At 44.1% G+C, this 576,716-nt stretch overlaps 1 protein-coding gene and 1 long non-coding RNA gene across 7 annotated transcripts; both read left to right on the top strand.

Annotated features, from left to right (window-relative positions):
• The first annotated feature begins 28,838 nt into the window (after positions 1-28,838).
• Positions 28,839-400,884, top strand: Ntrk3 (neurotrophic receptor tyrosine kinase 3). 6 transcript variants are annotated; one of them, XM_028879200.2, is made up of 19 exons: positions 28,839-29,717; positions 88,510-88,584; positions 89,221-89,292; positions 125,697-125,765; positions 142,248-142,405; positions 143,464-143,606; positions 144,042-144,183; positions 144,670-144,966; positions 149,680-149,703; positions 151,118-151,182; positions 152,092-152,194; positions 242,337-242,525; positions 328,904-329,034; positions 338,171-338,343; positions 341,767-342,010; positions 360,828-360,902; positions 381,963-382,004; positions 386,861-387,019; positions 392,530-400,884. In XM_028879200.2, the coding sequence occupies exons 1-19, from the start codon at positions 29,470-29,472 to the stop codon at positions 392,713-392,715; spliced, it is 2,595 nt and encodes an 864-aa protein (XP_028735033.1). In that variant the 5' UTR covers positions 28,839-29,469; the 3' UTR covers positions 392,716-400,884. The 6 variants fall into 6 exon arrangements, with proteins under 6 accessions (XP_028735033.1, XP_028735034.1, XP_028735035.1 ...); XM_028879201.2 differs by lacking the exon at positions 381,963-382,004; XM_028879202.2 differs by lacking the exon at positions 360,828-360,902 and having other exon boundaries at positions 28,840-29,717.
• Positions 307,442-310,557, top strand: LOC114699870. Its single transcript, XR_003735602.2, has 2 exons — positions 307,442-307,974; positions 308,010-310,557. It is a non-coding gene; the product is annotated as an uncharacterized LOC114699870 (long non-coding RNA).
• Positions 400,885-576,716: the final 175,832 nt, after the last annotated feature.

Genomic DNA, 576,716 nt, shown 5'->3' on the forward strand with positions numbered 1-576,716 from the left:
GTCCTTTGAAGATAGAGTTCAAGACAGCCTGGCTAGGGTCTGGCCAAGTCTTATGTGTAGCATCATAGACAAAGGCTTCTTGAGGTGACTATGAGCCCAGTTCTCAGGGTCCAAAAGTTTTGCTGGGATTTCTGATTCTACAATATCTAGCTGGTGGTTCTGGGAAAAATACACAAGCATCTGTACTTTAGTTTCCTCATCTGTGAAATGGGAATAAGACTAGTTCTTACATGATTGATGTAATAGTGAAATAAGATAGCATATAATACACGAACAACATAATGTCTGTATCTGCCATTCACTTCGTGTCTTCCTTCTTCTTCTTCTTGCTCTCATTAGCATCTTGGTCATCCATGGTCATGTTCATCATCTCATCCCCTTCTTATATAGAGGACCTATGCCTGCATGCAGAATAGCAGAATTTAGGGGCATGTGAAGGAGCACTTAGCTCTATCCCCACAATGCAGACAAGGGTTAGAAGATAAAATGACTCCCCAAGACATTTCAGGTGAGAAGTGAGGCTCTTATGTCTTGAGGGCCCATATGTCCCTATCTATGGTTCTATCCCTCCTGTCCTGAGAGTCTTTGTTGTAGTGCTCTGCCTGGGAACTACTTCTCCCCAGGGGGAGTGTTTATTCTGGAGCCAAAGACCCTGATGGAACCCTTTGGGGCCTCTATGGAAGTGCTAGGTGAGGTCTTAGCTTGTTTATTTCTAGATCATGCTGTCAGCCTTGCAAGCTATCAGCACTCAGTTGCTCATTATTCCTGAATTGAATGAGGTAGCAAAGTCTACAGGACACTGGTGATCTATTGAGTCTACCACAGTCACGAATGCCTGATCTATAGAACGATGTCAATAGCTTGACTTGAGAACTGAAGTCCTGGGCACAATTCTTGATTCCATTGTGGAAGTGGTTCAGCAAGTGTTTGCTTCCTTTGCTGTTTTGAGAGGCAGGGCCTTGGAGTCAGGGGTGGTAGGCCAAGGACAGTCTCATCTTTTATTGAGGGGACAACAAACAAACAAACAACAACATCAACAACAACAAAACAAGTGCTGAGGGCTGATCACAAAGAGGAAAGACAGTGACTAGGTGGGTTCTGGAAAGGCCAGCAGCTCAGAACACTGCCCAGAGCTGTATCCAGAGTGCCACTGCCAGTTCCTGGGTGCTATTGCTGCTGGAGACAGTGTACCTGAATAACCAGGCTGAGGACTGGAGGTGGTGTTAGTCTGTTGGAATCAGCAATGCGAGGCTCATGTCCTTGTGCTGTGCAGAGCTGGGCAAGGAGATGTTCTTAAATTAGATTCGGAATGCAAAGCTGGGGCCACACCTCTGAGGATGGAGTCAAGCAAAGGAGTCCCTTCAGCTGGCATGCGGGGTGGCTCTCAGGGTTGCCAGGGAGCTGCCAACTCTGCCTCCATTTACAGAAAGCAGACAGGAGACCTGTGACCTGGAAGGGACCCTTGATTCAGCCAGGGACCTCACGCCCCTGGGGCTCTGGGGCTTGGAGCAAAGGCCCGTTTATCTTCTTGGGGAGGGGCAGGGTGAACGAATGAGTCTGGGGAGGGGACGACCAGGCTGGGCACAGGCAATTAAAGTCTCCTGAACTGCCAGGCTCACTGATGCGCATCCTGTCCTCGCTGCATCCTGTCCCTTCTTTCATTTGCTGCTGAGTTATAGCAATTCCAGTACCTTCAAGTGGCCTGGAGAAGTGGAATGCACAGGCAGCTTCAGGTAGCATGGGAGCAGCTTAATAATACACGTGGAGGAGAGCCGTGTCTGCTCCCACTCACGGCCATTTCAGACAGCCAGGACTCCTCCAGGGCCTTCTCCTGAGCATACTGTCTTAGCCTAGGGCTTTTCTCACCTGCCAAAGATGTTCCTTTATGCATCCGTATGACCAGAGCGTGACAACCTGAGGGGGGGGCTTGACACGGGCAGTTTTAATTCAATTGCTGAAAGTGTCTGATTGGTGGGGCCCGTTTGAGAGCATGAAGATAATTTTGACTTACGGCTTCCAGTCTTGAAGGTGATCTCGGTCCGTTTCTCTTGCAGCCATGCGCATGCTATTTTGTAGGTAATTGAATTCAAACAACAGAGGCCCCTGGTTGGTGCACTGATGCTGTGGAAGGCTGGACCATGGGAGGCAGGCAAAACACAGAGTTCTTGCGACCCCATTGCTGATCACAGGAACTGTTGTTGACTCTTTGTGCGAGGCATTGGTCACTTGAAGGGGATAAAACACAACTTGCCATAATCCTGCAGAGTATGGCCAGATCCGAGATGGTTGGTCTGATATATGGGGACACTATGGCTGCAGGCTAAACCTGCAACCGAGGAGAGGCCTGGGAACCCTCCATGTGGACAGATCCCAAAGATGGACACTCGACCTCTCAGCTGTTAAAAGAAGGGTGTGAGAGGCTGAGCCGCTGGACCCCTCATTGGAGGTAGCTGTCTATCCACCTAAGGGTCCCCACTCTCTGGGCTGTGTTGACACACACAGAACTGGGCCTTGGGGGGCTCGGCTTGAGCTGTAGAGACTCCCAGAGTTGGCAGAGAGTTTAGAGATGGCTGGCTTTCCCCCTCTAGCCTCTAAGTGAGGAACATGGATGCCTAGTGTGGAAACACAGGACAACGACGAGCCAGCCAAACTGAATGCAGGCATCTTATCTTGAATATGAGGCTTTAAAGGGTTCTTGGAAGCCATGAAAACAGCATGTGGATTTTCTTGGGAAAGGGCGTTGTGACTGTGTACACACCAGTGAGGCGCTAGTTGGAGGGATTCATCTCACAATGGCACACAGGTCTGAGGTCCAGCTATCCCCAGCATGAGGGTGGTGAGATGAGTTCAGGATCACCATCTGCCAGAGTGGGAAAGGAAGCCCCGCAGCTGATGTGAGCCCCATCTATACAGCTCTCCAACCTCTGCCCCCCCCCACCCCCGCCTTGAAGACATACAAGGCCCCAGATGAGGAGATATGTTTGTGGGTAGACCAGAGCTCTTTTGTTAAGCAAACACAGTAGCCCTCCATTTAGCAGAAATAGCTCTGGAGCGAAGAGACATAGGGAGTGTGTCCACAAAGCCATTTGCTGTTTAGGTGTCAGAAATAAATTTTACCACTGGAGTCTGCAGCATCTGATTAGTGAATTATTCAGTTGGGATATTGCGTTCCCTCTGACCTCATTAGTAACCCTGAGGTGAGAGGGGTGCATTAGAGTAACCACCAGGCTGTCACGGAGGAGCAGAGTAGAGGCATTAAAGTGGATTAAAGTGCTTTACCAAGAACTACGGCACAACTCATAAAAACAGTGCATTGTTAAACCAGGGCTCAGCAAATAAACAGGCAGACGCCACCACTGTGGGGGAGGGGAGGACATCAGGATGGTGGGGAGGGGAGCCAGCAAGGCGAGGCTCTGTAGCAAGGTGGGCAGTTCTTCCTGCCAGGCTCACGGCATCCTGAGGGTACCTGGAGAGTAGGCAGAGGTATCTTTTGTCTCCCTTCTGTTACCCGATTCCCTGTCCCCTTTGTCCTCTTGGACTGGAGAGTTGGCACATCCAGAGTCAAAGTCTTGATGAACATCTACTGTGTTTTAGCTTCCAACTAAAAAATTCTTAATGAGACTGCTTGCCTCTCCAGATGAGAAATAGACACAGCTAAAGGAATGAGAGGGATTGATTCCTGGTACCCACAAAGCTGCAGCTTTCCTATCTACCTTCCAAACTGAGTGACTCTCCCACCCAACTGTAGCCCCTGCATCTGGAAGATGAGCCAGAAGTGTCGAGTGGACCATGGCTTAAAGCAGGCATGGAGTGATAGGTGGTTGTAATGTCCAGTTGTTGTTCCTGTTCCTTCCAATGAGTTGACATCTCTTTCCATGACATGGGATGTTGCCCGTTCCAGTTGCTGTTCTCAGACCAAAACGAGGCTAACTAAGCTACCTCTGGGTATGGTACCCTAGTGAGTGAGTGAGTGAAAGAGAGAGAGAGAGAGAGAGAGAGAGAGAGAGAGAGAGACAGAGAGAGAGACAGAGAGAGAGAGACAGAGAGAGACAGAGAGACAGAGAGACAGAGACAGAGAGAGAGAGAGAGAGAGAGAGAGAGAGAGAGAGAGAGAGAGAGAGAATACTAGGGAAAGGATGGTTCTACTCCTGCCTCTGTAAGTGTAGGTCTCTCTAAGCAGCCTGTCCTTTGCTGTCCCCTGCTTTAGGGGAGAGAACCTGGTGCAGAGGAACCCTGTCTTCCCTCAACAAGAACGGTTGGGCTTGATAATCAGGGCATAATGCTGCAAGCTGCTATCTAAGCAATTGTTATCAAGACAGGAGAGCCCAGAAACTCATGTCCACTCATCACAGAGCCGCCCTGGCTGGACCACGGCTCACTGAGCTAAAGATGTTGGGGTCTGCTCCTTGCTGACACAAACGGAGAAAGCCAGGGGGGATGGAGAGCTGCCATGTTCCAGGTCTGGAACGAGCTGCAGAGATCAAGGTGGGGCTGAGGGCACCTCATCTTTCCTTTGTTTGGGGATGGGGCTCCTGGCTGGAGTTCAAGGCTGTCCCCGGAGACACAAGCCCCCAGTTAGTGGCTGGTGGGTTTGTTTGCTCAGCATCCATTGCAAATGGATGCTAAAAGGCTTTGTGGTTCACTGATGGTCATGCTCCTTTCCAGACCATCCTTCATCCACTTCTTAGTCCAGCCACAAACTCTGCTGGCAGCTCCCACTGCTGCCCTCACTGGATGCTGGGTCCTAAACCCTATCTGCTCACAGCTCTCCAATCCTGTGATGTTGAGAATTAGAGCCCTTGCCCTAGACACTGTTTTGGAGATCCTCTTCAAGGTAGGGTGCTTCCTGGCCTTCCCTCTGTCTGAGTTCATGGTAACTGGATAGAACACATCCATGTGGGAGTTTGTAGGGTTCAAAGGAAAAGTGTATCACACACACACACACACACACACACACACACACACACACACACACACGAGGTTAATCGCAGAGGAAAAGCAGACACACACCCAAACACGGGGAGGGTGCCATTGGGACATTGGGAGAACCATTGTCATTTAACTTTGGATTTGTGACTGACATGTGGTGTCTGGTGTCTGTTCTCACTGCAAACAAAGGTCAAACATGGAATGACTATGTCCTTTTACAAACAAAGAGTGTACTTTCTGCAGTTTGAAATAAAGGTGGAGGAAGCCGAAAGGATTTCTTAGCTTAAGATACTCATCTGCATATCTGACACAGCATGGATAAATGTCACGGATGGTCACTTTTGTTATCGCTGTGACAAGGTACCTGATAGAGGCAACATCAGGAAAGGAGGTCTGATTTGGGGGTTTGAGAGCACAGTCCACGGTGGGGATGGCATCACAGCAAGAGCCAGTCTATCTGTGGCTGGCGGCGAGAGTGTGAGTCAGCTGATCACAGTGTCACATCAGCAAGCAGAGAGAGAGGCATGCTGATGCTCAGCTGTCTTCCTCTTTTTTCATATCTGGTCCAGGCCCCCAGTGTATAGATGATGTTACCTTCATTCAGGGTAGGTCTTCCCTTTCTCAGTTAGAACCTCACTGGAAACACCCTCACAGGCATACCCAGAGGTGTGTCTCCTAGGTGATTTCAAAGCCAGCCAAGTTGACAATGGAGATTAATCATCACAAGGAACCTTGGGTATTTTGTTCAGTGAAAACCCTGTCACAAAGGACCATGTGTTACACAATTCCATCTGTATGAAATATCCAGATGACACAGATTCAGAGACAGATGTGGCTGTCAGACAGCAGGGAGGGGACTTGGGGATGTTCTCAAAGGTGATGACTAAGGAATGCAAAGTTTCTTTTTGAGTGATGAACATGTTCTAAATTGACCACCGATGGTTGCCCATCTCTGTGATTAGACTAAAAGTCACCGAATTGTACACTTTAGATCGCTGCCTTGCGTGGTGTGTAAATTATATCTCGATAAAGCTGTCAAAAATCATCTACACATTTTTGTCCCCTGCCAACTGGTATTTTTTCTTTTTACCCTCTCCCACTGAAATGGGTACCTCTTCAATGACTCCTGGTGCTCCCCCTGTATGGGAAAAGCCCATACAATACATTCACTTTTGTGCTTCAAATGCCCACAAACCACCAGGCAAGTTATGGAAGAAATGAAAGAAAAGAGGAAGGAAAAGATGCCTGGGTACAAACCCAGTGCCACAGAAAGGTTAGAATTTGAAAGTCAGGCTCTTCACGTAGTACCGAAAAGTGACGCCTGGGCAGGAAGAGAGGAGAGATGCATGCAGGTTCTTGATCAGTGTGGACTCATACCTGGGTCTCTTCTCTAGAGACCTCTTGCAGGAGTGTCTGAAAGTCAGGCATATGGGCAGACAGGAATTCCACCTGCCATTGATGCATCACAGCTCACTCCAAGTATAGAACAGTAATTTTACTGTGCTCATGGACCTGGAGGGTTAGGAATGAGGAAAGAGCATCTTAGGGCTGCTTCATGTCTACCCGACAACATCTGAGAGCAGACAGAGGCTGAGGGTGAGGAGCTGACCAGTGACAGACTGAGATTACCCCAAAGCTTGTTGTTTCCATGCTCCATCTACTCAGATCTCAGCTGGGACACCTGTATGTGCCCTCCTGTGTCATTTATTGGTCTTCCTTATAGAGTATGGGACTTAGGATCAGGGAACAAGCATACCAAGACACGAGCTGGTCTCTATGTCATTTTAGAGCCACACGGTGTCACTTCTGCTGTAGGCACAAGATTTCATCTTTGAAAGGGAGGCGTTTCAAAGGCTTATTATGAAGGGTAAGTGGGGTAAAAGATATTGCTGTGGCCCTCTTTGGAAACTACAGGATACTATTGGGGTGATAGGTAGCTTTGTCTTAAGCACTGTGCAGAAGTAGTAAGCCATCAGACCTAAACGGTCCAGACAGAGTAACACTGAATGCTTTGGTAGCAATCCAAATGGACAGATGGCTGACAGCATCCCACACTGTCTGTCCCTGCGTCATGTCTTGACTTAACTTAAGGCCCAGGATCTTATGGAGAATGGTGGTCAGGAAAGGCCCCAGAAGGACTAAGGTTATATTTCTGCCAACTAGGCAGAAGGGAACTCAGGACTGGAAATGATAGGGAGCTTTATGTTTGCAAGTGTCTTGCACTCTTGGACTCCGGGGCCTCTGTGCTCATTCTGCATTCACTCATCTCTACAGAGAAGGAGCTGAGAGATGAATACCTAAATGTGGGGGTAGGATGAAGGGCAGTCAGGTTCCTCCTCTGGCATGGTAACATGACTGCACGGGGGTGCACACTGTGGCTCTGTGCCTGGAAAATGCTGAAGCCCAATGCACACAAGTTGTCATTCTTATTCTTGAGGCCAAGTGACAAAATCCTGGGTCCGGAGCTGGAAAATGGCCCAGTCAAATCCAAGAGAGTGGTCCTCCAGGCCCAAAGCTTTCCAAGGTTGTCTGGAGTTGCCAATCTGTTCCTCGGTGCATAAAGACAATCTGTGTTCACTTCAGTGTTCTCAATGAAGTGTCATTTGGAAGAGACATTTGGCCGAATCTGGTGACATTTTTCATGGTCACTTCAGGTGGAGGAGGAGCTACTAACATGTAGAAGGTAAGGTCCGTGGATGTTGTTAAAGTTGTCCTGTGATGGGCAGGGCAGCTGACCACAGAGATTCATCCTGCTCCAAATGTCAATAGTGCCAGGGTTGCCATGCCCCAGGCTAGATGTTCCTAACAAAAACAGACATACAAAGGTAATTTTGGAAACAAGTGTCCACTTCTACTTTCTCTGTCAGAATGGTATCTCTGCCCTCACATTGGGGCAGTGACAGTTTTTTTGCTGTCTTCTGGAGGGAAGTCTGGCCAGACAAAGGAGTAAGTGGGTGACAGTTTTTGCTTTTTGCAATCCTGTGATGTGTGTGTGTGTGTGTGTGTGTATCACCATAAAATCTGTGATTTATAGACTAAAAAAACCCAGTATAAAAGTGAGCTTCATGTACTGGAAAGATATGATTTCTTGACAGGCGAAAGGATGGTGGGACTCATATCCAGGTTACTCACCTTGGAGCCGTGATAATGCCTTTGGAGAACCTGAAAAAAGAAAGTTCTAGAATGAGCCATTGATGTTGACTCAGAATGGAGTTTCAAAAGAGATCAAAGACAAAGAGTGGGCAGAAGCTGCAGGCAAGGAAACAAGACAGCAGTGTGTGTTGGGCGTGGGGTGGGGGGTGGGCAGCCAGGGCTGTTCTATGCCCAAAATGGGAGACTGGTCCCCATTGCAGATGGGAGCCAGGAGGTGAGAGGTGAATGATGGGTAGCTTTGTGGAGTTCAGCTTAGACCTACAAGTTGGGAATAGACTTGGTTTTCCTGGGACCTATGAAGAAAGACAAAGAAGCCTGGGGAAGGATGTGAGGGGAGAGGGAGAAACAAGGCAGATAAGAGAGAGAGCCACTGCAGACGGACAGGAGGAAGAAGGGGTGACTGATGGCTTAGCAGAACTTGCTTGCACAGAAGATTCTGTTTTGTTTTGTTACAGTCCTCTGCACATACCCAGTCAAGTAGCTTTGTACCCTAGACTGGCTGGCATAGGCAGGTTGGCGTGCCTGTTGGGTCCCCTTCAAGACAGGACATGGGAGGAAGTACAGGGTAAAGCAAAGTCATGAGGAAAAGACCTGGCAGAGTGCATGGAGCAGGGCTCCCAGCCCCCAGCAACCCGTCCATCAGGCAGACTGCAGGAGCACCCCACCAGATAACCCTTCTGAGTTCAAGGTTATTGCTGTTTCCCTGTGTGGCTGACACACACGTCCGAGGCACACACACCACCCTGACCTCCCTAGGAAAGAGGCTGCAGACACCCCTGTTGGTCCCCTGTCAGGACTGGGAGCCTGTGCATGGGTCGGGAGGGGGCTGGGGAGAAGGGGATGGCGGCTCTTGTGCCTGCATGGCACTTGCTATTTCGGACCTACTAAAAGTCTGTTCCTCATGGATCTCCGCTCTGATGAGAGTGACAAGACTTCTCACAGCGAGCTCTTTACTTAACCCCTTTTGCTGGGCCATCTGTTCAGTACTCTGAGGAATGCTTCTCCTCGGAGGAGCCATCAAATTATTCAGGCTCCTTCCCTGGCGCAGACACGGCTCTCCTCCCAGCTGCCCCTACCCCCCACAACCAAACCAAACCACTTGCCCACATCCTGAGTGACACGGATACTTGTGTGTGTGTGTGTGTGTGTGTGTGTGTGTGTGTGTGTGTGGTTGTCCGTGGGCGAGCAGATCATGGTTGAGCAAAAAACTCGGGAGGTTCGGTTTGGTGCTCCTCCTCACTGTAGATTCCAGCTTATGCTTCAACTCCAACGCCTCCTCTAAGACTGGCTTTCAAAAAAATACCCTCTTCTGAGAGCCATGGTGCCTCCTGCTCTCTCTCGTTATCAGCGAGGACCTGCGACAAACACTTGCTACCTCATAGTACACCCTGGGCCTTCTGGAGCTTGGTGTGGAGTGTGGTGGTACAGAAGACTTTCTCCTCATACGTTGTCAAGTTCTTATAATTTTTAAAGCTTCCTGAAGCTTTAGCTTCCCCCACCCTTCCCTGTCCTCCCTGTCCCCTCACCACGGCCATGTTGCTCTCGATATGGCTAGCGCTCCGAGCAGACCTAGAGCAGCGCAGCAGATGAAGAAGGCACTTCCATCTGCATCGTCCAACGTGATGGTCACCAGCCGCCATGCCTACTGAGTTCTCCAGACCTGGTTTGTGCTAGAGGGCTTGTATTTTCAATTTAAGTTGAACTCAGTTGCAGGAGACTTAAACTTAGCCTCCGAGCAGCGGCCGCTGCTGCTGCTGCTGCTGCTGAGACACCTAGGAACAAGCTAGAGGGGTAAGGTCTGAGGATCCACACCAGAATGAACCCTTGGGTGGTTTCGAGGCAGAACAATAGGTGATAAGTAATGATCCCGAGCCAGGTCTTGGGAAAGCCCCAGCCCCTCTTTAGACACCTGGCCATCTCTATCACCTGGACTTAGAACCAGAGTTCTTCATGGCCCAACCTTCCCTTCAGGTCTGGGCCCGGACTTGCATCTCAGGCAGGGAACCTGCTTGGTGCTTGACTGGAGCGTCCCACACCCTCCAGTGCAGGCATCAGGCTGTGGGAAGTTTTGAATAATGAATGCAGCCAAGAGGGGGTGCTGGCTTTTTCCATTCACTCACTGAGCGCCTTCCCCAGTGGGTGAGGCACACAGTCATCACCCACTCCAAGAGCAATCTTCCCTGGGTGAGAACAGGCCCCCTGCCCCCGCCTTTCTTCCCTCGCCTACAGGAGGCTGAGAACTGGCTGGGGGAGGGCAGCTGAGCCATGCCTTGGAATCCCAAGCAAGGAGCCACAGGGACAGCGGCTAAGGTCTTTCTCTTCTTGTTTTCTAGCCAATATTTATTGAACTCATCTTCCAGGTGCTGTGCTAAGGGGCATATGTGCTTATTTTCCATTGGTCCTAGGAGGTGATAGCAGCCCCGGGTTTTAGAGGAGAAGTCCAAGGCTCAGAAAAGCCATGTGACTTGTTCCAGGCCGGCAGCCCATCTGTTTGATCTCAAAGCCCGGACTTTTACCAGAAGTACTGTCCTCTCCTGGGTTCGCAGAAGGGATGGGTGCCTTTGGGATGCTTTTGGAGGAAGTTAAGAGGAGTAGGGGCCAGGAGGCTGTTGGCTTCTGCTAGTGCTCAGGAAGCTGTCATTGAGTAGACATTCGTGAGCCAATGACTCAAAACCGAAGGATGCTTAATCAAAGTTTAGTCTGACATATGCGGAACTCGGGGGAGACTCATTTAATATCACCTCATGCTGAAGCCCTCACCCCCGTTCCTTCCCTCTTGGTCTCTTTCCAATCTGCCTTCACCGCCATCTTCAACCAGGAGGAGCCAGAAGCAAGCTAAGCACCAAGAAAGGCATTTATTTCCTTATTCCAGCTGTGATCGCTGAGCCAACACAGGCTCCCTGAGACCAGAGGAATGCCAGCCACTGCCCAGAAGCACCTGGGTGCAGAGTTGGGACCTGGTCTAGAATGAAGGTGGTCTCAGCCCTTGCCCTGCATGTGACTGCTTCCTGGGACCTTGAATAAGTCTCTAGTAAGGCTCAATGCAAGCCTCCAGCACACACCCTCCTATGCCACTGTGAGTGGTTGTGACCCTCATTCGCTGGCCTGTGCTTCTTGTCTGCTCCCTCCCTCTCCTCTGCTCTCTCGCTGTTTCCTGCACACAGGTTCCGGCCTGGATCTTACTGTTCTCGTTAGTTCTATGTTTGTTTTTTGTTCCTGCTGGGGCATTCTTGTCACCTTTGGAGTTGTCCTTCTGTCTTTAGGTGGAGAAATGAAGGTCCTGTAGCCGAGGAGTACGCAAACAGCCAGGCAGGCCTGACAAAGGGCCCTAAGGAGTCCTAGGGAAAAGGTGGCCGCTTGGCCTCTGCTCTTCTTTTTGTGGCCAGTAGGTGGTGCTAGATGCTAGCCCAGGCCCAGCTGGGGCCTTGGAGGAGCTAACTGCTATTCTGGCTTACAGGAAGACGACTTCTGCCAGACTTGAAGAAGCTCTAACTGTATGGACTCAGGAGCTGATTCAGGACACTGGAGATGCTACCAGTACACAGTTATTTCTTGTCACCAAGCCTGGCTGCCCCTAGCAGTTGGTCTCACTTTAGGAGCTGGAAAGCAGGAGGAGGGTGGAACTGGGTTATAGACTTTTGCGTTTATCCTTGCTAAAACATGACTGCTTCCAAGGAGGAATAAAGATCCCTTCCCTCGGGAGCTTGGGACAGGCTTTATTCAACCCATTTGAGCAGTTAGGAAGGATAGAGAGACAAACAAACAGTTGTTCCCGGGGCTGCCCTTATCAACACGGTGAGTGGGTTCTTACAGGTCATTCTACAGTCTGCTCCTGAATCCTGCACGCCTACTGGAGGTCTGGCACACAGTGTGTGCTCACTAAATGAATGAATGATGGAGTAAATGAGTCCGTGGGTGGATGAATTCAGATTTTCCTCCTGGATTTATTCTCTCCATAGTTAGAAATGCAACCAGTCCCTCTGCCTAGGGATTTTAGGAGTGGCCTGACGGGAACGATCAACCTCGGAGGCCACACGTAGCTGTAGCTCTGACCTTCACAGCTCTCTGTGGAAGGTACCTCTTTCTATTCACTTCCCGAACATCTATTGAATGCGCACCATGTACTCGGTACATCTTTCTAAAACCCCAAATCTCCTGTCTACAAATATGCCTCCTCAGGCCACAAAAAAAACGAGGCGTGGTATCTGGCTGTGGAGTTCTGGGATGTTGGCTTAGCATGCAGAGCTTGGGAAAAATGGGTGGACTTTTGGGCTTGGCCAGTGAGAAAATGGAAAGACAGCTCTGTCTGGCAGGCCCTGGCCTGGTGGGTCTCAGTGCACATAGCCAGTGTAGACAGAAGGGAATATTATCTCAGCAGGCACACGAACAAGCATTGAAATGGCTTTGCTGGCATTTTTTCCTTGGGCCAAGACTCAAACTCTGCGGAGTGCGTGGTTTTACTGAGGGCTTGAAGGAGGCAAGGGAGTCAGCACTGTGGCTGACGGAAGTGGGAACGGGCCAGGTAATCTGTGTGGTCCTTAAACACCTGGAGGCCGGTAGACTGAAGAGATGAACCAGTGAAGCGTGGCGTAGCTGGGATAAAAGCAAAGTTCTGTCAAAAAGCCAACGGTGGGAGGGAGGTGAGGCTTCCCAGCTGCCCATGCGAGGACCCCAGAGAGAACCAAGCTTCGACCGTGAGAACCGAGCACCACAGATATAAATGAGCGATGGGGAAGCTCAGAGAAGAGCTGTGCTCCGGGCTACTCTGGTCACCCACTCTTGAAATGTTCTAGAGAACTTCCTCCTCGGGATTTATTTAGTAACAGCTCATCCTGAAACCTTCACCTTGTCCCTTCTCCCTCTGTTTATTTCCAATCTTTATGGCTATCCCCCAGCTTCAGAGCTGTCTTTTAAATGGCACGGTGTGCTGAGATGAACGCCGCCGAGGGGAGCAAACAGGACAAGGAGAGTCACAACCAGCTCACGGGAGAAGCCACCCGAGAGCCCAAGCTCATTATTCCAGAGAAAACAAGACCTGGAGCAATTCTGCTCATGTCGAGATGAGCACTGAGCAGATGCCATGTGGTTGGAGAGGGTGAGGTTCCCCAGAGATCTGCAAGTTCAGGATGGGGGTAGGGGATGGATTTGAAGTTCCCACATTTCCTTCCCAGCCTCACAGACCCAGAGCAAGGGCCTCTCTATCTTCTGTAGGCTGGAGCTTCCTCAGGGCCACTTAGCTGTAAATTCAAACAGCTGTAAGGGTCAGTGGCCTTATAGCCCCGCCTCTCCCGCTGGCCCTGTGGGGCTGTACCTACGCTCTTCACTGAGCTCCGATGGCTCATTAAGCTGGATTCCCTTAGGCCTCTGAATAAGAGCAAGGCCAGCAGCAGAGTACTCTTGGCCCACAGAAGGCTGTAGCTATGTTTCCCTCCTAATCCCTTCCCAAGAAGAAGGCAGGCATCCTGGGTGAGCTGTGTTACCTTGAGTGAGTTAGCCAGCTTCTCCAAGACTCAGCGTAGATCCCTGCAAATGAGTGACAGGTCACTTCCTATGCCATCGGTGGGAATCATCCTCTCCTATTGAAGTATGAGGCTCCGACAACCAGAGGGTACAGAGGCTTAACCCACCATGGGCCTATAACCTTCCTCTCGGCAGAGAAGGTCCCTGCATGTGGGACCTTCAATACTGGAATATAGAAAGTAATGGGCAAACCAGGACAAGCTGGTTACTTTAGCTAGGGTCCCATCTTTCTCCCGCCTTGTCTCCTGGCCAGGCTCACAGTTGACCTTAAGCTAAAGACATCTGAAGACAGATGTTGAGGACGGATGCTCTGCGCCTTACCTCTGCACCGGGTGCAATCTTACCCTCTCAGAGCCCAACACTAAGGGGCTTCTTTATCTCACTGGGATGAGTTTGCTGATCCCTTTCTCATCTAGCAAACTGTTCATCTCCTCTGGAATTTTTTTTCTTTTTTCTTTTTTTGGTTTTTCGAGACGGGGTTTCTCTGTGTAGCCTTGTGCTTTTCCTGGAACTTGCTTTGTAGACCAGGCTGGCCTCGAACTCACAGAGATCCGCCTGCCTCTGCCTCCCGAGTGCTGGGATTAAAGGCGTGCACCACCACCGCCCGGCTCTCCTCTGGAATTTCTTATCAGTCTTTAAATTAACCTGGCATTTCCTATCTGTTTATACTACAGTGGAATCCAGAACCCTGGGCTGTGCACTGCAGGGCCGAGGAGGAGGAGGAGGAGGAGGAGGAGGAGGAGGAGGAGGAGGAGGAGAAGCTGCTATATGCCCAGGCTGAGCCTGCAGTCCCTGTAAATTCTCATGCACCTGTGGTCTCTAGGTACCTAGGTCATGTTCTCACAAACACCCTTTCCACTAGGATAAAGCTGGCGTTGAGCTTAGTACATTCCCATTGACAATGTCAGATGGCATCCGGAGACAAGGACCATTCTGCCACACAGGCCTTCACTTGAAGACTGGATCCAAAGCTCATCCTGCTTGTTTTGCAACGTCTACCTCTGAGACCCAATGAAAAACTTATCTGGGAAGGAAGTGGGGGTTGGGAAGGGAAAGAATAGGAAACAGTCTTTTCTGGTTTAATTTTTTGGGTTTTATGCAATGTCTGTGAGATAGACACACCCAGGGAACAGTGCTGGTTTCTGAGCTCTGTGGAAATGCAGCTCCAAGAAACTAACATTTTTTTGAAGGGTGAGAAGCAAAAATACACACTATTATCTTCTGAGCCCAGGGAGGTCTAAACTCTAGAAGGCAGCGAGGTGGGCAGGAGAATCCGGGATGAGGGAGTGCTTGCCCAGGAGATGAGATAGCCTGGGCTCTTTTAGAGGTGGGATTCTGAGAGGTGGTGACTGTGGGGCCCAAGTGCAATGATGTGTAAAGGTGAGGACAGAGGGGACATGAGCGGCTAGGTCCCAAGTGTTTTGCACAAGGGTGAGTCTGTTGGCAGAGAAGGCTGTTCAAGGGAGTGAATCTGAGTCCTGGAAAGTGCTGGCATTGGTACTGGGGCTCAGGATGGAAGTCTTAGTGGTTTTGAAGCAGGAAAGGCTCAAGGATTCCAGGCATGTTTTGACAAAATGTCAGTCCCCAGACTTCTACCTCTTGCTGTCATTCCATTTTCCTTCTTTCACAAGGAGCTGGACCAATCTTCCCCCATCAGAACAGCCTTGTCCTTTCCACACCTGGAGGAGGAAGTCCTGGCTTGGCCCACGGGAGGCTCTAGCCATTGGCTCCCCTCCACTCCCAGGCTGGGAGCAGCTGAGCCCCAGGCCAGGGCCAAGACTAGAGTTGGCTGTTCTGTTCTCTGTTTGGGAAAGAGTCTGCTTGTCCATAGCCCTAGAGCAGAAAGCTCATCCTGGTATCTTGGTCCAGGAGCATCACTTCCCATGTCCTCCTGCATCTTCCTCCCCCTTGATGGTGCCTGTCTTCCTTTGTGCTCTTCCCTGCCTGTCTCTGCTCTCTCCTTGGCATCACCCATCATCCTTCCTGTTTCTCCCCACTCGTGTGTGTGTGTGTGTGTGTGTGTGTGTGTGTGTGTGTGTGTGTGTATGTATGCATCTGTGTAAGTATACATTTGTGTGCACATGTATACAGATGCCAGAGGTCAACTTTGAGTGTTGTTTCTCAGGAGCCATTCACTTTTTTTTTTTTTAAGCCAGAATTGTCCATTAGCCTAGAGCTAGGTTGGCTGCCTGGACAATGAGCCCGGGGATCTATTGTCCCTGCCTCCCCATAACTGAGATTACAAGCATGCATCACCATGTCTAGCCTTTTGCATGGGTTCTGGGGATCAAACTTAGGGCCCCATATCACATGGCAAATGCTCTGCCCTCTGGACCATCTCTCCATCCCCCAACTTGCTTTTTAAACCTGATAGCAGAGGTCCTTCTCTCCCCACCCTGCCTCTGCTGGGTCTCACTGCTCCTGGGCCATCGGAGAGGTGAGACTTTGAGTTCCAACAGACCCTTCTCACTGTGTAACCTCAGGCAAGCAGCTAATCCTCTCCAGGGATCTTGTTCTTCACCTAGGAAAGAAGGGTGACAATAGGGACCTCACCACACAGGAAATGGAGTCTCTTAGTACTGTGTCCCCATCAGCATATAGGACTGAGCTGTCCTTGTTCTGGGCTTTCCTTTCCTTTTCCCCCCTCTCAGTTGTGGGTGAGAGGAGGGTCTCTGGGACTTTTGAGGAGGCCAAGAGCTTCGGCTAGGAAGTGAGGGGTGGCTTAGTGGTGTGATGCTCCTTGCTGGGCCTCCTTAGATGCTGCTAGGTTTTCACATTGCTTCTGTGTCTCCCTTCCAGAACAACAAGGCATAAATCAGTAACTGTCAGGCCTCATTTTCACCTTTAGGTGGATAGCTGTCCGGCAGACAGGCTCCGTAAAGCCAGGGTGGGTGATGGACTGGGACTGATGGGAACTAGAGCGCTGTGTGAGAAAGGGCCAGCATTTGCTATGGAGCCTATGTGTGGCCATCTGTGTCCCCCCCCACCTGGTCATGGGTTTGAAACTAGACACTGGCAGGCAGGTGGGTCCCAGGGTTTTCTTCCTATGATGCAGGCTTCCAGGGAGAGACTACACACAGTGGGGGCTGTCCCTTGTCCTCTTCTTTCTGTGGACTTGCAGGAAACAAAGCTAGCGGTAATAGAGTCGGGCAAGAAACCAAGTGGTGTCACGGGACGCAGGCGAGGTAGTCCTCCATTGCAGCCATTGCCTGGCGAACTCGGGTGTCTCAGAAGGGAGGAACCTTCAGAATGACCCAGCTTAATCCCAGCTGTTTAATTAATTACAGAAAGGTTCTCACACTTCAGCTTAGGCCAGCCTGGAACTCACTATGTAGCCCAGGCTAACCTCAGCTTCCCTAGTGCTCCAGATGGTTTACTGGAATGAGCTAACACTTCCAGCTAAAGCCGATTATGGTATAGTTAAGAAAAATGCCACCCATATGAGAGCAGACTTAGCCACCAGGGTCTTAACCCAAGGTGGCTGGCACAGGATAAGGAGCCTAGCAGATGAAGGAATTAATGAAAGAAATGAATGAATGAACGAAGAAGGTTGCAACCCTCTTGGCTGTTCCCAGTGACAACAGGTCTCTCCATATCAGAGGTGATGACCTTCTGGTCTCCTATGCCGAGTCAGTAGAACCCACTTCATTTTTGAGACAGGGTCTCATGTTGGCCTGGAACTCACTATGTGGTTGAGGATGACCTTGAGGTTTGATCCTCTGTCGACCAAGGGCAGGGATGACAGTGAAGTACTCACCACACCTGATTTGTACAGTGCAGGTTGGAACCCAGGGTCTCAAGCATGCCAGGCAAGCACCGTACCGACTGAGCCACACTCCTAGCACCCCAGTCTGAGTTCTGCCTGGCCTTTGTAGTTGCCTGGGCTGTTACACATTCCCTTCTGGTCCTCACTGGGTCCATCTGAGAGGAGAGTTGCTGAAACTGAAAGGATATTCCAGTCCTGCCTCAGTTCAGCTCCAGAGTCAGCTGCAGGGAAATGGGAAACGGGAAGCTTTTCTGCCCATTGGTCCTCAGCACGCAGTCAGCAAATTGGCCATCCTTAGGAAAGGTCAGCTGAATCAGCCCTCCCCCCCCAACCCGCCCCCACCAAGAAACGTGCTTGGTATTTTTAGAAGCCTTTCAAGCTCCTGAGCTCAGCAGGACACACTTCCAACCTTTGCCCATCCAACCCCAGCTCCCGCTCAACCCCACAGCAGCCTGGCCCAGGCCAGGCTAGCCCCTGCCCAGTTCAGCCCAGACATACTTTCTCACAGTTCAGGCAAGTTAGCAGAGCCAGCTGTGTGAGAGGAGAATCTCAATCTGGAGAGGCCAGGTGGGCAAAACCTGGTATCCTTTAGACAGTACGATATGACCTGAGATCCCATCTACTTCAGTTTTATCTCAGTTTGTCACCTGGTCCCGAGAAAGGCCTGTCCCCCCATATTATTCCCAGCTGTGCCGTGGATAAGTCATACCTGCAGAGCCATTTAGAAGAGAATCAGGATAAAGAGAAATTCAACCAACAGTCAAAAGTGCTGTACTCTGCTGAATTCTGGGGAAATTCTTGTAAGGCCTGGGCGAGGTTGTGTTAGAGAATTTTGTGTTCCCTTGAAAAGAGATACTTAGAGGGATGAAGTCATAAAAACCTGTCGTGTAATAAGGCTGTTTTTAAAAGAGGTGGCTTTCCATTTGAGGAGGGAGGTGTGTGATCTAGGAGGAGCTGGGAGGGCTTGGGACATGAGGTTCTGAAAACTCTAGCCAGACTCTGTTACTTCTCTTTTTTAATAGGTGGGAGGGATACTGGAATAGAAAGAAGTTTTTTTGGCTCTGGTCCTCCCTAGCTGGCCTTCAGGACATCACTTAGTCATCTTGGGCCTAATTGTTTACCTATAAAATGGCAGGGATGGAGGAGAAGTTTGAACTAAACATACTCAGAAATTGGTCAGTTTCCACGGAGGAATGTGTGGCAGTTTCCCAGAGTTCTTCAAAGGCACTGGGATCCTAAACATGGCTTACAGCTTTCAGAGGATCCTGTTTTGTCCCATGAAGAGGTTTCAAAACATTAAGTTAGGTCAAAACAAAATGATCTTATTTTACAATGGAAGGAAACACTTTTATACATCTAAAAAAGAAAATATGAAGCTTTAGAGACGTTTAATGGCCGCTGCAGTCCCTCCCTAACCTCTATGTCCTTTTCGACCATTGGAGGCTTCTGGTTGGAAGAGTCGGAGAACCATAGGGTTTGATTAATCTCTAAGGCCTTTGAAATGTTACTGTTGTATACTTATGAGATATGTAGTATTATTATTCCTGTTATTTTTGATATGTGTGTGGGCAGGCAGGGCTTGTAATAAACTGACCTCTTAGAAAGGTTTAATACTTTCTTGGCTCTTCTTGGCATCTTGGGCCTGGGAACCGCCAGTCCTTAGAAACTGAAAAGGAAGTGGAGGGTGGGGATGGGAATGAGAAAAGTGGGTGTCAAGGAAGTGGGGTTGGTGTTTAAGTGTTCTGTTCTGTAATCCTTGTATCAGTTAATGGGTTAAAAATCATAGCTTCTAATTCAGTCTGGCGCAGGGAAATGAATATTCCCTGACCCTGACAGCCTTTCCTAAGCGTTTCTCTTGCCCCCTGTGCTGGTTAATTTTCTTTCTACGGTCATAACATGCTTGACAAAAGCAACTTGGGATGTAACTAATGCTTTATTTTTATTTTGGTTCGTGGATGGAGACAGTACTGTCCACAATGGCGGGGAAGACACGGCAGTGGGCACGTGAGGTGGCTGGTCACATTGTGTCCACAGCCCAGAAGTGGAATATGAAGAATGCTGGTTTCTGCTGACTTCCTCCTGTTTTCATTCATATTAATTCTGGGCTGCCAGCCCATGGGATGGTGCTGCCCAAATTCAGGGTGCGTCTTTCCCTCTCTCTATCTCTTTAGCAAAGCTTCTGCAGATGCCCAGAGGCCTGTCATCTAGAAGATTCCGAATCCAAACAAGTTGCCCATGAAGACTATCACACCTCCAGTGGTCATTGTCTTGACCCTGCACACCTCTTGTACACCTCTTGGCCTGCGTCTTCCTCCCTGACCTGCACCTCCAAATGTGCACCCAGCCCCCTGTGGGTGCCCCTGCCCTTGTATACAGCCTCCTCCATACCTGCTCTCTCCTGCTCACCTGCCCTGCCCCACACTTGCGGAGTGTCCTAAGGCCGGAGGCTCCCAACACTCTCAGTGCATGGCCCAATGGGCCACAGGTGTTGAATTCGCTCCCTCCCACCCCCATATTCACCATCTCCCTGTCACTGCCCAGAGCCTCCCCCGGGCTTCAAGCACACACTTGTTCACCTCGAGTAAGAGCAAAAATAAGCTCTCTCTGGAACCTGTTCAAAGGCTAATGCGCCTCCTCTCTTCATTATTGATTTGTTTATTACAGAGGCTTGGGTAGGATATTTGATGTGGCTGCTGTGCCAGGGCTACTTCAACAACCCTTGTCCTTTGCTGAGAGCAAACTGGACCGCTGGGATCTTGGGAAGGAGTTGCTGGGGCGCTAGGGAAGACCCACCCATGGAAAAATCTAGCTTGTATTCCTGGCTTAAGCCTACACTAGCCCTGGTTCCATCTGGAGATCACAGCCAGTCTCCCCATCTTCCCGCCTGCCTTTTCTTCCCTCTACCAAAATACTTGCCGTGGGGATACAAAGAGACAGTGCCCCTGAAAATCAAGCCAGTGCCCTTTTTCCTTCCTACCTCACTAGGGGGCAGTTTAATATAGGAAGTGATTCTACTGTCTACAAAGACCTAGGCTACAGACTCCTCTGATAGCACATCAGCTGTGTGACTCTGGACAAGTGACCAAGCCTCTCTGAATTCACTTCATTACCCATAAAGCAAAGCATCTACGTGGATTCAGTGACACCGTGCACATAAGGAGTGCACATATAGGAAATGTTGCACACAGAAGTCTGTCACTGCTTTGTGGTTACCATTGTCACCATATTCAGTGTCACCCATCATCCTGCCCATCTCCATTTCTGAGGCCTCAGGATCATAGGGATGACTTGCTAGACCTATGGCCTAGGTCACCTCTGGATGACCCCACTAAATAAAACACAGCAGAGCAGTGAACCCCAGGGGAACTATGAACTCTGAATGCAAATCACTAGCTGTGAGTAGCTGGTAGAGCTGTTTGGACATGGGCCTCCCTGTTCCTCCAGCAAGGGCTGGACAGGGGAAAGGTAGCTTGTGTCAAGGGCAACAGAGAAAGTGTCTGTCAGAGGGCACCGGGACAGCGGGGGAAATCACTCCTGGACTGTCTTTCTTGAGTCCTGAGACTGATTTTTGTTTTTCAAACCTGGAAGAGGGTATCCAAGAGGAACATGCAGCGTCATCAGCTCTGAACTGTCACCTGGCTCAGGCTTGTTGGACGAACCCATGGTGCCTGCAGCGTATGTTTCCAGGCTGGGTATCTGTGACCTCCTTCTCAAACTACACATCTACCAACAACCCTGGGAACTGACCAGGCTTCTGCCAGAGCTCAGCAGGGCGGGTTCACACCTTCTCCAACTGACACCTTCTCTCCCTTCCCCACCCCCATCCCAGAACTCCCTGGGCTGGGCTTTTTGTTCCCTGGTTCTCAGGCTGTGCAGCTGGTGCTGTAGGCTGGGGAGGGGGTGGAGGACGCAGCAGAAAGTCTGTGGGAGGGAGCTGTCTCTTAGTTCCAAAGGCAAGCATGGCTGTAGCTGCCCCCTCCTCCCAATATGATGCTTCCCCTAATTCCCACACTGGTGTCTCAGCAAATAAGGTTAATTCCTCCCCCTGACTTGCTCATGATAGCTACTTAAATGTGTGTACGCTGCTCCTAGTAATTGTCAGAGCTGAAAGAAAATTAGAGCAGATTTGGTGTGTTCATATTTTTGAGTCCCCGATCTGTTGGCAAATATCTGGTCTCTGTTTCTCTGAGCCTGAAGACCTTGGGCGTCATCTCTTCAGTCCTCAGAGAGCTTGGATTCCTTTTCTGCTTGTAGAAGCAGAAGCCAGGATGGTTCACAGGGAGGAGGAAGGGTGGTTTGGGAATACCCTGGTATGGGGGCCACAGAAAAATAGTAGAAAGAAGGGAAGAGAGGGCTTTGATGTGTGGGATTCTGAGTCGGGCTGATTATGCATCCTTTGCTATGCAGCTTCTAAACTACATTGCAAGGAAGTATCTGTGAATGATAGCTGTGGGCATGCTCATCAGGTGGGAAAAGGTCCAGGTCATCAGCTAGCAGGCTCAAGAGCTGCAGTTTGGACTGGATTCGCCTCGGGCTGCACACACTGGAGCTCTTCTCAGAGGGAAGAGGGGTGAAGCCTGGTGTGAATGGAAGCCTTTTCTTTGGCTGTCCCTGCCTGAGCAATCATCGGGTACATGAAGAGGTGGGAAGTGAGTGGTTAAGGAGCAACAGGCTAACGGAATGTGTGGAGGTCTTAGTGTCCATGGCCTGTAAGCTGGGATCCGCAGCTGCCACGTGGCTAGGGCTTATTTTCATGTGTTAACATATTGATCCTTGCCGTCACTGGTCCCCCTATGTTACAGAGAGAAGGAAGTGTCAGATCAGAGAAACAAAGTTGCATGCTCAAGGTGACAAGACCCAATATGTTTGTGCTCAGGGCTAGGTGAGTGGATTAGTGTAGAGCTGGGCCTGAAAGCCAGTGTTCTATAGCCTGAGCCAAAGGCTCAGGGCCAGGTCAGGGGGAAGGTGTGATACAGACTTCTCAGTGGGGAGCAGGTGCAGAGAAGGTCAGTTGTGGGAGGTAGTGATGGCAGAGCAGGAGCCTGCGAGCTAGGCAGGGGTGGGTAGGGTTGGCAGAGGAGCACAGCAGGGTGCCGTGAGGACCCCAGGAGTCAGTCGGGGAGGGCTGAACTGGAATGCATGGTTCAGAGGAAAGCTTGGGCTGCGGGGTGAGGCGACTGCGGTAAGGATGCAGCACCTGGGCTGTGACTCAGGATCAGCCAGGAAGTGACCAAGGGTACTGTTCTGGAAGCTGCTCTCTCCAGCCTTCTCCTGGCTCTGAGAACAGAGCCCCTGAGCTTTCTGATTTCAGAAGCCCCTTCACCTCTTCATGGTGAAGTCTGTCATTCTAGGGTGAGGGAAGGGATGGGTTCAAGGCATTCTACACTTTTCAGCTCCTAATTGCTCATGTAGACCTACACGAGGTTTCAGGCAATTAAAGCTTCCATCCCATCAATGTCCATTCCCTTCCCAAATGTCCATTCTGGGGATAACAACAAGGTAGGTCCTGAGAAGACACAGGAAGCCATGGGTCCTGTCCCTCCTGATACTTAATGTCCAGAAGTTACAGAACCCTCTTCACAGGTGTGTGGAGAGATGGAGACGTGCAGGGGTGCAGAGCAATTGTCCACTTATCTATGCCTGCAGACTCCCCTAGCCTGTCCTGTCCTCAGCACTGCTTTGAGGGGCTTGGCCAGTCAGTGCAGAGACTTTGGCAAGATTGTGAACCCCAGGAAACTTACATGTCCAAGTCTGGAGTAGAAGGCATATTCCTTCGGGGACCAGGAGGGCACCCAGACTTCTATTTTTCTCTTGGTTTCCTCCTCTGAAGAGTAAAGACTTTATACCCCTGGATGCCCTTGAATCGAATCAACGAAGAGGTAAACTGCTGGATGCTCCTAGGCAAGCAGCATGTCTATAACAGAGAGTGGGTGTGAGGGCTCCCCGGAGGCTGGGTGTAGTCCCCTAAACCTCTTTATTCCCACCTGTCCCTATCAGTGAGTTGCAATAGCCTGCTCTGGGAGGCCCGCTCCTTCGGCTTTTGATCTTACTTCTGGAGAAAGAGAACACTGAGTGGAAGTGGTTTCCTTCCTGTCCCGCACAGCAGCATCGTCCACCTGTTGCTGTCTACATAGGCATTTCTTTATCTGCTAGGGCAGGACCTAGTTCTACCACGACATACTGGCTGGTGACAGCTATCTTCATGTGTAGCCCCTCATCGCTCCGCTGCGTTGAATTCTCTGTCTTACTGAACTGTCCACAGCTTACAGTGACTCAGCAAGGGATATCTTCTGCAACAGAGACCAATGCCACCTCCTTCACTCAGAGCAACAAACAGGTGAAAACTGGCGTGGGGCAGGATGAAGGAGCAATCTGTTCCGGAGAGAGGTGACCCTGTGTACTGTGCCTATGTCCCTAGGGATCCAGGACTTGTCAGATGTCCTCTGGTGGCATACAACTCTGAGGTGTAGGAGTCGAGTTGCAGGCCCTCAGGGGTGTCGCCAGCATCCCACAGCACTGGCAGTGAGGTTCACGGGCTTGCCAGGAACTTCTGGGCCGCTGTCAGTGAGATGAGCTTTGGAGAGGCAATGGGTTCCATCATCAATGGGTAATAGTTACTGAAGCTTCCGGACTGGAGTAGTAAAGCCCTTAGGAGCCCTCAAAAAGGGCATGCAAAAGCCTGCACAGTGTGTAGGGCAGGCATTGTTCAAAGCACCTTACTGCATTATCGCATGACCACCTCGTGAGTTAAAGATGATTACAGAAGTGGAAACTGAGGCATAGAGCCTATGCTCCAGACACTTATGGGAGGTAAGTTCAACTCTCATGCAGTGACATGATGCTATATTTAGTCTCTTTATAGATTTCGCCTAATTGGGTCCCCAGAGTCAGATCACTTGAACTAAGCCTGTGGGACTTAAAGCCACTGAAGAACTTGAATGCATTGCCACATCCAGAGTGGGGAAGATCTCGAAAGCTGTGATTTTGAAGGAGAGGGAAGTAACTGAGGTACTCTGCTCAGACAAGAGGCAGGCAGGAGGCAGTCAGCCCTGTGTCTTGTAGAAAAGATGGTGGGTTCAGCATCAGTACCAGAGTGGAGGCTTGAGAGAGGTTGGCTTTATCATTTCAAAATGAAGGCCATCCAAGGAATATGGCTGATTGAAACCAAGTGGGAGGTGAGAGTTTGGGTAATACTGAACTTCCTGTCCTTGTGGATGTTCAAAGCCAAGCAGGGGTGGTCTGGGAATGGGAGTATGCTGCTGGGGAAATTCTTGTACCAAGTGGGGTGGCTCAGGGTGATGTGGAGGTCAGTAACCAAGATAGGCTGTTGGTCTGACCTTCAGGGTAGGCAGACCAGTGGTACAGGCTCACCCCAGACTTTATAGCTGAAGCTCTCTCCTTGACCTCTGACCTTATGGATAGCATTGCATGTTCTCAGGCTCCTGCCACTGGCATCTTGGCCCCCGTCTTCTGGCACAAGATGAGTTCAGTTACTTCCACACAGCTCTCGGGAATAGCAAGTTCTTCAGAGCTCAGTCTCCCACTGTCTTCTCAGATGCTCCTCACTGAAGCATCTCTAGCCAGCTCTCACGGTTGCCACTCAGGACCACAGTTCCTTTCCCAGCTCCCACTTAGAAACTGGGTCCTAAATCTGCTCAAGCTAGAAAATTATGCAGCACAGCTCCTCGATTCAGACGATATCGTGGGAGTAAGACATAGTGGGTGGATCCGCGGTACTTAGGGTCTGGCCTGCATCCCAGAAATATGGCCACTGACCCAGAAGCGTGGGTCCCTTGGAAAAAAGGATGCGGCAAGGTGAAAAAGGTGACCAGTAGGCCACAGGTGTCTGCAGTGAGTGGAAGTCCTGGAAAGCAGCAGTTGGTGGGGCCAGCGTGCCATGTCCTTTGCTTCCTGGATTTCTGCTCCCTTCCTAGGTGCAGGGGCTTTGAGATCCTGTGAATCCCTCCTTGACAGTCAAGCAGAAGTTTCAGGCGTTCACACATCTGGAGCAGGTTCCTTTAAGAAAGAGCCATACTCTTGATTTCTGTAGGTTTATGGAAAGTAGAACTGCTGTGCCCTGTTAGGCAGTCCTGCCTGGCCTATGTGTTTGAAGACTTCCTTGGAGCCTTTGGAAGCCCTTGGGATCTCCTTTAGGCCCTTGCATCTGCCTAGATGTAAAAGCTTTCCAGAGCTTTATATTTTGTACAGGGCAACAAACAAGCAAACTTTGTTCTTGTCTCTTCTTGGTCAGCGGGGGGGGGGGTGCACTGGTGAGCTTCCTCATTTAGGAAACTCCATCTGGCAGCAGAGAAGATGGGGACAGATTAGCCTGATTGTCTGGATGCTGAGATGAGTCATATTTCCAAGACACAGAGGCCACACACTGGGAATTCAGGATGATATGACAAGTCATCCTTCGTTGTCAACCAGGACATTCTTAGCAAGATGATGAGATACTCCAAATGCTCTGGGTACCTGTTGACTGAGAGTCGGGCATCTTTGCCAGAGACCTTGTCCTAGTCCCTTGCCCGACTCTGGCTTTCTTGGGCTGGTTTTCTGTGGGCTAGAGGGGCTGCACGGGCAGTGAAAGTGCAAAGGTCTCTGTGTGTGTACACGTTTATGTGTGTGCACAGAGTGTGGGTGCATGTGGAGTCCAGAAGTTGACGTCTCATGTTTTCCTTGATTGCTCTCTACCTTAGTTTTGAGACAGGGTCTCTCATTGAATCTCTCTGGCCAGCATTCATCAGAGATCCTCTTGACCCTTACATATTGCTAAATCCATTTTTTTTTTAAAATATGGGTGCTGAGCCTTCATCCATGTGTGGTCAGCCCTTTATGGATGACAGCCATCTTGCCAGCCCCAAAGTTCTGTTTCTGCGAGCACCCCAGATACTCAGCTCATTTTATTCTAATTGGATGCTACTGTGAAGCCACATGGAATCCCTCTTCCTTTCCAATGTCCCTTCACCCAAGGCTCATGTAGAACCAGAGATGACTCCAGCTGATGGGGCTCTGAAGCCCCTCCCCTCATGCTGTCCATCACCTGGGGAACTTCTTAAAATGTTTCCTTCACAAAGTCTCTGGTGGGGCAGTATTATCTCAGTTTTTCAGGGACTGTGGATGCACCAGTTAGAGGAGAGCAACGATCTGGTTCAATGTGGTCATTTCATGGATGTGACAGCTGAGGCTCAGAGTGTAAGTCCATTTGTCCAGGGTCATAAGTAGAACCCCACTTGAAGTACATCTACATTTTTTTTTTAAAAAGAGTCTTTTTTTATTTTATGCGTTACTTCCGGAGCAGGTTCAAAGCTCCTGCGAGACCCTAGCACCCTACCTTAATCTCACCCACTGTCAAGAAGGAAAGACCTCTTGTCCAGTCAGGGTCCCTTACTTCACAGCCTGAATTTTCCCCCTCTGAAGAGGTTTCTAAAGTTTTGTTTTTAATCCTGACTTATGGACATCTACCCTTCTTTGAAAGAAGTGTTAAAAGCTATCTCTGTCTAAAAAAAAAAAAAAAAAATGGATAGGGCACTCTTTATAATACAACCATGTTTTGCTCCAAGCTGGAACTCGGTTAGAGCCCCATGGGGAGTCGCTTCTCTGTCTTGCCTGCCTGGGGTGTTCTGTAAATGCTCCCTGGTCCTCCTCTGCTATGTCCCCATAGAGGTCAAGCTCCAGTGTGTTGGCTACCCCTTAGTCTCTCTGCTTCCCAGAGAATCCCAAAGTCACCCAGGATGGCACTTGGAGTGTCAGGGAGATTCCCTGTGGACAAGGACACCAGGGACTGGCTTGGGGCCAGTAGGAACTGGTTTGAGAGTCTAAGGCTGTCTCCACTCTGTCCCCTCCTGCTGGCGGGAGGGCAAAATGCCATTCTGGGGACAAGGCCATCATGGCGACAGGGTGTAAAAGTCTCTTTGAGGCCAAAGGAAGGCAGAATGTAACGGGAAGTCGGGGAAACTGCCTTTTATAGGCATGTTCTTTTCGTTCCCCCCTTTTCATCCAAGTTTACTCCCTGCAAAGAGTGCCAAGCAAGACATCGGGTCCTTCGGTCGGTGGCACCAGGGGCAGGCTGGTGGCACCGCAATACCCCTTCCCCCATCTTGCCTGCAAGTTGCATGACCTGCATCGGAATCCACAGGGGGGCGGGGGAGAATCCTTTCAGATCCTGGATGCAGTTGAATTCAATGTATTTTGCTTCCTCGCCTGCCCTCACCCAAGCTTGGGGAGGAGAGCGCCGCTTTCTTCTGCGTGTGAATGCTGTAGTGTGTCTGCCTGCTCGGACTCCCCTAACCCTTTCTTCTCCTTCCCCACAGCAAAAATCTCAGGCTTTCTCAGGAAATAGCTCCCATTTGGCATATTTACGTTTTATTTTTATTAAAAAAAATCCTATAAGGCTAAAAGCAGGGAATATACTTCTCTCCCGACCGGGTCTAAACTTGCCTCGAAGGCTGCACCTGTTTTGCGCCCCTACCAGGAAGGGGTGTTTGTGGGGAGGGAAAGAGGGAGGTTCTGCGCCCCCAAATCCGGAGAAAGCAGCCCGTCCGCCCCCTCACCCGGCTGCCAGCTCAGCGCACCCGAGGGCTGAGCCCAAGAAGCCGGCCTCTGACGGTGCTGGCGCGGCGCTTGCCAAAAAATGCCCTTTGCATCTCAATTTCCCGGCCGTTTCTTTGGCTTGTACCGCTCGCCCAGGGCCACCTCGGTTCTCCAGCGCAGTCCTGCAGGCACTCCTTCCCCCCTTCCCTCCTTCTCCGCTCCCTGCTTGCCCAAGGCGGAACCCAAAATGCACCGCCAAGAAGGAGCAGTGGGCACGGGGGGCACTCAGCGTGCCATGTCCTGCAGTCCCCTCCCAAGCCGAGCCCAGCTCCCGGGACTCTCGATTACCCAAATGAGTGTCATTCAGATCTAGGCACGTCTGTGGCCGGCGTCCCTGGCTGCCTCCCTCGGGTTCCTGTGCGCTCCTGTCCCCCGTCACTGTTCGCAAGCCTGCGCCCCTCACCCAAGCTGGGGAGCACCCAGGGTCACCTCGGCCGCGCTCATTTCGCTTCCTCCCGCGGAGGAGATTGCAGCAAAACCGGGCAGCACGAGGGCCAAAAAGTGGAAGGGAGAACGCCTTTCGTGTCGCGCATCCAGCTTGCCAACTCTCCCTCCCCAGCGCCGACCCTCGGAATCCCAACTGCAACTTTTTCCCTTCCGTCTTGGTTTCCCCTCGGCTGCGGCGAGCGGTCGCGGGGCCGCTAGGCGTGGAGCGGGCGGGCAGCGGCGCGGCTGCGGGTGGCGGTACCGGCGAGAGCCGAAAGCCGGCGAGTGGGTGGGTGGGTGGGGAAGCAGGAGGGAGAGGACGGGCGGGGAGAGAGAGGGGTGTGGGGAGGGGAGGGAGGGGGAGATTCCGCTCTCCTGCCTCTCCCAGCCCGGGCGGGGGGCGGGGGAGGAGGCCGCGAGGAGGGAGGGGAGGAGGGAGGGGAAGAGGGAGGGAGGGAGCCGAGGAAGACGCTCCGATAACCCGTGCGTTTCGTAAGGCTCGGAGCACTTGTACATTTCTGCAGGCGCGTAGCGAGCCATTCGCGGCGGCTGCTGCAGCTCTGACTGCATCTTCCTCCTTCTCCCTCCCTCCAGCTCCGCGCGTGTGTATGTGAGTGTGTGCGAGTGTGTTTTGCAGGTGTGTCCGTTTTAATTCTGCCCAGGAGGTGGGACTTGGTGACTTTAGCACCATTTTTTTTCCCTTTTTATTATTATTATTTTTGCCTTCCCACCGTCCGTTGTTGCAACCCTGCAAAGTCTCGGAGTCGGAGAGCGCGCCTCATTTCCAGAGCTCCTGGACCCCGCAAGACGGCGAGCGCCGAGCCGGCCACCATGCCCGGCAGACCGCGCCACTAGGCGCTCCCCGCGGCTCCCACCCGGCGGCGGCGGCGGCGGCCGCGATGGTTTCCGACGCTGAAGGATTTTGCATCTGATCGCTCGGCGTTTCAAAGGCAGAGGCCCCCCTCCCCCTTCCCCCCTCCCTCGTCGTCTTTGTTTCCTTCCCCCCCTGCTCTCCCCACTCCCCCCACCCCACCCCCCTCTCCTCTCCTCCTCCTCCTCTTTTTTAGAAGCAGCGATCGGAGATGGATGTCTCTCTTTGCCCAGCCAAGTGTAGTTTCTGGCGGATTTTCTTGCTGGGAAGCGTCTGGCTGGACTATGTGGGCTCGGTGCTGGCTTGCCCTGCAAATTGTGTCTGCAGCAAGACTGAGATCAATTGCCGGCGGCCCGACGATGGGAACCTCTTCCCCCTCCTGGAAGGGCAGGATTCAGGGAACAGCAATGGGAACGCCAGCATCAACATCACGGACATCTCAAGGAATATCACTTCCATGTAAGTCAGGCGGCCGCTGCCCAGCCCGCCCCCCCCCTCCACTCCACGCCCCAGCTCCGCGTCTCCCTCTTGCCCGCCCGCGGCCGGGGAACCGGCCCCGCGCTCCCCAGCTCGCCTCTGCTCGCAGCCTGCCGGGCGCGCGTCAGGCTCGCCCTGGCTCGGGAGATGCTGTAGGGCTGCGTGTTCCAGGTGACTCCTGCCCTAGCCAGGCGTGATCGGATGATGCTGGTGGGTACCTCTCCCTGGAGAGGACCCTTCCGGGCGGAGGGCACCCAGGGCCCAGCTCCTGTCCCCGCCTCCACCCTCTTGCCAGCTCGGCTCGTTGTTTTGAGGGTGCGAATTGGGTTCTTTGCCCCCCACTAAATAGCAACAGTTTGGCCACGCTCAAGTGGAATAAAGTAGAGGCGGCTCGGTTTCCTGACAGGCGGTGGCAGATAGCGGCGGCAGAGGCAATGCTTAGCTGAGGAGAGGTGACAGATAGGGACTGCTTGAGAACCAGTCGAGAATTTTTTTTAACTCTTTCTTTTTGGAGACAGCAAAACATGCCAATAAGTAAACAAGTTGGGAGCTGGCTGCTCCCTAGGAGACTTCGGACGTGTTCAGGCCGTCATGGACGTCTACCTCTTTGCTTTTCCTTTCCCCCGCCGCCCTCTCCAACCCCATTTTGGGCATTTCCGAGACATCCCCCCCTTTCCCACCCTCATCTGCATCTGGGCGCCTACAGACCCTTTCCTGGCTTGGGCTTCCGTAACTGCCCAGGATAATTCTGAGACAAGCTGCTGGAAGGAGAAGAGAGGAGGACCCGTGTTTTGGGAAGGGGATTTCTTCCACAATTCTGCGGTTCTGTTTGTTTCAAAAATTGAACTCTGCCTGGTGTTTGTCTGGTTTGCCCCGTGTGAGTGGGACCTGCGGTGGCGGTGGCGGCCTGCTCTTTTCTTGTTGTGTTTCTTTGGTAGGGATAGGGGCCAGAGGCCTGGGAGGGAGAGAACGGAAGAGCTCAGGAAGAGCTCAGGCACCAGGAGCCTACACAGCCTTTCTTGCATCCCTCAGCCAGGTGACCACAACCCCTCCTACCCTGCTGCCCTCACTCCCACCCCCCTCCCCCAAGGGTGTGGATGGTCCTGGGATGTTCAGAGGACACCTCATTGCTTTTTGTCCCAGGGCTCCTAAAGGATGGGTAGGATGGTGGCCAGGCTCTGAGGGAGGCATTTAGGGTAGCTCTTTGCCTTGGGGACAGATGAGAGTGAGAAGGGACTCAGTGTGCTATGGACACTGCCCTCTCAGTGTCCACCTTCTCTTTGCTCCAGCCATTGCCTCAGCGCTACAAGCCTGAAGGATTTGCAGTCTTGCTCCCTCCAGAGCCCAGCAGCCTTCCTGGTTTAAGGGAGAGAGCTTGGGTTCTTCCAGCTTACACTTTGAGGGAGATGAACAGCCCCAGGAGATGTCCCTGACTCCCGGTCCAGGAGACGAGCCTGACCCATATCTTAGCTCTGCTTTTCACTCCTTACCACCTCCAGCCTGGCCAAGGATGACCAGATAGACAAGCAAGGGGCAAGGGGAAGGGAGAGGAGGACCAGGGACTTCCAACATCTCAGAGGATGCCTTGGGCAAGGTCTGGAGGGGGATTGTCAGGGAAGCTGGGACCTGGAAGTGCACCCTCTGGGGGCCCCTGGGTGGAGGGAGTTCAGTGGCTTGTGCTCAGAAGCTGGGCATCCGGATTTTAAGGTAATTGGATGTGCCAAGGGTTGGAGAGTTTGGGAGCCGGTGAGCTGTGTCTGGTTTGTTCTCTGCTCCAAGGATGTGTATATCTCTGGGAACCCTCAGGGAGGCAGGGTTGATCACAATCACATAGGCTCTTTATGGTCACACAGAGGTGTCACATCTCTAAAAAATGAGGCTTGGGGAAGCAGTTCCTTAGGGAAGGGTGGGATTGGATTTTCCTGGAGACACTGGTGGCCCCTTGCTCCCTTCCGGCATTAGAGGATCCCAGGAAAGTGTCTGTGGCAACAGGCGCAGGGAGTGGATCAGGAGCCTCTCTGTGTGTGTTGGACTCTAGCAGGCCATCAGGACTCTCCTAAATCCACCTGACACCACAGAGTGAGTGGTAAGGGAGGTCAGAGGTCAGGGGTTGGATGACCCCTTCTCACCCCATCTTTCCCCTAGTGTCCTGTTATGTGTGTGTCTGGTATTGACTAAACTCAAGGACCTAGACTCCCAGTCCAGAGGCAGAGAGCCTCGAGGTGGGAGAGGAGTCAATGCTCATCCAGGAACAGACATGCCCTTGTTCCCATCTTACCCCTTAAGAAATGGAAGAATAAGGGAAAAGGCAGCCTTTCCCAGGCCTATGATCTGACTCTGGCACTGAATACCGGTATGCCCAACATATATCCCAGGCCCCCAATCCGAGGCCTACTGGAGGGGGGGGGGTGCTTGAAGACAGGAGCACAGGGCAGGGGAGGACCCAACCTTAGTGTGGCCTGGGAAGGTGTCCTTCAGATATGTGTTTCTAGAGATACAGGGTCAGGAAGGGCACCGCCTGTTAGCCTGGAGCTCTGGGTGATGGCATGAAGCTGGACAGATTCTGAGCCTGGACAGACAACGTCTCCGGCTGTTCTAAGGTATCCTTCCTCAGATAGTGAACTCTTTGTGTTGAGTTTTTAGACAAACAGGGTTTGTTTCCTAGCAGTCCTAATTCTCCTGTGGTGCCCATTGGAGTGGTGGCTGTACCCATCCAGAGCTTTGGGTAGAAGAGACCCTACCCCCTTGACCATCCTGTTCATACGGGGAGGAAACCAGCTGCAAGGCGTCTGGGAAGAAGTGTGGCTCTTGCCTCCATCCGGTCATAGTCCAGCTGCTCCAAAGAACGCCCCCCCCCCCCCAGACCCCCTTTCTCCCTTCGGTTCCCTTGCTGTTCAGAAGGGCAATCTCTTTGCTGCTGTAGCTCTTAATACACCATAGACACATCCAGAAGGGGCCATGGGCGGCCACACCCAATCAGGCTCTGACAACACAAAGGTGGGAGGCGGGGTGGTGGCCAAGATGATGGGTTGCTGAGGCTGCCTCCTTAGGCCAGGCCTACAAGATTGCCTTGATTTGGGCTAGCACAGCCTTTGGATGGTGGAAAGAAGATGGAGGTAGAGAGAGTGGTATTGTTGGGTCAGATGTTCTTGGGATTGGATGCCTGGGCTTGCAAAGACCATGGACTCTTAGCTGGGGCACTGAGCCGCCATTTGTATGTCCGCCTCAACTGCCACACGGTTCCAGGTGTTTGGAAGGTTTTTAGGTCCTGTATTTCCCTTTCTCTTGGAGACTCTCTGCTGACCGAAGGGTCATCTGGGGGCTCTTCTCTTTAAGCTCCTTGGTCTTAAGGACTGAGGTTGGTGACCCAGCCTTGGCAAAGGCCAGTGAGAACTGGAATCCTAGCTGAAGTATGAACCAGGCCCTAAAGGCTCCAAGGCCCCAGTAGTTGGGCAAAATGTTCAGAGCCCAAGGACTGAGGTTAAGCCTGAGAGAGATTAGGCCGAGTTCAAGCAGGCCTTGGAGGTGCGATTTGCAAGGGAAGAGTTATAGAGTGATTTCCGGGGCGGAAGCTGGAGCCTGGGCTTTGTTGGTGGTAGGATTTCATACTGAGGTCAGGCTGTTGGTGGGTGTCCGCATTTCCCATGACCTAGAATCCTCGACTCCAGTATGGCCAGCAGGCTAAGCTTTCATAGTACACTCTGGGGCCAAGGACATCAGTTCTGAGGCTACCTGGAAGCTGAGGACGTGGTAGTTTGGACAAATCCAGTGGAACCTTGGCTGTGGCTTTAAGAGTGCTTGTGTGGTGGTCCCAGGAGGGCTGAGCTGGAGTCTTGGAGACTCCTTAGGGTCCTGCAGCTGCTTTCTTTGTCTTGAAACCCTGATCCTGGCCCTGCCAGACTCTGCCAGCTGATCCTTCATGTCTGGAAAGGATGATGGTCCCACTCCAGATGAGTCTTGGGTATGTGGTATGTGAGTATCTATGACCCTTACCATTAGGGTCATGCCATTTCCACTGTGACCTGGGGTTCCCATCTCAGCCATCCATCAAGTGGCTCTTGCAGGAATCGTGTGCCTTTGGGGAACAGTGACAGGCTAGGAGTAAGAAAAGAGCAGGATGCAGTGAGTTATAACCTGACTTTTCCCCATCTGCCTTGAGATGTCCTGGAGGGCTGCAACCACTCAGAGCCTGTAAATCTAACCATGAATCCAGGCCATGGGTCAGAGTGTCCCTTCCAACTTGGACATCTGCCATCTCAGCGCCAGGAAACATCCCCCAGGAGGCTTAACCAGGCCTCTTTTAAGGATCCCTCGTGTGGGACTGTAGTGACTCTGTGATACCACCAAGAGGAGGGCATAGGCCAGTTCACACTGGCTGTGAGCCACTGTTATTTCCCCACCTTCCTTTCCCACTTCTAGAAAAGTCAGGTTACCCAGAATGTGCCAGAATTTGTGACACAGGACGCACTTGGTCATCAGGTCCCTAGTCCAAATGCCACACTTCAGACTGTTTTAGGGTCCCTGGCCTTTCCTCAGAGGTTGGACAACTGACCCTATGATTCCCATTCCCACCCCTGGGCTCAGGCCTAGGGGAGACGTCCTTGCAAAGATATCATCCTTTCATTGGAGAGAGGCCACCACTGTGTGTGGGAAAATATTAGAACGTCTATCTCAAATTATTCTTGCCTACAACAGGAGATATTTAATATTTAATGCATGGATTGGAGATATCTAAGCATATAATAATTTAATAAATGTGTGTGTTTGGGGGTTGCAAGATAAATTTTTTATCACTAAATCATGCATAATCAGAACAACATGGCGCCCTGGTTGTGAGTGGAGGACTCAGAACTGGAGAGGGGCTTGGACAGGAGAGGTGATTTGGCTCTTCCACTCAGTGCTTTGATGAAGGGGTTTGTTAACTGGTATGGATAGATGGGATGTGAGATAGGACCCGGCTCAGTGTGCACAGGGCTCCTCTGCTCCCTATCTCCATTTCCAATGCTGCCAACACCCTTCCCGTCACTCAAGGGATGCCCTATGCAGTGGCCTCCGCTCCATGAAGAGTCCCACTAGCCATTTTTATCAGAAGCCCCAGTTTGCTGTTGTCGGCTTGTTTGGCCAGAGCCATTTGAGTTATATAAGCAGAGCTGATTATTCCCATTTTACAGATCCATCCAACAAAAACAAGGACAGAACCAGAGTCTTGGGCGATTGAGTTACCATGGAGTTTCCAATGGAAAGAATCAGAGGCGTTGGAAGACCCCACAGCTGTTGCTCAGTGTACCTCCACTGCCGCTCTGGTTCCCGTGGCTCCATTGCCCTTGGGCTGAACCTTTAGCTGGCTATCCTATGCCCATTTCTCTAAAGGGAAATGCGGAGGGTTTCCCTCCAGAAAGCTCTTTTGACCAAAGAGCAGCATTACAGAACCACTCTGCCCTGAGGGACTTGAAGAGGGTAGCTGAGTGGCATGCATCTGCCTGATGGAGATTATGTCACCCAAATCTGTTGGTGATCGGCTAGGATGGCTCAGCCAGAGTCCATGGTCATTCTCTGAGCCATACTCTGGTCTCTGCTTTGGAGAATATAAACACTTTCTGGTGGCTGGGCATGGGACAGGCTTTTTACTGATGGTTGTCAAGAGGGAGAATTCAACCCTCCAGCGAGAGTTCCCAGGAGTCCTCCCTAGGGGAGCCTCAGAGTTTCTGCTCCTCTTGAGTGTGAGGTAAGAGGCTCTGTAGAACTCTGAGCTGAGGGGCCTAGAAGGCTGTAAGCAGGCCTTCCTCGTGTTCTCAGGGGTTCATGGGCTTGAGAACCAGGGACTCAGCTGAGTTTCCCAGAATGTGGGGGACACTTTTTTTTTCCCAGTGATGCTCCCAAGTGCTGGTATGGCCTCCTGTACTACCTTGCCTCTTGTTTGGGGGACTTTGTCAAAGCCAGACCCTCCTCCATGCCTGTGTCTCCCTCTGGGGCAGTGTTTCCAAATTCAGGGTCCCCAGAGACAGCAACTATGTGAAGCTGGCAGCCCTAGGGCTCCTTGCTGCCTGCAGCCCATGCCAATTAGAAATAAACCCAAGGAGGGCTCCGCTGAGCTATCCATGTAATAGCTGGGGTACAGGGCTCTCAGCAGGTTTGGGGGTCTCTTTCCCTGGCCTTGACTCCTGTCTCTGGTGCCTTTGCCTGGCTAGTTCCACCACAAAGGTCCTGGTTTAGGGTGGTTGAAGATTCAGGATTCTAACTCCACGCAGGCATCATCAGACATGGAGGTCTGGGCAACTTCTCTTTCCCACTGCTCTTCCCAGCCTGGCTTCTCTCTAGCCCTGGACAAGTCCCTTTGCTCCCCTGGACCTCAATTTCCTTATCTCCAAGATAGAGATAATAAAAATTAACCTAGGATAGCACTGTTAAAACTCGGGGTCCTGTGTCACAGCCTGATGACGAGAAAGCTGTCAATGCACTATCACTAACAAGAGCCAGCTCTTACTGAGTGTTCAGTAACTGACCACAGCGTTAAGTACTTGTTAACTGATTATAGTTACCATTTATTCAACGCTTACTCGCTGTTCCAACCCTGTGAATTAAATATACATCAGTCCTGTTTACAGATGGGAAAACCGAGTCTAAAGAAGGACCTCGGTTTCACACAGCCAGTACATGTTTAAGCAGCCTGCCATTTAAATATTAACTTTATTGTCTATATTCTTCTGTATGCTACGTGTACATGCATGTATGTGATTACATCATAGATATACAAATACCCATATGTGCATATATTACTATTGTGAGAAACTAATAATAAAATAAGAGGATTGACATGGGGGTCAAGGAGATCTTCAAGGCATTATTTCATATCCTTCTAGTTACCTGGGTGGGAACTGTCCTGGCTGGTATTGCAGGGAAGACCAGTGGAATATGATGAGGATAATATTTCAACAACAAAGCCAGACAGAACTCTAATAATGGAAATGGAGGCTTTGGTTTCTCCTGGTCTGTTCCCAAAGTACTGCCCTCTCTGGAGGTTGTGTCCTGACCTACCCTTCTTCCAGGCATCCTTGGCTTCCCCACATTGTCCTGGCCTCTGAGATCTACCAAATGCCACAGTAGCCCAGGTGCAAACTGAGGCTGGCAGGGATTCAGGAAGCTGCTTGCTGGACAGTAACCATCCCTCTCTGAGTTGAAGCCTGTCATCAAGACAATATTCAAGATGCTCATGGACAGAGAGCCTGGCTAGGGGGAGAGAGGGCTAGGTAACTTCTCCTAGCCCGAGCTTTGGGGTATCAGAGCTGTCTTTGGAGGCAAGCAGAAGGTGCTTGGTGGGGAATCTGAAGGACTGGTCAGCTGGTGTTGGAAAGCTGATGTTGGGAGTGTCATTCCTGAAGGGGGGATTCTGGGTGTTCCTGGGCCTTCATCTTGCTGCCCCCATGAGTCTTCACTCCCTTCAGCCCCTTCCTCTTGCTGGACTCTCCACTGTTCTTGTTCATAGATGTGGCGTCTGTCCCCGCTAGGGATAAGCCATGACTGTGAGAGATGACTACCACTGTCCCCATGGAGACAAGCTGGAGGGTCCTGCCAACGCATTGCTGGGCAAACCCTTGCTGCTGCCTCTTGCTTGCATGGATTTGCCATGTCATAGAACATCTGTAGCCTCAGTTTCTACCCTTGCTGTGGGGTCATCTAACTCTCTCTTTCCCATAAGGTCACCGGGCATCATTAAATGGGTAGTATGACTGACCTCCTTTACAGGCTCTATGATCAGACTAGTGCCCTGCTGGTTGTTTCTATTTCTAGATGACTGGGGGGGATTTGAATTAGGGAGAAGATCAAGACTTTGAACCATAAATCAGGGAAAAGGAGGTGGGGAATAATTTGGGCTAAATCCAATTTTTCAGGGGAAGAACTTGGCAGACAGATGAATTGATATGTTGCAGCCCAGTGATCTAGGAGCACAAAGCAAACAGGGATGCCGGGCCTTGCTGCCCGTTGGTCTCCTCCCCTTGCCGCCTGATGTCTCTGCACCAGAGGCTCAGGGATTGCAGAGGCAGGAAAGATCCTGAGTTTCCCTGGAGCAGGAGAAAGGCAGGGAGCAGTTTTAGACTCGAAGTCCTAACGGCGGCTGCGTGTAGCAGTACATTGTGCTGTGCGTGCGTATCTGGGGGCGTCTTTGTACACGCACAAGTGCCTCTTCTGAGAGCTCCCTGCACATCACGTCTGAGGTTTCTGTAAACAAACGTTAAAGCCGCCCTCTTCCTGCTTTGCCGAGATTGTCTGTGTGTGTAGACTCCTGATGGCCACCAGAGGGCAGCATGATGCACGTGTCGATCCTTGGCTGGTGGTTTCACTGGGAGAGAGCCGGAGCTGGGATGGTGGTGGCCAGTGGATTGCCAGCCTGGGCTTTTGGAACCTGCCAGGAGTCAGGGGTGAGCTTCTGGCTGGGAGGGCTTCTCTGTATAGCCCGCCCTATTCTCGCTCTATCTGTGTGGTCCAAAGATGTGAGGCTCCCAATCTGGGTATTTTGGCTCAGGAGTCACAAGTTCCCTGGGAGGAGGCTGTAGGGAGCCTAGGCTAGAAGGAACAGCCTCTTCCCACCTTATCCAGTGTCAGAAGCAGCAGCAGCAGGGAGCATAGTTTTTGTTTGGGTGATGGAAATGAACTAAAGGGACATATGTTCCTGCCCAGGAAAATCCCGGGCTTGATGGGGACACAGAAAGTTGGCAGAGACACAGGAGTCAGTGTCTTGGAAGAAATAAGCTTTACACACCCCTTCCCTCAGGCTGCTTGATCTGCTGGCCTGAGTGTGAGCATAGTTTTCACCCTTCCCTGCCCTCCAGCTTGAATTTGGCAATTACTGAATGCCAAGTTGGTGCTCAGTAAACATGACACTCTCTCTGGTATTTCCCAGAGATGGGAGCTTGGAGTTGTTTGTGAACCCCTCTGGACCTTGGGTGTGCTTTTCCTGGATACAGGAGTGGGTGTGAAAACATCCCTCTGTTAGTGTTTGCCTGCTGTGAGTGAGACCCACTGGTCCTTCTCCGTTCCAGGCAGTCCTGTATTTGAGCAGGAAGCTTGGTTTCCTGTGCTCACAAGTCTGCCAGTGGACCTTGTCCCCGGCTCTAGAAGCTCTAGATTGTCTGCTCTGTGCTGAACTTGCGGGCCCAGGGCCTGTCTGTGTCCCAAAGGCCAGCCCATAGCTGCCTGACTCAGGGATACAGATGAGGTCCTCTTTCTTGTGACCCATCTTTGCCCAGCAACTTCTTTTTTGACTGTTTTTTTTTTTGTTGTTTTTTGTTTTTTGTTTTTTTTTGTTTTTTTAAAGGCAGAGCCACTGAAAAGCAGGAAAGGGGTGAACATTTATAACATGCTAACCTAGCTCGAGTCCTTTACGCGAACAGCCGTGCATGGATGGCAGTTACAAAATGAAGCTCCTGATTGTGACCTTGCCACTTATCAGTGGTGACCTGGACTGGCTATTTACATTTTTTTTTTTGACCCTCGGTTTCCTCATATGAAAGTGGTGCTAATCAGAAGAGCCCAGAGTGGCTGTAAGATTGCCGTGAGCACGTGGATGGGGCGGGTAAGGCTCCGAATGCGCTTTCTTCGCTCCCATTTTCTCCCTCTTCCAGCATAGCATTTCCAGAGCAGCATCTTCACAAGCAAGGATATTTTCATGCCCTTCATCTGTTCTTCCTACTTCTGGTATTTCCCACATCCTGTTCATTTTACATTCCCGAACAGATTCATCTTCTCTTCGGGGTTCAGTTAGAAGGGTTCCCGTGCCCCCAGCTTTTCAGCTGTTCTTTTTCCCCTGAGAGGCAGCTCAGGGCAGCTAATCCAGGAGATTAGGGGCTTCGCTCAGTGGTCTTTCCCCCTTGTGTTGCCTTTGGACCCAGGCAAGTCACTCAGGTGTTGTGAGACGGTGTCCTTAGCTAAAAGTTGGGCCAGGTGGGTGGTGGGGTGCCGCTGACTGGCACGTGGAACGGGTGGGAGGAGCTCGCAGGAGGTGGGGAGCAGTGACATTTGGGGGGCTCTGGGAAACATGGGTTAAAGGATGTTGAGGGCAGCCGGTGAGTGTAAATGGCTGCACGAGGCAGTAGGAGAGCCACCATGGCGTACATTTTAGGAAGGGGACAAAGTAGCTGAAGCTTGTGTCTGTCACCAGGACAAGGAGAATATGGTTCCTACTGATACGACACCTCTCTGACCTATCGAGTGTCAGAGTGTGCCAGGCAGAGCCTCCCCCCCCCCCCGCCTACCTTCTCCATCTTTAACCCCAGGAGTTTGGATGATAGAAATGGTCGGCCAGATTAAGTTAGGAGTCCCTAGCCTCTGGCAGATATCGCCCCACACGGCTTCGTTGCTGTTCTTGCCCTATATATCATTTGGCATTCACTTATGGATTCCCTTTTGATTACTGTAATGAAATCAGCTTGCCAGCCACGGAGGGGCTCCAGGACTTGCTCTGGTAGGAAGAGTTTAGGTATTCACTGTGGTAGGAGTAACCCTAAATCCCAACCATATCTGTCAAGTATATTCGCTCCAGTTCCATGTTGAGCCACAAGAGGGCACTAGACCACGATTTCTGCTGTGTAGGTGCTATGTAGTCTATTGTGATTGCTCCTTTGAGAAAAGTCTGCACTGCACCTGGTCTCTTCCCAGATGCCAGCAGCTCTGAGGTCATGACCAATCAGCTCGATTTAACCACAGGTCACTGCACTGACAGAGGTCTCAAGGGAGGTCTATTTGTGCAGTGCAAAAAGGTCACTAAATTTGGTGTCGAACTAAAGGTTCCAATTTGTGCTCTCTTTGCTTGTTTAAATGATGAGTAAAGTTAGTTAGTTTTTTTGTGTACCATTTTTTTTCCCACGTGAAAGGTAAGGTGTTACCGGGAGGTGTGCTTGGGAGCAGCTGCCGCAGGAATTAAATTGCACGATGTGTGGAAAGTCTGGAACACGGTGAATTCTCAGTGACTGGCCTGTCTTTTTCTGGAAGAAGGATGAAGTTAGGTCATAACCCAGAAATCCTGTGGGCCTGATGGGGTCATTTTACCCCCTCTTTCACAAATATTCTGTGGTTCTAATTCGCTGGGGGGAAGCAGCGCTACCCAGTGGCTGGAATGGAGAACAGCAAGTATTGGGTAGGTGTTGGGTTTTGTGGTGATATAGGATCCAGAGGATCCATCATTGGGATTTGTATTGCTTTAATTACTGGGTTCTGTGGGTGATATGCTGAGGATGTTAGTAGCATGTCAACAGCTGTTAGTGGTGTTTCTTGCCTGGACATGTAGGAGGAAGTCACAACTGGACTAATTTTATTGTCACCAATCAATCCTGGTACTAATGTTCAGACCTTCCTTGGTATTTCCTAGGCTCGCTCTCTCTCTCTCTCTCTCTCTCTCTCTCTCTCTCTCTCTCTCTCTCTCTCTCTTTCTCTCTCTCTCTCCCTCCCTCCCTCCCTCCCTCCCTCTCCCTGACCCCTCGATAGTGGTGTTCATATTTTTGAGGCGTTTTAATATGTCTGGTTGGCCTTGGCTAAGAGATTGGAGGTCCTGTGGTCAGTGAATCTATCTGGAAAATGGGGGCTGGTCTGGTCGGCTAGAAGGTGCTTCCAGGCTGTCTGTATGTCCTTTGCTGGGTGTGTGTATGGGGTGAGATGGGGTCAAGTAAAAACTGTGTATTGATCACAGCTAAATCTCAGGTTCTGCAGGTGATGCATACAGCCTGGAGAAGGCAGGGCCTTCTCTTAGTAAAGGAATGGCCCCAAGGCTGGAACTGGGGTGTCTCTGGATTCTTACCCCTCTTCACCTCTTTATGTATGCACCTGAGACCCAGGAGGGAACGTTGGCAGGCAGGCAGGCGCAGGAAGTTATTTAATATCAGCTTTGCTCCAGATTGTGTTTCTGACTCCCTGCCACCTCTTAAGTGGCAGTCATTTTAACAAATGTGGCGAGAAGACACTGAGTGGGAAATAACATGAGGGGAGGGGGGAGGGGCAAGGCTACGGGGGAGAAGGAGTCATATTCCCTTGGCAGACACGTTGTCTCAAATGCACTCCGGAGAGAGTAGCATGGTCGAGGAGTGAGGGCCCCTCATAGCCCCTAGGAGTAAAAGGAGGACTATCCGGAAGTGTCTGGGTTTTAGGATCAAGGGTCCCGGGCTGTAGCTCTCCCTTTTTCACGGAAGGTCTCTGTGCGCTATGGAGGCTTCTGGCTTTTGTCCTTGGGGTAGATGTTGACAGACAGAGATCATTTTCCCAAGGATAGTTTTCAAAGTACATGGCAGACGCAGCTGATGGCGCCCGATGTTGACACTTGGGCCCACTGTGTGGACACTGAGCTGGGGCTGGGCACGGACTGGGTGGTACCCAGGTGCCTGGCACTGACCTTGTTGTCCTAGCAACTGGGCTATGGAGGAAGAGTGGACAGATGTGCCAATAGAGTGTGCTCTGCTCTTCCAGTGGCAGGAAACAGAAAGGAGGGAGACCACCATTTGTCACCCCAGCCGCTGGCACCCGTCACAGGCCTGACAGGACGCAAAGCCCTGGGGTGCAGCTCTGAGGAAATAAGTATTATTTTTCCCTCTTGGATCTTAAAATTAGATAGATGATCTGTGGCTCTTCAGGAGGATCACATCTAATGAAAAGTTCAAAGGAAAGTGTGTGTGTGTGTGTGTGAATATGCATTCCCTGAGGTAGAGAGGGCATAATGTTCCTAAATGGAGATTTAGACATTCTCCACTTACTTGCCGCTGGTCCTTTGAGTGTTGGTTATCAGTGTTGTGAGATACCAGGTTGGGACCCCTTGGCTGTTAAGTTGGTCCATGGCCCTGCTGTTACCCACAGAAGCCCCATGGCATTTTAGGAGGACAAGGAAGGTGGGTTACGTTTCTACTGTGTCACTCTGTATATGTGAAACAAAGGTCTAGAGACAAGAGGTTTGCTTAGAAGGCAAACCCCAGGAACCTAGAAGGAGAGAGGGGACATGACGCCAAAGACCTGTGTGCTCTCCGGTGCACGGACGTCCCTGGTGCCTGTTTATTCACTTGTCTGTCTGGGTATTTACTCATCAGGGGCTATTTGAGGGCCCGTGAGGGGCCAGCTGTTTCTGTGGAAGCCACGAGGAAGCAATGCAAGGGATGAGCAGACACAGTCTGAACTGTCCCCATCATTTTAGGATGTGCAGGATTGAGCATCAACTCTCTAGGTCCCGTGCCTTTAGCCCCTCGACCCTGCCACTCCGGATCTACCTTAGAGGATAGGAGATGGCCAGAGGTGGCACAGCACATCCTCTCTGACCCCCAGGGCCAGGTTCCTGAAGGAAATTCCATCAGAGGGTGTGTGGAGTCGGAAAACCAGATGGGTGGAGGTGAGCCTGGGTGGGAGGGAGTAAGAGATGGGTCTCGTGTGCTCTTGAAGAATAGGACTCCAGCTTCCTCTTCTAGCACCCAGGTACACTCTGTAGCCTGAATGAACCTGACCAGTCCCCACTGTCCTCCGAATCTTAGTCCCAGGGGAACGGGTCTCCCGACCTCTATCTAAGATTATCTGTGGACTTATTTCCCATCCTCGTGGACATAACTGTCTAGTCTTTCCTGATCCCAGAGCCCCATGCCAGGGCCGTGACTGCCGGCCCACCAGTCCAACTCCTGTCCTTGGTACAGGCTAGGCTACTGTGTCAGGCTCCACTCCAACACCCTCTGTTGCACATCCTTGTCTACCCAGGGGGATCATGGGACAGTTGATGTTGACATGGCTCCTTCTGCCCTGTCCCTGAGGAGTAAAGACCTAGAGACTAGAGCTGGCTCATTGCATGTCTCCAAGCTCTGCACAAGACTTCTCAGGTTGGTGATAGCTCATGGGCCTGACCCTGGATGTTGGGCGTACCATCTTCATTGCTTTCCATACTTCCGTGGGTCTTCAGTTCTATTCTCCACTTACTGGAAACATCTTCTACAGAAACTTGAATTTGTGCATAGTGGGAGTGACCGTGTTCCATGAGCAGTTCTAAAGCTAAGGGTCCTCTTAGTTCAAGCCCTTTTCATGACCATGAGAGCCCCCTGAGACAGGTGTTACTACAGCTGTGCACCCCTCCTCTGAATAGCTTGGGATCGCAAGTGCTTTGGATCTCAGGCTGCTTTCAGATTTTGGAATATTTGCATTTCTATAACGAGATATCCTGGGGCTGAGACTCAAGTCTGAACATGAAATACATTTATGTTTCATATATGCCTACTACACATAGCCTGAGGGTTATTTATACTACATTTTTAATAATTTTGTTCACGGCCCAGAGTTTCATCTTGCAGAATTTTCCACAGCTGGTGTCAGGTTAGTGCTCAAAAAGTTTAAGACTTTGGAGCATTTTATACTTTACATTTTTAGATGAGAGAGAGAGAGAGAGAGAGAGAGAGAGAGAGAGAGAGAGAGAGAGAGAGAGAGAGAACACTTGCACATCCTTGTACATAGGCATGCAGGCTTTCTGATTCCGAACATTAGCTGCTGGCCTTTGCATTGTGGGGGAGCACAGGCTGCTGGGCCATGGCCCCACTTGGACTGTGACTGTTCACTCACATGGCTCTCAAGCTGTACATTCCAGAGTGGCTCAATGGTGGGTTTACATTTTACCTAAGACTTTCGTGAATAGTTTCTCAAACTGTTAGAAGTCTTAATGCCTCCCTCTTCAAAGAACATCAGCCTACTTCCCAACACATCCTGACATGACTTGACATGATGCCAGGTTCCTTCTACTTCTTTTTCTTTCTCTTGCACCCTGAACATTTGTACCTGGCTCCATCTTGACCTCGGCCCACATTCACTCAACTTTTCCCACAGGACGACACTTGACCTGAACTCCCTTAGACCTATGTGGTCCGATGTGTGTAGCTGAGGGATAAAAGAATCACTGCATTTTACAGAATGCCCCTCCTCATTTGAGAAGCAGGGTAAGTCACCGTGTAACTGCAGTTCAAGAGGCTTTGTTGACTCCAAATTGTCCCCAAGATAAAGACTGGAGTTCTGCCTGCATTTGGAGCCTTTTGGGCTTGAGCACATCTCTCCAGTGTTTGCCTCCCATGATCCTCTCACAGGAATCCTTGGAGCGCTTGACCAACCTGACCATTCCTTCTCTATTCCCAAACATTTTCTACCCAAAGTCTTTGGGTCTGGATGCTTCTCTTGACTAATTGGTTCTCTGGCCTTCCTTCTGCTCTCTGGGCTCTTCCCATCAGTCTGGTCTCACCTTCAAGAATCTCTTTGTTCTCCAGACCCTGTTTGTGGGTTAGTTTTTCCCTCTGGTCCCCGGAGCACAGAGTAAGAACAGCTGCTGTTTGTTGACCGCTTTCTGTGCACCTGGCACGGTTCATGTAGTAGCTCACTTAATCAACGTCGTAACCACACGTGTGAGAATTGTTCTCATGTTACAGATGAGGAAGCAGGGACCAAGAGAGACCCCCATTGCTGGAAGGCTACAGGTGTGGGTGGCTGTGGAGGTTCCGAGCCAGGCTTGTTGTAGAACCTGGGCTCCCACATTTATTGTAGCAGCAGCAAATGTGAAAGCAAAGTGGTGGGAAATAAGCTGAGACATCACCAGGTGACATTTGAATCCAGACGTGAGGCATGTCACAGTGAAATGATGGACTTCCGTAGTAAAGAGAAAACTTCTTTGTCCATAGAGTAACACAGCAGTCTTTCACAAACAATGCTGATTAAAAACCACTACCTACTGTATATGTGTGCTGGCTACTTTTATGCCAACTTGACACAAACTAGAGTCATTGGAAAGGAGAGGACCTTAATTGAGGAAATGCCTCCATAAGATCAGGCTGTAGATAAGCCTGTAGGGCATTTTCTTAATTAGTGTAGTAATTAATGGGGGAGGGTCCAGCCCATTGTGGGTGGAGCCACCCCTGTGCAAGTGGTCCTGGATTCTATAAAAAAAAAAAAAAAAAAAAAAAGCAGGCTGAGCAAGCCATGGGAAACAAATCAATAAGCAGCTCCTCTCCATGCCCCTGCATCAGCTCCTGCCTCCAGGATCCTGCCCTGTTTGAATTCCTGTCCTGACTTTCTCTAGTGATGAGCAGTGATGTGGAAGTGTAAGCCAAAGAAACACCTTTCTCCTCGATTTGCTTTTGGTCGTGGTGTTTCATCACAGCAATAGTAGCCCTAACTAAGACAATATATAAAAGGTGATGACTGACAGCTACAATGTGCTACTGCTTGTGACCACAGTTACATGGTAAAAGGATACACTCACTAACTCAGGAGAAAACAGTTTCACAGCTGCCTTGGTCTCCAGGCAATGAGAGGAAAGCAGGCTATACTCAGGGTCTGAAAGTTATTTTGCCATGTTTTCTTTTAATTTTGTGGTGCTGGGAACAGAACCTAGGGTTTTGAGCATGCTAGGCAAGCATGCTACCATGGTAGCTCTATCCTCAAGCCCACTTTTCATTTTTTATTTTGGAACCAGGTCTTACTCAGTTGTCCAGGCTGGCCTGAAATTCACACTGTAAGGCTGGCCTTGAACCTGGAATCTTCTTTCTTAGCCTCTTGAGTAACTGAGATTACTTTTATGCTGAAAAGCCTGGCTTTTCATTATGCATATTTTATCTTACTTTTTCCTAGCACCCAACAAATGGCAATGTTCTAGGTGATAAGTAGGTAATGCTTTTAATTTATAATCTTTCCTTTTGCATATCTATTAAAATAAAACCATAGAACCTCTAAGCAATAAAAATATTACACCCATTGCATTTGAAATTTAAAACAAAAGTAATATTGAAATCAGTTATTGCTGACAGCACAAAATTCTACTGCCTAAGTAAGTTAAACGACAGAAATGTGTTTTCCCATGGTTCTGGAGGCCAGACGTCCAAGATCAAGGTGTTAACAGTGCCATTTCTTTCCCAGTTCTCTGTCCTTGACTTGTACACAGTCACCTTAATATTGTCTTCTCTCTCTCTCTCTCTCTCTCTCTCTCTCTCTCTCTCTCTCTCTCTCTCTCTCGTTTGTTGTTTTTTTTTCCAGGCAGGGTTTCTTTGTGTAGCTCTGGCCGTCCTGGAACTTGCTCTAGATGAGGCTGGCCTCGAACTCATAGATCCTTCTGCCTCTGCTGGGATTAAAGGCGCGCACCACCTTGCCTGCCCAGTGCATGATCTCCTCTTGTGTGTCTGTGGCCCAAGAAGGAGGGAACAGGCATATCGGCATATCGCGTAAAGCCCAATGAACTTGGACTTCTCCTAGAGTTGATGATATGAGTGTCAGCTCCGGCAGGACATACCTCTAATCCTCTAATACCTCTAAGCAGGGTGCTCAGGTGTTCAAGGCTAGCTTTGGCTACATAAGGAATTTAAGGATGGCCTAAACTATATGATAGAGTTTTGTTTTGTATCCCAGTAATCATCTTGCCTCAGCCTCCCATATCTGTCTTTATTCTACTTCCCTGATGTATTTCAGAGAAATGGTAGATGTCAGTGAATGCTGCCTAAAATTTGAGCATGTATATGTCATTCAACTAGAGCCCAATAGTGTTGGTGGGACCCACATCCTTCCAGACCAAGGACATTGCTAAACCCCCAGAAAGTTCCTTCATGTCCCTCCCAAGTCTGTCTCTGCCACTAGCTTCTCAGAGGTGACCACTATTTTGAGCTTGTCGGCAATAGATTACTTATGTCTGACCCACAGCTTCATACAGGTAGAATCACATACTTCACATTTAGCAAGAATGTGGTGTTGAGATTCACCCACGTGCTGTAGATAACAGTATTGGATTGCTTTTTATGGCTTCATAGTATTATATACTGTGTGACCAACCTGAGTTTATCTGTTCTGTTTTTGGAACCCGTGGGCTGCTTCTAGTTTTGGACTCGTGGCTAGATCCACTGTGAATATTCTTTCGTGAGCCTTTTGGTGAACATATGTTTTTTGTTTCTCCCAGGTCATTTCCCAGGCATGGGAATCTCCAGGATGTATGATGAATGTGTTTCACTTTCTAAGACACATTTCTAAGGCCTGGCTTGGCCTCTTTCCACAGGAGTCCTCCCAGTTGATATACAGGACAGCTTGTGGCTGAACTGGGTTAGGAGAGGCTCCTTCATGCGACTCCCAGTGACTCTCTCTGACTTGCAGATAAGCGGAGGAAGGCAACTCTGCTCAAATTCACCCATCTGTAAGGTGGCCGAGCTGGGATCCATTCTGATAAAATTCTGAAAGTATTGGGAGCACCTGTCAGACTCCCAGCCCAAGATACACTGGTGTTCTTGGAGCCCATTGGTACGCTCTGACGCTGGGAAGCCAGGGCCAGGCTGGCAGTGGGCACTCCTTGAGGGCTGTTCCCATGGGGAGGAGTGTTCTAGCCTGGAAGTGCACATCTCCACTTGGAGACCAAAGCTGGATCCCTTATGCATCCCAGAGGGAAGTCAGACGGCTCCCCTGGGCTAGTGTCTCCTTCTTCAGTAATTTAGTTGGGAGTCCTGTGGGAAGGGCTGGGAAGCCTCAAAGGGCTTTTCCTGTTAAACAGGAGGTGGTTTCCTTTTTATCCTAGGAGATGGGTATCACACACAGGCTGAGGAGAGAAGGGCAAGGTGGGAGGGATTCCTTATGACAGTCCTCGTCCTGGGGTAGGGTCCATGGAAAATGTTTCTGGATGAAGAGACAGCTAAGCCGAGACCTGGAAAATGAGCAGATGTTAGCCACACAGAGAAGTCAGGTGAGATGGGTGTTATTTTAGGTAGAAGGACCAAGAGGAATAAAGAGAACCCTGAGGAGCTGAAGGCAGTCCATCCTGGATGGAGAAGAAGGGAGCAGGCAGATCATGCAAAGCCTGCTGAATATGGGCTTCTCATAGAGATGGCGGGAATGCCAGGTTTGGTGGCACTTGCTGTAACCCAACAGTTGGAAAGTAGGGGGAGAATGATCAGGAGTTTAAGGCTAGCCTCAGCTACATAAAGGGTCAGGCACCAGTCTGAGCTTCATGAAATTTCTAAACAAAAAGCAAGAGAAATGATTGTGAGACATTTGGTGAGTGGGGTGGGCTCTTGTTCTCTGTCTCTAGCCCTCTAGCACTTAGATGGACCTGGTTAAGGAAGTGAGAGGATAAACCATGACTGACCAGAGCACCTGCTGGGCATAGGAGGCTGGGGGGCCTTTGGAAGGTCAGGGAGGCTGAGGGACATCCTGGAGTCCCTAGAGGTGATGTGTTAAGGGGTGATGCCTATTTTCTCTTGGCTGGAAGACCAGGCCATGTGGGATAGTCAGCGGTCCCTACCTGGTCTGTCAACACATGGACGTAGTTTAGAAAGACTTAGCTCCATCTGAAAGGTACCTAGGGGCATGGTGACAGAATTCCAGCTCAGGAACACTACTTGCTAAAATATATTTGTTTATTCAGAGATTTAATTAACATGTTTAAATATTAAAGAGTAAACACCGTGTGTCTAGTGGGACTCAACATTTACCAACAGGAGTTCTTGGCTTATTTAATTATTTGTGTTTTCCCTGCCCTAAGACTCAGGTTTCTGGCTTTGTTCTTCTAGGGAGGCAGTGGCCAGTGCAGGTCTCTCCCAGTGAGCCCAGGGAGTGGGAGACTGTCAGGGGTTTGGGGAGGGAGAGGAGGAGGGAAAGCAAGAGATGTTCTCAAGAAGTGGAGATGTCCAGACAAAGAAACCAACATCCTGTATTAACTGTATAACAAAGAGAGAACACGCTTTGAGGTCTCCAGAGCAGGTCCAAGGTGCAAATTCTAGAGAGCTGGAGACAGCTGGGCATCCTCTGTTGGGGGCAAATCTCTACAGCAGGGGAATTGGAAGGTCTTGAGATAGTCTGATGAGATGCCAAGTTGAGTTTGTGTGGATTTTGTGGAGGCGTCTTCTCCCCGTGATCCCTAAGGAACCTGCAGGCTGGACAGTGGCAGGCTGGACAGTGGCTGGCTGGACAGTGGCAGGCTGGATGTGGCTGGCTGGACAGTGGCTGGCTGGACAGTGGCTGGCTGGACCATGGCAGGCTGGACAGTGGGCTGGCTGGACAGTGGCTGGCTGGACCATGGCAGGCTGGACAGTGGGCTGGCTGGACCATGGCAGGCTGGACAGTGGGCTGGCTGGACAGTGGGCTGGCTGGACAGTGGCAGGCTGGACAGTGGGCTGGCTGGACGGTGGGCTGGCTGGACAGTGGGCTGGCTGGACAGTGGGCTGGCTGGACAGTGGCAGGCTGGACAGTGGGCTGGCTGGACAGTGGGCTGGCTGGACAGTGGCAGGCTGGACAGTGGGCAGGCTGGACAGTGGGCTGGCTGGACAGTGGGCAGGCTGGACAGTGCGCTGGCTGGACAGTGGGCTGGCTGGACAGTGGCAGGCTGGACAGTGGGCAGGCTGGACAGTGGGCTGGCTGGACAGTGGCAGGATGGACAGTGGCTGCCTGGCTGGTGCCTGGAGAGTAAATAGCATTGCATCATCCCTTGCAGACACAGGGAGGGAAGGACCCCAGCCAGAACTGCAGGTAGAACTCTGAACTGGAGGTGCTTTGCGACGGATCTGCATTATAATATCACCGCGGATGAGGTCCTAGCGGCGGAGAGATTACACCCGGGGTTATTTATTGGCAATGTGCTCTATGGTTTTAATTTTTTCTTTTTGCTTATTCAGGCTTTAGCTCCAGAGGAAAATAGCCCGGGGTGGCTCCGAAATAGATTCTCTCTGCCCCATTAACTTATTCAGTGAGTTTAATGGCCCTTTTTCCCCTCAGCCTTGAAGCCATCATTAAGAGGCAGAGATTTATAAAGCAAAGACTGAGCTTTAGTCAAACTTTGATTCTGGGCCGGGGGAGGGCAAGGGGTTCAGGCAGCCCGGCACCCTCTGCCCTGATGCTGTGGGAGGACCGTGACTTTGGGCTTAGTAAGGGTTAATGGCCTTAACTTTCCTGAACTCCCAAAGGGCAGGGTTGCCATGGGTTACTCTGAAATGGCTCCACAGGGCTTGGAGTTGAGTGTCTTCTGGTCCTTATCAGGATTCTGGTCCATTTCTTGGGATGTTCCGTAACTCGTCTCAAAGCTTTGGGTCACCATCTGCCAAGGGTCAGTGTAGAGAAAATCGACTCCTCGGAAGTTACTCATGGAGGGACTTGGCTTGTTAGCAGATAGTTCCTTTCAAATGAAGTGACTGAAGACCAGATTCCTACCTTACCACTGAGAAAATGGCCAGCTAGTCAACCTATTAACCAACCAACCAACCAGCAAAAAACAAGCAAAAACACAATAGACTAAAACCCTGAGTACTGCAAGGTTTGCCAAATTTCTCCAAACTTTGGTTCAAGGCATATAATTATTGAATGAAGGTCAAGTCAAATTAGCCCAACTCGCAGATGGTCAATCCAGTTCAGTCCAGTTCACTGCACTTAACTTCCTCCATATTTGTGCATCTGTAGGGTGCAAAGCACCCTGCTGAGGACACAGCACAGGGGTGGGGTGGGGTGGTCCAGGCTGATGAGACAGGTGCACCTGCAAGGGAAGAGATTGCCATAGAGCAATACACAGTAAGGTGAGGTGGCAGCTTGGGAAACTGAGGAAAGAGGCGATGTAGCTGTGAACCTCGGTGGGTAGGTGGGATCTGGGTAGGGAGGGAGGTGAAGGAAGGCTGTTTTAGGGGTAGGCTGGGTGGGATTGAGGAGATGCAAGGTCCCTGTTTACCTGAGAGTAGGGAACCCGGAGGAACTAAGAGAGCTGACAATAAGCCCCAAGATTCACTTGAGGATGGGCCGAGAACACCAGGCTTAGCCTCTGTACCTTGCTGGATTAATGACAGGAGTCATCAGAGAGTTGGCAGATAAATCTTAACATTCAAGCAGTTTTGTTTTGATAGTTTGTGAATGAAAACAAACAACAAACAAACCCAGTGGTGAAAAGTAGAAAATAGGAAATCACTCATATGTTCAGAAACACACACACACACACACACACACACACACACACACACACACACAGAGAGAGAGAGAGAGCTTTGTGTACTCATTCTAGAATCAACTTTACTATGAAATTTAATGGAAATCTATTAGTTTGTGTGTGTGTGTGTGTGTGTGTGTTTACATGCATCCAAGCAGATATTTTTAGTTTGTATTCTAAGGATAATCTGTAGCACACCGTGGACTGAGGAGGGGGGATGTAGATACAAGTGGAAGAAAGCTGGAGGCCATTGCAAACCCCACTGCTGGGTGATGTGGGTGGGGGCAAGGTGAACAGAGCAATCAATCAATCAATTCAAACAATGCTGATTGTATGTTGATGTAACAAAAAGCAGCATCATGGAGGGCTATAATGAAAGAAAAGAGGAGCCATCAAGCCTAGAGCATATGGAGAGAACTGTGCCTTCTGTTTTTGCGACCCTGAGTTGCTGGTATTTGGAGGAGAGGATTAGCATGAAGCCTAGGCATGGCTTGAGCAAGGTGTATTGTTTCTGATTGGAGACCTTCTTAGTGAAGTGAAGGGTCACCACAAGGAATCACCAGGGTCAGCTTGTTTGAGAAGAGGCGAAAGACTTGGCCTTGTTCTGGGAGCTCCTGGCAGCCTTTTTCACGGCTGTCCAGTCAGCTAGTCTTTCCGAGGCCACGGGCTTCTCTTGTGGGAGCTGCATTAACATCAGCTACAAACACTTCTCACCTTCATCTGTATTTGTAAGTCCCTTCTGCTTCTGTGTCCACTCTCCTCTGGCCCGTCCTACAGGCAATTCCTGCCTCTCTTGCTGCAGGCTGATCTCAGTACAATTGCATTGTCAGGTAGTATGAAGAACCACGGTGCCAGTGCTGAGGAGAGCGGAAAGAAGACTGGGTGATACATCTCACCCATAACTCCAGCTCCAGGGGATCTGATGCCCTCCTCTGGACTTTGAAAACATCTGCACTCTTGTGTAGTGTACATACCCCCACACAGACATACACACACATCCATAATTAAAAATAACAAAAAACCTTGATCTTTAACAAAGAAGACTAGGTGTTACCTAGTTACTGATAATGCCCAGGAAAATTAAAAGGATAGTTATTTACCTATAGTCACATGATTTTTGAGGTAGCTGTTTACCACCTTAGGAGGAAGGCTGGCAAAACTGGATTGGTTCATGGTATGAAGAAGGTAATATCTGCCTGCCTATTAGTGGGTTAACAGGGTTATTTCCATATTAGTCAATCTTCCATGGTCACGTTCTCTGAATCCAAAATGACACATATTTTGGAGAGGTGATATACTTTGGAAGGATCAGGGTTCCATCAATAGTCTTTGAGTTATCTTGGAAAATAGAGCATCATCTATGGGGATCCTCCTCATGAAGAATGACTTACAGTGTGGGGATGACTATGACACTGGAAGGGACGATGTAACTAACAGCAGCATCACTTTACACCGGGTGCTATGTACCTAGAGCTATGCTGGGCATTTGCCATTCTGTGGCTTCACGAATTTAATGAAATCATAACCGATTTCCCATTTTATAGTCTTGCATGCCCAAAGCCACCCAGCCAACATCGATAGGAGAAAGGGAGCTTAGGCAGTCTGTATCCAAAATCTGTGATTCCGCCCGCACACTGCCAGTCCGGGCTCTCTCTGTCCTCCTCATCCCGTGTACTCTTGGAAGTGGAGGAGCCAGTGCATGCTACCCAATTCTGCACCCCAGCTGCGTTATAATGTGGTTAGATTTTCTAAGCTGGAACAAATGTTCCCGATGTCGGTTCAATGAGAAATTCTGCTCCATGCTCCCTGGGCTACATTGATTTATTCACCTCGAATAGAATAACCATGTGGTGAACTAGATAAAATATTTGTACCATTGATTGCTTGATTTCGTGCAGATGGGAGGTGGGAGTGAATAAGTGCCCTAGGCAGGTGTGTAGAGACCAGCTAGGGCAGGAATGCAGGGCTGCCAGTTCCACCAGGGTATTGTCTGTTATTTGCAGGTCTGACCCTGACTAGCCACTGGCTGACCCCCTGGGGTTCCTTTTGACAGTTCTGGTTACAGTTTGTGTTAGCCATGAACCAGGGTGTTCTCTTTTGGCTGGAGAGTGCCCAGGATGTCTCAGTGGAGAAGGATATAGCCCTTCCAAACATTGCTGCAAGGTCACATGGAAAATGTTACAATAAAATGAGTGGATGGCACATGCCTTTAGTCCCAGCACTTGGGAGGCAGAGGCAGGTGGATCTCTGTGAGTTCGAGGCCAGCCTGGTCTTCAGAGTCAGTTCCAGGAAAGGCTCCAAAGCTACACAGAGAAAACCTGTCAAAAAAAAAAAAATGGGTGACTTTCTGATTACCAAACCACTCGATAACATCATAATAAAATATAGGGAAACATAAGGAGGGGAGACCAGCTTAAGATCAGGCAGATTCTGGCGTGTGTGTGTGTGTGTGTGTGTGTGTGTGTGTGTGTGTGTGTTTGTGTGTGTTTACATGTATCCAATCAGATATTTTTTTCCCATTGATAGACTCTGAGAAGTTGGGTAAGCCTATAATCTCACTAAATGTTAGTTTCTCATCTGAAAAGTTAGAGGTGAATATGACATGGAGTGTACAGACAGGCTTGCTTTTCCACTGCAGGTAACTGAAAACTGACTCTGATGGTTGAAATGTGTAAGGGCTTATTATTGCTTTTTTGTGATGAAAATTGGGCAATGTGGGTTTGCTGATGCTGGTCCAGCAGCTCAACCATGTCATGAGCAGTGTCAGTGATTTTCTTGGTTTTTCTCCCATCGTTGCCAAGTGACTGCACCTAGTAACAGCAGGCAAGAAGCAGGAGAAGTAACAAGCAGGCAAGAAGGGGGAGAGGTAAGAAGTGAGTCCCCTCCGAAGGTAAGAAGCTCCTGGAGGTGACCCAAGAGCATCATCCCCCCGATGTCTGCACACGAGCCTCGTGGTCCACGCTTGGTTACCTCTATCTGCCTGAAGGGCTGAGTAGATGGCCACGTTGCTTCTAATGTCAGTAGTGAGGCAGGGGGATGCGAAGTGAGAGAAGGGAAGGGGGAGGGGTCTGTGCAGGTGCCGCCCCATGGGATGGAGGGCCTATTGGCTGGTGTGCAGGCTCTCCTTTTGATGATTTCGTGGAAGTCACGCAGAGTAAAGGTCCATTCTAATGACTTCATTTTAGTTAATGACCACTGCCCATTCCCAAAGTTACATGCTGAGCTTCTGGGGCTTGGAGTTCCACACGAGAAGGTCAGCGAGAGGTTGATAGGGAAGCAGTGTGTTTTGTTGTTTGTTTGTTTTTTGTTTTGGTTGTTGAGACAGGGTCTCACTCGGTAGTCCAGCCTGGCCTCAATCTTTCAACCTTCCTGCTTCTGCTTCTTAGGTGAGTGTCGCCATACCATTTGGAAATGAAGTGTTTTTTTTTTTTTTTTTTTTTAAGTATGCTGGAGACATAGATGTGTTTGTGATTGAGGGAAGAAGGCATGTTAGGAGAGGGCTAGAAGGAACAGAGTCAACTGGATGAGGGGGGCAACATGTTATAAAGGAGCTGGAAGAGAGGGTGAGGGCCACACACTGAAGCTGGTATTTCCTGGAAGGCCAGGACAGGCTGCACAGCTGTGAGGCTAATGGTAGGTTTTGAATGAATGAAAGGGGCAGCTATTGTCTCTGTAGAAGGGAGGAAAGTGGGAAAGGTACGTGTTTGTACTTTAGACAGAAGAGGAATCTCATGCTCCGTGTCCCAGGTCTTTTCAGTGACCTGGATGGGAGATCTCCCCAGGTGAGGCAAGATAATAGTGGAACAGAAAAGATGGCCATCTGCTCACATGAGTATGGGCCAAGGCAGGCATGGGATTCAGTGGAGGTTTCCATCAGCTGCAGGTGCAGCACAGCCCAGGGTCGGCTCAGTGCCCCAGAGTGTGTCGGTCAGGATAAGGTAGGCAGACAACAGAGGAGGGACTTCTGAAGATGGATATAGCCCTTGGCCCTAGACCAGTCTGTGCCCTAAACCATGAGACTCAGATGGCTTTCTGAGAAGTGGAGGTTGTGAGTGAGGGTCAGCCCAACTTGTGGGCTGTTCTACTGCATCTCCATCCAGCCCCCATTGCTGAGCATCAGAGCCTGCTCGTGGCCTGCTCTTTTTTTTTTTTTTTGTAAAGCCACACTATCTAGTAGGCACCTCTGAGGTCCTACCTTGGTGGTACTCCCTTGGTTGTGGCCCCTGTGCCTGAGCCCAGAGTTTACTAGTGGCTGTATGTGTGCATATGGTGTCTAGAGGTCTATGTATGTCTTCCCGGACTGCTCTTCATTTTCCTGTTTGAGACAGGTTCGTCTCCTGAACCAGGAGCTTACCATTATGGCTTCCTAGCAAGCCCCAGGGATCTAGCTGTCTCCAATTCCCCACTGCTGGGATTACAGACACTCCCTTTGCTTTTAATTTTGGCACTAGAGGATCAAACTCGGCTTTTCATGCTGGTGAGGAGAGCACTTTACCAAAGGAGCCATCTCCCCAGCCAAGGTTTTGTTTTTGTTTGTGTGGTTTTTTTTGGTGTGTATACAAAGATGGTGTCTCTCAGGCAAAATCCTGACTCATATTGAAAGGCACGGCAGTGGGCTCAGAGATAGAGATCTAGTAGGGTGTCTTGATGGAGCCCCTTCAGTTTATCATGAGTCATTTCTCTTGGTCCCTGCTGGCATTGCCCCCTGCCCCAAGGGCATGGTCAGCTGACCACTGCCTTGTGCCAAATACTATCTTCCTCGTATCTTTTTGCATTTAAATGAAAAGAATCCCCTAACTACCAAGGAGGAATAAAATGGAGATAATTATGGGAAAATGAATAAGCAAACATGATCAAAATTGTCAGCTTTTCAGAGCCCCTGTGCTGGTGACGCCCTGTTCCCCAGAGGGTCGGTTTAATTCTCCACCTCACCCCACAGAGCCCCATTCCCTCTTTGCTCCCGAGACAGGGCTGTGCACACCTTTGCTGCCCTGACTGCCTCCGTGGTGCTGGGATAATTTATGTAGCGGCCTCTTTAAAGAGACTGGGGCACCTCAAGGTCAGCGCCAAGTTGAGCTTATCAGACTCACCGTTTCAGCTCCGAGTCGCGAGTCGCTTCTGGTGGGCACCTGTGCTGTGTGTTCCTGAGCCTCAGGGTAGATAGCAGGCTGGAAGTCATGGTGACATTTGTGGTGGTTGCTGATTATTGGAGTCTTAGTATGCTCCAGGCCATGCTGGGCATTGTATGGAGAGGATCCTCAGGAATAATTACACATGTCAGAATTTAACCTCACTATTAACTCCAGTGGGCTGATAAGGAAATTGAGGCTCAGAGGTTTGTTAGTCCTTTAGCTGGGTGGTAATAGAGTATTTGGACCCAGCTTGTTCTGGCCCCAAAGAATGGGCTATAGTGGGCTTGTCTATGTGCACTGGTGTGTTATCTTGTGCTGGGAAGCAGAACCTTTAAGATTCCTCACCATTTGGAATCCAGCTGCAGAGTCTGCTGGCCAGCTTCCCTTCTGGCCTCCACTTGCCCTCTAGGTTAAGGTCTGGGCTCTGGGATTGCAGGGATCATCCTCACTTTGCAGTGAGAACCACACTCTGCATCTGGGTTCTTATCCTCAGACCCAGTGCTCATATGGGGCCCTTCCCACCCTGTCCCACTTGAGGCTGAGAATCCAAGACTATGCCTTACAGTTCCGACCACCAACTCTGCAGGAGCATCTTCGATCACCCCAGGTCAGACCACAGCAATCTCCAGCTTCAAGGTGCCCTGTGAGCCTCCTGGCTCGTGTGAGCATGGCCTGGTGGCCAGCTTTGTGTCCTATTGAACTTGCATCTCCAAGGAGTAAGGGGATGAGTGCCACCTGGTTGTGTCTACCTGGTCTGCAGTTTCACCCCGTGACGCCTTGCCTGGCTCCCTTGGTGTTCTTTCTGTCTTTGCAGGTGCTGCTTTTGTCTCTGGTCCCCACTCTACTGAGTCTTAACGCCTGCTTTGCTAATGCCAGTGCCATTTTCAATAGCCCATCTAATTCTTCTATTCTTCCTATCCTACGATCCAACAAAGTTGTACTATCGACTTTTCCTGTCCCTGTGACCAGATTCCTAACCAGAAGCATCTTAAGGGAGGAAGGGCTGATTTTAGCTCACAGTCTGAAGAGAGGCAGTCCGTCACGGCCAAGAAGGTGCAGCCGCAGAGCGCTCCATGGCAGCGGAAGCGTGTAGCTGGGATTCCTTACACCTTCTCACCTTGGAGGACCAGGAGCAGAGATGGGACAGGCAGCCAGACTAGACTATAAAACACATCTGTCCCTTTCCCTCCAGCAGCCCACTTCCTTTGGCTAGAGTCCGTTTCCCAAAAACCACACGTTCATACACGTGAGCCTGCTGGGGAGATGGGCTCCCCTGTCCGAGACCATGGCTATAAGGTGGTGGTGCTGCCCTCGTCCTAGGTGCCCTGACGCAAGTCGGCCTCAGTCCTGCTTCAAGGCACCAGGGTGTACCCAGGTCCTGCTTTGGGAAACACGTTGTGCATCTGCCTTCATTTCCATGGCTTTTTACCGTCCCGTCCCTGATGCAGTCTTTTGCCTGCCAGCTGCTCCTTCAACCTCATGTCACGTGGGTAGAGATGAGCTTCGGGGAAGAAGGGAGCGATGAGGCAGCAGGGAGCACAGCTGTGGCCAGCACTCATGCTTGGCCATTCAGGCCCCTGAGCCCTCCCTGGTGGCTTTGATAGGACACTTTGCCCTGACAAGCTGGTCAAGGACATTCTACTGGGTTGAACATGGGGAAGGTCACTGTGGGCCCCTGGGTCCATGTGCTGGGGGTGTTCTGGGAGCTGCTAACATCTGCTTTGTGCTGAGCCCCAACCGCTCCCCACCTGCAGCTCTGGCCTGGCGTGCGCGCGGGGGGGGGGGGTATTAAGGGAGGCAAGTGATTTCTCTCTGCAGCTGCCTGCCCTCCTGCCAGCCTCCATCTCCTCTCCCCCTGTTCTTCCCACTTCCTCTTCCTGTTGGTGTCACAAACTGAATGTGAGCTCAGCAGACGCTGCTTGGTGAGGTATCCCGGCATCCTCAAAGGATCCCGGGCGTCTCACTGCAGCCCGTTAGTCTCACTCAGCCGCTACCTGATGGTGGGATGTCTGCTGAGCCGTGAAGCCTCTCTCGTCTGTCCTCAATATGATCATCGGTTATTGCTGAGGCTTGAATGTGAACCCCAGAGTTCATGGGTTGCAAAGTTAATGCCATATGCAGCAGTGTTAGAGGTGGGACCTTTAAGAAGTGATAATGTCATGAAGGATCTGCTCTCATGAATGGATTAATACTGTTATCAAGGGAGTGAGTTAGTTATCTTTGGAGTGGGTTCCTTATAACAGGATGGATTTGGCCCTTTTTGCCCCCCCCAATCATTGTCTCTTTTTGTCCTTCTGCCTTCTGGGATGACCCTATCAAGTGACACTTCCCAGATGCTGCTGGTACCTTGATATTGGACTTTCCAGATTCCAGAGTAATGAGACATCAATGCTTTCCTAAATTACCCAATTGTGGTCTTGAGTCACAACAATGCCGAGTGATGAAGACAGCTGTCAATAACGGCAGTTAGCTCACAGGGCAGTTGTGCACAGCATCTGGCACTCCATCCCTAGGATGGGGGAGCTCTGGTTACTGCTTAGAATTACTCTTTCCAGGAGCTGTAAACTATGCCCAAGAGCCCATATGCAGCTACCTTTGGCTAGCGGTAATGGCAGCCTTACACAGTTAAGCCTGACAGCTGTTCATCTTAAACAACCTAAGCATCTCAGGCAAGTCTTTGAGCTCTATGTGTATTGGTTTTCTTACCTATCTGAAGCATAGTTCACAGAATGGCTACCTGGAGCCTATACCAAACAGGACAAGAATATGCATTGTAGATGAAAGTGATAGGTAAAAATGGGGGTACTGTTTAAAGAAGCCTCATAATTGTACTGTTGAAAATTGGTTTCAGGTTTGTATGCACAGCTTGTAGAATTCGCTTTAGTTTGATTTCTCTGGCTGTGGCTTTCTGGTGGCAGCTTTCTGCTGCTGTTTCCTGATCTGTAACATGAGGACAGTCATGGTGCCTATCTTGAAGGCTTCCTGTGAGGCCTGAGGATGAGTTTCATGGCAGGCAGGCCCAGAAGGAACATGAAATGTAGTCGCATGTCAGAGTTGGGAGGCAGGGTCTCTACTGCCTCCTGGATTACAGTCTCTAGAGTCCAGCTCTGTGTTCCAGTTGGTTAAGTCAGCCCTGGCAGCTCCCCACCCTCCATGGGGTGAAAAGTTGACTTTCTGGGACTCCTAGAGAGAAGAGATTCAGATATAAATAAGGTGTGCAAGAAACCCTCCTTCACCGAGGGACCTTATCTCTCTAGTACCACATAAGCCATATTGATAAATTAATCTCATAGTGTTGGGACCAAACAGCCCTGCAATTTTTCTATTGTTCAGCTTAATTGGTCTCTACAGCTGTGCCATTAGCTTGAGTTTGCTGTAATCTAGCCAGAGCCTGGGGAGCCGTCGGATAAGATGCTCCCTGACTTCTCCATCCCCCATCCCTGGGTTGAGACTCGGTGATCCCCATCTTACCCCTCCTCCCTGTTAAGACTGTGAGCGCTAGTGTGCTAGTGTGGTGAGCTCCTCATTGAAAAAGCGAGCACCACACCTGGGTCAGGCCTTGGGCGTTCATTCTTACTTTTGGCCTTTCTGACATGTGTTCAATCTCTTACGTTTTCTTTTTCTTTTTTTTAATTTGTTTAAAAAAAATAAAATTCTAGTGACATCGGAAGATATTTAAGATAAAATAATAAGTGAAGACAAGCTAGCTTCCAGGTGTCCACCCACCCACATCTTATCCAGCAGGAATGAAGATGAAGATAGGCATATATATATATATATATATATATATATATATATATATATATATATATATCCCCAGTGCCTATCCTCAGGGTGGTTAACTTGGGGAAAGACGATTGCTAGTGACTTGAACTTTTTTAATATATATTTTCATTTCCGTAAACTTCCTATGAGTCTGTCTGATTTTAAAGCTAGGAAAGGTGTAATTGAAATCAACCACCTGGAGTCTGCCAACTATCCCTGATAGTTTCTTTATTTGTAAAAAGAAATGGCCGGACTAACTTTTGACCTCCGTTTTGGTATCTAGAGGAGAACTGATTAAAAACACCCTAGCCCAGGGGTAGGATGACATTCTTGGTCTAGACTGGGGTCCAGGGGCTGCCCAATGTCCCACAGGTAAGTGTCAGAGCCTGGATTCCACTCCTCTTCCATGTGCACACCATGGTATTTCCTTGCCAGGTTGGTGGCCTTTGAAGTCCCTGGTGCCCTACTGGATAGAAGGAGCCAGATCTCCCTTGCTCCTTCTACCAAGGAGTCATTCCTCCTTGTCTCCAGCAGGAACCCTGACACAGGGTTCTCCTGAGATGCCCACCCAAACACTGTCCCTTTCCTGGAGTAGCTCCTGTAGCCCCGCATGTGGCCTGGAGTCACGGCCCTTCCTGCCACCGTGGCAATCACTCTGTGTCTTCTTTTCCTTTCATTCCTTTTATCTTATTGCATTTTGGTCTTCTGATTATATCTTCCTTTAAAGCGAAGCAGATTTAACTGTGGTCTGACTTACTCAGGGATCTCTGCAGGCATTTGAAGCGCTCTCCTCTGGATAGTAAATATCTTTTCAACCTGGCTGGTGGGAGCAAGGCACGGGTAGAGGAAGGTCCTCCAGGCTTGGCATGCAGGTTTGCTAGCCGGAGCTGCATGACCTTGGGTTTGGCTTCATTGTAGCACAGGTATAGAGACTATGTCCCAGACTGATGCGATTGATATACCTGCTGCCTGGCTGGGTCTCAGATGGCCTCAGAGTGTGTTATATACCACCCGTTCTTATTCCTTCCTTTCCAGTGCTGGTTATGAAACCCAGTGTCTTTTGCATGTCAGCAAGTGCCACAGTCCAGTTTGGTTCTGCTCTAGTCCCCTCAACTTGCCCGGAAGCCTGGGGAAGTCACAAGAGTGCCAGTCTCCCCCTGGCACACACTGCTTTGTAAATGCCCTCCAGAGTTGGGCTGATATGGTCTGGGTTTGGTCAGTTTTGTTTAGGAAGAATGTCAGCATCCAGAGTCTGGCACAGTGGGAGGGAAGCAGGCGGTCCTGTGTTCTAGACTTATGGCTGGCTCCATTGCTGATGACCAGGGAAGCCAGGAGGCCGGGGGATCCCACCATGAGTGACAGCATTCTAGCTGCTGCCTGAAGTTTCTCTGCCTGGCCTCTGTCTCTGGGTGTTAGGGGCTGTCAGTTACCGAGCATCAGCACATGGGTGGCTGCCACACAGCTGGCTGGAGAAGAAATAGCTTAATTGGCTGTAGGTCAGAGGGATTTCAGGCCTCTCCTGTCTCCTTCCACTGGCTGTTTATCTGTGATGTGCAAGGTCCAGCTGAGTTAGTGTGCCTGAGCAGGTGCCGTCTCACATAGGTGAGTGTACCCAGACCCTCTACAGCCCTTCTCCCATTCAGGGCTGTCTGTTGTTTACAAATCTCCCACCAGTCTGTGGTAAAGAGGTTGTCTGCTGTTGTTGCTAGGGCTGTTGCTATGGCATCTGTCACGCAGGCTGCAATATGAGAGAGACCAGGTGGGTGATCTCATGTCCTTTTTGGTACAGATGGTCTTCCCCACTGGGAAGGGGAAGGCCTCACTGGGCGTATAGGCTGGGCTACAAATAGGTGGGTTTAGGTGAAAATGAAGAATTAGCAGGCTAGGGAGGCCTGGCATTCGAGAGCACACAAGAGCTAGTGTGGGGGGAAGATATTTTAGGGGGGCAGCAGATGCAGATTCTGGGGCTGGTGGTAATGTCATTGAGCTTTTGGACTCTTTGGGAGACGGCCTGTGAGGTACAGTCAGCGTGGTCACCTACCTTTACCTGGGGATAGTGTCTCTTAGGGGACCCTGGGCCCTGCTCCAGACTGTGATCCTGGGTCAGAGGCATGGGTTCCTCCTGACACGTGGTGGTTAAAACTCAGAAGCCTCCTCCTCTCTCCTGCCCCACTTACTGAGCCCCTACTCTGGCCTGGTCCTGAGCAAGTGCTCTCGGAGTCTTGGAACAACCCCTGTAAGACAGAGGAGGAACTCTAGAGTAGAAAGACCCAGTAAGTGGTGCCAGCTCCCCAAGCTAGTATGTAGCAGATATGGTTGAAGTCCAGGTCTGTCTGGCTCCACAGCTTCCATCTTCCTCATGGGACCATTGCTGGGTATTTTATCTCTTGGGAGGTTTCTAGGGAAACCATGTAGTTGGTTTCTCCATAAGAGACCTCACTGTGGTACTGTCCTTTAAGCTGAAGCCCGGTGGTTCCCTGCGCTTACAGGCCATCAGAGTTATATTTTGAACACACACCGACTTCAAACTCTAAGCGGCTGAGGTTGTCTCATTCTCCTGAGTCTTTGGAGCCCTCCCCAGATCCGTAGTTCTTATAGAACATGATTTGTAGACGATGACAGATGGGCACGAGCGGTTGGCGGTGGGGGCAGAGCATCAGCGCTAGCGTAGTATGGGAGTGAATGTGTATCGTCTGTACTTAGCGGGTGACTGAATCGGGAACAGGGGATGCAGAAAGAGAACAGGTTGCCGGGGCTCTGCTTGCGCTGGGGCAGGACATCTCGCTTTGGTTCATCCCTGGTGCCAGCTGCTCTCTTTTCTCAACACCCAAGGGTGATACTCTGTTTGAATTTGGATTTGTCAGGGAAGCTGTGAACAAATTGGGATGTTTTCCCTCTGATGAGCTTCCATTGCCAAATTTCAGAATGACTTCTCGAGCTGTGATGCCAGACAGCAAACACTGCTTCTTGGGTGTCAGGCACAGGGGACAGAAGGAGAGGTAACCCAGATACCTTGACAGAGTGACAGTTTCCTCTGCCCAAGAAGAGCTCTAGACTAATCTTGCTGTGGGTCTGTGAGTGGTGTTCTCACTCCTCAGGTGTGGAGAAGCCAGACACAGGAGTCAGCGGAGTAGGGAATCCTTCTAAATGCTACCTTTGTCCCGCCCTGTTGTTGAGTGCCTCTCTGTTATTACTGTGTTCGTTTGGCACTGGGCATGGGTGCCACCCTTCAGGTGCTGACTTGCCAGTGGAAGGCAGACCTGCACCCCACTGCTCATGATGTCAGGGTGGCAGACCCACATTCTTCCTCCTAAGAGCTGGCATAGTGGGGGAGTGACTCTCACCTGGGAAAGAGAGAAAGTGCCCACTGTGGGCACGGTTTTTCTCCTGCATTTCTCTAACTTGGCTGGATCCTCTATCTTTTCCTGGACCACAGAGTTCCTCACGGTAGCCATGTCCCCTGAAAGGCAGCATGGCCCAGTGACTGCATGGTCAAGGAGTGTCCTCCCACAGTTCATATTCGTGTGGATTCCCTTGCTAATAGTGTCTTTGCAGCTGTCGGTAGTTGCGATGAGGTTGTACAGTCCTGGGACAAGTCCCAACCCTGTGACCCAAGTCCCCATAAGGCCATTAAAGACTCAGACATGTGCATAGGCGTCTCAGACAGAGAGTGGAGGGAAGCAGCTACAAGTGTACAGGAAGGATGGACAGAAGCCACGAGGAGATGGGAGGAGCAAGGGATACGGCTCTGGAACTCTGTGAGGGAGCAAAGACCCTGCTCACACTCCAATCCAGACTTCTTCAGAACTGTGAGATCCATTCTGGTGACCAACGTGTGACACATCACCGGGCACTCCAGGAGCCCACGTGGGGTGCTAGGGGCACGGATGCCCGGCCACATAGCCTGCCTTCAATCCCCATGGAGCTGAGTGACCTTAGAGGATGCACATTGACTCCTCCAAGACTTTTTTACGTCTGTCAGTCAGAGACGTTAGATGGTTGAAGTCACTCAGTGAACATATAGAATTTATAGTGCCTGGCACACAGGAGGCGCTTTGCATTTGGAATTATTATTGCACGTCTATTTACACACCTGCTTCTGAACCCAGAGCTCTCCTCACACCAAGTGATGCTAAGTTGCCAAGTTTTGTATCTGGGCTTTGCAGTCTACTGTCCCTAGAGAAGGCAATGGACTGTTGGGTGTGTAGGCTACTGCTCCTCATATTCTTGCATCTGTCCTTGTATCGCCTTTCATTTAATTCAGATTCCAAGGATAAGAGGTGAGGGAAGTTGGATATATTTAAAAAGCTGGCCTGCTTTCTCTTTTTCTCTCCTCTCTCAACATAGCCCAGGCTGCCCTCAAGACTTTGAATCTCTTGGCCCCTGCCTTCGCCCCCTGAGTGCTGGTATTACAGTGTAAGCTGCTTGCTACCTCTGGTTTACCATCATTCTGGGTCTCAAACCCAGGATTTCATGCATGTTAGGCAAGCACTCTCCCCAACTAAGTGACACCTCTAGCTGGCGCAGTTTTCTTCTGGCCAGGAAAGAACCGTAGGGCTTTGAGCGACTCAGACCTGAGGGGGTCCCACCCAGGTTCCTCACCTGTAACATAGGAATGATGATGCCAATATCAGAGGCCTGTGTGAACATGCTGTGAAGGACAATGAGGCCCAGGTAACTGGGAGTAAATGTCTCCTGGTTCTTTACCATGTCCTGGGAATGGCAAGGGTCCAGATTGGAAAGACAGCTGTGTGGATCTGTGTTGGAAATAGAAATATTTTTACTATGACCCAAACTTAGACAGAGACAAGTAGCACTGTTGTGACATCAGGTGCCCTGGGTAGGGTCTACCATTGCCCTACCTTGCTTTCTCATGGGTGCTTGTGTTGTGATGGGATGTCTAAGGTGTCTCTGATTTAGCCTGGGGTGAGGTTGGGGGTCACATCTCACCCCATGCAGGGCATTGGCTTTTTCTATCAGATTGGCTTGCAACAGAAGCCTCTGGAGGTGTGTTGGTGTCGTCCTGCTCAGCTCAAGACAGCTGTGGGGGTGGGGCACAGTGTAGGGCAGGCAGCCAGGGTCTGGTGCAGCAACCGAAATAACTTCGATGAAGGTAGCACCAGAAGGGGAGGTGGGAAATGCCGAGAGAAGGCAGGTTGGGGGGCAGCCGGGCATAGGTTCCAGTGTGAGAGCACAGGTGGTCATGAGGGTAATCAATAGAGAGGTGGCTGTACACCACCCCCCACAATGACAAGAGGGTGACCTTTACCTGTCTCTTGTCTATAGTAAAGGCTCTCAATCAGGTGTTTGCACCTGTCAAAGGGGCAGGGGCCCGAGCCTTAGGGGACCCGGGAAGATAGGAGCTGGGCGGGACCTTTAGTGGGTACTCCATGGCTGTTTCTTTGGATTCTTCACCTTTGATTCACGTGTTATTTTGGATATTTAGAAAGCAATGCATCCGGGCTGCATTTCCTTAGCTTTATTCTACAAAATTGACTTTATTGAATTACAGTTTAAGTGTGTTCAGGATCCATATAGAGTTGATTAAGAAAAAAAAGATCCAAACCATTCATTTGGAGCACATTTCTTTCTCTCACAGGAATATAAAAAAAATACATTTTCCACAGTGTCACACACAATCTTCACACGAGGATCCATGTTATTTAGATGCCCTTCTGGATTTAAGGACAGAAAAATGTTTATTTCTACTGATGACTTCGTGTGACTCCATTTGTTCCTCTTTTCACTTTAGCTGCCAGGAAACCTGCGGGTGTCAGTGTATTCTCGAGTGTGAGTGTGTTCTCGGTGCTTTATGATAGGGACGAGTTTATTACGTACTGTGGTGGACACGCACTCTTGTTCCATTTTAACTGGTCTGCTTTGCTTCCAACCCCCCTCCACTTTTGCTGTTTTATGTATATGTTACATGTTCTCTCAAGTCCTCTAAGCATAAGCAGAACTCCTAGGTATGGACACCAAATAATTAAAAATATATATTCAAACCACAGCTCAAACGGAATGTTTATAACAACATACTTTTAAATAATAATCAAAAGGTGGGAAAACCCAAATGCTCGTTATCAAATGAGTGGGTAAATACAGTACTTTTTTTTTTTATATAATGGAATATAATCCAGCTGTGAAAGGGAATAACATTCTGATTCATGCTGCAAGGTGGATGAATCACAGAAGTATCCTATTCGGTGACATGTACCAGATACACAGATTCCACTCATGCAAAATACCCAGGACAGGTAATCTTATTGTTTCTAGGGTAGAGGAGAGGGGAGACTGAACACTTAGTGGATATGGGCTTAAGACTGATTTGAAACTAAAGAGAACTATTGGAATGACATTGTAACTGTATTTAAATGCTACTAAATCTTAAACACCATAAAGACTAATTTCCCATTGCATGAATGTTGCTGCAATAAAAAAGGAAACTGTGCCAAAATATTTAAAAAAAAAAACCACAAAAAAAACAAGATTGGGGCTGGAGATGGGACATGGCTCATTGGGTATGAGCACTGACTGCTCATCTAGAGGACCCATGTTCGATTTCCAGCGTCCTCACGGCAATTCACAACTGGCTGTGACTCCAGTTCCAGGCACTCCAACACCCTCTTCTGGCCTTAGCAGGCACCAGGTATGCTCAGGCATTGGACATGCGTGTGGGGCACAGACATGCATGCAGGCAAAAATGCTCACACATGTAAAATATTTTTTTAATTATAAAAATACTTTTTTTAAATAATTGAGTGTAATATAAAAAACTAGAACAACAATAATAAAACTCTCAAAATCTGTGTTGGGGCCCCTGCTAGCTTGGGCAGAAGGGGCAGCCCCCTTCCCTCATTGCTACGTGTCTGTCTCAAAGCTGCCCTCCCTTGAAGATGGCCACAGCTCTAGTGTCATCAAAGGCCACAGGTGTGGTAGAGGCTGTCTTGGGCTGGTCTCTCAGGTCCTCCTGTCATGAGCCTTGTATAAATGGGTGTTAGAGGAGCTTAGTGATACCGGCTGGCTGTGTGAGAACAAGCTTCCGATTTGCCTGTGGCTTCCACACAAGCGAACTTCGAAGAATTTGTAAGTGACTTAGTTTCCTCCAGGAGGAGCTGGCAGGGGGTCTCCAGTGGCACTGCCCAGATGAACTCTCCCTGGCTAGTCTGGTCAATTCCTAGTCACACAGTGAAAATCAAGAGAGGACTGTAGGAACTGCTTGAGATCAGAGCACACAGTGGCAGCCCTTTCATGGTTTTTTTTTCTTTCTCGAAACTTGAGGCTGGCATGGTTTGTAGTTTCATTTTATCCCAGTTTCTCGCATCCTCAGGGTGCTGCTTTGGAATCACCTTCATCTGTGACTCTCTTCCCTCTGGGAGCTCCTAGGCAGCTGGTGCAGTTAGGTGGTCTGCTTTACCCTGGGCTTTTCTGGGCCAGGTGGAGCCTCTACCTCACCATGGGATCCCTCCAATTCTCCCCCTTTTTTCCTTGAAGTAATGTACCCTGAATATTGGAACCTCACTGCACGCAGGGCCACCACAGGAAGGATGGAAGGCTGTCGGCAGGCAGAAGCACCTGTTTGGAAGCCTTCTCAGGTTCTGAGTGGATAGCGTCTGAAGCGGCGAGCTTTGCTCTGGGCCAAGACAGTTTTAGACAGAGGGAAAGAGATGAAAGACGTGCCCAGCAGCTTCTGCCAGAAGCCCCCAGTGAAGCTGTCATTTGTCTGTGAGCACTCAGATTCAGTACTGCTACTCAAAGTCTGACCCCGAGAAACTACGTCTCCCAGGCTCCTTTGCCAATGGGAGGGTCTGTCCAGTGGAAAGCGCTGATGGAATTATGGGAAGGAGGAAGGGAGAAGCCCAGTAGCCTCACTCTGGGTGTCATCTGGTATCTGAGTAATTCCTGTTGGTCTTAGTTGCAGCCTGTTTTGGGCAGCCCCAGTTGATTCTGGTTCCCAGCAGGTGGCCTTCCTTTTGTTGCTTTAGCAGATGGGCTCCTTGGAGCTGCTGTCTCTGGGCTGGGCTGTGGTTTATACCTGGCTTTTCAGCAACTCTAGCACGCCACTCATTTACCATCAGATTGTCTCCAGGTATCACGGTTTCCATTTCCCTGAGAGGACTCTGATAAGGCTCATGGTTTTGCTGTGATATCTGTCAGTAGCAGAAAATGTCAACTGGGGTCTGAGCAGATGGCTTAGTAGGTAAAGTGCTTGCCTCCCAAGCATGAGGGCCCAAGTCCAATCCCCCTAACCCATGTTAAAAAAAAGTGTAGTAGCATGCACTTGTAATCCCAGTGCTAGACAGGAGGAGACAGGGGGATCTCTATAGTGCGCTGGCCAGTTAGCTCTGCTAAATTGGAGTGTTCTGGATAAGCACGAGAGCTCCTACCTCAACAAACAAGATGGAGCATGATTGAGGGAACCAACTAAGGCTGACCTCTGGCCGTACACATGGAATACACATTCACATGCACGCGCATTCATCCAGTACCCTCCGAAACACGTATCAGAGTCACCAATTCTTTGCATGTCCACCTTCCCTCTTAAGCACCGGGAGTGCCAGGCAGCTTCTTAGAATTCAGAATTGATAGCTCAGCATCATGTCACTGTGACCAGTTAGGGAGTCTCTGCTTGTCCAGAAGATTTAATCTGTGACCTATCTAGAATCATAGACAGTACCAAATCCTCCAGATACTCTGTTTTTTTTTTCCTAGTCATACACACTCATGAAAGTTCTATTTATGAAGGTGATATGATGAGAGATTAGCAATAACTCATAATAAACTAGAACAATTGTAACCATATACTGTACTATATTTACCTCTCTTGAATTGACAAGGGATAATACAGTCCCTGGGTGATGAGATGCAGTGAGATGGATGACTTAGGCATGGTTGTGGTGTTAGGTCAGCACAGAAGCATTGAGCATGAGCATTATGATGTGCTACTGTGACAGCCAATCCCATAACCTAGATGGTTATGAAAGAACTATCAACTGTATAGGACATCAGAGAGCCTTGCCGGGCTTGTGCCTGGTCTGCTGAATGTGCTGAAGCCCTGACAGTGTACCCAGCAGGAAGCGACACTGCTGCTTCTTCCCCAGCAGCTCTGACAATGTAGCATGAGGACATGTGTGTGCTCAGGTTTCTGTCTTCACACCTGGGTAGAACTGACGTTCTGCAGGAACTTTTAGCACCTTCTTGAGGTGTTCATGGAGTGCAAAGAAAAGGGTATTTCTTGGAGAAGAGATGAAAACTTCCGACACCAGTGAAAAATCTGGTAAAGTGTGAAAGAGAAGCTCTATGAAGGATCACCAAGAACCAGGCCAGCCGGAGATGACTTGGTGGAATGCATAGCATCAGAAACAAGCTGATCCCAGGACAAGTAGAAATGATCAAACTGGACTTTCCTGCATTCCCACAATGTGTTACAGTTTATTGTGATTTTTTTCTTAGGGGCTTGTTTGACCATCTAAAGAACTCTATAAGACAGTGCTTCTCAACACTAGCTTTAAAATATTTACATTTTATCCCCCACCTCTCTCTCTCTGCATGCGTGTGTGGTTTGTGTGACTGTGAACATGCATATGTGCCATAGCATGCATGCAGAGTGGACAGATGACAACTTCTGGGAGTGGATTTGCTTCTTCTACCATGTGGGTCCTGGTCATCAGTTTTGGTGGCAAGCACTTTTATTTATATAATGGGGTGGAGGAGCTTACCGGAGGGAGAGGAAGCGCAAAGGAAAGGTGAGAAACCTGGAAGGCCAGGTTGTTGACAGCGGCAAAGGGTTGGGATCCAGAGTGACCACAGGCTTACCCACAGGCCAATCTGATGGAGGACCTTTTCTCAGTTGAGGTTTCATTTGTCCCGAATGATTCTAGCTTGTGTAAAGTTGACTTAAAACCAGGCGGCACAGATAGGAAGTCATAGGGGTGTGTACTACAATGGCAGCTATGGTGAACAACCAGATAGGATTTATCCAGGAAGAAGCTCTGTGGAGAGATGAGCAACCAGGACTTCAGGAGTGTCCCATCAAATGGAACTATGGGGAGGGGTCTGGGATGTTTGTCCTGTGATCTCCCATAGGGGCCCTTCGGGTCATGAGATGCAGATCTTGGATACTGTAGGTCACCTAGCATCATAAAATAGGAGGCCCGAGGGTCAGCAGTGAGGTCCACATAGTGTCTATGCTAGGAAGTTCTCATGGTATTAATGGTGAAGAATTCCTAGGGAGCAACAAGCCTCACTGTTGTGTTTGCTCAATTGTTCTATTACCAATAAAAACTTGAGAATCAAATATTGGGGTGAAAACCTTATAAATCAAAGAAGCAGAGGAGGAGCAACCAGCTGACCTTCCCCTTCTTACCAGAGACCTAGCCAGTACCTTTTCTCTCCAAATGTCCCAGATGGAAGACAGCATGTGAATTCCAAGTCCCTCCCTTCTCCTTCCTGTCTGTCTTCTATCTGTATTACTGGCTTCTCTATGGCTGATTCTGGTCAGCTAGTTGCTGGCTCTGACCCCTGATTCAATGTTAACTTTATTAACACAGTCTAGGAGTGGCACAGTGTGATTAAATATCCCACAACACCTCAATGGTTGAACTCTGAAGATGAACAGGAATGCCTCGTCACTCCCATAAACAACTGTCCAGAGGGGATGGCTGAGCACAGGTTGGGTATGAGGAAATACTGACTCACTCTTTGGGTCCTTTGAGGATCCCTCTTTAGATAACAGGGCACTCTGTCTATGCTGCCAACTATGATTTCAGACTCTTCAAGTCCCCAGGCTGGGACAGGAGCCATTTCTCCCAAAGCTGGAGCGAAATGGCTGCAGGGAAAGGCAGAGAGGCTCAATGACGAGAGATGTCAACGGTGGGTGAGGTTGGGAGACACCGAGCAGGGCTTCCCAGTTCTAGACTGGTAGGGAAGAAACTCTGTCCTACCTCCTTGTTGGGGTGGCAGTCACTGTAGAGCACCTGGGTGGCAAGAACCAGAGGCCAGGAGGAAGGTACTAGCTGCTTGGGGGAGGCTGGGGAAAACCATTAAGGGATGCCTGGAAATGTGATCTGTGAAATCCTGACTCTTTCCCCCACATAAATGCAAGCATGGCTTTGCACACTTTAGGAATCCTCATGGAAGTGTGCTACCTTTTTTAAAGGAAGGGGGTGGGGTAGTGATTTAATGCAATATTCCCATTTGTTCCAGGAAGCTGCTTTTAAGAGCTTTGTATGCTGTATGCCAGTGTTTATTCCAGGAGCTTAAAAATCAAATCCTCTGGGGACAAAAGGTAAAATTTGACATGGTGGTGATTCTGGCCTGGTGCCTTTAAGTGTTGGGACCTCTAAAATATCCCTAGTGGTCATGGCTAATCTCTCACAAGTTCAAGGCCAGTGACGATCAGATCCAACATTTTATGTGCTGAGCAGGAAGGTGAAAGCCACCCTTGAGTCTGCATGGGATGAATGAGGACTGTGCTCTTTAGGTCCATTATTTACTGTCATGGCATCTAAAGGTACCTAAGAGCCAACAGGTTGCTGCCACAGTCTCCACAAGGGGGAAGGTTATTATTTACTGTGTTTTGCTATTTTTCATCTTCAGGGAATCCAACAAGTTCTGTGCTAGTATGGACTTCTGAATATTGAGTTGCATATAGTAGGGTGACTTACTCAGCCCCAGTGTGCTCTCACATACCTCATAGCCCAGAAACCGGGCACTGGAGAATCATGGAAGGCAGGTGTCTCCAAAGCTACAAGTATAGATACCGGGTGTTTTGCATCCCCAGGACCTGCTGATAAGGATGAGGAGAGAGATAGGCACAGCTGGCCACAGCTGTTGGACACATCCTTAGGGTAGCCGCATTCGCATGCCAACGTGATATACCACAGCCAGTCAGGATGTCAAGGTGTGGGTCTGATCAGAGCTGGTCTGGCTGACTATAGGAGCCAGCATACGGTGAATCCAGGCTCTGATGCTGTGAAGCCCAAATTAATAATGTGTGATTCCAGCAGCAGGCCCGTTAGCCATTAGCAAGCTGGTGGTGAGGACATATATACCAGACTTACATCCATTTAATCGGAAAAGGATACTATGTGCTAACTGGGCTGTGAAGGCCCCGGCTGAGAAGTTAGGATTTGTGCTAGAGATCTTAGCCTCTCACAGCAGTGGCAGTTAGGCACCCCTCCATACCAGTGAGGTGTTAAAAGTGAGCATCCAAGGACTGATCCGGCTTGTGGGTAAAGTAAGAGAAATCCCTCCGGGGGTACCAAACAGACACCAGGATGAAACAGCTGACATACAGTTGTGCTTCCAAACGAACAAATGAAGTACCGTTGACAGACAGTTGAGGCTTGCTAAGGGATGAGCAGAGTTCTCCTGCTGAAGCCAGCCTGGTTCCACCAGCCCTTCCCAGGCTTTGGAGGTGAAACCACAGAGTAAAGACGCCCGAAGATGCTAGATGGGTCAGGCAGGAGGAAACTGAGAGAAGGAATCCGGCCCGCCCGGGAAGAACTTCATGGCCCGAGCAGCTGGCTGTGAGTAGGCGCAGAGGCTCATGGGAAATGCTTCCACTCCTTCTTAGTCAGGCATCTTTTGTGCTGCTTCCTTTGGACACGTTGTAGGGCAGGAGAGTGGTTTGCGGTGAGACCTGAGCTTGCTAGGGATAGTCTGGTCTGAACCACTCCCCCCCATTATAGGTTTTCCTTTTCATGTACTCATAGGGGGATGTCGCCCATTCTGAGGGCACTGAACTTCCCTTTAGAAGGCGTGTCTTCTCTGCCCCTTCCCTAGACTCCTTGAGTGAACCTCACTGTGGCGGGTCTCAAGGTGAGGAGCACCTTCAAGGGCAGAGGCCAAGGCTGAGTTTCCCCAGTTTCCCAGATGTCGGAGTTACAGGAAGTGGCACCACCTTGACCGCGAAGTCTCTGTTCTGTAGAAGCAGAGGGCCAGCTCAGCCTCCGGGCCTTGGGAGGCTCCAGCAAGCTCCTGATGACAGCCGTACATCATCCTCACTGCCTTCGCTTTTCCGGTCCCACTGTGGATTCCCAAGGAGTGCCTCCACCCCCACCCCTCCTTTGCCAGTTTGAACGATTCCTCTAAGGATCCCAGGGTGAAGCCGGCAGCTCAGGGAAGGAGAGACAGGGCAGCATTCATGCTGCATTTAGCAAGGACGTTGAGTCAGGAGCCCTGCTTGACGTCGGAAATACTGAGATAGAAGACAGAGCTCCTGCCCGGAGGCTCTGAAGCTGTACAGGAAAGATGGGCCTGCTAACAAGTTCAGGAGGACATCTGAGTGTGCCGTGAGACACTTGGCGATCTGTGTGGGCATGGCATTGCTGGCTCACCAGTCAAGGCTGTGATGTTGTTTAAGCAGCCAGCTACCTTCATAGCTCAGGCGGCGGGTAAAGCCCTGCCGCTGATTGTACTCCCGACTTCAATCATCGGCTCCTCCTTGCTGCCTCCTCACTCCACCCTCGCTCTGTCCCTTGATTTAGGAACAAAGCTTAGGAGGAAACCCTGGGGACTCTGATCCAATACGTTGAGCAGTCTGTTTTACTCTGTGTTGGTGCTCTACCAGAGATCAACTATTTCTTGAAGCGAGTGTGTGTGTGTGTGTGTGTGTATGTGTGTGTCTGTCTGTCTGTCTGTCTGTCTATGCATGTGTATCTGTGTGTCTGCCTGTCTGTCCGTGTCTTTGTGTGTGTTATATGTGCTCATGTTGGAGGTATCTATGTGTGTATGTGGGTGTGTTTACATGTGTGTGCATGAATATATGGAGGCTGGAGATCAACCTTGAGAGTTGTCTTTAGCGTGCTCCATCTCATTCTTTGAAGCAAAATCTCTTATTGAACTCAGATCTCATCAATTTATCTAGACCAGTTGGCCAACGAGCTCCATGAATGAGCCTGTCTCTGCCCAACCCCTTCCTGAAGTACTGGGGTTATGTTTTTTGATGTGGTTTTGATGTGGGTTCTGTGATCTGAACTCATGTTCTCGTGCTTGTGTGGCAAATATTTCATAAACAGAGCCAAATCTCCAGCTCCTAAAATAACCTTTAAGCATCTATCTATCTATCTATCTATCTATCTATCTATCTATCTATCGTGTGTGCCCATTTATGTACACATGTGTGGAAGTCAGAGGACAACTTGCACGAGTCTGTTTTTTCCTTCTGTCTCGTGGGTTCTGAGACTTGAACTCAGGTCATCAGAATTGGAAGGCAAGAGCCTTTACCTGCTGAGCCATCTTGACAGTCCTAAAATAGTTTTTTTTTACATTCTTTTAAAGTGGCATATATACAAAGTAATAGGTTCCATTGTTATTTTTATACCCATGTGTCATTATACTTTGCATCTGTCTCCACTACTGCCTTCCCCAGATAATGCCTATCTTAAATATCAGCACTGTCTTCTATGACAGAGGATTTTGTGACCTGGAAAGGGGGTCCCAAGAAAAACTATAAGGTAGGAACATCTGGAATGAATTTTGAAGGACAAGGACCCAAGGAGTGTGTATGTCAATGAGCATGTTTTTCTCTGTTTTCTATTTTTCTGTCCCTTCACGTTGAACTTCAGCCCACTCCCAGACCTTGGACAGCTCTCCTCTGCATCAGGATAGAGCTCACTTCCTCCGGATCCCGGCTGGGACTCCCTGTGTGGTCTGAACACTTGCTGAGCCGAGCTGAGTACAGAAGTGCCAGAGACAAGAGGGCAAACAAAATAAATAGAATGCATCCGTCTTTGTTGTCAGGGAATTTTTGCTCTCACAAGGGAAGCCAGGCAAATAATGCAGAGACTCACAGGTGACAGGATCACATTGGTACATCAGCAGCCACACAGAAATAATTCCCCAGTAATTGGAGGGTGAGGCTGGGATCACTGAGTGACTATATCTGGGTGGTGATGGGTGGCTTGATAAAAGCTTAGCGGAGAGGGGAAGATGCGCGTGATCAGAAGCCCAGAAGATGTTCGGCTATGCAGAGATTCCCTGAAAACCTAAGGGCTGGCAGGATCAGGAGCATAGCCTGGAGGGACCATCCACAAACCAAGTCTGAGCAGCAGGTGCTTGTTTGGCTAACACGTAAAGTGGAAGCTGGGCTATAATCGGGGAGGAGTGAAGGTTGGTGGAAGTGGACAAGGAGGTGCCATTGCATTCACATCACAGCCTCTGCAGTTACTCAAGAGTCACCATAATGGTTGATCTTTACTGTCAACTTAAATGAATTTAGGATCACCTAGGAGACTGGCACAAGCTACCGTGGCAGTGATGTTTCACTGAAGTGCACAGGCCCAAACTCAATGGACTGAACCCCCTGAAACTGAGTTCCATGAGAAGCCCTTTCCCTTTTCAGTTGCTTCTGTTGGTGTTGGTGCAGTGACCACAAATAACAAGCACAGCCATTCTCCCTTGCCATGGTGGCCCCGGGCCCTGACTTCGATTCTTGTGCAACCCATGGACCACTTTTCTTTTGGGAAGAGACAACGAACGTTCTTTGAGCTCTAGCATATTTAAGGTGACACGCCGAGACCAGGACCATTTAAATCTGGCTTTATAATGCCCGCAGGAGTCTTCACCACTGTTCCTATTGCACAGAAGGGAAAACTGAGGCCACAGGAGATAACCTGGCCAATCAGTGGCAAGCGGGGGAGTCAGGTCTACTGCTGGCGCCAAAGCCCATCAAATTTTTCACCACACCAAACTTCTTCAAAAAATCCGTGGAGGAATAGGCTTTGGGCAGGCTGATGTCTCCATGGACATAGGCACACCTCCCCTAGTGGCTTGATTTTTATGTGGTGGAAGGTGTAGGAAGGAGCAGAATAAGAGTCACGAAAGCCATCACACAGACCCCATTAGTCCCACCCCCCACTTCTCTCAGCTGCACTCTGGATCTGCACTTCAAGAATCTCTTCAGTAGTGGGAGGGAGGGTACATAGGGAACTGGAAAAGTTGTCACTACCCTCCAAGGGCCTACAGCTCTTTATCTCCTTCCTCCTCCTCCATTACAGATTTTCCCAACATGTTTAAAGCTTCTCAGTAGAAATTCTGGTTTAGTGCGAGTTATTTGTTTGCCATCAGGGAGGTCTTAAGCCTGCCAGGAACATGTTTGATGCCATTTTGAGAAAGAGGAGCCTAGAACAGATTAGAACATGAAGACAGGAAACTGAAGGGCCTGCTAAAATATCACTCTCTGCTTTTGAGCAGAAGAGTCTCTTAGACACAAAGACAAAATAAGTCACGTGCACAAGGAAGGAGATCCTGACAGCACTTGAATCTGAGAGAAAAGATGTCAGAGAGCCCCTTGAATGGAGGTGATTCATAGATGGTACTCTCCTTGTCTCTCCACATATTGTGACCATGACAGACATCACTAACTGATCATCACATATTCTACCATAGATTTGTAGATTCCTGAACACAGCAGTCTTGCTAACTCACTGGTATCGTACAGATGTTAAGTCTACTTCCTGCTATACTGTGTAAGTCAGAGGACTCAGTACAAGGATTTGGGAGAATCCTTTTGGATTCAGAAGGTTAAAAACAAACTGTTTTGTTCATATTTGCTTTTTGGAGTTGAAGAGAGTACATACCATGGTAGCAAAAACTACAGGACAGAGAGCAGGCAGGTTAGGCACGAAGAGCGTCAATTCAGAAGTGGAATTAATCTCTAATCAGGTAGTAACTGAAGTCATGTGAATAAGAGTCCATTTCCAAAAGAGTGAACGTATGGGGGAAAGAGCAGATGGCTTATTGCTGGGGGAGAGGAAAATGGTTATGATGCTGGAGCTGTGGAGGACAAAGGTCAAAGAGCATCTCCTTCATTGGTGAGGCACGGAGTCCATCTTACCAGCTCCCTACATGGAGCCCTTTGGAACCTCCAGAAGTTCCAGACCTTCTTCTCTGATAGACTACAGAAGCTAATGCTACTTTCTTCCCTTTAGATTCTGGATGAAAGTTAGTGTCTCTTAAAGGAGGTGGCTTCTGGGACCACCTTCCTCTTGCAGGCCTTGTGTGTCGCTCTTCTAACCGAGTCGATCCTACTTGTTCTGCCTTATAACTTTTCTCTTTGGCCTGCTCACATCCCAGCCTCATGTGCGCAGAGCAGAGAGCCAAGAACCGTGAATGGCATCGTGTCTTTCTGATGGTTACCTTGACTAATCACTCTGACACTTTCAGGTTCTGGGATAATTATTCTTGCAAAGTCAAGGTCCCCCCTTCCTCTCAGTGACCTGGAATTACCCTCTAACAATGAAAATGCCCTGAGCTCTAGAGAAACTTCTCCACATTAACTCCGAGACACAGTTGCAGTGAGAAAATCTACCCTTTTAATGGGGGGAAATATTGCCCTCGTAAGTCTTTATGCAATGCACTTGAGCTTAATGCTCACTTACCAATTTGCCTTTATAACTTCCATATTGAGTGAATTAAGTCCTCCATGCGGGTAGTTATTAAAGAAGTGATAAGTGCTTTATAATTCAGTAAAGGGTGGTCTGGCCATTTCATATTTTTCTAAGGAAACTGACTACCTGAAAGCCAGTGCTCTCAACCCCCGAGGCCACCTGATCTTAGACTCAGAGCTCATATTGTCTCATTTCTTCCCAGCCAGCTGCTTGGACCAGAATGAGACTCCTTCTTGTTCAGGCATTCTTTTTCAGGACCCACTGAAGAAGAAGAAGGGTCAAAGTCAATGTCTGTGCCCTGCCACAGGCTCTTTTCTGTCCTGATTCAAAGCTAAGATGTTTATCAGGGTCTGGAGTTTAATGACATGGTTGACTTCCATCTGCATGCCAGGGTCAGTTTCTCAGTTTCACATGAATTCCAGGCTCTGATCCCAATGCATAGGCATGGTTTTCTCTATGTCTTAGTCTCTTCAGGTAGCTGGAAAAGATGCTGGTCCCCATGAAGACCTTGGTAGCCATAGCCTTTTCATGATTTGATGCAAGTCATGTTCTGAGGAGTAGCAATCATTTATTACTTTATATTGTCTGATACATGCCAGGACCTGGGCTGCTGTGGGTTTGATAAGGAACAAGACTAACAATTTGTCTGCTCTCCTGGAGCTCACCCTCCACCACAAGAAATCACATAAGTGAGGGATTATGACTACTGGGACAAAGGAAATACCTAGAGCAATATTGTTCAACCTTGGTGCTATTGACATTTGGGGTTGGAAAACTCCTTGCTGTGGGGGTCTGTCCTGTGCATTGTAGGTAACTACCCACTAGATTCTAGTGCCACCTCCCAAGTAAATGCAAAATTATCACTAGGCATTGCCATATGTCCTTAGGGAGACACAGCCACCCTGGCTTAATGGTTATTCATCCAGTAGAAGGTTATAGAAAGTGATTATATTGAGACCATGACTAGAAAAAGTACAGAGACTAGCCAAACTAGTGGAAATGCATGAACTGTGGACCAATAGCTGTGGAGCCCCCATGGTACTGCACTAGGCCCTCTGGATAAGCGAGACAGTTGTTTAGCTTGAACTGTATAGGGAGTCCCCCAGGCAGTGGGATTGGGACCCATCCCTGGTGCATGAGCTGGCTTTTTGGAGCCTGGTGCCTATGGTGAGACACTCTGTACAGCCTTGGTGCAGGAAGGAGGGGCTTGGACCTGCCTCAACTGAACATACCAGGCTCTGCTGACTCCCCAGGGGAGACCTTGCCTTGGAAGAGGTGGGAATGGGGGTTGGGGTGGGGAGAAAACTGGGGGGTGGGAGGAGGGAGGACAGGGGAATCTGTAGTTGGTATGTAAAATGAATAGAAAATCTCTTAATTAAAAAAAAAGTTATTACGGCTAGGTTGGTTAGGAAAGGCCACAGTGGCACTGACATTTTAGAAGACTCTTCAGTGGCAGGTTGGCTAAAGGAACTAGCAAATACAAAGGCCCCACTTGAGGGAAGGAGCTTGGGGCCCTGGAAAGAAAGGCAGACATCACTGAGGAAAAAGGCAAGTGAACTAAGAGGGATCTGTTCGAGCTGGGGAGGAAGGGGTATGAGTCACACCACCTAGCACATTGTTGGCCTTCGTGAGGTCTGAATTTTATCACAACTGCCAAGTGCAGAAAATAAAACCACTGGAGGTTTGTGTACTCCTTTGCTTATGTCCAAATTTATCACGAGTTTCAAAGTACTCATGCAGGCTTCTGTGCAGAAGACAGATTTGCTCAGGCTGAGTGGAAGCGGTGGCCACGTTTTAGAGGGAATGGTCTTTGTGAGAGACAATGGTGTATGCTCTCGAGGTGGACTTCCTGGTGGCTTCGATACTGAGAGGGGAGGGGTGGTGGAGTTCTGTTTGTACAACTGAGTGGTGCTGATGCAACTTACTGGGATAGAGAAAGTCCCGGAGTGGAAAGTAAGGCCTGCCATTGGATAGGATAAGTTATAACATGCAACCTGAAGTAGGAAAGAAGTGTGGCTAGAGGCTGCCATGGAGGTGGCATCATCTAGAGGGGGCTTACAGCCAACCACCCGGCTGAGATCATCTTGGTCATGAAGGGAACAGGTGAAAATGAGAAACTCAGGGTTAGACCCAGCAGACACTAACACTTAGGGATCAACAAAGGAGGCTAAGAAGAAATGTCCAAGACTAGATAATAACCCAGGGGATTGTACAGCAAAGGACACCAGAAACAATTTGTTTTAAGGTAAAGATAGTAGTCGTGCAATGCTATGAAGAGACTAGGTAGCCAGACAATGGTGAAGAGTCTGTTGGATCATCAACATGGGAAATAGTGACAGCCTTTTCAGTGTGGTTCAGACAGCTTCACGGCTGTCTTCTGGCTTCTAGTTCCATATTGGCTATGTGTATGCCTGCCATATCTAAGACACTCAGCCTATGCTCTCAGCCACATCCATCTTGGGGATTGTCAGGGTACTGTGGGGTCAGACCTGAGCTCTGGACTATTCAAGGGGTCAGGCATTAGGGCCATTCAGGTAGCCAGTATGGAGGCCGTCTTGTACGGAGGTAGGGTGCCCTCCTGGAGGCTGCCCAGGTATGTACTTACCCTGAGGCAGCTGCCCTTGTTTGAGATCCTGGAAGTAAGTGGTAAACAAGACAGATCCAATTGCTGTTCCCATGCATTATGGTCCACTGTAGATGCCTTTATGACAAAAATGTAATAAAATAATCAAATAAGACTGTTTCACGGGGCTATTAAGGCCACAAAGGACACAAACAGAGCTTGTGCCAGAAGACTGGAGGAGAGACAGGGGTTGCGAGCACAGAGACATAGAGGGCTGGCCTCTCTGAGCATGGGAGACTTCAGCGGAGACCTGGAGGGGTAAAGGAGGCAGGGATGTGTTCCCTGTAGAAGTTCCAGTTGGGAATACTCTTGGTTCAGAGAAGGGATGGAAGCCAGGCCAGTGTGGCTGGAGCCAACCTAACAAGGGGAGTGTGTCCAGAGGAAGGGCCCTGCTGGTGTGCCCATGCAAGGCCTTGCGTGCCATGACAGGATGCCTGGGATTGTTGCAATTGTAGGAGGAAGCCATGGAGGCTTTGATCCCTCTGGCATATAGACCGATGAAAGAAAAGAATGAAAACAGGAAGAGACTGGAGGAGATGGTGGTTATTTGGCATGCTGATAATGGGCGAGCTGGGTTCAATATCCTATAACAGCCCGAAAGACAGCAGTGGGAACAGAGGTAGATAGGCTGGGGCAGGGAGGGCAGACTGGTCAGGGGTTAGGACGGAAAAGTCTGCACTCCAAAGGGAACAGGTTGACTTGCAGGTAACATCTCACTCTGTGGAGTTAGATCTTTCTTAGTGGGTGGGGTGGCAGGGAGGTTGTGCCCTTGATCGTTTCTTGTTAGGACACAGCGTCTCAGCACCTGAAGAGCACAGGTGTGCACACATACATTCCTTATTCCTGGCACGAGCTTTGGAGTGGATCAGGAAGCTTGCACAGATGCTGTGTCTCCCATCTGTTCTCCTAAGGAGCTGAATGCTCTTTTCTGTATCTGAAGGCGGGTCCCAGATGTGGGGCTGGCTTGCCATGGAGCCTGGCACACATATGCTTGTAGGCTGGTATCCTAATGTCTTGGCATGCTGGAGTTACCATCTCAAACTACTACCCCACCCCACCTGACCCCCCATGCCCCTGGCTCTCAGGCCTGGTTCTCCAGGCATCTAATTCCCCAATAGCAGCTGTTAAGGGAAGGGAAGCTGGTGACTCCACTAGTATGATCCCAGGCAGCTCCTCCCCAGCCCCCCTTGGGGCCTGAACTCCATGGAGCTGTTGTTCTGGAAGATTTGTTTATAATACTAAACATATCAGATAATTGAAAGCTAAGGCTGCTGTCTGGATCACTACACATAATATGCTTAGGTAACAAATCAATTTCCTCATTGCCCCGTAAGTTTCTGAAGTCAAATAAATGCATGACAAATTGTGTATGTGTAGAATCTCTCTCTCTCTCTCTCTCTCTCTCTCTCTCTCTCTCTCTCTCTCTCTCTCTCTCTCACACACACACACACACACACACACACACACACACACACACACAGATGCATGTTGGTTCTAATGCTGACTCATTAGGAAGTGGACTTCCAGGCTCATTTCCCCAGCAGCCAACTTACATTTCAGGTCAGGCAGGTCTTCCTCTTAGAACCAGACTCAGGCAAGTTGATGAGAGCCCCAAGATTATCTGGGGACACACTAGAGAGTAGAGATACCTGTATATATAAAACCTTTGTTTTTGAAGTTATTTAGTTCTGTGTTAGAGGAGTGGGGGTACACACACACACACACACACACACACACACACACACACACCACCTTCTTTACACCTTCTACACCTTCTGCTTTCCTTATACCTTCTGTGTTAGAGGAGTGGGATATACATACATATATATACATATTATTTATATATATAATGTCACAGAGAAACAATGATTTCAACTACCTTTTGCCAAGAGGCCAAGCCAAGAGTAGATACAATAAACACAATAATGGTGAGCACTTAGGTGTTACCAGGTAAACATGGATTATGACTTCACTTGGAAAACACCATTTATGAGGTAACTTCAACCATCTAGAAAGAGTAATGAAGCAAAGAATAAGTATCTACCGTGTGTGTGTGTGTGTGTGTGTGTGTGTGTGTGTGTGTGTGAATTTTTAAAATTTTTTTGAGATCCTTTCCAGATCTTATTTATTCCAGATCTTACTGAGCATGCACTTCCACCATAAGTAACTGGACTACTTGATCATGCCCTAGCAGTGTGCATTTACTCTTGAAGACAAACACACTGCCCCTCTGACCCTCATACTATCAACTTTCCATAAGGACTGTAGAGGCTTGAGTGTCTGACCTGAGGGCATCCAGCTCCCAGCTCTACAGTTGTTGCCCATCTAGGCTGGACTCCCTCCATCCATCAGCCCTAAGCTACCATGCTCCAAGAGGCTGCAGAGGAGACTGGCCACAGGACATTGGAAGGAAAGAGGCTGCTCCACCTCTTTCTCACCTCCACTGACTCCCATCATGCTAGCAAAGAAAGAACCAGAAAAGTATTAAAATGGATGTGCCCTTCAAATCAGAAATCACATGGGGGAAGGGCTGTCTGAGGCAGGGGAATGAGTTCTGTCCACCCAGAGAAGACTCTGAAGGTATCAGGGTGTCAGAGTCCAGCAGACATTGTCACTGTGCTGTGGGGTTATCAAGAAAGTGTGACTTGTGCTCTGTGTGCTGGGTTTGAGATGTCTGGGCAATATGGACTGCCTTTTCAGGAGAGGAAAAAAGATGTAGCAAGGAACTTGACAATGCAAAGGTTTTATTTTAAATTTAGTTGTCTGGAAAATTTGGTAATGAAGAACAGCTCATTAATAGCTGTGTGAAGTCACACCAAAAAGAACAGCAAAGTGACAGGAAGGGAGGGGAGGGAAAAGGTTGGAAGAGGGGCAGAGCTGGTCCTATTGCGTCTGTAGGAAGTGTGATACCAGGCCCCACCCACCAACTTCCTGCCTTGCCAAGTATCCAAGTGACTAGGAAATTTTGGCTGGGGGAGGGTACCCTGACCCTCTTGTGGGATTCCTTACATCTTAGTTTTCTCTCATTATATGGCAGCGATTATCCCCATGTTCTAGAATTTTCTGGATAGAGAGATACAAACATTAAATACTGGGATTATAAATGACGCATGACATGTTTTTAATTAAAATATGGACCACACAGTCTGTACCAACTGATTTTCAGATTCTCGGATGTTGCCAGGTCATTTCCACATTGGTTCAAGTGACACAGACAGAGGAAGAGAAAGCTATGGGACAAAGTATCATCTGATTTATTCTAGCACAAAAGGGCTTTGTATCCTCAATTAATACTTAGTTTGTGCTTTGTCATATTCCAAAAATGGAGTCTGAATCAGGAACCCTGGACTCAGGAGTCTCCAGGATTTAGAAATGCTACTGTGCATTTTGGAGAGGGGCTATGTTTCTCATGCTATGTGGGAGACTGTATAGTCACTCCTTGACTACAGTCTTCTAAGCCCTGTTCCATGAGATCCATCTTGACTCCATTGGAATTTTCCAGCTGCACGTATAAGCCTGGTCTGGCTCTGGAAGTCTATGTTGTCATGGATCATCCCATTTTTGTCACACTCTCTGGGAAAGGGATGTGTACAAGGTCCTGGCAGAGTGGTGGTTCACAGTTTCATGAAGAGGCAATGTGAAAGTTCGGGGGCAGGACATTGAGATGAATGTGGGAAAAGGCTCTTGGCAGGTGGATATCACCTATAACTCATTCACACCCCTGACTTGAGAGGGTCCTGAGAGCCATGGCTTTTCAATGTCTCTTCTAAACTCTTTGGTGCAGGAACAGGCTTTTTGTTTGGGGCCACAGACTCCTAGTGTTTGATGCAAAGCAGTCATTTTCAAAACTGATGTTTTAAACCATGGGACTCCAACTTCAATGACAACTTTGGCAGGTGCTTTATATGATAAGGCAAAGGTCTTCCTCTTAGAGCTGGGGACCTCTGGGGCAGACATTTTGCTACTGTCTCTCCTGTGTGTCTCTGTTCCCTACCCACCAGGTGTTAGTGTTATTCTTTCCCCAGTTGTGACAATCAAAACTGTCTGCAGATAGGGACAACTGTCCCTTGGGAGACAAAGTTACCTCCTCTTGAGGCTTTTGCTGTTAACATCCTAATGTGGAGGCAATTAACATAAGGTAAGGGAGAAAACCCAAGTACAGCATTTTGGTATCTCTCTACCCTCTCCTCCTTGTCCTTGATTGGAACAGGTGACACCGGGGGACTGAAGGGCTGTGGGTCCCCTACTTGTCATGCATGCTACCACCTTCCCAACACCACTCTGAGAGCCCTCTTCCCTCCCAACCCCACAGCAGGCTTTGTGAGACATCTGTGGGTAGAACCAGTCTAGCTCCTATCACGAATCCCCCACAGGCTTTATTGAGGCCCCGACCTTCCTTTAAAAATGCATACTTATTGAACTGGAGTACCCAGAAAAAGCGCCAGACATGAAGAACCCTATGTACCGACACTAGGTTCTGCCCTCCCCACTTGGCATTAACGAACCCATGCCAATTGTACTCTTACCTCATCTCCTTCACTTATTATACTTTGTAGATCCAGCCTTTTCTGCTGAAACTTGTGGCCTTCTAATAGCAGCCAGCAGTTACCATAAGTGACCTCCCTTGTTTGGTACCAAGCTGTGAGTCATGGAAGACTTGGCAGGCTCTGGCCAATGTCATTTGCAAATGTCAAGGCTGCACCTTCTCTGGCATGCTTCTCCTCTGTCCTGCTATCACCCACCATGGGTGTTTTCTTTCTTTAAAAATCTGCTTATTTAAATATACATATACATTTATTTTTGCAACAGCTGCTGCTGTTGTTGGTAGTTGTGTGTGTGTGTGTGTGTGTGTGTGTGTGTGTGTGTGTGTGTGCCTGTGAAGACAACATATTTATCAGAGTTAGTTCCCCCTTTTCAGCTTGTGTATTTCTAAAGACTAAATTCAGGTTGTCAGACCCAGTGGCAAATGTCCTTTATTTGGTGACTCACCAGTTGTTTTCCTAGAAGTCATAAATGATAGGTTTCCTGTCCTTCTGCCTTTCTGCCATAATGGGTCATTAAAATCAATGATGACCCTACTCTTCTGCTTTTTTTTTTTAAAAAAATTAATTATGGCCAAGAAATGACAACTTCTAGCAGAAGCATGATTCCATCTGTACTCGAAAACCAAGGAGAGACTTCTCACATAATTCCCATGGTTTGTGTCTTCCAAGGACTGCTATGTATCCAGTCCTACCAGGGCTCTTGTTTGTTGTTTATTTTTAGTATTTTGCGGTACTGAGATTGAAGTTAGGGTCTCAGATAATATTGATGAGTAGTGGAGCTGTACCCCTAGTCCCAGGAACACTCCACCAAAGACACTCCTTCAATTTTCATGTCATTGTTACGAGGCAGACATTTTCTTACCCCTATTTGACAGCTGAGAAAAGAGAGGCATGGACAGGTGAGGTGGCGTGGACAGGGTGTCATTGGTGGGTGTTCCTGGGGCTAGGATTAGCATTCTGGCAGCCTTGCTCCAGGCAGGGGTTTGCAACCCTTTTTTTCTATAAAGGGCCAGAGAGTCAATCCAGTCCTTGCAGGCCATACGGTCTCTACAGTGATGGTTCAACTTTATAACTTGAAAGTAGTTATAGATGACAGTGAACAGATATGAGCACAGATATGTACATTTCATCTAATACTTAGCGGTCACAAAGTATGTTTTTCCTTTGATTTTTTTTTTAAAAGCGAAATCTGAAAATGAACCTCAGTTTTGAAGCTATACATACAAACTGTGGGCTGAATTTGGCCCCAGCCCGTAGTTTGCTAATGACTGTTACAGAGCCCTGGCCCCTCACCACTTTGCGATGTGGCTGCAGTACTGCTGTTCCCTGACTGACGAGCCCTCAGAGGCAAAAGGGGACGCTGGAGGATGTTATTTAATTTATAGGGTGGGGGGGACGCCACACGGATCCTTCACACACTTGCCGCTTCTCAGTGTGGGGCAAGCCCAGGAAGGGTCCGTTTGGAAGCATAAGTCACGAAGGCTGAAATGAATGAAGTTTCAGGACACAATGACTGGCATCTCTACAATCATCAAAACACATTTATGGAATGCTAACGGGGCCAAGAAAGCGATTTCATTTATTTAAACAATTTGATTGATAGCTCCTTGTTGAAAACAGAACCGTGCAGGAAGGTGGGCTCCCATGAACGAAGAACATGCTGTATAAACACTGAGATCTTCTTGGTATTTGACATGGCCCGTGGCCCAGGAATATCTACTGGAGAGGCTCAGTGGCACAGGTGGTCCTATTCCTCTTGGCTTTCCTTTGCAGCTGAAATGTTGTCAGCGTTCCTACCTTGGTGAGACCAGGGCATGAAAACTGCCTTGAAACCATGAGGCTTCCAGAGAGAAGGCATCAGAATTAGAGGCCAATGCCAACCTGGCCACCTGGTCAATGTCCCCAACAAATGCCAGTGTCTCTGGCTGCTCCACAGGGTCTCTGGGAGAATGTGTTTCCAAATGGGCTCTTGGCATACCTTGCCACTGTGCGGCTCTGAAATGCTGCCAGAAGTCCTGGCAACCGCAGGCCCCTTGCCTTCTTGGCTCCAGCTGGACTGGGTGGCAGATGGCGGAACCACTGGTGTGGTCGGACTAGGGAGGAGCTGTCTGGGGAAAAGTCGATTTTCTGGCTAGAGTGTGCCTTAGGTAACTGCATTCTTTACCGAAATGGTACTGAGACCTTTTGTATATTGCAGCCTCTGGATACTAAGGAGAGGGAGACAGGTTCCAGGAGTGCTGGGGCGGATCATTTCCTAGGATCTTCTGGTACCCCATGGAAAGTCATCTTTCTTGCAATATTAGAGTAACAAAAAGGTCTTGGTAATGAACAGTGCAGTGGTTTTCGACTTGGGCACTCCGAAATCAGCAGTGAGGAAATGCTGGTGCCTTGTCAAGGAATTAACAAAAATTGGACCCATACTCATGACAAGCCTTCTCATCATAGCAATAGTCTTGAGTTTCTTTGTTTTGAGCTGGAGTTTAAGCATTGGACCCGTTAAAACTGGTTTGTGTCTATTGATAAAGAACTTCAATTAACAGTGATTTTTGTCTCTGATTAATCTTAGAATATGAATTAATTATTACTTAATAAGTGTTATCTTGCTGGACACAGCCCTCTTTAAAATCGAGATCTCTTGAGGGAAAGCTCTAGATCTCCATGATGGAAGCAGGAGGAACTGCTGTGGTATGGTACCTCTCCTACAAAGAAACAAGAGACAGAAATTGGTTAAAGTGCTTGCTTAATGTGCACTCAAGTCTCAGCGATTCGACTGAGCTTGCTTCCCAGAGTTTCCATGTTATACCCTTCCTACTACTCCATGGGTCCCCTGAGTCCTTAGGGGGCCCCACCTCTGGAGTGACTTTTCTGCCCAGTCCAGTCTGTTGATTTTCTTGAGCTCCAGATGGAATGGACTGTGGTCATGCAGATGGAGTGGTCTTCTGTGCCCTGGTGGGTCCATGTGCCATGTGTATGTCTTTCTCCTCATGTTGTCTGCCCAGGAGTCATGCTCTCAGACAAGCCACACCTCCCTTCTCACAAGAACATGTCATTTATGTTGTATTGCTGTGCAGGCATTAAGAAAATAAAAAGCAGAGTCTAAAAAGAGCCTGACCCTAGAAAATCCTAAATAGGAACAAGAAGGAAGTAAATTGAATAAAAGATTTGGGGAATGGGTTTGAAGTGTTCTGGAGCGAGAGATGGCTGCTGAGCAACCATCCTCAGGCTACGCACTTAGAAACTGTGAATCCTTCATTTCCGTCCATCCAGAGGGAGAAACTGAACTCAGAGTTAATTGGTGATTTGTCAGAAGTCACAGCTCCTGCTCCAGGCTTCAAGCTCATGTCTGACCGTAATGCTGGCACCCCGCCCCTGGATGCAGTGCCCTGACCTTTCCTCTCTTCCTGCAGACACATAGAGAACTGGCGAGGCCTGCACACACTCAATGCCGTGGACATGGAGCTCTACACGGGACTCCAGAAGCTGTGAGTACACTGGGGTGCCTTGTCAAAGAATAACTGGGAGGCTGCCTGTCATCTTTGGTGGTGAAGTAGCAGTAATCGGAAGTCTTCTGTCTCGATGTTTTCCTCAGGAATCTTCTTTGGGGATGGTTGGCATCACCCATCTGGGGATCGTCAGGGGCCACCTTAGTCGGTACAGGCCTGGGGGTTCCCTGAGGTTAGGGTTTCAAGGCAGCCTTGCCTCCGTGCCTGCTGGGATTGTGTTCTTTCTTCAGTCCCGTGCTTGGCACAATCCTACACCCCATCCCCAGGGTTTGATTCTCACTCACTGCTGGGGTCAACTTCAGTGCTTTAGACATGGGGGAGTGGGTGCGAGGAGGAAGAGACACAGGAGACTGCAATCTCCTTGTCTCTGGAGTACCAGGAGCCCTGATCCACGACTGCTGGTCAGAATGGGGAGTGACTAGCTGCCATCAACAATTGCTCATATTCCAGTCTTCACCTAGTTCACCAAAGGAACTGGGCTCATGCCTCTCATTGAACCTCAGTTGGCCATCTAGGGTGACTAGTGATGAGGAGAGATACATCCCGCTCACAGGGCTTGTCTTCCTTTGGCTGTAACCCCTGGGATTTTGCTGAGCTTCTTTTCTCTCTGTGTAGGACCATCAAGAACTCTGGACTCCGGAACATTCAGCCCAGGGCCTTCGCCAAGAACCCCCACTTGCGTTACATGTGAGTAGAACTGGATTTTGGGAGAAGGTGGGGGTGCATGCATGGAGATAGTCTTGGACAATGAAGCTGGCTTTGATATTTGTTGTCCTTGGCCAAATCCTCTTACTTTCTTAGGCCTCCAGTATTTACCTCCTTAGCATGGGCATTGGGGATTTGGTCATCTCAAAGGTTTTCAGTAGAAGGAATCCAGGGCTGAGTGGGAGAATTTCCAGGCTTGCAAGTTTGTACCTTTTTTATAATGAAATTTTCAATTTTATGGGAATGTAAATGACAGGGACTTACTGTGGACACGACTCTTCTGGGAGTATGTGTAGGATTGCTGGTGTGTGTATGTGTCAATGTTGGGGATCACTGAAAAAAGGAAAGCAAGACCAAACCAAGTATAAGAAGAGTCTAGATTCAATACAGAAGGACTTTGAGGACTGGAAACATTTGCACGGGTCTTGATGTGGGATGAAACAGTGGACATGTGGTCATGGGCATATGCCTCCCTCGCTCTATGTCTCCTTCTTGCCATGGAATGGATCCTTTAGGCAGTGGCTCTGGACAGACCTTGCAGGAGTGGAATCATCCACGTGGATGCTTCTTCTCCAGGTCTAGATCTGGGTAGGTAGACTATGAGATTTGGAGGGAGGACAGTTGGTTCTTGTGAAGCAAGGGAGCATGAAAGAAATCCTATAGTAAGTGAACAAGGACAAGACATTTGACAGCTCTGCAGGGGTAGACTTGTCTGGGCCGGCTCTTTCCCAAGAACAGCCTTGTGGATCTTCAGTGGGTATACCCCAAAGAGCAGAGGGTATGCACGGACTGGATGGCGTGGGTTCTGATGCAAGTGGGATGGAAACAGAGGTGGACTAGTCTTTCTTTGGGCCGCTGTAGTTGGCACTTGATAATAGAAGGCAACTTGCTGAGTAGAGATCTCTTATAAAGAAGAAGAGATGGTAAGGGATGCTATGAAGAAGCGGCACACGGGGATGCAGGGGTCAGAAGAGATCCTGACCAATTGTGGCTGGGGAGTGGCTCCTTTTTGAGGAGGTCTCGGCTGTGCTCTCAGGTCTGTGCATTTTGCCAAGTACGAGGTGAATGGTTATTTATCTCTTTCAGCGGCTGCTTTGTGTTGAACTTTCTTTCTTCCCTCTGGAAATAGCAAGTTCCCTGGCCACTGCCTGGGGCCCTGTATACTAACCATGGGGGACTGAGACCTCCCTTTCAACAGCCTGGCTCAGCTCTCGCTCCCTTGCCCTGGTTTATGCCCTGTGGCACGATTCTCCCGATGTGTGGCACGATTCTCCCGATGTGTGGCACGATTCTCCCGATGTGTGGCACGATTCTCCCCATGTGTGTGTTCTTCGCGGCCGTCGGCCTAGCTGCAACCAGAGAAGGGCCTTGGACCAGATGTTCCAGGTGTTTATTTTATTGGGGATTTGAGTTTCATTGTAAAACGTCCCAAGGGGAAGAGCCTTTGACCTCTGAAAGGTCTCCTTTTTCACAACATCCAGAGTGCATGAAACCACATGTCCATGGCAGATCAGGTGGGGACAGTGGGGGCTGTGAAACCACGCGACAGTTCCAGCTGACTACTGTTGTGCAAGGTGTAGCCGCTGTCACCCGACTTCCTGTTTATTCAAGATGAACTGAAACATCAGCACCCACTCAAAGGGCTCTGCTAAACACAGCAGGGACCCCCGAGGAGCTTGAAGGTTACAGGCAGCAGAGACCACAGGGTAAGGTACACAGTCCGGCTCATCCAGGGGTTTTATGAGTGAACTTTGGCCATTTATGAAGCCACACCCCAAATCCCCACTGAGTGAATTTCCCGGCAGCTTTGGGACATTTTCTCCTGGCAAACGGTCCAGGTTTCGCTGCTCTCTCACAACATCTTCTATTTCTGTCTTCTAAATGCATTTACAAGTCTTCAGGCCCCAGCTGAGCAATCACAAGGCGATCACTTACTCCAACACTAATTGCCAAGCCCTGGCTTGGCGGCTATTTCTTACTTTCTCCCTCCTCCCCCTTTTTAAAGGGGAAATGGCTGAGAAGATGTTTCTTCTCCCCTCTGTCCAGAATAAGAAGCAGGAAGTGATATTCTTACCCACGTCACCTCAGTCATCTGATGGGGGCAACACAACTGTCCCTCATCTCTGAAGCTGTCCCCATCACCACATCAGAAAATGAGCCGAGGATGTCAAGGTCAAATTTTGGCAGCAAGCATGATGGGACATCAGCACCCTAGGGCTTCCTAAAGTCTATGAGTGACTGCATCCTATTGACTGCTTCAGTTTTCTCCTCTCTTTTGCTGGGTATGAACAAATGAGATATTGGTGAATGCACATTCAGAAAGACCGTTCTGAAGGGCTCGATTTTATTTTTAACCTTCTTGCTTAGATCAAGGAGCCTCAAGGGTAAGGACTTTTCAGCTTGGTAATGGGAACATCGGCTTGCTGAGCGGTAAACTGAGCATAAGGGCAGGGTCTGTTTTAGGCACAGACTACATGACTGATGTCCTGTACGGCTTTTAGTCCAGCAAGTAGAGTTCAGAAATGATGCTTACTGATGATAATGTGTTCTGCTGTTGCTGATCACAGGACCCAAAGGGAGGGACAAGATGGTCTCAGTGACTTCCCTGACCTGTCTTTATCTTGGCATAACTGGATTTCTGTTCTACGCCTTCCATCTCCCCTATGCCTGCAATACACCTGTTTTCAATATCTGCCGTCTGCTTTCCTTGAATATGGATGAGTCAACCTGGATACATTTCTTTCTTCTCTCTCCTTAGTCCCTTCTGCTCTCAACTCTATGTAGACCACTCTAAGTGATGCTCATCCCGGGTAAGACCTCAGCGATGGATGAGTCCAAAACTTTCTTAGTTCTAAACGTTTAGAGGACACGTCTATGAACATTGAATGAGGATGATCCCCCAGTCTTCTGAGACCCGCTTGTGGAGCTGGTCCTTTTTTTTTTTTTTTTTCCCCTTTAAGAAAGTTGTTTTCTGTAGCATAGCTCACACACAAGCTGGATCTCTGAGGGGGTGGCCCTCCTTAGCAGAGTAATGTGGATGCCGTCTATGAACTGTTCTCCAGTGATGGCGTTTCCTTTCATCTTAGAGCGATTCCTGGTTCCCAGGGAACCTTCATGTACTTCGTCTCCCCAAGTTCTCATCGTCCTCCTGGTGGCTGGTGTGGTAGGAAGCTTTATTTCATAGGTGCAGGGAGAAGAGCAGAAATAGAGGCTTGCCTGCGTTCTTAGGTTCTCTTCCCGGGAATCTTTCTAGATACCTACGGCTAAGAGGGCCAACAGCAACAACACGCCGATCAACCAAACCAGCCCTGCCCCCTCCCCGCAAAAACCTGAGATGCTTAGCAAATGACCAGTCTCGAGGGGAGAGGTTGCTTAGCTGGTAAAGAGCTTGCTGCATTTGATCTTCAGAACCCATCTGAAAAAGCAGGTTTTGTAATCCTGGCACCGGGGAGGCAGAGACAGGCTTGTGTTTCCTGGCCAGCCAGTCCAGCGGGATCAGCCACCCCAAGCCGGTGAGAGAGCCCGTCTCACGAAAACCATAGCAGTGGCTCCTGAGGAAAGACATCTGGAGTTGGTCTCTGGCCTTCACACGCACACAGGTGTATGTACACACAAACACACGCTCATGCACATACATGAGTGCACATGCATACTGGCACACATCTCAACAAAACAAGAGGGAAAGGCTAATTAACACATTAAGAATTTACTATGAGCCAAGGAATGGACCTAGAGCTTCTGCAGAGTTGGGCTCACTTTACTCTCCCTAGTGTCTACCTGAGAGCTCCTTTTTCCCCATTCCGTAGATGAGCACACTGAGTCCCACAAGACACTGTTGATTTCTCCTAAGGTCCTACCGTAAGCTAGTGGAGCAGTCAGGCTGAGGATGCCAATCCCTCTGACTCTGAAGTCTGTGTACTTTCTCACATCCCCCAGTGTTTCTCCCCTCTGTTTTTTTAGCAAGTACTTCTGATAGGAGGGATGCGGGGTCTTTAAAGTTTTATTAGAGAGCCGCAATTTCTCCCTGGAGATTTAGCACCATCCAGCCTCAAAGAGCTTGCTTGAGAAAGCTGTTTAGTTTCCTTCCCTATTCAGGTCGGATCCTGTACCAATGGTTGCATTACTAACTGAATATCTTTATTGTGAAAGGTTTCTTAGCATCAGCCTATGGCCTACTTATTTCTAAGAATATTTAATGTAAGATTCCAGCAAGCCAAAAGAATTTCTTTATTCCCTCAGAATTGGTTGTGGTGGGATCTCTCATGTTTAGTTGCTGTAAGCAGAAATTCGCTGGATCTGTTCAGCTGGGAATCCTGGCTCCCTCCCAGCTGCCAGATATTAGGGCAGGATAAGGCGCGAATGCCTGGATTTGGACATGACTGTGGCAACGATGTTAGGTTTCCAAGGAGAAAAGGTCAGCGGTGCTTAGGTGGATAGGGATAAAGGACATGGCTGGAGGCCCCACCCTCCTGGGCACTGGCTGGACCGCGTGCAATTCATTTCTCCTCAGGGAGCAGGGATGAAAACATGGAGAGGCTGATTTATTATGTATTACAAATCACTAGAGGTTGAAATAGCCCGATTTTGGACTCCAGGCTGATAGGCTGATATTTTAATAATAAACGTTTACCTCCCTGCCTGCCCCTTACCTCTGCACTGAGACTTTTTTTTTTTTCTGAGTCTCAGTGGGGTTGGCGACTGGCACACTTGTCCCCTTACTGCCTCCATGCAAGTGACCTTCCTTCTCTGTTCTGTGTGGAGGACGCAGCCATTGAATACTCTGTATTACTGATCATAGTGGACCAAGGGCTTTGGAGAGGCAAACCTGAGACTTTTACTCACTGATGCTTGGAAGGAAGTATAAGATCCTCTCCTGCTTACATGACCGTTCTGAACCTTCCGTAAGACAAAGCACACAAAGAGTTGAACTCAGCACATTTTGAAAGGCTCAGTGCCCCCTCCCCCTTTGTGGGCTGGTTTCCAGTTTCAGAGATTACAGATAGTTAACCTGGAAGAGCTGCTAGAACTAATTCTCCAATTCAGATTCTTATCCCTGCTCCCACCCTCGCCTCTTGGCTCTCTGTTCCGTAACCCCATGTGGGTGGCTAAATCATATATCAAGCTTAGCTCAGCCAAAGTAGGACTCTTTGTTTGGTTTGGTTTTGAGACAGGATCTCGCTGTACTGCTCAGGCTGGTCTCAAACTCAAAGTGCTCCAGCCTCAGCTTTCTACAAGTTGGAAGAACAAGCCGATCACAAACAGCCTGGTTCTACTTCTCACAGCAACATTTCTCTCTTAGTAAAGTTGTAAGGCTGATTTCTTCCCTTGTTTATTTATATTTTGAGACAAGGTATCTTGTAGCCCAACATGGCCTTGCACTCACCCTGTAGCTGAGGCTGGTTTTAACTCCTGATCCTTCTAACTCCCAAGAGTAGGACTGTGAGTGTGTGCCCTCGTGCCTGGCTCCGAGTGATATTTTAAGCACACAGATTCAACAGTGCCACTCCTCTGCCTAAAACCCTCCAGTTACTTCCCGTGTTATTTACAGTAAAAGCCGAAGCCCTCACTATGGCCTCAGGGTTCAAGTCATGGCTCCTGCTTCTGTCTATTTCCCTTGTGTTTCCTCCCTGCCTTCTCGGACGTAGCCTTGAGCCTTCTCTCCCTTCCTGGACATGCCAGGCTCATCCCCCACCCTGTGAGTTTTTATATCTGATGATCCATCTGACCCAGAGACATTCCCAGCCTTGATCTCCATGTCTAACCCTGCTCACCATCATTTTCTCTAATATCACTTGCCTTTTCAAGCTTTCTCTGACCACTCAAACTTAGTGACCATTCTTCTCTTTACAAACCTATCACTTTTTATTGTATCATGTGGCTCGATTGTTTCCTTGGACTTTTTTTTTTCTTTTAACTACTGGCTGTTTGAAAAATAACCACTCAGTCATTTGTGTGACAGTTTATATTAGATGTCCTCTACCAGAATGTAAACTTCTGTGGGATGGAGACTTGGTATTATTTGCTGCTCTGTACCTGGTACCTAGGACAAGGTGAGCGGCTCTCCTCTGCCTTGACCACTCTGTGGGTAAGAAAATGTCTTGACTGATGAGTCTCGCCAAGATCTCCATGTGTAAGAGCAGGTCCAAGGCCAAGACCATGCTAGGTGTGGCCTTCTTTCCTGCACATCACCCTACCGACTTGGATCCTGTCTTGCCATCGTCCCTCAGACTTCTGTGTGTGGCAGAAACCATTGCAGTCCAATTTAAAAATAAGGATATATGTGAATTACTGACGTTCTAAGAATGTGGGGGAGTAATTTAACAGCAGAGAATTGCTTAAAGTGTATGAAGCCTTGGGTTTGATGCCCAGCGTTACAAATGCAACACAGCATACTCACCAAACCAACAAGAACCAACATGAGCAAAAACTAACACTACAGAGTCATAGCCAACAGCAAACCCCTGCAATGCTGTGCACAAATGCAACAGTGCAGTGCATCTCTGAGCATCCTTATCTCGGCCTGCTCAGTACTTCCACCAAATCTCCTGCATGAATTATTGCCTCTCACTAAATGTCATCACTAAGGAGATAGCGTTGATGAGCAGGTGAGAGTATGTGTTTTTGAGATGGACTGATTGAGTTTGGATTCTGGTTCTGTCCTATGTATATATCTGAGTGCCCTGGGAAAGTGACCTTACCATTCTGCTTATCTGTGCCTCATTTTCTCATTTGGAAAATCGGGAGAATATGTTTATTAGCAAGATGAAACATGTTAAGCCTTATCAAGTATTAAGGAGAATGTCTGGCCCATAATGAGAATCAGTATAAATTGAAAAAAATTGTTAGTTTTTGATTGACAGCGTGGTGGTCAGTCTCTTGTTATGTGACTTATAAATATGTAGTGAAGCATGATTTAAGAGGTCTCCATGTCCCCTCAAAGTGCTGCACGCTGCAGACAATTAATCAACAAACAAGGTGTGCTTCCTGTCCTTAAGATTTACCAATGTCAAAACAGTGGCACCTATTTTTATTTTAACCTTTGGAGAGAGTGGTTAAAGCAATAGATTTTACCCCAACATAGGGGGATGAAGACATAACTTAGTGACTGTTTTCCTAGTTTGTAAATGACCCAGTGTTCAATCCCTTTCATCGGCAAAAATAATATAAATATTTATCCTCGGAGAAACCATTTTCCCACACGTAGACATAAAGTTTTTCTGCAAATTTCAGAGTTGTTCAGACTTCCTTTACATATGAGCTAAGAGCTCCTTTGGAGGGTGTCCCCGAGGGGGGCACAGCTGAGCCATTTAAAGAATAGTCTTCCTGTCAGATGTGGTGGCACGCCTCTGCAATCTCAGTACTTGGGAAGTGGAGGCAGGAGGATCAAGAAAGAAAGCACTTGTCAGGCAAGAGGAGTAGAGTTCAGATCTTCAGAATCCACGTGGATGCCCGGTGGGCACAGCGGCTAGCCGGTAACTCCAGCATCAGAAGGGGAAAACCCAGAGCAAGTGTGGGAGACTTGGATTTTGGTGAGCTCTGGGTAGGACTGAGAGATCCTGTCTCAAAGAATAAGGTGGAAGAGTGATTGAGGAATACTCTCCAACATCCATCCCAGGCCTCTGCATGTATGCACTCACATATACACGTATACTGGCATACACACGTATGCCTACACACATATGAACTCACACACACACACACACACACACACACACACACACATATTTGAAAAGAAGAAAAATGCAAAATAAGGGATGTGGAGTTACAATGGGCAATACCTTAAGCTCCAGCCCAGCCAGGGAAAGACTGTCTTAAAGATCCAATCAACCAAACAGAAACAAGAAAAAGAAATACACCAAACTCAAAACTATTCCAGACTTAGAAATTGACATTTTATAATGCAACATAAAAATGTTTCTTTATTTACCATTTCCACCATCGTCAGATAAGTTAGGGATATACTAGGTATGGTGGCTTTCTTGGCAATAATGAAATTTCTCTAAAATTGATCACAGTAATGGATTACATAGCTATGTGAATATACTAAAATCCTTTGATCTGTATACTGTGTATATCTGTATGTGTGCATGTACATGCATGCATATACACACACACACAGACACACACACAGACACACACACAGACACACACACAGACACACACACACACACACCTTGTGCTTTTTCTTGGCAGAAGCTTCAAGCATTTTCGTGAGGGCCACTGTATCTCTTTTCACTCTGCTATGGGGCAGAATACAGTGATGCTCCAAATGGAGGCTGCTCCATTAGCCAGAATCTTGTGGGGAAGGTGATGGGATCACACCACAGCTGACCTTCCCTGGTCATGTAGTGTGAGAGAGAAATAAACTTTGATTGTGGTCACTAGAAGATGAAAAAGAAGATCCATACGTGACAGTGTCTCTACTCTGTACCCGAAGTAGATGGGCCACCAGGAACCTACCACACACTTAGTGCCTTGATGGTTACTACATGCCTACCTCCACTATGCAGGGAAGAAGACCAGAGAGGTGGGGCCCTCTTCCAGGGCCAGCTTTGCGCCTTCTCTCAGTTAAATATACAAACTAGCAGATAATGAGCAGGCTACAGCTCTGCAATGTTTGACATGCTGCCCAGACAGCTGCCATCCTCTGTGTCTTCCCACAGAAGGTGCTGGAGGACCCTGGAAACCTCAGGGGTTTTGGTCAGAGATGGTCAGAAGTGGAGGAGGTGATGTGGAGTCAGGCCTTGGAAGGGGTCTGGGTCTGGGTTAGTGAGAAGCCTGCTCAGGGCACAGTTGCTGCTGCCATGGCTATGGATAACCATATCCACTTGGACTTCCTCCTAGAGCTGTTTAGACATGTGTTTCTGCTTCTAGGCTGTTGTGTCTGGCCATCAGGTAAACAGAAAGAACTGCCAATGGAATAGGACTTGAAAATGGAGCCATTTGCCCATGGGATAGGATTTCCACAGATTCCCTGAATTGGGAAGATTGAGCCAGGACCATATGCAGTGCTGTATCTGAGTGGTGGCCTGGAGAGGAGCCAAGTGTGGGAAGGGGGCTCCTGGGGATGGCTGTCAGTGTGTGAGAGGTACTGTTGAAATGTAGTGGTTCTGGGCAACTCTGCCTCACATTCCCTTGCTTCTCTCCACTGTGCTGTGATCTTGGATAAGCTGCTTAACCTATTAAGCCTGTTTCCACACCTCTAAAATGAGGCACTATTTAGATGACCCAGTCTTGACCTTACAGCATTTCGGGGAAATTCTTTCTGGAAGAAAGGTCTGAGCTGGGACACAGCTGGAGCCACAGGGGGCCAAGGCCAGAGGAAAGCTCTTGTCAGTTTGTTTTGGCCCTTACTGGCTGCCTTCTACCCACCTATCTTGTCTCTCCGGAGGGGTCAAGCATTCCAATCCAATGACTTCCAAGGGTGTGGCTTCTGGGAACCCCTGCTGTGTGCTGAGCTTTTGCTGATGCACTTATATGCCATCCTATGCTCATAATTGTAAGTACATGCAAATCACCCTCCCCATTTTACTCATGGCTCTCTGAAGCAGAGAGAGGTTTAGGCAACTTGCCGAATTCCACCGCTACCAAATGGCAAAGCCAGAAGTCAACCACAGGTAACCAGCTTCTGGGACTCTAGGGTCCGTTCTCATGATAGCCCCGTTCCATCCTCTGTTCAGCCCTGGCGTCAGTTCTCAGGACTCGGCTGGAGAGAAGGAAGGTGATATACCGCCTACTCTAGAACGGGCTCTGAGGAGGGAAGGTCCACGGGAGACCACCAAAGGAGCACCTGTGGTCAATTCCTGCTTCCTACCTGGCCACGGACAGGGTGTCTGTAAGTGGGCAGTGCCTCTTAGCTTCCTAGCTGGCATTTTGGGGTCTGTTAGCAGTTATTTACACTGGGTGAATGCTCTGCAAAGAAAAAGATGCTCAATGATCAATGCGGGGCTGTTCTGTGCCATATGGTTGCAGGAGCCCCGGACTTTCTGCCACTCATTTCCAGGGCTGATTTCTCTCCCTCCTTCTTCCTTGGACCCTGCCCCAGGCAGGCCCATGTCTGTACATGCTCACCCTACTATAACATCTGTGATGGGAGATGGGAAAAAGGAGTGCTATGGCCCCGTTCCAGTGTCCTGTGACTTCAGACCTATGTGTGCATCTTGGGCAGCTGACTCTTCCCAGTGCAGTGAAGCTGTGTGACCCCTGGAGATGGGTGGGGGTCCCTTCGTTCCTCCCACAGTTCAGCTCCTGTGACACTTGATGACACGGAGCACATCTTTCCTCGTTCCTCTTACACAGATCATCTTACAGAATCCCAGATCAGTTTGTGCTGCAGAACTCACCCAACTCAGATTCCTAACTTGACTTTCTCAGCGGCTACACATTTATCTGCTGCCTGCAAAGACCGTCAGTTCCCAGTCCACTGACACCATTAGTCGACTGGGCAATTGCCTCTCCTGGGGCCTTGGGTAGAAATCATTCCTTGTTCCCCAGCGAGGCAGGTGGCAAGCTTCTTCAATTGATTTTCTCTCTTCGCGTCCATTTGTGTCTCTCCTGCAGTCTCCTGTGGTCCTGGAGACTCATGTCCTCCCTGGTAATTTCTCTGTTTACTGTTTGCATGGTCAGCATTCTGATCCACTCAGGGCAGGACCATGGTGACCCAGATAATGGGACCATGGACTGCTCTCGCTGGCCCACTGCATGCTTACCATATCTTTTCACACAGTCTTCTTAGCAGAAAAGCCCTAAAGTCACCTTAGAAGCTGCCCTTCCCGATTTCAGGCATCTCTGGGCTCAGGATCCCCTGAACCAAACCATTAAGGCTTTTCTTATAACCTTTTAATGTTGAAATATTCAGTCCGCTGCTGAGTAAACACTCCGGCCTCTGGCCTGCATGGTTCCAAGCCTTGGGGGTTATACAGTGTGTTCATATTTTCTAGTCTTGATTATTCTCAATAGATTTTCCTTTCTTTTTTCCCCTCCCCTAAGGCTTCATTACTTCCCATTTGTCCACATCTCTTTTGTCCATTTCTCTTGTTAAGGACAGATTTAGAAAATGAGTTTAGTCCCTTGGCTGTTTTGGAGTCATCATTAATTTCAGTTCCACTTCATCCTTTAGCAAGCTGGCGTCTCACGTCTCCTCCCTCGTTTCTTTCTGATGAATTTGCAGAAGCCTCCTCTCCCCCCTGGTTAATCCCTCTGTCTCCGAGGGACTGCCTCGGTTCTGCAGAGCTCCTGCCTTTCCTGGGTGGTCTCTTAGGTAATCCAGCTGCTGATACTGCCCTGAGCTTGAAGGGCCCTAAGTCTCTCAGAGGCGTTAGCCATGCACTAGCCCCGACTGACTTCATCTCTGGATGCAGATGCTGTCTCCCCCAATGCACTCTGACACCAACATGAGAAGCCCAGCCCAGACCCCAAAGCACACCTGCAGAAAGGCCTGTCTCTGCAGCGATGACAAGCATCCCCAGTGATAAAGACTGGGTCTCCTTCAATCATGCTTCCTCAACTTTAAGAGAGTATCTGAAAAGTAAACAAGAGGGACTTGGGGATGTGAAAATGAATGAGGTTGTGAGCCTTGGCTTAGTCATGTCTCACCCCTGTCCTCTTATCATCTTGGCTAAAGAACCCTGTCCTAGGATTTTCCTTGAAACACTAGGGATTAATACTAGTCACAGGACACCCTCTCCTGTGGCTGCACAGCGTAGGAGCTTATTCAGTGGTATTGCCTCTATCCAAAGCTGTTTCAGAAGTTCAGTCCTTGTTAACCTCTACAAGGGCTTTGAGTCTCCTCTGGGATTCTGACCATGTAGTGTGTGTGTGTGTGTGTGTGTGTGTGTGTGTGTGTGTGCAGTTAGTGGGTGAGGGAAGTAGACAGTTATGGTAGGGATTTTCTGGAGCCAGGTGGGTGCTGCTCACGTCTTCTGGAATATTTTCTAACACATGCATCCTTGACAGGTGTTAAGAGGTGTTGGTGCAGTTATTGTCATGGAGAGAATTGCACCAGTGTGCTATTGTCATCCTAAAGGAGGGACTTGAGACAGAAGAGTGGGAGGTAGGGACACAGAGCTGGATGTAGGATGTAGAATGTATGGTTGGTAGTTGTTGAGCATCCATGCCTGCCTGCTTTAGTTCCCTTTTCTCATACAGATGTTTCTCCTCAGTCTGGTCATCACGCCACCTCCAAGTTTACAACCCCATTTCTTTTGTGTGGCCTTTCCTGTGATTTCTTTCTCTTCCTAGGATAACACTCATCAGATTTGCCAGCCTATGCAGGCTGAGAAGGCTGAATTCTTCAGGGGACCATTTAAGGTCACCTACCTTTCTCTGTGTGTTGGTAGAGGGCATCTGCCTTGCTTGGGCTGGGGACTTTACTGAGAGTTGAGGTTAGTTGGAGGAGTCACTTACGTGTCAAGAATTCCAGAGTGACAGGGGCCCAGGAATCCTTGGGAATTTTACAGTGGACCTTTTGGGAGCTGGAATCTTGAATCTACATGCTGAAGTGTGGACGTTGGTCCTTCTGATACCTCTCATGCCCTGGTTGATGGTTGACATGTTGTCATGGGGAATGAAGGAGTATAGACCTACTCTGTCAAGAGTGAACAAGTGGCTCCTACTCTTCATACTTATCTATAAAATGGGTCTAATCTTATAGCTGTCACTCTCCACACACCCCAGGATCACTGTGACGATGGAGTGAACAGTGACAGAAAGGGACTTTGTCAAGCACCCCAGAGGATATCTTGGGGCATGCTGTAGCCTATGTTCACCTTGGGGGAATAGGCATGTTGAGCCAGGGAGTTGCCCTTCTTCCTGGACCTTCCCATCTTCCTGTGAGCTCAGTGATCAAATGTAGAGATTATTGCTGCATGTGATGTCCCTTCCTTATCACAGCACATAACTCTAGGGAAACTTGACTAAAACACTTTGTCCTCTTATACTTGGCTAAAAATGTTGATGAGTGTGTGTTACTGTCTCGGTTTGAAGATAAAGTTTTACAGAGTTTGAAAAGAATATTGCTGATGAAAATGACATCAACCTCATTCCTGGGGACAAGCTTCTCCCTTCCCTAGAACCTGACATTTAGAAGTTGGTGCCTTTGTGCTTTAGAGTACTACAAAGGCTACTCACAATAGTCCTTGGAGTCATGGGGTACTTTTTTGAAATATGAATGCATTAATCCCCTCCAAGGACATCTATTGATGTTCTACTCTGCTTAGACAAAGATGCCAGGATGTTTAGGTCATAGATTTCATGGAGAGAGTTTGGAGTGGGAGGGGACAGTGTAGAGACAGTTAAGGTACAATGAGATGAGGACTGAGATCTCCCATATCATTTAGCAAAGGCAGATGATATATATTTTGGGAAGAGGAGGGTTATAGCAGCGATCACCTCCTGGAGTGATGACAGATATCCTTAAACCCATCAATGTCTGGGACTTGGCATCTGCAAAAGAGTTGATGCAGGGAATGAGGAGACTAGCTCTAGGTAGAGGACACTGGATGCTGTATGTTCAGAGACACAATGCATTTGTAGGACCACATGCCTATAGCACGACTCACCATCATTCTGCAATGTGGCCCTGTCTTAGTCAGTGTTCCACTGCCATGAAGAGATACCATAAGCCGGGCGGTGGTGGTGCATGCCTTTAATCCCAGCACTCGGGAGGCAGAGGCAGGCAGATCTCTGTGAGTTCGAGGCCAGCCTGGGCTACCAAGTGAGTTCCAGGAGAGGCGCAAAGCTACACAGAGAAACCCTGTCTCAAAAAAAAAAAAAAAAAAAAAAAGAGAGAGAGAGAGAGAGATACCATGACTATGACATCTCTTACAAAGGAAAATATTTAATTGGGGCTGGCTTATAGTTTCAGAGGTTTAGTCCATGGTCATCACGGCAGGAAGCATGGAGGTATGCAGGTAGATGTGGTGCTGGAGAAGTAGCTAAGAGCTCAACATCTGAATCCTTAGGCAACAAGAAGAGAGCAGAGACTCTGGGCTTGGAATGGGTTTTTTGAAACCTCAAAGCCTACCCCCATTGACACACTTGCTCCAACAGGGCCGCACCCACTGATCCTTTCAAATAGTGCCCCTCTCTGGTGACCAAGTATTCAAATCTATGAGCCTATGGGGGCATTCTCATTCAAACCAGCACAGGCCCCAAGGACAATTTTGCCAGAGTTAGAATCTTTGGGAACCAGTTACTTTTCTCATTAATTTGATAAAATACCTGAAAGCAGTAACTTAATGCAGGGATATTTATACTGGCTCATGGTTGAGGGGCTGCAGTCTGTCAGCTATCATGAGGATAAAAATGCAGCAGGAAGTAGCTTCAGCTATAATGTTAGGAGCCTGTGGCTTGACTTCTTCCATCTGGAGATACCGGGAAGCCCAGAGAGAGAGAGAGAGAGAGAGAGAGAGAGAGAGAGAGAGAGAGAGAGAGAGAGAAAGCTAGTGTCAGCTAAAACCTCAAGGCCCATCCCACAGTCCCAACGACTCACTTCCTTAAGCTAGGCCTTGTCTCTCCAAGGTTCTATAGTCTCCCAGAATAGTACCCTGAGCTGGGGACCAAGAAATCAAACACAGGGGCCTATAGGGGACATTTCATAGTCAAACCATAACGCTTTGCTTCTAAGGACGCCATACTCAGGTAGACCCTGTGATCTGATACCTGCTTACTGAAGCAGGCAAACTCTTCACTTTTGAGCACAAAGAGGACTTAGTGCTGCAGAAGAACAGAGCCTCCTCTGTTACGGCCACATCTGGTGCCAGTCATATGCATGTAGCATCTCTGTCCCTCCTTCCGCAAGGACATCTTGGTGCTTCCTCACCAGGGATCCAGCCTGTCTCACATTCAGTTGCTTTAAGTGTCACGGCATCCTAAAGGCTGTCCCTAGAGTTGTCTCTCTCTGCCTTAGCCTGCGTAGCCTAAACATTTTAATACCATCCTCCTAAACGTGACTCGGATGTTCTTAAGATATGATCCAAACCCTCTGACTCAGTCTACAAGGTGATTGCCTGGTCCGTTCAGAGACCTGGGTGGGACAGCACCTTAGAAGTGCAAGAGAGTCTTGAGACCACCCTGACATTTGCCCCTGCTTTTTCTGGTGCTCTCTGGGCTGGCTACCCCGGGGCTTTCCAGGTTCCTCAATGTACTTATTCTGCTTCTTTCTCAAGGAATAGCCTTTACCTGGGTTCTGCTTCCACTTTGGGATTTTTCAGTCAGCCCCAGCTTGCCTCAGGTAGTACCCACATCTTCAGGTTTCATCTCCAGGCAATTGAGTAGGTCCAGAAGGCAAAGGATCTGAGCAAAGCTCCAGGGCAACAGAAAGTAAATTGTTCAGTGTATCCTGAGCCCACTGAACTGGACCTGACTGAAGATGGTGTTGGTTCCTCTCAGAGCAGGTCGCCAGAAGTGCCCATTCCACAGGGGAGTTAAAATGACCTCGGTGTCCCCACTCACACCAATATCTTCCCAGAGTGAAGGGACACCTAGAGTTTTTTTTTTTTTTTTTTGTTGTTGTTGTTTGTTTGTTTCATCTGTCCAGTCTCTGGTGAGTCTGTTTGTACTCAGAGTAGGCAGCTCACATCTCTGGGTGGTAGTGGGACTGTCCCTGCACCTCTCATCCCAGGTGCCAAACATTCCCCCACAGCTCAGAAACTCCTCCTGATGCCAGGAAGAGTGGTGTTTGCTAAGAGCAACTGTGTACTCCTTATTTATTGTGCAGAAAAGAAAACAAATTAAGCCCTTGTAATTATACAGTCAGGCGTGTTCTTAAATAAAGCTTAAGCAGTCAGAACTCCATTTAGGATACTAATAACTGCGTGCCTGTGCCCTGAGCCCCCAGTCTCTCTCTCTCTCTCTCTCTCTCTCTCTCTCTCTCTCTCTCTCTCTCTCTCTCTCCTTTTCCTGGCTCATCCCAGCCATGTCTGTTCCTTCTCTCCATTGTCTTCCTCTTTGGTGAAGACCTTTTCATGACCCCCAGCCAGCTGCAGAAAGCTGGGTTAGCTGATCCAGCCGCATGCAATGCCCACTCTGGACCTTGCAAAGATTATGGATGGTGCATCTGAAGAATTTCATGGGTGGGGGGCTGTGCTAGAATTGTCTTGTCCTGCTACCGCCTCTCTCCTTTTGGTTCGATGACCTGAATATTGGAACAGAGCAGAGCTGGGTTCTGTTTCCAGCTGACTGCCGACCAGCTGGGAGACCTTGGTCAACTCATCTAATCTCTTTAGGTTCCTGCTAGCATTGTGTCCCTCCTAGGCTTTTGTAGGGTCCTGGGGAGGAGAGGGAATACATTTGGATTCCTGGTATATAGTGCATTTGTTTCTTTTCCATACCTCTGGGTGAAGCCCTATACCAGAATTCTAGGGAAGTGTCTTATTCCCTTTGCTCAGGATTCACACTTTTCACTAATGGACCTCACCTATCCCAGACCCCTCTTAGATATGGTGAAGAAACTTTGAAGAATAGGTACATCTTTTGGGGGGGCCTCAAAAGGGCACAGAGCAAGCATCATCAGTGATACTGTGTGGTTCTATTCTATGTGCTGTTCTGAGGGTCTCCTTGGCATGCTTCCTTTAGTGTCCAACGGTTAATTACTTGAGTAACACACTGCCTTAATCAACAGGCTGCAGTGCTTTATAAACACATGTCCCAAGGACCATCTCATTATATATGCAGTACTAAGATGAAGTAGCAATTACTACCATCCCTGTTTCATCAGGGAGGAATCTGAGTGAGTGAATGGCTGAATGCCACATAGCTAGAATTAGTGCAGTGTGTATAGGGACCTGGGCTTCTGACTCTGAGTCTTGTGTCTTTTCTGATGCACTGGGCAGTTTCTTCGGCTACCACCAACACCTAGGAGGATGGTCACCTGCTTTCTAGACTTGAGCATCTTGGTGTTGATTCAAGACTTGCCATGGGGTGGTTGCCACCTTGCTCTTTCTTTCTGTTGCTATTCCATGACACAGAAAACACATAACAGTTTTCAATGGTGATATTATGACAGTTGAGCAATTGCTGCAAAGTAGTTTGAAAACACTGAAGGCCAATTCAAAGTTTCCATCAGGCAGTTATATGAATAGCACAGCAATGACAGCCATGAAAGGCAGGTGACAGGTGCTTAGGAAAGGACTCCCTGGGGTAGCTCCTTGGGGCGGGGGAGAGAACTGAGGACACTGAGGTAAGATCTGGCCCAGGCGGAGTTGGGGTGTTCAATGTAGTTGGGAAGATAAAATTAGCTTTCTTAAGCTAGTGACGTAAACATATTACCATCTGTTGGATGGTGCTGACCGTTGCAGGCAGAGAGATTCTTGTACTCTGGAGATTCTGGGAAAGAATTCAGGAAGGGCTAGGCTTGTTCATAGAATAACATTTGTAGTAATGTATAGCAAGAAGGAGAGAATGAATGGAGAGTGTGTGTGCACATATCCACAAGCAACCATGGTGGGAAGCCAAGGGGTTGGGGAAGAGACTGTCAACTTCCTGAAAGTGTCTTCCAGGCTAGACACTTTCCCAACAATAACTGCAAACTGGCACTACCCCTGTTCTACAAAGGAGTACCTGGTGTGTGTGTGTGGACTTTGGATATCAGAAAGGTTAATTTGCCCATGGTCATACAGCTAGGAAAGATGGTTTTTTATCTGTTAAGGTCTGCTCCAGATCTCATATTCTTTCTGTTGTATCTGATGAAGAGATCAGTTGACCTCCCTAAGCAGGACCAGGAATCCAGCATCTTCGAGCACAGGAGTGTTATGATATTTTTTCCTTTTGGCAAAATCACTATTCTTGTGCCCACCCCCACAGATTCAGCACCATGGCCAGGGCTCAAGCCCAACCCCTCCTTTACCTCCAAGGTCTCAGTGCACACCTTCAGGACACAGGCTCCCAGGCTCCAGCCTGGTCTTTGTTGCCCCTTTGGCATCATCACAGCTGCTGGTGGCTGGCTTGAGTCCTTAAGTAAATATTCCCACTGTGTATGTTCAAGAGCCGTTCACATATAGTAGACAGGAGCATTGGTCTCTGTTTGCCAGCCTCTCGGGTGGGATGCAGACCTACAGGAAGCAGGGGACAGCCCAGAGTGGGTCAAGGTTGTGATGTGGGATCCAGATGGACTTGCACTGAGGAACGGAGTAGGGCTATTGGATTCTGAAAGGTTGTGGGTCCACCATGATCTTCCTTTCAGGGCCAGTTCTCAGGGTGAGCCTTCTGTGTTCCTCCTGTTAAGTGGGGCCTGGAGCAAGTGACCTTGGCATAGATTCTCCCCCAGGCATGGGCAGAGGAGGCCAAACTATGGGAGGGGCTCAGCAGAACTGGCTGAGTTACATTGTCCATAGTGATAAACTTTCTTCCTTCTTGGAAGGCTTTCATCTACATGCTACAAAACAGAGTCCCAGTCTGGAGATTTAGACATCTCCCAACATGTGGACATATGCATGTACACACACACACACACACACACACACACACACACACACACACACACACGCAAGCACACCCACCCAGTACATTTGCATGTGCATGGTGTGTGGATTTTGGAATTAAACACAGTGGACTCAGGCCCTATTTTAACATTACCAGCTTTGTGACCTTGAACTAGCTACCTCACCTTTAAGCTGTGGATTCTTTATCTGTCAGATGACAACTAATCATTATAATAACACGGACCATAAAGTGTTGTCAGGAAGAGTCAATGAAGAAATATCTTTAAAGCACACAGTAGTTAGTGCCTAACAAGCACTCAATAAACGTTGCTCGTTATTTCGATTTCCCTGAAAATGATTTCTGTATCCCAATTTTCTTTAGTTTGCTCTCATGATTATTGTTACTAAGTATGGGAAAGTCCCCATAGCAGGGAAATGATTAGCAAGTTAATTAATTGTTTTCACTTTGGTACAAAGTTCAAGGTTTTAAATGAAGTTGAGATCAGCCATAGTAGAGCAGGAAGAAGAATTATCCCAATTTGCTATCTTGGTCAGTGAAGATCTGACCATGCCTGAGTACATACTTTCTTTCAGCAGCAATTGTGACCAGCATACAGACGTCCCTCTCCTCTGTGCCAGGAACTTTATGTCAGAACTGTAGTTCATATAAATCTCGATGTTTATGGTCACACCGTGATGGCCAGCCCATGAAATCCTGTGTTCTGTTCTCTGTCCTTCCTCATTTCTTTAAGTTCAATTCAAAGTGCCTTATGTCCAGAGCTGAGTGTGGTGTCACAGATCTCTAGTCCCAGGATTTAAGGCAGAGGCAGGAGAACTACAAGTTCAAGATCAGACTAGAGATCCCTTCTGGAGACTCTCATAACAATAACAATGAAACAACAACAACAAAACCTCCCAGTGCCGAACCCAAACCAAACAACCAAAAAGCAGGGTGGAGCTGGGGATGCCAGCTCAGTCGACACAGTGCTTGCTTAGGCTTGGGTTCAATTCCCAGCACCATAGAAGGCTGGCATGGTGGTGCATGGCTGTATCTCAGCACTCCAGAGGTGGGGGTAGGAGGACCGGAAGTACCATTGTGTTGGTGATGTAGTAAGTTTAAAGCCGGTCTGGGATACTGTGAGACCCTGTCTAAAAGACAAAAAAACCAAACCAAACCAAACCAAACAAGAAACCAACAAAAACAAAAAAAGTCCTCCCAAATTCAGTTGCTGTTCATTTCTCAGCCTGAAGTGAAGAAACAGCTCTTTGGTAATGTAACCAATCGAGGTAGGGGTGGATCCTATGTTCCAAATATTCAACAGGAGATGAAAGCGTTATCTTGTTTCTCCCTTGCAAGTCGCCCTGGAGCCGCCATGGAGGAAAAAAAAAATGGACATTGCTTTTCCCAAACATTTTTGCAGAATTGGGCAACAGAGGCCAAAAGCCTGTGCTTGGTATAAATTACAGAAAACAGTGGTGTAATGACATTGTTTGGTGAATAAATTAAAGCCCTGAGTCATGAGGCCACTCACAGAGAGAGCAGAGAAGTATAATTAAAGGAGAAAAAGAGGCTATCAGCTGACACGGGGAGCCAGGCAGGGGTGAGGCGGGGCTGGTGGGGAGGGCAGCTCCAGCTTAGGTGACAGGTCATGGCTGCTTCTTACAGTCAGGGAGGCTGAAGAAGGAGGCCAGCCCTTCCCACACGCAGGAGACAGTGAAGTGAAGGAGAACGCTGGTGGCCATTAAACCCTGTGGGCTTTAGAAGGAAGGACCACTATCAGGTCTCATACTCTGTAGTAGCTGGGAATTAGCTTGGCTAAGAGAGCTCCAGTGAAGATAGATGGGACTCCGGGGTGTGGGGATGAGGTCAGGGGTGGAGCTGGGATTTTTATGGAGTTACCGAATTCAGGGAATAGTTTTCCGGGGGTGGGGGGGTGGGGGTGGGGGACGGGACGTTTCTTGTATTTGCTGTGGGCCCTTCTTGAGAATGCTCTGTGACTTTCCTGTTCTAATGATTCAAATACAAGCATTCCAGGGCAAAGATACCTGTGTGTCGGGGTGCTGCAGCCAGATTGTCACACTATAGGACCAACAAGGAGTGGAGACCACAGAGAGAGTGTAAATTCTTGTCTGTTTTGGACAAGACCTCTTCTGTGAGTTGTTCTAGAAACACAGTGAATGACTAGATGCTGCAGAGAACCATGGCTCATTCACCCTGTACACCCTGTGACTAGCATTTCCTAGCCTGGAACAGCTACCAAATGAGAATGTGTTGAATTGTGGAGTAAGGAGAGAAAGCCTTTGTGTACAGAGAAAGCAGGATGACACTAAAGCTCACTGTTCTAGAGAGTTCACTTTCCTCCCTTGTTCACAGAGATGAGCCAGCACTTAAAAGAGCGTGTGGCACAGAGTAGGCACTCAATGAATGGAGTCATCTTACAGCATGAAGTCCATGTAGGACATGGGTAGTGAAAAGGAAGCTAAGACAATGGGATTCCAGGACAACAGATGTGAGCTGGACTGTTTGGGCAAATCAGGATATGTGGTCTTCTGTCATTGGTACTTAACTGGATGCATTACTCTTGTGTCCTTGGGGCTAGGTAGAGAACATTCAATGCCTTAATCTCTCTTTAATTTTCTGTTTTGAGCCTGAGTTTTACAGTGTAGTTCAGGCTAGTCTGGAACTTATTGTGTAGCCCAAACTGACCTGGAGTTTATGAATACCCTGCCTCCAGCTCCTGAGCACAGGGCTTACAGGCATGGATTACTGTGCTTGGAGTTATCTCTGTTACATTTTTTATTTTATGTCACTTTCATGCATGCCTGAGTGAACTCAACAGACATTTACTGAAGACCTTCTGTGTTCCAGATGTATTGATAGGCATTAGGGATCCATGTACACAGAGAGAAGACCTGGATTTAGACTTTCAAGGTCCCTTTTCTCTAATGGAAGCTAGATACTTTCTTGACATGCCTAACTTACAGGGATGGATAAAGTGCTGTGGGAGCTGTTGGTGGGGAAATCTTAGAGGTGGTGGCCAGGAAAGGCTTCCCAGAGGAAGGATGCATCCAGGAGTCACAGAAGAGGATCGAGAACTTGGCAGGCATTCTGGGAGGAGCTAGAGTGTCGAGCCTTGATTCCCTCAACACTACATTTCCAAAATACAAAGGCTAGGATGGTGATCAAGATGGATGCATGCTTGACCCCCGGACCACAGGGACTGATTGTTATCAGATGTAATACCATAGTATCCACCAGAGCTGTTATTATGGAAGATGACAGTGTGAGGTCAGAGTCTGGAGTGGGAGGCCCTGCTGCAAGCATAGGGTTTTGCATTTTAAGTGTCAGTCCTGGCAGAGGCACTAGAGGAGAAAGAAAAGTTTCCAGACACCAAGAACCAAGAAGAAGTTGGCTGTGATGCTTTCGGTATTCCTTACACCATTCAGTGATGCGGTGCCTAGCATCCCTGGACAACTTTTCTGCCTAGGCTAACAGAAGGGCCACTGAGCTGGTCAAGGCAGCAAGAGCCATGTGCCATGGTCGCAAGGACACAGGTCTCCAGAGTCTTCCTGGAAGTGAGAGATGGGTGATGAGAGAAAGGAGACAGGAAGCCCTAGGAGGAAGTTGGGTTTTGCTTAGATAAAGCCCATATGCCTCACTATCCAGGGCTTTCCAATGCAATATGAAAATGTTCCTCATTATTTTCCTTGGATGGGTTTGCTATCCTGATGATATTAATTATTCTTAAAGGTCAACAGCGCTCTTTCGAATCCCCTTCTGTTCTATCATGTAATCAGTTAATTAATTGGAAACCATTTAGCCGCGTCTGCTGAGTGAGCTTGTGTAGCGCAAGTCTTCTTGTTTGGTTGCGCCTGTGACGATGGCTCCCTCCTTGTGCCTGTTTCTCCCAAGGATTTGGAAACTAGAGCGTGGGTCCTCCCTTCTCCCCACCCTCTCTGCTGGTTGATTTCCATTCATTCACAGTTGTCTTTTGAGGTGTTATCAATCAGATTTTCCTTTTGTGCATCCCTTACTGGTAATAGTCCCTTACCCCTGAGTGCCTGTCAGACGACAAGGACTACATGGGGTGCCCATACGTACTGCTTTATTTTGTGCTCACTCCCTAATGTGATAAAGATACCCCATCCAGTTCAGAAGAGAGGGCTAAGACTTAGCATGGCCAATGGAGCTGTCCAAGTATCATAGATCTATAAGTAGGGATGGAGTCGGCTGAGAGCCTTATATCCATGTGTGCTACAATGCTGGTGTTTCCTCCTGGACACCAGGGGAGGAGACTTGGAAAGATCTCACTTACAATTCCATCCCTGGGCTCTGCATTTGACAAGACATAGCAGCCCAGGTTTTCTTTATGGGGCTTTCTTTTTTTCTTTTCTGCTGTCTCCAAAACCTAATGTGTGTCCCAGAGCTGAAGCAGATATCCGTGCTTGTGGATAGGAACAGTGTGATCCTATCCTGGAGGTGGTAACAGCTGAGGGTCATGTGAAGACCAGAAACAAGAAGTCCAGCAGCACAGTGCCGCCTCCTCCTGTTGCTCCCAGGAAGCAAGACCCCCAACTCTGGAGCCAGACAGCTGGGGTGTTGTGCCCCTTTGCAGTTGCTTACCTGGGATCAGTTATGTGCATCCTTCCTTTCCTCCTTTATACCCTCCCTGATGTCTGTCCTAGGGCATCCTGTACCTTCCTGGTGGCCTCTCTCGTGCTTTCTAGTGTATAACCCCTACTTTTATCTTCTAGGTCCCCAATGCATGCAGCTCACAAAGGTGCCTTTCCTGGCGGAGTCCCCTCAGGCTTTCAAAAAGGTCTCCAGATTCTGGAAAACTCAGGGGCTGAATTTGGAAAAACAAACAAACAAACAAACAAACAACAAACAAAAAAGAAACCCCCACCGTGTGTGTGTGTGTGTGTGTGTGTGTGTGTGTGTGTGTGTGTGTATGTGTGTGTGTGTGTGTGTGTGTGTGTGTGTCTGTCTGTCTGTCTGTTTGCACTTGTGTACTTGTAAGGAGGGAGCAGGCAGATCCTGTCTGCAGATCCTCTGGATGGCGAGGCCTGAACTTGCTCATTTTGTTAGCTTTCAGTGCAATGACAGCCCTTTCTCCGACTGCCTAGTGGCACCATCCAATTGGGCATCCTCCTCCAACTTTCAGATGGGGTACGGCAAATCCCCTTTCCAGGTATTAATGATGGCATTTGCTCCTAGGAGCCTGTGCAGGTAGTCTTTGGCTCCCAACAGGGATCTCTTTATATCTGGATACATGTCCCAGGAGGTGTATCCAGCAGCCCAGTGTATGATCTCTCATCTTTTGAGGGTGTGGACTTGATTGGAGTTCCAGTCAACTCTGGGGGTGGGGGTGGGGGTGGGGACCACCAGATCAGTGATTCTCTAAGTGTGGTTCTAAAACAGGGATATGAACAACATCCCAGGAATCTCTTAGAAATGCAAATTTCCTCCCAATCCTACCTATTCAGAGACTCCCTGAGGGTATGCGTTCTTACTAGCCTCTGGGTGCTTCTGTTAGCCTCTGTGAGAAACCTTCTAGGGCCTTCTCTAACCCCACCCCCACCCCCACCCTGTGTTCTCTCCAGATTCTCATCTTGAAGGAGAACTTACATGCAATGCTGGAGAATCAGATCCCAAGACTGAAGCCCCAAGCAGCTTTGCGCTCACAATTTTAACGTTTGTAACACAGTCGTAGATTTTCCTTTAAACTCAGAGGTGGACGCGAGAAAGAGGGCAGGTGGTTGCCCCTGCTAAAAGGAACCGCGTCTCCACCTGAAGTGCTGTGTGCTCCTGCCAGGTCGTCCCGCACAGTTCTCAGGGCTCAGGTTTCCAAGGGCAACAGTTTCCTCTCCCACAGCTCCTCCCCAGCCTGGGGCGTGGCCCGCAGGACCTTGGCTCCCCTCCTCCCTCCAGAGAGAGAGAGAGAGAGTTCCCTCCTTTGGCTGTGTAGGATTTCTTGATCTTTCCTTCAGAGGCACTGCTGACCATATCTTTATTTTGTTCTGGTCACGACAGCTTTTGAATTAAAAAAAAAAAAAAATGAACGCACGTCATGGATCATGCGGAGCTCCTTTAGGGCTAGGGCCTTGAATGCCCAGCATGTGCACGACGTGGGCGGCCCTGGCTGAGAGCCTGAGTCTAGTGCTTGCCCCGCAGCGCAGCGCGCCTCTCTGGGGTTCCAGAGAGCCCACGTGCTTCGCGTCAATTAGCTTTTGGTTAATTTGAAAAGAAACTCGGAAGGAGCAGAATCCCCGAGAATAGCTCCAGGAACACTCTGGTCTGGTATGAGGTAGACAGTGTGAGGAGACAAAGCTGTATGGAATGCCCTTTCTCTGCTTTGCACAGGGCAGGGATGTAGGCTAGGGGTATCCGGGCTCCACCCACAGGTTCAGGGGGCTATAGTATTGAAATGCTGCCAGGCACCTCTTGGAGAAGCAGGCAAGCTAACTGCTGCCTCATTAAAGCGCTTTTCATATTATTTTATGAACTTATGTGTTTTTACTACATTAGATGATGTGTGTGTATGTGACAGGTCATGGCCTGGGCCGCGCGCACAGTATTTGTTTATTGGGCTTGGGCCTGATCACTAGAGATGGAACTCTTTCAACTGCCTTGATGTGGGTATCAGGAGGTGGGGCACTTCCTGACCCCCACTTTAGTTCCCCTTTGCTGGATTATCTTGGGACATTTTCCTAACCACTAGGGTCTTCATTTTCCTCTCTTGTGTCCGGGCTCCAACACCAGTGTGTCCAGTCATAGGGAAAAGAGGTCTGCACAGGCTGGGTCTTGGCCTTCTGAGTGTACTCTTCTACTCTCCCATTGTGTCAACACAGAAAAGCATTCTTACCCCAAGGGAACACCCTGGCCAGTGGGCTCAGCCGTGGTCCTGCTGGGCTGTCCCCTCGATATTCTGGCCAGGCTGAAGTCATATAGGCAACTTGGAACGGAAAGGCTGAGAGGTGTGGATTGCCAGCCAGGTCAAGGTTGTCCTTGAGTCCCCGGTCAGAAAAAAAGACCCTCTTGTGGATGCCAGAGGCAGGGAAGGGTAAAGAGGAAGTGCTCCTTCATCCTTCTCAGAAGAGTGATTCATCTATTTTTGGTGGGGCCAGACTGAGAGTGAGTGAGGGTGAGTGTTCACATCCATGCAACTGCAAACCTGCTTGTGAATGTAGGTTTGTTTGTGTTTGTGGTGTGTGGTACATGCATGTGGTATTTGAATGTGTGCAGTGTGTTTATGTGTTGTACTTGTGTGTGTGTGTGTGTGTGTGTGTGTGTGTGTATCAAAGGGAGGGGAAGGGCACTTCCTCACCCCCCCCCCCCAGAGTCTGAGCTTCAGTAAGAATTCCCAGCAGTGGAGATTGAGGTTGAGGTCTCAGGACCAGTAGGTAGGTGAGAGAGGGAATTGGGGAGACGCAGAAGCCACATGTGCTGCAACTGGGATTGTCTTTGTTCCTTGGTCCTCTCCAGTGCCCTCAGAAATTCATCTCTTCACATGAAGATGGAGAGACTTCTATTGAGCACTCACTGGGCTCTGGTAACTAGAAAGGGGGTAAGATGCAGAGAAAATGGTTCTTGGCTTCCGATGAAAACAGTGTGCTGGGGGTGGCAGTGTACACACAGCTGATATCCAAAGCTGACAGTCTGAGATGTGGGCAGTGGACAGGGCCTGTTCAAAATTCAGGGGAAAGAGGAGGCAGAGAGGATGTCAGACTGGCAAACACATGCTGTCTTGGGGGAAGACCACAGACTGTAGGATGAGGAACAAAGGTGTGAAGGGGGCCAGGAAGTATGAGGTGCAGTGGTGTGCTGGAGGAGGGGCAGGGTGCTGTCAGGAACAGATAGCATGGGGTACCAGTCTGTTCATCGTTAGTTTTCAGGGCTAGGGATGGGTGGAGACAAAGGATGGAGAAAGCTGGGCCATGAGAAGGAACAAGAGGTTGAAGTTTTCTCATAGACATATATGAATGGAATATAAGGTAAATTTCACACTAAACCAAGTGGGCTAGGCCTTCTGGAAGAGTCCAGCTCTCGGTTCCTGGGTATGCAGCCAGGGTCCTACCCCACATTACTCAGCATGTGCAAGTCCTGGTCCTACGCTTCCTGCCTTGAGCTTCTCTAGCCTGTGGGGATGGTAGAAACCACTCAGTGAGGTGGCGCTGGGCAACAGGACCACTTTCCTCTATAAAACAAACTTTGTGACAGCTGGGTTTGGGGACAGTGTTGTCCCGGCTTGACTTTGTGAGCTTGTGATTACACTTTTCCAGCTGTTGACGGCGTCTCTCTACCGAGGACTTCAGTCAGCAACTGAGCTTCACAGATGGTGTAGAATTCTGCCTTGGACATCTGTGACTGCTGAGCACTTAAAGGGTGGCCAGTCCAAATTGAGATGCTCTTTGAATGTCAAATGCACATGGATTTCCAAGACTCACTACAAAAACATAATAATATAAGAATGAAAAAATATCTTAATGGTGGTTTTTGATACTGATCATTGGTTAAATTGATGATGTTTTCAATATATTAACAGTTCTTTCCACCATTTAAAATCACATTAATATGAAATTTCAAATGGCATATGGATCTTGTGTTTATCTTCTGTTGAAAAGTGCCAGTCTAGACTAATGTGGCAGTGCTTGGGAGCCTAAGTCAACCTGGTATATGTAGTGAGACACTTGTCTCCAAACCCACCCACCCACTGACCAACCAACCAACCAACCAAGTAACCAAGAGCTGGAAATATAGCTCAGTTGGTAAAGTACCTTCCTTGTAGGTACAAGGACCTGATTTCAACTCCAAGAACCCCAGAACCAGACAGATAATTCATGGTTGTAATCCCAGTGCTGGGGAGGTCAAGGCAGGAGGATCTCTGGGAATTTCTGGACAGGCAGCCTACCCTACTTGTCCAGTTCCAGGCCAGAGAGACCGTGTCTCAAATGGATGATAAACAATACATGGTGAGAAACACTTGAGGTTATCTCCACAAGCATGGACACACATGTACAAGCACACTTACACACACACACACACACACACACACACACACACACACACACACAAAGCAAGCAGAAAGGGAATGAAAGAAAAAGATAAAAAAAAGGAGAAAATTCCAGCCCAGGATAGAAGTTGTTATGCTAGAATTTTGTACTTATGGGCTTTTGTTGTATCTGTTTGAATCCTCTGTGCTAATGTGGATGTAACCTGTATCAGTTATCTGTTGCTGCTATAACAAATTAAAACAGTTGGTGATGTAAGGCAATATAAATATAGTATCTTACACTTCTGTGATTTAGAAGTCTGCAGTGGGTCTCCATAGTCTAGAATTAATGTGTTAGTAGGTCCATGCTCCTCCCTGGACACCCTTGGGAGAATCTGTTTCTTGATGTTTGCAGTTTCTAATGGCCATACACATTGCTTGACTCACAGCTCATCCTTCACCTTCAAAGTCACCATCTTATCCCCCTGTGCCTTGCTTCCTTGGCTAATTTCTCTCTGCTTTCTGCTTCCACTTAAAATGCATATTTTATTAATCCTTTGAGAGCTTCATACATTTTGATCACATTCACCACCTCTCCAAATTCTTCCCAGATACAACCCTCATTCCATACCCACCCAACTTTGTACTCTCCTTTTCTTTTAAAAACCCATCCAGTCCAGTAGTGCTGGCTATCTATTCTTAGGTGTGTGTCCATCCACTGAAGTGTGTTCCACCCTTAAACAAAACTAATGATCCTCTCCTAGCAGCTACCATTTACCAATAGTCCCCTGGGGCTGGCTGGGACTCAGTGACTATTTCCCATGCTCTTCTGGAATTTTGTGTGGTTTGAGCTTGCACAGGTCTTGTGTATGCTTTTAAGATCTATTGTGGTTACATTTGGACAACAAAGTAACTTAGGGTAACTTCCCAGTGTTCCCTTCACCACCTCCACAAAGTCCCCTTTGTTTGGAAGTGAACAGCGTGTATCACAGATTCTGGATGTGGGTATCTTTGGAAGGCTATTATCCTGCTTAGAATATGGCCATAGGCAACACAAAGACAAGCAGGAATGGCTGCTTTCCAATAAAACTGCAAAAATAGACTGCCAGCCTCCTGGCTGGGGCTTGCTGAGTCTCTGTCTGGGACTGCCTTCTCTAAGTATATAAAAAGGGTGTTGCTTTTTGATGGGTGCGCTAAAGAGAAGGGTCTGTGGTCCAATAAGTTTGAGAGACCCAGTAAGCCAGATACTTCTGGTTAAGAGCCTGAGAAATTCTGTAGTAAATAAGCCTTTTTGATTTTGTAAAATAATATGATCCCACTCTCCCATAACACTGGTGAATATACAATACTACACACTTAAGTTCTCAGGAACCCACCCTTGGAAACCCTGACCTAGCCCGGCAGAGGGCAATTTTGAGAAAGCTGCCTCCAGTCTCCTGATGTAAGGTCAAGACTCCAGGCACTTCACTTGAGATTTGATTAGAGAAAGCATTTTGGCTTCATTAAAGTTCATTAAATGAGCCATCCAGTGTAATTTAGCTGAATAAAAATGGCTCAGATGACTTTAACCCCCACCCCTTTTTACAACAATTTAATTGAGGGAAAAGCAAATACATCAGCGATGTAGGAAAATATTTCTTGGCCTTCAAGAGGAAGCTTGGGCACCAGCCCCTATTTTCTTGTCATGGGCTCTGGATTTTGAGGGGATGGAATGTGGGGTTCCCTCAGTGCTGCCGTTAGGTCCTGGTGATGAGGCACCCCTCCCCCCTCAGCATATCGAAGTCACAGAGTCAAGACCACACAGGGTGTGAACTCCTGGTTCTTGAGCAAGTGGTCAGTGGAATGTCAGCCCCATCTTTCTCCCATGATTTTTCTTCTTCCTCTCAGGAAACCCTATGTATGGTTGGCGCTACAGTAGGGGATCCTCCTTGTTTGACATTTCCTCCTGTGCCCTCAGTCATTTTAAAGGAATTCCAGTGTGGTGTGTCACGGGAGGTGGATGCTGTGGTCTGAATGTTGGTGGTCCACAGATTTGTTTGTTGAGCTCCTCATCTCTGGCGGCATGGTATGAAGAGGGACACCTTCGGGAATGGGATGAATGCCCTAATAAAGGGATCCCGAGTGAGACTTTTCATCCTTTCTGGCATGGGAGCTTAGGAGAGCCTATGACGAAGCAGCTGCCACAAGCTGCCACTCATCTGCTTGCCCTTGGACCCTTGATCTCCCAAGAATGCACAGAACTATGACAAACAGATTTCTCTGGTTGGTAAGCTCCCTAGTCTATGGTTTGTATGTGGGTATTTGCATACTTGTGTATGCATGGTTTGTGTGTGTATGTATGTATGTGTATGCATACATGTATGTAGAGGCTAGAGGGCAGTCTCAGGAGCTTTGTTTATTTTTTGAGCCAGGATTTTACATTGGCCTTGCTGGCCAGTGAGCTCCAGGGATCCACTCGTGTCTTCTCCCCCAGTGCTGGTATTACACGTGTGTCTTACGAGGCCCAGCTTTTTTTTACATGATTCTGGGGATCGAACTCGGCTCCTTGCGCTTACACAGCAAGCGCTTTATTGACAGAACTGTCCCTCTGGCCCCTAGCCTGTGATGTTTTAGTATAGCAGCTCACATGGATTAAGCCCAAGACCAATTAGCTCTCTTTCATGTGGTGGGAAAAAGATACTGAGATGAAGAGGGCAGACAGATGGTAGGGAAGGTGTTAGAGCTTAAGGAAGGGAGAGATGCACCCTTCAAAAACTGCCTCTGTGCAAGAAGTGACTAAGGTTTGCCTTGTGATGTCTCCGACTGGCAAGCTGCAGCCTAGGAGCCGTGGGATTGGGAGGGGGGGTTTCTGGGTAGCAGTGCTGAGTGCGCAGAAAACGGGTGATGCATGGAGGAAATGCCCTTCAGTAGCTGCGGAATGAATCCTCCAGGAAAATCCAGCAACAGCAGAATCTGTCTTTGGGATGCGAGCTGAACATCTTTCTGCTTCTCTGTTTTTCTGTCTCACTAATCTTTGGCAGGGGGAGGCCGGGCTATACCTAGGGGGTTAACAAATGGACCAATAGAAGATTGGATATCAGCAGCTGGAACTTGTCTGGGAGACTGGTTCCTCAGTGTGATCCTGCACATGGAAGGCGAGGGATGACAGAAAACCGTGGCTTGGAGTCCTTCCCAGACTGTAGTGGGGCATTCAAACTGGTTGTCAGGGCCTTGGGTCAAATGAAAGGGCTGAGGACAGGTGTATTCATGTTCTAGGCCTACCATGACACGACGCTATAGTTCAAGTGGCTTCACCAATAGACATTTATTTCTTCACAGTTCTGGAGGCGCAGGGCCCAAGATTGAGGGTCTTGCCAGGTTTGATTTCTTTTGAGGCCTCTCTTTTTAGTTTGTTGGTGGCTATGTTCTCCCTGTATCTCTCCATGGTCTTGCCTCCGAGTGTGTTTATATACACTTAACCTTTTTTGTAGAAAGACATCAGTCAAGTTGGATGATGACCAACCCCAATGACCTCCTGTAACCTTAATCACCTCTTTACAGGTTCCAATCTACAGGTCTCTAAGAGCATTCACTGCCTTCGGATTGCAACATGGACATTTATGGGGAAGGCAGCGTTTCAGGCCATGACCATAGAAGTCCAAACCTGAGCTAGAGGGGCTGAGATGATGCAGAGGTGGGGCGGCCATCTAGGAGTTGGAACGGGAGCCAGCTGACAGACAGAGGGGTCTGTGATGTTGACCTGAGTGTGGAAGGCGGTGAGTGGTTGGCTGGGTGAGTGGTGCATGGGTGGAGCAGACTGGTTTAACAGCATAAGGAAGTCAGGTGGGTTCCTCAGCTACCCCTGACGCGATGGAACAGGAAGACATACTGCCCACGGAGTCCGCTTCTGTCAGTCGGAGTGCTGCTCCTAAAAGTTAGTCCTGCTCTTAGTCCCGGAAGTCCACAGGCCTCTGTCTTCAGGATCTCTGTTGATGGATCTTACTGTCTCCCTTTGAGGTCTCAGTGCCCAAGAATTAAGGGCCACACAGAAGAGCTTCTCTGCTTGGTTTCTTCTGGCAGCAGGGTCCATCTTGCTCACCCTCTCATAGGGTAACCGGCTCAGACTAGAGGGTGATAAAGGATTCCACTTCTGCTAAATAAAGATGGGTGCTTCCCTTAGGAAGCCCCATAGGCTGCTTCACCAGGGGACCTGTCTACCAGACAGAGTGGCAGATTGCCTCAGAGGCTCCCTGTTTCCTGCTTAGTTAATGCAGGGAGGGCCATCTCAGTCCCATCTCTCCACTGGGCCCAGAGTGTGGCCATATGTGTGTTGGATCTCTTTGATTTCAAAGCTCCTATCATTACTGTTTATTACCTCTGGACCCCAGAGTCTGGCTGGGAGGGAGCCAGTTGTGCAGGACCAAATTAATGGCTTTGTTTGGGAGTCTCAGATGAGAGAGAGGGGAGGGGGAGAGACAGAGGAGAGAGAGACAGAGATACAGAGAGACAGAGAGAGACACACAGAGAGACACACACAGAGAGAGATTGGATTTGGGAAAGTGTTTGATGCCTCATTTCATAAAAATCTCACTCTCCAAACTGATTCAATGGTCAGATGGCTTGGATACTGGTCATTGACCCAAGCAAAAGCCAGAGGCAGGTGACAACAGATGTGCCAGGGAGGAGGCACCAGGAAGAGGCTGTATGGGGCTCCGAGGCAGGGTGACTCTTAATTACACTCTTGTGTGATGAGCAGCCTAACCAGATCATCAATAACCGCTGACAGATGGGGACAGGTGAGGTGTCAGCAGGAAGGAAAACTGGGCCAGCGAGTTCTGCCCATCTGGATGCTAATGTCCATCAAAACCCCGGACCTCAGTTTTCCCATTTCTCCTGTTTCAAGGGAATGTATAAATGCCCAAGAGGACAGGGTGGCCAGAGGCATACCCTGCTTGTGTTTGTGATGTGTATGTTGGTCTCTAGACCTGGGTACTTCTATTGTGTGTTTAGGGCAGTGCTCTGGGCACAGCTGTACCGGTTACACACACTGCATATTTCCTGGGACTTTTGCAGCATTGTCCTTGTGTCTGGAAATGTATGTGAAGGTGTGTATATGTGTATGTGGACAGAGTGGGTGGGCTGGAGGTGAAGCTGCACCCCTGTGGAAGAACAAAAGCTCACACTCCTCCTTACTGGGTGTCCCAGGCCCCCAGCCGCCGGTCCCTTGTAATAAGGAGGGGATAATGCTATTTCTTAGTCTTTATTTGCCCAGAGTGCCTATGATTTTCTTTCTTTCAGAATCCAATTTTCTCTTGACATTTCTGCCTGATGTAGCAAAGCATGACCTTTGTAAGAGGACGTGGCTGGCAGCCTGCTTTCTGCCTGGGGCTCCCCAGAACTCCTGGAAGGCTTGCTGCCTGTTCCTTTCCTGGAAAGGGGCCAGGCTGCCTGGTGTACCTGGGCCAGTCCTGCCTCTAGGATGGCTTGTTCCTAACAGTAGCCGCCTCCTACCAGAGCTGTGCCTTATCAGGAGCATGCTCCTCCAGGCTCAGTGAGCACGAGGTCCCTGCAGGCTGCCAGTGGCCAGCTTTTTGAAGCATGGTTTTTGTTCAATGAAGCACTGAAGAAAACCAGGCAACCAAAGGTGCAGCCCGGGAATCTTTCCAAATTTCTGCCAGGATTCCCTCACGAATTTGGAAGTTTAGGAATAGTTTAAGTGTGTGTGTGTGTGTGTGTGTGTGTGTGTGTGTGTGTGTGTGTGTACATGTGTAGACATATAGGTAATGTCAGAGATCAGCCTTGGGTGCCATTTCCTAGGAGCCATATATAGCTTTTTTTTTTTTTTTGTTGTTTTTATTTTTGGATACAATCTCTTATTGGAATCTGGAGTTCTATGATGAGGAGAGGCTGGCTGGCTGGTGGTCGCTGGGGATCCACCTATTTTTACCTCCCCAGTGCTTGGTTTACAAGCTTGTTCTGCCATGCCTGGCTTTTTATGTGTATTCTGGGACTCCCTCTCAGGTCCTTATGCTTACACGGCAAACATTTTACTGACAGAACTATCTCCTCAGTCCCCATTGTTCAAGGTTTACTCCCAAGGATGCTGTTGTGTGTAGACAGCAAACTGGAACAACAGAGCCAGTAAAATGACTTCTGCCTGGGTGGTCCAAGCACTCAGATTTGTTACAACATCACACTGGCTAGCAGCAGTGTAGACCCAGGGACTGGTACTGAAACCCGTGGCCTTTGCTCCCAACTTGTGATCTCCAAGGCTCCTGGTTATGTTTGGGCAGTGACTCTGTGAAAATTTTCAAGCTCTATTGTGCTCCTCTGAGCATGAGTATTTGCTTTGGGGAGCTTGCCCTGGGGGTTACCTTAAATGTTCTCGGTACAGTTCCTGTGGAACCCCATTTCTTCTCGTAGGTAGGTAATGGTAGAAGTTTGTAGGAATAAGTCACAGGGGCTTTGTGAAGCAGACTACAATGAATGGCTTAAGATGGCTCTTTATGGACATGTGATATCACACCAGAACTCCCAACCCTGTAGAGAGATGTGGGACTGCTTGGGCCCATAGGGTCATCCTGGAAAGCTCTTCTTGGGTTAAAGGTCTTTAGGCAGAGACAACAATAAACACAGGGAAGAGAACAGAGCAGCAGACTTTGAAGCTACCTGCATGTGGTCTCTTTCCTTTCTACAGTGGTCCCCTGTACCCTTAGAGTTGGGTTGCTTTACCAAGATCATAATAAACTGTCTTAGAAAGTTAGCTGGTTTAGGACAGTGTAGGATCCAGCCATCTTATCACAAATAAGCCGCATCTAATGAAAAATGGGATGCCCTATTTCTAAACTGTTCTTACGTTGGAATATCTGTTCTTGTTTCCTGATGAGCACATTCTCAATTCCATAGGTCTCAGTATAAACACATCTCTCCAATAGACTATTTGATTTCACTCTCTAGGTGTCTAACAGGCACTTTCAAGCTTAATGTTCACAAGAAGTGGGGAGCTCTTCTGTTAATACATTAACTTTTATTAATAGCTAGATATTACTTGTATAAATGATGGGCTTATTGTGACATTTTCATACATACATATAACATATGAATAACATATAACATATCCATCTGTCATTACCTTCTCTCGACTTTCTCTCCTCTGTTAGCTGATCTGAGAGGACCATTTTGGCCCCACTGCTCAAATGTGATCTGTTAGTAGGCTTCTTCATCTTACTAAATGCCTCATTAGTCACTAGTATATTAGTTACTTTCTTTGTTGCGTGACAAAAGACTTGACATAAAAATTTAGGGAAGAATATTTTGGCTGATGGTTTGTTGGTCTCGGATCCTCAAGCATCACATCATGGTGGTGTGTGGAAGGCTGTTCACTTCTTGATAGACAGGAGGCAGACAGTCCTACGAGAAGGGCCTGGAGGTAATGTATTTCCAAGGACTCATCTCTGGTGATCTACCTCCTCTAGGTGGGTCCCACCACCTAATGTTTTCATGACTTCTCAAATAAGGCCACCAGAAAAAGCATTCAAAATATGTATCTTTGGAGGCCATTTCATATTCTGACCACAACACCCATCACTCAATTCACCCCCCTCTTTTCTCAGAGCTAGCTGCAGGTTCTGATGGCATTATTCTGAGCACTTATCTTGAACCCCATCTCTCTTCTTTTTTTTTTTTTCTTGCTTGGAAGCTAGGTAAGGTCCCCTCACTATCCTGTCAACTTTCAGTCTTGGTCTTCCATTGAAAAAAGTGGTATTTAGTTTATTATACATCACCACGAAGAGTCACCCAATGCTTCCTGTTGCTCTTTGGAGTAATGCCAGTCTCCCCCCAAGGTCTGAAAATGTGGCACAATCCCTCTCCTACTTATCCTCACTCTCTGTAACTCTGTTTCTGGTGGGGCTTCTTCCTGGCTCTCAGCTCATCATCATTCTTTCTTTTCCCAGGTCCCATGTTAACTATTCAGAGGGTTCTTCTCCAAGCACCCAAGTAAAGTAGACCCACTTCCAATTACCTTTGTCATTTTGTTTAGATGATTCTTTCCGCTTATTCATTTGTAACGTGAAGACAAGGTTCCATCATGCTTGTTAAACCTCAGCATAGCCTGTATCTGACTCTTCTACTTGCTACAGAAGTCGCCTAAATATAAGTACACATGGAAGCGTGTGTGTGTGTGTGTGTGTGTGTGTGTGTGTGTGTGTGTAAACAAAAGTCTGTGTTTGCATTGTTACCTACGTGTTAAATAGATACAAATATACACAGGTTCGTTTGTGTATAGATGGATATTTATCTAAATGGAACCAGCACTGCTGTTCATTCCCATCAGCAAATGAGTGCATCATTCCTGGGTTGCCACTTGGTTTCTCCCAGTGCCTAACTATTGCCTTTAAGGGCTGTTATCACATCAAAAGTTGTTTGTTGAGCCTGGCAAAGTAATAACCGTGGGTGTGTTTCTTTTATTCAGAAGACTAATGGCTGCTCCCTTCCCCTGTACATCCTAATGAGAACAATTAAATAGCCATTAGGAGAAGAGATGTGTGAACAAAGGCTGATGTCTTGATCTCTGGAATGGGCATGTGTTCTTGGGGAGGGGTGAGTGAGAAGAATTTATAAGGAGCCTAAAGACTTCCTTCCTGTGTGGATGTAAAGGATGCTGTGGGCTTGGTTAGCCCCAGAACTATTGTCTACAGGAGCTTGCTTCAAACAGGCTCCCCGAGCTTTTATTAAAAGGGCAGCATGAGGAGTAAACAAGAGAACCATATTGTATTGTTTCTTAGATGTGTAAAACCTTACCCTTGAAAAGGCTTCAGCATCCCCTTCACCCCTGCCCCATGGTCTCAACTATTAGCAGACATATCATTAGCAAAATAGGGTGAAGAAAAGGGAGCACACAAAGCCTGCCTCCAGATGACCAGGTCCTCCATTGAGGGCCTTCCTGATGCTGGATCTGCCCTTTAACTATCTCTTCGTTTGTCGGTTTTTGCAGAAACTTGTCGAGTAACCGGCTCACCACACTCTCCTGGCAGCTCTTCCAGACGCTGAGTCTTCGGGAATTGTAAGTTCGGAATTGAAGACTCTGTCCAGGTGGCGGAGTGCTGGTAATGATTGGGTGGGCAAAGAGCGTCAAGCATTGGAGTTACCTGGTGGCTGGGCTGTTTGGGTTGGATGGCATTGAGCATACCATGTTCAGTGACAGTGATGTAACCCCATCCACGGACTTGGCTTGGGACGCTCTTACTAAGCACACTCTGTTATATAAGACAGAACCTCATCTTCCATCAGCTTTTGGTTTTGTGATCTGCAGGTAACTAGCAGTAATAATTTTAATACTTATAATAATAAAGATATCAATTGATTTCTAATAAATAATATTTGCTATACATAACTTTGTAGCTTTGTTGGGTATGCTTTTCTTACATGATCTTAGATTTACCATAATAAGACTCATGGGAGGTAGGTATAATTTTCTGCATTTTGTAGACTCTAAGCCCTAGAAACCCACTCAAGAATCAACTACAGTTGCATTGCTAAGGACTTGCATAGTTGATACTTGGGCATGGCCTTCCAGCTTCAGATTGTATGGCCTTCACAGTGCTCATGATGTCCTATCAACTCATTTGGCTTGATGTCTAGGCATTCTGAGCATGGGAGAGGGCATATATTTATTTTATCTGCATGTGGACTGCTTAGCTTTGCTGCATTACAAGGCTGATTGATCAATGCACTCTTACTCTAGCCAGCCATTTTGTGAAAACAGATGTAGGCTGGATAAGTGCGAATTCGTGACCACTGCTGGAGACTGGAGAAAATAACTCATGTTGCTGTGTGAGTCATCAGGGTCATCTCTGTGCATGAAGGACAGTCTATTATGTTGAGGGAATAAATCAAGGAACAAATTGAAAAGGAATTGAGGCATGGATGGAGTTAGGGAGTCTGAGTTTTAGAGAGAGTGCTCATGTGTTCCTTTTTACTTTGCGACTCAGATCCAAATTCCTTGGCTGTGATCACAGTGTTTACTAGGAAGTAAAGACCTTGGACCTCTGCCTGAGCTATGGGCCTTTCACCTTCTCTTTCCACCTGCCCAGACCTGTGTTCATGAATAAATTATAACTTTGGTTTTTCAGACCAGCTGATAGAAATGAGACTATTTACATCCCAGTAACTCATTACCCTTTACAACTTTGCTTATTATCCTGTCTTTTTTGGCCCAACTGTGTAGTTGAAATTTTTTTGTGTCCTGCCTGGTCCACAGCCATCAGACCCAAGTAAACACAAAGAGGCTTATATTAATTAAAACTGCTTGGCCATTAGTTCAGGCTAACTATTGACTAGTTCTTACACTTCAACTCAGCCCATTTTTTGTTAATCTGTATGTTGTCATGTGTTTCATGGCTTTACCTGTGTGCTATTACACAACTGCTCACATGATCCTTCCCAAACGTATCCCAGAGATGGGCAGAGAGAGACTATCACTTTGAAGGTGTTGCTAACTGGGCTTCGTGGTAGTCTCAGAACTTGGAAGGTAAAAGCAGAAGGGTCAACAGTTTTAGTTTAGTCTGAGCTACATGAGTTACAGGCTGGTCAGTCTGGGGTGCACAGTGAGACCTAGTCTAAAAAACTGGACAATATTATTGTATATTGCTTTCCCTTCTTAGAATTGTGTCCCTCCCTGCCAGACTACTGCTTTGATATTCTGGTATGGGTACCAGTAGGCCTAGTGATCAGAGTTCTTAGTCTTGTTTGGTAGAGCTCTTGATGGACACCAATAACCTCTGATAATAGCTAAAGGAAGGTAAACAAATTTGTGTTTATAAAACATTCTCCCAAACAGACTATGTCACAGATCTCTAAAGTCAGGGCTGTTGTACTTACTGTATTCTGTTCATTCTCACCTTGAACTAGATGTAACTTAACGGAGGACCTTAGGGGTACATTGGCATGGCCACTACAATTACTACTATCACTGATTTCCAAACTATTCCTTTGTGCTGGGCACCATGACAGTAACCTATTAAATTATGCATACTATTTCATTTAATCCTGAAGACAATTTTGTAAGGTAGGAATTCTCACAACTGTGACACCTGGGAGGACACAGCAATGGAAGACTCTCATTTCAGGTCACCCATTAGATAAGCAGTAGTGTGCAGACTCAAAGCCTGGACCACTGTGCTTAACTGTCCTCCACTGTTTTCCAGCCTATTTAATTCTGCAAAAAGTGTGTGGCCATGAGTCTTTGCTAGCTTTCTCTCTGCATCAGCTACATTTCTCATTGCTGTTGCATGGGTAAGTTATACCCTTGCTTTTTCAGACCAGTGGGTAGAAGTGAGACTGGATAAGACACCCTTAAGAGAGGAAGGGTCTGTTAGTTCACAACTCGAGAGGGTATTGCCCAGCATGTGAGGAAGTCACGGTAGCTGGAGTGTGAGACAGCTTCTGTAGTGAGGAAGCAGAGAGAGAGAGAGAGAGAGAGAGAGAGAGAGAGAGAGAGAGAGAGAGAGATGAATCCCAAAGCCCCACTTACCCTTTCTCTTTTTCTCAGCCCGGGACCCCAACCCATGTCACGGTGCCGTACACATTCAGGGCATATCTTATCTCCTCAGTTAACCCCGTCTACAAACTCCTTCACAGATAAACCCAGAGGTATGTCTCTTAGGTGATCCTGAATCCAGTCAAATTAAAAATGAAGACGAAGCAGGTACTAGTTGGTTTTCTGTTTCTGAGAAAACAAAAACAAAAAATGCCATGAGCCATGCAACTTACAAAAGGAAGGATTTACCTGGGGCTTATAGTTCCAGAGGGATAGGAGTCCATCGCCAACATGGCAGAGAGCATGGCAGCAGGTAGGCAGCCATGATACCAGAGTAAAGCAGGAAGCCAAGAGAACACACTGGGCATGACAATGGGCCTTTGAAACCTAACCCTACACCAATGACACCTCTTCCTACAAGGCTATACCTTCTAACTCTCCCCAAACAGCTCCCCACCAGTTGGGGGCCACATTTTTAAATGCCTGAGACTTTTTAGAGGGGGCATCTTATTAAAACCACCACAAAGCCTAGTGACCTCAAAGTGATTGGGGGCAGAAGGTCTGTCATTTTGCATCTAGTTCTTCTACGATCTCTGACCTTTAACATAGGGGAGGCCAGAGACAGTGTGCCCCAAGAAGATGTCAGGTCTGCTAGAGGCTGAATTATTGAGAAAATGTTCAGTGTTCTTTCTAAGAAACCGGTGGATGTGAAATCAATGGTGTGCTGCCCTGGTGACCTGCTTCATGGAGATTTAGAAACAGTTGTTCTGTGGATATATATTTAAAGAAAATGTCACATTTCTCCCAGAGGATCATGGGATTCTGCATTCATCTTTGCCTGGGATCAATATACCGGTGAGCTAGATGTAACTTATGGAGGAATGAAGACATTTCTTGCAGAGTGAGTCAGTATGTGAGTGCCACCATATCCAAACAGTATTTTATTTCTGTCATAGTGTTAAATCAGAAAAAATTATATTGGTGGATGAAGAAGCCCCTCTCTAAGGAGCAATCTCTCTGGTAGGGGTCTGTTTTTTGAGGAAGAATTGAATGTTGAAAGTGGAAAATTTATCTTTGGGCTGGAGGAGGCTGTGCATTGGCTCTTAGCTGTGGCTATGATTAAAATCCAAACAATCGCTTTTCCTGGCAAATGGAAGAGGGGGTAGGATTTTCTTGTCTGCCTTCTTGATTAGTCTGCATGGCACCATCTGCCATGAGGCATCTAGACTGCCAGGGTCTGCTTAATGGAGCCTGTGGGATGGGGCTTGGGGATGTGTCCGGTGTTGTCAGGAGGAGTTTTGGCCTTGTAGGAGAGGGACTCAGTGTGCTGTGATAGCCAGGGGAGGCACAAGCCAGGCGAGCGAGGCTTCCAGGGGGTTTCTATAGAAGCAGACAGGTAAAATGGGATATTTAGCCATTTCTTGGCACGTTTCCTTCTTCCATGAAGGCTCCTTTGAGGGTCTTTGCCATGCCCCAACCAACCTCTCTCCTCCATCACAATCTTGGATGAAACAGTTGATACTACAGTTGACACAGTTGAGAATCCTCATTAGAAGGGCTGAGTATGTACTGCATTCCATCCGGAAAGGAAAAAGAAAGGCACTCATTGAGTAATGAGTAGATACAGGGTTTTGGCTCATCCCTGAAGCTACTCTACAAGGGAGTTGCTATTATAACATGTTTTGCAAGTGAGGGATTCAAGTCTAAGCCAAGTCAAATAACTAGGACCAGATCACATAGCTGGTGAATTGGTAATCTGGAGACCAATATTATCATTTTTAGGATGACCACCACCTGAAGGCAATGTTTCTGAAATCCATTTTCTTTCAGCCCCTACGTTAGTGCCATAAGCTGAATGCTCAACATATCCTTCCACGAGCCAAGATGGCTGGCTCCCCTGACTGGAGCCATAGGAAAACCCAAATCATCTCAGAGCTCTTGCTGTGCCAAGACCCTTCTTCTACTTTTATTTTTGTGAGATTGGAGGGAGGGCTTTTGGCAAGCACCTGACTCAGTCTCCCTCCAGCTCAGGAAGTGCCCTTCTTACTGAGCAGGCCAAGAGGATCTGAGTAGCCAGCAGAAATTCAATGGTAGATTTGGTGGCATCTGGCTTGGCATTGTGCTGTACTCAGGAGTTTCTGGTTAAGGCAGGGTGCTACTATTTTTTCCCCCTGAAACTGGAACTAAAATCAGAGCATGATTCTGAGAGATTGTCTTCTAGATAAAGGATGAATTAGGAAGAAAAGATGCTTGGGTTCTGAATCCCATGGTACCCCTTAGGCAATGGCAAGGGGTACCAGAGATATATCAGCCCACAACATAGAAATCCTCCAGAAACACTGAAAATCATTAATACATCTTGAGCAGGCTTCTCTTAATACCCCACAGGCATGGAGCCGATGAGATTAAAATAGATTGGAATATTTCATTTTCTTAGAGCAAAGTGATAATTACCTCTGTTATAATTTGCAGATTTAATCGACTTGGTTAGTACTAACTCGGTGTTGAAGAAGGTTGGGCTGACCCTGGCACTGCCCTTCCTCCCAGTCTTGGCTATGATCACTTTGAAAGCTCTCAGACAAGACACCAAGCAGTTCCATCACCAATGCTATTGCTGCTGTGGTGATTCCTGCTTTCTTTATGACTCCCTTTTAGTCCTCAAAGCATGGAGACACATGTTAGCACCAATGCAGAGAAACGATGTGGAACACACGCATCCCCATCTTACAGATTTTTAAGTTGCCGGCAGTGCCATTTCTTCTAGCTGCCTTCTCAAGTCACTGCAGACCTGGGGACTTCAAAGCAACAGAAATGTTTTTGCCCACCATTCTGAGGCCAGCAGTCTGAGTCAGGGTGTCATCAGTGCCCCTCTACTTTCTGAAGCTCTAGGGACTAAGCTTTCTTGATGTTGCCAGATGCGGCTGCTCCTGGTGCTTTGGGGCTTGTGGTGGCCTTCCTCGTAGCCTCTGCCAACTTCTCTGTGGCCTCTACCATCTTCCCTGTGGCCTCTACCATCTTCCCTGGGGCCTCTGCCATCTTCCCCATGGCCGACATCCTTGTCTCCTTGTTCTTTAGCCTCTGTACTCTCGCTACAGATGCCAGTTCTTGTGGGTGGGTTCAGGGCCCACCCCAAATCAGGATGATCTCAACCCTTCATCTTACCTTGATCCTGTCAACAAAGCAGGTCATACTCATGGGTTAGGACTTGGACATAGCTCTTTGGAAGGCACAGTTCAACCCACTGCTCAGGACAACTGAGTTAGCTCAACTTGTGTCTTTTATTTATACACTTTTAACACAGTCTGTTATCTTGAGGGGGCCTAGGCTATGCCCTTTGTCTGGTGGCAGTGGCCTTGCTCTTGCTCATGTGAGTAGCCTTCCTCTTTTGCCCAGCCTGGACCCAGGATTGTACCTGGCAGGGCTGATGGTACAGAGGGCAGAAGGCGGCCACCCTAATGATGACTGGAGGGCAATCAATGTCTTCTGAACACGGAGTCATGGCTTTGGCTGATCCTGCAAAGTGGTTTTTTTTTTTTTTTTTTTTTTTTTTTTTTGTGTGTGTGTGTGTGTGTGTGTGTGTGTGTGTGCCTGAATGGGGCTGAGTTAATCTGTGGGAACTCCCCAGGGCCCTGCAATTAGGCCTTGGGCCATCTTGAGGCCAGGGCTGGGCACCAGTAAACTGTGCCCTGAAGCAGTTGCTGCTGTATTATTCATGGGGCCTTTTGCATTATTGATGGAGAACAGAGCAGGACTCTAAGCTTGACCGGTCTGCCCCACAGCTATGTTGAGACTCTTCTGCTGAGCACTGATTGTATGGGAGAAGGGAACTGCAATATCCAGTTTAGAACTAGGACTTTCGTGTCTCTGTGTTTTGCCAACATTTTTTTGGAGGGGAGTGTGTCTGGACATAAAGGTGACTGTGGATTGGATCCATGGGACATGCAGGATGCTTCTGTTTGGAACTTTGGCACTTAAAATGCATTTTGCTAGGTGTGTCTTCCTAGAAGGAGGAGCCTGCTGGGTTCCTGTGCAGACTCTGGTGAACAGCAAGGCACCAGATCTTCAGGTACATCCCTTCTACTGGACCAGGCTATATAAGCAAAGCCTGGGACAGACAGGATGGGAGGATACGATCTGTTACTGAGTCAGTGCCCGGCAGCATCTGTGGCACATCCCAGACAGTTCAGCTGACTCTCTTGCCAGCCTCGGGATACTTTGGCATGGTCTGCCTTTTGGGCCACTGAGATGCTGGTTTGTGCCCACACATGGAGTCTAACAAGAGGATGGACTGTATTATGCTCTATGTGGTTTGAGGCAACACCGCGAAAGCTCCTTATTTGGCTAGGCTTTTCAACGCAGGTAAATAATTTGTAGTTTTACATCTATTTAATAATGAATGGCTGCATCTTGTCAAGCGAGCAGCTGGGGAAATCCATGCTGACCTGGTTCAGTTTGCATATCTTGAGACATCTGGACTCTCAGTGCTGTTCCGTGGGGTTACCGGGCCTGTCCTCAGGTCTCTGCAAGGAGAGCCCAAGTCTTTCCATTCCAAGGCTATCCTCTTTTACCTAAGACTCAGCACTGATCTTGATTTTATGGTTTTCTACGAATGTCATCAGATGTCACTGCTCCCTTGTGAAGGTTAAACAAAGTCATGTGTGTAGGACACTAGGACAAGAATAGTGCAAATGCTATTGTAGTTTACTCTTCGTGGGTGCATGCACGTGAATGCAAGTGCACACTATTGAACGTGCAGTGGAGGTCAGCCTGTCATTACCCAGGTGTCACTCAACCCGTTTTATGGGCTAGGGTCTCTCATTCGTCCGGGACTCACTAATCACTAATAAGCTCCAGAGATTCCAATTCGGCCACCCCAGTGCTAGGATTCTGAGTGCTCACCACTGCGCCTGACCTTTTTACATGTACCTGGGGTCCAAACTCAGGTCCTCATGGTTGCACAAGCTGCCCTTCACCACCTGACCCATGTTCACATCCCCACACTCCATTTTTCTCCATTTCTCATTTGCATTTTCCTCCTCTCTGTCTCATTTCTCAGCTGCACAGGCATCTTACATAGTTCTGAGTCCAGCTCTTCAAAGGTTTCCTGGTTGACCTTTCCCTTTCCTTCTCCAGGACCATGATCTCTCCCTTCCCTGCCCTGACTTTCATTCCTGCTGTCCTCCATCTACTCATGTTTTTTCCTCTACTTTCAGCCCAGCGTTTCTTCCGATTGTTATTTCCCACCCTCTGCAGACCAACACCCCATCTTTCCCACTGTATTTCCTTCCGCTTCACTTTTCCTTTCCTCTGTCTTCTGCTCTTTCCTTTCCTTCTACTCCAGCAGCATATAAGGCATGCCTTGCTACGTTTGTCTTGTCTGCAGAATGCTTGCTGTCTCTCTCCCCAATTTCTGTCACTGTACTCCAGGGCCTTAAATGGTGGACCAGGGGGGACCTGGGGCACAGTCCCCAAAATCCTCTCAGGTGAAGGTAGAAGGTGAGGTCATGTTTACTTTCATAACAGCCCTGAGACATCATTGTGTGTCCTTTCCACTCTTATCCTCTGCTGAGGGGATAGTGGAGCCCTCCAGAGACTGCATGGCACGAAAGCCAACACAACCTTGATGACCAATAGAGTCTGTGATAATGTATTGTGGTGCTGTCCATATTCCTTATCTTCAGTTTCTTTTTAATCACTTTAAAATAAAAATATAATCACATCACTTCTCTCCTCCCCTTCCTCTCCCATGATCCCTCCTAAACTGATGGCCTCTTATTTGTGGTGGTACTGTGTTCCCCAAAATATGGTGCACTCTAATAAACTTATCTGGGGTCAGAGAACAGAATAGCCACAATATTAAACATAGAGGTGAGGCAGTGGTAGCACACGCCTTTAATCCTAGCATCTAGAGGCAGAGATCCACCTGGATCTCTGTGAGTTCAAGGCCACACTGGAAACAGCCAAGCATGGTGACTCACACCTTTAACCCCAGGAAGTAATGGCAGGAGGCAGAAAGGTATTTAAGGCATGAGGACAAGGAACTATAGCCTAGTTAAACTTTCAGGCTTTTGAGAAGCAGTTCATTTGCGATCCATTCGGATAAGGACATAGAGGCTTCCAGTCTGAGGAAACAAGATCACCTGAGGAATTGGCGAGGTGAGGAAACTGTGGCTTGTTCTGCTTCTCTGATCTTCCAGTATTCACCCCAATAACTTGACTTGGGTTTGCTTTTATTAATAAGACTCTTTAAGATTCTGTCTACACTTATTCTTTTATTATTATTGTCACATATATAGGTATATGTACAAATATATAGATATAACCTGCTGAGTCCATTTTTGTTATGTGTATGTGATTTCAGGTCTGACCACTCTCTAGTCGATAAAAACTGGGGAAGAGACTCATCCCTAGGAGAGGCTAATTCTCCCTCTCTCTCAACAGTCGTTAATTGCCTGCCATTCTTTGTCTTGGGATTAGACCTGGTGAGATTCCCCCCTTTTGCTTTAGCATGTATATCAATATTGTCATTGTTCAGGTCTTGTTTAGGCAGCCGTTTATAGGAGACGGAACCTCACAGCTGACTTCCTGGTCCTCTGGTTATTATTGTTCTGCCCCTCTTCTTCAGTGGGCCTTAGGTGTAGGAGTCATGTTGTATGTGTATCTGTTGGCTTGGGCTCTTCTTGATCAGTGATTTCTACATTGTGTCTGGTTGTGGTTTTCTGGAATGGCCTCCATTTGCTGTAAAGAGAAACTTTTTTGATGAGGAGTGAGAGCTGTACTTAACTGTAGGTATAAGGAGAGTTTTGAAATGTAGTTAGAATTCGGCTGGTCTAGTAAAATAAGGGTAATAGGTGCCCTAAGATCTATGCCCTCCCTAGTCCCAGGGAGCAGGCTATGCTTCTTGTACTAGGCAGGATTTCCTCTGTTTGGTGGGCCTTAAGCCCAATTAGACAGCTGCTGGTTACCACCAACATGTGAGTGCCAGCCACTAGTGCACCTTTAGGGGTGTCTTGCCATGCTGCTCATTGTTGAGATTGATAGGCATCACAGCTGTCTGGGATTATTGGTTGATTCCCTCCTCTAGTAATGTGCATAGAACTTTTTGGTATTATGTCAGACAGATTGCAAGAAGGAGACTTTCAGGCTAGATCAGTGATTCACAGCCTTCCTGTGACCCTTTAATACAGTTCCTCATGTTGTGGTGACCCTCAGCCATAACATGATTTTATTGTACTTCATTGTAACTGTGATTTTTGTTACTGTTATGAATTGTAATGTAAATATCTGATTGCAAGATATCTGATATGTGACCCCCCCAAAGGGCTCATAACCTGCAGGTTGAGAACCACCGGGTTAGATCTAGCTCTAATAATCCAAGTCGTGGGTCTTACGTATGTGATGTCTTCCACAGTAGAGGCTTACCTTCGACCTCTGAGAGGCAACCAAGGCCAACAGCAGGAGTTTGGGGAGTCCCTGACCAACTACTCTAAGGGGTTTCTCAGGCCTGTTACTGGGGTTTTGATCAGATAGTCTGTAGCTCTTGTGGGGAGCATTGTCAGCACAGGTGACAACTTTGTCATATATATATATATATACATATATATATATATACATATATATTATTTTAGGTAGATGTAAAATGATATGATTCCTTGCTGGGTATTATTTGCCTCATCCCCCTGCTGCCTTCTGTTGTATTGACTCTGCTACCGCTTTGCAATTACAGCTTTTTCTCCATTTCTCCCGTCCCCTTTTCCTATCACCTCTATCCTGTTATTCCCCCTTTAACTCTTTCCTGCCCCCCTACATGCCCTTTTAGACTTTCTGGATTTCTTCAGATACTCCATGTTATATACTCCCATCTGAAGATTTGGAGCTAGGAACCACAGATGAGAAAGAACATGAGTCTTTTTGTCTTTCAATATAATCTTTTATAGATTCATCAGTTTACTTGCAAATTTCAGTTTTCTTTATAGCTGAATAGTATTCCAGTTGTATTTATATATCACATTTTCATTATCCATCTGTCTGTCGAAAGACATTTAGGCTGTTTCCATTTCTTAGCTATTGTTAATATAAAACACCTTTGAACATGGCTGAGCAAGTATCTGTGGAGTAGGATGTCAAGTCCTTTGGGCATATGCCAAGAATAGTATAGCTAGGTCATATGGTAATTTTTTTTATCTTTTTGATTATTATCTATTTTAGAGTGGTGCTACCAGCTTTATTCCCACTAACAGTGAATGAGGGTTCTCCTTTCCCTACTAGTGTTTCTTGTCAATAGTTTTGTTGATTTTAGCCATTCTGACTTTCTCACCACAGGGGGACAAAAACCAAACAACAATACCAACAAAAAAACCCCACATGGTCACTTCAATAGATGCAGAGAAAGCCTTTGAAAAAACCCAACATGCTTTCAATACAAAAGCCTAGAGAGAGTAGAACTGGAGAGGACATACCTCAACACAGTAGACGGTATATATGTCAAATGCACAGTTAGCATTATCCTAAATGAAGACTAACCTGAGACAATCCCATCTAAGTCAAGAGTAAGAGGGCTGCCCACTCGCCCCACTCCCTTCTGATATAGTACTCAGAGCACTAGCTGCAGTAATAAGGCAAGAGGAAGAAATTAAAGGGATACAAATAGGAAAAAATCCCTATTTGCTATTATATCCCTACTATATTATATATGATATGATATGACATGATCTGATATGATATGATGATATATAAAAGATCCCCAAAATTCTGTCAGAAAACTTTTAGAAGCAGTTAACAACAAAAATACTTTTAGCAAAGTGACAATACACAAAATCAACTTATAAAGATTAGCAGCCTTTCTATATACCAACAACAAACACGCCAAGAAAGAGATCATAATACATTCAGATTTACAATATTCTCAGACAATAAAGATGTCTTGAACTGAGCCCAAGAACCAAGGAGTTCAGTGAGAGAATTCTTCAATGAAAGCTTCCAATTTCCAAAGAGATGAGAAGGGTACTAGAAAATAGTGAAACACCCTGTGATCAGGGCTCAATAAAATTATTACTGTGAGAATGACCATCTTACCAAAAGCAGGGTACGGTTTTTTATGCAATCCCAAGTCAAATACTTATAGCAGTCTTCACACGAATAGAAAAAACAATCCTAAAATTTACATGGATTCAGAAAAGATCCTGAAAAGCCAAAGCATTTATGAGCAAAAAGAACAATACTGAAGGGATGACTCTTGCAAATTACAAGGTATATTATAGAGCTATAGTAATAAGAATAATATGGTACCAGAATTAAAACAGACATGTAGACTAATAGAACAGAATAGATGACTCAAATATGAATACTCATAACAATATGCATCTGATATTTGAAAAAGAGCCCAAAATGCATATATTGGAGAAAAGACAGCATCTTTAACAAATGGTACTGGGAAAACATCCAGTCCACATGCAGAGGAATGAATTTATTCCTGTATCTACCACTCTGCAGAAATATCATCTCCAAGAGGATCAGAGGCCTGAGATTTGAAACATGAAATGTTAAAGATGCTAGAAAAAAAATTAGGCAGCACCTTACAAGATATAGAAAGGGAATTTTTTTTTTTAGTAGAACTCCATTAGTCTGGGAATTAAGGCCAGCAATTAACAATAGGATCTCATAAAACAAACAAACAAACAAAAAAGTTATGTGTGGACAAGGAAAGAATCAATCAAGTGAAGAAGAAACCCATAGAGTGGGAGAGAGATAATCTTTGCCAGCTATATATCCGGCAGAGGATTAGTATCTACGATGTACAAAGAACACGATATAAAAACAACAACAGTCAAGAAAATAAATGACCCAATAAAAAATGGGCTGTGGATCTGAACAGAGAGTTTTCAATAGAAGAAAAAAATAGCTAAAAAGTATCTCAAATGTGTTTTCCATCCTTAGCAATCAGGGAAATGAAAATTAAAACAACTTTGAGATTTCATCTCACCTCTCAAAATGGCTATTTCAGTTTCTAATATAGTAAATAACGGTAGATAATACCCACAGGCACAAACACTGTTGGAGACACCCAGGAAAAGTTGAAATGTGGACTGGAGTTAGGAGAACAGAGGTTCAGGAACATAGGTCTGGGTCCTACCAGCCAGCCTAGCTGATGCTTGAGGTCATGAGTTAGAGAAGATATCCCACCAATGGAGAAAGATAGCTCCATTCCAGGGCACTGAGTCTGAATTTCAGCACTGCGTTGGTTGGATTCTTTGAGAAATGCACAAACCACACAACTGTATGTGCTGACCCCGTGCTTATAAAACATTGTAACTGGTGGCCCAAGCTCCAGCTCTTAGCTTCAGTGGTTTCCTTACCTCTCTGTGGACAAACTCCAAACTCCCAAAGTGCTGGTAAAGCTTCTCTACCACTGACTTCTATTTCCACGTCAGGAACTCCTGGACATGACCTCTGTGCCTTGTGACCTTTGCATTCCTTAATGGCTTCCCTCTACCTCTTCTCTTAGTCTTCTTGGTGAGAGCCCTGGAAGTCAGGGGAGTACTGTGGGTGGCCCCCTGGGCTCTATCTACAGCATTTGCTTGGAGAAGAGGCAATGGGAAGTATAAAGACAGGTTTGTGTGATGACTGGAGCATGGAACATGTACATGTTAGTTAACTCCTCATGTTAGTTATTTTTCTCATTGCTGCAAGGAAAGAGCTGACAAACGCAACTGAAAGAGGGGTTTATATGGGCTCATGGTGGTTTGAGGGTACATTCCATCACGGTGGGGAGTTATGATGATCGGAGCACCAGACGGCTGGTCACATTGCGTCCACAGTTAGAAAACCAAGACAAGTGGTGATGCTTAGCTTGCGTTCTCCTTTCAAGTCAGTTCCAGCTCTCTCAGTCTACCCTATTTAGAACAGGTCTCCCCTTTTTGTTTATGCACTGTACATCCAGAGGTTTGTCTCCGTAGTATTTATAAATCCGGTCACCAAGTTGATAGAGAAGATTAACCGTTACAACCTTCAGACATTATTAGATGGACTTCCTTGTTCATCCAGGGACAATACTGGATACCTCTTCAGATTGCTGTGAGAAGCAGATGCCCAGTAAAGGTTGGGTCCCTTCCCTTTCCTTTTCCCAAAAGAGCCTGAAGAACGAGAAGTCATGGATGCTCACAGGCTAAGAGGATGATAAGCTGTGTGGCTGTTTGTGCATGCTACCTGTGCTGTCCTACTCATCAGGAACAGAGTTTCTCTCTCTAGTCCCCACTCCCCCTTCCCTGCAAGCTGACAAATGCTGATGCGTGCCTAACTATTTTAGAATTTGCCAGTTGTCAAAAATACCCAGTGCTTAAAAAATAGTCAGTGACCCAAGTGCCTTTCCTCCAGGTGCCAACGGATCGATCCCCTCAATAGACCAGGGAGAGAATCATGTTCCCCTAATGGCCCCGGCATTCAGATGCAGCCTGTGCTCTTTGAGAGTTTGGGGGATTGATTAGCACTCTTCATCACTCTCCTAATAACCTGATGGAGGAGGGACGTGACTTGTTCTAAGTCACAAGGAGAATCTGTGGGGAACAAGGGCTTTGGACTTGACTTTTTCCCATCAGCCATTCTTCTTCACTGGGGTGAATGCTCCCAGAGGACAAGGACTGCCTTACGCATCTCTCTATTAACAGCATTTAACCACAGCCAGATACAGAACAGGTGCTCATTAAGGAATCATTGAATTCACGAAGGAAGAATGCTGGTCTCAAGATGGGATTGGAATATGTCTTGGAAAGGGCTAACTGCCTACTCCCCCAGTGAAAATGTGTCTGGGGATCCGTCTTAGGTATTGTGTTTGCAGCCATGCACAAAACAGGCTACATCTCTGGCCTCAGCGGAACCCATTTTTTTCATCTGAGAGGACAAAGAAACAAACTTATATGAATATTTAAAGTGTTATGAAATAGTAATAAATTCTAGACAGGTAAATGCAGCCAGTGGGTGGCTGGGCATTATTAGGACAGGGTTGTAGCGGCTTTGTTATAGATGGTAGTCAGAGAATGCCCTACAGTTTCTTAATGAAGTGAGGGGAACCAGTCTTGCAGATATGTTGGGAGAGAGCTTGGCTGGCGGCGAGTAAGACAGCAAGGGCAGAAGCCCTGAATCAGGTCCAAACCAGTCACACTAGTGAGCTTATACATATGAAGATCAGTGTGGCTAGATGGGGCAGGGGTGGGGCAGGTGGTGGTGTGGGTGGATAGGGGCAGGGGTGAGGCAGGAGGTGGTGTGGCTGGCTAGGGGCAGGGGTGAGGCAGGAGGTGGTGTGGGTGGATAGGGGCAGGGGTGGGGCAGGAGGTGGTGTGGCTGGATGGGGCAGGGGTGGGGCAGGAGGTGGTGTGGCTGGATAGGGTCAGGGGTGAGGCAGGAGGTGGTGTGGCTGGATAGGGGCAGGGGTGAGGCAGGAGGTGGTGTGGCTGGATAGGGTCAGGGGTGAGGCAGGAGGTAGTGTGGCTGGATAGGGGCAGGGGTGAGGCAGGAGGTAGTGTGGCTGGATAGGGGCAGGGGTGAGGCAGGAGGTGGTGTGGCTGGCTAGGGGCAGGGGTGGGGCAGGAAGTGGTGTGGCTGGATGGGGCAGGGGTGAGGCAGGAGGTGGTGTGGGTGGATAGGGGCAGGGGTGAGGCAGGAGGTAGTGTGGCTGGATAGGGGCAGGGATGGGGCAGGAGGTGGTGTGGCTGGATAGGGGCAGGGGTGAGGCAGGAGGTGGTGTGGCTGGATAGGGGCAGGGGTGAGGCAGGAGGTAGCGTGGCTGGATAGGGGCAGGGGTGGGGCAGGAGGTGGTGTGGCTGGCTAGGGGCAGGGGTGAGGTGGAGGTGACATCCCACGATGATGGAGAAGCATAGGTTGAGATGGCTTTGCCGATGAAGGGGAGCAGATAGAGCTTTTAATTCCAGGGAAATGGGAAGCCACGGGGAGGTTTTAAGAAGACGAGCATCTCAACCTGACACATGTAAAAAGATCTCTTTGCCCAGTGATTTAAGTAGGGGCAAAATTTATATTTTCAGTGAAATTATTACTTTTGAAACTAAGTGCATGGACTTAATGCTATTTATTTATTATTTGTTACTTTTATCATTCTTTTGTGACCTCACTTAACCTCTTCTTTTCTTTACTATTATTATTTTTATCTTATTTGTGTGTGTGTGTGTGTGTGTGTGTGTGTGTGTGTGTGATGTGCATAAGTGTGTGTGAGGATGTGTGTGCACCTGTATATGGATTTCAGAGACTGCTATTGAGTGTTTTCCTTGGTTGAATCTGGAGTTCACCAATTCCAGCTATTCTGACTAGTGAGTTTGTTCTGGGACTCCGGTGTCTCTACCTCCTGAGGGCAGGGATTACAGGTTGGCCTATAATTATAATTACAGGTTGGCCACCATGCCCACTTGGCATTTATAACATTTGTATAGGTGCTGGGGCTCCAAACTCCCATCCTTATGTGTGATTGTCAAGCATTTTACCAGCTAAGCTACCTCCCCAGCCCCCCTCCTTTATTATTTTTTAATTTTTTTATTGGCGTATATTTATTGTACATAGTGGTGGGTTCCATTAAGATAATTTATTTCAAGTGTAACATGTGTTTGACTATATTCACTCCCAGATGCCCTTCTCTTCCTCCTTATCCCCCCAGCTAGTGCCTTACTCTCCTTCCTTCCTCCATCCCTCTGTCCATCAAGTCTGTCCGTCCATCTGTCCTTCCATCTGTCCGTCCATCCCTCCATCCCTCCTTCCTTCCTCCAGCTTTCCTTCTACTTTCATGTCTGTCTCTGTCTTGTCTCTCTGTCTCTGTCTCTCTGTCTCTCATGGTTTTATGCATCTATATGAAGTCTAGGATCCATGACTGAGAGGAAACATGGTGACTGTCTGTCTGAATCTGGCTTATTTCATGGAGGAGCCGTAGGCGCCCGCTGGCCTCAGCCCTGGGAGGGAGCTGGGTCATCCACCGTTCAGGGATTCCTTCCCCTCTCTTCTTGCCCACAGGAGACTGGAGCAGAACTTCTTCAACTGCAGCTGTGACATCCGCTGGATGCAGCTGTGGCAGGAGCAGGGGGAGGCCCGGCTGGACAGTCAGAGCCTTTACTGTATCAGTCCTGATGGCTCCCAACTCCCTCTCTTCCGCATGAACATCAGTCAGTGTGGTGAGTGAGCAACTGTACTGCCTCATCTGGCCAGCATCCCACACACCCCAGAGAAGGGGCTGAGCCTCAGGCTTGGCCCACTATGGGTCTCCTTCCCAGCCATCTCCAGCCTTGACCTCTGCAGTGGGTATGGATCAGACTGCCCTTTCCCCTTCTTGGTCATTCCTGTCTTGAGCCAGCTGTGGGAAGGCTGGTCTTAGGAAAGAATGCAGAAAGGAGTCATGTGCCATTCCCAGCAGATCAGATTCCCTTTCTCTCTGAGTCGCCTGTCAATCAAACGTGAAGGAACATGTCTTCATGTGCAGCCTCTGGTGTTCCTGTATCAGGAGCTTCCAAGCTGTTTCTAGAGCACCAGCTTCAATGACCAACCAGACACTAGGGAATGCAATCTCCAGTTCCCACGGGAACCTGACACACACCAGTTTGCTGAGACTTTGTGCCCCCAGTGGGTTGAAGCTAGACACTTGGTTGCTAGAACGGCATTCCCTGAACAGGTGTACCACTCACAGCCTGCTGTGTAGGAGCATCCCACTGCATATGCCTCTGAGGTCTACAGAGGAGGGGCTGAGAATCAGCTGGGTTTATAGTCGTTACTTTTCACATTGATCTGACAAAATCGATTTAAAGAAGGAAGAGTTTATTTTGGCCCACAGTTCTGAGGGTATAACCCACCATAGTGAGGAAGTCACGGCTGCATGAGGGGAATTTGAGGCAGCTGGCCACTGTGTATCCATAGTCAGGAAACAGGGAGAAATGAATGTTGGTGCTCAGCTCACTTACTTTTTCCTTTTTATTTGGTCTAGGCCCCAGCCCATAATATGGTGTCTTCCCACCCTGGTTAACCTAACGTAGATATTCCCTCAGGCATGCTCAGAGGTGTCTCTAGGTGATTTTAGAGCTTGTCAGATTGGTAGTAACCATCACAAGGTTGCTATCACTCGAACGCAAGCAAGTTGAACTGGAGTTGTCACTGGGCAAGGCTAGAAGCGCCTGGAGGCAGAGCTCCTCTGTGTGCTGATTTCTGACTTTCTACCTCCCTCTCCTCTCTGTCCTCCCAGATCTGCCCGAGATCAGTGTGAGCCACGTCAACCTGACCGTCCGAGAAGGAGACAATGCTGTAATCACTTGCAATGGCTCTGGCTCCCCCTTGCCTGATGTAGACTGGATAGTCACTGGGCTGCAGTCTATCAACACCCACCAGGTAGGCACCCTATGACCAGGCCCATCAAGAGGTAGGGACCGAGCATCCGTTAGTTATGAAGAAGAGGGGGAAACTGTGATCCTGTCTCTCTGGGGAGAAACCTACAGACACAGATTCTATCTAGATGTAATGATTTCTGGTCATTTTGATCTTTGCTGTGCTGCTCAGCTTTCTGTGCTTTGGTTTCTTCTTTTGCAAAAAAAAAAAAAAAAAAAAAAAAAAAAAAAAAAAAAAAAGACCCAGTTTTACCATTTTCCACCCAGTATTAACATGAGGATCAATATGAATTACTAAGAATCTGGAACATGGTCTGTGTGTTCCCGCTAGCTAGACTTCATTCACCTTTTGCTTGATTTCTGGAGGTATTAGGGCTTAGAAAAGGAAGCCATCCTTGAATAAATGGTTTGGTTATTATCTTCTGATTGGGGTTTTCAGACCAATCTGAACTGGACCAATGTGCACGCCATCAACTTGACCCTGGTGAACGTGACAAGCGAGGACAATGGTTTCACCCTGACGTGTATTGCAGAGAACGTGGTGGGCATGAGCAATGCCAGTGTTGCTCTCACTGTCTACTGTAAGTGCATGTCAACATGGACGACAGAGAGGGACCAGGAGGAGGCTGGGGATGGGGCAGCTCCATGGCTAGGGCTGATCTAGAGCCCCGACCCTGGTCTTTTAACAAGGGCAGAAAGGCTGTCATTAGGCAAAACTGAAAAAAAAGAATAAGTTCTTGGCCAATAAACCCAAGAAAGAATGTCCTTGTCCCTCAGTGGATGGTGCACGTCTGCAATTCAGTTCCATTTTCAAGGATCTCTTAAGTTGGCCCTTTCTACCTTTGGCATTCCTGAAAGAACTCAGGAGGAAAGCTCCAGCTAAGACGGATCCAGGGAGCTTAGATAGAGAGACATAGGTCTCTCCCGATCGATTGGCTGGTGGTGGGAACTCTACTCAGCCTTTTCAGAGCAGGGTGAGAAGTGGGATCCCCATCCTGCTTCCTAGAAGGTTTCTTCAGCACATAGGAGACTCTGTGTCTTCGATATCAGCTTGCTTTTCCCCACAGACCCTCCACGTGTGGTGAGCCTGGTGGAGCCTGAGGTACGCCTGGAGCACTGCATTGAGTTTGTGGTGCGTGGCAATCCGACACCCACGCTGCACTGGCTGTACAATGGGCAGCCACTGAGGGAGTCCAAGATCATTCACATGGACTACTACCAGGAGGGGGAGGTCTCTGAGGGCTGCCTGCTTTTCAACAAACCCACCCACTACAACAATGGCAACTACACCCTCATTGCCAAGAACGCCCTGGGCACAGCCAACCAGACCATCAACGGCCACTTCCTTAAGGAGCCCTTTCCAGGTGAGGCATGAACACATTTCTCCTGAGAGCTGGGGGGTGTAGTTTGAAAAAGTAAGCAGCACTAATGACCACAGCTACTGAAATAACTGGGCTGGCACTGGGAAAAGGGAGGCACCCTCTGCACCTTGTGTTAACTAGGATAGCCTCTGTTTTTCATGGCTACTACAGCAACCTCCAGAATTTCCCCCCAAAACCTGCTGGTGCATGTAAAGATGTCCTGTATTATGGTAGATAAATCAGGGACTTTAGTGATGGATGATACGGTACAGACTCTTGACCCAGTGTTTTACCTACCTAAGAAGGCTATGCTGAGCTTGGCGGTGTGCTTTTATGGAGTCTCCATCTCCTCAGCTGTGAAATAGACACAGGTGTGAGTGCACTGCTCCACAAAGAGTTTCACGGCTTTTGAGTGAGTTAAGATATAGGCTTGGTATGTGAATAATATGACTCTCCATGACTCTCCACTGCAGTGGACTTCGGAGTTGGTCCAAGTCAACCGCACGTTTAACACATCACTGTCTCAAAGCCTCAGCCAGCTAGTCAGCAGCAAGGCTTGCATGGGGACTGGCCTCCAGGGATGGGCTCCTTTCTGCTCTTGTTCCGTGGTAACTAAGTGGGGAAGCAGAGGATGCTACCAGATATTGATGGTGCAAATGTCACCCCGACTACAGTTAATACTTGCAGTCGTGGTTTTCAAGGTTCTTAAGACAAGCAGAGTCAGCATCACCTGGGAATGAGTTAGAATTCAAATTCTCAAGCTCCCTGAGCTATCTTGAACTCAGCTCTGGATTTTCAACTCCTTGGGTAACTTTGACCGTCAGCTACCATTAGCAATTGTTGGCAACTCAGCCCCAGGAGGAGGGAAGGAGTGGGGATGGAACCCCAGAGAAGCTGCAAAAAGAAAACAGCACACCTGAGACCTTTCCTCAGACCTGTCCAGTGGTTAGGGATGGACCACTCTGTAGTGAAGTTTGCTTGTTTTATGAACCTTTGTATTAATGGATGATGAAAAGACAGTGGCGGAAAAGATGGGCCAGCCTTGTCAAGCGACAAGCGATCTCAATGTTCGGAAGAGTAAATTATCTGGAAGAGCAGGCAGGGATAACCTACAACCCTCTCAGCTCAACCTTGTGCCCGCTGGGCACTGGCTGCAAAGGCAGTTTGTGAATCTGCTCTTTTTTGTTGGCCTGAGAATGTTAAGGAATCTTATTTATCATGTGAATGTCTCTCTCATTCCCAAGCAGCCAAGTGCTGTGGTTAAGAGCCAGATCTCCGAAGCTGGGCAGATTTAGGTACGAGTCCCCTCTGTGATTCTTCCAGATCGGTAGCCCAGGGTGCTAGGGTGGTGCTCTGTGAAAGGCGGTTACTGCTTGATGTGAAGCTTTCTGTTGAGTTCTCTCTCTCTCTCTCTCTCTCTCTCTCTCTCTCTCTCTCTCTCTCTCTCTCTCTCTCTCTCACACACACACACACACACAATTGTGGTTAATATTAGTCCACAGGAAGGGTGCTTCTTGGAGAGTTATTGTCTGGGGCCGTAGGAAGCATATACATCCACCTATTGCCCAGTCCTGATCCTGCTGCTCCTATCCTTGTCCCAGCCTGTGGTAAAAGTCAGAGGAAGGACAATTCTTATTATTTCTTTTTCCTGTACCAATGTGTGTTTTCCTACTAAGTTTAGAGAACTGCCAGCAGGTCACCATGTCCTGAAGCTCACATGCTTCCTTCATGTATGCATGCTGCCTGGCTCCAGAAAAGGACTTGGTGATTTCTGTTCAAAATCAGACTGATTTTGAGATGACAGGGTTCAAACATTTGGCTGAAATATTTGGCTTCTGGAAAAATATTCTCTAATAAATGGGAGCCTGCTGAGAAATATAAAATAAGTGGATACTGTTGATTAATCTGGCTCTTCTCTCTTTTCGTGCTCCGAAGCCTATGCTAAAGCCCCCCTTCCCTCCATTATTCCCCAAGCCAGATCATCCCCACAACTATGCAGACAGGCAACAAAAAATCCAGCCAGACAACAGTTACTAAAAATGGGCCTTTTCTGATGGACTCCACAGAAGCCACCCTATTCTCTGTAAATAGTTATAGACAAATGCCTACTGGTTCATATTTAGTGGCCTGGTGGCTACAGTTCCTTAAAAGGGCTTGACCAAGGCTCTGGGAAGTGGAGGACCACGGTGAATGAATGAGGGAATGAATGAGTGGAGTGGCTGATGAGCCAGCCAGATTTGTTCTTGTATTTCAGGGCCTGGCAGGCTTGTGACAGGGGGTTGGTGTTGTGGTGAAGTAGCTTCCAGAGGGATTGGCAACAGCACTCTCGCCTGAGAACTTAGGTAACTTCTCAGTGCTGGGGACATGGTTCAGTGGTACAGGATTTGTTTAGAGTGCGTCAGTGTGGAGCTGAAGGTGTGGCTCAGTGGTAAAGGATTTGCCTAGGATGTACCAGGGCCTGCTGGTTTGGTAGCAGAAGGCTTGCCTATCATGTGTGAGGCCCTGGATTCCATCTTCAGCAACACTGTACACTCTTTTAAGATGCAGGCAGACCTTTGAATCAGAAACTCTGGGTTGAGGACTACCAGTCCTGATCTGATTTCACTTCTCTTTGAAATAACTCGGGCTCTTAAAGAGGCAAAAGTTACAACACACTGCAAAGATCTTTCTTCTACCCTGCACTTGTCCTCCACAGATGTCAGTGTCTCATTCAGCCACAATACGGTGTTCAAAACCAGGACACGGACGTTGGCTTAACAGTGTTATCTGAGTTACAGACTGTTGACATGTGATCAGCAGCCCTATCAGTGTCCTGCGTTTTGTAGGATCCCGCCCAGGATTAGACATCTAATTTAGTTGCCATATCATAACCTCAGGTCCTTTGATTCTGGGATAGGTCCTCAGTGATCTTCTGAAGAAAAGTTTCTAGTTGTTAGAGACTTCATCATATTTATTTCTTATGATTAAATTCCAGTTCTACATTTTTCTATCCTTTCTTTTCTTTTTATGAGAGCATCATGGAAGTATTTCTTTACCCTTTTTGGTCCATCCTGTTGAAGAATGCAGGATGTTGGTATGGCTTATCAGTGCTGAGGTCAGCTTTATCACTTGGTCAAGATGCTGTTTGCCAGGGTCCTCCACTTCACAGTGACCTATTTCACAATCAGAATAAGGATTTGAGAAGGCACAAATAGCTCGTTTCCCACCATCTTTTCATACAGTAATTTTAACATTTGTTAATGATTCTTGCCCAAGCAATCATCACTGTATTATTTACCAGATGATGGTGGTTTCTGTTTCTCTCCTTCCCTTTATTAGTTGGAATTCTACTGTGAAGAAGAGCTTCTCCCACTCATTTGTTCAAGTATACATTTGTATATATAAAGGACTTGTGGGTGTTTTTTTGCAGTTCATGTATTTGTTGTCTGGATTTGTCATAGTAAAGTGGTATAGACTGGGTATCTTAAATAGCAGAAATCCATTTTTATCATGGTTCTGGAGCTTGGGAATCTGAGACCAGCTGTTGCCAGGCTTGCTTTCTTCCAAGGCCTCTCTCCTTGGCTTGCAGATGCTGTCTTTCCTGCCTCGTTCCTTGGCCTCCCCTCTGAGCACATCCATGTTCTAATCTCTTCTTATCTGGACCCCAGTGGCTTCATTTTCACTTACACACCTTATCTCCAAATACAGTGACATTCTGAATACTGGGGTTGCAATGTAGTCATATGGATTGTGGGACAACACAGTGCAGCCCATAACACACCATGATTTCAATTGTTTTGTTGCTCAACTCATCAAACGTTTCACCCGTGTGTCACTGCCTGCTTTCTCTTTCCAGGACCACATAGCTTTAAGCACTTTCTTGGTTTTTGGTGCCACAGGCTATCCCAAGCACATTTTCAATTTTCCTGTCCTATCTATATGAAGTAGTCCATTTTTAAGAAATCTTTATTCCTTTCAGTGGAGGATGGTGCCAGTCACCTTCTGATGATTCCTTCCATTATGTGCTCAAGTTTGAGCAGTACTGGTAGAGTGGTTAAGAGTCCAGCCATAGATTTAAATCAACTTCAATATCTTTTTAGATGAATGGTATTTAATTAGTTAATATCTGTAACTCTGCTTTTTGGCCTCTAAGAGATTATAAGGCTTGAACAGCTTAGCACCTGAAGCATGGAGAATAGCTCCTGGCTCATAATTAAGGCTCAGTTAAGGATTAGCTTTCATTATTGGGGGAGCCATTGCTATAGGTCAAAGTTTAGATAGCACATGTCCATATGAATGATAAAAAGATTCTAGCGGGAAGAGGGTCTCTCAAACTTCTCAGTGACCTATCAGCATTGCCTACCCATATTGAGGGAAGGAAGTTCATGTTCGGCTTGTAGGTGGAGCTGCTCTGAAGGGCTATCTCCAGTGTTCTAGTGGCCTTGAAGGAGGGACAGCTGAGGACAGGGATGTGGCGAGGGTCTCAATTGTCTGCCTCACCATGACACCAGCTTGGTTGTTAGCTTCCAGGTGGGCCTCCTTCTTTGAGACCAGGAGCTGTATCTGTCAAGCCTCCATTTGGAGGAGTATCCCCTGATACTTTGTGTCCCTTGCTGTGGGAATGGGGAATTGTGATCATCAGGGAGATCACAGCTAGTAGGTTGCTGTCCTATACAACCCCTGACCCTTTTGTTATTAATCTATTTGTTAATTACTTCTTTGTTCTTTTCCCCCCAGAGAGCACAGATTTCTTTGACTTTGGTAAGTCTCCTTGACTTTGGGTTGGAAACTCTTTTGTCCTGACTGTTTGGTGACTGTTAAATCCAGATTGCCCTCTTGCCTAGTCCGTGTTCCCAGTCCCTTGGCAGTTGAGGGTGTTAGTGCATTATTAAAAGGAAGAAATCCTAGGCACACTTTTCTTGCATAATTGCCCTGGACCACAGTTTCTCCTAGAGAACCACCAACCCCCTCGTTTCGTACTGGGATTAAATCCAGGGTTATGCAGTATTCTGCAGCTGAACTATATCCCCACTTTGCCCCACTCAGGGCGTTTTCTAAGGTCTGACCATATTTCCAATCTCACTACCTGGCTGAAAAGGGTCTGCAGCAGGTGAATGATAGGTTTCATATGAGATGATCATGCCCCATTGATCATCTCAGTTGTTCTTACAGAGAAAATGTAGAGCCTGTGAACTTGCCAGTGTTTCTCATCTGCTTTAAGAGATGAAGCATTTGGCCAGAACCTACCTCGGGTAGGACTGTGATTTCTCAGGGGCTCCCATGTCCTTGAACCGCATCTCTAAGCTCAGTTTATAATGGAGTTGAGGGCAGGGCTGGACCATCCTTGCAGGAGTTGGGGTTTTGCTTTCTTTTGATTACTTCCCTATGATGGGAGCACCAGCAACCGTTGCCATTTCTGCCCAATTTCAGGCCAGAAACAGTAGAACAACCCTCCATAGGGATACTCTGCCTCTTTGGCACAAGCATAAATGCTAACCGTGACCCCTTCACTTGTTCTTAGTCATAAAAAAAAAATCTCACAATCCCACAGGTGTCCCTTGAGAACCTTCAAAGCTGGGGCCACTTCTTGCAAGGAAGTGATTGTAGATAGAGGATGACCCTCAGTGGCGTTTCCTGGTCCCTTGAATGTTGTCCAATTCCAACCACCGTTGTCTTCTGACATCAGTGTCAGGGGAATGGCTGGAGGGCTGTTCGTTGAGTTGTGAGCCTAGATTTTACTGAGGAGTCGGAGTGAGAGAGGAAAGGAGTGAGACAGGAAGGGAGAGTGGAAGAAGTTCCCTAAGCAAAGGGGTAACAATGTCAGTGACAGCTGCTGCCGCTGTTAAAAATCTTCCTAATCCCCATGCTAGCCAGGATTCCAAGCCATTTTTCTCATCCCCCTCCTGTACTTTCAAGGTGCATGCTGCTCAGATTGTGGGGTGTTCCCCGGCATGGGGCTAGGAAGTGGGGTAGGGGTCTGCACTCCTTTGAGATTTTTTTTTTGGTAGCACTGAGGCAGGTAGCTGTACTGGGACTCACTCTGTCCCTGGAGGGTGTCTGCTCAGCTAGTAGGGTGGCTCTAGGGACCTGCTTCCCAAGGACAGGGCAGGCCCTTAACTGGGGCTTTTGGCTAGCAAGCTAACTGCTCTCCTTTCTTTTGTATCATTTTTTTCAGAGTCTGACGCAAGCCCCACACCTCCCATCACTGTGACCCACAAACCAGAGGAAGACACATTTGGGGTGAGTTACTTCCTGATTAAGAGGGAAATACTGGAGGGTAGAGTCATTTTCAGACTTCATCTGAGGTGCTAACTTCTCCACATGGTCTCTCACTTGGAGCCTCAGTACCAATGGGAGGAAAAAAAACAACAACAGTGAGGAATGATTTCCTTTGAGGTTTTTTTTAAACTGTCCATGTTTGATGGGAGTATATCATTGTTTGAAGAAGCCTTTGAGGATCAGCTCCAAGCCCCACGGCCAGGAAGAGAGCAGTTTGAAATTCCCAGTCTGTTCCAAGCCAGGCCCAACAGGCTTGCAAGGCCTACTGACTGGGCAAACCTTCTGCAAAACCCCAGATTACTCAGAGAATCTCCTTGGATAGGTTTTCCCATGCCTGCCTCAGGGTCTGAGGTTTTCCTGGGAAGAAGCAGAAGGTGTCTGTTGAGTCCAGAACTGTTAGACCACTCTGAGTAGAAATACTATGAAAAGGTTTTGGTGCCAAGATAGAGAATTTACTTACTAATTAAAACACCAGACGGAGGTTTCTCTCAGCTTGGTATTGCAATTCTAGAATGGCCTCCATGTAAGAGGGGATCAGAGTAGTGAATCAGGGAACTTGCCCTAATCCAGCTTACTCATTTATATTTTTTTTAAATAAAAATTTTTAAGATTCTCTTAGAATCTCATAGACCACTTCTGAAACCTTTACTCCAGGGTTGCCCAATAGTTTGACATGGCATTGTCATATGCATAGGTGTCCTGGGGTGCACGTGGCATGTAGGCTTCAGGTTGCGCACCCCTCAGTAGCAGAGGTTTTAGAGGACCCTCTTCTGCCCAAACTGGTTTGTTCTCACTGGGTGCACGCATTACTTTTGAGGCTCTGAGGCTTCCGGTCCCTGCTCCTGACTGTCTGTGTTTGGCTCCTTATAGGTCTCCATAGCAGTCGGACTTGCTGCCTTTGCTTGTGTTCTTCTGGTGGTTCTCTTTATCATGATCAACAAGTATGGTCGCCGGTCCAAATTTGGAATGAAGGGTAAGGTGGCACTTTTTAGTTTCAAGAGTTCCATAGTGGGAGCATAGCTCCTTTTCATCACAAGATACTGTTTTCACTTTCGTGTATCCTCGGAGGAAGCCTCAGGTCATTGGATCTCAGTAGCCCTGGTAGAGACCCCCTATCTATACCCTATTCTGGGTAATTATGGACCAAAGACTGTGTTGGGGTCTTGGGAACCAAATAGGGATGCTGAAAACTACTGGTTGCTCAGATGGACTTGATGAGGATGGTTTGAGACAAATGTCAATTCTCTTCATTAGTGGCCGTCTAAGGGACTCTGCATTTGAGGGAGTTTTTTCTCTTGTCTGTACCTATCTTTGGAATCTTGTTGTGACTTAGCACAGTGAGAGGGAGGGTGGTGAACTCTGGTATTGAAAAGCTGCCCGTGCTGCTGTATCTCAGCATGTAGCTCTCTGCACAGAGTCCTGGAATGGATGCCAAGAGCAACACAGCTTCTAAACCTGCTGGCGGGCTTCCATGTACAGAGTATTCGACCCCGCTATGGCAGAAGTGGAGGGCTGGGATGTGGTGCTCTGCCAACACTCCTGTGAGGCGTCTGGCATGAAAAGGGTTAACATGGTGACTTTGCATCCCCCTAGCTGGGCTCAGAGATGTGGACAAATGATTGGAAAGAAACTGGCTACCATGGGTTCCAGAACGGAAACCTTATTTTCAAGATGTCTTCCCAGCTGGGGCTGTCATGCGTGGCTGATGTTGGCAGAGGTGGGTAGGGAGGGAGAGTTAAAGATTACTTGAGGCACATTCATGCTGATGTTTGCTGGTGACATTATAAGATCCACAAAGACGAACTTCTAAGGCTTTAATACTAGAAGCTAGTTTCTGTGGTGCGAGTGCTGACGTTGGGGCTCAGGGATTAAAACACGAGTGACACTCACAGGAACAGAATTCCACGGATTCATATGCAGAAGTAAATGTTTGAGTGACTGTACATGGTGAAGGGTTGAGTATTTGTCCATAAAAGGAGCTAGATTTAATTATATTCTCAAGATTCTGGGCATCCCTTAAAAATTAAGAGCACCGGCATCTAGGAAGCTACCCAGAGATGACTAGAGGGTTGAAATGTGGGTCCAGATAGACTAGTCTGCCTAGAGTCTTCTGCCTCTGAACTGTTTGCTTTTGATGAATTTGAACACGTCATGGATGAAGGCAAGCCAACGTTCCTTTTCTTTCTTGGCCTTCCTCTCTTCATCCTTCTCTCTTTCCTACTTCCTGCCCCCTCTCCTCCCTCCTCTCATTCTTGTTCCTCTCCTTTCCTTCAGTCTTTTCTTTCTTCCTCTCTTCCTATTTTGGGGGAGTCAGGATTGAACCTAGGGGGCTCACCCATGGTAGGTAATTGTTCTACCTTTGAATTATATCTCCAGTGTTTGTGAATAATTTGAAATATTTTGACCAAGAGAAATACATATGCTGGTAATTTCCAAAGAGGAAATAGGTTTTTAATGGCTCAAACAAGTCCAGACTACTCTTAGGCACTTTGATTGAAGACACTTTTTCTGCCAGCACTTACCATTTGTCAAGCAGAGCTCCAGGGGTTTAGATGGAAAGGCTGCTGAGGGACTCAAAGCCTTCTGTCTTGGGTAATTCTTGGGCTCTTGGCTATGGGCACTGATGCTATATTTTTTTTCTGCAACTTTTTCCTTATCCTCCATAAGAAAGCATCAGGATATGGACCAAAAGGAAGAAGGGGGCATTATTGTTCTTCCCCCAAGGAGGCACACCAGCAGCTGAGACCCTGAAACATGCTTGGCAGTGATGTGAGAGCAGATTTTCCCTATTAATTGTCATCCTGTTTCTGGAACAGTGTGTCCCATGTTGGATGGATTAGGCAGCATCCAGGGCGGTGCCTCCCCTCAGCTGTCCTCCGCATCTCCCATCCCCTGATCTCCTTTTCCAGGCTGAGCTGCCTTATTTAGTCCTGGTATGTCAAGGAGGATGTGTCCCCATAGGCAGAAGTAAAACATCTCCTTCTCCAAAGTCAGACAACTTGAAGCTAGGGGCAAATGGAGAGAGATGGTGTGATCAAGACTGACTATTTAGAATCTTGCATCTCTCTCATCTTGATCATATTGCATTTTAGTTAGATTTCATCTCATTTTAGAATCAATAAACAGCGGGGTGGTGGTGGCTCATGCCTTTAATCCCAGCACTCAGGAGGCAGAGCAAGGCAGATCTCTGTGCATTCAAGGCCAGCCTGGTCTAGAGTGAGATCCAGGACAGGCACCAAAACTACACAGAGAAACCCTGTCTCGAAAAACCAAACCAAAAAAGAATCAATAAACAGTTACCACATGCCACAAATAATTTTGGTCTTTGGTTGTCAATGAATATATCAGTTACTTTCAATTTTAGTTGCCATGACCAGATCACTAACAAGATTTTTTTTTTTTTGATTCATATTTTGAAGTTCATCATGGTTGGAGGGTCTGATAGAGTTCACAGTGGCAGGAACATATGGCTGGGGCTACTTACCTCTCAGCTCCCCTTGATGGAGAGATTAATCACCTCTTTTAAACTTTCGGACCATGGCATGATGACACTCATATTCTAAGTGGGTTATTCTTCCTCAATTCTTTCTGAGACGTATTTATTGACACATCAAAGATGTACCTCAATCTCCTAGGTGATTCTAAAGCCAGTCGAGTTGATAGTAGAGATTATCACACTGAGTATCCAGACCTGGGGTGGGGGAGTGACAGCATGTGTACTGGAAGGCTCCCAATTCTGCCTTAGGTGAACCCCGTCTCTTTACATAACACTATTTTCAGGCTTGAACGTTTCACATCTGGGTGAGAATCCATATTCGCCTTTTGGCTTCCATATGGTTGCTTACTTTCTCAGAACACCTATTTCCTAAAGTGTAAGTTAAGAAAACTACTACTTAGCCATGGTTTGCTGCATGCTGTAATATGTAGACAATTGATCGTGTTAGTTAGCTCCCCATGGCTGTGATAAAATACTTTAGGAAATCAACATATTGGAGGAAACACTATTTTGGGATCGTGGTTTGGGGGACTTTCAGTTCCCTGACACTCAGTCCATGTGTAGGTGCATGGAGGGGGTGCCTACTCACCTCATAGTGGCATAGAAGCCAAGAGAAAGACAGAGGAGCCTGAGATCTCAGTATCTACTTCAAGTCATATTGCTAATGACTAAACTTCCTTCTCCTAGGCTCGACCCACACGAGGCTCTGCCACTTCCCATTAGTGCCACAGGCTGGTGTCCAAGCCTATAGCATACTGTTTTTAAGGACACTGGACTCTACACCCGAACACTGGCATAGAAAGGGTTTCCATGTCTTCGATTTCCCTCTTATTTCTTTTCTTGATGTATTAGTCTTTCCAGACCCCCTTTAGTGTCCTTTCGTGAAAATATAGCCCCCTAAGACTCCATCATGAACCTCTTTGTTTCAGACAGTATGCAGTAGTAAAAATGTCCTTATTACACACTGCCCACAGTGCATTCTCATTTTTTCCCCCTCACATATCATCTGTCTGTCCTCCTAGGCCAGGAGCAACTTATGGCAGAACCCATCGATCACTCAGCCCAGCATGCCAGAAACTTCTTGCTGCATTTGACGGATGCTTGAACTTAGAAATGAACAGCATCCGTTTTATGCATTTCATTTGCTGTGTTTTTTTTTTCCCTGAAGGTCTTACTGTGTAGCCCAGGCTGGACTCTAATTTGCTATGTAGTCCAGGCAATCTTTGAATTAATAATCTTCTTGCCTTAACCTCTCAAGTTTTTGTGATCTAACAGGCCTTATTTATATTAGTTTTAATCATTAAAAATCAGTTTATTAATCTGCAAAGGGCTAGTCTGGGCTAATTTAGAAATCTGGGGACTTGTGGAGTGGAGGAGGATTGGAAGATGCTCACAAACAGTTCCTGCCATCTATACCTGAGGGCAACAGGCAATAGCACATAGACATGGAGAAACAATTGGAATGATCTCCATTATTATCTGAGAAGTAAGATGTACAGAAAAATACAAAGATGACTGAATAAACCAACACTCACATTCCTACTATTCCAACTATTCAGTATCTGATATTTTCATCGAATGTTTTATTCTTAGAACGGATTAAACATGGCAGGTACGAGGAAAACTATGTTAACTACCATATCTTCCCTGGTCCTACCCTGTTCTCATAGAAGGTAGATATTGGCCTGGGTCCAGCATGCATTTGCCAATTCTCTTGTCTTAGTTTCCCTCTGTACCTTTTCTTTTTCATGTCTCTGTGGTTTCTAAATACCAACCCTTCTGCCAAGGGCCATTCCCAAACAAATCCATATCCCATACATGGCCAAATTGGCAGCCACTGTGTTAAATGATAACACTGTGTTAAAGGCTGGTAACCAGTTCATTTTTTTTTTGTATTTCTAGGTACATGTGTACTTACACATATAGACATATCTATAAATAACCACATGCAGACTTAGATGTGCTGTATACTTGAGTACGTTCACAAAAATGCATTACTCTGTGTATTTTACTTTAAATGCATAGTATTTCTCCAAGTCACCTGCCTTCTGCCTACTGACTCACCCGGTGTCTCAGAACTGCCCATGGACTCGGGTAGACACCTGCTGTATGGAAGATGAGCATCTTAGCCAGATCTTATAGACATGAACTGAAAGTGTAATGTCTCTAGCCCCTCTTTAATACCTTCCAACTCATCCATCAAAGTCTTGGCCTGGGAATGTGAGTGCATCTTCCTTTGGAATCACAAAGGTTTTTAAATGATGCTGAGCATACGGCAGGGGTTTCTCTCTGCTACTGATGAAGCATAGTGCCTCAGCCTGGCAGGGCTGATCTGTGAAGTATCTGTATGGCCTGGGATGGTACCAATCAGACAGACCTCCTCCTGGAGCACTGCCCTGCAGGAACCCTCTCCCCACTGAGCTAGGCCTTCACTCTTTGATTGCTAAATCCTGGGGTAGCCTAGCTGGGTGAGGGGTGAATACTGTGAGGCTCAGGGCAGGAGCTGTTTATTGGAAGCACAGAAATATACAAAATTATTTCAGAGTTTTAACTGTAATTATGTTGGGCTAGGTGCTTGCTGGCCTGGGAGGGAAAGTTCAGAATTTATGACGAGTTCATCCTCACGAAATAATTTAAAATTAGATGTTAGAAGACTGGGACTATGATCTGGCTGGGTTCCCACATCAGAAGAAACCATGGCTCAGAAAAGGGACTCACTTGTTTTGGTTGTTTGGTTAGAACAAGTTGGGTTGAGAACCCCCTACCTACAGACTCCCCCACTTTTCAGGGCATGACAAATGGCCTAACTCCTTTGTGTCAGCTCTCCTATTGTGAACATTCTCAGTGCACCTGGCATCTTCATGTTACATGCTTTTTAGAACAAAAGCCATATAAAGTACTAATGTGTCTGAGCAATAAAAACCCACACCCTCTCATTTCCATATAGGGTGAAATAATTTTGAAAGGAGGAACTGTGTGGCCTTTGGCTCCTTTTCTTCATGACCACTTGAAGATCAGAGATGACTAGGGGAGTCAACTCCATACTTCTTGGCTTCCTCATATGCCCTCAGAGTAAACAGTTGAAAGGTTTCATAGAACCGAAGACAGATTTTTGGGCTTATTAGGACAATGCCCCCATTGTGCAGATGAGGAATCTGAGAGCTGAGGAGCGCAGTAAGAAGTCAGAGCCCAGAGCTGCCTAGAGCACTTGCTTCCTTTGGACTAGGTGAGTGCGAAGGAGCTAGGAAGGTCTGGAGAATGCAAGCAAATGGTGAAGAGATCAACTTGAGTCTTTCCATGCCTCATCTAGTTATCTTTGAATGCCATTCTTCTTGGACATGGCTTTCAAAACCATCTGTTAGGAACTCTATCTGGTCAATCTGGGACATACCTGGTTTTGGGGGACAGGTAGGAAGAGGAGGAGACCATGTTTTCTCCTCCTGTACACATCAGAGCCTATGGACTGAGGGAAGCTAGAAGGGAAGGCAGAGGGGAGTCAAGAAATGCGGCTTGGACTTCCACTGATGCCTTAAGTGCCGCATCAGCCGGCTTGCTTTTCATCCCAGCAGTGAGATGTGTGCTTGTGCCCCTGATGGGCCCGTGGGTGAATGAGAGCTGTACAGGACTGCTCCATTGTAAATTAGAGTTGCTTAATAGGTGCTTAGAGTAAAGTGGTTGCCTATTGGATTATGATTGGGAAGTATTAACATTTCCCCCATAAGCAGATGGTAACTATCCTCTGAGCGGATGGTAGGATCATGCCAGAGTCTTGATTTGGAAGGACTCACTCCTGCCAGAAGATCTTGGGAGCTGCTGTTACAGGGAGTGTTGTTGCCATTCCTCTGATTTAACCACTCAGTTAAAGAGGAATTAGACTCGTTGGGGGAGTCATTTCTGTTTTTTTCCCCTGGTCTTGAGGTATGGCACTGAGAAAGATTTTCTCCAGGTGGATGGAAGTGGAGATGGGGGAAGGGACTCTTAGACTCTTAAGCTGGATGCACTCTTGGCATTATTTCTCATGGGATACCATGACCATGTGTCTATTGCTGTGCACACAGAGCAGGGAAATTGGTATAAGGAGAGTATGTGGGGACATATACGTAGGAGACACTGGTGGAGGCTTTTAGAGGGGGCCTGGACCCTGAGTGGACATGTCACCGATGGTATGGATTCACAGTTGCTTCCTTTGCCACAAGACATATACGGTTGTGAAGTCTGTTTAACAGGGGATTGGAAGCGAAGAGCTGTGCATGGCATAAATGGAAGCGGAGAAGGAGTAGGTTTTCCTGACTTGCTGTGATGTGATATGCCCAGCCCTTCATAATGCTTGTTTTTTTCTTTTACTTCTTGGCCTGTATCCATGTCCAAATTGACATGTGCAATGGAAGAAGGTGACCTTGGCCCCTGCAAGAATCTTGCACTTAGGTTTCTGGGCCTGGGCCTCCTTATATAAGGTGACCCTTTGGACATGAGTTTGAGGATGCCTTTCTGCTTTGCTTCCTGCTTAAGTTGTCTTCTTATGGCCTTCACTTTGTCCTGAGGAGTATCTGCATTCTCCTTCCTTGTTTTCGGATACTTTTGGAGACCCCTTAATTGACTCTTGGCATTTGGACATGCCTTAGTTCAATAGATTAGGTCTGTGGCTCGTCCCTTCCCTTCCCCTGCCTGGACATCACTGGGAAGATTCCAGACAAAGCCTTACTCTGCTTGAGGACTAAGATCTAGACTGTGGTGCTCTAGAGCTTCAAGACGGTTGGAAGGGTAGCATGTGTTATTTTCTGGCATGCCTTTGCTGCCCTGCCCTTTGTGGGGACTCTTATGGTGTGCAGTGAATTGTCCCAGGTTCATGGTCGTCTTCATGGTCATCCCTGGTTGTGCTGAGGCCTATCTGCTCCATATTGCTCTTGCCTAACTGTCTGGGATTTGGGAATCGAGTGTTCTCCAGCACTGGCTTTTGTACATGAAGAGATATCCCTGGATGTGGAGTGTGATACAAAGTGTTTTCCTCCAGGGATACCTGCTGGCTGCTCTGTTCTTGGCAGGTTACTATATCCTGTTCAGCTGTGCCAAGGATAGCCAGTATGCTTGGCTCTACCCTCAAAAGCTATTGCCTCTCGGATTCATTTAATGTTGGCAGTACTGTGCAGCGCTCACTAATCCAGGGCATTGTGACTGGCTCCCATAGGGTTAACAGGCTTTTGATAGCTTAGTTTCGAAGTTCTCAACCTTTTGTCTCCAGCTACTCCCGTAGCAGATGATGGTCACATGTCTTAAGTCTGTGGGTGTAACCTGGCTCTTCCAGAAGTCTTGGGCTCACAATAATTTTACACCCAAGAAAAATATATCAGAAGACGTGTTAACAAATGGGCTTTTTTAGAGCTAGGAATGAAAGCAACCTCATGCTAATTTTTGCTCTTAAAATATCCACAAACTTTTGCATTTTATTATCTGTCAAATTCATGGTGATATACTCACCACACTAGTCCATCCTACTGAATGTGTCGTGCCATGGTACCAAGAGGGACAACCAAGAAGCCTGGGGGCTGCCGATCTTGACTTTCTCATAGTGTTCTTTTCCCAAGATGGCCTTTGCCCCTGCAAAGTCAAGTGACAGAAACTGCTCCAGGAGACCCCCACCTCTATTCTCATGGCCCTTTCTTTCTCTGTGTGCATCTTCTCTTGTGGACCTTGGGAGTTTAGTTTGCCCAGAGGAAGTGCTTGGCTTTGGCTAATGAAAAACTGTCATGTGGCTGCAGTGTCCACATCTGTGTTTATGCAGCCCAGTCTCCTGTGAACTCAGCTTGGGGACGTCCAAAGGAGCCACAGGCCGCAAAGCAGGTAGAGCAAAACAAGGGCCAGTTGGAAAGCACAGCTTGGGATTAGGGAAAAAAACAAAAAACAAAAAAACACCAAAAAAACAAAACAAAATCTCATGCTAATAAAAACCACCACAGAGCCAAGTGCTGCAAATGCTCCCTCAAGCTCCTCTGGGCTCTTGTCATCATGCTGCACACACACCATGCTGATGAGCAAGATGGGGTGGTGGAGAAGTGCAAGGAGGAAGGACCTCCTTCATCCCCTGTACTTCCAGCATCCGGGTGTGTCTACCACCTGCTGCAGGTCCAGCTCTTCCAAGGGAAGTGAGCAAGAACCCAAGTTGATCTGTTCCCACCTCGTGCTCTCAGAAGGCTTAATGACACCCTCTCCATCCCTCACTAGCCTGTATGCTTAGAGAACATCCAAACGAGTTTCCATTGTGCCTACCTCTTTATTCCCTTCCTCGAATAAATGGTACACCCATAACCCAGAGAGGGATTCATTCACTGGCTTCTTCCCCCAAAGCACCAATTACCTAATTTGTGAGGCACAATGGGAAATGTTCAAAACGTATTAAAATTCTAAGCAGCTGTAGCAGAATATTAAGCCCAAGTGCAGGGCTTTTTTGCGTGTCGAGTCAGGTCAGTGGGTGTGAGACCAGTGATGTTCCTCTAAATACAAATTCCAGCATGGCTCAGGCCCTGACTTCTTTATCCTTTCCAGAATAGTTATGAGGGAAATTATATTTCCATGCTCCATTTTAGAAACAGAAGTAGGAATATCAGCTGAATTTTCACTTCTTATTATAATAGGGTATAGGGGACATTGAGCATCTTTTAACTACCTGCTATGTGGCAGATGTCAAATGTATCTCTTTTTAATTTTGTGTGTATGTTTGTGTTTATGTGTGTGCATGTGCACTTGTATGTATGTGGGGGTCAGAGGTCAACCTCAGGCGCTGTTCTCAAGGACCTGTTCACCTAAGGTTTGAGAATCAGCATCCTCGTATCTCTATGGAAATGTCAGATAATAACATGGTCAGTGCCTATCAACCTTTAACGTGGGTATGAATCTTAGGGAACTCTGTGCACCTCGTTATAAAGTGGGTTCTGACTTTGCAGGTTTGGGGATGGGATGAAAATCAGGCTTTCTGTAGGCTTCCAGAAGACTCTGTCTTGAGGACCATATCCTAGCCACAGGGGCCAAACGAGTGGTGAATGAATGCATCAGGCCTGGGACCTAAGCAGTTAGGTCCCTTTCTCTGCTTTACATTTTTTTCTTCCTGTGTGTCATTTTTTTTTTTTTTTAAAGTGAATCTGCCTCAAAGGTTTACTGACTGTAGGGTTATTAAAAAAAAGTCACTGCATCTACAGCACACACTTCCTTTAAATAAATAAACTTCAGTCATTGCCTAAAGCAATGTCTACTGTGGCCTGCTAGGTTCAAAACCTCCACCTTCTTTCCTGTAAGGATACATACGACACTGCATCTGTTGATCTTAGTGACCACGGTGAGTTCAGCCAGTCCACACTGACATTTTCCACTAAAGAGGGAGCTGGGAGCAGAACCCCAAGGAGGCCAGCGGGCAGGTGACAGCCAGGCCTTCCTGCTGGTGCTGCTGGTAAATCACTGCTTTCTCTGGAGAGTTTGCTGTCCTGTCTGTTCTCTTTCCTGGAACTCATCATGATGTTGGGACATAGTAGTCACTGTCCTTGTCGCTGTAACAGAATCTCCCAGGAAAACAGCTTAAGGGAGGGAGGGAGGATTTCTTTTTTCTTTTAATTCCCAGGGCCTATGATGGCAGGGAAGGCAGGGTGGTGGAGGTGGCCTGTGTGGATAGACTGGGGAGGAGGGGACACAGAGAGGAGAGAGAAGGAGAGGGAGAGGGAGAGGGAGAGGGAGAGGGAAAGAGAGAGAGAGAGAGAGAGAGAGAGAGAGAGAGAGAGGGAGGGAGGGAGGGAGGGAGGGAGGGAGGGAGAGGGAGAGGGAGAGGGAAAGAGAGAGAAAGAGAGAGAAAGAGAGAGAGAGAGAGAGAGATGGGGGAGAGAGAGAGAGACAGGAGAGAGAGACAGACAGACAGACAGATGTAGAGTATATGTATACACACACACATATATACATACATACATATATATTTGTACACACACATATATACACATACATACATACATACATATATATACATACATACATATATATATGTACACACACACACACACACACACACACACACACATGGCGGGAGGGGGGGCGTGCGGAGTGCCAAGCTCTAAGACCTGTTCCTCCCCCAGTGACTCAGCCTTTCAAAGCAACGTCTCCATCTGGGGACCAGGTGTCCAAACACAAGAACCTGTAGGGGGACGTTTAACCCTCAAACCACAACAGGAGGCTACTGGGAACTGCAGCATGGTTTGGAGAGGATCAAGGCAGGGCTTTACAGGCCGAGGAGGCCCCATGGTGGACTTCCCAGGCATCCCGCCAGCTTCAGAGATGCTGTCCTTGGTAATGGCAGGGATCTCATTCTTCTCGGTTCTGCTGCCCCCGCGGAAGGTATTTGCACTGGAAGCCTGCCTGCCCTCTAATGCACTGTGGAATAAGAGTTGTACAGCTGGCCAAAGAATGGAATTGTTTCTTTATCAATCCTGGGCATGCCAAGCCTCTCTACCTGACAGGCATCTTGAGTTCAAAGGGGCCTCTGTGCATTGTGGCTGGCTGTGCAAACCTGTTCCCAGGCAGGGAGAGAATGTCAAGGTCTGTCTACCTGCCAGCAGGTCTTGACATGCAGCCCTGAAGAGGGTGCCTGGGAGGTTCCAGAAACTCCTTTTCACTGCCTTTTAAAGTGAATCTTTCCAAATAAATCTAGTTCAGTGTGTTGGCTTTGGATTACTTGAGGGTTGGATTACTTGAGCCCTGGCATTGACCTGGGCTCTAGGCGATGTGGGCAGGGTTTGAACACTATTATTAGCCAGTATATATAGAAATGGCTCCAACAGTACCAGTCTTCCATCCATGCTTGCTATGCAGGGGTAAATGCTTGCCTCACTGGGCTGTGTACCTGGCTGCCAGAAGGTGGAGGGGGGCATTCAAAGGACACTCAGCTTGCTATTGTTGAGTATGAAATGGGGAGTGCTTCTTGAAGGGGACTTGGCAATTTTTTATTGAAAAACATCATGAAAGACCGAGTTCCAGGGCTGGACTTCTGAGAATTTCACCTAAGGTAATGTTCACAAATAGGTGACCATAGTCATGTGCACAGAGGTTTGCTACACTGTGAGTAATGAAGCAACCTTGCTAACAGTTCCTTAGATGGCTAACAAGAAATGAATGGCTCAGTATATTACTGTTTACACATATAGTACAATACAGTCAAGTATGTGTGTGTACTAGAAATCAATGTTGGTGAGATCTTCCTCATTGACTTGCCTTTCACTATTAATTAATTATTTTTTTTGAGACAGGTCTATCACTGAGCCCACAGTTTGCCAATTTGGCTAGGCTGGCTTGCCAGTGAGCCTCAGAGATCCTCCTGTCTCTGCTTCCCAAAGTTGGGGTTACAGGCATGTGCAGCTGTGCTTGTTTGTTTTGTGTGTGAGTGTGGGAGATCTGAACTCAGTACTCATGCTTAAATAGTGAGCTCTTTACACACTCTCCCCAGAAACCTCTCCCCAGCCTCCAGATGTCAGATGTTTTTATGTACTACTTTAAATTTATTCTTTGAGAACTTTATGTGGGTATACTTTTGTTGTTGTTGTATTCACTATCCTCATCACTGCCTTGGACTCCACCACAAAACTTTCCCAACATATATTCTTCCCAACTTCATGACATCTTCTTTAATAATGATTCACTGAGTCTAATTAGTGGTGCCTATAAGAACATGGATGTGAGGTCATCATCTGGAGGGTGGGCAGACTACCAGTGGCCATACAGAAGAGAACAAACTCTCCTTCCTCTAGTGGCCATTGGCTGCCAATAATGCTTCGGCTAAAGTTGGGACCTCATGAGTCCCGCCCTTATCCATGATGGAATTTTTGACTGTTTTGATCTTGTGCAGGTCTTGCACAGCTACACACAGCTGCTGTGAGCTCATGAGTGCAACGGCCATGTCCTATCCAGAAGACAACATCTCACCAAGTTCCTATCTGTCTTCTGGCTCCTAAGGTCTTTCCACTCCCTCTCCTGTGATATCCCCTGAGCCTTGGGTATGAGAATAGATGTATCATTTAGGGATGAGCATGGCAGTCACTTTTTCTGAGCAGTTCGATCATTTATGAATCCCTGTATCACCCACTGCCCACAGAAAAATAAGCTTCTCTGTCCAAGTTTGAGAGCAACGTAAATATACGGGCATAAGCACAAATATTAAGAAGGGAGTTTGCTGATGGCATGGCCATTAGCAAACAATTGTAGGTTCTCCTCTGACTCTTAAAAGAGAAAAGCCATTGGCTCTGAGGAAATTTTACAGTACCAAGCATGAATTCTGTACAGCCGTCCTCAGATCTACTCAGAAAATGGCTACTCCTGTAACAGTCATACCACCATTACACAAGAGACTTCATGTCGTGAAGTCTTGTGTTCTAGCCAGCAGTCAAGTGCCGGGTGAGACCAGTGATATCATTTCTTTCCTAGGAGTCTTCCTAATGCCCTCTGGCACTATGGAAACAGCTAGTAGGGGAAATGTTTTATCCTGCCGCCAAAATGTGTGATGTCTTCAGTTGTATCATCTAGTCATGGTGGAAAGCCAACAGCTGTGTCAACAGCTGTATCTAGGATCTCTCTCTGGGCCTTCCTGACCAATAATTGCCAGGGAAAGTCTCCCATGCTCGAGACATCAATTTTTAAAGATTGATTTTTTTTTTTTTGTTCTGAGATAGTCCACATGTACGTGGCAAGAAATTCCTCCTTAGTCTAAAAGAAAATGTAGTAAAAAATAGTTTAAGTTTCTTCCTAATTTCTTGCCAGGGAGGTCTTCCCTAGTCTGAGATTCTTTTGGAGATGATCAATGCAGATACCAGTGTAAGTGATTTTCCCCATTGCTTTTACACAAATTCAAGCTCGTGTTCACATTGTTCTATGCCACATTATCTTTGCTAACAATCTGTCTTTGAGACGATTTCATTTCAGCGTGTAGAGATCCTCTGCCTTCTATTTTTACAGTTGCTTGCCAGGAATGATGCTGTTGAGTAATATTTATTGACATGTGAAAATGTTTACGATACATTTCCCTGTTAGAAAAGACTGCAAGCCGTTTCTCTAATCCTATTTTGTTGTTGGAATAGTAAAATAAAGAGCAAGTGTTTTTATATGTATATCTTGGAAAAATGCAGGAAGTGTCTGGAATTATAGTTCAGAATGTAAACAATATTTATCTTTAGGTAATGGCATTGTGAATATATATGTATATAAATATATATATAAATGTCATTTATTTATTTTCTTCCAAGTTTTCTATATTGAGCCTTAAAAACTTCAAACACCAATAAACAAACAAAAACAACAATGACAAAAACAGATCTGCATCTCACAAGGACATCAGAGTCCTAGGATGATAGTTGTGCTTCCTGATTGGTTAAAAGCACTGACCCACCTCTCATCCAGAGCACCCTGCTCCTTCATGGGGTGTCATTGAGGATCATGGAACAGACACAGGTATCTCATAATGTGTCCTCAGTCACCAGTGGTAGTGGAGGAATGATTAAAATACTGGTTCCTGGGCCACATCTCCTGAATCTGAGACTCCCATGTAGGCCCTATGAATGTACTATCTTCAAAAACACCCAGGGTAGCTTGATGCTTATTAATGTTAGAGAGTCTTTGACGTAGATCAAGAGCCGGAAAGCTTTGTCATGAAGAGCCAGATGGTGAATATTTTAGACTGTGATGGCCCTCTGGTTTTAGCTGTATCCACTCAGTGCCTGGCTATTGTAGAAAAAGAGTTGTAGACAACATGTAAATGATTGACTGTCCCAATAAAACTTTATTTACAAAACAGGTGCCAAGTCAGAGTTAGTCTGTATACCACTTTTACAGGCCCTGGTATAGATTGAGCTGCTAACTCTTTTACAAATTATCCAACAGGAAGAGGAACCACCAAAAGCACCTTATGTTTGACAAAGAGGGCCCTGCTATAAATAACTGCCATTAATTAAGGGTTCCATATGTCTGGCACTTTTTAGATATAATTTAAACTATAAAGAAGCTCTGTACAGGTACTATTGGTCTATTCCAGTGAAGTAAATGAGGCAAATAATGTGATGAGCTGGAGTTTGTAAATCATTGATGCTTGTATGGCCAATAATGGTCATCAGTTCCTGTGGCCGGTGATAGTTGTTGGCTTGCGTCGTCAGTAACAGTATCAGTTTACATGGCCGGTAATGGTGGTTGACTTGTATGATTAATAATGATGGTCAGCTTGCATGGTCCATAATGGTGGCCAGTTACATGGTCTTTAGTGATGTTTACCTTGCCTGGCCAGAAACAGTTGCTGGCTTGCATGGTTAGTAATGCTGACCGTCTTTTATGGCCATTAGCAGTTGTGTTTTTTATGGTCAGTAACAGTGATGGGCTTGCATCCTCAGCAATGGCAAGGCAGTTAGCTTGCATGAAGACTTGGAGAGGGAAGTTGTACTTTTATAGTCCTGTTTGCCACTGGCGTTTAGGAAAAGATTTTAAAATCTGTTCCCAGGCTATTAGACACCCGCAAGTCCCTCCAATTCCTCCAGCTAAAGAAGAACACATGTTTGTGGGCGTGGTGGTGTCACATGTCCTGAGATAGCTCAGACAGACTAGCTGGGTTCTGGGAAGTCCTGGGGTCTGTCAGATGCTCTAGGCAGGGGTCTCGCTGAGGTGGCTAATTCCTCCTCTTGAAGGGCACTTTCCTTCTTCAAGCGAGTACTGTTACCACAGAAAAGGCTCTGATGATTTGCTGGACAGTCCTGAGTCCTTCTGGTTGGAGTCTCAAGTCAAGCACTACCATGCTAGTCTCTGGATTCTATGTCCAACAGAAGACTTTGCATGGTGACCAAGCCAGTTTCCATGTGATCTGTACAAAACATTCACCTGCTCAGAGCCCATGGAGATAGGATAATTTCTACTCTGTATTCAAATGGAGCTGGAGCAGGGTGATTGACAGCAACAGGCAGCAGGTAGCCTTTAGTTGCCTGGATCATCACTTTTCTGTTCCCCATCACTTCCTGTCTTAACCTGCCTAAGCTTCAGCCATGTTATGAGCCGAGGAGAAGCATGGTGATATCCTTTCATCTGGATTTACCCTTTGAGACAGCTGGTTTTGCTTGATGTGTTTGCCAGGCAGTAGTAATATGGGTAATATTGCTCCTCTCCGCTAAGGTTATCCTATAAAAACAGAAAGCCTGGTATGCCTTAAGATACTGATGTATTTCATAAGATCTTGCAGACTTGGATGAACTGAGACAATGGTTATAAAACAGAATCTGGAATCCAGTGCCTGGGACAGTATGATTGCTCAACCGTGTCATGGCTAATTATATAATTATTACCTTTATTGGAACAACCAGGTGTCCCTACACTGAGCCTCTGAGGTCAGCATCTTCATCCTGGTTTTCACAAATGAGACACACTGAAAGAAGGGTCAGCTGATCTCCCTGGCTCCCAAGCCACATGCTTTTAGCTACTTCCCATGTATTATGCATTTTAAAGACAGACTGTAAGAAGACCAAGGGCTACTGGGATCCTTGGCGAGTCCCCATCCAGGGACCCTTCGAAAGTCCCTGGCATATTGTTCTTCATTTCCCTCTATCAGCTGAGTACCTCCTGCCTGCTTGCAAGCCAGTGGCAGACTCCCCAAGCCGACAGCTGCATGCTTTCCTGTTATCAGCTAATAAGCTGCTTAGCCAGCCTCAGGCCGACACTTGATGGCAAGTTAATGGAGACTTTTGTGGTCTTGTTCCTTGCCCTTTCATCCATGCTCCCGCCCCATTCTCCTCTCCCTTTCATTGCAGTATGCAAGCAGTTCTAGTGCTTCAGAAATGACAGTGACCACCCTGGCAGGGGCCCCATTTCCAGATTCCAGCAGAGGCTGTGACTCTAGCCATCTGCTTAAGAAGCCTTGGGGAGCCTTGGCCACTGAAAGAGGCAACCGAGGCAGGTGCGAAACAGTCACTTGGAGAGATGCCTTGGCTAAAATGTTCTCAATCCTACCTTCTGCATCTCAGCGTGTGTCCAGTAAGCTCGAGGTTTAGGGGTCATTCTGATGCCCCTTTCTCTTCAAATGCCCTCCTGTCACCCTCCCTGCTCCCCTACATCACCTGGATGGCCCCCATTCATGTACCCTCCCGAAGTTGTCCTCATCTGCACATCTCCACCCCTGTGGTCTCCCAAGAACCCCGCCTCTCCCCACAGTTTTCCAGCCATTCCTCTGGTCCTGGCTGCATATGTGTGTTCTCTAGTCTGCAGCCTTAGTCCCTATCATGATTGTGTGTGTGTGTGTGTGTGTGTGTGTGTGTGTGTGTGTGTGTGTGTGCGCGCGTTTCAAGACAGAGTTTCTCTGTATAGTTTTGGTGCCTGTCCTGGATCTTGCTCTGTAGACCAGGCTGGCCTCGAAGTCACAGAGATCCACCTGCCTCTGCCTCCCGAATGCTGGGATTAAAGGTATGCGCCACCACTGCCCGGCCATATCATAATTTTGTAAGTGGAATCAGGCATGGCTGTGGTGCAACAACACTCCAATGTAATCCCAGCCCTTGGGAGACAGTAGCAGGAGGATTGCAAGTTTGCATCCTGCTTGGTCTCCATAGTGACTACCAGGCTATCGCGGGCTACAAAATGAGACCCTTCCTCAAAACAGCAAAAAGAAGGAAGGAAAGAAAGATAAAGGAAGGAAGAAGAAAGATAAATTGGTTGTGTCTTACCACCTGTTTCAGCCCTCTCATCCCTCCCCCTGCTTTTAGGAGAAAAGACAAAGTCACAGACTTAGCGATCCAGGCCTGGAGTGATCTGACCCTGACGCATTCCTACCCTAACTGTGCCCTGGATTTCTTCTCCCTCAGTGCTTCAGACTCTCTTCCTGAGCCTCACTGTATGGTCAGACTGTCTCCTGAACACCCAAGACACAAGTGCACACACCTGTATAGACTGATGTCTTTATATCCCAAAACACGGAGATCTGAATTTCTTTGTTGGACCCAGTTTCCGTACTGCTGTGAGGCTGTGTGATCTGGTATATTTCCTTGTTGGGATTTGTGAATGGGCTGGCTGATGGGAGCAGGGCATTCATCCAACACTGTTCATTGATTTCCCCTTGTGAGGTGCCTCGTGGACAGAAAGATGCCAAGACTGACCTGCCTTTCTCTGAGTCCCTGCCATGTCTATCCTGCCTTCACCCAATGTCCCCTTTCTTCACCCACCACTTTGTAAGATCTGGTCAGTCCTGTGGCTTCTTCTTCCATGCTACACCATTAAGAGTCAGCTTGTTTTCTCAGCATGCTACTGGTGTTCATTCCAGCCTGTCATCAAGTGTTCCTGGAGTTCTAATCTCAGTTGTGTTTCTTGAGAGCTGTGGGACTTGTGGTGACTAATTAACCACCTGAGTCTCCATTGTCCTCAGTAGACAAACGAGAGAGATTGTCTTTAACATACTGAGTCTTGAGAATTAAGTGAAACTGTTCATAGAAAACTATAAATTCTGTTTCTAGTCATGTAGTAATTACTCAGTTAATGTGGTTGCGGTGTGTGTGTGTGGGATATGGCTTTTTGTTATATTCAGAAAAACCATGTGTAATTCACAGGTTCCATTCTGGCCACTGTTCACATCATTGGCCATAAACAACTAGGAAATGATTTTAAAATTGTAATGAATGGGTCATGCTTCCAGCTAGTTAAATCAGGACATCAGTGGGCAGGATGCAAAGCATCAATAGTTCTGGAGCTGCCCAAGGGGGTTGACAGACACACAAGGTTGCCACCCTTCACTGCAGTCTCTGCTGCCTTGTTTTGGCAGAGTGCCGCTTGGGACTTAAAAAAGATGGGAAGGAAGGAGGGATGGAAACACAGTGGGAAACCTCTCCCTGTGTCTGGCATTAGCTGCACATTCTGTGTTCTTGCTTGATTTTCGCCATGAACTTGTGACACGGAGTTACTTCTTTGTTTCTAATATCAGGTAGCAGGTGGTTAACCATGAAGGACCAAGTGGTAAAGTTGGATCAGGGGCCTCTCTCCCTTCATCTTGGCGGCTTCTCTATCTCTGGCAGCACATCCCTTTGTGAGGTGACTGAGCACCCCGTTATCACACCTTCTGAGTGAGGGCTGGCTGCCACGCCTGTCCACCTGCAATGTTCAATGACCCAGCCCACTTGCTGCTCATGGGGCCCTTGCCAGCCATCTGCCACCTGTTCCTGTACTCTGGATTGTGCTGTTTGCTTAACGGAGACACTTTAGTGCTCTGCAAAGGCTCCCCATGGCTGAGGGACTAGCATTTCCTGAGTAGAGCGAAGGGCATTGTTGTTGTTGTGATTGTCGTCAATTTCTAGGATTTTGTTGGGGTGGGGAGAAAGGCATAGGGGGCACAAGGAAGGGAAGATTATTTTTTTTGCCTGACAATAGGAGAAGGCAGGGGTCAGTGTGAACAATCTACAGTTGAGAGCTTTGCCAACTTCACTGTGCGTGTGTGTGTGTGTGTGTGTGTGTGTGTGTGTATACAAGGTTTCTTCACACACACACACACACACACACACACACACACACACACACACACACACACACACACGCGCAGCAAGAGACCTTGTTAACAGAATAATTCTAAGTTCATAGGTCTGGGGATAGGACCAACCTAGAATTCAGCATCTCTTACAAGCCCCCAGGTAAGTCTAATGCTATTGGTCTACCAGTCATACTTGGCTTACCAAAGCTGTAGCACCCAGTGGTTAAGACCCTGGGACAGTGTTACAGGTATGGTGTAGACATCTGGGTTTTAACCTTGGCTGTTCTCTCAATTCATACTTAAGATATGTTTTGAACATCACCTTACTTTTCCCTAAATGAAAGGGTTTTGATTTAGTGGCTGCCAAGGTCAATTCCTTCAGTTGGAGAGCCCAGATCAGAGACTGCACAGAGAGTAGGGATGGAAACAGGTGGGGTATGGAAGATGTCAGAGCAGCGGTTCTCAACCTGTGGGTCGCAGCCCCTCTGGTAAACCTCTATCTCCCAAAATGTTTACATTATGATTCATAACAGTAGCAAAATTACAGTTATGAAGTAGCAATGAAAATAATTTTATGGTGTGTGGAGGGTCACCACAACACGAGGAACTGTATCTGTATTAAAGGGTGGCAGCATTAGGAGGGTTAAAAACCACTGCGTTAAAAAAAACACACACACACACACAAAAAAAAAAAAAACCAAAAAAACCCAAAAAAACAAAACCCCACTGCGTTAGAGTATCCTTTGCATAAGTTAGCTGTCACCCCCGCGCCCCCCCCCCCATCATTAGGTCTTGGTGTTGAGGGAAATAAGGAGTGAATTTCTTCTGTGTTCTGTGCACAAGAGCTTTGGGTAGACTGTCAACTCCTGACAGGTAAAGGAGGTGGCTCTCACTCAAACACTGGCCTTTCTGAAGGAGCAGTGCATTTGGAACTTGAGATTTCTTCCTTCTCCACTGAAGGTCTTCCTCACACGGCACAGAGCACTGGGAAATTCCGATCTGTAAACTGTATCTTTGTCCTTACAGCACAGATTTTAAAAGATGGTGTCTCTTCCAGAGGGTCCTGCCTTCACTTCTCAGATTGGATTCTCTTTACCTGATACCCTATGGGTTGCTAATTATCATCTCCTGATGCTGTGATGGTCAGTCACTTGTTCATGTGTCTACTTATCCACCTGATATTGCTCTCTGCCTTGGGGGTCTCACATTTGTTTTCTGTGGGGTTCCCCAGTTGCTTACCACTCTCTACATTATTGCTCTTTTGGATTTCCAGGCCTAACCATTTCCTGCCTAGCCTTTCCTTTCCTATATCTACCTGGGAGTTAGTGATGCCACCAGCAAACTGTATTTGTAGAGTTTAGGTCTGAGATGGTGAAATATTTTGATTTCAGTATTCCTGTGGATGTTGCTTGCTACTGTATATGGGCAGGTTTTCTCTACCCTCTCCAGTCAGAAATCTCTATCTATGAGTGGCTAGGCATTGTCTTTCTGTCTGTGATTGTTCTTGGTAAAATACAAAAGGGCCAAGATTGGAACTGAGAGGAGATGAGTGACTTCCAGTGCTGGATGTTGCTCTGCCTAGCTTTCTCTTAAGAGCCTAAGAGTCCTGGTGTGCGTGTGTACATGTGTGTGTGTGTGTACGTGTGTGTACGTGTGTGTGTGTGTGTGTGTGTGATTGTGTGTGTGTGTGTTATGCTTCTATAGCACTTATAAACCAACAGAAGTTTTTAATATTCCAGGTCAGATGGTAGTCCCAGGAGGGCTTATGGCTTTAGTTTTTATTTTGTGTTTTATAGATCAAATTCCATAAACTTCATTATAGAAATATCTGGAAAACAGCAAAGAAAGCATCAATAGTAATCTAATTTTCAGAGATTACCACTGGGTAGCATAATGTGCATGAATATATACAGGCAAATATTTCTATATGCACTCTCGCCTATACAACTGTGGATCTGTAGCTAAGTATCTCTATTCACATACATATTTTACACAAACATTTAAATGAAAATGGTCTTGAGACACGCACAGTTTCCTGACCCATTTTTTTTTCATTTAATACTTCTTAAACATCTTTTTCTGCTATTCATAGGCCCATCTCTTTAGCCTTTTCATTGAGTTGTAAAGGCCCATTTTTCTTTCTTGCTTGCTTTCTTCTCTTCATGCCGCTTGTATATTGTACCATTTCATCTGGCTAATTCAGAGCTGAATCCGTTCTCCCCGAGGCTCTATGGCAAAGGGGCAAAGTACACATTTACGAAATGAGAATGAGCATAAGAAAGACATAGGCCGTGCCTGCTCAGCTCCCACTGGGAGCGTTTCAGCTCGGCTTTGTCCAGGGAGCATAACGTGGGGGAGTCTTGGCAGAAATGGAGCTAACCTTGTCCTGGTGTTAGCAGTGGTAGCTGCTATAGCAATCAACTACTGTGGATCACTTACTTGGGAGTATTTGTTTGGGAGAAGTCTTGAGGGGGCGTACACTGCTATGAACAGGTACCACCTGAGAAGTTGGATGGTCCTAATGAAACTGTGTAGTCTTGACAACCGAGTTCTTGAGCACATGTGTCTGCATACCAATAAGATCCATCAGAGAAAGGTGGATGCACTGAAAAGCAGCATTGTAGACATCAAACCTGGGACTGGATTTCTAGAGTTGAGGTTTTCTTTGTGATTTGCTTAAAATGTCCATCAGCTTTCTGTTACTATAACAAATGCTGGAGGTAGTCAGCTTTTAATAAAGGGTTTATTTATATTCATGGTCTTAGAAGTTCTAGAAAGTCCATGATTGGTTGGCCTCTTGATTTCAGCCTATGGCAGTATATCATGCTGGAGGAGTAGGCCTGAGCAAACCACTCACTTGGCCAGGAAGTGAGGAAGAGAAAGAGGAGGAGACTGGGATCTCCCAGTTCTCTTTGGGGGCATGCCTATAATGACTAAAAGAGCTCCCATTGGGCTCCACCTCTTCAGGATTTCCCCATCATGACCTAATAGCACCACACTGGGGAACAACTCTTTTCTGTGTGGACCTTTGGGAGACTCTAAAAATCCAAACTATAATGGTGGATACAGCTCTCTGAACCTGTTGTTGCCTCATCCATAAATGTGAATGTAACCCATTTGATAGGACATGGAGAGAAGTAAGTGGGACCATGAAGCATCTAGCACAGTGACTCTCACATTTCCACACTTAAATATGTCTATCACTGGCATATTTTTAAGGACCTTATAAGTAAGAAAAACACACAATTCTCTCTCTCTCTCTCTGTGTGGCCATTCTCACACCAGTATTTTATTGTCACAAGGTACCTTTATTTCAATGAATTAAAAATATTTGATGGAATTGAATAGAACAGCTATAAAAAATAAAATAAAATGCCTTATGGAATTATTTGCCCCAATGTCTGTGAGAAGTACATGGAAAAAAGACACATCCCTGCTCAAAAATGCAGAATTCTGTTGTAGAATATTATTTTAAGATATGTTACTTTTGTTTATGTTGCATTTGTTTAACTCTGTGAAGCTGTGTTACTTTGCCTGTATAAAAAACCTGAAGGTCTAATAAAGAGTTGAACAGCCAATGCAAGGCAGGAGAAAGGACAGGTGGAGCTGGCAGGCAGAGAGGATAAAGGGAAGAAAAGGAAGGAAGGAGAGAGAAGAGAAGGTTTCCAGGGGTCAGCCACCAAGTTACACAGCAAGCCATGGAGTAAGAGTAAGATTTACAGAAGCAAGAAAATGGGAAAAGCCTAGAGGCAAAAGATAGATAAGTTAAGTAAAACTGGCTAGAAATATGCCAACCTAAGGCTAGGCATTCATAATTAAGAATAAGCCTCCATGTATGATTTATTTGGGAGCTTGGTGGCGGGTCCCCCACAAAGACCCCCCAAAAGAGTAAAAACAAACAACAGATCCCCAAGACAAACATGTGCCAGAGTCTGGGCAAAAGACTGTCCAGCTGGTAGCAGGGAGATGTAGTTCTTCTGCGTCTGAGACTAAGAAGCTTGTGACCTGGGCCAGTCATCTGTCTTCTATGAGTCCCATGACAAAATAAACAGCTGTTGGGCTACCTCACTGTCAGAGTCTCTTCCATGCCTCTAGGACAGCAGTGTTGGTTCAATGGCCTCTTCTTGAACATTCCCTTTTCTCAGGGAATATGTTTCTGAGATATCAAATGCTCACAGTTGGGCCAACATTCATAGTCTTCAGGAGAGAAAGCAGTGCCCTGGACTTGACATTGTTGAGTATGGGCTGGAGGATCCATGGTAACAGCTATGCCCATGGCCTCCCTAGAATAAGCGTTCTCTCTAGAAGTGTCTCTAAGAGTGGTACAGTTTCAATTATTCATGAAGATCCTTTGCAGTTATTTGGGAAGTAAATGGAGTCTTAGTAATAGCAGCTTGTGCATCCTTCTCCCAGTTAAAGTCCATTGAGATGTCAATTTGCTGAAAACACCAGGACATGAGACTTCAGGGTTAGCCACCAAGCCAAGTGAGAGACAGCAGAGTCCCATCTGGCTAAGCGACAGTTAGTTGACTTAGAGGAGCAGAGTGAGGGTGCTCTGTCTTCTAAATGTAAAAGGACAGGTGAGAACCGACCTCCTGATGTGACCTCTTAGCCCTTCAGGGAGATTCTTGGGCCCCATTGCTCTCTTTGCTGTCTCTCTGCCTGTGCTGGTGAGATAGGGACCACCTTCTCCTCCCTGCTCGGTGGTCAATTTCCTTAAGTTCTACTGTGTAGAGCTGACCAGGGAAAGGTGAGACGACAAGACAATACTGGTGCTCAGACTTCAGAAAGCACTGGGAGAGTGAAGACATTCAGGTAATGGACAGGTATTGGACATGCACACACACACACACACACACACACACACACACACACACACACAATTTGAAGCCACTAAACTTTAGTGCTGATAGTTGGAAAGTGGTACCAGCATGAAGCTGTCAAGGGCAACTCACTGCAATTCCAAACACTGAACTGATGACAAAGTGAGAAGCCAGCAGCTGTGTTCTTCATTCTTATGAGAGACTGTGAAAAATTACCACATGACAAGGAACCAGTGGCCAAACATGAAGACATAATCTTGGATTGTGATTGGGAAGACCATGTTTGCCTTAATACAATGTACATCTTCATCAGAAATAGTAGAATGGTTGAGAATACCTTCTATGTTAAAATCTTAACCAGGTCAGAGCTGACAGAATATCACGCTTCATCTTTTCAGGACACATCAACATATAACAACATGTTGCCATCTTTCCATGTTAGAGGTGTATGCTTGCCATGGCTCCCCAGATCTTATTACATTGAAACTAGCAATCTTAAATAATGTTTGTAGTTAAGGCATTCTGTAAATTGGTACTCAGCCTGCCTCAGGATCAACTCAACTGTGAGAGGAAGAACATATGTGCTCCTCCATAAGTGTGGCTAACTGGGTGAGGATGGGTCCCAATACAGAATGTTAGACTCAAGCCAAGTCAGGAACATGGCAAATCTGAGTCAGTGATCAAGTGTACATGGAAGAATATCTCTGTGTTGAATTGTCAACTGATGTCTTGTGGTGTCCACACTGCCCCAGATAGTACGCCTGAGTTATGTCTAGAGTCTCCTTTCAGAGGCCACTCCTACACCTTGCTAGAATTTTGAACCAGCTTGATCTTGTGTAGGTATTTGAGTGGCTTTGAGTTCACATGTGAATTACCTGTGCCATTTCCAGAAGTGAACATTTCACAGGACTTGTCTCCATCCTCTAGCTCTTACCTTCTTTCCACCCCCTCTTCCACAATGTTGCCTAAGCCTTTAATGAGGTGGTTTGTCTAGATAGTCCATCTTTGGCTCAACACTCATAGTAGCTTATTCTCAGGTACTTGGACGTTTATACATCTCTGCATGAACTACTACCTTCTGCTGTCAAAAGATCCACTAATCAAGGTTGACAGCTGCACAAATCTGTGGCTACAAACACAAATTGAAGGGAGCTTGACAACAGGTGCATTGAACAAATAGCATGAATAGGTTCTCTCCTTTGACCTATGACTTTCCTAGCTATAAGCTTTGACCATGTTTACAGTATCAGGAATAAATTCCCTTCAGGGCAGCAGGCTTCAAATGCAGTCAAGAGATTGACTGGTTACCCACATACCTGTCTTGCTACTAATACACAGCTTGTCTGTCAAGTCAGTGTTTAGCATACAGGGTCCAGCACTGAGGAAGACCATTGACATATTTTCTTCTTCAGCAGCATCCACATATTTTCCATCACTGTGAAAGCTAGCCATAAGAGAGAGCTTAGTCAGTTCAAGATTGACTTGTCTATGTCCTACAATGGATGCCTGTTGTATCTTCAGTGACAGGATCTAGTTATGGTAAACAACCAAGAGCAATGGTAATAGCCCGAGTGCTTCTGGGGCCTCTCTGACCAATAAGTGGTAGAGAGGTAACCTGTTCTGCCACTGAGATTTTCATCTAATAACCTACTAACCCTCACCTTCTGGGAGAAGCATTGTTCAACCAGATAGGATACTTATCCTCTCTTCAAATTTATGTATACACATAGTTTTCAAAACTAGTGGGGTTTCATAAGGCTTCTCATACACCCTTAGTTTTGGTTAAATCAACCTTACCCTTCCTTTTCTCTACCCTCTTGCTTTCATTTTGCTTAAACTTTAGGCTCTCCCGTTATACTTCCATATACCAGGGAAGTTCTACTACTTTTATTATAATTTTTACTTAGAACACAAGACCATTCATTCCCATGTAGCTTCTTCATATACATTTAAGTTTGAATAACCTTGGACCTTTCTGCCTCTTTAACATATGGACAGAAATGAAATTGATATTTTTCTAATCTTTAGAATCAGAAAGCTCATGTTTTACTTATTCCGAAGGACAGACATATAGAGTAGATAGACACATGTCTGTCCTTCCTTTCTTCCATCACTTACCCATGGCCATATCTATCTATAGGATTTAAGGAATTGGGTCATGGAATAGTGATGACTGACAAGGGTGCAGTCTATCAGGCAGGTCCATGGTTGGGAACACAGGTAGGAGTTGGTGCTGTGATCTTGAGGCTCTGAGCACCTTCACTTGGTTAGATTTGTCTCAAGCTCATGTCAAAGTAATATGAAAGTCAAATGAATGTAGATATTGATTACACATAGAACGTTTTTTACAATACCCAGTATAGGGGCTGGATAAATAAGTAGATACAACTTGGATACAAGCAAATTTGATCCATGGCACTAACTACCCTATTTTTGCATCTTTTTAAGATTCCATGTCCTATATCTGCAAAATAAAACTATATTATCTGTAACAGGGAGTCGTTGTGAGGATTAAGTATATTATCATCCATGTAGTTTTTAGTCTGTGCCTGTGTACTTACTAATAGGTAGTGTTGGCTTTAGTCTAACTGGCAAAAGCTATGAAACACTCTATCAACCACAACTAGAGGGTGGTTATATTTCTTGGCAACAAGAAAGACTATGAAAGACTATAGGATTCCAGAAGGTAATCCTCTGTGTAGAGGTGGGCCATCTACCAGCTAACTGATTTTATCAATTGAGATCTAGCTGCTGTAGAATATTCTTGGGGAGTTGTCCGGGAACAGTGAATGCCCTGCTCTGCCTTCCACCTCCCTGAATCTCCAAGAAGGATATGTGTGTGTGTGTGTGTGTGTATGTATTATCTATCTATCTATCTATCTATCTATCTATCTATCTATCTATCTATCTATCTATCATCTATCTAATCTATCATCTATCTATATCTATTGTATATCTATCATCATCTAATCTAACTAATCTCTGTTTATGTTATGTACTTGAGAAAAATGGTGATTGACACATTTCTTTATTTTTATGTATCTGGGTGTTTTGCTTGCATGTTTGTGTGCATACTACATGTGTAGTGACTGCTGAGTACCTCAGATCCCATGGAACTGGAATTACAGAGAGTTGTTAGCAGCCCTTGTGAGTGCTGGAAATCTAACCCTGGTCCTCTGGAAGAGCAGCCAGTACTCTTAATCACTGAGCCATCTCTCCAACCCTTGGTGACATGTACTTAATGGAAACTTTAAGTTTCTTTTTCTTTTGTTCTTTCCTGGTGTTCTATGTATATAAAGGTGGGGGTGGGTGAAAGTCTAAATCAGGAAGCTTATTCAGGTCTGGTGGCTCATAAGGAATCAGAAGCATCCTCCTGAATGCTTCTTATGATGGTACCACAACCAAGAACTGGTTCCTGATTCCCCTGTTAGCATCTTCTTTCTATTGCATTAGTAATGCTATTGTGTAGAACCAAGGGAGATGTTGGCCTGAGCAGAAATAGAGGTCGATATGGTTCTGGGTAGGGTCTTGTTGTTTGATGGATGAAGACTCCATCTTCTTTCTCCTTTCATCGTGATGAATTTCTAATCTGTTTGGACAGAGCTTCAGGCATGTTTTCTTGGGCTCATGGGTGTTACGGTCAGTATCCTTGTGTGCTTTTTTTTCTATGCCCTTCTTTTCTGACATAGTCTGGAAGGTGTTTCTCTCTGTCCTACTTCCTTAAGCCTTCTGTCAGATGGGTAGCTTAGCTGAGTCAGCAGCCATGGTGGTTTGAAAGAAAATGGCCCTCAAAAGGAGTGACATTATTAGGAGGTGTGGCCGTATTGGAGCAGATGTGGTCTTGTTGGTTAAAGTGTGTCACTGTGGGAGTGGGCATTTCTATAACTGTAAGGAAGCCACCCCAATTAAATTTTTTCCTTTCTGAGAGTTGCTGTGGTCATGATATCTCCCTGGCTCAGCAAACATGACAACATTACCTCCTTTAGTTCTAGGCTTTTTATCCCCTCTTAGATTTTTACACCTAAATTCCTATCTTTCCTAATTCCATCTCTTCCTACATTTATTTTCTTCTGTTTTTATTTTCTTTGTCTTTGTTTTGTCATTCCTTTAGACTCTGGCCCTTAGAGATTTCTCCTTCAGGAATTGATGTTCTCTTTACATCTTCTTCTATATGATCAATAAAGATATTAACATACTCTCTAGGCCTCGCTCCAACCTGGCATAGTATGGCCACTTGTGAAGACCTCTGCTCAAGAAAATAAACTGCATTTTATTCTAATGTCTCTCATTCAGCAGATCTTCCCACCCAGGCTTTTATCATCCTTCATGGTTTTCACGTGAGGCTTGTGGCAGGTGCATGAATGCCTCCGAAGATAAGACCCTGTAAATAAAGCCTCTGGTCCTGTGAATGCTGAGAGCTGGCAGCACGCAGAGTCTAGCCAATTTGGATTAATGTTTCCAGGGAGATTTTGGAAGATGCCACGTCATTCATCTCTCTGAAGTCTCACTCTCTCATCATGCCTCCGGTCTCCTTGGCTACTTGCTTGTTTTAGTCGATCAGGAAGAGAAGTCCCGTCTGTGGTTGGCTGTGATTTGCTCCTTATAAACCCCAGTTGCTATTCCGTGCCTGGCAGCCACTGTCCATGTTTAAGCCATGCTCCTCCAGTTGCCACATCTCAGAAGCAGCTTGAACTAGATTTACCTTTGGTCCATGTTGTCAGAGGGAAAGATAATGTGGTGAAATGGAAAGACAGGGCAGACTGATGCATTTTCCCAAACAAGTGCTCCCTTGAGGCTGCTCACATCTTAAAGAGGATGGTCATTTACTTTGTCCTCTCTTACCAGAGTGACAAACTGCTCAGAAAGAGAACTTGGGAAGTAGAGACAACCAGGAAATTATCCTTGACCTAGAACCCAAGTTACCACTGTTCACATCTTAAAGCACTTCCTGACAGCACTTTGTACATATTTACATCTTTGCTTTTCCATACAATTTTATCATTGTCTCTGTATTATTACATAATCACAATTTTAAATGATTATATGGTATCCAGTCCAAGTAATGCAATCATTATGATTTTATTAGTCATTTTAATGATAAATTCTGTTATAAATAACAATGATGTGAATGTCTTTGCACATACCATTTTCTTATAGCTTTTCATTGGTGTGTCTATCTAATTTTTGCAGTGCTCAAGATTAAACCCAGCACTTGGCTTACCACTGAGTCACATCTTCAGCATGCTAACAACTTAGATTCCTAGGAGTAGGGTTAGTACTTTAAGGGAGATATGACTACAATGCTTTATAGGGTTTGACCAATCAACAAAGCTACTCTCAGCCTATAAATGTGCCTCTTCCTCCCTCTTGCATTGGGGTAAAATAATTCTTCCCACTCAGTTCCTATTACCCTGTCAGTTGCTCAGACAGACCTAGAAGTATTCACAGGCACTCTGCATTCTCTTCTGCTATGTTCATTGTATCAACAGTAGTGGCAATAACATATTGCTATCAGACACATTCCTGTGACTAGCACTGTATAGTAGAAATAGATTTACGTTGCATATGTATTGTTAAATTTTCTAGCACATGTATTAATAAAGATAAGAAGTAGGTAAAACTAATGGTGTTTAATCAAACACATTCAAGTTATCATTCTTTCAGACTGTGGCACTTGCCACATAACAGGTGCCCAGTAGCCCTGGGTCATTGGTAGCTGCAGGGTTGGATAACACAGACCAAGAGCAGTGGGCTAAAGCTCTGTCGAATTCTTTCATCTCTCTATTAATTTAGTTGTTAATGTACTTCACTAGTTTTTTTCTGTCTCCATATTGGTTTATTCAATAGCAAGCTCTGAGATGAGGCCTTGATTGTACAGGTGACTGGTTGGGAGGTGACCTCAGAAAAACAGAGGAGTCAGTGGAAAAGATAGAAGCTGAGGGAACCAAGAAAGGGTATAATAAAGAACAGCTTTTTCTTGAGGGAATTTAACTTTGTTGGGGACAACTGAGACACCGAGTGAGACAGATCTCAAACTGCTCCCCCGTGAAGGTGCAGGGACTGGAAGTCTATGTCCTGGCCCTTCTCCTCTATTAATTATGGGCTGTTTCAGCAGTATCAACTTTGTCACACTTCTGGGTTGTACTGCTGGGAGCTAAGCACTCTTACGGTGATGGAGATACCTAGTGAGCAAAGGAGAAAGATGCAGGTCTTTCAGGTATCACAGAGAGGAGTGGGTGTGTGAGACTGCCTACATTATCCCCTGTGAACCCAGCGAGGGGTTTTCTTGTGGTATAATGGGAGGGGGTCTTCTTGAATGCGCGCTGTTCCAGCCCAGGTCACTCCCAATCCATCACAGGAGATTCTGTCTGCGACTGTAGTTTAAGCAGCAGACACTGATTCTGATGACTGAAAATTTTGTTGAAGACTTTTAAGACAGAAACCTGCTGGCCAGGCTTGGGAGCAGGGGCATGCAGTTTTGTTCCATGACTTGGTAAGCTGTATGTGTAGTTAGCATCCTGTTGTAGAGCACCCACTTAAGAATGGTCTAGGGTCCTCTCTTAAGGGACAGAGAGTGGGAAGCAGCCACCATGGCATCCCTTTGGAAGGTTATATTGTCCCGTTTCTACTACACAAGGGAGGAAAGAGGATTTTGTGGTAAGAAAGCAAATTTCTATTAGGGAATGAATGCTGGACAGCTGAATAAGGACAGATGACCACTCTAGAAGGAGACTGTGTAAGGCTGTGCTGGCTGGTGGCCTGGTTTTGATAATGCAATCATTATCCACCCTGGGAGGAAGCAGGGTGATGGGCGTGTGGGTGGGACCTCTCTGTGTTATTTTTGCAAGTTCTCGTGGGTCTATAATAATTTTGATACCATTTCAGTAAAAGGCTAAGAAAAGGAGAAAAGGAAAGGAAATGGGGCTTGGTGATGCATATTCATTTGGAATTAAATTTGGAGAAACTGGAATATTTAAAATTCACCTTTATACTTACTATGGGGGTGAGCCTCAAAAGTATCGGTCATCAGGGCTTAATCTTCAGATGCACCTCCACCAGTCCCAAAACTGAGACAGTGAAACATCCATTTAATCTGTGTTCTTGCTCTGGCTGATTGGTTTTATTGTTTGAAGTTTATATTAAAAGGTATGGTGTTGGTCTGTTCCAAGTGGGTTGGACAGAAAACATGTCTGAACGGTTCAAACCCTGCTCTTCTCCTACCGACTCCAGACAGATTTCACTAATGTGGACATCTGAGGGTTGGCAGTGGTTTGGTGGGATGAGCTCCCAACTAGAGGTGATCCATTCCCAGGGCTCAAGGAAGGCTCGCAGCATCATTGACAGCAAGCTGTGGCCCAGCCTTCAGATCCTTGAAAGGTACTCAGCCAGCTGAGGCTGCTGGGAGGGAGGAGGTGAGCCAGACCATGTTTCTCGAGACTTTCCCTGAAAAGAGTCACTGTTTGTCTGTGTGGTTTCCCAAACAGAGCCCAAGCTCTCCAGTGTGACTGCTGATAGGAAGACAGTGAAAACCCCAGGGAATATGAGATGCTCTCGTTATTTCTACAGCTGCCGAGTACTAACCACTGAGTGCCATCACTTTGTATACAGCCACTGCTTCCAGATAATGGGTACTGGGGAGCCACCACTTGTATAAACAAGATGTATAAAACTCCCACCCCCATTCAGCCGTGTTTCCACTCATCCGCTCTGTAATGAACACTTGCCCAATCAGATGGCAATAACCAGTCTCCATCCATCCTCTCAGCAATAACCGTTCACAGTGTTAGAGAACATGAAGCCCTGTTCTCCCCACATCCAAGTTATTCTCTGGGAGTAAACTCATATCCACAGAGCACTGGGACCTCAATCATTTAGTACTTCAGTTCCCCAGGGCCCTGCCTGTAAATCTGTGCCCAGCCCAGGCAGGGAGAACCGAGGTTCACAATGTACATGCCACTGTTCCAAAGAAGGCAGAATACTTTATTAATATGATCTCATTCTTCCTCTAGGCACTCACTGAAAGTTAGGAGGTAGGTGTCTGCAGATGCTGTTCAATGATTTGTCTTTGTCTTGTGACATCTGACAGTGCCCATTTTCTTTCAAAGTTTGTGAGAAGAGGAGCCCACTTGAGGCAGGAGAGAGTGCAGTTTCTGAATTTGATCCCTCAGAACCCACAGAAAAAGGGGTACATAGTGGTGCGTGCCTGTAATCCCAGTGCTGGGTATACAGGAAGTTCCTTGGGGCTTCCTGGTCAGCCAGCACAGCTGAATCAGTGAGCTCTGGATTTAGTGGGAGACTCTGTTTGAAAAAGTGAGGCTGAGACTAATAGAAGACATTGAACATTGACCAGTAGCCTTCACATACATACCTGTACACATGCACAAAGGAACGTCAACACACACACACACACACACACACACACAGATTCCATTTCACTAGTGTTTCTGCGGGCTTTCCAAAGAACTACAGTGTCCCTGAGGAGGAGGAGGAGCATGCAATATGGAGGCAGGGAACGTCCCAATGAAAGTCTGACTTATTTACAGAACGATCCACTGACACTATTTGCCCTCCAGAGCCTCAATCCCACCATGTACTGTGGTCATTCCATAAGCAACAGTGATGTGTACAAGATGAATGGAGAAACCTTAATTTCATAGCAAACCCCACCAAGGTCCATGGAGAGCACTGAAGGGGTCCTCACTGGATTAGGAGTCAGTCCCCTGACTTCTAGTTCTGGTCAAGGATGCCCAGAGGGATTATGCCCTCACTTCTGTCACTCTGGGATTCGACCCCACCTTTGCTGTTATTGAAATGGGGCTTTCACCTGAGAGGTGTTCCAGGGCAGATTAGCCCAGCTTTTAGACTTTGGGATCGTTTCAATGATGACTTTTCCTTGTGAGCTGTGTGAGCTGGGGAAGCCTTCTGCCTTTGCGGCAAGTTGGGTTTCCTCGTCTCTTTGGTGGACAGAAACTCGGTTACCCATGAAGATGAGAGGAGGTGCACCTGTGTGAGTAGAGAGTTTAGCAGCTGCCTGGCACGCAGTAGGCCTTCTTCGAGCAGGCCCCCGATGCTTTCTTTCCCTGCTCTTCTGGCATGCTGCACACACTGATAGGCTCTTGGAGTTGGAAATGGTGGTGATGTGAGAACCCACTCCTTATTCCCTTTCCTTTTCTTCCAGTCCCCTCCACACGCTGGCGGAAGAACTGATTTTTTTTTTCTACAAGAAAAATATATTTGACTTTGTGATCCAAACGGAATTTCCTCCATGCCACAGAATGCTTCTCCTTCTGTTGGAAATTCCTTATGGGGGAAAGAATGTTCCCACAGAGGCAAAAAAACCCACATTTTCTGGAGTAGCCAGAACAATGCATTAAAAAAAAAATAACAAAAAAGGCAATCAAATCCAAATTCCGGGAAGCTGTCATCACTCCCTCCCAAGGAAAAGAGAGTCTTCACAGTTGTGATTGAATTTAGGTTCTTGCAATGGGAGATTATCTCGGATTATCTGTGTGGCGTCCTAGTGCAATCATAGTTCCCTTGTCAGGCAGTGGGCGGTGAGGTGACCGTGCACAGAGGAGGAGGGAGGCGGCAGGCAAGGGTGGAGATTAGACGGGGCTGGCTTTGAGGAATGGAGTGACAGCTAGCGTGACCAGCCAAGGATGCCAAGTCACTAGAAAGCTGGAGAGACAAGTTCCAGGTTCCGTACGGCATCTCCAGTGCGAGTGCTGGCCTGCCTGCGCTTGCATTTCAGCCCATCAGTTCTGATTTCTGAACCTCCAGCACCGTGGGAAAGGAAAGTCCTGTTGTTTGAAGCCACAGAGGTAGTGGGATGCTATGGCAACCACAGGGAGGGGACATGCCTTTCTCTTGTTCCCATAAAGCTCTGGTCAGCCATGCTTGGCACCCGCTTCCCTTCGGCTGGTTATACCTGGTCATGTGTGAACCCTGGGAGCAGAGGAAAATTGCTCTCCCCCCTTACCGGAGGTTCAGTCAGGGTCTCACTTAACGGCTAAGACTTGACACAAGTGCAAGTGTTGCTGGGACATTTTACAGTTGTCGACGAAGGAAGCTGTTTTGATTCAGCTCCGGAGCTTTGCGTCTATGGAGCCAGTGCCTTGGTGGCAATATGAGCTCAGAGGCTGTGGTAACTGGCGTCCTGGTCCAACCCTCAAAGGAAGACGCTGTGGCACAGCGTTAGTGGCTGCATTTCAGCTGACATGCCCACTTCAATGGCTTGGAGAAGTGGTGGTTGGTTGGTTTGTACAAATGGGCACTGAAGCTGGATCTAGGCTCTGGGTAGAGCAGAGCCTGGTGGCCCAGGCTCCTGTGCTTGGGGATTGCGGTACCTATGGAAGGGAGGAGGGAGCTTTTGAGCACTGATTCTTATTTCCTTTGGCTTGATGTAAGATCCATTATGAGACAGGATGAAAGTAATTTGTTATCAATATTAAATGCCAACTTTTGCAGGTTTCCCACTAATAAATTAGTGCAGATGAGAAATGTTTTCATTAACTCACATTCTGATGTGTGTTGGTGAGTAGGACAGGGATGTGCAGTTTTACTTAGCACACTGAGAACTGATCCTAATTTGGGAACACTTGTTTGGTGTGTGTTGTGAAAATAAAGAATCCAAGCTGGGTGTGGTGACACAGGTTTGTCAACCCAGCTTCTTAGAGGGTGAAGGCAGCAGGGTTACAAGTTCAAAGCCTGCCTGGGTTATGCAGTGATTTCAAGGCAGTATGGAGACTTCATCTCAAAATAAGAAAAGTGAGAAAAGAACTGGAAATGTAACTCAGTGTTAAACACTTATCCAGTATATACAAGGTCCTGTATTCGACCACCAGTTCAGCAAGGAAAAAAGAAAAAAGGATCACTTACCCCACCCTCCAGGGAAAGACATAGATAAAATGCTCACAACCTTCCCCACTCTTGTGTCCCTGCAGACATTACTAATTGATCACAGCACGGTTAGCCTTGGACTCAGGCAATATCCCCTCAGTGCTTTAGTTATCCAACACCAATATATATCAAAACTTACACTTGTGCCCTTTCTGCTAATTCTTTTCTCAGCCTTAAGATGGCCCAAATCTGTCTTAATTCTCAGCTTGTTTGTTGGTTTTTCCAAAGTCTCAAATTAGGCTTTCAGTTAACAAGTGCTCTTGACTGTACCTGTTCTAGGCTTTCCTGGGAAAGATAAGCTACAGATAGTAAAACTAGCTCCTAATTCACCATGGCTTCCACTCCAGACTGTAAAGCTGTGACCAACATCCAAGGAGAAGTCTGATTTTTCACACCTCTGGCCTCTGCTTTTTCTCTGGGTCACAGGGCTTTCAGGGGAGTTGCAGGGATTAAGTTGTGAAATCAGGAGCTCTTCTGAGATGGATGCTGGCTGCTTGTTTTTAAAGGTGTGACTTTTGCTGAAAGGCCTTGGATGTGAGTCACCATGCACCAGGCTTCCCCACCCAAGGCGCAGGAAGAGGACTCAGGTTACTTCTGTTCCAGAAACCATGTACTTTACACTGCTTAAGGTGCCTTTGCAAACTTATGTAGGAGAGTGCTTCTGGCAGGATGAACACGGGGTACAGAAGTCCAAGGTGGATCCAGCTAGTGAGGCAAGAGATGAAGGGCCTGGAGGCTGGTGTTAGGTAACTCTGATGACTGGACAAGCTTGCAGGAAGGTGGCCAGTGTTCATCACCGTGTAATCAGGTCGATTGTTTTGTTACAAGTACCAAGGTTTCCCACTCATGGTGCTTTTGGTGTTGAAGATCAAAGGGATCTATAATCATGTTGACATTTCAGGAAATGCTGAAAATCACAAGAAGAAGCAACAGTCACCCACTTCTCTGCCATGCATTGCTTTATGAAAGTGTAACCAGGCTTCTACTATGTCAACCCTGTTTATCCAACAGAATTTTATTGAGCGTCTATGTTGTGCCAGCGACTATTTTCCACGTGGAGGACACAGCAGTGAACAAAACAAAGAAGTTTGCCCTTAGGGAGAGCTCACATCGAGGCAGGAAGAAATGATTAACCCAACAAATAAACAAAATACATCAGATGTTGCAGGGTGATTATGGGAAGGGAGAAATAGGATTGGGGCTGGGGATGCCATTTTTAAATAAACACCCCAATGGAAAAGGTGTCCTCTGAGTAAGTCTTGAGAGAGGTGAGATAGGGAATCATGTAAATGTCTGGGGAAAGCATTCCTAGGAATGGGGACTGCTGGTGCAAAGGCCCTGTGGTTGGAGTTTCAGAGACCAGCAAGGCCAATGTAGGTGGAAAGAAGGACATGAGAGAGTTCTACAAGATGAAACAGAAGGTTTATGGGGGGCCAGGTCACACAGGACCTTCAAGGCCATAGTAACATCTGGCAGCTGTTGATTTTGGAGAAATTGGGGACTATGAAGAGCATAACACAGGCGAAGGAGGGGCCGACTTTGTTCTAGAGAGGGCAATGATGGCCTCTTCAAGAGGTGTCAAGCACAAAGGGCCTGGGTGGTATAGAGAGGTCCACATGGTCCAGGGATGCAGGTTGTTGCCTGTTCAGTTCAGTGGAATCAAGAAGCGGTTTCCACCAGAGGAGTGCATCTTGCTCAAATGAAATCCATCCCAGGGCCCTAAGGCTCATGGTGACCCAGCTGGTTTTGTAAACCATTCTTTTCTTCTTAGTAATATGTCATGACCATCCCCTCAAGTCTTTAAAGAGTTTCTGACAATGGGCTTTTAAATGTTTGGACAGTATTACATCATTTGGATGTGCTGTAATGTGATTAATTTCCTGTTAGACATCTCAGTGATTCCCCGTTTAGAAAATGTGCCGGCGGACGCCACTGCGTATAAATCTCCACACACATCTCACAAGATGTCCTTGGGCTCGGTTTCTAGAAATGGCATGGTTGGGTTGAAGAGCATGCATTTTTATGATTCTTGCTATTAAATTATCCTGTAGATCACAGAACTGGGGCCCAGGAAGGAAGCATGACTGCCCCCGCCCCCACAAAGAGTGCAGCCAGGAAGTGGCTGGTGAGATATGGAGCAGGAACGTTGGGCTCCAGACCCATCTTCTCTCGGTCACACTACAATAGGGACAGCCCAATTTACAGGTGTTAACAATTCATCCACAGTCACCTGGGAACACTGAAAATTCAGGATCTGAGGCTTTGACTTTACAGATGCTTATGAAGCCAGCTCTACAATCATGGTGAAAACATCTACATTGTTGGGCTAAAATGATTACCTCTTTGGCTGAGGTGACTCTCCCCTCCTGGGAGACTCTGATGGTCAATGCATGGTGCCTCCAGCTCTCACTCATGGTTCTGTTATGCCCCAGGTAACCTCAGTATGGCCTGGCGTTTTACCTGCCATGTTTCTGTTCCCACTGGGATCCTTTTGACCCCACTTGGAAGGGGATGTGTTCTGTGGCCAGCATTATAATTCCCAGGGACTCCGTGTGGGTGACATGGAAGGAGACTGAAGCCTAGATGGACCCCTTCTTGAATTGCTGCTGTGTCCCCGGGAACCTTCCCAAGCCTAGTGATGAGGAAGATCTCGGTGAGTGGCTGAGCCCTGGCGTCTCCCTGCTCTCAGCTTCAGAGCTCTGTTAACTTCGTGAAAGGGAATCAACTCTCAGGTCACACATGCGTTTCCTGACTCCTTTGAGTGGCCACTTGGACTCTGGGGTGCTTGCCATGTGCTACTAATTATTAAAGGTATTCTTATATCACATAAATTCGTGTGTGTGTGTGTGTGTGTGTGTGTGTGTGTGTGTGTGTGTGTGTGTGTTATACTGCATGAAACTCTCTGTCTAACACAGGGATGTCTGTTTCTATTCAGGTCATTGAAATATGAATACACTCAATAACTAATGTAGAATATTGGAACTGATTGGGAGAGCAGAACCTGGAAGGAGGCCATAGCCTCTGGAAAGCTGCTCTCCTGGCGCAATAGGCAGTAAGCTGCATGGGGATTTTAGATGAGGACCGAGTTTGGCAAGGAGAAGATGGTCGGTCTGTTTTCTGACTTCTCTCTGCCCCCCACAGGAGTGGGTAGCATGATGAGAGGCCAGCCTTAACGTACCTAGTACCTTTGTGTTTTTTTCCAGTGGTCCAAGGTGACCTAACTCCCCCAACTGTGAAGAGCCTGTGCTTCTGTTGGCCTTGCTAGGACAATGGTTTGAGCATCTCTATTGGGATACCCTATGGGAGCCACATAGGGAACTCTAGAGCAATGCTGATATGCGGACCCTACTCCTGGAGATTCTGGTTTCATTACTCTTCAGAGTGTATCCCAGGACTTAGAGTCTTTACAAAACCTTCAGGGCATTCTCTCATGAAGCCCCCTTTGGGCAGGGATCACAATGCAGCACTGTCTGATAGGATTATAACGACAGTCACACATGCATGGTCAAGCTTTATAGTAGCCATATATTAAAAAATAAACAAAACAGTAGAAATGAATTGCAATTGTGTGCTTTGTTTAACTCAGTGTATCAAAATTATTACCACTTCATGTTATCAAATTTAAAAAATCAATGAGATTATTTAAAAATCCTCTTTTTTCCCACACTTGTTTGTGGGATCCAGTATGCTTCTACAATGACAGCTCATAGTGTTTGGACCGATGACCTCTGAAATACTCAATAATCACACAACACAGTTTATGGCTGCAAAGCTGAACAGCAAAAGCCTGGCATATAGCAGGTGCTCAATAAAAAGGGTTTTGGTCAGATGAATAAAAAGGGAAGCAGTTGTACCTGTAACTATGATGCTGAGCAAGGGCTGTAGGCATTTAGAACAGTGTGCTTGGCCAGCAATTCTCTGCACATAACAGTCTTGCTTAAGACTCAGGTATCTTAAACCAACGCCATCCCCGAAGCCTTCACAGCCCAGCTGTCCCACTCCTGTATTTACTCAGTGTTCTTGTTAGCAATCTTCTTTATGCCCTAGGCTCATTCTGCCATTGTCATCATCGATGTGACAACCCACTATCATTCTGTTCACCCATCTGTCTCCCCTGTGACCTGCATGTGTCTTTAGGCTATAATCATATCCCCATTAATCTCTGTATCCCTTCAGACCAGCACAGTACTTACCTACTAGACGGTAGTGTATTGAAATAATAAAAAGTGGCATGGTAAGATGAGTCAAAGACTCAATTGCTTAGAGATTGGTTTTGCGGGTCCAAACAGCCAGGGCAGATTTTGAGTAAGAGGAAGAGCTGCCCTAACTGCATTTTTATGGTCTACCTATTAACATGTCTCAGTCAGCTACTGCTACAAAATGCTTGGTAACAACCATCTTCTATGATTTGGTTGCTTCCAAGAAGTGTTTGTTCCTTGTTCTGAGGGCTGTGGATCTGCCAGGATCTGGGGAGTATGACTCAGATTGTTCTCTGTTTTTAAGTCTGTGGTCCCAGCTGAAGGGGCATACTTTTTTTGGGGGGGGGGCCAGATGATCCTGGTGCGAGAGGATGTGTGGGAGCATGCTGTACCTCCCCTGACTGCTTTCATTGGTAGCTTTCTCTCTCATCTCTCTTGTGTTTCATTGCCTAAGCCAGTCAAATAGCTCAGCCTGAAGTGAGGCTGGGAGCAAGCAGGAGGGGATTGGACACTCAATGAGTGATTACTTACCCATTGGGGTGCAATATGCTTCCCCAGTCATGAATGATGGTATTCCCGCCTCTGAAAACACATCCCTCACTTTTCTAAGCCCGTGGCAGTGATGCTGGCCTATCTCTGTGTAGGAAGAGAAGTGGATACGGGTTTTGTTGGGCAGAGCTGCTTTGCTACACTGATGTTATTGCCACTGTATTTGACCTTGGCTGCTTTGCTTGACCCCTGTTTGACTTGGTGAATTGTTTAGCCCAAATCAATTCCGGTTTGGCTACTCTTGCTCTTTAGGAAGACAGTCGGGCATCGTAAGACTCTGCGATAGAGGGGCAGTGTCTAGACTCAGATATGAATGTGCCTAGGTGGTGGCTCTGTGCTTCCATGTCAAGGGGGGGATTTGGCTTGGGGGCCTCTGTCATACTCCTAGGATGCCCTCTTTAGCTGTGCACCTCTTGTTGAGTTGTCTATGTGGAAAGCTGGTTAAGCGTAGACTCTCACTCGTTCATGGTCTCAGTTCTCCTGGGCCAGAGGCCAGAGGGTAGAAGGCCACCTTGGTACATTGCAGCTGCAGAGCAGGCTGGACAAGGTGCAGGCAGTGGGAGAGTTGGGGATGAAATGGAATCTGCAGCAGGGCTACCCCTCCCGCTCATCCGGGCCTCCCTAGTTCACTGCTATTCCGGAGACTTTGCCAGAACCTACTATTGAGCACAGACTAGGAGCCCCGGGTCATTTCCAGAGGAACCTGCTTGGAGCCGTTCTGTTTGAGGAAAGATGTGCCTTCTACTGGAGCAGAACAGAACTCCTGGCCTGCTTCCCTTCTCTCCTGCAGCCTGCAGCCCTCTGTGGTCCCTGGCTGTGAAGATCTGAGTTTTTACCTTGAAAACAGCCCAATTCTCTACTTCCTCCAGGCCTTGTCTGGTCAGCTTTGGCTACCTGTAGGACCTTGATCCCCAAGCCTGATGTCAAGGGGTCAGGGGCACGGGTCTCCTTTCACATTGGTTGGGCTCTTTTGGGAAGCAGGAGGCTTGAACCTAGTTTGAACCTCTGAGGGCTCAAGTTCCTTTTCTCTTGGCACAGTATCATTTCCTGTTTCGAAGAAAAAAACTCGTGGTTTTAAGAGCTTTAAAAAAGGCACTTGGACACGAAACAGCTCTTACGAAACAACATGTTGATGAGTTAAGTATAAATGAATCAGAGACATATGGATTAAATTTCCCTCGCAGTCCACAGGGGCTTCAGAATGAAGGGGAAGAGAGTTTGTCAAAGTGTGTCTATCTCTGCCAGGGTCCAGGATGGAATCAGAGGCTGTGGAGAGGCCAAGGAAGCCTTACCCACTTCCCTCCACCTCCCAGCCCCCCAACCCCACCCAGCGATAAAGCATAGAGCCAAGGATGGAATTGCAAGTCCTAGGATTGATTTCCACCTTTCTAACCTCCAGTCCTTTGGTTCTTAGTTGAATTGTTCCCCTCAGATGTCTCCCATGGCTTGGCTTCAAAAGGGGACATAGCCTAGTGTCTGACTCCTGCAAAAACCTCGAACCTGCTGGAGGTGGAAGAGAAATTAGCATGAACTCCACTAACACGGGGATATTACTGTCCTCTCCTTGACTGTGAACTCTAGCTCCTCTAGACTCAACATGTCTTAACCTTTCTAGGCAGCAGATGTGTGGCTGTTCTAATGTGGCTCTTAGAAATATCACTTTCTGGTAGCCAGGAGGGCAGTGCAGTGGGGGTGCCATGGAAAGCCAGCTGCTTCCTTTCTGGATCTCATGGATAGCATTCTCACCATTAGGAGAGAGGCAGAGCTAGCATGGCTCCTGGGCTTGTCATGGGCAGGGGGAGGTTTGGCTTTTCCCCCTGTGAATTCTCCAGGCAGCCCAGAGTGCATTGGCCTTGGCAGTTTTACCCGTTTTTCTCAACTTTTGGCCAACGAACAGAGAAGAAACATGGTTGGAGAGACCCCCGTGTATCCTCTAGAGTTGTGCTGTTGTGGTTTTGTCTTAGAGCACTTTGGGCTGGAGACATTCGCAGGTAACCCTCTGCATAAAACAGACCAAGAAGCTTCATCAGATGAAGCAGGAGATGGATGGCTCATCCCCAACAAAATCCTTTTCCAGTTCACACCCCACCCAAGGGCACCATAGGTCTATTTGGAATGTGTTTTAAAGCACAAACAGTACTCCAGAGTGGGGCTCACTAAATTCTTTGGTGTTTGCTGCTCGCAGAAAATGTAATCGGTGTCTCATGGACGTTATATTGACAAGAGAAACCAGATACACGAGATGGGATTCCATCCAAGCGAAGCTCAAAATGGAGTAAAACCAATAAACGCTGATGGATGTTGAGTAGTGGGTGCTGAGACAGTGACTGGGAAAGGAGCATGAGAGAGCTTTCCTGAGCACCAGGGATGTCACATTTTAGACAGGTGGAAGTGACAGACATGAACTTTGCACATGTGACTTTTTTTTGTGATGTACACTTATGATAAAAACTCTTGGTGGTCTTATTGTAATTTTTTCATTAAAAAGCCAAAAAAAATTTCAGCCCTCCTAACCCCACTCTCCCAAAGTCTAGGGTACCACTGTCTGGCAGGTGCCTGAGCAGTGACACGGAGGCTGGGGGTCGAGATTTTTGCTGTAATGGTGAGGCTAACTGCAAATATAGCAAGGCCTGGGAAAGGCCACTCTTGGAGAGAAAATGGTGGGCTTCATCAAAGCAGGGCTTTGGTGATGTAGATGGACATGGCAAACCTGGGTGAGTAGGGTTTGAATAGCCTACTCACTGGGAACAGATAATACAGATAGAATGAAGGGGGTAATGTGAACCTTCCTTGCCTGAGGAATTCTTGCCATCTTATTACAGCAGGTCTACTACCACAGCTGCTATCTCCACAATCTTTATAACAGGGCAGGAGAGAGGAATTGACACTGGACCTCCCTCACCTCCCCATCCTTTTTGATTCAGAGGAACTTGGCATGCTGGAGACACATATGAGGTCAAGTATCTGTGACCAGCCTCTAGGCTTCCAGAAAAATGTTGAGTGTGCAAGAAGCAGTAGAAGATTGCTCAAAGAGAAAGGATTGGCCATCTTGAGGTTGGGAATCACAGTCAGTGGGATTAAGGTATGTGACCCTGGACAATGCAGAGCGACAGTTCCCATTGTCCCAAGACACTGATTGGTAGAAGGATGCACGCTGGGCTGCATATCTGGCAGGTGTGCTACCCTTTCATCCCCCCTACCCTGTTCTCCATTTCTCCTCCTCCTACTGAGCCTGGGCACTAGCATTGGACCTAAGATGCCATCTCATTTCTATGGTCCACATGTGGAGACAGGTTCTCACAGATTCTCAGCCAGGTCACGCACACTTGTACATACCCAGGTCAGGGGGCACAGTTCAACATTCTTTTGGAAAGCAGTTTTCTGAACAACCTGAGCAGCTGCCCATTGCCAATCAGGGCCAGCAGTGAATTCTGCACAGCCCTGCCTTTCAATTCCCTTTCTGGCTAATTCATCCCAGCTTCCTTTGAAGTAGCATTCTGGCAATGGAGCAGGGTCATGGTGACAGCTAGAGCCATCGGGTGTCACACACTACTCTTCTGTTCCAGAAAGAAGTCTCTTTTATTTTTGGACTTTATTGTCTGGACAAACACTTGCAGTTATACCTGTTTGTGCCCACTTTCCTTATCCAAAGGAGAAGCCAATTTTCTCCACAACGAGACCACCAGTATCATGCTTATCAGTACCATTCATTGCTGAGGAGAGCTAGTCTGGGACCTCGCTTCCATCTTTCTGGGGTTTGGCCTCAACTGCTCCCCTCCCAAGTTTGCTCTCCCAGGCCCTGGGGTTGGAAGAACCAAGTCACTGAGGGGTTTAGCCAACCCTACTGGTACTTTCTCTCCATGTTTATTCCTCAGGCCTCCTATGGTGACTTTTAGAGTAATCATTTCTGGTAAATTGCCTTTGGGATCGAATGAATTCTCAAAAAGTTAGCATGACAAAGATAAACAGAAGGCAGGAACATACAATTCCCAGCACTAAAATGAAAAGGGCAAAATGGTTAATAAGCATATGGAAATTTGTTCAACTGAAGTAGGGATCAAAGAAACAGTAATCAAATCAGTTACAAGATTCTGTGCCCTATATTGAATTGGAAAAAATAATAAGGAACAATAGTTTTGATGTAGGGAAATAGAGGCCCTAACGTAGGAAAACAAAATTGGTACAACTTCTCTGGAGGGCTGCTTGACAGTATTTCCCAAAACCTTTAAAGCAGATACTCTCTTTGACTCAATAGTTCCACACTGTGGCATTTCTCCTACCTTAAGGAAATCATCAGAGATTCTCACAAAGTTCACATACGGGGTCGTGTAGTGTAATGATGGAAAATTGGAAGTGATTGAAATGCCCAGCAGTAAGGAATCTGTTACATAAATCATGATTCATTCAAGTAATGAAACACCATGAAATCATTAAAACACGCCAAAGAACAATATTTAATGGCACGTAAAATATTTACAATATTTGATACATAGAAAAAGTCAGACTGTAAGTCAGTATATTGAATATGATCCCATTTTACAATGACATAAAGACATTCATGTGGGTACTTGGGAAGAACCACTGGAAAGAACATGCTAGCCATTTAATATGGTTATTTCTAGGTATGGAAGTGATGGTGTGGCTTTTATTTCCTTCATCTTGCCATTTGCAAACTTAATTGCTTGCAATTTAGATTGGTGTGTGTGTGTGTGTGTGTGTGTGTGTGTGTGTGTGTGTGTATGTGTGTGTGTGTGCTAGAAGTCAATGTTGGATGTCGTCAAACTATTGCCTCTCTTCTTTAACTCAAGGGAGGGTCTCTCACTGAACCTGGGGCCGACTGGTTTGATTTGATGGGGTGGCCAGCAATCTCTAGGGATCCTCTTGTCTCCTCTTCAGTGATATGATTACAAATGAATGGCACCTGTGCCCAACTTTTTATGAGCATTCTGGAGATTTCATTATGTCCGTATGCTTACGCTGCAGACATTTTACCCACTGAGATATCTCCTTAGTACACCCCTCTGCTACCTTTCGAGACAAGGTCCCACTGTGTGACCCATGCTGGTCTAGAACTTCCTTTGTGTCCTAGACTGAGCTCAAACTTGTGGTGGCTCTCCTGCCCCAGTCTAGTGAGTGCTGGGAATCATAGGCATTAGCCACCATGGCCAGCTGTTCCCAGGTATTCATGATTGACAATTCACTGATGAGTATCTTTTGCCAATTTTTCAAAAGACTTTTTTTCCCCATTGATCTGTGTATCACTTCAGGGTCAAATGGCTTATTTGATAAATAAATGTGTTACTTTTTAAATTAAAAACAACATGAAGTCATCTAAGGACTTCACTGCAGGGTTTTTTCCCCTTCAATAAATCCTATCACTTGGTCATGTGTTCCTGGTCTGATAGGCGAAAGAACAAGGCTACTGCTTGGCTTTGAGACAGGGCTTGTGGGTGACATAAGGTGTGTTACTGTTTTTCTCTTTGTACTCCCTGATAGCAGGAGGCATCCTGGGCTCCTTCTTTTGCTTCAGCGCTGGTGACTGGTGCCTGATGGAGGTGGGATAGCAAGAAAGGGTCAGTTGCACACCAAGGACCTTCTTGCTGTGCTGACCGTGATGGCAAGGGCCTTCTTTGGCCTTGATATCCCAAACTTGCTTTATCATCTGAGCCCCTATTGTGACCCGCCAGAGAAGATATGTGGTTTTTTTTACAATTAAAGTTCTCTGACGACAGGGCCTTTCTGTGTTACTAAACCATCTTCCTTAGACCCTCCAAAAATGCTATGCTGAGGACCAAGCCCCAGTGTTGAAGGTCGAGCTTCTGCTGAACTGAACTGAATCTATGCTTAGGAGCATAGCTCCAGGCAGGGTGCCTATTGTTACTGCCTTTCTCAAACCGATGGGAATATGATTGGGTCCATGTAGCTCTGGAGGCCCTGCGTACCCCGCTAGGTTACTATTCAGATTCTTCAAGAGACTGTGTCTGTACCACTTACGCTGATGTCAGTTGTCCTGTGTGCTCATTGAAGCCGGTGGTACTCAGCGCTGTGTGCTTGGGATGCAGATTTACCAAGAGTAAAGTTGCTAGTGACAGTCCAGTAAGGGAGTTGGTTCCAGGAATGTGGGGAGCACATGCTGGAAGCAGGGCTGGCTTCCAGCCTTGCTCTTTGCACAGGAAGGTTTTGTCTCCCTAATTGTTGCCTCCTCCCCATCATTACTTATGAGTTGTTGAGTGCCCCTACTGTGTTCAGCACCCCGAGAGGCACAAGCCAGAAACTTTGCAGGCTGATAGAGCCAGACAAATGACTTAGGCACGAACCACCTTCCTAAGAGGAGACGCTTACCTCTCTAAGGCGCCAGCTTTCTCAAGGGTTTGATTTGCTCGTGGCTTTCCATTTTTAAACTCATCTTGGTAGGAGTGGAGACAACTTGGTGCTGAGGGTGAGGGTGTGGGAAGCAGAGGGCTGGATGGTGTAGAGGAGGATGTTGGCTGAGAGAGGGCTTTGGAGGAGAGATGGCATTGCAGGAGGCAGCTCCAGGCGTGTGGTTCGTGACTCTGGATCTGATGTGGTTGTGGAGCCAAGACAATGCTGAGAAGCAGAAACTAGGAGGCAGCAGCCCAGTGAATAGAGGCAAGTGCAGGATAAATGGGCCAAAGCCAAGGCCAAGTTTAGCAACCGTGGGTATTGCAGAAATATTTGTATGCACTCAACTTCACGAATTTAAATAACCATTAGTAAACACCCAATCGTAGATGGATTCTTTGCTAGATTTTAGAAAATGGTTTCATGTGTGCACTTTGGAAACTCAAAGTCCATGTAAAGAGATGCACTGTGTGTGTGTGTGTGTGTGTGTGTGTGTGTGTGTGTGTGTGTGTGTGTACATTTGATTTGTGTGATCAGGTGTACATGCCTATGCATGTATGTCTGGAGTCAAGGGTCTGTCATAGCCCCTTTCAGCTAGGCTGCCAATCCCTCTGTTTCCCTCCCCGTCCCCAGCACTGGGCTAACAGACACTCATGGCCATGCCTGGCTTTTTTATGTGGATGCTAGAGATCCAAACTCAGGTTCTCATTCTTTTGCAGGAAGCTCCCTTACCCACTGAGCCAGGCACACAGGCCGTCCTCACCACTGTGAATGCTTGTATGATAAGTTGATAAGAATTTGGTACCCCTCCCTCTGGTGTCTGAAGGTGGAACCCTGTCTGCTTTCTTCATGCATCCCCCAGCCTGAGGGCAGTTGCTGGCATGCGATAGGCATTCAACAAACACATGTTGGTTAAGTCAATCAGGCCACGAATAAAGAAGCCACATAGAGTGCTTTAGAAGAGTGAGAGGCATAGTGTAGAGTCAGGAGAACTCACAGAACTGCTTTATGAGGCTCCTGAAGAAGAGCAATGGACAACACACTGAATTCCTCACACCTTGGAAGACGAGCCTGTGCCTGTCTAAGCTAAAGGCTTTACTCGTTACTTGGTACAAAAGTACAGTAGACCATCTTACTTTAGGTGAGGAAACTGGGGCCCACGGAAGCAGGATGCTTTGGTCGGCAGCTAGCAGGCCCGGAGCTCTGATGGCCCCTCAAGACCGTGCTTAGCATTTCCACTTTATTATTGACAATCATCGCCCTCAGTTCTTGAAAATCAATGGGAAATTCCAGCTGAGTGGAGGAAATTGAGGGGGGCACACAGAATGTTCCCTAAGATAGAAGACTCCCCTCTGAGGGGGTGCTAATGAGGACATGTGGAATGGTCAGTGTGAAGTGGCTTTGGTGGATTTCTCTCTGGGGACAGGGCAGGGCTCCAGAGTCTCCTGGGGCTCCTCCAGGGCACTTTCTATTAGGACCATTATGCCGCTAATGGAAGTGACAGGGCCTGACATTTGGGTAATTAAAACATCCACCGACTGAATAATAACTTTTTATTGACAATCATACTGGTGAAGGCAAAATTAATTTGATTTTAGACATCCTAGCCATGGAGTCACTTGGACAGGGGCCAGGATTATGTGAATAGAGTTGTTGATCCCATGGACGGCAGTGAAAGCTCTCAGGTGGCCTCTTTAGGCCAAGCGTGAAGAAGTGTGGCCAGACCCATTGCCAGGACACTTTGGTCACTTAGGTGAGGGGTGTGGACAGCAGGAGCGTTGTGCTGTGAGGTTACTGCTGTGGCTGACTGTGCTGTTTGCCTGTGGATTTCAGACAGGAGCTCTAGACAAAGTTTTGGGGGATGATGTTCAAAGGAGACTGAGGTATTTCCCAAGCAATAGGGTGTTAGAAGATGACCATGCAAGGTGAGGAAGTTTTAGATCTAAAAGGAATTGTGCAGGGGAGCCCACATGAGGAAGAAAGGTGTCAGGAGTTGATGGAGATGCCCTGAACCCTCATCAGCTCATTCAACTCCAGTAATCACTCAAGGTATTTTTTTTTTGTGTGTGTGTGTTTTAAATACAACAGAACGGGTTCTAAGAACTAAGGATCTTCCCTATGAACATACAACTCTTTTAAAAATATTTGTTTTCTGGACAGATATAGGGACACATACATTCTTCACAGTTGGGTAGCCAAGGTAGGAGGCTGTGAATTCAAGACCAGCCTTGACTACCCAGTGAGTTCCAGGCCATAGTGATGAGAGTCTGTCCCCAAATATTTAGTTGTTTATTTTTTAAAGGAAGATTTACTTCCAGTCTCCGTGCACAAGTTCTAATCCTGGGGAATCATCATATCAAGATGAATTTCTTTAATTTGATGGCTGAATGGGATGACCAAGTAAATCAGAGATTTTCTTTGGTCAAACCCCAGGAGAGCCATTGATGCCATCCTGTACGAGCAAGGGATGCTGGTAAGCTTGACCAGGAGATGAGTGTTCACTGCTCTGTTCTATTACCAGGGCTTGGGCCAAGAGTCTGTCTCCACATCTCTCATAGCTTGAGTCATCTAGAGGACAGGGATCATCTTGAAAGTGGAGACAGAGACACATCCCTGGTTTCAATGTGCATTTTCCAATACAAGGACTACTGGCCCTCTGTGGTTACTTAACTTAATTAACATCAAGTAAAACAGAATCCAGCTTCTCAGTAGCACTACCCATATTTCAAGGGCTTAATCACCATGTGAATCTAGTAGATGCCATATCAGACAGCACCAAACACTTCCTTCATCACAGAAGTGGTAATGGGAGCTGAATCAGAGGTCATTTGGCTCTTTCCAGCATTAAGACAAGAGTGGAAACAGTGTTTGCTTCCAAGCTGTGTCACTCTGTGTGAGATCCAGTCAGCCCTCTATGTCATAGTTTCTGTGTCTCTGGATTCAGACACTTTGGGACAGAAAAATAAATGTATTTTAAAACACACTCTATCTATCTATCTATCTATCTATCTATCTATCTATCTATCTATCTATCTAGAGTTTTTCTTGACCATTGTTTCCCAAACAATATAATAGAGAAACTATATACATGTACATAGTATTTACATTGTGTTAGGAAGTTAGGAAGTGTAAGTAATCTAGAGATGATTTACTATAAACAGGAGGATTATACAGGTTGTGTAAGGTACTCCACAATTCACAGATGAGATCTGAGCATCTATGAACTTTGGAATCCTCATATCCTGGAATCCATATTCTCTGACTCAGGGAGATGATACCAGTCTCTTTGAGCCTCTGTCTTCTCTTCTGTAGAATGGGATGATGGGTCTATTTGGAGTCCTTACATCATGGTGGTACTTGGTCTAGGGTCAGTGTTCATCAGAGGCTGGTCCCATTCTCATGTGACAAAGACAAGCCCTGTGTGGTTTCTTTTTCCTTCTATTAGACTTTCAGTCTTTGTACTAGTGAATCCAGGCTTCTTTTAGAATAGCTAATACTCAGAAAGAAAACAAAAAGAAACATATTAAGGTACTGCCTTTCCCCTATTTCATAGGAATGCCATTCTCACATCACCATTTAAAGCCTCTTTTTCCCCATCACAGCGTTCTGTCCCTTCCCCACCCTGTGCTGACATTTTCAGATATTTTCTCCCTTTTACCTTGTTCCCATTTGTCCTTCCTGCAAAGATAACAAATTAAGATATTTAACTCCTGTGCTTTGTTAATTACCAACAGACTCCACCATTTTGGACCTAGACAGGCCTGTTGGAAAGTACTCAGAATTTACTTTGCCCAGAACCCTTCCCTCCCAGGGGACAGTTGTCCAAATACAACGTGGGTGTGAGTCACTTGGAATTCCTGTGACACATGTCTTGTGTCTCATCTGAGCAGCAGATTCAGAAAGCCTAGAGTGGGCTTCTGATATCATTCCTTATTCGTCCCAATCGATGCTGATATTGCTGGCCCAAGACCACACTCTGAGAAACACTGGTATCCTCATTGCAGTGGTAACTTTGGGATCTATCATCTATGCAACCAAAGCCTATCTCCCCTCACTGTGAAACACCTTGAGCCTCTGTGTTCCCATGTGTCAGTTGAAGCCAAGGCTTCCAAGGTTCTTGGAAGGAATAAAACATTTTATAGCAAGTGCTTGAGTCAGTTACCATTGCATAGCTATGATTAGGTACCCAGCAGAAGCAACTTAAGGGAGGGAAGGTTTACTTTTCTCATGTTTCAGAGGGTTCATTCTATGCTTGCTTGGCCATGTGTGCTTGGGCAGAACTTCATGACAATGGGGGCATACAGTAGGGAATCATCTTCATCTCACTGTGGACAGGAAAGAGAGAGACAGGATGTACTCAGGGGGTAAGGAAACGCTAAGGATTCTCCCACAGTGACATCCATCTTCCCTCTAGGTCTTGAACCACTAAAAGCTTCAAGAAGCTCAAAAATGGTGTTGTTACCAATAGGCTAAGCCTCTAGCATGTGAGGATTTTTTTTTTCGGGTGGTGGGATGGAATGCCTCAAATTATTTCTTGTCCTCTAAACATGAGCTGCCCTGACTGGTCCACAGGGAGGTAGCCAGGAAACAGCATGCATTTGCCAATCTATGGCTTCATGCTCCCTAATCTAGATAGGCTGACCACCTCCTGTTCTCCATACTTTCAGCCTGAAAGCCCTCACCAGCCCTTCCCATGAAGCTAGCCAACGAATCTCCTGGATTTCAAGGGCTTTCGCCTTCTCACTTCTCATTACCCCCAATTTCCCAAACAAATTGTGTGTTGACCATACTGCAGATAACCTAGAGCTTTTGGCCACTTTGCCTAACTATGACTAAAACCAGTTAGAAAGAAAAGAGAAACAACAACAACAACAGAATATAAATGAAATGGCAGCTGAAACTGGTGAAAGACTTGGGAACATTGATCTCCTACCTTCCTCAATAGAAAATTGCTCCTGTGACCCAATGTACTGTATTTTGTTGTGTTTTTAAAAGGATTTATTTGATGTGTGTGTGTGTGTGTGCACTTGTGTGTGTTTATGTGGTTGTGTGGGTGTGTATGTGTGTAAGCACCTGCCTGGGGAAGTCAAAGGACAACATATGGGACCCAGTTCTCTGTGTGACTCTCAGGTACTAAGGTCATCATCAGCTTGGTGGCAAAGGCCTTCGCCACCAGAGCCATCTCACTTACCTTATGTCCTATACTTTAATTAACACAGAGAAATCCAAACCCACACCAGGGTTTAGCTCTTCTAGATGCCTTTATTCTGGCTCTCCTGAAGTTAGGGGTGGGTGGGTGGGTGGGTGAGAGGGGCTGGGTTGTCCAAGGCCTGTGAGGAAGCTTTCTGTGAGGACTCTCCAGGGAAGGAGCAGCTCCAGAACACCGGAAGCAGGGCTCCGAAGCAAGATGGAGGGATCAGGATGGACACAGAGTGGCACGCTTATTCCGCCTTCGAGCACAGAGCTTGTGTGCTCTGCAGTCAGTTTCAGAGGCACCAGCCCTTTCTGGGCTGTGGGGCTTGTGCTCTTTAGGCCCTCCCAACTTCATATTTCCTACCCATATAATTGCAAAACGAGGTTAGGAATGCCTAGCTTCCGAGGTGTGCTGTTCAAATTAAGTGAGATTGCATTCCTAAGATTAGTCAGCCCAGAGCCCGTGACAGGTGCACTGTCATTACGCTGCCTCTTCATCTCCGCTGATCAGAGGCACCGACGCAGATGTTCTGAGATAGAGGTGATGCTCTCAGGGAAATTGCTTTGCACCAACCCGAACACTTACCTCTTTGACCTTCTGACCTTGGCTGTCCTGGGCAGACTCAATGGGAGAGTATCACAAAACAGAAGGGACAGGTTGAAATCTTTTAAGCAGTAGGCCCCGTGGCTCCTTGGTTTCTGCCTATATCATGTGCTCAAGCAGGAAGTGAGCTATGCAGAGAAGACTATGCTGCTGAGCAGTTAGTGGGAAGGAAAGAGGTGCCTATCCCTGGCTCCTGGTGGGCCTCATGTGAGGCCCCAGGACCTTGGGTGCAGGGAGGTGTATGCAATTTCTAGCTCATCTGGTCTGTGACTTCACTGGAGTCACCTCTTGCAAGACTGTTATCCATCTTCTGGGGGCAGCTGGGAACCAGGGAGAATGAGTTAGGACTTGAAGAATACAGTGGGATCACATCCTAGTTAGATTGCTCTTGTGGCAAAAAAGAAAATTATACTGCCCTCAAGCTAATGTCTCTTTTTATCTATTTCTTGATTGTAATATATATATATATTTGCTATAGGTTTAGGAATCTTTATTGGTTTCCTTGTTATCTGGTTATGCATTTTCCTCTTGGGTGCTAATTAAAAATGGTACCTAGGTTGAGGGGCATCTAGGTTGTTTCCAGGTTCTGGCTATTACAAATAATGCTGCTATGAACATAGCTGAGCAAGTGTCCTTGTGGTAAGAATGAGCATTCCTTGGGAATATGCCCAAGAGTGGCATTGCTGGGTCTTCAGGTAGTTCGATTCCCAATTTTCTGAGAGACTGCCATACAGATTTCCAAATGGCTGTACAAGTTTGCATTCCCACCAACAGTGGAGGAGTGTTCCCCTTGCTCCACATCCTCTCCAACATAAGCTGTCATTAGTGTTTTTGATGTCAGCTATTCTGACAGGTGTAAGATAGTTACTCAGAGTCATTTTGATTTGCATTTCCCTGATGACTAAGGATGTTGAGCAATTCCTTAAATGTCTTTTGGCCATTTGAGATTCTTCTGTTGAGATTTCTCTGTTTAGTTCTGTAGCCCAGTTTTTGTAAAGGGCATCAAGATCATGATGAAAAAACTTACAAAGGCAACCAAACCAAGCTAGTGGGAGATCACAAACTTAAGACCAACAGTGGTGGAGCCTCCATGGGACTGGAATAGGCCCTCTACATAAGCGAGACAGCTGTATACTTTGGTCTCCTTAAGAGACCCCCTGGCAGTAGGATCAGGACCTGTCCCTGATGCATGAGCTGGCCCATTTTTAGAGCCCATTGCCTATGGTAGGACACCTTGCACAGCCTTGATGCAGGGGGAGGGTCTTAGACCTACCTCACCTGAATGTACCAGGCTTTGCTGACTCCCCATGGGAGGCCTTACCTTTTCAGAGGAGGGAATGAGGGGTGAGTTGGCGGGGAGCGCGGGGGGTGGGGTGGGGTGGGGGGGAGACTGGAAGGTAGTGGGAGGAGGGAAGAGAGGGGGATCTGTGGTTGGTACATAAAATGAATAAAAAATTTCTTAGTAAAGAAAAAATGGTACCTAGGTTATGAGAAGCATGATTTACTGAAGTCCAGTTCAGACCAGAGACATATTGCTGTGATCTTAGTCTGGGTGTTTGATCTGAGCAGCCCTTCTGGCCCCAAGTGGACATTGTACAAGTCAATCAGCTTGTGTTTCACTGTGTTAGGGGAAGAGGTGGGATTGGAGAGAGGCTGTCAATGGTCAAGAGAGGGAAGGATAGATAGTGGAGTTAGGATAGATAGAGCAGAAAAGCACATCATGGATTAGGGCTGATTTGGGGCCATCTGCAATCAAGAAGCCTCTAGACAGGAGATTCTCCAGTTGAAGGGTTCTAAGGTAATGTACCACTTCCATGTTCCTTGTCACATGTCTCTGCCTGTCTCATCACTGCTGACCCTGAAATGGTCCTATATGTGACCCTATGGCTAGACAGTATCCACTATTGCCGTGCCCTTTTCTAGGTTTCATATCTCTGCACACTCTGTGGCTCAAGTTGGGGGCTAAAAGGGAAAGGAGAGAAATCTTTCTGTGTTTGTTCCTTAGCTGATCCCAAGGAAGAAGACAAGGTTGTCAGACCCCAGAGTATGTGACACTCCACAGATCTCCTTCTAACACTTCCACTTGTCTGTGGAACAGCATTGCCCACTAAGGTCAGTTTTCTGTTGAGTCCATCAAGAGAGTCTCATGTGCCTGTTGATGGCCTATGCTGTAGAATAGCAGCAAAGGAAGAATGAGGTAGGCAGAAAAGGCTGCAAACTGGGGTTGGTGGCAGCCAAGGCTGTGACATATTCTCTGGTCTGGTAGTGAATACAGTTCTTCTGTGGCATTCTGGGTTTTTCTTTGGTTTCTTAAGCTTCCAAACTGTGACCTGTGAATCATGACTTCCTGGGTACAGAGTGTGCCAATAAGCGGCACCATGGATTTATGTGCTGCTTGAATGGCAAGATCCCTGGCCTTTGCACCAAGCCAGCCTCCCTCTGTGAGGTCAGCAACAGCATTTGGATGCATCCCATGTAAATGGTGAAACACCAAAGGAGAGGATGAGGAGAGGCAGATGGAAAGCTATAGCAGGCATCTGGCAGCTTGGAAGCAAAACCCTGCCTGTCCTATGCCAACTTCCTTCATGTTGTGGCCCCATCTGTCTCTAGTCCTGTTAGCATAGGCCTGGCCACCTCTCGATCTTGAGTGGCGCCATCCTGCTTCTTGCTGCCCTCATCTGCACCATCACACTTCTTCAAAGTGTTCCACACATCCCTCAGTCCCCCTGACACCATTGCATTATCTGTGAAATCCAAAGGATTTGCATGCACTACTATTCTCTGCTGAGGCCGGTAAGCTTGGTTAGCATGTTTTAAGGCTTTCCCTCTGGGGAAGCTTGTAGCTGGTTGGATATAACTCATAAGAACTGAGCTAACACGGAGAGTTGGAGGAAGAATCCCAAGTCTTCAGAGTTCTCTACCATGAGCTCAGGCAGCCTCCTTCCTGATGCTTTCTTCCTACATTTTGATGCCGTCTGGGCTTGAGATGGCCAGCGGAACTTGCCCAGAGGTTACTGTGGTAGATCTCTTTCTGCGTGGTCATCCTAGAGTGTGTCATGATTCTGCCCTGAATCTTGAAAGCTGGCCTCATGCTCTAACATGTGAGGCAGTGCTGTGGACCCTTGACACTCCTCATCTCCATTAGCAACTGACCCTTTCTTTCTCATTTTAGCCACACAATTAGCTATGTCTTGGCTGGTCCTGTGGCTTGGTTTCTATCGTCCAGATTTGTTCTACTCTCTCTTTTCTTCATTCCTTCTGTTACCTTTTGGTACCCTTTCTTGACTCTAGTCTCTTGGCTCCCTCTGCTTTTCCATTCATACCACCCATGACCATCCAGTTAGCGGTCTCTCACTAGAGCCGTAGACTCCAGTCCCCAACCTGCTGTTCTTGCTCTGCCTGCTTTGATAGCCTCTGACCTGCTAACCCACCATAATGAGTTCTTTTTCTTTTTCAGTGCTAAGCTACTAAGTAGGAACAGCCCCAAACCCCCATATTCAGGTTCAGTGTCTCCTTTGTGGATTCAACACTCAGACCCCCAGAATTCCTGCTGTTTTGTAGGAGGTCTTTGATTTAGCTTCTGTTAACAGCTCAGTAGCTGTTCCAATTCCCCTTAAGCCTTAAACCTCAGCATTTTAACTCTTACTTAAATACCTTTAAGACTGGGCATCAAACTCAGGACTTTATGAAATGCTCTGAAAATTGCCTCCCCCCACCCCCACCTACTTAGTTAAATACTTTGCATACATGATTGAGGCTGATCTGCTCAATCCTGGCACTCTCAGTGTTCTTCCTTCTGACCCTGTGAACATCATCATCATTCTGTGTCTCTCATCTCTCACATCACTTAAGAGTATAGACAGGTTTATTCATGAGTTAAACAAATACGCTATTTGCTCTACTTTGGAGTTAGAGATGCGCCTATTAGGAAGTGTTTATGCCAAGATGGCCACAGTTTGCAAGATATTGACTGTAAAACCAACCTGCGTTCAGTGTCAGACAGTGAGGAGGACAGCAGCCGTTTTCATTGGTAAGCATGTACCTCATGTCAAGTCCTGCATCATGTAATCTTGGGCACAGATGATGAATTAGGGTCCCACAGCATTTTTTTTATCTTACAGGGAAGCAAAGTGACTAATATAACTTCAATGAGCAAGATATGGGGCTTGAATCCCAAATGTGTCCTTAGGGTCTTCCCACTTTGACTTCTTTCACGTGACACGCCTCACTGCTGGGCTTACCAAGTAAGAGTAAACTTGAGCCTGCAGCCCCCTCCTACATCCTCTCTGCCCCAGCACTTTTTGAGCCTCTGCTTTTCTGCTGAACAAGCATGGTTGGTCTGACCCTTCACGAATTGAGCTGCTGAGCACGTGTAGAATCACGTCGTGCTTTTAACTGCAGGCAAAACCCATCCCCCTGGGAACTGTCCCAGTTTAAGGGTATATAAAAAAAAAGAGGCAGTCATGTTAAAATAGAGATAAATACTATAGACACAGAGAAGACATGGAAATAGATCCTGGGGGGATGGTAGGTACCCTATCTAAATAGATACCAGAGATAAGTACATGGAAACCATAGATAATTATTGTAGGGAGGTATGCTCCATGGGAGGTTCTCAGGATAAATATATCGACTCTGTGGATAGTAGAATAATATGGAGGGTGTGAAATGAAGACGATGTGTGGGAGGCTATACGACTCTGAGGGGCCGTGCTGAATGGGACTGAGCCCTTCAGTGATGTTCACTCAATGGAGTTGATTCAAGTGAGGGTCTGAAATACGTAGGCAGACTGCAAATTCCCAGAAGGCACCAGGCAGCTTATTGGGAGGAAATGTGTGCAGAGGATACATGAGACTTGAGAATGAAGTGGAGGCAATGCAGGCTGACCTGGGAGATGTGGCAGGACTGAGTCCCATAAGCAGACATGGGTATGGAAGGATAAGTGGATTCCAGAAGGAGAGAGTTCATTAAGAAGTGGAGCAAGGATCTGGATCTGTTTTACTGAAGATGTTCAATGCTCCAGTCCTGTGAGCTTTCAGAGAGGTGTGCACCATGATTACTACCCTAGTGGTTGAGGAAGCTGAGCGGGCTGGCTGCACTCCATTGGGGACTTATGTTGGGAGATGGCAGCTCCATATAACTCGGAGAAGATTTGTCCCAAGGTGCTACTGTTCACTGATTTATCGTGGTGATCTGTTGTGATAGAGGATTGGTCAACTCTACAGCCAGGGAGGGTGAACTTAGGAGAGGCAGCTGCTTGCTTGTGCTTCTCCCCTCTGTGGGTCGTTTTTTGTTTTCCCTGTACAGCTAGGGAATCACTTGAAGGACTTTGTAGCTCTGCCAGTCACATCTTCCTGGTGGTGCTGTATGGCTACAGAACAGTGGTTCTTAACCCATGGGTCACGGCCCCTTTGAGGGGCGAACAACCCTTTCATAGGAGTTGCATATCACATATCCCTCATATAAGATATTGACATTATGAGTCATAACAGTGGCAAAATTAGTTATGAAGTAGCAAGAAAAATAATCTTATGGTTGGGGGGTGATGTCACCACAACATGAGGAACTGTATTAAAGGGTTGCAACATTAGGAAGGCTGAGAACCACTGCTACCAGAATTTTCATTCAAGGACACTCAAAATGGGCAGAAGAGGGCGGGGAGCAAGTGTAGCAAGACTGTGTCCATCTGTTTTTGTGCCTTCAGTTGGTATTTGAAGTAACAGATGAGGGTGGGGTTTGATGGCATTGGGTGTGGTTTTTATCCCCAATAGTAATTTATCAAGGTTGGTAGATGGGGTGTCTGCCACCATGGGTGGGAGGGCTCTTGTCTATTGTGATGCTTGCCTATCATTCTTTTAAGTGGTGTCTGAGACTCCCACTGAGTGCCTTGTCTTGCTCTGGGTTGGGCCAGAGACTGGGAGTGCAACAACAGTCTGGTGTTCACCTCCATGACTTTGATCTTAGAATTATTTCTGTTAAAAGGCCAAGCTGCAGTTCTTTCCCCTCAGGGAGCAAAAGCCCAGGTAGTTGTTGCTTTTTATGTCACTAGTTTTTGCCTTCTACACATGATTTAGTTGCTGTGGTCTTATCCAAATGTCACAAGGCCCAGATGTGCTTTCCAGGGCTTAGCCTTGACGGTAGGTTATTTTGGCAGAGTTGACTTCCCTCTGTAAATCAGGATCTCTCTCTCCCTCTCTTTGACAAATATGATGGTGATGTGATTCATGAGGTATGAGAAGGACCAGACAAAGAGTACACTGGAGAAGCTCACCAATCTACAGCTACCCATTAGAGAGTTTCAGGTGGAATTCAACAGAGCGTTAGCGGCACATGTCCTCTAGTGAGTTAAAATTCCTGACCTGTTTGTAGGCAAGAGAGCTTTCCATAAATAAGATGGGAAACAGTTCCAAGAACACTTCCAATAGGAATTTGGCTAATCAAATCTCTAGCTGGACTTGTCCCCAGAGGATTCATGGGAATAAAAGTCAAGGGGACAGGAGTCCAGATGGCATCTGGTAGGGGTATAGGCTCTGCTGCAGTGATATTCTGGGGTGTCTGCCCAGTCCTGGCCGTCTGGAACTCCAGGCGTGAGGGAGGGTGGCCCAGTGAACAGACAGCCGCAAGCCACCATCTGGTTACCAGGCAGAGCCTCAAACCACCTGATTTGGGGACAGAGGCCATATGGTCTTCTCAAGCTTCCACCTTGCTTACTCTGGTCTTTAATTTTAAAGTTCCCTGAACTGGAAACAGGACTGAAAAGAAAGTTTTCAGCTAGAGAGCCAGCAGCCATGATTAGCGTGGATTTATTTCTCTCCCTAGTGATGGATGGTCACACTGATGCCCAGGGCACTGATCCACTGGACACAGGATGACTTCCAAACTGGGAAGTACTGGATGCAGGGCAAATTTGTCTGTTGTCAAGTAGTAAGAAGCTAGGAGGATTTCTTCCTTTTGCCACTATAGAGAAATATGCTTGTGCAGCTTGAGTCAGTGCCTATGGAAAGGGCACTGTGGGCCCCTAGGGAGGGTAGACATAGTCCCTTTGTTTTCATAGCTCCCTGGTTCAGTACAAAAGCTATTAGAAAGCATATGTCGTGAAACTGAGAGTGTGTCCAGCATTGTTGACATCAAGAGAGGCAAGATGGAGTCTCTGCATTTAAGGAGAAATATATAATGATCACTGTCATTTATCGTCCTTGGGAACTCTTGGGAAACGAGGGAGTGGCATTCAGTGTAGCCCATGCATGCACACACAGTGAAGGACACTGAGTTCCAAATGAAGTAGTGATACAAGTCAGGAACGAGACTGGTCATAATAGCAGAGAAGCCCAAACTCCTTTTAGATTTGTGTTTAAGGTCCTCCTTCCTTCTTGTGAGTTCTGTCATTGTCTTGATTTGGATGTAGAACTCCACTGGGGTCTCTGACAACCTAGGAGCTATGGGCACAGAAGCTGGATGGAGTTCCAGCTGTGTATCATGGAGAAAGTTCCTCAGCCCTCTATAAGCCTTGGTTTTCTCATCTGTAAAATGGAACTGACTCTACATGTGGGACCCTAGGAGTGTTGAAATGGAACAATGAATATGCTCTTCCTGGCATTTGAAAGAAAAAAATACAGAAAAGGATCAAGAGCAGAGGGTTTAGAGATGATGGATGTAAAATTGGGAGCTGGAGGAAGGGGATGCACAGTCTCAAAGGTCTGTCCAGAATATCACTCGGTCCATCTCAAGTGTTGCAAGGTAGCTGGACTCACTGCCTTGGGTTTTCGGGGAAATCACCACGTCTTGGGATTTCCATAGTAGATCACTGCAACTTGGGTGGTTCACAACTTGGGAAACGTGTTCTCAGAGCTATGGGGTCTAGAATTCCAAAGTAAATCACACCAGGGCTCCACTTTCTCCAAGCAGCTCCTGGGTAAAGTCTTCCCTGATCTCTTCCAGCTCCCAGATGGCTCCCTGCTCCGTGCATTTGTGGGCTGTGACTACTGAAGCCCTGCCTCTGTCTTCAAGTGACTTCTCTGTGTCTGCATCCTTTTATTCTCTTATAAGGATACCTCTTGTTGGATTTAAATCTCAACCTAATCCAGCAGGATCTCATCCTGATCCTTATTATAACTACAAAGATACTATTTCCAACTAAGGCCATATTCCAAAGTTTCAGATGGACATATTTCTTTTGGGGCCAGAGACATTATTCTACCAAGACAGAAGCAAGGGGGTTGTTTTTCTTTTTAACATTTTTAACATTTGTTTCTTCTTACCTGCAAGTAGTCTGGACTTTCATTACAACGAGCAGCTCATCTATCCACCCACCCTGCCAGTGTGAACATGTTGACCAGTGCCACATGTGAGACCAAGGCTGCACCGGGCACAGGGCTATGAGAGAAAATACAAGTATCCTGTGAAAGTTAGGGGCTGTTAGTAGCCATGCTTGCTGTGCTGAGAGGACCCCCTCCCCTTTCAGAGGAAGGTGGGTGGGCCACGAGGTGAGGACTCTAAATAGCTTCTGTAGCTTCCAGCCAGGCATCTAGGAGCCTAGTGGAGAGACTCTGTGTGAATTGGAGCTATCTATTAGACCTCCTGAGAGAAGTGGTACCTGGGCTGAGTCTTCAGGGATATACAGAGTCAGTGAGTTAGAGAAACTCTTTCCAGACCTTGGGAAGTTCTGAAAGCAGGAGACTTGTGGGAACAGACTACGTAAGAGCGCCAACAGCTCTGTCTGGCCATGGTGTATGTGTGAGTGGGTGGTAAGGAAAGCAGCGTGAGACTGTGCAAGCAGATCTGTCTGCTCTTCATCCTTGCCACCAATGTCACCGAGTCTAGATTACCCACTGAGCACACTATGGAATTCCTGGCATTGTTTTGATACTGCACTTGAATTGTTCTTTATGTCAAAGAAAGAGAGTGCTAACTTTCAGGTTGGTAGAAGAGCTAAAGTGTACAATAATTTTCCTAAGTAGAGTTGGAGCCTAGTGCTGAACCCCAGTCCAAGCATTTTCTGCCTGGGTAGAATAAGGAGGTACCTGGTTTTCTAGATACTCTACGTCATAAAATCAAGGGAAATAAGAACTTTTAAAAACCCAGGATTCTGGACCTGGAGGAGAATGTGGCTTTTGGAACAGGGAAAAGTGCTAATGCCAACCTTCAGTGGGGCAAGAAAGGGGGTTCCTCTCTCCTCTGATAAAATGATAATGAGATCAGCAATAGTAAAGACAATGACTGGAGAGTTAGTTTGGGTGTTAAGTAGCAGGAAACACCCAAATAAAATCAGCTGTAAAATGAACATGTACTTCTCTTTTGTGAGGAAAAAGTTTGGACAAAGGCAGTCTAGAGTTTTCAGTTTGGCCCTGTGATCATCAGAGCCTTTCTGGCTTGGGACTCCACTATCTCTGTTCTGTTTCCTCTTGGGGTAAGTTGGCAGCCAGAGATTTAGTCATTAAGCCAATGCTTCAGAAGCAAGAAGAAGGAAAGGCTTCCTCCATCCTCTGAAAAGGTTCTGTATCCAGTACTTCTTTGATGTCCAATTGGCTAAAATGAAGCTCAGCCATAAGTAGCTACAAAACATATTGGGAAATGAAATCTTTATCTCTAGAAGACATGTGCAGATAAGAGTGGGGTAAGGATCGATAACTGTTAATCTAACCAGGGACTGCTATTTGTGAAATACTTGCTGTACAAACTACTTTTATCCTTACAACACACCTCTGTGGGAGATATTTCTACTGTCTACCTTCTGTATCTATTGCCTCTCCATCTGTGGACTTTATCAATCCCAAATCAACTTTACTATTTAAAAAAAATCTATCTCTATGGAACATGTACAGTGTTTCTTATTATTCTCTGAACAATATTGTATAACAACTTTTTATATAGCATTTACATTATACTGTACTAAGAGTCATCTATAAACAAGGTAATGTCTATAGGAGGATATTCATAGGTTATAAGAAAGTATGATGGCATTTTATACTAGCGATTCCAGCATCTGTGGGTTTTGGTGTCTCTAGGACATCTTGGGCTCAGTCTACAAGCATTGAGAGATGGCTGTTATTATCACCCCATTTGACAACAATGATGGCCCTGGTGCTGAGAAAATAGAGCTCTTACCATAGGAAAGAAGCAGAGCTGAGCCTCAATCCCAGCTTTGAGTGTCTCCAAAGACTGTAGCCTTCTCTGTTATCCCTTCACAGCCATTCCAAGAGAGGATTCCAGAACTTGGCCTTGAAGCCCTGGATCCAGCCCAACCTTTCCCGATGTCCTCTCTGGCTGGGTTTCACCTCCCTGCCAGGCACCAGATGAAGAAACAGGAAATGTGAAGGACTGGCTTAGTAAGCCATGGCCTTGTGGGAGAGAAAGAGTTCACTGCCTGTCTTCTCCAACCAGGCCCTTGTCAGGCTGAATGTGGACTTTGGTTCTGGTGCTGGGGCTTCTCTTTATTACCAGATGGTGGCGCTGTTTGGGGCAGCTGTACATTACTGTGCTCTGAGCCCTATAGGCTGATTCCCCAATTCCTGGTGGGTGAAGTGGTGATCTGGGCTCCTTTTCATTTACAGAGTTCAAGTCCTTCAGCAGTGGGAAGGAAACAGGCCTGGCAGGAACTCAATAAGCTTGTGGAGTGTTCAAACTTGACCATATTCCCCTTATTCCAAGTACAAATCACATCGTCAAGTAAAAGTTAAATTTATTCGTTTAGTTAATCTTTATTAAAAGCATCTCTAATGACTTATTGATTTTTTTATAGAGGAGGAAAAAGGCTCACTTTCTTGGCAAGCAAGGGGATTACCTGGTGCCAGCTTGGAAAGCTGCTCAAGAAGGGGTCCTGTTTTTGAAACATTAAAATAAATATTTTAATGCAAAAATAAATAAAGGTACATGAATAATGGAAATGGACAAGCACATTAAAAACAACTTTTTTTATCATTTAATAACCATCACTTCAAAGTTAAAAATAAAACAATATTACAAAGGATGTGGAAGAGGAACATTGTGACCCTTTGTCTAATATCACTGTGCAAAATCATCTACTTTGGTGGTTTGGGAATGTGGATCACAAATTTGAAGAGGATACCAATAGACAGAAGCAAATATTCTTGAGCAAAAGGAAGTTCTTATTCATGGGTATGTCTTCGTCCTTTTTGCTTGTTGCTCAAACTAGCTTTTGAATGGGGGTTTTTGCTTCTGATTCTCCTCAACCTGCCTTCCATTCTGCACACAGGACTGCCCTGCCCCACACCCCCATACCCCAGAAGACTCATCGAGGGAGAAGAGGGACCGTTAGCCCCGGCCCTCTTGCTGGGTCTTCAGTCCCCAGAACAGTGCCTTCTGTTGCGTTTTGCTAAGCGGCTCACCCTCAGTTTATCATCTCGTTTAGACTCCAGTGTAACCCTGGAAGATGACAGTCAGGGCTGATGTTTGTGCCCTTACTCTTCTCATGAAGAAACTGAGGCTGAGAGCACAGGTCAGAGGCTAACCCTAGTCTCTCTGACTCTCGGGAAGGTTCTTGGTCTTAACTCCCTGCTTCACAGTCACACCTGACACCTGAAATTTCTGATATGTTTGTAGCAGTGGTTAAGGAGAGCTGGGCAAGAGTATGGAGGTTCTGCCCTTGACCAGGTGCCTTGGTATATTCCTGCCAGGAAGGACCTGATACTTCCTAGAATCTCCTACCGTGGTGTGCATAGAGGAAAACAGCCATGTTAACACTTGTGCAACTGTAAAGAACTTCATGTAAGGATGATGTCAGGGGCTTGTGTCGCAGCTATTGACACAAGCCCCTCAGCCGTCTCTGGGCTTCAGGTTCCTCAATTCCAAGGTTAAGATATTGGTTGTGAACAGCATCATGTCAACAGGATTCCTGGGAGTATGAGTGGAACAATGGACCGGAAGGTCTTAGCACAGGAATGGAACAATGTTTCAGAACAGTTGGTATTTTATGCTGCTATGATTATGATCATTTGTGCACAAATTATAGACACTATGAGAATACTGGTCTTTGGATGCTGAGTTGAGCTAACATACATTATGGTAGATACAGAATTTGAAGCATCAAAAGGATGCTCTTATCACATATCCCAGGTTAGCTTTGAACTTGCTATATAGCCCAGATTAGCTTCAAATGTACAGTCTTCCTGCCTTCCAATTTCTGGATTATAGGCATATACTGCCACTCCCCAATCTATAAACCTCTTAAATATCCATCATGGCATCATTCCAGTTGAGCCAGGAGGGCTCCTGCAGGTGGGTGTGGTGTCCTTGTGTGGAAGCTGGCTTGCATTTACTGACATGTGCTGAGCCTCCTTTATAGGGCTATACAACATGCCGCGCAACAACTCCCTCCTGGCTTAGTGCATTCATGTGCTGCTACGGCTGCCAAGACAGAGACTGCAGACTGGATGGCCAAACAGCAGAGAGGTACTTCCCCCACAGTCCTAAGGGCTGCAGCTCTGAGGTCAAGGTTGGCAGGGTTGGTCTCTACTGATGCCTCTCTCCTTGACATAGCTGGCCACCTTTTCCTTTTATGTGACCCTGTGTCCTAATATCTTTCTACAAGGACACTAGTCACATTGGTTAGGATCTATCCAGATGACCCCACTTTAGCTTAATGATTGCTTTAATGGCTGGTCTTACTCAGAGTTACTGGAACACAACTTTGGCTATGAATTTAGGCAGGCACAATTTAGCCCATTAGACTTAGTGTGCCCCTTCTGCATCCCTTACAGCTCAGAGCAGGGCACATTTCTTGCAAATATGGTGATACTCTGGGAAATGAGACAAGTTCCTGCTGGCAGGTCCTTCTGGCCATGTTGGTTGAGGTGCCTTGGGGTATTTGCCCCCAAAAATGTGCATGTGTGGAAGCTGTACACAGAATGGAATGTGTGAGCCAGGTGCAGAGTTGTGTGTGCAGAAAGAAAGCCTATATTTCTCCAGGACAGTACGTGCTGACCCAGGCTTGTGTCTGCAATGGGATTTGTAGATGACAGAAAAGAACAACCATGAATGAACATGTAGAATGTGTGTGAAGCTTGCCAAGTGACTGTCGCAGCTCAGGGGATGAAATCATTTCACATGCTGGACTTTTGTCTCCCAGCAGAGCCACCCCGGATCTATCTGAATTACACAGTAACTGGCGCTGGAGGGAAGAAGAATCCATTTAAATGAACAGCTTTCTAATTTATTAGAGGTCCTGTTTATTCTGTCTATATCTGGTGTCCATCAAACTCTTGAAGTGATGTGAGCCCCCTTTCTGTTCTCTGACCCCACTGCCGCTAGAGTGTGCTCTTTTTTTTTAAGCATACCAATAAAAGGTCTGAATTGGAGGGCTGTGTGTGTGTGTGTGTGTGTGTGTGTGTGTGTGTGTGTGTGTGTGTGATAGAGGCCATACCCACTTTGTGGGCTGCAGTGTCTGTCTTGTAGCTTAGCATGATTAATGTCCATATCACTGGGAGGCAGCCAGAGCCCTACATTTCTCTCTGTAGGTGCAGAGGAAAGGGATGGAGGGAATCTTCCCAGACAATTAGACCCTCCCCATGTCACCATCCTCATCATGCCATGTACAGTGGCCTTGGGATTTCTGGAAACAGACATATCTCTTAGCTTGCCCTCTCAAACAGGACCCTGCCTTGATCTTTTCTAGCCCTGTGACTTTTGGTCAGGTTGGAAGGAGGATGGAGAAGCTGGAGACAGCCATGTCTGCAAATGCAGGGAAACTGCTGGGTCAGCTGCAGAGCACTGTTCTCAACCATGAACACTGGGGCAGGATGGAGGTTGGGCTTCTTTGGGCCAGCACTTTGGAAAGAGCAGAGATAGTGTTCGGAGTCTTCTGAGGCAGGAGAGAGGCTCAAAGGCATAGTTACCACTGTTTCACCTAAGATTTTCATTGTCCTTTCATGTTTGGAGGGAAGCTATCCAGTCCCACTGATGATAATAACCTAATACATTCCCAATACTTGTCAAATATTAATTATTTAACCCTCACAGTAATGTTCCCAGTTTGGTTGCCAAATGCTTACCATTTGATCAGTAAGGGAAGCCGGAAAGGTTAAGCACTCCCTCCTACCTCCACACACAGCAAAGGCTGCTAGGCCAGCATAGGAGAAACTGATCGGAGCGCTCTAGTCATATTCTGTTAGCTCTTGTATTCTCCCACTGTGCCATGCAGAAAACTCTCTCTGCCCCTAGCAACCTCAGTCCCTGAAACTCGCTCCAGACCTTGTCAAAGTCCATAGCCCTGGGCTGTGCTTCCTGCCATCTGCTGTCACCTTGCAATTGCCAGGCAGTGGACTGGGCTTGGAGAGGCTGTGAGATTGTACCCAGGGTGAGTGAGCATTGCCACACTAAGGCTTCTGGGGTCTGAGCATTTGATTGGCTGCCTGACTCTGTCCTTTCCGTTCCCTGGGCAATGATTGGCAGTATCAGCAGTGGGCCAGTTCCCCAGAATGGCGGAGACATCTGTGCAGCACTGTTTCAGAGGCAAAGGAAGAATAAGACAGAAGAGGTCAATCTCTCTCCCCCAGAGAGATATGGAGTGATTCTGAGGTGCCTTGAGGATGTACAGGAGGTCACCCAGCGGCTGCTGTGTGAGCAGGCCTAGGTATAGCTTTGACCACCTGGAGCTGGAAGTTGGTTATAGTTTCTAAGGGCAGAGTGAAGTGCTGATATGGACAAGCCTGATACATAAGATGCTCCTTGAAGCTGAATGTGACAGTGAACCAAATTTACACTCACTTTTCCCTGACAGCCAGCAGGAATGTCTGGTCCCCTCCACTGTCTGAGGTACTGGGAAACCCTCCTCCCCCAGAGGCTTCCCATTTCAGTCATACTTCTTTCTGCCTCTGAAACCATGCGACACAAGTCATTGCTTCCTTGAGGGTGACACCATAAGGGACTTTTCCGCTATCCTGTGCTAGTGAGGAAAGGATTTCCCCACCCTCTGTGGAGTCACCACAATAGGAAAATACCAGCTCTGGGATGGAAGGGCTTTCTCACAGTCTCTTTCAATGGGGAGATTTTTCAAATCATGCACAGACATGATGAGGTCTGGTGGAAGGGAGAGAATGCCTGAATGGTTTGTGGCTTTAAACACACAGTCTCTCTGTCCTTTTCGAAATCTGTGGGAGACCATTTGAGTTCATGCCATGATTGAGTTCTTCCCAGCCCCAAATTATGATCAGTGTCTAGCTGAAGTAGTGTGTTGGTTCGGAAATAGAACGAAGGCTCCAGGGCAGATAAAAACCTATATACAAATTGCCAACTATAGGTAGAATATTTACTGTATTTAATTTCCTAAATTTGGTCCTTGAGCTAAAAAAAAAAAAAAAAAAAAAAAAAAGTACAGAATTTTTATCATCTCCCTTCATCTCCAAACTTATGCCCTAAAAATTTACTTATTATTAATATTTAAAACCCATCACTCTGCATGAATCATTGGCTATACAAAGACATACACTTCCCGCTCTTTCCATTGCAGACACACATTTCTTCCACCCTGTGCCATGTAATCAGGTTCTGCATTAACAATACATCCATTTATATGTGTGTCAGAAGTCTGTGCTCGCAGCTTCTCCCCACCCTTGTCATAACTCATTTGTTCGGTGGCACTGCGGCCCAGGGGCTGCCACTCCTGTTTTTGTTGTCGTTATTTCTCCGCTGCCAGCCTTTTCTCCAGCTTTACTACAAATTACGTCTTACTTAACCTATATTCAGCCATCATTCTGCTGCCAGGGCACATTTGCCAACTGCGGGTTTCCCGAACTTTGATTGGCTCGTTTTAGTCGTGATTGGGTTGGATGAGACTAGTCCCTTTCCGTCCGATGCTCCTCTCCTTATCAAGGCCACCTGAATTCTGAGCGTGTTACACCTGTCAGGGAGGGGAAAGTATTGGCTTTGGATTTAGCAGTCCTTGTGGCTGCCCTGTTTAAATGCCTCCCTGACCTGGGTTTTCGCAGCAGTAGAGAATAATACAGTGTGCCTCAGCGCTGGATGGCTGCTCAGAAATTCTGAATTCTGATCTTGGTTGATTGGATAGTCTTGAGAAATTCCACTGGTGCTTGGTTTCACCACTGTGCAGAAGCATCGTAGTGCCTCAACTATGTAGAGAGGAACGAGGGACCAAATGTCAATGTACTTAGAACGCTAAGTGCTGGGCAAACGTAAGGAGACCCCGTGATAGTGAGGGTGATGATGGTGTTGGTTTTAAGGTCATTAGATTGATTGTGTTTCCTGTTTCCTGTTATTAAGTTATCCTTACAAGATTGTTATTAGAAGTTGAGCTTAAGCCCAATTTTAAAAATTAGGAATTGCTTTACTTCCTAGATAGACCTGCCACTGATTCACCAGTGGCGCTGGTTGGATGTGGTCATTGAAGACGCCACATGTCCCCATCCGTCTACTCCACCCCCTTTAAATATTTTAAGCGTCAAAAATCTCCTCTAATCTCTTCCCTATGGAGAGATGGGGAGGGCTGCAGAAGGATTGTTGGCAAATGGCTTTGAGCTCCTCTACAGAAGGCCAAGTCCTGGGTCTCTACCATGGGGCCTGGGATTTGCACTCTAAGCTCCCTGATGCTCCACACTCTTGAACAAAATACCTTCCCGGGATCCTCTTCCAACTCAATGCTTTGTAAAGCATTGGGCTCTGAGGTTAGACAAAGAGGGATCGAAAGCTCAGCTGTGTTAAGTTGTATATTTTGGGCAAAGGCATATAATTCTCCAACCCCCAGTTTCTGTTTCTATAAAACTGTGAGGTCGAAGGCACCTACTTCATAGAACTGTAAAATCAAATAAAACATGCAAAGAGCACAATGTCCAAGATGTAGCAGGCACTTCCTAAATGTTCGCTGCTGTAATTGTTTTCATTCACATATTTCAAAGGTGAGAGTAGTTCTGTATATCCAATGCCACGGGAGAAAACTGATTCTCAGAGACACTGGGACCTGTATCCATAGGTGTGCTTGGGGGTGAGGTGGGATTGGCCACCAGGACGTTAGTTACCAAATACTGCACAGAAACTCCAGGCCCAGCATGTGAGGTGCTGTCCATTTCAGTGTTTCCAGTCATCTGTTTGTTCCCAGCATATTGGATGCCTCTGAAGTACTGCTTATTTTGCATGACATGTCTTTTCTCTCATGGAGCCTTCAGCTTATGGGTCACCTAAGTCCATTACCAGCTGCAAGACATGGTAATCTATGTACCTGCTGCAGTGTGGTTTGGAGCCAAGGAAGAGGAGGCACATCTGAATGGGCCCCAGGTTGGGTAAAAGCATCACTTCATAGAGGAAGTGGCTATGAGCAGGGTCAGTAGATGAGCAGAATGCCCCATCTAGCTTGTATTAAGTTCTCCACAAATGGTAGCTATTAACGTTATTATTTAATGCTTTGCTGATAACAGGGATTCAATATATTTTTTTTGATTGACTGATTGCCTCACTGCAGTATAAACAAATGAGGAGTGTTTTATTATTACCATTTCATTTTACCCTGTAGGGCCTCAGGCTGGTGCTGAACAGGGATCAGTGCTCCATCTGTCATGGAGGCAGGGTAATACCACTACATGTGAATTATCAGCCTAATATTTCCTCCCTGACATGCAGCACAGCACAGAAGAGAGCAAGTCCCCGTCCCCCACCAGCTTCCTGGAGGGAAAGTGCAGTTGCAGGGAAGAGAACTCATGACCAATCTCCAAAGGATATGAAATGGGATTCTTATCAGCTTGGGTAATCACAACATCTCATTTTGATTAACTATCCATATATATACTTAATATCACCATGAATGGCTGGGTTTATTTAGGTCCTACTGTGTGTCAGGCACTGAACTGAGTATGTTAAACCTCACAAAAACCTTAGAATCTCACCAAGTTGGTTTTGTGACCTGTCCATTATTCAAATAGAGAAACAAGACACATAGAGAAAAACAGCATGTTTATCTGAGAGCACAAAGAACCTTGGATTTGAACTCGGTGAGTCTGTGCCATATTCTTATCCCTAACCAATGTAGCTTCTAGACTTACTACATGTTATAAGTTGGATCCATGGCTTTGCTTGTCAAAGTCAGGGTGTATTGTAGGCATCATGGGTTATAGATGTCAAAGTCTGTTCCTGACAAGAATTTTTCATGAGGTCCAGCTATCAGTCCCAGTAATGTGCTGACACCTCACACAGCTCCACACTTCTCGTTAGTAGGTACCAGGGCTCCTGTCCATCTCTTAGTGTGGTACCATATACTGATTTTGTGGGCCACACATTTTGCGTCTGTTAGTCCCTCTAGCTCTTATGAGCCATCCCATATGAAATCAGCCCCATCATCCTCTGTCCCCCTATGCTGCCCTGCCATTCTTTATGCTATTAATCCCGGACATAGATTTATCAATTCCATTATCCATCATCGGTTGCCTCTCTTGTCTCACATGACAGGGGGGCTCTGTTTGCTTCTGCAGTCTCCCCAGTTCCTCAAACCATTCTTAATACACAGCAGGCTCTGAATGAATGTGGGTGGGCTCAGGCCAAGTGGACATTTGGGCGGTTGGACACTTTAAGAGGCAGGCTTATTGTCCCAGCTTTACGGATAAGGAAACCAAGACTCAGAGAAGTTGGAGACTTCACTTCAAGTTATACAACTAGCAAGGCTCCTGTACTTACAGTAGATACCCTCCTGGGTCCCAGAATTCTTTTTATTTTCAGCTCCTTGTTCTTAAAATACTTGGGAGTCTGACAAGCAGTTCGATGGGTGAATGCCTTCCTTGCTGTGACTCCATGGCCTGTCATATCTTCTGGCAAATCTCTGCACACATGGTTTTCCTACCCAAACCTTGGTCTCATTACCCAAAGATTTTTTTTTTTTACTTTTTTGTCTTATTCCTCATTGATTTATTAGCATAAGCCATTTTTAGCTCACTATTATAATAAATCTATTAATTCCTAGTGATTACAATCAGCATTAATCACATTTAACCTTACAGTTATCACACAATGCAAGGCTTGCAGAGGAGATTCACTTTGGCTGCGGCAGCCTGCAACAGTTCTGTTGGTAGAAGTCTGGGTGCCTCTTTAAAGGACAACAGGACTTGTCTCTGTTGGGCTTACAGCTGTGGTATGCTTGCCCAAAGACTAGAAAATTGACTCTTAAGACAAGAATTTCCATGGATCTTTCTACTCTGTAGCTTTGTATAGTCAGGCAAGTCCTCTGTTCTCCCCTGAGCCATAGGGAGGGTCGTGTTTTCACCCCTTTGTTAAAAGACTGAGTGATGGAACTTCAAACACTGTCATTCTCTTGCCTCTCTCCAGGTTATGATGGGGAGTAAAGGGACCCTTGTTCAGATGCTCTGTACTTATAACATGCTTAGTACTTCCTGTCCCTGCTCTTTACTTCCTGCTCTACTCTCTACTTCCTGTACAGCTCTGTACTTCCTGTCCCATTTTTGGAGTTGGAAATATGTCTTGTAATTTATTGTGTGTTTACCCTTTGAGCAAGGAAATTAGGGAACTCTGTCCACCCACAGATTCAGACAGTGTCCTTTAAAATACATGGGTAGGTGGGGGACTGCGTAGAAGTCCATGGTAGCTAAGAAGAACTGACCGATGTTCCAGTAAAGCCTCATGCTTAGAGCTGGAATGGAGCTCGTTTCTCATTGGCATCACCGAGTTCTGTGTCTTTCATCAGAGTGGGGACATACTGCCCAGTTCTCACGCCCTAGCATAGGACACACAAGTGCCATCCTTAGTGACTCTTAATACAGTAAGAAAGGGGCTAGCCCTTAGATCAGTGATTTGTGTGTGGGTGAGAGTGCCAATGGCAAAAGCCTTGAGTTACCCAACTGCTGTTTCCTTTTTATTAGAATTATTATTAGTTCACATTTACTGAGCACTTACACCATGCCAAGTGCTTTCCATAAATATTTTATTTGACCCCAACCATAGCCTGATGAAGCAGTTACTATTATTCAGCCTATTTAGAGACAAGGAAAGGGGTGGTTAAGGGGACTAAGTGACTTGGCTAAGATCATTGTCATTAATAGAACGGTGGAAATGTGCTGGGACTCCACTTTCGCTCGTGGTGAGAGCAGCTGATATTTTGGTTAAGAGGGAGAACAAGAGTCCAGACAGGCTTGTTTCCTTGTAAATCTTCTTCACTCACAGAGGATGAGAACTGGGAGAATAAGACAATAGAGGTGACAAGAGACGCTTGGTCTTCAAAAGTGCTAGAAGACTGAATGGGGCTGTGGAGAGGAGGCTTGAGGAGGCTTCAGTGAGTGGGGGAAATGCATGTACTCCTGGGGAATGTCCACTTGAGAGATGAGCTATAACAATTGGTGTGTGTGTGTGTGTGTGTGTGTGTGTGTGTGTGTGTGTGTGTGTGTGTGTTTGTGCCAGAGCACTGTCCAGCTGAGACAGAGGCAGCCCCGTGGACCATGTATTGGGTAAGTGAGAAACAGGTCCTGTCACTCAGTCAATAGTGGGAGATGTGATTGGTTAAACAGTTTGATGCTGGTGGGTTTTTAAGTTACTTGGAGGCAATGTCCAGCCTGCATTCATATTTAACTAATGGCAGTTTTATATGCTGAGAAAATATGAGAAGGCATACTCAATGTCTGGAGGATAGAGGGTTTTCCATAAAGAAAATCCAGTTTATTTGTGTGCAAATATATGTTATATCATTGGTCATTCAATATATTTGACTAGACATTGAAAAGATGCATGTTTCAGATCTAAACTGGCAAGTCTTCCATGTATAGCTTATGAATTGAGAATAAGTTGGGAATGGCTTAACAACAGTCAGCCATGTTTTACAATATGCCAGTTAGGAGCTCAAGTATTGCATTGTGGTGACTTTCAGTAACATTATCTTGGTGACCCAGTGGTTCTTACACTTGTCAAGGTGGCAGGAACTTGAAGGAGCTCATTACATTACTTCCACAGTTGAGAGGGGGGGGGGAGAGGGAGAGGGAGAGTGGGAGGGGGGAGGGGGAGAGGGGGAGAGAGAGAGAATTTTTGCATTTCATTGCTTAGACTTTTTTATATTGATTCTTTGCGGGTTTTACATCATGCATCCCTATCCCATCCATCTCCCCATCCTTTCATATCTGCTCTCTGCCATTGCAACTCCCCCAAATAAAACAAATTTTAAAAGAAAAACCAAAAACCAAAGCAACCAAACAAACTCACATAGAAAAAAAAGTCTCAATGTGGTAGTGTGACACAGTGAGTCACACAGTATATCCTGCAGTCCATATATCTTTACTTATAAATATTCATTGCAACCAGTCATTGGTCTGGCTTGAGGCCTCTGTTTTCTGTTACACCCTTAATACTAGGCCCTCACTTGGACATCCTCTCAGACTTGTCTTGGATATCCAATTGTTGCCTTGTGTGGTAGAGATCCTGCAGCTTTGGGTCTTCAGATCCGGCCCCTTCACATGCTCTAGCAGTTCATAGATGAGGTGGATGTTGAGGCGAGCCAATCCATAGCCCTGGTTCTGGGCCTGGGTGGTAGCTAAGTTGGTCAGCCTGCCAGCTTTCCTTCATTGATACCAACAGGGCGAGCTCTCCAGCACTGGCCCGGCTAGTTCACCCACTGCAGCAGGCAGCAAGGAGTAGAGCCAATTCTCCTGCTCTCGTGGCTTTGGTGCCTGTTTACCCACCCCCACACCACCAGGGCCAGCTCTGCTGTTTTGCCCAGGTCGAGGTGTATGCGTGTGTATGGTGGGGTGTCTATCCCTCATCCATGACATCATATGGCCAACAAGTCTGGGGGCAAGGTCAGCTCTCCTGCTCTCATGCCCTCAGGGCCTGCTCCCCTGGGCCCCCACCAACAGGGTCAACTCCTGCTGAGGTGCAGGGTCCATTGCTCTGAGCTTTCTCCACCTTTAAATAAGTAAGAATCCCCTTTGTAGCTCATGGTACTAACTACAGAGGCCAGGGCTAGGCACCTCAAGTACGGCAAGAGAATTCCCAACGTGTATGCTCACAGACTAACCTAATATACACAATTCCTCATTGAGGCTCCCTTTCTAGGTGATTCTACATTGTGTCAAGTTGACAAAAATCTCCATACCATATATGTGTCCACCAAACTTGGTTTACTGTCCATTGCTTTCTCTGGGAGTTCTAAACATGTTTAATCATTTATTTTAGCCCTTCAGCGATTAGTGGAAACTTTCACTGTTTCTAGTTCCCTTGCCCCCAGCCGCTCTTTCAAACGGTTAGCGACCTTAGCATACTCTGTGCTGAACTATATTGTTTTTAAAGGGCTGCTATTTAAAGGCATCTTGGGAGGAATTCCCTGATTCACACATTTGCATATTGGGGCAGTGTTCTGACTGTGTTTGGGAAGTCAGCAGTTCCAGATAGTACTGAAAACAGCCTCTTTACCAGAGTTGACATTATCCAGCCAAGGCTTGCTACATCCTGATATTTTCCATATATCATTTTTGCTTATCTGGACTGCTTGGGTCAAAGTCAAGATTAACCAGTGAATATTGGAGTTATCTAACTCCATAACTGCACTCATGTATTCTGCAGGAGACACTTTAAAATAGCAGGAATTTTCTCCTCCGTTATGAAACATGGTGGGGGTTTTAAATAGAACACCAACAAGCAATATTGTTAAGCAATTAAAAAATAATAACGCACACCGGCTTCAATGGCTGTAACCTTACAGGCTCAAAATTGGGTCTGCTGCCCTGGGAACATAAGTGCCTGAGAAGTAGAGAAGATGCACGGTGAATCCCAGGGTTTTAAACATACCAGGTATGCAACAGGAGTAGCTTAAGCATAGCTGACATGCCCTCTGCATGCAGTCCCTGTAAGTGGGAGACATGACTTTCTTTGTTCTCTCTTCAGCCTCCCGATGCCCTGCACTGCCAGCTCCAAATCTGTTTGTGTGCTTCTTCTACCAAACACAGAGATAAAAGCAATTTCTCCCTTACCAGGTCTCATAAAACATCCTCTGCCAATCCCTCTGTTGCTCTTGACACCAGTGACATTTCATTTCCCCGGTGTTGTAGGTTAGTGCGAAGTCACGGTTGACCTTATAGGAGGCATTTGAAGCCCCAGGAAGATAAAAGTGACTGGATCCCAAGTGCATGTTGTTGTACTTAGAGCAATGCTAGAGTAAGGTCCTGGATTAGAACTCAGGACCCTTGTGGCATCCATCTGTTGCCTTTGCTTTCCATAATAAATCTCTGTTCCTGCTAGGATGGTTTGACTTTTACAAGATCTTGATTTCCATTTTAATAATCTCAAGCCTTCCCTTGACTCTGCAAAGGAATTAAATTTAAATACGTAGTCTACATTTTATCTTGACATTTTCTTTAGAAGGCAAGAACAAGAAGGAAAAAAAAAGGCAGGGTAGATATTCAGTTTTTTTCGTCTTGAGGGCAAACTCCTATTCTGTAGAAGTTTTTATTCAGATCCTCTTGGGACATGTGCAGGACCAAGGGCTGATTTTGCAAGCCTCCAGGCTCTCTGGTTACCCCTAGAGACACTAGGAAAACCTGCATCCCATATCCCAAATCTCTGTGGAGATCATACCTGTGTCAGCATTAAGTGATGTGGCTTAGAGATAGTCTTGTCAGTCTAATTGATCTTGAGTCATTGCCTCTGCTGTCAGAGCTGTCTGTCTCCTTACCCATAATCCTCATCACTTTGATAGCCCGTTAGGAATATAGGACTTGGCCCAGTCTTGCCTTCATCCAATAACATTATGAAATTGATACTGACACTTCCATTGGCACTAATTTCTCTAAGAGATTGGAGCCAGAGGACAAGTGGTTTAGCTTCATGGCAGTTAAGCTTTCCAAGTAGATCAAGATGGCCTAAGATTGATTGACCTGTACCCTGAGGAAGGAGGGAGGGAAAAGAGCACATGGGAAGAACAGGGAATGGAAAATCAATGCCTGCTTCGTCATCATCAAGTGATATTTATTGACCGCTTGAGAAGGACAATGTCCTATATGGATATTCTGAAGATGCATGCTTGGCTTCACTATAGCCAGCTTCAAAAGAGGATTAGGAGATTAGGATAGACTCATGTTGCCTAGAGAGGCACACTGGTTTACTTCAGATGCTGCCCTCTTGAGTCTGGAGTATAAAATGACACGTGAGTTAATCCCTTCTCTCACATTTTGCTCTCTTTTACCCACTGGTGACCTAAATTAGAATGGTCATACCATCATGCCAAAAGAACCCTAAGAGCAATTAGGCTGAAAGTACTGAGCAAGTCAGGGTGCAGGACCACCCACTTCTCGGTAGAACAAGGCCTATCTGTCTGGACTGGATGAGCAGTCCCTTTTCAGCAGGGTTACTTTCTCACCTGAATGCCCTTTAGCTTAGTGGATGTGTGAGGAAACAGGCTTTTGATGAGGTGATACCATCAGGGTGAGAGATTTTTATAGATTGGCTGATTTAATACTGTTACCTGATCTGGAAGTCAGTGCAAGAATAATACTATAAAAATGATTGCAGGAAGCCAGAAAATTGAAGAATATGAGTTTTGATATTAGATGGTTAGATCTTCGAAGTTTTCCCTGACTATTATAGACTCTCCCTCAGACACCTTAACCCTTCCCCACTGAGGTATCGTAGTACACCTGTATCTATGACTTTACTTTTTGTGGTTTCAAGTTTCAGTTGGAAAATCTCTACACAAAAATTCTAGGAATAGCAATTTGTAGATTTTACTTATTTATTTAGTTTTTTTTTTTAAAGGCAGGGTCTTATTATGTAGCCCACACTGACCTCTAACCTCACCCTGTTGAATGCTGGGATTACAGACATGTACCACTATTCCAGGATATTGCCAGATTTTAAATTGCATATTATTCTCAGAACTGTGATGAAATCTTACACACCCTCATTTTCTTTTGCCTGGGACATGGAATCATTTCTTTGTTCAGTGTGTCTGTGCTTTATACCTTACCCACACGTTAGTTATTAATAGCCATCTCTGTATCAGATTGACTATTGCTGCAGTGTTTACATATGGTTTGATACTATTTGCAGTTTCAGATGCCCCACTGAGGTCTTAAAATGTATTTTCCAAGGATAAGGAGGGACAGCTGTATTCAGTCAAGTTTCCAATATCCTTGAAGATACCACACTGAAAAATACACAGTCCCTACGAAAGGTGTTTATTTGTTTGTTTGTTTGTTTTTTGGTAGAAGAAGCAATATTGGGATTATAAAGAAACAAAAACACAAGCCATATGTATACACCTGATTAAGGAGCTAGTATTTGTTCTTGCATGAATTTGTAAAGTTTCTGTTCAATCATGCATATTTGTGAGCATACATACCTGGGTTTCTAGCTTGGTTATGAGAATTTGATGGTGGGCATGCATGTGGCCTCATTGCCTTGCCCTGTGTGACTAAAGAGGCTTCCTGGGGCTCATGACAGTGGCCATGTTGGCTTGGTAGAGGAGCCTCTGGAGGAGGAGCTGGGGCAGCTGTGTAAACAGGAGCAGGTACTTCAGTATATAAAGTATGCCTTATGAGGGGAGAGATTACAGAGCTGGAAGGATGCTCTTTCGATTGATTTTGGTGTTGTATTTATACCTCCATACACTGGCAATCGATTGACCTCTGCCCCCCTTCCTGCTGCAGTGCTGTTTGAATGAAATGAGTATATCATTTTTATGACGTATCTATGAAAGGGATGAGCAAGCCAAGGGATTAATAGATGCTGCCGAGGCTCTTTCCCAAGTGCTGTCCAGATGTGTGGGAGAGGAGATGGCAACCAAGGTTCAAGGTGCTTTGAAAGTGATGGCCACCGAAGAGGGGGAGATATGATCTGTGTGTAAAGGCGAGGGAAGGGCACTGGGATGGTGCCCTTGTTGTAGGAGGGAGGTGCGGGCAGATGAACCTAAAGGCTAGGGCATAGTGGGGCTTCAGATCAATCTTTGAGCTACCTTCCTGTGTTTCCTTCCCATCTATATATCTTGTTGTGTCTGGAACACGTGGAATGTGAACGCCACCACATATACTTTTCCTCTTCCCATAATGGCTTGCATTTCTGCCTCAATCTTTTTTCCGAGCTGGGCCTGGCTCTTCTTACTTTATTCCTTTAGTCTCTAGTTCAGGGTCTAGCATATGACATAGCAATTGTTGAACATAAGAACACCAAACGCGGATGTACAAGGTTGATATGTATGTTGGACCATAGTGTTGAGGGTCACATATATGATATGGGCATATTGCTACAATCTCTGGGAAGTGTGGTGATAGTTTAGAAATTTGTCTACAGGGAAGTTGTCACTGGGAGCTGAATGGCCATAGTTTGAATTCCCAACTTACCCCACCTTTATAGCCATTCCTGTAATCCTCTTACACCTTGTGTCTGTCACCGCTGCTCAGATCCAGGTGCTGAGAGACAGGTAGATGGGAGGCATGGTTCAACTGTGTCCTGTAAAAAGATAAGTTGAGGTCTTAACCTTTGGTTCCTTATTTGGAAATAATCTCTGCAGATGGAATTAAGACATAAATGAAGACAAAGTGATAGTGGAGAAGACTGGGTCCTTAATATCAGTTGACTGCTGGCCTTCTAAAAAGGGAACAGACAGAGACAACCACATTGGAAAATTCCATGTAATGAGAGCAGAAAGCCACGTGATTCCACAGATTGGAGGACAGCACCTTCAAGCGATGTGCATGCCAAGGATTGCTAGCCAGCTAGAAGAAGGCAAAGGGGGGTTCTATCCTGGGTCCCAGGGAGCATGACTCTGTCAACACCTCTATTTCAGATGCCCAGCCTCCAAAAATTCGAGAAAACGAATATGTGTTGTTTTGAAGCCATCCATTTCGTGCTATTTGCTACCAGCAGCCCCTGGGAAAGAACACACTTACAGAGACAGTGCTTACCAATGTCAGGCAGAGGGCTTAGGCAAGGTGTACTTTCAAATTTTGTACTCTGTTAAAAGGGACTGACTAGGAACTTTTACTGTAGTTCAAGGATGTACAGGATAGAGTCTGTGACTGTGGATGGTTTATGATCTAAAGACTTCCAAGACTTAGTGAGGGCCTTGAAATGAGATGGGTAAAGAGAGGGGCACTGCTGACTCTGACTCTGGGGTCGTCTCGTTGTAGGAGGAGCTCAAATGCAGATTTTCTTCAGTGTTTTCTCTAAGTGGAGTGTTTCTCATGAAAATCACAGCACTAGCTAATGGCATAACTCCTTCAAGTGAAATGTCATGGAATTGTTCTGAGACATGTCCACAGGAGCATCCTGGCCATGATTACAGAGTAGAGAATTGCAACCTGAGTCTTGAGACTGCCATGTACCCAGGGTGGTTGGGACATCACTGGGCCTTGTTAGGTAGCTGAGTCTCAGGGATATGCTGATTGACATGAACAGATTCCAGTGCCTGCTCTGTGGGAATCTAGAGAGAACTCATTGGTTCCAAGCCTAGTAACCAATGAGAAACTCAACCCTAGAAGTCCAGGCTTTGTGGTATAGTTTTGTTGGAAATTCACAGGGTTGACTTTGGCCTTGTACTTCTACAAGGCACTGCTTCCTAAGTCTAAATCCATTTTACTTTTCTTGTCATGTGTATGTGAACTCTGCTGTTGAAAATCATCCGTAAGATGCAAGGAGATGCAAAAATTGTGACTTCCTCCTGACAACAGCTTCTACGAAGACTCCCTAGGTGGGGAGTCTCTGTAACCCCCAGAGATGGTACTTTGGGGCCTTGAGGTGCATGGCCACCCTCTTATTTTCTTCCAGAGGAAATTTGATGTGATCTCTAAGCAATAGACAGGTAGCCAGAAGACTGATTTTGCCTTGACTGTATGGCAGTTCACCTTAACAATTATTCCTCACTTTCCACACCTGTGGATTGGGACTGTCATGCCTATTTTAAGCATGTCTTAGGGATGTGGTAGCCATTAAGTCCATAGATAGGAAAAGGTTGTGAGCTAATAGTGTTTCCATAGATGAATGTTTCCCTCGATGGAGAGAATATGTTTGTTATTGTGGTAAGAGTCTGGGCTGGCTGATTTCAGGTTCTTTTTATCTTATTCCAGTTATTGAGGTAAATGAATACAGATTGCAAAGTAGAAGCAAACTTCATTCAAAAGCAAAATGAGAGGACAGATAAGAAGTATGTTGTCAAGAGTGACAGTGGTCCACTGAGTGAGAGAGTACTTAAGGACCTTGATTTTTTTGGGACTTCCTCTTGGGGTGTTTAAGAGGAGGAGGGGTTTTGTTGCTAAGGGCATAGAGCAGGTGGTCCTGTTTTGATTGGCAGGCTTGGATTACGTAAGCATTTGCTCATGGTGCATATCTCTTCCCATGATGCGTCTCATTTTAACCATTTGTACACTCAATTATGCATAGGTAAATAGTGGATTCACCCTAAAAATTCACCTAGACGTTATAGTTTTCCTTTTGCATATACACACCAAACCCATTCAGGCCAGATCAACACATCTCCCTTGGTTTTTAAGACATGTTCTGGGACATGTTTAGAATGGGGTGATATCAAAGGGTTATTAAAGGAAGTAGTAACTTATTTCCATTATTCAAAACAGGTATGTATGCAGCCAGATGCATATGGGGATCCAAGATTGTCAATAGCTTCTAGGTACATTGTCAGGGTGTCTGTACAGTGCATGTAGGTTAGGCTCCTAGGTTGCCAAAATGCATGGTTAGAATAGGTGTGTGCATAGCCCTAACCAAGTAGAGTCCCACATTGCTAGGTTATTCCCACTTCAAATTTAAATGCACCAAATCAAAGGATCCTCTGGTCTAAATGGCCTGTGATTTTGAACTGCCCGCCCCCCACTTGAGATTCTTAAGGACTCTGATATATATATCTGCCCAGTGAGAATGTATTTTCTACTAGGGGAAAATGTCATTTTTGTTTGACATGAGGTGATATGGTCTGTGCACTGGGCAAGCTGAGTGGGAATGCTTAGGTTGCTGAGGGCTTGGAAGTGAGTTTACTGTCTCTGAAAGGGCTGCAGAAAGCCACTGGGCTTTCATGATTTCCCTCCAGCAATAAATTCAGGCTTGTTTCCAGTCTCTTAGATTTAGGGCCCATGTCGTTTGGGAATGTTTTCATTCTGGACCTCACACCGAGGGTGTATGAGAGTGTACCTTGAGGCAGGGAGAGGAGAGATGAGGAAAATCGACTGCACAGTCTTAGGGTTCTGATTTGAAGCACGAAACTGTTACTGACTAGTTGTCTGACCTTGGGCAGTTGACTTCATTTCTCTGATTCTATTTACAGGGCCCACATTACTGAGTCACTGTAAACACTGTGTGAGATGGTATACACAGGGAGCCCAGTGTAGTGCCCGGAGTCACCAAGTGTTCAGCAAGCACTCACTATTGTTACTTGGATTTGTTACAAGAGTTTTGAAGGCCATCACTCTGGGGAAAGAAATTGGATTTTCTACAGGTGGCCATATGTCAGGGCATCGCTCCACATGTGTTTGAGAATACTGTGAGAGAGCTGCCTGGGTATGCTTTGACTTCGTGTGATGACCTTCTCCTTGGGAAGCCCCACATAGCCATGCCTGTTAGGCTCCAGGTTTCTCCTAAAAAGGGTTTTCTTCCCCTCAGCGTCCATTGTCTGTCTCTTCTTTTTAACTCATCAGATCTCACCGTAATTTAAAAGAAGTTCCAGCTGAAACCAACCAGGGTCAACCAGTGGGGTTCTGAAATATTAGCACTTCCACTTGTGAATGAGGAAAATCAGAGACATCTGGGCTCAGCTTGCAGGCACGGAGGCTCTTGTTCTCTTTGAGGACGGGCATACAGTTTAGTTAGCGCAGAAAGCAGCATGAGAGAGTGGGTGAGGGGAGCGGAGACGATAGCTATTCAACCTGGCTGTGCCCACTGTGCTGGAAACTCAGGTGATGTTTCCTTACACTCCCAAAGTCCCCAGCTTGCAGGGGCAGGGGAGATAGGAATAAATCTTTATGGGAAATAAGTACTCCATTTTGGCATACTATTAGCTTGCTGAATTTTGTTTGCTTGTATATATATATGTGTGTGGTGTGCATGTGTGTTTGCACAGTATCCAGGTTCACATAGAGGCCTAAAGCTGGAGTTGAGAACCTTCCTTAATTGCTCTCTACTTAATTACAGAGTCTCCCAATTGGACCCAGAGCTTGCCTGTACAGCTAGTCCAGCTAACCAACTTGTCCTGAGAATCCCTATATCTGGTTTCTGAGTGCTGGAATTAAAAACGGCTGCCACATCCAATCAGCATTTATGAGGGTCATAGGAATCCAAACTCTGTCCCTTGCAGAACAAGTGCCTTAATGGCTGAGCCATCTCCAAAGCCTCCTTTCTGAATCATGTGCAGTAACTACAGAACAGTGGGTAGAGCTGAATTAAGAAATGTTCAGACTTGAGATAGAAACTCTTTATGGGGACTTTGGACAAACAACACCAATATTTTGGATTCTCATCATCTTAGATATGCAATTGTATGGTAATTATTTTCTTCCTGTTGTTGCAACATCTGCACATTGAGTCTTTGGATGAGGCTGACTTCACCTTTCCTCTAGGCTGAAAGTATCTCTACATTCTGTGAACCCCATGCTACTGGCCATTCTCCTGCCTTTGAATTTCCCTTTGCTTCCAATGGCTACAACTTGGTGTCATAATTTCTGGGTCTAAAGTTGCCTGGGAAGAAATGTGAGTTTCTTTCCTGTACAAGGCAAGTTCTGGGTCCAATTGGGAGACCCTGTCATGTATCTGAGCTGGGTTAAGATTGGAGTTGGAAGCTGCAGGCATGGTTCAGTGGTAGGTTACTCATCTAGGATGTACAAGACCTCATCTCATCTCCAGCATAACATCCCCCACCACACACACACACACACTGTATCTGGGAAAGACACAGTGGCTGACCCACCATAACTGCCCCATTGTCATAAGCAGATGCTGGGGGCTGGGCCAGCCTAGTGGGATAAATTCAGACTTGGAAAGCAGATAGACCTGGCTGTATCCACTGTTTATTAACTGGGTGACCTTGGGCAAATTATAAAACCTTGAGCTTCAATTTCCTCAGCTGCATCACAGCGGATAAGAGGATCAACCCCCAGGGCTGGTTGCGATGATGGAGTGAGATAAGGAAACCAAGCTTTTAGAATACTGGGTCTACTTTCCCTTTCCTTAAGCTTGTTCGCGGGCTGGTTGATCAGAGGCATCATTTTCAAACACCAAGATATCTCCAGGCTCCGAGGGCTGTGAAGCATGAACAACGCCTTTGGTTCCTGTAAGAGCTAGGAGGGAATTGAAGCCGGAGAATAAAGCTTATCTTTTGGGAAATGCTTCTGGGAGAGGGGCTGAGCTGTGAGGGGGGCATGCCTCCGTTGGGCAGCCTGCAGAAACCCATGTGTCCTAGAGGTCACTCTGGGCAATGTCTGTCCAGATGCTGGAGGAAGCAGAGGGGAGGGCCCAGTGGATCTGGCTAGGAATTGAAGGCGGTGACTTGTCCCCAGAAACGCTCTTGGGCACAGCCTCTGTTCACTTGGCCTCTGTCCCACATCTGCCAATAAAAATTAAGAAATTGATTTTCTTTTGTTTGCCTCTGAGGACCAGGCTCTTTTTTTATGAGATGGTAAATGGAATCCCTCTCTGAGCATGGCTGGATTTTTAATTGTGTTTGCCATGCTTTCACTTACTCCCTTTTATGAGTTCCTGCTCCCAGATTTGTTGATGTGGAACTCTCACACACCAGGGACATGTCAGTGTTTGATTTTTATCAGTGGGAGAAGTGTGAGGTTTTTTAAAAACTCATTTTCTTAATCCAAAGGTTGGCTTGTTTCCTTCATTCTGACACACTGAGAAAGCCTGAGACCCATCCCAGCTTCTTTTACTTCTCACGTCCCATCTAGGTGGTCATTATGGTCTCTATGTATGGCTGGATATAAAAGCTCACCTTTGGGGCAAAGAGCAGAGAGGAGACATTGACAGATGAACTGCATCATTGGGAATGGCATACTTACCATTTGAAGAATTACTTTTGTAGTGGTGTGTGTGTGTGTGTGTGTGTGTGTGTGTGTGTGTGTGCGCGCGCGCGCAGGCTAGAATTTGACCTTAGGTGTCTCCACTATCATTTTTTAACCTCTTCATCTTGAGACAGGGTCATCCTTTGAATCTGGAGTTAACTGATTGACTACACTGGCTGTACAGCAAGCCCCCAGGACCCTCCTATTTCTGCCACCCAGTGCTGTGATCACAGACAGACAGACAATGGGCTTTTTATGTGGGTGTTGGGAATCTTACATTGGGAATGTTAGGCTTCATGCTTGCCCAGCAAAGACTTTACCCAGTGAGCCACCTCCCTAGTCCTTGTAGGAGTATCTTCAGGATGGAGTGCAGCATGCAGATGGTCTAAATAAAAAGACTCAAAGAATACATTAATTGTGGAGAATGGAGATCCCCCCCCCCCCACAGATCTCAGCAGCTTAAAACAACAAATCTGTAGCTCCCAGATACACTGCTTTGTATTAGCCCCACTTAGGGACTGGAGGTGACTGGAACTCTGTCTCTGCTTTCCCAAGTGTCAACACTGGGAGAAGGAAATGCTTCCTCGTGGAAGAGCTGTATCCTCACTATTGCTCACTATTACCTTCTGTAGGATCAGAGGAGGGTGTTTCATGCCTTCCAGCTGTGCGGAAAACTGCAGTACCTCCAGTGTCTGGAAAGACTGGGCAAAGGTCTCTCACCATGGCCTCAACTCCGAAAAGAGCTTTCAGAGTAGGGAGATGAGGTTAGCCTTCCTTCCCTCCATGAAAAGAAGTTTAAGGATAAAGGAAAGAACACATAAATAAGCGGAATATGGACCTACTTTGTCGTTCAGCTCTAAACTTGACTGATCAGAGCTGTCTTTCACAGGTGGGCCCAAGCTTGTAGATATTTAGCTTAGCTGCACTGGGTCAGGTGTCTTATACTTTACACAGGCTCATGTGTTCACACCACACCATGCTCTGTTTGTGTGTCAAAACGCCCCAGAGAAACTGTGAAGGTACCAATTTGACTTTCCTCCTCCACTGCCTGTGAGCCATCCTGGCTCCCTTTCTTCCTTTGCCTCATTGACCCTAAGACAGAGCTTCCCTGGAGTCACCAGAGACTTCTGATGGAAGAGCCCTGCACCCGTGGGTCCTCCTGGTGACCAGCAGTCCTGGCACTTTCCCTGTGATTGGAGTTCTGCCTGCCTGGATAGGAGTTCACCATGCTGCAATACTGTGCCCTTCCCAGGGGTTATATCTCTGAGAACTGAGATCTCACTGTGGACTTATATATATATATATATATATATATATATATGTGTGTGTGTGTGTGTGTGTGTGTGTGTGTGTGTGTGTGTATTTCATATGTTGAATCATATATATATATATTTCACCCCCAACCCAGCTCTGTACCATAATTATGTCTGTTATGAAAATGAAGTGGGAGAAGAAGAGACTGTCCCTGGAAAGACAGTGTGGAACAGCCTTTTGGGAAGGATGCCTGTAGCCTTCCAGGTTTCCTAAGCAATCTAAAAGTTCTCCAATATATGGAATAAGACCCATAAAGCTCTGAAAGCAGGGGGAGGCAGCAGTATGGGAGGAGAAAATGGGGAGTGAGTGTCTGAGCTGACAGATATTCCCCAGAGGGATACCCAGAAGCTTAGAAGAAGCCAATTCGGCTATCTTTTCCTACCAACTTTAGATGTGGGCAGTTTCAAGAAAACAATGGCAAGTTCTACATGGAGCAAAGGCTTTTTTCTTTTCTTCTTACTGGTCTCCTTTAGGGTACCTTAACAAATTCTTTACTTTAGTTACTAAGGTGAGAAGAAATACTTGCTGCCCTGATGGAACACAAGTCTGTGGGTTTCCCCCTGAATGGCATGAGAGCCTCCAGAGTTGGAATATAAATTGGCTTCTAGAATGAAACGCTGGTGCCTCCACCCATGAGTCCTAACCTATTACCGGAAGAGTGATTATAAATACGTTTTTGTGGGATGGGGAAACCTGACTTTATGTAGTTCTGGGGATTGAAGAGTCTTGTGTGCTAGGTAAGGGTGCTACCACTAAGATGCAGCCCTGGCCTCTTCTCCACTTTGAACTTTATTTTGAGACATGGTCTCATCATGTAGCCTGGGTTGTCTGGAAATTCTCCACCCTCCTGAGTTTGCCTCTCCAGTGCTGGGAAGGCACCATGGTGCCTGGTTGAGAGACCTTTTGTTTGGCTACAGTGTTGAGGATCAAAGCAAAGGCATTGCACCTGCTAGGCAGGTGTGCTACGCTGAGCTACGTACTCTCAGAATAGAGACTGACTTAAAACATCATTGACTTTTCTTTTTAAAATAGTATACCCCCGCAGCCCCTTAGAGCAGCTTTAGGTTTACAGCATTGAATGGAAGGCACACAGGCTTTCCCTATTACCCCGGCCCTCACATATGCATACCTTCTCTGTTGTGAACACAACACACAGTTACAGCATGATGAACCTGAGACTCACCTTGTTTACCCGGGACCAGGGATGCTGTGGACTCATGACTTTCATTTTCAAGTAGACCCTATGTTGCTCCGATGCTGTAGACCTATTGAAAGACTGCTGATTTCAGCCACAGGCAGGCTGGGGTGGCAAGTCTTCTTTCACATCCTTAGGATATATATATATATATATATATATATATATATATATATATATATATGGTTTATTGGCTTTTATTTTAGAGTGAGGATGACTAAGAGGACCTTGGGTGGTGGACAATGGTTTGATGCTGCCATGCTCTCTTCTGGGTGTGGACATAGTTTCATAGGACTATTTGGCAGTGCTGGTAAGATGTGAAGATGAATTATCTGTAATCTCCCTGGGTGCATCTAATTAGGTGGTTCCCTCCTCTCCCAGTTCTCAGAGTCAAGAAGAACACCTTTCAAAAGTGTTTCAGGCTCTTGCCACCAAAGGCAGCTGCTCATGGGGAGGGCAGTGAACCAGAATTCAGCAGGTGTCCTTTTGAACAAATACATTCCCCACAGTCTTCTCTTGCAGGGGCCAGTGCCAGGTAATGGTTCTGAGCACTGGCCTTGGGGCCAAGCTATGAGTGTGAATTCTCTCACAGTTTTTGTGTGGGCTTCATGTCTTGGAATAGGTCATTGCTCTATGCCTTCATATTTCCATCTTTAAAATGGGGACCGTAGTGCCAGCTACCTCACAGAGGTGTTCCAAGATTAAAGGAACTACAACGATAGAACTTGACACTTAGAAAGAACTGGATAAAAGCCATTGAAATTTTTCCAACTCACTACAACTAGCCTTTTCCTCTGACATTCTGTGAAACTCATCTCTGTAAGGCCAACTTCCTCATTTTCAAATGTCAGTTTTCAGCCTTCATTTTTATGTATCTTTTTAATTATTGTATTTTATTTTATATGCATGAGTGTTTTGCCCTCATATATATCTGTGTACTGTGTATGTGACTGGTGCACTCAGAGGCCGGCGTAAATCCTGAACCCACCACTGTTTCTACCCTCTGTGCCTTCATCCCACCTTCCTGTGGCCTGCTTTTCTTTTCTTTTGCTTGTCTATCCCCTACCCCCATATAAGATGAAGTCCTTCTTTCTGACTTTTCTGGAAAAGGGAAATGTGAGGTCAATTTTTACATATTGGCAAAACACCCCCCTCCTCTGTGTGTGTGTGGTGGGTGGGGGGCAGAGTAGGAAGGTACACTTGTTTATGTACTAATCATACTAGGATCTCAGTAGGTAATTGGGGGAGATTGTAGAGAAAATTACCATACATTTTTCTTTTATTCTCTTCCTCTCACTCCTGGGGCTTCTTTTAATCCGTTGTTTCATCTTGGTATGGAAATTTACTTTTTCTCGCTTAGTTTTAACTCCTTCCTTTCAGTTTGATTTTTGGAAGATTTTCTTGACTTCTTGAGCTCTTCATTGACTTTAAGATGTTGGTGACTGACATTCTCATAGACCCTTTCTTACCTTTGAATTGTTCACCCCTTAAGTATTGCCTTGTTTTAAGGCTGCAATGTCCTATTTACATCTTTGAGACTATTGGTTTGTGCATTGGCTTTTGGAGTCTTCTTTGTACTTCGCCTCCATTTCCTTCAGGTCCCCATGAGCTCATTTTGCTTTCTTTTGGGCAGAAACTCTTCTGAACTATCTGGTGGTTTTGTGCACAGCACTGTCTCTTTATATTTAGGAAGTGAGCTCTGGAAAGTTGAAAGGATTCCACATTATGTGCATGAGGTTGATGTGCACATTGTCAGTTTCCCTGTGAAACGATTCCAGGGTGACTTTTCATCAGGAAAAGCAAAAAATGTCAGCATCTGGAAGTCTTCTTCCTGACTTTCTCTTTGGAAGCAACTTCTCACATCCCCTAGTACCGGGGTGAGTGGCTACTGGGAAGTGGTAGGCAGGTTTGTGCACAAATGTGATTGTTCTAGAAACAGGAAGAAAGGACTCAGCTTCATGCTTCATCCAAACCCTCTCCTGTGTCTTTTGATTCAACTTCTGTAGGAATAAATGGCTCCTCTTGTGGGGTGAGGACAAGGTTGTGGACCTAGGTGTCTTGTTGAGGCACGGGTCTCCCTGCCCTCTTCCTGTGCCCCATATCTCTCATACTGTGAGCTCTTCTGGACACTCTACTCCTGGTATACCTGGTTCCCACAGGTCATCTGCCATGGGGACTCTTTTATTTTGCTCTGAGTCACTGTCCTCCTTTGATTTGTTTTTCAACTTCCCAAATGTTGTTGAAATGTCTTGTTTATTCTCTTCTCTTTCTCTTAGTGCTCTAATATTTCTTCCTTTCTTTTGTATTTTAGTGAAGGTTTGGGTGGTGGCTAATAGCAGGGCTTAGTGTTCCTCATTTCACTGCAAGTCACTATGAAAGTTTTTCTAGTGAGTTTCTGAGGAAAGTGTTTTCCGGACCGCACTCCTTTTTGCAAGACAGGTGATTACTCTGGGCGCTTGGGCAACCACTTATTGCCACTTTTGCACACGGTCTCTAGACGCCATCAGCCATTTGTCACGGGCTGGAATAAGCCTGCCTGTGCTGACGGAGTGGAATCCAGGGTCCGCCGTTTGCATTTACCAGTCTTCCATTTAGTTCTGCCTCATTGGCGCTTCACCTCACTGTTTGATGGGAAATATTCTCTCCATAAACTTCAGTAAGATGTAATGGATTTCTGCAGTGGAAATATTGTTCAAGCTGCAAAACCAAATCACAGCAGGCACTTTGTCTGGGGACCCTGTGTCTAGCAAAGCAGCCATTTAAAACACCCGTTGTAGGAAGTCACACACAGTCACAGCTAATTCCCTTTACAGGAGTTTTATTTGTATGCATGGGAGAAATAACACCACCAAACACAATCATTGTTCTGCTAAGATGGCAGCATTAATTATCTCTGTCAACTTGTGCCTTTGAGTCACCTTCCTCGCTGGGTTTTGTCTTGGGGTTGGAAAATGGGGAGAATGGGATTGGTGAAGATGTAGTTGGTATGCTTTGTAGACATTGGGACAATGTGGACATTTCAAGAGTAGGCAAGCTAGGCCAGCTACCACCAGTGATATAGTCTAATTACTGTCACTTGTAAAACATGGTTTAGGTGAGGCTCAGAGCAACACTGAGTGAAGGAAGGCCATGGCAGAGTCCAGTGAAAGCCATATCATACCTCTCTGGAAATTTGATGGCAATGCTGAAGGTCATGGGGCCTCCAATTACCTATTCCCGGGTTCTGGGTCATGGCTATACACTAAAACACATGGAGAATTCTTAATGCCCAGGTGCATCCCAGACTATTTCTGGGGTAAAACTCTGTAGTTTTACCGCCCCCCTCACTCTGTGTGTGTGTGTGTGTGTGTGTGTGTGTGTGTGCAAGCACTTACGTAGGTGAGAGGTTGACACTGAGCTCTTCCTCAATTACTTTCTGCCTTATTTTCTTTAGACATGATTTCTTACTATAGCTGGAGCTCTATAGATAACCAATAAGTGCTAGGTATCCCCTTTGCTCTGCCTCCCCAATACTGAGACCACAAGTGTGTACCACCATACCTGGTGTTTTATGTGGGTATTGGGGACATAACTCAGGTCCTCATGCTTGTGAGGCAAGGATTTGGCCACCTGAGGTTCTCCCCAGCTCTTCAATAACAGTGATTTTTAGTGCTCCAAGTAGAAAAGGAATGAAGAGGAACAGCTACTTCTAGGTTCTGTTTTTAAGTCTTGTTACTGCTGCATAAACAAAGAAACATGAGTTTTATTACTTTGAGCTAATTTGGGCTTGGGGAGAAATTAAAAATGATTCATGTAGTGGTTATTTCAATTCTTTTTTTTTTATTTTTTATTTTGGAACTATTTCTATGGTTGAGAGTCCGTTATTTTCAAGGACGGGAATTTGGCTTGCGTTGTCTAAGGTCAGAATTCAGGGAATTTGGGCAAAACTTATTAATGGACTGGACTCTTCTGGAAAATATGGTGGTAATACAGTGAAGGGTCTGTGGGCAGGGCTGAGTGGATGTGACCTCACTAGGTCCTGTGTCTCTCATGGTTTGTGCAGGTCCTGTGGCTGTCATCAGTGGTGAGGAGGACTCAGCCAGCCCACTGCACCACATCAACCACGGCATCACCACACCTTCCTCGCTGGACGCTGGGCCGGACACAGTGGTCATCGGCATGACCCGCATTCCAGTCATTGAGAACCCCCAGTACTTCCGCCAGGGACACAATTGCCACAAGCCAGACACATGTAAGTAATAGGATTGGATGCTGTCCCTTTTTCTGTAGGGGGTGGTATGGAAGCAAACCATGTCGCTGGGGTTCTGGAACCTTCTAGGGTAGCCTCCCACTTTCTAGGAGACCCCTTCCCCACTTTGTCTTTAAGCACAGAGAATAGCCTGGGCAAGGAGATCCCAGTGGACAGAGTCCCCAAGAAAGGGAGAGCAAGAGGTCTAAGTTTAGTTCCCTTTTTAATTCACCTAGCTCATCATAGACCTGAATAGGGAGAGGTGCTCCTGTAAGGCAGGGCACACAAAAGAGGCTGGTCTCCTCTGCAGACCCAGCCTAGCTGCTAGAACCCAGGGCCTGGCTCTGTCTGCACAGCAGCCTCTGACGTCATCAGAAGCTCCACCCAGGCCTCCATGGGAGGGGAATGAAGTGAAGGGCAGTGAGTACATTTGAATAGAAATGTCTCTCTAGCTGCCTAGCCCAGTCCCCAAATATGTACTCCCTGGAAACATTGCAGCTCAAGCTCTAGGAATGTCCCCTTCCCCACCCCCATTCCTATCACATAGTGCACCTATTTTCTCTATGTCTCTCATCTCCTGTTGGTTACAGACACTCCCCTTCTATTTCGTCTGAGCCCCACTAGGTTTCCTCTCAGCTCCCGAAAGCTGTGGTAGCTTGTCACTTCAGCCAATAGTGTTCTCCCTCCTGTGTCCCCAGGCTCCATGGGCCCAGTAATATGAATGCACAGCGTCTCCCCTTCACACTGCTCCTGCCTCCTAGGGAATGGTCCACTGCTCAGGAGAGTACAGAGATACCACCAGGGAGCAGGGATGCCAGGAAGGGGTCAGAGTTACCTGTTAGGGAAAGGCCTCACCATACAGACAGAATACCAAAGGCTGTGAGTGCCCCATTCTAGCCTCCAGGATTCCCACCAGTGTGTTCTTTTCATGTCTCAATCAATCTGGGGTAGGCCTATGAATAGGTGTCTTCTGGTCTGGCTCATCCCCTGGTCTGAGCTCTCTGTACTTGGGTCATACTCTTCAAGGCTCCTAACTCTTGCTGCTCCTGCTGGGACTTCCAGCAGCAGAGTAGGTCTTGGGTCATCCCATCAGCCCTTGCTTCCATTTCTCTGGCTCTGAGATTATTTAGTGAACATGACCACAGTGAGAAGGATTGGGCTAGTGTCAGATCAGAATGTCATTTGCCTCCGTTTCTAGAATCTGCACCAGTGGTTTTCAAAGGCTTCCTGTGAGTGTCATACAAAGGATACTTGGGTTCTAGATCAAGGTTGGCCATAGGGAAAAGAGACGGTTTCAGATATACAGTGTGCAACCGTGCAAAGAACAGCCTGCTAAGTGCTGGTCTGAGGTCAGACTTGTCCCCTGGCTGGAGGTAGCCAGGAAGGACACTCTTCTGCAGTGTTCTTTGGCCATTGCTGTTTTGAATATCTGTGTTATTCTTGTTGTTTGAGGTAGTTCTTTTCCATAAAGTACCTGTGGACGGTGAATTAGAAAACTCTGAATGCTTGCTCCTTAGAGAAAATAGTGTTAGGTTTCCATGAGCCTCAGCTTACAATATTTTATCAGCTAACCTGTACATAACCTTTCATGCTGTCTTTGTGTTTTTGTTCAAAAACACCTTACTTAATAGTTATGACTGACTCATTCACATGCAACTCAGTAATGACCGATCAACACCGTCTTGTACACATACTTCTCTATGAGACATATGGCCACGATCTTGTGTTTGGGATCATGGGATGGTATTTCAGAGATATGCTTGGAAGCCATTTTAGAGTGGAATTATCAACAAAAAGCACCAAATGTTAAAAAAAATGATGGTCTGGAATAGACCACTCAAAGAGTACACTTATCTATTGTATGAAAATTGGAACAATAATTTTAAAATATGTTGCATGTGATAAATATAAACAATTTCATCCTGCCAAATATAAGTGTGCATACACATCTATGTATAGACATACAAGTTTAGCCTGTATTGGAAATGTTCATGTAGAGAAAACACTGGTTTCTGGAATGCAAACGAGCTTTAATAACCAAGCAAATTCGCAAGTACAGAATCTTGACTGATGAGCATCACTGCATGCACCTAGAGGGTGCTCTGGACTCTTGGTACAAAGTCTCTGATCCTAGAGTCATGTGTGTTTCCTGGAGCTTTGAGTACAATGCCATCTGCACAGCTACAAGACCAGGGTGAACATGTCATGTGGGAGGAAGGGAAGTTTCATTTGAGATATCAGGATCTTTGTCCCCTGGGAACTCAAGAGCTGTGGAGAAAGCTCTGGGACTAGATGCATGTCCTTGGATGTCACTAAAAATCTTGTAGCCAAGGAGCCATCGCACCAGAAAAATTGAGAGCATGCAGAGAGCCTTCCTTCTGGAGCTTGTTCTGGTGCATGAGCCAACACAGCCATCCAGGGAGCTAGGCCGCTTCTGTGTAAGCAAGTAGAGGTTAGTGGGGATTCTAGGTTTATTGGCAAAGACTTCAAGTTGGAGAGGAGCAAACAAAGCCTTATCAGAGGAAGATCACAAGTTGACTCCAATTGTCGAAGCCCTGTGACAGTAGGAAAAGTATCTTTTTTTCATGCGGCAGTCCATTTTGCCCTATCACTAGACAGTGCGTAGCTAGTTAGTTTCAAAAAACACATATGGTACAATAAGTACTTTGCAGGAACATTATAACTGCATTTGGCTATTTTTTCTTGTGGCTCCCACAAAAGGGACAGGAAGGCTGAGAGGTGGTGGGGTCTCTCATTCTCAAGGTTTAACCAGTCAAGGGAACTAACTCTATGACACAACCCTACGTACAGTGAGATGCCATCATAATAGTTGAACCACCTGTGCTTTGACACATTAATAGACAGGAGCCTTTACAGTGCTGTACAAGAGTGGGGTCACTCTTTTGGAAGGATAGAGAGAAGCAGGGAATTAAGAGAGCAGATTATTCACGTGGAGGATCCTGGGGTTTCCTCCACCGGCTTCCCTTCCTGCCCCCTTTTTGTCATGTGTCACTTGGGAAGAAATTGTGGGGACTTCAGAGCTTCCAAAAGCTGCAGGCATCACTCCTCAGCCTCTCTAGCAGTGAGTCAAGTGTAGAGTGCTTTCCCCCCTTTATTCTTGTGTTACCATGAGTCATGAGACCTTTCCGACTGGAATGATTAGGATGCTGGTTGGCTCCTTGCTTCTCACTTACTATCTGTCTTCAATCTGGTCCACAGCATTTTTCATCACATGTCAGGCTGCAAGGATATTTAAAGATCACCTGGTACCAACCCCTTATCAGATGCTTGCATCCCCTCACTTATGTTCCCAACAAATGCTCTGCATTTGACATTGTCTTCATTCTGAATTGATTCAGCCTTTTTAGGGATGCTGAAAGACCTGAATAAAGGTGTACCTACTTGGCCCTGTGTACCCAGCCTGAGCCTAATAAGCTCCCTGTTATTTGTATAAACATTCTCTGACTCTCAAAAGCACTAGAAAATGGATATAGCCCTCCATGTCACAGAGCTGAAGGTCTTGGGCTATACCTTACAGAATGAGACAGAATCGACCTGTCCAAATGGATCACTAGGGAGATGGTGAAATGTGTGTATAGCAACACTGGGATTGTCTTTGTGAACCTTGTGGGCTGCAGTGAACTCATTCCTTGGAAGACCTTGGAAGATCTTCAGAGTTAGGCTTCTGATCTGTCCCAGAGGTTGGGGGAGAGGCATCCTGGTTGTCTTTGAAGCCTTGGGCTCTCTGTTCATCACTTTCCTTAGAACCGAATGTCTGTTGAGAAAACAAATTCTTTGGGGAGAAAATCTGCTTCCATCTTCTTCATCCCTTTAGTCTTCAGGTGTCTATGTCTGCTTCTGTTCCAAAATAGTGTTCCCACTTTCCCAGGGCCAGCACCTCACATCCTGCAAACAGGAATGTATTTCCATGCCTGGCACCTCCTTCCACTGCCCTCCTCCAAGACTGTGTTTGTCTGTTTCTTCTTCTCACCATGACCTCTTGTGCCATAATGGAGCTGCATGTCTGCTTCTTAAGTCAAAACCCCAGGATATTCACCACCCTCTTTCTTTGATCTCTTTGCATAGCTGGACCAGGCTCCCAAGTCTCTCTTCTTAGCATCTGTGCACCATGATGGGAAGACATTAGCTTCTCCATCAAACACACGTGTAGGATGGGTTTGTTCCAGGCATTTTTCTAGACTCTTGAAAAATGAAGGGAGGAGATACATATTGCTGTTACGCTCTCAAATTGACTGCCACCCATAGCTAATCTAAGACCCCCTGCTTCCTAGGACCCTTCCCTCCACTGTGCCTTGTACACTCTCTTTTGCTGTTGCTTTTGGTTTTCCAGCCTTTATCCTTTCTTTCCAGACTGGCCATCATTGTCTCCTAACTGCTACTGTAGTGTAATTCCTGTTGTGAAATAACACCCCCCCCCCCCCCCGTCTGTATAGCATTGTTTCATGCCATTTTCTTCCTTAATATACTATGTTATAATGGACCTTCAATTCCAGCCTCCTGTGAATCCCTCCCAGACTCACACTATGCGAACATGACTTTTCCTTCCTTGCTTCTTTCTAATCCATTGCTTGCAGCCAACACCATGGACCAGTCTTGAATGACTTTTAATCAGATTCTAAGTTACCCTGTTACATCTCAAATAAATGTTTACTGTTTTCCAATCACAGATTTACGTTCTTCCCAGCTGTAGCACTTCTAATTTTCCCACCCTGTGCATATGCTCACACTGTGTGTGTGCGCATGTGCTTATGTGTATGCGTGTATGTAGAGGACAACTTTAGGTATCACCCCTCAGACTCCACTCATGTTTATTGAGGCCAGGTCTTCCCTTGACCTGAAATGGGCCAAGTATACTAACTGACTGTCCAGTAGGCCCTGGGGACCTATGTATCTCCACCTCCTCAGCACAGGCATATTCTTTAGTTTCTACTAAATAGCATAATACTAAGGTCAAAAAAGACACTAAATGACATTTGTCAGATGGTGCTACAGTTTGGATCCTGAATGTTCCCCAAGTCCCATGTGTTGGAGACTTGGTGCTCAGGGAGGCACTCAAGAAGGCACTCTTGGGAGGTGGTAGAAACACTGGGAAGCAGGGTCTAGTGCAAGTCTTAGGATATTGGGGATATGCCCTCAAAAGGGATTGAGTGACAGTCTTCCCTCACTTTTTATTCCTCCCTGGACATGAGGTGAGTGATTTTGTTCCCAATATATTCTCTCTACTGTTGTCACCCAAGACCTTGCCAGAGCCCTAAGATCAATAGGTCCAACTTATCCCAAACCAGGACCTTTTCTCTTTATAAGCTGATGATCTTAGGTGTTTGTTACAATTGTGAAAAACTGATTAACATCGATGGCTCATAACCTAGGCTCTTTAGCAAGGTTGCTGATCTGTAACCTCTGAATTTCTGTACCAAACACTGAGCTGGTGTTTGATGTGTTTTAGCTTAGGTGCTGAGTAACTAGCTTTCCAAGGGAGAGCCTGCTACCCTATTTTATAGATAAAGCAAGTGAAACTATAGGCTTTGATGGTTTGCCCTAGATCACGCACAGCTCCCAAAATTGAGCCTGGAATAATACAGACAACAACAACAAACAAATAAGAACCATGGAACCCAACACCTAGCTGTATTCATCAAATCAATTACCTAGAATTCTAAGGACCCTACAGTCCTAATACCTCTTGAACTTAGGGAGATAGCTTGTTGAGGAGTAAGGACAGTTTCCGTGTAGGGTGTTCAAGGTTGACCAAGGTTCTTATAGTCATAAGGCTGTGCCAACATCTGTCTGGCACTTATAATCTCTCTTATCATAGACTCAAGATCCTAAGGGACCATGGTGGCCTTCAGGTAAGGTATTAGTGACTCCTGGCATTAAATAGTTTTTCTTTCATAGAATAGCTTTAGGTTTACATAAAACTTGAGCTGAAAATAGAGTTCCCACATGTTTTTATTTACTTCCTGTTCTCACAACAGCATGCCATATTATTAAAGGTGAGATGAGTGTGGTACATTTGCAATCAGTGATAGCATTGTGATAATATTGAGGGATTATTGTTAGCTAAAGTCCACAGTTTTCAGGAGAGTGGCCTGTTGGTGTTTAGCAGTTCTGTGTTCTGCTCTAAAATCCTCCATCTTCCACACTCCCACTCCTAGCAACGCTTGATCTCTGAATTGTTCCAATTGTTTGTGGCATGCCTCCTCTATTTGTCATATGGTTGGAGTCACAATGAAGCTAGTCTTCCAGCTTGGCTTCATTCACTTAGCAGTATGCCCCTAAAGTTCTGCCACGTCTTTCAATGGCCTGATAGCTTATTTCTTTTCAATACTGAGGAACTCTCCATGTTCTGGATGTGCCACACTTTATCACTCACTCATCTACTGAAGGACACTGGGTTGGTTTGCTAGAGCTCCGTAGCAAAGCACCCCAGGCAGGTCTGCTTCACACAACATGAATGTGTTGTCGTAGTCTGAAATCAAGATGCTGGTAGGGTGTTGCTTTTCCTGAAAGATAGAGTGGTCCTTCTGAGCCTCTTGGCATCTGGTGGGACAGCCAGCACCTTGACTGTTCCTCAGATTGCAGATGAATTACTCCATTTATCTTCATGTGGTTTCTAACAAGTATAGCAGGCATATTAAATTAGGGGCCCACTCTACCCCAGTGTGATCACTTAAAATAATTATATCCGAAATATCCCTATTTCCAAATGAGTTCACATTCTAAGGTACCAGGAATTAAGGCTTCAGGATAACTTTTTTGAAGTGGGACAACTTTATTTGTTTGTGGCTTCTTATTTGGAACAGTAAAGCCACATAAACATTCAGGTGCAGGTTTTTATGTGGACATAAGTTTTGAACTTACATGCATAAATAACTAGGAGTAGTTGCTGGATCATATGCTAAGAATATGTAGCCTTGTAAGATACAGTCAAACTATCTTACAAAGTAGAGGCACTAAGGTAGTTAGTTTTTGGTTCCCATTAGACTGGCTTCTGCTGATCATCTCCTGTCTCAGATCCTCTGTGGGTATGCATATGCCTTCTTTGCCTGCTTCCTGGAATGTGTTCTACTCTGAAATATCCAAGCAATGGATGCTTGCATAGTTCTTGTGGATGTTTACACAGACTAATGTATGCCACTCCCATCTGGTCATTGGTCCAAGGCCAGTTGGTGTGCTCATGTCAGAACTGGCCTCTCTGCTTCCCATTGTATTCATACTTTCAGTGAGTGTCGACAGAGTTTGGTGACTCTTCCCTTGTGGGCCAGTTTCAAGCTCCTGATTAGCCCTTTTCTTTCGGGCATCCACTTTCTTTTCTTCTTTGCTTTTTCTGCAGTCTTGCCAATGTCTTCATTTTCCCCATGTGCCACTTTCAAGCTGGCTGCCATACCAATTCCAATTTTCCTTGTGAGTCTCTCCATGTTGGACAGGCATGCATTTAACCTTGACACACACACCCCTCCTGGATGGCTACTCTCATGTTCATTCCCTCTATCCATCACAGGTGACCTGGAAGCTCTCCACCTTAGATCTTCATAGCCCCTCCCTCTCATGAGATTGCCCAAATTCTTTTATCAAGCCCACAAAGTCCTTTCTCTTTTGTTTCCCGCTCAGTCTACAGACATCTACGGGTCTCATATCAAGTGCAGAAGCTGGGGCTAGAGTACAAATCTAACACTTCTTCATTCCTCTTCAGCTACAATATACCTGTTTGGAGGCCTAACTCCTTCTCATTTTCCCAAGACAGCTTCACTCTGTACTTTCACACTCCAGCCTATGAACTTTCCACACAAGCAAATAGGGCCAAAGAGGCTCAGTCTGCAGCTTTTTGGGGGTGAGTAAGTGGCTTGCCTTCTCCTTTGCTTCTGGGATGATTAGTCACAGAGCTTGCCTTTTCTGGAAGAGGAACTGCCGGGGCTGGTTTCCCAGCTGCAGAGAGGAGCTCAGAGCCTGTGTGTGCAATGCAGTATTAATAGTGCATCTGCATGATATAGATTTCTGTCAACCTTTGTACTAACAAACATTGCTTAGCCCAGGGTAATGATGGGTGTTTATTCCCCAGCCACTTAGCTCGGCATCATGGACATGCACATGAAATATGGAAAATGGGCTTCTTTTTTTTTTTTTTTCTGGGAGGAGCAGGCCCCTCCCAGAGCCAGTAGCAGAGGCCACAACAGCAGCTGCTGTTCCAGAGGCACAGTGGACCTTTCTAGCTTTTTCTTCTGCAGAATCTCAAGCTGGCCTTACTAGTGGCAAGAAGAGGATCTGGTTACAGGGCTGATCTGGGAGCTCCCTGAAGTATGCAGCTGAGAAGGGAAGGTTACCATATGGGAGGTGCTGCCTGTGGTTGATGGGGGAGGTGACACAGGCAAGATGTGACATGGCAAAGGATGAGACAGATGTGGAGGTGTGGGGTTCTGATGTTCTCCTCCATTCTTATGCTGCTTGATCTTGATCTTGACAACCACCCTTAGGGGAACCATGGGTTGAATCCTGATGAGGGCAAGACTGACATTTCACTGTTAGACTTTGTTACTAGTTGGACCTTCCCAGGCCCAGATTTCCAGGCAGTGGTTCATAGAACATTTTAAATGAATGTAAGCTAGGATTGTTCATCTCTGATTTTCCTTTCATCCTATTTTCAGGTCTAATTAGGATATTTAGCAGTTCTCTGAGAATCCTGTGATGCTAGGTTTGGTACATCCAGCTTCCTGTCTTTTTTGGAAGATCTGGAGAATGCCAGGATGGGACTTGGGAGTCAGGGGAGTTAAGTCCTGTGTCCACAATCTCATATTCAAATACACTCACACATTTGTCCTGAGGCTCTCAACCCCTAGAGAACAATTGAAGCTGGACACAAACTCCTACATCTCCCAAGTATGGTATAGATCAATCATACCATTTTATATTAACACCCTCCCCAGTCCCAGGACATGAAATTAAATAATTTCACTTCCCCCAAATGATTTGAAAATCCTAAACATACCTGAACAGGCACACAAAGTTTTAACTATCTGGCATAAGGAGACTGACTCACATTCATCTCCTTGGGTCAAGGCAACCTACCTTCCTGTTGATAGCCATGACCTCCTCTGTTCTGTACTTCACGGCTATAATCACATACTTAAAGTTAGAAACGGCATGCAGTCATGCTAATTAAGTAATTAGGTATAATTATGCTCACTGTAAATACACAGTAATTGGATAAAAAATGTACTTGGGGGATAAGGATGTACTTCAGGGTTGAAGGTGAAGAATGATAAGGTCCTTGGTCGTCCTGGAGGGATGTCATCTCATGGTGCAATGTGAGCCCACAGAGAGCTGTCCCCAGCAGGGGCAAGTACGTAGGCTATGAAGTAGGTCTTTTGTTTCCTTTCTAGATGACAGATGCAGAAGGACTACCTCTCTTCCTGGTATGTTCTGGCCTAGGGAAGATTAATTTCCCTTCTGCGATTTTTCTTCTTAACCAATTTTAGATACAGTGTCTGTATTGGGATGTTTATTATTACTATTACTATTATTATTAATAATAATTACTTTTGTATGTAAGTATGGGTGTAGATATCAGAGGTGGATATCGACCGTTTTCCTCTATCATATTTCACCTTGTCTTTTGAGACAGGGTCTCTCACTGAACTCAACTTTAGCTAGGCTGGATGAACACAAGTGACTGGAGATCCACGTGTCTCTACCCCTATGCACACCAGCTCTGCTCTAGAGTTCCAGATGGGTATGATGGTGCCTCACATTTTTATGTGGTGCTGATGATCCAAACTTGGATCCTTGTGTTTATGCAGCTGGCATTTTACTGACTGAGCCATCTCTTCAGCCCCTGATTTGGAATTTTAAAAGGTGATAATTCGGAACCAGTTGAGACAAACAGACAACAAACAGCAATCCAAAGATGGGCTTTATTTCTGAGCTGAAGATGGTTGTATGGACTTCAAGCCAATAGGGGCTTTTTGATGCCTTTCCCAAGCCTTGAACTTGTGATACACAGATAGGTATTGAGGCTGCTGAGCATACACTGTCCATCCAGTTGCAGTAAGGGTCACAGATTGCCTCTTTTTTTTTTTTTTGCATAATTCAGAGTCTAGAAACTGCTCAGGAAGACTTCACACACAGGGAGTTCTTAATAATCTTGCCTAGACAAGAAATGCGATGGCTGATGATGATCTCAGCCTTGTCCCTCAGAAAAATCCTTTGCCTTTCTCAGTCAGTACCATGGATATAAAGGGAAGGATGTGGGAGTTACCTCCTTTGTCTCTAAGAAGGCAGAAATACTCATTTTAGGAGCAGAGCTTGAAAATCAAGAAGTGTCTACGGGACTGGAGAAGAGATCTCTCTAGCTAAGATCTTGCTGTGCAAACGTGAAGACCTGGGTTCAAGTCTGTTGTCAGGCCCGGCTTTGTCTGCCTGCGACCCCAGCCTTGTCGATGGAGACAGGAGGATCCTGGGTGCTTGCCGAGATTTTGGATCAGTGAGGGACAGTGTCCTCAATGAATAAGGCAGAGAGCAGTAAACTAAGGTCCTGGGATCCTCCTCTGGCCTCTGCACGAGTGCACACGGGTGCATGCATACACCCTCCCAAACACAAAAAAGGAGGAAGCAAAAGATAAAGTGTTTTGAAAATTTTGCTTCTTTTGAAAAGCAATGAAAATAATGAAAAGCAAAGTTAATCTACTTTTTAAAAGAGCAGGAAGCATCTCTTTTTACTTTCCTGGTTTCTGTAGTTATTACAGTAGAAATATTCACATCTGAAGGTTTGGAGCTACGAGTCTCAGATGAGAGAGAGGTGATGTTTGTCTTTATGGGTCTGGGATACCATGATCAATATGATCTTTTCTAGCTCCATCTAATTACCTGAAAATTTTATGATTTCATCACAGATGACTTGGGAAGTCTGAACTTCTAGCTATGATGAACAGTAATGGTGTTCATGGTGTTCAGCTTGATTATAGTTATCATCAAAATGTCCATATCACATGGTTAGATTCTGTAGAAGAGGAAACACATGCTCAAATGTGTTCATTAGTTTTGTTTTTTAAAAGTGTTTTTATTTTTTAAAAGCTAGAAAAGCAAAAGAGGTTACACCCATCCTTGAGGGCAGCAGGACCTCCATCATTAATTATGGTCTTATTAGGGTTCTCTTTCCGTAAGATCTGTCCAATAGAAAATGATTAGCATTTCCACTATTTCTACTACCTGAGAAGTAACACACATCATCTAAATGGGAGGATGGGAAATGTGCCAAGCAGACCAAGATGCTTTTATTCACCTTATCCTCTGTTCCTGGTGCTCAGTAAGAGCTGGAGATCTACTCTCTCCTTGGCCAGAAAGCCAGGAGTCCAACTGTCTTTATGTCTTTCTCCAACTTCCTTTAGTTCAATATTTCCAAAATCATGCAGAGAGGGATGCTAACAGATATTTCCTCTTCAGCTCCCTCAAATTCCATGGTACAATTAGTTTGGGAATACTTATTACATAAATTTCTTCCTATGGGATTTTTAAGTCCTGAGCACTAAAATAATTTCAGCGTTACAAGAAGGATGTTGGGCTGGGTGGAATGACCTGTAATCCAGCACTTGTGAAGTTGAGGCAAAGGGATGGAGATTTGATAACACCTTGACTCAACAAACAAATAAAAATAACTTTGGACCTTCAGTCTTCCCAAACCCACAACACCATAGAAGGTGAGTGAGTGCTTTGCCTGCCACTGACCCTGTAAATAAGAGGTTGCAGTGGATAGGATTCTGACTGACCTGGGATTCGGTGTCTCATAGTTACCTTCAGGCAGATGATGTAACACACTCTGAAAGTGCCCAGATGGGTCTGACCTCTTTTGGTACAGATAGTCTCACATTTCTTCTTAAGCTTCTGGGAGGGACAGAAAGAGGCTGCATTCAGTGGGAATAACCAGAGTTAGGATGTGGCACTCTTTAGGATTCCAGGCAGAGTTCACAGGAATCAGGAGTCATTTTCTGTTCTGTGATTAGGAGCGTCTGAAGACTCTCCCAACACAGCCTGTCCCCCTGATTAGGAGGTATTGGTTATAGCTATATTTTCACTGTGTTCCTCATTTCTGGGCAGATCTGACATTACATGTAGGAATCTCCTAAGGAGAAGGGCAACTCAAGGTACAGGTGCCATCAGGAGCACTGTTTCAAGACCACTGTGTGGAAGGCAGAAGCACATGTTCCTTTCTGGAAGGAAATATGATGATAGTCTTGGCATTGAGTGACCAGATCAAGCTCTTGCACTTGAGAGAATAAACTATACTGTTGGTCACAGTGGATCTTTATTCATCAGAATAGAAAGTGATATGGATGTGGGTTGTCCTAGCCTACCTAGTCAACCATTATTTGACTGTGGCCAAGGCATAGACCCATTGTATGTTTTAGGAAAGAGATGATAGTCACTGTGGTCAGTATCTTATGAGATAAACTGCTATGGGAATTTGAAAATCCTTTGTCAACTTCATGTAGTTATCACATATGTGATTACCCTCGCTTACAATGATTATTGCAAATTTTGCTAGGAATATCCTCTCTTCCCCAGGTTTATGCTTTCCAAAATGTTAGGACTTCAAAGTTTATAGTTATTTTCAAAGAAGCTAGGAATCCCTGCTTGCCCTCCAGCCACGTTCAACAAATCTAAGAAACAGTGCTTTGCCACCCAGATCCTCAGCCACAGAGATAGTCTTAGGAGTCAGGGCTAAAAGATGTCTGCCATTAGGGCATGATTGATGTAGGTGAGCATACAGCTCTGGCCAGTTTCTTCTCAGGTTAATTGGAACTGAAAAGCTGTGGGCTCAACTGGAAAGCACAGAGAGATTCAGGAAGGATTCTTCTGTTTTCTTGAGTCTTTGTTTTACTTCCTGGAAGCTCATCTCTCCCGTACACATGTGTGGTACTGTCTATGTGCAGTGTGAACTGAGGTCTCCTGTACCCGTGGCAGCATAGAGGCTTCTAGGACCAGGATTTAATACCTATGACTGTATCTTCAGATGCTAATGCATATAGCCCAAGTCTTGTTGATATTGTGTACATCTCATATTTTGAACATTGGATTATATTGGTTAAGATTTTTTTAAATCTAAATAATAGGCAGTTATTCCCCACTGGGCACAGATAATAATGAACGTGATAATTATTTAGATCAATTAAACAATTAAGAAAGGTTTCAAGTTGGACTCTAGCTCTGCTTTATTGGGATTCTTTTTTCCTATATCATTGTTTGTTTTGATGTTAACGCCCCTCATTGTTTGAGATTGAGATGCTTTTTCTTTCCTCTGTCTTTGGGAAGAATTGTGTCACATATTTATTCTAAAACCAATCATTCCTAAGCAGAATGGAGGTACCACAAGCAATTTAGGCTCCTGAAGAGTCTCTCTGAGTCTGAGAATGGAAGTCATTTTCTCCGAGGTGTATGCCCATGTGAAGGGAACTAAACACCTCCACACAATCAAGATTCTGCCAGGAGAAGATGATAGTAACCATTAGAGACGATAGAAGTTCCCTGGTGCCCTCAGTGAATAGAATGTGTGCTCACCACATTTAAACCATGCTGATGCTGCCCTGTTACTTCTAGGAGTAAGCAGGAAGGAACCCTTTGAGGGACACATGGCAGAAAGATGAGAACACTGACCCCATGTCAATCTTATTCCGAGTAACTGTCCTCTTAGGGAGTGGTCATTTATGGTGGCTGTTGTCACCGGTTGGGCCTGGCGGGTTGAATTAATTTCAGGGTGTACTTATATACCCAGGCAAGGAAGAATGTCTACCCTCGAGTTTAACTGGAACAGTTGGTGATTTTCTGAGAGCTGTTTTAAGAGCAGTTTCTGGACAGTAGGTAGGAGTGAGTGGACAGTGAAGAGTGGGTCAGGAAGGAAGCAATGAAGAGCAGAGATATCAATTCAATAGACTGAAATCCACCTGAGGGACTGGCTCCGAACTTAGAAGTTCATTACCTCCAGAGTATGACCTAACACGTACAATGTTTCCTGTTGGTTGGCAAATGATAATCTACATGTAATGAGTTAGCCATAGCTTAACTCTTAGAAAACTTTAGGAGGTCAGTACTCTGGCTGTCCCCATGTCCTAGATGATGTAACTGAGGCTCAGGGAGTGACATGCTGTAGTCTCACAGCTAGAACATGACAGAACTGTGGCATACACCATCTTTGTTGCAGTCTTTCCTTCTGCATTAAATTAACCAGTAAGGAAACATAGTGATTCCTAACTTGACAAGGAGGGATTCGCTAGGAACTCAAGAAAGTTGAGGCAATTGTTCAAGGACACTTGGTGGTCAGATCCAAAGCTAGTCCCAGGGATGTTCAAGTTTGTCTCTTCTAGCTCAGGCCTGATGGCTGACCTCCAGTTCACTTGTACTCATCTTTTGGAGACAGTATGTTCTTGGAGAATTGCAGATCAATGCTGTTTGGGGTAATGTGGTGCCCACTTGGAAGCAGCAGATGATAGTTCCCTTTTAGTGTTCCTGGGCTCCCACGGGGCCCAACACCGCCTTCACTGCCAATACAGTCTGGATTGGCAGGTGCCTGTGAGGGAGGCAGGCTTCCTGGAAGGTGAGCCCCACTACAGATGGACAGTTGAGGAGATGAGAAAACTACTGTAGAGAGAAGAGATCAAGAGTTCTCAGACACATTTTCTTCTTTCTTGCCTGGGTCTCCTTGGATCCTGTTCCCGGTGGATGTGTAGTTAATTTGTTCCCTCGATGTGACCAGGCCTCTCCCTAGGCACTGCTTCTGTCCCCAGACCTAGAAATGCTGGTGATACAGCAACTCTTCCTGTGGGATTCTGCTGAGTCGGGAGGCCCTAATGCCACCAGTAATGAAGAAGTGTTGGGACTAAACTCCTAATGGCTCATTGATTGGTTGAATTATGCTCAGTGTAATTCTGAAAATAGATTTTAAATATGTGCTTGGGGATTTGTGGGGATTTGTTACCGAGGAGTTTTAACTCAGACGTGGCTGATTTGACAAAGACATCAACACTAAGTGAGAGCTTGTTCCTGGACCACAAGGTTTATCTCAGTGAGTCCCTGCCCCAAAGCCACTGCAGGGGTCAGAGTGGGAGTGTGGGGCCTGGTGTAGAATGGTTTCCTCCCCTCATGTATACCTCTTGACAGTGGCCTTGAGAAGTTCCACATGGTTGCACTAATCCCTCAAACCCCTGGTGCGTGTGTGTGTGTGTGTGTGTGTGTGTGTGTGTGTGTGTGTGTTAGTATAGGCATGGGTGTGCTAGTGTGTGAGTGTGAAAGTTAGAGGACCTCAAGTATTGGTCTATACCTTGTTTGAGACAGGGTCTTTCTTATTCACTCTTTTATATGCCCAGCTAGCCGGCCTATGAGCTTCAGGCAATTCTGTCTGCCTCTGATTTCTAGGTAGGGGTGCAGTGGGATTGTAGAAAGTTGTGCTACTGTGTCTAGTATTTATGTGGCTTCTGGGGATCTGAAAAGAGGTCATCCAGGTTGAGTAGTAAGCATTTTATCCTCTGAGCCATCCCCCTGGCCCCTCTCTCTTAGTACTTTTAAGGTGGAATGAAGACATTGTATACACTGGAATTTCCCTTTTATGCTTACTGAAGTTAAGGACAGCAGAGGTTGCCTTTTCTTGGTTCCAAGCTCTCACCTGTCTGAAGCTGCCAATCATTGGGAGAAATATAGGGAAAGCTTCCTGGGGGCTTAGCCTATTAGCCTCTGGGATAGTTGAACAGTACCATACTTGGCAGTCCCTGGATCCAGGCTGCCTGTGGGGGGCATACACCTCAAGAGCTCCTCCTCAGGAGCTGGACTTTGGCCACATGTTTCTTTTGGTTGACGCCAGAGTAATTTGGATGTGATTGTAAAGTGAACAGGAACCCTTCTGTGAGGGGGCAACCATCAGTGTACCACGCACTGAGCTCTCCTAACATGCCTAAAATCAATCACACTCTGCTTCTTCTCTCTGTGTCTAAATGGAGCTAACATGTTTTCCACTTTGGGTACAGGGTGGATCAGAAACAAATGGAGCCTGTCGTGTGTGAGCCTTCTGAGGAAAAGGGGAAGTTAGTGTGATATTGCTTTTCTAAGGGGAGATTACACTCTTCCATTTTAACCTCTGTCTGAGAGACTACAGCACCCTCCCCTAGGGTAATTTATACTCAACCAACCATTAGAAAAAACAGCATTGTTAAGGAAGGGAGGGAGTAAAAACAATACCTGGAAGAAAAGAAAAACAAACAGAAATCAGAAATAAAAACAACCAACCAAAACCAAAACAACCCCCCCACACACAAAAAATTCAAAAACCAGCACTCTGCTTTAATAAAGAAATTACTGACGTTCTGCATTATGAACTGTATTAATTTTTAATGGCTGAGAAAGGAGTTGATTTATAATGCATCCTTCCCGGCTACAGAGCCTGTCCTCAGCTAATAAATAAATGACAGGTCTCTTGTATTAAAAGTATCCGTCATTTTACATTGTTGGAATGCAAATGGTGAGAGGCAGTGAGGGAGAGGCCCCGGGGAGTAGCGTGCCCTGCTGCACCCAGCTGGAAAAGGCTGTGCCATGCAGCTTAACCTCTGCAACTGAATTGAATGCATTCTTTCCTCCTGGTTGCAGCAGAGTGACCCAGATGTATCTCCCTACTCATGTGGTCCAGGAGAAAGTTTGCAAAATGGGGTGATGAACCATTTAGCGAAGATTCACTGTGCAAGTGTAATGTTAAACAAATGTTAAACAAAACTGTCTATGGCTTGTTCTCGCACATTCTGACCAAGAGGCCTTGGGAGGGGGGGGTTCCCCATCATGTTCCTTAAATGTGGCTGGGATGACTTCTTCAGCAATTTATCCTTTGCTGACAATAATCTGTGACTCCCAATTGTGGTTTTCCTTTCTGGGGGTTCTCTAGAAAACAAATAATCAAACAACACTCAGTGTTTGTGTTTGGTTTTGAAAGGATATATACTCACTATAAATATTGGAGTGGCATCAAAAAGGTAAAAGGAAGAAAATATGAATTATCCCAGACATTGCAGCCAGTGATGCATGGTGTAATGTGTTCCAGCCTTGTTTTCCTCATACATACATACATGTAAGTAAATAACACAAATCAGACATGAATCAATGTGCACATGTCTCATATGCAAAGACGAGACCCTACTCTGAATATGGTTTTAAAGTCTAAATTTGTCATTTAACGACATTTCATAGGCCTTTATTTCCAGTCATTAAAAGCAGTGCAGCAGGGCTGAGGGGATAGTTGGTAAAGTGCTTGCCTCGTGAACGAGCCTCGTGAATGACCTGACGCCTTGTGTTTATAATCCTAGTACTGGGGAGGTAGAAGCAGGCAGATCCCTGTGGTTCCCTAGCCAGCCAGTCTACCCTACTTGGTGAGTTCTAGGCCAGTAAGAAATTGTGTCTCCTCCCTACACCCCCAAAAAGAGAAAGACAAAAAAAAAAAAAAACAAAAAACCCACAAACAAATAGTGTTGGACAGTGCCTAAGGAGTAAGGAGCAACTCGAAGGCTTATCCCCTGGCTTCCACATGTACACACATGCAGGTGCATGTGAGCACACATGGGTATCCACATCCACACGCACATGTACATTCACATATATACAAACATACAAATGATGCAGCCATTTTTAGCATCTATATGTGTATGTTGTTGGGCAGAATCCACACTGGAGTCATTGTGGGACTGGCAGCCAGCCAATGAGGATGCACCCTTTTGTTCTTTGTAACAATGCCAACTAAAAAATAGTATATGTGAAAAATGAGGGCAAAGGATAATTTTTGTGCAGAGCATCTAATTATGGAGCAACTACTACGCTGTAGAGTCAGTGCAGGAGGCTGAGAGATAAACAGAGTAGGCTCTACCCCAAGTGATGGAGTCCACACTCCAGCTGGAGAGACCATAAATAGTTCCTGGATCTACACGTATAATGTAATGTGTGTCACAGAGACCCACAACTGAAGGGCTGAGTGTGCTTACAGAGCAATGGCTTGTTTAAATTAGAGGAACAGAGGTGTGGGTGAAGGATTCGAGGGGGAGGGAGTATTGGAACTAGAAAGCTATGGAAGATTTGAACAGGCTAAGTTGCAAAGGAGGCACCTGTCAGGTCATGACAGCAGTAGCTGGAGGCAGAGCAGTGGATGGTATCAGGGCTTTGGAGATGGAGGCCTGGAGGTCAGGGTGACTCCAGAGGAACCTCTGGTATAGATGGCTCCTATAGATGTATGGAATCATTTTATTAAATAATTATGAATTTATAAGATTTGCACTTAAATAGCTCAAACCTGTATTTACCACAGTGCCTATTACTGGTCTCTTAAAAGTAGGTTATGATCTGAGTGGGGGAAAAACAAAAAAGGAGCAGTCCTTAAGACAGATGATGGAGCAGCCATACTCCCAGCACTCAGGAGATTAAGGCAGAAGGGTTGTGAGTTCAAGGCCATTCTGGGCTACTTATCAAGAACCTATCTCAGAAAAGACATTTTTTAAAAATACAAAGATCAAACTAAGTAGGTTATTCCGAGACTCTGAAGCACACAAGGAAGACCCTTGCTCCAGGGAGGAAGGAGATGAAATCCCCTCTGGATACACCTTTCATCGCAGAGACAGTACTCAGAAAATGAGACTTAGCAATCTCTGCGAGCAGGTCTGACTCCTGATTTATTTATATTGCTTCAGAGGCCTATGAAAATGGAAGTTTGCCTAGATTTTGAAACTAGTATTTCTGTCTGTTCACACAGAAATTTATTCCTCCATTTGTTGTGGACAGTTCTAAACACAGATAGATCAATGCTTTTAGCCTTTAAAAAAAACAGAAAATAGAAAGCTTCTGAGCTGGAAAGGCAAAGGCTTAGGGACCATGCCACAGCACAAAGCCTGCTCTCATGTCGCAGGAGCAATAAGCAAGGCGGAGTCCCAGAAGCTGCTACTCTTCCAGCACTTGAGGAGTCTGTATTGTTCTGGTGTTGAGAAGTGACCAGGCAAGGTCAGTATTATAAACAGTCACTTATATCGGAAATATGATCCTCACTTGTATTTTTTACCTTCAAATCTTGGACCAAAAATTCTTCTAGCAATAGGACTTGGCTAAGAGACATTCTTATTCCTGCTCTTCCATACTCTTTCACTGAAGTTCCTTATATAACACAGAAAGTTTTTCTTAAGCCTGAAAAAAAACCCCACCCAAACCCTAAGATATCTATAGATGAGGAAATAGGGCCAGACACATAGTTTAATGATATTAACCCACATACATGTTTGGAGGAAGAGACAAATGTAGGACTGGAGGCTCTTGTCTCTTGACATTTCTCACGTCTCCTGAACCTGTAAGTGGAAATGCAATCTTTTCATTTCCCCCCAAAGAAGTTGATTTTGTCTGGGCCATTTAATAAGCAGCGTCTGACAAAAGTGAACTGTCTGGCTCAGGTGCAGTAATTGCTACAGAAATTGGTTTTAGAGTCTTTGGGGAATTCTGTGGTTGAGCCTTATCAAGTACAGTTTGTTCCAACACTTCTACAAATTTTAAGGCCCTCAAATAACTCTGTCTGTTTGGAGCCCTTCTTGGTTATTTTAGTAAGTTTCAAGGGACACTGCCTCTCGGCTCCACCAGCTCCTGGAAGACATGGCATTACTATCAATGTTTCTTTTGGCTTTGTGATGCCAGACTCTACTGCTGTTGGAGTCTTTGAACATGATCTCAAGTCAGTTACACTTGCTGGATCTTTGAGTAGTGTCTTATTTCTAAATAGCATTCAAAAGGAAGCAAGCTGGTAACTAAGCATCTCCTTGATGCCCATATAGCTTTCAGGCTACTTACTTGCTGCTGGCAGATCACAAAGGGGATTCGTTTCTACTCCTTTACTTCTAAATGACTTCACAGGATTTATGGTTGATGGACAGCACTTGGGGACTCTTCCTGCATTGCATTGTTTTGTGGGAAATTGACTGATAGTGTACAACAAAGAACATGGCTTCTCACTCAAGGCTTCTTAATCAACTATCTCGGGTGAGTGGTCCATTCCATGTAGGGCCTTGTGCCGGAAAAGCACCGGGTTTTCATTCCACACCTTTGCTGTCTAATCATTCCTTGATCCAAAGAAGGACACTGTCAGTAGTCTTAAGCTATCCACTATGGAACTGAGATTACTTTGAGACAGTGCTTCTGGAAGCCAGGTCCCCAGACCAGAAGCATCACTACTACCTTGGATCTTGTTAGGAATGCAGATTCTCAGAATTTGCTCCAGACTTCTGAATCTAAGCCTCTGCATAGTGGGCTGCACGAGGTGTTTTAACAAGCCACCCCTGCCTGGGGATTTGTGTGTATCAAAGGATGAGAGGCTCTTTGTAGAGTATTTGTGCTCCTTTAGAAAATTCCCTTGATCTAAGATAGTTGATGAAGTTGGGGTGTTTGAGTTCAATTGTTGATAGTATATCTTAAGAAGGATTTGTCTTGTAGACATTTACTGAGTATTTAAGTTCTAGATTCTATTGCATGTGCTGGGGACACAGGCAAGCAATGGTCATCTTGATGTAGCTGTTTTGATATGAATAGAGATTTCTTGTTGTTGTTATAGTCAGATAAGCCAGAACCCTAACTCTTTTTCCCCCTATTGTCTTGGTTCAACCTGTGACTTCTAGGTGGTTGCTGGGTACCTCTAAATGGAGAGGTTTGTCAGGCTTGGGATCAGAATGTTGTAAAGGGGGAAATGGGATTGGAACAGGGTAGGGTTGAACATCAACCTTTGAACAGTAACTAAGTCATCCCTTTGAGTCTCCTAGGATTAAGGAGGTTCTGGATCTTTGAGTCTTTGAGTGCATTAAATGAAGTGAGAGGTACTTGCAACAGCTGTCTGCCCCGAGGAAGCTGCTCCTAACTTCTAGCTTTGAGGGTGGCATGATAGTCCTCTGCCTTACTGACTGTCCCAGTGGGTGCTTGGCATTTGTGATGACATCACCTGTAAATTACACACTCCTCTCCGTGGGACAATGCATAGTAGGAAATGTTTCCCTGTGTCATCTGATTTGACTCCATGGCTGGCTGGCTGAGTGGCAGCTTCTGGGCAGATGTACCTTTAATTATGACTTCTCGGAGGCGACCACCAACTATGATCCAGTCCTGAAATTTCACTCTACTGTCAAGGTCAAGGAGGTTATTTCTGTTAGAAAATACCAGATTAGGAAGAATGTAATCATGATTCCCAAATGTTCGGAAAGTACATGCACACACCAAATATTCCTTAATATATTGAATTTAGATACATCTAACTTCTTCTTGTACAAAATGAAATAAGCATATTTTGTAATTCCTTCATAGATTTATGAATAGAGGCACATTTTAATAGTTTCCCTGCTAAACTGTTTCAATTCTTCTGTTTTGAGTTTTGTAAAGCAAGCTGGAGGCTGAGCTTTCTTTTGGTGAATACTTCCTAATGAATAGGAATTACAGGTGATAACAGAGGAGGCAGTCCAGGTGGAGAGGAGGGGGCAGTGTAAGCAAAGGTGTGGAGGTGCATTTTCGGGGAGACTCCATAGTTCTGAGTGAGTGTATGGTGAGGCAGTATAACGGGTTACCTGTTGTATTTAGGGATTCTCAGCCATTTTCAGTACAAATCAAAGAATAAAAATGTGCTCTTCAGATAAGCTACAGATTTGGAAAGAACAGAAAGCAGAACATTTGGCAAACAAGAGGGAGTTTTTTTTTTTCCCCTCATGAGCAGTGTGGGGGCCACCATGTGTAAGAACTCCAAGCTAAAGCATTGAGTCATATTCCAGTAGCTGCTTTTAACCCACCATGTCTGTTCATGGCAAGTTATCCAGAAACACCACTGTGTGTCTTCTCTGTAGAATACAATTAGACCTGCTTGCTTTCCAGGTTATTTCTAATATGAAAGTTCTTTGATGTGTGTGTGTGTGTGTGTGTGTGTGTGTGTGTGTGTGTGTGTGTAAGGCAGGTGTAAATTCCATAGCATAGGCAGTAAAAATACATTTTGTTCTTACATTTTTTTTAGTTCTGCTATTGGACCTTAGGTGGACAAAAATAATGTGTGTTTTTAGAAATAAAACATTTTTCACATTGTTTATTATATGGCATATAGGAACAAAACCTATGAGTAATATGAGAATATCTTAAATATATTATTCATTGTGTGCAAAAACAGGTATGGTTTTATTCTTCTCATCATTTTCTTTTCCTGCCAGGAAAAAAATAATATTACAATACCTTAGAAAAAGAACTGTCAACTTAATTGCACATTTCTTTCTCTTTTCTCCAGAATATTTATATCTTAAATCTTTGTTACTGTTGTTATTTTAAGATAGGCTTTCTTTATGAAGCCCAGGGTGGCCCTGAACTCACAACCTTCTTGTCTCATGTGCTGTCATCATGGGCATGTACTGCCATACCCAGCTTAGAAGCATTACTGAGGTTGTGAATGAGTTCTGAAGACATGGAGTAAGAAGGTGTAAAGGCAGAAAGGAGCTGTTGGGAAAGGCTACAATGCATCCAAAGGTGGATACTTTGCACAAGGAGAAACATATAGATGTTGGAGGACTGAACAGAGATTGGGCAGCAGGTCTAATGAGGAGTTCTGCCCTCAAAGGTTGAACTGAGTGGGTAAAGGTGACCTCAAATTGACAGGATTGAGAGGGACCTGGTCCAGATGACCAGACCATAGACAAGAAAAGGCAGACAAGAGGGCCACACCATCTTCGGCTCCTATATCTGAGGGAAACTGGGGGCCAAGCTATGCCTGATCATTTGGAAGACTTCTTTCTAAACCATAAGCCCATGATGTAGAAGTGCCTCATATAACTCTAGGGCCATGGATCTCCATGTAAGGAGATCTGGACTTGAGTGCTAACTCCAGCTCTAACACTTAAGCTTAAGGGATTCATTTAGCTTCTCATCTTTGAATTGCATCTTACTGTTATTGGAAGAAAACAGTTATAATCTAGCAGCCGCAAGGCCATGTAGATTATACTAGTAGTGTGTTATTTGACCAATGTAGACCACGCCATTTTTATAAAAAGTGAAATTCGGGCATGTTCCCATTAAACCTTTGCATTTCATTTCTCTTTAAACAGAAGGACCTGGAAACACTGGATTGTATTCTTTCGCATCACTTAGAACATTCCCTAGACAGAGTGGATTTCTGCTCTTTGCTGAAGCAACTTTCTTTACTCACTGTATTACAAGTGATTTCTCGTATTCATTTACACCACTTACTTAGCCTGACTTTGCTGCTATGTTACTTAACTCTTTTAAGTTGAATACAGGAGGAAGGTAAAGTTTTTAAATGTGGTTATACCTCCATCGACTGCATGCCAGCTAATGTTAGCAATAGTATCACTGTCACGAGCATCATCCAATGCAGTCTCAAATTTTTAACCAAGTGTAGAATTGAAGTACTTGAATATGTTGCTGATGCTGTGGTTTCTCCCAGACCTCTTTAGCTAGTCGTTTTTAATAAGTGGGCAATGGGCACTTTATTCTCACTCAAAAAATGTCTTCTGTCTCAAGAGAAGCGGACAGAAAACAAAACTAAAAGTCTGTTCTTTAGCTGAGAGTTGACAACCTTTGGACCCAAGAGGAGGCTAATCTGTGGAGTCTGGGACATCTGAGCTGCTACTAATGGAAAAAGAACCTTCCAGCAGGGAAAGGGAAGCGGGTGGTGCCCATGGAGGTGGGTCTTCTCATCCCATTTCCCGGTAGTGGTCAAGATACTATTTCAGTAATTGATATGACTTCATGAATAATGGAGCAAAGATCAAAGGGATCATAGCATCTGTTTAATATGAAGATGTACTGGGGGTGAGCTCTGGCTACTTGTCACTGTAACTCCACAGCCTCCTAGAATTTTGACTTCCAAGATTGGAATAAACAATGAGAAAACAAACTATGCTAGAGTCCTAGAATTTAAAATAGGAAGCATTTAACAGGCACCTGACATCATGCTGAATTCTCTGAAATCCACAAGTTGGAGACTGTCATGGGTTGTCCTTGTTTGAAACCATGTGTGTGCTTGTGTTCGGCTGTTCTTTGTTCTTCGTGTGTGTGTGTGTGTGTGTGTGTGTGTGTGTGTCTGTGCTCACTTGTGTTTTCCTATCAGCCTCAATGCTAAGATTACAGATGCTAAGCCAACTGTCACACTAAGGGGATGTTTGATTTTTTTTTTCAAGTCACAGAATAAGGCTATTCTGTTGGGCAAAGCTTCTTCATTCACCCCTCATTCCGACCTGAAGCAGTATGAGCTGTGTGTCTATGGAGGGCTGCTGTCCCCAGACACCAGCAGTGTCCTTTTCATATGACCTGTGGCTACATGTGAAGATCTCTATCATTTCCCTCTCCATGGGCTCCTGGTAGGGCATAGCATTGCACCAGGTGCTTCAGCAGAAAAGCTGCCTCCATCACTAATCTGAAAAGCACTTTGCCTGGAAAGACACCTGAGACATGTAAGATATTAATAGCTGCTGAAGTTCGTCCCTCTGCAATTTAAATCCCTTCCCCGAGTTACAGTTTATGGAGGGGGTGAGAGAGGAGGAGAGAAAAGCCTAGGATAATTATGAGAGGTTGTGGAAAAATATTTTTTGGCTGACTGGAATATTCTTGTTTTACCACCCACCCTTGTGCCTACTGGATTTGGTAATGAGGATTTTTATTTTCTTCCTTAAAGTCAGAGGCTATTTTGACAGCTATGAATGCTGTAAATTAGGTACATTCTGAAGATCACTGGTCCTGTAAGGAACTCATATAAAAAAGGGTCTCCTGTTCATAAGTTAGGGGAAAAAAGGTTCATAGTATCTGCCTCCTAGTGAGCTCTCTTGCTTATTAACACATTATAGGATGGGGGGAGTCTTTCCTATAGAAACCCACGATGCTCTTCTTAACCTTGAACTTCCTTATGTAATTGAAGATAGATCTTTTGAAATGTATTGCCCTCTGTCTGGAGGGTTACTAATAATGTTTCAGGGTGGGAAATCTGAGTTGAAGGGCAATGGGGCATCCATGCAGGTAGAGGTCCTGACTGTGACTGTGGTAGAAAATGTGGGTGGCCTCAGTCTCAAGTCAGCAAAAGGGGGAATTTGTCTTCCTATCATCCTTCTCTGGGACTCTGTCAGGACATTAGGTTATAGGATAAAGAGACATCAAGCATTCTAGGATTTGGAAAATACCCAAGAGTTCATTTTAGAGTTGAACCATTGTCTAGAGCCAGGTTTGAGGTAACCTGTTTTATTTTTGGATGCTAAACTTTCTTACAGATAGAGATGAATATCACATAATTGAGATATTATATACGAAAATAAGACAGTAGACTTTAGATTTTTTGGGACAGTCTCATTGTCATACTTGCTACTAATGGAGTCACTGGTGGCTGTTTGGAGCAATCATCAAGAAATCCTGTCCCTATAAAGCTTGTGTCTTAGGACAGGCATCTGAAGTGGTAGCCTCTCTGGGAGGATCAGAAACATTTAATAACCTAAGGGGAAAGCTGGTAAAGTGCCTGGTTCTTTGATGGGGAAACATATAAAGTTATATAAAGATTTCTCCTGTAGCACCAGAATGCTCAGAACACCAACTGAAGAAAACCAGCGTGACCACCAAAGAGGTTGTTTCTTAGTGTTCTAGGAACCTCAGGTCAATAGAAGGAAAATGAGTCTGGTGGAAACCTCTGGACTTACCCAAATAGAATTTCACATTTCCAACATACATATATTCTTACACAGATTATTCAGGGTGTGTTTTTCCCAGTTGTAAGAAAATAATAAATGTTACTTTGCTACAATTGGGAGGATTGAAGGTTTTACTTGTGGAACATGTAATGTGGTGATGAATTCTGTCCATGACTGCTGCTGCTGGCTCAGATCTGGAGGAACTGAATGGTTGTGAGAGTATCATGTACATGGGTCAGTCCTACCCCTGGTTCTACCACTCTGGCCCTGTTTATATTCACCCTGTTTTTCAAAGTTAATTCTTACCCAGGTTTAATGTCTGCTCTTTCATATACTCCTCACACCTGTTAAGTTTTTCTAATTTTTCCCTCTTTCCTCAGCCTTCTCTAGATTTTTTTCCTCCTTTTTGTGCTCTGGAAGGTAGTAGTGTACACATATTCCCAATTGCAAATGAGCCTTGAATTTTTACAAGGAAAAAAGGCCATATATTCTTTTCTCAGTAGTTTGGCAGTGTGTTTGGATAACACTGGCCGTGTGCTTGTATTTTGAGCCAGGGTATCACATACTAAGACCATATCTTTAGTGAATCCTTTCCAGTATGTCCCAAGACTCCTTTCTAGATACAGGGCTTGGATTTTCCATTGAGGAAATGTGATTTTCTTTTCTTGATTAAGAGTTAATCTGTCAGAGAGAGAGAGAGAGAGAGAGAGAGAGAGAGAGAGAGAGAGAGAGAGAGAGAGAGTTGATCTGTCCATTTTTCTAGCCATCCTTCTTCTGTTAAAATCACATGAATAAAAGGAAACTTTGTTCTTCCTGTACTTTATGCCCTTTGTGTTTATATGCTGTTGACCATGTGTGCTTAAGATCAAATGAAAACTAGAGAAACTCTGATGCTGCCCTTTTGGGAGGTCATGGATGCCAGGAAGTGTGTGGAAGAGGGATGTACCAGGAAAGCTGTAAGGGTGAGGTGTAAGGCTGTGCCCAGGCCCAGGGTGGCTGACAGCAATGCTGAGTGGCAAAGCGACAAGAGAGAACGTAGAACCCCCCTCTCTGTTCTTTAGAGATGTAGTGCCCTGTAGCAAGAGATGCTACTCTTGATTGTGAGAGAATTTTGACTCTGCTGCTGGCAGTGATGCTATGTCTTCTCAATTACCATAGAGACTTCCATATTAAAAATAGCCACTGGGCAGAACACTAGTGAAAAAAATCTAAATATATTGTGGCAGCAGTTGGCTGCCCACACCTTTGAGCCTATTTACTCCTTGAGGATTTTCATCAGAAAGTGTTTATTCCTCCGTATGTCACACTGGCTCAGCAAAGAATGAATTCCTGGTTGAAAGTCGTTACATAGTCTTCTAGCTTCTTGGAGGAGCAGAGTTTGGTGGTAGTCGGGTAAGTGCATGCTAGCAGCACCCCATGTGAGTTCAAATCTCCATTCTGCTTACTAGCCACTGTGTAGCATCACGGAAGTTACACAACCTCTGTGTATTATGCCTTCTCACTAGAGAAGTTAGGCAAATAGGGTCTTATGGTTTTAGGAAAATAGATATGAACAAAACTCATAATAGTGCCCCGTGTATTACTTGCCCATAGCACATGCCAGTTTCAGTGATTTTCTTTTTGGCTTTCCAAAGTATAAGGATGTAGTTTACCTTTGGGGCTTAGACTCTGCCTGTGGACAGTTTAGTTAACAAGTTCAGAGTGTTGCTTCAGAGCTTAGAGGCTCAATTTGTCTGTGTCTGGTTCTAAGTTAGATCCGGAACATTCTGTGTGTGCTCACCTATTTCTGCTTCAAAAGCTGTTCAGTAGTTAGTGTTGAACTGACTCAGTGGAGAATAAGTTAAATAATACAATGATTTTTTTTTCTCCCTCTCCCTTTGCAGCTCTCGTTAATGTTAGGTAGACTCCAGGAGTCATGTGCCCAGGTATTGCCTTTCATAGATATAAAGTCTCTCTAGTCTTTGAAGATTTTGCTGAATGCTACATGAGAGTTTGGGGTTCACTGAAGGTCTTTTTGAGCTTGTTTGCCAAGCCCTGCTGCTTCTTCCCCTGGCACAGAGAGCCTGCCTTTTGCTCTTCTTTGTTAGTATTCCCTGGTTCTGGCACAGCTGGGGTTTCACATAGTTGACTGTACTTGCTTATTTGTTATTGGATTTTAAGGACCTAGATGGTATGATTTGTAAGAAGTAAGCAAGATTCAAAGGAATCTTATTTATCTGGGTTTTTAAAATACAACTTGCCAGGTTTGGGGATTGAATCCGTCTTTACAATTGTTTCTTTGTATTTTGAGATGACCAGTGAAAGTTGGCACCCGTCTGCCCATTTATTTGCTTTCCTACTCTAGGATCAAAAGTCTACATGAAGCATGAATGCAGAGACCTCAAAGCCTTCCCCAATGGCAGGTCCTGGTCTGGGGCAGATGGGGATATTGATATGTCAATTAGAGTGAGGCTAAGCTGTTTTCTGTGTGCTTCCCAACCACCTCTGTCACTGGGGTGAGCGTGGGGCACAGAAATGTGATTGCAGAGTCACTGTTACCATAAGGGTCAGTCTGCCTGGATCCTGCCTTGAACAAGATCTTCCATTATTCATCCTCAATGGAACTTAAGGCTGTCCTTTGAAATTTTAAAGTAGTAAAAAATTTCCATGTCATCCTGAGTCTGTGATAGCCTGAGGAACAGAAAAAGCCCCAAGATGCCTCACTGAAAGATTTTGATTTTGGTGGGAACATAGTCTTCCATAGAGAAGAATTCCCTCTATACTACCTTCTCCATGGACACTGCCAATAATGAATTCACAACCTCCCTGGCTCATTATTACATCAGTTTATGAATATTTATGCTTTTTATTTTTATCAAAAAGTATTTTCATTTAACAAGTGGTATGTATGTATATGGGCAAGAATTTAGTATTGTTAAGATGGCAACACTCCAAAAATTGATCGAAGATTTAACACAGTCTCTATGAAAATGTAGCCTGCCTTTTTAAAAAGATAAATCTACACACCAGCTCTAGAATTTGTATGGAAATCGAAGGGACTCAGAATAGTCTTACAATCTTCATAAATGAGGAAAATATTGGAGGGTTTAACTCCCCAATTTCAAAACTTATCACAAAGCTATGATAACTGAGCCAATATAGTATTGCCATAAGGATAGACACTGGAATCAATGGAATAGAACTGAACGTCTAGAAATAGAAAATGTGTACATTTGTGATCTACTGATTTTCAATGAAGGCTTCAAGATAACTTAATAGGAATCGAATAGTCTTTTCAACAAATGTTGCTGGGACACCCAGATAGTCACATGTAAAGGAAGTTATACTCCCTATCACACATCATGTACAAAAATTAACTCACTGTTAATTCAAGATTTAAATATAAGAATTCAAATAATTGAAATTGTGTAGCTTATCTCTATAGACTTTGAATAGGCAATGGTTTCTAAAAGTCACGCTGGAAACATGAGCAAGAGAAAAATGTGTTCACTGGGAGCTTTTTTTTTTTTTTTTCCTATACTAGTATGAAGATATGAAATTCGATCCTCAGAGCTCATGCCAAAAGCTAGGTGTGGTGGTGAGCATCTGTAATCCCAGTCCTGGGGAAGCAGAGGCTAACAAGTTTCTGAGGGCTCACCGGCCAGCCAGTGTAGCCAGTTGGTGAACTCCATGTTCAGTGAGAGGCTCTGTCTCAAAAAAATTAGATGGAGAGCAATTGCCAAAGACACTTCATATCAATCTCTGTCCTACACACACACACACACACACACACACACACACACCACAGATACATGCACACACAAGCACATACACCACACACACACACACACACACACACACACATGCATATACACACACCATACACATGCACACACACACAGGTACACACACACACACACATTTGTGCATCTCCCCACACATTCTTATATACATATACACATTAACACACACACCACACACACAGATACAGGCACACACATGCACATACACCATACACACACACATGCATACACACACACACACACACACACCATACACACGCACACACACAGGTACACACACACACACACACACACACACACACACACACACACATGCATTTGTGCATCTCCCCACACATTTTTATATACATACACACATTAACACACACATACACACACACACACACACACAAAATTAGAAGTAAAAATAAATTTTGGAAGGGAAAGCTTTTGTATTTCAAAGGACATCACATACAAAAAAGAGAAAAAACAACATATAAATGGGAGAAAATATCCATATCCCACATATCTGATAAAGAAGCAGAATCCAGGGTACTTAAGGAACACTCAAAACTAGGTAAAATGCCATCTAATAGGAAAACATAGGCAAATAATTTCAATAGACATTTCTCTGAAAAAGAGCTACATATAGCAAATAAACAAATGATCCAAAGTACATTACTAGTTACTGAGAGTACAAATCCATATTGATCTATTACTCTAGAATGGTTGAAGGGTGTAATAAAAGTATTGATAAGGAGGTAAGAAAATTGAAACCTTCAGTATTGCTGATAGTAAATAGTCTGGCATTTCTTCAAAACCTTGAACATTAACTTATAATCTACCATGCCTGTTTTTAAAGAATTGAAATCATGGCTTTTATGAAAAATCCTGTATGTGAATGTGCATAGCAGTTGTTAAGAAGAGCTTAGAAGTGGAATTAATGCAAGTATGTACCAACTGAAACACATTTTACCAACTATGGTATACCTATACAATGGAATATTACTGAAACATAAAGAAGACTGAAGAAGTATGATTGTCTTGGAAAAATGACAAGAGCTATAAGTTAGATGTAAAAGTCACATACCTTAGTATTCCATTCTCATGATTTGTCTAGAATAAGTGAATTCATAATGCAAGAAAGTAGAAGAGAACTTATTATCAGGGACTGAAGGAGAGGTGGGTGAATAGTGACTATTAGTGGGTGTGGTTTAAGCGTGTGCATGTGTGTGTGAGAGAGAGAAAAAGAGAGAAAGAGAGACAGAGAGGTGGAGCCAGAGAGATAGATAGAAAGAGACAGAGGGAGAGAGACTAGATGAAAATGTTGGAGATTTACATGGAGGTTTTGATTGAATGACCGTGAATATACTAAAACCTACTGAATAGTTCAGTTTAAAAGAGTGAAATTTATGAAATGTAAATTACACCTCTAGGACAAAACCTCTCCTAGTCACTGGTCAGTTTGGAGAGATGCCTGTACTTGAGCTTGCGTGAGTCTCTCTTGTTTCACTTGAGTGTTCTCAAAGGACAGGTGAGGAGCCAGCTTCCTAACAATGCAGGACTGAGTACACAAGGCACTGGGCATTTTCTAAGCTGTGGACACATATTGACAATTGTGTGTATGTACATATTCACATACACATGCCAGTGTGTATGTGTGCATGTGTGTGTGTGTGTGTGCGTGTACGTGTGTGTGTGTGTGTGTGTGTGTGTGTGTGTGTGTGTGTGTGTGTGTGCAGGTACACATAAGTCTGGAGGCCAGAGGTCTATGTTGAGTATCTTCTTCAATTAATCGTCCACCTTATTTTTTGAGGCAGGGTCTCTCACTTGTCCTGGAACTTGCCTATTTGACTAGACTCATAACCCAGCAAGCCCCAAGAGTCCTCCTGTCTCTGCCTAGGATTAATTACAGGTGTGCACAGAGATGCCTGGCTTTTTATGTGAGTGTTGGGGATCTGAACTCAGACCATTATCTTGTGTGGCTTGCACTCTACTGATAAAGCCATCTCACCACCTCCTAAGTGTCAACACTCAAACAATGAATTTGAATATATTAGTCTTTGTCCTCTATTAGCTGCCATCTTCTCCTGAATCTAATGCCTCCAATTCTATTCCTGTACCACCCCACAAGCAGAAGCAGAGACACCCCACACTTTACCATTTTAACACCAAAAAGGCTGAACATAAGAAGAGTCTTTACAACTCTGTTCAAAGACAGATAATTCCATGGGGAAAAAATGACCTAAATCTGTGGGTCAGGAGCTGATTGTTAAATAAACATTTCAATCAATATTCTTGGGTGGAATCTCAAAGAAGATAGTGTAAATGTGTCAAGCTCTATGAAATCATAAAATGCATTGTTCAAATTTCCATCTCTCCTTTTATGACAAGGGGCATTTGTTTTATCCACCAAGTCTCATTATCTTTCGGTCTAAGTTTGGAATTCCATGAATGCAGGTCTTAGTAGATCACGGGTTCTGAATGAAGTGTACTGTCCAGTCATGCTCCTCCACATCAGCACTGTGTGATGAGGCTTGCATAGTCTTCCTTGGCAAGCGCCTACATGGCTCAACACACAGGAAGTAGACTCTACCAGAGGCAAGGAAAAACCATCTGCATCATTTATTGCATGATGCGCCATCTCTGCAAAAAACATTTTGAGGGGGTTTGTAAGAACAAACATGGTAGTGCAGCAAGGTGAATGGAAATGTTTGAAAATATGGGGAAAATAACAAAATAATCACAGAAAATAAAACTGGTGGCGAGGTTAGATCGGAGAGTACCAGTAGCAAGAGAGGGCTACAGATCTGACTGTGGGCATGGTGATGGCCAAGCACAGTGATAGGCATTGTAAGTTACAGGTTGATAGTAAAGCAAGACTATCTTTTCTAGGTGTCCGAAAAGTAACTTCTCCCCACCCCTGCCCCTCAGCACTTTACAAAGGACAGGGTGAGGATGCTGCAGCCTGCCGGCACCATAATAATAATTTATCAGAACATCATTAGGAGTGTTCATTAAAACATTCTTTGATGCAAAGCCAACAGCTTTATGACCAAACTCATTTTGTGGAGTGGAGGGTTGCGGGTGGAGGAGAAAAGCTGTCAGAGCACCCACGGGGGCTTGACACACACTGTCTGGAAGTAGAGAACCTTGGGGAAATCTAGTGTTGAGGCTAGCAGAAATCACCTTCCTCTACTGCAGTGCGCCACATCTGAGGCTCTGTGACTTGACATCTGAGCCCAGTGATGCTCCCCCTCCTTCCTAGCAAGGCTTTTCTTCCCAGACTTATTGGAACCTGATTATGTGAGGCAGTAAATCATTGAAGTCCAGAACAAATCTCGTTTGACATTTTTATCTTGACTCTTCTGGGGGCCTTTAATTAGCATGATTGCTGTGCCGGCGATTGCTCCAGCGGACTCCATGTTGCTCATGGTTGGCATAATGGCTATTGAAGTTTCTCTAGTTACTATTTCTGGTCATCTAGGAAAGTCTCTGATTAAAAGTAATTAAACTCTTTAATGGGGTATAATAAGGGGCTGTTAGTAGTGAGTTTACATGAATTAAAAAAATGCATTAGAATATGCTTTCATATGGTTCTAAAATTCTCGCTCCTAAGAGTATGATACAGGTTGTTTGCTGCTGTGGCTCCCACAAAACCGTGGCACACAGAGCCTCTGTGTGGACACCCACAGCTGGCACAGCCACTGGCCCACAACACAAGCAGCCAAGGTGTCTGTGGCCACGTTGCTCACAGTTTGGTTCTCCCAGTCACAGTAAGCAGATGTGAAATTCTCTGCTGTTCTGTATGGTTTATGGGCTTTGAGCAGAATTAGTACATGTGGCGGTTGAAAACACAGGAATGGTTAGCACGCATGGCCCTACATCAGGTCCCAGAGTACAAGTGGCAGTGAAGCATGGGTTGCTATGTAATGCTCCCCTACCGCATGTTATAGCGACAGTTCCTAACAGGGGTGAGTCTGCCATCAGGGGACATGTGACAATGTCTGGGCACATTATTGATGGTTACAGTAGGATGTGGGAAGCTATTACTGTCCAGTGAACAGAAGCTAGGTCTATTGCCAAACATTCTACAAGGCACAGATCAACCTCCAATGGCCATTAATAACCCAGTCCATGATGTCAATTGTGCTGACATTGAGAAACGCTTCTTTGTCAAAGATGACTTCTATGTATTGTGACAGAAATGCATAATATCTTCGTGAGAGAGAAGGTATGGAAGTTCTATTTGCATTTTGCCAATTAAAATACTAAGGCTTTGAGATGTAGTAATGGGGCCATATCATCTGACTGATTGTTTATCAATTTGCCATTATTTGTATGCATTGCATTACAGTATGATGTGACCTTTGGGCCTCTACAAGTGTCCTAAAAGGGTGCAAGTCTTATCAATATGCCCATGCTACAGCTTTTCCAGGCTTTGTAAATAGGAAAGGTAGTACAATTAATTATGTGTCTTCCTCCTAGGAACCAAGAAACACCCCAAAATTGCCATGGTAAGGCTTGTTTCATGTTTAATATTTGGGAAAGAGTAAGGCCTTTAGAGTGGGCAAGAACACAATTGCCTTCACAGTCTGAAACCAGTTCAAACCTTCAAAAACTTTGGGATCTTGGTATTTGCACAACATGTGGCATGTGTTTGTATATGTGAAATAGGGAAGGGGTATGGGATTTGGAGTGAAAACACATGATCAGCCAATCAACATTCAGATTTCAAGCAATCATCCTGCCCTTCACTATCTAAGTGTTCTGTTTGTGCATGTATTAAAGGCACGTACTTTCCATGACCTCTCAGTGTAGTGAAATACCAAGTCAGGGAAGGCTGCACAGAGCCCAGAATTCATTGTTCCCGTGCTCACATTGCTATTGCCTGGGAACTTGGAAGGAGCTGTAGACTAGGTGGAAGGGATTCTACAGAGCTCAAGCCACTGTTTTCTTTTCACTCCATTGTTTCTCACCTTGGCTCATGCATGACTGTGTGGTTACACACTGCCAGCAGGTCACTTTTGGAATCTGTCCAGTGAAGTTTATGCTGAGTGTGGCCAGAAACTGACATGCGCTTCCTGAACCCCCTAGGTCCTCAAGTGCAAGTGGCAGCACAAAGCCCCTGCTGGTATGAAACTGCAGCACACATGTCGCACCTATCTGCAGCCTCTCTGGCCTCCAGGGGAAATATAACCACCCCTATAATGCAGATGGGAAGGCTGAGCTCGCGACGATGTTAGTTGTATGTGACCACCACCTCAAAGTGTGACAGAGAGTTCGCCCCTTTAACTGTTACCACATCAATCATAGGAGTGACATTTTACTCTGAGCTCCTCAGTCAAGACAGCTGTTGGCACCCCCATTTACCGAAAGAGAAATGGGCCACTGAGCATTGGATGTGTTGCACTCTCTTTATCTGCTGCTGCCTGAAGTAGCAGATGTGTTTAGGATGATAGAAAATTCAAAGAATACATACAAAGCACCAAAGTTCCTAACATAAACCAGGGGCAGCCTTGGTTCTTCCACTGGGTCTTACTTACCAAGTCAAGAGAGCAGGCTCTGGGCCATAGTGCTCAAAGCTGGGAGTTGCCAGAGTCTTAAAGCCCTGGTTTAACGTTCTGAATACCTATTCTAAGTATTGATAGACTTAGGCTTGCAAGCATGCACTCTGTGGTCTGTGCTGACTTATCACTGGCTCCTATGTGAGTCCTGCAATGTTATTAATGGTCCTATTGCTATTCACACTGGAGGATTTTGGGAAAGAATCCCAGACCCTATTTCCTCTTCCCCCTTCTACATTTAATCAATTGTCAAGTTTTAGATTTGCATAAATTCTGCCTTTGGCTTTCTCCACTGTCCTCCCTCTGGGTTCTCCAGTAATCTCATCACTGCTGTATTGCTTGTCCGTTCTGGTACAGCCACCTTTAAAACCAAGTGTCAGCAGCTAGAGCCCACAGGTCCAATAATGCCTGCTGTCTGTTTTCGTGTAGCTCTCGAGCTCAGCTAAGAAGGGTATTTACATTTTTAAATGGTTGGACAGATTCAAAAGAAGAATCATCTTTTTGAACATGTGAAAATTACATGAAATTCAAATTTCAGTGTCCATAAATAAAGTCAACTGGAACACAGCCACTCTCATTCACTCTCCGTTGCCTGAAGATGCTTTCGCACTGCCATGGCAGAGCTGAGCAGTTGCAATGGAGACCGTATGGCTCCCAAAAGCCCAAGATATTTATGATCTGGTTGCTTGCCCCCACTCTAAGCAGCCCAGCTCAGCCCCTGCTAGTCTTCTTTCCTTTTCCCTTTCCATTCAGTCCGGTCCATGCTCTCAAGTCACACTCTCTTTTCAATCATTCAGGACTCATCCATTGCCCAGACTCTTGAATGTCTCCATTGTCTGCTCCAAGTTCATCAGCTCTTTGGTCTCTCGTCCCATAGCATTCCCCTGAAGGAGGCTGGTTCATTACTGCACTTAGCTCCCAGGAATGCTCCACCACTCATCCTGAGCTATATTTAGAATACAAGGCCTTTCCTGCTGTCTTCTGGTTGTCTCCAGCTCCACTGTAGCGCCCTGTGGATGGAGGTGCATGGTGTGTGAGGGTAGTCTGGTGAATTTGCCTTCACGGGATCTTCTTGGGTCACTCTATGTATGGTGTGAGAATTTCCATGACTTTTGTTCTCACAAACTTACACAACAGTGTATGTTTTTAAAAGCAGGTAACATATTTCAGCATCTGGAAATTGTTATTATAACATGAAGCAGACAGACCATTGCCATCAGTTGAAGATGCATTATTTCATCCAAATCTGCCATATTCATGTCTATATCTATTGACCTATCATGTATCTGTCTTCATTTTTTTTTCTGCCTACCTATCAGTCTGTCAGTCTTCCTCTATCTGTTTATTGATTTGTGCCAGTTTCTGCTTCTAACTTCTCTGCACAGTGTAGCTGCAGCACGGTCACATGATCAGTGATGTCCCGTTTCTAGGAGATTGATTCATAGGTAGTTCCCTACACAGTGGTCCTGATCTCACCTACTAAGCCACTTCCTATTTCTCACTCACTCCTCTTTAATGTTACAGCAATGTTATAGACCTTTCTTTCCTGGGAATGTAATCCTTCTTTGGGTTTTCTAGAAATGCTATAACAAAGCACCATGTTTTAGAGCAGAAGTAATTTAATATCTCATAGTTTCAGGGAGGAGAAATCCAGTGTGTTAGCAGAGCCATGTTCCCATTAAAGGTTGAAGGATCAGATCCATTCCAGCTCTCTCCCAGTCTGTGTCTATCTCTCTGTCTCTGCACACCCCCCCCCCCGTGTGTGTGTGTGTGTGTGTGTGTGTGTGTGTGTGTGTGTGTGTGTGTGTGTGTGTGTGTGTGTGTCCAAATCTCCCCTGGCTTATGTTTTTTATAAGGAATCAATCTATAGTGAATTTATTCCATGCTAATTACTTCACCTTGTTTCAAAACAAGGTCCCATTCTGATGCCTTGGGGTCATTGCAGTTGTACCAGGAATCGCCTTCTACTTGCTGCGCTTCCCCATGCTGTACCCCTACCTGGCTTTGGAATTGTGCCCCCATACCTTCCTGTATTTCTCACCTAATCTTCCTCCCACTTGTGAGCATAGGATTGTTTTTTTCTCTTATTAAATTCCTTAACTGTGGGTGGGTACCTCTCTAGATGCCACTTACATATTTCTACTATCACAATTATTTGTCATTGAGCCCAAGTGAGCTATGAGGTTCTCTTTTTTTTTTTTTCTTTTTATTTCCCTTGGCTTCTGGAGGGGTTGCTACTCAGTTGTTTGCAAACGTTCCTCCAGGAAGCTTACAAAGGTGCTGCTCTCACATTCCTGGCACTAGATTTTAGGATTCTTTTGCTAACAAGTTTTTCTTCCATGTTTTATGATTCTGTCTCCCTTTCCCCAACTACACGTTTATGGGCATAGGAGGCCTCCAGGATGTGTCAGTTATGTAGAGGTTTGGAGCACAGTGGAAGCAGGGCTTTGAGGGCCTGGGTAGGCATCTGTTTCAAGTTCTGTAGCTACCACAAAGTGCTGAGGCTCTGTGAACCTCATAGCATGGGTCACACAGGCCCTCTGCAAGCAGATAGACATAATGAAGCTACCATTTATTATTATTTTTATTTTGTGGTGCTGAGGATCAAACCCAGGACCTTGTACGTGCTGGGAAAGTGACCCACCACTTACCTGCAATCCTAGCCCTAGTATTCCAAGTTTAAACTGGGTCTTTGGAGAGACTGTAACAATTGCACCTCCAAGATGGATATTGTTTCTGTCTGTGTATGTCCTCATTGGTTTTTAAAATAAAGGTCAAGGGAAAGACTCTCTATAGATGTTGTTCCTGACATGTATCTGGTAGATCTCCCTTCCCTCTTCTTCCCCTTCTTAGTCATTTTCATTAATTTCATTGTTACCTCTAATCAAGGGACTCTGGAGCCAGTAAAGCAATGTATAGGTTCATGCTATTTAATTTTTAGGGCTGTCAATTTAGAATGTGCCAACAATGTGATTCTATTATCCCAGGTCCTGTTCTAAGATAATCTGCTTAAAATTGATACCAGCTAGGATTTGGACTTTATTGATTACATTTCCTGCTGGACTCTGGCCTTGGCCTCTTACTGACCATATCCTGCACAATATGACCATGACTCAAGAAAAGTCAGGCCTTCTGGGGTACCAGATGGGACTTGAGGATTTTGGTTCTAGGGTCACACAATCAAATTGGGAAAAGGAAGTGCTGATAGGAAGGAACATTTTTTACATCCCTCACAGAGTTATTTTGAGGCTAACATAGTAATCATTTATGATCCCTAAAATTGTTTTCAAATGTCAAGATAGTAAAGTAGGATTGGAGAATAATATGATATATTGTTACATAGATTCACATAGAGACAGAAATCAAATCACATGGTTCTGCAAAACAAGTCTATTCTTTAAAAATATGGCCCATCTTATAGGAAACAGAAAGGTTTAATTTTTCTTCTGCATATTATGCAGAGCGTTTGAGAGCGGAGGAGCTGAGATGGGAAAGGCTGGCCTCAAACCCTGGTTCTGCATTGATTAAAGGGAGCCTAGGCATTAATTATCGAGCTCTTCCAACTTTAGTTTTCTCATCTACAAACTGAGTGCCATAACCATCCCCACATCATGGGGATTCTAGAGAAAGCGTATGAGACATTCTATGGATGACATTTAACTCATTGCCTGGGCAGGTGTCAATGACTATCGATGCTGATTGTAGAGTTTTATTTATTTGAAAAGCTGATTGAGAAGGAAACATGAAAAATTTCATTATAGTGTATGTATTTTTCAAATGGTTTCAGACAACAGAACAAATAAAATAGACATTCACAAGTCACTGTCAGGTGATCTAAAGAAAATGATCCTAGATGATTTAAAGGTTGAACAGGAATTGGAAAAGAAAAAAAAAAGCTTTAAAATAAGTGGCATTCCATGGGAGTGAGGACAGAAGCTGAAACGTGCAAGGAGTGGCCAGTTTAAAGTTCAGATGGACCAGAGGGTGTGAATCGGGGAAGAGAGGATAAGGCTGGGATGGTTGCTGAAAACAGGATATGGTAAGGATGAGGTGGAAGCCCCTTCTTATGTGTATGAGGTGATGCAGGGGCACTTTCTCACAGATAGCTCCTGAAGAGGGCAGTAGATTGTTGAATGTATTGTTTTCCTGATACAATTAGATAATGATATGAGATGAATTGATATAATGAATGGAATCTGGGAAACATGTTAAGAAGCCCCTTAAATAGTGACCTTAATGTAGGAGTAGGTGGTGAGAAAGCATGAGAAGACACCTGGTAAAATGTGCCATGTTTCAGCTGTTGGCCTGAGTGCTTTTATTTTTCTTATAAGAGCCATCTGTGAAATAGATAACAATATCCTCATGTAACAGAAGGGAAATTAAGGCTCAGAGAAATTAAATAATTTACTCAGGGCTTTGAGGTCACATACAATTTGTAGGCAGTAGAGAACAGGGATTTGAAAGCCAGGTCAGTCTGTCTCCAGATCTTTGTGTTCTTCTTTTCCAAAGTGGGGATTGAAATGTGTACATGAAATATTACAAAATAAGCATCTGAAACCCAACAGTTGATTAAATACAGGAAATAAAGAAGACATTGACAAGAAAGGAGGATAGCTCCAAGTGTTTGTATCTGGATGATTGTAAGGGTGGTGGTGACTTTAAATGCTTGGCTCTTCAGACATGGAGGTTGATGTTGATTGGTTGGAGCTTGAGAGTCTGCATTTCCCGAGATCTCCTAGTGCTGCTGCTATAGATGCTGCTGGGATTATTGGGGATTTCACAACAAAACTTTGAGTATCCAAGGGTCAGAGGATCCTTGAGAAGCTACCACAGAGAAAGAAGGACAGAAAATGACCAGAGTTTTGCACCGTTAGATATTGGGGAGTCAGGAAGCCACACTGTGCAGCAGGATCAAGTTGAAGAGGAATGGAGAAATCTGGTCACGGAGTCAACATTGGTAATGCTCAAAGTTTGTTTGTGTGTTTGTGTGTGTGTGTGTGTGTGTGTGTGTGTGTGTGTGTGTGGTCTTTTCTATGAACAATTAGAATTTGCATTATGGAAAGGAACATGTGAATATTTATTAATATTCATTAATATTAGGGTTGGAACTAAATCATGAGAAATCTTGAAACTTAAATGAGCTAAGGAAGTAGGATGGCCCAGAATGGAATAGTGACATGTAGGACGTGCTTTATCACTTATTAGGTTAGAAATTTGTGGCGTGGACATGTCAAAAGGTAGAGGTGACCATTTATAGACTTCTGTGGAAAAAAAAAGGAAATAGAATAGGAATGACTTAAACTGCTGGGCATACAGATAATTACAGACTGGATGGAGTCTAGGGAACATGCTAAGATGTCCCCAAACGGTGACCCTAAAGTAGGAGTGGGTAGTGAGAAAGCATAAGCATGGTGGAATGTGCCAAGTTTCAGCTGTTGGCCTGAGTGCTTTTTTTGATGGGAAAGGAGTTTGGATGGAAAGTATTCAAGATAACGGTTAATTTTGTTACCAAGAAATGCATTTTTTCCTTGAATGCAGAGAGAAAGCAAAATGATGGGGCTTTGATCCAGATGGTACAAGTTCATGCTTAGTGTACCTCCTCTGTACCAAATACATAGCAGTAACAGAAAACAGGAGACATGGCTGGCCAGCAAAATAATTGAATAACCTTGTGACCAGAAATGGTACCAAAATAAAAGATGATGAGCAGAGGACCATTTGTTCTCATGATGTGATCAAAGTCTAAAAGAAAATATAATGGCAAATGTGTATTTATCTCTGGAGGGATCTTCATACATATACGTGCTTCAGATTGCCCAGAGACCAGAAGCCCCTTCTCCAAGCCACACACTGGAGACAGAGACTACTACACGGAATAATGCCACGCCCAAGTAGAATAATGTTCTCCTCTCTGGAAGCACAGCTACTAGAAATTTTTGAGCCTTGGAGAGTAAAGGGAGAAAGGATGACGATTCTTTTAGGCAAGGCACTCTCCTTGTTGAAGGCTGTTGAGCTGTATTCTGAGTATTATCCTGGAGGGGCTCCAAGCTAATATGGGGTTTTGATCAAAAGCTCCAAAAGGCTACCTGGAAGCATCATCAGCAACAAATTAGAAAATACAGGAGAGCAGCAAGGGCAAAAATGTAGATGAAAATTGGAAAAATTTCCCCATTCTCTAGGAAAACTATAATGTAAAATTCTGAAATATGTAAAATATCCAGTGATAAGGATGACTATTGACTTGACTTTCATTCAAAAATCATCTGTAAATCTTAGCTAATACAGTATGACAAGAAAAAAAAGACTTGGAATGAGAGAGTTGACAATCCTCATTGTGAATGGTGAACATTCAGTCTATACAGAATATCAAAGGGTATTTGTATTTTTGGTGAGCCTAGCCTTTAACAGCTGAGCCATCTCTCCAGCCCTCAAGGGTATTTGTAAATGAACCGTTACAACTTATTAAGGTGTTCTGCGAAATTGATAAAACATCATACATAAATGAAAATAAATACATTTTTACCCATACACTTCGGTAATGCCAGCACCCAGGAGGATGAAAGCAAAGGGCTACAAGACAGTCTGTACTTCATACTGAATTCCAAGTCATCCTAAGCTACATAGTAGGACTCTATCTAAAAATCAAAACAATGGCCCGTGAAATAACACAGCAGGTTACAGGATTCGTGGCAAATTTGGTGACCTGAGTTCAATCCCAGAAACCCACATGGTAGAAGGCGAGAATTTACTTCTAAAGATTACCTTCTGACCTTTATATAAATACCATGACACATGCCCTGTCCCCCACAAAACAAACCAGCAAATGTTTTAACAACAATAACAAAAGTATATTACGTAACACAATCAAAAAATTTAACTTACAACAAATAACATCTGGCAAAAATTAAATAAAATGAAACATATACATTAAAAGATAAAAACACATCAAGAGATGTGCCAACTTCTATATTTTTATGGGATAAATATAAGGCAGTAATGAGTATAAAATGAGTATATGGGGCATTCTAAAAATATAGGCCTGTACATATAATGTGTATATAGGCTGTAGGTTTCATTGCTGGCACTACAAGAAAATGAAACAATAATAGAATAAAATTAATGAATGAAAGCTACATACAGCAACATAAGAAAGTGTCCTGTTTTGCTGAACATAGTGATACACACTTGTAAGCCCAGCACTTGAGAAGTTAATGCAAGAGGCTCAGGAATTCAAGGTCATCCTTACCTATATAGCTACAGTAACTAGAGAGTTGGATGCATAACAGAAAGGAATGGGAATCTGATTTTTTGTGTATGTCATTGTAAATTAGTATGCAAGGAGAAATTATTTAATAAAATAAAGTAACTTATATCAGCCACAAAATAACTAATAATATGAGTGAAGCTTCAAACAAAAAAAAGTTTTTTGTTAGTTTTCACCAAGCTTCTTATTTTAAAGTAGTTTCTGATAGTCAGAAAAGTTCTAATAGTCGATGAATTGCCTTGTGTTTCGCCTTCATTCAGACTCTCCCACTGAAATCATCCTCTATTATCTGGAGACATTCATGATCACTAAGAAACAAGTGTTGGTACAGTTCCATTAAGTAAAGGCAATGTTCTTTCTGATTTCCTGATCCCCAGCCTCCAGTGTCTTTTCTCTGACCCACACTGCAGTTAGTGATCAGGTCTCTCTGGCCTCGTTGGTCAGGTTTTATGTAGACTTTCTATCACTTTGGGCTTATCAACTGGCGTGTTGGCTTTGAGGAAGGAATAATGTAGAGAGACACAGTATTACACCTTGACATCATGTCAAGATATACACTTACAACATGGGGATGTTAACCCTAATCACGTGGCTAGGATATTTGCCAGGTTTTTCACTGTAAAATTGCACATTTCTCCCTTTTCCTCACACTTTATTCACCAAGAACAGCAGGTTCCATGTTCTTGAATGTAAAACCCCCATGTAAAGTATTTAGAATTCTTCAGTATCAAATATAGGCATTTAATAAGAGAATATGATTTGATTTTGAGAAAAGAAATAGTCCTTGGAATAGATTATAAATAACATGAAATGAAAGATTAATACATTTGAGCACATCATTATTTTTTTTGTAGCCTAGTCTTGTTTGAAATTTGTTGCAATTCTTCTGCCTCAGATACTAGAGTGCTGGTATTACAAGCATGTACCAATACACCCAACATATGACTTCATTAATTTATATTTTTAAAACCTTTGACCTTTATACAAAGCTAAAAGACAATCAGTAGCCTAAGAGAATACACTCCAGTGTGTGCAACCAACAGGGGATTTGCATACAGAATAAATAAAATTTCCCACACATAAGAAAAGGGTAACGCTCATGTTTCTACCTTAGAAATTCATGTTGAAATTACAAGGTAGTATCTACCACTCTTCAGTTTGGAAGGACAACTGTCCAATAACATCAGGTATAGAATTACAGGGCAAACTGTTCATCCATTTAGTGATTACAGTAATGTGAGTTTTATGAACTTTGGGAAAATATTCAGCAATAGAGTGAAGTATTTATATACTCCAAAGGAACATCCTCAAAAGATGTGCCTCTCCAATGTTTCTGTGCACAGGGATCACATGAAGAGCTTGTTAAAATGCAGATGTTGATTTAGCGATCTGGAAGTACCTTTCTTTCCACCAAATTCCCAGCTGTTGCTAAAGCTGCTGGCTCACATGTTGCATTTGAGAAATGAGGCTCTAGGGCAGAGATAGTAAATGTGCCAATCTGACCCCTGCTTACTTTTGTGAATGAAGTTTTTTTTGAGGAGATGTTTCCTGTTTCCTGTTTATCTATAGCAGCTTCCAGGCCACACTGGCAAAGTTAAGTAGATGCAAAAGAACTATACAATATCCATAGCCTAAGATATTCTTTATCTGGCCCTTTACAGGAGAATTGCTAACTTTTGTTCCAGAATGTTGCTCTCACATGTGTACAGACTTTTGTTATAACAATTTTATTGTGACTTTTTTGAATAATAGAAAATTATAAAACAACTAACAGTTGATAGAATTAGAAAATAATTTGTAAACTTAGCACAATGAATGCCATCAATTAAAAAAAATCAATAAATGGAGGACTGAGGATATAACTCAGTGGGAGAATACCTGCCTACCATACAAACAGTCCTTGGTTCCATTTCTGGCATCATAGGAAAATAAAAATGGCAATAAAAACAATTAACTAAATAAAATTAATAAATGAAAACTAATGTATCAATACCGGAAAGCATACTATCTTGCTGGGTTTGGTGGGATAAGCCTGTAAGCGCAGTATTTGAGGGGGTGAAGAAGGATCAGGACTGTTACCTTTGTGTTGCAGAGGAAGAATACCCAACAGAAAGCAGTTGAAGGGATAAAAGAATCTACTTTAGCTTACAGTTCCAAGAGGGCTAGAGTCCATCAATATGGCAAAGTCATGGCAACAGTTAGAGAAAGCACAGATGCTGTAGCAGGTAGCTGCTTGATCATATGATCATACTTCTGTTCACACACAGGAAGGAGTGAGTGAGAGAGCGGGTGGGGCGTGGGGGGGTGGGGATGGGTAGGAAAGGGAGTGAATTTGTACAATAAAAGCCCAGTCTCAGTGATACACTTCCTCTAGCAAGTTTCCACCTCCTAAAGGTCCCTTAACCTTCCCGAAGACAGCCACTAACTGGGGACAAAATGTTCAAATACAGGAGTCTGTGGGGACATTCTTCATCCAAACTACTACATTCTTCAGGTATATACTAGCAAGTTTGAGGCTGGCTTGACTACATGAGACCTTGTCTCACAGAACAAAAATCAGTCTCATTTTAAAGTTTAAAAACTATGCAAAGCAATACTATAATCTGGCTGTAGGTGGTACATAGGTAGGAGTGTCTGTACCAGTTATCTACTTCAGAGTAGTGGTTAGCTGGGGTGGGGAGAAACAGGGTGTTAGATGCACACAGGTGAGTTCCTGGTCATGATTATAATAGACTATTTTCAAAAGAGCTGAAAAGAAGATACCAAAGGATTAAAAATTGTTGATGCTTGGCACTAGGTATAGAGTTTTGATATTCTCTACACTTTACTGATATTTTAAACATTTGAAAAGAGTCCAAAGAATCAAGAAACAGGAAAAAGTGTACTTAATGTAAAAGATATTTTGAAGTGAAGGAAAGAATGGCAGATGGTCTATTAATACCTGGGGTTTTCTTTCCTTTCAATTGATCAAGAAAAAGAGATACACAACAACCTCATGTTATCTCCCATATAGCAATTTTTGAGGATAGTAGAGATATTTTATGATATTACTCTACAGAGCATGGAGTTTTTGGCTCTAAAAGATGACTTCATTCATGTCAGGGATAGAAGGGATTTTACCTACTGGGGGGACTAACAGTTCACTCATGTAAGCCAAGATCAGCCTATTGTTGGGATAGTCTTATTAATGCCAAGGACACTATTCCAGTGTCCTTTTTCCTTTTATGTGAAACTCTTCCCATTCTCCATAGGAATGAGCTGAGAGCTCCAAGATTCTCCCAGGACGTCTGCTTATATCTGAGAATCTCAGGGTTCTGTGTACTTTATCTCACCCAAACTTTTTTGCCTTTTCCATCTGACTTCCATGGGCATGCCTGCATGAGGGAACAGCCTAGCCTCAGCCTCTTCCTTCTGAGCCAGATCCATACAACTGGAACCAGATTTGGCCTTGCAAACCAGTAGGCCAGGAAATCTTTCTATACTTTCTCAGCAGTATTGAGGATACTTTAGAGGAAAGGGTACCCTATATTGAAGCCAGGGGACTGTGTTCAGTATTCTTCCATGAAGCACATAGCAGGGATAGTGCAAGCTCAGTTACATTTCAGTGTCCCATAGATGCCTTTGCAACACGTTTATTATGATAGTGTATATACCCCAGGAAATACAACAACTGTAGTTAAAAGCCAAAGGACTGTTTTTCACACACCTTATTTGTATCAGGCACCGTGGATGACACAATTGCCACATTCACTTCTGGCAGTGGTGTTTTTGGTGGCCCCCCAATATGTTTTCTTTTGTCTAAGAATTAATTACATTTATTTAATGTGTGTTTGTGCACGTGTGCTTGCACATGTGTGTGTATGTGTGTTTGCGTGTTTGTCAGGGTACATATATAGGGTCAGAGACCGACTTGTATAAGTTACTGTTCTCCTTCTGCTATAATGGTCCCGAGGATTAAATTCAGGTCCTTGGGTTTGGATGCAAGCGTGTTTACCTGCTGAGCCTCTTACCAGCCAAAATATATTTTCCTATTGAGAACCTCATTCCTCAACACAGTACCCTCCTATGCATACAGCTGTGTTCCTGATCGGTCTCTTATCTTTGAGATGACAGGTTTGATCTTCCGCTATAGAAAGACTTTCTTTGTAATTGTCAGTCATGACCAGAGAAAGGATTAGTTTTGTTTGAAAGGGACACTTCGTGAGTGCTGAATGCCATTCCCTCCATGGTATTCTTTAATGTACAGACATGGCCTAATGACTGCCAAGTATCAGACTCAGGTGGGAAGACTGTTCATAAGTGAAAGTATGGAGGAGCCCACAGAGTGGTAGGACATGGTGAACTGGGAACCACACAGCTACTGTTTGCCTCGGGTGATTATTACTGTGTAGAAATATTGGTTCAGCTTTGCCGGAACCCTTAGGTTTTTAAGACAAGCTACAACTAGTGATAGTTTAAGTATGACATCTAAATTTGAAATGCTGGAAAGTAAAACTTTGAAAACATTTTATGAATTCACTTGTTTGGGATGGGAGTAGGAGAGGAGGAAGAAATTGAATGGCGGAGGGGGGTGTAATATGAGCGAGAGCGAGAACACAAGTGCAGGTCTGGGGCCATTTGTAGCCTATGGGCCAGGCTTACTAGCTCAAATTACAGAAGAGGAGATGAGTTTTAAGCAACCTAGTTTGCAGCCAGCAAGACTAAGCTTTGAGACTTGACAATTTGAGCCAACACTTCTGGACTTTGTTTGAATTTGGTTATAGGAGAAGATCTTAGATTCCGAAGAGTAACTGCCCTAGCAAAGCAAACGTCCAGTATGACACAGTCATAACCCATAGTCCCCAAGGATGTTGTGGTGATTCCCTCCCCATGCATTTGGAGGAGACAACACCTAAACAAAAAAATAAAGCAAAGAGACATTTACAAAGGATGGAACTTTTCTTCAACCTTGTGAATTCTCTATTCACATGGTGGCTAGGCCAGGACACTGAACAATCTCCCTCAGCACTATGCTTGGCTTTCCCACTCTTTCTGCAAATATGACTGTCCTGAAAATTGCTCCTCTAGCCAGACTCCTTATTGCCTCCTCCTCATAGGCTAGTTTTTATCCTTCCTTGCCTGAACTCCAGGAAATAATACCAAGTGTGGTTAATGCCAAGATGGAGTTTGGGATTTCTTACTGGAAGGCCCCAATTCAAGCAACATGTTCCTGCCAGAGTGATGGGGATCCAGGGAAAAGCTAGTCTGTGTTGTGTTGCTTGAGGGAAGTGGCATGGGACTGTGTGGATCTCTATAGACGGAGTTTGTGAGGAAAGAAACCAGTCCTCTGTTCAGGGATTGCTGGAAGGGACAGGTTCCTCTCACTGGAGAATGTCCTGGTTTGCCTTTCTCTCTAACACCTATTCCTAAGAATTGTTTTTCAGCAAGGGGTCTTATTTCCAAGTAGGTCATTTCAAGTATTTTTGAATTAGAAGAATCTGGATTCAAATTCAGATTGCTATAAAATAACATCAGACAATTTTGAAAATATGATTGAGTTAATGCTATACAGTTTTTAGGATATTGGAGGATAATCAATTAACTGTACACAATGACTGACATGATAATGAATCTTTGGATTCCATGGTGATCAATGGTATGTCTGCTGATACTTTGCTCCAGGCTTTCTTTATCCTAGATCTGCTGGAATTGTAGTTCAATAACATTTTACTCTTTCTTACTATTGGAGAAAGGAGGGGAGACTGCCACAAGAATGATGCTCTGACTATGGTAGGGTAGGCTTCCTACCAGAATTGCCTTGGCTTCTGTGTCCCTTTTAATAAGAAGCTACCCAGGACCTTAACACCAGAACACTATGCATTTCAGTTCGTTCTTGTGATATAACAACTCTAAGGTGACAAATACATTTGAAGAGAGAGGATAGGAAAATTATCCTAAAATAAGAACTTTATGAGTAGGCTAGATAACAAAGGGGAACAGAAGGAGAGGCCCCTGAGCTTCCAATGTTAGAAGCAGAAAGTGTGGGCAGGAGACACAGGAAGATGCTCGCCACTACAGATGCTAGAGAGCGGATGACTGCTAGTCAGTCTGCAGGGTTGAAACCTCAGCCAGGAAGAGATGCTTGGGGCTTATACAAACGTTGGGAAACAGAGAGGTTTGAGGTTCTGGGCTTCATTTTGCATTTTGCACAGTCAGGGGAACTAGCCTTTCCTTGCAGCTGAGGATACAGAGGACTTGGCCATGCAGATTTAGTCTGTTCTTGGTTCATTTGGGGGTAGGCTCCAAAACCCCTCACTCAATCCTTTGGGTGCTCCACATCCCTTTCCTCCTCTCCACATCCCTTACAACTCCCTTTCCTTTCCTGGAGTGATCCTAGAATTTCTGGCTGGCTTCTCAGACTTTGACAATCCCTGATGTCCAGGCTCTGTTCTGAATTACTGAGGGTCCACAAGTTCCTTCATGCTGAATGACTCTGGGGAGAGCCACTGACAGAAGAAGTTTTTTGTTGGGCCACCTGTGGGCAAGGACTTCTTAGGGAGTGTTTGCCTCTCTCTAGCCCTCTTTCTGCCCATCTTGCCTTCTCCTTACATCTCCTGTGGTCCAGGACTTTGCCCTCTTCTGAGCATATGTCTTCCCTTCATTTTCTGGGGTTGTTATGAGGAGTGTGGTGGTGGTGGGGGGGCGTGCAGGAGTTTGGAGTGGTGCCTCTCATGCTATCAAGCTTCAGCTTTTAGGATCTTGGAAAAGCTCCACCCGGGACAGAGTTCCAGAAAAAACAAACTTCAAATCCTGGCTCATATGAGAAAATGTTCATGTTTACAGAGGCAGCTTTAGGGACCTTGGCAAGGACTGAGGCAGGTTTGGCCCTGGTCTGTAAGGGATCTGACATGGAGGCTTCCTCAGCCCATGGATATTGCATAGTCTCTAGAGGAGAGCTGTCTCTCAGGAGCTACAATGATATCACCTTCACGAGGCCTGTAGCCTTAGAGTCTCCACAGAAACTGTAACTTTTGTTGTTCCGAAGGTTTTTACCCTGACAATGACCAGAGAAAATGGGAGGAGCCATCCCCCTGTCTCATCCTCAGCCCCATCACATCACTTCCCTCCTGGACATTTCTTCTGTGGGATACACAGCTAGAAAGGGCATCTTGGGTCCAGTAGAATCATCTCCCAAGTCATAAAACCCCTCCTCTCCAACTCGGAAAAGGCACCCAGGATATTTACAACAGGAATATTTGGAGGGTGTTAAACCTAATCAAGAGAATGACTAATGGGAAAACAGGTTAGGAAAATGACTGGGCAGAATTCATGGTGATGGCAAATCTTTCTTCCCTGACTCTAACTTGATGAATTTGATAATGCCACTGTGTGATACGCAGGAAAATGATTAGATTTTATACATAAAACGAATCAGGCAAAGCAGTGTGGATACAGGCGCTGGGAGCACTTGATTTCTGTTTCTGGCATTGTGCATTTAAGAAGACTTCCCCAAGGTTTTGCACTTGGGGTTTAATACTGACCATTAATCCCCCATGTCTGCCTCTTCTGCCAGGGGTCTTTTCAAACATAGACAATCATGGGATATTAAACTTGAAGGACAATAGAGATCATCTAGTCCCATCAACTCACTATATATATGAGGAACCTGAGGTCCAGAGTGGGGATGTGTCTTACCCAAGGTCGCATGGTGAGTTGCTTCCTTTGACATGTTTGTATGAAGACCCCTCCCCTGACAGTTTTGATTCTTAAGACCCAAAGATCCATAAACCCCCATGCATCTCAGAAGACTAGGGTATAACGAGGTGTCCAGGTTGGGATTAGTACTCAAGTCCCCTGAGTGAGAAGAATCTCTTTCAGGGGAGGATGCTTCTTTAGGCTAAGATAAGGGAGGTAGGAAAGCCAGAAAGGGACCATGACCTAGGAAGAAACAGTGGTATCATAAACCTCCTCAGAAGGCTGCTCAAACTTCTGGACATTTTGTCCTATCCTGTCACATGTGAGATCCCCTGCTTGGGGTTCAGCACAGAACAACTATCACAGCTCATGGAAAACTGACATTCCTCTTGACATTATATCATGAACAAAGGAGAGACCCTCTATTTTTATAAACTGATTTCACTTCCTGCAGACAGAGGTAACAAAACAGCCAAAATGACTCACCCCTGCTTTGCTCATATTGTGTCCTATGCAGGGAGAGTGGGGGAAGTCTCAACACAGTTGAACTCTGTTTCAGCCTCTCCACATCATGTATGCTCAATACTCAGGGGTCATGTGCCCTCTCCATTTCTGTATATGGTTTTCATAGAAAGATGGGGTTTCTCTGTTCACCGACCCCCACCCCACCCCCACATAAATAGGCATTTCTACAATCTGGGATTGAATGAGCAACCCTTTTCTGGAGTTTGATTAGGAATACCCATATCTCTGAACATCCTAATTCTGTCCCTGGATATATGGCCAGAAAGGAACCAAGCTGTCATAGAAGTTTCCTCTTCTTGAGGTAGCTTATGACCTTGTGGCCAGCTGTGTTACATATTCCTTCATAATGTCTCTAGTTCCTGTAAAACGTGGAATTGTGGGAACATTGAGTTCTCAGCCATCATTTTCTAAGCCTTTCACAGCCCTGGCAATATCAGATGAGAAGTCAACAAGAAAAAGAGTATAGGCTTGGGAGTATAGTGTTCCCTACCTCCTTGTATAGTTGAGAGTGCTAAGAAATTTATTTCTTAGAATTTGACCCCTAAGGATATCGAGGTCTGGTAAAGCAGAGCCTTCTTCTCCACCTCCCCTGGGAATAGCAGTGTGCACCCACACCCCTTTTCCTGTCTCCCCAGTAGCTTATTGTCAGGGTTTCTTCCTCCCAGAGACAAGGTTATAGACCAAGACTCCCTTCGATGAGTCTGTTCTCCCTCTTCCATGACAGTCCTAGGCCAAACTCCCAATGCAACGTCAATGCTCACTCCCCTTTCTCGGTTCAGTCAAGTCCCCAGCAAAATGGAGTGTTTCCCGTTTCTCTGAGCACGCTTGCTTTAAGTTACCCCCAGTCCCTGTCCTTCCCTTCTGCTGGCGATTCATTTTGGCTATTCCCGGTATACATCTGTAGCTACAGCTCTAGAGTTCCCCCTTTCGAGTTCCCTCTCTGTTTTCCCCTCTTAGTTTTGATCTTCTTTGGGGGTTTTGGTTTTTACTTTATTTTGCTTTTTTCTGTTTTTCTGTTTTTTTTCTTTTTGTTTTTTTATAGGTTTCAGAGAAATTATGTTGAATCCAATAAGCCTTTCCGGACATTCCAAGCCTCTTAACCATGGCATCTATGTTGAGGATGTCAATGTTTATTTCAGCAAAGGACGTCATGGCTTTTAAAAAACTCCTTTTAAACCTCCTTGTTCTGATGTCACCTTGGTAGGATGGGCCCTCTGAGAGGTTGGAAGCTCTAGGCATTGTTCTTTTTGGATCCAGGGATGCTAAGTAGAAACTGCATGAGCCACCAGTGCTCCAGCACCCTTTACCACCGAGATGGGTGTGTATCCCGTGGACCACTGGCAGGTTGCCCCCCCACTCCAGTCATCACTGTGTTCCTTTTTCTCCGAGCCTCCGAGGCAGCTCCTGCCAACATCTTTAGAGCCAATAAAGAGAATACAAACCCAAGCACCAGGAGCTACCTTTTAAACACACTAGCCATTCTCTTGACCCAACCATCACAAGAAAGCCTGATGAAGTCCAGCCGCATTCCAGTCTCACCTTCCGACTTGGAAGCGTGGGGTCTCCATGCTGTCCTCTCAGTGATCTCGTCGCCCTGCGCAACCTCCAGCGGGGAAGAGTCACAGAGGACTCTTAAGCAGAGGTGGAGACGGCGCGGTAAGAGGAAGGGGATCCAGGCCCAAGTATTGGCTGCAGATTAGGTCTCGGAGGGAAGAATGGAAGACAGTCATTTTGTTGGTTTATTTTTATTTTTGTGTGTATGTGTGTGTGTGGAGAAAAAAAAAATCATGCTTTTTTTTTGTTTTGTTTTGTGGACACACTTGGCCCCTCCTCCTTCTCTCTGGAATGGCTCACACTGAGTGCAATGTTAGAAAGTTCTTGGGGAAGAGTTTATGTTGGCTCTACCTGGGTCACTAGAGCTGCAGTTTCGACAAGCATTGGCTACAGGAGGTCTTGCCTGTGAATTGGCCATCCTACTAGGACCACAAGGGACCAAGGGAATCAGGGACCAAGACCCTTCCTCCTAGCTCATGATCTCGGGATTGGCTCTCTCCCCTACTTCCACTTATTCTTGACTCTGAGAACTTTTGGAACCCAGTGGAATCATCATGCCACGGTCAAGATGAACTGAAGGGGAAGAGACGTAAGAGCTGGCCTCCTCCAGCCCCTCTCGTGGCACCGATGGGCTGTCATCCAGGTCTCTGGATACGTGCGTTCACTGTGCTTGCTCTCATTCCTGTCTTACTCCGTAGCCATCCTCTCCCAAAGAGGGGTTGTTCCCCCATTTTCAGCTTGACCCTCTGGGGAGAGGGAAGGGGTTGATAGTCCTTTACATGATAGGAAAGACAAATTTTCAGAGCTTGCAAGCTTTGCCAGGTTGGCTGAAGTATTGGCTGGGTGAATTTTGGCATGGCCCAGCTCTCCCAGTTCCATGGGTGTCCCTGTTATGGGAAAGAATATGGAGTACCCCAAGTTCAGTTCTTGAGACAACATGGTGTTTAGTAAAACCCAGTCTGTTCTGGTGTAGTGTTGCACAGCAGTTGGAAGACAGAGCATATATATTCCCTAGGTTATATTCCCTAGGGCCTGCAGAGGATGGTTCATCATGTCAGGTTCTCAGACTGATGTTATAGGTACCTCTGTGGGGATATATAAGCACAAAGCTTTCCAAGTTCTTTCCCAGGACCTGGAGTGGCCTCCACAGCGTCACTTTAGGTTCAGGGTTCCTCAAGGGCCCCCAGATCTGTAGCTGTCCAGTCCCTCCCACCACTGCTCACCCTCCTCCCCATGGTTCTCTGTTGAACTCTTCCCCATCACACTCAGATGATCCCTTGGGTTCAGGTCTCCTCCTGAGTGTGGCTTTAAGGAGTAAGTTTGAGGATGATGTTTTTAATTGTTGTAAATCATGACCTCATGTCCAGCCTCCCAGGCTCCATCCATCTTTTACTCTGCCATCTCTTCACTTTGTGCTTTGACAATGGGGCGTTGTGTTTCCACAGAGACTTATAGGAGTGTTCAGTGTATAGTTTCTTAATAAACACTTTATTTTCTAATGAAATGACTGCATCAGACCTCTTATTTGGAAGTTTTACAAAGAATATTAAAGATGTAGCAATCCCAGGGCCCCACAATTTATTTCCCACTTTGATATTATGTTGCTATGGACATTTCCAGCACAGTTCTGCTAGCCAGAGGGTTTTGCAATGTCCCATTGGTTGGGTTCATGGAGAATCATCAAGGTACCTCAGATTCCTATGATAAAATGCTTCTTCATCTTATTAGGCACTCAGAAAGGTTCAGTGGTCCAACCAGGATCACATAGCATGATAGGCAAAAGCAAGATTCAAACTTGATTCCTATAGTCACCACTGGGGCTTCTGAGGAGTATCAAAGTACCTGGGGAGTTTTCTGCTGTTTGAGAAACTAAGACTCGTGGGGGTATTTTCTTCCGAGCTGATATACAAAGGGATCTGGGAGTGGGGGTGGGGGAGCCTTTCTCTTTGACGTGAAAGCAAACCTGTGGGGTTCTCCCTAGGATGGAGTAGTTTTCTATCTTTTCTGTGAACTTACTTAGAAAAAGATTAATCTCTGAGATTATAGGCCAGTCTCTTATCACTGAGAGACACTTGACATGCGCATATATACAGACATATCACACGAACACTCAAACTCACTTAGGTTCAGCTGTCTTGGCAGGGCTCACATGGGCTTCCAGAAGGTGGAGGAAAAAGAGCCCCTGGATCCTATTGAAAGTCAAAAGCCAAGGTGAGCTGCTATTTCTCTCTGACCAAGCCTGGATCCTGGTCCCCACCCAGTACAAAGGCCTAAATGCCTTCTTTACTTCATATTCGCTTCCTTTTAGAAGGAAAGCAAGCAATGTGTAAGAGAAACAGAGAACAAGGGCTGGAGAAAGGATAATAGGTGGATGTGGACCCTTCTCTGGGCCTCATTGGGGCTTGCTGGAGCTCCGTTACATAGGAAGCAAAGGAGAAACAAACCAAGGTAGGTGGGATGTGTGACAGTGTTGAGATTGGTGCCTCTCTGTGTGACCTCCCTCACTTTATCTCCTGCACAAGTCTGCTTGAATCCTTCCTGCCCTCAACGCAAGTCTGTGTCCGTAAGAGTAGCCTGCTATATACGATAGAGGTTACACTAACTCCTCACTTTTGTATATTCTCAGTGGTTCCAGGATATCAGGGTCAGGGCAGAGATATCTGATATTTGGGACTATCCTTGGGGTCAAGGAAAAGTATGTGAATTCAAGGAAGAACTTTGGTTTTTCATGCAAGACATTTAAGCTCTGTGTTATCTCATGCTCAGAGCCTGCCAATGCACAGTAATAGATAGTGGGTGGAAATAACCCCCGAGAAAATGGGAGGGGACAGGGCTTTGTCAGCATCAGCCAAGTGGAGTGAGAGACCTTCTTATATATCAGGAGGCAAGAGGAAAGGATAGAGCTGTGGGTTTGTTCAGTGGTTCAGGGGCAAGAAAATAAGGGACTATTTTCTTTGTGTGGTAGCTTCTATTGTGCCTGTGAAGTGTGAGGTAAGGTTCTGTACCGTGAGTGAGGAGATCCAGTAAGAGTTGAGATGATATACAGTGGTATTGGCAGAGACTATGGTGAATGCCAGGGAAGTGCAGGAAGGTGGCTGGGCAGAGGAAGCACCTGTCTGGTCTCAGGGTCTGTCATTTCCATGGATTCCTACTAGGTACTAAAGTACCCATTAAGTACCCATTAAGCCTTGGGGTCAGATAGAGCTGGCACAGGGTACCCCCAGAGCAGAGCTCAGTCCAGAAAGGCGGCCGTATTGGGGTGCTCAAGAGTGTCACCATCCAGACCTGCAGTTTCCCAACCTTCTGGGTTCAGAGTTCACTGGCAGATGTTCATAGAGGCTTCCTTGGCCTTAAGCATATGGTCTGGTCCTGTGATGTTTTGTGGTAGAGCTCCACGCCTGGATAACCCATGAGCCCAATATGCTTGTCAGGTACTTTCTGGTACTCTTTTTTTTTTTTTTTTTTTTTTTTTTTTTTAATTCTGGAGGGATATTTGAGAGGTGACAGTTGTGTGTCTTGGAGACTGTGGAACTCAACTGTATGCCGAGTGAGAAGGTTATAGTTTCTGGATACCTGTAAGTGCCACGGTCTATACAGGTTGTGCATCCTTAGGCTGTGTGGCCAGGTCATGGAAATAAGGGCTAAGTGCCCCAAATTAGACTCACAATGGAGCATTCACAATCATCGCTTTGTTTATCATAGGAAGCACCTACTCAACTAGAACTTTCTACCGGTGAGAAAACTGAGGCTCTGAAAAATTCCATAACCACTCAGGATTTCCATAGCTTGTGACCTGTGACATCATAGAGTATGCCTGAACTCAGAGTACTCTTGGTCACTCTTTTGTCCCCTAAAGCAGCCTCTTTTCTGCTCCTGGAGGCTTCCCCATGATAGCTTCCTACCCTCCACCTCAAGATAAGATCCTTCAGGCACTATCCCTAGCTTCCTTCTGAAACTACATTCAGAGATCTCCTGATGTGTTGAAACTCTGCCATGTGATTCTCATCCAAGCAGAGACCAGATGCCAGGCAGCTTCAGTTTGGAAGCTAAGAAGGTAGTCTCTGGGCTTCCCAGTCTCTCCTCTCTTGAATGGGACTTCCTTCCTGCAGCCGAGTTCTCCACACCTCCATCCTCACCTCCACCTCTACATAGGTGTGGCAGCAGCAGCAGCAGCAGAATACTAGGCAGTGACACCTCCTCTAACTCTAATTTGACCCAGTTCCTTCAGGCCACAGTCAGGGTGGAGCAAAGATCCAGAGTCTCAGGTACAGCCGTAAGGCAGTCCGTGAGGGTCCTGTCCCCTGGAACAAGCCCAGAAGTGGGCAGGATGAGTTCATTGTTGCATAGCTCTCTGAACTAAGCTAGTCGTGGATTAGGCAGAGTGGAGCCTTCCTTCTTTGGCGCTTGCTGACTCCTGCACGGACGCCAGACTTGCACACAAGGTGTTTAATGTGACTTTGATGCCAAATGTGAAAGGAAGGTAGCAGAAAGGGAAAAAAAAAATGGGATAGTGAAGAGTAGGCCTAGCTCTCCTGAGGCTTCTCTGGGAGACCAGGGGAAAATTCTTCAGCTTGACAGGAGAAGGAGAGAGGCAGACTAGAAATGGCTGGCCCTTTAACTGCATCTGCAGTGTCCAGTGCTGGCCTGGGGCTCCACTGCTCTCCTCTGCCTGCTCTACCCACCTGCTCCACCCCCGCTCCTTGATGCTGGTTGATGTGGGGGAAGCTACTTGCAGTCTCAGGTTTCCTTGGAAAGCTCTAGCTCTGCATTGTGCCTCTAGAAATCCTGTGGTTACCTCCCCCTCTACTTCCCACTTCCCAGGAGAACCTCAGCCTAGCTCTGACAGCGTATTTTCAGAGCTAAATCAGATTCCTCCTTCAACCCTACTTGAACTCACAAGTGACTTGAAGGAGATGCGTTAGCAGCGGGTATGGTTCTGAAATGACATCAGGATTCAGAAGCCTGCTTGGGTAGGATCTGGGTCCTCTTACTTTGTATACAATGAGTGAAGCCTCTGCAGAGTGACCTGGCCTCGTTTTCTCCTTAAAGGACAACGTGACCAGGAAAAAAATATTTCTGCATGGGTGGTAGAAGACCTGTGACCTCTCTGCCTTGTGATCCTTTTCCATCTGGAGAACGGCTCCCCCTAAACATAAAATAGCTTTGAGTGTGCTTGCCAGAGCTCGGTCTTCCTTGCGGACTCTCTTCTCTTTGTAGGGGGATATGAATTTTTGAACCCTTGCTCAAATTTGCTGCATTCTCCAGGCTACAGGAAGCAGAGGGCAGGAATAGGGAGGGGCATCTTAGGGTTAAGCCACTGATGGGGATAGACTTGGCTCCTCTGACAAGTAGAAATGAGATGTGCAGGGTAAGCTCTGTGGAGCACAGACCCTGCCAGATCATAAAGGAGGCTAATGGCACGTGTGTGGAAAGCCTTCTGCTCAGGCCCATGGCAGACATGGGGCTTTTTGGGAGTAAAGGCAAAAGGCAGGATTATGAATTCCTGGAAAGCAGCTCGAACTTGAGAAAAAGCCATAACTGACAACTCTGGTGGGACTTCCAGGCCTTCACACTGGGAAACACATGAATTTGCTACACGTGAACAGAAACACCCCTGGGCTTTGCATGATCACTGTGTTAACTCCTGACCCTGTGCAAATCATAGCCCCTCAAAGGTTTTTCACTGTAAAATGGGCTCCGCTTTGATGAGGTTCAGTGTATAAAGATGGGTGTGTGGCGTAGTCAAGAACAATGGACCCTGGATATTCTGAGATTCCAAACCACGGAGCTCTTGCTTCACCCCTTGACTAAAAGAAAAGTCAAAAGACACTTGTGGGTACAGAGGAGGGGTGGTCAAGATTCCCCACTCAGCCATGGAGAGAGTCTGAGGAGCAAGGGCTGAGGCTGCCAACAGGTATGCATTCCAGAACTGTGGCTGGCCGCCAGGACTGCCTTCAAGTGTGTCATAGCAGCTGAGAACACACCACCAAGCCAGACTTTGGTAAGTAACACCAGAGAAGGCCTTGGTGGGGACCTACAGGGCCAGCTTGCCTCTACAGCTCTCTTTCCCTTTGTTTCTGCCACTTTTATGCTGTTACCATGGCAGCAAAATGAAGCTTGGTTCTGCCTTTGGGAACTGCATTGGAGCAAGTGGCCTATTTCCCTTAAAGAGACACTTTCTTCCCTCTCTTGATTGCACAGTTCATTCTCCAGCAAGAAGGACAAGGACCGAGGCTGGTAATGGGTAAAGTGATGTCAGTGCTGTCAGACATGGCCTGGCAAGCTTCCTTTTACAGACTTCTGAAGAGCCACCAACCTTCTTACTCTGAGAACATGTTAGCTTTGCTCTGTTTGTGTCCATGTGATGTGCATGGGGTTTCTTACTCTGCAAGGCTTGCAATAGCAGCTGACGAAAATTCATGAATCCTGGTCCCCCTCCCAAGTGGACTCCTCAGAGAAAGAGGAGGTGGACGGCTGGAGAGAGGGGCCATATGTATCCATATGTATGACTTAGTCTCACACACTCAGGTGCTTAACGTGCCCTTGAGTTTGATGATAATAGGGTTGAGCCTCTGCAAGAGGAGGCTTTCTGAGCTTGCATCAGCTCTCTTTCTCTCACTGGAAGTCTTTCTTGGAGGGGCAGTCTCCAAAATCTGCCCTCCTTCTGCTCAAGGCATGACCTGAAGCCTGTGTCCCACAGGCCAACCAAAGTGTTCCAGGGTCCTTTCTCAAATAATCCTAGGAAGCTGGAAAATCCCATAGCACAGGCTGGATGCTAACTGAATCCATCCTGTGCATTGTGTGCACATCAATCAATATTGTTACCGTCCCTTGTCACAGGGGAAGGAGTAAATCTGTAACAACTCTTGGGAGTGTTCGTCTCCGAAAGGTCAGTCTGGCTAAGAAGGCGCAGCCAAGACCTGTGACACTCTCTGGACATTCCCACCAGAGGGGCACAGCTTTGCTCAAGTCCTTTGCTTGAGAAGAAGCTGATAAAGTTGACCTGGGAGACCTGGAGTCTGGTCTTTCCTAGTCAGTGGGCACCACGGGGAAACACCATCAATATAGATTGTATTTTGGAACATCATGGCTAGGAGATTTAAAATTCTGAATCTGTGTCTAAGTGATCCACAAAATGGCTCAATCTTTATGGCCCTTAGTTTGGCACTTCTTGTGACCCTAATAGGCATTTGCTGCTTAACACCCCTGATGTCAAACAGCCAACTTGGTTATGAGGAAGACCAAAATGGCTACCATAATCATTTTATGAGGTCAGCCGCCTTGACAAACTGTTATTCCACACGAATGGGTCAGTTTTTTGGGCAAGGCTTCAGCAACTGCAATATGGCTCTCGCTTAATTTGGAATTCCCAACTTGCAGAAAAATCATTTTTCTCATCTCAGGTATTAAATAAATGCTTTGAAAATCATGTGCCCCCCATTACTGGCTCCGGCAATGCTCCCCTTAAGTCTATCAGATGCTGAAGATTCATCCGATAACTTTAGAGATTGTTACACGGTTTATCGGCTCTTATGGGTTCATGGTGTATGTTAGGATATTAAAGGCTCTGAGAACCCCGGCTGTCAATCAACCTTTTTGTTCGGCAAGTTTTCCAACATAATTGAACATTCTTCACTTAACACCTATTAATACATTCCACACACATACTTTAGGGAACACTGGTTATTGTGTGGTCACACGATTTTAAAAGAGAACTAAGCAGGATGCTTCATCGGCGACCCACTGATGTCAAAGGTATCATCGAAGGACCACATCTCACATCTCAACCCACCAGGAGGCTCAGCTCTCCCAGTGGTAAGTCCCTGCACGTAGGAACTCGAGACTTCTGCTCTAACGTGGGCCACTCTCATAGACTGATGTCACCTAGTGGTAGCACCCAGAAATGACGACGGGAATCCCGGTCTCAGCCATGCCACTAAACAAGTGACCTGGGGTAAGTAAGTTAATTTTCCTTGTTCAGTATTTGTCTCAGTAGCCGGCTAAAGGTTTACTGACACTCATGTAGAATAGCCTATTCAACAGGTGCACTGAACGCCATGTCCCAATGAGCCACTGCTGACTCCTGGCAGGGGACACATTGGGTGCTCTGGTGAACGTCTTGGCCAACGAGGTGGGAAGAGTGAGAGAGAGGGGCTGTGTTTGTGGGTAGGGATCAGCCTGGTTCTCAGGGTAAGGAAGGAGGCCGGTGTTTGGGTTTTAGCAGGTCCTTCCTGTCACCTTTGGACAGGGCCAAGAGGGACTTCTCAGCAAGATTTTCCAACTTTGATTTCAAGAAGGCAGCGCTGCCTAACAAATAGTCTGAAATGTCAAAGAATAAATGTTAAAGCTTGAGAGGTCGTTCCCCGGGGAGTTGCCTGGGCTGGTGAGGGAGGGGGGGGGAAATGAGGAGGGAGAGAAGGACACAGCAGAATCCTCCACATAAAGATTCCAACTTGGTTTTGTGATATTTAAGAGAAAAGGAAACTGAATTATTTATAACATGGAAGATGGAAACAGGGCTATAGAGGAATGACTGGCCTGGGGATGGGAGCTCACATGCCAGTATTTGCCTGGTGAAGCTTCTTTTGCCGTTGACATCCTATTGGCCATTTTTTTGAGCTGCCTACTGGAATTATTATTACTCTGCAGAACACCTACATCATCTACTATAGAGGTTGGAGGAGGCAGTTTCTGGAAGCAAGTATTACAAAAAGCGTGGATGTCTTTCCCTCCAAGAGCTGAAACACGTGACTGGGAAACTCCTTCCCTTCTTTCGGCTTCCAGTCTGTGCTTCTCAAGGCAGGGATTCAGAAGAGCCCGGCTCCAGTGTGAGTGGGAGCCACCTTGGTCTTGGCCTGGGCACCAGCTGTCAGTGTAGATCCAAGAAGATGAATTTCACCTTTCAATTGTTTCATCTGAAAGATGATGGAGACAATTATCCTATGCTCCTTCTGGGAATGTCAAGAATACCACGTGTTCAAAATATCTCTGTACGTTGGGGCAGGGACAGGAGCACAGACTAACCTCTATATTGTATGAGGTGAAAATGATGTTAAAATTTTTTTAAAGGAGAAATCAAAGGTGATAGAAAGGTTGGTAGCAAAATTGGAGGGAATGGGGTCTCTTGTTTGTTTTAGTTAGTGATGCAAAAAATGTGTAATGTGATAATTATACCTTGATTCTATAACATGGGTGGTTTAATCCATCAAAGAGTTCAGTTAAGAAAAAAAAGGCAAGCTTCAGAAGCTCACTCTTCTCTTGACACCAGTGTGTCCTCTGTCACTCTCCTCATAACTCTTCCTGTGTGACCTTGACATTCAGAGACAGAAACAGAACCCAATTGTGGACACTTTGGGGTTGCTAAAGTGAAGCTACTCCAAGTACAAATCAGATCACGAGTGGACCTCTACATAAACAATACTGTGTTTAGGATGCTTGGATTTTGCTGAAAATAGCAATACTTCTACTTTTTCCCTTAGGCTTGTTTTTATCCACCTTGATGAACCTAGAGAACATTTTTTCAGTTAAAATGTCACAATGACACTTCTGTTAGAAACTCTGAAATGCACTCATTTTTACATCCAGTAACTTACTGTAGTCCCCAGAAAGGTCTTCCAAATAATTTTTCTCCACTCTGTATTTTCTATGACATAGAAATTTAACCCAGCATCCATTGATACAGTGCCTTTTATACTCTTAAAAATTATTGAACTTTTGTTTATGTGTGATGAATCCACTTTTATTCCCTGTATCAGAAATTAGAACTGGGGAAAATGTGCATAGCCAAGAATGTACACAAAGCTCTCAGAATGATGATATCGCCCCCAGAGATGTGGGAATGTACAAGAAGGATTTCACGTATTACTAAGAAAACTGAGCAGCTCTGTCAGCTTGTAAAATCCCATTGGTAAGAGCAGGGACAATGAAGAGATGGAGTTGAAGAGAAAGAAGCCATTGTGTATTGTAGTTTTCATTACAAACCATGTTTGGATTTGTCTAAGGAACATGAAAATCATCAGTGTGCTAGGCAGCCCCTGTACAAGTAAGTGTAAGTTTAAGGATGCTAACATCTCCCTGATTTTCTAGCCTGGACAGATCAGTATAGAGGTTGGACTACAACACAGGTCAACTCTGTATAGCACCCAACACATCTCCCTGAAGATACCTGTCTCATCATAGTTTGTGATGGGTGACAGTGCCCATACCTCTTGTGATAGATATGTCATGTATATTCTGGAGGTGAGAACTACTTTGAGATAGTTGTGATGAAGTCTTTGTTACTAATATTTCACAACTTCACTAGAGGAATAGGGTCTCTAAGAATGACTTTGGGAGCTCAGTGATACAGTACTTACCTGGCATGTGCAAGGTACTGGCTTCTGTCCCTAAGAACAGAGTTTAAAAAACAGTATTTTGGGGATCCCAAGATACTGGTTCACTAATTCATCGTTTAACCATTTAGGGGAATCTTCTCTAAGCTGTACACTCTGTTTCTAAGTGAAGGGGTTTGTAGTCTACTGCAGTGATTTTCAAATGATGGATTATTTTATCCCCCAGGGAAATGTGCAGAGACATTCTTGATTGTTATAAGTAAGGATGAGTGGTATGCTCTACCAGCCACTGCACAGAGAATTAGCCAACCCAAAGCATTAACAGTGCCAAGATTGAGAAGCTCCAGTTTCATAAGAATGTAGGCCAGTATTGCTTAGTCTTGAGCAAGGGAGACTTCTGTAGTTCTTGGGACTCTGTCTAGCTGCCAGAGTCCAAGAACCATAGGAAGTGACCACCTGGAGCCTGTAATCTGCACCTTTAATTGATAGCACTTTAGCTGCCTCTCTTTCCTTACCAAAGGTCTTCCTGGTGTACTTCCAGGATCCTCTCAGACTCTGAGAAGTATTCCCTTGTGAGAATGCTACACTTCAGATGGGCATGCCAGGGTTAGCTAAGGGACCATTGTCTGTGGGTAGTGGGATGTGAGGGTGGTGTGATTAACGGAAAGCACAGATACAGACTGAATGTGGACATGTGTGCATAGGAGGCCTATTTAGATGCAGGCTAGAGATGGGGTCTTTGAGGAGGGGAAAAGGCTAGGGGTCAAAACTTTGCATCATATGTCTCATAGCACTGAAAAACCAGAGTCCTTTGAGTATGACTTTAAATTACACTGAAGATATGTTTAACAGGGATATATCTTATTTAACAGTATGTTAGCCTGATGTATACCTTCCTAATCTTTGGACACCTGAGATATTTGCTTCTAATTAATAAGGGGTGGATCCTGTGTGAATAAATGGATAATTGTGAAGCAGTATGATGAAACTGTAAGAGATGTAAGCCCTGAGGAGGAACAGCTAGCTCTCAAGTGACATTTAAAAAGTTTGAATGATTTTTAATTATATGTATTTATTTATGTGTGTTTGCATGTGTGGGCACACCATGCTACTATGTATATATGTGGAGGTTAGAAGACAACTTGTGTGTGGGTCCTGGAGATAAAGCTCACATCATCAGGCTTGGTAGCAAGTGCCTTTACTCCCTGGGCCACCTTACTGGCCTCTAAATGATATTCTTAAAAATACTTAATCATGACATCTATTTGCAGCTGTGTAAGTAGAAAGTGCAGTTCACAGTCGCCCATAATCAAACGATCAGTTAAGATTTACATGTTTCATCATTTAAAGAGCCGCTGGTCTCCTCACACCTGGGAAGCCTGACCCCATTGCCTTGCAGCTAGACACCACGGTCCTTTGGTAACCCTGGACGGACTGAGGCGGATCTTCTGCCATCTCCATGCTCTGGTAATGCTCGTACAGAGTCATGCCCTTGTCAGGTTGCTATGGAGACTGATCTCAGGGTCTTTGCAATGGATTGGTATTTGGGGGAACTCTGTGGTTTTCAGTATGCTGTGACCAACATCATAGGGGGTGGGGGTGTCTGTGCACTATTGCCTCCATTTGTGGACTATTGTGAGGGAATCTGTCTGTAATAGAGTGGTAAAGACACTGGAGAAATTGAATGGGAAAGGTTTTTTTTCCTACTCTTAATAACAGTGTGCCTTTTTCTGATTACAAAAGTAATTTATATTCACAGTGGAAAATTCAGTGAAATACAGAAAAGCATACAAACACATAAATTATCTACCATCTCATCACCCAGAGACAACACTGCTAACATTTTAGCTTTCTGCCTTCTAATCTTTTTTATGTACTTATTTAATTATTTAACAGAATAAAATCATTCTATGTGAGCATGCACACACATAGTTTCTGATTTTTTTCTTTTAGAAGATTGCTTGCGTGTGCTGTGCTATTTATCTTTTGTAATATTAAAAATATCTGTATAGGTAATATATTTACCTATGGTTCAAAAACAATACACCTTACAAAGACTTGTGCATGAATGTTCATAGCCTCATTTTTTTTTTAACCAGCAAGAAGTGGAAAACACCAATGCCTATGACCCAATAAGATGATCAAAATGCCTATTGTGAGAAACCACAGACAACAAAAGACAGTCAAGTATTGATGCATGCTGCAGCATAAATGAACATCAAAAAATGCCAGGTGAAAAAGGGAGAGCGCCTGTATCAAATGTCAGGCATACTCAAAGCTATAGAGACAGACATTAGCTTAGCAATCATCAGGACCTGGGGTGGGGACAGAGATGAAGGGCAAATGGACCAGAACATCTCACTAGGTTAATGAAATGCTCTACAACTGGATTATACTGGTGACTATTCCACTCAGGGGATTTACTAAAAGTCATTGAATTTTGCATTAAAATGGGTCAATCTTATGGTATGTACATAATGCCTCAGTAAAGTTGATGTAAGATATGTAAAATAAAGTTTATAGATATGAACTTAATAAAGTTTATGTATATAATATGTAATATATGAAGCTTATGTATAGTATACATAAACTTTATTAAGATACTGTACTTGCCTCCATCTTCTTTTTTTGCAGGATTTTTATGTAAAAACTAGGAGCCTTGTCCTTCCTACACTTGGTCCTCACCTACAGGTCCGTTTCCCATTACTACCAGTCCCAACTAATGCTCTTGTGTGTTCCTGTGAATTAAATACAAGCAATTTAAATCTGGACAAATATGAATGCATGTTCTTAATTTTCCCTGTATTTAGCACAAAGGAGGTTGTGGCGCACATACCACTGTGTACTTTTTAGTACATCGTTCCCTTATTTCTTGAAGCTCTTGCACTTCCTATTGTATTTTATTATTCCTATGTTTTTAGAAAAGTTCTTACTCCGTAGCCCAGGCTGCTCTTGAACTCATGATCCTCTGTCTCTTCCTCAGAGTCCTAAGTCCCAGGGTTATAGACGTGTGCCATGACACTGTCCTTGCTTTCTCATGTTTGAAATGTGTTTAATCCATCATCTTGAGGTATAAGAATTTATTTCATCTCACATCATCTTGAGGTATAAGAATTTATTTCATCTCACTGTAGTCTTTTGCCCTTATAAACAAGTATAATAGTTTAATCCTCAATAAATATGGTTATATTTAAATATGCTAGTCAAACAGACCCAATGGCACCCCAAAATTCATTGGTATATCTATTTTATATACCTAACTCATATAATGACTACACCTGTGAATATAGTAATGAATTCTCCAAGAGCAATCTATGAGGATGAGATTCTCCACAGTCTCAGTAAATAGGAATTCCTCCCTCTTCCCCTTACTCCCTTCCTTTCTTCCCTCTTTCTTGTGTCTTTTCTATGTAGACCAAGCTGACCTCAAATTCTCATCCTTTTGCCTCAGCCTCCTCAGCGCTGGGATTACAAGTCTGTACCACTGTGGCTGCTTCAGTACACACCCGGATAATGCTCCTCTCTGTGGACCGTATTTATTACATTATTCCCTTGTGTTTGGAAAGCTGGGTTATTTTGTTTAAATGTTCAATTCTCTGAGTAACAGGTATTTGGATGCTTTTGGAAACAAAGCGGCATGAGGGAGGGGCCTTGGGGGCAGCTCCCCCCGAAGTGATGCATGTCACTGCATGGCTGCATTACAGCCAACTCCATTGCAGGTAGCTCTGCATGTTTATATTGCCCAGGTAGGCAGGTATCCAGTGGATCAGCTTATTTGTCTTCATGGTGGCATACTTAGAAGTAGACCTGGGGACTGGCACATGCTGGATAATTTCTTCACCATGAAGCTCCATTGCCCACCTAGTTCCACGTTCTTCTTTCATCGCAGGATCTCACTGAGTTGCACAAGCCTGTTCTCTTCATGGATGCTTAGCTATGTTTTAAAAGAAGCTGCCTTAGGAAAAACCATCTCCTCCTGAAACATGGGGGCTTTGGGACCGAGGAAGCAACACTGGTGAATGCAGCTGCCATTGCCCTTTCTCTGGTGGCGTTAATGTGTTACCCACAGTCATATAATGTGAATGATACTGTCCTCCAGTAGCTCTGAGGGCCAGAGACTTAACACATTTTAGGGCTGAAAGTTCTGGGCTACACCATGCAGAAATGTTAATGAGATTCTGAGTGGAGTCTCTAATCTCATATGGTGTGCAGACAGTTAACTAAGCACGATGCTTTGACTTTCTCGGGGTCAGAATGACGTTAGGAGTCAGCCCTCTTGCATCCTGACCCCCTGGCCTGGCCTTTAAGTCTCCTGGGAACACATTGGGTGGGGCATGGCAATAGAGACTGAAACAAGCTATGAAAAGGGCACGGATAGATCCAGAGCTCAGTGTTTCCAGACAACCCACCAATCTGGGATGGAGGCAGGGAGGGTCCAAGCTGGAAAGAAGTCAACCAGCTGGGGAGAATTCAGGGAAATAACAGGAGAGATCCCTGTTTTGTCAAGGTATCAATCGTGAGATTATCTAAAAGCTTTTGGAGCCAAGCGATAGCCATGTTTTCTCTCTAGCAGCTTCGTGGTGACAGCAGCGCTGGGCTGTGTGTCTAACGTGTCACCTCCTTTCCCTAACAAGGTTCTTAAGTCTCTCTTGGGGTGGGCATGGAGAAAACAGAAGGTGAGCGGGAGAAATGTACCCTCCCTTCTTCTGACTCCTGGACTCTTGTCAACTGGAGATGCAGTCCTGGGAGGAGGGAAAGCCTCCACCCACATTAAAGCAGGTGATACAGAAAGATCCTCAACAGGTGGTGACACACATAAGGAAGTGGCATTAAGGATCCAGATCTGGTAGCAACAGAGGAAAGATAGAAAGGCTGGGCTTAGGAGGAGCATTGAAGTTAAAGTCAGCACTTGCAACAAAGTCACACATTAGGTTGTGGTAGGTGCTTGTGGGTTCCAAGTTTCCTGGAATTTCGGAATCTTGGCAATAATGACATCTCTCAAGATAAACAAACCTCTGCAGTCATGCACAAGTTGTTAATGGTGGGGTTGGCCAGACTAGCTTTGTGAAGAACTTGAAATAACTTGTGCTGAATGAAGTCTAAGAGAAATTAATCCAGGTTGAGCCTTAGGAATAACTACTTAGGTGTGTTGATGAATACCCGTGATCTCAGCACTCATGAGGCAGAGGTAGGTTGTTACAAGTCTGAGAGTATTGTGGGTTACAGAATTTAATTCTGGGCTATACATGACCATATAGTGAGACCTGTCTAGTTCCCCCACAAAAGGTTCTACATTTAGTGACAGGTGGACAACTATGCCAATGGACCGAATCCATGGATATGTGGTGTAAGAGCTGAGGACTGAGTGGAGACCGAAGGCAGTGGGGTAATACAGGTCTATGAACTCTACATCATGGGTGGAGACAAACAGGACCCTGCACTGATTTCCAAGGGAAATTGGGCCTAAGAGCTACCATGCTTTTATCCCATAGGCAAGAAAGCTGGTGTGAGAGAGGAAACTATGGTTTTGAAGATAGGTGAGTACTAGGTGAGTCAGGTAGCTGGAAGAGAATGGAGACCAAAGTTTAGAAAATATTTTAATCTTGGGTGTTGGAAGAATGAAGGAGAAACACTATGAATTGATCTCAGAAAAGCCAAAACAGTGAAGATGACATATAGAACGGAAAAGCAAGATAACTGAGGGAATTTCTTCCCAGTCCTCAGCTCACTAAGCGTGAGTCAGACTGTCTGGGAGAGTTTTGCTGTGGTCCTCTGGGGAGGAGGTTCTGAGTTATTCTCATTTACAAAGGAGAACTAAACAATCCAATGAACAGACATCCTTTCATAGAAGAAAGTATCTATTTTCTACCATTATGAGGTTTGGCTGGACTCACCTTCTGGCTGCATTAAATTTTGGCTGATTTCACAGTCAAATTTTGAAACTACATTTTGCGTAAGAGGCAATTGAGGAAATGCAAAAGGCAGTGCTCTGCACCCCAAATTTCTTATCCTGGTGAGCTATGGTTCTCAACCTTCCTAGTGCTGTGACACTTTAATACAGTTCCTCATGTTTTTGTGACTCCCAATCATAAAATTATTTTCATTACTACTTTATAACTATAGTTTTGCTACTGTTATGAATCATAATGTAAATATCTATGTTTTCTGGTGGATTTGGGGTCATGACCCCCAGAGAACCACTGCTGTAGAGGATTCCACCTGGTGGTTTGGGAAGAATGTGCTGGTCCCATACAAGAATACTCACTATGTGAAGCTGAATATGCATGCCTCCATGCCTGGCCCTTCCTAGCTATTAGCTGGGAGGAGGCGTTACCTATAATTACAATGTGCTTGGAGACCTTTCGATTGAGGTAATGGATCTTTATTTGCTGGTGCTGGTGCAGATGCTTTAATTGCAAAGATGTGATCGAGATCTAGTTCAAGGATAGAGCCTTGGCATGAAGGAGCAGGCAGATGCACAGGGGAGATGGAGAGCCTTGGGTTCTGCCTCCCACTATCTTTAACAACATTTATGTGTTTGCTCGTGGTATCTGTGCTCCAAAGACTGTGGTCTTTAAGTTCAGTGTTAACTCAGGGTTGTGATTACTCTCCTGCTGGGCGCTGCCCTGATTTAATAACTGGCACATCTGCTTTCGTTTCAGAATTTAGATCTGCTGAAGATGCCACCATCTGGGCTGATGCTGGATCTCCAGCCCTCACCTCACGTTCCCAGCCTGTGTGTAATGATAACAAGGCTATGAAGCAGTCATTCATTGGTTCGGCTGGTTCAGTGTTGCTAACTGTTGTGTTGCAAGTGCTGGCAGAGGCATTGGGGGTGTAGCCCCCATGGAGACCACAGACAGACCAAGCATTCATGGACATGTTCCACTGAGGGGACTTAATGACAAATAATAAGTTGATAAATAAGCCAGCAAGACAGTTGTTTGACAGCAGTAGTGCTAGACCAGAGGATTGGAGCTGCGCTGGGTTCTAAGTGACTTCTTTTGAATGGAGAGTTGGGTAGTGAGCAATAGGGACAGCAAGAGGCTGCTGTCTGGCTCTGTATGTAGTGCTAAGCTTAGAGTATTTGAGAAGAGAAGGGATAGGATGGAGGGGTCATGGGTGAGGAGTGTATCTCAGTGATAGAGTGATCGTGTAGCATGTGCAAGGCTCTAGCATCGACCTCTAGCACTGAAAGATAGAATATGGAGGAGGGAGGGAGGAAGGAAAGGAAAAAGGGAGACAGAGGCAGAGAAGAGAGATACACAGGAAGACAGAGGTAGGAAATGTGATTAGAGGGCCAGGTCTGGTCAAACCCTGTGAGTAGTGTTTTTAATGAATTCAGTTTTTATTCTAAACTCAGAAGAAAGAATTAAGTTTTTAACTATTTTTTAAAAATTATATTGGTTTGCTTACCATGGTCCAGAATGGGAGATAAAGACTAGGAGAGTGGAAGTCCAGCTAGGAGACTGTGGGCCAGGAGAGGAACCCTCACAGCTTGGGTTGGGATGGAAGTGGAATGATGGGGACAGCTGATTCATAGCAAATGTGGACATCTGATGGGTTTATTAGTGAGTGTGGGAGTCTTGTGGAAAGAGCCATCACACAAGAGCCATGGACCTAAGGTTATTAAAGGAATAGGCTGCCACATGCCACATAGGGAAGGCTTGGGGAAGGTCAGGTTCATGAGTAAAGACCATGAGTCCTTTGGCCTATGTTACATATGAAAGTCCATTACATACCAAACAGATCTGGTAGGGACTGGGATAATGATGAATGCATAAGACAGATGGCTGCTGAGAGTCTGAGAGCTCTTCCTTGTATAGACATTGCTCACAGCCTTCTAAGGATGATTAAGGCTGGGGAGGCTGAGGCTGACTTGCTCCTCATGACATACCTTCAGAGATTGCTTTCATTAAGGGACATTAGTGTGCAGGTTGTCTTAACATCTAGACATGTTTGTGAGTCTTCATCCCATTGCTTGAAACTTGCCTTTGGTGACCTGTTTTGTGCTCAAAATACCACGCATCTGCAGTGCAGGCTTTCTCTTGCAGCAACATACATTACCTAATGGTGAATCGTAGATCTTCCTCTTCAGAGTCCTCCAGCTACCTCAGCAGCAGAGTCCCCATGTTGCCTTGTTCCCCTTTTCTCTTCCAAGTCTCCTGAGTTCTCTTGACTCATTTCTCCCCAGAGAAATCTAGTTACCACACTTCAGTGCCCAGAGCAGCTCAGTGCCTTCCTTACTCAGCCTTGTGCCTGCTTTTGCATTTACACAGACTAATTAATGTGCTCTGCTACCCAGTGGAGCCTACAGGAGCTCTGAGGCCCAGTAGGAACTTACTGGGAAGAGTCTCTCTTCTCTGAAAATGTGCTGACAAGGCTAGGGGTATAGCTCGGTGATAGGAGGCCCTAGTTTATATTCCCTGTACCTTAAAAACAAGCCAACAGAGAGAATAATATGGCAACCTAAATAACACTAAACATGGTGATAACTATCTTGTTTATTTATTTTTGAGACAGTATCTCATGTATTCCATGCTAGCCTCAAACTTTCTACGCAGCCACACATGACCTTGAACTTCTGATACTCCTCCCTACACCTCCCCGGGGCTTGGATTACAGGTGTTTACCCCCATATTTAGTTTATGTGGTACTGGGTCTCATGCATGCTAAGCAAACATTCTATCAATTGAGCTACATTCCCAGACAGTTTTTTATTGCTGCTGGTAAAGAATGGCAAAACTAGAAACTTCTCATCTGACTGTTTCATGCAAATCATCTCCAAAGACATTTTTTACATTTACACATAAAGCATTTGGGACTTAAGGAAGGCAGATAGGATACCAGACAGATACCCTGGAATGTTGATCATGGGAACCACCACATGGTATTGGAATTTCTGGGTGTTATGGTTTAGATGTGAAAGACCCTACAGGTTTATGTATTTGACCACTTTGTCCCCAATGATGGCTGTTTTAGGGGGTTATAGAGGCTTTAGGATGAAGAGTCTCCCTGGAGGAATTAGGTCACTGACTGGGACTATGAATTATAGCTTGACCCTGGTTCTGGCCACAGTCTGTCAGCTTCTCCATCTTCTGGAGCAATTCAAGCAAGCAGCTTCCACAGTCATGTCCATTGAGGCACTGTCTCTACCCAAACGGACTGTATTCCTTCAAACCCAGAATCAAAGTAAATTCCGTTAAGTTACTCCTCTCCAGCTATTTGGTTGAAGCAACTGGGCAAGTATCTAATGTTCTAAGTGACTGGTATGTTTTTTTTTTCTAGACCAACAGGAAGACCAGACTAGGAGAGTTGGATTCCCTGTGCTCCCACATAATGGCCAGCTTCTGGCACACACTTAATCATGGATTTAATGAGCATGCAGTCCCTTGGCCACATGACAGAGTCCAGATTAATACCCTCATGCCCTTTACTATCAAAAATGACAGGTATTTTGAGCTGGCTCCCCTTTTGTCTAGTTTGGCCATTGTGGGGATTTGGCTAGAGTCATCAGCTGTACTTATCAGGCATGCTTAGAACAAGGGTCCCTTACAGACTTTGCATGCATGGACATCTTCCAGCATTCTATCTACCTTCTTAAACTGAGTCTCAGACATGGAGCCTCACATTTGCCATCATGCTATTCAGCCATTCCTATGACTCCATATGCCTATGTAAAGGCACTCACCAAAATCACCCAGTGTGACTTCCTCCTTCTGGAAGCTCATCATCAGTTGCTTGCTGCCCACCAGCCTCCTTGAGCCTTGCTCATCCTGAGAAACCCTGACCCTATGTGGTGTGTAGCTTATAACATACATCCAAACAAAGGGCTCCATTTGGCAGCTGAGGCCTGGGGCAATCAGAATTATTTACTGCTGAAAGTGGCTTCGTGGTTCAGGTGAGCATGGGGTGCAGATGTGTTCTTGGAGGAGCTACAATCTTTGAATCTGCTCTCAAGTCTGTGTCCAGGTGTGAAGATGAGTAAGCATCTTAGCCTAGGCATTCACTTAGTGCCTGCACTGTGCTAAGTAAGACAGTTCCAGACTAATAATAACTCACTTCCCTACAAATATCAGCAGTACTTAGCGCTTTTTCAGACCAGTCATCTCAGAGAAGTAAAATCCCCAGAGTCACACAGCTAGTTAGTGGCAGGCAGACCTGTGTGTATTAAGGCCAGAGCTGGGGCCTTTGCCATTCATGATATAAGCAGGGCTTCTCCAGCTCCTGCTGGTCCTGTAACATAGGACCAGGAAACCACACTGGTCTGGCAGTTCATGGTTCTCCCTGCCACACTCTAGCCAAAGAATTGTGAGTGATAAATGAAGGGACTTTCAAAGAGAAAAAAAAATCAGGTCCCATAAGCTTGCTGTGTCTTGCAGAGAATTTGCTCATGTACTTATAGATGGCATTGTTACATTGGCTCACACGTTTTTAACAGTGGTTAGGCTAAAGTACTGCAGATAGCATACCAAAGGAAAGCATGGCATGGCCCTTCATGCATCTTAAGTTAGTAACAACAGGAACTGTACAAACTCCATTTCCCAAACCCTGGCCCGTTCTGCACTTTGTTTTGGGGGGTAGGGAAGATCACCCCATTTTGACTCATTTCCAGCCAAATATTTAAATCCTTCCCGATTTTATTACTTGTGTTTCCTAAAGCCTTCTGCCTAAGTCAGGACCGGGAGTAACTAGATATTCATGTATGTTGATCCAAAAATCTCAGACATGGAAAAGTTAGGAGGAGATCCTTGTGGCATTAATATGTGACATATTTGCTGTAGGAGGTGGCCAGATACGCCAGGCCATGCGGCTGCTATACTGTCTGTGCTGAAAATAGGGAAGTGAGTGATGGTTGGCTTATAGAGTAACAAGATGGTGTAAGAAGTAGCTTTTCTGACATGTCCTTTCATTACAATTAGTGAGGAGACTGAGAGGGCTGGGCAAGGATGCCGTGGCTGAGGGTTGCTCCCTCAAGTGTTGGCAGGAGAAGATGAGATCAACAGTTCAGGTCTCGGGTCCTGTCTGAATCCTGGTATAAGTTTAAGGAGCTCTTCAAATCTTTCCTCTATTGTCAATAAAGATTGATACTAGAGGAACAGAGTTGGGCAAGGATGCTAGGAAGAGCTTGTTTTCGGGCAGAGTAGAGAAAGTGGAATGGTCCATGGTTGAAGGTAGCCACAGTGCATCTGGAGTCAAAGTTGAAAACTTCCAAGGCAGTTTGAAGGGGTGTGGAGGCCTATGTGCAGAGTTAGAGGGCAGGGCTTTTCCTAGCATGTCTGAGGTTGGTGTCTCAGAGACACAACCTTAATTCTTTAGAGATTGGTCAAGGGTGTCCAGTTAGAGATTGGCATCTGTTAGCAACATGTGCCTGGGGGGTGTTCAATGGATATTTCTCTACATTCTGCTGACTGTCAGTCCCAGGAGCCTCTTGACCTTCAATTTCTAGAACCTTCCAAAGAACTTTAAAAAAAAGAAAACATGATATGGATATCATCCAGAGTCTAAATTTTTATATGCCACTCCATTTCTTTAAGTGCCAAGAAAACTATAAAGTGGTGATTTCTGATCCAAGGCATCATTTATATAAGCATTTACTAATGACCTCAGCCAGTACCAGGGAGGTTGCAAGCTTAGAGTTTGGTGAACTTGAATAGATTTAACTTAAGAGTACACAGAGAGATTTCATAGGTCAAGTGTGTGCGTGTGCGTGTGTGTGTGTGTGTGTGTGTGTGTGTGTGTGTGTGTGTGAAGTGTTTGGTAGAATTTAGAATCATTGGCAATGGGGGTGGGGTAGGGGGGTGGTTCAGGAGACAGGCCAGAAACTCATCGACCAGCGTGCTTAACATCTGGTGTGGGGAACTTTTGGAAATCAGCTTAGAGGATGTGGTGGGAAAACACCTGGCGAAGCAAGTGGTCTTCAACAGGGAGAAGCAGGGATCCAACTCCTGGAGGCCGTGCGGAACGAATCTGCTGGCTGCTCCAAGCTCAGGCTGCCTACGCCCGGGGCCTGTGCAGAGAGACCCACAGGCTCTCTTCTCTGACCTTGTTCCTGTCATAGGCCTGGATGAAGTGGATGAGGGCTAGATCAGGGAGCTTAGAGAGGGTAGTGGTGGGGAGTGAGGTGGTGAGAAGTACTTAGCTGAAGCCTTAGTGTAGGATTGCCGTGTGGGGTAGGGAATGAAAGCAGCCTCTTCTCTGGAAAGGTCCCAGCATAGACTCCCTAGGCTCCCTCACGGCCTCTACAGTCTGGATCTTGGCCTTGGGGCTTCCAACAGAGCCTGATAGAAGGAATATCCAAACCTTGAAGTTATTTGAAGGAATCTTGGCTAGAAATGAAGGGGTGTATGCAGGGTGAGCCTGCAGAGGCAAAAAGCCTTTTGTCCTGATGGGCGAAAGGAAGCCTCTGTTGGGGCTGAGCCGAGCTGGAAAGAGAGGTAGCCGTCAGCCTCTGGGGCAGAGAGAGGATGTGGGGATTAGCAGGTGAGACATATGACCATCACGTCTTCATGCACTTGGGGGAAGACAGGAAGCTCAGGTCTGGATGACTCAAACTGCCAGACTGTAGCTCTGCTCACCCACAGGGCAAGAACTCTTTCTAGCCAACATGCCTATTCACCAAGGGGTGACAGCTGCCTGTAGACTTTAAAACCCTACTCCAGAAGGGTAAAGATGTATCTGTGCTCAAGAAAGACTCTAAGGATTATGGATCCCATGTGGACATACTAATTCATGTGGAAATCTTCCTTTCCCCTGCTTCTCCCTTTTTGGTGGCCTCAGAGCTCCCCTCTATGAGAGGAACTAATATAAAACCTCCCCAAAGAAAAGCCATCCAAGTCTCTAAGATGAGGTGCCCTGGTCCTTGCTGGGTGACCTGTTTCACCTCCTAGTGCTATGTATAAAGCGTTACCTGTCATTGAGTTCACAGTTCAGGGGAAGAGCAAAAGTGAGCAAATTTCTTTAGCCTTGCAATTTTCTTCCAGAAAGGGGTAAATGGATGTTATACAGACCAGGCCTGTGCCCATCAGTGGCTGGAACTCCCATCCCTCCCAAAGAACCCAGTGAAGTCACATCAGAACTAAAGCTCATCTTGGCTGAGGACATCGTTTCTCTTCATTACACAGCAAGGATGTTTGGAGCTTCTTTCTCCAGCTGTCCTTGAGTTGGTCTTACATAAGAGAAGGCAAACTAGATAGAGAAGGGTCTATGCCACCTCATTTGACGTTAAAGACAGACATTCTAGAGACGGCAGAAGGATCTTTTCAAGAACAAAGAAAATCAAGAGAATGTGTCAGGAGGAAAACATCGCCCTAGGGGAATGGGTGGATGTTTGCTACTGGAAGTGGGGGTGGGCTCCCCAGATAGAGAAGTGTGTGGGCTGCCAGTCACTAGGAATGACTAGAGTTGGTATCTGTGGACCTATTCCTACATTGTGTAGGGGGCTATAAAGAAACAGTCTAAGGATTTTGGAGTCTAAGGATTTTGGTCCAGGTTATCAGAGTTTTGAAACTGTCAATTCAAAACTATGCTGTGTTGGGCATGGCAGTGGTCACCTGTCATCCCAGAGCTCAGGAAATGGAATCAAAAGGAGCTTGGCTTCCATGGCAGCCTGAACTACAAAGGAGGTCATACCCACAAAAGCCAAAATAATCTTAAAATTTAAATTAAAAATAAAGATTAGCTCAAAGGACTTGATGCTATAGACTAAGATCTGCCGGGCACCTCTGCGCTTCCACAGTGTGCACCTTTTTCTTATCTCATTTAAAGATTCCACAGCTTTGTGTAGGGGAAGCATTATTGCTGTTATTATTACTTCTGTTTTCTAGGGGAGGAATCTGAGACTGAGACAGGTACCATCGTCAGGGAGGACCATTGAAAGGCTAAGCCAAGTGGAAAAGGGAAGAACAAACTGGTCTATTTTCTCACTCAGTACATTTCAGTTGCTTCACTGTGTACATATAATCTCACTGACTTCTCCTTGAGATGGAGATTTGCTTAATGTCACCCATGAAAACATCCAGGCTGAAGATGGCACTATACAATGAATGCACTGTCTAGTGCAGTTCTACACAGTGCTACCTCATCCCAAAGACATGTCCTTTGCCACTTCCCTTACTCTGACACGATGTTTATTCCCATCCCTTCTTCATTTTTAGGCTTGGTATTCTAAATTGGGATATATTGTTGCCTATTGAGATAGGTCTCATAACACTATTTCCTCTCCTTCCTGTGAAGGGACTCCATTTGCTCCCATATCCAAAGAAGTTAATAGCTATAAAAAGGCAATGGTGGATCCCAGAAATGGATGCTTGTGGTCCTCTGGTCTGCGCTTCTTTAGTTTGACCTGATCTCAAGATTTCTTGTTTGGAAATCAAGGCTCCAGGTGCCCAGAAGTCTAGATCTTGGTCCAATACTCTAGAGCAGGAAGAAATGACTATGAAATAATTTTGCCCGGTGATTGCTTGTGAGAACAGGACCTCACAGGAAAGACTTTTAGGGTGGAGTTTGTTGCCTTAAATGGGGGTGGGACAGGGGCAGCATCTCTGGGCAGCTGCTGGAGCAGAGGAGTCTCTGGGAAATGGCAGGGTGGCATGGACCCCTTGAATGAGGGCTTGTCATCATCTCACTGGAAAGGAGCTATCCAGGCTAGAAGAGGGAGGATGTAAGGAACTGGGTAAGTCGTCAGAGACAGATTCCTAGCCAGGGCCTGAGCATCATCTTTCAGCACCTAGCTTCTCAATTCCAGATGGCTTTCCTTGGGGACTTCCTTTGCTCTTTACTCTTGGCTCCAGCCGCCAGTGCTTAATGAGAGCCAGAGGCGTTCTTGCCCCAAGAAGGGTCAACACGCCAAGCCAACAAAGACGTGGGTGTGCAAGGGCAGGTGTGGTGTGGTTACGGAGGTGATGGCAGGAGCCACAGCGTCAGTGGATGGTTGTCCTCACACCAGTGGAGCTCGGAGGATAGCACCTGGGAACAGGGACACATCTGAACTTCAGCCTCCCTTGCTGAACTTGTGTCAGGAGACGTGAGTTGGAAATTGCCCCAGAACAGACAGTCCCCTTCTGATCCCTCTCTCTTCCCCGAGTCCAGAAACAGCAGGGTGTCTTATGTATGCATTCATCTTGGTAGGAACACATTGTCTTCATGTCCTATGTCACTGCCTCTAGTTTCAGGGTGTACATGTACCCCTGGGCATGACCTATGTTCCCCGTTCCTCAGCAGACCAGACCACAGAGGCTCTTTGTTTGGAAGTCTGAGGTGTTCAGAGGTGATTCTCACACCTGTCCTGGTTCAACAGAATCTTTATTCTTCAGGCAAGCCTGGGAGTCAGGACATAAATAAGTCTGCTCTCTGGGACTTGCTGGATCCCTTCCCACCCTCACTCATTCCTTTTAACTACTCCCCCAACTTCCCTTCTTCCTTTCTCTTTGTAGTGTTCTCCCTGCCTACATCCATGCTTCAGATGGGACTTTAATTTATTCATTTGCTCATCAAATATTTAGTGAGTTCCTTGTGTGTACTGGGCGCTGTGCTAGGCTTAACTGATGGCCTCCAGTAACATATGACAGTGGCCTCTTGACTTGAATTCTTTGGGGATGCTTTGCAAAAGCATCCAACTGCAAAGCTGTGAAGGAAGCTCAGGCCTCTGGAGAGGAGATGCTAGGGCGGGCTGTAGGCTGACAGCAGGAGGATCTGCGTTCTTAGATAAACAGTACTGAGTCAATGTTTCCTTAGGGCAGCAACAGCAATGGACGGTACTGGTGTTCAGTGGCACCATATCCTCATCTCCATATGACTGTTAGCTCATTTGCTTAGTCATTTTAAAAGATTCTACAGAGTTCTCCTCTCAGCTTTCCAGCCTTAGAAACGTGTTCTACAAAGGTCCTTGCCATTCCCTCCAGAGATCTTACTCTGAGAGGGGAAACCATCCAGGGACTGCCTTGTAAAAATTGTTATTTGAACAGTTCTACCATGCTGTGCCCTTGTGTCTGTCTAGGAAGAGGTGGCTGGGTTAGCTGCAGACCATAGCATGAAGTCTGCCATTAGCCAGGGAGATGCTCGTATATAAGATCACCAGGAACATCTACTAGTCCCCAGAGAGACACAGCCAGAGGGCCGGAAGGAAGGTGGGGGCAGGCCTGTGCCAGCAGCAGCAGACATGCCTGCCTGCCTGCCATGGTAAAGGCCAGGCTCTTGCCCTCCTGGCAGAGTGCTGCCCCTCCGTGATTTAGAGCTGGCCCTCTTCCTTCTGCCGCTTCTAAAACCCACAGTTGGAGCTCCTCAAATGTTATTCTTTCCTGCTTAAAGACATTCCATTTCATGTGTAATTAAATGTGTGATATTGAATTAATGTTTTCTTCTGAGCCTTTTTGGCAGTCTGAGAGCCTAGGGTCTGGTTAGTGCTAAGAAAGCACACACTCTTCTCAGTGAGCTTCCTTTCCTCTCCCTGTTCCCTTGTCCCCTCTCTCCTGTCAAGAATCTCCCCGTCCTTCAACAGCAACCCTGGGGCCTGGCCCCTCTCTCTGCTCCTCAGTGGAGTCCTAAAGTGGGGCCCTCCAGTGCAGTTCTCTTGAGACATGAGCTCAGGGGTGGGCACCGAGCTGGCAGAGACAAAGTCTCTATGTCTTTATGGAGGCCACCACTCTTGTCTATGTAGTGATGCCAGCTCAGAGCAGAGAGCCTTTCTCTGCCAAGGGGAATGGGGCCTGATGTGGCTGAAGAATGGCAATTGTCTGCTCACACATTCTCCCCCCTTTTCCACAGCTTTGTTATCTATGGTTTCAGTTACACACAGGTAACTGCAGTCTGAAAGGATTACTGTTTGTCCCGACTCTCTCAATATACCACACTGGCTAACTCATCACTGCATGTTATTATAATTATTATATCATGAGTATCATATATAGTATTATATATAATCTATATATTATAGATTAGACTTAACCATAGCTGTGCATGTACGGGAAAAAGCTAGTTTCACATTTCCACAGGGGCTCTTGCAATTTCTCCTTTGTGCATAGGGGGCATTACTATACCAGACTTTGCAGTTTGACAGCCCACCTCTGATAGCTAAGGGGTCTTGGGCAGGCCTCAGCTCCCTCTTCTGGAGTATCAGAAGAGCAACAGGCTGTATTTCACTTTAGAGCCTTACAAAGATAGATGGGGAGGCACATGGAAGTGCTTACTTAGTCTTGCACGGACAGGTGCTCAATCAATGGGAGCTATTTTTACTATTAATAAGGGAATAAGGAATACCGCAAAGTAAAAAGAGACAAGCACGGCGTAGAATAGGGTCCATGAGAGAAAGGTCCAAGAGGCCTTGGCAATAATGCCAGGAACCAGTTGAGAACCGAGTGTTAAAGGGGACCATCCCTTGGGGTTGTATTGGGTCTGGAGGCTGTTTCTGAGCCTCTTATACTCCAGGGTTCAGGGATGGATCATGCATATGTCCCTGAGGACAATAACAGCTGACGGTCTTCTGTGTGTGAATTAAGGAGCATGCTCCTTTGAGGGGTCTGAGTTTGTAGCTCCACGTGCGGCAGTCAGGATTGCCATAATTCAGAGTCACCGGACCTGAGGATCTGGTGTATCTCCACTGATAAACGCCTGTCTTGAGGAGGAGGCTGTCTCTGCCTCTTGATGTCTTTATTCCATTGTCTGGCCAATCTCCTCCCACAAACTATTTTTGACTCCAATGAAGAGGAGGCTAAATGTTGTGGTGGCAGGCTGGGGCAGACTGGCGGTGACCCTGAGTCAGTGCCTGCCACCCCTGAACATCCGCAAGCCATTTTGTTTCCAGAAGATGATAATTATCATCCTTCCTTCAATTTTTTTTTTGAACCCGCTGCTTTGTTTGCACATAGGCTGAGCTTTTAGGAGATGTAGGTCTCACAGAAAGACAGAATCACACGTGTGCTAAATGTCAATTATAGTTCACGTTTTCTACTAACTCTATCATCTGAAGAAACTTTTTATATGTGTCTATGTGTGGGCACATATGTGGAGGCTGGAGGCATCATTGGGCATCATTCTTCAGGTGACCCCCACCTTTTGAGATGGAGTTTCTCATTGGCCTAGAACTCCCTGGTCAGGCTAGGTTGGCTGGATAGTAAGCTCCAGGGATCCTCCTGCCTCAAACTCCCCAGCACTAGGAGCACACATGTGCATTGCCACAGGAAGTTTTCTCCAAGTATGTCCTGGGGATGGAGCTCAGGCATGAGCCGTCTCCCAGGCCTAATATCTAAAGTCCGTTTTCTTAATTGTTCTGCAAAGTTACTACCCATGTGACCAATTTACAGATGAAGAACTGGAGGCTTGGAGAGAGAATAGAGCTAGGAAAATGACAGAGCCAGGATTCCAGTAGTGTGATAATTTTAGTGGGTTTTGATCTTTCTTCATCCCTGGGCTACAGAGCTGAGCAGTTTCTGGCTCCCCTGTCTATGTGAACAGAGATGTGATATTGTCTCTCATTAGTCTCTCTGGGTTCAGCCACATCAGATCATCCCGAGTAAGTAGCTGGGTAAGTCACAGCAGGAGTTTCATAAAAGTCTCTCTCAATACTATCAACCCCCAGTCTTGGATAAAGCAGCCTAAGCAAACAGACAACCAACAAAGCCAGCCGACCCACTGGCCTCTCAGGGACCGGAGTGCTTGAGGCCAAGCTCGATGTAGATCTGGGAGATTCTCCCTGAGGTGAGTCTCACACATGGAACAGTGACTCAGGTCCCTACTGCAGAGGGAGGGTTCTGGAAGCAGCAAATGAAATACAGACTCCACATTGGTGTCAGAAGGGTCACTTGCCCTGTGGGAACCAGGGGATCTATAGGTGGCTTCTGGTGGAATCCCACCAGGGGCTCTCTGGCGAAGAGGAGTTTGAGATGAGCCTTGGTAGAAGGTCCTAGTCACTGTTTACATTTCCCAAGACCCTTCTCCATTATATACCAGCCCCTAGTCCCTCACCAGTCCTTACTTATTAGAAATAGGACATTTCCCCCACACCCCATCTGCACATTTCTCTGTCTTTTCCTCCTCCCTTCTAGCATCCCAAAGCCTGAACCTCATGACCTGGATGCTGCCATTCCAGCCAGCCAGGCAGTAAGGAGACTGATACCTTCTTCTCTTAGGAGAAGCCATCACCTTTTGGCTTGTGGGTCAGATGGCTTCACCAGCCACAGCTCTGAGCAGCATGATGGGAACTAAGAATAAACAGAGAAGGGGCCCAAATAGACATGTAGAGGTCAGAAATGAAGCAGTTCACTCCAAGCCAATCCTTGGGGCCCCTCAATTCCACACTCTCCCCCATCCATACACTTCCTAGAGCTTGGTGGGTTCTGGATGGTGTCCAGTGGGAGGCTCCTGCTCCTGCCATTGGGACAATGTTGTAAACGAGTCCCAGAATGAGAAGTGTGGGAGAAAAAGTGGATAAAAGAGGGTTAACATTTGGACAGGACCCTTTTGGTGACTATAGACTAAGGACAAAGTAAGGAAGGGCTGCTTGATGAAGAGGAAAGGACAGAGGCTCAGGAATCCCCACAAGGAAAGGCTTTTCTTGGCCATGGTTTATCTCTGAATTCTGAAGGGTATCACTGGTCTTTATTTTATCTGTGAAAGGAGTGCAGTGACTCTCAGATCCTTAGGAGAATGAACACTGCCCACCTTGTATGACTGGCCATGTGCACATTCCCTTTGCTTTATTTCTCCATTTGTGAATTCAGGGAAAGAACAGCTGAGACTGCATTTTGGAGTCCAGCCTCCTTGGTACATGGGAGCGTCCACATGGAAGGGATTTATGCCATGCATTTGGCTTCTAGTCAGTGTCTCTCTGCCAAAGTTCCCCATTTACCTTGTGGGGCTTCTTGTCCCCACAGCCAGGAATTCATTCTTTATTGGAGGAGGATTTGGGGTGGGATGGAATCTGCTTTTATTTCTGGCTCCTTCTCCTGATCCTAGCTCTTACCACTTGACCAGGGATAAACACACATATTGATCTTAAATTCCCTTTACTGTGAAGACAAGAGGATGAAACAAGGAAACTTTATTCTGAGCCATTGGGCATTTTCTTGTCCCTAAAAGGATTCATTTGCATGTTTAACCAAAATACTTTGGCCTGTGGTAGGCTCTAGCCTGCCTTGTTCATGTTCCTGTGGAGAGTAAGAGAGTGAATTTCTCACAATGTGCTCACCTGCCCCCTGCCTGGTTCAAAGCCCTCAGCTGCCATGCTCACATCACCACCAGCAGGAAGTCTTGAAAAGATGCTAGGCTCTCAACACAAAGGTGGAAAGCCATTCCCGAATGATATTCCCACTTGGAGCCTCTGAGTTTTTCTGAGCCCTGGACTCTTGCGGTCTAGGGAGGGAGGGGGGCTTTCACACATGACCCAGGCATAGCAGCTGAAAGAGGGAGTCCAGCTCTTTTTTAAGCTCCCCAGTTCTCATTTTGTACCCAGTATTGCTGAGAGCGGGAAGTCCTGAGGAGAACTAGCTCAGAGCTGAACTCAGCGACCACTGAACATTTAGTGTTGCTTTGCCTTTGTGGAGGGGTTTCTAAAACACAGGAAAGCCAGAGAGGCTTGGTCTCCAGAGCATAGGTAGGCAGCTCAGTCTTTTCAAACAGTTGACTCAGCCTAAGCCATATAGCTTGCAAGGGAAAGAGGGGCTTAGAAGCAAATCCAAGACCCATGACCTTCTCCTGGTTTTCTGGAGATGAGGTGTGATTTACCTGTTGGTAGGCATGGTGCTTGTTAAGTCCAACATGAGCAGGCAGCTGCTTTCTCAGTTAGCTAACTCCTCACTGCACAAAACACACCGTGTTCCAGTGGTCCTCAGCGTGTGCCTCCTGGATCAGCAATGTCAACATCATCTGGGAACTTAGAGATGCCCATTCTCAAGCCTCAAGATGGATGCGCTGGGTGGTAATCTCTGGGGTAGGAGCCCAGCAATCTGTTCTTAACAAACTCTCTGGATGATTTTGAGGGGACTGCCCACTGGTAAGTGAGAAGGAGGTTGGGATCAGGATCTGAGCACATACTCAGCTTTTCCTCAAATGGCTAGCTACTCTGGCACATCTTTACATTCTAGATGTCACACTGACCTCAGCACCTGGGGGAGACTGGGCTAGGCTTTCATTTCATCTTCTTCTAAAATAATACTAGCCATGATGAAAATGATATTTTACCTTATTTACAATTTAGAATTCATTTATTGTATTACTTTCCTGGAGAGAGATGGACCAACAAACATCTGTTCACCTAAGGTAGGATAAAGATAACACACTGAATCCAACTTGGCAAACAAATGACTATCAGAGTTACAGGAATATGAATGACTCAAAACCAGCTGTATCACTGAAAACTCCTACCTCAGCATGAGTCAAAAACTGTATCAACGGAGTTCTCTCTCAGGTAGCCTACTGCATGCTATACACATTAGCACCTTCGATGACCATGTGGAGCTGCAAGGATTATGTGTGGCTAGAGTAGGAGCAGAGAGGAGAGAATGGCTGAAATCTCAGGTGAGAGTCTGACTATATCCCCAACCCCACTATAGGGTATAGTAATAAGGCCGCTCTCTCTCTCTCTCTCTCTCTCTCTCTCTCTCTCTCTCTCTCTCTCCCTCCCTCCCTCCCTCCCTCCCTCCTCCCTCCCTCCTCCCCTCTCTCTGTGTGTGCATATACATGTGCACATAATATGAGTGTGTATGTGTGGCACATGCTTGTGTAACAGTGTATGTGTATAGGTCAGTGGACAGTCTTTGTCTTGGTCCCTACTTTCTTTGTTTGAGAACAGGCCTCTTGTTTTGCTATTGCATATACCAGGATGATTTGCCCACAGGCTTCTAGGGATACTCTGTCTACTGCCAGTCTCATCACAGGAACTTAAGATGAAGTATACAGCTACCACAACTGGCCTGGCTTGCCCAGCAAGCGCTTTATTCACTGAGATGTCTCCTTAGCCCAATAGGCTGATGTTGTGAGTCACAGTCACGGTGATTTCAGGATCACAATAGTCATGTGCTCCACAGAGGACAGAATTCCACAATACAAAAGTTTATAGACTTAAACATCCAGCTGCAGGAATAGACCCATTTTATAGATGAGGAATGTGAGACCTGGCCCCAGGCTGGAGAGCTGTCTAACCAGGACACATCTTCACTCCCTAGCCTTGCAGGGCTCCGTGTGTCATCACTAGTCACCTGGGGATGCCTAGGCAGTGGTGAGAAGAGGACTTCCCAAGAGAAACCTCGACTTCCCATTTTTCCACAGTGATACTTTTTAGCCTTACCCCCCCCCCCAGGCCAAAAATATACCACTCTTCAGAGGCTACAAGATATAGACAGGGAGGCAGAGCAAGGAAGAACTTTGAGTAGCTGAGCCGTCTCTCCAGCAGAGAAAACTATTTTCGTCCATCTGTTGTTGAAGACTGCCTGTAAGGAGAAAGGAAACAGGGGTAGGCCACTCTAGACCCCATGAAATATTGAACTCTGATAGGGAAAAGCAGTACCCAAACCTACCAAGGCACTGGGCCCAGCTTTTGAGCCATGCTCCTGCCGCTGTCACGTGGCTCCTCACTGTGGGGACAGTCTGCCACGGTTCTTCCACCTTCAGCTTTCACTGTTCGACAAGGTCATTGGAGAGGATCTTCTTTGCGGGCTTGGTGACGTGCTTCATAATGTTGATACAGGTATTTAATGGGCTTTACCTATTGAACAATTCATGTAAAGGTCGGCGAGTAATCTCCACCTCACTCCTTTCATCACCAGCCCCCTGCCTGGACAATTCCTTGGTAGCATTCTTTCCAAAGAGGTGGGAGGGCCGAGGTCATGGCTCTGCTCTCTCCTGGCAGACACACTTTAATTATGTTGCTAAATTAGCAGAACCACTGGCAACTCTTCCCTTTGCACAGACCCCAGTTCTAAGGCTGTCTTTGAAGTTGCCATTTGTGATCTCATTGGTTTACTTTCTCTCGGAGGAGCAGTACTGGCCAACTAGAGATTTTTCTGAAATAATTTTAGCTGCCTATGAGTGTTTTCTATCCTGAACAATGTGCTCTTGGGCTGTGGGTGTGTAGGTGTGTATGTGTGCATATGTATGTATGTGTGTGTGTTTGTACATGTGTACATGCATGTGTGTATCTGTGCATGTGAGTATATACATGTATGTACATATGTGTATGTATGTTTGTGTGTGTTTGTATGTGTGGGTGTGCATGTGTATGTGCATATACCTGTGTGTATATGTGGCTATGTGTATGTGTGTATGTTCATATGTGTGGGTGTACATATATTTGTGTGTATGTGTGTATTTGTATGTGTGTGCATATTTGTGTGTGTGTGTGTGGTGTGTGTGTGTGTGTGTGTGTGTGTGTGTTGAGCACATGTTTCTAAGTTTCTCCCAGGCACTAAGCCAACCTCTTAATCTGAATTATCTCATTTCATCACAAGGCTTCAGTGAGAGAGGTATTCTTGTTAACCCCATTTTACAAATGAGGAATTGTAGTCACTGGGATTAAATAGCTTTCCCAAACTGAAAGCAGAAAGGATGACAAAGAGTCAGGATTCACATCTGATTCTCAACACCATCCTGCCAACCTTGGTGTTTAAAGAGCTGCCAGCAGCTTGCTGGCATCACCTGGGGACTTGCTAGGGATGCAGATTCTCAGGCCCACTGAATCAGAACCTGTGTCTTGCCAAGGTGCCCCAGTTCATGTGCAGTATCACAGGAGGTGGAAGCAGCCTGCATTCAGTAACATCACTGACTCATGTCCATTAGCTTTGGTCCTCATCTCAGAAAGCTGTGTAGAGTAGTCAGCAGCCAGTCTAGCAGAAAGCCATGGTTTAATTCCATGTCAGACTTCACCCATAAAGAAATGACGATCTCTATGCCCAAACTGGGATGTGAACATTTGGCTCTTCCCATTGTGGACTCAGAAGCACTCTGAGATTCCTGTTGTCCTGATGGATGACAGAGCCTGACTGTCTGTCCCCTTTGTGATGCTTCTACAGATGTCCAGCACATCAAGAGGAGAGACATCGTGTTGAAGAGAGAACTGGGTGAGGGAGCTTTTGGAAAGGTCTTCCTGGCTGAGTGTTACAATCTAAGCCCCACCAAAGACAAGATGCTCGTGGCAGTGAAGGTAAATCCTGGGGCACATGGGCAAGCAGGACAGGGCCGGTGGTGGTCCTGTGAGGTGGAGGGCCATGGAGAAGGCGGTGTTGAACTGGTCTCAGACCCCATTAGGGACCCTTGGTCCAGAGTCAGTGAAGCTTCCAATAGACCAAACATGACTTTGGTTTTAGAACTGCAGTATGTAATGGGGCTATGCCTGAGGACAACTTCTGCCTGCGAAAGGCTCTGATTGAATGAGGATCTTTGGGTCACTCTCTTCAGTGAGTGGTCATATGCCATTTGCCCTAGACAGACATTTGGCCAGGTGTCTGGAGCAGAGCTGGATGGAAGGGGCTGTCTGAATGAATTAGAGGAGTCCCATTTCAAAGGTACTAGACATCACAGGGATTACAGGGAGATAGGGTTGGGGTGGTCACAGAATTAGCACCTGGAATTTGTGTGGGTGAAGTGTTGGGGGGATACATTCTAAAATTCCTGTTATGACATCTGAGCACAGGCCTCAAGAATACATGCAGAGGGCAACTTCAGTTACAGAAGGACCTTTAGCCCAGGACTGTGTGCCACTGAGCTCCAGGCAGGTTTGCAGCTGCAGATGGATTGCCGGAGCAGTGTGGAAGGAGCTTTGTTCCCACCATTGCCCTCCTCCAGCCTGGTTCAGCAGAAGGCCTTCTCTCTGTAGATTAGTGCTTAACTGGTCTTGATATATTCACCCAACAAGTGATCAGGCAGACTCCCTGAGGCTTGGAGCCATACTATAGAGTCAGGAGAATGAAGTGGCCTCCTTCCATATGCTCAACATGTTCTGAGGCCTTAGTGGAGTTTGTATGCTGTTCCAGAATGACAGATGACCGTAGAGATGGGAATGAGAGACATGGCCAGAGAGAAAGACACTCATTGGGACCTCAGAATGACCCCATCTTTAGTGCTAAATAAGCCTGATAGAAACTCCATCATGAAGGCAATTTATGCTTCTTTGACTTTTGGGTCTCTGCATCTACAGTCATTGGTGTTTATCTGTAGGTTGTCTCTGGCCACAGAGGGTGAACCATCTGACAGATACAGACAGGGTAGTTCAGAGTACCATCTGGCATGGGCGTCAGAGTGAGAGCTTGGATACAAATCCCAAATCCTTCACTGATCAACTACATGGCCTTGGGCAGAACATAAGGTGGACTTTAATTTTCCACTCTGAATGATAGGAGTAATAATATCTCCACCAAATGCTGATGACTAAGTAAATGCTCAACAAAGAGCAGTAATAGTTTTTTTTTAAAATAACTATTTATTCCTGATGCTGACAGCACCGATATATTTAGGCACATCATATATGACCCACCAAGCTTTTATTGACTATAAAGCTTACCAACATTTTTTCCTTTAAAGGACCAGAGACTAAATCTAAATATTGCAGTGTTGGAGGCTGTGTACTGCTGCATCTCTCAGCCCTTCCTGTGCAGCGGGAAGCAGCACAGACATCACATGAATTAGCATGAGTGACTGTTTTCCAAGACAGATATTTTACAAAAAACAGGCATCAATAGCTGATCTCTGTTTTGAAAATAACTACCTTAGACCATTGCTCTATGCAGGGCTGATGATTATTGTTGCTGTACATTCTTGGAATGAACTTGAATGTCTTGGACAAGGCTGAAGAAGAGGTTTCTAATTCTGTCCTTAACCTCTGTGTCTGCCCTGATCTGTTACGTTTAACGGGTAGAATGACACTCATCTACTGGCTTTCCCAGTGTCTGTCTGGGAAGTAGCAAAGGAACCAGATTGGGAATTTTCAACAGGAGATAAAGCAGTGACTGAGAGCCATGGGTCTCAGGCAGGTTTGTAGAGTGTCTGGCACAGAGAGGCACTTGCCAGAATGCGTGATGCAGAAACAATGTGTTTCTGGTTGCATCCATTCCAAAGGGTCTCCTTCTCCCCATGGGTCGGGGAAGCTCATGAGTGCTCTGGAATTTGACACCATTTGTCAAGCAATGGAGCTGCCTAGCCTAGCCTGCAGCCCTCAGAAGAGTCTCACGTTCTCCAAGACCACCCAGGAGTGGGAGTTCTCTGCTCTCTGTCCTTTCTGTAGTCTCATCCTTTGGCAAGCCTTTCCCTTGTGTTCTCATGTTGCTGCAGGGCAATTCTGTACTTGTGGGGGACACTGGCAAGCATAGACCAAGATTAGGTTTCCTCAAAATTGGGTGTGGGCTTTCAATCTGTTGGTAAGTACTTTTTTTTTTTTTTTTGCCCAGCAGTTAATATATATACAAGGGTATGACAAACACAGCCTGTTTTTTAAAGGTGCTTGCAGTCTCCTGGGAAGCCAAGCAAACACCTACAAAATACATGGAAGACAGGATAAGACATAGCATAGTCTGTGTATATGCAAGACATTCAACTCCTGATGCTCCTAGACCTGCAGGGGGACAACTTCTCAATACTCATCATAAATTGCAAATATATTTAGGCAGAGCTATTTGTGGTAGGTAGCACAGGCCTATAATCCCAGTACTCAAGAGGCTGATTTAAGAGGATTAGGATTTGATTCTAGCCTGGGCTACGTAGTGAGATTTTGCCTAGAAACAAACAAACAAATAGATAAGCAAGCAAGCAAATAGTCATTCATCATCTCCTAGCCATGCATTATGTTAAAGGGCAATGCTTGTCTTCTTGGTTATCCCATAGTGGACAGGGAACTATAGCTCACTGCTGCCATCCTCTATCTTAAGAGAGAACTGAATCACATTCAGCAGCCTAGGGAAAGGTCAAAATTCTAAGCTCAATGTCAGATTTCTATTGAATGTATTTTATTCTCACCATTAGATGTCAGGGATTATATGTAATACAATTCATAGTTTCAAACTGGTGACATCACTTTTAAATAGTTGTTTAATACCCAGTCCATGCACACAGCATTGGCACCCAACCAAACTTCTTGTTTGGCACATGGGAGACACTTTCTTATTTTATATATATTATATGTGCAATATATATACACACACATATATAAATATGTATGTATACATATACACCTACACACATATATAAATATGTATGTATACATATACATGTGTATATACACACACACACATATATAAATTTTCCCTTTCTCTGTCACTCTGTTCTGTCCTGAGAGGTCCTCAATGCTCTTCCAGTACACAGTGCATTCCTGTACTTTAATCTGTTTAATTTTTCTGTCTGTGGAGTACTTTTTTTTAACTTTAGTGACCATGTGGTTTATTTCCAAGACATCGAATTGTTCCTAATTTTTCTTCTTTTAGCTTTCTGTGTTATTTATCTTTGTTTTTTGTCTATATTTGTGGTTTTTCTTTTTCTTTTTCTTTTTCCCCTTTTGAGGTGGGATTCTACTATGTAGTCCTAGCTGACCTGCATTCTTCTATGTAGCCTAGCCTAATCTCAGACTTGTGGTAATCCTCCTGCTTCTACCTCCCAAGTGCTAGGATTATAGATATGCATTACCATGCCTAACATTACATGTATACTGATCATACACTTTGTTTATTTGCATGTCTATTTGCCATGTGTGTATACACAGTACCTGAATGTGTGGAAGTCAGAGAACAGCTTTCAGGAGTTGATTCTCTTCTACCACATGAGTCCATGGGACTCAATCCATATCTTCAGGCTTGATGACAAGTGCTTTTTCCCTCTGAGCCATCCTGCTGGCCTATATATTGTTGTTTTCATAAGAAGCAATTATTTCTTCATTTTCTTGGAAAATGTCCTTGTTTCAAAATAAATATGGGTCTGGTCTGCAGCAATTCAAGTTCCTGTTTTGACAGTTTTCACAACTTGGATTTAACATGATATTTCTTTTAATACATCTGAGCCTTGGTATTTGGATTTCTCTGGGATTGGAGGGTTGTTTTGATCTGTGTGGAGTGCTCCTGACTCCCAGTTATAGTGATTTAAATTGGAGCAAGAACTGGAAGCATCTGTGAAACATTCTGAGGAGAGAATATCAGGGTTTTAGGTTGGTGGTGGGGGTAAATGTAATTTTATTTGTCATTTACAAAGTTTAACATAGGTTGTCTCAACTTTTATACTATTGGTAGAATGGGATAATTCAATGTTGGTAAGAGCTCTTGATTTCCTTGTATAGTGTTTAGCAGCCTATTTTGGTCTCTGTCCAGTAGATGCCAGCTCCCGTTGTAACAAACAAAAATGCCCCTGACATTGCCCAGCACCAGTAGAACATGAAGAGCACACTTAGCATTAGTCAATACACCTTCAGTAAAAAGGAGTGATCTTAAGGAACTACAGGCAACTGAGGAAAGATGGGGGCAGAAGAGGTGGTCTTCCTCAGAGAAGAGCCAAACAGTCAGCCCTAAAAACATACAGACAAGTAACATAGTATGAAATCAATAAGTTATATTTGGGGATATGTAGGTGTACACACACACACACACACACACACACACACACACACACACACACACACACTAGCAGTTGATGAAAAAGAGGCCAGGATTTGAAGGAGTGTGGAGAAGGGTATATGGGAGGGTTTGGGGGGAAGAAAGGGAAGGGAGAAAGGTCTTAATTAAAATACCATCTTAGAAATAAAGACAAGAGGGAACTCAAATAAAACCTTACCCAAAGCAGTGATCTTAAAAACTGTAGCAGTGTTTGTAAAATAATCCACTAATAACTAACTCTTTCGTTTAGAACTGACTTGCATTTCATTTTAGGTAACACATGTGATAGTCTTGGCACTGTTAGGCGGCCACAGGACACTTGGTAAATTATTGGTAGAGCTAGATCCTGATTCCTCATGGTCTCACTGCTGCTCTTCCTTCCATGCTTGGAAAGGGGCTTTTTTAAAATCTCAACTTTGTACTGTTTTCTCAATTTTCCAGATGATTTTTCTTCCACTGCTAATTGGTTTTAATCATTTACCTTTAGTGCATCTTTGCAAAGTGTTCATCATCCTGGGCTCTATGGAAACTGCCTGCTTCCCACTCACACTTACTTGTTTTTTATGATATTTCATTGTATTAAGCGATCACATGATCAAGTTTAACTCTCATGAATAAATTTGTGGGTAATCATAGTCAATTCCTAGTAAACTCCTCTTGGAGACATAAGCATCTCTATAGGTGACCAGAGTTGAGGGTTCAGGGTCCCAGGACACCAGTCAGTATGCTCTGCAGAGTTGATGGGCAGTACCAAGTCAGTAGCCTAATTACATCTCTACAGCTCTGTTGGAAGTCTTTATGACCAAGAGGACATCCAGTGAAAAGGTCCTGAGGCAAATAAAAGCTCAAGGGTACAGAAAGGCCAGTGAGATTGAAGCACAATTAATGAGGGAGACATGGAGTTGGGACGAGGAAGTGGAAAAAGACAGGTCTGGCTGACATCTTCAGTTCATGGCTGTTAAGAAGTTGGGATTTCATGCTGAAGACAATGGGAAACGAGTGACCATACGAGAAAGAGGCATCTGTTTATGCGGTGACCACCCATCTTTGTCCCCTGTCACTCTGTGAATCTCAACAAGGGGGAGTAACAAGAGGTGATTGAGAGACTAAAATAAAATGATTTTCACAATTAAAACTGGTTGGTTGGATGTGTATGCCTGTGAGTGTATGCTTGGACACCTGGGAGTGTGCGTATTCCTGTGTGCATGATAAAATGGGTTTCCGGATATTAATGAAATCTCAAAGATAACATTCCCTGAAGCAGCTCCTCCCCATCAGAGAAAAGGCAAATGCAAGTTAGCTGTTGACCAACGTGAAGATGTCAGCTGTCTGGGAAGGGTTTGGGCTGCTGAGCACATCTGTTCCCGCCTTACCTTGTCCTAGTGAACAGCCCGGCTGAAATCCTTGCTCAGGGCTGGAGTTCTCATAGGAGCTGGTGCATGTGGAGAACAAGACCTCAAGGGAAATGTCCCTTACACCAGAAGGGAAAAGAAGACAAGGAATTAGTTTCCAGTTCTCATTGCCTGTGCTTATGATACAAAGCACCCAGCCAGGAATGTCCCCAACTTCAGGCTCCATGGCAAGACCCTCTTCCTTGTGCCAACAGCTGGTGACTATGATAAGCATCAACTCTGTCCCATGCCACTTCGTGGTGACCCATTTTGCAGTTGCCCAGCAACCAAGGAAGTATTGGATATAAAATCCCATGAGTGGGGCCAGAGAGCTTTTGGCCCAGTTTCCCTCCCCATTATTCTCCTGTCATCTCTGTCCCAATTGCATTAATCCCTGGGGACTGTGGCCACTGACAGTTCTGGCCCCCAGTGGCTACACCCCTCACTTTGACAGTTACATAGGAACTTCAGGTTTGCCCCACCAGCTGGAAAACCCAGTGTGAAGGAAGAGGGGAAGGGTGTGGAAGCCGTGGAAACAGCGGCTGCATTGTGCTCCATCTCTCAGGAGGACCTCTGTCTGCCTTGCAGTTCAGGGTGCCAGCCTGAGGGACAGACCCTGGGCTGCTACTGCTCAAGGGCTGAGAGCAGAAATATCCCATGGCTGCCACTGATGTCGGGGCTGTGGGAGAGAATGATTTAAAGAGATGGAGAGAGGCCATTTGGCTGCCCCAAAATCTGATCTACTTTTCTCTCCCATAAATCCAGTGTTCACATAAATCTTCATACTCTCCCATCCCACCCTTGCTGGGTTTCTCTGTTCCCCCCCTCCCCCCCGCCTCTTCCTCATGAAAATAAATGAGTCATACTCGGTCATCTTGTGCCCATGTTTTATCCCTTGTAGCTCAGGGCTGTGGCAGGGAGGTGGGTCACCAGAAAAGGTTATTTTCCCCATGACACATTGGCTGGCAAGTCTTTGTTCTGCTATCAGGTGGCCATTATAGATATTCATGGGTCTCCCCCAGAGCTGAAGCAATCATCACATCGAGTTATAGGTGTTGGGAGTAGGAGTTGTGGCTGATTCGTCTAGCATACACAATGCCTTGGGTTCGACCCTCAGCAGTGCATAAGCCCAAGCATGGTGGAGCATGGTTGCAATCTTAGTACTTCTGAGGTAGAAGCAGAAATTCAGGGTCATTCTCACCTGTGTGGCATAAAACCCTATCCAAAAGAAAAAAAAAAAAAGAATTAGGTCTGGTAAAAGTAACTTTCAGTGTTTTTGCCAGTCGGCCATTTAATTGAAAACTTTTCTTTTCTGTTGAAATCTTTCACATTTTGCAAAGAAGGGAAGGTGAGGCTGGTTGAAATTGGGGTGGGGCTTCAGGTGAGGAAGCCACACTTGTTTTGATGGCCCTGTAGGCCCTGCTCCTGACGTCTGGGGTACTGTGAATCCCAGCAAAGGATTGCTCAGGTCTGCTATGCTTCTCATCATTTCCACTGAGTGAACAGGGGCCAGTTCTCAAACAGGCTCGGCCTCAGTTTCTCCAGCTACAGAAATGTGCAGTGGGGGAACTAAAGTGGTGGGCAGCTTTTTCATGCTAAGCATCCATCATCCCTGATTTGTGCTGGTTCCTGAGAGGCTGGAGAAGCATACTCGGCACATCCTTTGCAGGTTCATGCCACTGCAGTTTGAGAATAATAATAATAAAAAAAAGCTGTCAGATTTCAACCCTCAGGGCTACAGCAGATAGAGGAAGATCTCTGGCTAGGAAGGCCTTGTGGCACTTCCATGGCAGACCATTTTGTCTGAAGCACCAGGAAAGGCCAGACATGGAGCAGAGAGAGTTCAAGCTAGTCTCTAGTCACTTTAGAGTCTCAATGACCTGAGATCAGCTGGCTGGTTTTCTCCTTACTTCTTGATTACCTGGTGCTCATGGCTTGGTGCATTTGCCTTGTGACCTTAAGACAATTACGGAAGGTTCAGAAATGTGTAGGCATACCTGCATAGGCTTCTCCTTTAGCATAGATGGTCTTTTCTTTGACCACACCATCCTTCATTTTGTACAATACTGGCCATCCATAGGATGGCTGTTCCAGACTGTTTTTTTTGTAGTTGTGATAAGCACCATGAACAGAAGCAATGTGTAGAGGAAAGGCTTTAATTCATCTTACTGACAACAGTCAATCATGGAAGCCAGGGCAAGAACTCAACTTCAAGGCAAGATCTTGAAGCAGAGACCATGGAGGAGGATGCTCGCTGGCTTGCTCCAAAGCTCACATGCAGTTATTTTCCTTACAAGACCAGCTGCCGAGGGATGGCATCACCCACAGTGGGTTGGGCCCTCCAGCATCAATCAATAATTAAGAAAAATGCCACACAGACACACCCACAGGCCAATCTGATTGAAGTGATTCTTGAATTGTCCCCTTCTTCCTGGATGTGTCAAGTTGACAACCAGGACAACTATCACAGTAGTGCTCTGCTCCCTATCTCTTGTATGTACTAGATATCTTTAGTTTTGGTATCACATTCCCCTTCTGATGCTGAAAACCCCACCTTGGTATTGTATACTCTTTTTGCTGTATTAGTCTTTATAGAAGAAGAATGGTGAGGTCTATACCAGAGGTCTTCCCTCTGGGTCACACTTGGGCTTACAATCCCTGTGGGGCAGAGTCACAGCATCTTGGTAGAGTTGTTCCCATGGGCCTACCACCTCATCCTGCACTGAGACTTAGTCGCTGTTGACCTGGTCCTGTGTGCATATAAGGCTTCCATCTGTCAACTGCAGCCCTATCTTCCCCTAGAGCTTCTACTAAACCTTTGGTTGGTGACTAGCCAAGTGCTACCTCTCCTCTGTCAGTGCAGCCTATTTCACCATTAAGACACAAGGACTCCAAAAGATAGCATCAGGGCATTGCCTGACTTCTAGAGTGTGTAGTGATTTACAAAGATAAGGCAATTGGGGTGGTGCCATTCAGTTTACTATACCAGAGGGACTTGTTCTTTAAAGGGAACTTTATGAACAGGGGTCTTCCAAGTCTTCCATCTCATAGCTTTGTTCCCTGCCATTGATACTGAGGGAAGCTTGCGGATGGATGATAAGCATGGGTTGAAGTCACTGGCCAGAGCCTGGGATATGGGGTTCTTCTTTGACATGAATCAAAATACTGAATGAAAAGGGCTTCAACAGTGTGCTTCGCCTTTATGTTTTAAAATAGACTGTATTCATTGTGGTCCAGAAGGATGTGGTAACAGGTTTCACCAGCTGGAAAAGATGGCTCTCTGTTCTCTGGTTGCTAAGAACTGATGTTGTATGGTTCTCAGGCCCTGAAGGATCCCACCTTGGCTGCCAGGAAGGATTTCCAGAGGGAGGCCGAGCTGCTCACTAACCTGCAGCATGAACATATTGTCAAGTTCTATGGGGTGTGTGGTGATGGGGACCCACTCATCATGGTCTTTGAATACATGAAGCATGGAGACCTTAACAAGTTCCTCAGGTAAGCAAGAATGAACATGTTTCCCCCTCTCTTAGTCCCACTGAGCCTTTGAGGTTTTCTATGTGGCCAGAAGTCATACTTGCTAGGAACTCAAGTCTGAGGATAGCAAATCAAAAGCACTGCCCTTCTCTTCCTTTTTTTCCATTCTGTCTGTCTGTCTGTCTATCTCAATCAATCATCTATCTATCTATCTATCTATCTATCTATCTATCTATCTATCTATCATTTATCTATCATCTATCTCAATCAATCATCTGACTATCTTCTATCTATCTATCTATCTATCTATCTATCTATCTATCTATCTATTTATCTATCTATCTATCTATCTATTTATCTATCTATCATCTATCTATCTATATCTATCTATCTATCTATATCTCAATCATCTATCTATCTATCTATCTATCTATCAATCAATCAATCTATCCATCTATCTATCTATCCTATGTTCTGAGATTCCAGGTGTGTATGCCTATAACTAATTTATGTAGACCTGATGATGGGACCAGAGCTTTATGTATGCTAGACAAGTACTTTAATAACAGAGCTATACCTCTAGACTTAACCCTTTCATTCATATGTTGCCTCTTTTCCAGCTGGACTTAGGTTTTTGTATCCACAGTGAGACACCTATACTTTTCTTCTTGGCTCCCAGATGGACTGAAAAGAAGAGTAAGGCCTGGAATATATCCTGTGAGGATCCCAGGTTGACACTCACAGCCTTGGTTTTAGGGCTACCTGCTCTCTTACCCCAATGTGGCAAATTTTTTAAGTGTCTCACTTGCTAAGTGAGATTAGTATGTTATAGCCTTAAGCCAAACCCCTCCCCTAAACAGATACTTTTTAATGATGAATGTGAAGTTATCAAATTATAAACTCATCAGAAAGCAGAGGTGATTGATAAAGAAAGGACATTTTGTATTTAGGTAAATTCTACCTGTCAGCATTCAGACTTTGAGAAAGGAAAGGGAAGAGTCAGACTTGGTAAAAGTCTTTAGATATCTCCTTATGAGTCAGGTTTCCAAATAACTGCCCTAGAGATACTGAGAAAACCCACTAGATTCTCTAAGTCTCTGGAACTTAAGTTCATAATGAAATTGATTCCTGGAGAACTCAGCCCTTAGCATAAGAGAGATGGAGGCTTATCTTAATTATAAATGGATAAAGTTATAGCTGCCTCATGGAGTTGATGTTAGAAGCATTGTGTGGCAATGTGTATATAATGCCTGGATGCACTTTACAGGCAGCTAGGTACTGAACCAATGGTGGCTATTGTAAAAGTCACTACTATTATCATTACATTATAAGAGCTACAAATCAAGAGTTTCTGGATGCTACCTTGTTTCAATATGTAGAGTCTCCCTCACCTTGTACTTCCACTCTTCTGCTCCATTTCACATCACATTCTATTCTCCAGAGGTACAGCTGATTTTCCAGTCCCAAGTGCAACCAGAAGGGCTCAACAAAGCTACCAGCTCCTATGTATCCCTTTATACCAAGGAAAGATGAGGAATACAAAACAGAGGAGAGAGAAAAGGAGGAGAATCAGGAGTAAAGACGAGGGCAGGAGAAACACAAAATTATAAGAAAAGAAAACATAAAACAAAAGAAATAGTGTCTTATCATTGTGGTGGACTACTTGACAAGAGGCCACTTATGGGCAGGGGGATTGATTTTGACTCATGTTTGAAGGGATGCAGTTCACACAGCAGAAGACATGGTGCTGGCACGTGAGGTTGTATCATATCTGCAATTGGGAGTAAGAGAGCTTGGACCAGAAAGAGCTTGGGTTATAAGCTGTGTGATAGCCCCACACCAGTTTTGCTTCTCAAGGGTTCCTCACCTCCTAGAAAACCAAATATTCAGAAACACAGTCTCTGAAAGCATTCTGTATTTGAGCAGTAACAGATACCCATGGCAAGAAACTGTGTGCTCTGAATTACTCACCCCTTGATTCTCCATGGCAGGAATGTAGGAAGAAATTTAGTGATACTCTTGTGTCTGTCTTTGGAGTCTCTTCCTGAAGACAGCATGGGGAGTCTATTCAAGTTAAGGTCAACAATCTCTCCAGGTATTTTTGTGACAACTACTACCCAGAATCCCAGGGGATTCCCAGATTCTCACCTGTCTTCCTAGGTTCTGTTAGTCAAGGCCAAGCTTTTCCAAAGCTCTAGGTTGAAAGCCTGGGTCACACCAACTGTTGCTAGGAGCTGGTTTACAGGCTGCTCTCCCAAATGCCCCCCTTGAGCCCTGGGGTCAGTTCTGCCTGCTCGCATGTTTCCTGGTTGGTGGAGTTTGGGATTGGCAGGAGTGTATCCTGGTATACCAGAGTGGGAACCAGCTTCTTGATGAATCCCCAGCTAGCTGATGCAGCTGCTTTCCTAAGGAGGGAGGGGGCAAAGCCCACCGAAGATGATAAACAGAGTGTGTTTCTATTTAATGGCGCTTTTCAGTGGAAATTGGAGAAGCAGTAAAGCAGGCTGGGGCCTCGCTGTACACCAGGGCTCGTTGGTGCTCCACTTCATAAATAAGGGTCCTAGGTGTGGTTATGGCTCATTGGCTTTCTGCAGGAAAGAGTGAACACTAAAAGTGACCGATCTGACAGGGCAGGGTGTTATCATAACACGAGACAGGCTTGAATTTAGCATGGAGGGAGTGTTGGGCTCCCAAAGAGTCAGAGGTTTGCTTCACTCTGCCTTGCTTTTGGTGTTGCGGAGTGGTTAGGAGTAAGGAGCAAGCCCACTTGCAGCTAGGGGCTGCGGACTGCCTGTCAGCAGCATCAGCACTGGGAGCTTATCAGAAATGCAAATGAAGGGACACTGCATAGCCAATCAGAAACCCAAGGGGTGAGGCCCTAAGATCTCTTTAAAATCCTTCTTGATGCCCCTTTTGGGAGCTGCTGCAGGACTCTCCCTTATAGTCACAGATAATAATTCCAAGGATGTCTCTTGACTACCATATAGTTATTCTGAAATATCTAGGACTTTGGTTGAGCTTTCTAATCATTTTGTGCCTCAACTTAAGAAAATCAGGGTAGAAAGATTAAATGAATGATTTTAAAACTATCAGAGTAGCGCTTGGCCTATACACATAGTAAGGGTTAGTGGTAACTTTATTAATTACTCTATAATAAGTACCTAGCACCTGGGAAGAACCTATGTGGTAGTTAGATAGTGAAAGAGAAGGTTTGTGCCCTGTTAGGTTTGAGTACATTTGAGTTATATTAGTGGGGATTTTGTAGTTTCACCCATAGACATACTCACTTGATATAATTTGGGAAGATAGAGACAGGCACAGGTAGCCAGGAAAGGGGCTTTCCTTCATTTCTGCAGGATGTTCCAGAGCACTGAAGACCACCAAGACTTTGCCTTTGATCTGTTGAGTTCTCTCTGCTCCATCTTCTTCCCCCCCTCCTTGTAGGGCTCATGGGCCAGATGCGATGATCCTCGTGGATGGGCAGCCACGCCAGGCCAAGGGGGAGCTAGGGCTCTCTCAGATGCTCCACATCGCCAGTCAAATAGCCTCGGGCATGGTGTACTTGGCCTCCCAGCACTTTGTGCACCGGGACCTGGCCACTAGGAATTGCCTGGTTGGAGCCAACTTACTGGTGAAGATTGGCGATTTCGGCATGTCCAGAGATGTCTACAGTACTGATTACTACAGGGTAAGGTGACTTTCCCAGCTGCAGGACTCAGTTGCCGAGCTAATGCCTTGCTTACATGTCTGTCATTGTCCATTAACCCTGTCACTATGGTGCACATGTATGCACACGCATGCTCACATATGCACTCAACAATTATCTTTCAGCCACTCCTGCATCTTGGCATATCAGCTTATTATTATCATGGCAGGCCATTCCTCCTTCCTCTTTGACATTAGGCAGGACTCTGTCTATACATTGCAATAACCTACACATTATGTTCTTACTGAATCACTGTTCATTCTTTGTGTAAACAGAGTTGAATACCTATAGCTATATGTTCAAATGCACACCCAGACAGTCTAACTTGGTACTACATCAATAGTCCATCCTATCCCCTGATGTAGCCTCACTCACAACATGTTTTATTCTTGAAATTATCTCATGATTATGTGAGGGTGATCTCATTTCCAAGGATAGATCTTTCTGGAAAGTGGAACCCAAAGTAAACTAGAAGTGGCCAGTATACTACTAAACTTAATCTTACTGGCTTTGGGAAATGAGAAAATAAAGCATCTTGTCAATTTCTGGCTTTGGACAAAGCATGGCCCTACAGAAAGACTGATTGTGAGGAGGTTTCATTTGCATACAGTTACCTATCTCCTGCTCTAAGATCTTATTTTACTTTGTGGGGAATCTCCTCATAATAGAACACTGACTTTTTCTATGTTATTATGGCAAGGTTAAAGGTGAGTGGCCATGAAAGGCACTTTTCTTAGAAAGAGAAACATGAGTACAACTTGATGCCCACAGATGGGGTCATGTCTGCAAACTAATTGGTACACACCTCCTTCTGCAATAAGGAAGATTTATTTTGCCCATAGTGGCACTCCACCTGGGATCTCCAGAGTTAGGAGGTTGAAGCAGGTGGATCTAGCATTTAAGGCCAGTCTACACAGAGATACCTTGTCTCAGAAAAAAAAGGGAAAAAATTAAAATATGGAATACTTACTTCGGCACTTTGACTAAGGCAGGAGTTTAGGTTTGTGGTATAGGAGACAGAAGGACAATATTGTGGAGCAGAGAATGTCTTCATCTGTGACACTTGAACAACATACCATAAACCATGGAGCCTATGATAATATAAGAATATTTCTCCAAGTTCCAGAGGCTCAGGCAGCTTCCATGTCTAGTGAAGGCTGGCTCCATGGTTCATAAATGGTCTTCTGGTTGTGTTGTCTCATGGTAGATAAGGCAAAAGAACTCCCTAAGGTCCCTTCTGTGAGATCACAAAATCTAATGAAGGCTAATGGTCTAATGACCTCTAAAAAATTCTACTTCCAGTCCTAAGGGCATTTTCCTGCTAAGAATCAAATGTTTGTTTGATCTTGGGGACAAAGAAAACATAAACTTTCAATTTGTAGCAGGAGCATGGAAGCCAATTGTTTAGTCATGATAACAAACAAGCAACCACATTGTGAAGTCTGACGATCCTGTTGCCTGAGCTTGGTAAACCAGGAGGCTGGCATTCTGGGCTGGCAAGGACATACTTGTTAGATTTATATGGATGCTCCTGGTGATGTTGTGGCTCATGATTGATCACTCAGGTATCCATACCGATTTCTCAAGGAACTTCACTTTAGTAACAGTGCAAAAGAAAGTGGAATGTTTTAGAAATGTCATTTATGACTGCAGAGTGGCTTGCATGGTTCAACCAAAGGATGGCAAATGATGTACTACCATGAGCACACAGGAGGCTAAATAAACCAGAGCTGGTGAAAGCAGAGTGTCCCCAGCAAACTGGCCAAATTTAGCCACCCACACTACCAAGTATCCCAGACACAGGAAGGGGAGCATGGTGTAGCACACCCACAGGCTGATGGTCAGAGAAGACCTATCAGGATGTGCCAAAGCACAGTCTTTAGCATCTAGACCCTTCTCCCCACCAGGCATATCCAAAGCCTGGATGTGGTTATTAAGCAAGTGCATGGGTCATAGAGCCTAGCTGAAATCATTTAATTGCCTTCCACTTGACATAGGAGGGCTTTCTGTCTCGCCTGGCTAACCTCAGATCTATAGTGGTGCTGATGAAAGAAAGGGATGGCTTACTGTGTCTTGTTTGTCTGTTTCTGTGCAGGGAAGATAGTTGGTTATAATTTCCTGGTCTCTCTGGACTCTATCAGGCCTTAGAAAACCATATCAGACCAGAATATACAAGCTGAGCTTTGAAACTGGCTTCCTGGGTTGCTCTTAATATTTCTTCTTTGGTTTAAAGGTTAAAACACACACACACACACACACACACACACACACACACACACACACACACACAAAGAAGCACTATCCAAATGGTATGCTTCAGCTTTGTTTTCACAGCCCTTAGCTTCCCTCTACTCTTGGCAAAGTATCCAGGAGTAAACCCATCTCATTTCTTTGAGTGTGAGGGCAGATTTAAGGAAGTGAGGTCAATGGGAATTGTCCAAAGTCCAGATATCTTGAGTTCTCTCTTCATGAGGTCTAAGTCAGGCTGTTAGCTGAGGCTCAGTCACTTGAAAATGTATGTATTTTGTTACAAAGAAGTATGAACTAAGGAAGGATAGCTAGTTGAGTGAAAGGTCAGCACTGCTGGCGGGCTGTATCTAGAGTGGCCACACTCAAAGATCAGATTGGATCACCTCTCTATACTTGTTAACTCACCATGCTTGATGTATGCTTACACCCCCCACCCCAAATCTTTTGAAAAAATGAAAGGCAGAAGTACATATGCCTGAGGTCACACACACACACACAAATGTCCCTAAAGTCTCAGCCCCTTTGGAAGACATTGATGTTACTAAAGAATTCTTGGATTTGGAGCTTATGTCCGCTCTGTTCACTCTCTAATGTTTAGTCACCATCAGCACCATGTGCTCACTGCCTCCCTTCAATTTTCTTATTTTGAAAATTAGGACAAAAATATTTACTCAGCGGAGGTATGTTTATGTTAAGCAAGTTAGTTTGTGCAAAGAGCCTGTAATGCAACACTTACTAGACAAACTATTGCCTTCACGGCCTCCTCGGCACTCCTCACACCCAAAACAAGAATGCTGTGGAGATAGTCTCATTCCCAGATGAGATTCTTGGATCAGAAGGAGGAGCTCCTGACCACTGGAAAATAAACTAGACTCATAGAGCTGCCCCAAAGGAGTAGGGTTAAGACAATCACCTCAAGGAAAATTCCTTCCTGAGGTTTCAACTTCCACAGAAATAGTGGGTCATCTGCACTGCCCTTTTTCTGGCCAGCGTTTATATGCCCTTGCTTCCAAATCATAGAGCTATGCCTACGTTTGAGATATTTATGTAAGACCTTTTTGTTCAGTATACACTGGCTAAGGCCCCAAGGAATGTGGTGATTTATCAGACAGACAGAACACCATGAAGGATGCTCTCTGTTAACCTAGGTCAAATTTGTGCCGCTCTACTATCCTTGATTACTAGGACTAAGAATTTGCTGACTACTCACCTTGGTGACTAATGCAGATAAACACAGATTGTGTGTGTGTGTGTGTGTGTGTGTGTGTGTGTGTGTGTGTGTGTATGCACATGTTGCATTCATGAACATGCCTGTGTGAATGTATGTAGGCATCTGTCAGCCTGGGTTTGCTTGCTCTGTGAGGACTCTGGAGTGTACACAGGAGGTCAGGAGGAGAGGCAGAGATAAAGTCCTTCTTATATTTTTCCCTTTTCATTTTTAATTTCTTGAAACAAAGAGGCGCCATCTGGCTCATACATAAGTGGTATGCAAATGATTTACAAAGGTGAACTGCCAAATTTCCTGTTACACATTTAGATTGAAAAAACAAACATGCCCGCATCAAAGCAGTGGAGCAATTTCTTCTCTTCGTACAACGGGCTGGATGGCAGCCACCTTTTCCTCCCGTGGCTCATTGATGCTTCCAAGAGTGCCTGTAAATGGGCTTTGACAAAGGCTAGTTTGCAGATACCATGATTCCTTTCTTAGATCTTCAGAGAACTCAGAGAGATTGGTGATCAGATGTCGAGTTCAATAAAATCTCAGACATCCTGAAGAGAAGTAGGCTGAGACTCCAGAGCAGACATGTTTTCAGGTTTATTTACTGGGGAAGGGGGCAGTTTACTGAGATCTGGAAGGGACAAGAGTGGAGGGGGTAGATGCTATGATCCAGAGAGAGCCCAAAGTGGAGTTGTTCTGTTGTTCCCTGTGCTTAGCTTCGTGCCTGGTATTCTGTAGAGTTAACAAAATTATCAGTGAAGGACCAGTGTGTGTTCAAGGTTAAGCAGGAAATGGATTAGACCAGACCAGGAGCCCACAGGCAATCACATACCTACTACCACTGCAAAGCGATCCTTTGGCGATCATGATCAAGCATTTTCTAAACATGTAGATGTAGCATCTGGGAAGAATGTCCTGAGGAGGCAGGAGAGTTGTGATCTGGATTGTCTGAGTCTGGGATGTGTACTTTAGGTTAGAAGTGGGGTTCTAATCATAAGGTAGGTCTGATAGCTGGTAATATGACAGGAGGTTCCAAACTAAGAGTTCTGGGACCAAGTTCTCAGCAACTCTTGGGCATGTTAAGAACAGTAATCCATAGAACATGGCAATAATTTAGGGCAAGATGATCTGGTAGCAGAATAGTTCACTCTACAGGAGTCACAGTACTCCTGACAACGCTGAAAAATGTAGGCTCTCTGTTTGAATCTCTGCCCCTAAAATACCTGTCTTTGACCTTGGGTAAGTTATTCATCCTTTTTGTGTTTCCAACTGTAAAATTGGTCTAATGGACCCCAATGTCTGCACTTACTATAAAGATTATGAGTTAATATATTAATATATAAATACTTATTATATATAATATATGTCAGGATGATAAAAACAGCTTAATAAATATTAATTACTGTTACTATTGTTAGAGCTAAAGTACAAACGCCTTCTTTATTCTGAACAAAGAACTTAACAAAGGTCTTATCTACCGTAGGTGGATCACTGTAACAAATAGGTGGGAAACACACAACAGTCCAACACAAACAGAAGCTCATTTCCAGGTCATGTAGTAGTATTTACAGGTGCATTTTCTGGAGGCATAGCACTCCACCACACTGCCTTGCAGGCTGGAGATCTGTACTTTGTCTTAGTTTCCCTAAGCACTTGTGCCCTTTGTAGGCAGCTGGAATGCAAGAGTAATGCTGTTAATGAACATGGACTAGCTATGAGGTCATCACTTCCCCTCTTAATGGAAGCAAGTCCTATGACACCAAGATTTGTAAGGGAAGTTGAGAAATAGAGTATAGCAGTATTTCACAAGGAAAAGAAGTTTCTGGTGGATAGCTGACCATCTCAAGGGGGAAGAAAAGCCTATATCTCTTCTAGCATTTTATTCCAACAACATATCTCATGTCTGATGATATACAAGGAAAGAGAGAAGAAGACATCCTTACTTCTGTTATTCTTCTTACTCTGAATGCAAACTATTTATGCCTTGTGGAATTTCAAAGCCAGGGTAGAGGTTGACCCACCTGTCACAGAGGCGCTTTGAGTCACTACCCTGGAGAGCAGAAGGGTAAACTCACAATGAACCACATCCAACGGAACAGGCAGGAAAGGGAAGGATGTTTGACATCAGTAGGACCCTCAGTTTTTTTTTTAAAAAGTCCATCTAGGGCTGGAGAGATGGCTGGGCAGTTAAAAGCACTGGGTTTTCATCCAGAGGACCCAGGTTCAATTTCCAGCATCCACATGGCTGCTCATATGGTCTATAACTTCAGTTTTGGGAATCTGATGCCTTCTCCTGGCTTCCACCAGCAGCATGCACACAAGTGATGCGCAGACATACATGCAGGCAAAGCACTATATAAAATTAAGGTAAAAATAATGTTTTAAAAAACATATGTAGGAAAGAAATGGGGAAGAAAAACTGATGACAGAAACTTGGTTTAAAAATCCATGGCAGTGTGGAGGGGGAGGGTGTAGAAAGGAGGTGGAGAGAGGGAACAGGAGAAGAGGGAGGGGAAACAGTGGATGGTATGTAAAATAAATTTTAAATAATTAAACAAAAATCAAATAAATTCATGGCAGCTGAGGAAGAAGCCACAACATGCTTCAAATTCTAACTGATCTCCACTCCCCAACCACCACGAACTGCCTAGTGTGGGCATAGGTCCTTGGCAAAACCCAGGGAGACTCACCGGTTGAGGGCTCACACATGGGTTTGAGAGTTTCTACAACATGCTGAAATTATAAGAGTGACTCTCATTTGGTTGTTTCATTTGATTTTCATCTTTTGAAAGCTCAGAGCTTTCCAGAGAATCCTAAGGACGTTTCTGACCCACTGACTACTGTAGCGAGTTTCTGGAGAGAAAACAGGGGTCCAGGACTGCTCCACCTTGAAGGCTGGGCCAGGTAGCTAAGCTGTTATTGTAATCAGGACCTGAGGCTAGAGAAGGGTCTGGCTTGACCTGAATGTGCTTCCCAGTTTTATAAGCAATGGGAATGATGGTGGAATAGCAAGTCCCCTGAGGTTGTAGCTCAGGGTTCTCCGTGTTTTGACTACCTGTTTCTTATCCTCAACTGAAAAGACTATTTGATGAAAGTCGACCAGTTAACAGGGTCCTGACGAGGGTGTGCAGTCTATGAAATGGCTTGTCATTTGCTTTTACCTTTAAAACCTAGTGGTGGTAGTTAAAGTCAACTGACTTTCATAATCACAGGATGACATCATGTTCCTTGCTCAGTTTTGGTGTTTTGGGAAGCCCATATAGCAGCAAACACCCTTCTCTACTGCCCAGATCATGCATTCTGAAGCCACTCAAGAGGAGGAGCCAGGATGAGGACCCTTCTAATGTGTGCTTGAGTCACAAGCTGTTGTTCTTGGTGGTCTCACTGGGCAGCCATAGTGGGCTTCCTCATATGGGTTCTCAGATCAGGCATCTCATCCCCACTCAGCAACCTGGGTAGACTAAAGACCTTGTCCATTAGAGGCAGAAATTTTGTTTTCTAGTTTACTCTCTGATGGGAGCTGGTCCTCATCAGAATAAGCAGTCTTCATGCTTGGTCTTGACAAATTAGACAAGTTGTTCCTCCAGAGGTAGAAATAAGGCTAGGAGCTGCTGAGTTTAGACTATTACTCAGTCCATGCCACTTTAGTTGGAAACCTACCATAGAGTGAGGGAATCACTCTTCCTCACCTGATATATTGAGTGGGAGTAAGAATACCTGATGTCCAGATAGTAGGGAAGTATTAGCAACTGTGCAGGCAGGTGTTTGAGGAATGCTGGACTCATTTGAAGGGATTTGCCACTGTGGTTTTAGGCACTGGGTTCTTCTGGGTAGACTCAGGAAACCAAGGAGATTAAAAAAAAAAAACCACTGACTGTCAGAAGATGAGGCCCTCATGAGTCTTTCTAGTGACCAACCCTGTTGTTGAGCCTGATTATTCCTTGGCTGCTTTGAATCATTCTGTTCCTATTTATACAGAATAAAAACAATGAGGATTTGTGTCCCATTCTGTATCATTTTATTAGGAGTGATTTTAGACCCACAGAAAAGTCACAAAGGTGGTAGAGTTCTCTTTTGCCCTTCATCTAGTTTTCCCAAGTATTGTTGGGCTGCAAAACCACGGCGCCTTTGTCAAAATAAGAATTAATAGTGACATACATTATTTATTAAACTTCTGACTGGATTCTCTCAGTTCTCTATTATTATTCTTGTAGTCCCAGGAGCCCGAGATACCATATTGTATGCCACCAATTCTTAGTCGTACTGTTGCTGTACCTTTATGGGGGCTGAGAGTCTAGGAAACAGGTTATGAGATGCTCTTTTGCAACACCAAGGTGCAGAGTTACTGAGAAACCCTATGTTGAGAGTAACTACATTGTGACTCCAGGTTCAGAAAGATGTCCTTTGGGACTGTTCAGTCCTGGCCATCCCAGAGGCCACATGTGGACAAGACCAGAGTTAATTTTCTCTGGCAAGGTTTGGAATAGAAGGCTAAGGGGCATCAAGGGATCTAGATAGACTCCCAGTGCCTGGGTTACCCTCTCCCTGCATCTGTTCATTTCTTCAGCTCTTTTATCTGGTGTTTAGGGTTCATTAGAAGCCATGGCACAGAGTGGACATCTCCACAGGCAGGTGCTGTGATATACTTATTTCAAGTGAATTTAGAGAAGCAACTTAAATGTTAATGCCTATTAATCTGCACAAAGCTGCCAAGAGAAAGGAACACAAAGGAAAGGATCGGTAGCTAATTATAGTAGGCATTACAACTGCACTTCCTTGATTAAAGCCAGTGGTTCTGCACACTCATTATCTACAAAATAACAGACATTTTGGAATATAGACATCTACTGAGGGATGAAGGTGTAATTTAGGACACCTTAATATCAATGCCTATGGTGTGTCTATTGAGATATCTCATCTACCTGTCAAATCTGGAGTTTGGTTTGTGGTCCCATACTTCTTTTTTGTCTTTTGTCTTCTGTGGGGATACATTCTTCATAAAATGGTAAGAGTGAGGAAGCTGAGTTCCTGTCTATTAGGAGGGAGGTGCAGCCAAAAGGAGAGGAAAAGGCCAGATACTTCATCCTCTGCTATTGCTTTGACCCCCAGGCCAAACATGTTCATTTTCCCAGCCCTCTTTCCTCTTCCTGGTGAAATTAGAAAACTACTTCAATTTTGGAAACGGGCCTTTTTCTACAACTACCTAGATCTGGTTTCGTGACTGAGGTTTAATTCTGAGTGTGCTCTGTTCTTCGGGATATCTAAGATAGTCAGCTAGTAGGCAAGAGGACTGGATACATGAGAAGGATTCCTTTATATTTTCCAGGAATTGGGATTACCTCAATCTTCCTTGCATCTATACATTCTCACACCTTCTTCCTTCCTAGACAATTCCATACTTTGTTTCAATCCAGTGGTAATATCGGGGATATCTACTGCAGCCCAAGCATTCTAGAAAAGGTAGAATTGAGCACAGGGAAGGCTTTAGTCGTTTATGCCTTGGGATACTGTGGTATGAAGATACATAGTGACCAGAAAGTTGAACTATAAACAACTGGACTTCTACATGTGAGAAAGTTGGGACATCTCCTTCTCAGTGGCCTAAAGAACACTGTCCTAGGGAGAATCTTTCCATCTTTGATTATGGGTGCTTTATACACTACAGTGATGCATCAGAGGATTTTTCCTTCTCATGGAGCAGGAATAAAGTTTGGTCATGAAGTCATTTTGGTGACATCAATTTTTAAATCAGCATCCTTGACTGTTACCAAGCAGGGTTGAAGTCAGTGCTTTTTTTTCAGTATTTTTTTCATAGCATTAAAACCTCCCCTCTAAATAGAACCCAATAACACAGATATGCAGACAGAAAGTCAAACACACAGGACATTAGGAATCTATCTTCTTTGATTTGAGTAGCTATTGATAGACAGTCCTGGGCAGCCATATTTATATTAGGGTATACTGGTCCAGGCAAGGGACCATGAAACTCTGTACCACAAGGAACAGAAGAGGATAGAATGTACCACTTGAACATTACTGAGCCTCAGAAAGGTAACCCGAAGGCTCCAGCTGAGGGCTCAAAGCCATTGCCATATTGGACGATAACCTTAAAAGTGAGTAACTGTAGTTGTCGGTTAGGATACAGTTTTTTTTTTTATTCATTTTACATATCAACCACAGATTCCCTCTCATCCCTCCTCCTGCTCCCCCCTGCCTTTCCCCTTCTCATCCCCTCCTCTAACAGGGTAAGTTCTTCCATGGGGGGACTGCTCCTGGTACACTCGGTTGAGGCAGGATCAAGCCCTTCTCCAATTTATCAGAGTTGAGCAAGAGGGATTATATGAGCAAGGAGGGCCAAGATTATGATGGGGAAATCTACAGAGACAACTGAACCAAGCTCAAAGGAACTCACGAACTTTAGACCCACAGCTGTGGAACCTGCGTAGGACCAGACTAGATCCTCTGCATACGGGAGACAGTTGTGTAGCTGGGTCTGTTTTAGGGGGCCTCTGGCAGTGTGAATAGGATCTATCCCTGGTGCATGAGCCAACTTTCTGGATCCCATTACCTATGATAGGATACAGTTTTAAAAGTGCATCTTTTAGGCCACCCAGTCCCTTCTGTGTCCCCAAAATGTTAGAAACAAATGAGAAAATGCCAATTCCTTCAACTTTAAAAAAACCACAAGGCCAGAGGGAGCCTTAAATATTCTCATTCTCTCTCTCTCTCTCTCTCTCTCTCTCTCTCTCTCTCTCTCTCTCTCTCTCTCTCGCTCTCTCGCTCTCTCTCTCTCTCTCCCTCTGTCTCTCTGTCTCTCTGTCTCTCTGTCTCTGATGGCCCCAAACAGATTGGCATTGGCATCAAACCAGGCAGATGGCCTGTTAGTGTTTTTTCAGGGCTTCTGGAATTCCTTCCTTAGGTTCCCGCACTTACTCTTTCCAATTGTGGCAGCCGGATGTGATGACCAGGGAGCAGCTGAGGTTTTCCTAATTCTTAGCACTTTTTAGAAGTTTGATAGCCTCAGTTATCTCTACCCAGAATTCTGTATGTTTCAAGGTAAGTCTATCCTCTGTCCTCAGTGGAGAAAACTGATTCATAGAAGAAAATGACATTATAGCTACCTAGAAAAACTGAGAAAATGGGGGTGACCAAAACAGCCCTGTATTTTTTTTTAGGTAACTGGTTATGTTTTGTTTATCTTGACCAGCAAGAGAACCAGTGGGGTGAGAACTATGCCCCTGCTTGGCCTGCTAAAATGATGTTCTAAGGCAGTTTTCCAGTGATCTGATGCAGTCTCATCTCTCTGAAAGGTTGAAATCTGGCTGCTCTCCCCCATCAAGGAAGGTGGGATGTGAGTGGGATGGACATGATTATCGCTTGCCTGTCTCCATAGGGACAAGAGAGGGAGGATGCTCCAGCAGAAATTTCCAAGAACAGGAGGCATGTTTTATTGAAGCCTGTTCTGATGAGGGAGAGCAGGCTGCAGGAGACCATGGAGTGTAGTGCTCAACCTCAGGGTTCTCGCCCTATGCCTGTTGAGGGTGGTAATAGATGCAGTGTAACAGCCACCATTCTCCTTCTCAAATGCAAAGAGGCCTTTTGTTTACTGAGACCAACTGAATATATAACATACAAAAACACATAAATTTCCATACAAATATCTTCCCTGCCAGCTGTAATTAAGATATTTGCATGTAAAGAGAACATTGTATTCCCTTGACTTCTTCCTGGTAGGGAATTGTGTTTCTCTCATAATCCACATAGCTCAAGAATATGTGAGTTGTCTGACAAAACTGGAAAAGGAGGAGGAGGAAGAAGAGGAGGAGGAGGAGGAGAAAGAGGAGAAGGAGGGCAGGCAATTTGGTCACTACAGCAACTTTGCTCTGCCCTCCCTTCCCCTACATTCCCAGTCTTAGCCTATCACCTGAGACAAAGCTGAAGGTAGAGAGATTTGTTGCTTGAGGAAAGGTGGGCAGAACACCCACTAAATCCTAAGTCAGGCTGTGCTCCTTTGAATCTTCAAGCTCCTGCTTAGAGCTATGTGACCTCAGGAAATGTACTTAAACTCTCTAAGCTTCAGATCCCACATCTGAAAAAGAAAGAAAAAAGGAGAGTGAGGGAGAACAATTTCTTCTTTTGTGTGGATTAAATAAGATAATGTATGCAAATTGCCTGGTACCTATTAGGCACTCAATAGATGGTTATTATCATTCCATGTAAGTGAATAAGGGAGAAATTATATATAAGAAATTTTAAATAAGTTACATGCCAAAGTATTTCCTATGATAAGTCTTTGGTGCTGGATCCTCAAATTAAAGGGGAAAAGAATCTACTTGAGAAAACATGGAGAGAGAGAAAACAAAACCACTCACCACTCTAGGACTTCAATGTTCAAGTTAGTCTGTTGGAAGGCCAGAGAGGAAGAGGAACCATATCAGGCAGTGAGCAGCTTCCTTATTGTGAGATTGCTGGCTTTGACCAAGTACTGACTTGCAAACTGAACTGCAAACTTTTCTGAAACAGGGCCCCATTCTCCAGGCTTCATGTGCTGCCAGTCTCTTTCTTGAATATTTTAAGGTTGTGTGCTCTGGTGCCTTGGGAAGAGAACCAACGCTGACTGAGATCTCACCTTCATTCCTCTTAGCATTTGTAGTGTGGGGATCTCTTCTGCTAATGCATGGCATGATGTCATAGATAGGGAAGTTTGTGCTGTGTTGGGTGGGTGCAGTTGGTTGCTCTGCTTTGCCCCCACTGAAGAGCCTACCTAAAGGCAACACTGACACACTGATTAAAAAGTGGCACAGGATTAGTAAGTGAGTTGGGTAGGGATGAGCAGGACTCCATCTCTTTTACTCTGTCAATTACCTTGACACCTTTGAATGAATCTTTTCCACTGATTCACATGCTTCATTCTCTCACCAGGGTGGATTTTGATTCTTTGTAATTGGTTATTTTCTTTCTAGTGGTTCTATTCTCAGCTTCCTACTCTCTCTCTCTCTCTCTCTCTCTCTCTCTCTCTATATATATATATATATATATATATATACATGGTCTTGACTCATTTTATGCTATATCTCTCTGAGAACTAAGTTCCTTTGAAGACAAAGGAACTTATACCATTCTTAGCACAGATCTTTCACAAGAGTGCTTAATAAAATGTTTAATTTTAATAATATATAATACCATATGAGATTTTTTAATGGGTAAGTAATAATGTTTCTACTGCCTTAAGTATTATTAAATTAGTCCTCATGGGTCTGCTTGACAGATGCCAATGGTCAGTTTGTGGGATCTCTGGGAAGGTGTGTGTGAAAGGGGGCACTGGTGTCTTAATGACAAACCAGTTGTTTCATATTCCTGACCAGTGGCTCAAACGTTTGTTTATGAGTGAAGAAGACTAAACGAATATATCACATTGAATAAAATGGGCAGGAGACTAGATTTAGCTAAAGGATAAATCATTGGTTATTATTATATGACCAGTTTTCAAAGTCTATATGACCAAAGCATTCACAATTAGTAAGGCATTCTACATGAGAAGCCAGATTATAATGAGACAGAGAACTCAGAGCAAGAGAAACAGATGAATTGAGTATTTTCCTCTATGCTAATTTTAAAGGGACAAACTGGATTTTATTTAGTTTCCAATAATTGGGAGTTGTTTTATTTATACACTCTCCACTGTTTTCTGTGTCAGTGAGCAGCCTTCATATTTAAAATACATGAACCTCTTGGTTGCTGGTAAATTTTATTCCCTCAAGACCAAGTAGTATATACCCAAGGTGTGGCGAGCCTATGTCAGATTACAGCTCCGAGTGACTGGTAGTGATTGCCCTGAGTAGGGTGATGGGCCATATCTAGGGTGGGAAAAAGGTATGTCGTGATATCCAGCATGGATTTGGAAAAGAGATTGGCAGCATCTGTGTCCTGTTGTTCTCAGGCTTGGCATTCATTATCCCAATCCGTGCTTTCAATTCAGGGATTGTTCTAGACTCCGTAAGGCATTCTCTGGCCATGGCTTTTCACAAGTGGAGGGGCACCAATACAGGATGGGTGTGAGCTTATTGAACATTCCTTCATTGAAGGAACACATACAGAGCATGGAGTTTGCCAGATGGACCTGCATGACTGGGGTTCATTTAGTGTATTTGTCCAAATCTATAGATGCTAATATCCCAGTGTCCTAAATTATTTGGTTAAGCAGTTGTTTATATTTTAGGACATATGCACAGCAGAAGTAGTTTGCTTCTGGGTAGATCTGATACTGTGCTTCATGTCATTGTACTAAGGTTTTCAATAGTCAAGTCACGTGTGTCTCTGCCAGCTTAGTGCCACCAATTCTGTGTTAGTCTGTATTCGGTTACCAGCACTTTTTTAGGCATATTTTTATTTTAGAGGTCCAAGACTTGGGTTTCGTGCTCCTCCCAAGCAGATACATTTGTTAATAATCTTTGGCTGTTGTCACTGCCTTGCCGTGTTACTCTTGAGTTGAACTGTTTCCCTGCAAAGCCACTTTCCCTATGATTATTTCATAAGATTCTTTGATCGATCCTTGCTGGAATCTGAGCGAACCATCTGCCATGGCAAACTTGTGGAATCCTGACTTGGAATTAAGCTAGAAGTCATCTTGTCAAGCCTGCTTGACAGATGAGTTAACAGACCAGGACACTGGCAGAGAGAAAGGAGAAAGGGAGGGAGGGGAGGATGAGGAAGGAATTGTCAACTGCATGCATCTGTTATTAGTAGTAGAATCATGACAAAAGCATTGGCCTTCTTTCTGGAAGATCTGATGTTCATCTCTGACGACCATTGCAGTATGTTACGCTCACCGGCTGGTATGAGTACTCCACTTTACAGCCATATAAATTGAGGCTCAGAGATTAGTTGGTAATCCCCAGGTTTCACAATAAATGGAGGGTGGAGTAAGGTTAGTTGTTTTGTTTCATAATGAAAGTTTGCTTTGAAGAGATGGGAATTAGCTATGAATACAGTTTTTTTAAAGAGCATACCAGTACGGTATGATCACTATGAGATAAGTTGGAATTTTAAGGTGGGAGTATGATTCTATATTAATACAATCCCATGTGCTTTTTTTTTCTAATAGAGTTTTGTGTCAAAGCTATTTCAAATAAAGGAGGTGAACTGTAGCTGGAGTTTTTCTGCCTTGCCCACAGTCAGGACAAATCTTTGTCACCCGCCAGTCCCACAGCTGCTCAGACCCAACCAAGTAAACACAGAGACTTATATTGCATACAAACTGTATGGCCGTGGCAGGCTTCTTGCTAACTGTTTTTATATCTTAAATTAACCCATTTCTATAAATCTATACCTTGCCACGTGGCTGGTGGCTTACTGGCGTCTGCACATGTTGCTTGTCCTGGCGGTGGCTGCAGTGTCTCCCCCCTCAGCCTTCCACTTCCCAGAATTCTCCTCTCTCCTTGTCCCACCTACTTCCTGCCTGGCAACCTAATTCCTGCCTGGTCACTGGCCATCAGTGTTTTATTTATATAGAGCAATATCCACAGCAGTGAACAGTTGGGGTAACCCAGAGCTGGCTATAATAGCAAACAGAGGCCTTAATATAGGGATCTTGGGCTCTCCAGTATACTAGTTGAATAAACAACAAGAGAATTGATCCAAGTGTGATCCCAAGCTCAATGGCAAGTAAAAGATACTAGAAGTAAGGAGTGTTGTCTTAATATCCATAAATGTTCTGTAGGAAGTGCTGATTTTAGTGTATGCTTATTATGAAAATACACACTCAAGAGTGTCTGACAGCATGTGTTTGGTTGAGGTGTCTTCAATGGCAATGACTTATTTCATTAAATTTGTATCCCTTATGCCCAACATTATACACACACACATATATATATATATATATATATATATATATATATGTATATGCTAGGCATTTTATAAGTGTTCATTTAATGAAATAGAGCAGGAGATAGACATACTTCTTAGTGAATGATCTCCATGATGCTCTGCAGCTTTGGTGCTGGAGATAATAAATGAGCAAAAGGCTAGACTTCAATAAAGAGATGCTCTGATGGGGTGATCCTCTCTTATTTTTGTGTGATAAATGCTTTCTGCCTAATTTTTCTTAACCAAAAGTGTTAGTGGGATCAGCAAACTCTAGCGATATTTGAGACTTGAGGATGGCGAAGGCCTTATGTGAAAATGGAAGGTTCTGGATTGTAGGGAAGTGAATTCTTTCTCCCCACATGGTTTCTAGAAAATCCACACACGTGCATTTTAGAAGTGTGATGGGGGACACATGCGTTGGATATGAGATTGCAGTTGGCGACTGCCGAGTTTTGCCTTCTTCTAAGTCTGAGATGCCAAGGACCACTCTATAATAGAGATTGCTGAGATGTGGCACTGTAATTTAAGGACTCATTATGCATGAGCAAAGAACTGTCAAGTGTGTATTTCTGTGATGCTGAGAAATATTAGAGAAAATCCACCCTCTCCATATCTCCAAATTCATAGCTCTGCATTCTCTCCCACATCATCTGTCCCTTGACCTATCTCTAGCTCAACCCTCTCTGCAACTATGCTTATTCTGCTCAAACCTTTGTCTCTCATTCTACTCTGAGTTTAATTTCTTTTACATTAAAGAAAAATCTTTGTTTAACCTTTCGATGCTTTCCGATGTTCTCTAGTACTGAAATACTTTTTGTTCTGATCTTATCACATCATGGAATATGACTTTTGAGGGTTGATAGTTATCGTATTATGCCCATATTTGAATGTCTTTCCTCAAGGGTAATCCTTTCTGAACTATTGAATGCCATTGTTAATAACAGCCTCATTTCTTTCCCTTTCTGTCTCCACCATCTACTCAGCATCATATTCCCAATTAATGGCTGGGTGATGTCTTACTGGTCAATACTTCCCCCTTTCTGGTCATCCTTTGCCTCTTTCATGGATTTATGTGTTTCTCTTTATTCAAAGTTCTGAGGTAGTTAGTTGAGAGCCCACAGGTTTGCATGGTTAGAACCCCATGTTGCTTTTATGCTTCCATATCTTTTCTCTATGATTACTGCATCTAGAAGCCTCCTCGGGAGGGATCATTGGTGGTTGAAATTTTGCTTATTGGAAATAAACGCACCACGGCCACTGCCACCTATTCAGATAGTACTGTAGAGTAGCATGTTAGCATGCATGAAAGCCCCCTCGGAAGGTTCTCTAAGCGGAATACTATTTGAACCTCTCTGGGCCACCTTCCTGCTCTGTCTAGCTTCACAGTATCTTGGTGTCCTCTGTCCTTTGCAGGAGGCAGAAATCACCCTAGGTAGTCCAACGATTGGATCCACGTATATGCCTTCAAAGTCAAAGCCTTTTGCTTCCCATGCTTCTTCACCCCCAACCCCCGCTCCTTTAAGATCCTCATGTGAATCCTTATTTCTCATTTCCAAATCCTCATTTCCAAAATCGCAGTCTGTGCTCTGTGGTCTTCTTCCTGAGCCTGCCAGGGAAGTCCTGTAATTCTATCCAGCCCAGCAAGCTTGGATCCTGGTTCACATGACACAAATGCTCAGTGTCCTCTGGAGTCATTGGTGAAGCCTGTACTAACGAAGGGCCACAACTCAGAGGGTGTCAACAACAGAATTTATTTTCTCACAGGTTGGAAGCTAGAATTCCAAATCTAGGCACAGACAGCTTTGACTCTTTCTCAGGCCCACCACCTCCTTTGTCGTCACAAGATCTTCCCTCTGTAAGTGTCCAGATTTCCTCTTTTTGTAAAGACACCAGTCATATTAGATTAGTGCCCAACATAATGACCTCTAAAGCCCATGTGTCTACTATGGACACATACTAGAGAACTGGGAGTTAGAATTCCAACATATTAAATTTGTGTGGGGGACACAATAATACCTTCTCTGTTTAACCATCCAACTGCCCATCTGTCCATTCATTTTTTTTTCTCCTTCACCCTCTGTTGCTGGAGGGCTTCTCTCCAGGTTCCCCAAGCCCCACAGTCCCACAATCCACTTATAAAATAATCACTCAGACGCTTATATCACTTATAAACTGTATGGCCGTGGCAGGCTTCTTGCTAACTGCTCTTTTATCTTAAATTAACCCATTTCTATAAATCTATACCTTGCCACGTGGCTGGTGGCTTACCAGAGTCTCTACATGCTGCTTGTCCTGGCGGTGGCTGCAGTCTCTTTCCGCCTCAGCCTTCTGCTTCCCAGAATTCTCCTCTCTCCTTGTCCCACCTACTTCCTGCCTGGCCACTGGCCAACCAGTGTTTTTTTTATTGACCAATCAGAGCAATTTGACATACAGACCGTCCCACAGCAACCCTCCTGTTATTTCTTGCTGTCCATCCCTGAATGCCATCAAAACCCACCAGGTTCATTTTATGGTCACCCTAGGATGGTTTTCTCAGCCTCACCCTCTGGGTTTGTACACATGGACTTCCTGTTTCAAAAACATGCTTTGTCAAACTGCTTCATCCTTAAGGGTTTCCTTTGCCTCTGGCTCTGTGGAGAGTGGGGCTGTGTGTGTCTCTTGCCCTTTGCACACAGCTCTTGACCCCAGAGGTGATTAAGAAATGTCAGTGCTACATTACTGTGAATCCTTCCTCAGAGATAGCTTAGGCCCGTCCCCTACGTTTTAGAGAGGGATATCAAGGGAAGTGAGGTTTGCCAGGTGGGGTTGGAGAATGCAAACACTGATTCTGTCAACAGCTGGAGGAGGAGGGTGACAATGCCCATGCAGGCGACACCAATGCAAATCCTGTCCAGCCATCTCCCCTACTTTCCAAATAGGAAAAGCAGAAAGGGGGGTTTAGGAAGCCCTGGGGATGGTAGTAAGTTCATGAAGTTTTTGCTGATACAAAAAGAACAAATATTCCTTCAGGAGCTTTGGGGAAAAAATTCCTTTTCTTGACCTAATGGGTTGAGAATACTAGATAAGATGCACTTCCTTCCAGAGTGGTAGTGGCTGGGGTGTTAATCCTGTGGAAAGGAGAACTGACCCATTGGAGGAAATCCTCTTGAGTTTTGGTGGCCCTCAGAGGCAGACAGTCAAGTGGCATGGACTAGGAGTAGAATTATGGTGATGTGTCCTTTGGGTTGTGTGCGAGTCCTTCCCGAGTGGACTCCTGAGTAAGGTCTTGTGGACAGACAGTCAGCTTTTCTGTCTAGGAGCGTGGGAAAGAAGTTTGGAAGCTGTGCTCTGCAGACACATCTATTCCATTAAAGACAGGCCTGCTTCCCTTCTCTCCTGCCTCCCTCCCTGTCTACCTTCCTCCCTCTTCCCTCATCCCTTTTCTCCTCTCTCCTCTCCCCTGCTCTCTCCCTCATTCACTGTCAGGAAGGGCCATGCCAGAAGGGCCCATTCAGCGTGTCGTGGCAGCAGCAGAGGCTAGCAGCGCCAGCAGCTTCCACAGTGAGTCTGGATTTTGTTTTTGGGGCCAGGGGCTGGACAGGGCTGTCCACACACTGACAGCTTGCAGGCTTTGGAGAGGAACTTCCATGTGTGGGAGGCTGCAGCCAACTTTGTTTTGACTGCCTCCTCTCATGGGGGCAGCATTCAACTTCCATGGAGGTTCCCTGCCAAAGGCACTGGTGTGCTTGTGATGTCTCATGGGGACACAGCATGGTGGGGGTGTGGGGCCATGATCTGCTAAAAGTAGGTGCACATCCTGATTGAGGTGGCTGCCAGCAGTTCTGTCCAGGCCTGTGTGTTGGTGGAGGCTGGAGGCTCTGCATGGATGGTGGTTTGGCTGCTTTCTTGCATTCCAGGAGATGTGGCCTTGACTCTTGCATATACTTTTGTTGTCTAATGCTCAATAAGGGGTTCCCTTGAGGGATCTGAGAATACCATAAGCAAATAGGCTGATGGGTTATTGAGCAGGAGGTGTGCACTTGCTCTCAAATGAATTCTGATCTAAGAAGATACTGATGTTCAGGACAGTTATTAAAGGACCACAGTAACTGAGTCATCTGTGCATACTTGTGAGAGATTTCTATCTATGCTTTAATGCCTATGGTAATTTCAGGGGAGAAGATGGACATACTTCAGTTCCAATAGAGGGTCCATCTGTCCTGCCTTGGGTCTCAGACTACGTCAAATGGCTTCTTGCCACTTTTTGTCTGCATCTTTTCCCATTCTGTTTCTAGAACAATCCACAGAGTCACAAAATTTATCAGGCCTTAAAAATCAAGCAGAAGCCTTGCTTGTCACCCCGAGGAAGGTTCTCTCCAGGCCAGATGCTGTGTTTCAACACTGACGGGGTGTGATGTTGAATGGAGGAGTTCCCATTTCTAATATACGATTCTCTGCCAATGCTGCAGTCTCACGGGCAGGTGCCTGGGAACACTTTGACGATTTCATTCATTTCCCTCCTGATTTGGTTAGTGAGGTAAATTAAGCATAGCCTCCCAGGTTCTCCCAGGGCCTCAGTTTCACAGGTTTCTCCCTGACACTGCTACTCATAATGGAATTAAGGTTCAGGGTTTTTTTTTTTTTTTTTTTTTTTTTTCTTGCCAGCCTTGTGTGACACTTGCAGGCAGAATGGTTACAAGAACTCAGGCTCTTCTCTTTTAAAAAGTCACGTGTTTTCAGTGACATTAGGGTCAAACTATTGGTTTTAGGAGTTGACAAGTTTTACTAAAGTGTCACATGGATCGAATGTATTAACTCATTTGAGCAGTTATTTATTATAAATCAATTCATGTGTACTTGATTATCTCAACTTGGTCACTGCTAAAGTGAAAAGAGAAGCTATTAATAATTAAACAGGAACAAACAGCATCCATCTCAATCTTCTCTAGTACATTAGGACAATCATGAATAGAATAGGCAAAAATCTCTGCCTCTAATTAGGAAAATCAAAGATAAAGTTTAAGGTACAGAGAAAACTAAGGAGTGCCAGGTCCTTAGGAGAAAAATAAGGAAGAGAAGAGACGGAGAAGTGTGATCTGATGTTGATAGTGGTGATGATAGTGATAGTGGTGCATGTGTGTATACAAAAGCACATGCATGTATGCATACCTGTGTGCACGTATGTGCAGATTTAGGTAGGGAGTCAAAGCAACTGAGCTGTTTAAAAATGATAGTACGGATTTTATTTAAGTTCTCTGAGCAGGATTTTCATGGCTTGGCTAAATTTTCTGAAATAAGTCAGAGCTGAAAAGTCTGAATCCAAATGAAGACATAATAAACTTTAGATAACAAGAAACAGATACTTGGTGGCCATGCATTGGCAAAGCAGGCTTTGCTTGGTAGTTAGCACAGCTTTCATGTGCTAGAGACGTCACTAAGGAGGGCATCAAAAAGGGAATAATGCTGATTCATTTATTTTAGAAGCATCTTTGTAGAAAGTCCCTTAATTTGTGATTTACACTGGCCATTTAGGATATCCTAAGGCCTCTCTTTCTTCCTTCTGGTGGCAGAGGGAAAGGCAACTTGCATTTGATGATCATCTACTCTAGGTCAACACTTGGCTAGGGACTTTGAATTAACTTATTTAGTTCACTCTGTTCCTGCAAAGATATTATCACAGTCTCACTTCAGGGATGAGCACACAGACATTTAAACACAAAAGTAGAGAAGAGTGGAGCCAGCATTGAAATCCAGGCTGACCAAAGTTTGAAACCTCTACATTTATCTGTCAGTCTCAGTGGGCATCCTTGGGTACCAGTTAGCTTGAAGCAGAGAAGGGAAAGAACAGAAGGACTCCCTAGGCTATCCTGTAGTCCTGTGTATATTGTAATTTGCATGGCTGGGTCAGGAGCGATTAGTAGATGTGTTGGGGGGATGTCCTTGTTGTTGCTGGTCATGCATGAAGGCAGAGCAACATCTTCTGCTTCTCCATGTTGTGTCTTTCTTAGGAATGGGAATGGGCCTGAGAAATTCATTTTGGAAGCATGTAAGCAAGTCTTCCTGTGTGGTGTCTATGTTAAGCAGAGATGAAAGAGTAACCTTGGTACAACAGGGGTCCTGGTTCTCATGCACGTTCAAAGGAGGGCCAGTGCATGGTATTTGGGTGGGGAGAATGCATGCTGAGTTCTAAAGCCATACAAAGGTGCTGTTGATGGGGGTTGAGTGGAAAGTTGAGTTGAAGATAGTTCCTAGTTCCATACTGCCTTTGTGAATGGAATCCACAGACTTACCTCATCTGATTTGGGGATGCAACCTGTGAAAAGCAGGTGTATCTGAACCACACCTCAGATGTCATGTTTACATTCAACAATATCAACTGTGCATCTTTGAATCTGTTTGCAATGTTCTCTCATATATCTTCTAGAAAAATTATCTTGCTTTATGCATAATATGGACTCTTGAGGTTCCACAGCCTCCCCACAAAAGTCGCTATTTATATACATAAGACAGACCTGATATAATAGAGGAAATATGTATTTTAGAATGTCACTATCCTTCCTCAGTTTTCTTAAAGGTTACTGTACCTATAATGTTATTGTTACCTGGACTTCTAGAACCTATTTATCCCAGGATAAGGGCTCTGCCCATCCAATGGTAACTAATCTTTGAACTCCTTAGCATTTTGCAGTGTGATGTCCTGAATAGGGGTCTCAGGGTATGTCAAAGTATGTCTTTTAAGTTTCACAGGAAGTTTCTTATGTATGGAGAGAAATTGTTCCTTACCTTTCCATTCCTTTTCCTTACCACCCCAATGGCAGCACTACAAGATTGTATTCCAGGCTCTCAAGCACCACTCACTGTTTTCATCCAATTACTAGACTATGGCTTCCCAACAACACCCTGGTTCTTCACAACTTATGAGCTATTGCATGATTTTGTTTTTCACCTGAGAGCTAAAGAGAAAAGCTTTGCTCATTCTCCTTTCTAGGATGCTTCTGTCTGACTTATGGCTCCGAGTTCCTTCCCTGGTAGAATAGGAGCAAACTGATTACCTTTTCTTCTCAAACATTGACCCCTCTCAGCATTGGCTGACTTCTCCCTTCTGTATCTGTGGGGCTCTGTGGAGTCCCAGTGGGACTGGAGGGAAAGCTGAAATATCTAGTTCTAATCCTTCTTTGGGCTGGTTATCTATGGCCTATCCTGCCACTCAGATGTACAGGGCATGCCTTAAAGTCTAAGCAGGGGTTAGTCACAGTTAGAAGGGCTACCGCCTCTTCAGACAGAAGGGTTAGTTCCCTGGGTTCTTTTCTGGATAGGTGGTCACCCCTTTAAATGGCAATTACCCTTGGAGATTCTGGTTCCCTTAGGCTTTTGCACTGTGTTAATGTGCATAGAGTATCTCAAAGCCAAGCAGGTCCTTAGAACAGGATGGTAAGAATTCCTTGGGATGGGGTGGGGCTCAGGCCTTCAGGCAAAGGATGTGTAGGAGCCCCTCAGAAGATGGCAGGAGGGTTCTTGGCTATACCATTCAACACCGCTCACAAGGAGAGTTGCCTCAGTCCTTGTCTTGCCTTCTTTGATTAGAACTTGACTTTCAAAGGTGGTAAAGTGCATTTACTCCTGTAATTGTTTTTAGAAACAAATGGCTCATAAGAAATCCATATGTCTGGAAGAATTGTGACACCACCTCCATTGGGTAGACCCTAGGGGTGGTGAGTTCTGCTGTCTCTGTCTGGGCTGGTGCCTGTCTCTTGCCATCAATAGTTAATTCTGCTGATGATTATTGCTGCCTTCTTCTCTCTAGCCACTTGTGGTTAACCCTGATGGAAAATAGAAATCCACCAAGACCTCCAGCCAAATGCATTTACATGCACCTGGCTGAGGAAGCTGTCACCCTGGTGGAGATTTCAGATGCTAGCATCATGGTCACATGTCATGAACTATCACATGATGTCTTACAGATGATAAAGCCCTGGTGTATGGGTCTTTCCATGCAGGGCACAAGGTGGGTGAGAGGAAAAAATTGCTGTTCTGCATTCATTAGGGAAGCTGGTTTCTATGTGGCCCTCTACCTTCTTCCTCAATCTCTCTTCTTGAGTTCATTTCTAAGAATGAGGCATTTGATTCCAGACAAACTTGTGTTGAATTTTCCAGGGATTCTTTTAGCTATAAATGAGAGAAAACTTGACTCAGAATCCTTTAAACAGAAAAGACAACATGACACCTTAACAGTAAATTCAGGAGTAGGATTATTTCTGGTGCTAGACCAGGATTCATGTAATGGCACCAGATTCATTAGATGCTGTTTTCTCTGTCCTCTTCCTTCTCATCCCTATGTAGGTTTTCTTCTCATTCCTCCATTTGTTTTCCCTCTGACACACACTGATATTACAGAAAGAGATGGTGATGGGAAATAGATGTTCAAACATTCAAAGGTAACATAATTTGAACTGTGTGATGATAGATGTTGCTGTGGCTGAACAGATTACTGGAGACCAATGTGTTCAGTAAGGAAGCCTTGCCTTTCCCAGAAATGGCTTGGTATAGGAATTCAGCTGAGAAGTCATCAATATTGCCCCTGTAGCTAAGCTGGGCATTATGCAGAGAAAAGTCAGCATGGGCAGACCAAGGAGGCAGAGTCCAAGCCCAGCTGCCGCTTCCAGTCTGTCTATGAGAAGCATAGGTTGCAATCTGGTGTCATCTTTATGAGGGCTGTCTGGGATGCCATGAACTCTCATCTGACTTCATCGCATCTGCTGATACAGATATTTCAGCATGAAAGTCGCTCTTCAACTTCTATGGGGGTGTTTATAGAAATCAAATTGTAAGCTATCTAACACGTTTTCCTAAATCTACTACTCCAACTCGTCAGTTTGCATGCTTTATACCATCTTTACTAAAAAACAAGCAAACAAACAACAATAACAAAAAATCTTTACTGGTCAGTCTTCCTTCAGGTTGGAAGTACACTCAAAGATATTGATTATTAGAGTCAGAATATTTTAGGCTTATGTCTTACATCTCCCTTCCTTCCTTGCTTCCTCCCTCCCTTCTTCCTTTTTTTAAAATAAACTATCTAATCTCTTTCCCCCTTTCCTCTCCTTTCTACCCCTCTCCTTTCCTCCATGTAAAGTGGTTGGTAATAATCATTTTAGTTCTCAAGAGGGTGAACAAAGCCATGCATCTTAATTCACTTACCATGTCTCATGCAGCTGTGTAATGGCTCCCAATGTTGCTATTCTGTGGCCTTGTTCACTGAGACAAGGGCTCTACCTCTGGCCTCAAAGGTGAAATGCTGAAACTATTTTTTTTTTTTTTTTTGGTTTTTCGAGACAGGGTTTCTCTGCGTAGCTTTGTGCTTTTCCTGGAGCTCACTTGGTAGCCCAGGCTGGCCTCAAACTCAGAGAGATTCACCTGGCTCTGCCTCCCCAGTGCTGGGATTAAAGGCGTGCGCCACTACCGCCCGGCTGAAACTATCTTTTTCATCTCTGTTATGGTGGGGGCCAAAAGTTTTGAAGGCTCTCTTCCTGGAGATCACCCACTCTAGTACTTAGCCTGGCTCATTTTGGGGGGACCCGCTAGATGACCTAGGAAAAGACTTCAGTAGGGAAGCTTTTGAAAACAGGCACATGTGTAAAAGAGTAGGATTGTGTTTGGGAGAGAGGAGAGCTAATATCATCCAACTGTGATTGCTGGCTTAGTGTTTAAGACTTTCTCCTGTGTTGATCCTGTGAGCACTCCCACCCACATCCCCCACACCCCCGACTTCTGACCTTGAAGAAGAAGCCAAGAGGCAGAGCTTGTTTCCAAAGGGAGAAGGTGTAACCCGCAGCTGCAGGCCTCCCCTGATGGCCTGGAAGGCCACATGCTGCATGGAGGCACTGAGCTTCCATCCCTTTCATCTGAGACTGCCTCCCGCTCGAACTCCCTTCTCTGCAGAGAGGCCTCCCGGGATCCCGGTGCAGAACAGCAGGCTGAGTTGAAGTAAGTGGGCCCCAGAACTCTGTGCTTCTCCCAAGGCAGGAGGAGCATCCTGAGGTTATTCACTTTCTGCTTCACTGGAACTTTATGTTTTGAACCAGATGATACCTAGAAGTCCATCGGTACATCCCCTCCTGAAGCCAGCCAGTTTATAGATAGGGACATAGGAGCCTGTAGATGAGGCAGGTAGTATGATGTAATGTTAGAGAGGAGGGCCTCCAAGGTTGGGCTCTTGCTCTCATGGGCTTGTCCACATATACATGTGTGTGTAAGTACACACACGTTCACACACACGTGTACACACATACACACACACATACACACACACACACACACACACACACACACACACCCCTCTATAAAAATCGGACTGCCAAGGCTGAAAGTACTATACAGGATCTTTGTTCAATGCTCTTTGCATACTGATTTGGATAAATAATTATGCTTTGGACAAATTCATGTAGTTTCTGAGCAGAGAAGAATTTTAACACGCCCCCCCCCCAGTCTAATACATCATTATTACAGACATGAACATTGAGACTGAAAGGAACCCTAGGCTTCCAGAGACTTGGGGCGGCACCTAGTCAGGACTGTGACAAGATCTCAGGTGACTTGAGTGCCTTTCCTTCGGATTCCAGGTAGAAACAACTGTGCTGCCTCTCTTCTAGAATGCTGGAGATGTCTCTGGCCTCTGTTAGGGTAGCGTGACTGGGTCAATCAATACCCCTCTCCTGGAATTTCTCAGGGGATGCCTAACTAGGGACTTGTGCTGAATAAAATAGTCATGTACCAGCTTGTGTTGATAAATCACTCTGCAGTTCACAGAATACTTTAGCTGCCATTATCAGCCGTCTTCAGGCTTCCCCGAGAATGCCACTCTTCTATTTTTTTTTTTTTTTCCTAAGCTGAATTCCTTCCTTTTAGGGAAGATGAAGAACTGTGTCTACTGCTTTGTGTGTGTGGTCCTGCAAGTGAACTCTTTCCTCTTAGGCTGTGAGTATCCATCCTTTAGGATGAAAGGATTTTGTTTCATGACTCAAAGAAGCATCTTATTTCCACTGGGCAAACAGGTGCATTTTAGTTCACAAGAAAGCTCTGGGGTATGCAAAGTTCTGATGTCCTGAGCCTCATCTGAGCTGCTCCAGCAACCATCAGCGAGGCTAGATGGGGCAGCCAGGAGTTTGCCAAGGCCTGGCTTGCTTCTCATATCATCCCCCCTCCCTTGATGCGCTTCCAACTTTCTTTAGCCTGGGGATGCAGCCATGGATGACAGGTCTCTGCTGTGATATGTATTGTTTACTGAAGTAATTAAAATATGCAAAGTGCTCCCTGTCCCCCCCCTCCCCTTTGCATTTCCCTAGCTCCTTCTGGCATTTTCAACTGGCAGTTAATAAAACACAAGGGGGGCCCAAAGGCTCTGGTCTCCCTCCAGCTAAAATGACTAATTTGGAGTGATCTGGAAGTCGTAGTTCTTACCCCTGCCTACAGCTGTACCTTTCTGCTTGATCTGCTGAGCCTGCAGTACATGACCTTACTGGAAAGCGAAAGGCAGTGTCCAGAGAAAAAAGGGAAGCAAGTGCCTGGCTTGCTGTTTGCATCAATGCAAAATCAGAAAAGACTTCTCATCTTTCCTCAGGGTAGCTTTACTTTGAAAGGGCTGCAGCCAAGGACACTGGGAACTGATTCCCTAATTCAACCTAATCTCTACCATCCCTGGCCACCAAACATGCCCACCTACTTAAACAGTAGAAAATCACCCACTCACTTAAATTATCTAAATGCCTGGCTCAGAGATTACTCTATGCAAATGTATGTACAGTCGAGCAAGAGACTGACACTCCCACATCTGCTCTATAACCATCACTGTGACAGTTCTTTGCTAACATATATTGAGAGTTCCCAAGCTCCACGCACCCTGCCCAAATTTCCATGGATTGTTCTCATTCAATCCTCATGGTAAATCTTATTAATATCTAACGTATGGACAAGCTAAGATTTCAAGAGGTAAAGTGATTTCTTGAGGTGACTTGGCAATGAGTTTTTGTCTACATCATGACATTATGCCATTCCTATCTTAAGGGCTACTTAGGAGTTTGGCAGCTCTTTCATCCATCTTTGGGTTCTGTTTCTGCATCCATCAATTCTTCTAACAGAAGATCCTGCTCCTGTCCAGGGGCACAGAATAAAGTATGCAGGGTTCTGAGTTTTCCAGAAGTGTCAGGCCTTGCTTCGATTTATCTCTTCTCTAGGTCCAAACACACAACTGCTTACTTGTCTCTCCTCATCCAAGGCAGCATTCAGGAGCTCCTGGTCCTGAGAAATGAGTGATATACAAAGGCACTGTGTCCAGAAAGTCTTCACAAGGAATGAAGGAAGACCACAGTGGACATAACCTTTTTGTAAGATGGCTTGGAAGCAGCCAGCAATGATACAGGTGCCTTGTTACCGAAGGAGATGCAATTAAACACTGCTCCTTGGCTCTTGTCAGGGTAGCTGCCTGCTGATGGCCATCCTTAGATGTTCCTTAATTAGTCCCAGGCCCGGAGGTGACTGGGATTGGGGATTAAGCAGAAGCTGCTTTGTGTTGTCTGCTTCTAAGGCAGTAATACAGGGCCCAACAAGTTGCACAGGCTTCTCCTAACATCCAGACATGACTTCTGTATGACAGACCTCCCAAATGGTGAGTTAGGAGGGCTAGAATTGGATCCTGGAATTAGGAAAGAACATCAGTTAGGAAGGTCACCTGGTCCGGGTGTTTCAGCCAAAGCGGAGGAGGCAGGCAGGCTCTCATCCTGAGTTTCCCTGGAAACGTGCTCTCTCTGGGTCATGAGGAAGACTATTGCATGGATTGTTAAATAACTCCTTTCCCTCATGGCACCTGTGGTGTATATCTGTTGTCATTTCAGATTCCTATACAGTAAAAGTAGCACCCAGTCATTGAAGTGTACACACTTGTGGTGTCAGCACGTGGGATGCAGAGGTAGGAGGGTTGTACCTATGCTATAGAGTAAGTTCAAGGCCAGGTTGGGCAACTTAGTAAGGCCATTTCTTAAAAACAAAAGCAAGTGAGCAACCAGCAACAAACAAACAAACAAACAAACAGGCATCACAGGCCTGGGGTCATAGCTCAGGGTAGAACATATACTTAGTATGTACATGGCCCTGGGTGCATACCCTTGGGTAACAGAAACCAGACTTATAATATCTGATTCAAGAATCCAGTTCCTTTGTTTGAAGGTAAGTGTGGTAGTCAATGATAGGAGTTATTATTGTTGTTACTTTTATTAATGTTGTTGAGAAAACCAGAAATGGAGACAATTCCTGCCTAAGTTTGCCTTTTGAATAAAAGACTGTTTCATAGTTCAGTTCCTTTTTCTTTTTAAAGTTTTAGTAACTTTACCTTATATGTATGAATGTTTTGCCTGCATATGTATACACACACACATACACACACACACACACACACACACACACACACACACACATACATACATATATATATTTACATTGCATGCATGCCTGGTGCCCATGGAGGCCAGAAGAGGCCATTGTACCCACTGGAACTTGAATTAAGATGATTGTAAGCCACCATGTGAATGCTGGGAACAGAACTCCGATCTTCTGCAAAAGTAGCAAGTACTCTTAACCACTGCGCCATCTCTCCAGTTCCTCCTAGTTCATTTTCTTGAAGCCACTCTTTTTAATTTTCTTTGATCTCCTACAATAGAGCCTCTCACTCAGAGCATGGTGTCGCAGGGCCCGGCCTAAAGACAATGCTGTGTATTCTAGCTAGCTCCAGTCTTGTCTTCTCTGGGACTCACTTTAGCTGGCCTTCCTGGGTACCATAGCCATGCTTTTCTTCAGACATCCCAGATGCAGAGATCAAGACTGGTAGTCATGCAATTCCTGGCTGCCCCTCTAAAGTGTGCCTAGTGCTCCCTGGCGGCACCGTCTTGAACTTAAAAACTCACAGAGAGAAGGGCTTGGAGTATGGTGATGCATTCTTTCTTGCTGATGCTCTTCCAGTGACTGACGGACTACCTTTCCATCCCTGATCTGGTTTCTCATCCACTATGGTTGTCTCACTGTTTTAAGGGCTCACTGAGCAGAATGTCTAAGTCTCTTTGGGAGATGCTTGCAAGGAAGATTTAGATTCAAATCCCCATGCATGTATATTTCTTCTTTCACTTACTACCTCATTTCATTTGGGTACACGTTGTGAGTAGGTGCATTATTATCTTCATTCCACACACAAGGGTGTAAGTCTTCTAGAGGACAAACATGCTATGGTTACTCAACTGGTATATAGCCCCTGCTCAGTTATACATTATTCCTCTGGTTGCTTTGGGTCCTCTGCTTCCTGAATTATCATACAAATTTTCAGTATCACTTATTGTAACTCATGAAGGGCAACAAAATATTTAGCCAAGTAAAACTTTGTTTGCAAGAGATGATTTGTAATTTGGCCCAAATCAGTGTGAATATAAACTGCAACCTAACTGCTGGTACATGAGCATTACAGGGTAATTAAAAATATCTAGGATCAGTCAGTGGACTGATTTGTCTTCCGTTATTTGTAGTAGTAGTGTGCACATTTGAGGTCTAGGTGGCTTCTTTGGGCTCCAGTTTGATCTATGAGTTTGAGCTGAGTTGAGACCTCCAGTTTTGTTCTGTGAATTGAGTTCTTTGAACATCTTAGAAATTTTGTTTCCATGAGAAGATTTCAGTGCAGCCAAAAGGCTAGAGTCAAGGCATCTGGAAAGGAAAATAAGGGCCAAGTCTTTTTTCATTGCAATGTTTGCTCTCTCTAATACATAAATATACACATTGCTTGGGTACACTGAGGGACAGGGGGACTTTGAATGGATGCCAACATTTAGTCCCAATTTAGGAAGGGAAGGGAGAGAAGATGTTAGAAAAGGCATGTATTCCTGGAGCACCCATATAAGAACTTTGCTCCTGGCAGATTCAGCTCTAGGTAAGAGACTTGGGAAGAATCACAGTGGGCTTATTTTTCCTCTAGGCTCACATTGCTAAACAGCTTGGCTCTTAACTCCTTGTAGTTTTGGAAGACTCTGAGGATTTTTTCCTAATCCAGGGGCTAGAGGCTCAGATGCAAGACAGCCTCTCCTCTGAGACTATGCTAAATGGATGCCGACTGCATAAACTGTCACAAAGCCCTGCTTTGAAAGAGCTCCACTCTAATGTCTTTGTAAATTTTCTCTTTGTTTTTTTTAAGAACAGTTCCAAGTACCTACTATACTTGGGGCCTAGATCTTCAATTTGTCAACAACAACAAAAAGTGAGAGGATAGCTTGCAGCCATGCTCTTGGGAAGAGGGGGAGTGTAGATGAATTTCTAAATGGTTTTATTAAATAAAAAACATGGAGTCAGACATATGGGTGAAAGCCTGGGAGAGATCGGGGAAATAGGAAAAGCCACAGCTAACCTTACCTCACCAACTCTGTGGCTCCCCAAATGCCATAACTTCCTGTCTACCCACGCTTATATGCCTTGCTGTTCTGCCATCTGATTTGCTCTCTCCGTTCAGCTACATCACTTCCTCTTCCTACCCAGCTCTGTCAATTGCTGTCTGTCTGTGCAGACCTCCAGACTTCCATGGCTAACTAGTTTTAGAATTTAAGGCATGTGCCACCACACCTGGCTCTGTTCCTAGTGTGGCCTTGAACACGCAGAGAGTGATATGGAAAACAGGGACTGTCCCCTTTAAGAAGGGCTAATATTTTCAGAGCTGAGAACCGAACCCAGGGCCTTGTGCTTGCTAGGCAAGCGCTCTACCACTAAGCTAAATCCCCAACCCCAAGAAGGGCTAATTCCCATGTTCATAAGGAGGGAACCGCTAAGGAGCCCAGCAGCTAGAATAAGTAACATGTCCAGTAATGAGTAGCACTCATTCCTGAAAGGATTCTAGTGGTCTGAAAAGTTTTGAAACTGTTAACAAAGCTAATCAATTGATCAACTGGTTTAGAGCAAACACATTTGTTTCCATTGTCTTGAGGCAAAAAAAAAAAAAAAAAAAAAGGAAGAAAACTTTAGACCTTTCTTTTATATAAGGTTATTAATTTCAAGAAATACCCAAGGGAGTATTCATCAACCTCACATGACAAGAGCATGTCCAGAAGGTCTGTCTGTGTCTGTGTCAGCGTCTGCTACTGTCCTCACAAAGTGCACATAGTGTTCCATCTATACATTCAGACATCCCATATCCCTCCTCCTGATATGTGAGTGTGTGTATAGATGGTATTGTCTGTGTAACCCAACTAGTGTGCATACTCTGTATTTGAAAACCCCAAACTCCAGAGCAAGGAGGAACTAATTTTAATGACTGTAGTGGTGGCTACTAGGACAATAGTAGCTAGTGTCATGTTCTGTGTGGTAGCTGTCCCTGGCTAATGTATTTCTGGGACGTGGCAGAGCAGGATACAAGAGACAAAATCTACTGGGGCAGTGTTAAGTGTTAAACAGACTTCTCAGGGGATGAAGAAGATAGAGGTTGACTTTCTATTTCTTTCTTAAATGTACATGGGTATTTTTCTCTGTGCTAAGACATGCCACTAAGAAACACTAAAACTGAATTTAAAAAATAGCATCTTCCATGAGTGGCAATCTCTTGATGATTATTAGACCATTTGGTCATAAACATACATTTTGAAGTTTGAACAATTCTTTGCATCCAATTCCTCAAAGAAGATAGGTTGCCTTATTATCTCCTTCCCAAAGTCTGGCTTGACCCATTTTCCTTCCAAACAGAGGAAGTTTGAGTTATTTGCAGAAATACTCTGCCCTATAGATATGCATTTACTCTTCTTTTCTGGGTCTTGGTCTATCTTTTTGGAGTACAGGTTACTGTGTCTTGTATCTAGTCAGAGTTTGTGAGGGTAGATGTTTTCAATGTCTGGGTGAGAAGAAGGCATCTGTATGCTTTGGTGACCCATTGTCCCTGGAATAGACAGAGAGGCACGAGGATCTTCTATAGCCTAGCTGAGTTTCTCTTTGACCTACAATAATGGGCTCCCTCTAACTACAGCAAAATGAAAATGGACAAACACAAGTCCTTGTTCAGGAGCTAGATGAAAGCTGTGGGGGAAGACTTAGGAGGTCTGAGAATTCCCTGTGGTGCATAACATTCTACACTCAAGAAGAACTGGGGCTGGGTCACCTGCAGCTACCCCACACTCTGCATCGTCTGCACTATGTACTTTGGCCTTTCAAGGATGCAGCTGAGACTGAGGACTAAGGGCTAGAATGAAGGAAGGGTGCTTGGATCTTAAATAGACACCTACACTGGTTAGCATGCTGCTCCCTCTCCAACCCCGTCTCTTCTTATTACCTCCTTTTGGGAATGAGTCAGTCAGAGACCTGAGGAAAGACAAGAGAGACAGGACCTTTCACTTCTGCATGGAAAGGTTCCAGACCTAAGTGCTCCAAACTTTTATGATCCCATAATAATTTTGGAAAACTTTGCATGCCCCTCATACTTTTAAAGTTGTCATTGGGAAAACTTCTATATAGTTGGTTGCAATCTTTTAAAAAGTTGCAAGTGCTGCCGTCATTTCCAGAATATTGTAAACATTGACATTAAAAAATACATCATTCCTTTAATGCCTCTAATGAAGTTTAAATACCAGAGCAATTTGGTACAGCATCTATTTAACACATGAACAAGTTCTTAAACAGCCATTTTTACATGGCTCCTCTTTTTTCTTGAATTTATATTTTCATTTCAGTTACCACACTGAATTTTATCTTTATATAATTTATTTTTATGCTTGAAAGCCCTTTATTGGCCACTCTATCATAGTTTGCTGTGACAAAAATGTGTGTGAAGATTTAAATTTAATATTTAATGTCCAGTGACCATAAGTTTTTAAATGTTACGATTTTTTTTGGAATGAGCATCTCTGCAATTATTAGTAATGTGCAGAAACAGGCAGTAGATCAAAATAATATCTATATACATCAGCTTTTGATGACTTTAGAAGATAAAAGTAAAATGTGAATGGAAATTTATCTCCTCTGTTTACCAATTCCCACATACATTATTAATGAACTTATTTATTGTTAATACAGAGGATGATTCAGGATCAATTCTATCCAATTTTTAATTATTTTATTATTTTATGATTATTATCATTATTTGTGATCCAAGAACCAGGATCACAGCAAGGCAACATCTGTGAAGGAAAGGGATATTTTTTTCCTATTGACATGTGACTCAAGTCTTTGAACTATTTGCCTGGGCTGTATATTGGTCTCTTACCAAGGATTATTTTATTTTTTTATCTCACATGATAACCTTTTAGGTTTGTTTTCCCTTTGGGTTTTTATTTTTTATTATTATTTTTTCATTTAGTTATGTTTTGGAATTGGAGACTCAGAGTGCAAGAATTTGGTTCTGATCACTAGAGGTCTTGCTGGACCATGGGGAGTTCTAAATTCAAATTCAGAAAAGGTGCCTGTCAGAGTTGAGGATCTGCAAAAACACCTCAAAACTGTGCTCACTGAGGACATGCTTTAAGGTCTTCACGTGTCTCTGAGTTGTGCAGACTCAGGTGTGCAATCATAGGAGCAGGCAAGGTTCTTGGTGTCTCATGCTTTCCATGAGAGGAAGTCCAGGCTCTTCTGTCAGTGGGGGTTGACTGGGTAAACTAAGCAGCTGGCACACACACTGAGTCCTGTCCAGCTATACAAGGAAAGCATGAACTCTTGTTAAGAAAGCAAAGCACAGAACAGAGAAATTAATTTGAATCAATATGTGCCTTTGTAAAAAAAAAAAAAAAAAAAAAAAAAAAAGGAGGGGGGCATAAACTGGACCAAACCCAAATTGTGTTGCATAGGAGGGTGAGGGTAGGGTTGCCTAGTGGCGAGGGCAGTAGTAGAATAAGAACTGTAAGTTATGTAAAAGGATCTTGCTTTGTGCTTTTGAGATTGAAACTATGTTTCCATTTTTTAGCAAGATCAACAAGTAGTGATATTAAATAAGTTGGAAAATGAAAAGCAAAAAAAAAAATTTCTAAAACTAAAAAAGAAATAAAATAGGAAGTCTATTGGTGTAGTGACTTTGAGGGGCTAAGACACAGCTGCACTTTCTGTTCTTCTCCAGTCAGTGTCTTAAGGGCAGAAGGAATTCAAAGTAGTGTAGCGGGGTTGATGTTGAAACTATGTGCACAGTTCTAGCTCGATTAAGAAGTGAAACAAATATGTTGAGAACAATTCAATAACGTTTTAAATTCTAGAAATCAAGATTTTTAGCATAAGAGGAAAATTGCAATAGAAAGTCAAAGGAAGTCAAGCAATCCTAAATTTGAGTGTGGATGAAACAAAATCATGAAGTCATGATGTATTTTTTCCCTTTCAAAAAAAAAATGATTCCTTGGCTTTGAATTTCCCACTATAAAGACTCAGAAGTAATGACCACCCTAGTAGCACTGAGCACTCATATTATGAGTCATATTATGGTCCCAAAATTCCATTGTGCATGAAAAAGATGCAGAGATCCTTGGAGAAACAGCAGCTTCAAAGACTCTGACATGAAATGTACAAGAGGAGCCCAGAATATTCTTTCATGTCAGAAGGGAAGGTGCGATCAAAGACTGATGGGATTATACGAGAAGAGCAAGGCACAGCTTTCAGAGGTTTCCATTGGCCAATGATGGAAGGAAACGAGGCATCAAAAATAGCCACTGCAGCGGACCAAAACACTTCAAGTGTGTGTTTAAAAAGGAGCACGTCCTGGACACGTTCTTCAGAGGCAAAACCAAGCTCTCACAGCTGACCCTTGGAGAAGGCTGCATCTGCTTTTCTTATTACTATCACCAATAAACGGCAAGCATCGACTTAAGGGAGGAAGCACTTATTTGACTCACGGTTTGAGGGGGTATAGTCCATCCTGGAGAGGAAGGCATCGTGGAGGCAGCTGATCACATTGTGTTAGCAGTCAGGAAGCAAAGAGTGTACAGGAAGTAAGGATGGGGTATTAAACCTGAAGACCAACTTCCGGGGATCTGCTTCCTTCAGTAAAGCTTCTTTTCAACCTTCCAAAAGTGCACCATACGCTGGGCACCTAAGTGTTCAAATACACAAGCCTATGTGTTCCAACCACATTTCAACCATAGTGCTAGGGGATGAATTCAGTGTTCTAAAAACTAGTAAATAGAGGGAACTAGTCAAGCAGCCATCTTGCCTCATAGAAGCTGTAATCAGTACAATCACATAGCAGATGAAGGGAAGTTTTTATTTATAGATTTCCTGCTAATATATACAGAAGGAATACTATAATTAGAATGTCATCCTTTTGAACCACTAATGAATTAATAGATTTTGGCAATGATCATCAATGGCTGCTAAAGTCATTAGGTGAAAGTGTACTGTATAATGAATGATCAGACACAATCCACTGATCATATAAAAGAGACATACTTCATCTCCCACCATGTTTCAGAGGAAGCACATGGCCGCATTTATGAACTTGGCTCCAATCATGACTGTAAATACTTGATCACATACAATCAGGTGTTAGGAATATAGAAGATCTAGGAGCATGTGAAGTGACCCATGGGAATATAATGAATTAATCCAGAAGGTGAGAAGTTGGTAGGTCAAATGACCCAAGAAGAATATGAGAGCAAAGACAACAATAGATTGAGACATGAAGAAACATCGCTGAATTAATCAGACTTTAAAAGAGTGCTTTCTTTTGCACACACACATGCACAGGCATGCAAAACAAACAAACAAACAAACAAAAAAAAAACCAAACCAAAACAAAAAACACTGAGTGGCATTTGATGCTAAGGAATTGATGGTATTTTGGTAATTCTTCAACATATTAGAAAAGAGCCTTGGCCGGTCGTTGGTGGCGCATGCCTTTAATCCCAGCACTCGGGAGGCAGAGCCAGGTGGATCGCTGTGAGTTCGAGGCCAGCCTGGGCTACCAAGTGAGCTCCAGGAAAGGCGCAAAGCTACACAGAGAAACCCTGTCTCAAAAAACCAAAAAAAAAAAAAAAAAAGCCATTGTCTCATTTCTGTTATTCAAACAAATGTAGCTTCCAGTTTGCCTCTCCCTTTGAGTCTAATTGAGTGCTTCTCAGAGTTTATCTGTAAAAGACACCATAGAAACTCTCATAGGGTTTTATAAGTAGCAAATCTATCACAGTGTTAAGGTGGTTTATTTTGCAGCTATTCAAGTCTTGGTCCCTGCAGAATGAAAGCATCTCTAGGCCATATGGAGAGGAACTCCAGTGGTGCAACCCATTAGCGTGTGGTACTTACATGATGATATGGCAATGTGTGGGCATCATGAGTGTCATACGTCTTTACTCACAATTGTATAATCCACTGGATTTGTGGAAAATCCCAGGTTTCTGTGTTTTAACAAGTATGGCAGACATTCCTGAGAGGTGATTATAGATATGAGTCCTATTTTTTTTTTTTTAGTAAGAAGGCTGAAGCTCAGTCAAGATAAATTATTTGCCCAAGGATCTATAGATAGAAGAAAATAGAGCTCTGTTCACTGAGGAAAACTGTAGCTACCAGGTCTTTTTGCTTTGGGCCACACTCACAGGTAGAACACATTGGGAAAGCATTGGAGGACAGAGCAAGAGCTTTGTGGTACACAGGACAGTGAACTCATTCATACCCTTTAGAGGAAGGGAGAGACCAGATGGGAGGAGGAGGAAAGAGAAAGGGGGCAATGGGATACAGTTGGCATTCCCATGTGGATCTGGAATCTTGAGTTGCCAGCTTTAGAAAAGAAAAACACAAGATACTTTGTTATAGTGGAGCTTCAGACAAACCCACGTTCTTAGTTATGCATGTGTCCTGTGTAGTATTCATGGCTATAACTTAGTTGTTTTAAATTTAAATTCATCTGGGTATCTTGCACTTTTATCCACAGCCTTCCTGATATGGAAGTGACACCATGAGAGCCTTTAGCACCGTTTTAATGGGTAATGGGTCAAGTGCACCCCACTGCAAAGGAACAGAGTTACCAGGAAGCTGCTTAGACAGAAGGTCCAGAGGAGATTTCCTTGCTTTGTGTAGGTTTGGGAACAGTTGATGACTTTCCTTATAGCTCCTTAGCTGATGAATGACTTCAGAATGCATATCTGAAGCTTGAGTTGCTCACCTACCTGGTATCTTTACTAGGAGTCTATTCCTTCAAAATCTTAATGGTTTCTGGGTTTAAAGAGAATTTTCTGTAGATAGTGTGACTCATACTGTCTCATGTTCATCCTCATATGTCTAAAATGATGGTTTTCATGGGGAACAGACTTAATAATTAAAGAAGATTCATATTCTTAAGTCAACCTACATGGTGGTCTAAGAAGCAAAGAATCCCAATGAATCCTGCACAGACTGAGGGACAGAAACAAAAGAACAGGTCTTAGGGACCCATGACCACCTAATTTCTATAGACTAACATCTAAACCCAATGAGCAAAGCCTCTCCTAAGCAATTCCTCCTTCTGCATTTCCTAATTCCCAACTTCGTTGATCATGCAGATGTGGAAGAGAGGACAGAGGAAAGGAGTGATGGGGCAGTGGAAGGCGTCCTACAGCAGACAGGGGCTTCTTCCCTAGCAATTCATTCCAAGTTTTGTTTTCCTACATTTTTTTTCTAGAATCATTCTTCAGCATGTTTCCTGGACCTTATTAGTTTATGTTACCCCCTTTTCAGGGTTTTGTTTTATCGTTGTGAATTATTAGACCACTACTTGTCCCAGACTGAGTCTTCTAGTTATGCTGGAAGGAAATCAATATGGGTTCTTATGGACAATAAAGGAAGTTACATTTACTATAATTGTCCAGGAATATGTGAAGATGTATACAGTGAGCAATTATTGTATCATGTGTACATCTCCACACTTAGTGATACCTAGTAGGTTTTTGTATCCATGATTCTGAGGAAGCCTTGTTGTTTAATTCATATTTTGAAATTGAAGAAACTTAAGTTCATAAAGGCTAAGTACTCATCAAAAATCATACCAAAATTTAGGGTTTCTTGACTTCCAATTTTTGCTGGTTTTGCCATGTTATCGACTTTACTCCTGGAGGAATGTAGTATAAATTTCACCCACATTGGTGCTGCTACTCCATGAAAGTCTTCTGAAGGGAGCCCCTGTGACTAGTTAATGTTCTGACAGTTGTCTGCTCAAACACTTAGGCTCATCATGGTTTACACCCAGCACTCTTGAATTTCTTCTTTTCTGAACACAGATATTTCAATTTAAAACTTTCTCTGTATTGTATATATATATATATATAAAAAACCCACCAACTGAGACACATACTAGCATCAAATGGAGGGTTCCATTATTTAAAATTATATACCCAGAGTGATGTATTGGTACATCACTGATTTCTGTTTGTTTTCACTCAAGAGACCAGATGAGACAAACCATTCTAGCATATTCTATCACAAACATACTTATTTTCCAAAACTGATATTTTTATGTGTACTTATGTCTGCTGGTTTCTGTCTGTCTAGTCAAATGTTTGTGTTTGATTTTATCTTGGAATTTTAAAATGTAATACCCAATCATTGTAAAAATTCACACACTATAGAAATATATATACTAAAATCTGGAACTTCCTTACTTCTGTCTCTATAGAAAACTATTGGTTTAGTAGCTTCTGGACCCTTTCATATCATTCACTAAATTACACACTATTACTATATATTTGCTTATGTTTATGTATTTCCAGTTTTACATAAATGATAATGGCAAACTATTTATGAACGAGCTGTATTTTACTACATTTATTGTCCTGCAGATACCTAACATATCAGTATATGCAGCATTTTTACATTCTGTTATAGTCATCATATATACCTTTAAAAATGAATATATTCTGCCTCCTTTAGAAACAACAAAAAAGGGCCTTGAACCAAATAATTTTACCTACACACAAGACAATATTCTTGAACTACTTCTGAAGTGAAGTCGATGGATTCCAGGGCTCTTGCAATGTCAGTGTGGACAGATAAAGCAAAGACTGTGCCCTCAGAAGCAGATTCCAGTCCCACCATTGGCATCAGAGCATCAGGTCTCACACCCCCAACATCAGATAGCAACCGTTCTTTTCCCTTTTTATCAAATGTCATTAAAATCCATGTCTCTGCTCTTTGACTTGGCATCTCTCCATTCGTTTGTGGCCATTTGTAGCTATTTTGTGGCTCGTCTGCTCTTAGTCTTGACTCATCTGTCTGTCCGTTTGCTTATCTACCTATCATATGGATTTTAATTCCTTGTCTGTCCCAGCACTGGGGAGGCAGAGGCAGAAGGACTTCTGCCAGCTTGAGGCAAGCCTGGTTTACACAAGACTTCCAGGCCAGCCTGGGGCTGCTTAGCAAGACTATTTTACAAAAAAAATTATTATTATTATTAATGATTATAATAATTTGTCTTTTACATATGTTGCAGGTATTTCTGTCATTTGTCTTTTAATTATGAATTTTGTCTTTGATATTTAATTTTACAAAATTGTGTCTATAAATTATATCCTTTATGACTTTTTAAGTGTATATCAAGTAGGAAGGTCTTCTGCTCCTGAGGTTATACAAATACCTTTGTAAGTTTTCTTCTAATATTCTTATTGTTTTGTTTTTTATGTTTAGCTCTTTAATCCATCTGGAAATGATTTTTGTATATGGTGTGAGGTAGGTATCTAAGTGTATTTTTTAAATGATTAGTTCATTGTCCCAACACTTTAATTACTAACCCATCATTTCATATATTAAACTCTAGTATTTATACATGGTTCTGTTTCCAGGCTTTCTATTTTGTTACACTAATATATTGTCTATCCCTATGCTAAACACAGGGTATTCATTACGTAGTGCAATAAAATGTCTTACTATCTGATAAAACAAATCCCCATCATCGTTCTAGCTCAAGTCTTTAATTAAGCAATCACTACTCTAGATAAAGTTGAATTCATTTTGTCAGTTTCCATAACCCATTCCATAGGAGGTTTTAAATTTTATATTGCACTCAAATTTTACATTGTATTTTAAGAATGAATGAGAGACTTATTCCACCAAACCTTTTTTTAGAGAAAATGATAAAAACTTTGCATTTATGTTGGTCCTCTTTCGTGTCCTTTTACCTGAACAGACCTATACATCTGAAGCCAAGTTATGTCTCAGATTGTTAAGTGCTTTGTTGGTATTATGCAATTTTATTTTCAATTCTTTTTTGAGTTACTATGGTATTGTTAGTATAGTGTGGCTATTGTGTTCCTATATGGGTATCTTACAGAGCTACCAAAGTTTCAATTTCTTTTTAGTTAATTGTTTTGTATAACATGCTGTTCCCAGACAACAGACAATTTTGATTCTTCTGTTTCAACATTTTATTATGTATTTACTTTTTAAAATAGATATTTTATTAATTCTTTGAGAACTCTTCATATCATGTGTTGTGGTCATATTTGTGCCCTGTAACTCCTCCCACACTTATTCCACCTCTCTACTCCTCAAACTTTGTCTTCCTTTTTTAATTTTAATAACTCGTAGATTGACTTTGTTTCTGGTAGTGTGTTCATCCACCAAATCTCCATGACGCCTCAGTCAGGAGTCGGGGCTCATGAACTTCTCCCCCCTTCATGCTAGAATGCTGATGCTTGGTCTTGTGCAGGCAAGCACAGCAGCTGGGAGTTCATGCGTGCCTCATTCCTGTAATGGCCAGAAGACACTGTTTTGCTCTGGTCATCCCTGACCTCTGGCTCTTACAATCTTTTCTCCCCCTCTTCTTAGTGGTCCCTGAATCTTGAGGAAGGGGTGTGATACAGATGGCTAAGCTCTCAAAGGCACTTATTCTCTGCAGGTTGACCAGTTACTAGTTTCTGTGTTAAGTACCAGTCGCTGCATGAGGAGACTTCTTTGATGAGGTTTGAGAGCAGCACTAATTTAGGCATAGAGAGATATGTATTTAGAGGCCATTTTGGTATTATATCCATTTAACAAAATAATTACTTTGTTGCATTGCCTAGGATTTCCTGGACAGTTTCACAGAATCAAGGAAATGATGTCCCTTTTGTGCTTCTTAGGTTTTTCAGACTTTGTGACATTTATCTCATTAAATAAAAGTTTTCTTCCTTACTCATAGATTAGGAATTTCAATCGGAAAACAGTACTAAAAAACTTTAGTATCTTTTGGAAGAATGATTTTTTCCTTTCTTTATTTTTTAATTAGACAAATGGAACAGTAGATTTCCTAAGGTTGTTATTATTTTGGTACATTTTGAATATGATACAATAAGTTATTCGGATTTGGTAATTTTATTTAGAATAGAAATGGCTATATCAGTACATATAGATAAAATCTCTTTACCTGTATTTATATGTTTGAGGCTCTGTGTTGTTAGACCAGTTCTGCTTTTAGAGAAATTTAAGCCACAGAGAATGGTTTGAGAAAGTATTTATGCTTTTTACATTGGAAAAATACAGATTAGAAAGCCTTAGTTGACTTCACAAATAAGACTGCCTTTTTATTTTTATCCTATGTCTATTTTATTTGCTATAATTTTAATATTTGTTCTCAAATTTTCTACATTTTTTCAGATTTTCATTAATATTTTCCAGTAAATCAGTCACTAAACTTGCATTTTAAAAATTGATGATTTTTAATTTTAGCATTTTACAGTTTTTTCTTCTATGTTGCTTATTAACCTTGCCAACGATTTTTGTAACTTTGGAAGACAAGCAATTCATTATGTAGATCAAGCAAGAGTTTTGTCTTTTTCATCTCTGTTTGTTTGGATTTATACCAAATCAGTTTTGTTTTTAAATTTTATCTTTTTGTTTATTCCTTATTATTCTCTATGTACTTTTTAGGGTTTTATTTCCTTTCCTAGTTTGGTTATATATTAATTATTCTAAAACTACTTAAATTCTACATATTTTTCTAAAGATTACCTCAGTTATATTCCATAGGATTCAATGAATAAGACTTGAGTTCATACTACAAAAATACTTTTAAATATTATTATTTTAATTGCTCCCAATGAACCTTTTAATAGATTACTCCTTTGCTGTTATTTATAGTTTGCTTTATTTGGTATGGAAAATGTTTCTTGTTCTTACCTTGTATTCATTTTTTCTTTGAAATTTCAGATGTTCTTTGAGGTTTAATATGTAATTGAAGTGTGTAAATTTAAAAAAATTAGCATGTATTAGTTTTCCATTGTGGTGGCTTCATCAGATTTTATATTTTATATTTTGTTTTTTATATGTGTAAAATCTCTGTATATTTCACATAGTGCTATTGTTTTATCTGAGTACACAAGTTCATAATTATCATAATGGTGCATTTCTTCAACTTTATATAAAACATTCAACTTGGAATAAACATGACAAGCCTTTTTAAATATTAAGTTGCAACATTCAGGGTTTTTCAATGTCACATGAGAAAAAACACAAAATGTCTAAAAAGAAATTAATAAAGGAAATTTAATTGGCCATACACATCTGCACAGTGAATATGCATGCTAGCTTGTATGCATATGTATATGTGCGTAGTATGTGTACATATGGCTGATTATGTTTGATTTTTATTCCATGTACTTTCACTGTTTTATTTTCAATATTTTCTGTAATTTTGTTTTAATTACAGCTTTTCTAAATAATGTGAACCACTGATTTTTTTTTAACCTAAATTTTCCTCCCATGTTCGAGGTAGTAATAACACATTTATGCTTACTGTCCACAAGTTTTAGAGTTCACTTCTGTTTTGTAATTCTTGTTCATTAATGCTGCTCGCCCCCTTTGTGGTATTTTGTGTAAGATGAGAGATTTTGATGTTGTGTTCCTGCAACTGGTTAGGAAGCTGAATGTCGTACTTTTCATTCTTCTAGAAGCTGCTTTAAGTTTTCTGCAAGCATATTTAAGTGTAAATTGTTATGATCAATAATCAATTGGTATCTATGAGTGCTTTTCTCTCCTCTCTTAATGATAAAGTCTTTATTGGGCTTTTAATTATTTCCAGATCTACTATTCTCTCCACTTATGTTTAAGATTATGTGGAAATTTCATTCCCAATAATTAGGTTAGCAGTAGCAGCAGTGGTACTATTAACATTATTGGTAATATTATTTACTTTGCTTCCATTTTATAGGAAGCCCTTATTCGTTATTGCATTACCTTTAGCCACCAAATTAGCAAGCATTATTTAGATTTTAATTGCATTCTTGTGGTGTATCTGCTCTATTGTTGTGAAATTCAAGTCATAGCATATCTTACGTTCCTTTTTTTTCTATTCTTCTAGTATCATCCTTTGTCAATTTCTGGTGACTTTGCTTTTACTTTATTTTCTTTGAAAACCTGTGTGTAGTGAAGAGTCCTGATCTTTGCTTCCCAGGTGGAAACATCTTGCGTTGTCCTTACAGCTGACACAAAGCTATGCTGATTTCAGAAGTCTCAGGTTTTTAGTGATTTTTCTACACATCCAGAAGACTGGTTTTTTCTAGGATGTTTCCAGGAGAAGATACACACTACCCTTTTAGATATGAGGTTTTCATCTCTTTTGCCATCTGCTTTCCAATGCTCACTGTTGATGTCCACCCAACTGGTCCATCAGGGAAAGATGACTGTGTTAACAGTTTATTAGGACACATACACAGAATTCCTTTCTTTTCTAACCAACAGCAAGCACTTTCATAACAAATTTCACGCATTAGCTGAAAGGTCCAACTTCTGATGTTCTGCTTAGTAATGATGAAGTTCCTTCCTGAGTTTTGAATCGTGTTGTGAATTTTCTTTCATGTGTGCTAATATCTCTAACCCAGTGGTAGTAAATATTTATGCGGTTTTCCTCTCAGTCATATTGCAAACGTTTGCCCTTCTCAGTGGCTTTCTCTTACTCTTGACTCTCATACGTAAACACACAAATAGCCAGTTTCTCTTCAGGCTAATTTTAAAGACTATATCCTGTGATGTATCTTACTAAGCATTTTGAAGACTATTCTTTTTATCCATCCAATTTCTTATTAACAAATGGGCTTAGAGGCTTCAAGAATTCTCCATCCAACATGAAGCATGGATCCCAAGTTGTGATGAGAAATATGAGAGCAGAAATTAATAATCTACAGATTAGATGTCCATAGTGTATTTTTGTGCCTTGATCACCTTTGTCCAGGTGTCTGACTCAATGCCTGTGGCCACTATTATACTTGGAGGCTCACACCAGTAATTCTCCTGGCTTCCTCCTGGAGTTTTCTTTAAGAAACATTTTAAGATTTTATTCTAGTATCAGACTCTTATTTCTCTCTCACTTTTAGTTTTCATGCTCAGTGTTAAGAAGTCTGCCTTCTTCCCTCAGGTCTGACCTATAGCTGCTTTCAATATAATGTTCACTGATGTTGGCATCTCCATTCACCTATGAATTCAGGTTGCCTAAAGCATGGCCACATTAGGATCCAATGCATGGAGGGTACATTTATATAAGAAAGGTAGAGACTTCTGGTTGATTCTGTCTATTTGGTAACTTTATGTGCCTCTGTCTTTACCCGTTTTAGGTGGGAGGACACACTATGCTCCCCATCCGCTGGATGCCTCCTGAAAGCATCATGTACCGGAAGTTCACCACAGAGAGTGATGTGTGGAGCTTTGGGGTTATCCTTTGGGAGATCTTTACCTATGGAAAGCAACCATGGTTCCAGCTCTCCAACACAGAGGTAACAAAGGGACTGGTCAGGATCTGGTTTGGGGGAAGGCTGATAATAGAGATCACAGAGCAGGAATTGCATGTAGTGTACAAAGAGCTGGGCTATGGAGGGAGCAGAGTGGATGTAGGAAAAACCAGGAGGAAAATCTTAGTGGAGGAAAGATTGTAACTAAAGAAAATGGGTATAACTGTCAAAAGAGCATGAACCGGAAGTCTAAATGGAGACACGAGTCAGGGTTCTGTTTGTTCTGCTACACATAAAAATAAAAATATTCCATAAATGTGCAAATATGCAATCTTGTTAACTGGTGGCACCAAGGCCTCACAGAGAAGTATTGAGAGCCCTGGTGCAAGGACCCATTTAATACAAGTTCTCCTCTTTTCCTAAAAGACATAATTTGTTTTATTTTTTATTTGGATGTATTCAATATTGTGAATAAATATTAAATTATAATTAAAAAAATAAGAACATTTCACTAAGACAGAAAGTGAAAACAAAGAGCAGCTGAGAGGTGTTCTATTGTGACATCTTGTGGAAACACCCCCTGCTTATGTCTACAAAGGCTTGAGCTACCCCAGGCACAGAGACACATGGATCCCTAATTGACTGAAAAGGCCAATTTCAGAGTTATGTGCAGATGTTCAAGAGTAAAATAAACCAATGACAGCACAGTAATAGATACTTAAAATATTTTCATAATTGTAATTTATAATGAGCTAAAGTAGTAGATAATGCATTTTAACAGTAACTAACAATTATCAATAGGCATTTTTCTAAGCACCTTAGGTGCAGTAACAGTAATTTTCACAAAAACACCTCTTGAGCTTTTGGACAAGGAAAGGGGGGGCGTTATTTGGCATCTTGGAAGAGACTGGGTGTCTTAGAGTACTAGAGAAGGAGATGACTTGGCTTGTGGTTTTAGGAGTTTTCTATTTCTAAATGACACTGAGATACATCTCAAGTACGTGCAGAATGTAGCCATGTTGAGCCAGAGATTCCTCACGGTCAGCATGGTGTGGGGCTCCTCAGCAGCTGACTTACAGAAATGCCAGCTTTTTGGTACTCTTCTTTCTTGTTTTGAAATCATCAACACTGAAACCTTTTTATATTAAAATCTCATTCGAATACTCAAAAAAGTATTTTTCACTTAGAAGCTATGTTCATTTCCATTCCTCTATGTCCTGACCTGAAATTTAATTGAATTTCAGAGACCAAAGAAATAAGGCTGGGGATGTGGCTCAGTTGGTAGAATACTTGCCTAATGTGCATGAAGCCCTTGATCTCCTGTGCTACATAAATCAGGCATGGTGACACTGTCTGTAATCCCTGCCCACAGGAGATAGAGGTGGTAGGATCAGGAGGCCAAGGTCATCCTTTGCTACATGTAGGTTTGAGGACAGCCTAGCTCAAGTGAGACCTTGTCTCAAAACAAAACAAGGCATTTCTTTTTATCTGTGATATCTTACTATGCAGGTATACTCAATGGGACCTGACCTCAATTTCCAAAGTAAAACAAAGTAGAACAAGCACTTTGGTGGACTTACAGACTAAGGAAAGAGTGTATATAGAAGCTATTTGTTGTGGTGGGTTTTATTTAAATTGGTACTGTTTTCCTAGGGGTGGGACACACACATTTGCACATATAAATACATGTATATGAACTTATATTCATGTAAATACACACATGCATGCATCTGGGCACAACCTCTGTGGTATTTGGTAACCAAAGAAAGAAGAGTCCCTGGATGGATGTGCTGTTGGTGTTAGCAGAATCTTGTCATGGATCCCTAAGATGGCTAGAGCAGCTGATGGGGTGCTTGTGGCCTCTTCAAAGATGGTAGGGCCCTACCCTTGAAAGCAGGCTTTCTTACCTCAACTACTTCCCTTGCTCCATCCACAGCAGCAACAGCAGCAGCTAGGTACTGGCAATCACTGGTGATGGGCTTAACTGTGGAAGTCTACAGCCTGGGTGGTTCTGCTTTAGAGAAGATACCAGTGGGTGCTGTAGCTAGAGTTTTCCTGCTTTGCCCACAGTCAGGACAAATCTCTGTCACCCGCCAGTCCCACAGCCGCTCAGACCCAACCAAGTAAACACACAGACTTATATTGCTTACAAACTGTATGGCCGTGGCAGGCTTCTTGCTAACTGTTCTTATATCTTAAATTAATCCATTTCTATAAATCTATACCTTGCCACATGGCTTGTGGCTTACCGGTGTCTTCACATGCGGCTTGTCATGGTGACGGCTGGCAGTTTCCCTGACTCAGCCTTCTGCTTCCCAGAACTCTCCTCTCTCCTTGTCCCACCTACTTCCTGCCTGGCCACTGGCCAATCAGTGTTATATTTATTGACAAATCAGAGCAATTTGACATACAGACCATCCCAGAGCAGGGTGCCTTTGATCTAAGCATAAGCAGCAGCTATTGCAGTTTGAACTGAACCCTTCTTCACGAAGGTAGAGAGGGTAGAGGTGAAAATGGGGAGAGGTGTGATACCATGGTAATTATAGCAGCCAGAGACTTACCAGGTTAGCAAGGAAGCAATCCCAATGTGCCATCACAGACTCCACAGTGAGTGGGAAGAGAGAGGGGCCAGCACAGTGAAGGCCATTCCAGGTCAGAGAAATGGGAGGTACCCAGACACTGGGGAGAAGGCCCTGCTCTGCAGGATGCAGCGATAGAGGGGCAAGGAGAAAAGGACAAAGAGCAGAAGAGGGAAACAGGGGAAGAAAGGAAGAGAGGGGTGTTCTCACCCAACAAAATACATGCTAATGGGGAAGAGAGGGCAAACATTTGCTCAGACACCAGACTACAGGAAACTCTTGTTTGCTTTTTTATCATCACAATCAAACTTCAAATGTAGAAACTGAAGCTTGAGGTAACTTGCTTGAAGTCGCACAGTGCTAAAGTTAGATAGAAGTTAAAAGAAACCTGAAAATTAGATGAAATTTTGAAAAATTCACATATTTCAGTTTCAGTAAAGAAATGTCTGGCCTCCCAGAAGAGCCCAGGGGGACTGTTAGGAGTTGATACAATGTAGTGTCCTGGATGGAATCCTGGAATATAAAGGAGAAGAGGTTAAAAGCTAAGGAAATGTGGATAAACTATGGCATTTGGCTGGTAATGGATTAACCAAATGCAGTGTGTGCTATCCTAATAGCAGGCAGATGGCAGCTCATAATGGGAACCATACATAATTTTCTCCATTTTTCTTTGAACAAAACTTTTTTTAAAAGAGTTTATTCCCTTGCTATTGTGAACAATGCACTCATAACCATAGATGTGCAAGTGTCTGTGGTGGGATGTAAGCCCTCTAGGTAGATGCCTGGAAGTGGTGTGGCTGGGCCATCTGGTGACAATGCTTTTCGATTCTTGAAAACCATCCATGTTGATTTCTAGCCTGGCTCACAATGTTTGTCAGTTTGCGTACACAGAAGAGTGAGTGTGGGATTTAGGGTATGAAGCTAGAAAGGGGGTGATGGGAGGGAAAAAGAGGCACCAGGGGAAACCTACATGAGGACACGTGAGACGTGAGAGCAGAAAGGACGGTGTGGAGGGGGCAGAAGTGTAGAGAGTGGTATCAGGGGAGGGACAGAAAATGATACGAAGAGAATTAACAAAACCAAAGAAAACCAAAATGCCAGGATGAAGCTTCATACTGCATTTTCTAATTAGAAAATAAAGTCTAGTGTTAAAATTAAGGAAAAAATGGGGGAAATGCGGTATTACAAGTGAGAATACACTCAAAGCACAATATACTTGTATTAAAATGTCCTTATGTAACGCAGTACTGTGTAGAACGGCTACACACCAATGGGAAAGTAAATAGTTCTTTTAAAATGTATCTGGACTGTGAGTGTAGATAAGTAGTACAGAAATGGCCTACTCTTGAGGCCCTGGGTTCAATTCCCAGCATTTAAAAGGAAATGTGTTTGAGTGATTGGAATGGAGCTGGAAAGAACGTGCCTGGGTCTCCTGCACCTTGCAGCCATCCCTTCAGTAGAGTACATTTTTTTTTTCCTTGCTGCACTGGTTCCTTCTGGAACTCCAGATCCCAGTCTTACAGACGAGGGTGGCGAGATCCTCTGAGGTTAATTGACTTGAAGTGGCTGGTCACCCAGGTAGCAGTGACTCTAGCAGCTCACAAAGAGCTATGGGCAGCGGAGGAAAGTCGGGAGCAGGAGAAGTGCTCTTCGCCAGGGAAGAGCACCAATTGGCTGCCAAATGGTCAGCCCTGAAGACACACATTCAAATAATGTTATACGAACTGAGAAGATTATATTTAGGAATATATCTGTATATCTGTATACATATATGTATCTATATGCATATAATACCAACTGATGGAAGAAGAGGCCATGAATTTGAGTGAGATTGGGGAGGGGTAGATGGGAGTTTTGCAGAGAGGAAAGGGAAGGGAGAAATGTTGTAGTTATAGTAGAATTTTAAAAGTGCATATCAATAAAATACTTCGCAAAAAAATCTTAAAAGAAATGAGACAGGTGATTCACTGCAGAGAGGAGGGTAGACTTTGCTGAGCAAAGGTCCTATGCTCAGAAGCAAGTAGGATGGTTTGCACAGAGGCTGTGGCTGGGAGAAGAGCTTGTTACAAATGGGAACCAGTGGCTAAAGGATGGATCAGTGGACAGAGCACTTGCTGTACCAGCATGGCGACTGGAGTTCAGATCCACAGAACCCAGACAACACAGGCAAGCAGGTGTGGCAGCTGCCTGAAATCTGAGCAGAAGGCAGGCACAGCTGGCTACAGGAGTCACTGGAAATGGTGAGTTCCAGGTTTAGGGAGAGACTGCCTCAATCGAGACAGTGGTATTCAAGCAAGGAAGGCACACAAATTCAACTGTGGGTCTCTACAATGCATATATACACACACATTCCTGCCCAATTACTCTCTCATGTGAACCCACACAAACACACATGTGTCAACATGCAAACACATGCACAGATGCATAACACATATATTCACAGTTAGATGAAAATAAATGGCAACTAAGAGGAGACAGGTATATAGGAAGTAGACAGGTATGCAGGGAGCATACAGGTATGTAGGGAGCAGGCAAACAGAGCTCTATAAGGGGTTTTCAAAATCACAGAAGCTAAGAGGTGGAGAAAGGGTGGTCTGGATCCAATTTCTATAACAAGGTAGGAGAGGAATGCTACTCAGGCAATCCAGATGTTAACCAGGACTACAGAACTGTGAAATAAAAAGGATAGGTACCAGTGTGGAGTGGAGTCAGGGTCCATGTGCTCTGGCCCAGCAGGTCCAGCACAGAGAGCAGCAATGAGATCCACCTGCACCATTCATCACCCCTGCAACATCTGCCTAGGCAGAGAAGAAAAGTAGGGCTGCCTCCTAACCTGGCTGTCAGCCTGTGTGTGTGGCTCTGTGTGTTTACTCTGATGAGTAAAGCTAATGTCTGTTACTAGGTAGGAGTCCCAGGACCAAGGATGAGCTTTGAATGAACTTCTGGATATAACTTCTTTATTCTTTGCTCTCTCAGGTCATTGAGTGCATCACCCAAGGCCGTGTCTTGGAGAGACCCCGAGTCTGCCCAAAAGAGGTATATGACGTCATGCTGGGGTGCTGGCAGAGGGAACCCCAACAGCGGCTGAATATTAAGGAGATCTACAAAATCCTCCATGCTTTGGGGAAGGCCACCCCAATCTACCTGGACATTCTCGGCTAGTGTGACTGGTGGCCAAGCATTTATACTCTGTTGCCTCCTCTCTCCCTGCCTCATATCCACTTTTTCCTCATCTCAACTCCTTTCTTCCATCTTTGACTGAACCGAACATCTTCATATAAACTCAAGTGCCTGCTACACATACAACACTGAATTTAAAAAAACAAAACAAAAACAAAAACAAAAGAAAGAAACCCTGTAAGGCAGTTTGACATATATATTTATATATATAACTATCTATCTATCTATATCTACAGAGAATTACCTTCTCTAATACATAGAGACGCTGCTGATACAGAAAACCATAAGACATTAACAACTGAGAACATTTTAAATATTATTATTAACACAAATGAAATTCCCTTGACTTAAGCTGTAGCCCATGCTTCTTCAGCTCTGGCTTTTCAGAGCTCTTCGTCTTGACTGGCAGAGAGAGAGAGAGAGGATGGGAGGAGGCATGGTGGTGTACAATCATCAATGCACATGAGTGATCCCTTGATGATGCTTGGCAAGGAAACAATTCTGGAAGTCCAGGCCCTTTGGAAACATCTCTGGTCTGCCTTGACCTTTGCCTCTAGTCTTTTCCTCCTCGTTGGGACAATTTTCTAATTTGTCCATTCTACAAAATATACAGTCCTGATGCTTTTGGGAATCGATGACGACACCTACGAGCAAATACTGAACAAATACCAACACCAGATCACTCAAGAGCAAAGCCATCCACGAGCCACTTAAACACCGAATAAGTCAGGGTGGGGGACTCCGGGAAGAGCAAACCCCAACCTTCTAGATGTAAATCACCCTCAAGTTCCTTCCTAGGTTTGGACAGGTTTGATCCTCTGAACCTGAAGAACTGGACTTGATGGATTTTAAGGACCGAACCGAGGAACTAAAAACCACTGAAGTCTGGATCCTCTCGAGGCACTGCCTCTCATCTTTCCATCGCTGGGAGGACTCTGGCCCGTCCTTTCACTTTCAGGTCCTTGGGAGTCTGGAGGTTTAAAGTCCACATTCTCTAGTGTCATCTGCTGATGTGGACACAGCAGGCTTCAGGGTATTTGCTTATTGGCTTGTAGATCATAATTAGGCACCCCATTGGGTCTCATTTCTTATCTTGCTTCCCCCATATCCTGAGGTTCTATCAAGTCCTGGGTAAACCCAATTGCCAGGGAAGGAATCCAGGTGAGAGCCCGAGGCATGTGTGTTTCAAGAAGTCAGACCCTGGCACTGGCAAAAGCCAGCAGAGGAGAATCTACTTGGCACCTGTGCTGGGCCCTTGGCATTCTCCTCACGTTTTAAGCCCTTGGAAGGATTGATGCATCTGCCTTTGAGCTGCTGTGAAAAAGGCGGGGACTGAGAAATCTCTTTGTGGGCTGAGTGTGTGTGGGAGGTGGCCAGTGTGGTGCGGCAGCTGAAGCTTCTCTGGAAGATGTCCAATGAGTGACCAGTGCCACAAACTTGGCATCTTAATGAGGACCAAGAGCTGCTGACCAGGGAGTGACAAGGAAGCATCTGGGCTGGGGCCAGTCCCCCAGGCCTGAGCTCCCAGGGAATCACTGACTTCCCACCTATGCTGCTGAGGACTGCAAGAGAGAAGGTCTCTGGACAGCTCTCAGACACAACAATGAAATGCCCCCAGGGAGTCAAGAGCCTGGCCACACCGAGCCACCCTGCTGAGGAGGAGGGGATGCGTCCTTCTTAGGGTATCAGTCTCTCCAACTCATCCCAAGCACAGAGCTACCTAACAGACGTTTTTTCCTACCAGAAGCTCCCAGGAGTCACGGACTATCACTTTCCTTTCCAGCTGAAGAAACTGTCTACAGCCTGGATACCCTGGCCAGCCCAAGGCAGCTGAAGTATGGCAACTCCGTGGCGGATTTAGGACTGGATTATGTGTTTGTGGTTTTACTTTTTTTTTTTTTTAAAAAAAAATACCAACAAATGTTTTTATTCAAATAGAAAAGAGCTGTGCTCAGATTGTAGCCATGGTTGGGATTCAGGTATCAGCAAGCCTGCTTAGCTGGACTGGGGAGAGAGTTGGGCTAACTAGGAATTCAGTGTGGAACTTCTTACTCTGCTGGGTACCTGGCCCCTGAGGACATCAGGGAAAAGCTCTTTGGATTGTTCCCTTCAAAAGAACTCTTTGCTATTCTGTGGCAATTACTTCTTTATTACTCCTCGAATCAGTCCACCTGAGGCTTTGGTCTCTGCTGGGGAGACGAACATTGGGTGGAAGTTTCCATTCCAGTTTTAATCTGGATAACTAAGGGGGAGACATTCAGGCAAGGAATGACTGGGTGGGGTGAGGAGAAAGTGTTTTCTAGTTAGAAGTGATGTTCCCAGATCTAAAGGCTTTGGGGCAGAGGGTGGCGTGCTGGAAGAAGTAGAGAACTGAAGGAGTTTAGAGCCTTAATGGGATAGTTGGGAGAAGGGACAAGACTGAACTTGCTCAAGTGTCCTTGTGTTAGTTCCATGAGCTTCCACATTGGCATCAGGGGCACCTCCCCTCAATGCCCTCCATTATCAGCTGCCTGTGTGACAGTAAGAGAGAGGGCAATGGAGTTAGGAGGGATGCAGAACGGGACCAACCTTCTTACTATCCTGGCAACCTCTCTGTGTAGATTTTTACATGTGGACCTTGGAAAGCTGGAGAAAGGGCTCAAGGTACTTTGGAGGGTAAGAACATGCAGAACAGCCTTTGGATAGTGAAGTGTATTCTAGGGCTTTGGAGTATGCAGAGTGTCTTACTCCTCCTGTACTGGCACAGGACATAGACGACTCACTTCACTGTGTCATGCTTTCCTTATGTGCAAACTAAGGGGTACCCTTATTACGTCCCCATCCTATTCTAGCTCTGAATTTTTAGCTTCTAACAGCACGGGGTCACTGTGTCACTTTTTTTTATCAGCATCACTCTGGGATGCCTAGAAAATTCTCCTTTGGCCTTGCACGAGCAGAATGCGGTTGTCTCTGAGGACATACTGTACTTGGGCTGGGGTTGGTTCCAGTAAGTCAGTCTGATCCTCTTTTCCCCCTACGTCACAACATGCAAGAATTTAAAGTGTCTAAGACTACTTCAGACTGAGGTGAGGGGGGCACTCTGTCTCATTCCCTACCCCAGCCTTCCCCTAGATCAGAAAATTGTTATTGGTGGTTTATTTATTTATTATTTATTTATTTATTTTGGAAAGAATCTAATGTGGTCGGTCCAATGAGTCTAGAATTGACATCCCATGAGCCCATGTAGCCACTGCCACCTGCTCCATCCGGCTTTCTACATAAACACATCTACACCTTTGAAGGCCATGCCAAATTGATTTAGCCCTTAGCTTGAAGTTAACTTGACTGTGAGCACTTATGAATGTTCCAGGGAACCCATGCTCATCTCTGTGCCCTGTCCCTGTCACCTGGGCCACTCCTGGACTAACAATGGGTGACTTGGATATCCATTGTAGAGCAGGGTGTCATGGCCAAGGGTTCTTTTAGTTATTTGCTTTGGGCATGAGCTTGATGCTCATTTCTGACTTACTTCGGCTCTTAACTGTGAGTGGTTGTCAAGGGTCACTAAGCGTTCGCTAGTCAATCGACAAAGGACTTTGGGCTTCCTCCACTCAGCAGATCATGCACAAGTTATTCCCAGAGAAGGCTTTTCACTGGAGGTGGAGAGCCTCCATTTTTTTCTGGGCGTGAGCTGAACAGTGTTGGTCATCTCTGGTGACGCTTACCTGGTGGAACACACTAGTGCAAGTACTTCTGGTGCTAACTAGGACAGAAACCAGCACCCAGTGAAGAGCTTCAAAACAGAAGTAGGGTGAGTCAGCCATGCCAGAAGAGCACTGCATACAGCCGAAAGACCCCTGAGAGCCCTGCCTCTGTGCTTGGCTACGTGTGATGTGATTTGGGCTAAATCAGCATTTCTTTGATTATCAGTCTTCCCGCCTGAGATACATGGGGTTAAACTAGGTGGACCCTTAGTGTCTACTTAGTTTGAAAGGCTATTTTAAGTCCCATCTACGCCTCTATTCTAAGGTTGTTTGCTAGAAATGACAGATGAAAATGGAAGGAAGGCAAGGAGGGAAAGGAACAAAAAAATTACTGTTGACAAAAACCGACCATGAAAGGAAAGGAAAGAGTATTTAGTGGCTGGTATGGTTGAGGGACCCTGGTGCAGGATCCAGGTACACAAGTTGGGGAGTCGGTATTTGTGTTCTTCAGGGGAGTCTACCCTTCCCTACCAGCCATCTTCCCGACTTCACATGCCCACATTGGCAGAAATGAGTCTGGAATATGGAGACAGTCCTGCCCACCTCCCATGAAAAGCAAGTAGTAATCTGGACTCTGGGTCCGGAAACCAATAGATTTTTATATATACATGCTTTCTCTTTTACGTCGCAAAATAAGACTGGTGGCATATTTTTTCCCTTTTCTGAACCAAACAGCAGCAGTAATATCTTTATACTTACCTGAGAGTTTTTGCAAACTTTGCAATTCTTTGCTTCCAGGGGAGCATAGAAATATTTGTAGATGATCAGTCAATGAAACCAGATTCCATGAGTCCCATGAGACAACCTCAAACTCCAGTGTCTGCTTTGGTTGGGCACCAACCTGCTAAAATGCACAAGGTGTTTACCTCAAAGCTAAAAATGTCACCTTGAGCTCAGACCCTGTGAGCTGTAGTCACTCAATATGATTTTATTTCTTCAAGATTCACATGTATTTGGTACCAAATAAATTGTTTCAACCAATACTTAACAGGGCTGGAAGGGGAGTTCCAAGTTTGGGCATCATTATTAAACACATCAGTTTGGACTTCAGAACCTGTTGGAGGATTGCTCGAATATTACCAGGGAAGCATTCCTTTTCAGTTCTAGTCATATGCACATCATGTGTTCTAACTATCCACTCGATGCTCACAGAGTCACAAAAGCCTCCCTGGAATCAGCAAATCAGTGCAGTTTGGGATGCTCTTTGTACCTTATGTTTCTCCTGGATGAGAACTGCAGAGGTGGACTGGCCTTGGAGATATTCAGGAACGTCCCGAAGGGAAACTGGTTATCTCATAAAGTTTGATCATCTGATGCTCCCCATACTAAATTATATTGACAATAACATCCGAACATCTCAACATCATCCCTCCTGGTTTTCTGATAACTCATCATGCAGAAACCCTTTCTACTTACATGTTGTTTGGGATTTGGTATTGGAGTTACGGGGGGGGGGGGGGGAGCGCACAGATGGAACCTCCTCCAGGAGGGAAGAGAGGACCTGAGAGGAAAGCAGCCAATTGTGCTGTCTCATAGGCACATGTGATGGTGGTGGAGGAGGTGACAATTTGTTTCAATACACTGGGTTGTCCTACCCAGGGCCCTGCATTTTAGCTTCTGAACAGGGTTTCTGTTTTTCTAATGCATTCTCTCCAAATACACGTGTGTGTGTGTGTGTGTGTGTGTGTGTGTGTGTGTGTTGTGTGTGTGTGCAATAAGTTTTTAATGTACCAACAGAGACACCTTTCTATGAGATGTGGACTCCACCTGAGAGAACTCGGAATTCCTTTTCTTTTCCTTCTTGTTAGCAATATTAAATCATATAAAATCATGGGTTTCCTTATGATACTTTCAAATATGTGAATCCTTGGAATTCCTCACCATAATCATAGAATTCAGATTGCCCTTCCTGTGGGTGGCTAGGTTCCAACTTTAAGACAAGGCCTGGTTTGATATTTGCCATAAGAATGCTGTCTTAAACCAGCAAGTAAAATTCCGTCTTTCATACAGAGGTAAGATGGTAAATTCTATTAACTTTTTTTCCTGATCATCCAGGAAGATATGGAACTCCAAGATCTAAGCACAGAGTTTTCAAGAGATATTTATAGTCCACAAGTAGATGCTTTTAATAGAAGATGGATTGAGATAACACAGAAGACAAGGAGCCTACAGAACTCCTACTTCTGAGGTGCTTCCAGGCATTTTGATATTGCTTTCCTTTAGTGTATCTGAGAGGATTCAGTCTTTTCTCATTTTAGGCAGTTGGAATTTAGACCTCTTTCCTGCAAGAATAAAGGTAGTGTGAGAGCCCAGCTAAGCACTGTGTAGTCTAGCATTCCTTTGGATGCAGTTCATCCCCTTAAGTGAGTGAGAAATCACACGTTCAAATCCAAATCTGGTATTTATTATTTCATTTAAGAAGCATTCCTAGGAGTGTGACTTTTAAAAGGAACTAAGTTTATATTCTCTGGAGTAGTAGGACCTACTCAATTTCTCCCCTTGGAGATTAGTCCGTGTTCTGTCTCTATTTCTAAGCTGCCTGACACTTGCCTGGTGCCCTTGCCGCTACTTCTGGACAGGAAGAGAAAGCCTGGTCCAGTACTGTGACTTCTGCTGCCCACAGGAGAGGAGTACATTTCAGTAAAGAGTTTCTTCTTTCTGCTTTTTCATTTCCCCCTTTTTCTGGGTTCGCATTCTCTGGCTTCCATGAGACAGAGGGTCTGGATTCTGACAGTCTGAGAAAGTCATAATATGAGGTGAATCCCAGGACCACAAACAGTTTGGACTTCAAACAGTGAGAAAATTGGCGCCGAATGATTCGGCACACAAGGCAGAAAACTTTCATTTCCTGCAGGCAGGATGGAATTGACTGTTATATTAAGACTTCTGAAGGAGCCCTGCCCTGGAGTAATTTCAGTGCTGTCAGACAATGTTGACATCTAGATTAACCTCTGTGCAGTGAATTTGACTGCACAGCTCATTGAGATGCATGTGGCGTGTCCCTGTAAATCCCATCTGAAACCCTTGGTGGCCCACCCACATCAACCCCCTCTTCCGTCTCCACCTCCTGATCTCACAGTCCATGAACTTTTAGCCTCTGGGAGCAAAGGCACTGTGGCTGGGGTCTGACCCTCAGAAATGGAGTTTTGACCTTTCTGTGAGCATGATATAGTCCTGTCTCATGTTTGCTGCTTGGTCAGAGTGACAGCTCTTGTCACTGTTTTGGTTTTCTCCCAGAGGAGACGGCAAATCAAGGCATGAAAGACATTCCACTCATGACAAACAGTTTTATGACTGATCTAAAAGTGAAATGGTCTGCAGAGGAGCCAAGGGCCCAGAGTTGGTCCATCTGTATGCTTCCAGTCTTTCAGGTTTCAAGAAAACAGCAAATGCAACAAGGTCATGACCACAGATGAGGTGGGTAGGGTCTGGCGGCTGGAAGGACTTGTCTTCTATACAGGTGTTTCCTCTGGTCCTTTTAATAAAGGCATCCCAGACTCCTACTCACCTGGCTGGGATAGCGCCTTGTAGGAAGCTCTGAGCCCTTCTTGCTCATGGCATGATGCCACACTGAGATCCCATAGTTAGATGAAACCTTTCAGATAAGGTGGCCCACATCAAAAGTACATACATATCATGCATCAAAAATTCTGAAAAGGGACCTTCATCTTGGTCCCAGCTACCTCCAGACTCTGCAAAGCTACTCAACATAATCCCAGGCATTTCTGAATACACACCTCAGGACTTTAGAATACCCTGCCCAAATCTGAAGAACAAATTTCTCTGCAGAGTCATTGAATCTGATTCTCATTCAAATTATTTTTCCTTCTTTGCTTCTTTAGTATAAGTAGTGGGGATCTCTTTCTATATTCTCAGATACTTCTTTAGGAAGTTTTTAGCCAAGGACATTGTGTTTATTGACTAAGAAAATAGGTTTCTGGGCTGAGCAATATAGCAGTCACACAGAGGAAATCTTGATGACTTTATTTAAAAGCAATTATCAGAGTTGTGTTTTGTTTTTCTAGCTTCTCAAGCTGATGGAGAACAAACCATATTCACCCTCTCTGTTATTTGTCGTATGTCTTCACTTCCGAATAGAAGTAAGCGCATGCATGCAAATGCCTGGGTAATTCTATTGCGTCTAGACCACAGTGCCCCATTTGTGTTTCTTTCCTTGATCTCAGCGTGTGTGTGCAAATGAGTGCACCACACGTGTGGTTTCCTCACTGTGCCTCATCATTGTTTGTATTAGCAGCACAAAGCCTATGACTTTCTGCATTATGAGTTATTTACAAAGTTGAGGCTCCTTTGATGGAGAAAAAAAATACCCAAGTTCTCAAAATTTTCATACATAAAGACAGGACTCCTCCCTATCTTTTTTTCAAGGTCTAAAAAAAAAAAAAAAAAACACCAAACAGACTGAACCTTGATTCTGATTATCTGTAATTAATTTTCTGGGGGAAGGGGTATCAGATTCATCATAAATATTATGTGTAAAGATAAATGTGAATGAGTTTACGCTGACTATTGACCTAACCATTGGCTATAAAACTCAAGTGTTCTAGTGGAACTGTGGCATGCAGTCCTTGGGACACAAGAAGAGAGCTGAGTTAGGAGCTGAGAGGCTGGATTATAGGGCGTTTGTCTGGGCACCTGAGTGAATATCAGCTCTTAACTGAAAGCAGGAAAACAGGCTGCAGACTGCTCTCTCTCAAACAGCAGTGATGAGGAAAGCCACTCCATTCTAATCTGTTGCTCAGGTTAGTTCCCGACAAAGCATATCATAGCCGGTATTCCCTGAGAACACATCTGCAGACATCCCATTCCAAAGGGCCAGAGTCATTTGTTTGCACCATATGCTCAGTTTCTCACTTACAGCTCTCTCCCAATTCTAAATCTTATCTGTCTCCAGCTCCCTACCTCACCTTTTAGAGGCCAGGCTCTAAGAGCTCTAGAAAGTGGAGGAGAGTCTGGGTGTCTGATCTCTTTAGCCTGAGCATGTTGTGATTTAGTCTGGGTTTCTGCAGAAAGAAGCAAGCTGTTCTCCCAGCCATCCATCAGTCTCTTTCCAGCTCCATGGACCAAATGATTAGCGCTCATTAGCGCCTCATCAGTTGCTTTGGCACAGGAGACTCTGGTACAACCGGCCTATTATAAGGCCCCAGTCTGTCTTTTTGAAGTCACCTCATCCTTCTGGCGTGCTTAAGAAAAGCAAGCCTTCCTACAAGCATGTTTTCCTTCACATTTCTGTCTTGTTTCCTGGCTGCTGAATATTCTAGTAAATGACAAAGTACAGTTTTTCTTTTTTTCTAGTCTACTGTGAGCGGGGGCCGTGTCTCCCCATGGTCCAGAGCTCTGTGTGTCAGCCACGGTTTATGCAGTCTTGGGACAGTTAAAAGAGTGAGTCACAGATTTGGTGGAGGTGATCTTTATTGTGATGGCACGAGAAAGGTTTGTACCTTAAGAAAGGAACTGAATCAACACACCGTGGAATGGCGATGGAGGACAGGTCAACTGAGGATCTGGGAAGCCAGACTTTCTAGTCCACAAATCACTTCATATCAACAGATGCTTTAGCTGTTCCAGCAATGGTTCTTACAGACACAAATAGCCACATCCACTAGTCAAAAATAAATCCATCATGTCTGACGTCTGACACAACCACTTATTTTTTTAAAAATCCTATTTTTCCTCATGAGCTGGAGAAATTGCTCAGATTCTAAGAGCACTGGCTGCAGTTCCAGATGAGCTGGATTTGATTCCCAGCACCCACATGGAAGCTTACAACCACCTGTAAATCCAGTTCCAGGGAATCTCACACCCTCTTCTGGCCTCCACAGGCATCAGACATGGAAGTGGTGCACAGGCATTCATACAGGAAAAACACTCACACACATTAAAAACAATCTCTCCCCTCTCATAACTCTAGACAGCGTAAGCACGTTTCTTTTCTTGGTTTCTACTAATATCTTCATTGTGATTCCCAGGTTTTTAATTTTTTTTATCTGCATTTCCTTAGGAAAGAGTTGATGGTCTATTTTAAGTTCTATCTATGAAGAAATGTCAAGACAGATGCAAAGGGAGGGAGCAATGGAGCCCAAAGGTAGAGATCCTATGAGCCTTTATTTCTTTCTGATCAGCTTCTTGCTCTGTAAAAGCTCTGCTAACAGCCTCCTGCCTGCCATTCACTGAGGATTATCATGAGCAATAGAGTCAGTCCTCAGTGGTGTCCCTAGGGCCCCATGGTTGGGAAAGCCTACTCCTTGGGCAGCTGGCGCTATTTGTGGTTGAAACATTTGACTTTTTGGCTGTGTTTGAGGTACACCTTCCTTATTCCCTCCAATGGTTGGTTTCTAGAGAGTTAGTCATTAACCTATTTTCCACTTTGAATCATCAGCGCATATACAGTAATGGAAAATATGTTGCAATTCTACCAGCAGAAAGGGATGTTTTACCCACTTAGTAGGGGTGATCTGTAGATTTCATTTTCTGGCATGGAACCCTGGGACATCTTGAAGCCAAATAGCATCTTCTCTGCTTTAACTCCTTATCAACTCATTGCTGCTTTGAAGAGGTGCTGTAGATTTCAGAATAATGCCTGGTAAAGTAAGACTGCATTATTTAAACCAAATACTAAAGCTGATCTTGCAGGGAGATTGAGGGTGATAATGATCTTGAAGCTTTCTAGGGACTGTGGTCCTCACAAGGGAAAGGCAGGAATAATCAGAAGATGGAGAAAGCTATCCTGGTGATGACCAAACTCAAGGCTTCATTTTCAATGGCCCAGAGCACAACAGAGAGGTTCCAGAGGGACTCCTGCTGAGGAACATGTCTGGCTGAAAATGAAACCCCAGACAATAAATCCTGAGGCCAGATTGCCAAGGTTACAGCAGTGAAGTCATTTACAGTCTCTAAAAAATGTCCCAGGTGTTTGTGATGCCAAGCACTATTTTAAGTTCCTTGCTACGAAGACTACTTGGAAAGTGAAATCTTTCAAATGTTATTTCCCTTCAATTTCCAAGTAGCCATCAGGTGTGATATGTCTGACAAAATGTTGTCTGTGTGTTGTGAAAGGATTTTGACCACTCATGAGAAAAAGCAAAATAAAGCCGAGTACCAAGAATCCTGAGAAATTCGGAAATGTTTCACTGGAGTTCAGATGATCACATCTTCTTTTTTCTTTTGACCTTGGGCTCAGTGTTTGTTTTTCTGATACAGGAAAACAGACTTTCTGTTCTAGACTTCTATCTGAGTGATTTTTCCCCCTGCCGTTGTCTACCAGGCAGAAAGCACCCCAGATTTCTTTGAAATGAGAATCCAAATTGGGATATGTTTGTAAATTGTGGTGTGAAATTGAAGAAGGCAAACTGGTTTGGAGTGGTGTTTCCTAATTCTCTCGGATAGGGCATAGGCTCTTCTAAGCTTTGCTAAAGCCTTCTTGGAACAAATAGTTTCACAGTGTGACTTCCTATAGACATGACTGATAAATTAAATATCTCAGAGGTATCATTTAAGAAGTAAATTGATGAACATGGAAAGTTTGAGCTAATACGCTAACAGGAACAGTAAGAACTTACTTTAATGATTGTTTTCATTCCCTTCTCTGAAAGTTTAGCCTTTTGGGGGACCACTGGGACATTTCTTTTCCAAGGCTAGCAGAGATTGATTATAGTTCATGTCTAAAAGCAAAGGCTCCCTTGAGCCTGCTGGGGTTGGAGGTAACCCCAAATGGCCCATGTTATTTTTCTGATACAAGTACCACAGCAACAGGAGTCTTCTTGATTATGTGTTTGGATCCTGGTGGTTTGCACAAGGGATTTGTCAAATTAAAAAGAAAAGAAAGCAAGTTGGGGCAAGAAAATTCTGACTAAATGTGAAAAAAAAAAAATCAGTTCTGCCAGCAGACATTCCTGTACTATTCAGTGAAGAAATACATTCTCTTTTCAAGATGAGTTTTACTTTTTGAGGTATGTGTGCTGTGTTGTGTGTGTGTGCATGCGTGCGTGCGTGCGTGCGTGCGTGCGTGCGTGCATGCATGCGTGCATGTGTGTGTGTGTGTGTGTGTGTGTGTATTTGTGTGTGGAGGTGGAAGTCAGAAACAAGTATGAAGCTGTTGTTTACACATTTAGATGTTCTCTTGAGCACAGTAAAAGCTCTGTTCAGTTTCTTGGAACATGACAATAAAATTAGGGTTACAGAGGAAATAAAGACTGGTGTTTTAGAACAATGTGAAATAGTCTCTAAATATTCCTTTCTAAAACCTTCAGTCATAGCAAATCAAGTCAACCTCCTATTTGTTGTTGATATCAGGGAAAAACAGTCAGTGCACAATCCCTGCTGATCCTAGTGCTCTATCTGTCTGTGGGCCTCTCTTCTGAAGGCATGGAATCCTTAATTCATGCCAGCATCTTGGCCACCATGGCTAAATGATGAAATCGCTTAGACAGTGTAGAGTAAGCTACCCCACGTAGATTTTTGGCAAGGTGTTAATTCATGGGTATTAGGGTTGTTTTGGAGCTTTTTTTTTTTTGCCTCAAATGATATTCCAAGTGATTTGAAATGCAGTTTGAGACCTTTCACCTAATATTAACCTCTGTGAAAGGACAATTTAGTTTCACAGTAGTATTTGGCTTTGCCCATCCCAGAAGTGTAAATTCTGCTGTGATCTGGCTATAGGGTTTCAGCACCAGGGACAGCAGTCATTTCCCTCATCTGAAGTCTAGTCTGGTGATTAGATTTCCAGACAGGAATTTTTCCATCAGTCCCTACCCATTGAACTTGGAAGATTTTATTCTTAAGTTTGGGTGCTTATATATTTAAATTTTTATGATCCAGGTATTACTGCTCTAGTTGGAGGTGTGAACCTGGGAGGGAGTGGAGCTGAAAAATGAGTCGGACTGAAGTCTCATGCAATAGCCAACTTTATTCAGAGCACCAGACAATTTATATTCTGAGGTTATTCTGAGGATTAAGTAGGGTCATGGACAAAGTTCATGTGAGTTTAGGCTGTATTCAGCCACAAGGAGAGCTGGTGCTTGGAAACATCTTTGAATAACAAACGTGAGCAGCAATGTGTAATCAATCTGAAGCAAATCTACTCATATTTACTACAATTGGGAGGGCCACAAAAGCACATTTCAAGAACAAACCATGTTACAGCAAAACATGGGTTAGAAGACTTTTCCTTGTTTCCTTGGGGTTTTCTCACAAGCTCTCAAAATCCTCCTCAGACAGCTTTTCATTCAGGCACCATGTTCCAACATCAACATCCAGGAATAGCTTTTATTCCCCCGCCCCCTCCCGAAACTGATATAGCTGTTTCTGCCATATCCTTGGCCTGCTCACAAAGTATAGACTGTCACAGTCAGGTTTCCCAGAGATGGGAAAGACTGAGGTACCAGTGGTAGAAATGCTTTGGGGCAGGAACCCCTTCCTTATAGGCACCCTAGACTTGCAAACTCCTATAAGGAATACTACTCATTGACAACCACTTCTAAAAAAATAAGCATAGTGTTCACAATATACAAGGCCATGGTTCATTGGTTTGAATCCAGAAGCAGTAATACCCAGCAGTGGAGCGGAAGTGCTGACCTCTGAGGACAAAGAAGGGTCTAGCAATGCTGTCATCAGGTATTTTGGAAACTTGTGGAAGGCTACTACTTTGAATCTTGGCATCCAGTTTTTAACCTTGAGTGCTGTTCAACAGCTCTTTTTGCCTTAAATATTCATGGTAAGATTGGAAGTAGCTCCTCATGGCTTTCCCCATGCCTGTCCAAAGGAGACACTGGGAAAATGGGAGTAACAGAAGCACATGTTGTCACTATGCTTTGTGATCATCCAGTTTTCCTATAGCACAACAATGCATAGGTGTCACCACAGAGGTAGTACAGTCTTCTGTTGTTTACTTGGCATCCTCCTTGGGGCCCTCTCTCCAAGATGGTAACTGAATAGCAGCTCTTTCCTCCTCCTCCTCCTCCTTCTTTCTCCTTTTTCTTCTTCTTCTTCACAGGTGTTACACAAACTCCATTTTGGCTGCCTCTGAATTATCTGAAACCTGATCAAGCTATAATTCTTTCTAGCTCCCCTTTCTCCTCATCTCTTACACATCCTTCTTTTCCCCTCATTATTACTTATAACAATACATAGTATTTAATGATAAGAGACCATGCAGCATTCCTTTTAAGGATAGAGAAATAGTCAGGCCTCAAAGGAGCAAGTTCAACAGGAATGGGATGTTTAATCTTGGGGTAAGTTGGGGGAGGGGCACATCCCTCTTCCTGCCTTACCTTCTTAAACAGTTCCATTCATGCTCACACTTGTCACACAAAGAGGACAGCAGCCTGCATTTCTCTGGGTGGCTTTCATGACTACAGAGTGGGCAGGTCAAAATATCCTCTCTTTGATTCTGTTAAAACAGGAGAGCTTTGTTTTCTATTTTAATCAAGGAAGGGTCCTAGTAAAGGAAAGATATGTACAGAAAAGACCAGCTATAGGAGAGATTCATAAGAGAATATTTTCTATAAAATGACAAAAGAGCTACAAACTCATCTTTCATGGGATACATGACTCCCTGGCAGGCAGAAAGGTAGTCTGAGATGAGCTTCAGAACAAGCCCCTTTGATGCCTCAGGAGGAACAGGCCAGAATGAAACCCCAGCAAGGTTCTTGTACTTTTTCTGGAAAAAAAATTCTTCAAAATTTCAAGGGCACATCTAGTTCTGCCTCTTCAGAGGCCCGCTCAGTGCTACTTCTGGGTTCTCAAGGCAAGTGCCCTGTAAACACCAAAGTCTTGCATTTTCCACTCTCAGCCAGCAGTGGCTATCCTGAGTGGAATGTTTTTCCCTTCCTTAAGTGAAAGGGACTTGTTTTCAGGAGAAGTGTCCTTTAAACATCCAGCTAAAACTGGAGGTAATTTTTTGCATGAATGGCTTTTTACAGCTAGGTCTAAAGCAGAACAAAACTTGTATTAAACTAAGTGCTACTTTACATATCTTATTTCGAGGGAAATGAAGGATTTATTGCCGTGTAAATGATATACACTGATTTCTTTCCTACTGGACATTACATGTCCCTTTATCTTTAGGCTGATGTTGTGCAGCAAACTTTCAATATCTGGAAAATCAGCTGGTACCTACTTCAGTGCACTAGCAGGACATTATGTTCCCACTGAGGAATTTTGCAAATGAAGTTTGGGTGCTGATGCAACTGATTTCCACCCCACCCCTCATCCCTAAACTTTCTGTACTAAATATCTGTAAAGTGATTATATCTTGTCTGACCCCATGTGTTTGTGTATATTTCCCAATGTTTGTAAAACTATAGTGGCAATCTGAAGGGTTATTTGTTTTTGTGGCAACTGCTGAACAATGGGTGTGGCCTAGGGGACACATGTGGCATATGTACGCAGCAGTTTTGGGGCCAAGAAAATGTACTCACTGAGTTTGAGAAGTGGGGTGAGCAGCAATATGGCTTGGCTTGGAGGATGTTCAAAAATGGGTAGAGTGTTGCCAAGTTATTGTTACTTGCTGAAGACCTTGATGAAGCAGAGTTAGGATGTGCTCACCCAGGTCTTAGATTGCTTATATAAATCCCAACTGACCAATCTTCAGCTTTATTTTTAACAGAACTATTCTTTCATGAGGCTCACTCTATATTCCACAGGCTGTTGGGAAATGCCGATCATGCTTGCTTCCCATGATTGGATTCCCGAGGAGCTGTTAATATGGCAGACTGTGGTGTTAGATACACTAGGATTAAGTCATAGTACCCCTTCCTTGAGAAGTCATTCCTTCCATTATTTTCCTTTCTCACAAATTAATTCCATTGTTTATGCTAACTTTATTTAGATGTGTGCAAGTATTAGAGAATCAATCTAGTTAAAATGATGGCTGTGTTTACCTCTGGAGAACAGATTCACAGTCTTATGCAAAACTCTTCCAGGAACTTATCTTTTGTGAAACAGAGCAAAATCAAAACAGAACAGAGCCAAGAGTAACTTGATAAGATGGCAAGATGGCCCCAGGGTAGAAAGAGGTGTTCTCAGTTGACAGGAAGAGTTGTGTTGGAAAGGCAAGTACTCACCCTTCTTCTAGTCCTACCCTGCCTCCCTTCCTCCTCAACCTCAGAAGAAAACAGAAACTTATTTTTTTAAACTGTATTAATAATTTATGTTTAATACAAAAGGATGATTTAATGGTATCACCAAAGGTCATTTCTCTCATTGTGCGTGTCCTTCGCTCTCAACCCCATACACTCATCCCATTCTTCACCCTCACTTCCATCCCAAGACAACTGTGTGTCCTCATAAAAACCTATGGGTGTTGGAGTTACATGTGGGGGTAGACATTTAACACCTGACACTAACAGCCAATCATTCTTCACTTTCAAGTGACAATTATTACAATAAGGAAAACTCTTTCCTTGGTTTTTGTTTGAAATCATTTTATACATATATATGTATATATGTGTGTGTGTATGTATGGACACATGTATGTATATGCACATGTACATGTATATATGTATATACCCATCTCAATATAAATATATCATATGTGAGAGTTGTAAATACTCCTTGGTCATGCATCTGTCTTCCTCATAGTATCATATCTTCAATGTTATGTTAACGACTCCATTTATTGATTGATGAGATCATGTGTAGACCTGTATCCTCCTGACATAGTTTATGTAGGGTCTCTTCTCAAATAAAGTATAAAACAACAATGCCCTTGGTTTATTTGGATTTATTGTATTGAGTTTAAAGGTGAGCAGAAATTCGGGTAGATCTGAATATGAGCAAATACCATAACAACAAGCATCATCTTGAAAACTGCTACCCTCTTTTGTTGCTATAATGTGAATATTGGGTTGAGATGAGTTTTTCAAAGCCACATACATACGTTTATGAGTTGATTCAGGGCCCAAGAAAAGGACTGAATCCCAGTAGCTCTGGGTCATGATGAAGACCTGTTTTTGTTTTCCTGCAAAGTATGTTCAATATCTCTCTTGCAGTCATGGAGGTTACCAATGTGAGATAAACTATGTTCTCTTAGTTCTCCTTTGTCCCAAAGATTTTACAATTCTTTTACATAATTACTTAGTGGTCTATCACAACCTGTTTTCAATAACTTCTCTTAAAGGTATTGATTAGTTGTAGGAGAAAGAGTGTGAGGAAGAGACACCGGACACACAGAAAGTAGTTCCACTGACCAGAGTTCAATGGAGATGAAGAAAATTACAAATGTTTTACCTTATTGATATCACTCACATTTTGGAGTACTGATAATTCTTTTTTTTTATTTTTGTGGATGGCTTTCCTGTTCATCATATGATATTGTTATAAATGTATTTGTATTAGAAGCATTAGTAGCCTTCCTCTTCTTGCTATGTGTGTGCTAATCAAAAGTGTCTCCAAACACTTTCAAAAGCTCCCTGGGGTAGGGATTGACCCAACTGAGAGTCACTGGTTTAGTTGTTAGATCTTATTTACTAATCATTATTTATTTAATAATCAAATAATAAAATCCAGGGAATGTGTGAGCTCTGTTAAGTCCTTCTGGAATGCTGATTGGCCATACTTCTGAGTAAACTTGTTTCTTTTTTTTATATATACAGTCCCTTTCAAAGACCATCACCAAGAATGCAGTTGTATCCCATAGTTTCATTTTGGGCAGCAATGAAATTGTCTTCCTCATCTCCATGTATTACATGTACTCAATCCTAGATTATCTGTCAATTCCACTTAAATTGTAATTAACATATGGTTAATACTTTAGTGCCAGTGCAAGAAGACAGGCAAATCCCTTTTCAAGCATGTGTCTCTGGGAAAGGTGCTGGCACACCAAAGGGATAGAATGTATTGTCTTTTAGCTGTTCTGTCACATTTTCACCTGGCTCTTGACACATCATCACATAAATTATGGCGTCATAAATAGACCCCCTTGTTTGCTTAGAACATACTTTGCCAGTAAATAAGTTCCTTTCAGTGAGTAACTCAAACTTGAAATAAATTTGTCTAGGAAAAGACTAATTTTTCCATACAGCGATGTGAGCATAGGGTGTATTTAGGTTACATGTATTGAAATGAATTGGATTCCACATTCCTCACTGTCTGGATTACATTTAAAGGGTTACTGTTAAGTTGCCCTTGAACATTATTCATGGAAACATTCAGTATATAAAATCCTGAACCATTTGCTGGCATGGGAGTTATAAGGGCAACACATATCATCCTGGAAAGTGACTGAGGTGCAGTGAGAGATGGTTATTTCCAACTCCACAAGTGGGATGCTCAACCTCAACCTTATGTAAATTCCTCCATGACCTCTATTTGTCATCTACTTTGGAATCACAATCCAAGGGCCTGATAAAAGCAAAGAAGTCTAGGTCTTCTGTGTCTGAAAGGTCCTTGATCAATATTATTCAATTACTTTCCCATTGGCAGGATTCTTAGGTGAGCAAAGTTAGAGACAGCCTACTGAATGAAAACATTTTCCAATGCCACAGAACATGGCTGATAAAGCCATTTCATTAAGACAACATAGTCCTAAAGCATCAGTATCCCAGTGACAACACAGAGATGTAATAGCCTAGCAAAGATACTTTAGAAATAGCAAGACTCACTTGGAACCTATGAGAATGCGAACAGCAGATGGACCTGGAAGGTGCTCATGAGGCACACCGAAGTTGATATCCAAATGAGGTTCATGATAGCTTTTTAATTAACTAATTAGTTAATTTTACAACACTACTACTGTTTCCCCTCTTTCCTCTCCTCCCAGTCCCTCCTCCCATGTCCCCTCTGCCCCTGCCTGCATCCACTCCTCCTCTGTTTCTATTCAGAGGAGGACAGTCCTCCCATGGATAGCAATCAAACATGGCATATCAAGTTGAAGGTTGGACAAGGCTGCCCAGCATGAGGAGTAGGGACCCAAAAGCTGGCAAACGAATCAGAGACATCCACCCGCCTCACTGTTAGGAGTCCCACAAGAAGACCAAGCTATACAACTGTAACATATATGCAGAAGGCCTAGGTCAGTCTCTGTGAGCCCCTATGAGCCCAGGTTAATTGATTCTGTGGGTTTTCTTGCGGTGCCCTTCTTTAACTTCTTTAACTCCAACAAGCCTCCCCCCCCACCTTCTGCAGGATTCCCTGAGTTCTTCCCTAATGTTTGGCTGTAGTTGTGGCTGAATGGTTAAGGCAATGGAGTAGCTGAGATCTTGAAATGATGCAGGGATGAATACCTAGGACAATTCTCTAGTGTTTCACCAAACAGTATTGGGCCCCTTTACCCTGAGCCCTGTTGTGTTCTTTGATCCTGTTGGGATACTCAAGGTTATCTGGCTATTAACCAGGTAGATGTTCTATTTTAGCCTCTTTCCCCTCCACCACCAATGTTCTGAATTATTCAAATCACCAGCACAGGGCTCAGCAGAGGGTCTAAATACTGCCCCGCTTGCTGCTTGCTGAGGATCTTCCAGAGCCATGGAATGGTTTTAAAACAGCTTAGTGGGGGAAAGACACCATCTCTGTCAAGCTGCATTGGAGTCTCAGTCTCATTAGGGAAAGTCAGATGTTGTAGCTATGGAAAGGGCATCTGCAGGATGAGGCCATCTTCTGATTTGATACCACAGGCAGAGATATCCAGGATTCGGGAGAGAGCAGTCCTTGGACCAATCCAGCTCTTTTGTATGATTGTCTTAGTCATAGCCACTTTTTCCTAAAAGGTTTGAAAGCATTCACGTCTTCCTTTGAACATTCATGTTCAAACAGTCTTTGTGCATGGATTCTAAGACATAATAGAAGGATGCTACAGAAAGAGCAAGATGCCCAGACATAATAAGGATTGCTCATACTTAAGTCAAACGTCATTATTGGCCAAGCCCTCTGTTAAGTATTCCATGTGAGTTAATCCTTCTAATGGGGTCAGATGCTGATAATATTTTCATTACAGAAATATATTAATCAGAGATTTGGATAACATGTCCAAGTCTATTCAGCTAAAGCTGAATCAGAGTTTGAAGCCAGCATTTGGGTTTAACACATGTGTTCTTAATCAGCACTCCATACCTCCTCTCCAAAACCACAATGGAGAGTTCAGCATGGAAAAAAAAAAAAAAAAAAAAAAAAAAAAAAAAAAAAAAAAACAATGAAAAGGACATACAGTGGGGAATATGCATCTCTTTTAAAATATCCGTCTGTCCATCTATCCACCCATCCATCCTTCCAATTCATGTAATTGACTTAGAGGTGGATGCAGAGGATGTACTAGTACTTAACATGGAAAGGGTTCTAAGAGACTTTATCTACATTTTTGTCCCTCCTCCCTGATCCACACTAGGTTTTCCTCAGTAAACAGAAGACAATGTGAATTACAAAGAGCATGATCACCCGATATGCAGAGAGGGCAAAGGAAAACAGAATTTCTGTCCACGAGGTGAACAGCGTTTGATAGAGAGATTCCCCTAGGCTTCCCCTGGAACAGAGCCACTTCCCCACACATTATGTCCTTGAGCTGTGCATAATAAGTACTAGAGCTTTGGAATATACCTTATGAGAATTCCCTGGAAGCCTTGGCTTTCTCTTGAATTTTATTCCAGGAGAGAAGCCAGAACCCTTCTCTTAAGCCATTATGCACACATTGACCTAGAGAGAAAGGTATGCCTCAATCTAGGCCTGACACCCTTAAGTCACTGCCGTGGGGACACACTGGAACTGCTCACTTCCTACCTCTGTAAAACGCAACAAACCACACTCACCTGCAACAAAATGGAAAACCCCACTGGCAGCTATGTGCAATGGGGCTGATCATAAACGTGATTTATGAAGTTAGTTCGTTTACTGCCTCGGATGCTAGCCCCAGCTGCCAAGAGTTTGACTGACAATTTCTGTTTATTTATTTCTCACTATATAATATCTGACTTCACATTATAAATTCTTCTGATTGGAATTTCATGGCACCTGCTCTGGTATTTATTGATGGCATGTTCATTGGGGACTCTGCCCCTTTGGAGTACCTGCAGGGCTCTGAGCCCTGAGTTGTGTCTGTAATGGTGAGGTTCAGTCCCTGACATCCCCATTGTGAGGGAACTTTGCTATTATCTCTCATGCCTCATGGTGGACATCTCTCTGTTTTCTAAATATGGTGACTTGTGACTGATACTTTCTGTGATTTAAGTAGTAAAAATAACTGAATTTGACCTCCAGAAACCCTATTTAAAAAAAGCCAGTTCTGGTGGCACTTGCTCATATTCCAGTGCTGGAGAAGCAGAGACAGGCAACGCTCTGGAGCTCGACCAGAACACATAGCCTAAAGTACTTCCTAACCCCTGAGACAACCTCTCTCAAAGAGCCAAAAGCAGGGTGGAACGCTCCTGAATTACGCCATTCGAGGTTGGTCTCTATTCTACTCTGGCATTTGCACTCACTTGTACACACATGCAAACACTTGGGTCCCCTCACACAAGCATACACATATATACACATACATACACACAAGAAACATCGGGAAAACAAGAACAAAAAAATTGAAATACATTATTGTTTGAGCCCTGGAAACTGGTCTGGAAATGTTGTGGGATGACATGGAAGTTCCAACTGGATCACAACCACCTTGCCTCCCTCTTTCTTGTTTTTCAGTCTTTCCCCAATCACTAGTCTTCTTCCCTGAAGTAGGGCTAAAGATCACACAGGGAGAAGAGTGTTGACTCGGTCATCTTCAGGGGGGACCACTGCTGTGTTTAACTTTCCCTCATTCAAACACAGAGAAGTGAGCATGAGAAAGCTACTCTGGAATGTCCAAGAGTATTTTTCATACTAAATCAAGAGAGGTCAAGGGTTGACGAACAGACTCTGGGAAAGGCATGGTGGTATTTTTCCTTATCTTATAAATGTAATCCTCCATTCAGACATGTCTATTCAGAAAAATATTCCGAAAGAAATGGCAATGTTTTTCATGGCTCAGTGTCTCACACAATTTCTAGTCTTCTTCAGAGAAGCGAGGCTACTTCTGTCCCTCCCACTGTTTGTCATTTCCAGCACCTTCCGTCAGAGCTCCAACTCGCCCAGGTGCGTGCTTCAGCGGCCATTGTCTGATCAGACCCCTGCAGTCCAGGTGTGGCTAAGCTGTAGAGGAGCCACCCTGAACATTCCGTCCCTTTAGGCCCCTCAACCTTGTCCCTAAGAACAAATCTGTCTCTCCTTGTCCAGTTTTGCATATCAGGCACCGCACAGACCCTTTGTGCCATTATGTCAGCCTAACGGCAGAGTAAGTTTTATTTTTACTTGGTATTTCCTATGGGAGAAAAAAAAAATTTTTTAAAGAAAATAGATTTCTTCATAGTGCCTTGCTTCCCGACTAGGAAAAAAAAAATAGCTCTTATTCCCGCCCCCGCCCCCATGTCTTCCTTATTTATTAACCAACTGGGGACCTTAGAGAATTTAACTCCTCTGCATCTCAGTTTCTCTTGCATGGAAAAGGTGCTTAGTCATATCTACTATTAGAAGTATAAGATGTTGTTAGGAATATAAGATGATGTGAAGATCTGTCCAAAATGTTTAGTGCAAGGTCTTACACCAAAGGCCTGAACAAATGGTAAGGCTCACTTATTATCATTGGCTGTCACTCTCCTCTTCATCATTATCGCCACACTGCCATTAAATCACCATCATCTGTATAATCATCATCATCATCTCCAAAGTGGTCTTGATGATCACTGATAAGAATGTAATGTCTGAGCTTGACTCCTTGACTACTGGGTGGTTTCTGCGTGGAGGTAGGCTCTCAGGACAATGACAGTACTAATACTACATTATTGATTTGTGCCTAATGAGACCAAGCCCTTTTGAGACCCATGGAAGAGAATATAAAAGAAAACCCTAGCTTTCATATTTTTGCAAGCATTGGCGAGATTCTATCTATCTCTTCCAGTTTCCTCCAGCCTGGTCACTGCTATTTATCTCTGACTATCACACAAGGAAAAGGTCATCAGCAGCCACTCATAATGACCCATTCCAGAGCTTTAAATATAGAATGAGTTTTATAATAGTAAAAAATGGTCATGCTACCAGAATATGAGCAGTTGAAAGAGATAGGGAAAGGTAGAAGCTACCATTTTAGGTTCATTTGCTGGTGCTTAGGTGAACTGTCTTCCTCCTGTTTTACAAATGAGAACATTGAATCTCAGTGAGGTTAATTAACATGCCAAATGGCACCCAACTGGTAAATGGCAGAGGTAAAAAATGAACCCAGGTTCATCTGCTTCTGAAACCCACCCTATTCCCAAGTTGTTTTGCTGCTTTTACAAACTGACAAAGACTTTGAGGCACACATCTTCACCACAATCAAATATACAATGCAGTTTGCTGGGGGATATCTTGGACAAATAGGTGTGGACTGGGTAGATGGATTTTCACAGCAGGGGACTCCACAGCTACCACTGGGGAGGATTGTTGGCCATGAGTCCCCTGGGCAGCTAGAGGGGACAGAGGATATGTCTCATTAACTTTCTTTCCAATGGTTTCAACCTACTGGATGCTGGCAGAAATCCTTAGTCAGAGCTTTAACTCTCTTCCCATGAGGTATCTTTATGGGTCTTAAGTCGTGAGTTGTGGTGCTACCATGAAACATTGAGAACAAACACAGGAGTGTGGAAAGTGGGATTGACTTGGTGGCAGGTCATTTTATCCCACGGACAAGTGTCTTACGTTGTCAAGTTTGCTGGCCTTAAGTTGGGAGCTTATTACCAGGATAATCCACCCTACTATTCTGAAAGGACAGCAGATAGGCAACAATTAGAATACCCAAACTGTGGTTGCTCTCTACTAGTAAGGCAAGGGAAATATCTTTCATTTTATAGCATCCATCACCAGCTTCATCACTAGCAGGGCCTCTGATCCAAAGCCTGGGTCCAGTCCTCTAGCAACTATGATAAAAACTGATATTCTCTCTTACTTTCATCCAAGTAGAGTTAGAAGGATGTTCCTCATATGGGCATTTATATAAAAAGGGGCAAGTGAAATGCACACTTGAAGGTAAGAACAAACAAAGCAAAATGAGGGAATGTTCCCACGAAGGACAAAAGATCCAGTAAAACAAAACATAAGCAACACAAAGCAGAGAAAGGAGTGCAAGGTGAACAAGGTAAAGCAACAAGAAGCGATTGAAGACCGAGGAAGCCACAGAAGTCAGTGAAAGTGCTGCCCCCAAATTGGCTGCAATAACAATGTGGTCAGAATAGATGAAACAATTGCTTATATACACAGCCATTCAAAAAACTTACAATTTCACTAGCCATAACAATGTTGATGATAATAATGAAAATTGTTATTTTGTAATACATATTAGTGTTATGCCCATGTCTCGGGGACCCCCAAAAGGCCACCACAGAGACCGAATCCTGCATGTAAAAGCAAAGAGCCTTTATTTCAAGCTCCAAGGGCTTGGTCCCTCTGTCTGTCTGACGCTGTGGTGAGCAGAGAGCCCTGAGCCCAAACAGGGTAGGGTTTTTATCATAGCAGAAGTTGGGGTGAGGGGATTTCCAGGGTTCAGGACCATGATTGGCTGACATTTGTCTAGGGGTATCCGTAAAACAAAAATAGGTGTGTGCTAGACTCAAGGACATCTGGCCACCTTATCTAATGGTTGGGGAATGTTTGGGATGTTAGGTACTTCCCCATCCATGGGTGGATCCCTGGATGGTGTCAGCTCTTGGCTTTTCCTGGATCTGGGTGTTGCCTGCCAGTAAGCCTGTCACAGAAGCTGTGTCTGGACCCCTAAGCCTGTCATGGCAGCTGTGTGGTCAAGCTGTTTTGGGACCCCTCCACAATTTATTATTATTATTATTATTATTATTATTATTATTATTATTAATATATAAACATTAACAAAACATAGCTTAACATTTTTGTCATCGATATTCTGCTATGTGGTGTCTGTCTTTGACAGGTATTATACTCATTTTGAAGACAAATTGTTAAGCTTGGAAAGTTAGGAGTTTTATTTGTTTTAAATTGCCAGAACCAGCTACTAAGGCAGGAATTCTAAACCTTTACACTGTTGATACCGTGGAATACATAATTCTTTGCTGTGGAAGCTGTCCTGTGAGCATGTGATCTGGCACTAGAGTGCACCATTATAAGATGTACAACAATTTTTGGCTTTCACACACCAGGTGCAGGCACTGTTCCCTAGCTAGGACAATAAAAATGCCCTTGGACATTGTCAACATTGGCCCCTATTGAGAACTGCTGTTGTGAAGAATGGAGCTGGATTTCAAACCCAGTCTACAGGCATTGGAAGGCCAAGGGCACCATGCTGCTTAGGAAAGTCGTAAATCAAGAGGTGCTTTCTGTATATGAATTGTAAGATTAAACCCAAGCACAAAAATCTCCCTTAAAAGGGGAAAGACTATGCAACCAATTTGCTAGCAAGAAGCAAACATGGCTCTGAGGCATTCCCCTACGCTGTGAACTCCAAAGAGTGCTTGTTATTGGCCATAAAGCCTGGGGAGTTGGTGTGGATTTTATTCTTCCTCTCCATCTCTTAAAATGATGTTAGAGAAACTGTCCACTGAAGAAAATGCTGAGATTTGCAGATGAGTGACCAGAGGGATCACCAAAAAGCTGAGACCCTGCTCATTAGTGCAGTTCTCAAAGGCAGTAAAGCTCATGAGGCTTCTGTTGGTTTCAAGGCTCCTTTCTGTTTGGGGACAGATCCAAACACACTTCAAGCAGGTCTAGTTCATGGCTGGGATATCAGCCAAATAGTCCATCAGAGGACATTTGCACCCAGCCAAACCCTCCTGAATTCCAGTCCCTACCCGGCAGTCCTTTTTCGACTTCTCTATTTCTCAGACTACAGAAAAATGGATGGCACAAAATTCAACCAACAAATTTCTGCTTGAGAAACAGAAATTTCAGTGAAGCTGGGAAGAGTGTCAGAGCAGTCATTCACTCTGTAGGGAACATATCAAAGACCTTGTTTTAATTGTTAATGTTAAGAATGAGCTAGTGAAGCAGTGCAAAGATGAATATATATCTTAATTTATTTTCAGTTGCTATAACTGAATAGTACAGACTAGGTAATTTATAAAGCATAAAGATTTGTTCTTCTCATGGTTCTTTAGGTTGGTGTTCAGGATCAGGAATCTCCATCTGGTAAGATTTTTTTTTTTCTTGATGGAAACTCTCTGAAGAGTTTCAGGATGATGCAGGACCTCACAAAGTGGGATGAAGGAAGTTTACTAATGTCTCTTGATCTTCTTAGAAATCCATTAATGCAACCTTGAGACCACTATCAATAATAATATGTTATGGAATATGATAGCACTATATATTTTTATAGTATGGGTTATGAAATAAAGACAAATGAATAGATGCTGGGTATGTAGATAAATCAAAGGAAGAAATACACTAGTTCTGTCACTTTCTGAGAACCAAGCCTAGAAGACAAACAGAGGAGAAATTTCCTTGGATATGAATGAATTTACAGAACAAAGTGAAAATAGAATTTAATAGAAAGAACTTTGTAGTAATATGGTAGACTGAAGGAGAAAAAAATATTATCTTAAGGAGGTAAGGATGCAAAGAGCAGAGCCATGTCCCTTCAGGAATAATAAGTTAATAACAAAAAGGAACACAGGGAGCATAGTTGAAAATTAAATTATTGATGTTGAAGGGGTTCTCAAGGAAACTATAATATATATAAGGAACCATTGTATATATATGTAACTAGGCACAAGATAGGTCTCAAGGAAACTATAATATATATACAGAACCATTGTGTATATATGTAACTAGGCACACGATAGGGATCAAAGGCAATTTGTCTTGGGTGAATTAGTGACTACTAAGAAAAGAAAGCAACAATGGAGTAGAAATATATGAAGATGCAATAAAAGAAAATTATTCTTACATTTAAGAAGAAATTAATTTATACAGTGAAAGGTTAAACTATGTTTTAAGAAACATGACATTTCTGCCTCAAGCATTACAATAAGAAAATTGTATTAATTCAGAAATTAAGAAGGCTGAAGCGATTAGAAACAAGGAAGTATCCATCTATTCATTCATCCACTCATCAGTCTGTTCCTCTAACCATCTTTGAACTCTGACTTGGAAAGGAAATAGGATACTGTTGCAAGTACGAGATATGTACAGGCTTTGGTGCTTTACAGACTTGGGAATGCATTGTACCTTCCCCTTAACTGTAGGTTCAGTAGACAAGTCCCCTAAAATTAGTCTGTGCTTTCCTGATATAGAAAAGAGAACAAGCCTATCAGTCAAGGTTGACGTGTGTTTGTTATGTTATGATTGGAATAGTACCTAATGTTGAACAGCCTCAACCCATTCCAGATTTTTTTACTACATTACTGCTGATCATCCTTGCCTTCCTAACTACCCACCCATCCACCCACCCATCCATCTATCCATCCATCCATCCACCTGCCCGCCCACCCACTCACCCATCCACCCACCCACCCATCCATCCACCCACCCATCTATCCATCCAATCCAATCCATCTGTCTACACACCTACCCATCTGTCCATTCATCCAAGATGTTTTTACTGGACAAGTGTTTCCTAACTGCTAGTAACATGTTCATATAAAACTATACAGAGTCCACGTGGCAGATGGAGTAAACCAAGAAGGATGGGAAAGGGAGGCAATAAAGCTTCAGGACAGGCGATGCCGAAATTTCTGCATAGCAGTCCACACAGCCATTCATTAGCTGCTCATTTTAGAGGAAATTTCTCGATTGCTGCTTGGCTCCTCAGTTCTTAGTTGGCCTGTCAGAGTGACAGGATTTCTCTGAGATCATAGGAGCCAGTTGAAGAATGTAGAATATTAATTTCCTCCCCTCCTGCCTCTGTTCTGACTCCCACCCTTAAGTACTCCAGCTCTTTATCATGGCTTTGAAATCAAGAAAGACACTTTGGAATTCAATTAATCACACAGTTGCCACAGCAACGAAAACATATAAACTTGAATGATTTATACACACAGAAGGCACTTCAGAAAAGAATAAATTTAAGCCCACAGCTGGGGATGACATAGTTTGTCCAATAAGAAAATTGTATCCTTTTCAACCGGATGACAGGTCCCCAGGTCTTAATGTGAGGTGGGGGAGTGTTGAGGTGGAGGGAGGAAGGCAGCCCCTGCACTTCTTACTCTCACACTCACATCAGAGGTCAAGGTTCATCCTGGGGTTATGCAGAGCACTCAGTTCTTCTCAGAAGTTATCAGTGCCCAGAGACCCAGCAACTCCAGGTGTAATACTTAGCATTATTCCATGAATTATAGTAATGCCTCCAGCGAGGTGTGTGCCTTGCTTCCTTATGCTATACTTTGGGTTACAATGGGTTATATGCATCCATGGATACAAATCTGAGATTGCTTTACCATCAAAGTGAGGAACAAGGGGATTTAGATATGCTTAAAAATCAAGAGAGAGGTATCTAGAGGAGGGAGGGAGAGGGAAGGAGAAAAAGAGAGCAAAACCTTCAGATGAGGAATTTTATAATTTCTACTTTACTCTTTTACTCTTCCAAATCCCAATAAAGCCCACTGTACTGCTGCACTGTGTGTCCTGACATTTTAAATGTGGCTCAGCAGCTTCTTGGATTGTGTTAAGAGTTACGGTACTTTATTTCCGCTGTAAGAGAATGCTCCATCTCTCCTGGAAATAGGCATTGAAAACTGAAGCAAATAGCACCTTGAAATAATTATCTTTGACTTCTCATCTCATTTCCACATTTTCCCACATTCTTTACAATGACCAAGAATAGGAGCTTCTAAATTATCTTTCAGTGCACACTAAGCTGAACAGATACACGTGTATTTACTTACAAAACATACACAACCACTGCTAGAGATCTCTATTCAGTGCTGATAAAAAGAAATCTGTATATTTATTCTGGAAAAAGATATATTGACATTTTGGTGCCTTCAAAACTCAAATGAGTTCTCTTGCATCCCACTTGGGGACTGTTGAGTTGGAGGGATCTTCATTGCTTCAAGAATTGGGATGATATAATTGGGATTCACAGAACAAAGTTTATTTAACTTCTAGCATAAGATTCTGAATGTCAAAATGGGAGGTTATGGTGAGGTTAGGTATAATGTGTTCTGTAATAAGAGGCTGGAAAGGAACAGAGGAAACATCAGGTTGAAAGAAGTTCATTACAGAAAGAGCAGAGGCTATACTGTCTCTGGTGTTCTCTGACCTCTCAAAGCACTTGAGAGGAAAGAGGAAGGGACACACACACACACACACACACACACACACACACACACACACACACACACACTTTAATTAATTCAAATGACAACATGCAAACTACACATTTCTCTGTGTATATTAGCTTTTATTTATTTATTTTGGAGTGCCAGGAATCAAACACAGAACCCAGTCCTTGCTAACTGAGTGTTCTACCACTGAGCTACATTCCTAGCCTCTATTTATGTGTACATGCAGAAGTGCTTGGGGGTTCAGAGTCAGACATCTTTGAACATTGTCTTCTCATTGAGATTGAGTTGTTTCATGCTTGGAGGAGGATTTTGAGTAAGGCTAGAGGGAACCATAATAGAAGAGATGCAATGGATGCCTGGAACAGCCAACCCTGTCTCCTTACAACAGAGTGAGCCTCAATGACAAACAATAATTAAGATATTGATTTTTGTAGTTTTGTGATTAAATACATATAACACACTATTGGAACTATTTCTAAGTATATAACTTGGTAATTTGATGACATTAAATACATCCACAATGTTATGAAAATACCACCACCATCCATTTCCAGAACCTTCTTATCACCCCAGACAGAAACCCAATGCTCATTATCGTTCATTTCCATTTCTTGACTCAGCACTTTTACCCACTGATCACTTTGTCTTTGCAGATTTGCCATTCTGGACCTTTCTCAACAAGTGAAACTAGGCAAAATGTAGCTAGTCTTTTGTGAGACTTATTTAATACAGTGTTTCCAATGTTTATCTGTTCTGTTACATGGACTACCACCTCATTTCTTTATATCTCATAATATTCTCTTGTGTTGGAAGAGCTTTTGTGTATCTTGTGTATCTCTTCAGCACCCACAGTAATCACAATACGGTGTAGACATTGAATCAGACAGTTCAGCCTAGTCACAGTGTCTCAAATGCCTACCAATTCTGAGCATCTGATCAAGTCCCCTAAATTCATCGAGCTATATATATTTATCTTTTAAAATGAAGATAATGGTTATTGTCAGGGATACCTGGTCAACTAAGTCAGATGTACTGATTTTGAATGTCCCAAGTACACAAGGAGTGTTTTGATTCAATTCTTCAGACACTATTTTGTTGTGTGTGGTTCTAGGCATCAAACACAGGACCTTTCCAATGAACCACACCTCTTACTTCCTCATAAACATTCTTAATAAGATGAATGCCATTGAGATGAAAGGCTTATGGGTAGTGTAGGGTAGACCCAGTCTCAGTTAAGGCAATGATGCTGGTCCCACGCCCATTTCCCAGTCTTACAAGCTGCTTCATCCTTCATAAATCTACCTTGTCTCTTCTGTGCATTGATAACTACAGCCTTCTAATCCCTTCAGCAGATAGTTGTATGTGGGATGCTGTCAGAGTTGGGGACTGGCAATGACAGCTTAGGCTCTGCTCCAGTAGACTGTGTACACTTTGACACAGAGACCTGTCTCTTGCTGCTATATACTAAGCCATTCCAGGGACAGAATCCTTTAGGCCAGCTAGAAGGCAGTTACTCCTGCTCATGTGATGGTCCATCATCTGTTGCTTTCACCCATCCCTGACTGCAGTCCACAGCATACCCTTTGACTGAGGCTGTAAGCTCGGGAAGAGTGCATCTTCCAGACCTGTGCTACACTGAATGACTGACCAGGGTTGGCTAGACCCTGCTGGTCAACAGATGACCCTGCCCTTCTGCTCTTTTCTTTCACAATAGCTCTCTTATTCTAGGTTTTCTTGCTGTGGCCTCTTGAACGTTCTTTGGCCAACTGCAAGCTATTGTGCCTTTCTGAGACTACCTCCCTCAAAGCCATCTGAGACTCAAGCTACTCCCCAGAGAATAGAGGACTGGTTGTTCTATCTAGTACCATGAATAGTTGTAAAGAGATATGTTCCTCAGATACAAGGAGAGCCAGAAGTAGGATGAGCTATCAGGAATGGTTGTTGTGATTCCAGATATAGGGAGGAGAGGCAGCCCACCAGACAGAGGTACCTTGGGAGCCATTTGATGGAAAAGAGATGGTATGAAGAGCACTTTCAGCAAACAGCTGACCCAGTGGAGTAGGAGAATGTGCTGTGAAAAAACCCACTGGTCCCATGAGTGCCGAGAATGTAGTCAAAGCATTGTTCCTGGATATGTCTATAGGGTGCTTTTGGAAAAGATTTCCATTTGAATCAACAAGGCTTATTTAAAACAACAACAACAACAACAACAACAACAACAACATCTTCTTGCCCGTTGGGCAGAACAGTGTACAGGCAGATGAGAAGAGAAAAGATAAATCCATTCTCTTTTTTTCCCTTCTGGATCTTAGACCCCATTCTTTTCCGAACATTTCACACAAGAAGCCATATTCTCAGGCTTTTGGGCTCCAGGATGTATACCAATGCCCTTTGACCTTGGACTGAAAATTATATCATTGGTTTACACAGTTCTGAGGCTTCACAACTTACACCCTATTCAATTCCCTCATTCTTGAGCTTGTAAATGGCCAGAGGCTTTGCAACATCCACAGTCCTGTGATCCAATTCTCCCAATTAATCTATTCTTAGTTAGTCTGTCTGCCTGTCTTATTGATTTTATTTCCCTTTGGAATTCCAAATAATTCATTTACTCAGCAGCCCAAACTCTCCATGAACCCAGGGCCCCAAGCATACCTGGATTTGACTGAGGTTAAGAACAAAGCACCGACTGTCTGGTATGCTTGGGTCTTGAGCAGCAGTTCTCAACCTGTGGGGCACAACCCCTTTGCAGGTTGAAAGACCCTTTCACAGGGGTTGCATAAGACCACCAGCAAAAAATAGATATTTACATTGCAATTCATAACAGTAGCAAAATTGCAGTTATGAAGTAGCAACAAAAATACTTTCATAGTTGAGGATCACCACAGCATGAGGAACTGTATGTATTAAAGGGTCAAAGCATTAGGAAGGTTGAGAACCACTGGTCTAGAGGATTCTAAGACACACAAGAGGGTAAGTGAGCATTTGCTGAAATTAAACAACTTATAGTCCGAATCCATTTCATCACAGTCTCATTTTGATCAACCTTAATCCAATTTCCAACCAGCATTCTCAGGCACATTCATTCAGAATGCTATGTTCGAAAGTGCTATTATCCAATAGATGCTGGGTAAATTCCTTATTTACATGTTGTTTCAATTTTTATATAAAATATATATAGTATACAATATTTTATAACACATATAGTTACATATATATCATATTATGTTCACATATTATTCATTTGTAATATAATATATTTTCAATAAAAATTCTGATCCTAATTTCCTCATAAGGCCAAGAAGAGACCTATAAGAAATACAGGAGTGAGAAATCTTATTTATTGATATTTAGATTTTATTTAAAAGTTCTGCATACATTTTAGATACTCAATGATACAAACACAGAGAAATGGTTACTACAGTCGTAGGCTGAAATATCCTTCCTGTCACATGTTTATCTTTCTTTTTTCCTTTTTAATCACCTTTTGGAAAGAACACCTAAAACCCATCTTCACAGTAAACTCCCAATATGGGATAAGACGTCATTAGCTGCAGTCCCTCTGTGGTACGTGTGGAGCCTTTTTCTGTAACCTCTGTCCTTCGTTTATCTTTCAGATGCTGCATAGAAGTGAGGCCAGAGAGTATTTTTATTTTTATATCTGGCTTTTGGAAATCACCGTGTCCTCTAAGTTCAGCTCTGTTCTTTCAAAGGGCACGGGTTTTTGTTAAAGCCTAAATACTATTCCATTGTATTCACCCCGTGATGGGCTTAGTGCTCCATCTGCTGCTACAGCCTCCAGTTGTCCCTGTGTTTAGTTACTGTGAGCTTTGCTGTGTTTAAGGGGTGAGTTTGCAATTTCTCTGGGTACCTTTCAGAAGCAGAAGAGCTGAGTCATGCAGCAGTTCTACATTTTCAAAATCTGTTAGGATCCTCCATACTGCTTCTCTTGGCTGGCCTGTCATCGTGCATCCTTCTCACCAACAGCGTACAAGGATTGCTTTCTCGCCAGACTCCCCAATCCTGTAAAGCCTTTCCAGCATCCATGAGAAGATGTTTCCTTGCAATCTCTCTCATATGAGAGGAACACCTATACATACTTAGTATGGAAGAGCTTCTGTTTTTTTTGTCAGCTTTGGGTATCAAGCTTACACAGGCTAGGTAAATGTACTACTGAACTATACCGCACCCCAAATTTAAAGAAAAGGAGTTATTAATGTTTTCTCTTTATTGAATTGCAAGGATTCCCTGTACATCTTTGGCAGCAACTCCTTGTTAAATATACAACTTGCAAGCATTCCCCTCAATCTGTAGGCTCCCCCCCCCCTTTTTTTTCTATTTGTTTTCGTTTGTTGTTGCTTGTGCTTTTGGTTTCATCATCAATAGCCATGTCAGGGGCCTTTTTGTAGCTTTTCATTTAGGAGTGTCGTGGTTCAGATCTTGGTAGAGGCCACCAGAAATGGGAGGCAATTCTACAGCCATCCTGCTGTGCCAGGTGTGGCCTGTGGTTTCAAGACTGTATATCCAATCCCATGGATTCTCGGTGCTCGAAGGGGAGACAGTCCATTGACCCTGTCTCCCCCCTTGAGATCATTTGAGCCCACGGAGCTTCTCTGAATGTCGAGTTGCCACAGATGCTATTTGTCACCCGGTGCTTGGCAGGTCACCAGGAAGTGGCATTGCTTCCTCTCCCCACTTCAGAAGAGCAGTTCTGCTTTACTAGTCTGGCTCTCTGAACTGTCCAGAACAAGCTTCATGAATAGACGCACTCACCACCGGTAAGTGAATTGAGGTAAATTCAAAGACCTCACTGTGAAGTACCCCTCAAAGAGAAACAACAGGATCTCAAGTGTCTCCCCTTGAGGTCCAGAACTATAGAACCAGTCAGACAAGGGCTACATGCCCTAGGAGGTCCTTTCCTTAGGAAGTACATGCTAGTGAAGAATCCTAACAAAGTAATTGTCTTGGAGGATGGGGTGGGGGAGGGAGGGAGGTGAAGCAGTTCCAAGAGGGCCCAGGTTCAACAGGAGTCAGGGCTAATGAGGTCCTTTGGCTCCAGGCCAGTGGCCAGCTGCCTTGGGGTCTGCAGATGCTAAGTCTTGTGAAAGGAATCATTGCTCTTTAAGAAGGCCAAGATGGGTGAGTACATGCCAATGGGCAGCCATTAAAGGTGGCTTCAGGTCTCTAGGCCAATACTGTGAGGCCAGCAGGGGAGCTGGTCACACTCCAAGGCCCTCAGGGGCTGCTTCCTGTGTGGGCATCACCTCATCGCACAAACAAATACCACTGGGGCTTCCTTGTTTGGGTTTGAAAGAAAGCCACAGACAGTGATTTTGATAGTTTCCTGGCACAAAGAACATGCTCACAATGCTTTATCTGCACTTCCAAAATCCATCAAGCTCAGAGAATGGAAACTTTTTTCCTAAATTAATTGGAAGCAAAGCCTGACCCGATGTGAACTTATTTGGCTGCAAAACTTGACCTTATCTGGTGTGAGGTTACCTAGGTAAATGTGAATATTCATGTTTTGCTGTAGGAATGCTTACCTGTTTGATTCCAGCTGCTGTTCAGCCCTTGCAGAGGGGTGTGGGATGTTCAGTCTATGTATACATTACCTTCTTGAATCGACAAAGCTCTGCCTCCTGCAAAAGCACTGGCCCAGAGATTTTCAGAAGAGGGCTTTGTAGCAGGAAGGGACCCTACAGTTCTCCACTCCCCCAGCAGCATCAGACCTTCTAGCTGTCTGCTTTACCTATTGGCTTCCAATTGTAAGGAAGAGAAGATGCTCAAGTAACTTCAGAAGAGGAGAGCTGATATCAAAGTATGTTCATCGGCACTGGATGAAGAAATAGAAATCATGAATGGACAAAGCTTTGTTTTGTTTCCTTGCTTCTCTTTCCCTCCTTCCCTCCCATTCCTTCTCGTCCCCTTCCTCTCCTCTCCTCCCCTGTCTTCCCCTTCCCTCCGCAATCCTTTCTTCTCTCTGGGCATCTGTTCCTTTCTTCCAGTGGGCTTCTCCGCTTATGAAATTGTCTCGTGTACATCTAATCATAGATCCTTTCTTGAATTAAACATGCCTTTTGCTGCCATGTACTCGTCTTTCTGTGTGGTCCAACTGAGCAAATCGAGGCAACTTGTTGCAGCTTGTCTTTTCAAGCTGAGTCTGAGGAAGAGCCACCGTGTTCGCTGCTCAGCCAGGAACAATCAGCTACGTCAGATGAGGGATCACATAACGAAAATCATGGCGGCCTGTGTTGGAACCTTGAGCAAGCTCTGATGTTTTACTTAGAAGGAGCTATGCCTGGGCAGGTTCCAACAGTCTACCACAGAGTCATTGTGAAAGGATGCCAAATAGGACCAGAAATCGGAAGCACTTCAGAAAGCAGTAGTCCATCTGTTTGCATATATTTTGTTTGTCAAACTCCTGCAGATGCTGAAAACTATAGACCTTCCAGCTGCCCTAAGATCTCTGGTGGGAGCCAGTAGCTCCAAGACTCACTGCAGATGCTCCCTCTGCACCCTTGTCAGTTCCCACCCCAACCTGCTGCCCTGCTATCTCCCACAATGAAGGAAAGTGAGACCACAGCAAATGTAAAAGTGTTTCCTCTATACAACAGGTGTTCAAAAAATTCATGTAAATTTTGTGCTAATATACATATATCCATATCCTAAGAGTCCATGGATAACAATGCTGCAGTGAGAAAATGTTTACTGAGGTTCCACATTCCTACAAATCGAGTCACTTAAAGAGATGGGAGTGTGGGGCTGGAGAGATAGCTTGGTGGTTAAGAGCACTTACTGCTCTTGTAGAGGACCCTGGTTCAGTTTCCAGCATCCACATGGTGGCTCACAACTGTAAGTCCTGTTCCATAGGATCCAACCCTTCTGATCTCTGTGGGTGCAGGCATACATGTATGCACATACATACACACACTCACACACACACTTATATACTTAAACAGATGAGAGAGAGAGAGAGAGAGAGAGAGAGAGAGAGAGAAGAGTGTATGTGTGTGTACATTAAATTTAAAAAAGGGAAAAATAGAAGTGTGTGTGTGTGTGTTATGCACATGTGCAGGTGAATGTGGATGCCCAAGGTTGATGTTGGTATCTTTCCTTAATCAATATCAACTTTTTTTTTTTTTGAGGCAAGCTATATCACTGAACCCAAACCTCATCCACTCATCCAGGCTTGCTGGACAATGAGCTGAGCTTCAGGGATCTACCTGTTTCTGTAACCTTCCACAACTCCAAGGCTGGGGTTATAGGTAGACATCTAAACTCATGTCATCATGCTTGCTCCCTGGCATTTTACTGACCAAGCCGTGTTTGCTGACAGTTCTTTAGGAGCATGTGAAGGAACACATGAAGGAGCACGTGAGGGAGGAGGAGGTAGCCCTTCAGCATGAACATGCCAAGTGCAAGGCCAAAGACAAGAAGGAAAGGAGGGTTGCCAGATCCCATGGAATTGGTCCTGAGAGATCCTCTGCCTACTTTCTCAGGAAATGACAGACACAGGAAACAGTGGGGCAGCCAGGGTGTGAGCTGAGCTAGGTCCCTTCTCCTACCTGTGCTGTGGAAAGAGGACAGAAGAAGAATCCTCAGTGGAAAGAGGGAGTCTTGCTGTGTCAGCAAGAGCTGTTTAAATAGATTTCCTTGCTGGCAGGGTGCTAATGAGGTGCGAACACAGGGGAGGAAGAAGGAAGGGGCTCTATGGGAAAGAGAGCTGATCTGAGCCAGGCTTCAAAGGAGTTGAGTTAGGACCTTGAGGAGGGAGCCTTGCCCACTTGCCCTAAGTCAGTCTCTCTTAAGAGAGCTGACAGAGGCAGCATGTAGGTTCTGAGAGGACACCCTCTTGTTCTATCTCAGGACTTCTAAAATAACACTCCTCCTTATTCTTTAGATGCCAAAGTGGAAGCCATTATGTTCTGGATCATCTGAGTCTTTGCCTGAATACAGAGGTTCCTGCCCTTATGCCTTGTCCTGCCCTCTTCCCAGCCCCCCAACATCACACAGGTGGGTTTGGGGCCAGTCTCCCCCCAGAGGCACCCTGCTTTCTGGGCTATCACTCCTTTGCCAGGGAAGCTAGCAAGACATGTGCTCCCCAGCCCTTTCCAACTGGATTGCAATTGTTTTAAAATTATCTGTAAATTTCTCTCCTAGAAGACTAGCTTGACACCTTTGTTTATGTCTCTTCATTTTAAAGAGAGAAAGAGTTGGCATCTATTAGATCAAACTATATGAAAGTCTCGGCTTTGTAGGCCAGAAACAATTTTATATGGGCAGTGTCACATAGTTCAAACTAATACATCTGTCTGGAGCTGGGCATTAGGCTGGGTGTTCTCAGGATGGAGTGTGATGCACTGGCTAGAAGGATTGCGAGGATGTAAGGACACACACTGGGAGCAGAGCTGGACTTGGGGAAATTAATCAAGACGATGATACAGAGCTCGTACCCAGTGTACTAGCGGTAATGCTTACTGAATCCCTACTGTATCCCATCATATGACATTTGCTTGTGATCTCTCTATGCTGGACTTTGCATGGCACCCCCAGGAGGTATTCATGGTTTAAATGGGAACCTCAAGGCATGGGGGAGTTAAAGACAGGCCCAAGATGATCTGCGGGAAAGCTGGAATTTCATTCAGGCAGTCTGCCTCGGTGGCTGTAATGCCTCCTGTATCTTTGCAAAAAGGAGGAACTCTAAGTGGGAGGGCTGTCCTTGAATCTTTCACCTTTGCCCTGTCTCTTCCCCATCCGGCCTAGTAGGAAAGTCCAGGCAGGGAGCCATGCTGCCAAGCCGTTTACGCACTAGGTAGACTTGTGTTTAGATACCAGCCTTGCCTTTGGGTATGTGACCTGAGGAAATGAAATCAACCCACACAAGTGGTTTGCTTGTTTTGAAAGAGAAAATCAAGAACATAAATTTAAAAAATGGGGCTACACAGGTATACCTAAGGAGGCTGTTGAGACAATCCCTACATTAGGAACTTCCTCAGAGGAGTTGAACTTATTTATATATCCGTTAAGACCCTGCTGAACGGGCTGGTAAGTTGGTAAGAGAGCTTGCTGTTCTTCCAGAGAACCTGAGTTCAACTCCCAGCAACCACATTGGGGAGCTCAAAACTGTCTGCAACTTCAGCTCCAGGGATCTGATGCCTTCTTCTGGCCCCCATCTGCATCTTCATAAAAGTGGTGTACACTTGCCCAGACATATAAATTGAAAAATATAAAGGAAAAAGAAATCTTAGAGAAAAATACCCTATTATGAATTTGTGCTCCATAAATATGTGTTGAAAGACTTGAGCAGTCAAGAGAGTGGGGGAAAGTGTGGTGGCATGGGGAATGTGGAAGGTGGTGTGAGTCACTAAAGAGGAAAAATTGGGAAATAAATGTTAAGAAGCGAGTGGCAGAGGTAGGTAAAAAGATGGGGCTAGCAACCCATTTAATCCAGGGAAAGTGTTGGCAATTACCTGCTACTCATTACAGCAGTGGCCCAGACACATACTTTGCCACATCTGAGTTCTCAGGGAGTTCTCAGGAAATCAGGTGGCTTAAAACAGCAGGGTTTTCCAATGATAGTTCTGGAGGATAAAAATCTGAGATCATGGTGTCAGCCGACCACCCTCCCTCTGAAGTCCCTAGGGTAGAATCCTCTGTGGTTTCTGCTGCCTTCTGGTAGTCGTCAACAATTCTGGCATTCCTTGGCTTGTGGTAGCTTAACTGAAATCTCTGCCTTGGGGTTTCACTTGGCCTAACCCTTCCATGTGGGTCTATGTTTGAATTTATCTCTTCTTCTTTTGCCCAGTTTGTTTATTGGTATACACTAATTGCACATGATGATGAGTTTCATTTTCTTACATGTTTGTACATGCCTATAACATAGTGTGGTCATATCCATCCCCATCACTCTATCTTGTTCCCTCACGGTGTTGCTAATTCCATTCCTCTTCCCAACTAGTCTTCCTTCTCCTTCCACATCTTTGTTTGGTTACCTGATGAATTTAATTAACTCAAGGAGTTGTTTCAAGGAGCATTGGTAACTTACCAGTGGTCATCACCACTGAAGAAAACCTGACTCCCTCCCCCAGCAACATAAATTGCCCATAGATCCTTAAGAAGGAGTGGGCCTTCTGAGTCCCTCGGCATTCCATGTAAGACAGTGGTCATTGGAGTAGAGAATAGCTCAATCCATATGATTTCATTTTACTTAACTATACCTTTAAGGCTCTATTTTTAAGAAATATCACAGTCATGGGTTTTAGGTACACATGACATTGAGTGAATACAACCCAACCCAGTATAATCGGGGAGTCATTATCCCAGTGTAATAGAACTCAATCATTGTTTTCATTCTCTAAAGTTTTACATTTGGGTGAAGGACAAAGTCATGCTATGTAGTCTGGGCTGGCCTCAATATCATGATTCTCCTACCACAAACTTCTGAATACAGGAATCATAGGCACATACCACTACACCCTGGTCAACACATTTATTATCTGTTTAACTGAGGATAAATATTGAGTGAGTCAAAGTCCTTCTTTAAAAGGACTCCACCAACTAATTGAAGAGACAGAGTTGTGTGGTGGTATTCTAATTGTACTGAAATGTGATTTTGATTGTATGTTAATAAATAAAGTTCCCTGGGGGTCAGAGCTATTAGAGCCATAGCAAGAGTGTGGCAGTGGTGGCACATGCCTTTAATCCCAGCACTTGGTAGAAGAGCTAGGTAGATCTCTGTGTGTTCAGGGATACAGCCAGCATTGGAGACATATGCCTTTAAGACCTGGGGGGCTGTACGTACAGTGACGAGGAAGTCATGTGTTTGGGTTTACAACCAATGAGAAGGCAGAACAAAAGACTATGAAAAGACATACACACAGGAAATAGGTCTTTCTGGAGAGCTAGGACCACTGCAGGAGGAAGGGTGAGATTTTAGCTCTGAGCTCTGACCTCTGGGCTTTCTCTTTTACATTGGTTATGTGTTTCTTATTTAATAAGACGGTTTGTTACATCTACAGAGTTGTCCACAAGAAATCTCAGTAGAAGTTTGTAGACATCGTATTGGGTCTTATTCACATTGTCTTGGAGGAGGGACTAACTTTGCTGTGAGTGAACATTGGTTAGGGCAAAGTTCCTACAGAAGAGATGTTATAATATGGATATACAATTATCTTAGGCATCTGTATTTGAACCTTTGGTCTCAACGTGGGCATTGACTTGGGAGATTGTAGAACCTTTAGAGGTGGGACCTAGCTGGAGGAACTGACCATCTGGGTAGGAGCCTTGAGGTTTATAATCCAGTCTTGCTTCCTGTCCAGCCTCTGCTTCCTGATCCACTCAGATCTGAGTGAGCTCCCACTGCCACAGATGTGAGCTGTTCCCACCACCATGCCTTCCCCATCATGATGACCTGCATCCCTTAAAAGAATGAACCAAAATAAAATTTCCCTCCCTTAAGTTGCTTTAGCCAGGTGTTTTATGAGAGAAATGAGATAGGTAAGTAATGATTATGTTACATCAGCCCCGAAGAAGTCATTTGAAAGGTTCACATGCTAGGCAAAGGGGTGGAGGTATTCTACATGACAGGGGTGTGTACAAGTGCTGGGCTTTTAAAACTGTCTTTAATGCTCAGAGGCTCAGTTGGTTCTTTGGCACTGATGCTAGAGTTGGGGTCCACAACCCACTCACATGCCAGAGGCGGGGAGTGACCGGCTCTAAATGCAAATGATGGTTCACATAGTGGTGCCAACAGCTTGAACTGTGGACAGGGAAGTAAATGTCCTAGAAGCATCCGGTCCTTAATGATGGTCTTTGACTTGATTGACCTGGTCTATTATCCTGTAAAATAAAAGACGAGAGGCTATAAGAGATATGGTCATTTGGTTGTCATAGTTGAGGGTATTTAGGTGAGAACAGTTTCCAAAGTTTTCTGTAAATGATCAAACAAATAAATGCTAGATCATCAAATTTTGATTACTTAAATATATATATGTACAAATATAAATTATATATATATATATCATAAAATATACAACCATTCCCTCCAGAAAACCTGATGATGAAAAGGAAGAGTCCCAGTACCATACAGGCCAATTAAACAGTAGTTATTATTATTATTTTATAGCATAACCACCAGTTTTTGGCTTATCCAGAAATTTGCACAGCCTTGAGTTTAAATAGTAGTCATCTAATAACAGCCTCCACCACAACAGCCTTCTTTCTTGGGTGCTTAAATGTGCTTTGATAGATCACAGTTGCTTATTTCAGGGAAAGAGAGTAAAACCATAAAACCAAAGCATTAAAAGCCAACATCAATTAAGGACTAGTGAGAAATGAAGAGGTATTAATGCTTCTTGGGAATTATAGCAGGAGAAAATTTGATTTTAATAAAAGGAAGAGAAACAAAACCCTGTCTGTGTTGGCTATTGACTTTTCTTCCTCCAAGGATGCTGCTATAGCTACCCCTCAGAGAAAAGCTGTTCACGGAGATTTGAGCAGGAGGCCTACACCATATACAATAATACATGCAGTTAGTTATCCAGAAATTCACCTTTGGAGTAAGGGAGGCAGAGTGTCAAAACAATCACAAATAACAACATTGGCATCTCAAGAACCTTGACTCTGGTATGCATGTTGGCTAAAGGAGTCTTGGCTGGAATTTATGACATATGGGAGCTATTTTCAGAATAGGTAAGTTCTTGAATACCCTAAACACCATTTGATCACCTTTGGATAGGTGATTACCTAATTACGTCTTAAGAAGTCTGAAGGTACCATGGCATTCCCAGATAGGATTATTCCAGAGTAAGAATGGATCCTCACTCTCAACATGGGATGGAATAAGGAAAAACTAATCAAATGTGAATCAGATTGAAAACCCATGTGTTCAAGTCTTCATCTTGCTCTCTGGATGGATTTGGGCAGTACTTAACCCCCCCTCCCCCACCTTTTAAGTCAGTAGATTGAATGTAATATTTCCTTTGTCTCCTCCCAGGTATGAGGTTTTCTGATCTGAGACCAGACACATGTAAGGTCAGAGGTGTGCATGTGGAATCCCTGACCTGGGGCTGAAGCTTGGCCCCTGTGAGCTATGCTTGCCTATGACTGCTATTGTGGTTGCTGGCTAGAATGGAGACATAGGCACCCTGGCTTTTTCCAATTTTAGGACCTGGGAAGCCACAGATAGAAGTCAGATGGAGCCGGGCGTGGTGGTGCATGCCTTTAATCCCAGCACTTGGGAGGCAGAGGCAGGCGGATCTCTGTGAGTTCGAGGCCAGCCTGGGCTACCAAGTGAGCTCCAGGAAAGGCGCAAAGCTACACAGAGAAACCCTGTCTCGGGGAAAAAAAAAAAAAGAAGAAGTCAGATGGAAAAGGGTGTAAGTGCCAGGGGAAATGTTATTGGCAAAGGGAGACACGTAGACTCATGAAACTGGAAACTATAAGGCAAGGGCAAAGAGGCCTTAAAACAAAGTCATGGCATCAGCAGGCCTTGCTGAACTGGAACCAAAGAAGGAAACATGCTTTCTCTTGAATTGAGATGGGCTTAAACCCTTTCATATTCACTTGCTTCATGAACTTCCCCAGTCTAACCTCCTGGCATCTCAATCTATAGCTCTCTCTCCATTCTTTATCTACACACACACACACACACACACACACACACACACACACACACTCCCCAGATCCCTCCCTAGGAGTTCTCAAATTTGTGAGTTTCTGTATTATGTAAATGATGATATTTATTAATGGCAGTCCTGGAAACTGTCCTTTCCTGTGATGCTCCATGGTACATGGGTGGAAGAAGACCTACTTTGAATTATCATGGACTCATTCCACAATCAGGAAGAACTAAGCTCCTTTTCTAGAGGCAGCTGGTAGGATACTGAGAAAGCTAAAGGACCCCCACTACCGGTGTTGGGAACAGTGACAATAGACAGGCTATCAACATGCTGCAACTTGTGAAGTCTCTATTCTTCTCTACTTTGTGCCAGGAACATTGCTTGGTAGATCACATTTGATGATGGGAATGTCAGGTGCTGTATTTAAAATTCTCAATACCACAAGAGTTTGATTAGGAGAAAAGGGTCACACTTGTTTTTGTTGTTTTGTTTTGGGTTCTTTTAGGGTTTTCCTTTGCTGGGGGTGGTGGCCATGAAACATAGTTCTAACTAAGTAAAAGTTAAGGTTAAGAAAGTTGTTACTCTACAAGATAAAATGACAGGTACAGGAGAATGACATGAAGCATTGGCTCCATCACAGAGGAAGGATGGAGAAGAGTTGGGAAGGCCTTGTGATATCTGGTCATGCTGTTATTAGGGCCATATTCTTCTGTAATGTTGCTTCTACTGAAATGGCTTTCAAGGGGGGAAGTAGTGATGCATCTTGTCTTGCAAAATTCATATTCTAACCATGTCTGGAGACGTCTATGGCTGTCATAACTAGGGTTAGGAGTACTACTACATCTCTGGGTAGAGTTCAGACTAAGTGTGATGAAGCTCTACATTGTACAGCACAGTGCCCACCCCCCAAAAAATACTAGATCCCCAGCAATGCAAAGCTTGAATAGTCATTCTCCAATATCACGATGAACCTATGGGAAGCTGATTATCTATAAATCAAAACAATGATCAGCATGGAATGATGACCCTAAGGGTACAATAGTGGTACACATACTTTGACACTAACCAACAGTTCTCTAATTGGATTTAAGACTTAATCAACAAGAGGGAAATCATACTTGGTACTGGAAACCTAGTCAACTACTAGAGGCTAGTAAAATCCTGGATCTTGGAGGAGAACCTACTACCACCACTTTACTAAACAGCATAATCCCTAACTAGATTCTGAATATTTGTTCCTATCCCTGCAGATAAATGTAGTCCTCACCCCTCATCAAGGAAATTTCTCTTTGCAACATATGGAGATCATTACAGAAAAACCACAACCAATCAAAACACAGAGTTGAGGAGTTCAGTCCCAGTGGACACATCCACAAAACAACTCCCACATCTGAGGATCAGGGGACACTGTAGAAGAGGAGGAGGAAAGGTTTAGGACCCATCAGGAAATTTGAATTGAGGCTGTGTCTTTTAGTAATGTCATAAGCTATACTCATAATGGCACACCAACATGGCTGCTTAAATGTAGGCTGAACAAATACAATAGTGAATAGGCCAAAGTGAGTAGAACCCCCCCCCCAAAACCTCAGCTCTACACAAAAACTATAGACAGCTAAGGAATTCTGAAAGTGGGAGAAATAATCTTTCCCAGTGAAGAACACACCAACTGGTTATCTAATCCTAAATGGTCAGCCCTGAAAACATGCATACAAATAACATTAGGAAGAGCAAGCAGGTTATATATGGGATATATATGTAGGTGTATAACAATAATTAGTGAATAGAGAAGCAATGAATTTGAAAGAGCAAGGAAGGGTATATGAGAAGCATTGGAGGGAGGAAAGAGGAGGAAGAGCAGATGTAATTATGCTATAATCTCAAAGATAAAAGAAAAAAGGAGGAAGACAGGGTACCTCCCAACAAGGCTGAGGTGTGTGAGGGGAGGAGAACAGCCACAGCTTGAGCTATGGATGTCCAAACAGCAAAAGGACATAGAAGGATTACAATGCAGGCATAGTATAAGAGGGGATTGTGAAACCTAGGTGGTCTCTTCCATTTCCAGAACATTCAGGACCATGAATTTTCACTACACGTTCTCTTCCCTGTGTGGTGGATAGGCGTTTGTATATCTTATAAAAATAGTGGCCTTTGAATGTTGAACAACTTAAGGACACTGTTATATCTTTACAAAAATCTTGTAAATAGGTCTATTAGCCTCATTTTACAAGGGAAAAAAACCCCTGAGATTTACAGCATTACAGTGGGTAGGAGACCACAGAGAAAGTTGAGTTGAAGCTGGGATTTTTCTCTGGCCTAGCTGACACCATGCTGGAGTTATCCACTACTCCACAAGTTCTTCAGGCACTGAGGAAGCACTTCTAGGTCCACAAATGGGGCCCCAGGCAGACATCCATTTTGAGCAATCATCTGGATACCAGCTTACACATGGTGGTGAGTCCCCAAACCATTTACATGGTTGGCAGACTGTTAGGACTTCAGAAGCATTTTAAATGAGGTTATTAAGTTGCAGGTGCTTATGGAAAAATCACATTAATCTTACTATGAAGTTTAGGTGAAAGAATTATTTCTAAGTCCAGTTCCCTTCTTTTCTTCATTCTGTTGATTAAATTCTCAGCTTCATACAGTTAGGAGGCTGAAGTGTTTAATTTTTATGAAATGACAGCTTCTGCCAAGAAACAGAGAGGAGGGTTATTTTTCTGTGGGGTGGTGAAGGAAATTATGCGTGTTGGTGGAAGTCAGGGCTTGAGCCTAGTGGGCTGGGCCTGGAGGATCCCTATTGAGAATCTGGAAGGAGCACCATTGAGAATGCCCAGACCCAGAGATGATGCCAAAATCTAAGTTTAGAGTGGAAACAAACAGGAAAATTACCCAAACAACTAAAACCAACTTTGTGCTCTCTCCCATGGAATTTATATAGCTAACAGTTTTTCGAGGCTGATGATGTCTTCTATATAGGGTGGAAATCCCAGGTTCTGTTCTGGTTATGCATATCTACAAAACACTCTTTGGTCAATAATACCCTACCCCCATTTTCCACAATAGTTCAATTCTTTAATTTGTTGATTAAAAAGATTAAAAAATATGCCAACATTTTCTATGGCATTTTGAAGTGAATGTTATTTTATACAACACAACACCAACAACAAACATTGGCACAACTATGGTACACATCCCAGGACACTGAAGCTCTCTGTCAGTGAGTTGCGTTGGGCCACCTTCTCTCCTTGTTCACACTGGGACAGCAGAGCCTGCATGATGAGAATACCCTCATAGATGTCAGCTTGGAATTGTTACCTCTCTTCCCTTCCCCAGGTTAAATTTGGGTTGTAGGACCTACAACCCAAATGGCTTTAAATGGCTTATCTGTGTGGCTGATAATCACACAACCAAAGCTATATGACTGTTCCCAAACTTTGCTTCATTTGAATCCGAATGAAAAACATTATCAAAAGAAAAGAGTACATCTCGCAGGTTCCAGAAATCTGATGCACCCTCAACTCCTCCTTTTCTCATCTTCTGCCTTTCTGTACTGTACTTCAAGATTCCTGACCCTTGGCATTGTTGATATGTTTTTGTTGTAGATTTCCTTGCACTGTGAGATGTTTGTATCATGCTTGGTATAAACCTACTATACACACACACACACACACACACACACACACACACACACACACACACATATATATACATTTAACATCTTCCCAGTAACCAAAAGTGTTCCCATACATTGCCAAGCATTCTCTGAGAAACAAATAGTCTCTAGAGAATGGACCTCTGCTGCCAGAGTATTGTGCCGTATTTGAGTCATGAGACCTAAACCCTTTAAACAAAAGCTTGAGATTGCTGGAGGTTTCAGGTCTAAATCGAAGCCTCATGGTATGTTGGAAAGAATACTGAACTTGGAGTGAAATCAGGGTTTTATTTTAACTTCATGTATTAGTTAGGCAAGCTAAATTCTTTTCCTTCCAACTACCCTCACTGTGCAATGCAATGACATTGGCTTTCCAGGTCTGCTGTGAAGCTTAAAGAAAATTATACAGGTAAAGCTCAAGCTCGGTGCCTGATGCGGAGAGGGTGCAGGAGAGAGCTGCGTTAGAATTGGATTCATTTGACTGGATGAATTGCCTACTGTCTTCTTTGTTTCCAGGACTGAGCAAGACAAAACTTCTGTGAAGAGTGCATGATGTTGAAAGAACTAAAGTAGTCAATTCGAATTATTCCTATAAAAACATGTTTTAAAATGGAATTGAAAATTGTAGAATCATGGAGTCTTAATGATGGAAGGAAACTCGGGAAATTCAGTTGGCTACATGAAATCGGGTTGTGTGATGTGTGGGGATCATCGGGGTGCAGAAAGGATGGTCTGGCACCATTCAGCCCTTGTAAGTGACAATGCCTTGGCCTTGGTACACATTTAAATAATGAATTATAGATAGCGTGAGGGTGATTTACATCACAAGGGTGGAGGGAGATCATTTGGAATATGTCTATCCAACCCAAGAAGCTCCTGGGCCAGCACTTCCTCAGATCTTCAAGGGAAAAAATGTAGCTTACGTTGTTAGGGAAAGAGGCTTTATTTTGTAGACACAGTGACACTGTTTTGGGCTGGGATTCTGGGAATGAGCCTGGCTTAGTTTGGTATTGAGGTAGGCTTTCATGCTCTAAGGTGGTATTGATGTAGGCAGCTTAAATGGCGAGACTGAGTCCCAAGCATTCACATTGGTGGACAAGAGATGCCAAGTGGAGGCAGAATATTGCAGAGTGCATGAAAAGGATGGAGCAAAAGAACATGGATTAGGCAGATGCAATGAAAGTATTACCTGGTTACTTACCAGCTGGGTAACGTGAGACATTAACCCTCTGTGAACAGGTTTGTGATGTTGCCACTTGTGCCATGTTCTGAGCCTTAGATATATTGCAGACATAGTAAGTGTATTAGTTCAGGGTTGCTAGAAGAACTGAACCGACAGCACGTGCACGCACACACACACACACACACACACACACACACACATACATGTAACGTGCACACACACACACTATATATATATATATATATATATATATATATATATATATATACAGCTATATATCTATATATCAATCTCTCTCTCTCTCTCTCTCTATATATATATATATATGAGTTTCGTTACACTGGTTTATACAACTGGAGGCTGGATAGCCAACAATGATTCTGTGCATATTAGAAAAGGAGAGGACTCAGTAGCTGTTCAGTCCACGAAGCTGGGTTCCTGAGAATATGAAGGACCAATGATGCAGCCTCAGTCCAAGGCAGTAGCAATATTATCACTTACTCAATAAGGATCAAATTTATACAAATTGCTTGTCCTCTCCCTTCTAGTTTCTCCCATCTGGGCCTGCCACATCCAGGGTAGGTCCTACACATCAACTGCTGTGCCACATGCCAACTATCTCTGGAAATGTCCTCACAGATCCACCCAGAAGTGAGCTTTACTAATCTCCGAGGTATCTCTCAATCCAATCAAGACTAGCCATGATAGCAAGTGACACAGTGTGCTCTACATAGTAGGGACTTTATAAATAGAAATTCCTAATGCCATTGTTGTGACTTCAGTGACTGCTTTTTGAACAAGAAAAATGACATTGTTTGTTCAAAACACTGTTTTATTCTTACCTGTCAATTTTTTTTAATATGAAAGATTTTGCAAATTCATTTAGAGGAACACTAGTTTAATTGTATGCTTAGCAGGCAGCTTTCCTAAAATGACCCATATGTCTGACCTTGGGAACTGAACAGGGAAATCTGGGACATGTGGGCTCAGAGCAACAGCAACAAAAGACCGTGATGGAGAAACTTTGAAGTCAACTTTGTGGTGACCTAAATCTCATTGGCTCTCAGCACCTCACTCAGTACAGCACTGCTCTAACTCTGGTTTCTACCTGCAGTCCTTCTGTCAGTGTCTCCGGATCCTGAACAGTAGAGAATCCCTTTTACAAAGACTTTTATCTCCCAGAAGCCAATCGCTCAGCCAGCGAGCAATAACAGATGGATTGGAGGTAAACTGGCTCTCCATGTACAGCTGATTTTTTTCAAACTGACTACAGTTTATTACTTTTGAGAACTATAATTGACTGGTTCTGTCAAAGTATAAAATATCCCAGGCTCTACCTTCTCCTTTTATTGTTGACAGAAAGACATTTTTCAAGTTCCAAATATGTCTGATTCGTAGTTTTTCTTTACTATTCTTCTTATGAATTTGGAGGTATAAGCTAATGCTTAAACATAGAACAAACAAATAGATTCTGACTCACTTTACAAAGGCAAAGGGCACGGAAGAGAAAAGACCATTTTTGTTTGAATTTATTATGTTTTGGAAGCCAGCAGGAATTTATGCCCTCATTTGTAGGGAAGGTTCTAGCTGGGATTAGCTACTGCAGCTGGGACTCTACAAGATTCAAACATAGGGAGTTTGAGGATCTGGGGACTCCTTTTTCCCTAGCATTTTATTATGAAAGATTTCAATCATGTAGCAACGTTGATTAAATTTCAGTCTTCAAAGAACACCCTTATACACCACGTTAAGTTTATTCCATTAACAATTTGATATTTACTTTATCAAATTTCCTCTTATCCATACCTCTATCCATCTATGAATCTGTTTCATTTGTGGCTCATTTCAAAGTCAAGTGCAATATTAGTATACACTCTCATAAATATTTCAGCATTTATGTCATGATCTCTAGTTCAATATTTGTTTACAGTATTTTTCTCCTCTGAAATCAAATTTGCCTACAATGAAGTGCATCAATATTGAGACTACATGGAATTTGACAAGTGCAAACCTTTCTGAAGTACAAATTTCTATAAAGATACTGAATTTAGCCATCACATAGAAAGCTCTCATGCCAGACTGTCACTGTCCTACCTTCCACAGGTAGCAATTTTATTCACTTTTCTGTGAAGATAACTTTAGGTATTTTCACACCATGGATTAATTTTGTTCATTCTTAGAATTAAAACAAATGACGCCTCATAGTAAGGATACTTGTATAAGATTTTTATCATTTAGAATAAGGTCTTTGAGTTTCACTCATGATGTTATGGGGTATCTGTTCTTGTTCATTGCAGTGTATTAATTGTGTAACTATATCTCCATGTGCTTATCCACTTATGTGTTGATGAATCCTGAGGCTACTTCTACTTGGGGATTAGAACAAAGGCACATGTCTATATCTATATAAGTTTGCTATGCAGAAATATTTCCATAAGTCTTAGGCAAATACCTAGTAGTATAATACTGAGTCATATATGCTCATAAGAAACTGACTGACTTCTCCAAAGTTGAATCAGTTTATATTCCCACAAAGACAGCATGAGACTTCCAATTATTCTGTAATCTTGCCAGATTTGCAATCTTGTTTGGTTGTTCCTCATATTAATTAGGATGATTTTTCACACACACACACACACACACACACACACACACACACACACACACACTATAATTGTAGTTTTAATTTGCATTTTTCCCAATGGCCAATTGTAGCAGGAATCTTAAAAGTTCTTATTAATAAAATCAAACCTTAGGCGAGTTATTGGGGTCCATGCTGGTAGATCAGAGAGACAGAACAAGCCACAGCTATCTCACCTCGCCGGATCCTCAGCTGGTCTTGTCTCCTCAGACTGGAAGTTTCTGTGTCCTCATCCCAATGGCTCTCAGCTGAACTGCTGCTGGAAAGCCTGAAGCTTAACCAGCCACATGCTTAACCAGCCAAAAGCTTCTAGTTTCTGGTCCTCACGCCTTATATATCTTTTTGCTTTCTACCACCACTCCCTGGGATTAAAGGCTGGCTTTCTGGGATTAAAGGTGTGTCACCATGTTTGGCTATTTCCAATGTGGCCTTGAACTCACAGAGATCCAGAGGGATTTCTATCTCTGGAATGCTAGGATTAAAGGTGTGAGTGCCACCATTTTCTAGCCTTTGTATCTAGTGGCTGTCTGTTCTCTGACCCTAGATAAATTTATTGGAGTACACAATATTTTGGAGAACACAATACCACCACAGCCAATGACTTTTTCAACCTGCTTTTTTGCTCATGCATACATCGTATCTTGTAAAGTATCTATTCAAATCCCTTTTCCACATTCTAACAAGTTGTTTATCTCATTTGTTGCAGAGCCCTTTGTTTTTAGGATGACAGTTTATATAGACTCATATATGATGTAGGAATACTTTTTCAAAAGTTGTAGCTTGTCTAGAAAATTCCAAAATGTCATCTTACGATAAGAAAAAGTTTTAATTTTGATAAAATTCCACTTACTTTTCATGAATGACCATTGCTTTCTGCTAAGGAACCCTACCTGTAGGCCCTTTTCTTTTACAGATTTCTCCAAAAGCGTAATTATTTTATCTTTCCATTTGTGCCTGTGATGAGTCTTAAACGAATGTTTGTATGTGGTATGGGGCAAGAGTTGTGGTTCATTGTTTTTCACAGAAAAATACATCTAACTGTTCTGGCATTATTGATTAAAAAGACATTCTCTCTCATTAAATTATTCTGATACCTTTGTCAACTATCAAGTGACAGTTGAGTAAAATGTCAATTCTGAGTTGTTTCATCTATTATCTTTGCGAAGTATATGAAGGTTCATTTATTTGATTTTTTTTATCTGTAAACTCAGATACTCTAGCATTTTTTATTAAAATAATTTTTTTAGCAGTGAGTTGCTACAGTATATTCATTAAAATCAACTAACCATGCACGTATGAGATGATTCGTAAGCTTTATATTTTGGTCCTTGGTCTATAGAAGCATTGGTTATTTTCACCACACAACACAATTATGGAAGCTTATGCTAAGTTTTGAAATCAGGTAGGAATAAGCATTTCCATCCTTGTGTCAGGATTATTTTGAGTATTCTACTTCTTTAAATTTTTCCCCCTTAGATTTTAGAAACAGCTTGCTCATTTCTTCAGAAATTGTCTGGTAAGTATCTGATTGAGAATTACACATACAGATCAATTTGGGAAAAAATGGCATCTTAATAATTTTGCTCTTCTGATACATGAACATTAACATCTTAACATCCTCTAGTCCCCTTTAATAACTCTCAGCTTCTTTATGATTATTAAAATTTATTAAAATAAACCTTGTATTATTACAACTGGAATTTTATATTCTGTAGTCTATGTGTAGTTAGAATACAAAAGGCAACAGACTTTTGCAAAAATCTTTCATTATATGATGGTACTAAATTATTATTATTATATGATGGTACTAAACACAATTTGACTACATGGTTTGTAGATTCCTTTAGATTCTGAATATAAACAATCTTACCATCTATCTTTAGCTTATCTTTTTTTCTTGTGTTTATTTTTATTTTTTTTCTTGTTGTAGTGCAATGGCTGTATCCAACATAATAATTTTAGAGAAGAATATTCACCACTTCATTAATAAATATGATGCTGTTGGTTGCTTTGTTCCCTTTAGGAAATCATGGAATTTTCTTTCTACTTTTCTATGAGGCATGATGTGAATGGAAGCTGAATATTCTTTGTACCAAGATTGGGGGGCTATTTCTTTCTTATACTCTCTTTTCTAGGACTTCCTCTCTTGTACTCCAAACTCTTCTCACCATGGTGTTGTTAGTTATGAAAAAAAACACAAGCAACAAAGAAAGTAATTTGACTCAATAAAACCCCAAACTGTTTCAAAATACAGCCAATAAAATAAACAAATTCTTGTCAAGTTTACTGAATGAAAGCTAGATGTGACATAAATAATAATTTGAGTTAGGAGAAGACAGCTATGATGAAACTGAAAACTTGCAAATGAGCACAAACTGTCCTGTAAATATAGATACACTACATATGACTTTTCAAGAAAATATAGATTACCTCAATTGTCTTATGAAATAGGCAACACAAATAGACCGGTAAAGATAGATAGAAGACTAAAGACAAAGATTTATCCATACAAGCAATGTAGGGTATAAACATCTCTGCAGATATTGTATCGAAATCATTAAAAGGAAAGATAATTTCCAAACTATATAAATTCTCCTGGAGTCATCAGAAAATGTAGAAAGCTGGACAGCTCATTAAAGATTCTGTTTCCTTTTAATGCCCAAACATCATAAGGATAGCCATGAAAAACAAGGCAAAAACAAAAAATAACAGAGAAGAAGGCAGTTCAGTATCATTTGTGAAAATGACACAAACATATTCAGCAACATATTACCAAATATATTCCAACCTGTATGAAGGGATAATTTTCCTTTACTAAGAAGGGACTGAAAATGTAAAGGAATTGTCTATGTAAATCACTACACAGATAGGCAAAAGGAAAAATTGTTTGCTAATCCCAATTTGAACAAATTGTAGTACTTACTCTAGTTCCTCATCCATTCCAAACAAATAAAAATCTTTTTAATCTATGGGACCCTCTTAGATAATTCCTTATGAGATGAAGGTGCCAGGTGGAAACACCAACACTAGGGTTTCAGACAGAGAAAATAAAGGAAGGTTTCCATGTAGGAAACGCAGAGACAAAACTATCCTTTTTCAGTGCCAACCATGTAATTTACTCATACTACTGACAGACATTCAAACTAAGTAAGAGGAGTTCGTAATATGATTCAATATCAACAGGCACAAACAGGTAGCTGAATAAGAATACACTCATTGTCAGAACTGCAGGGTGTTAGTGAGGGTTCTGAAGGAAGTTCAGCTTTTCACGGCTTGGGACAAAGTCATTCTCAAGGACATAAACAAGGGGAGACAAAGAGCCAAGGCCACTTCATAAAATCTGATGTCCAGGAGAAATGTGGGCTATGAGCAGTGTCAGATCCTTCATGCGACTAGTGAAGTCTGAACCTTGGGACCCCCCTCCCCAGACTCCGAAGTGATCTAACTCTGTACAGACGGGGTCATGTAGTTTGGAGAAAATGACCTACATGGGAATTCCAAACTGATTGTCCCTTTCTGTTCTAACTTTGACTTTTGTTCAGTGTTGGTAGAGAGATCACAGAGAAGCTCAGAGTGGACCAGAGAGTTCAGTGTCCGCTGTTTGAGACTGAGTGACCCTGTAGTCTTAGAAAGAAGTGATTGTGAGCCCATTCATCTTGCCCACTGCTTTCTTAGCTAGAACACAAAGGGACAGTGTTGAAGCTTCACAACATAATTCCACTGATATTTCTAGGATATCCCCCCCCCTCTCATGCTGTGTGTAGTGTAGACACTTGTTATTCTGCATGTGTACATGGGTGTGGGATATGCGTGCATCTTTGTGCACCTGCCTAAACAAAACAAACAAACAAACAAAAACGCCAAAAGTCAATTTCGGTTGTCTTTTCTGGATGGCTTCCAAGTGTATTATTTTTAAGGTCTCTCACTGAGCCTGGAGCTCACTCATCCCTTTGACCTCAGAACGTCTTTCTCACCCCACCCAGTGCATACAATGTTGGGCTTCCAGACTCACATCCCTCAGCCTGGCATTTGCTTTTGGATGTGAGTTCTGCGATGGAAGGGATGTGAACTCAGGTCTCACATGTGAGTGACTGAGCAACAGGCACTTCACTCTCTGAGCCTATTCTGTAGTCCTAGTTACAAAATTCGCTTTCAAGCTAGAAGCGCTTAAGCAAATGAGATGTAACATTTATCTGTTAAGTGATAAAACTTGAAGCCATTTTTTTTTAAGCCACAATTTGAAAAAATATTTTGGGATCATTAATAAAAATTAGAAGCTATAGGTTCTTGATCTAGATGGCTCCAAAATGTAGTTTATCACCTTTGAATGTATTATCTCATCATTCTCTCTCTCTTTATCTCTCCCTCTCTCTCTCCTTCCATCTGTCTATCTATCTATCTATCTATCTATCTATCTATCTATCTATCTATCTAAATTTTTTGAGACAATCAGATTGTCCTTGCACTCTCTATGTAGCCAAAGTTGTTCTTGAACTTGTTAGGATGTTAGGATCCTTCTGCTTCTCCCTCCCCAATGCTGGGATTTATTTAGTTGTTTTATTTATTAAAATTTATTTATTGAAAAACATAGCAAGAGTTCAGAGGGGGAAAACAATAATATATGAAACCAATACAACAAAGAACTATAAAAATAATTCAGTTTCTGTAGTCCTTGAAAGGAAAATGAAAACAAAATTTAAAGTTAATTATAAAAATTACTAAACTTTTTAAGATCAAGCATAGTATGAAAAGGAAGTGATGTATTTTCAACAGAAGTTATGACTTAAGCTCATAGATTGATAATCCGAGTGATGAAGGTCAGAAAATCAAAAGAACATGCTAGAAAATATTTATATTTATTAACATTTGACACACTATGCTGGTATCCACAGAAAGACAGCTTCCAAATCTGTCAATTCAATGAGAATATTGACATGAACTGATTGGCAGGTACTATCAGTTCAGAAGGTCACAGAGTCACAATGGCATGAGAGAACTTGAAATGTTCTGCAACCTCACTGCTCAGGGATGAGTGAACTTAGTGTGAGAGGATTTTCCAAATCTCAGACCTTTGCTTGACATTTCCAGTAATGAGGTACGGTGCTGCTGAAAGATGCTTTGTAAAGCTATCAATAAGAAAAATCTAAATTTTAATTATCTGTGCTGCAAGAAAGTCTGAACAACTTTTTTATTCTCCCTGAAGAAAATATTCCTAAGGTGCTGTCATGTAAAGACAGTGATAAGCGAGTGCATGATACCAACACGGAGGAGAAAATCCATGGAGGTATGTCAGTTAATTTATATGGATGGGGTCTTATTTTCTCTGGAGTTTGTGATGCTTATGGTATTATTAAACTTTTTTAAATGTGTAATTGGTTTTGTTATTTCCCCATTCACAGTAAACATCCACATTTATATATACTTCCCTATTATTTTCTAACACTTTGTTTGTTTTTAAAGAGGATCTTGGGAGGGGTGGAGAAAGATCTTAAGGAGTTGGGGTAGTAGACATGGCTTCCATGAAGTATGAAAAGGAAATAGGGGAGGAAGGTTTAAGTGGGGAGGGAGATGAAAGGATAGGACAGAGGATGGGTGGGAGTTTAATGAGCTTAACTGAAGTTACTCTACACAAAGGATTATGCTCTTTCCAGAAGCTATGTTTGCCAAATAAAAAGCCCACAGCCAGGTATGGGATACCATTACTTTAGTTGTAGGTCAGGGACATTCCAGGATTCTCCAAACAATACAGGCTATTGTCATGAATCTTGGTTGCCCATCAGAATTTGAATGTAAGTTTCTCAACCTGCTGCTGAGAATACTATATACTTTTGTCGTAGGACATGGAGAGATCAATCTGGTATAGAATTGGAAGCTTCCTCCACACAGGTTAGCTTTCATAATATTGGAAGGTGCTATATAGGCCACTGGGAGAAGAGGTCATCTTCAGTCTTATGTAGCTGTGAAGCCTGTAAACTACATTAATAATGATGCATGTAATAATGGCATGAATGTTATGGGAGTAATCAACTGCTTTCTCAGTGGATTTAAGGACTGCTTCACAGAAGAAAACACATACTTAGTACTGTAAATCTGACCAAGAAACTACGGTTAGGAAATCTCATAGGCTCCACAGATGAACCCACTACTATTAATTTGCTAAGCAGACACAGTTTTAAACTGACCTCTGAATATGTGTTTCTATACCTATTTGTTAGTATAATTCTCAGTCCTTATCAGAGAAGCTTCTTGTTCAGCAGATGGTGGTTAATGAAGAAACTCACAACTGGCCAAAGTGCAGCGAAGAAGTGTCTGTAAAGTGCTCAGCCATAAATGGTACATCCATATCAGATCACTACCCTACAAGTCGCAAGGAACATCACAGAAGAAAGGAAAGAAAAATTACCAGAGCCCAAGTTAAGGAGGACCAGGTCATAACAGTGTCTTCTGGACATGACAAGACCACAGGACTGATGCACTCATGAACTGACAGCAACTGTGGTTGACTACATAAGACATGCACAAGATTAAGCCAGTTAACATTCCAACATGGAGGGGGGCGGGCTCACAAGCTTTCACTGCTAGCTGAGGAGCTACTGATAGCTGATGGCTGCTAGGGAAGAAGAGTCAGTTTCCTTTGAGGATTAGATCCCTGATGGGTCTGGGGTAGTTAGGAGAGGATTGACGTTGAATACAGTGAAAACACATTGTAGGCATGTATGAAATTCTCAAAGAATTAAAAGATATGTTTAAAAACATGACCTTCCCATGAATATAAGGTTAAGATCTTACAAAGGTATAATCTTCCCCATTTTGTAGGTATCAGAAAATTTACAAAACCAGATTACCATAAGCACTACTATGTTGGTTTGGGAATAGAAAAGGATCAGCGCTTTTGTTTTCTGAAAAGATGGTAAATATTTTCAGCTTTGTGGGTCATCTGGTTTCTGTTTCATTTATTCCATTCTGCCAGAGGAAAGCTGTCTTGCATAATATGTAACCAATGAAGGTGGCTGTGTTCCAGGAAACTTCATTTATAAATACAAAAAGTTTAATTTCAGATATTTTTTTATGTATCAGAAAATACATTTCCTTTGATTTTTAAAGCAAAAAATTAAATGTTACCCCATGGACTATTCAAAAACAGGTGTTTCACAGTAGCTATAATTTACCTGTCATTAAAATAGATAAGTTTATCAAGAAGACTAACGTAGTAAGACCCATAAAAGACTACAGACATTTTTTTAGTGATAGATTTAGCATTTTTAGATCAGTAGGAAAAGGGCAAATGCTTCAACGGGATAGAGATGATTTGTTATTTTTGAAGACTAACTCTCCATAAAGGTAAATTTCAAACTGATGAAAATTAAACAGCACAGTGAAAAAACATTAGAAGTAAATGTAGCTAACAAAATTTTCTGTTGTATGATTTCTCTTTCCTTCGCTTATCTTTAGCCACCCTAGGGAAAAACTTGTTTTGACAGTACAAAAAGAGCTATTATAAATGCAATTAGAATCAACAACATCAGCAAGGAGGAAAACTGAAGTTCAAAGGCAAAAGTCAGAGCTAGTGTGTCAGGGAAGGCTGGCGTGTTCAAGCTCTTGCTTCAGACAAAATATTTTTAGTTAAAGAGCACCATGATCATATCCGGGCTTTAAGCCACTGTTGTCTGGTTAATTCTGAATGGTGAGATTAGAAGGACCAGGGTGGAAACAGATAGTAACTTTAGTTTACCACATGACTCAGAGTAGGTGAGGGACAGAAAATGGAGAGAACTGAAGGAGGCATCCGACTGCCAGGAGTTGTGAGCCTGGCCTGCTGGATTCACCAAGGATGGATAGTTTCACATCAATAATTCCGAACCACTCATATTTTCTGTCTTTGAGCATTCCTGCTTCATCCCAGTATTCTGAGCTCATGAATAAGCATTGAGAAATTGCTGACTGGGTGGACAGGCAGTAGCAAAAACCCTTAAATGCAGGATGGATCTAATAGGGAAAGAGGAAAGCAAAACATAGCAACCTTCAGGAGACTTTAAACCTTCCTGGGCTTGATGACTGAGACCCTGTTGTGAAGCAGCCCCCAAGACAAGGGAACTAATGTCTTTGAGTGGTGGGGGTGGGTTGAGGAACCAGGGAAATCTACAGTGCAAGAGACTGAGAAAGATTTAGACTTCCAACAGAAAAGAAGAGGCATAATGTTTCCCCTCTTTGTATGCATGCCTTCACAAAATGACATTCTCAAGTTTCCAGCCACATTCTATTTTGTAAAGTACCAAGGAACCCCATGTTTCTTTTGCTGGAGACCAGATGGATGGAGGATCTCCTGTCTCTTGTCTGCACATCCCCAGAGGATAGGTCCCTGTATTCTATGTGTATCTCTGTTCACTCTTGCTGTGGGCTACTCTCCAGGTCAGAATTCCTTGCTTCCTTCTGGCAGAACTTACCCAGGAACTCATGTTTCCTGGTCTTTGGCATGCAAAAGCAACCAATTTTTGAAATTAGGTCCTTGAAGATGAGGTCAGGAGCTTTTACCAGAATCTGTTGTACCAAGCTATTCTGTCTCAGCCAAACATAACTCAACCCTCCATTTGTTTAGAATCTGTGAAATCATAAACTCTTTCTATTGTATTATTCACAAGATGAATAGGGAAGAGTTTTTCTGAATGTTTAGCCTTAAAGGAGGCTCTAGAGCTTCATTATCTACCTGAATATCTTAATTAGTCCCTCATCCAATCCATACCCATACCTCTCTACCCATGAAAACACACACACACACACACACACACACACACACACACACACACACACACACACACACAGTTCCTGTCTACCCTACTTGCCCCACAATACATATACACATGTTCATAAAGACATTCACATTTACAAACACATGGATATGGGCCTGACATGGTAGCAGTTTTTAGGAATCTACCATTTCTCCTCACCAGAACTCTTATTTCTTATTTCCATACTCCATCTGAATTCCATAAAAGTTCTTTGAGTGGGCATGTGTTTGCCTAAACAGATGCCTGCCTTTCCTGCTCAAAAGATTTGTATATACCACAGAAAAGAATTATTGCAGTTGACAACTCCATTTATGCATCTCCCTAACCTGAAGTCAAAATGGCAATGTGAAGGGGATTTGTGGGTTAAGCCCGTGGGCAGCTAGACCTGCATTCCAAGTGCTTTACTGCCGAGGGCTCCCTCTATTATTATTATTTTTTTTTTGTCCATAGCGACCTCAAGCCTTAATATGTGTTTTCTAATGAGTAACCAGCATGTAAAACTAATAGTGTTTTGGTCTTTATTCATCAAAGATACTTGTGACCCTCAGATTCCCTTTTACATCAACACACGATAACAAAGCTACATGATGAGCTGGTAGGACACAGCTAAAAAGACAAGCAACTTGACACTTCAGTTAGCCTATGAGCCTTATCTCAGATAATATACAATTTCTGTCAAGCTTTGGAAATATTGAAAATAGCTCAAAGTCCTTCGTGGTTCACTCCATGGATCTTGACAGCACTAGAGACCCCGGCTTGGGAACTGCTGAACTACACCTTTGACCATCTTTCCAGTGTCAGTAACAATGTCAAACAAGAATAGAAATTAGGGAGAATAAAAAGACAGGATTAATTTTAGAACCTATTTGGCTTCTGGGAGGTAACTGAGCCAACTGGGAAATCTGTACTGGACTATTTCTATAAAATTTAAAATTTTCATAGGTAATGGGAATTTAACTACCAAGGTCCACTAGGATGCTGTGTCTGTGGATATTGTCCTATTCTAAGCATAGGGGAGAACAAGTTATCATATATTCTATGAGCAAAGTAAAATGGTCAGAGGCTTAGTTATCTTTGCTACTGAGGAAGAAATGGGGCTTAGGTTGGGACCCTGGAGTTTGTATGCAGACTGAAGGGATGTGATGAGAGTAATTTGTTTTAAGTTATAGATAGTTAAATCCAGGAAGCCAAAGGCTAAGCAGATAGACTTTAAGATCTGGATCTGGACTTTCTTTAGACATGGAGTAGTGTAGCCTGGCTACTCAGCAGTTATATTGCACCAGAACTAGATGTGACCAGTTCTCATGAATTTCTGGCTGCTAGAATTATCAGAAAACAAAATAAGAATTCTTTTCATTGTGTGTCTGTGTATATTACATCTTTATTAATCTGTCAATGGATATTTGGGTCATTTCCATGTCTTCATTTTATTTCTTATTGTTTGATGATTTCATATATTCATATAATGAAATTTAGTCATTTTCTTGCCCCATTCCCCGTTCTGGCCCTCCCCTCACTGGAACCCTCCCTTTCAGCAAGTGTCTTGCTCACTTTCATGAATTCTTTTTGTGTTGTGTCCCACTGAGTTTAATTACAGTTGCTTGCATGGGTGGGAGATTACTTACTGGAGCAAAGACAACTTATCAGTGGCCACACCACTGAAGAAAATGATTCTCTCTCCTTCAGGAAATATTAATAGCCAAGATTCCCTTTGAGAAGGTGGGGCCTCAAGGGCTCTGTGACAAGTTATTAATCACATGCTGTTGGCAATGCTGTTCACCTCTCCAAATAAAGGTAAGGTTCCCCTAAAGAAAGGATGAAAAATCCTTTTGCCTTCTCTTACATCCATCATTTATGCCCACCTCCTGCACTAGGATAGACTGAGCATGCAATATTGCTTGAGAAGGATAAGAAAAGAAAGTAGGTGATTTATCACCAATTTATCCAGTTAAAAGTATTTACAGTATGATATGGCCATGATTTCCATTTCACCAACAGGAGAAATGAGACTTAGAAGTAACTGAGAAGCTATTATTAATGGTTTTGTGTTAGACAGAGGGGGTGGGGAGGGAGAGAGAGGGATTATGAGGAGGTTTCAAATAATTATGAATTCTGAGAAGTCACACTCTCTAGAGTCTTCTGAAAGCCACTGTAATTCAACCTAACTCCAAAACTTTAGAACCAGAACAGCTAACAATGCAAAATCCAGTCTGAGGGCTGGAGAAGATAGAGTGGAATTTCTCCTCTGAATTAGAGAGGCAAGAGTGACTGAGACTCCTTCTTCCATTGTTCCCTGTATTCTTTTCAGGTCCTCAGTAGATTAAATGATACTCATCTACACTGAGGAGAGAAATATGCTGTGCTGAGTTCACTGCCTCAATGCTGGTCTCATCTACAAATGTCCAACAGATACTCTAGGTACCCCCATGGCCTACTGAGTTTGGCTTATAATCTATCCCAGGTCCCTAGGGATCATGGGGACTTGGTAGGCATAAAACCCTCCTCTCTGCAATGATAGTATTCTGAAAGTCCACCTCTCTGAGGCCTGAGAGTTTACAGTGCATTCGCATGATAGACTGACTTTATGATGTCTTGGTTTCATTTCTTCTTTCTGTTGTGGACCAAATACCTTTTACTCTTAGAATCTTGAGGTTGTAAGACTTAGCATGATTTTGAAAGATAAAGATGTAGAAGTAGATTGAATTGTTTACATTGTTGGCATATGTAAAAGGGTGGGAAGAGATAGCTAAATTTTATTTGTAGATCCCTGGATTATTAAGTTTATTATAATAAGTATGTCTTAAACTAAAGGGAATTTTTTTTCCTAATAAGAGATTCTTATTCTGCTTTCATTGTAAGCAGGGTACTCCAGCCTGTTATTTAATCTCTCTGGATCTCAATTTTCTCTTTTTTAAAGATGAGAGCAGTAATACCCACCTCTCTCTGCTCAATGGATGTTGTGAAGATCAAATACGAACCCTAGACATTATAGACACATAAATCAAATATCACTGTTATTGAACACAAAAAAGCTAGAACTGTAAGGAATATGACTGTATTGCTTCAGCTTCTTTTTCCTCGTCCCTTTAATCATCCGTGGCATTTTTTTCTAACCAGAGGGCTGTTTTCATTGATTTCACAAAGATTTATATTCTTTGTCTGGAAGGCTCTCTGGAAGATTAGAATGGCGAGAACTCACCCTCACACCTCCCCTACTCTCATTCTGCTGGGGGAAGCCAGAGAAAAGCCAACAATTGGAGGCAACATGGAAAATGTTACAAGGCAGCTGTCACACAAACTGACTCCAATGGAAGTCTTCCCAGCTGATTCACAGTGTTTCATCAGCATTTTCCTGAAGAAGTCAAAGGGTCATTCCTATTGGGATAAATGAGATTTAGAAGGCATGGGGCGGGGGAGGGGGGATGACATGGAACACAAAGATAGGGGAATTAACCTAGGTAACTTTTGATGCTGTGGTTTGACTATATGTCCCCCCAGGCTAAAAACAAAAAGAAGTATAAACAGATAATGAATCTAGTTGATTTGTTTACACAGAGCTCACAATTCCAAAAACTACTCTAAATGTGCTTAGGGGAACTTACAAATATATAAAATATATTGACCACAATGAGAACTAGAGCTCCCAGTGTCAGAGAAGTGAGTTACCTATGTGGAAACAAAGAAGTCAGGAATGAACTTGACCTGTTAGATTATACAGAATATCACAGCCTCTGTCTTACATAGGTACACACTGAGGTAGATAGTAGATAGATGATAGGCTAGCAGTTTAATACATGTATTAACATAGATTATATATATGTAATATTATATGTGTCTTAGCTTTATATAGGCCAACAGTATATCAGTGAAAAAACAAATGACCTATATTCAGCTTCTAAGCAATATTCTTCAAATACAACCAAGCTAATATGATAGAGCAGTTCAGTCTTTTCATCTCAGAACTTGAAAGCAAGAGGATCCACGGTTCAAGGTCAAGGCCATCTTGGCCTACAAGTTAGGACTCTGTCTCACAAAGAGAGAAAGAAAAAGAGTGAAAGAGAGAAAGAAAGAAAGAAAGAAAGAAAGAAAGAAAGAAGGAAAGGAAGGAAGAAATGTTGCTGGAGGGCTTCTCTCCAGGTTCCCCAAGCCCCGCAGTCCCACAATCCACTTATAAAATAATCACTCAGACGCTTATATCACTTATAAACTGTATGGCCATGGCAGGCTTCCTGCTAACTGTTCTTTTATCTTAAATTAACCCATTTTTATAAATCTATACCTTGCCACGTGGCTGGTGGCTTACCGGTGTCTTTACAGGTTGCCTCTCCTGGCGGTGACTGCAGTGTCTCCCCTCAGCCTTCAGCTTCCCAGAATTCTCCTCTCTCCTTGTCCCACCTACTTCCTGCCTGGTCACTGGCCATCAGTGTTTTATTTATATAGAACAATATCCACAGCAAAGAAAGAAAGAAAGAAAGAAAGAAAGAAAGAAAGAAAGAAAGAAAGAAAGAAAACAAACACTCCCACTCAGAGATTCTTAGGAAATGTCTTATTCTAGGAGAAGTCAAAAGGACACAGCAGTAGAAGCCAAATCCAGGAGTTTTCTTACCAGGAACATTTTATACAGTTTGAAAGGTAAAACTTTTTATGGAACAGATTATAATCCATAGTATAGAAGAATTCATAAATTGATGCTAATTGCTGCAAGAAAAATAATGATTCCCTACAAATATCTGTGTCCTAATTCTTAAAATCTATTACTATGTTACCAATAACAAAGGGTTTTGCAGATGTGGTTAAGTTGAGTTTCAGTGGAGAGCTTTTCTTGGTTTGTCTGGGTATGTATTGTCTTATCATAGGTCTTCTTATGAATGAAAGAGGGAACTGAGAGAGGTGCAGCAAGAGTCAAAGATGAAAGAAAGCAGAGGCTAGAACAATGAGTCAGTTGGAATGGGCCACCAGCCAAGGCATATTGACAGGACCTGGGAGTTAAAAGTACAGGGAATGGATTCTCTCCTCATTATCTCCAGAAGGAACAGTCTGCTGACTTCTTGATCTTAGCTCTCCAAGACTTGTTGCATACTTCTGACCTTCAGAACTTTCAGATCACATGTAAATAGTGTGTTAACTAACAACAGCTTATGTTGGAGAGGATGTTGAGTAAGGGAACACTCCTTTACTGGTGTGAGTGCAAACTTGTACAGCCACTTTGGAAATGAGTATGATGGTTTCTCAGAAAATTGGGAATCGATCTACCTCAAGACCCAGCAATACCACTCTTGGGAATATACCCAAAGGATGCTCAATCATACCACAAGGACACTTGCTCAACTATGTTCATAGCAACATTATTCATAATAGCCAGAAGCTGGAAACACCCTAGATGCCTCTCAACCAAAGAATAGATAAAGAAAATGTGGTACATTTACACAATGGAATATTACTCAGCGGTTAAAAAAAAGACATCGTGAAATTTGCAGGCAAATGGGTAGAACTAAAAATATCATCTCCAGTGAGATAACCCAGTCCCAGAAAGACAGACAAACACGGTATGTACTCACTTATAAGTGGATATTAGATATACAGCAAATGATAACCAGGCTACAATCCACAACCCCAGAGAAGCTAGGAGGACCTTAAGAGGGACATGCATTCACCGCCCTAGGAAAGGGAAAGAAATAAGTTCTCCTGGGTAAACTGGGAGCATTCTCAGGGGTGGAGGGATGGGGAATGGGAACATGAGGGAAAGAGATGGTTGACTTGGGAGAGGGACAGATAGAGAGCAAGGAAAGAGATATCTTGATAGAGGGATCCATTATGGGGTTAGTGAGAAACCTGGTGCCAGGGAAACTCCCAGGAATCCACAAGGATGACCCCAGCAAAGACTCCTAGCAATAGTGGAGAGGATCCCTGAACTGGCCTTCCCCTGTTATCAGATTGAGGACTACCCTAATTGTCATCATAGAACCTTCATCCAGTAACTGATGGGAACAGATTCAGAAATCCACAGCTAAGCACTGGGCTGAGCTTTTGGAGTCCAGTCAAAGAGAGAGGAGGGATTATAAGAGAAGAAGGGTCAATATCATGATGGGGAACCCACATAGACAGTTGACCCGAGCTAGTGAGAGTTTGTGGACTCTGGACTGACTGACAGCTGGGGAACCTGCACAAGACAGAACTAGGCCTTCTGAATGTGGGTGACAGTTGTATGGCTTGGGTAGTTTGTGGGGCCCCTAGCAGTGAGACCAGAATTTGTACCTAGTACATGAACTGGCTTTTTGGAGCTCATTCTCTATGGTGGGAAACCTTTCTCAGCCTTGATGCAGGGAGGAGGGGCTTGGTCTTGCTTCAACTTGATATGCCAGACTTTGTTGGGAAGGTGTGGGGGGGAGCAAGAGGAAGGGAGGGAGGGAAACTGTGGTGGTATGTACAATGGAAAAAAACCTTTAAGTAAAAAATTTAAAAAATTAAAAATAAATAAATAAATAAATAAATAAATAAATAAATAAATAAATAAATAAATATTGTGTTAAGCCACCAAATTCATAGAAATTTTTTTATAATAGTGATAGAAAAACCCATACAGGTGAATATAAATATGTATACATGCACTCACAACCCCATACACATGCAAGACATGTTCCCTTTTCCCATGTTAGAGTTTTCTACTTAAATAAACAGATAGTGATGAAATAGACAATTATTATTTGGCAACTACTGCAGTCTTATTTTTTTGACATTAATGGATGCTAAATTTAATGAGGGGAACTTTGATGGGAAACAGGATATCTACATAGTCTTAGAGTACCTCTTCAGAAAGCACTTATAAATTATAGAACTCATAAAGTGCTTACAAATTACAAAAAATTCATACTTTTATAGCAAAAAAAGCTAACAGACACTGTCTTAATCCAATAATCAAAATTAGTATCACAGGTTGAGAATAAATAATTTTCAGTCATGTTCAGTCATGTTCAAGACCAAGAACACAGCAGCACATCTGAGCTATTCTACCAGAAATGTAGGACTTCAACCGAAGCACAAGAAAATGTTAGTTAAAAGGAAATACCTTGAGGGATAATTTCAGATCAAAGCATATTTAAAAGGGGGCACATAACAATGAAAGCAATAATGTGGGGGACAAGAATCTAGAGAGTCTATTAGATTCTCATATTTTTCTTTTGCTTCAAAAGGTAGAAGTGGAACAATGGTTAAGTTCTGACTAAAGTCTGTAAATTAGGTAATAACACCCCATTAATGTTCTTTTGCTGTTTTGAGGATCACACTGAAATTATAGATGAAAATGCTCTTGCTTTTATGACACACACAAAGAAGTATTTAGACACAGAGGACCTTACTTTTTCAAATTAAAGTGCTTTAGACTATGTGTAGGTATACACAGAAAAAGATTATGATAAACATAATAAAAATTAAAATTTGGAGATTTTATGTCAAGAACATACATAAATTATCTATATTAATTTGGGGGAACTTTTTGTTATTCTAAAGTTCTCTCAAAGGAAAAAAAAAACAATGTTTGAAAGGACAAGAGGTAAGCCAAGCAGCACAGTATTGAGGCCAGAGAGTGGGTGGTGATTGTGGTTTGGCATTGTAGAAGCAGCTAGAGAGAACTTTACTTGCCACTACTGGAGCATGAGGACCCAGTAGATATGCACAGAATCTACGGTAGAAGGGACGACATTGGGGGCCTGAGTGTTGGGCAGAGATCACTCTTTTTGTCTGCATATGCACAGAATGTGGCCACCTCTATCTCCACATTTATTTCTTAAGCATCACAAGCATGGGTTGTGTCCTGTTTCATGGGTAGCTCATTTCTTCTGGTATTAGTTCCCTGAGAACTTGGTCAGATGCATGGTCTTCTTTCTCAATATTTGTACCTATCCTATGACATTGGAGTGACCTTGAAGCTTGGGAATGAAAGATGCTGTCTAGAGAATCCTCTGATCACTTGGCAGTGACAGACACCAGCGTCACTTACTCTTTAACCCCAAGTGCCAAGAAGTAAAGCTTTCAGGAGGTCTCAAGGGAGAACCCTAGAAATCTTGAGTCTTCAGGTTTCATGGAGTAAGGTCAAAAGATCAACAGACAGCGAAAGGAAAGGCTGTGGGAGTCTATATCTGCTTACTCAGGATACAGCCTGAAATAGAATTCCAGGTCAAGTATTCATCAATTCAGTTATTGATTGACTGAGTACAGCAGAGAGTCAGCAAGTCTTGAGTGAGAACCCACAGCAAACAGAAGGGTCCTAATGTTTACTGAAGATCTACCTCATTCCCAAACTGAGAAGGGCGATATGTATGCACAGCTGCCCCATGCAAGCCTTTTAGTCATCACTTTCTTCTCTTCACCCCTCACTTTCTTCTCTTCACCCTCCTTTTGTTTTATTTTTCAATTCATTGAAAACAATGATCCAAGACTTTTTGTTGTTGTTGTTAAAATTGTCAGTCTTTACATTGATTGGTTCTCACATTATCCTCTTAAGCTTGCCCCTTTGACACATTGAGGAGATTGAGTCTTGAGAATTTTATCAAGCTAGGCATTGTGGTGCATTGCTCTAATCCTAGCACTCAGGAAGCCTAGGTAAAGGGATCGTGTGCTCCAGGCCAGTCCGACTACATAGTGAGTACATGTGTCATTCATGTATATGTATGTGTATGCATATGCATGTGTGTGTGTGTGTGTGTGTGTGTGTGTGTGTTCAAAATGAGTATTAAGGGAAAGATCTACATGTGTGGTAGGGGTCTGGAGTTTGAATAGTAAGTGAACAAGAACTGAAGTAGAGGAACTTGGTGACAGTGATAGTGTGGAATAATACTGAAATAAAGGTCTTGCTTCTATGTGGCTCAGTCTGTCTGGTGTCACTTTCAAAGAGACACACTTTAACAAGCAGGAAATGTTTCCATGTAATAGTGAGGACACCTGTACTTCTTGAAGGAGGATCGAGTCTCAGGTTGACTCAGTGTTGAGTGACCAATTGTCCCGGCTTTAGGAGAACAAGAAGGTTTCTTAATGTTGGGACTCCAGTGGTGAAAACCAGGAAAGGCAGGACAAGGTGACTCTGAGGCCTTGGGTCTTTTGCAGTTGAAAGGACAGAGAAGGTGAGTTGGTGAGTGGCAGTGACCCGATGCTTGGTGACATGTGGCACTAGAGATGAGAAGTGTTTCTGCAACTCTGTGAAGACTCCATGACAGGCCTGGAACCTTGAAGCCTGCAGTGAGTTGTGAACGGTACCTTTGATGCTGGCATCTAACAGTGGTCTCCTGCATCCTGTTTATGTTGGATAAACATATTGCTAATGGCGTTGTATAGCAACAAAGCAAACAAACGACAGGGGAAGTTATGAAGTTAGGACTTGATGTCATTCTCATTCTGTAGATACACAAGTCCAGGAGTTCTTTCATGAGCTGGTGGAAGAGGAAAAGGGATACAATAATTCAGTAGGCAGCTAGCCAGCTCGTCTCCCTAACCCTGGCAGATGTGAGTTTAGATTTGGCGTTACCATTTTGGTCAATGCAACATTATTTAATATCTAGGGTTGACTTTCAACTCTGCCATTTCACAAGGCATGTAACCATGAGAAAGTTATTTTTAATCTCTCTGATCCTTTGTATCCGCATTAAGTGGGATTACCTCATAGGACTGTGATGTGGAAAAAAATAAGTTAACATTTGAGAACCACTTGGAATATGGTCTGACATGTTATAAGCCTTATAGAATGGTTTGCTTATGATTTCTAAATCTAAATTGATTTAAAAAAGGAATGTACAATTTCTTGCTAGGGTTAGGAAACACATTTATGTTGAGGAAATCATAGCAAAGCCATGCAATTTTTGATTAGAAGGCTGTTGGTGACCTTAATGAATGCAAGAGGCAAACTATGATGAATTAAGGATAGAATCATGAGTGATTAGAGGCCCCTTTCACACATTCTTCATGAAGGGTAGGTGGGGGTAGGAGTCCTTGGGTGGGGAGAAGATGGATGTTGCCAAGAGGACACAGAGGCTCTGCAGAGCTTCTCCTGCTGGGACCAAAGATCACTTTTCACTTCTGGTTTCCTTTTCTATTTTCCCAACCTGCCAAATAAGCAAAATCCCAGCCATGCTACCCCCACACCAAGGCCAGCCACAGCAGAATCTAGCCATGGCGTAGAGGAACCTGGCTGTTTACAGTAGCTTAAGTGTTAACAGAACAGGAAATTACAGGTACCTCCCAGGTGATTCACAAAGATCCCACTTTCGAGGTCAGATTCATGAATATCCTATGGGTATATGATTTCACTAGCAGCAGACACTCCTAGAGAGATGGGCTCTTACAGTTCAGTGCCCACACAAAGGTGACCAAGGGCATGAGCTGTGAGCATACAGGAAGAAATCAGGGGAACAGCTGTGTGGTGTGAGCATAAAGATCTAGGGAGTCCTGGGTACATGCTGTTGCCAGATGTTGAACATGTGTTGCATGTGCATTTTGCGTAGATTTGAAGTATATATACATTATGTAATAATTGTAATACATAAAAAGACCAGATTTATATAGACTAACCAAATATAAGAGAGGCTAAGTAACTTCTCAGCTACACAGTGAGGTATTTGAACCAGATCTGAACTTTTTTTAATGGGTGCCTATATATATCATATGTGTGCATTTATGAGCATGTGTGTATGTATGTTCATGTGTATTAAGTACTTGTGTGTATATTTATGTGCATGTGTATATATTTATGAGCATGTATGTTTGCATGTTCATGTGTATTAAGGTACTAGTGTGTCTATTTATGAGCATGTGTGTATGTATGCTCATCTGTGTTAAGGACAGGAACCATGTGAAAATGTGTGCCCATGTGTTTGGAGGCCCAGAAGACAACCTCAGGTGTGGTTACACAAGCATTATCCACCATATTTTTTGAGATTGGTTCTCTCACTGGATCAGGACTCAGCAGCTAGGCTGTAGCCACTGAGCCCCAGGGGACTACCTGCCTCTTACTAATCAGAGCTGGGATTGCAAGCACGTGCCACTGTGCCTGTTTTTTATATGTGGATTCTGGGGATCAAACCCACGTTCTCAAGCCTACAAATTAAATATGTTATCAACTGAACTATCTTCCCAGCCTTAGGAAATTTTCAAACTTATTCTATTTATTTTCTGTCTTATTTATCTTAAACTCCAGTTTCCAAAATGTGGTCTTTTCCTCAGTGTTGAATTGGCCAGTAATAATAGTTCTACTAGACTCAAGTTAAATACTAATTCTAGTTCTATGAATTATGATTATTAAGTCAAGGGGGAGGTGGCAACAATCTGTGTTTTTAAAAGTTCTTAAGATACAACTGAATTATCTAAATAAAAAAGATTCTTCAGATGATTCAGTTATATAGACAGGTTGGGGAAGCCCTACAGAGGGTCATGTGCACAGTTCCCAAACTGCTTTTGCTCTTTGCAATTTTATTAGGGAGGGAGAAAGCAACAACTGTAGCCCTTATCTATTATCATCCATTCTCCACCTCAAGAAAGTGAAAGGAAAAAAAAAAAGGCGGGAATAGAGAAAGCTCTTCTGAAGGGGGCGAGAGGAGAAGAGAAGAAGTTAAAATCTCATACTTTTTAAGCACCTGTTGTTTAAAAACAAACACATCCTGGTTTATGGTTGGCTACACTATGCAAAGGGAGACACAGGGCTAGCATGAGATGGAAGTGAGTCTTGTATTTCCCCAGGAGACTGGAACTCTTGGCTCTGCTTGGTGTTCCAGGGGTAAACCCTTGACCAGCCATTCATTCAGCCTCAGTTGCCACCACTGTAGAGAGAAAGAGCTAGATCCGGTGACTTGAAATGACACCTTTACTACTGACATCCTGCGTGTGTTACTTGTGGGTCTCACACTGCTCAGTTAGCCAAGAGGTTTGCTTTTCTCTGACTCTGGGGAGATTAAAAAACAAAACAGAGAAGTAGGTAGAGGAGGAAAGCAAATAGACAGCTCCTGCTCTGGACAGTGAGACCTGCCTGTGTGGATGGATCGATGCCTGCAGGGTGGGAGGCGGGGCAGGACTGCAATGATGAGGGACCAACTACGTGATATTTCTCTGGCGACAGAACTCTTCAGTGCTGAAGCAAAGTAATTGAACTTAATGTCCAAACACAAATCCAGTCCATAAATCCAGGTGCTGTCTATTGGAAATTTCAGAAGGGCTCTGCCTTCTTTAATCTTATCTCTGCCAGACAGTTACTGTGTTCTTGATGTAATTAGAGTGATAAAACAATGTGGTACAACTGCTGGTTTCTATCATGGCATCGCTGCTGTTGACTTAAATGACAAGGTAATAATTTTATAAGAGGCCCTTTATTTTTATTTCTCCCTCCATTGTGGATGGGTGTTTTCCAAATGGAGGACCATATCTTTCCAGATAAGCTCACCAGACACCAGACACACAAGGGCTGCTTCGTTCATTGCCCTTTAGTCAAGTATCTACATCTCCCAAGGGGCAGTTGAGATTGTTTTTAGTAGTTAAAATAATAGGACCAGCTAAGGATTTTTAGAACCTTAGCACATTTCCTGCAGAGCTGAGTGATTTATGCATCCTTCAAAATTAACCCTGGAGGGAACAAACTGTCTTTTTCACCCAAGAAAATGCAATGATGTTTCCCATCTATTCCATGAGAAAGACTGAGTTTGTGTATAGCCTGTGCCCATGAGGGCACAGTCCAAGTGGATATGTCAAAAGATGGACATTCCTGACCTTTGGGAGGTCAGACCAAAATGATCTAGAAAATCGTGTTAGACAGGAGGAATGGAAGTTGAAGACCTAAAATAGGTTTAGTTTGAAACCAAAAAGCCATTTTGAGTCCAAGGACAAACTCAAACCATCTTTGGAAATGCAAAGAGCCCAAGACTCGTGTCTGGCTCTAATTTGCACTTCTCTGGGAAGGCACTTTGGTGGGATCCCACATTCCAGCCAGACAGTCACAGTCTCACAGTGACAAAGCCCCAGAGCTGACACTTCAGCACTGGAGATTCCAACACTTTCTTGTCAAGAATAAAATTTGGTGCAAAAATGCAATGCTTAATTATTTGCAGACATGGCCGAGCAGGGCCCTTCAGAAACTGGGTGGCTGCTGTGGGTTTCCATGAGAGACTTTCCCTAGCACCCTCTAACCCTGGTGGCTGGAGAGACAGGGTGGAGTCATGCAGCTTACGGACAAGAGCAGCAACAGTCTTCCTTTAGTCAACCTCCCTTTATTTCAACCCTGGATGATTTTTGAGCATCATTCCATATGGTTGGCTTGCTACTCTTCCATGAGAGAGCTGGCAAGAAGGAATCTTTAATGTGCCAGACACATATAAAAATGTACAAAATGTGTAGGGGGCCAGGGTAACTGGTAATTCAAGTTGGAGGACTCCAGAGGCACATTCCTACCTTTTCATCCTGCTTTCCTATGTCTGCTCCCTGATGCCCTTTTTCTATTATCAACGAGGATGATGACTTTGTGAATGAAAAGCAGAGAGGTTGCATACCTCTTTCCCCCAGGAATAAAGGTGGCTCTTAGTACATGAACAGGATCACTGGTTACCTACCATCTTTGATAAGAGGTCCATATCCATACCAGTTTTAGAAGATTCAGGGCCTTATTTTTTCCCCTACTTTCTTTTCTAACGCAAGCTAGCTAAAAAGCAAAAACAGCAAAACAAACCTTAGAACAAAAGGAATACTCTACCCCTCACTGTGAAAATTCCCAGGTCACAGTGAAGAGTTCTGGAAGAGGTGACTCACTGTGGCCCTGGAGAAGAGGGAAGAGAATGTGGCCCCTGCCAACAGGGCAAGCATTTGCCAACTAAACTATCACCTCAGCCTCTAAGGTCTGAAATTTCTTAGAAGTTCTTTTAAGAATATATGTATGTGTATAGACATTCCTAAATATAACCAGTTGAGTCTGTATAATCTTACTTGAGTGTATATTTTCAGGGCTGACCCTTTGGCACTGGGCAACCAATTGATGTAGTTAGCAATTGACTACCAAAATAGAGGTCATGGATTTGAAAGAGAGCAGGGAAGGGTATGGGGGGCAGATTGGAGGGAGGAAAGGGAAGGGAGAAATGAAATTGAATTATTATCTCAAAAATAAACAGAAAAGTTCTTTTTTCACCATGGGAAGTGCTTACTGTGCAAGATAAGAACTGGAATTCTAGCACCAGAAGCCATGCAAAAGGTCAGACTACGGGCATGTGTTTCTGATCTCAGTAGAGACAAGGGGATCCTGATGCATGATGACCATCCATCAGCCTATCAGCAAGCCCCAGCAGCCTACCAGTGAGCCCCAAGACACAGCAAAAGACACTTCTCAAAACAAAATGAAACAAAAACAAACAAACCCAGCTCCCCAGGAAGAACAACACCTAAGGCTGATGTCTTTCTACACAGAGTTCATACGTGGTCATGCATACCTGTAGACCTCAAAACATGCTCCTAGCTCACACCCCTCATGCACAACCCCCCACAGAGACAGACAGAGAGAAAAGGGGGTAGGAGAGAACTTTACATGTGAGAAGTCCAGGAGACCATTCCTTATTAGTCATATACCACATATACTGATACCTCAGTTAAATGGCAGCATGAAGCAATAGGATATCAGGACTAGGAAGAAAGTAATATTCTACTATTTGCAGATGTACAAATGCTTATTCATATAAAATATGAGAATGTAGTGAAAGTTATAATGGGCATAGAACTGAAGTTGTACGATCAATAGACAATGAATGGTTCTATACCAATAAGATAATGCATCTCAGAATAGCTACAACAACTGTAAAGTAATAAGGAATAAATATAATAAAATGCATGCAAGGAGATACAAAGAAAATTATAAACATTTATTGAAAGGCATTAAAAACCCATGTAAGCTTTGAGATACACCATGGTCATGAATGGGAGACATGCGAATTCACAGAAATGCAAATACTTCAGATTACAATCCATGAATTCCACTAAGTCCTAAGCCGAATTCACATGGGAATGTGCATACAAACAATTAAAATTGATTTGGAATTCATTTTGAACTACATTAAATTTAACATTTGCCAACCCAAGTGTGAAGCATAAAACGCAGCAGCAATTTTAAGGGGGTTTTGATTTTACAGTCCAAATACTTACAAAGCATGATAAATTTTCTAAGGGAATTGGAGGACCAGAGTTGACTAAAGTGACAAACACCTTAGCCTATCCCCAAGAGGATATCCTGTGATGATGGGAATATTCAGTCTTATACTTTTTAACACGGAAGCAACTGGCCACGTGTGGGTTCTGAACACTTGGCATGCTGCTTTGCTGATGATCTTAACTAAATTTAGGCCAGTGTTTTACCACTGAGCTACCTCCCCAGCCTGACTTTAATCAGTTTAAGTTCAAATCATCACCTATGATTCATAGCTACCATATTTGACAACACAGAGGTGTCATAGTTGTCTGGTACAGTGACAAAATAAATATAGTATCACAGGATCGTAGTGAGGTGCTATAATAAGTCAGAGGGGAATAGAAGTTGGCTGTACATAGGAAGAATATATATTTATACTAATTTAAATCCTTGCTGATCCCATGCACACAAATAAAGTCCAGATGAATTAGAGACTTAATCTTAAAATCAAGTTTAGTACAACTTTTCAGGAAAATATCACCTAACTTTAGGTGATCTTATCTTATAAAGCAGAATCTTCTGCTTATCTTAAGCAGAATCTCCCCAAAATCAAGATATAAATCTTAAGCAATTTTGCTAGTAAATTCAGTGATATTAAAATTTATAAATTCTGTACAACAAAGATACTAAAATTCATGCAACACAACAGGAGATATTTTTCATATATATAACTGACAAAAGATAATTATCTAGAATATAAAAATATAAATCAACAGGAAACAGCAAACAACTCAGTGAAAAACATGGACAAAATGAATGAGCAATGTGTTCCATAAGAGAAAACCCAGATGAGCAATATAAATATAAGAAAGGTTTTTTGACTTTCATAGTAATAAGGAAAGGTAAACCTGCCCAACAGCAATACTTTTTTTTTCATATTCAGTATAGTGTTAGTTTGCTGGATGTTTATCAGTCTTGTTCAGCTATTATCCATATCTATTTTCTATGATGAGGATATTACCCACCTCTGAGATAGAGACCTAGACTCCTCTAAGAACCAAATATGTGTGGGCAGATGACACTTGCACACAAGTGTGAAGACCCAAGTTCAAATCCCCATAACCTATATAAAGTCAGGTTGAGTCACCTGCATCTGTGATTTCAGTACTCAGAAGGTGAGATGGGAGGTACAGTTAGGAGAATCCCCAGAAATTTATAGTCCAGCTAGCCTGGCATGCATAGGGGTGAAACACACACACACAAAAACAACAACAACAACAACAACAAAAACCCCAAAAAACAAAAAAAAAAAAACCCACAAAAAAAAAACCACTCCCTATATTAAACAAGGATAGAAGGTGGGGCACAACACCTAAGGTTGTCCTCTTGTCCTCTGACCTCCACACATGCATCACGGCATACACATGCATGCAAACACAGACACAAATATACACACATACATCAATATAAAATTAAGAACAATAGGAGGTACTCCCAAATGCCAGATGATTCTTGTCTGAGGTCCCCTTACAGCTATAGCTTGAACATATGACTTGGGCTCTACCAATCAGATGCTGCTCAAAGTAACTCTTTTAAGAGGTAGCAATGGTGGTGAGAACGCAAGAATGCTACATCCATAGTAGCAAGGTCATGATGAGGCAGGCAGTGTTAGAAGTGCTAGTTGGTAGCCGAACTAGTGGAAACATATGAACTGTGAACCAATAGCTGAGGAGCCCCCATGGAACTGGACTAGGCCCTCTGGATAAGTGGGATAGTTGTTTAGCTTGAACTGTTTAGGGGGCCCCCAGGCAGTGAGAACGGGACCTGTCCTTAGTGCATGAGCTGGCTTTTTGGAACCTAGGGCCTATGGTGAGACACTTTGCTCAGCCTTGGTACAGGGAAAAGGGGACTGGACCTGCCTCATCTGAATGTACCAGGCTCTGCTGACTCCCCAGGGCAGACCTTGCCTTGGAGGAGGTGGGAATGGGGGGTGAGTTGGGGGGGAAGCTGGGGGTGAGAGGAGAGAGGACAGGGGAATCCATGATTTATATGTAAAACGAGTAGAAAATCTCTTAATAAAAAGCTAGTTGGTATAGACACAGTCATCAGTACTTGGAGTGGATGATACCTGGTAATGGTTTCCTCAGAAGACTGGAGTTTGGATGCCGTATGTAACTAACCAACACTGAATCCAGTTTCTCAGTTCTCATGGTGGATGGTTCTGTAAATCATCCAAATTTCTCTATATGGTTTTCATAACTGGATCAATTAGAATCTTTCTTTGTGAGAAATTAAATCAATTGTGTGTGTGCGTGTGTGTGAAATTCAGAAATCATATTACTTGTCTTTCTAGTTTGTTTCACACCTCATCTTTTGAGGCAATGTCTCTCACTAAAACTGGTGCTAACATTTGGCTAGAATTGCTATCATACAAACTCTGGGGACCTAGGTGTCTCTGTCTTCTCCTTACCCAGTCTGGGAGTACAGATGTGCCTGAGCACACCTGCCTCTTTCATATGGGTGCTGGAGATCTGAATTCAGGTTCTCATGCTTGTGCAGCAGGCATGTTACCTACTGAACCATGCTCCTGGCCCTAGGAATGCTTTTATTCTGTTATTCACTATGCTGTCTAATAATCCCCAAAGTTGCCAAGAACGTAAGAAAATGGCACCTCCTGGAGAGTTAGGGATGGGAACTCATTAGACACTTCAAAGAAGCATGCCAATGTACGCGGAGAGGAAGATTTTTGTATTCAAAGACTCTGGGATCATATGGGAAAGAAATCCTCCATTGCACAGGCAGATACATATCAAGATCTCCACTGCGGTGGCATTCCCATGGCCCTGGCATTTCCAGTATACTGGAGTCTCCGCTGCAACCAAGGATGCACCTTCCACAGTGGCCTCTCCAGGTTGCTCACAGTGCCAAGCCTCAGTTGCTCTATGATCCCTTCAGTCCTGCAGCTTTCACTCTATCAAGGTCAGTATCACATGGGAGACTCTTACACATTACCGAGTTTGATGGTCAGCTTGAGATGCAGATTTGCTCTCTCTGGACCACAGCTTCAATGTGCTGACCCTGATGAAACACTTCCCAGGAGAGTTCACCTCAGTGATGCTGGTCTATTCTTATAGCTGATTCTCCAGCCACAGGTAAGCAGCATCAATTGTTCCAGTCTCATCCATTGTCCCAGGAAAGCAGTTTCCTTCAGTGGTGAAGTGATCACAGTTGATACTTCAGTTTCAGTTAATCAGAATCCACACGTTTTTAATTCAAATATGTGACATGAATTTCCCTGATAGTGTTTGCTTCCTTCTGAAACTTTGCAAGCCAGGGCTTTACAATATGGGTCTGTATTTCTCTCAATGCTCTTATCCTTCAAGCTCCCATAGAACAGCCCATTACCCCTGAGCACTGAATGCATTATCCAGGCCAAAGTTCCAAACTCTTCCACAATCCTCCCCCAAACAACTTGTCCAGGTCTGCTAGAGAAATACTCCACTCTCTGGTCACTGTTTCTAGCTTGCTTTATGTTGCTGTAATAAACACTATAACCAAAAACAATTTGAAGTGTAAATAATTTATTCCATTTTAAAGTCCATCATCAATTGAAGCCAAGGCAATAATTCAAGGCAGGAACCTGGAGGTAGGAACTGAAGCAGAGATCATGGAGCAATGCTGTTTCCTGACTTGCTCTCCCTGGCTTTCTCAGTCTCCTTTCTCATATGGCTCAGGACAATCTGACATGGGGTGAACATGCTCACAGTAGGCTGGGCCCTTCCACATCAATCATTAATAAAAAATGCACCACATTCATTCCTGCAGGCCAATCTGAAGGCAGCAATGCTTCATTTGAGATTCCCTCTTCCCAGGTAAGTCTAGTTTATGTCAAGATGGTAAAATATAAACAGCATAAGTATGGAAAAATTTCAGTCAAGTGGTTGTCTCTAAGATGAGAGGAAAAAAAAAAACAACAGGGACAGGGAACTTACATTATGGCCTTCCTTCTTTTTGTTAAAAATATAATAAAACATTTTATGACATTCTAAGAAGTGACCATATGTGTATTTGCCACATTCTTCTCCTTAATTTACTGTGTATTTGAATTAAGAAAATTCAAAAACTTAGAATTTTGTGTTTGTATTTGTATATATGTATGTTCATGCATATGTATGTGCATGCACTTGTGTGTAGGGGTTCACATTTAAGCATGTTCTCATGTGTTTGAGGGCAGATGACAACTTTAGATGTTGTCCCTCAGGTCCTAGCACATTTTTTTTGAGATTGGTCTCTTACTGACTTGAAAATTGCCATGTAGGCCAGGCTAACAAGTCAATGAGTCTCAGAGATCATTGTCTCAGCCTCCCTGATGCTAGATTGTAGACTAGTTGGCTCTTCCTGCCTTCTTTACATGGTTCCTGGGCATTGAACACAGACCTCACACTTGCAAGTGAATCACATTACTACCTGAGCTATTTCTCCATCCCTAACATCCCTTTTTAACTTCGTATACATGCAATGGGTTTCATTATAGGATGTTCACAGTCGTTCCTGCTCTCCCAATGCCCAGGTAATTTACCTTCTTAGGAGGTACAGCTGGATCCAGCTCAGTGTCAGCAGTTTGCTGCATCTGCATGCCAACTGGGCTACTCTACCAAAAAAAAAAAAATCCCATCAGGGCTTATTTCTATTTTATTTATCTCTTCCTCTTATTTCTGTATTGGTTTTTATAATCTCCACTTTCTGTCCAATATCACCTATGTAACTTCTAATCCAACACCTTTCCTGGAGCTCCATTTATGACCATTTTATTTTATCATTGCTACATGACATAATGATCATGTATGTTAGATGTTTAATATGACTCTGGTACTATGTTAATTTTTTGTCTCTATGATTTTATTTAAAACCTCTCTCGAACCTTATGGTAGGAACAAGCAGTTCTTTTGAACTACATTGGGATCTTTTCTCATTCCTGAGATAGGTTTGGTGTGGCTGGGTTCTGGCAGAATTTTGTACCCTCTGAGGGACTTTTAGTGTGAGTCAAGTTTAACCTCCCTTGGAATAGTTTACATATGTGTTTTCTGAGCTCCGTCTGATGTTAAGACTCACCAGGGTAGTTGTAAACACGTATCTCTGCATCCAGAGACTCAAAGATTCTAGGCAAGAAGCTTTTTAATCAGGTAATTAGATGGTCCCTGTGATTGGTCAGGCAGAAATAGGGCTTGTTCTCCTGGAAGACTCAGTCAGCGCATCCTTCCCCAAGCCCATATACCCTTTCTGTGGGTTCTGATTTCAGGCATCTAAAGCAGGATTTAAAGAACTATTAAAAATGGATTTCCCTGAAGATGGTCAGTCAAATGATGACCCCTTCAGAGTATATATATATATATATATATATATATATATATATATATATATATATCATCATTATTACAGATAGATAGAGGCCGAGGTTATAAACAGGAAGACTGTCATGGTTCCTCCTCTCACTGATTGGACTCACCTGTCCCACTGTAAAAGGGCTTATGTCTTAATTCTGGTCTATTTTCTTAGGCCAGTATGCTCCAAGGTTACAAAACTTCTCATTGACGGGTGGAAACATGATCTATGGAATACAGCCCTTGGGGTAAAGTAGATGGTGTTTCTACCTAGAAATAAACCTCAGGTAGGCAGTCTACGGTCTAGGATGGCACTTCAGGGAGAGGGAGTAATAGAGAGAGAGACGGGTATCCTTTTTCCCTACTGGCGTGTGTGTGTGTGTGTGTGTGTGTGTGTGTGTGTGTGTGTGTGTGTGTGTGCATGCACATCTTTATGGATGTGTGTTTCAATGACAGGGCTTGTGTGGAAACATGCTGAACTTCCTGGGTGGTGGCAGGAAGGAGGAGCTGAAGGAAGTCAGACCTCACAATTCTTACTTTCAGTTCAAGCCCTTTTCTGTCATCTGATGAATCAACATGAAACTACATTTTCCAAAGTGTGTTCTGAAGAACATACATCTGTTGGGGGAGGGGCTGTTATGGAGCCACTGTAAATATCCTAACGTAGAGGTGCACCGTGCCCTTTATTATGCAGCCCTCCACCTCAAATCCCCAAGAAGCCTGTAGTCATCAGGCATCCTGCAGTGTGACTCATGTGTTCCAGTGATGGAGTCCATCTTTGTCATAGGAACATCATAAAGCCTTGCATCAGTCATGTTCTCAGAACACATTTTGGGAAGAAACATCAGGAATGGGCACATCACCCCTTCGCAGAGACTTTTCATGAGTCTTGTTCTTTACAGTCAGAGCAGACTTGAAAGAGTTATTTTAACATGTCTATACCTCCGCCCCATCTCAGACAAACACGAACAGACAGTTGTGTATTTAGGGAAGCTCTTAATGTGATTCTGGTGGGCAATTGTTTAGAACCATTGGTGTAGAAAAGAAACTGTGGATTTGGTCCTTGGCCGTGACCATGCCTGCACAACCCTAGGCTATTTCCCTTCCTGTCTCTCCATACTTGACTCCGTCAAGCCGCACCAATGCTCAGTTTTCTTTTTGTTACTGAACCTATGTGGACTGTTTGTCTCACTCTTAGTCATTTTTCTGAATAGTACAATTGTTTTCGAATTGCTCTGCCTTCTTTGTGAAAAATCTTGTGATTGGTCCAGTCTCACAACACATTTTCTAATTTGAATGCACTGTGAAGTTTTCTCCAGTTACCTTCGTTTCCCCATCAGTATATCCCTTTTCTTAGTGGAAAGAGTAGAGCATATGTTTATGTGCCCAGGCTTTAGACTGTAACACCCCCAAGTTTTATCTCAAATCATAATGTCTCTTCTCCTCCTTTTTCTTTTTCTAGAGTGCTGGGAAATTTCACCCAAGTTCTTACACCCACACAAAGCTGGGTGAGTACTCCCTCATTCAGTTATGTGCTCTTCCAAACTCTTAGGTTTTTTTTTTTTTTAATTTTTTTTACCGTTTTCATCTGAAAAAGTAATATAAATACACACCTTGAGTGGATTCCATAAGAGTACGTGAAATAATTCAAGTGCCTGGCAAGGCCTCAATTGGAGGTGGTAGCGGTGATTTCTATTCTTGTCATCATTAGATTTAAGTTTCTTAATGAGAAGGATCTTTATTAATTTCATCATTTGAAATATCTCCTCTTTAAATAGTGCCCTGTACTATCTAACTACTCCATCATTATTCAATAGAGGAATGGATATGGTAGCCAACAGAGGTTAAGTTCTATGTCTGTCACTTTGGATCTCATAAGGTTAATGACATCGGATTTCCTGCTTTGACACTTTTCTGGCCAGGTTGCTTTCTGCCTGCTGAACCTCAGTTGTTCTGTGTCTTCTTCAAATCTGCTGTCGTGGAAAAATTTGTATTTTTATTACTGAGTGTGTATGTATGGGGGGGAGAAAAGGAGGGAGGGGAGAGAAAGAGAGAGAGAGAGAGAGAGAGAGAGAGAGAGAGAGAGAGAGAGAGAGAGAGAGGAGGAGGAGGTCAGAGGACAACTCTGGATTCAGTTCTGAACTTTTGCCTTGGATTCTAAAGGTTGGACTCACTCAGGTCTCAAGACTTGGGATGCAAGTATCTTGACCCACTGAGCAATCTTGCCAGACTCCTAGTCTGTCCTTTTAAAGATAAAAGAAATAGTAGCACTTTATTGTGGGATGACTGTCTCTCACCCTGGTTTTGCTCCAGACAATTGAAAGAATGTACATAATCTGTATGTGCTAAGTGAAAATTGTTCGTTCTTCTCTGTCAGGCCACATATCAACATTTGACCTATCTATTCGCAACTCTTCTCATTGCTGTGACTAAACACCCAACAAAAGCAATGTAAGGAAGGAAGGGATGGCTCACAGCGACTGGCTCGTGGATTGCAGATACAGTCCATTGTGGCAGGGAAGGCATTGTGATGATGGTGGCTTTATTTGTGGTGACAGGAGTGTGAGGTAGCTGGCCGGCCACATTGCATCTACAATCAGAAAGCGAAGGGAAATGAAAGTTGGTGCTCAGCATAATTGCTCCTCTCTCCCCTTTTATTCAGTGTGGTACCCAGATCCAAAGAGGTGCTGCCCACATTCAGGGTAGGACTTCTTTCTTCTATTAATCCTGTCTGGAAACACCATCACATTCAGAAGTATGTCTCCTAGGTGATCCCGAAGTGTCAAGTTGCCAGTAAAACAAACTCTTGAGACTGTTGACACACAAAAATTCCGTTCTGGGGTGTGGGAACACATGAGACAGCAAAGCTTTCCCTTCGTTTTTGCTTTTCAAAATTGATGATAACAATGATATTGCTAGTTATAAATGACAGAGGCACTAAATTCAGTTGACTACTGAGTCCAAGCCAACAGAGTAGAAAAGGGACTTGGGAATAGAGACAGTGAGTAGCAATGTGCTCAGGGCCTGTGCTAAGCTCCTGGATCCAGCTGTGCTGAAGCTAACCATGCTCTGACTCTTTTGATCACAATGATCCAGTTTGCTAGTTCAAAAATTCCCCTTTGAGAGCAGTTTGTGGTGTATACCACTGGTCGCTGGAATCCTTCCTCATATGGGGTTCTTATTTTGTTGTCCCCACAGAAGGATCATCCACACTTGCATGGACATTTGTCTTCCCTTCTGCTCCTCCACACTTGTCTGAGTCATAGGCCAATGGCCTTCTTTTAGCACCATCCTAGCAATAAGAATGATACTCACTGTCATGTGTTTTAAGGACCATTTCTTGCCCAGCCCCCAGCTTCTTTTCCCTCTAGAGTGTGAGTTAAAGGGTCACACCTGGATCGTGTGTCTTTGATTCCACGGCTGCACTCACCACAGGGTCTGGAGAGTGCTCAACAGCTACTTAGAACTCCCAATTCATATTTTCAGATGACCCCCTTTTCAAGATTCCACCGAAGAAGACAGCCTCTTCTTAATTAGAGCCATTAGCACCCAAAGTGTGTTTGCAGAGTCCACTCCCCTTGGGTGATTTTAAGGCCGTGGCGTGCAGGCCCTCATTAACAGCTCTTGTGATGTGATTGTTCTGCCCTCGTACATGGGTTACAGTAATAGGTGGCACAGGAGAAATATAACTCGGGACCTTGCTAATTGTTCCTGCTTTGCTGAGAGACATTACGTCTGCGTATGACTGAAAGGCAATGGAATGAGACTGAAGTGATCCCTTAAGGAAGCTAACAGAAAGTCAATTACTTTGGCCCTCTGAATTGCTTTTGGAACAGACCCTTTCCTAGCCTTACAGGAAGTAGCCTTTGGCACTCCTTTTTGATGCATAGATGAAGGAATCTAAAAAGCAGTTTGGGGCCTTGTCACATGCTGTGTAAGGTATCATCTCTTTTTTCAGCACCATTGACAGCCACATAACCTCCCAGGGCTGGGCTTTGATTCTAAACCAACAAATGATACATACGTTTTGTATTCAGCCTTACCTTCAGTCAAGATGGCCATGAGACCTGTCAAGGGCCTCCCAGAAGTGAGCATGGCTCATCCACATATGCAAATGCCACTAGGTCAGGCCCCCTGGCCAGAGGAGTGTTACACAGGGGATCTTCATTGTGACACTTGCTCACCATCCCTGACCTCCTAAATCATCTCCCCACTTCCTATCAAATGCAGGGCACGGTGACTCCAGGCTCACCCTGGCTGAAGAAAAGGGGTCTCCTCTGCTGTCCTTAGTCATCACACTGTGTTGAGTTAAGTGTAAATATGCTCTTACTTAGGATCTCAATCTGTGGAAAGCCATTTAGAAATAAAGTTTCCACCTGTGACAAGGATTCTTTTGTTACCCGGTCTGTGAAAAATGAGAGAAAGCCTAGTGGTGGGATGGGGCACTCAGCCTCAGCTGGAAGGTTGCAGCTTTTTGTTAAGAAGTCTGTGTGCTCCAGTAGGACAGAGACATCTGCATTCATTCCTCCTGCCTGCCACCATCCCAACAACTGTGACCCAGCCTGCTTCCCCCACAGCCACTGATTTACACACTTGGAGCCCGTTAGATTACTTTGTCTTTGCTTTGTTTGTTTTTGTCTTTTGTTTAGTATTGTAAGAAATAAATGCAAGGCCTCCTCAGAAGCTCAGAGATGGAGGTCATAGCTCAGAGTGAGAAGAATACAGGAAGGTCTGACACTGGCTTTATAGGTGTGACAGATCTCAGAGCACTTAGATGCACAATCAAGGAGGATGGACCCAAGGGGCAGTGTTCTGCTCTGGGCTTCTCCTTACAGCTTATCTTGTCCCCATCTCCTAGTGGATCCTCTCTGCCCTTTCTTCCCTGGGTCTTAGGCTCCTAGATACTCCTTTGGGGTTAAGGGTAGATTGGCATTCAGGGGCTATCAGCCCTTCCAACCTCCTTCCAACAAAACCAGGCAGCCAGAAACAGATTCACAGCAGCGTCTATCTCCCTTACTCTTCCACGGATCTTGCAGAAGGATGGGCTTCCATTTTCTAACTAGGGAGGCCTTTGCTGACTCTTAGGTTTTACAGTATTCAGGCACTCTTTGTCTCTTAATCACTTATTTTTTCCTGTGGTGTGTGTCTGTACATACATACATCTTGGCATGGGTGCCTATGTGGGGGTCAGCAATAAAGAGTGGCATTAGACAAGCCCATATTCTGCCTCATGGAATGGACTCCTTTCTTCTCTGTCCTCACTGACACTCCAAGATTACAGGAGCCAATCAAGCATTTCTAGCAAGCAAGCAGGATGGTCTTTCCTGGATCGGTTTCCTCATGCTGACTGGGGTCCACCAGGGGAGATAGGTGCCTCCCATCAGCACCGTGGTCAGTTTCTCCTCCTTCATGGAGATGGTGGCTCACAGACAAGAGACAAAGACGCAAGAGTCTGCTAGAAGTTAAGACATTCATGGGACTCTTTCATGGTGCTTCTCCTGGGACAGACCGTTTAATGTCTCCCTCTTCATTCTAAAGCTCAGATCCGCAGGCCCCTTATCATTATCAGATCAAATGTCTTTCCCAATTCTGACTGGTAGTAACAATGCCTGAAAGTGTCCTTAACCTTCTGTGCCCTTTCTGTGTGTGCTGCTGGATTGAGCACCTGAGTCAGGAACTTTTAGTTTGACAGAGCCGAGAATCTGAGTTTTTCCAGTGTACACAACCCTACCCCATGCTCCCTGTCAGCCTGAACCCCATATTAGAAGTGTGTAAAACTGGATGAAGGCTCCATATCTCAGAAGGGGATTACTTAGCTGAGGAGAGACAGAAGTTACCCTGAGATGCAAGGGTAGTCTCAGCTCCCTGAAGACTGTATACTTGCACACTGCAGAGGCTATTGGGCCTCTCCTTGAGAGAGGAGTCATTAGCCTCATGTACTTTACAGACAGCAAAACTTGACAACTTGAAGGTAGAGGTGGAGACTAATAGGAAGGACTGTGTATTGTGTTCATAGCTGCAGTTTTACAGCAGGGGCACATGGAAGTCTTCTTGGGACAGAAGATGCCCTCTGCATCTATTTCAAGCTAAGGTCTGCTTTCCCAGGGAAATGATGTCTTGTTACTATTACAGCTGAAGCATTAATGCACATGGGTCTCTTGGCGTGGAGCCATAACCTGGCATGAGACTCTATATCCCAACCACATGCTTTCACTAGAACCAGGATGCTGGCCAGGGAGGAGGTAAAAGTGGCTTTGGACAGGAGTAACCTAATAAGGACACCTTCCCAGTTCTTCCCTGGGCAGAGAAATTATTACTGTGTGTGTGTGTGTGTGTGTGTGTGTGTGTGTGTGTGTGTGTGTGTGTATGTGTGTGTGTGTGTGTGTGTGTGTGTGTGTGTGTGTGTGTGTAAAATCCTGTGAGCATAGGCAAGCCACATGCATGTACATATCTGATATGATGCAGAAGGATTTATTCTTAAATGCTGTGAACCTAAGTCAGGAGTGAAATTCAGTTCTTTGCTGTGTTCTGTGCTCTTGTTTGGATTGCTTTCATTTCACACGTTCTTGATTTTGATCTCTTCTGTCACTAGGCACTCTCTTGCTTCATTTTACCTCTTTGAATGATTTGTCCTCTATTTTTTTCTTCTCTGTGCTTTCCTGAACATCATGTCCCCCAGTCCTCAGGCACATCAACACTGGCTTGTTTTGTTTTGTTTTGCTAATCACAGTTGGCTTTCAGGATGCATGAGGGGAGCTGGTTAGGCCAGACTGCCTTGAATAGTGCCTACCTCTCAAGCTTGTCTGCCCAACTCTTGGAAAGCCCTGGCATTTAGGGATCGGCCCCTCATGGCTGTGCTCATGCTCTGTGACTTTGTTTTATGCTATGGCTGATTGTTCTGATGGGGACAATCAGATTATCCTCTGTCGTGGGACCATAAGACTTGGAAGGGTGAATGGAGAGTGGAGCTGAGCTGCCCCTGCTGACAGTGCTGGACAGAGGAGGTGCATCATAAACCCTTGTTACTGTAGCAGCCGCTGCAGCTGTGGGCTCTGGTGCCTGCCAGGCTAGGCTGGCACAGGGATCAACATTCCTGCCACACTACCCACTTTGATGCTGGTTCAGAATGGATTGTGTTACATTCCTCTCAGAGGCTGATGCAGTGAAAGTTCATTTCTTGTTTATCCAGTGCATAATGATTGGGTAGCACTGTACAACTGAACTCCTTCAAATATTACTCAAAGATTCTGGTGGCTTCCATCAGGTAGATATGACATCTGGAATGTGTGGCTGCCAAAGCTGATTTTGAAGGATGATGTGAGGAATAAACGAAGAGTCCCACGTCATTTGTGTACTGGAAACAGAGACGTGCATGACTGCTTGGTGAACACTACTTCTCTTTGCCATGTGTTATTCCTTAGAAGGTGAGGAAAAAAAGAAACAAGAAACTGCTATAAGATGCTGGAGTTTTCATAGGGGGCGAGGTGCCCTCAACATAAATATTTGAAGACCCACTGAGTCTTCAGAGCAAAGCAAGATGTGAGATGAAAGGCATTATCTTGTTTGAACTCAAAGATAGCCACTGATGATCCCTACCTCACCTTTTGGTTGCCCCAAGGATGGATAAAATTCAATTCCTTATAGGCCCCAAACCAACAGAGCTGAGATTAGCATGCTGTGAGAGGTAGGAGCTGTTTTTCTAGTGAAATGTTCTATCTGCTTCCACAGGCCCAAAACGATGTTTCTAGAGTCACCAGGTAGCTGTCAAAACTTCAGAGAGGAGATGGGAACTCTGTGGCAGGCACTTGGACAGCACTGGGGAGGAGGGAGCAGCCTAAGAGAGCCTAAGAGAGCCTAAGAGAGACAACCTTGCTGAGGCCTCAGAACAACTGGGAATCCTAGGAGAACATTTCTCAGCTGGAGACCAAGAACAGAAAGACATCGTGACAGAAGCTTAAAGAGTCACACTTGGATTCTTAATGGTGGTAACTTCTTGTAGCATCTCTTCATCTCAGATATGGCTTAGACTTGCAGGTCATCTGGAGATCAAGGATCAGCCTCTGACTCCCCTGTACAGTACCATAGGGATCCGAAGTTGGTTTGTTTAAATATATGCTTATTTGTTTGTTTGTCTTTACCACCCTGATGCTGTTTCTCCTTCCTCTTCCATCAGTCCTCCCCCCACCCCATCACCCCTTTGTCCCCTCTCAATCCACTCCTCCTCCATTTCTATTCAGAGGAGGGCAGCCCTCCCTTGGATATCAACCAAACATGGCACATCAAGTTGAAGGCTGGATGAGGCAACTCACATGAGGATCAGAGTCCCAAAAGCTGGCAAAAGAGTCAGAGAATGCAGCTACTCCCACTGCCTTCTCTGAAGTTTTATGAGCACCTTGTTTTGGGATTTCTGCAGCAGGGAATAAGACTGGAAGATGATGTCCTCTTTTGATTTTCTGTTGCTGTGCTGAATGCTATGACTGAAAGCAACCTGAGGAGGAAAGGACCTGCTTCAGTTTCCAGGTTATAGACTATCGTTGAGGGAAGCTAAGGCAGGAACCTGGATTCAGAAACCGGAGGCAGGAACTGAAGTAGAAACCAAGAGGACCGCTGCTTACTCTGTTTGCTCTCCGTGATTTCACTCAACCTGATTTTTATTCAACTCAGGACCACTTGAGGAGGGGAGGCACAATCTACAGTGTGTGTGTGTATGGGTGTAGCATGAATCTTAAAAGTTCTTATTAATAAAATCAAACCTAAGACAGATATTGGGGTGAACTGGAAGATCAGAGAACCAGAACAAGCCACAGCTTCCTCACCTGGCCAACTTCTCAGCTGGTCTTGTTTCTTCCTACTGGAGGCCTCTGAGTCCTCATCCAGAATGGGTCTCAGCTGAACTGTGCTGCTAGAAGCTTGAAAGCTTAACCAGCCAGATGCTTAACCAGGCCAAATGCTTCTAATTTCTGGTTCTCACGCCTTATATACCTTTCTGCTTTCTACCATCACTCCCTGGGATTAAAGGCTCTGCTTTCTGGGATTAAAGGTGTGAATGACCATGCTTGGCTGTATCCTTGAACACATGGATTTCTGCCTCTTGAATGCTAGGATTAAATGTGTGTGCTACCACTGCCTATCCTCTATATTTAATATTGTGGCTCTTCTGTCTCTGACCCCAGATAAGTTTATTAGAGTTCACAATATTTTGGGGAGCACAATACCACCACATTGGGGGGGGGGATTTCCCACATCATCATGAATCCAGGAAATGTCCTATCACCTTGCTCCCAGGCCAATCTGATGGCAGCTTCTTCTCAGTTCTGGATTAGTCTTCCCAAACGGTTCTAGTTGGTGCCAAGCTGACAAAAAGCTAACTAGCACAAGTAATAAAGCACATCTCTTTAATTCCAGTTTAACTGAAAAATGGGGGAAGATTTAGCACAGCAGCTGATTTTATTGCTGAATATTTTCAAAATGCAAATGAAGAATTTCTCTTACTGATTTAGTCTTCCTTTGAGCTCTTCAGAAGAAACGGACTTGCGCTCCGCAGCAGCTGTGCGTATCTATGAATGGAGAAGAGCACTGTTTTTGTTTTTGTTTTTCCTTCGAGGCTCAAATGTTGTCCTTCTTAAGGCTTGTCCTGGTTCATGGTTCCCTCACTCCATGATGTATTTCTGTCCTGTGGTTCCCACCCTCAGCCATTGCTAGCCTTAGTAAGCAACTTGGCATTCTAGGAGGAACACAGACACCAGCCACGGGTCCCTCAGTGTGAGTCCTGTTCTGCCCCACAGTGAACGTAGTGTGAAAGATTTCATGTCTACACTTCCTTCCCCGACTTGGGACCTGTGGTTATCCCACTGGAAGCTCATATGAGTCTACCTAGGATTATTTCTGAGCACCTTTAAAGCTGTTTGATAATAGGAATATCTTGGTTAGAGGAAACAGGGCATACTGGACATACTATGTTAAGTTCTTGCTCCATTTCTTCAGTTACACTGGAATTAAAGAGATGTTCTTCATTGTTTGTGTTAGTTAGCTCTTGTCAACTTCACACAAATTTAGAGCCACTTGGAAAGAGCAAATGTTAATTGAGGAGATGCCTCCATCCGCTTGGCTTGTAGGCAAGCCTGTGGGGGCATTTCTTTCTGTCTGCATTTCTCACATTGTCACTTTGGGCAATATGATATCTATGAAAAACATTTAACATGCTCTTGGTAGCACAGTAGGAACAAAATGAATAGAAACTGTCACCATTATTTAAAAAGTGGAGATGGGACAGAAAAATAAATAAATCTCTGAGAGCAACAGACCTTCTAGAATGCTGGTTCTGGATTTTATCTGGGTCACAGATGAGTTTGAGTGTCTAACAAGTGTCCAGATGACTTTCCCTAGAAAAAGAAAATATGCAAAAATTCCCAACGTTCTTCACTCTTTTATTGCTTGCTTATCACATCTCAGTGGTTCTTAAAGGGTTGGACTATGAACGTTGGTTTAGAGGGACTGTTTCTAGCTGCTTCTAACTTAACAGTAATGGCATTTTCTATCTTGTTGGTTGAGAAGATTCCTAATGATACTCTGGATTCCGTACAGCTTTTGAAGTTGCTTTGCCTTTGGTTAATCAAAATAGCACCTATGTGAACTTGGGAGGAAACATTGGAAATATATCTGTTGGCTACCGGTTGTGTGATGGATTCTAACTGCATTCAATGAGCCCATGCGGGTTCCTCCATTGTTGGAAACCTCTCTAATTGACATGACATGGAATCAAAGACTATATAAGAAAATCAAGAGCAGTCAATAGAACTCCACTATTTTGTATAACACAGGAGTCAAAAGAGGGACAACAACTTGTCGAGAATCACACAGCCAGATGCTGTCCAAAGGGAGACTAGAATCTGGGGTCCCTAAAGCCTACCTACTGTTTGGCTCTCTAGTTCTTCCATTACTACCAGTCAGCCGTCTTAGGGGAGTGAGTGGGATATGACACTTACAGTCTCAAAACCAAAGTTACTGTATAGTTTCTCATGAACTTAAGCATATTTGAGAATCCATGTTCAAGGGCTTCTGCAGGGGGATCACATAGGACTGTGGGCCCCAAGAGGTGACATATTGTTCACCAGATCAGAGGATGCTGATTGATGGGGCAGGAAAAGACTAGCCATCCGGAAGTTCTACTTAAGGGGCAGATGGTGTTGTGGTTTCCATGGGAAAGGCATCCCTGTCCCAGTAAGCTGACATATTTGATTAGGTCTCCAGTTGGTGGAGCTGTTTGAGGAGATAAAGGAACCATGATGGGGTGGGATCTGACTGGAGGTGGGGCCTGAGGTCTTCCATGGCTGCACTGTCAGCTCTGTTTTGTCTTCCTGCCTGTTGACGCAATGTGACCCGCCAGCTTCTGGTTCCTGATGTCACACATTTCCTGCCTATTTCTACAACTTCCCCGGCATGACAGAATTATCCCCTCAAACTGTTGGAATAAACTCATCCTCCCTCAAATAGGTTCTTGTCATATATTGGTCACAGCAGCCAGAGAAGTAGCTAATGCGGATGGGGTGTGGTTTGTGGGGATAAAGGAGTAAGTGCCATTTGGGGCTTCAGCTTAGCAAAGGGTGATGGCGATGTCGTTATTTGAATTGCACTTGGCAGAACAATGAGTCAGAGGAAGAGAGTCTGGCCTTGAGATCCTGGATGCCAACCTGGGTACTGATCAATTAGGACTCTCTGCTATTTCAAAACCCACCAGGAGGGGGTCTGTTTGTGCTCCGTCAGGTGCCCAGACCCATGTGCTCTGTTCTTCCCCTCATCTCTCTACCTTACATGTCTCATGTGCTAAAGGTATTCAGGATGAGGTTCATAGCAAACAGAGGTGATTGAAGCGAGTTTAACGTTTCAGACTTTGCAGTGGAAACGATGAAACTGACTCATGTTCCGGTGTCCCAAATTCACTGCAAAAGCCGAGAAACCAAAGGGGCCTTACAGTCATAATTTGCATATGGCTTTCAGAGAAAATGAAAGAGACAGGGCCAGACACAGTCAGTGGAGACCCCAGGCTTAGCTTTCTTTGAGAAACATAGCAAATGGCTTATTTAACTTTTTTTTTAATATGTGTGTAAATTTCCTTAAAGGTTGACCTAAAGGAGTTCTTACCAAGATCTGATAGCTCAGGACAATGGAATAATCCTTTTTAATAGGATTATAGGCTGTGCGAAAGGGAACTGGCAACTTTTAGGCTCTGCATCATAATGTATGCTCAAAGGAAGCCCAGGAAGGGGAAGACAGAAAACAGATTTCCTGTGTTCTTTTTACACTCCCTAAGCCACTAATATTTCTAGCTTACAGCGTGTCTTTGGCTGTACAAACTGTGTTCATTGTATGTGTCATTTCTCAAGACAAGGTAAGCAAAATTAAATGTATGGACCCCAGCAATAGTGAATGAGAAATTGTCTGTTGCACATAAAAACAAATACACATTTAAAGATATGTATGCATACACGCACATATGAGAGAGAATGTGAGAGAGCAAGAGCAAGCAAGAGAGAGAGGGAGAGAGGGAGGGAGGGTGGAGGGAGGGAGAGAGAGAGGGAGGGAGAGAGAGAGGGAGGGAGGGAGGGGGGGTTCACTTCGTAGCCTAGGCTGGCCTCAAACTCAGTAGCCAGGTTGGCTTTGAATTCATGGCAATCTTCTTGCTTTAGCATCCTAAATCCTGAGATTACAAGAACAAGCCACCATTCCTGACTATATAATGTGAATATGCATATCTCTAAATTAGCAGATCATATCTCACTACATACATAAAGATTTTGATGGAAGATCAAAACAAGTTTTTTTTTTTTATTAAGGTTATTATGCAGAGTATTCAAACTGATAACAGCCTCTTTGTGTGTCCTTAATTGAATGAAATTTTAACAAAATATTGTTTTCATTCATTTGTGATGACTCAATAAGCCTATGTTCAAATAATCTGTATCATCACTAAAGAGATGACTTTCGGCATCCTGGTGCAGTGTGTGTGGTCCTCTGTCAGCACACACTCTCAGTGAAAGGTTTGCTTTTAGTGTGGGAGATGTCTCCCCTACCCCTGTGAGGATGGGGCTTGTTGCTGCTGTGTTCATGTTTGATTTTGTCACTTACAGAGCATACCACTCCTGAAGGCCTTGCTTCAAAATCTAAATCAGTTTCCGCACATGTCGGCTAGAGCATCCTCTTTGACTTTGGTGAAGGACAAAGCCGTTAGAAAGTACCTTGTTCTAGGGAAGCTCTTTATGCACCCTGAGTCTAGACAGTAGCATCTTGCCCAGAGAGCACTACTCATGCTTCATCCTGAGGCTGGACAGTAGCATCTTGCCCAGGGAGCACTACTCACGTCTAGCCTAACTAGACCCACATCATACCAAGCCATCCTCCAGTGGACACAGCTTCCACCAGACACGCTCTAGAATAGGACTACAGTATCTTCCTCCAGGGACCCATGTAGCTGAGCACATGAAATGGTGGAGATAGGAAACCTTAAGGAAAGCATGGCCCACAGAAATCAAGCTCTTACTACTGCTTATGTCTTCGGGGGAATCACTTTCCTCCTTCTATTCGTGCAGGTAACAACGAGGCCAGCAAACACAGGGAAACTTAGACACAATGCCAGAAAAGCATCTCAGCTGACCACTCAAAGATAAAGGGGCAGGGGTGTAGTGGCTTATCTTAGACCACCAGCCCCCAAATCATGACATGGAGTGGAGACTTATTATTAGTTGTGAACACTTGGCCTTAGCTTATGCTTGTCCCACAAGCTCTTTTAACTTCATTTAACACATTTCTCTTCATCTATGTTTTGCCTCAGGGATTTTTACCTTTCTTTCATTCTGTATGTCCTCCTTTTATGGCTTCCTCCATGTCTGTCTCTCTGGCAGCTGCCTGGCTGGCTAGCCCCAGGCATCTCCCTCTTTTTCTCCATTGTTCTTTTCTCTTGAGCCTAGATTCCTCCTCCTACTTATTCTCTCTGCCCACCAGTTCCACCTATCACTCTACTGCCTTACTATTGGCCATTTTGCTTTTTATTAGACCAATCAGGTGCCTTAGGTAGGTAAAGCAACACATCTTTACATCATTAAACAAATGCATCACAAACAAGTGTAACACATCCTTGTCTAGTTAAAGTGCTATTCCACAAAGGCGGGGATTGGGGTGGTCCCGAGTCCCAGAGGCACCTGTTAAAGTACTTTACTCTTGTGTTCCACAGCAAAGGACTGTACCAGGGATATATGGTTAAAAATAGAAACAGAGACAGTTTATTAAGGAAAGAAAAACACTCATGATAGTGGGAGTAGACAAATGAGCTAAAGAAAAGCTTGAAAAAATTCTGGATCACACTATCCATGACCCTCTAAAGTCTTTTATACAGCACCCACTCCTCGCCAATTTGTATTCTGTGAGCTTTTCCTTAGATTATTTGTTGTAGGAAGCTCAGCGGTTGAGGTGGGGGTTGGGCATTTTAGACTTTCTTTGCCCACTGGCTACTTTCATAGGTGAGTCTTGATGCTCCTGTCTCTAGTACCTGCTGCCCTGACACAGGTCTTCTGGAATCCAGATCTTCCCTCTCACATCTACAGTGTCATGCTGCTTTCTGTTCTTTTCTCCATTTTCCAGTCCTTTTCCTGAACAGACTTGATGGGTTCGTATCATATATCACAAGTGGATTATATACTTGGAAAGGATACTGGGCATGGTATGCTTCATTCTGTATGTTCTCTACATTTCAGAAAACAGATACACAAGCTCATCTGTTATGTCAGTGGAGAATGAGAGGAAACATGCATCCACTGTGAGTTCCTTAGCCTGACTGGGTACCTTGCTGTCTGTATGAGCGCGTGCGTGCGCGCGCGCACACACACACACACACACACACACATACACACACACACACATATAACCTATATGAAGATCTCAAGTGCCTGTGTCTCTTGGAAAGCTTTCTCATCTCAGATAGAAAGCTGATGAGACTTAGGAAAGCCATAATTTGATGACAGAATGACAGTGGAACTCTACAAATGCTGAACCACTCTCCATTTACAACTCAGAATGGCTTTGGTGAGCCCATTGTAACACATGCAAATTAAAACTAGCAAATATTTATTGAACATCATGGGCAGAAACACAGTCCTCAAAAGTTAAAATAAGATTCTATGACTTCCTGGAGACCAATTTGTCACTGGGGCCTCTTTCAAGGGCTTCTGACGACACTCTCTGGTCACTGTTGATATAAAACTGATGCAGACTTGTTATGGTTTTATACCCAGCCCTCCTGACCTACCTCTTGACTGGGAAGGATATTTATTTACCTGCTGTCCCTGTTTGAAATGTAGCTTGTTGTGCTTACAAGTAGACGACATTGCTTGTCATGGGCAACGTAATGTTTGGCTGTGTGCTTAGACAATGAGGGTCTAACTATGTACCTGTGGCCTTAACCCAGACAAAAACCAGTGACACAATGGTTCTGATATGATCTGATTGTGTTTAATTACAAAGGCTTCCTGTCTCAGGGGCTGGTCAGTTCTTCTGTATATCTATTCGTATTTTATTCTGGCTTTTGGGATTCTTTTTAGTTTCTGAAGTGAGTTTCTCCTCTCTTGACTTCCATTTGGTAGAGTCACACTTTGACCTTCTGGTCCCTCTTTATTTACTGTGCTTCAGTTCCTGGACCTAGACCATGGCCTCAGCCTCCATTCCTGTTCCTTGGGAAGAGGCATGCTTGACAAGAGCCAATAGTAGTTGGCAGTGCATATAATGAGAGCTTCCTGGCAAACAACCCTTCATGGAGTTTAGAAGCCCATGGGAATCAGGGACTCTTTAGCCAGCTTTGTCTTTGAGCAAGTTCACTCTGCCCTTGAACATTTTTTGCTTGGGTCATCAAGAAAGGGAACTTGGTACATTTCTATATCTCTAAGAGAAGCTTACAGAGATGCTGCCAGCCTCCTCAGTAATGATTTATGCACGGTGAATGGGAACGCATGCTGTTTTCATTCCTTTAATTCTCAGCAATGACCTAGGGGGAGAACATTACATCTCTACCTGTTCTGTTCTTTCTCTATCTAAATCTTCGTATTTACCACAATGTTTGCAGAGGGATCCAATGGCTTGAATTGAGCAATTGAGGGGAGCTCTGTTACACCAGTTTCTAGGATTTACACTAGACCTGGTGCACTCTTATTTGCAATGCAAAGACACAGAGATGTGTTATCCCTTTCAAGAAATATATATGTAAATATTTGTCAATCCCTTCAACCAAAATAAAAACACACTTCTGGGCTAAGGAGATGTAGATGCTCAAGTCACTCAGGGTAGCAAGCTCTGGGAAAGGCATCCTTACCTGAAGGATCCCAAGCAAGGTCCTCAAATGTTCACAGGTTTGGATATTTTTCAACAGGAAGATTCGGGTTAGATGATCTCAGAGGGAAGCAAGCTCCTCTGATGCAAATGTTTTTGACTTCTAATTGTCATCATTTAATAAACAGATTTTACTCTGAATATGGTTCCGTAGATTATGCTCTTAAAATTGCAATTGAGCATAGACAAATAGGGTATTTGTCCTTTTCTTTCATTGAAAATAGATTTTTTTCATGCAATATATTCTGATTATGGGTTCCTCCTCCTCCACTCTTCTCATCTCTACCATACATTTCCTCCAGTTCAATTCCACCCCTTTCTGTCTCTCTTTAGAATATGAAATTAAGTATAAATTTAAGGGGTAATGATGAAATGAAATAAAATATAATAGGAGAAAACAACAAACAGATTAGAATGGGACACAACAAACAAACAAAAGGAAAAGAACCAAAGGAAAATCATAGGAAATTAATACAGGCAGACCCTTGTTAGTACATTCAGGTAGCCCACAAAATTGCAAAACCACAAGCCATAATTTGTACATAAAACTTGTAGGGTAAAATAAATAAATAAAATAAAAGTGAAAATAAAAATTAAAAAATACATTTTTTAAAAAGCCCTGATATGGCATTATAAGACAAGGAACCTCCAAACATGTCTTTGAGTTTGTTTTCTGATGGCCATCTACTGGTGGGCACGTGGCCTACCTTTGAAAGCAGTTTGGTAATCTAAATGAAATCTCCAGATAATGAGGAGATAGCTCCAACTAGATAATTGTCATCACCAAATAAAGCTTAAGTACTGGTAATGGAGTTACATATCATCAAATTGTTGGGCAAAGGGATCCCATGTCAATCCCCAAACAACAGGCTCTTAGAAAGGCTGCAGGTTTCACCCAACATACTGATTCAAGGCCCTGTTTCTGAAAATAATCCCTCACAACTCACCAGACATGGTGAAGCTGAGCTTGTGCTTCCCTGGAGTCTTTGCCCCTCTTAGCTAGTCTTCTTGGTACCAGAAGGTACTCTGTAACCTACCAAAGGACAGACATAAACACCAACCCAGCTACAAAGCCTTCTGTCTCCAGTGGTGTGCTGCCAGCAAGATATATAAGAGCAATGATGGCACAAAGCTGTGAGAGTAACCAAGCAATATCTGATTTAAGACCCACTTGAGTGACCAAGAACTTGAGACTAGGTAGCCCAAGGACTTAGGATGAAACCAAATATTACTATTCTACAAAAGGAAGGTTACAGAAACAGGAAGAGAAAGCAAAACCAAACAAATTGGAATAGGACAAAACAAATCATTTCCCATTCTGTAGACTGCTGCTTTGTCCCGAAAGATGGTGTCCCTTGCCATGTAGAGGCTTGTCCATTTCATGATGTGCATTTATTAATTGTGATCTTAGTGCCTGCAGTAATAGTGTTCTGTTCAGAAAGTCCTTTCCTGTGCCAATCAGTTCAAGGCTATTCACCTTCTCTTCTATCAGATTTAGTGTATCTGGTCCTATGTTGAGGTCTTTGATTGATTTAGAGTTGAATTTTGTTCAGGGTAATACATATGGATCTATTTGGATTCTTTTACATACAGCCATATTTACATACATTCATTTTACATACAGTACCATTTATTGAATATGCTGATCTCTAGCCATTTTAGATTGTTTTAGCTATTCTTTGTTATTGTTTTGTTTTGTGTGCCTGTTTCAGTGTGTTTCTCATGTAGCTTTAAATTGTCTTTTGAATAGGCAAATAATTGTGTTGGAATTTTAACTGCAATGAATCTGTAGATTGCTTTTGGTAGGTTGAAAATTTTTTTACTCTATTAATACTACTGATCCATGAGCACCAAAGAGCTTTCTTTCTTCTGCTATTTCCTTGAGTTTCTTTCTTCAGTGCCTTAAAGTTTATATCATACAGGTCTTGCACTTGCTTGGTTAGAGTTACCCCAAGATATTTTATATATTTAAGGCTATTGTGAAAGGTGTTGTTTCTCTGATTTCTTTCTCAGTCTGTCATGTGTATATAGGAAGGTTCCTGGTTTGTGTGAGTTGAATTTGTATCCTGCTACTTTGCTGAAAGTGTTTGTCAGCTGTAGGAGTTTCCAGGTGGTACTTTTAGGTTCACTTATGCACTCTATCATCTCATCTGCCAATAAAGATATTTTGAGTTCTTCCTTTCCAATTTGTGTCCCAGTGATCTCTTTCAGTTGTCTTATTGCTTTAACTAAGACTTCAAGTATTGTATTGAATAGGTATGGAGAGAGTGGACACCTTATGTTGTTCTTGATATTAGTGGTATTCATTGGAGTTTCTCTCCATTTAAGTTGATGTTGGCTGTGGGCTTGTGTGCCTTTGTTATATAGAGGTATGTCTCTTGTATCTCTAATCTTTCCAGAACTTTAATTATAAAGAGGTGTTGAATTTTGTCAAAGGCCTTTTCTGCATCTAATGAGATGATCATGTGTTTTTTTTTTTTTTTTTGGTTGTTGTTGTTCTTCAGATTGTTTATATGGTGAGTTATATTTATCAATTCATATATGTTGAACCATCCCTGCATCTCTGGAATGAAGCCTCCTTGATCATGAATGATCTTTTTGATGCTTTCTTGGATTCTGTTTGCAAGTATTTTACTGAGAATTTTTGCATTTATGTTCATAAGGGATATGTGATTTATATATTAGGTTAGCTGTGGCCTCATAACATGAATTGGACAATATTCTACTTTGTATAATAATTGAGAAGTATTGGAATTAACTCTTCTTTGAAATTCTGGTAGAATTCTGCACTAAAATCATTTGCTCCTTGGATTTTTTTGGTTGGGAGACTTTTAATGATTGCTTCTATTCCACTAGGAGTTATAGGTCTGTTTAAATGGCTTATTTGATCTTGATTTAACCTTGGTAGGTAGTTCATATCAAGAAAATTATCTATTTATTTTACATTTTCCAATTTGGTAGAGTACAAGTTTCTAAAGTATATGCTTATGATTTTTGGATTTCCTTGGTGTCTGTTGTTAAGTCCTTCTTTTCATCTCTAATTTTGTTAATTTGCTTATTTTCTCTGTCTTTTAGTTAGTTTGGATAAGCGTTTATCAATATTACTAATTTTCTCAAAGAGCTATTTCTTGTTTTCATTGATTCTTTATATTCTGTATTTTTTTTTGGTTGTTTCTGTTTTATTGATTTTAGTCCTGAGCTTGATTATTCTTTCCATCTACTCCTCTGGAGTGTGGTTTCTTCTTTTGTTTTAGAACTTTTAGGTGTCTTGTTAAGTTACTAGAATGAAATCTCTCTAATTTCTTTATGTTGATATTTAGTGCAATGAATCTGCCTCTTAGAACTGCTTTCACTGTGTCCTATAAGTTTGGGAATGTTGTGTTTTCATTTTAATTCAATTTTATTAAGTTCTTTCTATGCATTTCTTTCTTGACCCATTTTTCATTCAGTATTGAGTTGTTCAGTTTCCAAGAGCATGTAAGCTTTCTGATGTTACTATTGTTGTTAATATCCAACATTAATCTGTGGTGGTCATATAGGATGCAGGGTATTATTTCAGTTTTCTTGCATCTTTTAAGATTTAAAATTTTCCTTTGTGTCACAGAATGTGGTCAGTTTTGGAGAAAGTTCCACAAGGTGCTGAGAAGGTATATTCCTTTTGTGTCTGGGTGAAATGTCCTGTAAATAGCTATTAGGTCAATTTAGCTTATGATATCAGTTAACTCCAGCATTTCTCTGTTTAGTTTTTGTCTGGATGGCCTGTCTATTGGCTAGAGTGGGGTATTAAAGTCTCCCACTATCAGTGTGTGAGGGCCAATATATGATTTAAGAAGTTAAATTGTTATTTTATGAACTTGGGTGCCCTTGTGTTTAATGCATAGATGTTAAAAATTGCTATATCCTGTTGGTGAATTTTTCCTTTGATAAGTATGTCATGTCCTTTCCCACTTCTTCTGTTTAGTTTTGGTTTGAAAATATTAAAATGGCTGCACTGGTTTGTTTCTTAGGTCTATTTGTTTGGAATAACTTTTTTACATATTTTTTTTTCTCTGAGGTAAGGTCTATCCTTGATGTTAAGGTGTGTTTCTTGGATGCAGCAGAATGATGTATCCTGTTTTCCCATCCATTCTTTACCTCTGTGTCTTTTACTTGGAGAATTGAATCCACTGATGTTGAGAAATATCAATGACTAATGACTTTTGATTCCTGTTATTTTGTTGTTGTTGTTGTTGGTGGTGGTGTGTGTATGTGAGTTTCTCTTCTTTTGGCTTTGCTGGTCTCAGATTATTTATTCCCTGTTTTCTTGGCTGTATTTAATCTCTTTAGGTTGGAGTTTGCCTTCTAGTACCTTCTGTAGGGTTAGATTTGTAGGCAGATATTTTTTTAAATTTGGTTTTATTATAGAAGATCTTCTTTTCTCCATCTATGGTAATTGAAAGTTTCGCTGAGTATAGTAATCTGGACTGACATTTGTAGTGTCTTAGAGTCTTCAGCACATCTGTCCAGGCCTTCCCTGAGGTCATCATTCCCTTTATTCTATTCAACATCAGGATTTTCTTTAAACTGTGTGTCTCCCTGAGCACTGGACTTAGCTCCTTTTCTACATTTTGTATTTTTCTGTACATTTTGTATTTTTCATTGCTCAGCTTACTCATTTTCATTACAGATATGCATAAGAGTAACCAATAATAACCACACACCAAAAGCAGTACTAGGTTGTCTTGAAATCTCTACTAACGTCATTAACCCAAACTCTTCAATTTAGCCTCAGGCAGGTATTTGAATAAGAATGGAAAGCAGCCACTTTCTTTGCCAAAATATTACAGGAAAAATCTCTAGGCCACTTACAAATAGTCCTCTCCTCCTCTGCAACCTCTTCAGCCAGGCCATCATAATATATATCACTCTGAGCGTGATTGTCTTCTATGACCCTACTCATATGGCCTACTAAGCTCCACTAAAAGTGGTCAACTGCTTTTCTAGTCCAAAGTCCCACAGAGCACATTCTGCTAACAGGCAGCATGGTCAGGCCTGTCTTAGCACTTCCCTGCCCCTTGGTACCAACTTCTGTCTTAGTCATTTATTGCTATGAGGAAACACCAAGAGCACAGAAAGTCTTATAAAATAAAACATTTAATTGAAGCTTGCCTACAGTTTCTGAGGTTCAGTCCATTACCCTTACGATTGGAAACATGGTGGCAGGCAGACGTGGTGCTGAGGAAATAGCTAAGAGTTCTACATCTGGATTTGTAGGCAGCAGAAAAAGAGACTGGGCCTTGTTTGAGCATTTGAAACCTCAAGGCCCTACATCAGTGACACACTTTCTCCTACAAGGCCACACCTCCTATTCCTTCTCAAGTAGTGCCACTCTCTGGTGACTAAGCATTCAAATATATGAACCTATGAGGACCTTTTTTATTTAAAATACCACCTGCCGTGAATAGTTTTATGATCCTAGTAAGGATTCACCTTTTGGTTAAAGAGTGACCCAGGAAAAGGAGGCATGGGGATCCCAAAAAGGACTAGCTCACCATTTGGATGCAGCCTATGGCTTTTACAGGTACACTCGTGTGGTAGTGGTCAAAGCTTATATATGTCAGTGGTACAGCAATTTTCCATAAATGACTTTCATATCTTCAGTAGATGATCCTTTCACATATGCTGATTAAAGAGTAAAGTAAGAATGGCAGGAATATTCCCATGTGAGAAGTGGAGGGAATAGGAGACAGAAAGAGATCTGATTGCAAATTACACATTGAGGCTGGCTGGAATGTGGAGAAGTTAGTCACTCCAAAGCTCTTGTTTTGGAGATGTGAAAACTGAGGCCCTGAAAAGCAGAGGCATCTTTCCTAACTCATCATGACTGCTACAAGGGTCAGTCTGAGTGACCATCCTGCACTTCAGTGTGTCATAGATGGGGGAACTGCCTCTTGGGCTTTCATGCCCTCATTCAGATGAGAGCAAGGAGGGAAGCTCCTTTCTGACCTAGTGTTCTGTTCTCAGCTCTCATGGAATGTGTTTCCAGAAAACAGAACATTTCTGGAACTCAGCACTTTGAGAAGAAATCTGATGGAGAAAATCATCAGGTGGCCAGGTTGATGACTCCTTTGTGTGCCCTAGGAGGCTTTACAAGAGCCATCCAATGTGTGCTCTGCCCTTGGGTGATTTGCACAGCCCTGGAAGGGCAGCAGAAGCAGCAGCAGGTGCAGCAACAGCCCCAGGATCTGGATGACTCATCACACTCCATAACATTACCACCATAATTACACTGCAACAAGTTTTTTTTTTTAAATTTAAAAAGGGAATTGGATAGAAGAGACACCTCCCGCCAAAATACCCAGCTTGTTGGTAGTACATGCCAGAGTCCCTGCTGCTGTTACTGCTGGTGTTCTGATGTATTAGTGCAAGCTGGACTCTGGCTGGAGAGACTGGGTACAGAGTTCACCCTACTGACATTTTGTCAGTTTCCTGCTGTGATGGGGGAGAAGGGAAGAGGTAAAATGAAGAAGGAGAAAAAAAGGGAACGGAAGGGAAATGTGAGCACATGAATCAGAAAAACAGGGAGGTCGAAGAAAGGATGGTACATGTGATAGAGGAAGTAATTATAAAGCCCAGACTCAACCCCCCTTCCAAAATATACATGGAACAAAGGACAAAGCGGTCATTAAAACTTGAGATTGTAATATGAGAGAAAATGTTATTAGCCACACACATGCTATTTTCTTTCCTAGAATGAGTAAATACCATAGCAGGATAATTTGGTTCCCAGGAACTGTTGACCAACCCAAGGAAGTGCATGGGGAAGCATGGGACAGTGAAGACAGTGAGATTCTGGCCTGCTTTTGCTGGCTGCACCCACAGGAGAAGGCACACAAGGGGCAGGTCTGGGATAATACTGAAGATAGGTCTGTTTCGTTCAAGGCACTACGTGCAGCTGAGACAGAAGAATCTTGGAAACAAATTTTGAGATCTGGAATTGGATCTGGCTCCAGCACTAACTCTCTGAGCACTTTGGAGGTTTTTACTGAGTCCTGATTTGTTCAGGGTAAAGATAATTAAGCATTCCTCTTTCTGTTGTAAGGGTTAAATGATACAGGACGAGCAAAATGTTTTTTGAGACAGCTTTTGTAAGTGTAAACTGTGTTATTACTTAAGTTTCTTTCTGCCAGTGGAATGAAATTCAGTTGGGTGGGTTTCAACATTAATTACAGATCCATTGTAGAAATCCCAGAACTCCCTTATGTGGAACTTGTGTGTTAAAAGGTGTTCCTTTAATGGGCTTAATATTTAAGGAAGAGGGGCTATAGAGCTTCAAGTTAATCCTAACACTGAGCAGGATGGGTGCATAGAACGACAGTGCCAGGAGACTAGAGGAAGCAGAGCATGCCCTTTGCAGAGATGAGAATTTTTACCTGAATTGGCTTTGGCAGCTCAGGGACAGTGCTGGCCTTGAGGCTGGAAAGAATTCCTGGTAGCAGGAAGGGTAAGACTGATAGAGAACAGGTGTGAGACAGTGCATCTGGAACCAGAATTCTGATCAATTGTGGTGTACTCCTGAAGCTGCTGGCTGGAGCAAAGCATCATTTTTGGTATCTCTCCCTTCCACATCTGGCAGCTTCTCCCCCTAAGCCTTCTCAACCTGGAGAGACCCAGGGTGTCAAGTGGAAGACTTGCAAATGAGATTCCAGCTGAGTCCTCAAGATCTGCAAATCATGTGCTCTGTTTCTGTCTCTTCAACATTTTGTGACTCTTGAATCAGTCTCCCTTCCTGTCACATGGAGAGCATAATGTTTGCTAGAAGGAATCAGGCAAACAAAACAAGGGCACACATACTTAACATTTTGTGCATAATGGTTGATTGTCTTTCACATGTGTGTACTCTTTAATGGTACCCTGGGAGGAAAAGAAAACAACAGGAGTTCTTTGTGAATTCCTTGAGACCAAACAGGAGGCTGTGAGGAATAGGCATGGACCACACTGCTCCAGAAGGAACACTGGGCCCTGCTACATCAGGAAGGCAGCAAGAGTGAACATCATCGCCCATCACTGCATGGTGGAGGGTGTGCCTCTTGGTTTACATAGAATCCCTTTATAAACTGCGATTCCTTGCAAAATTAACTTTGGGCTATTGAATTTGCTGAGGACAATAAGAATGTAAGATAGCTCCTCCCTGACCCCTTCCTTCTCTTTCTCCTCTTCTCCCTCCCCCCTCCTCTTCTTCCTCCCTCTCCTCCCCCCTTCTTTTCTCTTGTTGTATTTTTGGAGCAATTTACAATGGTGAACACTTTATTAATAAAAAAGGAGCTGTTTCTTTGCCTCATCTGTAAACTCTACCTAGGTAGCAGGAAGTGACTCCAGACCAGCCTGCAAATGCTGCAGATACCTCACTCTAGAGTGCCACCCATACCCACCTTGTCTTGTGAAATTGCCCAACCAGCTCGGAACAGGAAAGAGGATACCAAGCAGCATCCCGAATTCCATCCAACATCTTTCAAGTATTTGATGGGATGTGCCATGAGCAGGGGTGTTTTCTTCCCTCATGACTTGGAAGAAGGACAGGATGAACCATATGATTATAGTCTGAGCCGAAACTTTTCCTGCCCTTGGCATGGCCTGAGGGATTCCATGCTTTCTCTCCTGACTGGAGGGACCACCAGCTGGATTGGAGGGGACTTTTCATTTTATTTCTTTAGTCCTGCTAGGGCAGCTGGTTTCCGCACCAGTTCAGGTCTCCGTAAGGCATGCGGATTCAGGCCATCTGCTGCATCTGCTGCTAGGTGTGCTCTTGAACAGAACAAATCAGAATCTTGCAAATCGACAGCAGTGTGCTTTTGTCAACGCAGTCTTGCATGCCCAGAACACAGGCTGGGACTCAGCACCCCAGTGTAGGTGTTGACAGAGCACATGTCCAGATGTAACCGTTGTGATTTCTCAAGTCCGTTACCAACTGGGCTGGAAAACGAGAGAGGCAGAAATCAGTTAAAGAACAGATCAGCCCTCAGCAGCGCTCACACCAGAGAGACTACATTGTGTTCTTAAAATAACCACATCAGTTGGATGCAGACTGTTTTTTTATGTTTGGTTTTGTTTACATTTGTATTTTTTTCAAGTAGTGCTTTCAAAAGCTAATTTATGTCTGTCAGCACATCCTTAACAAAACTGGCTAATCACCCAATTAAAACAAACATTTCAAAAATAGATAAAGTGAAAAATAGGTTGTTTTCATTACACTACTGCAGACTGTTTCATGAATAATGTGACCTTCTTAAGAGAAATGTATTCCTTAGAAGCAGAGGGAGGCAAGCTGAGCTCCACCTGGCCTGGTGGATGGACATTTATCAACAGCAACTGGCCTTTGTTTCTCAGGAGACTGTCTCCATGACCTGGCTCTTAAGTTTTTAATATATTCGCAAACAAATGATACTTTCGGAATAAAGTTCTCAGCTGACTAAACCTCTCTTGTAACTTATCTCTATTCCTTCCCTGTTTTCTCAAGGTGTATCGAGGTAACTACTATGTTCAATTAAAAGACCACCCAAGTAGGGCCCAGTGGTGCATGCCTAAAATATCGATTACTTGAAAGGCTGAGGCAGGAGGATCACAAGTTTAAGGCCTTTCTGGACTACAGTGACTTCAAAGCCAGCCTAGGCAACTCAGTGAGATCCTATCTTAAACTTAAATGTTAAAGTAGGATTGGGGATGTAAGACAGTGTTAAAAAGCTTGGTTAGCATGGGCAAGACCCTGAGCTCAATCCATAGCTGCACCATTCTCTACAAAAGATTATCCATATTTGTATGTGTATGCTTACGTGTGTGTGTGTGTGTGTGTGTGTGTGTGTGTGTGTGTCTCACAAGCATTGTGTTATATTTATTTATGTAATACACATGTATGCAGGCATTTTGCCCTTCAATGAGCATGAGGTTGATGTGGAGTGCTTTTCTCTATCACTCTCCAACTTACTTTTTGAGACAGGGTTTCTCACACAACCTATATGGTCTAAACTGACTGATTCCTGAGCCCTGGAGATTCTTCTGCTACCCTGCCCCAGTACTGGGTTTATGGATGTATGCTGCAATGCCTGGCTTTTATATTCATGCTGCAAATCTAAACTTAGGCCTTCAGTTTTGCCCAACAAGTTCTTTATCCACTGAGCTATCTTGCAGCACTGCTCAGACATTTTAATAGGCATATGCATATTAAATGTGTTATGTATGTGTTTACATTTTTATTCGTTCATTTTGTGTGTAGGGAGAAACGTGCCACAGAGCACACACAGTGGTCAGAGGACAAGTGGTGTGAGTCAGTTTTCTCCTTTCACCCTGTGAATGAAACCCAGGTTGTCAAACTTAGTGAGGGCCTTTCTCTGCTTAGTCATCTTGCTGACCCTGCTGTGTATGTTTAACTGTATGTGTCTTGAATGTTACTTTTCATTTTATGTAGAGCTATTATTGTACAGGGATAGGGGATCTTTCCATGAAAAAATGCTTTTAAGTCTTACCTGTTATGAAAAATGCTGCATTGAGTTCCGTGGTCGAGTATCTGATCATTTTCATGAATAGTCATGATGGGTAACACAGGATAAACCAGCCATGAGTGTGGCCCAGCACATCACTATAAACTTATGTTAGCATTTTAAGTTTAGGTTTGCTTTTTTGTTTTGTTTTTGTTGTATTTTGCCACTCAATTTTCTAGCAGTGGAGAGCAAAGTTTGCAACTGATGATGTCATTTTGCAGTGTATAAAGTTTGGACACTTCTGCTTTAAACTTTTCTTACTATAGTAACATCAAAATTCTTTAAAGATCACATCATGTGCTGCAAGCTGCAGAAAAATGTAATGGAATCCAGCTACCATCACAAAAGCTACTACTTGGAAAGGTCATGGACTTTAAGGGGCTGGACTGACAGCAGTTGGCTGTGCAGAGGTGGTTGCTAAAGGTTGAGGAGAGCAGAGGCTGGGAAACTTTGATCATGTAGTACTCGTCTCTCCATGCCTGGCTTATTTCAGTTAGCATAGTGATCTCTAGTTATCTCTGTGTTATCGCAACTTTCTCTGCTGCGTAGTATTTCCTGGTGTGTATGTACTACATTTTCTTCATTTAGTCCTCACTGAATGGATTCTGATGATCAGGGAAGAATAGGCCTCTCTTTCATATTTGAATTTCATCCCCTCTGGATGATGCTTGTAGTGGCCTTGCTGGGTTATATAGTAGTGTGTTTATTTTTAAAAAAAATATTTATTTTTTGAGATTTTCATAAAGTTCCATACTGTTTTCCATCCTGGCTAAACTCATTACCAATACTGCCTACGGCATGCAGGATGCTCAGTCCTCACCACTTTCTCCTCTGCAGCCTTTTGGGTAACAGCCGTTCTTCCTGAGGTGTGGAGACCCCTCGTTGTGGTTTTGACTGTGCTTCTGTGGTTAGTGGGCTGAGTAGTGAGTGCTCACATATCTGTTCCCTTCTTTTCAATTTTTAAGTTGTCATTTTTATAGGAAATGAGTGTGCGTCTGTGGTCGGGCCCAAAGTCTTACAACAACAGCAACAACTACACCAGTAGGAAACCTCTGCTTTCAGACAAAACCTTTCACATTATGAGTTTTTGCCTCTATGTGGCTACATACTATTCGCACATTCCTGTCCTCTTGGTTCAGGTTTCGCATATGTGTATGTTAATGTGTGTGGGTGCACGTGTGTGTGTGTGTGTGTGTGTGTGTGTGTGTGTGTGTGCATGTGAATGCCAGAGAAACACTTCAGACATTTTCCCCCAGATGTCTACTTTGGTTATTTTGAGACGGGGTTTCTCACTGGTTAGGAATTTGCAAAGTGGGGCAGCCTGGCTGAATGGTAAGCCTCAGAAATCTCCTGCTCCCAAGCATTAGGATTACAATTGTCTGTCTCCTACATGCACATCTTTAAAAATCTATTTAATTAATTTATTTCTATTTTTTATTTTTGAGATTATAACATAATTACATCATTTCATTCTCCCCATTCCTCCCTCCAAACCTTTCCATATACCTTGCTCTCTTTCAAATTCATGTGCTCTTTTCTTCCATTAATTGTTGTTACATGCAACTTTTTTTTTTTTAAATAACATGAATTCTGAAGTTTGAACTCAGGTCCCTATGCTTTCAGGGCAATCATTTACTGACTGAGCTCCCTCACCATTGTTCTGAATTTTAATGTATTATCTAGCAACTGCTGAGTTGTTCTTGCATAGCAACCATCTTTTGTGTATCAGATGACTGTACTGTTTAAGAAGTATGTGTTACTACTCTTTCATAGATGGAGGGGGTGTAGTGATGTTTTACGCATGGGACTCATTCAAAGGACATGACTCATTTGGCATCTAAGTGGATTTGACTTTCCCTCTTTCCTCCTTCCTGACGCAATGGCTGGAGCCTGAGTTGTTATCTTAGGACCATAAAGTAAACTGGAAGATTGGATAGATCCTACTCTGAAGATCATGGGGCAGGAAAATAGCAGCCTGATATCTTCAGGGAACATCTCCATCCACTTAGCCCGGCTGCCTTTCTTACCCTTTGCTAATCATTCATTCTTTTTCTACCTCTGAATGTCTACCTTTTTCTCCCATTGGATTTCATGTATTATGATCAAATTTCAAGAAATTCCCTAGTTTTACAGAAAATGTAGTTTGTGGCCCTGGTTTAATTTTCTTTCACATTTTGTGAATATTTTCTGGCCAAAACAAGTCTTGTAAGTATTTTCCTTAGACATTAACCATTTATTATATTTTTAATTTTCCTAGATACAACTTTCCACCAAGGCTGAATCTATGCTCACCCAGAACAGCTGTGTGTCTACACCTGTCTTACCTCCCTGATGTCTCCATTAAGTATCATTATAGTTTTAAATGTTTATCAAATTGATTTGATAGACATCTTTTTGTTTCTTGTATTACTGATGAGATGACTTCAATGTTACAAAAAGAAACTATTTTTTTTTAAAAAAAATCCCTTTTACTCCTTCCTCCCTTTCCTTCTCCTCCACTCTTTCCCCTTCCTCCTCCTACCTCCTCCTTCCCCTTCCCTCTCTTTCCCTTCTCACATGCTAGGCAAGTGCTCTACCACGGAGCTATCTCTCCAGCCCCCTTTTGACCTTTTATTTTGAGATAAGATTTCAGTACATTGTCAGGGTGGTCTGGAATTCACTCTGTAGCCCAGGCTAGCCAGGAATTGTAATCCTCCGGCCTCCACCTTGTGAGTCATTGTGATTACAGGACTGAACCACCAGACCCAGTCCTTTGCGTTTGCTGAGACTTCGTGCAGTTTGACCTTTCTCTCAGTTGAGTCTTTCTCTCTGGAGCCCCTGGTTGTCATGTCAGACTCTGTTTCAAAGAATCCCACACGGAAGTGCACCGTTTACATTTCTTCTTTTGTGAAGTTGTTCTGTCTTTTGCTTACTGTTTTTAAACTCTCCTCATCCTTAATACTTTTACATGGTTCAAAGATCATTAGACTTTTCTTTCTGAATCGATTGTAGATATTTGTTCCCAGTTTTTCACATGCATATTTATTTTGCTTATTATTTTTGGCATATGAAAGATTACATTTTAATATAGTTACATCTGTTTGTTTTCTTTATAGTGTGCTTTCAATGTTTTTTTTTTTTTGTTTCAATTATATCTTCCCATTTAGGTGAGTTTAAGGTATTTTTTCCTCTCATCAATTTTTACATTCAAGTGTTTTTTATGATGAGAATTTATTTGGATACACACACATACTGAAGCTTTCCTTCATTTTGCATGTGGTTTCGTATTTTATAGCATCTTTTGTTGGCTGCCACCCCTCCCATCACCCCCTTGCGGTGTTCTACAGGACAACTAGCTGCATGTGTTTAGTTTTGGATGGTTCCCAGTTTGGGGGAGGCTATTGGTTTTTTGGTCTCCTTCGTGCCACCAAATTATCACAATTTTGTCAGGTAATTTTTATATGGAAAGGTCTATTCACGCTAACTAATATTTTCCCCCAAATAAAGGCATCTCTTGTATGCTTATTTCTAGAAGACATTTAGAATTATTTTGACAAATATTCAATATATCTAAGTAGACTTTAATTTTGTGTTATTTTACTATTATGCCTTACCTATATGAAGTGCCAACTTGTCAGAAAGCCTTGGTCTTCTTATCCAGAGCCATTATTTACTTAGAACCTTTATCTGTTCCGGACTTTGTAGTTTCTTTTATTAAGACCCTTTGCATATCTTTTTAGGGTCATTATTGTAGATAGTTGTCTTTTTTCCCCTCCTTCTTACTTTTGTAAATGTAATTTTGTTTCCATTATGTCTTTTAAATGATTCTTTCTGGCGTACAGGAAATCTGATTTTTTTCACATTTTTCACATTTTTACATTACGTATGGCCACTCAGTGAACGCTAATAAATTATAAGAGCTTTTAAATGGATTCGCTAGTGTTTTCTGGGACATAATTAGATTTTAAACCTGGCTTTCATTGAGCTTGCTAAATTTTATTAATTGCTCCTGACCATGTGCATGAATCTCTTCTATGTGCCATGCTCCAAGGGAGGGCTCAGGCTTAAGGGAGGTCTTCTGTGAAGTCCTTGTTCAAGGGGAGGCTAGAAATATATCTAAAGAGCGGTTAAAATGTTGTCACACCGGGAAGCCTGAGTCCGTCCATTGCAGTATGCCTGTGTGTGTGTGTGTGTGTGTGTGTGTGTGTGTGTGTGTGGTGGGGAAGCACATTCAACAACATAAAGAGGCACCTGGGTGAGGAGCATGAGAAGTTGTTAAGCAGAGTCTGTGTCAGTGTGTCCCCGGCAGCTGTTTTCCTTCTGGACCATCTTGTGACATGTCTGAGCAGCAGCCACGCTTCTTGCTAGTCCCACCTTCCTGCTGCTCAACCCAGTGCTGCACACTTCACCATCTCCCCCAGCCTCTGGCAAGACAGTTTCCCAGGCCCCCGATGCCAAACAAAGGAATATACGGTCATAGCATTTTCAAAAATAGATATAACATGCCTGCCTCCCGTCCTTGCCAGGGCACAAAATTCATGTCTTATCTTTCTATCTTGCGTCAGCCAGCCAGCATCTGACACATAAAAGGCAGACTTTAATTGAATTGGAGCTTTTACATTTATGAAAGATTTTCTCATTGTATACTTTATGCTCAGACCCATTCCTCACCATCAGTCTGCTCACCCCAGTTGAAACCTATCATTTTATACTCTCTTTTTTTTGTCATCCTTGTCTCCCTTCTTACCAGATTTCTGTCTGTCTTTTTCAGTTTTGCTGATTGCTTTTCAGAGGTTGGCTTCTGAACTGTTCATTCCATTCTCACAAAGGAAATGAAGTATGGAAGTTTTTATCAGTGTTTTTAAACATGAGGGAGGGAAAGTCAGAGGAAAATCTAGTGAAATGTCCATCATATTAAGTGTGACCAATCCTGTGGAGGGGCTTCCTGTGGAGGGGAGGGGTGTTTTATTGATGATGTCTATAGTAAGAAAGTTTAATAAGGGAGACTTATACTGATAGAGTCTCATGTAAAATTTGCATGCTCAGGCTCTGGTAGGAATAGAGAAATTGAAAGGCTTAACAATCTACTCCCCCACCCCCTTGTTCTCTTAAGGATGTTCATTTCATTATTGGTAGATGTAAACAAGCTGATGTAGATTGCTTTGAAATAGATAAATTAAATTGACTAGTGACCATGTGTGGTGACAAAGAACCCTTATGCTGTATATTGGCTGTAACATGGCATCTGTGGATTCTTTCTCAGGAAGCAGGTTCACCCCAAGCATTAATCCATTTTCCTTCCTGGAATTTAAGGGAGGCTGGAGCAATTACTGGCTGACTCAGTGGATGGCCATGCATTGGACGGAATGAGAATAACTTGGACAAACAAACACAGATGGAACCAGACCAAGGCTGAAGACAGAGTCATACTATGGAGACCAGTTAAGTCAGTGAATCCCATCTGCTGCTGGACCCCAGCCAGATGTAGTTCAGAGACACAGTAGGGTAGGGAATATGGTACTGATGAGTTAAAGGTACTAGGACTTCTGCTAAGCCTGGGGCACCAGTTCCTTTATGACCTCTTGTTCACTTTAGGGATCTGAGGTCTAGGTTGGACATCGATTAGAGGGATACTCCTTGGTGCCTGGTGATATTGATGGAGATGTTCTCCACTTACAACAAGGCCTGATGAAGATACTCCATCACAGGGACCTTTCAGACTACTCCATGGGGTGCTGCGTTAGCTGACCAGATGACAAGGTTTTCAGCTCGTTGTACTTCAGAAGAATGTTTACTCAGCTGCCTAACATTAAATTGAGAAAAATAAAAAGAAACAAGAAAGTGGAGCCAGAGTCTTACCAAATATACTCAATTCTATGGAGCATGGCATTTTGATTCTGTGACTGAGGCCTAGTTATCCACCACAGATTTGAAGAGTGTCGATAAGTTGTCATATAATCACAACAAAACATGTGCTCCTTCTCTGACAGCTGAGAACAAAGATAGGGAAGCTGTAAGAGGAAGACACATGTACCTGTGCTGATATTTTATTTGTGCTCTAACAAATAAAGCTTGTCTGGGAATCAGAGGACCAAGCCAGCCACTATATTAAACATAGAGGTCAGGCAGTGGTAGCACACACCTTTAATCCTAGCATTCAGGAGACAGAGATTCATCTGGTTCTCTGTGAGTTCGAGGCCACACTGGGAACAGGACCAGGTATGGTGGCACACACCTTTAATCCCAATACTAGTTAACCATAGAGGTCTGGAGGTCTGTACAGACAGACAGGAAGTGATAGAGCTGGGTGGAAAGAGGAAGTGATGTACCTAGGCAGAGGGAGGAAGTAGGAAGGCAGGGCACAGAAAGTTATATAAGGCATGAGTATATAGGAAGTAGCTCTCTTGGGCTGAGAATTTCCTAGCAGTAAGAACTTGTGGCTGGCTTGTTCTATTCCTCTGATCTTTCAACTTTCACCTCAATATCTGGCTCTGAGTTTTTTTTTTTTTTAATTAATAAGTCAGTTTAGCAATTCGTGTTATGTGTACCTGCAAGGCATCCCAGGGACAAAGAGCAGAAATAGCTGTAGACTTCAAAGGCCATGATGACTTTACTCTGTGACTTCACATGCACTGTGCCAATAACAAGGAGAATTGTTAATGTTTACTTCACCGATTTGCTGCCATAGATTCATCCAAGTAATTTACACATGTAAGCTTTGCAATCCTCAGTCAACTCTACAGGCAGAAAAACTGAGGTATGGGGAGATTGAGGAATGTGTTGAAGGCTATATACTTGTTAAACAGGGCTGGACTTAGGACCTGTCCTAAAAATCACTATCTATCTATCTATCTATCTATCTATCTATCTATCTATCTATCTATCTATCTATCTATCTATTGCCTTCTCTGGAGATAGGTTCTTGGTAGGCAGCTAGATTTGAACTCACAGTGGTCCTCCTGTCTCTTCTCCCTGAGAACTTCAACTTTAAAATTTAAATATTTTACAATAAAGATAACATTATTATCCTCATTTATAAATGCAGAAATCCTGTCTCTGTGGAGTGTTGATGACAATTGCCTAAAGTCATGCTAAACAGGATGGAAGCCAGGAGTCCGTTCTGCTTCTGGGTCACCTACAGTGGCTCAAGGTGAAAGATAATGGTGATTTCCAGAGTATTCTGGTCAAAACCATGTCATCTGAGCCAGACATGCTAGAGGATGCCCAGCAAGATGGTTAGAATGGAATTTTTGAAAGAACTGATGTTCTAAATGACCAAGAGCTGGGGAGCTCTTGGGATTCAAAGAGACAGATGAGGCAAGTCAGCCAGCTGCATGTTGATTATGCACTGATCTGAGCTTAAGAGGATTCATATGATAAGGACAGCATTGGGACAATCAAGGAGACTTGAATTTTAACAATTTATCAGACAACAATATTGTTAGTGTTGTATTTCCCAAGTGCATTAGCTATACTGCATTTTTTGTGAGAGTATTCTCATTTCTTGGAGAAACCCGCTCAAGTTCTTAGTAGTTTAGTGTCATGGTGCCGATACTACTTCGAAACGACTTAATATGGAGTAGGTGTGTGTATTTACACATATATGTTACATGTATGCATCTATATGCAAATAGTCACATACATATGGATCTGTATATGTATCTATGTGCATCTAGTTCTGCTTATGTATGTGCATATATTTCCACGGAGATAGAAAGAGATCATTTCAATAATTGGCAAATTTAGGTTAAAGGTACATAAGTTTTTATTATGCTGTTCTTGCAACTTTTCTGCCAATCTGTTTTTTTTTTTTTTTTTAACGGTATAATGTAGAGGAAAACACATGATACTATCTGACTCCCTTTCTTAACTTCTACTCTACGAAGTTCCTAAGGTCCAAATTCATGACCTGAGCTACAATGAGAAAGATGGGTTATTACTCTTTCTGAATATAGTGAACACTAATTAATATTTACTGTGTATTAAATCAGCCAACTACGTTAAGGAAGTACACCGTATATTAGGCTCTCCTCTATGCCCCAAAGATTAGATGATCATAAAACAGTTTCTGATTTTTTGAAGATGGAAAAATAAGTTTAGGAGAAAGAAAACAGTTATGTGAGTCAGTGTTTAATTTCAGCCAGAACTAAAATAAGACCTAGGTCACTAGGGGACTATTTAGATAAGTGATGTCATGGAAGACCTTTCTGGCGAGGTTACCACTGCACTAAAAATCTAATGAGACATGGGGCCAAGATGGAGGACTGTGTATTAGCTATTTATTCATTACTGTGACAAAATGCCTAGCAGAGTCAACTAAAGGGAAGAGAAGTTCATTCTGGCTCATAGTTTGAGGACATACTCCATCACAGGAGAAGGCAAGGCAGCTAGAGCCGCAGCATGAGGCTGCAGTTCACACCTCAGCAGAGCAGGAAGCAGAGGAAGAGGGATGCCAGTACCCAACTGGCTTTCTCCCATTTGCCTTCATATTTAGCCCCAGTTCCTAGCTCACCAGAGGAGGGTTTCTTTCCTCAACTAGACCTGCTGGTGTTGCTAACTGCCACCTGGTTGACAATGATAATTCACCACTAACACATAGAAGAAGTGTTTTCTACACATCACACCATCAAGTACCAAGGCCTCAGAAGGAGCCATCCCAAACACTTTTCACCTCTTTGAAACAGTTTATAACTGCTTCAAATGGGTATTGTTTGGTTTTTCCTTATTTTTCAAACTATGCAACGTTCTCTAAGTAGATGTCTTTAGAAAGGAAATAAAATGTTGTACTTCCTGGAGGTACAAACTGTGAGGAAAGAAACAGATGGACTGTGTATGATGTCCAGGACACAGCGCTGTCATGCTTCTTGAAAGTGAACATGCTCTTTGCTTTCATTCTAAGTTTGAAGAGCACCATGGGTTCCGTCACTGCTCCCAGGGTCCCCCTCATCTGCTGGGTTCTCTAAGAACATGAGGGCTGGGATCACTGCAGAGATCACTGTAGGAGGGAGCTCTGTATCTAAGTTATTTGCCCAGACTCCAGATTTGCCTCTCCCTTTTCTGTATTGATATCGAGGAGGAATTTGTACACAGGGCTGGTGGACAGAGAGCCACATAGAATTTGCTTGTTTCTGAGACAACCCATCCAGCATTGAGGTTATGGACACATGTCACCACACCTGGCTTTTAGGTGGGTACTCGGGGACCAAACCCAGGATCACAGGCTCACACAGCAAGAGCTTCCCCACTTTCCTGGGTCTCATCTCCTATTTTTGTAGATAACTCACATACTCTCCATGCAGATGAATATAAACTGGAAACATTGAAAAATTATTACCACCATTCTGAGATACTTAATATTATTCATTTTGGTTTATGTTCCTCCATTCCTTTTTCCATGTTTTTATATCTATGAAAACATGACTTTGTTTTATGTGCTAACTGGTAGTCTTTTGTTTAACCCAACCCAGTAATACACTGTGGCAAGATTTTGTGACTTCGCCTGTGATTTCACTCTATATTTCAGGGAACTTTTACTTAATAACTCAGAATGACTTGTGATTTCGTATGATCAGAGTACAATTCTCACTAATATGTTGAAATTACACAGAATTAAAATCATATATACTAGAATTTCACATAACGAGAATTCATAGTAGGGAGGGAATATTTTATTAATGAAAGTTAGTAGATACTAAGTAGATGAAAAACAAATAGGTCTGTGCACTTCCTATTGAGAAAATTATCCATAATTTCTCTGTGCACAAATACAACCTGTGCAAGAATGGGTTGGCATGCATGTATGTATTGATAAATAAACGACCTCTTATGAACCATGTCTCTAGTTCTAGCCTTGATTCTCTATAAAAGAAAATGGGGAGGAATCAGCAAAGGCAGACAGCTTAGTAAAAACAAAAGAAACGTCTTAATATGAAAATAAAGAATCATTTTTTTTTTTAGAAAACCCAAAGAAGGCAGAGGTAAGATTCAGAAATTCCTAAAAGGCTTGTATTTCCCCTAAATATATGTAAAATAGTACATTATATAAGTTGTAGTAAGAGCAAGTTCAACTGGACATGATGTTGAGCCTTTGAGTTGTTCCCTATCATGCTAGATAGACTGTGGCATCGAAGAGCTCTGGAGACTCTAAACATTAGAATGTCTAAGTAATAACCTTCATAGTTTAGAGCTTTGATTGTGTCAAAAATAGGCTAGACAGGATGTGGAATTTCTTTCAGATATGAAACTTTCATGTTTACTTTATGAATTGAGGAAATTTGAGAACATTTGTATATAAATATTGAAAGATATTTTTAGCAATATGTACACTTTCCCTGCATTAAAACCTATAGTACATGCTGACTTGAGCCATTGAATCATGAGAATGCCCTCATCCTTAAACACTTCAAAATGCCATGCTGAGTGGCTTTGTAGCTCTTCAGTACAGTTCTGCCTCAGCTTACTCCAGCCTCCATTCAACCATTGACCTAACTTCCGGTTGGTGGTGCTGGGAAGGGAGAGTGTAGCCATCTGGAGGCCTGTAGGTAGACTCTGACCTACCCCTAGGAAGTTCCCAGAGGGAATGCTCCCTGTGAGGGAGGCTCTTCAGCCACACCCACAGAGCCCAGTCCAGGTCACTCTAGGAAGCCATTTCTGAAGAAATGTATCGTCTTTATCCCATGTAGTCTTTAAGAGTAAGATGGTGGGTGAGTGATGGGAGGGTCAGGATTGTTACTAGTTCATCACTTTCTGAACAAGGCATACTATTTCCAGGGTAAATGAAACAGAAAACCAGCAAGAGTTGTTGAGAATCCCTGGGTCCTGCATGAGCTTTGAGGATGCCTGTCTAGTCACCCATGGAAGAGCTGTTGATCCTATTGAAATATAATGACCTTGGCCTCTCTATAAAGGGAAGAATTAGGAGGGATGTGTATCTCCTGCTTCATCAATGTTTAAACATCTCCATAGGATAACATCTGCTTTTCCAATGCAAAGGCATTTGACTTATTGACATCTATAGGAACTTTGATTATAAATTCAACGTATTTAAAAAAAAGAGCCCCACACCACTTTAATGAGAAGAGTATATTGTCATAAGCAGTGTGGTTTGCTAGAGTAAAAAAAATAATACACAGTGATTAAGGAATCTACATGGATCACACCGGATTCCTGGTGGAGATCAGTACACACAGGCAAGACAGCTGGAGGAGTTTCTTTTAGACACACTCTCTGCTTATATAGTTTATATCTAAAAACATGACAGTAGTAGGAAGACAGTTGGATTTATTGTAACACTGAGAAATTTCCAAGCAGGATATTTGTAAGCTGGACATGAGGCATGAGGAAATTTTGCAGGCCTAGCTTCGAGGTCAAAGGCCCAATGTATGACTTGAAATGAACTCTTATATGTAAACGAGGATCCCAAAGCCCACCTTCAAATGGTCTGATTTCTTTCTTGAGTTCAATCCCTTCACCCCTTCCACCCGAGACTGGGGGTAAATCAATGTTTACTCAAGGAGAAGTCAAGGACCACTGCCTAATTCTTTTGTCCTATCCCAAATGGCCTTAGGCTTTTTCCATCACAGAATTTCAGGCATTCTCTACCAATCAGTAGTGCACATGGCAAGTTGAAAGTGGTTCTCCAGTTCTAGACTGAATCACTGAGGTGGCTCCTCCAATCTTTCTGTATCCTATCATTTAAATCCCCCTTTTTACAGCATTATTTAATTAATTTACTTTTCTGTCTTATTAGTGTGAGATAACTCCTTCTGTGTCTTCAGGGCAGCTGGCTCGGGAGGTCTAGGTCCAGAGCTCTGCTGTAGAGACCAAGGGTGCCTGGCTTCTTTACTTGCCCTCTGCTTTCCCTGGTGATCCTAGTCAGGACTTTGATCCTGCATTAATGTGAGTTCTCTTAGGGTCCAAACCTTTCATCCTGGTTGTGTATTTATTGAGATGCTGAGAGGCAGCATCTGGCACACTTCAGCAGAAACCAAATAACCCCCTGCACCTTCCAACTAATGGGGAAAAATGAGAAGATTGGGGAGAACTTTTCTAAGTTTTAAGGACTTATATTTTGTCTTAAAACTTTGGTTCTTTTTACTTTCTATTTAAACTAGGAGCTAGTATGAAAAGGTAATAAATTAATTTATCCTCCAACTGTCTATTGCAGGTTTAATGTATTAGGGTTTAAAAATGGTTTGCAAAGTGCATTGGGGTATTTTGCGACTGAATGAATTTCAGAGTCATTTACGTGAATTGCTTGCTTTTAGAAAGCAAAGGCCATGCTTGAATGAGCTTTGAACCAGACTGAGCATAGCAATTCCTCACAGCACTCCTCTCCTCCAGAGCGTGGCTCTCCTCAGCCTGGCAGCCATTTTGGATTGGAGTGAAGGCTGAGAGGACAAGGTGCTCCTGTGTCAAAGAAGCTAAAGTGTTAGATCACGTTTTGTCATAATGACTTCTGTGGTTACAGAGGATATGACAGCCAGCAAGTAAGGACTATGGCTGGACCTTACTAGGTTATAGGTATCTATAGGAGAGGCACTTCTAGGATCAATCATGTCCAGACACTGACACACATGGAATGTATCAGTTGTCCGTCTATTACAAAACAACTCAGGGGAGTGTTTATTTGGGGTCATAGTTTTAGGGGATACAGTCCATCCTGGTGGTGAAAGCATGATGGCAGAACTCATTGACTTGCCCACAAGCTCTGGCTGGCTCTGACAGTATCATAGCCTGCTCACATGACCTCACAATTCTGTGTTCTACTCTCCACATGGGAGATACTGTTCAGTTCTCTAGTCTTTTGTGTTTGTTTTTGTCTCCAGAACAAATCCGGAGTTAACTAGTTGCATGCCTTCTCTAGGTTGGCATTACTGCCAGACAACATAGGACTAACATATTCCAAAGAAGATCCACATTGTGTACATGGAAAAATTAAGACAATTAAAAAGGAAACACAAGTGCACCAGCCAAATTAGCTGTCTAGACAAGCAGTGCTTAGCCACTGTGGCTTGTTTTGATGTGTGCTTGAGACCCTTTAGGTACTAAATGAGTTGTCTGCTAGAACTCCCTGGAAGCCTTAGACTGACATGTATTCTTAGATTCTCAAATGACCAAGGACTTCCTTCTCAAGTACCCAGGTTTTACCTGTAGCGTGTGTCATCTCAAGAGGCCTTTGAGATTCTGAAGATCAATGGCCAATTTCGTTTCCCTGCTGAAGACTTAGCCTTCTCATCCTGGTTCTAAGACAATGTGGGCTGGAATGGCCCTGAGGTACTAGAGTGTCTCCCCAGTTGAGAACCACAGAAAGTATCTAGAGCGCCCCATCCCTACATCAGTAGGGTTATTATTTCCCCAAATTCTGATTTCAGAGCATAGAAGACCAGACCTTTCCACATCAAAAACATGGTTCCCTGTCTTTCTACTTACATGAGACACAGATTCTTTGTAGAACAACAACTTATCCACCCCACTTGCCTAAGGCATTCAAGGCAAACATTGATTATCTTCTAGTCTTGTCTTTGAGACAGTAGCAGTAGCTCTTTATTATAAAGCCTTGAATGTTCCAGGCTTGGTCATGTGTATTATTTCATATAACTCTCATTACAGGCCTATGAAGAATTTCTATTTTCTGAATGAAGAGACTGGGCTGCAGAGTGATGGATATGACTACCCACCCAAGACCAGAGATTAACTGTAGCAGAGATATGATTCAAGTCTTGGACTCTTGAGCCAATCCTTGGAACTACCATTGGAAGCTTGCTCGGTCTTCCAAGTCATTCTTGGTTTGGCTTCCAAGGGAAGATGGATGTAGTACTGGATGTTGAATGAGTGATTTTATTAAATATATAGCAATCAAAGTAAAAGAATCAGTAGTGATTCACAGACAGAGAAGCAACCAACAGACAACACACCAACATCTTACCAGGCACTCACAATTGCCCAGCAGAAACCAGCTAGGAAAGCTGAGGACATCAGCTGTAGTTTCAGATTGAGGGAGTCTTCAGTGGGAGGTCTTCCATCCTCTCCATTCATAATCTTTCCATGGCTATACTTCCTACTTCCTGTGTCAACCTCATGTATTTTTAAATTGTGAAATAAACTGTTGCAACATCTGTTTACCTTCTAGCTGCTTTCAAGGACACAGTGATTTTGCTCTTGGACTGTTTTCCTTTCTCCCTATCACGTAGTTAAGAGAACCAGCCCATCCCCAGAAAGGGGGGGGCGGTATTGAAGGACACTTGAAACAAACACGCTGAAGTCTGGGACATGAGAATTCACCAATATAATGTGCATTTCGGAAGGGACACTAAAGTGATTGAAACATCCTTCTGTCTTTCATGATTTATTTTTTAATTGTAAGATTTTGTTGCATTCTTTTTAAGTGCCCATTTCTCTATGTCTGATTTTTGATATGTCCCAGACGAACAAATTCATAGTAGATTGACTGGATGGCCATATGCAGAGACACAGATTTTAGGGTATTATATGGAGGGTTCTTGAGTTGGGATGTGCAGGTTGAAAAGTATCCATTGTCTCATTGAACAATGCAGAAAACAAAAGGGCAGATAGATACTACTTTCTTCATACAAGCTCTTCATCCTGGCATCCAGCAGGTGTTGTGTTGACAATATATTGTGTTGGCACATTTCTAGGCCTGAGAGCTGTGCTTCATAGAGAAAGATCTCTGGGATTCAAACACTTCCTTTTGGCATCTGAAAAACTTGTGGTAATTTGGTATTTAATAGACTCTGGGTGGTTCGTAGAGCAGACAGAACTTTATCTCATATGGAGATAAAGGTAAACAAACCTGCATTCCATAGGAACAGCGAGCTATGGTCCATGTGAGATGGAATCCTTGGCCTTCTGGTTTCCCTGGAGCTTTGAAGTGCTGCTGTTGTCAAGATGATTGTTATTTCACTCACATTCCTAGGGTCAGATTCACTTTTCTCCTCCTCACCCTGAAGAACTCTGCATCACTGAAGTACTCATGACAGAGCCCATCACAGAAGTGTTCAGGATAGATTTTTATTGCAGGAAGCCATGCACAGTGCAGGAGAGGGAGATGAAGGACACTGGTGCTTTATACCACTGATGTACACACAGACACCCAGATGAGTTCTTACACACCCCTGGACACCTGCATCCACAAACAAAGATATGTAAATGACCTCTCAGATTTAACAGACATGAATGTGCACTATACCCACCATCTGTCTCATGCATACAATTCTTCAGTGTGCACTTTGCACCCATTCGCTATGGGCATTGTATTGTCCAGTAGTTTTAAGATTTGCATCTCACAGTAACTACAGGGCAGTGACTTAAAAACATTCCCCTTTCATTCACTAGGAAGATGGCTGCTTGTCATTTTGTGGCGTGCCCTGCTGTTCTTGTTTTAGAGATGGAAATGAAGTTCCTCAGTCTCACATGCCCCGAGCCCAGGATGAATACACACCCAGTGTCAGTTTTCTTCCTTTAGACCAGCAAAGAGCACTTTGATCAGAACCCCCAGCAGGTAGGAGCTCACCTCACTGCCTAGTGCTATCCTATCTGAGGGGGCAACCCGGATCTGCAGGACTCTTCTTCAGCCTTTTCCTTTCAAGCAGCCTCCAGATCTCAGAGACCTATCACCATCAAATTCCTTTGTCATCAGCTTCCCAGTCTGAGGCTGAACACTACCCTGGGTGAGGTGGAGCCATAACACTGAGGACCTCACCATCTGCTGTGAGGCCAGACCCGGGGACCACAGTCCTCAGGTCTTGGGACAGACAGGCCAGGTCTGCCTGGAGGCCTGACCAATGTTTTCACAGCTGCAGGCAGGGAGGCCTGCTCCCTAACTGCAGTGCACAGAGTTGGCCTGCGACCCAGCACCTGTGCACATCCATGAATGACCTCAATCCCTGCATGGAATGGGGATCCCCGGCCAGTATGTGGGACTAGAATTGAGCTGCCAGGGTGTCCCATTTTGCCCTTCCTTCTGACCCACTTGGTGAACATGGCACTTAAGTGGTTCTCACATGACTTCCCTGGCCTTCCATTAACTCCCCAGGCAGCCAAGACAGCCTTATTAACTGCAAATGGCTTCTTGTGGCAGTGTTCCACTTCTAATATTAATAATCAGTGTTTAATAAAAACAAAGAAGGGAAAAATACAGGCAGAAAAACAGACTGCTTTGCTTTTCCCCCATTTATCACCCTGCAGGAGGCCACAGGTCAAACCAGCAGAGACAGCAAAGCTGTCAGCCTCTGGCCAGAGATACATATACATGTGAACACATACATGCCCATATACACATGTATGCATACATATATACATACACTCATATACATGCACAATAAACTCACATACTCAAATGTACACACATTGTAGCATGAATTGCTAAATGGTCTTATAAATGAAATAATCAGAGCCAGGTATTGGGGTGAATGCTGAAAGATCAGAGAAACATAACAAGCCACAGCTAACCTCACCTCGCCAATTCCTCAGCTGATCTTGTTTCCTCAGACTGAAAGTCTCTGAATCCTCATTCAAATGGATCTCAGCTGAACTGCTGCTACAAACTAAAAGCTTAAAAAGGGCTCTAGTTTCTGGTCCTCATGCCTTATATACCTTTGTGCTTCCTGCCATCACTTCCTGGGATTAAAGGCATGTGCCACCATGCCTGGCTTTGAACTCACAGAGATCCAGATGAATCTCTGCCTCCTGAATCCTAGGATTAAAGGCATATGCTACCACTGCCTAAACCTATGTCTAATATAGTGGTTGTTCTGTTCCTTGACTCACAGATATATTGTGCGGTACACAATATATCAACTGCAACACATAGTGCACACATTCACACATATGAACATAATCACATAATGTGCATGCACATAGATATGTGTGCACATTCATATGCCCACAAACATCCACATGCATAATGCAGCCACATATTCACATGCAGACATATTACACATGTTCTTATTTGCACACACAGTGTGCATATACATATTCACATGCTTACATACATTCATACACATGCACAATACATGCACATATGTACAAACACATACACAAATGCATATATGTACACACTTTCACACGAGTGTTCATAATCACATGACTAGACATAGACTCACACTAATAATCATATGCTTGCCTCTTCCTGGTTCTGCACTTCATTCATTAGCTGGCTTGGATTTCTTTTCCCCACAGTCTCACCTCTCTGGGCTACCAATCTGGTATCTACCTACAGTGGTTTCCATGGTCCATAATGGTACCATGAACTAGATGATCTAGATGAAGGAAGGAGAGAAGGGTACCATTCTTTTCGCTTCCCTTCGCCTCTCCAGGAGTCAGGCTAGTTCCCTCCTGCCAACAGCTAGGAGACTGTAGTTAAAAATGCAGTTAATTAAATTTACTCAAAAGATCAACTCCCTAGATTAGGGGCTGGTTTATTGCCACTAAAAATAAATAGGGCTGGGGAGACAGGATAGAGGAGAGGAGAGTGGTACGGTGGGTGGCATGAAGGGGGACTTGAGCCTTTGCATACTTGAATGCTGGGCTGACATTGAAGGGTCTCTTCTGTGACAAATGATCTCCAACAATATTTTACATCTCTTGAGAGGGTGCGGAGGTTTTTATGACAACAAACATCTTCTTGGCTTGAAAGATGGGTCTCTCTCTCTCTCTCTCTCTCTCTCTCTCTCTCTCTCTCCCTCCCTCCCTCCCTCCCTCCCTCCCTCTGTGGGTGTGTGTGGGTATATGTGCAAAAGCTTATAAAAGGAGTTCTTTGTTCATAGCGAGGAGTATGGGTCTTCAGCTCCCCCCTTGACCAATTCGTACCCCCATTCTCTTCTACCTAAGAGAAATATAAATTATAACAAAAGTCTCCTGCCTAGGGCTAGTGGACAGATGGCTGTTCTGGAGGGTCATGTTCTACTCGCCACATTTCCTCCCCTATACTATAATCCCAGTATTGCCAGTGCATAATCTCCCTTGTGGATGCTGAGACAGCCCCTCATTGGGATCAGCCAGCAAAGGACATACAGGACACCTTTGTAAATTCATTCACAGAGATGAAATATGGAGCTATAGGAAGAGCCTGGGAGTGCTAGCTGACCTATGGGTCAGTTGCTTGCTGTTTCCCACCCCACGGCTTTGCCCAACGCACTCATTCTTCTTTTACAAATGCATCAACAGTGTCCTTCCCCGATTCTTCTGCTTTGGTGCCCACAGATCATTCAGTCTGGTCTTCCTAAACCTTCTTGGCCACATCCCCTTAAGGTCTCTGTAATCTGTCAGAGGCCCTGGTACCTCCCTGTTCAGTCTGCTCTTTCCAGCACCTCAAGCCATACTCCCAGGACGAGCACAAATGCTGGGCCTGGGAAAAAGCAGCCAAGGCATGGTGACTGCAGGCTGAGAGAAACTGTAGAAAATGGAGTTTGCATGCTGGTTCAGCCATGGGTGGGCCTGAAGTCAGGAAACCTGCAAGTTCATCAAAATGTCAGTAACTATTGACAAAGGACTTCCTGGCTTGAAAAATGGCTGTCACTTTCCTTCTCTGAGCTTTACCTTGGAAACACCCAGAGAATAGAGTTAGTGTGTTTCAGATTAATTTAGTCATCAAAATGTCATTCTGCAGAAGCTGTTTGCTCGCCTCCAGTCTCTCCAACTTCCCTTGCTTTGAGTAGGTGATCTCCCTGTGACAGACATAAGCTTTCAGGAATTCTGGGAGAAACGGCCTGAGCTGGGGGCTCAGACTCCCTGAAGCCATGGCTGCTCTCCCTACCAAAGCCTAGACATCCAGTAGAACTGTTATCAAGGCCTTAGCTTGTCACATAAATCTCTTCTAAGGGCAGGCAGGGAGAGAAAAGAGGACAGGAAAATAAATTTTGACAGGGACAAGAAAAAAAAAAGGAACAGTTCCTATGGAAAAGATGCACAGAGCATTAAAGCCTCTTTGATTTTTTTTGAAGAGCTAGATATAAGCTCAAAAAGGCATCACCTATTAATGTGTTTACTTTACAACTTTTTATATTTAATACTCAAGGACACCCAGTAGTGTAATCAAACCCACAGCCTGGGTGAGGTGAGGACTTGAAGGGATGGAGTTGCTAAGTAGTGACCTCTGCCACAGTAAGGCCTCCTAGTCACAGTCCCATACCAAATGGCGAGTCTTTTCAGCTCCCGCTTGCTGTTCTGGGGGAGGGGTGGTGGATAAAAAGGCCACAAGCCATCTCACTACTTGTTCCACTCTGGAAAGTTCTATCCGCCTCCTGCTAAGTGTATTAAGCACATATAGCCCTGGAACACAGCCTTGGTGCTAGGGTCCATGCTCCCAGGCCTGAGACAGAGTAACAAAATGCCATGGATATCCTACTCACCCTGAAAAGCTTTCTTCCACCTCCATGTGGGAAGTGGGTCTAGCAGCCATGTTGAAATCAGGATTTGGCCATGTGATTTCTTGGCTCTGGATATTAGGGCTTGCTTAGGTGTGGGTAGATTCTATCACTGTGATTGACATAGCCTATTTTCTACATGCACACTCCTCACACACTTTTGTGAGTGTCTCTTTCTGTGTGTTGCATACAAAGAACATGAAGCACCATATAGAACATTGAAAGAGGAATCTGCAATCAATACACCTGTCCAAACAATTAGAAAGAGATGTTTCTGAGTCTCCTAAATCTCCCTGGCATGTGTTAGATGCATGCTGTCAGGCAGGCTGCCATTAAATAGCTTCTAAATAATGCAAAGACAATCAGATGTACAAATAAGCAATTCAATTTGGGTGATTGATTATTGGAATAGTGCTCATGTACCCAAGGCACGACGTTTCCAAACACATCTTCATTTCATTTCTCTAGCAGTAATGATCTTTGTACTTTCACAGTGGGAAGCGATCTCATGAGTGAGGGTTTGGAGCACAGATTAGTGAGCACTCTGGTGTTCTCTGCCTATTTATCTTGCATATGAAATAGGTGTGTTTCCTTTAATATCTGTCTACAGTGGGGGGAGCTCAGCAACCACATGCTATATCCCCCAATACACACATAGCCAGTGGGTAGACAGCTTCTTGAGTTGTAAGGTTTAACCTAGACAGATATACATAGCCAGGTTAGACCAAGATCTTGTGGATGACTCTATGTAACCTTGTCTTACCACCCTCTACCTTTACTAAGTACTTTAATGTTTGATGTTCCTAAATATGCATATCAAGGCCTCTTTACTGCCTTCATTATTTTGAGTTTTATTTCAAAGGGATGGTAATATAGTACTCATACAGTATGACTCTTTCCCTGGACTGTCTCTAAGTCTAAGAGAGTAATGAAGCGGGCTGAGGTGAGCTCTGTGAACCTCGGCATCTAACTGCTCCTCTCCAGTAGTGTGTGAATGATGAAGCTACTCCCTTCATTTACGCCCCATGCTGTATAGTGACAGCCTCTGGAAGATGGCTTTGAAGAGTCCCCCTTGCAGGTCTAAGGAAAGAACATTTTCACGAGTTAACCTGTGTCACATGACATTCTGGTGCAGTCTTACCTTTGTCTTTGGTGAGACTCAGCTGCTGTGGATAAACCATCACGCTCTCTAAGCTATGAATTTTCTATCTGGGGAAGCAGAATTCTGCAGTACATTAGCCTTGCAGTAGAGTTGTCCACCTGGCATGTGAACATCTGTCTACTCAGAGTGTAGTCCTTGAGGCAGTGGCATGGAGACTCCTGGGAGTCAGGCACGTACTGTATCAGACTTTATCTTAAGCAGTTCATCTGAAACTCAAACACATGGCATTTTAAGATACATTTCTCTAAACCCTATGAGAAGTGTAGTGAAAGAGATTCAGATGTTCTCTAGCAGGTATTTGACTTAGAAGGAAAAGTTCTTGTTATCTTTCTACTTACAGTTTTCTATGCCTGTGGAATAGGTTAAGTCAATAAAATTAGTATAACAATACCCAGTAGGCAAGGTGATAAATGAGTGTTAATCATCTTCCTTCTCTTCTCTGCATGGAAAAAAATGGCTTATTATGGTTTAGCAATGTTCAAAGACAGAATAACATTCAAAAGTAGTTTGTACATTAGTGTCCTCATCAGCTGAAGCATGGACACTGTGGTCAGGTTTCTTATGTTTTGACTGACAGCAATGTTTTCACTAGGCAGTGAGAGTAAAGGCAGGAGAATTCACATGGGGAGGATTCTTTCCAAATGCTACATCCAGACACCTGGAATGTCCATCCCCTTGCTTCAGTGTGTATTCAGCCTCACCTCGTGAGGTCATAATGTCATACCCCCTGGTAGGGGTGTTGTGATTGCTAATCTTGGTTGTCAATTTGACTGCATCTAGAATAAACCAAAACACAAGCTGCTGGGTTTTCCCGTGAGGGATTTTCTTGATCATCTTATTTTTTGAAGCAGAAAGACCCACCCTAAAAATGGGCTGCACATCTGGTGCCAGGCAAGATCACAGGACATGGATGAAGAAAGCTGCTTTCTTTTTTAGCTTGCTTGCTTTCATGGTCATTAGCAAGTTCCCCTATCCTGTTGTTGAAGCATCCTTCATGAATATTAGAACCAACTTCTTCAAACTTTCACATAGACTGACAACCAGCAGCTCCCCAGGAACCCTCCACACCTTCAGCACCAGACTAGCACTGCAGACACATCTAGCCTCACCAGTGTGAGGCAGCCATCATTGGACTAGCTGACTAGTTAGACTGCATCCTGTTAGCCTCCTAATAAATCCCCTTTGAATACATATATTCAGTTGACTAGTTCTGTTCCTTTAGAGAACCTTGACCAGTGCAGATGGTCTGATGGGATGTGATTTATTAAATTCAAACTCTTTAAGATTCAGTGCAAATACTCCTTCGAGGAAGCCTTCCAAGCCCCACACCTCAGCTGAACTTAGTACTCAGCCTGTGGACTCTCGAGGCACCAGGTTTCTGTTGTTGTTGTTGTTCAGCTTTAAGCGGTCATTTTCTTTGAGCTCCCAGCAAAATAGGCATTTTGTTGCCATATGTCCTATCTTAATTGGCCAAGTTCAGCCAAGACCACAGGTGGTTGTTCACACACCATGATGTGTCAGGATTTTCCATATTTTTAGCAATTCGCTTCCTCTGCTTCCAGCTGCTGTATAAGGAATTCAGGAATGAATGGAGCCTGAGTGCAGGGAATGCAGTGCCCATCTGTCCTTCTCGGGGCCCCTTCCTGTGTTTTGCACCTGTTAGTAGCCTTGCACACATTCAGAAAACAAGCTCTCAGAATCTCTCATGGCTATGCTGTTTTTCCTTTAAGAGATGCCTATTTTCTCATATGTTCTTCATCTCCATGCAGAATCTCATTCTTCCCTCTCTGTACCTTCTCTCAACAAAGTATTTCCAATGAAAGTCACAAATGAACAATACTACTTAGGTTCCTTTGGCAGGTTAGGTAAATAGCAGTAATGACTTTAGCCAAAGGTACCCATTTCTAAGTAGGAATCCCTGGTTTCAGCAAACCATTTATTTATATATCCCTAGTAGTATAGATGACAGATAATGTCCATTTCTCAGTGCTGGTAAACTTTTATTGTCAACTTGACACAAGCTAGAATCACCTGGGAAGAGAGAAGTCAGTTGAAGAGTTATCTTGATCAGATTGACCCATGACCATGTTTGTGAGAAATTGTCTTGACTGATGATTTATATATGAGGTCCTAGCCCACTGTGGAAAGCATTGTCTCTAAGCAGGTGGGCATGGACCTTATAAAAAGGCTGACTGAACACGACCCAGTGAGCAAGTCAGTAAGCTACATTACTCTATGATTTCTGCCTTGGATCCCTTCTCTGAGTTCCCTCAATAATAGATTTTTGACCTGGAAGTGTAATATAAAATAAACCCTTTGCTACAGAAGTTGCTTAGATCATAGTATGTATCATAGCAAAAGAAAGTAAACTACGATGCATGTCTCTGATTATCCAGCATGAGAGCCTTGTTGAAGACATACAATTTGTTTCTGGGTAATATGACCATATTAGTAAATAAGGCCGATGTTATCCTTGTCTTCCTAGAATTTGTGTTCTGGTTGGAGGAGACAGGATAATAAACACACAGCTGAGGAATAAATTTGACACACACAATGGTCTGGAGGAGAGAGATGGGGTAAGGTCATGGGGAGGAGATGGGTGGCCCTGTAGTGAGGAGGTGGGGAGACCCACCTTTTGAGTGGAGTCTAGACAGTGAGGACAGGAGGGCAGATATAGGAAGAATGGGTGGACGAGTAAAGAAGATTCAAAGAAAAAGGTCATGGTAAGTAAAATGTGCAGAAAATAGGTCAATCTGATCAAAGCAAGTGAAGGGGCTTTTGTGTGAAATGAATGATGTTGAAGCAGTGGGAAAAGAAGGGATGTGCTGAGGAGGCCGAGAGTAATGAGAACTCCTGCCAGGAGTGGCGGGATCTGTGCTACATTTCTAAAACACCCATGCTTGGCACAATGGCAACGTACAGCTGAAGGGACTTGGCTGCAAGGAGGAAGACAAGTCTGAGACTGCTAAAAATTGCAGTCCCATGCCTGTTCAGGAAATACCACTATAAGGAATCTAGCTAACCCCTGAGTACCTGGACAGACTATGTTCTTACCTTTGGCTTGCAAGCTCTTATTGACAATAAGACTATCCCAATGAGATGTGGGTTCTATATGTATACAAATTGCTAGTGATAGAGTAGATAACATTTTGCATCCTATTATTTATATATTATTTTACATTATAAATATTGTTATGATTGATAAAATACATTGTCTTTTAAAAGTATTAATAAATTTAGAGGAACTTTGTGTTATCTTCATTATGTAAATTATCCACCTCTAATAAATGAATCCTTTGATGGGTACAGAATCTGCAAAATGTTTCAGATTTAAAATATTTTCTTAAGCCGGGCGTTGGTGGCCCATGCCTTTAATCCCAGCACTTGGGAGGCAGAGGCAGGCGGATCTCTGTGAGTTCGAGGCCAGCCTGGGCTACCAAGTGAGTTCCAGGAAAGGTGCAAAGCTACACAGAGAAACCCTGTCTTGAAAAACCAAAAAAAAAAAAAAAAAAAAAAAAGATATTTTCTTCTGGTTCAGTCAATGTCTAGTATTTATCCTTGACTCTAAGAGCACTTTGGTTTCATCATGGTTTCCTCTTCCTGGAGACTCTACAAGAATATATTTCCTAGCCATACTTGTGGTCAAGATGAGATCATGGGGCTGAGTTCTCGTCAATGGACTCTGAGTAGAGGTGAGGTACTTTTTCTTCCCTAAGCAATGATACCAGGTATGTGTTCTTTGCAGCTACCATGCCCAATTCACTAGGCAGGCATGGAAGAAGTCCTATATGTAAAGCTTTATTTTGGATATAGGCTGATTCTGGAGTCAACACTGGAAGGAGAGGTCTCAAGAAAGTTGGATATGATCTGAATTGCATGGAAAATTATTAACAGAGGGCAGGCTTTTGTTTCAGGAAGCCACTAAGCCTTTAGAATTTGCATACTACCACAATCCTGCAGCCAGAGAGGTATATACAATGGCTGCCATCTCCATTGTACTGTGACAACCGGGCAGTGGAAGCACCCTGAACCCTAACCCTCTAACCCTAACCCTAGCCTGTGGTAAGTGTCTTCGGTGGGTATAGCTCCATCACATAGTGTACCTATATCCTGCCACTACATGGGAGCTTGTAAATTACACTTGGGTGAAAAATGAGGTTGAGCAGAGAGCACATAGTATTTGGTTATTTGCATGTGAAAAGGATAAATTCATGTAGGACAACTGTTGATATGCTTTGGGTTAATATGCCATTCAGTAGTTTAAAGCTTTTCAGTGAACAGCTCAATTGATTCTCATAAGAAGTCTCTCCTAAGGTCGGTCACCCTAGTTCATCAATCAAGATCAGCCCTAGAGCAGCTGAGTGACCCAGCTGAGGTGACATAGCTAGGGTATGTTAGGACAGAGAGCCAAAGACAGGCTTTGGGCTTCAGAACTACTCCTGATTAACTCGTGTCAGCACAGAGGTGGGGAAGCTTGTCTAAGCAGATGATTTCATTGGGAGGAAACACAAGGATTTTCCAGGAACAGGTGTCTCTGATGAGGGACCTGAAAGGGTGACAAGATAGGGAGTCTAATTTGCTTTTCAACGTGTGTCCTTTAGTATCTGTTGATTTATTTGGTTGTGTGCAGAAATCATGTGCTTGCAAACAGATCTTTTTATAGAGGGCTGAAATACCAGATCATCCACATTTTAATATTGTGTCTGACAAGCACCAGGTTTTCAGGACCCACTGGCTCCTGATGTCTAGCAAAAGCCTTGCTGACTCATTCTCAGGGCAGTGAGAGGAGGCTACAGGCTCTTAGCAAATCTGTCCTTTCCAAGGCCAGTGTGACTTCCCTTCTCCTCCTCCCCCAGCTCCCGGAGCTGTGGCTACACAGAGAGACACTGTGCCACTGTCTGAAAATGCATTCCTTATTCAAAGAGAAGTTTTCACTTGGGTAGATTTTTGCAATTATGTCATTAAAAGTGTTCTGAACTTCAGACTCGAAATGAACTCCAGAAAGGCCCTGCCCTTTTAGCTTTCTGGCTGTACATAATTTATGGTTTTGAATCTTACTGCAAAATGCAAAAGGCATGCAGAAAAGGTTCAGCGTAGGCACACACAAATGCACAACTTTCTGCCCCTGCTAGTATAGACTCCATCAAATTTCTCTCTCCATGGTAGAAAGGGCTCTGTCCTCCAGATTAGAGGGTCTTAATCTGGGTCATGGGAAAACAAGTGGATATGCCTGTGAAGACATTAACTCAACTGTCCTGTCTATTTCTTTGGCCCGTACTTTATCAGTTATAATATTCTCTCTTGCACCTCTGTTTTATTGGTCTCCCCCTCCCCCTCCATAGCCCTTTCACTTCTGGCACTTTTATCTCTCCTCTTACTCACCTGTCCCTGGGAGCATCACATAAAAATCAGCAAAACAAAACAAAACATGGTATCACGAAGGGGATGTTGGAAATCAAACTGTCTGTTTTCTACTCTCCGGTTCTGCCTTCTTCCAAATTTGTGCCTTCGGGCAAATCATTTTAACCTTGGAAGCAGTGTCTTGACCATCTGTAAAGCAAGGCTAATAGTTATGTCAATCTCATAGATTGTGTTACAGGTTAAATGCTACACTGAGACTGAAGAACTCAGTCCTGTGCTTCCACACAGCCAGCACTTGGCATATACTACCTTTATTATCTCAGGGCTTGAGGTACTCTAGGTATGATTGTGTTCTCAGGAAACATTCTGAGTCTGAATCACCGATTTGCCGTGTGTAATGGCTGGATCACTTTCAAAATCACCTTTCCTCTGTAAAGTCAGTTTGCATATTAGTGGGATGACTGTAAGGATGATATTTGACTTCAGGATTATGGTGACAGAAAACAAGATGCAGCATCAGGTAGACACTCAGCAAAGCTCCTGGCACGTGGGAGCCTTTAGTAGATGCAGACACCTGGCATTGCGATTCTCTGCTCAGCGAGTGGAAAGAACCAATGAGAAAGAGATTTCTCTAATTCCCTGAAAATTATTGCCTGTAATTATTTAGAAGAAAAATTGGCTTCACCTTTGACCAGATTCTTGTTTGCAAATCCAGACTTGGACTGCATTCATGCACCTTTGGCTTTGACTGCTGGTCCCAGAGGACTCCATACCCTAGACCTGAGACAGCTTTCAAGGTAAGTGTGTCTTCATTTTGATCTGACTACCTCCATCTATTTCCCCACTTTGTGGTGGCTACACCACTTTCAATCTCTGTTACCTGCTCTCCATCTCAAATCAAGCCCTTGTCCATATTGCAGATAAGTCAGGAAGGTGGTAGCCAAAGATGCCTGTGTTGTGTTGGGTGGGTGGGAGCTGCAACTTGGTTACTTGAGAGGAAGAGAGGCTTAAGTGTCCTTTCAGCTTGGGATAAGCTCTGTCTGTTTGGGAACTGCAGCTTCTAACGTTGCCCAGATTTGGTTCGGCAACATTTGTCAATGATCCCTGAGTAAACTCTTCAATACCCCTGAGCCTCAGTTTTCTCAGCTACATAATTGGAAAAGGACAGTGAATTCTTCGAAGATTTGTTGTTGAGTCCTTCAGTGCTGGAGAGACGGTTCTATTGGTAAAGTCCTCACCAAGTGAGCATGAGAACCTGAGGTCATCCCCTAGCACCAAATGAATAAATGCTGGGCACCTACATTGAGTGCCTGTGTTACATTGGGGAAACTGAAGCAGGTGGATGGCCGATTTAGCTGAATTAGGAAGCCTCAGTCAGCAAACTCTGTGTTCAGTTAAGACTCTGTTTCCAAAACAGAGAAACAACAATAGTAACAGTTACTGAGGAATATGTCAAGCATCCACCTCTGGTCTCTCGTGTACACATGTGCGCATGTGCAGGTGCATTTGTTCATACAAACACCACATCTCACCCACACACATAGGGAAAAGATTAAAGGCCTATCAAACAGGCTCTGTAGAAGGGGGAGGAGTTTGTGCAGTCTCAGAGCAGGCAAGAGAAGAGCCGATGTATGGGGTGATGGCATAAGATGGCTGTATTCTGTTAGGACCTGAGAATTCTTTTTGTTTTTAAAATTTCATTATATAAACATTGCAAATTAACCAGACCCAAAGTCAATTCAATTAATCATATGATGAACTCCATTCCAGGAACTATTTGATGGACTAAACAGATAGAACAGTTCTGAGATTCCTCGTGCAGCGTCCCTGTAGATTCAGGTCAGTTGGTGTGGCCCAAGGGAAGGCCATTTTGAAAGTAAGCAAACAAACAACAAACCCAAATGGAAGATATAGGAGGGAACTGGGTTCTCTAGAACCTTTGCTAAATGCTTTGATGGGCCTTCTTTCCGTGGATGCTGCCCTAACACGAAGCTGGACATCAATTTCTACACTACCTCCCTGAACTTGCCCCTCACTTTAAATGTGACTTTTTCAGCCTGTAGGCAAACTTTATACATCATTTTATATAAAGACAGTTCCCTGAGCAGGTACCCAGTGTCTGTCTAGGGAATGGACTCAGGAGGTGGGATGATATTGTCCTGCAGATGCCCTGCTCTTCAGTGGTTTAAGCTCTTTAATAAGGCACTCTGTTAGATCCAAACCAAATTTTATTCCTGGGGGCATTAGGATTCTTCAATTTCAAGAATTCTTTAGAACAGAATAAAGCATCAAGACAGCTAGACCAGAACAGTCCCTTAGTGATCATCCTTCTAGATCGTAAAGTCACAGCTCTGGTGAGTCTGATCCTTGTGTATTGTTTTACCCACAGAGATTTGCTAGTTGTGCTGGCTGGTTTCATGTTAAATTGGTATAAGGTAGGGTCATTTGGGTAGAAGCAATTTTTTTTTTAATTTTATTCTAGGATATGACCTAGGACATGAATTTAAACCATAATTTTGAGTACTTGTTACTTTTACTTATATCAATGCTTCTTAAACTTGTGTTATTTTATTGTATGTGTGTGTATCTCTATAATAATCATTTATATATTATTTTTTATAATTCATTCATTTTTCATGTAATACATCCCAAAGGACTTTAAATTGAGAAAATGACTTCACAGGGTTGGCCTTTAGGCAAGTCTGTAGAGCATTTTTTTTGATGATTGATGTGAGAAGACCCAGAGCACTGTGGGTAGGGCCACCCCTGGGCAGATAGCCCTGAACTCTTCAATAAAGCAACCTGAGCATGCCAGTAAGCAGCATTCCTTCATGGCTTCTGCTTCAGCTCCTGCCTCTAGGTTTCTATCCTGCTTGAGTTTCTGCCCTGACTTCCTTTAGTGATGGACTGTGATGTGGAAGTAGACAATCAAAAGAAACCCTTTCTCTCCCAAGCTGCTGTTGGTCACCGTGTTTTCTCACAGTACTGAAAACTCTAAGATACCACCTTTGTAAGTAGTCTTCTTCTTTTTTTCTTTTTTCTGTATACTTTTACTGAAAATGGGCTATTTCACAAAATATATCCTGATTATGGTTTCCACTCCTTCCACTCTTCCCAGTTCCCCCCCACCTCTCCTCCCATCCAGATCCACTCCCTTTCTGTCTCTCACAAGAAAAGAACAGACTTCTAAGAGATAATAATAAAACATAACAAAATAAAATATAATCAAATAAAACAAAACCATCACATTGAAGTTGGACAAGGCATTCGAGCCTTATCACTGTACCCTGCATGCCCCCTGAGGACTATGCACTCAAAGTCCTTTGTCCCTTGGAGAAGTGCAGTGGCCAAGGGTAAGGCTCCCAGTACCAAACAGCCTTCAAACACTGGCTCTACCATTTTCAATGTACATGGCTTTGTGGGTGGTATGCCATTCCTCTGAGCCCCAGTTCCCTGCTTCAAACTGGGGATATTAATAGTACCTACGTCACAGGGCTTTTTGCAGGATTTAGGGAGATAACACAGGTGAATTCCTTTGTAGACAGGATGAACTGAACTAAATAAAATCAGCTTTAATTATTGGGAAAAAAGAGATAGCACTTTTTAAATGAATGATATCATCGTTTGAAAATCAAGCCCTCCTCCCTGGATGTTCAGTTTCTCTTACAGGCTCACAGGCCTGTCTGTGCTGATGGACCTTTCACTGTGATATCCCTGGGTTAAGTGTGTGGTGGGGTTCCTTTTACATTATACCCTAATCTCCATTACCCCTAGTCGTCACAGTAAATGCCTCTAACCCCTAAGTTATCTTGCCAGAGCCATGTCTTTTTTTATTCCCTGTTTTTCTTTTCTTTTTTTTTCTTGATTTTTTTAAATTACCCTGTTAGAAAAGGTCGCTATTTATCAGGGAATAACTGATACCCTATTACTCAGGAGACTGAGGCAGGAGGAAAAAAGCCTGGGCCACAGAAATCAGAGCATTCAAAACAACTACCTTCTTTAAAAGTCTGATAAAATAATCATCTCTGTTTTGTGCAAGCTATGGTCAAAGGAGGCGAATTACTGTGGTCTGGGATGCCTAGAAGGCCACGAACTCTTTCTTTTGGTATCCCATCCTCACTGATGAGGTCATGAGATCTGAAAGGATGACATGCTATCGTCCCTACAGAGCCAGTATTATAGATAACCCTGGATGTGTCCTTCCAGCACTCAGCCACAAGAGGTACAAGAATTGATGCCCAAAATGACCACAACTGACTCAGAGCAGGCTGAGAGGAGAACGGCAGATGGCGGTGACAGTGACCTCTGTGTCCTCATTATCTCTCAAGGGACCTCAAAGCTCTTTAGAGCTTGTGACAATGGGTGGGACTCAGGGGGATATTTCTGTGCCTGGCGTGTTTTATGCATTAATGCGGGCACTCAGAAGTTCTGAGGTTAGTGGGGGTCTGGCAAGGGGGCTAATGAGAAGGTGTTATGGAGTGCTGATGGGGGGCTGGTAAGAGCCAGTCCTCTGTTTTTAGTCTCTTCAGACAGCCACAAATCCCTGTCTCTGAAAATGAAATTAAGAAGAGCAGCTAGAAGATAATGCATAGAGTAGATCCAAATGTAAAATGCTTCCCTATCCCTCTGATAAGGCAGCCCCTGGAACAAGCAACAAGGATTACCCGATAATCTTATTATGCAGGGTCTGGCCAGGACAAAGGGTGGGTCACTTTTCTGTGCTCAGAAGGAGCCCTACTTCCTACTTTTGTTTCCCAAGCCGCCATCCCATCTCTGTGCTGGTTTTTCATCCTGGGGAGAAATGCATGTTTTTGATGGTATTTGTGGTTTTTCTTTTTCTTTTTTCAGGTTAAAGAGGTGTTCCATTTCCTTCCCACCAAAGAGTAGCTCATTACAGCCTCCAACCTCATGAACTTCTCCACAGATGGAGTCTGCTACTGGAACTTGGATTCCATCAAAAGAGAAAACCTGTACAGGAAAGAAACTGAGTCCGCACATCTAGTCCCTGTGAATACCACAGTGGAAAGGAACTAGCCTTTATATTCTAGGCCAAGCTGATGAAGCACAGGGATGCCATAACTTCTCTTCAAGGACATAGTACTGGGAGGGGTGAATGTAGTTAGAAAGTGGAGGATGAACTTCTGCTTTGGTTGTTTATTGTCCGAGTAACCAAGGAAACCATACCTGTTCCCCAGTTCCAGGATTCATCTTCCTTTTTTTTTGTCAACAAAATTGAATAGAACCCCTCCATCCATGGTGCCTGATTTTGGCAGTCCATATGTGTGGGGCCAGCATGGTTGGAGTGGTTTGAAGAGGGACAGATTGATTTGGCATGGTGACATTGGAGTCTCCTAAGGATGAGAAAAGATACAGGTTGTTGCCAGTGAAAAGTAATCAGATTTGATATTTATATTGATTTTCATGTGTAAAACCCAGGGCAACTTAAACCTTTGCACTCAACTCCATTTTCTGTTCCAATGGATGGGAAGAAAATAGACAGTTTAAGAGATTGATAGCACCACTGTTCCGAGTTTCCTAAGCATTTTATTTATATGTGACACCCCAACACCGATCTGTGCTTATGTTACCTGAAGTCAAGCTTAATGGGTTTACTTCACAAAACTTCTTCTAGCCACAGGTGAGGACTGAGACTGGTGTGGGGGGGGGGATGTTGGGATTCTTTAAGTGAATGCAGCAGCAGATTGTCATGGGACCACACTCCAATGTCCTCAGATTCACAGATGTTCTTTTTATCGAAGTCCATTGAAATATTCAAGATCATAGGGGTGTAGGTATCTGAGACTCTAAGTCAGAAGCCAGCACATACTTTCTGTGAAGGTCAAGACGGTAAATATTTTCAATTTTCCAGGCCAGAAGGTCTCTGTTGCTAACACTCTGCTCTGCTGTAGGAGAATAAAAGCAGCCACAGCCATTACACCTCTAATGGGTATTGCTGGATCCCATGCAACTTCTCTTATAGAAACAAGTGGCAAGCAGGGCATTCCTCAGGGGAGATAGGTACCACCTCCCAGATAGACATAGGTAAACCCAAAAAATATGTTGAAAACAAATCTGGCACTTTGGTCAAATTTGGCCATTGAGAGAGACCTGGACTCAGAATGCTACTTCAAGAAAACAAACAAAACATAAAATTGGCTGTCATGGAAATTGGGTTGTATTTCTGGCTCATTGAACTGCAGTGAGGCCCTAAGAAAGCTACTCAAGTCTCTAAGAATTGGTTTCCTGAGAAATAAAGGGAGGGTCCCGTTACAAGAAGGCCTTTTCCGGAATGCTTAGGAGATCCACTCTCATGTACTCTCCTTGTCTCCTGCCATTTGTCTGTTTGATTGTTCATGCTTTGGATGGATGTTTGGAAGACCAGCATGGATCTTGTGAAAAAAATTCATAGTTGGGAGTATGAGATGGAGGAGAAGGCTTCTGTGCCCACATTCTACTCTGTGATTCCATCGTATCTCTGAACATGAAAATGTATTATAACTTTTTGGTGACCTAGTATGTAGGATTTCAAACTCTGTCACTCTCTGCATTGTGACAGCAGGATGGTGCCCATACCTAACAGACCAGGCATTGGCATGGAGTTCAAGTGAAGAAAATGTCACCATCTCATTGCCAATTATGAATCTCTAGAAAGGAGAAAGAGGCAAAGGGTTGTCAAGAAGATTGCTCACAAGGGACATGGAGATCATGATGTATAGAGACAGCCAGCCAAACTAGTAGAAATGCATGAACTGTGGACCGATAACTGAGAAGCCCCCATGGTACTGGACTAGACCCTCTGGATAGGTGAGACAGTTGTTTAGCTTGAACTGTTTAGGGGTCCTCCAGGCAGTAGGATCAGGTCCCATCCCTGGTGCATGAGCTGGATTTTGGGAGCCCTCTACCTATGGTGAGACCCTTTGCGCAACCTTGGTGCAGGGAGGAGGGGCTTGGACCTGCCTCAACTGAATGTTGACTCCGTATGGGAGACTTTGCCTTGGAGGAGGTGGGAATAAAGGGGGTGGGTTGGGGGGAAGGCTGGGAGGGTGTGGGAAGAGGGAGGGGAGGGAAATCTGTGGTTGGTATGTAAAATGAATAGAAAATCTCTTAATAATAATAATAATAGTAATAATAATAATTTTTAAAAAGAGACAAATAAAAAACAAAAAAAGAAGATTGCTCACAACATCAGTGGCAGCAGGACTCTATGGAAATTGACCGGGGACAGGGCCAGCATCAGATCCTAACCAGATCCTTGCTTGGCTTATCCAGGGCTCTTCTTTTTGGCTCTCATTGGTCATCGTTAGAGACTAAGCTTTCCACTGAGCCTTTTTGATACTTTCCAAAGAACTCTGAGTCATGTGTAAGGAAGATTGAATTATCTTATATTGCTTGCAATCCAGATCTTTTAATGGGATACCAAAGCTAAAACTCCACATTTAATTGTAATTTCCTAATCTTTATTTCTTAAGTTATGAACTTATTTCTAGAACCAGAAGGCACATATCACTAGCGAGAGCCCTACCTCAACCTCTTGTGGTGGCAGAAAACCAGTATACACAAGGAAATCTTGCCCTTAAAACTATAGCTTGTTGTGGGGTAACAGCTTCTACTCAGCTGCCTTCATCCATTCAATCATAGAATTATTATATATTCAGAACTTCCTAGTGGTATTCAGTCCTGGGTGGAGACAGTGCCAAATCAATGAGGCTAAAAGAGCCTACTGTTTGTGAACAGGACAGCCATGAATTTGCATATTTAATAATTAACTTGTGCATTTTAGTCTAAGAACCACACAGTATTTTGTTCTTGAACCAAAAATGGAGGAAGGCTTTCTATAATTTGTCAGAGGGCATGGTGAGAAGAGTCTTATTAAGGGAGAAGCAGTGGGGCAGCACACGAATGGATAGGGCAGCACATGAAGGGATGAATGGGGTTGTGAAGCAGAAGGGAAGCAGAGGGAAGAGAATTTTGAAAGATGAGGGCAGGTAGAAGCTTCTTACATATTGGAACTGAAAATAAGGCAAGGGATCTTGGGTGTGTGAGTCTGAAGAATGCCGAGGTAAGTGAGATTAGGAAGGCATGCAGAAAGACTTTCTTGGCCAATTTGAAAAATGAAGATGTCCAAGCTGGAGAGCTATTGGAAACACCATTGTTCCAGTGAATGATATGACTAGATTTTCACTTCTTGAGGGTCATTGTGATTGTAGTGTAAAGAGTTTCCCAGAAGGGTTCAAGGGTCAAGAAGAGGCCAGTTAGGAAATCAGTGCATCCTGACTGGGAGAGTCTGAAGTTTCTTGCCCATTCTTGGACTTTGTTGTTTGTTAATGGAGATGGTACTCACACTCTTCTGCATGGCAGGCCAAGTCTTCATCACTGAGCTATATTCTGAGCTAGGCACAGAACCTTAGATTATATTGGTGGCTATGAAGGGAGACAAATCTGAAAATGCATGTGGAAAGGAAAATGGACAGAACTTTATTGGCAGTTGGTGGAGGGTTTCTGTATTTACTTGAGGATAGATGGAGATGATGTTGATTGATAAGGGGAGGTCTTAAGAAGAAGAGGAGAATGCAAAGAAGGAAGAGAAGAGGTTTTCTTTCTGGCATATTTTGAGTCTGTTGGCCCCATGAACTCCAGTATTGGCGTCTTGGCTGCACTGTCGGCAGTTCTTGTGACATGTTTACTATTCTTTTCTTTTGTGGTGATACAAGACACACCTCTTTTCACAGTATTTGGTTCCATTGTCTCCTGTGTCATTTGCCCCTCTTCTGATTTTTTTCTATGAAGCTTATGGCCATTGTATTGCAGGAAGCTCCCAGCAAGCTGCTCCACTTCTGTCTCTTTCGTATTTTGTAGCCTTCTCTACCTCCTCAATGGGTGGGCACCTCCTATTGAGCAGTCAGTCCTGACTCGCTCCTGACTCTGTCCTTGTACCTAGTGATGTGGCTCCTCCTGAACTCTCAATCTTCTGTGTGGAACACTGCTCCAGAATCCAATGGGACTCTGGGTATGCTCATTAGGTATGAATACATGCCAAGCTGTGATCAATAAACATGTAGGAACTTTCAGAGTTTCAGGATTAATCTGCTTTGCTATCTCGTTTCTTCTTGCTTCATTGTCAAAGTTCTGCCCATTCTATGGTTCCAGCTTGACAGGTAAAAGCTGAGGAAATGTTTGAAACTCCAATTCTGAAACTCTTGCCAAAACTGCATGAGGACATTTTTCTGGGTGACCTTTGGCCACTACTTCTGTGTTCTCTCTCCTTTTCTCTTTATCTGTGACTAATTGGAACTTTCTGTCATGACTGAATCAATGATAATGACTGCCAAGGCCTTAGAAAATGTCAAAAACTAGACATGATATTACATTTCATCCAAAGAAACTCTTTTTGTAGGTCTGGGCTTTGCATCTTTCTTTTTGAAATTAAAGTATAACTACATAATTTCCCCCTTCCCTTTCTTCCCTCAAACCCCTCACATGTTCCTCTTACTTGCTTTCAAATTCATGGTGTCTGTTTCTTTAATTGTTGTTGACACACATACACAAACACACATATACATACCCCCCCACACACACTACAAAATATATAAATACAGCTTGCTCAATCCATTCATTGTTACCTATATTTATATGATTTCAGGGCTGACCACTCGGTATTAGATAGCCAATTATAGGATTTATCCGTGGAGAAGACTATTATTGCTGCTCTTCCCATTGCTTAGTTGCTGATAGCTCTTTGCTTAGGGCTGGACCCTGTAGGATTTCTCCCTTCCATATTAGTACATCTACTGGTGTTGTACTCATTCCAGTCTTGCTTATGCGCCATTGTTGAAGAATCTGGGGGGAAGCGCCTTGTTATTTCTAGGAGACAACATCTTACAGCAGGTTTCCTGGGCCTCCGGCTATTACAATCTCTCTATCCTCTCTTCCACGATGTTCCCTGATCTTTAAGTGCAGGAGTTGTATTCTAAATGCATCAACTGGGGCTTGGCACCCACGATCAATTGTTCCCTGCATTTTGTGTTATGGATTTTTATAATGATCTCTATGATGGTTTGACTGAGACATCTCTCATAGTCTCAGGCCTTGGAGCACTTGGTCCCAGTTGATGATATTGTTTGGTCAGTTTAGGAGTGTGCATTTGCTGGATGAATTATGCCATGGGGGGCAGGCTTTGAGGTTTCAAAATCTCACACCATTCCTAGTGCACTCTCTGCTTCCTGCTTGAGATTTAAGACATGAGCTCCCAGATGTTCCTGCTGTCATGGTTGCCACCTGATGCTATGATTCCCTATCATGATGCACTCGTGTCCTTTTGGATCCATACCCCCAAATAAATTCTTTCTTCCATAAATTGCCTTGGTCATGGTGCTTTATCACAGCAATAGAAAAGGAACTAATACAGTCTCTGTCTGTGGCAAAGAGAGGTTTCTTTGTCCAGGGGTAAGAGCTATATCTGTGGATATGGTAAGTATTTAGTATTTAGAATGCAGTCAGGAATTATGCTGGTTTAGTAAAGTGGTGATAGTGGGTCCTCCTCTAAAATCAATGTCCTTATTAGCACTGGTTATGGTTTTTTAGTATCAGGCATGCTTTCCTTCCTATTGAGTGGACCCCAAGTCCAGTTAGAGAGCTGTTAGTTATTGCAAGATGTACATGCCACCATTGCAACCTTACAGACATCTTGTCATGATGGTCATTGTTGTGGTTATCATATCTGGGTAGGACTATTGGTTGCTTGCCTCCCTTGAAAGCTTACATAGCACTTTCTGATACTATAAAAACTTTCAGGTCAGATACAGCTCATGCTCTCTGAGTCCTGTAAGTCCATGCTGTCTTCAGCAATAAGGACTTCCTTTCCACCTTTGGAAGGCAACTAATGGCAATAGCAATAATAACCTTCAAAATATTGTTTTGAAGTCTCTCAGACTCTCCTGATGGTCAACTTGAAGGAGGGGTTCTTGTGTCTGATAATGGTTTTTTTCTTTTCGTTGTTGTTGTTAAAAAGTCTAGAGTCATTGGGGTAAGTATTTTCAGCCTGAGTGGTATAACTTCATTTAAACTATATATATATATATACACAAAAACACATTTGTGTTATATGTAACCTTAGGTAAATAAAGATAACATGATTCCTGTGACTTTCCCAAACTTCTTTAGTGTTATTTTCCCTCCTCCTTCCCTCTCCTTCTGTACTGACCTCCCACCCCATCCCAAGGTATAAACCCTCTCCCAGTTTTTCAATTTCTCCCTTTATATCACATGTATGCTGCTATTACCCTCTATAGTACCCCACGGTCCATTATTCTTTATAGAAACAACATTAGAAAACTTCCATTAGTGTTTTGTATAAGGATTCAAGCCCTCTTCTTACTTTGAGGCACACAAACATGATGTCTTTTCATTTTATCATGTTTTACTCTCATAGAATGTGCATTGTGTGGAAAAGAAATAGAGCATGGTGGCATCTGAAGGACACAGAAGGAAAAACATACCCTATGGGCACACAAAGGATGGAATGAGAAAGTGCATTAAAATATTATTGAAAGTCCAGAGGAGCACAGTGAAATCCATCAGCTCAGCAGTCCCAGATTATTTCACTGCACGACACCAAAAATGAACAAGATACTATCCAATTAGCTTTGTGGGTTTTTTCTTTCACACATGACTTTTAGTTAGAATGTTGAACATCTGGAGTTTGAAATCAATTGTCCAGAACTAGCTGCTATGCTAATTAATATTCTACCAAATGACACTCCACCAAGGTGTCCCTTTACGTATCTCTGTTCTCTGAAGGTGCAGTGCTCTCCTGGTGATGTTGTTCATTTTAGCGGAGCACTCCTTAGCTGTTGCAGGAAGTAAGGGTAAAGAGGAGGGTGATAAGGAGCCCTCAGCTTGTCATTCTGATCGAGACTGCGAGCACTCTGCGGGAGGAAGTGCTAGGGAACATCTCAGGAGGGGGAGAAATGTCGCAGAACGGATATGGAATCTCCCTCCAGCTACCATGTGGGGCTTTTCTGCTCTCGCTGGCATACAAGACGATGAGTTCTAGAATGGCTTTGGGTTGTTCATGACTGTCTGTTTTCATCTTGACTAAAGAAGCAGAAGATGAGACTGGAGACTCCTCCTCAGTTGTAGGTTATCCCTGGCTTTGCCATAGCTTCTCCTGTTAGGGAAGTGACACAAATGTGTGGGCGATGTCACTGTCAACAAGAATCTGCTCACATGATCCTGCATCTGACTCACTCTATGTTTGTCTTGATTTGAAAATGTCTGTTTTTCACTCCAGTTTCAAAGAACAAGACTCAGAGACGAGTGTAGACATAAACACCCCCAAGAAACCACTTTACATTCGTCACCGACTTGATGATTCACTTTGTAGATCCACACTGGTCAATATGGCAGACACTTCAAATATGGCTGGTGTGAATTCAGAAGCTCTGTACAGGGAAAGTTTATGTTGGATTTCAAAACATTGTCAAAATTACAAAATCCCTTCATAATTTTGTTATACTAATCACACAGCAATGTTTTTCCCCCCAAAAGGGACGTGGAAGTAGAAGGGGAAGGAGCTGGGAAGAAGAAGGGGCTCACTGAGAGAGGGGCACAAGAGAAGGGTACGGGTGGGTGTGACCCATGTGTACATGTATAAATCATCAGCAATGAAGAATTAACAAACCCCCTTGAGGATATTGAATTGATGTCATATTGCAATTATTCCCTTGACTCCCTTTCTCTCCCTCCCCCCTTTCCTCAGCTTTTTTTCATTCCAACTTTTTTTTCTTTTTGAGACACAGTCTTTCTTTGTAGCTTAGGCAGGCTTCAAGGTCACTATGTAGTCAAGGATGGTCTTGAAATTCAGATCTTCTTGACTCTTATTTCTGAATTATAGGCTTGTTCCACAGTGGCCAGTTTTCTGCAGTACTGGAGACTGAACCCAGAGCTTCATGCATGTTAGGCAAACAGCCTACCAGCTGAGTTATATCCCCAGACATCTTTATTGTGGCTATTCAAAATTTTGAAATGACAGATGTGACTTATGCTTAAAGGTACACTGCGGTTTGATTGGACTGTATTGATACAGAGTCTCAAATCCCAGTCCACTGTCATCACTCAGCTGCTGTTTACTCATAGTGCTGATGTCATGCTACTGATACGGTTACATAGATACTGTGAGAATAAATTGTAATTCTCATAGCAGTTCTGCCATCTAGAGATTGTTAACTTCCTTTTCCAGATGAAAGTTGAGACAAGAGAGGGAACATGACTTGTGATACTTATTCATTTCAAGTCAACAGCAATGACTGAGCACCAACTGCATGTTCGACATTGTTCTAGGCCTGGGGGTCTTAAATTTGAAGACATACTTTTGAATGGCTTGTTTGAAGCATAGCCAATCCAGGCTCCACTCACTCTAAATCACTTCTTTCCCGACACTGTTTTACTCTCCTTGAAATCTCTCAATGTCAGGAGAGTGGGATTTCTAGTCCCTTTCACCATTTCAATTTCTTTTTTAAATAGGAACTGATTATAAGGACAAGGCAATTAGATAAAATTAGAGTCTAGGTCTGGGTTTGACTTATTGGTACTCTCATCCTATGCAAAGCTTTTTGTTCTAACACAATTGATATTCTGAGTGGCCTATGAGTGTAATAAGCACAAGTGTCCCAGGCTTGATATTTATATATGATAGCACCAGGCTAATTCAGGAATAGTCAAGTCATGATAAACTACTCAGTCTGGAACTAGAGGTTGTGTCTGGAGAGCCTGAGTAGACAGGCAATGAGCTCTCATAAACATCTGCTGCCATCATGAAAAGGGAGGCAAGCCTGAGAGTTGAATGTGAGCAGGCAAGCAGAGGTCTGAGGATCCTGCTGTGAGTGGCAGACATGGGTATTCCAATCAGCGGACCGGCAATACATGAAGGCATTTGAGAATATAGTGAAGAAATATCTGAAACCCAAAGAAAGGCTTGTATTTAGCTATAAAGAGAGATATGTTCAGCCACCTGAAATGCTAAGAGGGAGTGTCATAGTTTGAATGCAACATTTTCCTCACAAGACCCTTTGTTTGAACACTTGTTCTCCAGATGGTGGTGCTGTTTTGGGAAGCATGGAACCTTTGTGACTATGGTCTACCTAATGGAAATGGGACACTGTGAGTAGATTTTGAAATGATATCCAATTCTGGATATGGGCTAAACAATCAGCTTTCTGATCTTACAAGATGCAAATGAATCTCACTCTAAACTTCTGCCACATGGATCTGGCCAATCTCTCCTTACCTTTCCTGACATGAGAGGCTGAGCCCTCTGAAACTGTGGGCTGGAACTAACCTCTCCATCCTTCAGTTGTTTATGTCTGGCATTTTGTCACAGTGATGAAAGAAGAAACTAATAAACATTAGTGCATATAGTGCGTGCATGCGTGCATGCGTGCATGTGTATGTGTGTGTGTGTGTGTGTGTGTGTGTGCATGTATGTGTGTGCATGTATGTGTGTGTGTGTGTGTGTGTGTGACATGCATGTGTGTGCATGGGGAGGTACAGGTGCCCATGCATGCGCATGTGGAAATCAGAGGTTAATGTCAGGAATGTTCTTCTGACATTCTCCACTTTATTTATTTATCTATATTTTTTTTTTGAGGCAGGGTCTTTCACTGAACCTGGAACTTGTTGCTTTTGGAAGACTAAGCTGCCCAGCGAGGCCCTGAAACCTTCCTGTTTCTGTCTCTCAAACTCTGGGGATATAGATGAAAGCTGCCAGGCCTGGATTTTATGTGTACTGGAGATATTAATTCATCGTGCTTGTGAAGTAAGCACTTTCTCTTCTTAGCTATTTCTCTAAGCACAACATTCTCAGCAGAAAGTACATTGGATGCCCCTGGCTTACTGAATGTGCTAACTCACAACACAGCGCTCTGGAGTGTCAGCTGTTCCACTCCACCTGTGGCTCTCTGCCGAACTGCAGCTCCCTGGCATATCATCGCATCTTGAAAGATTATCCTACTGGATGATACCAAGCTGAGAAAAGAGAAAAAGTCAAAATCAATGTAAGGTTTCTACCAAGTAAGTGTCTTTAAGTGAAACTTAGGGGCCACCTATGTATTAGAACATAGTCATGAGACTATGATCCCATCATCTTTGCTATTCTCTCTGGGCTGGACCAAGTCAGAGATTTGGGATATGCTTAGGATGGAGGGATACACTCCAAGTGTTACTTATGCAAAGGAGGTCCTATTAGAAATCAACCCACCAGTGTATTAACAGTCTTAGAAATGAGAGCTGAGCACACTAAGAGCGTATTCTTATCTTGCTTTACCTCTGACTGCTGCAGGAAAGAAGAAACTGGAATCACTGATGTAGCCATGTAGTTTCTAAACCTGTGAGCACCAAGTTGGCAGCACCTGTTCTCAAGAGCCCATATTACCAGTACACGGAGGCTAGAATCATCTTTGGTCTTGTGTGCCTAAGCCTGGCACTGCTATGCCCCAGAGGAGCTAGCATCCTTGGACTCTAGGAATTCAACTACTCATTCCTCTTCTGGAACCACCACCAGGCTGGCTGGGTGTGGTGATTTGGATGAGATGCCCCCCATATTGTTGGGTATTTGCATACTTAGTCCCCAGTGGATGATACAGTTTGTGGAGGCTTGGGAGGTATGCCCTTGCTCGAGGAAGTAAATGACTGGGGTCAGGTTTTGAGATTTCAAAAGCCACATGCCATTCCCAGTTCATTCTCATGGACAAGTAAAAGCTATATTTATCAATCACCCCCACCCCACAAACACACACACCAGTTTCACCATCTGTCTAGAGAGCTTATATTTGTTCTTTCTTTAATGAATCAATAGTCTTGATTTGCTTTTGTATAAGTGAAATGGCTATCTGGCTTCAATTGCTTCTAATTGGAGCCATCCGATTAGCACTTTTATCTTGCTAGATGGGAGACCTGCCTTGTTCTGACCCCTCTGTCTTCTGTATTTTTCCCTGGGTCTTTTTAAAGCCATGGGTCTGAGATGGAATTCACTGAGATACACATCTAGTAGGTGTCTTGCTACTAGCCGACTATGGTTCTTTTGATTCTTGTGTGGGCCTGTGTTGTTTCTCAGATATTTAAGGTCCTTGGTGTAAGAAGTGGTTCACAACAAATTAGCTATGTTAGTTTACATGCTGATTATTTTGAATTTACAATCTTACATATGTGCCAAATTACATATTCTTGTAGAAGCTTTCAAGACCTTTATTGGGACCAATACTTATGGAAAGACTGCCACAATTGCAGTGACCATGTTTACAGTTGGTTTATGATCACATCAAAGACAATGAGTAATTATTGGGGCAAAGGAAGAAAGAACAGAAGTAGATTAAAGCATGAAAGATGTTTCCCATCCAAGTGATGTCACTGCCCTGTGCATTAGGAGTGGGTTTGCAATAGTTTTCAAAGAAAAGAAAAACAAATAATGGGAAAATTGAATCACCACAGAGTCCACAATAGTATCAGTACGCTAAAGTCAAAATAATTTATTCGCCAGCCATCAGTGTCACATTTATATTATAAGCTGAAATTTAGTTTTAGCAAAATAATCTTATTTATCACATTAAATTAATGCTGTAAATTTAAATATTATTGGCTTTGTTTGTATTTGATTTGTGACCTTGTTTTGATTTTATCATTGTGTAAGGGTTCAAAGCATAAAGAATATATTTTTTGTTTATGTCTCTCCATATTTTAGTGTGTCAAGGGCGAAGGAGAAAAATATAAATATCCACTGATTTTTTTCCTATCACATGTCTCCGAATTTCATCAAATCATTGGATTTGTTTTGTGGTTGTCATTCTTGGTGTCTTCACTCCTAAAAATCAATATTCTGGATCAGAAGTCTCCTGTATGAAAATCATTGAGTGGGTGCAAATTTTGTACATGAATTGCCTTCTGTGGGCACAGAGTTTATGGACTTTTAATTATTATGGAGTAGGGTAAATTCTTGAAGCATTTCCCTGCAGGAAGGCTTATGAGTTGGTCAAGATTGCTAACACCAGATTATCATGGCACTGAGAGCTTGTTCCCTTCAATGAAATACTGTAACAAAACTCATAATTGGGCATCAAAGGTATAGTAACATCTTACCAGTAGTGCAGCCTAAGCCTGAACAAGAAGCTTGTATGTCTATCTACATGTTCTGGGGCTGCTATGAATACCACTACAGTCCATGTCCATGCTGTAGAGAGGCAGCCAGACAGGGAATAAGATGTCATTCCAGAGACTCTGTTCTCAAGACCTAAAGGAATAGTTGCCCCTGGTATCAGCCACGAGAGCACTGTTGATTCTCCTTGGCGTTTCATATCAACTTCTGGCTGTGTAGACCAGGTAGCCCATGCATTGATGGGGGAGGGTAAAAAAGGTTGAGTTAGTCCACTGGAGAGCACAGTTTTGACATCAGGTGTCTTTGGGTAGAAGGAAGAATGGAAGATTGGAAGGACACTAGCTAGGTAAGCAATGTCAGACCAGTGTCCAGAGGACTTGCCCTCATCTTCACAATGTATCTCAACTCCAGATCCAATAGCTTTTAGGATTTTTGACTATCCTACTTTGCCTGAGTTATCTGAGCCTGATCTGGGTCATTCTTTCAGAAGTCTTTATTATCAGAAGGATTTCTCATGACATAGACCTTTCAACTCTCTTTCCTGGCAAATTTTTGGACTTTTATTCAATTACCTGTTGAGCACCTGGAATTCATACTCTGGAGGAGGTATATGTTCTTGCACTCTCTCCCCTGTTCCCTATGTGCTAGGTACCAGTAGCAACTCCCAATTATGATGAATCAAAATGACTCCAGACATGGCCACATATCACCTGGGGATACTGGAAAACATTCTTCCCTAACTGTGAACCAGTGATGGAACACTGAAATGTTGTGTACCTTTCTGAAGAAACAATATCAAAAATGTTTCATGTGTTTGCTCCTTTCAGTAGCTCCCTGTTTTAAGTAGCTATATTTAGGCAAAGATCATTTCAATTTCGTAAATAGTTTAATATTAAAATTCAGTATTAATGTTGCCTCATCTAGGATATCTACACTTGGCCAACTTCTAAACCAGACCTCAAAAGTCTCAAAGATGGAATCTAGGAAAATGCAGGTCTATTGAATAAGTATATTCACCACATTATCTCTATTATAACTCTCCTAAAATGCAGAAATTAATAATCCCATTCCACAGATAAAAACTTTGAGGCTCAGAAATTACAGATCAAGATGAACTAAAATTTCAGCATGCATGGATTCTGTTCTAAAGTTATCATAGCCATCTCAATTCTCTGAGTGCTCCATAATGCCTCTGATGAAAATGCTCAATGCACAGCTCTGGAGCAGCACAAGGCAGAGTTTCTGTCACCACTGAGGCTGCACAAATTGTGCCACACACAGGCAACATTTCAGCAGGCTATCAGCCAAGGGCCCAGGGGCTCTGTACCACAGCTCCATGGCAAGTGCACCGAGGGCCCTGTGCTGCTGCTCCATGGCTGACCTTGCAGTGCTTTTTGAATTCCCATGAAACCTGAGAACCTCTTTTAAGTACTCTGGATATTGGCCAGACTTCCTTCCACTTGTCTGTTTTGAGTTGTGACTGTGATAAAGCTCTTTTCCTTCAGGGAGCAAGGTGGCCAGATGCTGAGCTCTAGATTCTAGAACACGTTGAGATGCTGTGCCCTCCAGACCCCTTTTTGTCATTTCCCTTTCACTGGTGGACCTATCTTTTTCAAATCTCTGGAATCCTTGCCTCTTTGGAGGTCATGTCAGTAATGTAAACTTAGACATTTACCTGTGAAGCTCCCAGCAAAAAGTCTCACTGGCCTATTTTTAAAGTCCCAAAAGGTACGTGTTTGGAAAGGAAAGGCAATCTTCTGCAGTTAATTATTCTATTTACATCTCATTTCCCTGTCCACTTTAGACTGAATTATCTTTGCCCAAAATAATGATATGACACCTAGAGATGGCTGTGAGAAACTGGCAAGAGATTTTAGCAATGATTCCTTTACCATTTCAGTAACTCATACCACTTTTATTCTGTTCTCTGCCAACCCCCACCTCCAGTGCCATACCTCTGGCAAGAGTCATCATTTTCTATGGCTTTTCTGTTTTAAACAAAATACTTTGTAACTGAGATCGCTATAAGAGGGTCGGTATCTTAGGTAATTTCCTTAGTACCCCGGAGGATCGGTGCCATCAGCATCTCCTGATTTCTGCACTTTCACACCCAGGCTTGCTCTTATCTAGGTTTTCACAACAGCAATTTGGATAAAAATTTCACTTTTCTTAATTGCTCTGATTTCTTTCCTTTGTTTCCCCTTGCTGAAGACAGATTTAGGAATTGAGCTCATCCTTTCAGAGACTGTTGACTTTCTTCCTATCTGCTTTCTGTTCTTATTACCTGAGCTAAGGTCTCATGAACAGCTAATTTACATCGTTTCCTTTCAACGGTAGAGAAAGCTTGATCCTGACCTTTAGACACTTTTCTTTTCTTTTCTTTTTCTTGAGATAATGTCTTATACTCCTGCCTCAGCCTCCTGAGTGCCAGGATTATAAAGTGACATAAACCACAATGTGCAGCTAATCATTTAATTTTGCTAAGTGGTTTAAGAAGTAAGTCATCCTATAAATACAGCACTTTGGGGGCTGAGGTATGAGACTGTCATGAGTTCAAAGCCAGCATAGGCTATACAGGGAGAACTCGTCTCAGAAAATAAATAAATAAATAAATAAATAAATAAATAAATAAATAAATAAAAGGCCCATTAGTGACTTATTGCTAGACTGCCAATCAGTGAATCTCTCAACTCTGTTCAGAAAAGTTTATCCTTGCAGTAGGTGGCAATTAGATCCATAAGTGGTCAACAGGCAGAAGAAAGGAGGCTGTAGAATGCTTAGCCCTAAATGGGACACACATATCACACCTTTCCCCAAAAGACTCAGAGATCTTCACAGGATAGGGTCAGAAAAATTGTAAGAGCCAGAATGTTGGATTGCTACAAGGAAACAGTGTTTTATGGGTACAACAGGGAGGTTATACAGTTGTGATAGCATACACAAGACCTATGCAAACTCAACCCAGATAAAAATCCCACCTTGGAGGTGGGCATGGAACTCTACCACTAGCTGAGGATCTGTTGGCATTTGGTAGTTTCTGAGAGATGGAGAGTCAGTTTCCTTTAATCTTGTGTCACTTGTTAGGTTGACCACACTTCAGGGCAGGTTCCACTCCTGAGAGCATGGACAACATAAAGTGGAGCCAATGGGCTTAAAAAAGAAAAAGGAAAAGAAAAGTTCATAGTTAGATGGCTAGAAAAAAAGAGTAGAGAAGATGAAAATGGGAGAAATTGGGGGAGCAGATGAATGTGATCAACATGTAGGACATTCTCAAAGAATTAATAAAAATACTATAATTTTTAAATTTTAACTTTTGAGAATTTCACACATGAGTGTGTATTTACATCATTCCCAAGCATCTTTCTCATACTTTCAAATTCATGATCTCTTCTTTTTAAATTATTGGTGTGTGTGTGTGTGTGTGTGTGTGTGTGTGTGTGTGTGTGTGTATACAGGCTTCTGAGCACATTTTTGTCTTGCTCCTGTGTGTATTGTTTGATGCTGACCACTTGAGATTGACAATGTATTACAGAGATTGTGCCTGAAGAAGACCAATTCTCACTCATTTGGCAACCATTGTCTGTAGCTCTTCATTTATGGATAAGATCTTGTGACATTTCTTCTATCCACACTGGTGAGTCAGTTGGTGTTTTTGTTGTTCAGGTCTTGTTTAAATGATCAATATTCTTGAGTTTTAATGGGTACAGCTTTCTTGTTAATATTTGACAAGGTTTACAGTTTAAGGCATGAGTTCTTTCTTACTGAGAAGGCCTTAAATCAAGTAAAAACCAGCACTTGTTGGTTGCCCCCAAGATATAAGTGCCACTTTTGTACCCTTGGAAATATCTTGCCATACTGGTCATTATTACAGTTTATAGGATTTACAGCTGGGTAGAACTACTGATTACTTTTCTTCTTTGGAAATGTACATAGTATCTTCAGGTACTATGAGTCCTAATTCTCAGGAAAGAGGCTTCCAGGTAAGTTTCAGCTCAATTTCTCCAAGTCCTGTGTCAGAAGTGTGTGATGTCTTTAGTAATAAGATTTCATCTTCAAGTCTGGGAGGCAACCAAGGACAGCAGCAGTATCCTATCTCTTACTTCAGGAGTATCTTCAATTTCCCTGACTAATGACTCAAAGGGAGGGGTCCCATTGCTGGGCACTGAGGTTTTTGTTAGATAATGTATGACTCTTGGGGGAACATTATCACTCCAAGTGGTATAACTTCATTCCAGCTACACACAGACACACAGACACACAGACACACACACACACACACACACACACACACACAGAGAGAGAGAGAGAGAGACAGAGACAGAGACAGAGAGACAGAGACAGAGACAGAGAGATTGAACTAAAGATGTTTGAAAAAATATTATTGAATAAAGAATTTAATAAAGAAGTGTTAAAAATAACAATCCACCGTTCTGCCTCTCTCTTCCCCTTATGGGCTTCTTTCTAGGCACTTGAAGCATCTTCCCTGATGTGACTGTATCATTCATTTTGTCAGTCAGCATTGATCAGAGAGAGTCAATGTCCAACTGACCACAATTCTCAATACCATACTTTAGGCTCTAGCTTCCAAAGTAACCTTATTTTATTTCTGTATTTTTTGTGTTTTCATTTTCATGGCTTAAAAAAAATCTACCAAAAGTTTTTTTTTCAAGCAACTCTGTCCTCCATATTGCAAAGCATCATGTCAGAAGTGGAGGAGGTAGATGCATCCTTCCCAGACTTGAGATAATTTTGAGTTCTAGTAATCCTAAAACCATCTTCATTGACTGTTCAGAGATAAGTATTGCATAATATATGAAGACAAGGTCTCCATGTGCTGAATCAAGGATTTCTGAAAATACTTGTTTTCACTCTAAGTATATGTGATTATTAGAAGGCTTTCTCTCTCTCCTCCCACACCATGTGTGCGTGCGTGCGTGCGTGCGTGCGTGCGTGCGTGTGTGTGTGTGTGTGTGTGTGTGTGTGTGTGTGTTTGGCAAGTCAGACTGATAACTACCTGTTGTTCACATCTGTATGATATCATCAATCTTGGCCAATCCCATCCTCAAGTTCCAAACATCTGCAGACTTGTGATTTGTGAGCAGAACTCCAGAGCCTCACACTGGTTTCCTTCCTTCTGGTTCTCATCCCTGAGCTTGGCAGTGGTGCAGGCACAGCCTTGGTGATTCTTCTTGTAAACTGAGCCTTGTGGTGCAGACCTGTTACTGAAGTAAGCACTAGAAATTGGATCCTGGGTCTCAGTGGAAAGTTATTGGACAGGCCCCAGACTGTATTATAAAACAAATCCCTGTTTCCAGGGTGGGACAGCTCAGTTGTTGAATGATCTGTGTTACATGGGTACATGTAAGCACCACAAAAATAAAAGAGCTTTAATGTCTGGGAAATTCAGTGGTCCAAGTTCGAGAATGAGTTGTTGAGGAGGAGGTGATGTTTCCTGGGTTGGGGATGTATTGAAGAAAGTCCAATTCTTTTCCCATCTGGGGCCATTTATTTAGCCCTGGGGGTAAATTTATTCACCAAACTCTGTATTTTGAGCTGAGGAATAGGAGTTTATGGTTTGTTATGTTGACAGTTGTTGGTGAAGATCCTGAAGCCCATTTTCCCCATCAGTAGTCCCAATTCTCTTCCCCAACTGAACCCTTGCCTGGGGTTCCTGTCTTTCTTGGGCTTTCAAATCACATTCAGTCTCCTTGGATCCTGATATCTGATGGTCTTCTGTTTGCAAGCTGCCAGCACTATCCCAAGGACTGCTTGGTTAGCTCTTTGGTCCTTCATTGGCTTGCCATCTTTTGCAAGTGACCGTTTCTACTTACTTTGTCAAATCTTAAAGACGATGCCCTCCACTCAACCAGATGGGCAACTGAAATGCTCAGAGTCCCTAACATTTACCTGGTGTTTCATGTCTGACTCTATTACAAGGAAGAGGCCTGCACAGATTTAATGCAGAAATGCAGAAACTCAAATAGATTCCATTGTTATCACCTGGAGCTGATTTTACCCCACAGGACATATATGGTCATATTTGCTGATTAATTCAATTTCATAACTAGCAAAATTGCATGCTACTGGCATCTCATGAATTAAGGTCAGGGTTTCTAATAACAATCCTATAAAGAACTAGATAGACCCAATAACAAAGAATCTTTCTTCTGGCCCAAGAGCTGTGTGTGTGTGTGTGTGTGTGTGTGTGTGTGTTTTCTTTCTCAGTGTCAACTGACTTGATTCTTTCCATTTTACTGAGCATTAGTCAATGCAAATGCCCAGGGAGTAACAGACATCTACTGGGGAAATGCCAAGTAGAACTTTTCTGTTGCACCAGAGTGTCCTGACCATGGGATTCTCTGCATTACATGCATTAATGGCATGGACATTTTGTGGGAAGTTATGTGTACTAAGAATAGAAATAGACTCTCGGATACCAAAATAACATCAACATCTCTGCTGTCAGAGAGACTAGAAAAGGAGCCAGCAAGTAACTACAAGATTGCAGTGTGATACGACATGGCTGAGCAAACAAGAGACAGGAAGAGCATTATTGTTCAGAACTGGGGCCTGGGATCCCTCTCCATGAAAGCGAACTCTGAGCAGTGTTTTAGAGAATGTTTATGCAGGAGTGGTGCCTTCCAACTGGAGCAGTTATGGGAAAGTATGGACTAAGACAGCATCTTTGTTAGGGTTCTCTAGGAAATCAGAACCAATGGGATGTATAAAGATACACAAAGGCAAGCTATTAGTGAGATTGCTCACCCAATTGTGGAAATCAAGAAGCTCTCCAGTAGTCTATCTGAAAGCTAGAGAACCAGGAAAGCCAGTATAACTCAGTGCAGGTACCAAGAATGGAGAAAAGGCTAGGTACAGGCAGGGTTGCCCGTGTAGGTCTTAGGACCTGAAGACTGGAGCATCTCCAGTTCTTTAGGAGAATGTGAGTGTGTGATTCTTTGGCATTTTTCTTATACTTGAGCTATCAAGGGATCAGATGATGTCCACTCACATTTGGTGAGAATGGCCAACTTTCTACTCAGCTTCCTCATTCAAATGGTACATTTTTTTTTTTTCAGGCACATCTAGGAAGAATGTTCTGCCATCCACCCATACATTTCCTAACTGAGTTAAATGATCATCTCAAGCAGTCACTTAACGGGGCTGGCTTCCCTCTACAGTCATGACAAGGGTTACTGTGGATGAAAACACAAGGCAGAGCTTAAAGCAACAGCACACATCAATGCCATGGTTGCAACACATTCTGGTCATCAGGTACAGCTGATTCATTCATGAGTACATTCATTTATTCACTACTACATTCACATATTCAGGCTGAGTTACCATGTAGCTAGGTACCATGCAAATTCAAATTTCAGTTTCAGTTCAAAGTCTAGATGAACCACTCCAGTTCCCTGCACCTTGGTTAGCTTGTGAAATAGAAATAAACATAGTAGCTCCCCTTATTGGGCCTCTTGTAAAAATTAAATGAGCTAACATTTATGGTGTGGCGAAGGCACACAGTATCAGATTTATTGCAGACAGAACCCCCATCACCATCATCACCATGGCCACCACCAACAGCATCATTTTTTATTGACTTGTTCTCATCTTTCCTGGATATATGTTTTCTTCCCTGGGCTTCTGCACCACCACCACGGAGACTCCCATACAGACAGGCAGAGAATAGTCTGCATTTGATTTGCCTGTTCTTAGCAAGCAGGACCAGAACAGAACAGATTGCTTGCTCAGCTTGTGGTTGACATGATCTCTCCTTCCTTCCCTGTGAACTGCTAAAAGGTAGGGAGGAATCTGTTTCACTACAGGCTCCATTTGCACCTCTTCAGTGCCTGTTCCCTTTAAGGAAAGTCAGACCGATGCACACACAAGCCTGGCATACGGGGACACAGGAGCAGTGAAACCTTACTGAATGCCGTCCTCACTGTTGATGCACAGGGTGGGAAGTGGCCGGCTCTGACATCAATTCTCTTTAGGCAGGAGCTGTGGCAGGCTAGGCTGAGGGTAATGCTAGCAGACTGCAGGGATCACTGCTCAAACTTACTCCTGTATGGCTATAAATGGATTCCAGATTTCTTCTCAGAGCTGGCTAATCCGATCCCTTCCTGTGCACAGGGGATAATGAGGGCTCCAGACACATTATCATGCTCACAGATGGTGGGATGTCACATGTTTGGCAATTCTTACTTAAGAAAGGCTCAGTGGTGTTGTCCTCCTGTGTTTAAGCTTTGACATGTCTGAGAATTTGCTGGAATGTTATTTGTGGGTAAAAAAAAATCACTTTCATAACACCTTTATGAATGTACACATTCCGAATGTACACACCCTTCCTGAGTGCATGCAAGTGTGCTCTTTCTACTTCTCCCTCCCTCCCTCCCTCCCTCCCTTCCTCCCTCCCTCTCTCCCTCTCTCTCTCTCTCTCTCTCTCTCTCTCTCTCTCTCTCTCACACACACACACACACACTGTCAAACAAACATATTTGAAAAAAAAAAAAAAAACCTTTATAACATTGTACCAGATCACATTTTAGCCTCCTGATGAGCAGAACTGTCAGGGTCTCTGTGACCCCTTTTGAGAATCACTAGAGAAAGAAATTAGGATAATAAAAATTAACTTACGTTTCGCAGTACTCATGGTGTTTGTTCTGAGAGTTGGCCATCTGTCTTGAGCTGTCTTCTCAGGCTCTAGCATCCACTGCAATCATCTTGAGGGCTTTCTGAAATAAATGTTGCTGGCTCCACCAGGGGGCCTAGAATGTCTGAGTAAGTAGTTCTGGAACTGACCCTAGTATTTACATTTTTAACAAGGTCCCAGGTGATTCTGATGCTGCTAGTCCATGCAGCACTGATCTGGAAAAATATATGCAGTCCTAGAGTGAGTCAGTAAAGGAAGCTATGGATGTTGATCACCTCTTTAGTAGAAAAAAAAAAAAAAAAACCACTAAGGTATAAGGACCAGGAAAATCACAGCCAGCAGGTAGTAACAACTGAGGCTCCAATGCTTCAGCCATCATTTGAATCAAGCCAGCCTTTGTGTTGGTCTCTCTGGAGATATGGACAGCCTCCAAGAACAGGCCTGAAGTTCCAGGTAGTCATTCATCCTCTCTCTGATGTCTCAGTGTGGATATGGCAGATGGTCCATAAAAGGTTGTGACCTGTCTGCTGAATATAAGAATACACAGGTTCACAGAGACAGCTGAGCTGAGCTAGTGGAAGCTCACAGACACTGGACTGATAGCTGGGGAGTCTGCATGCGACTGAACTAGGCCCTCTGAATGTGGGTGACAGTTGTGTGGCTTGATCTGTTTGTGGGGCCCCTGGCAATGGGACCAGGACCTATCTCAGGTACATGAGCTGGATTTTTAGAGTCCATTCCCTATGGTGGGATGCCTTACTCAGCCTTGATGCATGGTTAAGGGGCTTAGTCCTGACCCAACTTGGTATCCCAGTCGGTGTTGACACCCCAAGGGAGGTTTTATACCCTAATAGGAGTGAATGGGGTGGTGAGATGAGGGGAGGTAGGAAAGAATGGGAGAAGGGGAGGGAGGGGGAACGGTGGTTGGTATGTAAAATGAAAAAAAGTTTTTTAAAAAAGAATAAGCCGGCCCTTCCATTTTCTTTCCCTCCCAGATAATGTAGATGTGTTTTGTTAGCCCAGAGGACATTTGTGCTTGACTAGAAAAATTAAGGTGCAAGAAAGAAAACAGCGCCCACATTTTTGTTCATATCTTTATGCCTTATTGTTCTTAGGCTACTGAAATGCCAGGATCTCTGAACTAGCAGGACACATGCAATTAAAACTATACAACTATTTTGGCTCAAGTACACTGGATTGACAGTAGAGATTCTGCTAGAAAGGTTTATGAGGAGAAGCACATATGCCGGATTCAAGGGTTTGCATGCTCAGTGAAGTAAAACATGGAAGGACTAAGTTGATCAAGGAAGCAAACTCCTGAGTTCCATCCTTAATGATGCTCATTAATATTTTTACCCAAACCTAAAATTTTTGTCTCAAGTCTGGGGAACAAGTTTTAAGATGAATATTTCCCTCCAATGGATACTTCTGCTGTCCTACAAACATACATTTGTTAGCTCCGTGGAAAGCCCCAAGTTAGAGAGAGCCAAGGCCTTCCACAGGGGGAAGGGAAGTCTTTGAAACAGAGGACATTACCTTTCTTTGTTTTAAGGGAATCTCAATACCTGGATAAAAGGTAGGCGATTCCATTAGAACAGAAGGGAGAGTGAGTTGACATAAACTAAGTGGGAGGCATCTTAGTCAGGAAGCAATGGGAAATGTCAGTTATTAAATATGTTTTTAACTCCTGGGAAGGCTTTTAAGAAAGCAACCACTCAATGAATTACACATTGGCTCTCTCATTTGGATAGAAAAGAAATAGGTTCTGATAAGTGCACACTGCAAATTTCCAGAACAAGTAAATGATGGAAACCAGTATCAAATGCAGATCTTCTGGATTCCATAGCTCGCGCTCATTACCCGATTGCTGTCTGGGTACCATCACAGCTCTCGATAACACAGAGAAGGCTATGATTTGCACCTTATCAAACAATTACAGAAAAGGGCCAGTTATGAGTGAGCAGATCCCCAGGGAAAATACAATGTGCTGGGCAAACCCAGATCAGGACAGCAGTGGTCACTTTCATTCAGAGAGCTCAAATTTTATGAAGAGTTGTATGAAAGAGATTTTATTTGAGATGATTTGGTGTTTAGACAAATCTGTTCTGATTGGTAGCACTAGTGAGGAGTGGAGAGCTAGAAACTCATGCCAGGAGAATCTGGAGAGCAGACTTGCCCAGGTGGGACATGCTGACCCAATCTGGGTTTGGGTGATGGATAATAAGAGGAGAATTTACAGAGTTTACTAGGTAGAGGACAATTTTAAAGATTATGTCAAAGCTATTGAGAGAGAGAGAGAGAGAGAGAGAGAGAGAGAGAGAGAGAGAGAGAGAGAGAGAGAAGGAGGGAGGGAGGGAGGGAGGGAGAGGGAGGGAGGGAGGGAGGGAGGGAGGGAGGGAGAGAGAGAGAGAGAGAGAGAGAGAGAGAGAGAGAGAGAGAGAAAGGTTGAAAGGTTGTTGGCTGCTCTATAGGTAAAAGGGAGATAATGTCCATGCCAGTCCAAGGAAATGGCAATCTGAGCTTGGCTGATGGAAGACTCATGTGGCAGAGGCCAGTATTAGGGAGCTCAGTGTCTCTGTGGTCTTCAGAGAGCCCATAGCTTCACACTAATGTAAACAAACTGTGAGTGACATGTATGAGTTCTGATCTGAGAATGAGGCCCACTGAGAGGCTGCATAAATAATTTTGGCTTTTAATTAGGATGAGATTCTTCTTGAATTCTTGAGTAAGATCAGACACAAAGAAAGAGGAAATAGCACCAGGGCTGCCAAGTGTTAGGAAGAAATCCAGGAAGTACAAAGTGAAGTGAGGATCTTAGCGGGCTCAGGGTCGACCAGTTACCTCATTTTCAGAGATTTCTCTTGTTCAAAGAGTTCCTTGCTGATAGAAAAATTAGCACAAAACTTGAATCATTCTCAGGATAGCTTGTTTCTAGACATACTGCTGTCCCTTGCATCCAAGGACAGTGACTCAGCCACAGAGACAATGAGGCCACAATAGGCCTCCTAAGGCTGACAGTGGAGTTCTAGACAGCTGAGCTGGCCTGGTGGTGGCCTTAATTAACTCACTGCTCAGTTTATCCAGCTTCTATGATTATCTTACCTTGCATAATTCACTCTGAGTGCTGATCCAGATGAGAAACATATCTTCTCCAACATCTTGGTTGACAAAGTCTTATAGAGGGTATGACACATCCCGTAGCTGTGACACTGTGGATGATGGATGGCAAAAGACTTTTAAATGTAACTGACATTAATCACATACCTAATACATACTGAGAGTTGAACTTGAGCACTTTTATATACAGACGCATTTTACTCCTCAGAATAACCCTGAAGCTTGGATCTTGTTTCTGGTTGTGCAAACTTCTGTGTGCAATTTGGTGAGGTTAAATGACTTTCTCAAGGTCATGGAATTGCCAATAAAGTCTCCCATTTCCAAACCCCTGTTGTTTTTGCTCTATGGAGCAGTTTCCCAGACCCCTTTTCTTTCATGTTGAAGTACTCCACAAAATGTTAGGAAAGCAGCAGGCATCCTTATTAACGAGGGCCACAGCTCCCACAACACCAGGAGGCTTCCTCATGGAAGAACATTGTGCATCTTGCCAGTGTCTTATAAGCTTATGCCTTGGAACAGATGTCAGCAAAATTTTCTGTAAATGGGTAGGTGGGAAGTACTTTAGACTTCATGGACCATCTGTCTTTGTGACAGCTGTTCAACTCTACTACTGTAATGACAAAGCAGTCACAGTAGAGACATAGATGAGCATATCTGACTTCTAATAAAACTTTATTTATAAAAACAGACTGCAGGCTGGATTTTGTCCATGGACCTGATCTGGCCTGGGGACCATTCCATTTCATAGTGAAGGATGGCTTGGGGTTGGCATCCATCAGGGAAGCACCAAAATTTTAGAAAATTTTCCTAAAAGCTGCATCTTGACAGATGATCTGAGTAGGAGAAATGGGCACAGAGTACGAACTGATAGTAGAAATCCAAATTTTATTTCCTCAATATTTGTTTGCCCTAAACAGTATTCAAGATGCTTCAAGTTAGATGTTTACACTTAGAGATTAGGAAAATTCACAGTTAAAGAAAAATTAAAATACATGAATTTTGAGAAAGTTTGAAAAAATCCTCAAATTTTTTTGTGTGTGTGTTTCCCAACATTTTCTTCTGGTAGCCATTACTTGGAGCTAAGAAAAGGCTATTCCCAGCATCTAGGCTGGGTGAATGTACCTCAGACTTCACACGGTTTTCTTCTTACACTTAAGTCATCTGCTATTTGAGTTTGAAATCTATGCTTTCCAGATATTTTATTTTTTGTGTGGTGTGAACATATGTGTGTGCATGTGGGTGCACTTGGTTTTGTGTGCACCCATGTATAGATGAAGGCTGGTTCCTCAGCTACTTCAAATTTGTTTGTTTGTTTGTTTGTTTACATATTTTGAGAGAGCGTCTCTCACTGAATCTGGAGCTTACATGTCAAACTAGAATGGCTGGCCAGAAAGTTCCAGCAATCTTCCTGTCTCCGGTTGAGGTTCAAGATGCCCATTCCCTCTCCTGGATTTTTCCATGGGTCCTGGAACTCAGGCCCTTATTCTTTCATGACAACTACTTCACTGACTGAGGCATCTCCATTGTCCTGGGGATACTTGTTTCTTAAATTTTGTTGTGTGCGTTTTAAATAGACAACAAGATGTTATGGGATACATATAGACAGAAAAAAAATGGTTACTATAGTGAAGCATATTAACATACCCACCATGAATATTTTAGAAAGCATAGTCGAACGTGCAGATAGAGAATAAAGTGCATAGTCGAATGTGCAGATAGAGAATAAAGTCGGGCTTACCGGTGGTGGCAATGTTGTCAGAGGAGGAAATGAGGAGATGGAATACACAGCATCCTACGCAGCAAGCAAAGATACCCTGTACCTAAGAAATAAACACCAATGCCAGGTGGGCTCTCAGATGTCCACATAATTGTCTCTTATTGCTTTGCTATGGCTACGACTAACATCAGTATGATAGTATGATGGAGTGGTAGTGAGGCTGAAATTTGGTCCTGATGGAAAGTTTTTTTTTTTTTTTTTTTTGTTTTGTTTTTTTCAGAGCAGTCAGGAGAAAGAAATGTCAGAGTGAGTATATGTTGTCATGCCTAGAGAGTCTCCGTGACAAAAACAATAGAAGCTTGCTTGGGTGCATAGATGGAAAGGCAGCGTCTAGCCAAGGTAGTTCAGATTGGACTGGGCAGAGGCAGGGCTTTCAAGGATCTCGACTGGCTAAGTTAGTCAGCCTGTGCATGGGACAGGCTCCCCAGACTTGCCAGCCCTTCCCTTTCTCCACCTTTTCCCTGCTTCAGCTTCCTTTTTTGATAGGTATTGTGTATGTTTTGTCATTGGGTAGCTTTTTTAAAATCCATATCAGCATTCTCCCATCTCTTCCTTCTTCCTTTTTGCTTGGCCTTGCTTCTCAGAGACCAGCATCTCTTTTCCTTACCCATGCTTCACTGTCCCTTGTTTTCTTATCTGATTCCCTCCAGACATCCTTTTCTCTCTTTCTTCCCCTCTATTTTGCTCCCCTGCCACCTTCTCTTAGCTCCCTGATCAAAAAAGAAGCTACCTTTACCTTGCTTCCTAAGGGAAAGTCTTGTTTCTGTTCCTTTGCTCTCGCCTCCTTCATCCTCAGGCACCTCAAAGGCAAGGAGCCCAGGCTTCCCTGTCAACACTGCTCTCTCCTGTAATCTGTGCTCCTCTGGAGTCATAAGCATCCCATAGTTATTCTGCAGGTGGCAAATTGTTGGTTAATATTCTAAAGACATTAAAATAATAATGATCTGAAATTGATGCTGATTATGCATGCATTATCTCATGCATTTCTCTTGATTTTCTTTTTAGAGTAAATGGCACAGACCTTATTTGTTGGCAAGGAAATGGGTGTTGGGAAGGAATAAATGAGCTAGGACTTTGGGTAGCAACATAGCTCCATTCCTTTCACTCTAGCCTTACCTGTTGTGCTGGTTCTTAATGTAAATTAATGTATTGTAGTTTCTTTCCTATTTCCATAATGGCAACTTCTTGGTCTCTTTGGCTTGCATGTAGTGTTCCTCCCTAGACTTGGTTCTTAGACTGTCTTCTCTAGATAAGTTCCTTAGGTCCTGCTTCACTCATGTGTGTCTTTGAACTAGACCTTCTCTCTCCTTGGGTATCAGATTCTGTGTATGAAATGGAAGAGCTTTGTGAAACTGAGGCATAGTTTAACCACAGATCCAATCTCAAATGAGATGACGTCGTTTAGGGTAGGTTTTAAACAAAAGTCAACATGAAAACATGTAGTATAAAAAACAAATTCAGTAAGGTTACAGCTCAAGGATCACTGTAGAAGGGTATAAATGTATTTTTATATTCTAGAAGTTAACAATCTCAAAGTGGAATTAAAAAATTTCATTTTGCAATGGCATTATAAAGGGATAAAATATATAGGGATAAATTTAAGAGAAAAAACTTAGGTAATGATTATATAGAACATTATTAATATAAATTAAAGATGTAAACAAATGGAAGGACATCTAATGTTCATGGATAAAATTATTTAAGACTTTTAGGTATTCTATTCTCAAAATTTATCTAAACTTCAACGTAATACTTACAAATAACAACTACGGATTTTTTTTAGATATTGAAAAATGTATCATGGAATTTAAAATCCATTTTGAATGACATGGAACCCCAAATAACACAATCTTAAAATGAACAAACAAAGAAAAAACATTGGAGACCTTACCTTTCTTGATTTTAGAGCATGTGATAATAATACAAATCACATGATAAGATAAAGCTCATTATAGAAATCAATGGAATAGAATTATAGCTTAGAAATGTACTCATGAAACTATGGTCACTGTCTTTCAATGGGTTAAAAGCTGTAATTCAACGAAAGGCATTGAGACAACTCAACATCCATATGAAATCAATGAATTTGGGCCTCAGATGATACATTAAAAATTAACTACACATAGGTAAAAAATAACATAGCAGCTAAAACTATACTATACCATTTCTTAGAAGAAAATATTGATGATGGGTAATTCAGTGGTTTGGATAGAGCAGCAAAAGTACAAGTAACAAAAGGAAAGACAGATAAACTTGTCAAAGAGGCTTTATTACAAGTGAAAGGACAGTTCATTATTAGAACAAGATAATGTATTATAAATCACCCTTGTGACAGTGTGGCTTGAATCTGAAATATCCTTTATAAGATAACGTATTGGAGGACTTGACTGCCTGCTGGTGATGCTGTTTTGGCTATGGAGGTAGCTGGAGGAGGTGGAATGCTGGAGACGGGCCTTGAGGCTTTTTAGCTGTTTCCACTTTCTCTTCATTCTCTGTTCTTGTATTTCAAATGTGATGTGTCCAGGAAGCTTCCTGCTCCTGTCTCCAGGCCACCAACCCCACCCAGGCTGGACTGTACCTCCCCAGGAATGCTAAGCTAAATGAATAATTTTTCCCTTACATTACTTTTCTCAAAATATCTCATCATAGCAATGGAAAATGAATTAAGACATGATTAGGGACCTACATCAAATATATGTATTTTTGAAAGTGCATATGTTAGTGAAAAATGGGCAGTTGATCTGAATAGACATGCCTCCAATGAAAACATACAAATAAGCAGTAAGTACATTAAAAAAAACAACACTTAGCATTAGTAGCCATTAAAAATGCAAATCAAAGGCCACAATGAGACCCTTGCTTGCAGCAAGTGTTGCTGAGGCTGTGGAGGAATTGCTGATGGGGATGCACAGTGCTGCAGCCATTTTCCTTGGTATTTCTTCAATAAGTGAACACTATCAATGCTTATAGTAGCATTATTCACAATGGACCAAAGGAATAACAACCCAGTTGCCCAGTTACTGACAAACAGATAGATTTAATGTTGTATGTCTGTACAATAGAAAATTATTTGGCAATAAAAGTTAATGAAGTTCTGATACACACTACAGAGTAGATGATTAGAAGCATTAGGCTGAGTTAAAGGAAAGACCACAGAATATCAAGTCAAGGTAAATCTCATATAGCAGAAAAGATGGGTGACTGTCTAGGTGTAAGGGGTTGGAGAGTAGAGACAGTGGCAGTGGGCTCCGTTGTTGCTTCTGGCTTATGTAATATGTTATCCATAGCTCCATGGCCTTCTACAAAGTACTGACCTGCATGTTTTGAATGGATGAACTAACTGTATGGCATGAGAAGTATATATCACAGGAACAGTTTAGAGTGAGGCACAGTGCACCAGTTACATTTGTTTTGTAATCAAATACCTGATGAGAAGCAACCTAAGGGAGGAGGGGTTCATTTTGACTCAGTTCAGTCGGCTGCATTCCATCATGGTGGGGGCAGGTATGGTGGCAAGAAGGTGGGTAGCTGGTCATACCGTGTGTGCACCGGGGACACAGGCCTTCAAGTTACTTCTTTCTTTTAATTCAGTCCACCATCCTGGCCTAGGAAGTTGGCCTTCCATCCTCAGTTAAGCCTTCTGGAAACATCCATACAGAAATGCCCAGAGATGTGTTTCTATGGTGATTCGAAGTCTAGTCGAGTTCATATTTAAGATTTGCTACCTCACATATAAAGGTTAGTATAATGATTAAATTAACATAAATAAGAATTTATCCTGGTATTATGGGGAATTGGAAGTGACAGCTATCTTTTTCTGAGACTGGACTGGTTTTCTTAGGAATCATTTCTGCTTCTAGCAGAGAACATGTGTTAATTTTGTTGTTTGAAAGCGAAAGGGACACAGTGGAGCTCTCCAGGCTGCTACTACACAGCCATGGGATACTAAACAAATGTTCCGAATTTCTCTAAGTTCCCTGTTTCACACAAAGACAACAATGCTGTGTGAGCAGAGCTAAGTAGCAGCTAGATGGAGAAGGCTTTGGGATGAAGGCTGCACATTCAAGCTAGTCGATACATGCTATTCTTACCACCTAGCTTGGAAACACATCTCCAGCTCTTCCATGTGGAGAGGGCAGACAGGATCTATTGTGGACTGTGTGGATAGTGATGAGTACAGAAGGGGCTGGCATGGCATGGCCCTTATCCCCAGGGTCTGTGTTTGATGCTGGATGCTCTCAGGACTGATGAAAGGATCACAGGAGTAAACTAAGCGTTTTCTCAGTGTATTGCTTCTTCCACAAAAGAGTAATTGAGTGGACACTGTGGAGTGGGTTTCAAAGCCGAGAACCTAATCTTCCAGAAGCCATTGAGGGTTAAGACAAGCAGTTTTCCCTGGGAGGAGTGCTGAGGTGGAGAGAGTAATTGATTCTAGTTTTAGTCCTGTCTTTGTTCAATCAATGGAAAATGTAATCTGAAAGAAACTGTTATTCAACTTCCCCTTCTATTAAGCAAGACTCAAACTACCCCCTCCCCCCCGCCCCACGCCTCTGTTCCTTCTGGGAGAGCAACTGTTGTGAAACATTCTCAAATTGTTTGACCCATGTGGAAAGAAGACCTCAAACTGAAAACAAGTTTTCATTATCATCAGTATTGTTTTTTTTACCCTTAATTTCTGTAATTTGGTGATCTGTATAATTATAGTATAAAGATGTAATTATTTAGGTCTTGACTGACAAGTCACATGGCCATTTCATTTGGATTTAAGTATGGTGTTGTTGCATAATAACTTGGATAATTTTGTATTTAATTGTGAAGGGTGACTTGCCTCCTCACTCCCCTGCATCCAGACCATCTTGCATAACAAGGACCATTTCTCAGTTTCTGAGATTGTTCCTAGAATGTCAGACCTTGTGACTTGCAGTAGTTGAGGCAGAAAGCAGTGGGAACCATGACATCCATACCCAACATGGTAAGCAATATAGCTATAAGCTTGTTTCTGTAGATTTTGCGGTCAGACAATATCTGTGCTATCATGCATTCAATAAATATGTATCAAGTGTACATGTGCTGGGTACTATTGCATATGCTAGAGATCTATCATTACAAAAAAAATTAAATAGAGTTCCTCTACTTGTGCACATGTGCATGTGTTAGTATGTTTATGATGGGGATACACAAGATACAGAATAGCAAAACACATAGTATGCTGTATGATAATAAATGCTACAGAGAAAAATAAAACTGAAAAGGAGATGGGGATGCATCACTGCAAATGTCAACTTAGATTACAGAGATGAAGCTTTGAGGGTTACACCAAGAGGAAAAAAAATGCATCCCAGGTAGAGAAACGGAAAGTGAGGATGGGGGAGAAAACTCCCTGGGATTGGATTATTCTAGAAGCCAGTGTGTCTCTAACAAAGTGAGCCAAGATGCATTACTGAGAAACTAGAGCAGAGAAGGATAAGGGTAAGAGAGGATTACAGGGATTGGTAAACTATAGACAATAGGCCAAATGTGAGTTACTATGTAGTTTTGTAAATAAAGTTTTATTGACATATGGTGATGCTCTTTTGTTTTTGTATTCTTTATGGTGGCTATAAAGCTACAACATCAAGTTCAGTGATTATGATAGGGACTGGGGAACACAATCCTGCAAACCTAAAATATTTGTTAGCTGCCTTTTTTTTTATAGAAAATGTTTGCTGGCCTTGGAAGAGGACATCATTGGCATCATTTCCTACTGCCTCCATGTCAGCATACTGCAGACAGTGAGGTGGATGAGCTTAGCTCATATCCTCAGGGTGCCAACTGGGTACTATAGTAGAGTAATAGGCTTATAGACAGGCAGCTGAAACAGTTCTGTGCTCTTAGGCTTTTTCTTTTCTTCCTGAGATTGCAGAACAGGACAAGTTATCTGGAAAAAGTATTCCATCAGCTATCAAAACAAAACATATTCAAGTATTGCAACCTACCAATTATAGCCCAGACTTTATATCCATCCAAACTGACTGTTTATATCTTTTATCTTCTAAAATGCATATATAGAAATAATCAGAAATTTTATTAATAATAGCCTCCAAATTTGAAGAAATCAAGATATGTATTAACATTTGAATGAAGAAATCAACTATGGTGTATCCATACAGTAGAATACCATATCACAATGAAATGGAATGTATTCCCAATACCCAAGTACGTAAATGAATCTCACAAATATAATGTTGAATGGAGAAAATAGACATGAGAGAATATATATCATATAACATGATAAATCTTAATCTACATCATGATTCCATTTGGATGAAGTTCAACTACAGGTAAAACTGATCAATTCATAAGAAAGGTTTTGATTGATTATTTAACAGGGATAGGCTTGAGACAGACTTCTGAACATATAGTTAAATCTTGATCTTAGTATAGTTACATGGACATTCACAAAATTAAAAAAGGAATGTACAAAATTTTATGCTTCATAGTAGTTTGCTTTACACAAATTGTGTATATTAATATGTAATTTGTACTTAAGCTACAAGATCCAGGAAATGAAGATGAAGGTGCCATTCTCTAGCGGGCAGGGAATGTTTCATATTGGAGTCAGATTTGAGCTTTAAGGAGCCATGTTTTTCCAGAACAGATCAGAGTGAAAAATAAAATGCACTTTAAAGAGGAAAGAGTATGAAGAACGAGGCTTGTTTGGTGCTCTGGAAGGGTGCCAGGGCTGGTGGTCTAATCTAACTATCTCTCCATGTCCCCCTGGCTCCCTCTACTTTGTTTTTGTTTTTTTTCTTCATTTGTTTTGTTTTCATTTTTTGCTATTATGCCTTTCCACCTAGGAATTTCTGGTTGGTTCTTTTTATTTCATGGAAATATAATTTGCATAGCATAAACATCTGCTTTTCTCAGCATAGTTTTTGACATAGTCCTGAGACTGTGAAACCACACCACTCTAATTGCTGAATGCTTTGATAACCTCCTTGAGAAACTGTTTACATTACTAATCACTGAATTCTCTCCTCCCCAACTCCTAACATTTCTCCGGGGGTTTGGCTACATGAGAAATTTCACACAAATCAAGATGTAAAATATGGGACCAGTTGTGTTTGGTTTCTTTTACTTATTATATTTTCAAGGTCTGCTCCTTCTGTAGTATGGCTGAATAATATTTCTTTCTATGAATGTACTTTATTTTGCTTTGCCATGCAGCAGATGGCAGACATTGGGTTGTTTCTACTTTCATAACAGTGATGCTTCTATGAAGACCTATGTCCAAGATCCTGTGCAGGAACATGTTTGTAATCCTCTCGAATAGGTACCTAGAAGTAGAATTGAAAGGAACTGGTAACTTGAAATCAGGTGAGGGGCAACTGATACACTGATCTCTACAAGGTCTACAGTATTCACTCTCTCTAGCAGTGTGTGTGTGTGTGTGTGTGTGTGTGTGTGTGTGTGTGTGTGTGTGTGTATGTGTGTGTGTGTGTGTATGTGTGTGTGTGTATATGTGTGTGTGTGTGTGTGTGTGTGTGTGTGTGTGTGTGTGTGTGTGTGTGAGGGGGGTCCCAATGTCTTAGCATCCTCACTCCTACTTATTGTTGTTTGTCCTTCTAATTATAGCCATCCTGGCATATGGAGATAAAGCAGGACTCATTGTGATCCTGATTTACATTTCCCTAATAACTAAAAATCAAGACTGTAACTGTGTGCTATGTTTTAAAAATGTGGTATGTATCTTCCAACTTTGTTTTTTTCTTTATAAATTTATTTTTGTTATTCTAGAGTCCATATTTATTTTTAGAACCAGCATGTTGATTTTTCAAAACAAAATAGGAGAGGCTGGAGGTGGTTGGCACCAGCCTTTAATCCCCAGCGCTTGGGAGGCAGAGGCAGATGGATCTCTGAGTTTGAGGCCGGAGTGGTCTACAGGGTGACCAGGACACTGGTCTACAGGACAACGAGGGATAGAGAGAAACCATGTCTCGATAAACAAAAACAAAAAGTGAGGAATTTGATAGATTACATTGATTTGCTGATTTATTTTGATGTAATTATATGCCAACAATATTAATCCTTCTAATACACGAACATGGTAAGAGACTCATTTATGTAGATCATCAGTTTTAAGTTATCAGAGTGTACAGACTTGGTTTGATTAATTATTCTTGTCATTTCTGTTTTATAGAAAATTGAAGTTATTTTCTTAATTTCATTTCTAGATTGGTCTTTGTTAAATGGAAATGTAACTAATTTTGTAGCCAATGTATGTTATTGTTTTTTGTGGAAGAAATTATTTCAAATAAAAGTCCATGTGTGATAGATATGGTTCTATGTGCATTCTTCCATATGCCGGCATCCAGTTATGCCAGCACCATTTGTTGAAGATATTTTCTTTTTTCCATGGTTCAGTTTTGGCCTCTTTGTCAAAAATCAGGTGTCCATAGGTGTGCAAATTTATGTCTAGAAATTCTATTCTATAGCATTGATACACCTTTCTGTTTTTATGCCAATACCATGCTGTTTTAATTATAGCTCTGTAGTAGAGCTTGAGACCAGGCATGAGTTTCTCCTTTTTTTGTAACATTACCATAATATATGACTGTCACATTTTCTGCTCAAAGAAAGAGGCAACATGAGACACCATGTGCCCCTTGAGTATTAGCCAAGAAGTGACACATAAAACATCTTTTTATAGACTATAGTCATGGACTAGTTACATAGCCCCAGTCCAAATGCAGATAAGCTTGCCATGGAGAGGTAAGCACATGGCTCATCTTGTGCACGGTCTCAGGGCCTCAACGACTCCTATTCAAAAAGGTTTACACGATCTTTTACAAAGATCCAAAGGAGGATCTTTGGAAGTGGGACACATCAGCCTTTGGGGAAATCATAGAAACTTAATTTGTTTGAAGATTAAAAGATACATCAGATCTATCACACAAGCAAAAACAGGTGGGTATTAGAAGGAAGGAGAGCATTAGTTTAATACAGTAATCAAAGAAGACTTAGGCACTAAAACATATTCAGAGAAATTTCACAGACTCCTCTACTCTGGTTATATACTTGAGGAAAAAATATTGCAGAACATCTTTTTATGAAATGTTGATTGTGATTGCATTAGATACAATAGATTGAAACTGTAAATTCCAATATTATCTTCTATGACTAATTTATAGATCATTGAGAGAACACAGGTTTCCTACTTGCTCAGTAAGAGACAGCAGAACGTGGAATATAAGACCAGCCATTTGGTGGCTACCCTTCTAAGCAACTCTGCTAGGCATTATATGTAGGATTCCCAGCCAGTTCCAAAACACAATACTGAATTAAGAACCTCTGGTTTGTCTCCATGGCCTCAAGCTGTGGTGTACAGAAGATCACAGGATGATATTGTTGAAACTAATGCTATCATTCTGTTAGTCTGTAATGTGACTAGCAATTTTGAATTTCTCTGTGTGTGTGTTTGTGTGTGTATGTGTGTATGTGTGTATACATATATGAGTACAAGTGCCTGTGTATGAATGTACAGATGTTGTTTCTCAAGAGTCACCTACGTGTGTGTGTGTGTGTGTGTGGGGGGGGGGGGTGTTTGTGTGTGTAAGACTAGACCTCTCCATAACTTTGATCTCACCAAGTAGGCAAGAATGGCTGACCAAGAAGCTCCAAGTGCTTCCTGTCTCCACCAGTGAGATTATAGGACATCATGCCCAGCTTTTAAATATAGGTTCTGGGGCTCAAACCTTGGTCCTCATATATCTGAGTAAGTGAGCTATTTCCTCACTTTCTAAGGAGCTTCTAAGTAATGCTGCTGTTCCTGGTCTGGGACCTGCCAAGGCTCAAGTAATCCAAAATCTCATCAGTTTCAGTCAAGAGATTATTTTCCTCAATATAATTAAATTGGCCAATGATGAAAACATGGTTTCAAAATAGGCTGGGCAGGCTCAGAAAAGCTCTTGAGGCAAAAACGAAATGTTTGTACTCAGAAGTTGATCCACTGCCTACCACAGGCCATCAGCCTGAGGTGTGAGCCTTCCCAGCCAATCATTCATGTCAGCACTCCCCTTCCATCCAGGAAAGGCAACTTGGCTTCCTGAGACGTTAGACAGACTGATAAAGGATCAGGAGGATCAGGCAGGTCATGAGTCAACACAAGCTTTACTGTGCCAGTGGTGAATGAGGAATGGAAGAGGCTGAGAGGAGGGGAATCGCATTCAGTTAGCATCCAGGAAGCCCGTCAGACACTGCCACATGCATTATGCCACTTATTTTGGTAATGATACTAAAGGACTGGTATTATTAACCTCATTTTCTAGATTTGGAAATTGCAGTGCAGAGAAGGCAGGCCACCTGTCCGTCAAGGAAGCATCTGTGTGACACTCAAACCCACCTTCTTCCCATTGCAGCCGGCAGCAAAGTGCTATGTTTTAAGCCACATTAATGACAAGTAGGGGATCTGGGGTGCTATGCCCTCCTTTTATGGGTCAGCTGATGATGGCCATGATGCTGGAGGTTTTTATCCAGTGCCTCTCTATCTTATTTCCCTCTTTCGTAGTTTACCTACATGTAGGAAGAACAAAAAAAATTGTCCATAGATAGGAACTATAGAAAGGACATAAGCACTCAAAAATCATAAAGAATTTCTTGAGGATTTTTTTCTATCCTCTGGAGCTTACCATTATCAAGGCTAGAAAAAGAAGAAGCATATTTTTGAATTTTGATGTATGTGTCTTCTTGCTCCTTGGATGCCTCCGTTTCCACTAGACATGGCTAAGCAGAATTTCTAAGGGGAATAAGCTAGTTGTGTTCCTAGAGATAGTTGTATTTCCCTGGGGCTTTTTTACTCTGACTTCCCAGTGGTGGTCCTCATGTCACCTCCAAGGAAGCACACGTCTCTGACCTCCCTAGCTGCAGTGGCTCTCCCCGTGACAGCAACCCCGGAATTCTCATTTCTCCAAACCTGTTCTTAATGATTAGAGGACTCATTTTGGAGGTGGTGGTGAAAGCAATTTCTATACTTACAAATGCAGTTTTAGTTGAAGTGTAATGACATCACTTTTTCCTTTCCCTTCTTTCCCTCCAGTTCCTCTCAGGCTCCCTCCCTACAAACCCTTCCAGCCCCTCCCAGTCTCACACTGATAGCCTTTTTTTCTTTGATTATTATTATTACACAGGCACCCACAAATATATAAATACAACCTGTTGAGTTTGTTTTTGTTGCTTGTATACGTGTGTGTGTGTGTGTGTGTGTGTGTGTGTGTGTGTGTGTGTGTGTAGTTTCACTTTGAATTGGATAACCAATTAGGGGAATCACCCAACAGGAGTGGTTAACACTTCCTCTATCAGCAGTCATTGGATGCCTGTAGATTTTTTTGTCTATTGATGGGACCATGTGAGATTTTTTTTCCTGCTTCCATGTTAGCATGTCTATTGGTATTGATGCAGCCTTTTCTAGGAACAAAGTCTCACAGCTGACTTCCTGGTATTCTGGCTCTTATAATCTTTCTATCCCCTCTTCGATGGTGCCCCCTTAGCCATAGATGCAAGAATTGTGATGTAGATGTTTTCATTGGGGTAGTGTTCCCTATGATACATTGATGCACATTTATTATTTTTCTACAATTGCTTCCACTTACTATAAAGATAAGGTTCTTTAATAAGGGGTGACACTTAAAACTGAATGATTGGAGTGAGGACTGCAGATGAGAGAGACCCTGTGACATCTGTTTTTCCAAGTATTTGTTACTTAACTCTACATAATCTTGTGTAGCTCCATCAATTTGCCTACAAACTTCATTTTCCTTTACAGCTGAAAAATATTTCATGTGTATAGGCACCACATTTTCATTATCCATTCAAATCTGTTGAAAGATATTTAGTTTGTTTCCTTTTCCTAGCTATTGTGAATAGAACATCTGTGAACATGGCTGAGTGGGTATCTGTGAAGTAGGATGTTCAATCCTTGGGTATATGCCAGAGTAGTATACCGGGTTGTATGGTAGACTTACTTTTGTGTTTTTGAGGATTCTCAATTCTGAGTCTCCCCTTGCCCCCCACTTCTTTTGGATCTCTCTACAAAATATTGTAGGCTTTGTGGACAGTGAGATCTCTGGTACAGCTCTCAGTTCTGTAGTTATGACAGCCATAACAACATGGAAATGATAAGTGTGGCTATGTACCACTAAAAATGTGCTTATAAAAGTAGACAGGGTCTCTTGGCCATTATTTGATGAGCTTTGTGTTTCTTAGAATGTAAGTATTATGAGGGGAATCTTACCTTAGTAGGATGCACAGTGTTGATTTAGCATCTAGTAGCATTTAATGAATATGATTTTTTCTTCCTTTCTTTCTTCCCACCTACCTTCCATCCCTTCCTCCCTCCCTCCTCTCTGTCTGTCTGTCTGTCTGTCTGTCTGTCTGTCTGTCTTCCTTTAGGTATTTATTTATGTAATGTGTTTAGGTGTTTTGTTTGCATGTATGTCTATGCCTTGTGCCCAAGGAGATCCAAAGGGAGCATTGGATTCCCTGGGATTGGAGTTAAGGATATTTATGAGTTACTATGTGAGTGCTGGGTATTGAACCTGGGAACTATGGAAGATTAGTTAGTGATCCTAACCACTGAACAATCTCTCTAGCCCCCAATGGATTAATTTATTTTAAAAGTGGTGTATAAATGAATTCATTATCTCAGGAAATAGAGACTATAAAAACCTTTAGAGAACTAAATCAGGTAAGTATGAACTGTCCAGTACACAGTCCCATTTACCAACATAGCATAGAATATCTCTTATCATGACTTACCATAACTCTTTAAAAATAATGTGAGGGCTGGAAATGTATCTTAGCTGATAGAATGCTTGCCTAGAGTTTACAAAGTCCTGGACTTGATGTCCAGTACTTTATAAACTTTGTAAAGTGGCACAAGCCTATAATCATAACATTTAGGAGGTTGATAGAGGAGGATCAGAAGTTCAAGATAATCCTTTGTTGCATAGTGAAGTCAAGACCAACCCTAAAAGCAACATAATGTTTGGAAACAATATAGAGGGAAAATATAAAGAACCATAGGGTTTCCAGTTGATAGTGGGAAGACCTCTGTGATGGGGTCTTACTCTTTACCCCTTTGAACTGAGCATGGGCCAAACATTGATGTTCTGTGTTGGCAGAACCTATACAGAGGTTTAGAGAGCTAAGACTAATGATTTTGTGCATCCTAACTCAGCTGGTTGTCGGGGCTGGGTGGGGGGCAATGCGGAGAGTGCTTAAGAAAAAACTGAGAAAGCTACATGGAAGATACCCGCAGAGTCCAGTCAAAAGCATATATTACTCTTGTTAGGATCTGGGTTTGCTTCCTAGGACCTTCATGGTGGGCTAACAGCCTTCTCCAGTTCCAGAGACTCCAACACCCTCTTCTGCTCTCTGTGGGCACTGAACATACATGATTCTCATACATATTTGCAGGTAAAACCAGCTAAATCTTGGTACACCTGGAGGGGCCTTGGAGTGGTAATCAGGAGAATTATCTCTTAGATGTTAGCTTGGACCACAATGGTGAGTCCTGAATGAGCAAAAGCCTTCTTCAAAGATGCCAGAATAAGGCAGGCATCCTTCCTTCCTTCAAAACTCATGAAAACATGAGAGCCTTGCTCCATGGGCTATATTCTATTCATTTACAGAATGTTTGTACTTAGAAAGTCCTTGTGCTTGGCTCAGTTATTGCCATTTAGAAAATCTTAATGATTATTGAACAAGAGGTTTTCCATTTTCATAACACACTGAACTTAAACTAGAGGGGTAGTTATTCATGACCAGACTAAGAGAACTTGGAATAGACTTATTTACCCTAAATTACCTAAATTCTTTGTTTTCCCAAGAAGCAGAATGGTCTTTTAAAATATTAATTGAACTACAGGAAAGTAAAAGAATTTAAAATTCTGCAAGTGTGTACTAATAGACCCAGATCCCTTTTCTCTACTATTGTAGAGAAAGAGATAGATAGATAGATAGATAGATAGATAGATAGATAGATAGATAGATAGACACAGAGACAGAAACACACAGAGAAAGACAGAGAACTAAAGAGAGATGGTTAGATAATTTCTAGCAGATAAATTGAAAGTCTAGATTAGTTTTAATTCTTTTTTATTTTATAATTAATTTAATTTTACATATCAGCCACAGATTCCCCTGTCCTCCCTCTTCCCACCTTCCAGCATTCCCCCCAATTCACCCCCCATTCCCACCTCCTCCAAGGCAAGGTCTCCCATGGGGATTCAGCCCAGCCTGGTAGATTCAGTTGAGGCAGGTCCAGTCCTCTCCTCTCTGTACCAAGGCTAAGCAAAGTGTCTCAGCATAGGCCCTAGGTTCCAAAAAGCCAGCTCATGCACCAAAGACAGGTCCTGGTTCCACTCCCTGGGGGTCTCTAAACAGTTCAAGTTCATCAACTGTCTCACTTATCCAGAGGGCCTAGTCCAGTTCCATGGGGGCTCCTTAGCTATTGGTTCACAGTTCATGTGTTTCTGCTAGTTTGGTAGGGCAAAGGACATGATCAATAAGACAATGACAGCCTACAGAATGGGAAAAGATCTTCACCAACCCTACATCTGACAGAGGCTGACATTCAGAATATATAAAGAACTCAAGAAATTAGACATCAAAATACCCAACAGTCCAATTAAAAAATGGGCTATAGGGCTAAACAGAGAATTCTCAAAAGAAGAAGCTCAAATGGCTGAAAGACATTTAAGGAATTGCTCAACATCCTTAATCATCAGGGAAATGCAAAATGACTCTGAGATACCATCTTACACCCATCAGAATGGCTAAAATAAAAAACACTGAAGACAGCTTATGTTGGAGAGCATGTGGAGCAAGGGAAACACTCCTACACTTCTAGTGGGAATATAAACTTGTACAGCCACTTTGGAAATCAATATGGCAATATTTTCTTAGAAAATTGGGAATCAACCTCCTTCAAGACCCAGCTATACCACTCTTGGGCATATACCCAGGGAATGCTCACTCATACCATAAGGACACATGTTCAACTATGTTCATAGTAGCATTATTTGTAATAGCCAGAACGTGGAAACAACCTAGATGCCCTTCAACTGAAGAATGGATAAATAAAATATGATATATATATACACAATGGAGTACTACCCAGCAGAGAAAAACAATGACGTCATGAGGTTTGCAGGCAAATGGATGGAACTAGAAAATATCTACCTGAGTGAGGTAACCCAGACTCAGAAAGACAAACATGGTATGTACTCACTCATAAGTGGATATTAGATGTCAAGCAAAGGATAACCAGATTGCAACTCACAACTCCAGGGAGGCTACCTATTAAAGAGGACCCTAAGAAAGACACAGGGATCACCCAGTGACAGAGAAATGGAGGAGATCTACATGAGGAAACTGGACGTGGGGGGGGGGTAATGGAGGGCAAGGGTCAGGGGAAAGAGAGCTTAGGAGAGCAGGAGGTCCCAACTGGATCAGGAACAAAGTGGAAGAACAAGGAAAGAGATACCATGATAAACGAGGACCCCATGGGAAAAGGAAGAAGCAGAGTGCTAGAGAGGTCCCCAGAAATCCACAAAGATACCTCTACTATAGACTAGTGGCAATGGTCAAGAGAGTGCCTGAGCTGACCTACTCTGGTGATCGGATGGCTGAACACCCTAACTGTCATGATAGAACTCTCATCCAGTGACTGGTGGAAGCAGATGGAGAGATCCACGACCAAACCCCAGGTGGAGCTCCAGGAGTCCAATCGGAGAGATAGCGGAGGGATTATATGAGCAAGAGATATTGAGACCATGATTGGAAAAAGCACGGGACAAATAGCCAAACTAGTTTTAATTCTTTTTGAAAATATTAAACAATTTAATTCCCAGGCTCTGAGAGATTTGTTCAGAATTATCCTGTATTGGAGTGAGACACATGGGTCATTTTGGAGCATCAGGGAAACTATCTAATTCATATTCCATGCATGGTCCTTGTGAATTAAACAAAATCCATTTATATTCAAGAACTCAAAGCTTTAGGTCTAAGATCAAAACTTGGTTTGTGTTGAATAAGCAGATTATGCAGTGTGGGCTGTCTCATCAGAGAGAGGAAATAAGGCCAGACTGAGGCTCCTAGGAGGGTGTTGAGATAAGGGGCCATGACCAATGGCAGCTAACAGAGCATCCATGTAGATTCTTGATGAAACAGAAATCATCATTCAAGGTGACTGGGAAATAAGCACAGAAATACTTGGTCTCATAATGGTGCTATTTTCCAGAGACTCTGTATAGAGTCTCAGGTCAGAAGAATGTTAATCTACCTGTTGACTACTGTTCTTCCACATGGCAGCAGCACAGTGAGGTTTTGTTCTCACGAAGAGGCCTCTCTGTACCCCGTTAGACTTTTAAAAACTTCAGCTCCTTAGATCCTATCATTGGGGGCCCTAATGATGATAGGTCACTGTATTATGAAAATTGTTCCACTACTTATGGGCAGGCATCTTGGAAAGTGATGATGTACCTCCAGGAAGAGAGAGAGTCTCCATAGACAGATCAGGCATGGAGTGGCAGATGGTATATGTCATGGGCTACATGGACTTTCTGCAAATAATTTAATGCAATTCAGTAAGTCCCTCAAAACAATCATCTACGGAAAATACACACATGATCATATCTTGACCCTTGTGCTAGTCTTCAATGTCCCCTGCTGATCAAATGGGTGTGTGAAAGTCTTTAGCCTTGCACTAAACTCCAGTGGGGTCTAGTCATCACATTCTCCACATTTACCTCTGACCTTGATGTTTTTTGCTTTCCAGCCTTATTTTGAGCTTTTTCTCAGCCAGAACCATCTTTTCTTTCTTCTTTTGCCTGGTGATCATTTCTTTCCTATTGTAAAATCCCATTAACCCATCCAAACACAATTTCTGCTCCATCTTTTGGCTCAACATTGTAGCTCATTAATGCCTCTATTAATGACCCTTTATTGCTTTGCTATTTAACTTGCAATCTGCGGGCTCTGTCAGGGAAGAGACTGGGGAAATTCCTTCCTTACTTCTGCCCTGAATTATAATTGGCTCTTAGTAAATATTTGTAGAACAATTCTATGAGTGAATGAATGATGGAACAAGCTAATAAATGGATATTTTCTAGACTATGAGCTCTCCAAGGACAAGGGGCCATGCTTTCTTGTACATTACTTACATTTTATGTGGTATTTAGTAGTCAAGAAAAAGATCAATTACTGCTTTGTTTACAAAATAAACATATCAAAGGAACACATCTTTATTCTTTAGAATAAAAGTTTATATATCCAGCAGAGAGAAATTACCTTAAGTAGAAGTACTGGGGCAGCACAGAGGCTAGCATTAGACAGCATCTGACAATCTTCAATGTAAGATCCTTTAGGCGTCTCATAATTGATCATCAGCTTTTAGCCCCATGGGCAGAAATTGACTTAATTAGCGGCATAGTTGTGTGTGATGGTTAGTTTTTATTCCCAACTTCACACAATCCAAAATGACCCAGGAAATGAGTCCCAATGAGGGATTGACCAGATCAGGCTGACTTGTGGGCAGGTCTGTGAGTGATTTATATTGATTATGGGAAGAATCACCTACTGTTGGTGGCATAATTCCTTAGGAAGGGGATTCTGAATCATGTAATGGTGGAGAAAATGAGAGGAGCACAAACATGCATAGGTTAATTTTCTCTGTGCTTTTGACCGTGGTTGTGTCTAGATGCTTTAGGATCTTGCTGCTTTGACTTCCTCATCATGATTTATTGTAACCTAGAACTGTGAGATAAAATAAACTTTTTCCCTGTAAGTTGCTTTTGTTAATGTATTTTATCACATAATGCAAAAAGAAACTATGACACTAACTACCCTGTTAATCTGGGGTAATACTGGTTAATGTCCACTGTCCTGGAGTTGTTATTCATTTTCCCCTACAGTGTCCTAGCTTGTAAATACATTATATGGCCACCCAAGTTGTATGCTAAGTGATACACATGAATTATTGGCATCAAGTTATTAATGTTTTCACAAAGACCCAAATGTGATATCATCTGACCAAGTTTATCAGGGCGTGGTGAGAAATGAGAGATAAGAAAAATGCTCACAAATTAAAATGTGTTGAAGCATCACTAGATAAAGAAAAGAAGTTGATTATGAGAGTATCCATGTGCCTGTGGGCCCCAGGAAAGGGTAAAGAGAGAATGTGGCCTTGAAGAAGGGTCACAGAGAATAAAACTGGATGCTATTTACAAAAGTCACAGGTCACATCCATGCCTGTCCTCCAGAGATGGACTTGGCTGGGATAGTAAGGGGATGAAGAAAAGACAGACAGATGAACATATGGAAATGTGGAATCAGGTGGCCTTGGATCTCTGCTGGAGAAATCAAGGCATTAGGAGGCTCAGTATGTTTATTATATGGAGTTGAATAGAAAGGCAGGTTTATTGTATACAGTCTGACAAGTAGCCTTGACTGTTATACACAGATAAAGGAGAAAGGGTTTATGATATATCAAGGAAACTGGTTAAGCTGATCTTGGTAGGAACAGTCCCTGGAGTGACTTTTAGGCCATAAATATTCAGGGGGAGAAATACTGTCAACATTCCTACTTAGTCCCCCAAGGAAAGGCTTTGCATTTTCCTTCTGACCTCTAACTCATGTGAAAAGCTTCACCATTCCTGCATGGGTCTAATGCTCTGGGATCCTTGACACAGCCACGCCTGTGTCAACAATACACATCCACTCAGGACTTCACTCAGTCAGAGATCCTTCTGCTTCATACAGTCAAGGCTTCTTAGTTATCACCAAAGCTTCTGGAGCCATCCTACCTTGGCTTGTGCATGATTTTTTTCTTTCCCATGTTTACTACTTTGTTTGCTGTGTTCACACTTCTTGGGTGGTCTTTCTTACTTTTAAACACTTACCTGAGGGTTATTAATCCTCTGAGATCCATCAAGCTCTCAATCTAGCCCCCTAACCCTTTGCAGGGAGCTTGCTTACTTGAATACCTGTGCACTTTAGGGCCAATTAAACTGGCATACTATTTACCAAATGATGCCATTCTTCTCAATTTTCTTTCCATTGGTAGCATTTGTCCTTGACTAAAGTCAACAAAATCTATCAAAAAGGTACATCGATATCCAACAGAAGAATTAGGTTGTAGAACAAGGTATCAGTAAGACATGAGAAGCTACCTCCGAGAGAATGCCTGTTCCCAAACCAGAGGAAAGGAAATGATCATTTACTGGTGACCTCATGACTAGGGCACATGTCTTCTCATAGGTTGTATGAAGAATGTAGACTTCTGAGATTACTGGGTGTGTAATAGTCCAGCATTATATGTGCTGTATGTGTTAAAAATATGAACTTCTTGATAGTGACATGAGAGGTTGCTGGCTCTCTCCAGGCCCTGTTCCTGTGTACTCTTCCTGAAGTCTTGGAATGGTGGATTCTGTGCTATGTACAGGTATCATCATAGAAGGCACAGCAGGGAGATTACCCAGGTTACAGGTAAGTTCTCAGAAGTGAGGATCATTTCTACAGTGCCAACTGACTTTTATTGGAGAAAGAGACAATGTACAAAGGAAAGCACCTCATTGATCTGGAAGAATTACTTCAAGGGTGCTCTTCCATATTTGGCCCTTGAGAATAAACTTTAGGAGGGGCTAAGGTACCAAATGATTTAGGTATCCTGATGCCAGCTGCAAGCTGGCAGTTGGAAAACATCTATCATGCTTTATTGTTTCCCATGCTTCCCTCTCTTTTTCCTTTCCCTTTGCTCTGTTTGTTCTTTCCTTCCATGTATCACTTCAAGGTTGAATGGAAGTCCTTGGAAAGTCTTATAATGCATCTTACTGGTTCATATCATTTATTCTGTATACCCCAAATCTAGTGAATGGGAGTATTCAATTACTATTTTCTAATTGAAAGACTGGGAATTTTCTTGGATAATGGACATTGCTTTATCTGAGTCATTCTTGAGGTAAAACACCAGACATTAGCAATGCGCATGGCTCCTTGGTTATTTATTTTGGAAATATCTTTCAGATTTCGTATTTGAGAACGTTTTTGTTTAATATAGCCTGTGCTATTTATGGTGTGCTTTACCCTGCATAGCCTGCATAGCTTAGCATAATAGTTTCCTCTATGTCATTCTATGGGAATCATAGAGACAAAAATATACACATACTTTTAATATCCTTTAGTGTTCATAGAGTTTCATGTATCTTTAACTATGTGTTTTGCTGTTTTTTTTCCCCTGAAGTTTAAGTAATAGTGAATACCATCAGAGAACTGCATGAAACAACACAGAAGAAAATAATCTAGGTTATGGAACCCAATAGTGGAGTCATAAAGCAGTTTGAACACAGCATGGCTAGCCTAGGCAGTGCAAAGAATCCAGCAGCAAACAGAGATTCTCTGGAAATCACCACAGGGGTCAGCCAAGATGTTAGGAGAAGAGAGATTACTTTGTGAAAAGACTGAGGCATGTGCTGTGTTGGCATGGGTGTTTTCTTTTCTCTTTACTGTACTCTGAGCATTGGGGTAGTGACAGATCTTGGGGATTCAGCTCAGTTCTACCTACTCTGCCAAGTAGTCACTCCTCTTCTGCCTGCTGCTTTTGGCAGGGATTTCTCCAGGGACACCTGTCTGCCTGCTTCTCTCAGCTCAGCTCTTCTCAGCACATCCCCAGGTCAGATATGATCTTAGAGAGAGTATGGATATAACCAAAGCCCGCCCATCAACATTTCTTTCCAGACTTTTCAAAGTGTGAACTCAACACCAGGTGTTGCCAAAGCTTGAACAACTTTTTCCACTGAAGAAGAAGCTCCTTCATGGATAAACCCTGGCTCAAAGGACCTTGTGGACAAGAATGTTTATTTTGTCAGTTTTACGGGAGTTTGATGCCTCTGGGCTAGTTTCCTAGATGTTCAGAAACATTATAAGATTAGCTTAAGAGCAGCCTACCCAGGAAGTCATGCCATCCTTGCTCCAAGTGCCCAACAATAAATGGAGAATGAAGAACAACAACAAACCTCTTTTTTTTTCTGGGCCTTCAGGAAACCATCTAAGTAGTATTGTTTTTCTCAAAAAGGCTGACCTGTGACCTTTTAATTATTCC

The sequence above is a fragment of the Peromyscus leucopus genome, chromosome 1 (assembly GCF_004664715.2).
Source record: "Peromyscus leucopus breed LL Stock chromosome 1, UCI_PerLeu_2.1, whole genome shotgun sequence".
NCBI lineage: Eukaryota > Metazoa > Chordata > Mammalia > Rodentia > Cricetidae > Peromyscus > Peromyscus leucopus.

What these genes read in the sequence shown, in the direction of transcription:
- Ntrk3 (XM_028879200.2), top strand. Translation starts at nt 29,470, where the DNA reads ATGGATGTCTCTCTTTGCCCAGCCAAGTGTAGTTTCTGGCGGATTTTC. An exon ending in ACGCTGAGTCTTCGGGAATT is followed by an intron (nt 125,766 to 142,247) that starts GTAAGTTCGGAA and finishes TCTTGCCCACAG; the next exon opens with GAGACTGGAGCAGAACTTCT. An exon ending in TGTTGCTCTCACTGTCTACT is followed by an intron (nt 144,184 to 144,669) that starts GTAAGTGCATGT and finishes TTTTCCCCACAG; the next exon opens with ACCCTCCACGTGTGGTGAGC.